This window comes from Macrotis lagotis, chromosome 5 (assembly GCF_037893015.1).
Source record: "Macrotis lagotis isolate mMagLag1 chromosome 5, bilby.v1.9.chrom.fasta, whole genome shotgun sequence".
Lineage (NCBI taxonomy): Eukaryota > Metazoa > Chordata > Mammalia > Peramelemorphia > Peramelidae > Macrotis > Macrotis lagotis.
This window is the reverse complement of record NC_133662.1, coordinates 200,094,441-200,598,822: the sequence shown is the minus strand read 5'-3', so window position 1 is coordinate 200,598,822 and position 504,382 is coordinate 200,094,441. Positions and strand designations below refer to the sequence as shown.

Genomic DNA, 504,382 nt, shown 5'->3' with positions numbered 1-504,382 from the left:
AAGGCGGGCCGGACCATCTAGACGGGAGGGGGGGGGGAGAGGACAAAAGCCACGGGCTTCTGCTTTCGGAAAAAACAAGTCCGACTTTTCTCCCTCTCGTGACCTCTTCCCCTTGCTTTGGCAATTTACCCTCTTGAGGTGGTGGGCTTACGAAGCCCCGCGGTACACTCTTAGACCCTCCGCCTCCTCCTTCCCACCCTTCACTTTGAGGCTTCCGCCCCTCCCCAAGGGGCCGAGGCTGTGGATAAAGCATGCTTGCAGAGAGCTACCTGCCCGAGGCTGCTCCTGACCCGCCTCCCTCTTTTTTTAAGTTTTTTTTTTTGCAAAGCAATGCATAATTTGATTTTTGTTTTTTTTTTTTAATTTTTGCAAGGCAATGGGGTTAAGTGGCTTACCCAAGGCCACACAGCTAGGTAATTATTAAGTGTTTGAGGTCACATTTGAACCCAGGGACTCCTAACTCCACATCTGGTGCTCTATCCCCACCACCACCTTTTTTTTTTTTAATAATTTTTGATTTTGTTTGTTTTTGACCAAGGCTAATTAAATGAGAACCTAAAATGATACCAAAACCTGATTGGTTTTAGGGAGAGAGAGACCAGGCATGGTTTTAGGGAGACAGGCTCAAACCCTTCTTTGACCCCTGATGTCACCAGCTTGGGGCAGCTGGGTGGTGTAGTGGTGACAGTGCAGGATCTGGGGACAAGATATGAGTTCAGATCTCTTCATACTTACCAAAGTCATTTAACTTCTTTGCCGCACTTTAAAACCGGATTATTGTGAGGATCAAATTATATATTTGTTAAAGTATTAGTATTATCTGACACATGTGGATATAAATGTTACCAATGATGATGATATGATCTATCCGATGGCAAAGATTTTTCATATTTGTTTCCATCCCAGGATACAGTATGCATTTTTTTTGTTGTTTTTGAAAGGCAATGGTGTTAAGTGACTTGCCCAAATTCAGACAGCTAGGTAATTATTAAGTGTCTGAAGTCAAATTTGAACTCAGGTCCTTCCTGTCAGGACCAGCTACCCCCTGCTTGAACAGCTTTTAGTGTTCATAAGCCTGTTTTGGGTTTGGTGGGCAAAATACCGGAATATGTTATTTTCTTCTCCAGTTTATTTCACAGATGAGGAAACTGAGACAAATAGAGTTAATTAACTTGTCCAGGGCCACACAACCAGTAAATGTCTGAATTGGATTCACTGTGGTTCTGCCTCAGAAACTGGACAAGTATTAGCTGTGTGACCCTGGGCAAGTCACTTAATCCTGTTTGCTTTGCATCCAGGGCCACCTCTAGTTGTCCTAATCAATTTCTGGACTCAGATGACTCTGGAGGTGAAAGTAGGGCTGGTGACTTAGCACAGCACTCCCTTTATCAAATATAAAATGCTCTTCAAATCTTTAAGCACTATTTATGTCATATATAATTCTTATTCTTCCTATCGCAATTTCCCCCCCTAGTATCAGAGAGTCTTAAACTTTTTTATGTCTAGGACTTCTTTGGCAGTTAGTTATATCTATGAACCCTTTCTCACAAAAATATTTTCAAGTGCATATAATAAAATACATAGAATTACAAAGTTAATTATGTATTATATATAATTAAATTATATTCAAATATATTTATCAAAATATACTTTTAATTTTCTGAAAGCTATCCACTAACCTCAGTTAAAATTCCTTGCCATAGTAAACTGTCCATAATAAAAAGTCTCTGTTTACTGAAACTAATACCAGTTTTTTAATCTATTGGCAAATTGAAATTGGACACAGGGATGCAATTCACCTAATGTTGGGGAAAGGGAGACTTATCCTTCAGTATATTTATGTCAACATGAGAAAACCAGTAACAATTTATGCCAGCTGATAGAGAAGATCCTAAATTTATTGTTTCATCTGTGTGTTTCCAAGGGGAGGAATAGTTTAATTTGAAAAACAACAACAGAATGCATGCAAAGTTTTTCTTAGAAGTTTGCAAATCTTTTCTGATGTAAATAGACTTGAACAATATGGAAGGAAACACTTTAATTCTAATACTTATAAATTATCACACAATTATACTGTACAAATTGGTGTATGAATATTTTATTCCAATTATTCCTAGATAATGCAAGGAAGTCTATTTTACAGGAAGCCTTTCAAGATTCCCCTTAATGTTAATCCCTTCCCTCTATGGATTATTTCCAATTTATTCTATATATAACTTGTTTGTACATAGTTTGAATGATACCTTTCCCATTAGACCAAAATCTCTTTGTTTCTATCCTCAGGGCTTAACAAAGCACAAAGTGTGGTCCACACCCACTTGGAATTCTCAAAGTGCCTGACACAATAGGTAATTAATAAATGGTTATTGACTGATAAAGAAAGGTAAGTGATTTGCTAGGCTATACAGTTAAGGAAAGAGTAGATTTAGAACTCCAGTGTTCTGATTCCTAATCCAGTCTTTCCCTTTTACCTTGCATCTGGCAGATAGAATCACAGAAATATCAGGTTGGAAGGGATCTCAGAAGTCATTAAAATCAATCCCTGTACCAATGGTTATCAAACTTTTTATTTTATTTTTTTAGGTTTTTGCAAGGCAAACGGGGTTAAGTGACTTGCCCAAGGCCACACAGCTAGGTAATTATTAAGTGTCTGAGAATGGATTTGAACCCAGGTACTCCTGACTCCAAGGCCAGTGCTTTATCCACTACGCCACCTAGCCGCCCTGGTTATCAGACTTTTAAAACTTTTCTTTTTTTTTTTTTATCAAACTCAAGATTCTTTTACATTCTTAATAATTACTGAAAACCCCAAGCAGTTTATGTTAACATATCTATTGATATTTACTGTATTAAAAGTTTTGATGATAAAATTAAAAATATTTGGTGATTAATTCATTTAAATTACAATATAGTCTATGTTAATATGAATACCATATTTTTATGAAAAATAACTTTCCAGAAAAATTAGTGAGAACATGGGCATTGTTTTATCTATTTTTGCAAATCTCTACTATCTGGTTGAATTCTCATAGCTGCTTCTACATTCAATCTATTGAGATATGTTGGTTCAATTGAAGTATATGAAGAAAATCCAGCCTCACAGATATGTAGTTGGAAAAGGAAATTAAGTTTTAATAGGCAAATATCTTAATATGATCACGAAAATAGTTTTGATCACCTGGGTCCCATGAAAGGATCTTGGGTATTCCAAGAGGTGCATGGATCATACTTTGTGGACTCTTACTCTGTCTACACAAAATATGAATCTTGTTTACAATCTCTTCAAGTATGGTCATACAACTTGGTTTAAAGATCTTAAGGAATCTGAGTATCACTTTGCTCCAAAACAGTATATCCCATTTTTTACAGGTTGTTATATTTTTATACACTTGTTAATTTTTTCTTATGTTGCCATGACATTTTTCTCCCTCACATTTATGTAGTGTTTAAAGGTTTATAGAGCACTTTTCTATCAACTCTGAGAAGCAGGTACAATTTTTACAAGTACAATTTTCCCATTTCAGTTCAATATCCCTTCCCCATGTTGGCTCTCAACCTAGGAAGTGTATAAACCCTAATTTCTCTGGGATATACTCAATGTAGATTGTGGCTATGGAAGAGGACCCAGAATCATCCAGGTCACTCCTTTTCATTTTGCTCATGAGGAAACTTTGAGACTTAGGGAGGGAAAGTATTTTGGCCAAGATTTGGTAGAGTAGTAAGCATCAAAGATATAATATGAAACACAAATCCTCTGAGTCCAGGGCCATGGCTTTTTCCTTTAAACCAGCTGATTCTGGGTAGCATTTTCAAGGAGGGTACAGCTTAATTGATGTTTAGTATACTTTTGCTTTCCTTACTGTGTAGCCTGTAACTTCCTTATACCGATATAATTTCCTATCCCTACAAAGTTGACTTTTAAAAACTCACATTTATTGCATATAATATAAAAAAGTGGTGTTTAGTTTGTTTTTCACTGTGCCTATGATTTCTTTGGTGTAGGAAACTCTCAGTGAGGAAATCCTTTGGTTTCCCAAAGCATGCCACTTACTTTCTTCCTCCTGAAGTATTTCTTTCATTGTTCCACACTCCAAAAATCACCTTCCTCTTGATTCATAAAAGCTGTAATTCTCTTAGTATCTCAATGTTAATGATCTCCGCTAGAATATTAGGAGGAAAATACATGGTATTGGAGTGAAAAGTACATTCAATCTGCGGTCTGAGGAGGAGGATCGCTGCTCAAGTAATTCTGCCTGATTGTGTGACTTTTGTAAGAACTGAGTGACAAAAGTAGGTGAAAAGGCTTTGTCAATAGTAGAGAGTTCAGATCTAAGACTATTCAGCCAATTCATAGGAAATACTGATTAGCCTAGTTTCCCAAGATCAGAGGTCCATTTTCATTATTAAAAAATTATTAAATTATTTCATTATTAAAAAAGTTATCCTTAATACACAGTAGTCCCTTAATTTGGGGTACTTGAGGCAGCAAGAAAAATAGAGTAAAGTGGGAATTTCAAGGGCAGGTGATTTTTCTAAAAGAAAGGAAGGTATTAAGAAAAATGTTTTACAGATTTGTTAAATCTCACCACCCTGGTGACTACCAATTTTCTTTTGTAGTAAAACACAAAACAAAAAAAAACCCAGCCCTGATCAGATCAGGTGTTTCCATATAATGTACTAGTACTGCCTCCACAAGCCGTGCACAAAACTTGTAATCACAGTAACAAATATGAACCTCTTATAAGTAAGGTGAAGCCTTAGAACATAAGCTACGATTATATGAGATTGCAGTGGTGATATGTGCACCTGTTAGAGGAACAGACTGTGGCATGATACCAATGACAGACTAAACAGCTGGGGGTGGGGGTGGGGTGGAACAATGGATTTCATGCCACCCTTCTGGAGATAGTTAATGATGGGGCTTGTCTCTCACACAACTATTTCCCCCATTAATTTTATCAATTATCACTTTCACTCTGCTCCCTCTGGTCTGCTATTAATTCCTCTAGTCAATTATAATCAAATGACCCAGGAATGCTGTTATTATGAAGGAACCCTGCCCCCCTTCTCATTATCTTACAGTTTCTACTAAAACTGGTTCTAGGATCCTGAATGTGCAATAGTGATTAAGAGCTTTCTCCAACACTTCATTTTTTTTTTTTCTGGGACAGAATGAATAGCACAGCATGATGAGTAAGATTTCTATTGATTTCAATATGTAGTTAATGAATGTGTGAATAGGGAGGAGATAGATATGAGGTGTTCTGGAGATAGAAAAGATAATATTTGATATTTGATTAGAGAAGTGGAATAAGGGAAAGTAAAGAATCTTGAATGATAACAAAGTATTGAACCTGAATTGTCTGGAAGGATGATGGAAGGAAATTTAGAAGTGTGGATTTGGGGGGAAAGAAAATATGAGAGCTGCAAAACAAATTGAAACCATGATCTCATGATTCCTTTGTAACTAACTCCTTCCTCTATGTGTTGAAACCTTAAGTCTAAGTCCTGTTCTTTGCATCTGGATACCTCTTATCAGACATTCTGACTCCAGACATTGGATAGACCTTCAGTACTTCACTTCCAAAAAGATATCTCTTTCATTTGATCTGCCAAATACCTACAAGTTATTTCCACTGGTTATCAGCAGTTCTCTGATGCTTAGCTTTTCTTTTATTCAGTTTTTTTTTCTGTGATCATGCATGTCTTAAGATCATGCCTACAATCTTTTGCAGATGAACTGAAAAATAATTGTAAATTATTAAATTTTTTTTTCAGGAAACTGGCTATCAGGTGGAATTATTCTGTTTTAGATGACTGTCTATATTTAATCCTTAGTATCCAGCATCTCTGTGGAACTATTCCCTTCCCCCCAATGACTCATGGAAGAAGGAAAGAGGATGATATGACTTAGACCTTGAATTAAACTGTACAATTAGTGACCAAGGATTACCTAGACCTCTTAACTGAGTAGGGTTTTGATTTTTCTTTGAAACTCTCACAGTTAAATCTGTGTTCTGAGTCAGGCTTAACTTGGATCAGGCTAGTGCTTTAGGTTCAAGATAAGAATGCAATGAGATACTTATGGGCTTTAAAATTTCAACAAAAGTTAAGTATTAAAGCTACTCAATAATAAAAAGAATTGATAAAGATGCAACATTGATTCTGGGAAATGAGATTCCCTTCTACCTCTACCTCTGTCTGGGTGACAGTACCCAGTCAGAAAGGTATGTTGATTAGCAGTAGTAATTTGGATAAGTCTAGAGGAGCACTGAATCAACATGCACAAAGGCTTGGCTAGGAACCCAGCTTGCACACAGAGTGTATGAATGGAATTATCTTCCAAATATATAATCACAGTTCTAAACCATGCCTCCTGAATTCCCACGATTATCCTCACAACTGCTCCTCTAGAACTTTGAACTTTGGCTTAGAAATCATCTTGGGTTCCACTTGGCGACATTTTCTTTTATCTTCTTGGAATTTCATTTCACTTTCAGGTGATCAGTTCCAAAACTTGCCTACTCACACAACCTGTTTCCTAATTACCAGCTCCCAATTATATGTTATCTTTTCCAATTAGAAGGTAAGATGCTGAAAGGCAGACTGTTTTGTTTTATTATATTCATATTACCAGCACTTTGTTTATTACCTGATATGTAGTAAATATTTAATATATGCTGTCTCCTCTTTTAGAGGAGAGCCCCTTTCCTGACATGTACAATAGAATCATGCTCACATAAAAATAAACATACCTTAAACATATATAATATTATGTGGTTATCATAATATATCAGTAGATTTCAACTAATTTAGTTGAACCAGTATGATCTAATTCTAGAGTTGGAATCAGAAAAAGCTAAACTCTAATTCTGGTTTGGTTATTAACAGCATTATAGAAACAGCAGAGATCCATGATGCTTGTCCAGATCTATAGGATTGTAGAGCTGGATGAGAGCATAGAAATCATCTAATTCAATCCCTTTATTTTCAGATTTAGAAACTAAGTCTCCATTGAGGAACAGTGACAGGTTTTCCTTAAAGGAGCTTCTGAATGTAGTAGGGGAGATAAGACATGTACCAAAATAGAATTGTGCCAACTGCTCTGGGGGCACATTTAAGATGAACATTGAATGGTAAGTAGGAGTTTTTAGAAATAAATTTTTATTAGCATGTTTTGCTTAAATAAACCAATATATTAAAAATATCTGATATAATCTATCATGTTACAATTGCATAGTCCTCCCTTTCTGTAAGGATTCAAAGGGAATATTTTTCATATTTCTTCTTTGGTGCTATGTTACATAATTTTGCAGTATTTATTTTCAGTTTTTTTGACTGTTCTTTCTATTTACATTATGGTCATTGTGTATATTGTTTTCCCAGTTCTGTTTAACTTTGCATCAATTCACATGAGTCCTTTCATGCTTCTCTCTATTCATCATATTCATTATTTCTAACAACTAAGTAATATGCTAAAATTTGTTTAGCTATTCCCCAAATAATTTGCCATCTACATTGCTTCAAATTTTTTTGCTATTACAAAAAATGCTGCTATGAATATTTTGATATATAGGGGATGCTTTTTAAAAAATTAACTTTGGAATATTATGCAGTAAGTTCAAACTTACTAGAGAGTAAATTGACAAATTTGTGAGCATTTATATCTTAGAAAGCAAATGTAATAAAGGGTTATCATTTTGTTTATTGTTTAGATTTAAGAAAAAAAGTTAGTAATATAGATGAACATAAAATATGTGGGGCATATATTGTTTTTCGAGAGTATCTTGCCCAACATAATTCTAATCAAGATAATTTCTGGGTCAGAGTAAGTAGACATTTTAGTAATTTTTTTCAAATAATTACAAATTGTTTTCCAGAATTGTTATGTCGATTAGAAGCTACATCAATAATGCATTATTAGGTGTGACTTTCCTTAGCACATTCAACATTCAATAATTTAATTTTTTAGTCATCCTTGCCAATTAAGTGGGTATAAAAATATTTTATATTTTATAAATATAAAATATTTAATATTACTTTATGTTTTTATTTCTTTTATTCTTAATGATTTGGACTATTTTTTATATGGTCATTAATAGTTTGCAATTTTTCTTTTGAGGACTATTCAGATTCTTTGACCATGTGTCTACTGGGGAATGACTTTTGATCTTAAATACTTTATTTGTTGTCAGTGTCTTGGAAATCAGACCCATATAAAATGTTAGATACAGATATTTTGGAGGGATGAGTAGGACTTTGATATAAATTAGTGGGGGAGGAAGAATGGAGGATATTTCAGATTGCCAAAAGGGATTTAATGCAAATAAATTAAACAGTTATTTAGTTGCAACTATGTAATAGGCATTATGATGATCTTGGAAAACAAAGATTTTTTAAAAATTACTCTGTGTCCTCTAGGAGTTTTTGTTTCTAGACATGAACACATAGGTGGAAAAAAGCAAGATTCATTTAGGGAATACTGAATCCTTCAGTTTAGTTAGAGTTTAGAATTCAGGGAGGAAATAATAAGAATTAAAAGACTGCTTAAGTAAGAATTGGGTTTTATCCTCTAGGCCATGGGTAATTAACTGAAAGTCAGATCTTTTGATGACTTATTTGTTTTTCTTCTCTCTCTTTATACTGCATATCTTTGAAGCTGACTCCAAACCTATCCCCGTAAATTCTAATCTAAACCTTTCTAAGTTTTAATTGGGAAGCTAAGGATGTAAGCTTTTGTCATTGTATATATGCAAAGAATATTTGATTTCCAATTGTATTTTGTATTTACACAAGAAGGAGAAAATTCTATGACAGTGAATTGATTTTTATTCATCTAATGGAATTAATGTGATCTAATTCTGACCTGGGAATCAGAAAATTTGAGTTCTAATTGCGATATTCTACTAGACTACTGTGAACTTTGGCAAAACTAGTTAAGGTGGAAAGAGTTTTGAATTTAGAGTCAGGAGAGATATGGGTTCAAATACTAATTCTTACACAACAGGAAAGTGACCATAGGCAAATCATAAGATTATATATTTAGAACTCAAAGTTACTATACATATCATCTTGCCCAATTCCCTTGTTTTACAGTTTGGAAAGTGAGATAAATAATTTGCCCAAGGTCATGAGTAATAGAATTAACTTGCCCTGCTCCCAAATCTTGTTTTCTTTCCATTACATCACACTGCCTCTCATTTTTAGAACTTCTGAAACTTAGTTTCATCATTTTCAAAATGGAGAAAATATAGTACCCATCTCAAAGGGGTGGTCTGAGGCTTAAATAAGATTACATATGTAAAACACTATAAAAACATCAATTATAGTTTACCTGTTCTATACCTCTGTTTTTTCATTTTAACTTAGTGTTAATATAATGTTTAATTAAGGATGAAATGATTCGATATATATATGAAAGTGCTTTGCAAGTTCAAATGTGCACTATTTTTTGAATAACTCTCTTAGAAACATGGAGTTCTAGAACTGAAGGGAACAGCTGTCTGACTGTGACATATAACTTAAGTGCTGCTGAGAAAATTATTTCAGTTATGTGGTTGGTAGCTCTTCCAGGCAAGCTCTAAGAGACACTCTTTTTTCAGATATCGCTGACATGATTTAACACAGGGCTGTGAACAGCAAAACTGAATTGTCAGATTTGAAGGGTTAGAAGGCCTCAGATGTCAAGTCCAACCCAAACCCAAAGCAAGAACCCCGTCTGGGACATCTCCTACAAAAGGTCAACCAGTCTTTGCTTATTTTGGTTTTATACAATTTAAAGAGTTAGAATTTTTTTCCTATGTTGAGCTGGCTGCCAGTAATTTCAACCCATTACTTCTTATTCTGCTGTCAGTATCAGAGCAGAATAAATCAGATCCCTTTTCTCCATGATAGTCATTCATATTCTTAAAGCTATCTTTTTTTAAATTTATTTAATTTATTTAATTTTTTTAGGTTTTTGCAAGGCAAATGGGGTTAAGTGGCTTGCCCAAGGCCACACAGCTAGGCAATTATTAAGTGTCTGAGACCGGATTTGAACCCAGGTACTCCTGACTCCAAGGCTGGTACTTTATCCACTATGCCACCTAACTGCCCCTTAAAGATATCTTTCATGCCCCTCCTTTGACCCATATTTATTTAACCTAGACTTTAATAACTTAAAAAGACACTAAGACTTTGTATTTAGATCTGATTTCCAAGTTTCAGTTTCTTTTAACCATCCTGATTCCCCTCTTCTAAAGATGAGCCCCCTTATCTCTCATAATGAACTTCATAGAACTGAATATTATATTCCAGATGTGTTCTCACAAGGACAACTGTCATATTCTTCATTCTGGATACTAAACTTCTGTGAGTGCAGCCAGAGATTTCACTGGTATTTCTGGTTGTCAGAATATCATATTTCTGATTCACTAAACTTGTAGTACTTTACAAACCCCAGGTCTTTTTTTTTTTATTTTCACCTAAGCTTGTCTTTTTTGCCATTCTTCCCCCATCCTATATTATACAGAAGATTTTTTTAACTCCAATGAAGAATATATCCTTTTACCTTTAACCCTTAATTCTAAGTTACCAAAATACTTTTTTTTCTGATCATGATTCTTCCATTTAATATAAAGCATTGAATCTGTGTCTTCCTTCAAGGAATTTATAAGCACAATGACTAGAACTGGATTGAGAACAGTCCTAAGGCACCTCACTAGAGATAACAACTTGAGGTTAGGTCTTTCTGATAATCTTCACTCTTTGGGTCTTGTTAGTAAACTACTTCTAAACCTACCTTGTTCTAGTGTATAAAATTAGCATCTTGATCACGAGATCAAGTGGCCACAAGGTTTAAAAATACCTTGTTTAAATCTGTAATAGCATGTATATCATATTTCTTTGATCTACCTTTATCTAAGCCCTGTTCTCTTCCCACCCGAGAGAGAGAGAGAGAGAAGGTTAGTTTGACATGACATCATGACATTCTTAATTTGGCAGTCATATATTAGCAGTGGTGATCTTTATGCTCATATTTAGAGAAGTGGTGACACAGAGGTGGAGGATTTAAAAACAGAGCATTCTGATATTGGTAGAAAAGTAAGGGGAGGGAATAATGAGAGTGGGGAATGGGAATGGTGATCAAGTGAGAGCCACTCTGCTCTTCCTGTTCATTCTGTTTGTATTTGGAGGGACTCAGATAGCCAAGAGATTTCCCCATTTAAAAAAAAAATCTAACCAACTCTGTTCCAATACTGAAAGGTCAGAATTATAGAGAAGTACCTGTATCTAATCTCAGGTGAGGGGAAAAAAAAAGAAAATTGAATAAGAGTCAAAGGAAGCAAATCCAAGTCTCAGTGGTTCCTTGTTTGTAGCAAATGTTTAAGTCTATCAAGCAAAAACATTTATTAAGTCCTTACTGTAGGCCAGGCACTGCATTAATTGATGGTAATATAAAGAAAAAGCAAAAATATACCTCTGAGAGTTTATATTCTAATAGAGGAGACAAAGAAACCTTAAGCATTCAATAGGTTCTTGCATTCATTAGAACAAGCTGAAAAATTTTCTAGTTCATGAATGGAAAATTTATTTTTCTGCTCCCAGTGTTGTTGTTTTGTGAGATTTTTCAGCTTTTTTGTCCTTGTGCTTGGACTGGTTGAAGTAGGACTAAGTGGGGATTACATTCTGGGTTGTGTTTTGGATTAGGATTTTATCTGAACATGTTTTGTGTTTTATTTTGCCACTGATTAAATTCTTTTCTAAAATTGGCCATTAGTAGAGATAGAGTAATAGAGGAGAGTAAAATAGTGTGAAGGGATTAAATAGGAGTTGCTTATGATTGGGACAAACAATTGAGTGATTTGACTGGAGAAGATGCAAGTTCTTAAACTCTTGTAAGAACTCATTACTCTTCAGTTAAGAGAGTCATTTAAAGGTACATAGTCATTCTGCTGTGTGGTCTTGACAGAGGGAAAAGTCTGGTTGTTCAATATCACATCACGTACTCATCTTTTCCCTTTCAAATTTCTTTCAAACCTTCCTTTAATTTTTAACTTCTAATATTATACCAGGAATCAATACCAAGTTCAATGATTTATAGTTAAAATATGCACCTTTTAAAACTGCAATATATACCTGCCTAGGTTCTATGAAATCTCTCTCTTTCTAATGATTCTTCAAACACCACAGACATCAACAGTTGATCAATCACATTTGCTTAAGAGTAAGTTGGTTTGGGCCAGATGACTTGAACTTACTGAACCTGTTATCTTTTCCCCTTAAACCAACTCCCCCACCCCATAATTTTCCCAATTCAGTCAACAATCACCATTTAGTTTTAAAAATTGTTTTAGTTGTCAAGGTTTTATTTATTTTTTCTCCTTCCCTTATCCCCACCCACCAAAAAGAAAAAAAAAAACAAAACTCTTATAAAAATAAGTGTAATTAAACAAAATAAATCACCACATTGGCCATATTTAAAAAATATCCCTTTCATTCTGTATTTTATCACTTTTTTATCAGGAGGTAGGTAGCATTCTTTATCAACAGTCTTCTGGAATCATTATTGATCAATTCATTGATTAGAGTTCTGGTCCTTCAAAACTGTTTATTCTTAGAGTGTTACTATAAAAGTATTAATTATTCTCCTGATTGTGCTCACTTCATTCTGAATCAGCTCATACAAATCTTCTCAGGGTACTGTGAAATCATTTCTTCCTTTTTTATAGTACTATAGTATTTCATTTACTCATATACTTTGATTTGTGCAAGCATTTCCCAATTGGTGAAATCCCTTTAGGTACCAGTATTTTCCTACTACAAAAAGAACTATTACAAAAATTTTGGTCATATATGACCTTTTCCTCTTTCTTTGCTCTCCTTGGCATTCCTCAGGTTTTAAACTTAGAAGTCATCTTTGACTTTTACTCTCTTTCTCCCTCTATATCCAATCCATTGTCAAATTTTCTTGAGTACAACTCCTCAACATCTTTTCTATCTGTCCTTTTCTCTTTTTTAATACTCCAACTACCTAGTTAAATCCCACATTACCATTTGCCTGGGCTTTGATAGTAGTTTTTTGATAGGTTTCCCAGCAGTTTCACTGCTATCTCTAATTTATCCTTTGCAAAGCTGACATTAATATTACCAAAGAGTAAGTCTAATCATACCTTTCCCTTTTCGAGAAGCTTCATGACTTCTCATCACTTCTAGGACAAAATAGAAACTCTTCTATTTGGTATATTCTCCCCTTATGCATTCTATGCTATTGACATACTTTCTGTTCCTTATATATGACATTCCATCTCTTGCTTCTACATTTTTGTAAGTCATGCCCCGTGACTGGAATAAATCAACTAAAAAGTATCTATCAGGTGAATACTATGTACTTGGACTATGTGGCCCTGAAGATTACAAGGCAGTCCTTTTCCTTAAAGAGTATACATTCTAATAGAGAAGATAACATGGGCATGGATACACACAAACACACACATATACATATAAATATGTGGATATATATATTCATATAAATTTATGTGTGAATACACACACACACACACACATATTTACATATAGATGTAAACCACATTCACGGTAACCTGAGAAGAAGAGGGGCAGGCATTATCAGCTTGAGAGGACCAGGAAAGACTTCATATGGAAAGTGACTCAGCTGAGTGCTGAAGGATTACACTTAGTTTTGCTATTATCTGACCCACAGATTCCTGAAAATCACCATGCAATGCAAAATCACACAATAAAAACCATTACAGTTTATGGACAAAACGGGGGGGGGGGGGACATATTTGCAGACATAAAGTTATTTTATTTTCATGGCACCATTTTTTTTCTAGGTTTTTGCAGGGCAAATGGGGTTAAGTGGCTTGCCCAAGGCCACACAGCTAGGTAATTATTAAGTGTCTGAGACTGGATTTGAACCCAGGTACTCCTGACTCCACAGCCGGTGCTTTATCCACTATGCCACCTAGCCACCCCCATGGCACCATTTCTAACAGTCTGTGTGGATTACTTTATTCCTTGGGAAATATGACATGTTCTCTCTTTCCAAAATGCTTTGTAGTCACTTGTCCCCATTGCCTTGCAAAACCCCCCCTGAAAGAAACAAACCAATAAAATGCTTTGTTAATTCAAACTTCTCCTCAGTACTTAAAGCTTTCTTTTTTTATGTAATACTCAGGTATTTTTGATGTTGGGATACTGGATGAATGTGCTCTCTTCTCTCTTTCCATATATTATATTTAGATATCTATCTATGTATCTATCTCCAAAAATTCAAAAGAATAGCAAAAAAACCCTTTCAGGATAACATATGTAGTAAACTGAGGTAACTGATAGATATTTGAGGAGTGTGAATTTGTGTATTTTGTGAAATGGCTTGGTTTGGCTAGGTGCAGTTTTCTGTATTCATCTAATGTATTTCATGGATGTATTTCATGGATGAAATTCTACATGTTTCTTAATCATGTTGGAACAAATTAATTTTCAAAACAAGCATTATAGCAGAGCTGTTTTTGTTCATGAAGAGGAAGCAAGGAGGGAGAACATTCCCTACATTGTAAGCAATCAGTTAAAAGACTTGAAGATGGGACATAGAGTATCACAGGTAAGAAATGACAACTCCACCAGTGTAGCTGGATCTTAAAGAGCATAGACTGGTGTAATGTATGAGAAGTCTGGAAAAACAGGAGAATGCCAGGTTATGAGAAGCTTTAAATGTCCAAAAGAGAGTAGAGGTAATAGGGAGCCACTGGAAAAGGAGAAGGGAAGGGAAAGGAGGAAGGAAAATCCATTTTATATTGCTATTGTTCAGTCTTTTTTTAGTCATGTTCAACACTATAATCCTATTTGGGATTTTTTTTGCAAAGGTACTGGATTGATTTGTCATTTTCTTCTCCAGATCATTTTAAAAATGAAGAATTTAGGGCAAACAAGGTTAAATGACTTGCCCAGGGTCACTCAGCTAGTAAATGTTCGAGGTTATACTTGAACTCAGAGCTTCACAAATTGAGGTCCAGAGTTCCATCCACTGAGCCACATTTGGCAATTAATAAGCATAATGCTCAGGTCTGCACTTTAGGAAAATCAATTCTAGCTGAGTAGAGTTTGGATTGGAGAGAAGAGAGACTCAATGCAGAGAAATCTATTAGAAAGCTATGTAATGGCCCAGATGAGAGGTGATATGTTTCTGAATCAGTGGTGGGAGTGGGTATGTAGTGGTAGAGAAATGGAGGTATATGCAAGACATATTGCGGAGACAGAAATGTCTGTATTTAGCAACTGATTAGATTTCAACTGTGGAATGTGATCCTTCATCTCAAACTCTTGGCATGTCCAGCTCCCTTCAAGGTTCAGCTTGAGCTTTCTCCTTTAGAAGGATGTCCTAATTCCTTCAGTTGTTAATGACTCCTCCCTTTATTTTTTATTATATTTAGTATTTATTTATCTATGAGCTTGTTTTTACATAGCCCTGGTAAAAAGTAAGTTCTGTGAAGGCCTGAACCATTTCACTTTTTTTATATGTATCCCTGGTTATGTGCAAAATAAATATAATATATAAAATTATGTAATAATGTTATATATCATAAACATAATTTCATAATATAGTTTATGATACAATAAAACATTGTCTAATATTACATTATACTATATAATAAATAAACTATAACAAAATATGATATGATATATGATATGATACAATATAACAATATAAAATATAATATAATATAACATGATATAATAAATATAACATGATATGGTATAATATGACATGATATGATATGGTATAAGATATGATATGATATATGATATATAATATATATAATAAATATAATATAAATTATTGTTTATTGAGAGCAATAGCTGTCTTAATATTTTCTCACTTTTCTTGAGTTTTAGTTACCTGTTAACCCTTTTTTTGTCTGGAGTCTTCTCATTCTGAAGATTATTTCCCTGGTTAGAGAAACCAGCAGTTAAACAAGATAAATAGTTGTAACTTCTTTCATTTTTCTATTATTGTCTTCACATCTACCCCAAATATGAATCCAATCCTTTCTTGGTTTGTTGTAATGATAAGAATACTGGATTTGAAATTAGAGATCCTATGTTTTTAAATGTTGGTTTAGCTATTGTCACTTTTGGGACCTTGGGTCATTTGTTAAGTGAAGACTTCAGCTTATGTGATACAATGGGAAGTATGCTAATTTTGCAGCCAGGGAACCATGGTTCAAATCTACCTTTGTGCTAAGGTCAAGTCACTTAACTTTTCTGGGTCTCAATTTCTTCATCTGTTAAAAGGAGGGAGCTGACTTAGATAGCCTTCAAAGTCCTTTCTGGATCTAAATTCTCCTCTTTTGACTACATGATTTCTCTGATCACTTAAAGTTTCAAGGTTCCAAAACTCTTTTCATTTTCTTTAGTTCATGCTAGGCTTTGATTTTCCTGATACTATTTTGAAATAATTTTGTCACTTTCTTGTATTCCTCAATTACTTGCTCTTGTGTCTTTTTCTGACACCTACTCTTGCTTCATTTTCTATACACAACCTTTTAAAAATATGAGTTTGCCACTGAGTTTCTTCTGTAGTTACATTGTTTTCATTAGACATATCCCTTGCCTTCATCATTGGATTCATTTGTAATTTTCATCAATTAATCAATCCATAGATATTTATTAAGCTCTTAATATGTTCAGGAATTCTAGTTATACAAAGATAAGCTGAAACAGTACCTTCTTTCTGAGAGCTTATATTCTAATGTGGGTGCCTTTAGCCAGAGTATATTAGTATATCAGCTGGCTCAGGAAAGTGATTGTAGAAGACACACAATCTCAATTCTTGGAAGCTTCTCGTTTGTTAATCAACTTTTAATTGAGAATCTGAGGTTATGAGATCCTAACTATTTCTGAACTCTTTGAAATTAGCTTTCCTGAAGTCTATGGTATATACCAGGCCATATCTAATGTGCTACTTCTTAATTATTATGAACTGCTGGGTAGACTATGAACCTGTCTTTCATAGATTATGAATCTATATATGTGTAATGTATCTATGTATCTGTTTATATGTATATATATATATATACATATATATGAAATCCATAAAGTCTGAAAGTATTTATTATAATTTGGGCATGTTCATACTTAGGTTTTAGGCATGGAATAAAATTTACTTAGAGAGACCTCATTATTGTTTGCTTAAAAGCAATACTAGACTTCTCACTAATTTTGGGGAAGTGTTTTGTTTTGCCTTCAGTAAGAAGTTGTTGCATAAGCAACTGGTTCTACAAAGGTAAGTTGCACAAACCTACAATTCTGATATTTTTTCTTACATCATCCACTCTCCCTTCTCCCCAGTTCCAAAGGGACTAAACAAGATCAATAGTTTTACTTCAGTTCATTTATTATAAAATATCAGTAAGTAAAAAAAGTGTATTTTGTAAATATTTCAAAAGTACTTTTTGGTGATGACATTTTGATGGTATAGTAAATAATCATTTGTGCTGAGGTAAAGGATTTAGGATCTGACAACAAGAAAGGATTGAACAGTCTGGTTTTATTTATTGCATTCTATTTTCAGAGCACTTTGAATTCATCAATTATTTAATCCTTATGATATCCAGATGAATAAAGTCAGTTATTTTCATGTGCTGAAAAAATTTAGTGGAAGGTCACATGACCAGTCTAACATAAAACCAGGATTAGAAGGCAAAAATGCTTAGTCAGATCTTTTTAAAGATATTTTAAAATATCAAGTTTTATCTATAATTCACATATAATGTATTATATAAAATATTCATAATGGAAAACTATTATTATTTTGGATTCAGCTGCAGAGACTCAACCGTTGTTTTTTCTAAAAAAAATGACCAGACCAGTTGCTACATATCACAGAATCATAGACTCTTCTATCAACTGAACCCTCTCAGGAAAGGTCAATGGTGTTGCTACAAAGGTCAAATCTATTTTCATTGCCCAAGGCTTAAAAAAGCTCCTGTCTCAATTTACAGTGATTGTGCCAAGCCTTTTCCCTGCTTACATAGTAGGAAAGAGTTTGGATATCATGTATATCATGTATTATGGCAGGAAATAAACAGAACTAGGAAGAATTTGATTTTAAATTAAGCAGCATTAATTAACATTTTATTTTATGACGATAGGCATTTTAGTTTGATGGTCAAGTCAATAAGTGCTTGGGTTTAAACCATGAAAAGTTAATTCTTGAAAGAGATTCATAACCTTTGTGAAGTGAATCAAAGTTTACTGCCACAGATGTGAAGGAACAGGTGTCAAACTGGAGCCAAATCAGCAGGTTCTACAATTCTCTGCTTACCCAGTGATTCTTAACTTTTTTAGTTATTATGGACCTCTTTGGTCAACTGGCAAAGCCTATGATCACTTCTCAGAATAATGTTTATAAATGTATAAAATAAATGCCTAGGATTATAAAGGATGTCAGTTGTATTGAAGTCAAGATGAAAAAAATTTTTCCTATTCAAATTCCTGGGGTCCTGCTACCTTTGGGGCCCATGTACCAGAGGTTAAGAATGCCAACAGGCACTAGACTAGTAGTAGACTTAATGGTCATATGTCACCTCGGGCCCCAGATCCTGGTTACTGGGGATATAGATAATCTGGTCAATATACAACAAGGAATAAGTAGCAGTGGTAGAGACTATCCCCAAGCACTGAGTGACTCAAAGGCCCCCCCCACCCTTTTTTTAGTTTTTTTTTTTTGCAAGGCAATGGGATTATGTTGTTTGCCTAAGGTTACACAGATAGGAAATTAAGTATCTGAGGTCAGATTTGAACATAGGTACTCTTGACCTCAGGGCCAGTGCTTTATCCATTGTGCCACCTAGCCACACCTTAAAAGCCCCTTTTAGGGAAGAGATTTTATACCCTTTGGAATCGATAGCAAAGTACTGACTTATATAGGTTGGTCTTTTCACTGAGATTCATTTTCATGGTACAGAGGAATATAATCATACCTGTGACCTTGGTCTTGGAACTTTATAATGATTTCAAGATGAAATCTTCCTTTACAACTCAGCAAAAACAAACAAACAAACAAACAAAAGAAAGTAGGAACTAGAGGGAAGTAGCATATACTTGATTTATCTCAGATAAATGGTGACATAAATGTCAAAGCCAGGAACAAAGAGCAACTGTTGTTACCCATGAGGAATAGGGTGTGTGCCTTCCAAAAAGGTGGCTTCTTTCTCTTGGGGAAATTTGGACCCAAAGAGGAGTTGCTCTCTAGAATTCAGTATGTCTCTATCCCAGAGTGTTAGGGGAAAACTTTTTAACAAATATTTGGCATGGTTCTTGTCTTTCCTAAAAGTGATTAATAGGGTTTGTTCTAGAAAAAGTTATGTACAAAATGACCAAATACAGGGCAACTATTTATTTCTAACAGCAAAAAATAATGCTTGAAATATAAACCTCTCAAAGATGTACATTAGCACATTCTTTTTTTTAAAACTTGGAAAGCTTGCACTGTTTTTTTTTATTTATTTAATATTTATTCTCATTTTGTACAAATAATGTTTTTTATACATTAATAAAATATTCTTGTTTAAGAGTAATCAAAATACCCCCTCCCCCCAAAAATATAGACTCGCTTGAGTGATAAAGTAAAAGGGAGAGGAAAAAATAAAAATTGAAATAAAAAATAATAGTAATAATTGTAGGTATGGCCAGGTGGCACAGTGAACAGGGCACCAGCCCTGGAGCCAGGAGCACCCTAGCCCATATCTGGCCCCATACACCCAACAATAACCCAGCTGTGTGACATGCAAGCCACCCCAACACCACTGCCCTGCAAAAACCAAAAAAAGAAAAAAAAGACATAAAATAAAATAAAATAAAATAGTAATAATAGTATGGGCGGCTGGGTGGCAGACAGAGCACTGGCCCTTGAGGCAGGAGCACCCGGCTCCCTCAGACACCCAACAATCACCCTGCTATGCAGCCCCAGGCAGGCTACCCAGCCCCATTTGCCCTGCACCCCCCCAAATAATAATAATAATAATAATAATAATAATAATAATAATAATAATAATAATAATTATGTGCTTCAGTCTGTGTTCCAACACCACCAACTCTGTCGTGGGTGGATCACGTTCTTTATGATAAGTCCATCCCAAAAGTTACTTCCATATTTTTCCACTGTTGCCATTGCTGATTGCAACTCCTTCGTTTCATATTTCTCCACTTCCATGTACTATATTTTCTCTCTCCTTTCACTCTGACTCTGCTATAGGGTAGCTGAGTGGTGCAGCAGACAGATTCCTGGCCCTGGGGCAAGAGGACCCGAGCCCCCATACCACCCCTTAGGCCCAGCCTCCACCTGGCCCTATGGTCCTGGACAGGCCATCCAATCCCAGCCCTTTGCAAGAAGTAAAAAAAGAAAATGTCTTATATCTGACCACTCTCCCCCCATGGTCCATCCTTTCCTCCTTTATTCACATCTCCACCCCTTCCCCCTGTCCCCCACTTCTTACTCCAGATGTCTATACCACATTGAGTATATATGCTGTTTCCTCTCCTAGTCACCTCTGATGAGAGCAAAGATTCCCTCATTCCCCCTTGCCTTCCCCCCCCTTCCATATCATTGCAATAGCTCATTGTAATAAGGAAAAATCTTATTATATGAAATATCTTGGTCTATTCCCCCTCTCCTTTGTCTTTCTCCCATTACATTTCCCTTTTTTCTATTGACTCCATTTTTACACCATATTTTATCTTCAAATTCAGCTTTCTCCTGTGCTTCATCTATAAAAGCTCCTTCTACCTGCTCTATTAACTGAGAACGTTCATATGAGCATTATCAGTGTCATTTTTCTATGCAGGAATACATGCAGTTCATCATCATTAAGTCCCTCATATTTTCCCCTTCTCCTCCACTCTCTATGCTTCACCTGAGTCCTATATTTAAAGATCAAACCTTCTGTTCAGCTCTGGCCATTCCAACAGGATCATTTGAAATTCTCCTGGTTCATTGGAAGTCCATCTTTTTCCCTGGAAGAGGACATTCAGCTTTGCTGGGTAGTTGATTCTCGGTTGCATTCTAAGCTCTTTTGCCTTCCGGTATATTATATTCCAAGCCCTATGAGCTTTTAATGTAGTTGCTGCTAAGTCCTGGGAGATCCTGATTGCAGCTCCATGATATTTGAATTGTGACCTTCTGGCTGCTTGTAATATTTGTTCTTTGACTTGGGAGTTCTGGAACTTGGCTATAATATTCCTGGGGGTTGGTTTTTTGGGATCTCTTTCTGGGGGGGGTCTGTGGATTCTCTCCATTTCTAGTTTGCCCTCTGCTTCCAGGATATCAGGGCAATTTTCCTGTAGTAATTCTTTGAAAATGATGTCAAGGCTCTTTTCCTGATCATGACTTTCAGGTATTCCAATAATTTTTAAATTATCTTTCCTAAATCTGTTTTCCATATCAGTTGTTTTTTCAATGAGATGTTTCACATTTTTTTCTAACTTTTCATTCTTTTGGTTTTGAAGTATTGAGTCCTGATTTCTCGTAAATTCAGCAATCTCCTTGAGTTCTATTCTTTGTCTGAAGGATTTGTTTTCCTCAGAGAGCTATCTTATCTCTTTTTCCATCTGGCCAATTTTGCTTTTTAAAGCATTCTTCTCCTCAATAACTTTTTGAACTGTTTTATCCATTTGCTCTAAGCTGGTTTTTAGCATGCTATTTTTTTTTTTTTTAGGTTTTTGCAAGGCAGTGGAGTTAAGTGGCTTGCTCAAGGCCACACAGCTAGGTAATTATTAAGTGTCTGATACCAGATTTGAACCCAGGTACTCCTGACTCCAGGGCTGGTGGTTTATCCACTGTGCCACCTAGCTGCCCCAGCATGCTATTTTCTTCAGTATTTTTTTGGATTTCCTTGACTAAGCTGCTGACTTCATTTTCATGTTTTTCCTGCATCTCTCATTTCTTTTCCCAGTTTTTCTTCTAACTCCCTCATTTGATTTTCAAAGTCTTTTTTGAGCTCTATCATAGCCTGAGCCCAATTTCTGTTTTTCTTGGAGTCTTTAGATGCAGGAGCTTGTGCTTCCTCATCTTCAGACTGAGTATTTTGATCCTTCTTGGCATCATAGATAATGTATTTCTCAATGGTGTTCCTCGTTTTTCTCTGCTTGCTCATTTTCCCAGCCTAAGCCTGTTTTTGGGGTGCTTCCTGAGCTTTTGGGACACTCCCATAAGGGTTTCAGTGTGTGAGGCTCTGTCCTCCCTCCTGGTCTGTGAATGACCATATGCGTCCCCCTCTGCCATGGGGCTGAGGTGTGGGGGGCCCTGCTGTTCTATGGGGGGGCCCTAGACTGTGATCAGGTTCTGAATGTGGTCAGAGCCCCAGAGTCCTGTTCCAGGGACAGAGCTCAGCAGTCTCTCTTCATTCCCCTCCCTAGGTTCAATGGGCTCATTTCTTGGGGGCTCCTGCTTACTGGCTCTGCCTGCTTCTGTTTCCTGGATCTGGGCTATGGTGGCCATGCTGCTAGTTGTGTGCCCTGAGGGCTGGTCTTCATGTGGTCACTCTGGCAGAGGTCTACCCCCCCCAGCTGTTCCCCCAATTTTTGCCGGGTGCTCCCTGGGGCATGCGTCAGGAAACTCCCCGGCTGCGGCTCCCAGCGCCCTGGGACTGCCTCCAGGAGGCTGAAGTTTTTTTGTTCTGGTGGGCCACCCCTCTGGCGGGCTGCTCCTCTGACCCCGGGGAGCAGAGCCTTTCTGCTCTTTTCCAGGTTACCTTGAGTAGGAGAACTGCCTCACTGGGTCCCTCTGTCGGTTCTGTCTCTTGAAAATTTAGTTAGAGTCCTTAGTTTAGAAGTTTTATGAAAGAGTGCCTAAGAGATGATCCTCTCTTGTTGCCATTTTGGCTCTGCCCCCCCAATTTTTTTTTGTAAGATTTTATTTATTTTGAGTTTTACAGTCCCCCCCCCCCCATCTTGCTTCCCTCCTCCCACCCCCCACAGAAGGCATTCTGTTAGTCTTTACATTGTTTCCCTGGTATATATTGATCTCAGTTGAATGTGATGAGAAAGAAATCATATCCTTAAGGAAGAAAAATAAGTGTAGGAGACAGCAAAATTACATAAGATAATGTTCCCCCCACCCTGAATTCAAGTCTTTAGTCTTTGTTCAAAGTCCACAATTCTTTCTCTGGATACAGATGGCATTCTCCATTGTAGACAGCCCCAAATTGTCCCTGGTTGTTGCACTGATGGAATGAGCCAGTCCATCAAGGTTGATCATCACCCCCAGGTTGCTGTTAGGGTGTACAATGTTTTTCAGTTTCTTCTCATCTCACTCAGCATCAGTTCATGCAAATCCTTCCAGGCTTCCTTGAATTCCCATCCCTCCTGGTTTCTAATAGAACAGTAGTGTTCCATGACATACATATTCCCCTGTTTGTTAAGCTATTCCCCAATTGAAGGACATTCACTTAATTTCCAATTCTTTGCCACCACATACAGGACTGCTATGAATATTTTTGTACAAGTGATGTTTTTACTCTTTTTCATCATCTCTTCAGGGTATAGAGCCAGTAGTGGTATTACTGGATCAAAGGGTATGCACATTTTTGTTGCCCTTTGGGCATAGTTCCAAATTTCTCTCCAGAAAGGTTGGATGAGTTCACAGCTCCACCAACAATGTATTAGTGTCATATTTCCTGCATCCCTTCCAACATTGATCATTGTCTTTTCTGGTCATACCTCAGAGATGCTTTAATTTGCATTTCTCTAATTAGTAATGATTTAGAGCAAATTTTCATATGACTATGGATTACTTTGATTTCTTCAGCTGTAAATTGCCTTTGCATATCATTTGACAATTTGTCAATTGGGGAATGGCTTGTTCTTTTGAAAATTTGACTCAGTTCTCTGTATATTTTAGAAATGAGTCCTTTGTCAGAAATACTAGTTGCAAAAATTGTTTCCCAATTTACTACATTTCTTCTGATCTTGGTTACAGTGGTTTTGTCTGTGGAAAAGCTTTTTAATTTAATGTAATCAAAATTATCTATTTGTTTTTAATGATGTTCTCCATCTCTTCCTTGGTCATAAATTGCTTCCCTTTCCATAGATCTGTCCTAGTCCTTGATCTTCTAGTTTGCTTATAATATTGTTTTTCATGTCTAAATCCTGTATCCACTTTGATCTTATCTTGGTATAGGGTGTGAGGTGTTGGTCTAATCTAAATTTCTTACATACTAACTTCCAATTTTTCCAACAGTTTTTATCAAAGAGAGAGTTTTTATCTCAATGCTGGAATCTTTGGGTTTATCAAACAGCAGATTACTGTAATCATTTCCTGCTATTGCACCTAGTCTATTCCACTAATCCATCACTCTATTTCTTAGCCAATAGCAGTTTTGATGTTTGGTGCTTTATAATATAATTTTAGATCTGGTAAGGCTAAGCCACCTTCTTTTGCACTTTTTTCATTGAATCCCTGGAAATTCTTGACTTTTTATTTCTCCATATAAATTTACTTACAACTCTTTCATTAAAGTAATTTTTTTTGAAATTTTGATTGGTAGGGCACTAGATAAATAGTTTAGTTTTGGTAGAATTGTCATTTTTATTATATTAGCTGGACCTATCCACGAGCAGTTGATGTTTGCCCAGTTATTTAAATCTGATTTTATTTATGTGAGAGTTGTTTTGTAATTGTTTTCAAAAAGTTTTTAAGTCTGCCTTGTAGGTAGACTCCCAGGTATTCTATATTGTCTGAGATTACTTTGAATGGGATTTCTCTTTCAAGCTCTTTCTGCTGTATCTTGCTAGTCATATATATAGAGATGTTGAGGATTTATGAGGATTTATTTTATATCCTGCTACTTTGCTAAAGTTGCTAATTATTTCTAGTAGTTTTTTAGATGATTTTTTGGGATTCTCTAGGTATACCACCACATGTCATCTGCAAAGAGTGAGAGGTGTTTCTCTTCCTTCCCAATTCTAATTCCTTCAATTTCTTTCTCTTCTCTTATCAACATTTTTAATACAATATTGAATAGTAGTGGTGATAATGGGCACCCTTGTTTCACTCCTGATCTTACTGGGAATGCCTCTATCCTATCCCCATTGCATATAATGCTTGTTGATGGTTTCAGATAGATACTGCTTATTATTCTGAGGAACAATCCATTTATTCCTACACCCTCTAGTGTTTTTAGTAGGAATGGGTCCTGTATTTTGTCAAAAGCTCTTTCAGCATCTACTGATATGATCATATGATTTCTAATAGATTTATTATTGATATAATTAATTATGCTAACAGTTTTCCTGAAATTGAACAAACCCTGCATTCCTGGAATAAATCCTACTTGATCATAATGTATTATCCTAGTGATAACTTGTAATCATTTTGCTAAGATTTTATTTAGGATTTTTGCATCTATATTCATCAGGGAGATAGCTCTATAATTTTCTTTCTCTGTTTTAACTCTTCCTGGTTTAGGAATCAGCACCATATTAGTGTCCTAGAAAGAGTTAGCATTAACACATTCTTTGTTTTTTTGTTTTTGTTTTTAGGTTTTTGCAGGGCAAATGGGGTTAAGTGGCTTGCCCAAGGCCACACAGCTAGGTAATTATTAAGTGCCTGAGGTTGGATTTGAACTCAGGTACTCCTGACTCCAGAGTGCTCTCTCTCTGTCTCTCTGTCTCTCTGTCTCTGTCTCTGTCTCTGTCTCTCTCTCTCTCCATCCCCACCCTCCATTCTCAAAGTATTCAGTTTTAATACTTGGTTTTAAAGGACATTATGACTGAAAAAAGAAACTCAAAAAGCTATTTGGATCCAAATGAAGGAAGCACATCCTTGGTTGCACCAACTAAATCATGGTACTCATTTTTCAATCCCATCCAACAGTTATGCAAGTTTTTCAATGAAATCCAACCATCCTCTCTGATATTAATCAATTAACCAGTTCTTTTAATAAACTAATCAGATGATGTTGCATATTTTGTACTTTCAATGCATAGGCTCAAAATCTACTCAAATTTTAATTTAGAAGATATTTAGGGGTTAGAAAAGTCAGTTTCCAAGTTATTGAAGCATGTAGATAGGAGAATTTGTTTAGGCAACCCATTTATATCATTTTAGGCAAAAAACCTCTTACTTTTAAAATAACCTTGCTAATTACAGTGGCTTATTATATATTTCAAAGTATAACATAAACTTAGGTCAAGGTTCATCATTAAGGATGGTGGATATTGATAAATATTCTAAATAATCTTCCTGATAATATTTGTTTTGGGCCATTTCTTGTCTTACATGATTGAATTGTTAATGGTTTAACTTTGTACTGTGGTTAAGTAGAACCTAAAACCAGAAGGAACAATGTTAGCTCTTCCACTTTCTTTTTGTTCATTTGTACTTAATTATTAGTATTTAATCTGTAGTCTTAGGATGGGAATCTCGAAGCCAGTGTTCCATTTTGTTAAAAGTTCATTGAATTAAGAGAGGTAGTCTGGAATAATTTGTATCTGTGTTTGTATGCATATGGATTTGAGCCAACACAGACATGTGCATATCTGTCCAATGGCCCAGATTTTGGACCATGTATAAGTTCAAGTTTAGAAAGACAGAATTTGTCTATTGTCAAACCAAGTGGAAATTTGATGACCTTCCTTATGATAAAATGGCCCTCTCTCTTTCCGATTCAGAATATGTTCAAATATTCTCTTAATGTTTATTTTTGCCTTATTTCATGGTGATAAAAATCTTTTTAATTGACAGTCGAACCAGAAATGACTGTGTATAATAAGGTTCTAACTGATAAACTCTCTTTCTCTAGTGGCTTTTTGATGAGTATGATGAAATACTATGGGCCTCTAGATTGAGGCATGATATGAGCTGGGGTCTTTTCTTCTCACATGGGGCCTCTGTGTGGTCCTGTTGTTTCTTATGTTCTTGTTGTGTTTATTGTTTTCCGATTTTAGGTGATTGAGTAGCAGAAACAAAACACATCCAATTATAACCTTGTAACCTTCGAAAAGTTAGAACCATCAGCAGTTTCCTCACTTAGTAAGTGCAGCTAGTTATAGCAATTGATGAGTCCCCATGGGGGACTGGCTGGTTTTGAGGTGCAACTTGTTTGATCTGGTGAATTCACTTGGCGACTAACACCTTGTGTTCTACAAGCAAAGGAGCAATTTGTCTGTTGACTTTGCCCCATTCAGAAAAGAATGGGTAGGAAGAATATTTTTGTAACAACCACATTATGTTTGAGTCTGTTCTTCCCAATGGGGGGAAGAAAGAAGGAAGATTTGGTGGGGGGGGAATGATGGTGTACTTTGGCCCCTGCTATATTTTCTCTAGAAATATCTCTTTATAAAATCCAGTGGATGTTAATTCTTGATGTTATTTTTGATGCTGGGGAACATCCTAGATAGGAGTTTGTGAATGTTCATATTGGAAAAACCCTGGAGTTAATTAGAACCCTGAGGGGGGCAGTAGCTAGTCATAGGACTCCCCCTCATTCATACCATAGTACAGCTAAATAACCCTACTTGCTTTTTCTCCATGCAGCCCATTTTTTTGCCTCCAAACTTGCATAAATTATCTTTCACAACTGAAACGTTTCCCCTCCTTACCTCAGTATGCCCCTTACTTAAGTTCTTCAGGACCACATCCAGTCTTTTCTAGTCCTACTAGTATATAGTACTCACCAAATTACATTTACTTTGCATATAGATGTTAAGAATTAATAGAGTTCCTTGATGGCAGGAACTTTCCTTGATGGCAGGAACTCTTGAGTTTTATCTTCTTATGTCATGTGTCTAGGACATAGAAAGAGTTAATAAATATTTGTTGATTTGAATTCAATAGAAGCTTTGTGGTTTTCCTGTTTCATGGGTTGCTGTAATGGTGAGGGTTTGTTTTTTTTTTCCGGCTAGTCGGGACCTCTGATATCCAGCACATGATTTGTCTAGGATACTGCACTCAACTCTTTAACTGGGTTGAAGCTGCCAGAACCTGAATTGTGATGGCATAGCTTTGTTTGTTTGCTTGTTTTTTTCAAGGCAGTAGGGTTACTTGCTCAAGGTCACACAGCTAAGTATTAAGTATCTGAAGTTGAATTTGAATTTATGTCCTCTTGATTCCAGGGCTGGTGCTCTATCCACTGCCACCTAACTTCCCCTGTGATAGCATAGCTTTATAGAACTCAGAGTTATTTTATTTTCATGCTGTAGTGATAAGATATTCTGAGGAGATTTCAACTATATTTTACATTTTTATTTATAAAAACAATAACAGCAAAACTTTATTATCATTACATTTGTTACCATCATCCACTCATTTTAAAAAATTACATCTTTCAGCCACTTTTAGGTAAAATGTTGAATGTTCTATTTAGTATCTCCTCACTAAATTAATATTTTCCTTTATCCTTTTCTCTATATTCTTTGGTTGGTATTAAAAGTCCTTCTAGGAAAAGCAGTGCAGGACTGGCTCTCTACCAAAACCAACCAGACTACTTGCTTTTTCAGCTTTGGCTCTCTTGTCTGTATCTCAATTGCAGGTAGTATATTCATATATTCAGCTTTGTAAGGTTGTTTAATTCAATTAAAAGAAAAACCTTCCCCTGCCTTTTTCAGCCTCCTTGTTTTCTACTCTCCTGGTTCTTTTTATTTTCTCTTTTGTATTTAAAGAAGAGAAAGCAAGAGAGTAAAGGCTACAAAGACTGTGTTGTCAAGAAATTAGAATGTTTCACTGGATTTTTAAAACATTTTACACATAAGGATCACTTATAAAATATTATCTAAGGTACAGTACACTTGAATCTTTTCAACAGATCAATCACTTTTTACTATTATGCAAAAATTAACCATTCTTACTTTGAAATCACATCCTGTTTCTTCTTTTTTTCTTGAAGAGCCACAAAGAACACAAAAGGATGAAGAAACAGGTAAGGGTGCTGTAAACTTCTGATAATGAAGAAAGTGCACTCAGTGAATTTTTAGCTGAAATGTTACATTTCATATATATATATATGTATATATATATATATATGTATATATATATATATATATATATACATATATATATATATATATATATATACACACAGGGCACTATACTGGTTGCCGAGCTGTTAACTAACTGTATGACAGTGTGTTTAGTCATTTAACCCTCTCTATAAAAAGAGAAGACTAGACTAGACTAGAAGCCTTCTAAGGTTTCTTCCTGCTCTTCAAGTCAACAAATCTTATTACTTTTATAGCATAATAAATTTTATTAAAAATAACTAACACAAATAGCATTTACTATGTACTAAACACTGATCCTTTACAAATATCTCACTTCATCTTTACAACAATCCTGGGAGATAAGTGATAATATGATTTCTATTTTGTAAATAAGGAAACTGAAGTGAACAGAGAAAGTTTAAATGACTAGTCCAGAGTCATACAGGTAGTCAGTATCTGAGGTTAAACCTCCCTCATTCCAGGGCCCCACTCTACTGCACCATTCAACTGCCTAATATGACTATATAAGGCATTAATCCTGATTTCAAGAATAACCTAAATGAATAATGAATGAATAACCACTCTTTTTGCAGGTAGCTGGAAACAGAATTTCAGAGTAGGAAGGAACTTTTGTGGTTATTTAACTCTACTGGTACCTCAAAAAGAAACCTACAATGCATCTGAAAAATGGACAATCTTTGTGTGAAGACATCAAAATATAGGGAAGTCCTTACTTCCTCTTTTGAACATTTTGAAATGTTTAGAATTTTTATTACCTGAATTCAAGCCTAAATTTTACCCTTTGCAACTTTTACATTGCTCCTAGCTTTGACTTCTGGGTTGAAGTAGAAAAAGGTCTCTTTCTTTCACACAACAGTCTTTCAAATACTCAAAGATGTTCTATCTAGATGTGTATTTTTACCAATTTGGAAAATCTCATCTTCTTATCCCCTAAAATCAAATGCCCTAGGAATTGGGTGAAGTAAGTCATAAACCAGGTGGGATTAACACCCTGTCATACCAGTAGTAGCTCTTGGGTTGATTTAATGTTCTTTAACCTTTCTCTGCCAGAAAGCAAAACAAGAATTTGATTGCCATACATTTGTAGATATTTCTTTTCTTTCTCATTTGTATTGTGCAAGTACAACAGTTCTTAACTATGAGTTAATGAGAATAATTAGCTATTAGAATTCCCCATCATATACTGCCATCATGTGGCCATTTAATTTTGTTGACTGAAAAAAATATTTAGGTCTTCAAAGTCTCTTACCTTTCTTTTGTGTTTCTAGTGCAAACTTGACTAGGTAAAATCCTTAGTCTATCCTCAGAGTAATTTTAAGCTTGAGGTATCTTGTTTGTTTATGACTTTTGACTTTGCAGTAATATTTTTTTCCATGATTAATTTCAAATCCTTTTCTCTCCAAACTTTAGTGGCAGAAGTGATCAGAAGAAACCCATTCTTTCCTGGATTTGAAAACTTTCTGGAGGTGCTTATGTGTTTTGTTGGAACACATACTCTGTTTTCTTGCTAAAGTATGTATTTGGACAGTAGGAGTTCCTGGTTGACTCCTTGTTCTATGTAATTTTGGATTGATGATTGTCATCCAAGCCAAAAAGGACTGCCAACTCAGTAGGCTACAAGAGCTATAGAACACTTGTTAAGTGTGTAACTTTAGCTCTTCCTTCGATGGATAGGGGAATTAGTTCCTCTTCATACCCTTTTATCAACAACGGCCATAAGCACATGACAGGTAGAACATTCTCTTTCCTAGGTAAACCTGAGTTAATCCCTCAATTAACTTGACTGATACTTTTGTTTTAAGTTTCTTTTTTTCTGAATACAAGTCACCCCTTAATGATTCTAAGTAAAATATATTTCCAGCCAGGACAGTAACAAAATGATCAAGAAGTCAGGAGTTCAAAGTTATTGTTAGTTGTCTTTTGGAGATGATTCCCTTAACCATACTGTTTCTCAAAGGAGAAGAAACATCATCAGGAGTATGTAACTGAAAGGACCATGAAGTCTTGGTTGGTTAGTTAGTTGCTGTTCTTCATTCTCAAAGAGGACTAAAATGACATCACTATGTTACAACTAAGTTACACTGTGCACAACTGTGGTTGATCAGACCAATGTGAGTTCTCCCACTAGTTGGACACCGATAGAGCATTTGGGTGAATATTTGAGGTGGATTCTCTAAATTTGCACAGCTTGAGTTTCTTTTGAGCTCCTTCAATTCTGCTTTGCTCATAGACTATAACACTTTCTTTGATGAAGGCACGCTGTGCTGGATGGTTCTGTCATGTGTCCTGTCCATATCTTCCAATCAGTTTCAAAGTTCTTTAGTGAGATAACACTTCTTCAGAGAGTTCTTATATCACTTCTTCTGACCACCATGTCAGTACTTGTCTTGTGCAAGTTCTCCATAAAATAGTCTTTTAAGTAACCATACATTTGGCATTCGAACCGTGTAACCAGCCCATCAGAGTTGTGCTCTCTGCAGTTTGAATGTTTGTCATTCAGTTCAAGAAAGGACCTTAGAAAGATATCTCCAGTATCATACCCTTCCAAGTGATCTTCAGAACCTTCCTAAGAAAATCCAAATGAATTCAGTTTCCTGGAATGGCACTAATATACTGTCCAGGTTTCAGAAGTATACAACAACAAAATCCTAACACAATAACTCTGTAGACCTTCAATGTGGTAGTCAGTCTAATACCTTTTCTCATCCATAGTTTCCTTCAGAGCCCCCTAAACTGATCTAGCTCTGGTAATGCACAAGTCCACTTCATTATCAATTTGTACATCCCTGGAGTGTATACTACCAAGGTAAGGGAACTTGTCCACAGTATTCAAAATTTCTTCATTTTAACTGGTGGCTCCACATATGGAGTGTGTGATGCTGACTGATAGAGGATCTGTGTTTTTTTAGTATTAATTGTTAGGGCCCACATTAGCACAATCAGCAAAGAATAGATTTATACTTTGTTCCATCTCAGCTTCAGAGGTTGCACTGAGTGTACAATCATCTGCAAACAAAAAACCATGCACCAGCTTCCCTCCACTTTAGTCTTGACTTGTAGCCTGTTCATGTTAAATAATTTACCATCAGTGTGATAGTTGATCTTGACACCATTTGAAGGCATTTGACGACATGACTGAAAACATGATAAAAAGCATAGGAGTAGGACACAACCTTGCTTCACTCATTGATGACTGGGAAGGCATGAGAGCATGGCCATCATTGAGAACCCAACATCATGAAATTGATGTACAATATTGTCTCATCTAGGTTGTCAGTGATCATTTTCCAGTTTATTACCAAGCAGTATTTTTTCGTTTCCTTGTTTTTATTCTTTCTCTATATGTTCCTAAGACTACAAACCATTGAAAAATTAACTTTAGCTTTTCTAATCAGCCTTAGCTTATTGTAACTTTAACATTTCTGGCATGCTTTTTCAGGTCCATGCCACTCTTGAATTCAACCTCCCATCTGTCTTTGCTCCACCTTTTGTAATATTGTTAAAAATCTAAATTGATTAACTATGCATCTATTCTGGTCTCTTTAAATAGCTCCATTTTAATTAGAATTGTTACCTTTGTGTTTAAAGAACTTTATTTTTGGAAGTTTCCCATTTCCTCCTGCAATAATTTTCCTTGTGAATTTTTTTTTTAGTTTTTGCAAGGCAATGGGGTTAAGTGACTTGCCCAAGGTCACACAACTAGGTAATTATTAAATGTCTGAGTTCACATTTGAACTCAGAATCTCCTGTTCCCAGGGTCGGTGTTCTATTCACTGTGCCACTTAGCTGCCCCTCCCCTGTAAATTTTAATGTAATGTTATCTATCCATCCTTGCCCTAAACACTTTGAAATCTGCTTTCTCTAGGGTGCATCTCAGCATATGTTCAGTTTTTTCTCATTTATTCTGATCTTTAAGAGAAAATGGTCATTTTCCCCAAGGTTCTCATCATTTCCATCCAGTCAGTCATTTTCTCTTTGTTAATAGCTAACATTTAGCTATTAATAACATTTGGCATGTTAGTGAAGATAAACTTCAGTATAGAACTTTCCCTTGTTACTTACTGAACTCTTTAACATTTTTATAGTCCCAATTTTACAAATATACCAAATATGAGGAATTCTGCATGCAATAAAGAATAGAAAAGAGAAATGTACATGACAACATGAATCTTCATGATCTATCTTGATCCTCTTTTTTTCCTCAAAAGAGTGTAAGAATTTCATCATGTTAATTCCAAACCTCTCCTGAATGTTTCCTTCTGACACTCTTGTTTCCTTCTGTGTATTTCAAATTCTTCATTTATATGCTTATCCTGTAATTAAGAAATGAGATATGTTTTTATTAATTGGTCCTTTGGAGTTCTGGTTGGTCATTGCACTGATAAGAGTTTAGATGATTCTCCTGGTTCTACTCACTTCATGTGATAGTTTCAATGTCTTTACTATTATAATTTCTTGAAAGAAAAATAGTTACTTCTCAGAGTATTTTGCTACATATTCACTAGGAACAATTTCAAATGTATTTTTAAATTTATTTTTAATTTTAAGTGTATAGCTATTTTTAACTTTTTTCTTATATGATTCTCTTTTGCTAAGTCAAGTTTACCTACCTTAAATCTCATTCTTCTCTCTCTCCACTATCACAGGATCCCTATATTCTGACTTAAACCTGTTTCACTTATTTCCATAGTCATTAATCCACTCTTTCAATTTGTTTCCTGTTAGCTTTTCTTACTTACCTTGTCTTGCCAGCTATTTTGTCCTTTTTCTTTAGTCCTCCTTAAATCATTTTTTTTCAGATTCCTTCATAATCCATTGCAATCCTACTCCTCATTCAATTTTCTCCCCCCATTAGATAATAGAATCTGGTCATATATATTGTTTTCCTTCATATTCCCCTTAATTTCTTCAAATTTCTTCTCCACAAATTCAATCTCTCAATTTGTTCATGAAAACAAATTTCTCCTAATCACCTACAAGATTCCTTCTCCTTCATCAGTTCCCATTTCTCCCTTCCCCAAGTCTCTCATAGAACCCAGAATTAGAATCATGTGGGTTGTCGATCAGTCATCTCTAACTCTTATAATATGAACAATCTGTCAAGTTTATATAGCTTCTCCTGTATAATTCCACAAAAGTAATGTATTGCAGGCTGCTTTTGCCCACCATAGGCATCTTTTTTGTTCTTTGAGTGATCCTCAGTTTCAATTCCTTTGAGTCTGTATTCTATCTATCCCAGCCCTACAATATCATCAGAAAAAATGGCATTAAATTGGCATGAGTTTTTCCTGCAATTTCTTAAAGGCAATCTAATCTATGTCTTCTTGTTTAATTTAGGCTCCAGATTGTTGTCCATTATCTATGTCCATCTAACAAATAAACACTAATTCATGAACTCTTATGAGTTGCCCATCTAATTGAATACATTCTTCATCCACTTGGTTTTTTCTGTTGTTATGTTAAGTCCAAACTTTTTTGAATGATTATGTATCTTATATACAAAGCTCTATTATTTTAAGGGGATTGGTGCAATTATACAATGTTATCTGCAAATAGAATTATGAGGAGGACATCATCATGTAATGGGAATTTCTCTTTGACTTTGATTCCACATTAGCTCTACATTAGCCTGGTGAATATCTTTTTGAGCATATGTTCTCTATCCTCCACTTATGCCTTGCTTGATATTAAGAATCAGGATTATCAAGAAGTTATCTCTATTATGATATCTTTAAAGGTATTTTGTGTGTTTTAATATTTGTATTATAAATATATAGATGATGGCATTTGTTTTTTAATAGTGAAGACATATTAAGCCCAGTATTCTCTCTCTCAATTGTGCCCATTATAAAAATGTAGTTTACTTTAGAATATTATTTTTAAAGTCTGCTTGTTTCCTTCTCATATTTTCATCGAGGATGCCATTGATGTGTGTATACATTGCTTTCATTAAATTTTTATAAAGATGAGAAAGAAGGATTATAGGTGGTAATTATTCAAGCAATCACACTAGGTGCTACTGATGCAAAAACCCCACTATTATTTTCTCAGTTGTTTTTTTTTTAAAGAATTATTTCTGAGCTTTTCCCCTTTGACTTTTGTACCATCTACTCTTTTAGATACACTTTAAGAACTGATCCCCCATTCTTTCCAAATTATATTGCCACCACCAAAGAATTTTTCCATGTATATTTGATTGCTTTTTCTTATCTTTGTTTTTATTCACAGGCATCTGCTTCCTCAAATGAAACATCTGGAGCTATATTATTGCACTATTATAGCAGATATGTGAGGGCTCCACTATTCTTAATGGTTAAAAAAGTTTGGTTCTTTCAAAATATTTACAAATCTTTTCCAATTTTTTGGCTACTTATTCTATATTTTAATGTTATCTTTAAATTATTATGGGGAGATTTTGCTTGTTTGAGTCTTTTATCAAGTTTTCATTACATTTGCTTTTCTCTTCATTGGTTTTGGCTGATTTATAAAGAATATTATTCATAATCTTACACTGTACCTTTTCACTGAGAATGTAAGAATAAGTTAGATAATGTTGCAAGAATGTTGCATTTGGAGAGAGGAAGAACTGAGTTTCAAATCCTGACTCAGACATTTTCTAGTTGTCTTCCTTTGGGCAAGTCACTTAATTTCTATCTGCCTCATTTTCCTCATCTGTAAAATGAAGACAGTCATAATACCTGTCTCACAGAGTTAGTCATTTTTGCTAGTAATAATAATCATAAACTTGCTGACTAGTGTTGAATTCTCTTCACTTGGCCATATTGTGTTGCTATTTGAGATGGTGTAGGGAAATATTTTATCATATTTTTCACAAAAGCTTCCATGATAGTTTTTTTTTAGTTTTTGAAAGGCTATAGGGTTGAGTGACTTGCCTAAGGCCACACAGCTAGGTAATTATTAAATGTCTGAGGTAATTGTTAAATATTTGAACTCAGGTCTTCCTGACAGGGCCAGTATTCCATTCACTGTGCCACCTAGCTCCTCCTAGTATTTTTTGACCCTAGTTTGATGTGAATAAGTTACAATTTGAGAGTTAGAAAGGAGAGAGATGGTAAAGAAAATTTTAGGGAATATACAGATCATTTGATGGACTTCCCAACTAATTCTGACCTGCAGTTACTTTATATGTTCCAGTAAGGCAACTGGAGTCTGATCCACTCACATAATACAAGTCTTACAGTCCTTTCCTCTACTACTGGGAATCAGCCCTCATATGGAAGCAATGAAGGTAACAAGAGCTGTCTTACTATGGAGAATTTAGAGGAGGCTATTTAGAGAAAGCTTTTTGGCCAAAAAGCAGTTGGCAATAAATGCACTTTACATGTCAGAACAATGAAGGAAATAAACTATACCAATTCTTCATTGAACTCATAATCCCGCTGTTTATCTCAATCTTTTCTGCCTTCAACTAAAGGCCAGTTGGACTAAGCCTCTGACTTTGGTGGACTCAGGATTCCACCTCAACCAAATGATTGGACCTAAGTGGTTGGACTGGCACAATTTGAATGTTTCAGGGAATGAGGTAATCCCGTTCCTTTCCACATAAGATCAGTGGAACCACAGGCCAGTTTTGGGTTTTCATTTTCAGTACTGTTGCATCCCAATTCACCTGGCACTGTCTAACTCATTTGATTCTTGGAGTCCCCCTCCATTCAATTGCATTTATTTTCTAGTCAGACTTGAAAGGCAAATAAATATTATAGGAATTCCTAGAGGAAAATATGTATTAGGGACTTATCTGTCCTACTTTTTTTTGGAGTCTTTGAATTGTTTGTGAAAGAAAAAAGCTAAAGCTCAATGATGATGATGATTAGCAAGTTCTTGTGGCAACATGGATAGCAAGCTGACCTTTGAAGCCTTTGAGTTCCAAGGCTGTTTGTGAGTATACTAGATGTTTCACAGTTAATTTCTCAGTATCACAAACAACTCCCAAAGACTGTATAGAAGATGCCGGATGGTATGGGTAGAACAACCTATTGTTCCCTAAGTGGATAAAATCATTCCTATCCCCAAATCCTCACTGTGAAGAAATGTTTGCCTTATTCTCTTGTGTCCAATAGTTAACTCCACCAAATTAGACTTGTGGAAGTAGGATTGGGTGGGGATTTATAACCATCTTTAGATAGGAGTGGTGAATAAAGGGAAAGTTAGATTTCACACAAATTGAACACTGTTTGAATATAAAATCATGCCCTTTGTACTGTATGATACCACTGGGGCTTTCCAGCAAATCATGAAATTATTCTTCCAGGTCCTTTAAGATTTACGGGGAGAGGGGCAGCTAGGTGGCGCAGTGGATAGAGCACTGGGCCTGGAGTCAGGAGTACCTGAGTTCAAATCCGTTCTTAGACACTTAGTAATTACCTAGCCTTGTGGCCTTGGGCAAGCCACTTAACCCCATTGCCTTGCAAAAACTAAAAAAAAAAAAAGATTTATGGGGAGAACAATTTATACTCCTCTTCCTACTAATGATATTGATAATGATGATGATGATGATGATGATAATAATAATAGTTAACTTTTATATAGTGTTTACTAAGTGCTTTACAAATAGGATTTCATTTGATCCTCACAACAACCCTGGGAAGTAGGTGCTATTAATACCACCATTTTACAGAAGAGGAAACTGAGGCAGACAGAGGTTAAGTGACTTGCTCAGCTAACAAGTTATCTGTGACCAGATTTAAATTGACTCTAGCCTAGTGCTGTCTCCTTGTGCCTCTTCACTGACTAATGATGGTATTTTGATTTACTAACAGGATCTTAGTCATGACTTGGAAAAAAGAAAATCAAAACAAACCCAGTTCTCTAAAACTTTTATCATAACTAGAACAATAATGTCATAATTGACATACAGTGCTTTAATTTATAACCATTTAATAGACAGCACTTTAACAAATTATCTCATTTGAATCTCACAACAGCCCTGGGAGGGTATTGTATTGTTATTAGCTCCATTTTACAGATGAGAAAACTGAGGTTCAAAACATTAAGGAACTTGACCATAGTCACACCACTAATAAATGTCAGAAATAGAATTTGAATCTCTGTTTTCTGATTCCAAGTTTAACCCCTCAGTTGGAAAGATGTGAATTCAAGTTCTGCCTTTGTTGTATTGTCTTTATCCAAATCATCTGTTTGGAAACAACTGGAATTCATGGAATATGGATTAGGTTGCTGAAGAAGGCAAATGGAGTCGGGGAAGAGAGATGTGGTCATTCAAAAAGAAGCCTCTGCATTCACTTAGAACCTGTAGACTTTGTGGGCTGCCACTGATCTCTTGTTTTTCAGGCTTGACTGGACCTCTCACACAACCATTCAGACACACTTTTTTTTTTTTTTTTTTAGTTTTTGCAAGGCAATGGGGTTAAGTGGCTTGCCCAAGGCCACACGGCTAGGTAATTATTAAGTGTCTGAGGCCGGATTTGAACTCAGGTACTCCTGACTCCAAGGCCAGGGTTCAATCCACTGTGCCACCTAGCCACCCCTTTAAGAAAGCTACTTTTTTTCCCCTGTTTTTTTCAAGGCAATGGGGTTAAGTGGCTTGCCCAAGGCCACACAGCTAGGTAATTATTAAGTGTCTGAGATAGGATTTGAACTCAGGTCATCCCGACTCCAGGGCCGGTGCTCTATCCACTGTGCCACCTAGCCGCCAGACACACATTTTTGAGATGATTCCAGAAATTAAAAATTACCTTTTGAATGCTGAAACACTGTTTTTCTATTTCCCTATGCTAATATATTTGGACTTTTGGGAGTCGGGATGGCATAGTGGATGGTAGATTTAGTAAGACTTGGTCAAATCCTATTGCATACATAAGTATTTGGAGATAGAATCACTTATTCTTCCAATAATTATATTATGTTGGGTGTACACTACCTTATGAAGACAGTAATAAGCAGCATTTAAATAACTTTAGAAAATACTTTATGTACAGTACTCATCTTCGAAAACGAAATCATGCCCCTTTGATGAAGGCATTATTAACTCTCTTTTATAGATGGGGAATCTGAAGCTGAATGAGCTTAAGGCTGCATGTCACTTTTCTATACAATTGACTCCCTAATATGTCCAGGATCAAATGCATAATCCTATTTGGCCTTTAAAAACCCTTTGTAATCTGGGTGTTTCCTATTTTTCCAGACTTTTTATACTTTATACCACTCCATAAACTCTATGATCCAGGAACACCGGCCTTCTTGATTTTCTTTACAAAAGATGTTAAATCTCCTAACAGCATTTTCAATAACTGTCTCCCATGATTAAAATAATTTCCCTATTTGGCTCTGTTTCTTAGCCTCTTTGACTTCCTTCCAGACTCAGCTAAAATCCTACCTTCTGTAAGAAGTCTTTGTCAGTGTTCCCTAATTCTAGTATCTTCCTTTTGGGATTACTTCAATTTATCTTGTATAGATCTTGGATGCATATTGTTGCTTGCATGTCTCCCCCATGACTTCATTGAGAACAAGGGCTGTTTTTTGCCCTATTTTCCCTTAGCACAGTGCTTGATATACATTAATCTCTTAGTGAATGATTACTTGCTTGGTTTCATTTGACTTATGTAAGGTCACATCACTAGTAGTATCTGGGGCAGAATTTGAATCCATGCCTTTTTGACTCCATACAGCTAAGTATATGGTCTCTCTCATATTTGTAGTTTGTTTTTTGAAAAGCTTCTATATTAAAAGTCACCTATTGGGGGCGGCTAGGTGTCACAGTGGATAGAGCACTGGCCCTGGAGTCAGGAGTACTTGAATTCAAATCTGGCCTCAGACACTTAATAATTACCTAGCCGTGTGGCCTTGGGCAAGCCACTTAACCCCACTGCCTTACAAAAAATTAAAAAAAAAGTAACCTATATCCTAGAATTGAAGTTTAGGGCTAACCAGATGGAACTAGAGTTTCCTTTCTCTCCTTGGGCTTTTCACTCTTCTTTTTGTGTATACTAATTGGTTTAATGACAGCTTCACTGCAGGGACTTGGATGTGGTATAAACTTAATTGCTAGTGAAGAGCCGTCACAGCTGACTGCAATTATCCAACCACGGACTTTGCTTTGAAGCATAAGGTGCCAGATTATATTAATAGATGGATGACAGAGTGCCAGTTGTTCTTTAAGTTTCCTTGGCTGATAGTGGATAGAGAGCTGGGCCTGGAGTCAGAAAGAACTAAGTTCAAATGTGGCCTCAGACGTTTAAAATTGTTTGATCCTGGGCTAGTCACTTAACTTGTTTGCCTCAATTTTCTCAGCTGTGAAATGGAAATAATAATATTGCCACCCACAGAGGCTGAAGATTAAATGAGCTAATATTTATAAAAAAAAACACTTGGCACCATGTCTGTCTCATTTGTAAATACTTATTCCTTTCTCTTCTTTCTATCTCTGGCAAATTTGTGGTAAGACATAAAATATTCTAATATGAAATAAAATTATACTGTCTAGGTCACACTATACATAATTTCATCTCCAGAGGAAGGAGAATAAAGGAGCATGGTTTAGTAGTTTTAGTTTGAATCTGATGACCTGGATTTGAATTCCAGTTCTTACTCTCCCTGTGGTCTTAAGCTAGACAACTGTCTGATCCTCATTTTCTTGTCTCTAATACAAGCAGGTTGTACTCTTTGACACTTAAGTTCTCATCTAGCTCCAAATCTATGATACTAAAGAGAAGAAATAAAAAACAACTTTATGGGTCTTGTATCTGATCTTTCTTTTCTTTGGGATAATTTATCCATATGAGCCATTGACAATTGTTCCCAGGATTTTAAAGAAGATGCATCTATATGTGTTGTGTCTTACTGCTAGTGTTTACAATAAATTGACTTCAATGGCATTTTAGTTCAGGTACTAGAACAGTGATTCAAATCTAAGCCCAAGGCACTTGGTGAGAACATGCCTTTGATCACTAACTGTGTAAAGAGAGAATAATTATACTCCCATAGACATGACAAACTTGAAGGCTGATTTCTACATTGTCCTCTCCTATGATGTCCTATTGTTTGTGTAACATGGTGGAACTTTTACACGGAAACATTTACTTCAAGAGCTATAATCACAAATATACAAACTATTCCTTCCAATTCATGGGAGGTATAATCTTCCCTCTCCCTCCCACTTCCCCTTGGCACCACCTCAGTTTGGGGAGGGGAAGACAGCTAGATTCACAGCTTAGTTTGCTTCTTATAGAGTAACAGGATTACTCCCAAGTCCAAAAATCCCTTGGGCTCCTATGGTTCCCATGCCAGGCTGGTTGTCTGTGGCATACTGCCCACAGTCTTGGCTCCAAGATCACCATGAGTTGAACTCTAATCTGTGAATATCACCTCAGGCACCTGAAATTGAGGACAAACCTACAGAACCAAAACAAACACTTCTAGAACTATTTCCAAGGAGCTAGAGTAGGAAAACAGGAACATCCTTACCCTCTCAATGGTTTGCTTCATGGTGTCCACCCAGAAAAGAGTTGGTGGAAAAAGTACAGCCAAGAAGATGATGGAAAGCAGAGTGTTCAGTTTTGTCAATTTTTAAGATTCAGGAAGTCATTCAAATGAGGCTATCCCCATCCACATGGAAGGGAATGCAGTGGACTCCATGAAGTCTTAAAAAGACTTTTCAATGGCATCTCCATGTTAGAATTAAGCATTCCAGAGAAATCTGGTCTACAATTACTTAGAATCCTAGACATTAGTCAAGGTCTTAGAGGTTATTTATTCTACCCTCATCATGTAATACAAAACCTTTTTCTTTTCTCTATTGTTCAACTGGAAGGTGTAGAGTCATTCACAGTATGGGGAAAAACCCAATAGAGAGCATATTGTCCAACCATCTGAATGAGGAATCTCCTTTACCACACCCCAAACAAATAGCATTCTAGATTTTTCTCAAAACTCCAGTGACAGGGAACTCACTACCTAGGGTAAACTCATTTTATATTTAGAGTGTCCTCAACATTAGAAAGTTTTTCCTTATTATTAATTAAAAAACTACTTTCCTTAAGTTATTATTTATAGTCATAGTTTCCTATAATTGGGTAAAGTAGCTTACAACATGCTCAGATGTCACCCCCTAGTTTCTATTAGCACACTGCTAGCTGTTAGTTAGCTCTTCATCTTGAAGTTACCTTGGATTACTTTGTGTTTATCTGTGCACATTTTGTATCTCTCCGTCTGCCTCTCTCTCCTCCTCCCTTCTCCATGTCAACTTCTTGAAGGCAAGGACTACATAGTTTTTAGGTTTTGACTTCTTATCCTCAGTAATTCATACATAATGGTACAAATATCAAATATGTTAATAAATGTTTACTGAATTGCTAAAAGTAGAAAAAATCATTTGATATGGTAGATAGAATCCTTAACTTGGAGTCTCACTGACACTAGCTATGTGATCATGGGCAAGCCATTTGCCCTCTCTTTCTCTCATGACTTGCAAGTGAATTGAATCTAAGTGTGGTAAGACTGCAAAGTCACCAGCTTCACTTCTCTTCAGGAGCCCTCTGGGTCCGGTGGCCAGATAGATATAGAGCAAGATGACAGGAGATTGCCACCCCCATCCCCCAATTAAGAGTAATGGTCCAGGAAGAAATGGAGTGGTTTTGGGATGTCAACTCAAAACTGTAGTTTAACATATTATAAACTTTTCCTTTCAAAATTCCTAAAAATATTATTTCAGATTTTGGGGGATACAAAGTCATGTGGAAGTCATTGAAGACTATATCATCTCACAAGCTAGAAATGATTTGGATATAGATTAATGTTAAATTCAATAAAATTGTTTCCACTCTAATTGATTATAAAACACAGAGAACATATTTAGCATTAAATTTTTCTTAGACAACTAGGGAGAAGTTGGGTTCTCTGTCTAATCATACATTTATGTGTATCTTTTTTTTAATATATTTTTTTAGGTTTTTGTAAGGCAAACGGGGTTAAGTGGCTTGCCCAAGGCCACACAGCTAGGTAATTATTAAGTGTCTGAGACCAGATTTGAACCCAGGTACTCCTGACTCCAAGGCCGGTGCTTTATTCACTACGCCACCTAGCCGCCCCTTATTTATGTGTATCTTGATTTAACTCCTGGTCTCTTTGTGTTTGAGGATAAATTCAGTTTACTGGAAATGTTGAGTAATGAAAAGGTAGATTATATATATGTTTCTGAATAAAGAGTCATTCTTGGGACTTCCCTCTGTCTCATTTCTGTAGTGTCTGAAGGTCAGTGACTCTCCTGGATGTCTCTCTGTTTTACAGTCTTCCCTTTGCTTCATTTTTGTTTCAGTCTTTTGTTAATAGTACCTGTTAGTGCAAGGAATAGAGGTTGTGCATATATGATAGATAGCCCTGGAAAATAAGAGGAGCCAAATTCCTTAATGAATATCCAGTGCTGGTCCAAGCAATACATGCAAAGGCTTAATGTTATGCCAAACTCAGGGAAGCCTGTTTGCTAGGCTGTAGCTTTGGAAAACGGGGTATCTCCAAAATATTTTTACACTTTCAAATTCAGATGCTCAAAATCGCTTCTCATTTTAAAAGGCACCTACCATACAACAAGCACAAAAGACAATAAAATATCTCAAACCTGAAAGAACTTAAACTCTATTAGGATATTGTTAAACCACTAAACTAGGATTTTGAATGTTTTTTCCCTTTTACTGTTGATCTACACTTTTGATGCTGTGGGAGTGGGGAACTCTTCTCTACTAATATAAACCAGCAGATTTCTCTATTTATTTTCTATTTACCATATTAGGCTGTATCCTTACCAACTGACATGTTTTCATGGGAACTTTTAAGTGTATGTCACATGCTCATAAATAATTTTCCTGATGCTAGATGAGTCAATGATTGCTAAAAGCCTTTTCCAGTACATTACAGCTAGGGCCCCTATATACCCTGAGGTGGACATGTTATTAAAATCCACATTGCATATTTCCTTTGAGTTGGAACCAGTGTTCATATTTTACATAATTATAACTTCAAATGGTGCAAATTAAAATACATGTGACCACTTGCAGAGGATTCATTATCTATACTAATCAGGACCTCTATTATATAGTAAATAAAGGCTGTTAAAGCAGGAAGAGTCTTATAGGTCATCTAGTCATAGAATCATAGATCTAGAGTTGGAAGACACCATAGATGAAATCTTGTTTAATTTTATTTTACAAAAAAAGGGGAAATAGATTCAAAGAGAAAGGGATTTTTTTTTTCCAGGAGAGCATGAGCAGCTCCCTGCTAGAAGTAGCGATTCAATTCTAAATCCTCTGATTCAAAGTCCAGTGTTCTTTCCATACTAGTTTACTTCCTTATATTACAGATGAGAAAACTGAGGGTCACAGAGTCTAAATGACAATCCCAAGTTCACACAATTAGTTAGTGGCAGAGCTGGGGCTAAATCAAGATTCCTGCTTCCCTGATGAAAGTTTTGTAAAAAAAAAAAATAGATAAATTTTTCAGTGACTCCTATTGCAGAGGCCATTTGATTTAGAGGGTAGGTCCTGAATCAGACAATCACTAACTATAGTCACAAACCTCTCTCAGTCTCAGTTTCCTCATCAATAAAATAGGAATAATAATAACATTAACTTACGGAGTTGTGATGAAAAACAAATGAGATATGTAAAATGTTTGACAGACATTAAAGTGCTATAAAAATTAGTTACAACTACTAGTATTACAAAAATAAATATTTATATTACTACTATTTTTTATTATTATCAAAACCATTGTTATTATTATTAATATAGCACCAACAGGTCACTCAATTTTTCTCCTCAATTTTAATATACAGAGTGCTATAGAATTTTAATGGGAAAAAAAAACTTAAGCAAAGGGCCTAGTTATAAAGAGAAACAGCTGAAATATCTTGCCCTCTGAAAATTCAGTTTGAGAGAGAGAAAGATAGCTGACTTTGTTTAAAAGAAGCCATCATAAAGTAGCCCTTAGGTATGGGGAAATTAAAAGAGGTTGTGTCCAGACTAAAATCTCTCTATAATACGTCATAGAAAGAAAATTTTCTTTTTTTAGAAATAACCCTTGAAGTGAAGGAGTTAAAGGGTTAAAGGTTAAAAGGTAGCAACAGAATTGTGTTTCTCCCTCCACCTCATTTTTACAGATCTCTTTCCCACTAATTAAAACGTGGTCTGGGTACTAGGTGGCAAAGTGGATTGTGTATCAGACCTGGAGAAAGAATAGACCTAAGTTCAAATCTGATCTTTGACACTTATTATAACTGTATGATGCTGGCAAATCATTTAAATCAACCTCAATTTCCTTATCTGTAAAATGATGGAGAAGGAAATGGAGAACTACTCCAGTATCTTTACCAAGAAAATCTCAGGTGATGTCGCAAAGATTCAGATGTGAATTAAACGAGTGAACAACAACAAAACAATATTTACTTTTAAATCAGGCTGTGGAAAATATTTCTTTGGGAATCATTATTCTTTTCCTAGATTTTGTTAAATTTGCAAAATGATCTCATCCACAAATACAGAGCTACAAATAAAATAAATTTAGGATCTTTTTTTGAGCTGAAATGGTACTTGTAATATCTAGTTTCTTTTTTCGTGTTTCACTTTTCCCCTTACTGATCAATTCCCTTGGCCGTCTGCTATATTTTATCTATCATCTATCTATCTATCTATCTATCTATCTATCTATCTATCTATCATCTATCTATCTATCTATCTATCTATCTATCTATGTCTCTGTCTGTCATCTATCTATCTATCTATCTATCTATCATCTATTATCCATCCATCCATCATCATCATCATCATCATCATTATCTATCACCTATCTACCCATCCTTATTTTTAAGCAGCTGAAATATGACTGTTTTATCATTCCTGTACATATATAATGACTATTGTCTAGATAGGGTCACAGTTTTATAAACTGTGGTTTTTACCTTGATCCTTAAGTAGTTTTCTATTGTCTAGGTAGAAAAACAGCCTGTGCAATTGTCAAAATGTTTGTTTTAGAGTCAGGAAAACTTGATTCACTTAACATCTTTGCCATTTACTAGTTGCATAATCTTAGAAGTCCCTCTTTCCTCATCTGTAAAATGGGGGTTATAATATCAGTATTACCCTCCTCACAAGATCATTGTAAACCTCAAATGAAATGTTATGCAAAACATCTAACGGTGATAAGCATATACATTAGCAATTATGATGACTATATATTAGTAAATTGCTTTCCAGATGAAAACTTCTTGGTATTAATAGATGTACTAATTTTTTTAAAAGCAGACTTTTTTTTTACAAAAGTGTTTTTTGTTTAAAATTCCCTATTTCTAGCAATGTGATTTTTAGACTAGAATAGACTAGAACTTGCCTTGCTAGTTGCTGCTATACCTTGGGAATGTTCCCTCTAGATTATTTGAGTAAGTTAGCTCCACCCAACAGCTGCAATGTGATACAAGTTGTAAGGAAACCAGGAAGCTGGGTATCGTGCATTGTCATTCTTCTCAAGGTAAGTGTGTCTTTGGTTAGTCTCTCTCTCTGTCAAGAATCCTGCCAGACAAAGCATTTATAATCTTATACAGAAGTCTAATTAGTATGAAGTCCATGAAGAAGAATTAAGAAAGTGAATGTTTAACTGAAAAATAGAAGATTGATAAAAGATAGGGAGTAAAAATGCCTTTTTTGGGGGGAATGATTTCATTACGTTTGTATTGTGGTAATGCATGCTCTAGAGGGCAGGGAATTAATGATCTGTCCTATGATATTGAGTCATGTGCATTAATGAGAAAAGTGTGGCAATGAGGAGAAGAGTGTTTTCTCAGCCTAATTTTATTTGTGCAAAAATTTCTGGGTTTAATTATTATAATTTTGAAACTACTGGGAAACAGCTTTAATTACAAAATTAGATGGCACTATGGGAATTGATTCAAGCTTTTTAAATACTAAGAGATTTTTAGCCAGAAGTTTAAGTCCCAAACCTTGTAATCTGTCTTTTTCTTTTTTTTAAACAAAAAATTCAGGCATTTGTGCTTGGTCCTGTGCAGTTTAATATTTTATCAATGACTTGAATAAAGGCTTAAAAGTCATGCTCATCAAATTTATTTGCTTCTGAAATTGCAGAAAAGTTGTAGTATCTCAAAAATTCTTCTCTACTGCCTTATTCTTGTTCTATAATCTATTATCTTACCTTTCCCATATGATGAAAGAGTGAATTTTCAGTTTGCAGTTCTGTAGCTTGCCTTTGAAGAACTCATCTTCATTACTGGAACATCTTTCTCCAACTTGGTTTTGTTCTTGGATTGTGCAAGAGATGTGTGACTTAAAGTGGATTGATTTCAGATTTGGAGTTCATTTTTAAAATCAGTTTTGCATGAAGCAAGGGAAAAACACACACCAATTTGACTAGTGGAGGAAAACTGAGATGATGTGGTTTATGCCCCTTTAATGGGATGCACCTTTTCTGACACTTATTGTCAGTTCAATTAAAAAACAAACAACCAAAAGCTCTATTATGTACCAACTGTGAGACAATGGGGCTATAAAGACAAAAACCAATCTTTGCCCCTTAGGTTTATATGGTATTACAAAGAATTTTTCTCATAACAGTGCTGTCAGGTGATATGTTTTATGTCTTTTTATTAGTAACATATTAACTGACATTTATATAATGCTTTAAGATTTCAAAGTAGTTTGCTACATATCTGATTCATCCATATCACAATAACTTTCTCATTTAATCTGTAAGTTTCATTATCCATTTTTTTAGACAAGGAAACTCAGACTCAGAGTTTGAGTAAATTGCTCAGGATCACACAGCTATTATGAATCAGAGCTGGTATATGACCTCAAGGTTTTTAGAGTACTTGGTAAAGTGTTGTATGAATATGCATTTTCCTTAATGCTTTTTTGTGTTCAGTGCTTTTTTCACTGTATCAAGCAGTTGTTACTTCTGGTTATTAGTAAGTAGCTTAAGATTCTTTTCATCACAAAGTTATTAAGTTGCCTATACCCTTTGACCTAGTAATACCACTCCTAGTTCTATTTCCCAAGATGGTTAGGAAAAAAGAAAAAGAACCTATATGTTCTAAAATGTTTATAGAAATTCTCTTTGTGGTGGCAAAGAACTGCAAAATGTGGGGATGCATGACAGATGGAGAATGACTGAATAAGTTAAGGTATATGATTATAATAGAATACTGTGCTATAAGAAATGATTAGCTCATTGATTTTAGAAAAATATGGATAGATTTGCATGATATAATGAAGAGTGGAATGAGTAGAACCAAGATAACGGTGAATACTGTAATGGCAATATTGTTTTAAGAACATCATTGAGTGACTAAGTCACTTTGACTATTATAAACATCTAGATTAACTACAAAGGACAAATGAATGAAGATGCTATCTATATTCAGAGAAAGAATTGATACATTGAATTATGTATAGTATGATTATATATATATATATATATGTATTATGTCTAATGATAGCCATTTCTAGGGTGGGGAGGAAGGGAGGGAAGAAAAAAAGAAATTGATAACTTTATTTTATATTTAAAGGAAATAGAATCATCACTTTGGGGCACTAGGATTCAAGAAAAGAGGGTAATCATCTAGAGTCCAAAGCATATGAGAACTAGTGGAGGAACTAGATCTATTTAGCCTGGAGAAGACTTGGGGGTGACATGATAGTTTCTTTCAAATATTTGAAAGTCTGTTATAGGAAAATATTTTATCTTATTGTTCAGAAAATCTTACTTATTAATATCATTTGAATCTCATTTGATGTGGCTAGAAATTGGCGCAATTTAGAGATGCTCCCAGGGAAACAGCAGGAAATACTTGGATCTCATTCAGGTCTTGGATCCATCCAATGCTTATGTTTTGGGTCCTCCAGATTTGAATGTTTCTGTTTACTGCTATACATATTAATGTATTTTGTCTGGGAACAGCTCTTTCTTCAAAATAGCTTATCTGCTCATGCTCATATCTGAAACCCTATATAATATAAATCTTACAGAGACTGAGAAGGGGAGTTTTCTTCTGGATTTCCTCTTCTACCAAATGGTCAAATAAATTTCTTTATAAAACTGTTTCAGTGTTCGGTGTTCATTCTCATGACCAATACTGGTCTGTGAAAAATTGATTAGACTTGCCCTGTTTAAGCTCTAGAAAGTAGAACCAAGAGTGGAATATAAGGTGAAAAAAAAAAAAGGAAAATTTAGACTTAGTCAGGAAAAACTTAATAATTAGACACTATGCAAAATTAGAATGGGTTGGCTAGAGAGGTGGTGAATTTCTCTGTTCTGGGAGCTCTTCAAGTAGACTGGATGATGGCTTGTTGTATTTGTAATAGTGGGGATTCCATTTGTGCATAGATTAGACTAGAATGATCACTAAAGTCCCTTTTAAACCTCAAATTCTATTATTCTGTGATTTTCATCTTTATCATTTCAGGTAAAAATGTCATAATTTTATTACTTAACATAATAATAAAAATAAGAGAAAAAACCCCTTTCTCCAGTTGTTCCTACTATCAAAATGGAGTTTAAAATATTGACATATATTTGTTCATTAATATAAAATTAGCCTTTTTCTTTTTTTAGGGTTTTTTTGCAAGGCAATGGAATTAAGTGGCTTGCCCAAGGCCACACAGCTAGGTAATTATTAAGTGTCTGAGCTGGATTTGAACTCAGGTACTCCTGACTCCAGGGCCGGTGCTCTATCCACTGCGCCACCTAGCCACCCCTCTCTTCCTTTTCAAATCAGTCTACTGACCCTCCCAATCCCTTTGTAGAAAACCAATTTGAATTAAACATTTCCATTTTTTCAGAATATTGAGAATCTAGTTTTAAAGGGACACTGGAAATATTTGATCTGCTTTTCATTTGTTGATGACTGATTTTTTTTTCTTTAGATCAATTTAAAAAAAAAATCTTTTCTTTAGAACAGAGGTATTAAAACCATTGCTTCCATATATTACAGTTCTAATTAGAACTATTTGGGGACTTTATTGAATAAAGTGAGAGATTTTCTTGAAGTAACTGGGCTAGAATTTGAATAAAGGAGAAAAAGAAATAAAGAGGATTTGTAATATAAGAAAAATTTCCTGAGGCAGAATTCACCGAGTTCTGATTTGTGAAAGAAAAAGAAAAGGGTAGAAGCATGAAATGTGTGAATCCCCAAAAGAGAAAGAAAGGAGGTATTAGGGAATAGATATTGTGTTAGTCAACTCCTGATGTCAGTCACCATTGCCTTGCTCAGGACATTCTACATCTTCTTGAATTGTGGTGCCCCAAAAGTGATACAGTATTCTGGAAGAAATTTGATGAGAGGCAGAATATAGTGGGACTATCACTTCCCTATATAACCCTAAATATCTATCTATCCATCTATCTATTTATCATCTATCTATCTATCTATCTATCTATCTATCTATCTATCTATCTATCTACATTAGGTATTATTATTGAAATCTTTGGTAAAAAATACATAAAATAGATGTTTAAAAATATACAAATTGCATTCTTAAACTTCAAGAACAGCATCTTACTATATTTGGATACATTTTGAAATACTGGTCATTACATTCACATGACAGAAAGTGAATGGACAGAGAATTGACTTCCAAGTTAAGAATATTAGCTCTGGGATCTTGGGCAAGTCATTTAGTCTCTCTGTGTTCTAGAAAAATTATCTAAGACTAAGTTACAGATCATGTACTGACCTATATTGATAGAGGGAATTTCCTCATCTAGTTCACCATTCCAAAGCCTCACAGGTTTATTCCCTATCTCTAAGAACCCAAAATATTGCTTCCTCGATTCATGCACACTTCCATCTAATGTTGATTCTTTTTTTTTTTAAATAAGCAGTAAACTTTTTTGAATTTTTTACTTTTCAATGATTAAATTACCTTTATGTTGTCAAAAGATAAAATAAACAAAAATATGAATAGAGGATATAGCATTTAAAAAATTAACTGCATTGCTTAGGTAATTCACTATCAAATTCCACTGATGGAAACTCACTATGGTTATAAACAAGTGAGTCTGATTTGTTTTCTTTTAATGACTTAGAGATTTTATTTTACCTTGATCCATGCATTATGTAGAATCCTCATTTATGAGATTCAAAGCAATAGGATTTTGAATGAATAGAAATCTTGCCATTTGACCAAAATAAGTAACAATCATTTATTAAAAGGTAATAGATATTAGTTTGAGGAAAAAAAAATAGAACTTCTGCCTTATCATTCTCTTTTTATAAGGTGTGGAATTTTAAAAAAACCCTAGATTTTTTTGCATGTAAGTTATTTTAATTCAGATGATTTCCTTGAAAAGGTATCAGAAACCAATTAGGCAGCTAGATTGTAGAGTACATAGAATGCAATGCTTGAAGTCAGGAAGAGCCAAGTTTAAATACAGAATCAAAAGCATCACAAAAGTGACCCTGAATAAGTCACTTACTCTGCCTCCATTTCTTCAGCTATAAGGTGGGAATGACAATAGCCTCCCAGAGTTGTTATGAGGACCCAATGAAATACTATTTGCAAAATACTTATGTTGGAACATTGTAGATGCATAATAAATACTTCTTCCCTTCCCTTTCCTTTTCTTCTCAAACACTGTTTGTTGCTATAATAATAATAAAAGTAATGATGATAGTACACATTTGTATAGTACAAAGCACTTTCTGATAATCTTTTGAAGAGGTAGACTGAACAATAACTTGAGAAAATTTTTTAAGGTTTTTTTGCAAGGCACTGGGTTTAAGTGACTTGCCCAAGGTCACACAGCTAAGTAAATGAGTAAATGTCTGAGGTAGAATTTGAATTCAGGACCTCCAGGGCCAGTGCTGTATTCACTGAGCCACCCAGCTGTCCTGAAAGTAATTTTTTTTTAATGTGAGTATATTCTGCATCACTCTGAAAACCCACTAATCAATCAACAAGCAAATATTAAGCACCAGTTGCTTGCCAGACCCTATGCTGATACAGAGACAAAAAAGAAAGTCCTGGTTCTAAAGAATCAAACTAAATAAATACAGGATAGTAGAACCTAGCAAATGGTGGGATCAGAATGACGTTTTGTGGAAGGTGGTGACTGAAGCTACATTATGAAAAGAGAGAGGATTCTGTGAGGGAGAAGTGAGAAAGGAGACCCTTCCCTGCAAGGGTAATGTGACATGGATTGCCCTGTGTAAGGAATAACAGCAACAACAACAAGCAGAAGACCAGATTATGTTTTACCTGACTGCTCACATGTAACCTATATCAGATTGCTTAACATCTCAGGGAGGAGAGAGCAGAGGGAGGAAGGGACAGAATTTGAAAATTAAAACTTAAAAAAAATAAACTTTAAAAATCTGTGTTATCATGTAATTGGGGAAAATAAAATTATTAAAAATAAATAAGACCAATTTGGTTGTATTATAGAGTATGAAACAAGGTATAATAAACAATGAGTCTGGAAAGAAAACTGGGCCAAGATTGTGAAGGGCTTTAAAAGATATTTATATTTGATCCTAGAAGTAACAAGGTGTTTCAGGAATTTATTGAGTAAGGGAGTGACAAAGTCAGATTTGAACTTAAGCAAAATCAACTTGTCAGCTATATAGGGGACAGATTAAAATGGGGAGAGACATGATACAGGGAAATGCATTAGAAGACAATTTGAATATTCTTGGTAGGAAGTAAGACAGACAGATTAATAGAGCAGATTGTGTGAGTAGGAAGATTTTGGATGCCAGAAATGTTGTGGAGGTAGAAATGGCAAAATGGGACAATTGATTGGATACATGGAGTGAATGAGAATGAGGAGTTGAGATGAACACTGGTTTTACAACTGGAAATACTAGAAAAATGGTGATAACTTGGATAGGAATTGTGAAGTTTGGGGAAAACTAATGGATCTTATTTTGGACATTTCAATTTTGAAATGTCTGGGATATCCATCATGAAGTTTCTAATAATCAATTCCCAGGAGGGAATCTAGGACTAGATATGTATGTAGATTATCTGCATAGGGATGATAATGACTGTTCTGTAGAATGACTTTTTGCTTTACTTTGCTTCTGGGTTACCTATTGCTTTTCAGATCTTTTTCACTGAGGTCTTGAAATGACAATAATTGAACACTGATATATTGCTGAATCCCAGTCTCTTATTATTACTATAACCTTAATCCTAAGGCTTAAAAAAGAACTAAAAATAGTTTAGAGTACATACTGAAAAAAATTCATATTTATAGCAGTGATTGCTATACAATTAAAAATTTGGTAGCATACTCCATAGATGACACTTACCATATCTACTGTGTTTATTCCCTACCTTGTGGTTTTGAACTCCCTGAGGTCCAATCAGGAAGTGAAGTTGGTCTAGTATCAATGGCAGTTGCTTCTCCCATTTAAAACTTTTGAGCTATCTTTTAAATATTTTTATCTTTTATTTTTGCATATTCTACATTGCCTGATATCTCTCCTTGTGACCCTCCTAGCCATCCATCTGTTAGAATGAAAAATAAAAAGAAGAAAATAAAACAGTTCAGCAAAATTGGTCAGTATATCAGCCAAGCTGACATTAGATCAGGGTCAAGTAATATCTGGCCCATGGGCCTTATAGGGCCTTATAGCTTAGCCCAGGCAACCACAGGCAGGACTCAAAACTCAATAAATCTAGGAACTTTTTAGGGGTGAATTAATTAAATATTTGTACAAATACAGTAAGTTAATTTTTAAATTGATAATTTTCTATGGCCCATGAATGGTATTATAAAGATCCAAATGGCCTGGGGCAGGAAAAAAGGTTCCCTCATCCCTTTATTAGATTCAGTATTCCTTGACTCTGCAAAAAAGGGAGGAAAAGTGCATTATCTTTTCTCTTTTTTTGTGGGGACAAATTTGGTTATTATGATTCATTTTTTTCCTTTTGATTCCTTTTTATTGTTTTGTTATTGTTTTTTCCATTATTATTATTGTGAATAATTTTCCTATTTATTCTTCTTTGTATTCATCATATTTATATTTTCTTCTAGGAAGTAATATTTCATTTTATTAATGTGCTTCAATTTGTTTAACCATTCCTCAATTAAGGAACATTTACTTTGTTTTCAGTTCTTTAGTGTAATTGCTTCTGTCCTTTGATCACTTACCTCCTTGGGGAAAAAGACTAGGTCAAAAAGTTATTCATTCATTCAATAAATGTTTATTAAGCACCTACTATATGCCAGGAACTTTTGGGAGAGACAACATGCCAACAAATATATAAGAAAAAATATAAATACAGGATAAATAGGAAATAATTCAAAGAGGGAAAGCACTGAAATTAAGAGGAATTAGGGAAACTTTCTTGTGAAAGGTGGACATTTTAGTTGGGACTTAAAAGGAAACCAGGGGAGTTAGTTGTCTGTTTAAGGGAGAGAAAGCATTCCAGACAAGAGACCAGCTAGAGAAAATGCCAAGAGATGGAGTTGGGAGTATCTTGTTCGAACAGCAGGAGACCAGAATCTCTGGATCATAGGGTATTTATTGGAGCATATGAAGTATATAGAAATATATTATATAAGAAGTATAAGAAGACTAGAAAGAAGACTGTTGGTGGAGGCTAGATTATAAAGGGGTTTAAATGCCAAATAGAGCATTTTGTATTTACCCCAGAGGCAATAGGAAAATTAAAATTAGAGTTTATTGGGGGAAGGGATGACCATAATCACATCTGCATTTTAGGAAAATAGCTTCAATGGCTGAAAGGAAGATGAATTGGAGATTTGAATTAGGCAGACCTATCAGCAGCCTATTGCAGTAAGATATAAGATCTTATATTAATCAAGATAAAGGACTGTACTAGAATGGTGGCAGTGTCAGAGTTGAGAAGGGAGAGTATTTAAGAAATGTTGCAAAGAGATTTATAAGCCTTGACAACCGATTGAATGTAATTGGCAACCAAGGGATCATTAGAAACTTAGAAGAGACCAGTTTTTTTCCCCCAAGTATATATAAAGATAGTTTTCAACATTTATTTTTGTAAAATTGAGTTCCAATTTTTTTTCCTTCCTCTATTTCCTCACTCCTTTCTACAATAGCAAACAATCTGATATAGGTTATACATATACAATTCCCAATAAAACCATTTCAGGTCTAATATTCCCAGTGAAGTTCTCTCAGGGTTAAGAAATATTAAAGAAAGAACAAACTATTATTCTTAAACTATTTCTAGAAGAAAGGCCCTTATATTCCAAACAGGTGACTCACACTCCTAAATTTTGATAAGACTACTTTTACTGTACTGGAAGGATAGTAGACTTTTCCCATGAAAAAGCCTTACATTCCAAAGAAGCTCATAAACCTCTTGTTTGATGATAAGAATATATTTTACTGACTAGGAGGATAGTAGAAAACCTTGCATACTCAGACATCATTTCATTTAGATAGACATAGAAGGTTATTAAAAATCTTTTTGATGTTCTCACCATCTGGATGGTGAAGTAATATTTTATGAAAACCTTTCATTCTTTTCTTTGTTGCTGGGGTAGATTTGCATGAGTAGAATGTAGCTCTGAAGACTAATCAATAAGTCCACAGAGAGAGAGAGAGAGAGAGGATAGGGCTCAAGTTAGGCCATATAATCTTGTTTGACTGTCAATTCAAGGCAGCTCCTTGATCTTCACTACCTTTGTGAGACTTGGAGTGTGGCCTTCTCTCCAGAAAAATCAGTTAACTTCTGCAGTTAATTTCTTTTTGCTCAGAGGAGTCTCTCAATATTTTTAAGTGGATTTTTGTCCCATACACAATCATGCTAAACATATTGAGAAACAAGTGGGATAAGAAGAGAGTAAGAGGAGAACTGAGGCATTTATTGTAGATGGCCTTGCTAAGGAGTTATTTAGAAAGAGCATGAAAAATAGGATAATAGGTAGCATAAATAGAAAGATCAAGTGAGGGATTTTTTCAGGATAGGAAATACATGAATGTATGTGTAGGCATACACATACAGGAGATGAGAGAGAGAGAGAGAGAGAGAGAGAGAGAGAGAGAGAGAGAGAGAGAGAGAGAGAGAGAGAGAGAGAGAGAGAAGACTGGATAGCATGGAGTCTCTTAGCCAGGTAATTAGCCTTGATAAAACAACTAAGGCTACTTCATCATGTGAAACAGGGACGAAGGAGGAAAGAGTGGTAGAAGGTACCTGAGTGATATGAAATGGACTAAAAGGGAAGTTCATGGCAAATTACTTCATTTTTTTTCCTGTAAAATATGAAGCAAAGATATGAAATTTTTTTGTTTAGGTTTTTTTTTTTGCAAGGCAAATGGGGTTAAGTGGCTTGCCCAAGGTCACAGAGCTAGGTAATTAATTAAGTGTCTGAGACTGGATTTGAACCCAGGTACTCCTGACTCCAGGGCTGGTGCTTTATCCACTGCACCACCTAGCTGCCCCCTAAGATATGAAATTTTAAGCCATTTTCTTAGCATAATTCAAATTTCTTCCAACAGGAAACAATTCAAAGCTCTTTATGAGTGTCCCCTTCAGAATGATTTTTTGAAGGAAAGGGAGCTATCACTGACACCCCTGAAGCTATGGACTGGGGAAATGAGGTGTACTTCTGAAACTGATTAGTCTTCTATCAAAAGTTTGGGGAATATACTTTTTTCCTCACTATGGATCAATTAGGACCTTTGTGATCTTATTTTGATTTAAGATTTCAGGGTGGTTGTCAGTAGCCTATGCTCCACATAACAATAAAAATTTCCCTTGACCGTCTTATTATGTAAGTGTGCAGTTAACTTCTTTAAGCATGTTTACCTGCACGTATGCTCTTCCTACATAGTTTAAAAAGACTTAATTAATACATAACAAAGATACAAACTTTTTGATACAGTACTAAGATGAAAGATATTCAGGAACTTGGCTTAGCATCCACAAAATTTTATGCATATTAGATTTTGAACTCCTTTGATATAATGCTATTACACACAGTATATTGTTTCAGGCATGTTAGTGCTTGCTCAATCAAGCTGACTCATGCAAAATAAGTCAAAATCCTAAGACTAACAAATTTAAGCTCACAGAGAATGTTATTGGAATCTGGGGGTATTCTTAGATCTAAATTCCTATTCAAATTAAATAAGTGTCTTTTAGAATACCTCTTGCTTTGGGCAAGGATGCAGAGATTGGTAGCTTGAATTTTTCTATTGTTAAGCAAAACAACTAAATTCTTTTTACAAGCTAAGAATTTAAAAAATGACCACAAATTAGAATGAATTTGGGGAGTTTTGTTTTTTGATTACACTGTTCATTCACCAGGATTGTTTCCTATTTGACTACTTTTTCTTTTCCTAGTCATACCACTTGTAAAGTTCCTTGAGTGCCAGTGGCACAATGTATATAGAGCAGTGGACTTGGAGTTAAAAAAGAACTGAGTTCATATCCAGCTTCAGACACTAACACTGGCTTTGCCAAGTCACCTAACTGCTATTTACCTCAGTTTCTTCATCTATAAAATGGGAATAATAATAGCATCTCCTTCTTAGGGCTGTTAGGATTGTACAGTGCTTGGCAGAGTGTCTATCTCATCATAAGCAATTACTATTATTATAATAATAGAGTGGCCTTTTTAGTCCATTAACCTAGAAATTATATCAGAGATATGGTAGGACTTTACTTATGGCAGTAGATTTGAGAAAAATAAACAAGTCTTGTCCTCTGATGCTAACTGTTTAAAGGTACATAAAAGTGCATAACTAACACTGACTTGTTTGATAGAATTAGTGCTGTCTTATTGATAATTATGGACAACTCATCACCACATTAAAAAATGGTTTTGAGTACCTGGGTTCAAATCCGGTCTCCGACACTTAATAATTACCTAGCTGTGTGGCCTTGGGCAAGCCACTTAACTCCATTTGCCTTGCAAAAAACTAAAAAAAAAATGGTTTTACTCACCTGTTCATCAGAGAGAGTAAAAGAAAAATGTTCTTAATTGTCTATAAACTTGTTACTGCACACAGTTGAGTAATTTATCTGCAAAGTTCTTAGTCATGCCAAATGGAAAAGCTAGGTAATTTCTAGAATTATAGTGAGAGAACTGTCTTTTTCTTGGACTGCCTCTGACAACCTTTTGAACCAAAGGAACATAACTTACTATATTGTAGTATATTTTTAATATGAGCAATTATTGTTGATTTAGCTTTTGTTTCTCCTCAAAATCAAGTTTTATTTACTCATAGTGTCATTAACATTCTTTTGGTTAGTAAATCTTTGTGGAACCTCAGAATTGTAAGCAACATCAGAGACCATTTAGTCTATTTCAGCCTTGACTTAAAAACTCCAAAGAAAGGGGAACCTGCCACTACATATGCTTCTCTTATCTTGAACTCATGAAGTGATTTTAAGAACCCAAGCATAAGTCTTTACACTTGCATTGATTCTTCTTACTTGAGTCTTGCACAATAAAATACCTTAAATTTAAAATTTATGCGTTTATCTTTACCAGGAGTTGCACATCATCATCAAAGCACAGTGGACTCTGTGACTAATATCACTTTCTTCCTACTGTCTGTAGTGTCAATAGAATATCTAAAACTAACCTGCCACCATGGTGATAGTTCTAGTATTGGGAATATTTTGAGCACAAAGAAAACATTTGTTGTTTTTGACTTTGTGTCAGGTAGAAAATGTCTTCACATAAAGAATTTAAACATCTAATTTTGTGGTAGGGAAGACAATCCTATTCAAACATCTCATCCTAATAGCTGACATTATCCATCAGAGAGGATATATGAAACTCTATATTCTGGGAGATATACTAAATGCTGGAGATAACAAGAATGAATGAAATCATGAAGAAAATGAAATGATGAAAATGAAAAACAGGGAAGTGAAAACAGTACCTCATTTGATATTTTCCCTTTTTTAGTTCCAATCCTCTCTTTAAAAAAATGAATGTGGAATTTCTTCCTTTCCTTGCTCAGGCTCTGAATATTGTGTCAGTAGTAGACTTTGCTGCAGGGTCCTAAGGGCTTTGTTGTCCAACTTCTGCTCTGGTTCTCTTTTCCTGCAGTGACTTAAGCATGGGTGGTTTTGCCTTGTCTCTTACCTGTACCTCCATAGTAGGCTATATTTTTTACAATTTTACTAGTGTGTTTATAGGGTGACTAATCCCCTTTATGTCTTAACGTACTGCCATCCTAGCCAGAAATCCAACTCATTTGATCCTCACAAAAACTGTGAGGTAGGAGTTATTAGTATCCCATTTTAATACAAGAAGTAAATAGGCTGAGAGGTTAAACAACTTGCTTTTATGTCCCCTTATCTCTGTCACTTTTTGTTCTTTGTCTCTTTTTCTCTCACTTACACAGAGCAAGTGAGGCAGAAGTAAACTCAGTCTTTTTGACTCTATCAGGAAATTATTCAATTTACTATTAGGGCAGCTAGATGGTACAGTGACTAGAGTATTGATCCTGGAGTTGGGAAGATGAGTTCAGATCTGGTCTCAGACACTAGTGTGACCCTGGGCAAGTCACTTAATCTTGTTTGCCTCAGTTTCCTCACTGTAAAATGAGCAGAAAAAGGAGAGACAAACATGACTGAAAGGAGGGTAGAAAGAAAACATGCTAGACTTTTGTATCAGGGAATGATTTACTTCTTGTCAATCTTATGGGAATTCTTATGATTATTTAGAATAGAGAGCTTCAAGTCACTTTAGTTGTGTTTTTGTCATATCTCTTTGTATTGTTTATATATAAAGTTGTGCTGACATTGGGTAGGGATCTTAAGGTCATAGATTTGTTTTTCAGGATCAACCTTATCCACTTTCTCCCTTTTCCTTGGAGAAGGATATTGATTATTTCTGGGTTATGTCCTGTCAGCCTAGGTTACATTATAGATTCTGTCATTTAACTAAGGGCATTACTATTTTGAATTCAATGAAATGTCTGGGACATAATAAGTACTTTGCAAATGCTTGTTGATTGCCTTGAAATGTGCATGCTCTGTATTATATCCTCTAGGGGTAAAGGGGTCTTCTACAGGGTCTTAGTTGTTCCAGGAGGGATGATGACAGTAGATAATTCAGTTTCCAAAGGACCCATAGCTTATTTAGTCTGGGACATTAGTTTGGGAGATGACCAATTAAATTTGAAATTAATTCCTTTGCCCTTGTGTGCATTTTTTCTTCAGTTTTTCCAGGTTCATTGTTTCCAAGATCTTTGTGTTTTCCTAGTGAATGACAGGCTATTGGTATCTTAGTCACTTCCCTCTTTAGACTTATCATAATTTCTATCATTACCATTGTGCTTTTCCTTCTTTCCTGGCCCTCCTTTCAATCATAGCTGGAAGTGACTTCAAAAATCATCTAGTTTAATTCCCTCATTTTAAAGATGCTGGAATGAGGAAAATGATGCCAACCAGGTTAAATGATATGCCAAAGTCACAGAGTCTCCAAGTGGTATTCATATATTTAACAATGGTAGGTATTATTAAATACCTACCATACCAACAACCACACCATACCACATTATTTAAAGATAACAATCATGCCTCTTTTAAGTCTTCTCTTTTCTAGGCTAAACATCTCTAGATTCTTCAATTGAAATGACATGGTTTTGAATTCTCTTACCATTTGGGTCAACTTGCTCTGAATACATGCAAATTTGTCAAAATTTCTCTGAAAATGTATGATTGAGAATTGAGACAATGGAACCCATTGTTCCAGATTCAAGCTGCATTACTGGAATTATAAAGATAGAATTAACCTTTTTTGTTTTTGGCAGCCATATCACAGTATTGATTTGTCTTCATTTTAAGTCACTGGTCACAGAAATAGGAGAGGCTTGTTTTTATTTCTCAATTGCTGGATAATAAAATCTCTCTCTCTTTGATCTCCTATAAATCTGGCCTTTGTATGGGACACTTGTCAAGGACTTCTTATACTCTCAAAGGGAATTTAGTGGTTTCCATCTTTGGATCTTCTTCTTGCCTTTGACCCATTTTTTTTCTGTCCTGGTTAGTATCCCTGAGCCCAATTACAATGTTTAGACTTGTTTTTATTAGCAAACTTGGTTTCTGTATTCCTTTCCCCTTAATTACTATCTAGATTCCTTCTTCTCTAGAGATCATGGCCTCTTGCTTTAGGACACCATGATACCCTATGGATAAAGTGCTGAACCAGAAACCAGAAAGTCTTGGATTCAATCCCATCTCTTACTTATTCTGTAGCAATGAGCAAGTCACTTGAACTCAAATTATTTGGTGTCTTTGAGTCAATGTTCTTATTTGCAAAATAAAGGTGTTTGACTAAATGGTCTCCTAAATTATCTTCCAGTTCTAAATCTATAACCTCCTCTAAGACTCAACTGAACAAAATGCCATCTTCTGAGGAGGAGACCATTTCTGGTATCCCTTCTCTCCTTCATACCTCCTTTCTCAGAAACTAAAGTACTTAATTCATTTTGTCTTTACCTGCATAGATATGTGTCTCCCTTTCTAAATACTAAATATGTTTTGTGTACACCAGTATTGGTATTGTCTCCTTTATGAGAACGTGAGTTTCTTGAAAGCAGAGGATGTTTTTCTCTTTCTGTGTATCCTCAGATCTTAGAACAGTGCAGACAGGACAATATAGTAGATGCTTGTTGATTGATCCATAGATTTACAAGTCATGTCTCATGTTCCCCTCTTACCTTAAAAAAGTACTCTATAGGATATTGATGACAATCATGTCAATAATGACAAATTTCTCTGTTAATAAGGGGAGGGTATTATGGTGCCACATATATTGAGAAATGGCATCTTCCTTTTGTCAACTTATCTTTTGCTTTAGCTGTAAATATCTGAGTGCCTACACCATACCTACAACTTTGCTTGGGTGATACCAATTAGGTATCTGTTGGACATGATTGGTATGTTATCATCAAACTTGTTGCTTCTTATTGATGTACTGTTTTGGTTATTTGTTTTCTTATATTTCTTTTAAATTTTGATACAAGAAAATCTAGATACAAAAGATAAGAGTCATAATTCCTACCCACAAAAAGTTGCAGTTTAGGTAGGGAGATGACATCTCATCTTGTCTCATTATGTCCCGGTGACAGCCATATAGGATGTAAAAGAAATTAATGCTTGTACTTGAGGGTTGGATTCATTTAGGTAGAAAAAATGATAAATGTGGGTCAAATCACAGAGGTGGGAATGAATATTGTGTTTATCTGTACTGAGATGAGACTTAAAGATGTTGATTAGTTGATGAGAGAAGGTCTTTGTTAATAATAACTAACATTTATGTAGCACTTTAAGACTAACAAAATACTTTCCTCAGAACAATCTTATGTAGTAGGTAGAGCAGAGAATCATTTCCCCCATTTAATAGATAAAGAAGTTAAGGTTCAGTTAAATTATGCATGATTATACTTTTAGGAAATGTAAAAGTTGAGACATTTAATCTAATATGATTCCATGTTCTGTGCTCTTGCTACTAAACCAGGTTACAACTGTTGGGTTATTGTTAGAGATTATTTGGATAGCTCAAATGAGATTAGATTATAGAGGTATTTGAATGCTATATTGAAGAATGTGAACTTGTTCTGTTAACCATATGGGAAGACCCTGATGATTCTGGGATTGGTGGGAATGTGTTGTAATGAAAGTGTATATTTTAGGAAGATTAAATTAGTGGTAGGCTTTTGTGAACTGGTGCAGAGAGGAAGAGACTAGAATCAGGCAGGTAAATTAGGAAGCTGGTAGAGTTGTAAACTAAAAAGGAACCAGATTGGGGTGACTGGGGAGAGAGAGAGTCAAGAAATGACATTTCAGATACTGTGGGTTTGTACACTAAATTGAATAAAAGACTTATCTATTAGCTTATTGATGATTTGTTATGGAAGAATCATAGCTTTTTGACTATTGACCTAAGAACAAAGTACAAATAGTTGAAGAATTGCTAATTATTAAGTATTCATACTTGGGAACTTTAGTTGGCCTATTAATGTCCCCTTATATACCCTTATCTGCTTCTGAAATGTATTGTCATCTTTTTGCTTCTAGGTTAAGGACTAGGGATAGGGTTATGGTCTTTGGACAACAGTAGGAAGAAATCAGTATTCTTTTAGATGTAAACACCTAAGGCAAAAACCTTGGTTGCCTTGGCCTACTTTCTATTCTGGTTTATTTGCATGCTTTTTTTTTAATTTTAGTTTGGTTCGCTATGTATCCTGAAACTTTAGTACATCAGGCAACACCCTTTACTTTGACTATAAGTTATAGATTGGTTGTGATCTGTATCAGCAGAGGAAGTTCCCACACAGCTATTTGTATGATAATAAATTTATTATGATTTATATGATAACAATAATAGCTACAATTTATAAAGAACGGTCCAAGCTGTTAATCATTTCTTTTGATCCTCACTCAGCTCTCTGAGGTAGGTGCTCATCCTTATTTTAAAGGGAAGGAAAGAGAAGCTGGGAGGTTGTGACTTGTGGGGATGGAGTGTGTGTGTGTTTGGGGATACACAGCCAGTTAAGTATCAAAAAATAGGACTTGAATCTAAGTCTGACATCTTGAAACTGTCTGGTGCTTTTTTGGGTAAACCCTAAGTAGACCATTTCTTTTTTGATTGTAGATGGGAATATATCTTTTCTTTTTTATACTATAGTTGAGATAGATTTTGCTTCTATATCTGAGGAATTCATAAGTAATTGAATTTTAGAAGTAACTTCTGATACTGAAACAAGGACGTTTTCAATTAAGAGGATGTGAGATAACATGTTCTTTCAGTGTGAATGTTACATTTTTTTTTCAGTTTTGTGGGTTAGATTTTTACTTTGTCTTATCTTTTCTACTTTCCTTATAGGAAACTCTCTAAGAACTGCAAGTTTCCAGTTCAATTTTCTGTCATCCAACTGAATTACTCTGCAGAGTGAGGCCCATTTTCCCCTTAATTGATGCTAGTATAGGCAGGAATGTTCAGGCTGATTTATTGCCCCATCCCAGATAAAGCAACTTATTGACTTTGGTAAAGAATGCAAAGTGATAAACAGGATATTGAACTCAGCATGTTTAAAATTCTTGTTATGTCCCCTCATCCATTTCCCCTTTCTTAGTTCCCCATACCTCTCTTCATTTCTATGTTATTGCTTGGTGGTATAGGGTTATCAGTTCACTCTTTATAGTTTCCTATTATTTTCTCAGGTACCTAGTTTTCAAATATTTACACTCTCTTCCTCACCTTCGTAGTCCAAAAACAGAACTTACAATTTGTTTGCAAAATTTGCAAACCTATTTCTCTCTTCTGAGTCATAACCCACACATGGGTTAACTTAGTAGTTAAGTTGTGAGTTGAACCCACCTATATTCCCTTACTCTTTACCTTTTCATTTATTTTCTTTTATCCTTTCCTTCTCTTCTAATTTTTTCCCAATGAGAAGGGGTGGGAGAGTTTTGATAGGTGAGGTCACTACTTTCTTCATCTCCCTAATTTCTGAGAAAGATGCTTTGCTTTACTTGACACAATAAATTCTAAAGATTTCCTATTGCTTCTAATATCAGATATAAATTCTTCTTTTTGTCACTTAAAATCTTTCAAAATCTAACTTCATCCTACCTTCTTAACTTTATTAAACATACTTTTTTCCTATTAAACACTAACCCATCATGCAATCAAACTGGCTCTCCTGCAGTCCATTTCCTAATTCTGTTGGTCAGTCAGCTATTAAACATTTAAGTATTTCCTATTTGTCAAACACTATGCCAAATGCTAGAGATACAAATAAAAAAAGAAAGACAGCTATTGCCCTCAAAAAGCTCACAATCTAATGGAGAAAAAAAACTATACCCAAAAAGAAACTAAAAAGGGAAGGAGGAAGAAAGTGTGGGTATGGCATGATGGAAAGCTCCTAAGATATCCAAGCAGAAGGTGTTGATTAGATATAAGTACCTGGTAGATTCAATCTTACAGAATATGGAGATTTTTTTCTATGAGTTTTCTGTGGAAGGAAGGAGGACATGATGGAAAGTTAAGTCTAGAAGGTTAGATTTTGATAGGGATAACATAGTTTCATGTTTTAGAATAGTTTTTAAGACATTTGTGTCTCATGTCTCATATAAAACACATTCCTTCTTCTCTACCTCTTATATCTGGTTTCCTTCAAGTCTTAGCTCAAGTGTAAGCTTTTCTTTTCTATATGAAGTGTTTTCTAATTCCTCCAACTGCTAGTGCTGTCCTCTAAAAATTATCTTTATGCACACAGAGACATATATTTAGTATATAACTATGTAGATACTTGTTACCTTTCTCATGGAATGCAACTTCTTCTTAGTAATTACTTGTAAATTGATTTGCTGATTGCTTGTAAATTCAGCTGTAGTTTCAGGCTTTCATTTCTTTTGGGGAACTGCTGAGAAGAGTGATCCTTCTGCCTCTCCTATATAGAGAACAGCTGTTAATGTTTTGATCCTTTTAAAGGTGATTAAGGTTTCTTTGGATATATTTAATGATATCTTAAATCCAAGTATCCTCAAGACTGCATTTTAAAAGTTAAGAATTTTATTTTATTGGAATATATAATTCTGTAATATAGTTGGAACTATTGCTTAATGGAAAGAATAAGTCCATTAAGTACCTACTATGTTCAAGATGTGGTGCTAGGGATACAAAGAGCTTACATTCTACAAGGGCAGGGTAGGTGTATAGGTACATACAACATTTAAACAGATAAATGTGATTCCATTTGAGTAGGGAGAGAATGACTAATAACTATCGGACTAGGAGGAGATACCTCCACTGAGCCTCTAATGAAGCACAAGATGTTAGTTTATCAAAGATGATTGAAATTAGCTTGCCTAATGTGTTTTTGGTGATTAAACAAGTGGTCAGAATGCAACATCAAGATGTATTAATTCAGGGTTTTAGAAAGTTTGACAGTTTGAACAAGGGGTCACCTCTTAAGGAGATGCACTAAAGTTTACTTTATTTCTTGTTTTAAGTTTCTCAAATTCACTGGTGAAGGGGTAAGGGAAAAAGATGGAACTATACTTGATTATAGCAAATTCAGTTCACTTTTCTAATTAGATGGAAGAGGATGAGAACATGTATATTGGGAGTAAAAATAAGTAGATATCTTCTAAAATTGCTTTGTGATATTGAGCTATGTTATTTCTATCAAAATCTAACCTACTAGATTAAAAAAAATTCCATTTCTTCCTCTATTTTCTATTTAAGATGGTGGTTCCTGAGTTTACTCTTGGTATTTGGGTGCTTCTACAGCTGATTAGTCCTGTAGCAAATTATGCAAATGGAAAAGTAATGGAGGCCTGTCACACGATGGTACCTGGACATGGAGCTACTCCACAGTCTGATCCAATTCATAAAGTCAAAGTGAATCAGACCTCATTTCTTCCAGGAGATACTATCACAGGTATTTGTGTTGCTATACCCTGTTTATGCTTTGATTTGCTACATCTTGTTCTTTTATTAATCCTTTATTTTTCAATGAAGGATGTACATTTCCATATAAAAATTAATATTCTCAAATCTTATAACCACTTTAGACATTTACATTATTTTCAATAATTTGACCCCAATATCAGATGCTATATATGCTTGTGCCTATTTATATGTTTATCTCTCTTAACTCTCTTTCCTCCTCTATCTATCTCTCTATCCATCTTATCCTATTATCATGACCTTGATAACTAAACCAAGGATAGTAAAAATAGAGAAAGAAAACTATATTCCAATATATTTAGTGAATATTAATGTAAAACTTTAAAATAAAATAGCAGAACAAGACTATAGAAACATACTACAAAGACTACATATTACAGCCAGATTGGACTTATGTTTAGAGTTAGTTCAGTATTGGATGATATTGAAATATTGACTGAAGGTTGGAATTTAGGGTAGGTTCAATATTAGGAAAACTGTAAGCTTGATTGACTATCAATATAAAAAAAACAAAAATAAATACAGTTATTTTACTAGAACAGAAAAAAATTACATTGTCTCTTCCTGTTAAAAAACCTATTAGAGGGGTGGCTAGGTGGATAGACCACTGGCCCTGGAGTCAAGAGTACCTGAGTTTAAATCCGGCCTCAGACACTTAATAATTACCTAGCTGTGTGGCCTTTGGCAAACCACTTAACCCTATTTGCCTTGCAAAAACCATAAAAAACCCTATTAGAAAGCATAGAAATAAATGGAACTTTCCTTAATATGATAAGTAGTATCTACTTAAAACTAAAAACTAGCATTATCTGTAATAAGAGTAAATAAGACCTTTTCAAATAAGATCAAAGTCAAGGCAATATGTCCATTGTTATTATTTCATGTAGTGCTAAAAATGTTAACTATAATGATAAGAAATAAGAAGAAATTGAGGGAATAAACATGGACAAAGAGGAAATAAAATTATCATTCTGTAGATATTATGGTTTAAAGAACCAACTAAAAATTAGCAACTCTAATTGAAACAATAACTTTGGCAAGATTGAAGATATAAAATGAACTAACATCAATCTGACATTTCTGTATGTTAGTTAAAAAATCCATCAGGAACAGATAGAAAGAAAGATTGTCTTAAAAACTATGGAATATATAAAATACTGAGACACACAGAGAAACTTAATGAATACAACCTCAAAACACTCTACATAAAAAAGTTGGAGCTAAATAATTGTTTATGGGAAGACAAACCCAATATGTAAAAGTAACAATACTATCTAAATTAATTTAATCAGTGTCATTCCATTCAAACTACCAAAGGGTTACTTTATAGAGGTAGAAAAATTAATTACAAAATTCATCTGGAGAAACAAAAGGGGAAAAATCTCAAGGGAAATCATGGGAAAAAATAGGAAGGAAAGGTATCTAGCAGTACTCAATCTCAAAGTATACTACAAAACAGTATTCATCAAAACAGTTTGGTACTGGTTAATAAATGGAGAAGTTGATCAGTAAAAGAACTTAGGTATTTAATATACAGAAGCAAATGATGACAGTGGCCTAGTATTTGATAAACCTCCAAATTCCAACTATTGGATTAAGAACTCACTAATCAGGGAAGGATGTAAAGAAGATTTAAAAGTAGCCTAATAGAAACTAGATCTCACACTACATTCCAAGATAAACTTCAAATGAATATATAACTTTGGCATAAAGGGTAACAACCTAGAAGGGTGACAAGGAAGAAATTATGGATAAGGAAGAGTTCAAAATTAAATGAGATATAGAGGGTTGCAGAAAGTAAAATGCACAATTTTGATTACATAAAGTTAGAAAGATTTGGCATATACAAGACCAGGTTAGTTAAAATGAGAATAAGTGAATGGGGGAAAATAATTATACCAAATTTCTCTGATAAAGGTCTCATTTCTAAGATATACAGTAAATGGAATCATATTTATAAGAATAAAAGTCACTTTCCAATTGATAAATGATCATAGGATATGAACAGGTAATTTTCTGAGTAAGAAATTCAAGTTAATAGTTATATGAAAAATGCTTTAAATCACTAATAATTAGAAAAATGAAAATTAAAAAGAATTCTGAGATTCTAATCTCACACATACTAGATGGATAAAGTTCACACAAAAAAGAAAATAGATGCGAGAGGGACTATGGAAAAACAGGCATTTTTTTATTATTTTTTTTCATTTTTATTAAAGATATTATTTGAGTTTTACAATTTCCCCCCAATCTTGCTTCCCTCCCCCCCACCCCCACCCCACAGATAACACTCCGTCAGTCTTTACTTTGTTTCCATGTTGTACCTTGATCCAAATTGGGTGTGATGAGAGAGAAATCATATCCTTAAAGAGAACAGAATTCTCAAGAGGTAACCAGATCAAACAATAAGACATCTGGGTTTTTTTTTTTCCTGAATTAAAGGGAATAGTCCTTGTACTTTGTTCAAACTCCACAGCTCCTTATCTGGATACAGATGGTACTCTCCTTTTGTAGACAGCCTAAAATTTTTCCCAATTGTTGCACTGATGGAATGAGCAAGTCCTTCAAGGTTGAACATCACTCCCATGTTGCTATTAGGGTGTACAGTGTTTTTCTGGTTCTGCTCATCTCACTCAGCATCAGTTCATGCAAATCCCTCCAGGTTTCCCTGAAATCCCATCCCTCCTGGTTTCTAATAGAACAATAGTGTTCCATGACATACATATACCACAATTTGCTAAACCATTCCCCAATTGAAGGGCATTTACTGGATTTCCAATTCTTTGCCACCACAAACAGGGCTGCTATAAATATTTTTGTACAAGTAATGTTTTTACCCTTTTTCCTCATCTCTTCAGGGTATAGACCCAGTAGTGGTATTGCTGGGTCAAAGGGTATGCACATTTTTGTTGCCCTTTGGGCATAGTTCCAAATAGCTCTCCAGAAGGGTTGGATGAGTTCACAGCTCCACCAACAGTGTAATAGTGTCCCAGATTTCCCACATCCCTTCCAACAATGATCATTATCCTTCCTGGTCATACTGGCCAATCTGAGAGGTGTGAGGTGGTACCTTAGAGAAGCTTTAATTTGCATTTCTCTAATAATTAATGATTTAGAGCATTTTTTCATATGGCTATGGATTGCTTTGATCTCCTCATCTGTAAATTGCCTTTGCATATCCTTTGACCATTTGTCAATTGGGAAATTGCTTTTTGTTTTAAAAATATGACTCAGTTCTCTGTATATTTTAGAAATCAGTCCTTTGTCAGAATCATTAGTTGTAAAGATTATTTCCCAATTTACTACTTTTCCTTTGATCTTGATTACATTGGTTTTATCTGTGCAAAAGCTTTTTAATTTAATGTAATCGAAATCATCTAATTGGTTTTTAGTGATGTTCTCCAACTCTTCCTTAGTCATAAACTGCTCCCCTTTCCATAGATCTGACAGGTAGACTAGTCCTTGATCTTCTAATTTGCTTATAGTATTGTTTTTTATGTCTATGTCCTGTAACCATTTGGATCTTATCTTGGTAAAGGGTGTGAGGTGTTGGTCTAATCTAAGGTTCTTCCATACTAACTTCCAATTATCCCAGCAGTTTTTATCAAAGAGGGAGGAAAAGAGGCATTTTTGACAGAGTTGTGAATTGCTTTAGCTAATTAAGGAAAGCAATGTGGAATGATATATGCCTCCATAGTTTGTTCTCTTTGACTCAATGGTAGTATTACCAGTTATGCTCTCCAAAGAGTAACCTAGAAGTGTTCAGGCAAAGGGTTCTTGAACATTTTTGAGTTTGTTATAGGGGCAGGAGGGATTCTTTTTTTCAGGTATGAATTGGACTGGATAACTACTGAGGTCCTTTCCAGTTTGGAGATTTTGTGAAAATTTTGAAATTGACCATTGTTGGGACTAGATAAAAAAATGATTCTTCTAAAACACTGTCTTTTCAAAGTTTATGGGATCATAGATTAGAGGCAGAAGAGACCACAGAGGTCGGGTAGTTCACTCCTTTCATTTTATAGATGAGGAAACAGAGACCCAGAAAGGTTCACTCAACATCAGTTACATAGATCACAATATGCCAGCAATACCTTTGACTCAAATCTAACATTCTTTCACTATTTTGTGGTCTTTTGATTGTCTTCATTTTCTTGTCTGTTCATCACTTAGTTACTCTGTCTGGACCACAGTTTAAAGGATTTCTCATAGAAGCTCGAAAAGCTAAGAATTCCAAAAGTGATGTCATTGGCTCCTTCACTCTGATTGACAAGGAGGTGTCCCAGCTACTGACTTGTGCCGGCAAAGAGGTATGAGGGAGTGTCAGAAATAGTCTTTCATTGGCTGCCTCTGTCCTCCCTATTTATGTTTCTTGGTAGTGGTTGCTGCAAGAAAATATATGTCCTGAAGTCAGTATATGTTTGTGTCATGTTATTGGATGATTATTAGCCTTTTGTGATTTGTAATATCTTGCCAGCCCTCTAGGAATCAGACCATTTTCACTGTTTTATCTGTTCTCCAAATGTACACATACACATCCAAAGTCTGAGTGATTCAGTGGTAACTTGGAAGAATATGGTATTAATATTAATTCCATTGAAATTTAATTTCATATTTATTGAAGCATCATGGCCCTAGTGAGTACAATACTAGACTTGGAGTTAGGAAGACCTGGGTTGAAATCCTACCTTTACATTATTTTTTAACTGTGTGATCTTGGGCAAATCACTTAAATTCTCTGACCCGTAGATTCTTTTTCTGTAAATTGAGGGTTTGGACTAAAGTCCAAATCCATTCCAGCCCTGAGACCATGATTCTCTTTTTCTATAAAAGTTGGTCTGCTTTCAGAATGTGAGGCAAGAAAAATTAGTTTTTTCTTCAGTCTTCTAGAAGGGCATGTGCCATACTAATGTATCTATTGAGGGTAGGATGCACTTATTTTTTAGGAGAATGGGAAGATTTCTCTGTAAAAATATTCTTTCATTCAACTAGCATTTATTAAACACCTAAGTGCCAAACATTGTGGTATACACATGAAAAAAATGAAATAGTCTTTGCCCTCAATATACTTATCTTTTACTGGTGGAAAGCAACTTGTATGTAGTTAAATTAAATATATATATTTATATACATATATATGTAAATGTATACACACACACACACACACACACACACACACATATTCCTCTGCCTAATGCCTCTTCCCCCATATACACAAATGAAATAAATGCAATATATTTTTTGGTGAAAGGGAAGAGAACATGAATGATGAAGAAATCAGGAAAAAAATTTAGGATCATAGATTCAGAGCTAGAAGGAACCTTGGAAGTCCACCCCAATAATGTTACAAATGAGAAAACTTTTCCCCAAGGTCACAAAAGAAATAAATATCAGAGATGGTATTTGAATCAGGTCCTCAGACTCTAGAGACAGTGTGTTTTCCACAAAACATGCTGCCCTCCCAAAGAGGTATTATTTTATTTTTAAAGGGTACCATTGTATTTTTCAACAATTCTTAAACATTTGAATATTGAAAGTCACAAGATAAAGCAAAAATAAAGTTAAGGTATTTGTTTGCAGTCACACTAATGACTGAAGCTCAGACATATAGTTCTGACCAGATCTTAAGGTTTTTTCCCTCCTTGAGCCCTTCCTCCTCATTTTTTACTTATCATTAGAACTTTGGGGAATATTTTTCTTTTTCATCTTTTTTACTTTTTGTTGAGACATTTCCCCATCCTTTATTCTTGCTAACATTTGCTCTTAATAGTTTTTAAAAGGTGAAAATTATTTTATTTTATTCAAATTATTTTGTTTTATTATATTATATAAAAACTATTTTATTTAAAAAACATTCATTTTCAGAAAATATTCTTGAATCATGATAAAAAGAGGATTTATGTAGTCTTACATTTTGTGTATATTCCCTAATTCTTACATTTCTGGAGATGATAGTAAGTTCTCAAAGTGTGGTTATGAATCTGCTTTCAATCAATCAACAACTATCTTCTAAGTACTGGGCCTCTTGTTCTATATTTGGACTTATGAGAATGTTTGTGTTGTACTTTAATACAATATGTTATGTAATAACTTTTTCAGTCTTCTCAGGGCATTGGATCACTGTCTCATTTTTCAGGATTCAGCTGTCAGTCATACGAGTCCATCCAAAAAATCCCAAGTTCAGGTCTATTGGAATGCACCTAGCAATATTGATTATGCTGTACAATTTCTGTGAGTAAAAAAATTTATGACTTTGATGAGGTTCTTCATGTGTACTCAGGACATTGGCACTAATAGCAGAATTCTAGTGTATTAGCAACTTTCCTGACCTAGAAAGCCTATTATTGAACTATGGTTAGGTACCAATTAGTACAAATAATTAATTATCAAATATATTCTAATTTTCACTATTAGAAGTTGTAATTATGTAAAATATGGTAACCCACTCTAGTCTAATGGAAATATGCAGTGCAGATTTGAACAATGTGATCACTCCATGGAATTCATTATTTTTACTAAATAGCTGAATTTTTGCACCTAAGAAATTTATCACTTGAGGACCCAATCCACATAGTTTAGGGACTAAAAAAACAACAAAACTCAAATTTATTATTATTATTCTATATATTTAAATGACCACAAATTAGCCATTAATTTGTTATAGAAATGACATCAGAGACCTTCTAGTAGAGAATATCCCATATAGATGGTTATCCAACTTTTGCTTAAAGAACTAAAGTGAGAGGAAGCTTCTAGCTCCTAAGGCAACCCTTTCCCTTTTTGGACAGCTTTAATTATTAGGACATTTTTGCTTATATAACACTAAAATCTACTTTTTCATAATTTCCACCTTGAGCTCAGTTCATCTTACAGGGATGAAGCAGAATAAATTTAGTTCCCAATCTATATGACAACTCTCCACATGAAGATTGCTATTATTCTCCAACCTTCCCTACCACCATGAAACATAACAATTACTTCCAGTATTTTTCATGTGACTTGATCTTGAGACATTTTTATCATCCTGCTTATCCTTCTCTGGATGCTTTCTAAGTTGTCAGATAATTTCCTAAAATATGATATTTGGAGCAGATTATTTTGCAGTTATCTTATAACTTATTTTTAAAAATATTATTCTTAAATTAAGAAACACTAAATCTTACATATATAGTAGAATGGAATAAGAGGCTTATACAAAAAATGAAGCTCTTTAGTATATACAGCTTGCTTTTCTTTTAAAGTATATAATACTTTTACCTGCTTATCTGTTACTTTCTGTCTTCTTCCCTCCTTCCTTCCCCTCCCTTCTCCTTCTTCCCCTTCCTCCTTCCTTCCTTCCTTCCTTCCTTCCTTCCTTCCTTCCTTCCTTCCTTCCTTCCTTCCTTCCTTCCTTCCTTCCTTCCTTCCTGTCTTTTTGTTTCCTTCCTTCCATCTTCACTTTCTTTTTTTCCCCTTCTCTTCCATTCTCTAATTTCTTTCCCCTACCATTGGAAAATGGAAAAAAAAGACTTTTAGAAATAGACATAGTCAAGCAAAACCAAACCTCACTTTGTGTCCAAAAATATGCCTTATTCTGCATCTTGAGTCCATTAACTCTCTGTCAAGAAGTGGCAGACTTCATCAAAAGGCCTCAAGAATCATAATGGGTTACTGAATTGATTGATCAAATTTTTCAAATTTTTTTCATGTGATTAAATAAATTATTCTTATTCTGCTCATTTCATTGAATTAGTTCACACAAGTCATCCCAGATTTCTGTTTAAACATTAATTTAGTTATTTTTTATGATATATTAATATTCCATTACACAGGATCATAAAATTTGTATAAAATTAACTACCTGTGCCCTCCTTTCTCCTTATCCTTTTTTAAAGAGGCAATACATAGCCAAAAAGCTATGAACTGAATATCCTACAACTCAAATCTATAATAAAATTCCCCTTCATGTTGTGGAAATGGGTGAAAGGACATGTGACCCAAGGCAAGACTGGTAGTGGCTTTCAGGTAGCTAATTTCCTACTTGAATGTATTTGTGTGTATATTCAATGGAAACATGATATATGTTTTATGACTCAAATCTCAAGCTCCCAGAGTTGGTACAATAGATTATTTTGACCCTAAATGGCAAGAATTTAAGCAATGCTCTGGGCTACTACTAGTGTTTGTAGAAGGAAAAGAGGGATAGGAAAAAGAAAAAACAGCAAGGAAAAAGATATTAAAAAAGAGAGAAGAAAATGTCCTTCACCTCTAAGATTTGTCTTCCACTGCTCCTAGTGCTTTTAGCAATAACTTGCTCTGTGTGCCTGCCTATGCCTGGACTGTTTTGCTATGAGCTTCTTAAAATTGTTATTTGATCACTAAGGCATAACCAGTCTTGAATATCTTCTGACTATGAGTATGATATTTCAGAGCCACTGTTGTTGAGAAGGACAAAGTCTACTGGGTAAGGATTCCCAGCCCTTTACTTTTCCCATCAAATGTACATCCTTTTACAATGTTGCAAACTACCACAGTATCTTCACTAACATCAAATCCCATCATTAATCTAAAAAAATTGGTAAGTAATATTTTAAAAGTTTTTAAATTTTTTTTGCTTATAATTACTGTCATTTCAAATAATACTCCTTCATCGCTTTTTTGCTTCCTTTCCCCATTCCCTCTCCCCAGAATTTATTCCTTCTTTATAACAAAGAGAAAAAGTAAAATAAAAGTGAACTCAGCTGAGAACTTGTGATCAGTTCCCATAGAATCCCACCATACTGTAGAGAAAAGGGAGATATGTTTTAATCCTGTGTTCTCTGGGACCATTATTGCTTTTTAATTTAGCCAGAGTTAGACTTCCTTAGAGTATTTTTTTCTTTTACATCTTATAGTCACTGTTCTGGTCTTGCCTATTCATTCTGCAGTAATGTGTAAGAGTAGTGCGTATCCCTACTTCAGAAATTATAGAGATCCCAGACTTCTTTATTGAATCAATCAGAGGAATGAACTAATAAGGACAAAGCTAGGAACCTCTATTGAATCAATCGATCAATCAGAAGCATTTTGATTAGATGTTAAAAAAAAAACCCTTTCAATGATTTGGAAGGAGTGAAGGCTTCTGTATGAAGTGAGGTGATGCCACGTAGGAAGATCATCATATTGGGAAGACAGAGGATATTCACACTCTGTGGGGCTTGTATAAAGTAGCAAAGCAGTTCAGATTCTAGGATTCAAGGGGTGAGCCAGGAGAGAGCAGGTCTAGTTAAACCACTGAGAGGAATATCAAGAGAGTTGAAGACCAGTAAAGTTGGAGACCTAGAGACAAGAGGAGCTTTTCAAGAATGAAGACAGAAAGGGTCAGTGACACAGGATAGTCAGGGAACGGAAAAAAAGAATGAATCATTGACCCTATAGGTATATTAGAGTAGGCCACTCAGACTGAAGCAAATTACTGTGTGGTTTCAAGGACTGAATATTGAAAAAGAGGTGAGCTTTTTCTTTTACTTCCTCTCCCCAAGTTTGTCTATTAAAAGACAATGTAATATAATATCAGAGGTGTGCTGGTAAATACAAAAAAATGTACATGACACACTTTTAAATTTACTCTGCATTATCAATCTTTTCTCCATCACTTTCTTAAGTCTAGAGATAATCAACCAAACAATTGATCCATGCAAATCCATGCACTGATTTGTAGCATTTGCTATTTCTCAGATGTCAGTGCTTACACTTTGATTTTCAGGAATGGTTTAGAGCTGATTCCAGCACATCTCTGTTGATTACCTGTGTTTTTTACCCAAATGTTTTTGGTAACTTGAATTTTTGTCTCAAATATAAAAAGGCCAAGGGTTAGTTAGGTTGTTTTATGAAAGAAAATGAACTTAAATCAAAGAGCCAAAACATTTCCTAAAACGTTAAGATTTTCCTAATTAGCATTTCTGAGTAATTGTGATTGTACTCCTAACTTTTTATTTAATATATATTTCATAAAGCAGTAGAAGACATGTTTCTGAAAGGACATTATATTTCCTCTAGTCTAAAAAGATTCTAATTATTATAACAGGGTCTGACAACTTAAATCTCCTGAGACAAAGGGGAAATGGAGAAAAGGCTGGTGATCACTGTCATTAACCTGGTTTGCAAATGCACAAAATCTTCCTAGGTTTCTCAGAATTCTTCATAGTTGTCATGTCATATGGCAATCAACCACAGCAAAAACCCAGAATTGGGACTTATGATTTCCCCATTTCCAGGGGATTCTAGCCTGAGACTGGGGCTGTCACTGATATACTGCTGCAGAAAGTGGTCAGTCAAATTTTCTGACAGTCTCCATGCTTGTAACTACTAAGTGAACCAAACTGCTAGGTGCTAAGGTGCTTCACTCCTGTTCTTGCTCTAACTCTTGTTCTGTACCCTACTGAGTGAGAATAAGGCTCAATGACTCTTATGACTTAGGACAATCACAAGATTCAATGATTCTAATAACTTGGGGACTTTTCTCACAGTACCCAAGAATACTTGCATCAAGCCCCAAATACCTGTAAGTGTGGACTTACTGTGGATCTTGTTTACTCAGGACCTAAGATTGACTGTGTTAGGTCTTGCCTTTTCTGTGGTTTTCAGGCTTAAAAACCTTACCCCTGCCACAAGCCCTCATTCTCAGAAGGACTTTAGTTTACAAACCTGTTTTCCTCCTCTGAAGTAAAACTGCTATTTTATTTTTGACTTAGCTGCCTCTGGCCTGCTCTATTTGACTCAGTGCACCCACAGGTTAGAGGTCAGTTTGGGCTAGTTTATATACCCCATTCATCATTCAAAAATAGGTGTCCAAATAACTGAATGTTTTTCTTTATAGTTATTTCAGATAGTAGCATTTTTTGTATTGCATTTAAATTCTATGATTGTGGGCCCTTATAAGTTATATCTATAACTTGTTCTCAGGGGTTTTTTCTTAGTTCATTCTTGCAAAACAATGAAACTTATTAAGGCAAAGAAGAAAAAAAAATAGGTCTTAACTATGCCTTCAGAATTGCACAAAGCAAGTATCAGAGTTTGCAGAGTTTATTAGAGACTTTGCTCCTGAGTAGCATTAAAAGGCATTTTGTAGACTGAAGAGGACTTTGTAACATTGACATAATTGCAGACCAATTTCAGTTGTAATTTCAAAGGATTTCATTAAAATTAATTATGGGTTAAAAGTTCACAATCTAACTATCATGTTGATTACCCTTCATTTAGGTTAGTCAATTTGGATGCATCTTTGTTCTCTTATCTAATGGTTTTGTTGGGAAGATTCATTCTTCTGAAAACCATCATTTCAATGGAGGGTCTGTTATGCCATTCATTGTCAATGACCTGCTTTTATTTTTTCTGCTGATCTAGTTCAGTGCAGTGGATTGTGGGAAAAAAAAGTTCTGCATCAGGAATCCTGTGAACTGTGATCCAGAGAATGAGCGTCACTGCTTTTTTCTCTCTTTTGAGAGAGAGAATCATTCTGTGCTGATTGAAATGAGTGGTCCTAATGATGGCTACTTATCTTTTGCATTGTCTCATGATCAGTGGATGGTAAGTATAACTCTCCATGAAGTTATGAAATGGAATGTGAGGAATGGTTTCTAATCAGAAGTTGAGTAGATTGTGTTATAATCTTAGCTCTAAAACTGAGAAGGGCAGATTTTAATTGAACTATTTTTTATGGATATGAAAAAGAGCAGGATGGTGAAGGGTTCATGATATTGCCATATGAAGATGGTTGAAGCGAAAGAGGCATGTGAAACCTAGTCAAGAGAAAACTCAGTAGGGAACATGATAATTGTTTTCAGATTTTAAAAAAGGCTATTTTATGAAATAAAATAAATAGTCTTGTTCTGCTTGACCCCAGAAGACAGAAGGAAAAGTAACGAGTAGAAAGGATAAGAGGTAAATATAATACTTATGGAAGAAAAGACTAACATTTGGAACCATCCCATAGTGAAATGGGCTACTTTGTGAGGCAGTGGGTTTCCCCTTTCACTGGAGATTTTCAAGGAAAGGACTAATGAACTTTCTCAGACAGGAACAAGTTGGGCTTAGATAGTTGCTAATGTTCTTTCCAACTCAGATTCTGTATTTCATTTCTCTATTGGTGCTTGTACAAATATGGAATTTGTGGGCTGCCCTTGAAGCAAACATGTAGGAAACCCATGGATATTTTTTATGTATTATAAAGTTGGAAAGAACCTTTGAGTTTGTCTATACCTTTTACCCTCCCTTCAAAATTATCTAGGGTTAATTAATAGGTAATAATAATTAATAGGGAATAATAATTAATAGGGAATCAGTCAGTCATCTTCTGCTTGAACACTTCTAGTGAAGGGAAGGTCACCTTCTTATAAATATTGCCTGTTTTAAAAAAGTTCTTTATGTGCTGAAATCTACCTTTATCTTCTAATCTTTTAACTCCTTTATAGTCACATAGAATTAATTTCATCATTAATCTAATTAATCTATTTTACTAAGTCAGAAGTCATAGATTATAGTACCAATTCCTACTTTTTTGCTGTGTGATATTGGGCATTTCATTTTTCTTTTTTTTTAATTTTTGCAAGGCAATGGGGTTAAGTGACTTGTGCAAGGTTTCACAGGCAAAAGTAAGTATTAAGTATCTGAGGATGGATTTGAACTCAGGTCCCCCCCCCCCCCCCCCCCCCCCGACTCCAGGGTCAGTGTTCTATCCACTGAGTCACCTAACTACCCCCAGGGCAATTCACTTTTATTTCATTGGGATTCAGTTGTCATTTATGAATTTAGGGGTTTCAAGAGGGGGCCATAAGTCCTCCTTCAGTTCTAGAATTAAATGAGCACAGTTTTCCAAATGTCATCTATTTTGGATACTTTTCTTGCATTAATGTATCTAAGTTGCATTAATTTTCCTATAACATATTTTTTTTTATCATATCCTGCACTTGCACCAGAGAGATTCAGTGACTTTCCCTAGGTTTCAGAACTGGTAGTTGATAGCTATACAAGGACTAGAATATAAATCTCATTATTCCTACTCTAGAACAGTTCTTTTCTTTCTTTTCAAATAATTTAAACAAATTCTAAACTTAAAAACCAAATATGATATTTCTATATACAAAACAAGCCAGAAATTAGAAATGTACCTGAACTATAAATGTCTTCCAGTTCTTTTTCTAATATATTTGTCTGCTAGCATTATGATTAAGTCCTTAACAATAATTTTATTTCTTTTTTAAAAAATTTTATTTATTGAAGTCAATGGGGTTAAGTGACTTGACCAAGATCACACAGCTAGGCAATTATTAAGTATCTGAGGTTGGATTTGAACTCAGGTCCTCCTGACTCCAGGTCCGGTGCTCTAGCCACTGTGCCACCTAGATGCCCCAAATAATTTTTTTTTCTTAAGGAGATTAAAGAAGGCACCATGGTCCAGCTTTTCCCCTTTATTTTCTTTTACTCTAGAAAACTGAAAGTCTCAATTAGTTAAGTCTGAATTGATATTTGAAGGATCCTTTGCTGAAAGGGGTTTAGGCTATTTCCGTGAAGGCAAACAAATAGACATGTAGACCATTAAACCATACCTGCATATCCCTGCAGGCTGCCTATTGACTTAGAAAACTACATGCTTATGTGTTTCTTTTTTAATTATTTATGTTAAATATTTTCCAGGTACATTTTAATCTTGTTATACCACATTAAACAGTGTTGTGGGTCTTATGTAATTATGTGTTTGATACTTCTGATTTAATATATGTTGCTCCAGGAACCAATAGGATGAAAGTGATATTGTTTCTCCTCAGTAGAATGGAAGCTCCTTGAAGGGGTGATGGTTTTATTTTTGCCTTTGTATTCCCAGTGCCCTCTATAGTGCATAGTACATATTATTTACTTGTTAAATAAGATTGAACTGAACTAGAAATAAACAATATATTCAATAAATGCATAATATATTTGGAGTAGATGAGAGTATTGACAAATGTAGAGGACCATGAAAGGAAGTATAGGAAGTAGCATTTGATCTGATCCTTCCTAAATTTGTGTTTTCCTCAGATTTGAAAAACATTCCATTTCTATCTCCATCTAAATCATTGATGAATCTATTAAACAGTAACAGCCAAAGAAGACTTCTTGCACACTGCTAGAAACTTCCTATGTCTTTAAAATCAACAAGTCTTAGAGAATAACCATTAAACCAGTTCCTGAGTCACTCTATCTATATTGTCTCCCAATATACATTTCTCCAACTTGTCCAATTTATCACTAGAGCCCTTGGAAAATTCTTTGTTGAAATTTGGAACACTGTTGTGTCCTTTAATTTGAATAATCTTGGATTATCAAAAGAAGGAATTAGATAAATTAGGCATGATTTTTCTAAGAATGCATTCTGGTATGGTCCTTTCTAAGTATAGAGCAGCATTTGCTTTCTTGGTTTCCTCTTTTTTATTTTTTCAAAGTATTTGTATTTTTAATAATCTTGACATGGAAAAAGAATTTTACCTTGTGATTCTGGAAGTCAGAGGTAGGAGAAGGATGGGGGCAATTGGGATATGAATATGAGAACAATCAATAAGCAAAAACGCAAGCAATTTTAGGAAACACATAATAGCTAGGGAGAAGGTAAATTGGAGAAGGCATATGCAGAAGCACTCAATTAAAACACAGTTGTTTTGTAGAATATTACCCATGGTAAAAGAATAAATGTCCTATCTCCTTTATAATAACGTAATGAGACAGATAGTGAAGCATCTTAAGTGGAACCCAGCAGGAAACTGGGGTGAGAAAAAAAAACAGAATTAAGAATAAAACGGGGGCGGCTAGGTGGCACAGTGGATAAAGCACCGGCCCTGGAGTCAGGAGTACCTGGGTTCAAATACAGTCTCAGACACTTAATAATGACCTAGCTGTGTGGCCTTGGGCAAGCCACTTAACCCCATTTGCCTTGCAACCCCCCCCAAAAAAGAATAAAATGGCAACATGGAAAGAATCACACATAGGGGAGGGATCAATTGGCTGAAAAAAGCAGACTCATTCTGAGGACTAACAGAGCTTGGGGGTGGGGTATGTTGAGGACCCTGTAATAATGAATTTTATATATTAAGAGAATGAACATCAGATCTCAAGAGAACAATGTTTCTGCCCAGTTTTCAAGATCTTCACCCACATACCCTTAACACACTTTGGGGAAAAAAGTATAAAGTAGAAAAAAATATAGAGAAGAAATCCAAAAGTAGCATTTAGACTAAGCTTCAAAAAAAGACCACCTTTTCATTTTTAAGAAGAGTCAAATATTTGGGGCAATAATCTTTGTAACAATTTCCAAAAAACTCTTGAGTCATAGGATGGTGCATACCACTATTGTGACTAGGGTGGTCATGATAAGGTGGGAGGTGGAGGAACAAATCTCTTTGTTCAAGTGGAATAGACTGTGCCTCTCAGCCAGGTAATCTGGACTCCTGACTCCTGAAGGGCATGGGAACTTAGATAACAATGTCAGGAATAGGTGTGGAAAGTTTTTGAGAATTAAAATTATTAGCATTTAAAATCAACAATTTTTTCAGAAGCTCTGCTTTTGATAGATTTTGAATACATATCTAGGTCACTGATATCCCTCAGTATAACGTTCTTCATTTTATGATCTTTATTTTGAAATCATGAGTCATATTTGTTCACTTGTCAAAATATTAGAACCATTCTACTTCTGTTTATCTCTCCTTTTATTTCTCTTTAAATGCTCTCCATTATCCTTCTTACTTCTGGGCTGTTTTTCTATATTATTTTCTGCATTATTATATTCATTTTCTCCCTTGATTTGTCATGTTCTTCTCACTTGGTCTTATATTGGGAGTATAGGATTTGATAGCCTGGATCCCTACCATTCATGACCAAAACTGATGAAATGAATGGAAAGTCTTCTTTTCTCTAAAGTTGGTTTTTGTTCATTTTGATATCTATAGCAATCAACCTGTTGCATTGGATAGAGTAAGGAAGGGAAGCCACTTGCATATATTTTCTTGGATTGAATTCTAATCTTCATGTATTTGTGAATGTGATATGCACATTCTTTTGGATAAACACAGAATCTAAATTTTGGATTTGCTATTGAATATCATTCCAAAGTAGTGAATATATACAGTTATTATTATTATTTGATTTGATTTTTGCAAGGCAATAGGGTTAAGTGACTTGCCCAAGGTCACACAATTAGGCAATTATTAAGTGTCTGAGGCTGCATTTGTATTCAGGTCCTCCTGACTCCAGCCAGTGCTCTATCCATTGCACCACCTAGTTGCCTGTATATATACCATTATATGAGAAATGGGAAAAAATCGATTAAAAAAAGCAAACAATCAGAATGCATATATCTAAATTTATGTTTTCTCTTTCAAACAATAATCTTACAAATTTCTCTATTTATTCTAATGATATTGCTCTTGATCAAAGTCTTTTTTGGAATTTTAGAACCTTTTTTTTTAGTTTTTTTTTTTAATTTTTGCAAGGCAATGGGGTTAAGTGACTTGCCCGAGGTCACATAAGTAGGTAATTATTAAGTGTCTGAGGCCAAGTTTGTACTCAGGTCCTCCTGACTCCAGGGCCAGTGCTCTATTCACTGTACCACCTAGCTGCCCCTGGAACCTTTCTTTTGATAAGATTACTTTCCTTTGAATATCAGTGCTTATGGAAAAGTTGCTTTTCCTTTGATCAAAATTCTGGAAATAGTAGAGAGTAGTTGAGAACTAGTTTAGATAAGTAAGATGGGTGGTCAAGCTGCATGATATAATATTAGCTTTGCCTGTTTTTGGTGACAAAGAGCTCACTTAAAGGTAATTCTTTCCTTCTTTACATTGTAGGACTAAAATGACACAAAACTATGTATTTATTCCTTCTAGTTCAAATTATGTATTTTACTGGTGACTGCTCTCAACCCTCTTGTTCTGTGCACTTTCTTGGTGATCACATCAGTGCTCTTGGATTCAACACTTCTCTCTACACAGATTATTCTCTATCTGTACATCCAAGCTCTTGGTTTTCTTCTGGCTCTAGTCTGTTTGCTAGTGGACATCTCCTCTAGGCTTTCCTATGGATAGCTCAAACTCAACATGCTCAAAGCTGAAGTTAATATCTTTCCCCCAAATCCTTTTCCTTCTTCCTAATGTTTATATTATTGCTGATATTTTATTATTTTATAATACAAATTATAATTATAATATTTTATATTATTCTTCTAGTTACTCACTCACTTTGTACATCATTCAATCAACTGGTGTAGAGGTCTTGTTGGTTCTGCCTCTGCAACATCTTTGACATGTATCCTTCTGTACTCTATGATGTTAATTGCCTTGTTAGTCTTCTTGCCTCTAACCCCTTTCATTTCCTGTCCAATATCCCTACAGTTGTCAAATTGATAATCATAAAAGCACAATTTGATCATGGCTCTTTCCTTCTCAAGAAGTTTCAGTAGCTTCCTATTGCCACTCTATCATAGGATCATGTATTTAAAAGTGGAAGGAATCTTTGAGGTCTCCATATTTTGCTCAAGAATTACAAGAGACACTTTATTATATATTTTGCTAAAACCCAAGTTAACTATGCCTTTCCCATGACCTATTAGTTTAGTATTGCTGTTCAGAAAAAGGGATTAAGATTAGTTTATTTAGGCACATTTAAAAACTATTTTTAAAAAATTGCTGTATCCTATCTGTATCATGTCTGGGAGAAAGCCCCATGTAGTGCCTTCTCTAGATTGAGTCATTGCTTGAAACAAACAAAAAAATTAATTAAAAAAATCCAGTAAAATAACTACAGACATAGTCTGTCCTAGTAGTCCCCAACTTTTTGCTTGAATGAAAAAGTTATATTAATTATCTATTTGGATCTTAATTGTTTTCAGACAGAGTTTAGCTTCCTTCTACTGAATTCGCATTGTGCTAATTATAGTGTTTGCTATTATTTTTCATTTTCTTATTTTACTGTGCTTCATTTCATACAGATTTTCATTTTTCCTTTAAATTACTCAGATTAATAACTTTTTGCTTCATAAGCACATTCAATTATATTTTTATACCCCATTTTTTCACTTATTTCTTATTTGATTAGGTATATATTTGGTTTCCTGTTCTTTGCTACAACAAAAAGAGTTTTGAAAGGTCAACAAAAATCTCTCTCTTGTTGGTAACTTTTCTTCAAGTCTTTCAGTCATTACTCCAAGTGGCTCAGAATTAAATTTTCTAATTCTTTAGGTATCCTAGGATGAAGTTGATTTAAACCTTTTTTAAATTCATAAGTTGCTAGATGTTACCATTAAGGAGGTTCTGTTAACCTTCTTTCTTTTCTTGGACAGTGACTTTTTGAACATTTTTATTTTTCCTTTCTAGTCTAAAGATCTTTGTTCTTGGCTGAGAAAACAGAAGGATCAAACCATTGTCAGATATTATTCCCATCTTTTCTGAGTAGTGATCCTATCCCTTCTCTGAGCTATCTCCTTTCTCAAATGTAACTTCACTTCACATTCTTAGCTCATTCTCAGTTTAGCACCCAGTATTTAATTAGTTGACACTTAGGTAGTGCAGTGGATATAGTATGAGATCTCAAATTAGTCAAATTCAACTGCCCAAGTTCAAATCTGGCCTCAGACACTATTAGCTGTATGATCATGGTCAAGTCATTTAACCCTGTTTGTCTCAGTTTCCTCATTGGTAAAAATGAGTTGGAGAAAGAATGGGAAACCACTTCAGTACCTTGTTAAGAAAAACCCCATGAGGTCACAGAGAATTGGACACAACTGAACAACAACAAAATTTAGTGTCATCCTGTTTTTTTTCTCTCTTTATCCTGTTATACCTCTTCTTGTTTCTATCTTCTTTTCAGATACATGTCTTTTAAAAATGTATTCTCTGGTGAGTTGTGTGTGTATATGTATGTGTATGTATGTATTATTAAATTGTTTATATAACTCCCACTTTCCCTTCTCAGTTTAATTGTTTTTTCTTTGAGTATTTGGAATTTCATTCCTGAGAGTTTCCCTTTCCTCATGGGTTGATGTCTATTGTGGAATTTTAGGCCATGGGATTCTATCTACTCTTTGAAATCTGCTGATCTGAGATCTATGGTGCATGTCAGACTATTTCCATCTTTCTTCTTTTCATCAAATTTCTATGAAGGTGTACCTTTTTTACAATGTTCCCTTTATTTCTACCCTGACTTATGAAACTGTTCCAATATATTTAGATAATGTAAGAAGCAAATTAATTTAAAGCTGTCTATCAAGGGAACTTTAGAGTAAATAAAAGTCTAAAACCTATAGACTTTATCTAAAAAGTAGACATCACCAGTAAGGAATCTGAAGGCTATGGTTTGTGCTCTCAGGGTCACTTTTAATAAGATTCATTTATTAGAAAAGGGGATGTTGAGGGAGAAAAAGACAGATTACAGTTAATTATGACCCTACTGACTCATCAACAGGTCTGATACAAAAATACCCTATTGTTCATGCACCAGAGAATCTTCACTTGATAGCTAATGCTTTCTCTGTAAGTTGCACGTACTCCATATTGTAAAAGAAAAAGTGCCTCACAAATATCCCTGTATCTGATACTTTTGATTCTTTAGATCATAAATGGGAAAATGGGAGAGTTCTCAAAATCTTTTAATTCAAACAGTTTACTCCTTTATTTCTCCACCAAATATCAAAATGTATTCTAAAATTTGTCAATTCTCTTTTAGGAAAATATAATTTCTTACAACCTTTAAACTTTTTTGCATTTTAAAATGTCTTGTAGGGTGATGATGATGGATACATATGTATTCATGAAGATGAGACTGTGCATATACATCCTTCTTATGTGATTGGACGAAGTCACCCTGTGTTAGATTCTTCGGTATGATCTAAAATTTTTGGGAAATTCTTCTTCATCTTTTCAACCTTGTTGGCCATTTGGCTATAATTGTGTTATTGGACATCAGTCTCAAATCAGAATAGTTGGGAAGCAAAATCCCTTTTAGAATATAGCTCTGGTCCTCACTCTCCCATCACATTGATCCAAAAACTCCTTTTAGAGTTATAGTTTTCACTACCATGCAGTAGGTTTTGCTTTTTTAGGGGAAAAGGTCCCTCACTTGATCCTTTGATTTATCTTTGGGAGTCAGTAACAATATTGATCTTCCAATTACATTATTTATTTATTTAAAAAGTTCCAACTCAGTTGCCTCCAGTGGAACTGACCCTGGATTATCCGAAACTGTGAAACTGGAATATAAGCTCTGGCAGATCCTACTGAACTTTGAAAAATTTTGAATTTTGTATCCTTGATAGGCTCTGCCTTTTCTTAAGTTACAGGCTATATGACTTATGAGACCCCTTCCACCTGTGATTCTGTGATATATTAGAGAGTGGGAAAAAGCTCCAAAGAGATGCCCCCATTGTCTCCCAGGACCATTAGATGTACCATAGATTGCCAGTCAATTGCTTAAAAAGCATTTATTGAGTACTAATTATGTGCCAGACCAAATGTGGATGCAAAATCAAAAATGAAACAGTTCCTGACATTAAAGAACTTTTGTTCCTTTGGGGGGAATTGATCTTTTGGTTCATTGGTTGGTTGCTGTCCTTCATTCTTGGAGAGGACCTGACATCACTATATTAGAGTCAGATTACAGTGTGTCTGACTGTGGCTGATCAGACCAATTTGAGCTCAGAACTCTCTACCACAAGTTGGGCACAAATAGGTCATGTGAACATTTGGAGTGGATTCTTTAAATTTACTCATCTTGCATTCCTTTTGAGTTTGGGGGAAATTTAAAATCAATCACTTTATATGTGTGTATATATATATATATACACACACATATACACATACATGTATACACATACAACACACCTAATGTGAAAGATATTTTTCATAGTTATTTGACAATCTGATATTCTTGGTTGGAGAAGTAGTTATTCCTAATCAACTGGAACCAGTTATTGTTAGGTTTTGCCCACCAGGGAACTTATTTAGCAAGAAATGGATTGGACACTGATGGCCTGAAGGAATTAATGAAACTTTCAGTTAAGTAGGATGTTCATTAGGTCCTGGGAGAATCTGGTGCAAGGTAAAATCATAACGTTTGCCAAATGGGAGATTCATCACAGGGAAAAAATACCTTTTACAATCTTCTGTGAGAAAATGGAAACATAATAACTGAGTACAAACCAAACACACACACAGACACACACACACACAGACACACAGACACACAGACACACACACACACACACACACACACACACAAACACACACACACATACTTACAGAAAGGAAATTCAACAAGCTCTGCCATTTGGACTAGATGACCTTTAAAGCACCATCCCATTCTGGAATTCTATGCTAATTATGAATTATTATTACCAACTTCTTTTTGGCAGTCATTTGAAAATGCTGAGAAAACCATTGTTTGTACTATATATGTGTTTTCTTGTAGGCTACCCTTGAAGCTATGGCATGGAGGCTGGCTGATGGAGTTATTCAGTGTTCTTTTAGAAGAAATATTAGTCTTCCTGGTTCGAAAAGATTTGATCTGGACCAGAAATATTACATATTTCTGGCAAATGGAGTCACCAGTGAGGGTAGACATTTTCATATAACGTATCTTTACTTAATCTTTGGAGGACTTTTAGATATAAGTATGCCTACACATGATGTGTTAGAATGAATAATTGAGTTTTGTATCCATTTGAACAGGTTATGTTGAATAGAATGGGTGTTCTTAAGCTGGGCACTGTGAATGTGTATATTTGATATCTTGGTAACTCTAATTTGATATAATTTTCCTTCATAATCTCTCTATTTTATTTATTTTAAAAGAGAAGGGTTGGGGGCGGCTAGGTGGTGCAGTGGATAGAGCACTGGCCCTGGAGTCAGGAGTACCTGAGTTCAAATCTTGCCTCAGACACTTAATAATTACCTAGCTGTGTGGCCTTGGGTAAGCTACTTAACCTCATTTGCCTTGCAAAAACCTAAAAAAAAAAGAGAAGGGTTGAAATGAGTAGCTTTAAGCTTTGGTCATGAGAGTGAGGGACAGGGAAGGGTTAGAGAGTACAACAAGTTTATGAGAATGAGTAGACTGGTTGAATGGTGATACCACAAATCAACAGTAAAGTGAGAAGGAGGAGTAGATTTAGGGGAAAAGCTATGTATTTCTTGATGAAGTGGAAGTGGAGATATCCTGAAAGCATCTACAGACTTGGCTTTGGAAATCCATATTTGAGAGTGCTATTAACTGAGGAGACAATTTAAATTGTGGGCATCAGATCAATAAGACTACTAGGGGAAATTAAATGGAATTAAAGAGAATCAGAAAGCAAGAAGTCAAGAATTTAGTTGTAGGATAAATGTAAAATCTTATTTTGGGATTAAAAAAATAAGTTTTACAAATACAAGCTAGTACAAATACAAAAAAAAATGTGACTAGACAGTAGTTCCTCTGAAAAAACTTTGCAGGATTAGTGGAAGCTCTATATGAGTCTATGGTAGGGTAGTCAAAAAAGCTAATGTAATTTTATGTTATATTCGGAGATGCCTAGTGTTCAGGACTAGGGAGCTGATAGTCCATTTGTACTCTGCTCTGGTTGGACAATATCAAGAGTTTTTTGTAATGTTCTGGGGACGTCATTTTAGGAAAGACATTGATAAGCTAGAGGGCATCCAGGTGACGGAGGGCCTAAAATATGTTTCTTATATGTTCAACTAAGCAAAAACTTGTTGAAAAATCTCCTATGATCTATCCTGTCCTGTCCTACTTTGCAGATTAAGAAACAGGGTCTGAGAAATTAATTTGCTTATAGTCATATAACTAGTAAATATCAGAGGTCAGATTCAAAGTCATATCTCTTGTTATTCCAAGATCAGTATTCTACTTCTAGCTCTAGAATCTTTCCTTCCCTTTCCTTTAACTCTGATTCCTCTTTGGTTCAGGTCTTTTATTATCTTACTCCTAGAAAGCTATCATAGATGCTATATAGAGTTTTAGTTTTCAGATTTCAGTTTCTTCAAATTTAAATCTATTTTTTCATGCTGCTATCAGATAAATCTCAAAACCTGCTTTCACCATACATTTGCTCTAATTAAAAATATCTAATGCCTCTCCATGCCCACTGCAAGTCTAAACTCTTTTTCTTGAAACTCAGAGAGTCCTCTATAACCTGGCCTCCAAACCCATATTCTTCACTGGAACCTTCTATTCTGGCTACTCTGTCTTTTCAGGGAGACCTAAATATTCTATGATTACTCCTATACATTTTTTTTGTATTGGATCCTCATATTTTAAAGTTCTATGTTTTTGTTACTGTGAATGCTCCCATCACTGACCCAGGTTAAACCCATTTATATGCCTCAGGTTTGGAGAATTTCTGTGACCAGCCTAATTGAATATGCCTCCCTGATTTGGCAAGGTTGGCCCTCCCTAATTGTGTCCCTGAAGACATGTACACACAATTTTGCTCAGTGGTTTTGTTGTTTCTTTGTTGTGGGTTTTACCTTCAGTGGTAGTCTCAATCCATCAATGTCTTCTTATCCTATTTGACCTATATCAACTTCTTTTCATAAATGTTCTGTAAGATATTCACCTAATGTGTTGGGACCAACTTCTAGGTCTCTTGTTGATGATGGTCCTTTGTTCTCAAAGAGGACCATGATATCTAGAAGTTGATGCCTTGACATAAACATGAATTGGATTTGATTGAGGGGGTGAAAGTCTCATTTTCTCCCCCCCCACCCCAAAGCCAACTGAGTCCAGTGGCCAGATAGGAAACAGAACAATTAGAGATGGTCCTGGATAGGAGGTAATCAAGATTAAGTGACTTGCCCAAGGTCACACAGCTAGTAAGTGTCAAATGACCTGGATTTGAACTGACTCCAGAACCAATGCTCTGTCCACCAGTCCATCCAATGTCAATGTTAAAGAGTGCAGGTAGGTGATATAGGGAATAGAGCATTGAGCTTAGAATCAAGAAAACACATCTTTATGAGTTCAAATCTGGTTTCACTAGCTTTGTGATCCTGTTCAAGTCACTTAACCCTGTTGGCCTCAGTTATCATCTGTAAAATAAGCTAGAGAAGGAAATGGCAAAACCACTTCAGTCTTTGTCACAAAAAGTTCCAAATGGAGTCGTGAAGAGTTGGATATGACTGAAATTTCTGAAAAAGAAGTGGTGTACAGACAGTCTATCTGTTATCCCTGGCTCATAATAGGTGATTGTCCCATCACTTTTTACTGTCATACATCTCTTTGAGATATTCTGTGCCACATTTTTGTACTAATTTATCACCAGTTGTATGATTAGTTTCTTCATTGCCCTTTGTATGACACTTAATTATTAATAATTTCTTTTATTTAGAAGTAAGTAATTATTCCACTTCCTTCTCCTATCTCCTGATCTGGAATGGTCTTTTCCATGCCTTCCATCTATCTGAGTCTTATTCATCTTTCAAGGCTTGATTCTTGGCTTATCTTATCCAAGAGGTCTTCTCTGATGAATAGTCCAAAATGATTTCCTCCTTTTTAGGACTTATATGCAACATTTATTCTTCAATACCACCTCTTTTAGTACTTGTTCATTTTCATTGTTTCCTATTTTTTTAATTTGTATTTCTTGTCTCCTCAACATGATTGAAAGAACAATGTAAAACATGATGAAAACAATGTTTTTTACTCAAACAGAATTATTGTGAATATCAAATGAGAAAATATTTATATGAGCTCTTAAGATGTGACTGGCACATAGTAGGCACTATAAAAATGCTTATTCATCTCACATTCCCTTCACTGCCTAGCCCAGCATGATCCATAGAATTAGGTGATAAATAAATACTAGTTGGATGAATGAATAGAAATTTAAGAAAATTAAGAAGACCTCTGTCAGACCTCTGTCCATTTGAGAAACTTCACACACTATTTGTTTCCAATATATTATTTAATTTTCCTTTTATTGGAAGTAACTGTGTTCCTTAGATTTCCTTCTCTTTTTTAGGGCAGATTTATAAGCATTCACAGCAACCTCTGGTTACTAGTGAAAAACATGATGTGACAGAACATCCGAAGAATATAGGAGGCTCCCGATCTTCACTGCTTCTGAAGCTTCATGGCAAGTCTTGTTTCATGATTTGTTTTCAGGATGGTTACTTGATGAGGATTCAATATTGATTGTCTCAGAGAGTGGACAACTTTATAGCTGTCAATAAGTTATGTTTCTGTGCATTGAAATATGATAGATGATATAAGCCATCTTAGTGTCTTTTAATATTTGTTAGAATCTGGAGGAATGTTTGATTCAATATCACAATTTTCCATGAGAAAAAAAGTAGTAACTTTATTTTAATATTTTCTACAGTGATGATCAATTAATTGCTAATGGGAAAAATTATCTCTTGTTTCTTATAGCCAAGTTGACGATGCTATCCTGCTCTAGGACAAAATAAAATGCCCATTAACCAGCTTATATCATCAGCCCCATGATAGTTGTTGCTCTTAAAAAGTGAGAGGGGATTAGATTCTGAAAAGAAAGGCTATCATTTGTTCCCTCAATACAGCTAGACACTTTTACCAGTTTTTTTAAAAGAGTGTATAAACTATTTCCATGGAATGGGGTCTTTAATAGTTGTGTGAAAGATTTAAAGCATATCTGGGGCCCTAATATATTATAGCCCCACAGTGCTTAATGTTGGTATTTTGGGAGAAAGAGGAGAAAGGCAGAAAATAAATCGTCTCAGAGTATTACATGAAGCATTATATCATAGTGAGTAGAGAGCTGGCCTCAAAGCCAGAAAGATTTGCTCTAAGTCTGTGTTGGGGGTCATGTCACTTAAACTCACAGGCTTGAGTCAACTCTCTTAAGATTATAAATTACAGAGAAAAGCCATCCTGAATTGGTAGAAGTTAACGCAAATGTAAGTCCCCATGTCAATGAAATCATAAATTTAGTAGCTGGCCCATATTTTAAAAGACAGAACTTCTTATTTCCTGACTCTGCTTTCTTACTTGTCTACTCTATTTCTTCCCAAAATGACTGTTAATGCCTTTTACTGTTCACTGTTTCCCTGACTTCCATGCTGCCCTTTTGCTAGCAAATGATTTAATTTTCAAGTTCACTGAGAAGATTGAAGACATACATCTCCCATTCTTCCAATTTTTTTCTTCTCAAAATTTTTTGTCTTTCTCAGCCATTCTCTGAGAATGGCTCCATGAATGAGATTCATGCTTTGCTGAGGTTAATTCTACCTATAATTTTGGTTCCATTACTTCCAATCCTACCTGCCTGCAAATCTGCTCAGATATCCCCCATGTCTTTAAACAAATAGACATATGAAGACCTTTTTCTTTCTTGAAAACCCTCTTTCTTCCCTTCTAGTGACCCTCCCAACTCTTTCTTTAGTGATAAACTTCTTATAATAGGATTTTTTTTTGCATTAACTTTACTTTTTTACTCCCTACTCTGTCTTCACTTTAATACTTGCAATCTGATAGCTGTCCCTGCCATTCTATTGAAACTACTTTTCTAGTGGTCACCAATCATTTCTTAATTACCAGATTTAATGATCATTTTTTCCTTTTCTGTTTTCATGGTTGTTAATCTTTCTGTGTCATTTAACATTGTCTTTTCCCTTTTTTTTTTGTTGCTCCTTCTATATTTGTCTACCAATAAACGCCAAACTCTCTTGGTTTTCATTTGACCTTGCCTACTATACTTTTTTTGACTCCTTGAGAATGTGAATTTATTTTTGGAGGCTTTATCACTGTTCCCCCCCAATATTTAGCCTCTCTTCCTTGATGATTTCATTTGCTTTCATGGCTTCAGTTAGCTATTCCTGAGTTGAGCTTTTTTGACGTGGCTATTTCTAGCAGTGACACTGTTTAATCTTAAAAATTATGATATCTTTTATTCTTTCCTTTTTTTAATCACCCTTCATATTTAATCAGGTACCAAGTTCTTTGATCTTATCTTTCCAACTTTTCTACTATCTGTCCCCTCTTCAGCACTTAACATAATGCCTTATGCATGATAATTGATTGATGCTCTCTCATTCCACTGCTATCATTTGAGTGTCATCCTTTATAGCCCTCATTACTATTTAAAGTCCTGCATTTGTTCCCTAATCACTCTCTGTTCTTTCCTTTCTTCCAACTGATGCTATTGAATGCTTTTAGTTTTATTTCATATTATTCTTCTCCATGTCATCTGCCTATCAGTCAAATTGGACTATTCACTCACTGTCTTTCTTGCATGCCCTGAACTTTCTAATTTCATTGCCTTTGCTTATGCTGTTCCCTTCACCTGGAAGTCTACCCTGATCCATTCTTTGCCTGTGAATTTTGCTTATCTTATAAAACTCATTTGAATACCATTTCCTCTAGGAAGCATTTTCTATTTTATTTCACCAAAGTGGTGGTCCTTTTCTTATCCTTAGAACATGAATAACACTTTTTACACTTCTCTTGTGCACTTACCATGCATTATTCTTCATTGAAATTATTTGCACATATGTCACATATCCCTATTAGACTATAAACTCTGTGAGGGCAGCTGTGTTGATATCAAAATTCAATATTAAGTTATCTAAACTTCTTATTTTTTCCCCTTACCAACCACAGAGTTATATATTGTAGACAATAGATGTTTGTCAATTTTTTAAAAAAATATTTTAATTGATATGTTTTGCTTTTACATTACCTAGATTTTCTCTGTTTCTCTCCTTTCCTTCTCTTAGAATCCTTTATAACAAAATTTTTTAAAAGAAAAATGTCAAGAGAAAAAATTAAGTAAAATTTGAACAATATGAACAACAAAATATGAACAATATACTGAAAAAATCTAATGTAATATATACAATATTATACACCCGAATACTCCAGTTTTTTGAAAGTAGATTTGACATTTATAATTTCACAACATTATTTGCTAAATTTAGTTGTAGTAGTTCTTTTTTTCAAAGTTTACATATAAAATTACCAATAAAAACATAAAAATAGCTTCTATTGTCTCTTGACTTGCTTTTACTTTGATCAAGACTTTAATGCAAAAAGTATTTAGATTCAGAAATAGTATGTTCTTTCCATGTTATCCTTTTAAACTATGGACCAACTCCAAAATAATCATTGGGAAAGGTTGTTTGGCTAAGAGAGTTTGTGATTTCTTTTCATTTCATTTTTTAATAAAAAATATTAGAACTGATGCTAGTTGAGAGTTTTTTCCTATTCTTTTGTAGGCTCTGGGTCTATGGTTTAGAAATTAAAAGCCAGTTTAGTGAAAGAATCATTTTGGCATATATTGACACTGTGTCTTTTTTGTTGCAGGTGCTTTCATGTTTGTGGCCTGGATGACAACTGGGAGCATCGGTGTGCTGGTTGCCCGATTTTTCAAACCTGTGTGGCCCAAGGCCTTCCTCTTTGGAGAGGCAGCCTGGTTTCAGGTAGGCAGGAAAAAATATCCCAGGAATATCTGGGAAATTATTTTAGTGTTAAGGAAAAAAATTTTTCTAGGAGCTCCCTCTTTGATCTCATACTAAGGGAAGGTTAGTTGAGAGAATAAGGAATATTTAGAATGAAGAAAAAGATTTGAGGGAATAAGGGATGTTTAGACTAGAGAAAAGGAGACTTAAGCAGGGACACAATAGTTGACTTTCAAGTATTTGAAACTTTGTCACCTGGAAGGAGGGTCACACTTATTCTTCTTGGGTTCAGAGACCAGAACTAACAGCTTGGAGGAGGCAGAGTTATGGTGACAAAGAGGAAGATTTAGATTTGATATAAGGAACAGCTTCCTAACAACTAACTTGAAGTTGTATGAGCGGTCTTCAATGGCCTCCCTTCTCTGGAGGTCCTCAAGCAATCTTGTTTAGTTGAGGACTTCATGGGGTTCCCGACCATCTCTGAAATTCCTGATTTAGACTATTATCCTTGTCTTTAATATCATTCATTGTTTCCAGTATTATCTATGACCTGAAGTTTAACATTTTGCTGATATGGGAATGAAATTTGATTGGAAAAATGCTAATCACTAAAACCAGTGGTCTTGTTTTTCCATCCTCTGTGACCTATCTGCAATGTTTGAGTTTGGTAAACATTTATTAAAAATTTGCTGTGTACAAAGGATTCTGCTCAGTATGGAGACTATAAACATAGAGTTGAAGTAATCCTTTATGGATTCTATATTTTTTTTTCTTAAAGCAACGGGGTTAAGTGACTTGCTCAAGATCATACAGATAAGTAAGGATTAAGTGTCTGAGGTCAAATTTGAACTCAAGTCCCCCCATGCTCCATAATTAAGGAGTCACCAAGTCCTTCCTATTTTATTTCTGAAATATTTGTCAAATGAAAAAATATTTTCAAAGTACTTAGCACAGTACTGTCAGTGTTTAATAAATTCTTGTTCCCCTGTCTCCTATTTAACATAACATCCATTGAACTCTCTCTCCTCCCAATGTATTAAATACTTCTTTCCACACTCTTGAAATACTACTTGTTGTTTTGTAGTTTTTCAGTCATGTTCAACTCTTTGTGACCCCATTTGAAGTTTTCTTGGTGAAAATCATGGTGTGGTTTATCATTTCTCTCTCCATAATTTGAGGAAACAGGGAAACAGTTAAATGACTTGCTCAGGGTCACATAGTATGTGTGAAGGTAGATTTGAATTCAGAAAGAGGAATGTCCAGACTCAGTACTCTCTTCCCTGAGCCACCTATCTGCCCTGAAGTACCATAAAAGCCTCCCAATGGGTCTTTCTGCTTCTACTCTCTTTTCTATCTCTGCACGAGCAATCTTCCTTATTATAGAATTGGTAGTCTATATCTTTGATTAGAAATTTTCAATGGCTCCCTGTTGACCACTGGGGAAAGTTAAATGCCTTTACTATGGATTTGAGATATATGTAATTGGACACCAATGATGCCTTTCTACTCTTCTTATAGTTCTAGCCAAAGTGGACCACATTTGGACTCCTGAAATATGCTGGGCACCTTATCACATACATCATTACACAATGCTCCTTATGACTATAATGACCTCTCTCTTCAAAGTTTGAATCTTTGCCCAACCTTTGAAAGGTTTATTAAAATACCAACTTTTACATATGAAATCATCATAGGATCTTCTTTGGATCTCACATAGCCATTTTTTTCACTTTCCTAATGAACTCAGCATATTTTATTGCATATTGTATTATTTGGTATCAAGTCTTTCCATGAATAGATACTAGGTGATCAACCCAGGCAATTCTTTTAATAGCTTGTACCTCTAGACAACTCTCTAAGATGATAAGTTGTGGAGAAAGTGTCTGTCTGAAATGGTAGAGGGAATTTCCTTACTGGGCGTTCTTTATCCCAAAGGAATTACAGGTCAGATTCATATCTATATCCATATTTTGTTGTCTATGTTTGTACTAGTTAACATTTTATGAAACATTTACTATGTGCAAGACACTCAGCTTTTATCACTATATCACATGAAGAGAATGATTAACTTATCTGAACTTTGTATGTCCCACAGTGCCTTACACAGTAGGTGTTTAATAAACTTCTTAAAATTTATAGAATCCCAGAATGTCAGAATTGGATGGGACTTTAAGCAACCATCTGGTTCAATCCATAATTGAAAAAAAAGATTCTTCATTATTATATGAAGGCTAAGTGGTCATTCTGCTTTGGCTTGAGGACCTCCAAGTGAGGGTGAGGAAGAATATGGCTTCTGAGACAGCCCATTGCTGGGCTTTAACTTAGCTTTAACTTCTGGGAGCAAATAGTCCAAGTCTAATCCCTCTTACATGTGTGACCATCCTTAAGGTATTTGGAGATAGCTCTCTTTCCTTCCCTTCTTCATGCTAAATAAACATTTCCGGTTCAATCCACTGATCCTCATATTTCATGAACTCAAGATCCTTCATTAAGCTAGTTGCCATCTTCTGGATAATCCCCAGGTTATTAGTGTCCTTCCTAAAATGTGATTCTCAGAATAGAGCACAATACCGTCAAAGTGCTTTACCAGGGTGGAAGGTATGTCTCTCCTAAGGCAACCCAAGGTCACATTAGCTAATATCAGATTTCTTTCTACAAATTTTGTTCTTTTGAGATTATTTTTGCCCATTAGTCAGTTTTTTGGGAATCTTTTTTATAGCCCTTTAATCCTACCCTATCTATCTAACCTATATTCTCTCTCTGCACTAACAAAGCTTTCCCTTCCCAGCCAGATCATTCTTCTTATTGTACAGACTTTGTTCCTTCCTCATTTATGTTATTTCCTCTTGCCTAGAATGTCTTTAATCTTCCTCTCTGCTTCTTCCAATCTTAAACTTCCTTTAGAGACCCACTCAAAGCTTACTTTTTATTTTTCATTAAATGCCCTCATCACTGTCTTTATATTCTTTTCATCAGGGACATTTTTCATTTTTGCCCACATGCATATCCCAACTGAGAATCTTTTTCATGGAACAATATTGTCCGTTTTCTGGGAATCTCTTTTCTTACTTCATCATTTTCATCTTCACAGATACATCGATTTCTCATGCTCTGCACTTCCGGCTTCACCACTCTTGGTTTTGTACTTCCTTTCATATATAGAAAAGGCTGGAGTCAGGTAAGTCAGGACAGGTATTTTTATGTGTAAGGCACTGTATTTTGTGTTAGAAATACAAATACTAATAGAAAAACATTTTCTGTCCACATTCTGATAGTGAAGAAAATATATAAAAGAAAGTTGAAAAGGTTGGGGGGGGGGAGAAGGTATCCATACAACAGAAATAAATCTCTCTATAATGTAGGATTCAAGTTCTGATATTTGCTATCTGGGTAACTTATGACAAATCACTTAACTTTTCTGACTCAGCTTCTCTTTCTATAAAATGGGGATATTAGTAATTTCATTATCTAATACTTTCTAGGTCTGTGTAAGAAAAATAATCTTAAAACATTAAAGTAATATATCAATGTAAAAATTGCTATTATGATGAGTATGAACTTTTTACATTGATAATTTAAGAATCTATACTTTTATTAATGAGGATGGTGGACAGAGTGTAGACAACATGATGAAGAGATGGCCCAGACCAATGTTCACATCACCAAGATCACTGTTTCGTCACAGTATCAACAAGATTTATATAGGGGAAGTCACGTTTGAAAAGGTTTTATGTACAAAGACCAGGCAACAAACCTCTCAGTGTGATTTAGAGTGTAGATGAAACAAGTTGAAAGATGTCATCTAGGGTAATGGAATTCTGAGAAATGATACTCCCAATTCCTTGGTCTTCAAAGAGGCTTGTGTATTAGAAAGATAAACTGTTTCCTACCTAGCCAGTATTACAACTTAACTAAAAGGATGTCCTATGTAACATCTTACTTAAGGCAATGAGTCTTCCCATTATATATATACCTGTTCTAAATAATAAAAGTCAAGGGTTGGGTTGCTTTACTTGACTGTTACCTCTTCTCCCAGCATTTGCTGTTTTTGGTGTGGTGGTGCATTATATAGAAGAATCTTGTGATTATCTTGACTTTAAGGACAAAGACAATGAGTATTTTATAAGTCTGCTGCTAAGTAAGATGTAAATTCAACCATGGTGTGCAGTTATAAATTCATGTGAAATGTGGCATGAAAGTCTTATTGAACAAAAATGTTTTTCTGCAAAAACCTCCTTTTAGCTTATTTCAGAAAAACATACAATCAGAAATTTGTCTAGGAAAGGGTGATTTGTATATTGAATTTAGAGGACATTGAAATTATTCATAGTAATTCAGTAGTGTAGCATATATGGCTACAACAGACATCAGTTTAGGTAGAATAATTTGTGTTTTACTTTGCTCCTGCCTGAACTATTAGAAGCTGGTCAGAGCTGGCTTCAACATTCTCTTCTCCAGCCTTTCACCTAATACAGAAGGATGGAAGCCAGAAAGAAGAAGGCTCTTGAAGCCACCATATGGATGAACTTACTCTCTTCTCTCATGCCATAGCCTCCTCAGCTGTTTACACTGCTGTGCTAGGGACACTGTCTCCCCTCTCCTGCTCCCTCTGAGGTGGTATCTCTCAATTAATTGTCTTTATTCAACTTACCTCAAAGGTTGTTTGTAACCAGCGCAAAAATTCCTAGTTAAATTTCTGCATATTATAGTCTGGTCGATTAATGGTAGAGTCAAAAGAAAGCTAATTATGGAGTCAGAGAATCTCAAAAAGTCCGAGGTCATCCAACCACTTATTGGGGAAACTGAAACTTGAACTCAGATTTTCTAATTCTTTTCATTATGACCTTCTTTCTCTCACTTCAACAAATTGACTTCAGAGGAGTAAGTGGGAACAAACTACTTAATGTAAGAAAACCTTAAGTGTTATTTCTCCATCTCAATACTATTCATTCATTAAATATTAGGTCAGAGATGTTCTGTTTAAGCCTTAGTTTAAGGTTTCAAGTGAAGTTATGTGGCAACCTGTTATGATCTATCTATCTGGGGTTTTGAGCAGGCAGACCCCAAATCAATCAAGCATAGATGTAACTATATAGCATTGCAGCTGCTGGAACAAGCTTACTTGTCTTCGAAAAGTGAGCTCAGACTCTCAGTCAGAGCCTAATTCTAAGAAGAGGGTTGTAGAGGCGAATATCAGCACATAGACAAGTGAGCAAATTGGAACCTTAAGGGAGGGTCATTTTATTCTAAAATGCATGCAGATATCTCAGAGTAACCCATGAATTTTTTTCCTATTGGATTTTAACTGCAGTTGGACATAGTGGCACCATACTCATGATGTCTCTTTATTCAGGAAGCAGGTTATCATCCATACATTGGTTGTATAGTGATGACATTAGCAGTTCTTCAGCCTCTTCTAGCAGTTTTCAGACCCCCATCACATGATCCAAGGTATGATGTTTCCATTTACTCTTTTCTGAATGAATTATTCACTAATTAGTACAGTACTTTTAAAAATAATTCTTAAAAAACAACATTAAACATTACTACAACCAAGGAAACTTTCATTTTAACTACATAAAACTTAGTTAATTTCAATACATTAAATATTATTACAAGTATTCATTTATTCTTCAGACTTTTATTTTGCCTCTTATATGGCATCTTTTAATGGATATTCCACTTCTGCTTTTCATTTTTTCTTACTTTGTATTCTTTCACAAAAATATTTACAGACTTCTTTGTATTTGAAGCAGCTGGGTACCAGTGGATGAGTGAGAAGATCAGGGTTCAGATCTTGCCTCAATCAACCAATAAACATTTTTTTTAAAGTACTTATTATATGATACTAGGTACTAGGCCAAGAGTTGGAGAATGCAAAAAAGAGGCAAAGATTATCTTTCCCTCAAAAGCTTACAGTTGAATGGGGTAGACTATCAACCTTAGACACTTAGTGACTGTATCATGTAAAATGATTAGTTTGGACTTGACAGCCTCTAAGGTCCTTTTACTTCTAAATCTGTGATCCTATAATACATGATGATATTCCATTATATTAAGTAGCATGACTTATTTAATGGTTCCCTTAACATTGGACATTGAGGTTGCTTCCATTTTCAAAATAAGTACATATTAATAGTACAAAAAACTTCAATACCTTTTGCAATCATTTTAGTGGATTTAGGGAACTTTATCTTCCCAGCAATGGATTTATTGGGTAAAGAGCAACTTCATTTTTTAATAAGGGTAGTTTGTAAAATTGAGCAGCAAATTTTATCTATCTCATAACATTTTTAAGCTAGAGCTTTTAGATATTGAATAAGTTTAAATATTGGAAAAATTTAGATATTTTAGACATTAAATTCCTAGATCCGTGGAAAGCTTTTGCTTTTTTTCTTGAATTTTTTAATGAATTTAATTGTAGTTACATAATTTTTAAGATCATAGACTATTTCTTTCTTTTGTTAGACGACAGATATTTAACTGGAGTCACTGGGGGACTGGTACTGCTGCTAGGATACTAGCAGGTAAATAATTATGATGCCTTTTGTCATTGTTCATTGCAGCTTGTTTCTGTACCAAATTACAAGTTGGCTTAAATGATTTGTGCATAAATCAGTAATTGAAATAACTGACTATTAAGGAGAAAGTAACACTTAAATCCAGAAAAAAACTTAATGAAGATGGCTACTAGGTTCTTTCCACCCCATATCCACAGATTTGCCTTTGTGAACTCTTTATTCATTTAATTCCTCAAATTTTATATACTAATTTATATTAATTTATGAACAAATCAACTTCCCCTCTGCTCAGTCATAAACTCCTTAGGGGTAGGAGTTTACTCATGTTTTACTCATTTTTGAATCTCCCACGGTGTCATTTGCTCATTTATTATGCCCCTATTGCATGTGGAGTCATATGTTGCCAATTGTTGGAGTAGAAATTTGTCTAAGACATGGTTCTTGTGAAATAAGTCTGTTGAAGTCTATGGACTTCTCAAAAAATGTTTAAATGCATCAAACAAACATTTAGGATTATAAAGGAAGCTAGTTCTAATAGTTATCAAAATATTTAAAGAAATTATAGACATCTCCCAAGATTCATTTGTGAACCTCTTAGATCCAACTCTAATCTTTCCCCACTTTCCCCAGTTAGACTAGGGCTTTTCTCAGGGTAACTGTATTTGAAATACTCCATTTTGAAGTTTTGTGTTGTGAACTTTCAATAGAATAACTGCCACTATACAGTAGTTATAGTTATCAGGTTCTCAGTGGATAGAGAAATTTGGCCAATAGTGCTTGTTCCCTTATAGTTGAAAGATGAGGAGATTGGGGGAAGGGGGAAAGGAGTTATGATAGCTTTTTTTTTTTTTTTTTTTTTTTTAGTTTTTGCAAGGCAATGGAGTTAAGTGGCTTGCCCAAGGCCACACAGATAATTTTTAAGTGTCTGAGGCCAGATTTGAATTCAGGTATTCCGGACTCCAGGGCCAGTACTCTATCCACTGCGCCACCTAACTGCCTGATAGCTGTCTTTAAGTATGTGCAGAAATTGTCACATGAAAGAGGGATTATGTTTCTATTTTTTGAATCTAGAAGGTAGAACTAGGATATGGAAGTTTCAAAGAGGCAAATTTTGTCTAAACATGATAAAAAACTTCCTAACAAATAGAACTATCTGAAAGTCCAATATGCTGCCTGGGGATATAACAGATTCCTCTTGGCAAGAAGTCATTAAGCAGAGGAGTGCTAACCTCTTGGATTAGGCATATTGTAGTGAGGATTCTTTTTCTTTTTCTTTTTTGAGTGTATGGGTTAGACCAGTTCTTTCTAATTCAATGATTTCATGCCCTAAGTTCAGTTAGTCCTACACCAAAATCTGAAGATTTTGAGGAAATGGATAACTCCTCATGAAAAAGTGGGGAACCTGCAATTCAGGAGAAATTATTTCTATTTATTTATTTATTTATTCATCCATTTATCTATCTATCTATTCATTCATTCATTCACTTATCTATTTTTTAGGTTTTTGTTAGGCAATGGGGTTAAGTGGCTTGCCCAAGGCCACACAGCTAGGTAATGTGTCTGAGGCTGAATTTGAACTCAGGTACTCCTGACTCCTGGGCTGGTGCTCTATCCACTGCGCCACCTAGCTGCCCCATTTCAGGAGAAATTATAACAACCCCTCACAATTGTGTACAGTTTGTACATGTCACAGGCATGTGAGCTTGAATACTGATCTCATTTTCTGTTTAATATATTCTTCACTGTGTTTTAGTTCTGTCTGTGCACATATTGGCTGTGTGATCTTAGTAGGACATTTAATTTTCCAGTGTTTGAGACAGTTCTCTAAGTCCATAAGTTACAGAAAAAGTATCAACTTGTATTGGTAAAGGCAGTTTCCTATACTTCTGAGATCCTAAGGACTAGTCCTCTTCTCTATTTACTTCAATAGTATTTTTAATTTGTGAAAACTTTGATTCATTAAATATTGAACAAAGAATCATGTACTTAAAAAACATCTTTTACTAACAATGTTTTAATATTGTCAAATTATTTTTGTTTTCAACTTAGTGGTAGCAATATTCCTGGGAATGGATTTACCAGGACTCAATCTTCCCTCTCCAGCAAAAACTTATGCAATGATTGGATTTGTAGCTTGGCATGTTGGTGCTGAGATTCTTTTTGAGATACATGCTTACCGGCTCACTCGCAAAGGTAAAACAATAATTAAGCCACTTGAAAATATGTAGGTTCTTCCTAGTTTGTGTAGACTTTTTTTTTTGTTGAGATAGAAATCCTTTGACATCCTTCTAGCTGAGATAGAAATCCTTTGACATCCTTCTAGTATTGTTGAGTGGTTTTCATTTTCTCAACCCTTTAAGGAAAGCCAATCTTTTTAACTTGTGATAGAATTTAAGTTAGAATTTTTGCTAACTAGATTTGAGAATATGATTAATTAAATTGTTTAAATTAGAGTTAGTGAATAAAAATATAATAAAAGGCAACACTGTAGGAACAGAGTGTTAAACTTATGGTTAGGAAGACCTATATTAAAATCTTGCCTTGGTCTTTTTGAGCCTTAGATTACTCTAAAAGTATATGTTATAGATGGATTATTGTCTCCTTTATTGGAAGAAGCCTTCACACTGGTGAAAACACAGGTCAGCCCTTAGGAAATGGAAACAGAGTACACTTCTGAGGGCTTCTTACTATGACTGAGTGAAAATAAAAGGGAGAAATGTCAGGACTTTTTGAAATTGGAATGGAGAATTAATACAATCCATTTGATAGAGAAAGAATTTGGATGAACTTGGTGGAGTGGTTTTTAATCATCTGGCATGAACTGTTGTGATCCCTTCCAAACCCTAAGATTCAATTTTTTTATAAAGACCTTTTTCTCTTTGAGGTTCTATGTCATATTGAATACAATACAGAAAGATTAGAAAAGAGCGATAGGTGAGGAAATGGAGGAATGTGTGTGTGTAGATGTGTTCCTCTAGGAGTTTAATCAAGAAAAGGAAGAGGGATATGTCATCTTGTCTAACCTTTCAGTACCAAGTGGGAATGGTAGGATCAAGTTATGGTTTTGAAGGATGTGGGAGACCTGAGTAATTTTTTGTAGGGAGCAGCCAATATGCTTTCATGGCAGATAAGAGTAGGAGAAGCTATGGTTTGGGGAGTCAGAGCTGATTAGGAGGCAGGAAGTGGCAATGTCAGTAGTGCCTCATGCTAAAGAAGGCCCTGTGGTGGTATCTTGCCCTTAATTCAAGAACGAAATACTTAAGAAGATCTGGGGTGGTGGTAAAGGGAGTGAGAAAAGCCAGGAGGTACTTTGTCCAGAGAAGTCTTGTAATAAGACAGTCAGCCTGGGAAGTTACTGGAGAAGAATGGATCAGCAGAGTAACAGAAGTCAAGATGAGGGACAAGAAGAAAGCTCACCAATCAGAAACACAAGGCCATAGAGGTGGAAGGGTGAGGAAAACTTGAAGAGGCATTGTTGTTAAATCTCTTGATGAAATCTTATTGTTTTTGACAGTTGAAATATTGGAAGATGATAGAATTCAGATTCTTCAGTCATTTACAACAGCTGAGGCAGAGGTGAGTCTCTTTTGTAATCTTTAAATAGGATCATTTCAGGAGGTGGTATCTGCTTTGCTGAAATATCTCCATTTCTCTTTCAGGGTCATGCTTTTAAAAAGGTGATATTAGTCATCTATAGTTGTGGAAATATAGCTTTTCTCTTCACATTCTTATCTGCAATTGCCCAACAGTAGTCTAACTTCCAACAGCAAATGAACAAAGGCAAATAGAATCTTGGACTTGAATGATGAGATAATGAAACTGGAAACTTCTGTTAACTGCATCCAATTGTTTCCTGAAATTTTAGTTTGGAAGGTGAGCAGCATGTTATGAAGCAATTCTGAGCTGGAATCACTGAAAAGAAACTTTTAGAAAGGATTATTAGATAATAAACTCATGTTTGCAGTTCTTCATCTTCAAGGAAAGTTATACCTCAAGCAACTGGTCCTCAAATTTTCTCCTATGTGCCAAGTATGGTAAAAACAAAACAAAACAAACTGGCAAAGAACCTTTAAGGCCCACTCTATCCTAAACAAAAACCAACATCCAACTCAATTTTACTTTTTCAGGGAAAAGATCCCTACTGAAGATGAGTTCCTTATGGAAAATATGTTACAATTTTTTTTTAAATCTATGATTTTTCATTAATTCAAGCTTATCTTAAAATGGGAAGTTATATAGTTGTTAGAAGAACAACACAGAAAGGAGGAGCAATGAAATAGATTGAGTAGGTCTTTACTAATTATCAGTCCTTGGTTATTAATTGGTCTTTTAAATGATGTTTCTCTAAGTGTTTTGATAATGTTAAATTTTTTCCTTGGGGCATAGACAATCTCTAATTGAGCTAAAGAACAGCAAAAATCAAATCTACTATTCTTTTTTTTTGAATATAGTTCATATTCTTGTTTTCCTAACTTAACTTCTTTGGTAAAATGAAGTCAAGATAAAGAAAACCTCATGGATTACATTTAAAGTCCAATCTGTCAAGTATTCTCTGCTCTTGTACAGAACTCTATGGCCTATCAAGGCTTCTCATCTGCTAGTCAAACAGAATCATTTAAAGAACCTCAGGACTAGAACAGAAAACCTGAATCGTCACTTTTCCTTGCTCCGTGACTGTTGTGGAAATTGAAGATAAAACTCACTTGGGCAAAAATTGAAACAAAATAAAATGTTTTTTCTAGCACCTCTGTTTCCATCCTGAAATTAAAAAAAAAAAGGTCAAATAGATGACAAAGAGAACCCATGAACTGAAGCAGAAAATGCCATTCTTCACAGTTGCCATTGTGACCTCTTGCCATTGGGTGGTGCTCTAAAACCACAGACCCAGCTCTTTCTTGTAGTGCTCAGTAATTCAGACTCGTGCTTCCAAAATGATATATATGAAAGAATTCAGTTTGGCAGCTGTCTCTCCCTAAATTTACTTAAGATTTATTTCTCTGTTGGGGTGGTGGTGATACATAGAAAGTTAATGAGAAACAATAGCATTTACATTACATTGTATTTGTGGGGGTGAAGAGAAAGAGACAAAGGGAGGTAGTCTCCATTTTTCCTTTTATAGATCTTTATTTACAGATCCCAATACAAGCAAGTGAAACCTACCTCAGAAGGAGCAACAACAAAATAGATTGAGGAAGTCCTTATTGGTTATTAGTCCTTGGTTAGTTGGTATTTTAAATGGTGTTTCTCAAAGCATTTTGCTAATGTTAAATTTTTTTGCTTGAACCATGGACAATCTCTAATGGAACTAAGATAAACCAAACCAGTGTAAACCAAATCTACTATTCTTCCTTTAGAATTCTTTAATTTTTTCATTGTTGTATTATTAGTTTTATTATTTTTAAAAAGGGGAGTATTATAATATAAATCTATTGCTTGCTGGTGGTAAGGCTTTATAGATGAATAAATTTCCTGTTACATATTTTGTTATTCTAAATCAAAGGGGGGAAAGTCATTCAAGGGGGAAGATGAACTTGGATAGTATGAGTGATGAACTTCAGGATCTTTGAGCTCTCTAGTCAATTTTCCTCTGACTAAGGAAAATCACTTTAACTCTCTGGTTATTTATCTGTGGAAATGCTTTTATGTAACAGCTGTAGCTATGGTAGTGTTATACCAAAAATTGTTCTGAAATGCAAAGTTACATCACAAATTATTTCTAATTTCATGTTAATAGAAAAAAAATTACCCCTTACTTTTTTTAATCAAAGGTGACCTCCTTGAACATCAGACACTTGCTCTTTTGTCCATCTTTGTTTTCATTGCTATAAAGTTGTATATAAATATAAATTGTCTAAAAATAAATTTGTAAATCTTGTTTTTTCCCCCCCACTTCTGTCAGATGTGGTTTTGAAACTTTAGAAATGCTTTGAAAGATGGGGTGGATTTCTTGTCTTCTTTTTCCTCTCTAAATAGAGTGCAAGAGAAATTAAAGTGTGTTTTTCATGAATACTAATAACTCACATTGTTAAATTGCTTTGCTTTACAATTTACAAAGAATTTTCCTCACAACATGATAGCTAAATAATAGCTAGCATTATATAGGGATTGCAGGTTTGTAAAATGCTTTACATATGGTATCTCATATGTAAACCCAATGAGGCACATGCTATTATTTCTTTCCATTTAAAGATGAGGAAACTGAGAATGTCAAAGGTAAAGTGATTGGTATAAGATTACAACTATTAGGACTTGAATTCAGGCCTCCCTGACTCCAAGTCCACTTTGCCTCCCAGGTGCCTAAATAATATCTGTATTACAGGAGACTGAAGTGGACATAGTACTTATATTTGAAGGAAGGGACTCAGCTATGGGCTCAACATGATTTGAATCCCAGAATAGGGGAGATCTATTTATAGTCTAATGGATGGGGATGTGAAAAGAATCCCCCCCACCAATCTAAAATCACAAAGATTCACAGAGGGTAGCTAATTGATAAAAAGACCCATAATTTATTTTGTAATGTTTCAGAAATGCTATGTGAAAAAGCAAAAGGGGGTGAAGAATATATTAAGGGGGAAATGGGGAATTTACTAATGTACATAATTAGTTTGTGTAAGTAGAACTGTATAATGACATGGAAACTATGGGGGATGAATTTTTCATTTAAACTGGTCAAAGGAAGGCAATAAACAAGCACACTCACAGATAAGATCTTAGTTCATAAATCTGCAAGAGTCAAAACAGAACATATTTCAATATCCCTAATGACCATGGGTGTAAAAATTTTCAATAAAGTATTAGCCAAAGAGGCTAAAACAACATATGAGAAAGACTGTGTGTTATAACTTAAATAAACAGTTGGAATTATGTCAGGAATGCAGGGTTAGGTTAATAAAAGAACTATAAACTTTATTAACAATATTAATAACAAAGTGAGCAAAAATCATATGCTTTTATCAACATATGAACTTCACTGAATAAAATATTCATTTCTGTTAAAACAGAGGAAAAATACAAATAAATACTTTTCTTTAAATAGGATAAATTTTATCTAAATCTAAGAGAATTCATTATAATCAAGATAAAATAGAAATCTTTCCAGTAAAATCAAATAAATATGTCCAATACCAATAATTCAAGAAAAATTAATTTAGGACATTACCATAGGTAAAGAAGAAACAAAATTATCACTCCACAGATGATATGATTGTGAACTTAAAGAAATCTAAAGCATTAGTTAAAATTAAATTGAAATAACTAGTAACTATAGCAAACTTGCAAGATATCAAATATATTGATACAAATTATCAACATTTCTATGTCATATCAATAAAAGCCAGTAGAAAGAACTAGAAAGAGATTCCACTTAAAATTATTACAGAATGTATAAAATATATGGAAGACTCTTTTCCAGATTATACCCGAGGACTATAAACTATAGCAACTACAAACCACTGTTTACATAAAGTCAGACCTAAATAATTGACAGTATTACCTAAATTAATATACTTAATTCAATGCCTTACCAGTCAAATTATCAAATGATTACCTTGTAGACTAAGAAAAAATTGGAATTCTTATGAAAGCAAAAAAAGATCAAGAATCTCAAGAGAATTAATAAAAAGAAGTAGAAATAAAAGGAGTCAATCAGTGCCAAATCTTAGGCTATAATAAAAAATAGTAATTCCGAAAACAATTTGATACTGGTTAAAAAAATAGAAATCAATCAGTGGAACAGATTAGCCACACAATATACCAAAGCAAATATATCTATTACCTAAAGCAAACAAATCCTAGATTTTGAGAAAAAGACTCACTTTTTGACCAAAAAAGTACTGAGAAAATTGGATAACATTATGGAAGTAATTATTTTTAGAAGGACACCTCATACCTTATTGCAAGGTAAGCTCCAAATGGGTATGTGACCTAAATATAAAAGGCTGCATCATAAGTAAATTAGAGAAACATTAAAAAAAATCTATTTAATCAATGGATAAGAGAAAAGTTAATGACCTCACTAGGGATAGAGGATCACAGAAGATTAAAATCAATAATTTTTATCACATAATATTAAAAAAGTTTTATACAAACAAATCCAATAAAACTAAGTTTAAAAGACTTTTAAAAAAGAGTGTAAGGAACTTAAAAGAGTTAAAAAGAGTTTAAAAGTTTCTCTGATAAAGGTCTTATTTCCAATATCTAAAAGGAACTGATTCCAATTTATAAGAAGAGCTATTTTCCAAATGACAACTGGTATCAAGGTTTTAAAAGGCAGTTCTTAAGGAACAAATTTCAGGATATCAATGGCTATATGAAAAAAATGCTCCAAATTGATACTAATTTGGGAAGAATGGAAAGTAAAAGAATTCTGAGATTTCATTTTTACTGCTCAGATCTTGGTAATCTGGGTTCCATTTTCACCACACTACTGAAACTTCTTTGAAGGATAAAATTGATTTTATGGCTAAGTCTAATGACCATTTTTTAGTCCTCATTCTCTGCAGAATTTGACTTTTGGCTTTCATCCCTTTGCTTCTATGAATCTATGACATTTCGCTCTTTATTTCCAATATTTTTATTTTACCCTCTCAGTCTCTTTGGATGCCTCCTTTCTCCATTTCCTTAAAAATAAATGTGTCCTAAGGACCTATCCTTGATTTCCTTTTCTTCTATCTTTGCAACCTCTCTCCTAGGAAGCTTTTTTGCTCCCTTGCCTTTAAAGATTGTTTAAAGTTTCCAAATCTGAATTTCCACTTTCCAACATCTCCCAGAGTTTCAGACCCACATTTTGATTTGCTTGCTTAATATTTCCAATTGGATGATACATCAGCACCTTAAAATCTACATCTCCCAAACAGGATTCATCTTGCCCCAATTTCCTACACCTGCCCCCATTTCTTAACTTTTATTGACAGTAGCACCATCTTTTTGGTCAAACATGGCTGAAAACTCAGTCATCTTTGAATTTTACTACGTTTTGACTTCTTATATCCAATATAATGCTAAGTCCGATCAATTCTTCCTCTGCAACATTTTAGATGGTTTTTCCCCCTTTCTTTCCACTCCTCATTTAATCTCTTCTGTAAAAGAAGAGGTTTGGATTCAGTGGTGTCTAAAATTCTCTCCCAGACCTAAATCTATTATCCTATGAAATCTAATGAATACTATATGCTGAGCGGTGGTATTGTTTGAGATACAAAGAAAAAATGAAAGAGTTCCTATAGAGAGTTTAAGACAGTGATTTTGACTCCTAGTTTAGATTTGTCTCTGTGCGTTCCCAACTTACAACTCATTTGCACTGGAGAATAAAAGAAAACCTGGAGTTTGGGGGACCTCAAACTCTAAACTCCAGTAAACTCTTAAAAAAAAACTCTTCTTCTGGAAGAGTAAAATGCAAAAGCTCAAGCTAAAAGATGTATTTAGTCATCAGAAATGAAACTGGCTGACATTACATAAACTTTTAGACTCTAAATCAGAGACATTTGAGACAGAATCTGTTCTTCATGATCAGGAAGCATTAGAAAAAAAATATTTAAGCCTGAAGGCACCTATAGATTTGATCATATCATTCTTCTAGTAAAAATCTCTTCATTACCTCTCCATTGCTTATCAGATTAAACTGCAACTCCTACTATTCAAGGTCCTTCATAATCTGGAGCCAATTTTCCTTTTTATTTTAATCTTACAGTATTCAAATAGTCCCATATTCCAGCTAAAATGAATTAGTTACTGTTTTATTCTTATCCTGTCTTATTATGTCTTTGCCTCATGTCTTCAGGCCTGAAAAGACTCATACTATTCCCTATGCTTGGAGTATCTTCCTCACCTTTCTTCCTTCATTTAAACCTCCTTTAAGATACTACCTCTCCATCATTCTTTCCTTGATTACCCAAACTTTTTACAATGCCAAGTGCAAATAGACATTTGATAAATATTGAATTAAATTCTCCCAGATGGAAATGATTTTTTCTTCTTCATATTTACCATTGTGACCTTGAGTCATTTCAGTTCTTTGGGTGTTGCTTTCTTCATCTAAAATGTGAAAAGACTGGATTATAAATAAATGAAAAATAATTTATTAAATGTTTGCTGTGAGAATTAGTGAGATCATGAAAGAAGTGTGTAGATAAGAGGAGAGGGTCCAGGAAAGACTCTTAGGGAATCTTGGTCAGACAGATAGAAAGAAAACCAATATAGTATCATGAAAACCAAGAAAGGCAAATAATATACAGGAGAATTCAAAGGCATTAATGGAAGAAGGATGGAGGCTGAGAAAATATCAGGTTTGGGAATTAAGACATCACAGCTGGGTCAGCTAGATAGTGCCTTGAACAGAGCACTGGCCCTGTAGTCAGGAGGACCTGAGTTCAAATCTGATATCAAACACTTAATAATTACTTAGCTGTGTGATCTTGGGCAAGTCATTTAACCCCACTGCCTTGCAAAAACAAAAAACAAAAATAAAAAAGAGATCTCAGCTAGCTTTGGATTGAGTCCTATTACAAAGGAGTTCTGAAGGGAGTGATGAAAGAGGAAGTTGAGGTAATGAGTGAACACTTAATGTTCACTTAAAAGAATATGACTGATAAAGGAGTAGAGATACCAGATGATAATTTGAGGAGATAATAAGTTTTAATTGTTTTTTTCCAATAAATTTTTATTTCTATCATTCATTTTTTACATAAATAGAATGTCTTCTAGCATTCTTCCTCTTCCTCTTTCAGACAACAATCCATATAACAAATAACATTTTAAAAAGAAAGAAAAAGGAAGAGACAAAAATAAGAAAAGCTGATTGATAATTTTTTAAAATCTGAAAATATATGCAAAAAATAGAGTGAGAGTTGTGAAAAATATTTTTTAAGAAGAGGGAAATGATATATTTGGAGGAAGTAGAGAACGAATCAATAAAGAGGAGCAGACTGAAGATTAAGGAGACAAGGAATGATGTGATGGGGAAATCTGTCAGAGAAGTTGGAATGGATGGAATCAAGGGTATATAGAGAGAAGATATCCTTGGCAGGGTCACATCATTTTTAGACATTGTGAGAGAAGAACAGAGCAGGAGAATAGAGGTTTTTGAGATGAAGAGAAGGGGAGAAGAGAGTTCAGTAGGAATTATATTGTTTTTCAGCAAAACTAAGGTTTGTCACTGAGACTGAGAGGAAGGGGAGGTGTATGGAGAATAGAAAAGGACTGAGATAGTTTTTTTAATAGAATGATATTGGGAATCAATTAAGGAGGAATCAAAGGACTGTCTTACAATAGTGAGAACAGAGGTAGGATAACATGAATTTGTGGTATTCTCAGCATGACTATGATTTCCTCTAGCTCACTTTAGCATCTAGGAGGAATATGATGGAAGCAATCAAGAGCTGAATTATGCCAAGGATGTGTTTTGATAGAATAAAGTAGTAAGTGATTCAAAAGTTGATGATGTTATCTAGTTGAATTAGTTAACCATACAGTTAAGATTGGGAAGGGAGGAAAATGAAGTCAAAATAATGGTAATAGACTGGGAAAGTATGACTGGTGGTGGTATTGAAAATGAAGGTGGAGAATAGATCTAGGAGGGTAAGGCATAGGGAGAAATAGAATGATGAGTTTTTCATCAGATGGGGAGTTCTCATTTTTTTTTTAAGGAAGTAGAACATTTGAGGATCATCTGGGTTGTGTGGAGTTGAGTTCGTGAGGAGGTTGAGGAATTCAATAGTTAGAAAATTGGAGGGAGAATCCATATGCATATTGAAATCCCCTATTATAAATCTTTGCAATTGAAATAAAGTTAGTGACTTCATACTACACTTCTAGGGAAATGAAGGAGAATAACTTAAGAGTAGTTGAGGACAGTCAACATGATTTGAATAGAATGGGGAAATTAGACACTGTGAACTTTAAAGAAGATAAAGATGTTTCCGAGCAAGGCAAACAAAAAGAGAATCTACAAGTGACATTAGGAAGCAAGGAATATTTAAACTTTTTCCTAGGACCAATATGTTGGGAAATGGAAGATCAGTAAAGTATAGTCAGTGTTGGAGAGGATGACTAGGGATATAGTGTCATATAGGAGAAGCTAAATCTCAGGGAGGGCAAATAGTTGGAAGCAATTCAAGGGAAAAAGATTCAGGATGAAAAAAAACTTGTTCACTATGAAATGGCAATTCAAGTGGGCACAGAGGAAGGCATGGGAATAATTAGAGTAGGTCATGGGGGAGACAGAGTTGAAAAGAATTGGACTAAGTGACTGGAGAGTAGAGATTGGGTATAGTTCTTAGATGATCATTGATTGAGTAATACAAGAATAGAGGAAAAAAAAACAGATAATGATGGCTTATTAACCACAGAGATAGTAGTGGATGACAGATGAATGCTCATAGTCTCCAAGGGATTATTTTGCTATCAAAGGGCAAGGAGGTATTAGGGCTTTGTTTACTCTGCTTGCTTCTCCTAGTAACAGAGTGAGGTGGGTAGGTTATAGGCAGTGATGAAACCTGGTTCCACCGTTCATCTGTTACTCCTAGCTGACAGGTATATTACATCTGGGTAGATATATTTTATTCAAGAGTAACAGGATAGATAAAAAAGGATAGTCAGATAGTATTATATGTTAAGAAGGTATAACCATATAACGAAATCCATGAAACAAAGGCAGGTAAATATGGAACAGAGCATTTGGATGAAGGTATAAAAGTACAAAGAGATTATTTTGTTAGAGTATACAATGGACCTCCTGTATGGAAAGAGGAAATAGATGAAGAGTTTAAGGAGCAGGTCACTTGTAAAAATTGTGATCAGGGTTCCCAGCCAAGTCTGGGGGTTTTGCATAAAACTCCTAATTGTTGTTTAAAATGCTGATACATGGCCATGTGCCTATAGGAAGAGTAGGCAAGAGAGATTTTGGAGAGGAGAGAAAGTTCTTTTTCAAGAGAGTACAATTGGTAACAGAATCTTTTTAGGAGCTTGGCTTCCCCTGTATATCTTCAGCTTCCATGGTTTGTCTCCAGATATCTGGTGTTGGTCTCCAATAGAGTCTGGCACCAAGTGTGTCCTCTAGAAGAAATGTCTTTCTTCTCCAGAGTTCTCTCACCAAATTTGTCCCTCACAAGGGCATGCAACCTTATACCAACATTTTCTCTACCTGGATTATAGTCATAATGGCAGATTTCAATTTTTTCCAGTATTTGACTGCTCAAATCAGAATAGCTAATAACTTTTTTAACTTACTTATGATAATTTCTGTCTTCCAAGTAGGAGAATCAATAAATGGAAATTCTATTTTAGTTCTTTTTTCACCAAGTAGGAATTGGTTGCTAGTGAGGAAATATGTACTCCTCTTTGTGACAGATGAAAGAAGAAAGCTGGGTCTTATGTATCCCTAGATTTGGGAAGAATAAATTTCAAAGGATTCAAAGGCAGGGGAAATAGTCTTCTGTGGACTAAATTCTATGAGGGAAGTACACCCAGGAGGGATGGAATGAAATTCTGAAGATTCTTCTGCTCTCCATATTGATTCTGAATCTAATGTGGGTTAACTGATCAGTTTTAGTAGCTTAGGATTCCAGTAACTTCAGCTCCAGTATCATTGGTTAGAGGCCAAGTCACCATGTCTGGAAGTATTTCTTTGTTTTTAAAAACCTATTAGATGAAAGAGTTTAATAAAAGAAGGGGTGGGACTACTTGTTAATTTGATAGGGACAGTGATTACTGATTACAGAAAAAGTCAGGGATGCATAAATATTTTGCTTCTGTTTTCTCTGCCAAGGACAATGCGTTATGGACTAGAAAGAGTAGACCAAAAATAGTGAGTTGATACTCAAACTAAGAAAGAGAATAGTTAGCTGCACTTGTAGAATTAGGAGAACAGGAGATGTGACTTGGGAGGCTTGGAAAATGGCAAATTTATAGTGGAGGGGGGAAGAAAATGGAATCTCATTCTATGGACTAGGGAATTTGACTTTTATTTCTGGAAAAATACTAGACTTTATCATTAAGATGATAATTAAACATCTAGAAAAGGAATCAATGTTCGCAAAGAGTTGGCAAGACTTCATCAAGAACAAATCAGCCAAAGGGCAAAAAAACTGTTCATTCTCTTTAACTCAGCATTTTCAATTTTAGGCCTGTATAGAGAAGAAATCATAAAAAATGGGAAAAGTCCCACATGTTTCAAAATATTCATAGCAGTTCTTTTTTTGTAGTGGCAAAGAAATAGAAATTGAGGGGATGCCCATCAATTGGGGAACAGCTAAACAAGCTATGGTACATGAATACTATGGAATAGTATTGTGCTATAAGAAACCATAAATGTGGTCGGACTCTAGAGATGCATGGAATGAGTTACAAGATCTCTTGCTGAGCAAAGGGAGCAGAACCAAGAGATAATATACATGTTAACAACAACATTGTGAGATGATCAATTGTGATGGAAGCAGCTACTCTCAGCTGTCCAAGGAGCTAGGACGACTGTATTAGACCGGCTATGGACAATGTTATCCTCATCCAGAGGAAGAAAAACAAAACAAAACAAAAACAAAGCCTTCAGAATATGATGAACACTTTATAAAAATTATCTCTTTTGTATCTCTTTCCATTAATCTTAATTCCTTACACTGAAAATGACTAATCTGTAAACATGCTTATCCAAAATATGTCTGTACAATGCTAACTTGACTTTGCCACTGAGGGGGAGGATGGAAGGAAGTTTTGTGACTTAAAAATATACATGTGCATATGGATGAATTTTGAACAAACTTTCATAACCTGTATTTGGAAAAATAAAATATCAAGTAAAAAAAAGAAAAAATCATGTCAGTTGAGTCTTATTTCTCTTTGACATTGTTGGTAAACTGAAAAGATAACTTGGTGAATAGTGGGTAGTGGATAGAGAGGGTAGTCTTGGAATTAGAAAGACCTGGATTCAAATTTTGCCTTTAATACATATTGACCTATGATTTTTATCAAGAAACAGCTTCTCAGTACTTTAGGCAATTTTCTAAGACAATAAACTGCAAAGAATGTGCAAACTAATCTGCCATAGCAGTAAAAATCACAGGTTCATTTGATAGCCTGAATAGTAAGTAAGCAAATTGGCAGATCAGGAGAATGATCTAGGAAACTTAGCTAGATTTGGTTCTATCATAGTATTCTTGCAAAAAAGAAGGAAGAAGATGTGGTTGGAGACTAATAGTTAAATATTTAGATTTGGAATTTGTTGGACTCAAACAGTAGTCACTAATGGTTTGATTTCATTTTGATTGGAGGTCTCCAGTGGAGTATCCCATGGATGTATGACAGACCCTGTGATGTATAAGCAATGACTTAGAAGGCAAGTGATCAGATTTGCAGTTGACACAAAACTAGGAGGTTCAACTATTTGGATGAAAGAATCAGGGTTAAAAAAGATCATAAATCACAAGATCAATGCAACAAATCTAGCTAAATGTTAATAGGAGTGAAAATTCAAGTGTTACTTGAGTTTTAAAATTTACTTTTTTGGGTAGAAAAGGCATAGCTTAGTAGCAGTTCATCTGAAAAAGGTCTTGAGGTTTTATTGTCTTAGAAGCCCAATCAGTCCATAGTATGTTATGGTGGTTCAAAAAGGCTAGTTCAAATCTGAAGCCTCGTTCAAGTCTAGGAGTCACATTTTAGAAAAGAAGTTTATATATTGGAGACAATTCAGAAGAGAATAGATAGAACAAAGAGTCAGCTTAAGACCATTTGAGTAAAAGGTAAAGAATCACACATTTAGTTTAGCAGAATGACTGGCACATATATATGCTTAATAAGTCCCAACTAACTGAAGAGAATTCCAGGGGGACATGATCAATAATTAACTGTTTATTAAATACCTACTGTTTTCCAGGCACTATGCTAGGAACTGAGGAGAGATACAGATATAAGACATGAGAGAATGAATCCCTGCTAACAAGGAGCCTACATTCTAATGTGAACTGTCTTCAAGTACTTCAGGGGCTGGATAAAAGATTGAATGTTTGGCCCAAGACAGCCTAACTAGGAGTTCTGGGTAGAGATATAGAAGACAGATGTCAATTTAATATCAGGAAAAACTTCATAACTACTGGAGCCAGTCAAAGCAGATGGTTGCTTCCAACGCTGCAAATCTGTAATACTGTGATTCCATACTGTCCCACCTACCATGGATCTGGTTAGAAATGTGGCTTCTTATATTGTTCTCTCTGTTCCATGAGTTACTGAGCTATTATTCCATTACCTTAGTTATCCTGTCTGACCTTGCCCATGAGCCCTAGTGATTAGCCATTGCTTTCATAGCCTAAAGTGGTTCAACAAGAGTCAGCCTGTCTGGTCTGCTAATGCTTGACTCATGATCTGCCCTGTTGATTCCAGTCTAATTAAAACTACATTCTAATTTCTTCTGTGACTTGGTATTTTAGCTTTACCTAATCCTTGTAATCCTGCTGCTCCTAGATGCAAATGTCAATAGTCAGGTGAACCTGACTGTTTTTGCTGCTTCATGGTGACAGTGTCTTCTTTCATTCTTTGATAGTTTTTACTGATGCTGTTTCTTTCTCAAAAAACAATTTCTATCTTTTCACAATGATTACTCCAACTCTCTCTTATAATAAGTAAACATAGCCAATCAAAGCCTATTACCATTTGTCAGGCCAGAAAATGCTCCCTTCATTCTGCACCTGTGAAGATTCCTCTGAAGCCATGATTGATCACTCTATTGATCAGTTTCAAATTCTTTCAATGCTTCTTTTCTTTATATTATTATGGTCATCTCATAAATTGTTTTCTTGCATCTGTGTTTTTTGCTCTGCAACAGTTCATATAAAACTTTTCATGTTTTTTTTAAACTTTTGCTTATTCCTCATTTCTTAGTGGTATGATAATATTCTATTACATTCATTTACTACAATTTGTTCAGTCTCCTTATTGATTTCCATCCTTTTTCCTTCCCGAGCTTTGTTATTACAAAAAGTGCTGTTATCAATTTTTTAATATATAGTAATTTTTCATCTGTTTTTGGCCTCCTTATACTCACTGTTTGAATGGCATTCATTTTTGAAGTTTCATTGTCCTCTTCAGACATTGTTAGAGATTCATTGTTCAGAAATTGTTAGAGATGGTTATGTATGTTTACATCTATGACTGCAACTGTCTGATCTTCAGAATTCAGGGGACATGAAGATAGCTCAGATTCATCTTGTCTGATCATTGTTGGTTCCTTGAAAATATCTTGGGGCTGATGGTTCCAGGTTCTGACTTCATAGTTTTAATATAGATAGGATCTCCTGTAAATCAAAGTGATAGATTTTGGTATTGTGTCATAGAAATATAAAAACAGCTCAGTTTTTTGAATGACAAATGTACCAAGAATTAGACCATATATTTCTGATAACATATCTATTCTTAAAGGAAAAGGGAATGAATGGATGAAAAAAATCATTTGTTATTATATTCTAGGAACTGTGATGGGAGATGTGGACATAACTGCATAAAGTAAGATAGTTCCTGCTCTCTTAAGAGCTAACATCTGAATATAGGAAGACAATATGTATAGGGAATTGGCAGGCAAGGAGGGGTGTTTTGGTTAAAGAAATAACAGGAGGGTGAGAGGAGTCATAGAATGACTGGTTGATATATGCTATCTAGGAAAGCTAGTATTGATTTTACTGCTGCCCCAGAGCAAAAAATGGTTAATGATGTTGAAATATGAATATGGGTGAAGAATAGAGTGGTGATTTTGGATTGAACTCTACATGGTGAACTCTCATCATCCAGAACCAGGAGCTCTAGGGTGGGAGTTGGAGTACCTTGTTGGAGATTGAGTCTATTTGCATATTGTATGATTGACTTATTTAAATTCAAGTAACTGAAGTTAATACCTTTTTTAGAATTTTAAGAGATGAAAGGTACCTTAGTTACTTAATTTATCTTCTTAAGTTATTAACAAGATTACTTACTTTCTTTTGGAGGCCCCTCAAACAAATCATTTGGCTCTTGGAGTTTACTTTCCTGAGGTCTATTGCTCTGGCTATAGTAAAGTTGGGGAGAGAGAAGTTATTATGACCTTTCTTATTCTAAATATCTAGAAAATAATTTGGCATTGGATCTGAGTAACATTCTTGCCAAGTTTACCTATATATATATATATATATATATATATATATATATATATATATATTTATATTAGATATAGCTCAATTCCTAACAAAACCTTTTATATAATACACCCCCCATCTCTTACTTGTACACTTCCAGTGATGAGATGCCCATTATCTGAGAGGAAGCTAGGTGAATTAGTGGATAGAGTACTTGGCTTGGATTCAGGGAGATGAGTTCAAATCCTACCTCAATCACTTCCTATGTGATCCTGGGCAAGTCACTTAACATATCTCAAATTCCTTATCAGTAAAATGGGAATAATACTAAAAATCCATCATTATTATTTTTATGTTGAAATAGCTCTATTCAATTGCTGAACAGCTCTACTCATTAGAATTCTCTTCCTTATATTGGGTCAAAATCTGTTTCCCCTTAATTCTTACCCCCTAGTTTTGCCTCTGGAATAACTTAAAATAAATTAATACTCCAGACTAAAGATGTTTAGTTTTCTTCAAATGATCCCTATGTAGTATCATTTTCAAAGCCTTCACTGTCTTTGCTGCCGCTTGAATTCATAAATTCATTCCAATGTCTCTCTTGAAATGTATTGCCCAGGAATGAGCATATTAGTATATAATAGGACTCCCCCCCACCCTTGTTCTGAAGACTTTGATTCTACTAATAGCTTTTTTTTTTTTTATAAAAAAGCAGTGATGCCATACTTTTGGCTTATGCTGAGCTTATAGTTAACCAAAATCTTTAAGTATTTTTTCATTTAAATTAAAATCACTCCATCCCTTGCTTAAAACCCAAGTTAAAAACTTCACATTTATGAGTGTCAAATTCTAATTTCATCAATTTGATTTTGTTTGATGAAAATATTAGTCATGCTAATGGAGAATGTCCTGAAAAATTCAAATTGAAGAGTTTTGCAGATTTGCAGATGAGATCTTCCACATATAATTGTTTGTAGACCATATTGAACTTATTGTATGAAGCACTGGAACACTAAAGAGCCTCCTAAATGAGGCCTATGATTATTAAAAAAAAGTTTACTTAAATATTTATATGCAGAAAATCAAGTGGATGAAGAACATCTATAAGATGGACAAATTACAAAACTGGTTCATTAGTAGTACGTAGACCATGGACAGATACCAGTACAAATCATGATTTAGTCCCAGACTCAAATGCAGAAGACTGGTGCTTTTGATGACCTCAAGTTTCTACTAGAAACAAAGACTCAAATTTTCAACAGATATTCTTCTGGTGGTGCTATATGATGATTCAAGTAATATCCCAGTCTCTGAGGAATTAAAATGATGAGTCATTCAAGGGGCATTGGGGAGGTACAAAATGAAGTGTTGAGGTGCAATGACACTACTGAGGATTTTCAGAGATATGGCACAAAGAATGTTATTAGAAAGATATGGGAGGGCGGCTAGGTGGCGCAGTGTATAAAGCACCAGCCCTGGAGCCAGGAGTACCTGGGTTCAAATCCCATCTCAAACACTTAATAATTACCTAGCTGTGTGGCCTTGGGCAAGCCACTTAACCCCATTTGCCTTGCAAAAAACTAAAAAAAAAAGATATGGGAAAAGGCTGGCTAAGTGGCAAAAATGAGAAATAAGCAATTGTTTACCCTTATGCCTCTCTGATATCCTTTTTAAGCAATGTCAATAAGTCTACAGTAGTGTTTTCCAAACTTTTAATTCCATGTTCCTATGTATTAAAATAAAGAGCAAAGGGGGAAAAGATCCTATTCTCATTAGGAAACCGCTTAAGTTTGGTGTGTGTGTGTGTGTTTGTGTGTGTGTGTGTGTGTGTGTGTGTGTGTGTGTGTGTGATATAATAAGATTTGCCTATGCTTTAGGAAAATTATTTTGTCAACAATTTGGGGAATAGATTGAGAATGAGAAGAGACTTCAGTCAGGGAGACCCATCAGGAGGTTAATACAATAGTACAGAAAAGAGGTGATGAGGATCAGACTTGAAGAGAGATAAGAGATGGTTGAAAGCGCTATTGTAAATATAGAACTGACAAAATTTGGTGACAGATTAGTTATATGATATGATGAGAGTGAAGAGTTGAGGATGACACAAAGGCTGAGAACTTTAGTGTCTAAGAAAATGGTGGTGCTCTAGATAATAAAAAGTAATTTTGGAAGAGTGATGTGTTTCTGAAAAAGGTCCATTGCACAGGCTGCAACCCTTTCATTCCTGTTTATTCTGTGTGACTTACTCTGTCCCACTGAAAATGAATGGAATAACCTAAAAAAACAAAACAAAACAAAAAAAAGGGGGGCGGCTAGGTGGCACAGCGGATAAAGCACCGACCTTGGAGTCAGGAGTACCTGGGTTCAAATCCGGTCTCAGACACTTAATAATCACCTAGCTGTGTGGCCTTGGGCAAGCCACTTAATCCCATTTGCTTTGCAAAAAAAGAAAATGAATGGAATGTGTATATGTGGGTTTGGAGACATATGATCTGAGGGGGGTAAAGATGGGCAACCACCTATTGCCTCAGAGTTCAAAACCCTAATTCTGAATGCAGAGCCATACAATTAACCAGTTAGTTAAGAGACATTTATTAAGTGCCTACTGTGGGCCAGATACTGTTCAAAGTGCTAGGGGTTCAAAAAGAGGCAAAAGACAGTCTTTACCCTAAGTGAGCTTATGTTTGAATGGGGAAGATAATAAGCAGATCACTAAGAACAAACAAGCTAAATATAAGATAAATAGATTGGGAAAGATTTCCTGTAGAAATAGGTAAGTCTGTAGGTGGTGATGAGAAAGATGAGCATTCCAGGCATGGAGGACAGTCAGAGGAAAGGTCTACATGAGAGATGGAGTTTCTTATTCACAGAACAACAAGGAGGTCACTGGATCAAAGAGAAGTGAAGGGAAGTAAGGTATAAGAAAACTAGAGACATAGGAGGGAGTTTGCTTATAAAGGCTTTGAATGCCCAAGAGAAGATTTTGTGTTGGATTCTATGGTGGTAGGGAACCTCTGGAATTTATGTGTGTATTAGTGTATCATTTTAGAGACTGAGTAGCTGCTGGATTGAATTGTAGAGAGATGAGACTAGAAGACTCACCAGCAGGCAAAAGTCCTTGTGTGAGGTCATGAAGGATTGCACCATGGTGGTAGCATTGTACTACTACTAGTTCTTCAGAGGAGAGAAAGGGGATTGATTCTTCAGAGATTTTACAAAGGTGAAATTGAAAGGCCTTGGTGATGTTGAGGATGACACCTAGGTTGTGAGCCTGAAGGACTGGACGATGGTGCTGACCTCCTCAGTAATAGGAAAGACTGGCAGTGGAGAGAATTTAGAGAAAAAGATAATGAGTTCAGTTTTGGACATGCTGAGTTAAAGATGACTTTAATATCAGAAAGATGTCAGAAAGGCAGTTGGAATAATGGATCCAAGGCAAGGTATGTGGGGATAGAGATTGAAGGTCAGCAGAAAGGTTAGGGAAGGTTGCTTTGAGAATAATCACTTAAGAGATGGTAATTAAATCAATGGAGGCTAATGAGATTGCCAAATGAAGTAGTATAGAGGGAGAAGAGAAGAGATTCTAGGACAGAACCCTGAGTTTTGCAGAGAATAAGCTGAGGAATATGTGCTTCAGAAAGAGATAATTTGGAGGGTGTGGTGGGAGTTTACTGAAAGAGTGGACTTTCCCAACAGTATCTACATAGTCTTTCCTGTGAATGCTTGATTTGACATTAAATTATAAAGGCTCTGAGGGTTTTATCCTGGAATAGAAGGTAAGAGATTGGCAGATTGCACTGCAGGAGTTGAGGGGAAAGCAAAGTAGGGAATTGTTAGGATGATGGTGGGTAGAAAGGGTAATGTCCTTGTGTTAAGGACAAGTTTTGTGATCCTCCATCATGAGGAGAGAGAGAGGGATGTGACTCATATTCTCACTTTCTGACTGATAGATTAGTAACTCACTGAGGTCATATCACAGTCTTGCAGTAAACCTGGATACCTCCCTCCTCCTCCCCTCCACCACCCCATTTTGGAGACAACTAATCTAGAAGAAAGTCCCTCAAGTACACTGGGAATAATTCTGTAGAGGAAGTAATTAGGACATACAGTGGATAGAAAACTTAGATCTTGGATCTGGAATCAGGAAAAATTTGAGTTTGAAACCTACATTAAACTTGCAGTTTGATTGGGCAAGTCACTTAAAATCTGCCTGCCTTTCAATCAGTTTCTTCATCACTAAGATGAGGTTGTTGAAAGGACAAAATGAGATAAAATGTGTACTTTATGAACTTTGCTTTATAAATATAGGTACAATTATGATAATTTATTGGACAACAAGAGGTGCACAGGATGAGAATGTATGAATGGAGTCTTGTCCTGTACCAGTCAAAGGAAATATCTACATCAATGAATTCAAAGATTTATTGAAGTAATTTAGTAAATTCTTATTTCTGTTCCATTATGAGAGCTTTTAAAATCTTAATTTTGTAAAAGAAGATAGAATATCTAAACTTTTTGTTATTTGCAATTTAAATTTGCAGATGATACTGAATTGGATAGGCTAGAAATTGTAACGGATTATTGTCCTTTAGCTACTCATCTTCAGTCACAAGTATGGTCCATCATCTATTGACTGAATTATTGAAATAGTCTCAATCTCCATTTCAAGTCTGTCTCCACTCTAGTCTGTGGCCAGAGAAATTTTCCTGAAGTACAAATCTGAGCCTATACAACCAACAGTTTCTCTTATTGTTTCTAGATTACAGGGATTCTTAAACTGTGCTCTGTGAATTTGGTTTAAAAAATTCTATAAACACATTTCAATATGATTGATTTCCTTTGTGACCCTATGTATTTTATATATTTTAACCATTATTCTGTGCTTCCATAGGCTTTACCAGACTACCAAATGAATCAATGACATAAAAGGGTCAGAAACCCATGCTGTAGAATAAAACAAACTTCTCTGCTAGTTTTAACAGCCCTGCATAATCTGTTCCCAATCTACCTTTTCAGCCTCATTGGCTGAGTTTTACTACTCTTCCTCCTACATTCTGGACCCTCATCAAACTGGTTCTCTCTCAGCTCCTCTCAACTTCGCAGTTTCTCTCCTTTTAGGATGACTTAACATACCACCTTCTACATGAAGGCTTTCTAGATTCACCCCCAACTGCTAATCACTCCCTCCTAGGCATGTATACTTATATATGTATTTATGACCTTGATATTTATGTTATCTAGATGTTTTTATGCTGGTCTCCCCCATTAGAATATAAGCTCATTGCTAGGTAGGGATTGTTTCCGTCTTTGTACTTGTTTTCTCATCAGTCCCTAGAACAGTGCCCGGCAGAGGAATTCAACAGTCTAATAAAGTTTACTAAGTTTAAGGTGAGAGACCTAGAATAAGGTGTAAAAGCAGCCCCAGGAAGATTTAGGTTCAAGTTCTGCCTGTGACATGAAAACGTCACTTAACTACTTGATACTCCAGACATCTCTGAAACTCTAAGCTGCAGAGTTCGTGGCTGACACATAATAAGTTATTAATAAATATTTATTGAATTAAATTGCTGTACACTGTTAGAGGGAATTTCTTCAGGAGGAGTTCCCTACAATGAAATTACTGATTCAGGACCTATTTATTCCACTTACCCAAGAAGAAGAAAAAGGGGGCAGCTAGGTGGTGCTGTGAATAGAGCACTGGCCCTGGAGTCAGGAGTACTTGGGTTCAAATCCGACCTCAGACACTTAATAATTACCTATCCGTGTGGCCTTGGGCAAGCCACTTAACCCCATTGCCTTGAAAAATCTTTAAAAAAAAGAAGAAAAAGGAAGAGAAGGAGGAAGGAGGAAGAGATGAAGAAGACAAAGAAGAAGGGGGAAAATGGGTAAGAAGGAGAAAAAGAGGTTAAAAAGAAGGAGGAGGAAAAGGGGGAGGAGATGTAGAAGAAGAAAATGAGGAAGAATGGGGATGAGTAAGTTTCAAGGCACTGCAGATACAAAGATGACATATAACAATACCTGTTTTTAAGGAGCTTATATTCCAATATTGGGGATAGGATGTGATGAGGCAAAGGAGTGAATGTACCTAGAAATTTTATGAGGGAGTTTTGGGAACCATGGGAATCATGGATCTAACTGGAAGGGACCATAGGGATCATCTAGTCTAACCCTCTCATTTTCTATATGAGGAAAAGAGTTCCATGAAAGTTAGATGATTTGCCAAGATCACACAGCCAGTAAGCCATGCTTCAAACTCAGATCTTCTGATACTCAATTTAGCACTCTTTCCATGTGCTTCACAGACAGCTGGCACCTTAACTGAGACTTGAAGAAAGAGAAAGATTCCTCATAGTCAGAAAGGAGTGTATTTTAGGCATGATGAAGGGAGTGAGGGGCCAGCATGAATGCAAAAAGTTTTAAGTTCAGATAACTTCACGTCTCATCCTTTCTTCAAATTCTCCACATAGTCACGACCCTATTTGTAAAATGATTGTCCCTTTAAGACAAACCTTGGTAAAGACCAAAACGTTAGGAATCCTCCGTGCCTTGGATGTGAATTTTAATTTTAATCAGGAGAAAACACTTGGGCCCCAGGGAATAGGCTAGGGGAGACCTCTTGGCTATATCACAGAAACAGCTGCTGTCCACCATCAGCTAGGATTTTCCTTAAAGGGGTGGGCCCCTGGCAGCTGGTACCATGACATTTCAGAATAACTGGTTTCCCCAAGGAGGAGTATTAGTCTTCCTGAATAATTAGCACATTTTATTTGTCTTGTTTAGGTTCTAACAGGATGCTTTAGATGAAGGGAAGGGAAGGACTGAGACCTGAGGAGTGTGGGATGGGAAGGAGGACAAATCTGTTGTTAAACAGCCTAAGACAGGATGAATGCAAAAATCTCAAATTCACTGCATAAATTCAAACCCAGAATCTTGAACTTGTGCCAGTTCTATTTATATTACCCTTGACTTACACAACCTTACACACAGCTTAGAAGAGATGCCTTCTATGTTTCACCCAGTTTTCATTTTTTTGGTTTGTTTTGGAATAGCCTTTCTCTTTCATGGCAAAGAGAATTCCATTGCTTTCTGCCATTAGAGCCTGACACTTGAAATTCATAGTCTTAGAGAATATGGCACTAATGACAGGATCAGAGCTATACAGGACCTCAGAGTCTAATTCATTTTATAGAAAGGGAAGATAAGAGAGAAATAAAAATGACTTGCCCAAGGTCACATAGCTAGTAACTGTCTTCAATCTCATGACTCCAAATCTAAAGCCCTCTCTATCACACACTTTCTCTGAGTAAAATAGGCAGTATGGGTCACAGATGGGACTTGAATCCAGGTGTTCCTGACTGAATCCTACTCTGTATTCTCTATGGCATTCTGCCTCTTACCTAATGACAGAGGGGAAAAATAAAAATATAGTTATACATACATATATACATATTCTATACTTATATTTATATCTATCAATAATCAGGCCTGACTCTATCTAGCCTATCTAGTATCAAGCCTGGTCACTGATGCATATATACCCATGTATATATTTTATACATAGATATATACATACATGAATACATATATGTGTGTAATATGTATTTATATACATATATAAATATATGATATGCTTATATTAATATATACATATATTATATGCTTATATTAATCAAAAGCATTCAAATACTTGCCAATGAAGTCTTGGTGAATGGACTGCTGTTCCAATTATCAGACTTGACTTAGCAACCTCCAGCTGACTCAGGAACTCTTTTGCATGAAAATCTTGAAGAAATTTGTAAGACTATACTATACCGTGAAGCTGTCCCAGGTAAAAGTCTGTTTTATTTGTACAATTCTGTTATAATGAACCTGATGCTCTTGCCCTTGGCATAGTATGCTGTCCCCATGTGTGTTCTGGTTTTTCATAACTTTGGCTCTGAGGATTGTTCATTTGAATTGGGTAGACAATAATGAGAACAACAATTAGCTTTTTGTTGGGTCCTTCATTGTTTGGGGATCTGGACATTTAAGACCTGTCCTTTAGGATAGAAACAAACATTCCATCTTTGCTTGGACATTTTCTTGAGAGTGTGAGTGAAAGAGTAATGACTCAAGTTAGAAGGAGATGTCAAATTATGGTTGATAAAGACTTATACTTAAACTCCGCCTGGACCTAAACCCCATCTCTGGGTTAAGGTCTTATATGTCCCTTTAGAGCAGAGATAGCTAACAATTGGGCCAGTTAGTCTTCTGGAAGTAGATCTAATTTCAATCATTTTACTAATTCAACTTGTTTCAAAAGACTAAGCATGTACATTTTTTGTATGAAGAATAGGAGGTTCCAGTTTTCACATTAATAAAAGAGTTCTCTATTGGAGAAGTCTGATTGGACAGTTAGGGAGAACAGAGGTCCAACTCCTGTTTCTGATATCTACTAGATGAGTGACCCTGAATAAGTCACTTAAACTTTCAATGTCTCTAGGCAAGCTTCTAAAATTATTAAATTGTAGATGAGTGGCTGAGTTGTGTAAGGGAAAGGAATTTACATATGAGATCTTGATGTTGAAACCACAAAGGGATAATATTTCCCCAACCATAAAACAAAAAACAAACAACAGTACCAATTAGTAACATATAGCTACTCGATTGAATTTCTATTTTAAATAACTTTATTTTTAACTTTAACAACTTCTTATTAGAAATGCTTTGGTATCAATTTGATAAAAACATGCTGGAATTTTCTCACTTAAAGCATGTCTTTTAACCTCAACAGTAATCATTTCTTTTTCCAGGTATCTCCAGATTTTTCACAAATAATGGTTACCATGAGTGCATGGCATCATATACAAGTATTATAGCTAGTTATGTACATAACATGTATATATATTTTTATACACACGTTATGCCACTTTGGGGATGGAATTCAGGAGAGGAATAAAAGCAAATCCATCCATAAGAGAATGTGAGGATTTTCTTCAATTTCTTCTTTCAAAGGTGTTTAGTTACACACGTGAACATGTCAGATTACTTTTTTCCCCAGTTTTGCCATTCTTATCCTTAGTGCTGTGAATTAAAAAGAGAGAGAAAAAAAATGTTAACTCATGACAAACTTCCTGATTCTAACTCCAAATATCTTTTGGATAGGAAAAAAATGGAAAATAATCAACATACCTCCAATAGTTTGGTCCAATATTGTAAGCATTGATTTATGCACGAAAAGATAGTAGAAATAAGTGGTGGTTAACTTAGAATAGAAGTATGTTCAGGAAAAAGAAGGAGCCTATTATAATGATCAGAAAAATAAGTGCTGGATTTGTACAGAAAATATCCAATTCGTGCAGTAAAGACAATATTAAATGTAGTTAGGTACATGCAGGTTAGTAGATTTGCATATTTTTCAGTTTTATCCGTCCTACAGAAGATATCTAAGCAGCTTCTGAATGAGAACTTGTTTTGAAAGTTGTTTTTTTCTCACTTGAATCTTTCTGTGTGATTCTGATACTGATAGATCAAAATTTATTTCAAAGAATTCTAGAAACTCACAATTAAAAAGGGATTCCTAAAGAGCTCATTGGCAATAATTTCTTCTGGTGATGATTGTTTGTCCTATTTTTAGGGAAAGAGGACCATGACATCAGGAAAATGATGCAATGAACTTGCAAATAAATTGGATTTAAGTGAGGGAGGGCTAGGCAAAATCATCCACTACCCTCTCTCCTCTGGATTTTTCTGGGTTCATTAATTGTCTACTGTATACAAAGTACTACATTAGGAACTGGATTCATGCCCTCCATGAATCTTCAGGCTATAGGGAAGATGAGAATTTGTCATTTACTAGCCATAGATACCTTGGGCAAATCAGTCAACCTCTCTGGGTCTCAGTTTCCTTAACTATAAAATGAAGTGTTTGGACTAGATGACTCCCAAGTTCCATATCTATCTATCAACATTCATATTTTCATATTTAGCTCAACCCCTTTCTGAAGTATGTAGCAGATATCTCTGATAAGGGGTCACCTATCTTCTGCTTATGATAGAGAATTTTCAACCTCTTGAAAAAATCCCTTCTACCCAGGCTTAGTTACTTAACCTTCCAGTAGCAATTTTCAACACTCTTTCCATATTGAAATTCTTAGATTTTTTTTTGAATAGAGCTTAAACAGTGCTATTTTTCAATAAGAATTTATTTAGAACTCAGGTGTCTTTAGCTACATGTCATAATTACTTTCTAAAAATTTGATTGGTGTGTTTGATGCTATTTCACAGATCTGTGAAGTTGACATTATTTTGGCTTTGGTGTATCCAATTTCCCTTTGCTAAATAAGCCCTCTTCTAAACCCATCCCTCTCCCCAATTTCATCTAAGATTCTCATGCTCTCTTAGCCTTCCCTCCTCTAAAATTCAGATATTAGGAAATAATCTGTTATATTCATTCACTGTAATGTGCAAATTACTGATAAGGTTTTAAATATTACCTCTCACAAGATAATTTCCATTTTAACTGGACTCTTATGGAATCCAATCAAAGGCATGCAGCTGAATGCAATGATTGAAATCACTAAAGAGATTGGAGTAGCAATTTTTTTTAAGCTGGGGGAAGGGAAGGGATGAGGGAGCTACCCCAAACCTGTGAAATCAACTCACACAAGTAACCACTTGCTCCATTTGTCTCTAAGTCTGAACCTGCAGACTCAGATATGTAGGTTAGACTATTTTCTTTACTAAGGTTTTATCTTAGATCTTTAATTCATGATCTAAATAAGAAAACAGAGATCTGAAATAATTTAATGGGAGAGGTAGTGAAATCAGAGTATTTTATCTTATAAGTAACTTTCAATGATGATACAGCCCTTAGAATTGTTTCTTTGTCTGGAATAGGTTTTCCTGTTTTGATTATTTTAGCTCAGTGGCATGATTAGTGTTTTCTGAAAAAGTTAGTCACTTCCTGTCTTTTTCCACATTGCAAATATGTTGACACTGTTAGAGCAGAAGAAATGAGGGTGTTGAAAGAAGTTAGTTTATTTTCAAGTTCAAGAAGAGGAAGGTTTTAAGTTAGGTATTGTAGTAATTGCTGATCATAAACATCCATTATTCTTTTTCAAAAGCCTCCCAAATTGTTTTTAAGCTGAAATAAGACTGAAAGCTCATGGTTGGAACAAAAAATAAAGCTGGTAATGGTTCTGGCTTGCTTTAGTGCCATCCCAACTTCTGATATGAGAAGGGAATTTACGGGACTTCTCCAAGGAAGCCACAAATTTCTACAAATAACTAAACTAGGTTTGGAAATGGCACATTTAATTTAATTAGCTAAATGAATGGAATGAAGCTCAGCTCCATTTGTCATCTTGAATAAAGCCTTATGGACATTAAATAGCCTATGAAGACACATTTTGGAGAATGAAAGAAATATTTGGGATTGATTGGAAGTTGAAAATCATTGCTTTGCAATAAAATTCTCTTTGATTTAAGCTGTCTTTTTAATTCTTATCTTTCAATAGTCAAGTCAAAGTTGAGGAAGTATATGGGAGACTCCTAGTATGGAAATTCCTTCTACCAACATGGATTACAAATTGTTTACAATTCAGTACATAGTTTGCCTAGGGCTGCCTGTGGCAAAGTTAGATCAAGTGACTTCTCTAGGGTCACCCACCTAATGAGTGACATAAGAGGTATTTGGACCCAGGTTTTCTTCACTCCAAGTCCAGCATTCAATATTCAAGCCCAGCATTCAATACCATGGCTTTCTCTATAGTTAATATAGACATTCTTACTTATGCCTTTTTTTTGTTCTTTACAAAGTGGAAATCAATACTCTGCCTGTGTCCTGGTGACTGAAAAGCAATAAATCTAAGAAAAAGGTGAGTTATCATTTTTATAGAAAAAATGTCAAAGGTATTTTTCCCATTCATGTTCTGTTATAAAAATTGATAATATGAGAAACAGATGTTTTTGTATAACAAATCTATTGAAAAATAAATTTGCTAGACTGGAAAAGGGAATGCAGAATTAAAAGATATATACAAGCATTTGTTTCTGGTGTTTCTTCTATTTAAAAAAATAGAAAAAATAAGGAAATAGTTAATAAAATCTTTAAAATACAAAAAACACCAAGTGAAGGCAAAGTAGGAAAAATATCAGGAAAATAAAAGCTGTAGCTTGTTTTTTCTTGAAAGGTTAAGGCATTTGTTAAATGATGCACAAATAATCTTGAAGTGTTTGATATGTACAGAAAAAATAACGCTGTCAGTTACCCAATAAAAATGGGTCTACCTCTATTCACATAAACTTTAAATAGCTAAGATAAAATAATGCAATATACCACAATCTTTGTATTGACTACAATCTTTGTCCATCTTCTTTTCCTGACCATCAAAGTCATTTTTTAGGACTGTCCTTGCAAGATTACCCACTTTAAGTTCAGTATGCTAAATTTGACCTCATGTATAAGAAGAAATATGAGTTAATAATAACCTGGATTCATAGTGACAACAATTCATTTGAGTAATCATGAAAAAAGTCATTTGATGTTAGTTTATCCAATGATCCAAGAGGTTCTAAGTTAGAAGGCTTATTAATCAGAAAGAGCAGTTTAAGGAAGCTGTTTGTCACATGACTGAACAGCAGTGGCATGCCTTCTCTTTTTTATTACCTGTGAGAGAGGGATCCTCTGTTCCATCTCCAGCTCTCTGACCATCAAGGGTAGGATGGTGGATGGGGTGGTTTTCCTTTTGTTCATTCAGGGCTATAGACTTTTTGTGAGGTGATTGATGGCTTGAATTTTCAATTGGATTGACTTCTGATCTCTTCCTGGGGAGTGGTGTTGGTTTAGCAGGTTGGTAAACCTTACTCGAGGGGCCTACAGGATGATAGGATGGTTTCTCAGCTTCTCCTTCTTCCTCTTCATCATCATCGATCACCACCAGTTCTGCATGGATGATTCCATCATACCCTGTTAATAGTTTTTTTTCTTCATCATCTTCCTCTGCTTGCTGATACCCCATGAAAATCATGGTAACAGGTTTTGAATCATCTATGTTACAAGGCATGGACTGAACAACATTGTACTTGATGTCTTCTTCATCTTCCGGGACAGTTGGTGAAGAACATTGATATACTGACTTTCTAATGGATGACTCGTGGGGACTCTCTCTTGCCTTGGATAAAGGCACACATTCCTCCTGCATCAAATGTATTTCTTCCCTAGATGACATCATCTTTGGATGGGTACGAAGGCTATCCTCTGTTTGCTGCACTACTGATCTGGGACGAGGTATTGGTCGCATGGTGCTGAGATCATTGTCTTTCTGTAAGCCATTTCCCAAGTTGTATGAAGAACCATTTACACTACTGCCTAGTCCATTAGTTTGAATATGCATCCTTTCTTGAAGATTTGGTTTAGGTGTTGCACCTTCTCTCTGTGGGGTTAAAGGTCTGCAAAACTGGTTGGCATACACAGGCTCGTGATATTCAGTTGGAGATTTAGAGTTTCTCTCTGATGCTTGTCTTAAAAGTTCCTCCACCTCAACGGGTGCTAGATCATCAGTGCCATTATGTGCAACATGGTGATTGGAGCTGACTGCATAGATTGATTTTCGGCCGTCATCATAAACTTTCACCCCTGCACCTTTAAAGTTATCAGATGGGAGAGGTATTGAAGATAGGACTGTGCTCTCTCCAGTCTTCATGTCCTTTTCAACTTTAATTTCCATGGTGTACAAAGCTATTGAGAGAGAGTAAAATTTTAATTTAATGTTCAGCCAACATTTATTGAATCTCTGTTGTATGTAAAATCATATTCAAGGTCACAGGAACACAAGAAGTATAAAATCCAGGATAGAGGATAAGAAAAATAAACCATAATAAAAAACAGAATATGAAGAGTATTGTAACATCATGATCTCATAGCTTCATAAGTTACTCCCTTTTTCCTCTTTGGGTTGCTCTAGCTTTAGTACATATTTTTAATTATCATCTTTCCATTCTAGATTGTTTCCCACTAGGCAAGATTAGCCTATAGGAATGAATACAAACTCTTACCTTTTTCCCCTGGCTGTGTATATATCTTGTTACATACCTGTTTTAGGTTGTCCACCTCAACAGATGGACAGATGGTGGGTTATGTGAGATCAGGGATTGTCTTTTACATTTCTTTGTACCCTTCATTCTTAGAATAGTATGTATAACACATAATACATGCTGAATAAAAGTTATTTGAATGATTGACTCTGCTCTGTAAATAGTGCATTGCTCTTTTTTTTAGTTTTTTTTTTTATTAGTTTATAACTGTACACTATTTAGAAATATACAAAAAGAGAATTCTGGTAGAATGAAAGCTTTTTGAGGGCAGGAACAATTCATTTTTTTTCAATGAATTCCTAATGCTCACTATACTTTATGACACATGGTAAATGCTTAAAAAATAATTGTTAATTGACTGACAAGGGGGGAATAGTGTTTTTATTTTCTGGGTTGAAATTCTTTTCTTTTGACCTCCCAAGTTGACCTCCCTGGGCTTCAGAATATCTGCCCCGACTTTATAGTTTTCCTACCTATAGAGATTTTGATGCTCTGGGTCTTTGTATGATTGAGACAACTAGCTGAAATTGCCTGTTCTACCCATTTCTCTATATTAGAATCTAGACTTCACTGAGATGATAAGACTATATTTACATTACTGTCTAGACCATTAGTTGGAATATGTATCCTTTCCTTTTTTTATTTATTTTTTTAGGCTTTTGCAAGGCAAATGGGGTTAAAGTGGCTTGCCCAAGGCCACACAGATAGGTAATTATTAAGTGTTTGAGACCAGATTTGAACCCAGGTACTCCTGACTCCAGGGTCGGTGCTTTATCCACTGTGTCACCTAGCTGCCCCTATATGCATCCTTTCTTGAAGATTCTCTCTGTGGGGTTAAAGGTCTGCAAAACTGGTTGGCATACACAGGTGCATGCTATTCAGTTGGAGATTTAGAGTTTCTCTCTGATGCTTGTGTTAAAAGTTCCTCCACCTCAATGGGTGCTAGATCATCAGTGCCATTATGTGCAACATGGTGATTGGAGCTGACTGCATAGACTGATTTTGGTGCCCCTGGTCTCCCTACATTTAGGTAGATGTAATTTTAATTCAGCCTACACTAAATCAATGATTTATGTTGGATCCTTCATTGTTGTGAGAGCTGCTATATCAGATAATCCTTAAGGTCAAAAGACACTCGATACTTGTCCCTGTCTAGCTGAAAACTCTAATCCATTTCATGCAATAGGAGTTCACTTCCCTCAGAGGAATAGTATATTAAGCTGTAGATGGACCATAAGAAAAAAATGATTATACAAATTCATAGAACATACCTCCCTCACCCCTATTAACATTTATATGGGTTGGTGTTAACCAAAAACAATATCTCAAGTCCTTGAGATATGCAAAAAGACAAGTTCAGGGAACCTCTTAACATTAGAAATTCTGATTGTAACCAGTATACAGATTAGTACAGCAAATTTTGAAAATTTCTTTTTTTGTTTTTGTTTTTGCAAGGCAATAGCATTAAGTGACTCGCCCAAGGTCACTCAAATAAGTAATTATTAAGTGTCCTGATATTGGATTTGAACTCAGGTCTTCCTGACCCCTGGATTGGTGCTATCCACTGTATCACCCAGCTGCTCCAAATTTTGAAAATTTCAAAGCCTAAATTCTAAATTTGCAAATATGGAATACCTTTTCTATTTTGCTCATCCTCTTCAATTCCTTCATCTCTTTCCCTTCTTAATCTAGATGGTATATAGGACTTTGGAAGATCAGGGATATTGGCATAGATGTCTTCGATGGTCTCTGTGAAATTGCGAGAGTCAATGCAAGTTTTGAATAGTTTAAATCAATGATAAAATGGTGAGCTTTAATAAGACAATACATTCATTTGTTAAGAATCATGCTGCCTCAAAGTTACATACCTTCTGGTTTTTCTGTCTTTTCCACCTTCACAGACTATAAAGAAAAATATTTTTGTCATTATTACAATTTTTGAAAATTAATTCAAAATATACACTAGATTTTTAGGAGCATTGAAGATTATTTGGAAAACTAGGTGTGTGAAGGAATAATTTTTAAAATTCTCACTGCTTACTTACCTTTATAATGTCTTCTGCTGTTCTTTCAACTGATTTTAGTTTCTTTAAAATTGCTTCTTCATGAGCTGAGATCTTCAGTTCTGCTTTTTCAAGCTCTTCAATTTCTTTCTCAAGTCTGAGAATAAAAATTTACAAAGTTGGTAAGGACTGATACTAAAGAATATTGGATGCCAAATATCCACTAAGAATATTTTCATGTAAAGTAAATTACTAAGCAATTTCCTTGGAATAGGGAACCATTCATTCACTAAATACTTCCTTTTGTGGATGTCTCTGTGGTTGGAAGATGGTCTGTAGTTCCCAAGGACTCTCCCAAGACAGGACAAGTTTTAATAACTCCTATTTTGTTAGAAGATTTTGGAGATGATTATATGATCGGTCTGGCTTTTTAACATTTTCAAGTATTGTCCTAAAGTAGTAAGTTGATATAGATAACTAATACACCAGATAATACAATCAGAATGCAAGATAATCTTCCAACGTGGGACTGAAGCTAATATGAAATCTATACTTGAAAGTGTTTAAGCAGACAGCAGATTATTACTTTTGATAATAATTAGCTAGAAAAGGGATTTTAGTGGGGTAAGAATGGGGGAATCATAATATCTTCTAATAGATAACTGAACCCCAGAGTTTTGGAAATTTAATAACCACTTACATTTATACAGTACTTTAAGTTTTTCAAAGAATTTTCAAAACATTATTTCATTTGATTCTTGTAACAACTTTATTATTATTATTAATCCCATTTTAAAAATGAGGAGGATGAGGTTTAGGAAGATTAAGTGATTTGTACTTCTAGTAAGTGTCTGAGGCAGGATACAAATCCAAGTCTTCCTGATTTCAAGTCTTGGACTCTCTTTATGACCATAATGCAATGAATATTGCTAGATGCTAGTGCTGAATATTGAATAAATGTTCAAGTTACAGAGAAAATGATTCAACTTTATAAAAAGCCTGTTGGCCCTTTTTAAAAAGAATTTCATTTAAAAGAGGAGTGGAAAATCCTGACCTTTGGGATGATCAGGCTCTGGATTTAATTTCATTTAGCCTGTAGGACAAATGCAGGTAGCTAATATCTCAATTTATCTCCATAGTGACAAAAAGGCAACATAATTTTAAAACACAAGATGGGGGTATTGCTTCAAGAAAGTCATGCTGCTTCTGTGTTTGTGCTTGCTTTGTTCTCTCTCAGACAGTATTCCTTTCACTATATGTGGGTCTCTTGCAGCTCTATCTTCCTCAATATGTCCATCTTGGCATCAGAATATTTTGGATTCTTTTTCTGAGTCTTCCACTTTATTTTCTTTATCTTTTTTCCGATCCATCACTTTTTTCCTAATTGGTCATAATTTAGAACTATAAACAGACACAGGTATAACTGATTGTAATTAATGAATACACGTTTTGTTCCTTGATCTTAATTTCAAGACATGTTCCAAATTAAGCTACTTTTCATTTATTTGATCTTATATGTACATCCTTCCCTCATCCATTTGGCTCTCAGTATGTAAAAATGATTTACAATCCTTGATTTAGAGCTATGTAGATCTAAGGCTTAAACTGGTACTTCCTTGATACCTTTTGTTAGGAAAGGGCTTTAAGCTGAGGTGGGAGGAAAAGATGCTTTCTCTCCCCCCCCTCCCCCAAGCTGAAAACTGTTTGGAGATTCTTTTGAACATCCCTCTCACCTTCATGCTGTATCTCTTTTACCCTGATGCTTCAGCATTTCCATAAGTACTGCCATTTCCTTCTCTGGTAGGTATTGCTTTTCAGAAAAGGCAATGGACTCTTGGAAATGCTGATTAAGTATGAAAGAAACAGGCTTTGCAGTAAGACAAATACCCTTTTTTGGAGCCTCCCTGGCTGTGACAGAGAATCTGATGGATGTTAATGCCTCTTAGAGTTACTGGTAGTTGGTAGGCAGGTACCTGAGTGCCAATTTAGATAAGCAGAGTACACTAAAGGGGAGTTGTAAATGCTCTCCATTATCAGAATCATTCTTCTGCCTACTCATTTCCCTGGGGAAGTGGTGGTGGGGGGCTATTTTCTGGAGCTTGCTAGGTAAAAGCAGGTATCTTTCTGTTCTTCCAAAGTTCTGGTAATAACCCCCTTCATCACCAAGGGAAAATGCCCTGAATTCAATCCCAATAGCAATTTACTCTCTTACAAAACGGACTGAACATAAACTTCAGGTGTCTTAAGTACTGACTCTTTTGGGAAAGCAATTTTTTGGCTGCTGAGAATCTATTTGTCTCTTTCAGATTTTGCTAGTATTAAGAAGAAATCATGGCCAGGTAGAGTTTATTATTCTCAGACAAACAGATTAGAACCAAGGATGGGATATTAATAACCCCCACCCCCACTCAATGATTCTACATGCTAGCTCCTATCTGGACTGTTACCTAATTGTTAAGAAAAAGTTACATCTGCTTTTGAAAGCTGCAGTTGTCAAGTATTTTGCTAGGGATGGATTTTATTTTCTACGGGGACAATTATGTTATTTTACATGAGGAAACATTTCCTAATAATTAGAACCATTAGAAAATAGAATGGACTATTTCAATAATGGGTTACTTTACACGGGAGATCTTCAAGCAGAGAATGGATAAAGCACTTGTTAGAGATGTTGCAGAAGGATTGTGCAGAGATTATATAGTCGCTGAAGTCCTTCTGTGAGGAAGTGCTGCATAGTGGGGAGGGCAGTGGATTTGGAATTAGAAATCAGATTTGAGTCCTTAGTTTCCTATTTACTCCTTGTGTGAACCTGGATGAGTTGTTTAAACTTTTTCGGCCTAAGGATCCTCATCTCATCTTTAAAACGAAGATGTTGGATTTGGTGACCTCTAAGATCATGTCTAGCTCTAAACTTTATAATCTGATCCTTTATAAACTCATCAGTTCTGGGATTCTGTGATCTCTTTTGCTAAGTAAGCACTATGGGGAAATTAAATAAGGATAAATCAATATGGTGTCCTTTATTATTTTCTTCTTCTTCTTTTTGTGGGGGAACCAATTGGGGTTAAAGTGACTTGCCCAGGGTCACACAGCTAGTAAGTGTCTGAGGTCTGATTTGAACTAAAATTTTCCTGATTTCCTATTTTACAACTCTATTCACTGTGCTCCTAGTTGTTCCAGTATGGCTGTCTTTAAAACATAGCATTCACTTTGCTCATCAAAATAACTATGGAATCTTTTCCTTCCTCTTAAATAAGATTTTAGAATGGCAGAAGCAGGTAGTCAATTTGTATGCTAGTCTTTCTGTGTAAAGATGACGCTCTTGAAACACATTTGGGGGCAAATACCATGAATTCTCACTCATCATAGTGGTGCCAACTAAGTAAATGTAGTGGAGCTAACAATTTACTTAGCCTATATAGAGATCCTCATATGAATTATGATCCTTAACTTCGCTGGTGATTTTTGGATTATTGTAGGAATTTCGCCCTGAGAAATCCATACTTATTTTTGAGTTCTTGAATATTGAGACAAGATCTCAGAAGTCAATACTAACATTGCATTATCATTAGAGTGGCCATAAGTTAAATGTGTATATACATATACAATCCCACACATACTTTGTTATATATGTTTAGTATGAGAGTATAATACTCAATATATGTTTGCTGAATGCATTAGCATGACAAGTTTATTCTCTACCTATTTGTCCATCTATCCATCTATTAATCATCAATCTATATTAATATCAATCTCTCTCTCTATGTATATATACATATATATGTATGTATATATACATATATGTGTGTATATATATGTATATATATATATATATATATATATATATATATATGTACCTACATGTGAAACCAGTTTTCAGGTTGAATATAACACATCACTGTAAAAGTTTAGCACCTCTTAGCAAGGCATTACCTAGTAGCTATAATTACAATCCAGAATGTTACTATCTTCATGAACTGATAACACATTCTTATATTATGAATATAGATCTAAAAATATCCTGGAAAACTCAATCAATAAACTATACTTGAACTGGGCCATTAGATTAGAAGTTTCTTGAGGGCAAGGGCTGTATTTTGCCTCTTTTTGAACACCCTTCATTTATCACAATGTTGGCACATAGTAGGTGCTTATTGTTGCTATTGTTCAATCACGTTTTTAGTCATGTCTGACTATTTGTCACCTTATTTGAGTTTTCTTGAAAAAAAATACTGGAGTGGCTTACTATTTCCTTCACCTTATTTTGAAGATAAGGAAACTGAGGCAAATATGATTAAGAGACTGCCGAGGGTCATACAACTATTAGTGTCAGAGGTCAGACTTGAACTCAGGAAGTTGAATCTTCTTGACTCCAGGTCCAGAATTCTATACACTGTGCCACCTAGTAAGTGCTTAACAAATATTTATTGATTGGTTGACCCAATAGCACAAATTGAACTATTGCCCACAGTTACCTGAATACAACAATGATTCATTAAAACTAAAAAACAGTGTTTTTCCATTAATGCAACTATCCCAAATACTCAATCTTCAAGATATGTGGCACAAAAACATTTAAAAGTATAGAAACTTGTACAAGGAAAAAATTTCATGAGAACAAGAAGAGATAAATAGCATCTCTACCATGCTTTCTGTTACTGGCATTATACCAAAGATGCTTTCAGTAAGCCTAGAGAAGATGAGCTTATATTCGAATACTTTTGTCCAACTATAAAAAGCAATTTTTTAACTTGCCTATAAAAGAACTGGTAGAATACTAAATATAAAGGCATGTTATCCCAGTAATGTTTCCTTTTCAGTCCTAGTGAATAAGATAAAACCAATAACAATAGCAACAGCAATAACAAAAGGGAACCTTGTTTTTGTCACTATGAGTAAGTCCTTCACTGATGCAGATCAGAACTCTTCAATGACTTAGTAAACGATGGCATGAGTTGCTGTGACCAAAAAATATTTATTAGCTGCGCTCAACCTTAGTTATACCCTACAACATTAATTTAGTTAGACCCCTCCTTAGGGGACAGATGTACAAATAAGTCATTAGACTTGTCCTCATGGTCTTACCAGCTTGGTGGGACCTGTCAGGACTTGTGTACTGATGGTTTAGCCTTGAGAACCTGTGTATAACTCCATGTCATAATTAGGCAGTAGAATGTTAATTTAGTGGAGGATCCATATTATACTAATTGCCTGCCATATATGATCGTATTGTACAGGAAAGTTTTATAGTTAGACTTCCCTGTGAGTTTTAGCTAGAAATGGTTTAGGGTTGTCCAAGGATAATGAGTGAATTTGTTCTATAATGTATAAGCCATATGGTTGGTGGTGATAGTGGTAGGGAGCAATGTTATATATATTGTCTTTAAAAACATCTAGCATTTTGATTAATTTAATAAAAATTTTACTTCAGTACTTAAAGGATGTATAAATTCTTCAATGTGGCTATTTGCTTGACTGATGCTGACAGCAACCTCTCCTCTCCTTGACTTCAAGGAGTGTTTTCAAGGGTTGTTATGCCCCAAATTATTCTTTAGGAGATAATCGGTCCTCTGGTAATGAATGCCTGACAATGATAATATATATCATTGATCTGGAATGGTCAGGTTTGCAAGATGCTTCACATACATTATCTTGTATCCTCACCACAATCTTCTGAGATAAATAGGGCAGGGGTTTTAATTTCTACCATTTTGATGCCTCTACAAATTCTTCTTTGATTTCTCATTTGATGTCGAGGTGATCCTTGGTTATCTCAAATTTAATAATATTCATATGTAAAATGCTTAAAGTGCTAAATGCTAGCTATAATTATTAATACCATTATTATTGTCAAAGGTCATGTTAATTGCGTTTAAGCTCTAAGATTTCCAACTAGGCTAGAAAGCCTTCAATAAGTCCGAGCAACAGACATGGAGCTCATCATTAGCAAATTGGTCTTGACAAGGAATTCTTTGATCAAACCCAAGAAAATGTAAAAATAGGTCCTGTAAGCCCACTTCTGTTTCTTCATTGATGGTAGTAGAAAGATAGAGAATTAACAAGTCTATATTTGAATCACACCATTTCTAGACTGTCCAGAAATTAGCCCTAGACAGTAGGTGACAATCAAGCACAAAGTCAGAAGACAACAGAGACATCAGAAGATGGGATCAGCTTGCTTTGCAAATTGGGAAAATTGATTAGGTGAATCAATATATATGTATATCTATTTGTAGTGTGAAAAAAACCCCTTGTTTTGTATGAGTTTATCTCCTAATGCATGGTGCCCAAGGAGGTAATAATCTCCATCTTAAATGTAAAGCACTACAATATCAGCATGTTAGGTTGAAAATAATACTCAAAGAATTACTTAAAGAGATTAAAATCTCTTAATTCTTTTGACATTGAGAACAGTTTGGCTAAAAAAAAAACAAAGCTCTTCATTTTGAATTAAATATTTGAAACCAAATTGATCTATATGGAACCAATTTCTGTCATTTATATATTTCAGATTTAATTTTGAAATAAATTTCTGGGAGGTTAACTATAGAAGCTGGTAGAAGGCATAGCAAATTGATTAGTTATGGATATCTTTTTATTCTCTACATTCTGAGCACTTAAATGTTAAATAATTGTAATAATAATTTGATTTTACCTCCACCCAGGTGGAGTATAATTCTCAAGTGACCTTCAAATATTATAGATAAAAGAATATGGGAAATTAATATGATTACTAGGGGTTAGTGAAATATTTTGCTTATTTTAAATAAGTTTTAGAGTAAAGAATTCTATAGAGAACAAATTATATATAATTATGTAGTAAAATGGAAAAAACATAGTAAATAGTAAAGGAAGCAAAAGCCCTGACTCTTGCTTGAGAAAAGACTGGCTTGATGCCTTGTAGTTCCCAACATTTACCATTAACTTTTAAAATGGTCAGTGTCAAAGAATAGTGACTCTGACCTGTCTTCCATGTTCAACTTTGTTAATTGTTCAGTTCTATTACCAATACCGGAGCTTAATTATTTAATGACAAAAAAAAAATACAAGTCTATCTCTAGTTTAGAATAGGACTATCAGCCAGTTGGTCAAGACCAGGGGTCCAGATGGAAACACATATGATGTAACCAACTACTCACATTACAATAGGAGCTACTATCGGGTGGGAGAAGAAAATAGCCAAGAAAACAATTTATTTTGGGAAAATGGTAAAGTTAACTCCTGGGGGATCCCCTGGGGAACCATATGCATGACCACAGCACAGAGACACAAGGCCAAAACATAACTAATATGAATAACTTTTGCAATGACAACTCTTGGGAAGCTTAGTCCTTTTCTTGACTGTTTTGCTATCTACTAGAATACAAAGGAGCTGGTTACCTATCTTTTGATTCAGTATCAACAGTTATGCATACCTGGGTCTTTGCTTTTCCTCAAGATTTGAATTTCAAAAGGCTTTATATAGGCAAAGGTAATTATGGTGAAAAAAAGAACTAAGAATATTTTACAAACATTAATGAGATAAAAATATATTTATTTCAAAGTATTACTGATTCTAGAATTTCCTTTCTCTTTCTATGGACCAGAGGTGAGTAATACATTTTTTCATGTAAGATAAGATTGCCTTGTATTGGATTATAAGCCTGAAGTATCACTGACAGGTATGGGCAAGGAAAAAAAGAAAAAAAAGGAATGGAAAAAGCAGGGGAAGAAGACAGAAGAAGATGAGAGGGAGAAGAAGGAGGAGGAGGAGAAGGAAAAGGAGAAGAAAGAAGAAGGAGGAAGAAAGAAAGAAATTAAGAAGAAGAAGGAGAAGGAGGAGGAGAGGAAGGAGAGGAAGGGGAAGAAGGGGAAGAAGAAGAGAAGAAGGGAGAAGAAGAAAGAAGAGGAAGAAGGGAGAAGGAAGAAGAAAGGAAAAAGAAGAAAGGAAGAATGAGGAAGAAGGAAGAAGAAAGAAGGGAGGAGAAGAAGAAGAAAGAAAGAAGAAGAAGAAAAAGAAAAAGAAAGAAGGAAGGAGGAGTAGAATTAGGAGGATTAGAAGATTAGGAGAAAAACAGACACTTGAATCCTACTAATGCTGTGACCTTGGGCAAGTCACTTAAGCCCATTGCCTCCATAAAATCTTAAAAGAAAAAGTAAGGTATTTATTGATTGTTTTTGTTATCATTGTCTGTGCTTTTCATACTATAATGTGAGCCAGAAATTTTATGTATTGGGTTCATTGTGTTAAATAATAAAAATAATTCCAGATTTTGAAAAAAAGCAACAATAAAATAAATAGGATTTTTTAAAGTAAGGAAGGAACCCTTGAGGAGTAGTGTTTTCATAGACACTTCTAGGATTGGAAAACTTCTCAGTGGCTTTGGAAGACAGATCAGTCACCATTCTTTGACACTGATCATTTTATAAGTTAGTGGTAAATTTTGGGAATTACAGCAAACTCCTAAAAATGTTAACCAAGGAGGAATTGATGAAAATTTGATAAATCAATGAGTAAAATATGGATGATTGAACAATGCATATGACCTACAAAGAATCATATATAGAGAGAGAGCTAGAAGGAAACTCAGAAGCCATCTAGTATGATTTCTTCATTTTATAGACTAAGGGGGATTAAGTTAATTTTCCACTTTCATGAGAATATAAATTGTGTAGCTTCATGTCCCCCAAATATATTTTCTATACCCAAATACTAGCAAAGCTTTTTCAGAAGAAAAAAATATTATTTATGCCTTTAAAAAACTTACCAAAGGCCCAACAATCTTTCTACATAACTGCCTGTCTATCTTGTCTTTGAGGGATATTTGCTAGGGGCAAGGAAGAATAGGATGCCTGTAGTTGGGACCTGACATTTTTCATAGAACATGTTTTGCATGAGTTTATTGTAACAAGTTTCATTTCAGGCATAATTTTTTGACCTGTAATAGTGGCTACTATTATGATGGAGGGACAATAATTTGATCGAAAATTGTAATTGACTCAAGGTTTAAAAACATCAACAAACATTACTTAACCTCCTTAGATTTTCATCTTGCTGCTCTTGGACACTTTTTTTTTTTTTAGGTTTTTGCAAGGCAAATGGAGTTAAGTGGCTTGCCCAAGGCCACACAGCTAGGTGATTATTAAGTGTCTGAGATGGAATTTGAACCCAGGTACTCCTGACTCCAGGGCCGGTGCTTTATTCACTGTGCCACCTAGCTGCCCCTTGGACACTTTTTGAAACTAAAACTCTCCAAGCCATCTTTGTAGTTTTAGGAGAAGAAATGTTTCCCCACACTCTTTGTGCTGAATTCCTCTTCCAAACTACTACATTTTCTCACCTCATTTTGAAGGAAGGCTATTCCTTGAATTCTGTGATATGACTGGTTCACCATCACTCACTACCACAGTTTACTCTGAGCCTTACATTCCTTTGTAGTATCAATTCCACATTTAAATCTAGATTTCTAAATGAATCTTTGTTTCATATAGGTTTCTGTGGAAAGCCCTTTTCAATTTGGAGCAAATGGAAACTTGCTGAAAGGGAGACAAAGTAGCTGAAAGGGGTACCTTGGCATAGTTAAAAAAATTCTTACTTGAGAACACTTAATCATAAGTAGATTATCATTCTAAAACGGAATACAGTGTATTTACATCATTCTCCTTGGCAGCTAACCTTTTTTCATTTTATGGCCGTGACATTTTTGTCAGGAACTGTCTGAGCTCCAATTAGAGCCAGAGGTCTTTGGAGAGATTTCAAGAAGAGAAGTAACTGGGGGGGATGGGGGGTGGTGGGGGGAGACAGTTTATTTCAAGGCAGCTTGTTAGGGGAAGGTCATGATGAAAAAAAATACAGCTGGGTCACTCATAGAAACCATAGGCAGAAGCAGCAAACAGCTGTAATCATGAAATTTTGGAGTTTTCCATGTCGTTGGTTGAAGCAATTCAGATGCTTGTCTGTTATTTGACTGGTGAATGAGTGCAGGAATCACTTTAAGACTAATTTCAAAGCAAACCTTTAGAACTGAATTGAATGGGCAATGGGATCATGAGGCAGGTTTGTATTTATGTTCACAGGAAATGAATGAGTGCATGTGACTGGTCATTTCAGTTGTGTATGCTTCTTTGTGATCCTATTTGGGGTTTTCTTGGCAAAGATACTGGAGTTGTTTGCCGTTTCCTTCTCTAGTTCATTTTACAGATGAGGAAATAGACTTGCCTAAGGTCATACAGCTAGTATGAGGCTGGATTTGAGTTCAGGAAGATGAGTCTTTCAGACTTCAGTCCCGTACTTAATCCACCATATCTCCTAGCTGCCAAATGATAACATTTTTTTTTTGTTTTGTTTTTTGCAAGGCAATGGGTTAAGTGACTTGCCCAAAGTTACACAGCTAGGCAATTATTAAGTGTCTGTTTCAAATTTGAACTCAGGTCCTCCTATCCTCTGAACCACCAAGCTACCCCACAAGTGAGAAGTTTTGCTCTCCATGAATTACCTTATACTTATACTTTGTACATATTTTATGGTTTTTTAAAAAATCATTGAACATGTTTTTTTCCCTTACTGGAATGTAAATTCCTTTAAGTCAGGGAATATTTTATTTTTGCATATGGGTACATAGCCCAGAGCCTGGCACAATATATACATTCACTTGCTGATTGGCTTATTTACTTAATCTGTTAATTTAATTGGAATTTGTGAAAATATACAAAACATTGCATTAGTTGATTGTCTTTGTAAGACTAGTATAGTGGTTATTTAATAAATGCTTATTGAAAGAATTACCAATGCTTGCTGAATCTCCAGGTTTCATTTGGGAGGTCAACAACACTGTTAAAAACATGTTGATACAGAGGGTGTTTTAAGTAAAATTTTCCATGCAGGAATTTTTATATTTAATATGTTAATCAAGGGCACCTAACAAGATACTTAATAATATCCAAGCAACAAGAATTCCAGGAACCATGAAAACTTACTCTCTGAAATAGCACCTGTCCTTGAAAGAGAGGAGAGGATGAGTAAACAGAATGGCTTTTTAGAAAAAAGGTTATGTATGAGTCAGAAGTCTCTGCTAATACATTTACCAAGCTGAAATTTCATGTGGATACATGCAAGAAGTGACGCAAATAAAAATGGAACTGTGTCATGGTTTGGAATGGATACCCCAATAAAGGGCAGTGCTTAAGGCAGCTACTACCATAAAAGTTCTCTTTATGAGTTGTAGCACAGACATATTCTTAGACCTTTTATGTGTCATAGATAAGTGATAGTTCTATTATTTAATTCACATAAGCTATTAAGCTCTGAGATTCTTTCATTAAAAAAAATTTGAATTACCTTGCAGGGTTAAACTCATTAGTCTTCACATTCCTATGTCCTATAATCATGGGCCTATAGGGTTGGAAGTGTCTTCTTTCTTATATGCTCCCTAATGTCTAACAGCTTACATAGTACCAACATTTGAAACATTCTATACCAGTGGGTTTCCAGCTTTTTAGTAGGAGAACCATGCTTAATTTCAGAATATTTCACAGTCCCCTCCCTCATTTCAATAATGTAATAGTTGTCTTGCTATAATCCATTGATTGGAAAAAATACATAATTGACCAAAGACTATTCTGAATTCAGTGGCATTTTAAAATGAATTTGTATTTATTAATCACAAGAGCACCTACATTCATTTGAAAAATAGCAACATATGTATGAGAGATTAATTTAGTCTACAAGACCTCTGATGGCATATTTATTATGCTGAATCATTTAATGAGATTCCTGATGTGGCTTTGTAGCTTTCAGAGATGGAAAATCTGATTGCAGGTTAAAAACAAATTTCAACTTGAAATCTCTTTCCACATCCTAGCTTATTTGTTTCATTGCAACAAGTGTATATAATTTTGTAGATACCTTGAAATAATTTGCCACTTTCTGCTCTAAGGAGTCTAGGCTCCTTAGGTTGGTAACTACTGCCTTAAACAAATTCATTTATTTTTTCATTAAATAAAAATATCCTTTATTCCTCACCTTGGAGCTACCCTACTGGAAACCTTACTCTCTCAAATCCCTCTTACTTAATCAGTTGCCAAGTCCTGTGAATTCTATCTTTGTAACATTTATATATGCCATCTTCTCTCCTCTGACACTGCCTCTACCCTAGTGTAGGCCCTCATCACTTGACATCTTGACTGCTATAATGTCTGGAAATTGGTCTCTCTGTTTCAAGTCTCTCCCCATTCTAGATCATTCTTCAGTCAGCTTTCAAATTGAACGTCCCAAAGTTCAAGACTGACCATGTCATGCAGTAGTCTATTAACTGCAATAACTCTATTATCTTCAGAAACAAATATAAAATCCTTTCTTGTTTGGAGTCCTTCATAACCTGACACTTACCTACCTTCTGAGTCTTACACCTTACTCTCTTCTACAACCTCTATAATCCAGTAATGCTGACATTCTTCCTGTTCTTCCAATAGGACACTGTGTCTTTTAACCCTGTATATTTTTATTGGCCTATACCCCATCCCTAGAATGCTCTTCTTCCTCATTTCTACCTCTTGATAGTCAAACTGTACTTTCTGCAAGAAGCCTTTCCTTTCTTACTTAATATCAATGGTTTCCCACTAAATTTAAAATTATTACAACCCTCCCAATTTTTCTATATTTACGCATACATATACAATTGATTGATTTGCTCACGATCAAGCTTCTATGTCAGATATGGAGTCTGAACTTAGGTCTGCCTGATTCTAGGCTCATATTTTACTTATTAAGATAAATGAGTTCAAGTATTGAAAAAGTCAGGTGGGTAGAATTTTGACAATGCTACAGACTCTGAGGTAATATCAAAGGTACTATTTTGAGGCTTATCTCTTAGTTGAGAGACCTGGCAGAGTGCAAATGTCACACTCAAGTAGGTACCTAAGTTAGGAGACAAGTTGAGGTTAGGGTTTTCTGTTTAAGATGGGGAGGGATCTCTCTCTCTCTTTACTTCAATCAGCCTATTGCCATTCAAAGTCCAAAAGAAATTATACTTCATTAAAGTTGTAATAAAATCCTTTTAAGTAGGGAGAGTTGAAGCCTTCAAGAAAGATTAAATTCCCCAAATAACATTCTTTAGTAGTTTTTTGAAATATTATCTGAGAAAAATAAGTTCAATTATCAGGAAAAGCTGCTTTGGCAATGTGACTCCTACCCTACTGAGTAACACAAGAGCTGCTTAGAGGTCTCACGCAAAGTTGGGTTTTTTTTTTTTTTTTTACTCCTTTATGATGCATGTTCTGTTCCTGGTAAAGTAGTTCTTAACTGGAAAAATCTGCTTAGAAGACCTTTGATGACTAGTCATTTTACCAATTCAAATCCCCTTCAGTATTGCAATAGGCTCCTAATTGCCCTACCTGACTCAAGTCTCTTCACTCTGCAATCCATCTTCTCTACACAGCTGCCAAAAGGATTCTTCTAAACAGTGTGTCTGACCATATGGCTCTGCTACTCAATAAACTCCAGGGGTTGACTATTTTTCCTACCGTGGATACAAACTCCTCCATTTGGCTTCTAAAGCTCTTTACTACCTAACAGCAACTGACCTTTCCAGTCACATTATAAATTACCTTCTTTAATGCACATTTTAGGCCAGCTGTCTTGCTCCACATTTATGACACTCATTCTCTCTCTCCTCCCTTTGACATCGTACAGGTTGTCCCTCGTGTCAGAATATAGTTTCCCATCTTTAGTTCTTAGGCTCTCTAGCTTCCTGAAAATTTCAACTAGTGTTATCTTTAATATGGATCTTTCCTCCCTACAGAATCTTCTTCCCTTCAAGTCATTATGTATGCATGTATACATGTATATATGCCTGTATACACATATGCATGCATGTGTGTATGTATATTCAGTATAGACACATACATACACATACATACATGCTGTCTCTTTGGATATAATTTGCAATTTATCTATTTATTCATTTGTTTATTTATTTATCTATCTATCTATGTATCTATCTATTTATTTATTTATTTTTTGCAAGGGAAATGGGCTCAAGGCCACACAGCTAGGTAATTATCAAGTGTCTGAGACCAGATTTGAATCCAGGTACTCTTGATTCCAAGGCCGGCGTTTTATCCACTATGCCACCTAGTGGCCCTCTTTGGATATAATTTAAACTCCTTCAGAAGAGGATATTGTTTTCTTGTTTGTTTTTAGTCCAAGCATCTAACATAATATCTGGCAAATAGTGTTTGGGGGCAGTTGGATGGTATAGTAGATAGAGCACCGGCCCTGGAGTCAGGAAGACCTGAGTTCAAATCTGACCTCAGACACTTAATAATTTCCTAGTTGTGTGACTTTGGGCAGGTCTCTTAATTCTATTGCAAAAACAAAAAACAAAAAAATGCCCAAACAAAAGCCTGTGGTCTAATCTCTTTGGGCAGTTAGGTGATGCAGTGGATAGAGCACTGCCTTGGAGTCAGGAGGACCTAAGTTCAAATCTGATCTCAGATACTTAAGCTGTGTAACCTTGGGCAAGTCACTTAACCCCATTGCCTTAATAAAAAAAATTTAAAAAATAGTAAATGCTTAATAAATCCTTGACTCAACAAGCAATTCACTGCCTACTATAAGAAAGGTATGGTAATGATACCAAGACAGAACAAAACAAGAAAAACTAGTCCTCCCAGGGACAACAATATAACTGGCCAGGGCATATTTTAGGCAGATGGTTATTCTAGGGATGGATTTTAATTATTCGGTCCTTGTTAAAGGTGGGGAGATGGACAATTTTAGTTTTCAGTAATAGGACATTAAACCTTCTAAAATGAACAGAAAGAGAGAAGCAATGAGCAAAATAACTGCTGAAAACTTAGCAATATGGATGGGAAGATTAGATTAACCCTCTAGTAATGGCAGTGACTTGGTCTCTCTAAGGGGTAGGGAAGCAAACAGTACATCAAAGGTCTCCTCTACAGGAAAACCTTGTTTGGCTCCAGAGAAGCTGTTTACTCTGATGTGAACCCCACCCTTGGGTAAATAGGTGCCTTGAGCCATTAGCTATGAAATTTGAAACATACAAGTGCTGGAGCATTTAAGCAGATGCTAAAAGCAATCTTGAGTTTGAATAAAAAGCACTGGGTTTATTCCCAGCCTTGTCCAAACCTGTTAATGCGGTTTAATGAATTGTAGCAGCTTTGAAAAAAAAAATTAGCTGTATCCAAAGAAAGACAGCATGAGAAGACAAAGGAAGATTCCAAGAGGAAAGCAGAGACTGCCTTAGCTTCTGGGAGTGGGTTGAAGAATTCAATTTAGGCTCAACTCAATGACTGGGCTCTGAGCTAGAGCATGATAGAAAAGAATCCCTAGGACAGAATGACTGTGTTATTGCATAGCTAGGAAGGCAGGTAGCCCAATGGCTAGAACACTGGATGTGGAATCAGGAGACCTGAAGCTGAATCCTGCCAGGCAAGCTTTTAGCTTCTTTTAGTCACAGCTTCCTCATCTGTAAAATCGGATTACTAACACCTACTTCACAGGGTCATTGTCAGAATCAAATGGGGGTAATTGTAAAATGCTTTACCGACCTTATTGCACTTTATTAATGTTAGTTATGATCACTTATTTTTATTAATGAGTAATTCAGCAGACATTGCAGTTATTTCTAAGTGCTCAATATTTTTTCAAAAACAAAAATTGGTAGACATTGCTTATTTTTCTTTGTACAGTATAGGAATAGTTGAACTGGAAACATAAAATAGTATGTTTTCTAGAAATCACATTTAAAAATGCATTTTTAAAAGTTTGTAGAACTGAACCTAATTAGTTTTAGAGCGTGTGCTCAATCCAGGCCTTGGCACATAGTAGGTACTTAACGTGTTTATTGATTAATTGAACCTGGCTGGAGTACTTAAAGACTATGGGGAGTGGATCAAAGATTTACTGGGTTCTGCTTACCAGGAAGAAACTTTGACTCTTGGCCAAGTGATTGTCTCTGCTTGCTGTCTGAGTACCAGCCAGCTAGCAGAGATTAGAGAGGCCTCTCACCAGAAGGTTGGCTACCAGATGGTGATTTTTTGGGGGGATTATAGTTCATAAATACATGCATCCCAAGGCATGGAACATTCATGATCTGTCTCAGTAGAACACTGCTGTCATCATGGATGTTTAAAAGTATGTGAGGAAAAGCATATATATTGTAGAAGTGTGTAAATAATAATAATAATAATAATAGTAACTAATTTTCATAGAGCCTAAAGATTTTCAGAATGCTTTATATATATGTATATATATATATCATTATCTCACTTGATATTAAGCAATAACTTTGGAAGAGAGTGCATTATCTCCATTTTACAGATGTAGAAAGATTGAATGAATTACTTAGGATCACACAGCTCATATATATATCTGGGACAGGACTTGAACTCAGCTCTTTCTGACTCTATCTACTATATACTGCCCAGCTACTTAGGTAACTTAGTGCTTGTATGTCTTATAATCATGACATTTTAATATTGAAAGGGACTTCACTAAATATCTAGCCCTGCCAAAAGAATATCACTTCCACCTCCCAGTCAAGTGATCATTTAGCATTCCTCAAAGACTCAATAAAAGAGAATCTGCTACCTCCAAAGGCAGATTGTTTTGGACATCTCTTATCCTTTCTCTCACTGTTTCTTGTTCTGTCTTCTGCACCCAAATCAAATGAAGCTAATCTTTCTTCTAAATACCAACTCTTCATATAGCTGAAGACTGCTATCATATCTCCTTTGAAGCTTGTATTTTCAAGGTTAATTATTTCTAGTTTCTTCAACTCACCTTCATATAAGACACTTCAAGACCTGGTTGCCTCTGAGGAAAATTTAAAAACCTCTGAAGATGTCAAGAAATGATATTTGTCTTGTTTAAAATCCTTTTCAGACATTTCCCTAAGGTTCTAGGTGACAATTAAACTTAGGGCAAAAGGTACCTCTGATCTAGTTGAGATCATTGCCTTCTCCATGAATTACTCTATGAGATAACTTAAAGACTGTTACTTCTGCTTCTTTCAGAAAGGTTTAGGGTATTGATAAGGGAGATGAAGTCCCTTTGTTAAATTCAGATCACCTGTGACTAGTTTGAGGGTGGAGAAAGTCCTTGAGGGGAGTGGTCAAAGAGAAATGGTAATTTTAAAAGGATTGTCCTTCAGGACTTTTCAGAAAGATTAAATGATTATTACTCTATTAGTTGAAATTGAGTTTTATTATTTTATGACATTTTCCTTGTTCAAGATTCCTAAAAATGTTAAATTGTCTTGTGTGTGAGAGAGTTTGGACATTTATCTTTTTAAGCTAGAAATATTTGATTTTAGAATAATGCTAAATTCATAAAAAATTGCTTCTGCCAGATATGCTTAAATGCAGATGATAATTTAATTTTTTCTTTGACGTCTTCCTTTGTACATCCTTTTTTAAATATCTTTTCTATAGTCCTTACCATACATGCTATTGGGGAGGTGCAGTATTGCAATCTCCCTCTTTGTTTCCAGATTATAAAGTTATAAGAAGTGGGATCACACAATAAGAAGTGGACTGGCAATGATACAGAGATAAAGTGTGATCTTAGGTTTGGGAGGAAGATCCATGAGTTGATCCAACCTCTCTGTTGGCTGCTTTGCAACAAAAGGATGGAGTACTTCACTCTGTTATTTCTTTTCCTTGACTGTTTGTGAGAATGTATATCCTTCCTTTCCCTCATCCTTTGGTTTTTTGGACATGGCAACTATCAGACACTGTCCACTGAGATTTCATAGCGAGATTTCAAATTGCATCAGTAAAAGGAGAACTTATACTAATGAAATTCATGATTTTTGAACTATTTAAATGGGGACAATCTGATAAGAAAAACTAAGGAATCATGGTTCTTACCATCCATTTTAATTTTAATTAAAAGAGTCTGTGAGAATGGCTCTTTTAGACAATAATATTAAAAACCCTACCTTCCATTTTAGCTTTTCAAAATACTTTTATCTTCCCTGCCTCATTTAAGTTCAAGCATGCAGGGATGGCTAGGTGGCACAGCCGATAGAGCACCGGCCCTGGAGTCAGGAGCACCTGAATTCAAATCTGGCCTCAGACACTTAATAATTACCTAGCTGTGTGGCCTTGGGCAAGCCACTTCACCCCATTGCCTTGCAAAAAAAATACCCTAAAAAAAAGAGAAGTTCAAGCATGCAACAGTTTTATCCCATCTCTTTTCTCTTCTCTTTTCCCTTTCCCTCTCTCTCCTCCCCTCAGGTTCCTTTCTTCTCTCTCTCTCTCTCTCTCTCTCTTTTCTTCCCCATCCTCTTTATATCACCTAGTTTGGAAGTATATGGTCACCTAGTCCCACTATGGACAGTCATGGAAGCTTTTACTTTTTCTGTTTACAATCTAGGGTTTTCTTATTTCCCTCCTTCAGCAGCCTGGTGGCCCCCAGTTACCAAAGGCTTAAAGTCAAATTAAGTTAACAAACACTAGATTATTCAGTTTTAGCTCATTGGAACTCAGAATTCTCAAGGGAGCCATCAACTTCAGTCTCCTCAGCAGTGGGAATTATAGGCATGTGCCTCCAAACTCAACCTGCAAACAGGTTTTTATTGACCTGCCCGTCATACCTAAGGGTGACTGGTAGGTTGTAGTGCTAACAAAGGGATAGACTATCCAGAAGGGGATAAATATTGGTGACTAAGTGATCTAGAAAATCATGGGAAATAAGAGGATGTAGCCTGTGGAGGTATTCTAGTCACTAATGTGTTGATTGAGAAAGGTTATGGAAGAATTGTCTGGGCAAAAAACCCCTTTTCAGATAGATTCTTGTCTTGACAATGACATTTTTCATTTCACATGTGAGGCTCAGCTAAAGTTTGGGTTCATATTTTCCATGGCTGTGGTCTTGCTTGTGCCTCCCTTGTCTTCTTTAGAAACCAAAATGAAAGTTTTGATTGTGCCTCATGACTGGTTATTACACTTAGAATCATAGGAATGAATAGACCTTAAAAAGAATAGACAGATATGATAACAAGGCTGATGCAGTAAAACAAATCAGAATCTAGTTAGCTTAAGAGCATTTGGAAACTGGGAATTTTCACTGAACCTCAGTCTATTTTTTCATATCGCTCAACTGAGGTCAAGATGACTGAGTGGTACAAGGAAAAGATTAGGAGTCCAAGAATTGAGTTTGAGTCCCATCTACGCTTCTTTGTGTGTGTGACTTTGAGAAAGGTATTTAGGTATCTAAAGTCTTGTAAAATGATAGACTAAGGAAACCAAATTTCCTTCTATCTCTAAATCTTATGGTTATAGAAGTAGCTAAGTGATGCAATGGATAGAGCCCTGGCCCTGGAGCAAGGAAGACCTGAATTCAGCTCCAATCTCAGGCATTAGTTGTATGACTCTGGATAAATCACTTAATATATTTTAGTTTCTTTTTCCTCAACTGTAAAATGAAGAAAAGAGTAACACTTACCTTCCAGGGTTATTGTGAGTTTCGAATAAAGTAACATTTCAAATTCAATTCAATAAACATTTATTGGGCACCTACTATGTGCCAGACAATGCCCTAAGTAAGTGCTAGGGATGCAAAAGAGGTAAAAGACAGTCCTGTCCTCAAGGAACTACCAAACTACCAAACTTATTTTAAAGTGCTTACTACAGGTCCCCACACATGTTAAGCATTTAAAGAACTTGGTTCTTTTCCTCCTAAAAGGAGGGAATCTACTGAAAAAGAAACTGTACCTTAAGATGCTCTGCTCTAGAACTTTGGTTTGATGTTGGTCTCGTTGATTTTGCTTCTGCATTTCTTCCTGTTCTTTTCCATTGTTTATTCCATCCAGGAGCCATTTCTCCCTCAAGGCTTTTTTCTGACACCAGAGAAGAAAGACAAGATGAGCTTTCAGCCTAGTTAGATGCTTCATGTATCATATTAAAATTTCATAAGAGGATAAAATGGGTGGAGTATGTTAGAAAATTTTAAGCTCTTCAAATTTCCTCCATAGAAAAAGACAGAACATTCCCTCAGAGAGAATGTAGCAGTAGAAATAAACAAAATAGCAGTTGTTCTCCTAAGACAACCCGAGAAGACCCCAGGAAAGACCTGACCTCCAGGGACAGAACCTCAGCTAGAGAGACCTGCAAATGCCTCCAGGCCAACTCTGGGGATTCAACAAATAACAAGCCTGAAGGGCAGCTGGGATAGGGAGGAGCTCCAGTCTTTGAAGTTTTCTTGTCACAGACAAATATGGGGGGGGGGGTCTGAAGGATGAGGAGGAGAAGATTGAAGGACCTTTGACTGTCAAGGAAAGACAAGCTCAGCTATATTGACCATTGTCATGCTGGATTGGACAGTCACTGTAAGGGAGAAGGAGCTAACACACACCTGGTGAAGGCAATAGCAGAGGGGCAAGGACCCTGCTGGCTGTGGGCACTTGCAGGAGAGCAGAATCCCTTGTTTCAGTTCCAGGGCAGAGAGGACAGCTATAGTTTGCAACAACCAGAGGGACCTCAGAGAACAAGACCATTTGCAGGATAGTATGACAGTGATAAGGATTCTAGTGGTACCTTAGTAATAGAGCGAATTCAAGGTTGAGCCCCAGAATGGAACTCAGAAAATAACAGTAAAAAAGAACCTGGTCTCTGGGGCATCATTCCCTATCCCTCAGGACTAGAATTTGATTACATGAATAGCTCCTAAAAACAAAATAAAGCCACAAAATGATAAAAATGAGTAAGCAAAAGAGAAAGACTCTAAACACAGATAGCTACTATGGGAATTAAGAAGATCTGGATTATTATTGAGTGGAAAATAAAGGAGATAAAAAAAGATACTGCTTTTTCCAAGATTTCCTCTCATTTATAGTGGAAACTGCAAAGTCTTGCGTGATCCTGACTGTCACTCCTTGATATTTGAACTGCTTGCTTTTGGATTCTTGTAATATTTTCTCTTTGACAAGGGGATCCATAAGTTTTGCTATGACATTCCTAGGTGTCTTTATATGGGGATTTATTAGAGGAGGTGACCTATGAATTCTTTCTATATCTATTCTACCTTCTGAAAAATATGGAACACTTCACGAATTTGCCTGTAATCCTTGCGCAGGGGCCATGCTAATCTTCTCTGTATCGTTCCAATTTTAGTATATGTGCTGCTGAAGCGAGCACGATACTGCTTTTTCAATGAGAAATGTCAAATGGATCCAAACTCAAAAAAAGTTCTTGGAATAACTTTAAAAAAAGACTTTAAAAATTAAATAAGAGAGATCAAGGACAAAACAGAAAAAAAAGAGTAACCCAAGAAAATCAAGAAAATTATGAATGGACAGTCAATTAACTTGAAATAGAGAATCACAAACTTAAGGAAGAAAATAATTCCTTGAAAACTAGAATTGGGCAAAGAGAAGCTAATGATTCTCTAAGACATCAAGAAAGAATAAAACAAAATCAAAAGAATATAAAAATAAAAGAAAATGTGAAGCATCTCATCAGAAAAACAACTGATCTGGAGACCCAATTGAGGAGAAATAATAAGAATAATCAAATTACCTAAAAATTACAATTAAAAAAAGATTTTAATACAATATTACAAGAAATTATCAAGGAAAGTTTCCCTAAAGAAAAAAAAAAGATTCACCAATCATCACCTGAAAGAGATTCCAGGAGGAAAACTTACAGGAATATCATAGCCAAGTTTCAAAGCTCTCAGGTTAAGGAGAAAATATTGGAAGTAACAAGAAAAAACGCTCAATTTAAATATCATGGAGCTACAATAAGAATTACACAAAATCTAGCAACTTCTGTACCAACAAAGTTAAGTGTAATCCTGAATGAAAAAAAAGGACATTTAGCAAATTGAAAGACTTTCAGGCTTTATGACAAAAACAACAGAACTTAAAGGAAAATTTGACATAATATCTAGGAGAAATATAAGGCAAATATTAAGGACCTTTTATAAGGGACTCAATAAGGTCAAATTGTTTACTTCTTACACATGAAAAAAATGGTCAGTTTTCTTATGACTCTCATTTTTATTGGGGTAGTTTGAAAGAAAGACTTGGGCTGGGCTGAGCTGAGCATGATGGGGTGTTACTAAAAAAAATAAAACTGTCTAGGGAGATATAAAAAGGAACAATTATCTTATACAAATGAATTTTAAAGGAAAAATTGATAGAGAAGTTAGTAGGCTAGAGGGTAGGTAATGCAGAACTAATCAGGAATGGGTTAAAGAGAGGATCAATATTATATATATATATGTAAAGGTATAAAAAACTTGTAATTCACAAAGAAATAAGAGGACAAGAGGATAGGATCTGGGGTGGTGGTAGAGAGGATAAGAAAAGGACTCCTGGAGGGTGAATGGGTTAAGGTAGCTGACTGAAGTAAAGCTGAGGAGAGATAAGAATAGGGTGAGAATTGTGAGGAAAAATAGAAAGGAAGAAAATAGGCTGCAAGTAATTATAGCTTAGAAGATAAATGGGATAGCTTTATCCATAAAGTTGAAACTGATATCAAATTATAAACTTTAATTCAACAATATGTTACTTTCAGGAAATGATATAAAAATGAGAGATACATACAAACAATATGAAGGTCAGGAGTAGAATTTATTATATTAAAAAATAGAAATAGTAATTATGACTTTGGACAAAGTTAAAACTAGATTTAATCAAAAAAGAAAACTAAGAAAACTACACTATGAGTAAGTCATATTATTCAATATTTAGATCATTTAGTATAAAATATCTGAGAGAACACCTGCCAAACAGACACAGGAACTATATGAACATAAACATAAAAACATTTTTATACAAATAAAGTCAGTTCTAAATAAGTGAAATAATATTTATTGTACAAGGGTAGGTAAGGTCAATTTAATAAAAAAGACAATTTTACCTAACTAATCTATTTATGTAAAACCATCCCAATTAGATTAGTAAAAAAAATTCATACTGAGGTACAAGAAATAATAACAAAATTCATTTGCACAAAAGGTCAGAAACTTCAAAGAAAATGGGAAAAATAGAAAGGTAGGAGATTCAGAAGTATTAGACTTTACCCTATAGTATAAGGTTGAAATGTAAAATGAATAATTTTGATTATTTTAAATTAAAATTTTCATGTATAAATAAAATCTATGTAGCCAAGAATGGAAGGAATGCAGAAAATTGGGGGAAAACTTTGATAGGTAATTTCTCAGATGGGATATCATTGGGTTGAAATGTTGCTGTGGTGTAGGAAATGATGAACTGGTTGAATTAGAAAAACATGGAAAGATTTGGACAATGAAAATACTATCCACTTTCAGAGAAACATAACAAATGTACATAAGCATAGTATCATCTTACATATATGAGTGTATATCCATGTATATGCATCTATATCTCTATCTCTACCCCTGTAGAGGGCCAGCTCCAGAGAGTGATATTCACATATACTTGGTGACTTTTTCCATCAAAGATTTGTATGGATTATTGCTCATTGTATGGATCTGTTGGCTCACCAGTGAACCTTGACCTAGGATAATCTGTGGCTCTGGAGGTGGTTGTAAAAGGTTTCTTTGATAGAGAAGTAGGCAGATTTTTAAGAATAAATATTGTAAATTTACCCAGGAAATTGTAAAACTGGGTCTCCTTTAACTGCTCATTCCTGAGTTAAGTTTTTGCTATAAAAAGTCTGAGTTTCCAAAAATAAAGTTGGTAGATTTTCACTTCCCAACCTTTCGTGTTTGGGTATGTTTGTCTACCTGACCTGACTCTCAGAAATTCATGTCCAGACCCACACCAGAGCTATTGCAGGTGATTATACCCCTATATTTGTCCACGATTAATTGTAGTCTTCTTTGGGTGGGGGCTAGGAGGGGAAAAATAAAGTAAAAAGTACACCACAGAGAACAAAAGAAAACCTACCAAGGATGCAAAGTAAAGTTGGACAGCTTTGAAAAACTAAGTGTAGTATTTATTATATTGGTTTTCTTGAAATGGGATTTTATTGTTTTATATTGAATCTTCTTTTCTTTTGCTGTGTATATGGCAATTTTTTTCCCTTATTTTGTATTTAAGTTTAAAATAAATTTAAAAACTTCTAAAAAAATAAAAGATGATGACACAGTGGAAAGAGTCCTGTTTTTCTACTAAAAGCACCTGAATTCAAATGTCAGCTGGCTTTACTGTATATCAACAGCACCAAATGTTCAGGATCTACAGCCAGGGTGGACTGAGTGAAGTCAGATTTAAGCTGAGATGGCTCAATGATAGAACATTGGGTCTGAAGTTCAAATTTGACCTCAGATACTTACTAGCTGTGTGACCCTGAGTAAGTCAATTAACCTTTGTCTTAAACCACTGAAGGAGGAAATGGCAATTTTTTTTTTGGTCAAGAAAACCCCATGGACAGTACAATGCATAAGGTCAAAAAGGGTAGGACACAAGTGAATGCCTGAACAACTTTCTGACTCCTGGTCCAGTAAGACCCACACATATTTGTCTCCCCTGGTTAGACTGAAAATTCTTTGAAAGCACTCTGAATCCCCAGTGACCAGCACAATGCCAAGAATATAGAAAGACATTTGATAATTACTAGTTTGATTGATTAGCTAGTCTGGGCTTCTGACAACTGACGTGGAATTTGTCACCATGCTCCATTAGAACATTTTCTGGCTTATATTTCATTGCCAAAGCCTTTAAGAACCCTTGATCACTTCCATACAGGGGTGAGGCTTTGGAATAGTAGTTTAAAGGAGAGCAGCATCATTGGTAGTGTTATAGCATTGAGAGTTGGAAGCAACCTTTGCTATCATTCATATCAGCACTTAATCATATCTTTGTCGCTATATCTTTGTTTCTATACATCTTGACTCCCAGAAAGACTGCAAGTTCTTGAGGGGAAGGAACCTTAGCTTATACTCTTTTTGTATATACCAAAATTCCTACCATATCATGGAGCTCTGTTAGATTAAGTAGAATAGAATGACAGATGAAACCTAGTGTGAAAGCTGACCGAAGGGTCTTATGCTATTACATTTCTTGTCTTTTGTCCAAACAAATACAATGCAACTGGAAGTTTATCAAGCAGCTATTTTTCATAAGACATTACAATGGGTACTGGATTATTAAGCCAAAAGGCTTTATGACAACTGATAGAACAATTTCTGTCCTTTCATTGTCTACGGCAGGTGGGGGAGGGAAACACAACATACTGATAGTTTAGAGTGTATACACACAAATGTATTATAATGACTGGGGTTATTTGTAAATGAAAGAAATAGATAAATTCTTCTGTAAAGATAAAGTATAGATTGAAGAGCTAGGACAACATTGGACATATTTTAGTAGAACATGGAGGTTAGCTTAGAAGAGTTTTTTTTTTTTTTTAAAGCCATTCCCCAATTGGGGAAATTGGTCAAATGGTCAAAGGATATGCAAAGGCAATTTACAGATGAGGAGATCAAAGAAATCCATAGTCATATGAAAAATTGCTCTAAATCATTACTTATTAGAGAAATGCAAATTAAAGCTTCTCTGAGGTACCACCTCACACATCTCAGACTGGCCAATTTGACCAGAAAGGATAATGATCATTGTTGGAAGGGTTGTGGGAAATCTGGGACACTATTACATTGTTGGTGGAGCTGTGAACTCATCCAACCTTTCTGGAGAGCAATGTGGAACTAGGCCCAAAGGGCAACAAAAATGTGCATACCCTTTGACCCAGCAATACCACACTACTGGGTCTATACCCTGAAGAGATGATGAAAAAGGGTGAAAACATCATTTGTACAAAAATATTCATAGCAGCCCTGTTTGTGGTGGCAAAAAATTGGAAATCAAGTAAATGTCCTTCAATTGGGGAATGGTTTAGCAAACTGTGGGATATGTATGTCATGGAACATTATTGTTCTATTAAAAACTAGGAGTGACAGGAATTCAGGGAAGCTGGGAGGGATTTGCATGAACTGATGCTGAGTGAGATGAGCAGAACCAGAAAAACATCCTAACAGCAACATAGTGGTGATGATCAACCTTGATGGGCTCGCTCATTCCATCAGTGCAACAATGAGGGACAGTTTGGGGGTCTCTGCAATGGAGAATACCATCTGTATCCAGAGAAACAACTATGGAGTTTGAACAAAGACCAAGGACCACTACCTTAAATTCAGGAAAAAAAAACTGATATCTTCTTGTCTGATCTTGCTATCTCTTATACTTTATGTTTCTTCCTTAAGGATATGATTTCTCTCTCATCACACTCAATTTGGATCAGTGTATACCATGGAAACAATGTGAAGACTGACAAATTGCCTTCTGTGGGGGGTGGGGGGAGGGAAGTAGGGAAGTAACATTAGGGGGAAAATTGCAAAACTCAAAATAAATAAAATCTTTAGGTGAAAAAATGAAGAGTTTTTTTTTACTTTTACTTACTACTTTACAGTAGTAAGAATTTTTTCCCAAAGAGTCAAAAGGACCTAGTTTCAAAGTTCACTTTTTGTATTGGCTGTACCAAAGCAAGTCATTTAAATTTCCTGTATAAAAGGTAGGGGGAGGAGATACATATCTATGAATGAATCAGATCTATGATTCCATGAAAATAATAATCATCCTGATGCTAGTATTTAGTTCCATTTCAATTCAATAATATCTAACCCACTATGTGCTGAGAATATAGAAATGGAAAAAAATACAATATAGTCTTTGACCTTAAGGAAATTATTATTGACTAAAAGAGGATATATATGTACTTGGAATAGTGAAATAAAAGGTAGAGGATGATGAGGCAAAGGAGAGATCTAAGACAGTGCTCTGGGAATATTTGAGGATAAAGATTATACTTTTTGGGGGGAAGATAGGTTGATCAGGAAATGCTTTTTGAGAATATGACATTTAAATTGAACTTGAATAAAAAGAAAGCATTTGAAAGGCAGAGCTGAGAAATCTATATATTTATGGATATATTTTTTTCTCTTCCTATTAGAATGTTTCCTGAGAGTAGGGATTTTTACATCCATTGTTTTGCATCCTTTCTGCCTACTACAGGTTGTGACACATAGTAGGCACTTAATACATGTTCACTGATTTTGTGATTGATGAGGAAGGTGAACATTTCAGCATACAAATGATCAGAGATGGGAGATGTTGTGTTTGGAAAATCCAACCAAAACATAATTCCTGATGCATGAAATAAATCTAGAAAGGGAGGTCAGAACCAAATTATGAAAAGCATCAAATGTCAAGGAGAGCAATTTGTATTTTTGGCAGAAATTTATTTATGGCTATTTTAAAAGAAATTTTGTTTGGCAATTCTACCTATCTAGTTAATTAATGACTAAAACTATGATCACATGAAACAGGAAGTTTTTTCTTCTCCCCTCCATAACTTCCCAAGGCATAGAGACTAGGTATGAGGTAGAGAGGAAGCTCTCTCTACCATTATAATTTGGCCATAAAGGTTTGTCTAGAGAACCAATAGATGAAATGACCTGAGAAAGGTCACAGAACCAGCATGGTTCAGAAATGGAATTTGAATCCATGTTTTCCTGGTCTCAAAGTCAGCTCACAATGCCTCTTGTTTGCTAAGATTAGGAATAGAAGCAAGTAGTAATAGTTTCATACCAATTTTTTTAAATGAAAAAGATGTCAGGAATAACATTAATGAAAACTTGCATTTAGGTGCATCAAAACAAATTATAATTGCTAGTGTTTCATGGCAAACAAAGAAATAGCCATGGGCCAGATGGTAATCATGAAAAAAATATCCTTTGAAGTTTTGTAAAGCACTCTATACATAATATCTCATTTTTATTTTTGAAAACAACCATATGAAATAGGATGTAAGAATATTATTGTTTCTTATTTAGATCAAGAAGCTAAGGTTCACAGTTTAGTGTTTTGCCTGTTGCAACTAAGTGATAGAGTTAGATAAATTATTCCTTCCTGGACACAACATTCTGGACCTTACCTAAAACTCTGTTTGTTTTTCCTTTTGGTCTAGACCTGTGACTTTTGTGTGCAGAATTCCCTCCACTGAGGTAGATCAACAATCCTTAGTAACATGAAGTCTGAAAGTTACTTGGGGACTGAGAGTTTTAGTACCCATACTAAACTACAGTTAATCCTTTCTACATCATGGGGTTAGGAATAATGTACCCCTACAATCTAGAAAATCCATGAAAAGTTTTTTGGCCATCCGTTTGTAGAAGAGGAAAAAAAATTGAATTTTTCCTTTTCTTTTATGGGGTGTTTACATTACCTTATTGTAAAATTTGGGGTTAAGTATTTGGTCACAGACTTTGTGTTATCTGTAAGCCTTTGAGTATCATCTTAGGCTTCCAAAAGTCCCCCCAAAATTTCTATTTAATTTATTATGCCAATCCATGATATATTGAATGATGGGGAAAGCTGCAATATGGAAAGACCTTTCTTACTCTGGGATCTGTCCTATATCCATGCTTAACCCATTTGGAAATGGTACCTTGCTTGTGTCAGTACGGGAAATGAATGTAGAGCCCCACATATCAGTGTTCTAACACTCTACAGTTGACTTGTGGATAAATAGAAGATCATTGTTCCCCAGGGTTATCTCAGTCCTTAACTGCCATTGCTTTGCTATTTTCAAGAATGGTTTTCCACAGGCTTGGTTAAAGTGTATTCATAAAGGCTAACATTGAGCTCTCAGGGTCTAAGAGAGATTCAGTGAATAAATATTCTGATAATTGTATGACTCTTGTTGACCTATTCATTTTCACTTGATGGGACTTGTAGGTATATAATACAGTGAAATGATGCTGTCAAAGATGATGCTGTCAAAATAAATTATAGATCTCCTAAACAACTTATAGGGATAATTTGAGTCAATAACAGTTATATAACTATCACTAAGATTCAGGTGGTGAGTTGGCTCTGCTCAGGGATGTTGACTCATAAGATAGAAGTGAGCAAACTTTTTTTTTTTTGTGTGGAATAACCAGTTTAGTTTTGGAGTCACATTCATATTGCCTTAATCTGGTAAAGGCCAAGGGTAATTGTGATTTTTAGATTGAAATGAATTATAGTTGGTTTAACTTTAGGATCATATTTCACAAAATAATATTTACTTAAGAAGGATCAATATCATAAGCTTTATAAATGTAAAATAAATCTACTTGTATGGTACAATCAAAATAATATTTCACCATCCTGTCTGAAGACAGAGCTGCTATTGAAACCCAGCTCTCTCCACTCAGAAATTCAATATTCTTTACTACATGATGGCAACATCTGAAGATTCCTTTCTTTCCTCAGTTGTTAGTGTCTCCCCAAGAATGAACTTGTATTTACTTTATATATATTTTATAAATGTGTGTGTGTGTGTGTGTGTGTGTGTGTGTGTGTGTGTATGTAGACTGTAAATTGTGGGTGGGGACTACTTTACTATTGTTCTTGTGTCTTCTACATCTAAAACAGTACCTAGTGTATAAGATGTATTTAATTGAAGCTTATTGATTGATGTAGATTTGAACTGAACTCTGCCATTTATTATCTGTGTGACCTTGAGCAAATTAGATAACCTCTGTGGGACTCAGTTTTCTCATCTGTAAGATAATGAGGTTGGATTAGATGGCCTCTAAATCTATGAGCTTTTTGAACCTACAATCTGGGGACCTGATTCAAATACCATAAGAGCTGTCCTTGCATTATGCTTGTCATTTTAGATAACAATGATACTTTTCATAGGGCATTTAAAATTTGCAATATGATTTACAGACATTTTCTCCTTTGATTCTGAAGATGACTGGGATAGGTAGAAAGAAGTAACAATAACTTATGTTTATAGAGTGTTTGACAGTTTGAAAATATTTGTATATATTTTTTCATGGAATCAAAACAATGTCATTTTACTTTCATATTCTTATAGTTCAGCATATAAAATGGATTAATTAGGAATAACAGAGAATGACAAAATATTATTTCAAGATTTTCACAGTTTGTGTCATTGGTAAGTCTGAAATATTGTACAAAATTAAAATATTTTATTAGATAAAAGACTTTTTCTTATCTCCCTTACATTTATTTTAATTTTGTACATTTTTCATATTTATTATTTCATATTTCATAATTAATGTTCTTTCATTCATTCAAACCTAGATCCTCTGTTGCAAATTGAGTGCTCTATCTATTGTCCCATACTGTTTCTCTCTAACATCAACATCTTATACTGGGGAGATAATACCTAAGCAAAGAGACTTTAAGAAATGTAACTAAAACACTTAAGTGATTCATTTAAGGCTGTAGTAACAGATTTCAGGGATTAAATATTCTTTAGTGTCATTAATTAAGTCGATTGTTGGGTGTGGCAATGGATAGAGTGCCAATCAGAGTCAGGAAAGACTCATCCCCCCCCCCCCCCCAGTACAAACCTCTCCTCAGACACTTACTAGTTGTAAGTCTTTGGGCAAATCACTTAAACCTATGTGCTTTAGTTTTCTCATCTAGAAAACGATTGGAGAAAGGAATGGAAAACTTTTTCTCAGCCAAGAAAACCCAAAGTGGAGTTTTCTGAATCAGAAAGATTCAGACACAACAACAAATGACTGAAAAGCATCTGAAAGGACTTTAAGAATGTACTAATAGATTTCATTTAGTACATATGTTTGAATGTCTGTGATCATGTTGCCAAATCAATTCCTATTTGGAGTCAATACGATGCAGGTTGGGTGTTAAGTCTCTTATCATGGCTCAAGGCTGCTAACCTGTCTGGAGGATTCTTTTCCATTATCATATGCTTGAATTATCTTGTGTCTGGGGGGTGTCCAAAAATATCAATCAATAAATCTATGGACAATTTCATAGGCTCAACTTCCCTGTTTCAAAATTCTTCTTAGAAGTGATTTTTGTTTTGATTTTAGATGGGACTGATAATTTCAACCTACTGAAATGTGTAGCAATCCGGGGAGATAATGAAGGCAAGAGTTGGTGGCCTAGGAAAAAGGAGGAGGGAGTAGAAGGCCAATGACAATAAGATTGAGAAATGTGAATAGGCCAGTATAGACTTGTGAGGCAAATGTTTTTGTTGAACTGAAGATTCTTGGATTGACTCTATACCTGATTAAGGTGTCAGGCCAAAGAAAAGAGTTCTGGATAATTAATAGTGCTCTATATTGACTAGAAGGAGGTGATGTATTAAATTAGTAAGAAGAGGTGTAAGTAATAACTCTGAGGGTTCTTCTGTCCTCTTTCATAGTGGTAATTATACAGAACATAGAATCTTGGAAGGAGAACTAAGAGATAAAGCAGTCCACCTGGCACCCTATTATACCCCACCACATCCCATTTATGCCAATTTACAGATAAAAAAAATTTGAGGTCCAGGCAGGTGAGGGGATTTACCTGAAGTCATATCAATAGAAGTAGATCAGAGACTGGAATCAAGATGCTTGATGCCCTGTCAGACACTTTTTCCATTAGTTCCCAGAGACATGTCTTTCCCTTCCCTCCCACATGAAAAACTTCCACTGATGTCATTGTGCTACAGATGTTCTCTGTATATTAGGAAATTCATTAATCCAGGAGAATTGGGCTAGGGCAGCAAAAAATGCCAAGTATTAGACTCACCAGTCACTAGGAAAGGGGAGAGGTCAGTTTAATATGGTTTAATGGGTTTCAAATATGCATTATCATTGATTATTTGTGGAAGGAATATCCATTCTAGCTCAGGTAGGACTAGATGACTTCTTAGCTTCATAGGATTGTAAATTTAAGGATAAGGACTTAGAAATCTTCAGATCCAATCTCCTGTTTTTACAGATGAGGAAAATGAAACCCAGAGAGGTACACAAGATAGTAGTAAATGATTCACAGATCAGTGAAGTAATAGTACAGTACTTTGCTTGTTTAATTAATGTTCATTCATTCATTCATTTGAACCTAGATCCTCTGCTCCAAATTGAGTGCTCTATGTACTTTCCCATACTGTTTCTCTCTAACATCAACAGATTATACTGGGGAGATAATACCTAAGCAAATAGAAGTAAACATGAAACATATAGAGCAATTTCAAGAGAAGGAATACACTGACACCTGGGGAATCAGCAAAGGTCTTGTGTGTAGGCATCTGAGCTATTTTTAAAGGAAGCTCAGGATTTTATCTCCAACTCATAGTGCCTGATTAGGCACCATAAACATGCGCTGGCTAAAGAATCTTTAGGGACAAAAGATAAAAATATGCTAAGATACCTCCTAAAGTTTGCGAAAGCATCTATATATTCCATCTTAAGGATTATTGATTTGATTCAAATTGATTCAGTTCCATTCAAGAAACAAAATGCTCCTAACTTTGAATTTTATTTGGTAGGCAATATGGAACCATTGAAGATTTTGGGGCAGTGGCATGATAGGATTAGATCTGGGCACAAGGAAAATGAGCACTGAAGGATGAATTGGAAGAGGGAGAGAGTAGAGGAAGAAAGACTATTTCAGTGGCAACTATAACTGTGATAATGAGCAATATTAGAGTGGTGATACTGGAAGCAGCAGAGGTTTAGTTAACATATCCATGCATATCAGTTTATTCAGCCTGAATCTTTCATTTGAGCTCCAGACCTACATCACCAATTATCTTTAGGATCAGATGTAACATCTATGATTTGACATTTAAAATTCTCCAAAACATGAATCCTTACTTCCTATTTATTCTTAAACTCCCCACTTCTCAACATATTCTACAGTGGTTACTTGCAGGTCCTGGAATGGGCCATTCCATTTCTTTTCCCTCTGACTTTGCTGGCCCCATACTTGGGATGCTCTGACCCCTTAAAATCTAGCTCAAATCCCATCTTTTGCAGATGGTCTTTCCCAGTCTTACAAACTACTAATGCGTTTTTTTACTCTTTACATTTTGTACATAGTTATTTACCTGTAACTCCTTGAAAGCATGAGAACAGTATCCAGGATGTGGTAAATGCTTAATAAATTTGAGCTGAAAGACTGATAGATGTGAGAGATAGTAAAGAGATATTCATGAGAACCTATCATTTTTTTTCTACCCACATCCTTGCACCCCTGTGCTTCTCCTGTGACAGAATGGCCAGGATAGTTCAAATGTTACTTTCTTTTAAAAATTAAGATGAATCTTTATGGGTTTTTTTTTTTTTTTTTTGCAGATTCAAGACCCATAAGTCAGTACATACAAGACTTTCGCCATTTATTCAACTGGACTATAACAACATTATCTACATTTTAAGAAAAGAACGTGTACTCTTAATTAGACTTTGAAAAAGAAATATCCTTTTTTAGATTATGTCGCTTTGAAAAATATAATGTATACTCTCTTTTGTTGGAAAGGATTGCAAATGAATGAGGAAGAGGGAAGGGAAAAGAGAGAGAAGTAGGAAGAGATGGCATGTTTGTGTTTGGGGGAAGGGGGAAATGGGGGCTGAAAAGGAGAGGATTAGGACATCTTGCTTTTATTCCTTGGGGATTTCTCCTTTGCTTCCTAGCAGCAAAAATTCCTTTAGAAAACCTTTAAAGGACCTTGTAGGAGGGAGAGAAACCTTGGTCAGAATTGGTAAGAGAGAAAAAAGAAACAAGCAGGCTAAGGAAGAAAAAAGTACTGGTAAATGTTAAGTGTTAAGAGTTTCTTCTGCGGGGTGGGGGTGGGGGCTTTCTATTAGCAGCAACAGTACATGATGGACTGACCAACCCTGTACCTCACCCCTGCCTTGCTGGAGTGATGGCAAAGTCAGTGATGGCATGTGGATATGTGTTCTGGAGTGGGTGTGGGAGGGTCCTTGCTCATACTTCTTGACAGATAGGATAAAAATGAACTTCCTTTTACTTTAGAGAGGGACAGTACCCATTTCTGGAATCCCAGGTTGAAACTTAAGATATTTTTCCATAGAAATTTCATTACATTTAAGTTCTACTATTGGTGGTTAGTATTAATGCAGAATTCTTTTTCAGGTATAAAATTAAGCAAACTTTTATAGGCTAGGAATAGAAATACCATGAAGGACAGTGCTTTTATGAGAAAATTCTGAATGTTAAATAACTTTTGGGACACAGATACTTTTGGGATACAGATCCCGAGTAATTTGTTTGCTGCCTATGTAGTTACCTATTTAATTAGGATACACAATTACTTAATGATCATGCCTGAGTACATTGTAAGCATTCCAAAGTACCAAATTTTTCCTAGAGAGAGATCTAATCCTTAGGAGAATGCAAGAGTGTTATTGAAATGTGATTTTTGAAACAGGAAGGGTTGAATGGATCTGGCTAGTTCAAAGTTTCAACTTTAAATTCTATTCATGTCATAGAAGTACAGACTTTCAGTTGGGAAAGATCTTAGTATCCATCTAGTCTAACACAGGTCTGAATAAAGAGTTTCCTTCATTTCATCACCAGTAAGTGGTTTTCCAGCCTCAGGCTGAAGACCTCCATTAATGGGGAAGCCACTTCCTATTGAGGTCACTTAGCCCTTTTGTGAGAATTCTAGTTGTTCGGTATCTTTACAAATCTTTACTCATTACTCCTAGTTTTTTTTCTTTTGGGGACAGGTAGGGCAAATTTAATCCCTCTTCTATATAATAACAGCCTATATAATTATTTCATGACCTATTGATATTTCATCTTTTTTTGTTTCTTTTTCTGGATGTGTCCTGTTCATATAAGTTTAATTTGACAACTGTGAGCAAGACAGATAGGTCTTGCCAGATACAGTCTCCTGCTTGAGGCGGTTCACAAGGATCTATTGTTTGTCATTTGGTTGCATCCTGTTACCAAGCTACATAATGAAATGTTGAAACCTAGTGTGCTCCAATTATTAAGGGAACACACCCAGTGGAAGATGTAAAGTCTGATTTTTTTGAACTGGAGTTTATTTCTGTCTATGATCTCATGTTTGATTAACACAGAGCAACCCTTAAATAACCCAAACCATGCTCAGACAAAAGCACATTAAGTTTTGAAATACACCCATCTTTGAATGGGATAAATGCTTGTCTGTTCCATACCTCTGGGCTCTTATTGATTTCAAAAGGGAATTTCTTGCCAGGATTAGATCCCTATGGGATTTAGCCAAGAGTGTGAATAGTGAAATCCTTGAGGCCAGATTCTCAAGGTTACCCCATAAATATTGGGAAATTCAGAAATAATCAAGAACTTATTTTCTAACTTATCTCCTAGTAGCTAGAAGGCATTAACTTCACATATAAATATTATTAGTAGATGGATATTTCTTATGTTTATGGGAGAGTTAATTAAGCAACATTTTTTTTTCTTCCCCCAATGGAGATTTTGTGTTGAATTGTTAGTACCATTAGAAAAGACAAATACAGGTTCGGCTAGGTGATGCAGTGGATAGAGCACCAGCCCTGGAATCAGGAGTACCTGAGTTCAAATCTGACCTCAGACATTTAATAATTACCTAGCTGTGTGGCCTTGGACCAGCCACTTAACCCCATTGCCTTGCAAAAAAAAGTGAAAGAAAAAAAGACAAGACAAATACAATCTCATTAAAACGAGAGTCCAAAGTTACCTTCAAATGCTGGTGTTTTAGCTTTTCTTCTTCTACTTTCAGGCGCTTTTGTGAGATTTCTTCTTGTAATTTCCTTTTGTCCTACAATGGAAAAATATCCATAATTCATTTTTACAATTAACTTAAATATCTCATCCTGCAGTTGATGTCAATTTAAGAAGAGCTAGACAATTGCATGTTTTTGGTTTAAGCCAAAGCCCCACATGGTGCCCTGGGGAATGCATATTTTAAGACAAAAGAAGGTTAAATGAGATTGAGAAAAACTCTTGAGAGAAGCACAAGATCACACTTTAAAAATTAATTTAAATAAGCCTGCTATTTATCTCTAGTCATTCTTCCCTTCCTCTTTTGTTCTCTTTTAGTCCAATATGGAGAATCTTTAGAATGAATATATGGAACTGAATGACTTATTGGACAAATGCATTTTAAGGAGAGAATTTTGAAACAGTGCTGGTACATCAAATGAAAAAAGCCCTTTTTAGCATGAGAAGTCACCTGCAACAATGAATAGATGGAGAACAAGGAAATTTTTAGGGGAAAGGCCTCTTGGAGCATAGGGAAAAGGAAGGAGAGTCTGTTGAGGTTTAGATAGGGAAGAAGCTTAGAAATTTGTTAAATTTCCTTCTTGGCAGGATTGCAATGCTAACAGAACAAAAGAGTAGAGATGAGGTATAGTAATGCTAAAATTCGTTTCTATGCAGCAGACTTAATAGATCCAAGTAATGGTCCTTTAGAGTTTGACATCACTTTGCTATCAAAGTATCAATGACTATGAGATGTGACTGGAAAGTAGGGAGTCAAAATTTCAACAAAAATATCAGCGCTTTTTCAAAGTATTAAGATAGAATCTATAATTATTCCAAAAGTGCTACAATTGTTCCAACTATTCACAGCACCATTTTGGCAACTGCCTTCAGAGCCTATTCAGTTAGACAAAATCCAATTTTTATTTGTCCTACATGCAAGGGATATTGGTAGACCCTAGGGATATAAAAAGAGATTGAAAGTGGCACTTGCCTGGAAAGTGGTGGGTGGGAATTGTTATTTATGTAGAAAGCTCTTTAAAGTTTGCAAAACACTTTATAGAAATTACTTCAATTGTTCCCCATAACAACACTTTGATTGTTTGATACTATGATTGGAACTACTATTAGCCTTATTTTTCATATCAGAGTCTGAGGGAACCAAGGCTTAGATGGACTGAATGACTTACTTAAACTTAAGATACAGTTAATAAGTATCTGAGGTGGGGTGTGATTCAATTCAGATATTCCTGATTCTGTTCTCTATACTCCTCTGCCTTCCTGACACATTTTCAGTTTTTTTGACGGAATTTGATTTTTGCAGTCAGAAGTAAGTTTGATTCAAGGGTTACAAAAAAGTAGAACACCAAGTTGGGGGGGAACAGTCTTATTTTTACCAATGATATAACTCTGCTATAACAGCAATGAAATGTTTGTGACTTCTACTGAAGACCATTCTAAAAATCTTGAAAAAGGGACAGCATTTTGACAGAATTATACAACCTTCTGGGGTGACTGTGAACAGGAACACCGTGCTTCAGTTTTAAGCACTGCCCTCACTGTGTGGAAGAAGACAATGTGATTTTAAAGCACAAGTATTAAGAGTCTCTTCCTTACAACTGTGCTTTCCAGACCAGGCCAAAGAGAATCTAGGCTATTCTGAAAACCATGATAAGTCAGTTCCTTCCTTGATCTTTGAGACATCATTCAAACAATACAGAATCTCTCCTTACCCTTAAATTATATATTTAAACAAGACAAAGAAGATGATCATTGTGAAGGTGGGGTGGCAGCTTGAAATATTATAAAGAATATTGGCTCTGGACTTGGTGAGCTTGGGTTCAAATCCTGCTTCTGATACTATCTATGAAATCTTGGAAGAAACATTTCACTTTTTTGGATCTTTAGGGTGAGGGGGTTGGACTGACTTCTTGAGTACTTTCCAGTTCCAGATTTAGGATTCTATGATATTTTCTTCATAACTTCCTTTTATATCACTAGGACCATGAATGCTACCACTATAGATGTCCACATGTGAAAAACAGATGAAGTGGTCCATAGAATTGAGTGTTTGTGACATGCAAAGCACCTTCATCATAAGCAATGATCTTGCCCTTTGCAAAAAATGGGATTGTTTGGAGAGTGGCAGCTTGAGGTCAGCAAACTCTTTTGAAAGGTAATGGATGTGAATAGAGGTGCAAGGAGGGATGAGAGACATTTTGGGACCAATGGATTCATCCTGAAATTGTTAATGCAACTAGAAATTAAAGACTAAAGTGGTAAACAATGTGCATCATTCAGAATGGGCAAGGTTCTTCACTTTAGCCTCCCAAAGAATAAGTAAATGTCTGGGAAAGGTGACATTTTGTTTTAAGATATATTTCCACTATAAGCTATTTCTTCCTGTAATCTCTACCAAGTGATCAAATTGCACTGAAGTCAGAAAGTATACCTCCTCTTATTTACAAAGGTAGGTGACTATGGGTGTAGAATGTTTCATATGTGTTGGTTAGTTTTATTGTGTGACTGCATAGGAATTAAGGGTGGGGGAAGGGGCATTCAGAAATGAAGGGATATTTGGGGGGGCTAGGTGGTCTAGTGGATGGAGCACCCTGGAGTCAGGAGTACCTGAGTTCAAATCTGGCCTCAGACAATAATTACCTAGCTGTGTGGCCTTGGGCAAGCCACTTAACCCCATTGCCTGGCAAAAAAATCTAAAAAAAAAAAATGAAGGGATATAAAAAAACCGTTAGTAAAATTATAATAAAAAGTCATTGAAGCCTATTAAAATTATAGATGTGCTTATTTAAAAAATATTAGTCTCATTTTTCCCAAATGGTAACATCAGCACCAAGAATACATAAAATATGTGTTAATTCTCATCAGTAATCTACCAAATTTCATAAAATTCCTTCAACTCTTGCAGAATACTCAATCAGATATAAAATAACAGGGGTTAATTTGAAACCAGGCTTCACTGCATTCAATTATTTCTATCCCCAAGATGTCTTCAGAAGTTATAGTACTTCTATTGAATCCATTGAGTCACTAACCTAATCATCTTTTTGGTATTACAAATAACAGTTAAGATGATTTGGGGCATTTATTGAAGAGCCTTAAGGTTTATAAAGTATTTAACATATAATATTTAATTTACTTTTTACAGTAGCTCTTTGAGTTAGTATTAATATTATTGTTCCCATTTTGCAGATGAGGAAATGGAGACTTAAAGAGGTTAAATGATTTACCCAAGGTCACAAGTGGTAAAGTCAGTTCATAAGTCCAAGGCTCTTTCCATTACACCATACTGTCACTTCTATATATGTCTAATGCTTCATGTTTATCAACATTATACACTATGAACAAGTTAAATCATCATCTTGAAAAAAAGTTTTGAACAATTTCATAGTTTTCTGATTTTCTTGGCTCTGTTCAGCCCAGTTGTCAGTTCCCCAAAGTCCACTATCTAAAAGGATACTTCCTTTATCTTTGAAAATTAAGTGCAGCTACTATCAAGGTGATTCTAATCACATAAGGGCCATCATATTATGTCAAGTAATAATCTGTATCACATATACAAACACTCCATCCTATGGACCACCTCATCTGTTTATTATGTGTAAGTATTTATAGTGATGGCACTTATGGTCCTTTTTTTTAAAATGCTGAATATAATTTTAAGTCAGTTTTGTAGCATACACAGCTCTGCTGTCTGTTGTACATGGGATGACAAGATGAAATGATGAGCCAATGTAATATGCCTTTCTGGTTTGACCAGTCATTTTTATGATAGATATGATTGGAAGTGACTCATGACTGTAAGATGGCAATGGGACAAAAATGCCTTTTTCAAAAAAAAACATCTAATGGAAAAGGCAGGGAAATAGAGAACTGATGTTGAAAAAGACCACAGAAGTAATTTCTAACACTTGGATCATACTTGCATAGACTTCTGCAACATCCCAATTTTCTGTTGTCCATGGAGTAGGAAATAGGGATAAAGTAAATAATTAATTTGCACTTATTCAAACCATATTTCAGAAGATAATTTCATTCTCCTTTCCTCTCAAACTAGCACTAGACTCTAACACTAGGAAAACCAGACTATTTTGAATTTTAGTTCTTTTAATTTCCAGTCTTATTCTTCAGGCCCAGAAAATAGGTAACTGATCAAAATATCATGAAATGACAGAGAAAAGGTTGGAAAATTTGTTCCTTAGTTCATGGAAAAATCTAGAAACAATTGTAATATCATGTACTTTTGTGTACTCAGCAATTAGCACAATGTCTAGTATATATTAGGTGCTTAATAAATGAGTGTAAACTGATTGAGTGAAGGGACAAGGGAGGGTAAAGAAAAAAAAAAGATTTATATAGCCCCTGACTGATAGGCAAAGGCTGACATTGACTCAAACTTGAAGTCGATGGGGTTGGAGTGGGGGTGAAACCCTTCATCTGAAAAATGCTGACTGATTTTTCCCTTGACATCCATCCATCCATCCATCCATCCATCCATCCACCCATCCATCCAATATTTATGGAGCACCTTGCTAATATTGTAGGAGATTAAAAGATATAATCACTGCCTTGCAGAGTGCACAGCGATCAATGTGAATAAAAGGCAGGGAACTGGTATTGAATGGATGGAAAAAAACGAATTTATTAAACTGATACTATGTGCCAGACCCTGCTTAATCATCTTACAAATATCTCATTTGATTGTCACATAACATAGGTGCCATTATTATCCATATTTGACAGTTGAGGAAACTGAGGCAGACAGAGGAAAAAGTGGCCTGCCCTGGATCACACAACTAATAAATATCTAAGACTGGTTTTGAACTTGTCTTCCTGACCCCAGACCCAACATTCTACCCATTTGTACCATCCAGTGATATTCTGTTTTTCTATCTGACTACTTTAATTCTGTTCCTTTGATTCAGGGAAGGAACAAATTATAGTGAACACTGCTACAGTAGTCTTAGTCTTTCAACTTTTTTTCTTTTCCTACCCCTCCCTACAGTTTCAGCCTGGGGGGTTCTGGCTAGAGAGTAAAAGAGGGATATTGTTAAAGGAATTTTGGTTTTGAATGGGAAATTGCTTGAGACAACCTCTGAGGTTCCTTTCAAATCTAAGTTTTTTTTAACTCTGTGGTTAGGTCTGGGCAAAATGTGGTGAGACCTGGCCAGAGAGCCCTTTTTGGTTTTTTCTTTTTCTTTTCAAGTCATGAGTAACAGAAACTGAAGGAAGTTCAATACTTGTGTTGTGGATTGTGGTTTTGGTGTTTATTAAAAAATAACCCAAAACAAAGTCGAAATAAAAAACTGGAAGCTACTTAAGCATCCAATAATGGGGGAAAGGTTACATAAATTATAACAATTGTTATCTAATGTAATGGATGTAATTAAACTGGATAAGCAAGAGGAATACAGAGGCATCTGGATAGTTCTTTGTGAAATGATACAAGCTGAAAAAAGAACCAGAAGAATGGAGCACACAGTATCTGTGATCATGAACAAAGGTGAACGGTGACCTATGATCATGAACAAAGGTGAATGGATAAAGAATCTTTCCTGGACTACTGCAACAGCCTCCTAATAGGTCTTCTCATCTCAGGACTGTCCCCATTCCAACTCATCCTCCACAAAGCTGACAATATAATTTTTCTTAAGTAGGACTGATTAATATTGGGTGGGGTTGTAGGAAAATAGGTATACTAGTATATAACTATGAATTGATCTTGCCATTCTTGAAAATATTTTGGAGCTGTGTCCAAAAAGTGAGCAAGCTGCCATAACTTTTGGATCCAGCTATACCATTGATAGTTTGTATCCTTATAGAAATCAAAGTAAGAAGAAAAGGATCTACATGTATAACACTATTTGTAGCAGCTCGTTAACTGTTAACCCCAAAAAGAGGAAAGGTAGGTGGAACCCAGAAAAGAACCAGGAGTCAGGAATATCTGAGCTCAAATTCAGCTTCAGAAATTTACTAGTTGTGTGAGCCTGGGTAAGTCATTTAACCCTTACTCATGTGTAAAATGATCTAGAGGAGGAAATGGCAAACCACTTTAGTGTCTTTGCCAAGAAAACCTCAAATGGGGTCTTGAAAAGTTAGATACAACTGAAATGATAGAATAGCACTAAGAAGAGATATCCTCTTTTTGGGTTAACAGTTAAAGAAACTGGGGTATATGAATATAACATAATATTATTGTATCATGAAAATTATGACTAGAGAATTTCAGGGGAAACTGGGGAGACCTTTATGAACTGATACAAAGTGAGTAAGCAGAACCAGAAAAACAATCTATACAATGATAACAACAACAGAGAAAAAATAACTAGCTGGTTGGCACAGAAGATAGAGTCCAGAGAGAGACTTGGGGTCCAAGGCAGCTTTAGTCGCTTACCAGCTGTGTGACCTTGAGCAAATCATTCAACTTCCCTTTGGCTCAGTTTCCTTACTGTAAAAGGGCATAACATTAGCACCTATATGCCTGTGAAACCTGGACAGTCTACCAGTGCCAAGTAGGTGCTTCCATTTAAATTGCCTTAGGAAGATTCTGAAAATCATCTGGCAGGAGAAGATACCAGACACTAATGTCCTTTCTTGAATTAAACTAGCTAGCATTCCAACATCACCACAGAGAGTGCAACTATGAAGGGCTGGACATGTTATTAGAATGACAGATGTTTGCTTGCCAAAAAGACTATTTTATGGAGAACTCACAAAGAGCAGACACTCACAAGGGGGTCAGAAGAAGTGATACTGAGAAACTGAAGGTCTCGTTGAAGAATTTTGGATTTGATTGTATAACTTGGGAGACACTGGCACAGGACTGCCCAGTGTGGCATGACATCATCAGTGAGAGTGTCAGGAAGCCAGAATTGAAGCAATTCAAAGGAAATGTGACATACCTAAGTTCAGAGTGTATATCTTAGGTGTTCACATGGACTATTTGAGCCCAACCTGTGGTAGAGCATTCCAAGCTGATCTGATCAGTCACAGCTGGACATACTGTAATTTGTCTCAACCATAGTGATTCTGTTCTTCTTCCATTAATAAAGGATAAGAATGAATCAATTAACCAACATTAGCACCAACTTTCCAAGGTTGTTGTTAGGATAAAATGAGGTAATTTTAAAGTAACTTGCAAGTCTTTTAAAGTGCTATATAAATGAAGTTATTATATTACTAAGTCACATCTTCTGTATTAAGGCTTTTATGATCTTCCAGGATATTAGTGTCTCCCCCCTCCCATTATCTTGTATCTCTCTCTCTCTCTCTTTTTTTTTTTTTTAAAGATTTTTGCAAGGCAAACAAGGTTAAGTGGCTTGCCCAGGGCCACACAGCTAGGTAATTATTAAGCGTCTGAGACCTGATTTGAACCCAGGTACTCCTGACTCCAGGGCTGGCACTTTATCCACTACACCACCTAGCTGCTCCATCTTGTATCTCTTTTAAAAAAATAAATTTTTGTTGATTTCTTTCATTTGGATGTTAGCTAAATTTTACAATATCTTTTTCCCTTGTCCAGAGAGTCATATAACAAAGAATAAAAAAATTAAAAAGAAATTTATGCAGGAAAGCTAACCAATACATTGAAAAAGTCTGACTATTTGTGATATTACATAGTTAAAGACCTTTGGCATATAGTACAAGTTTCATAAATATGTAGGATGTAGGAGGAAAGGAATGGAAAAGTGCTACATTAAATTTTGTGTTGAAATTAGCTTAGATGCAAATAGTTAAAAAGCAAAGTGAAATTGCTTAGATTAATATTTAGTGTTTTTTAAGAACATGTTTAATTTTCTGAAAAGCTCAATTTTCTTTTATCTTAGAAAAAAATTATTTCAAAATTTGAGTTTTATTGAGAATCAAAGTATATTCTAGTTTTCTCATGACCATTTGCTTAACATTCAAACAAGTTGACAAGATTTGTCCACAATTTCGTCTAGTTTTCCTCTTAAGTCCATGCTTCTTATCTGGCATGTGTCCTTTTTCTGTCTAGATTTTATCCTTTTAGTATATGGTCGGGAGCTTTCCTTTGATTGCATCATACCTTTGAGGAATATGAGGGTATTGGGGTTCCACAAGAATGTGAAGGGAAAATCGTTAGTTTACATTACAAAAACTGGGATCTGCCTGTAATGTTGCCTATGGGCAGGTGTGTGAGTTAAAACAAAAAAACTTAGCCTCACCTGATCAAAAAAAATCTGAGATTAGGCAGGTCTACCCCACCTAGTTCTAAGTAAACCTAGGGTCTGTATCCTTCATGCTCAAGGAGGTAGCTGTTTTTGCTCATTAGTATAATGAGCAGGGTGGGGAAAACTTATGGGGATGAATTATATCAATTAGATTGTGACCCCAGCTAATGACTGGCATGAAGGGCAAGAGCAAAGCTTTTCAAAGTTCATAAAAGACCTAACATTTCCTGGATTCCTTGCCCCTCCCCCCTTAAGAGAGAAGTGTGCCATTTATTAAAATGTATTAATTAAAAAAAATTTTAATCACTCTGGACCAAGTATTCATGAGCCATTTATAACAATACCCTCCCTCCTTTGTAGTATACTTATCTTTGTGTTATAAAGCACACCCCTCCTCCTCCAGTAGAATGTAAGCCCTTTTAGGGCAAGGGCTGTATGATTTTTTTATTTTTGTCTTTGTATCTCTGGGAACTTATATAGTGTTTAAAGTAGATGCTTATTAATTCTTATTGAATTTAACTGAATCGTAAAATGACAGAAGAAACTTTATAGGTCATCTAATTTTATGAGCAACTCAAGTTTCAGAGAAATGAAGTGAAGTATCCAAGGTCACATAGTTACTAGGCAATAGAGCCAAGAATTGCTTGTAGGCTAATTTTGTATGGCTATAATAACTCATTTTAATGTGCTTTATGAAGCTATGCTAAGCCTCTGTAGAATAATGATCACTGTTACAGCTGCCTTTTGAAATCTGGGAGCTCAGGACAGAAGACAGTCTTGAATTACATCCATTGTTGAAAAGGACAACTTACTTTTATTCCCTGAGTGACCAACTTAGTCCCATTAACACTAGGCCCTTTTCCTGGCAAGCATAGGTGTATCAACAACCTAAACAGTTCCATCTGGTGCTAGAGTTCAGGAGAAGCAGATGCTCTCATAGACTACATCCTAACTCCATCATGATATTTCTGGGAAAAGTCAACCTGAGGGATTGGAAAGGATTTAATGAAATTATTTCAAGAATTTAAACTTAGACCACTGTCTGCTAAAATGTCAAGGAGACAAAAATGGTTTTAAGGTGGAATGTTGAAGTAAATAATGATATATTGTATATGTTTTCTATATATATTTAAAAATTTTACAGTTATTTTAATGTTCTGAAAGTGCTCATTACCATAAAAGTCTCTTGCCAATGTCCTCTCAGTGTAGCTATATGGTTGTGAATCTTGGAACAAAATGGCCTTATATGGATTAAAATCATAAGGAAGTCAAAGATTAGGAAAAGTCACATGATGGATATAAGTATAAAGCTTTATCTATGATAACATGAGCGTGAGAAGTGCCATCCAAAAACTGATCAAGGACAGGCCTGTCCAGAAATGGAGGCAACTGGTCTAGAAGATGGAGAGTCAATAGATGAAAACCTTTACAATTTTATTGGCTCTGTTTAAAGAACCAAAGGAAGACCTCTAGCATTTTGGTTCAGTCTCCATGGAGGTCTTACAGAATGACATTTTTTGGAATCAAATAGGAAGAGAAAGAAGGAGAATTGTGATTTAATGCAATCACAGATCTATTAGAGTATCAAGAGATGAATTATAAGGAAATATATGTACTGCTCCACAGTCCAGCAGTGAATTCCATTATTTATCAGTATTTTCAGGCTATATCACAGTTCCTAATGCAGACCTTTATTGCTTTGACTAGTTTTTTTTTTTTAGGTTTTTTTGTAAGACAAATGGGGTTAAGTGGCTTGCCCAAGGCCACACAGCTAGGTAATTATTAAGTGTCTGAGACCAGATTTGAACCCAGGTACTCCTGACTCCAGGGCCGGTGCTTTATCCACTATGCCACCTAGCCGCCCTGACTTAGTTTTGAATCTGTGTTTTGTTATATATAATCTATGTTAAGCTATCTCTCTGGGGCTCCATTTCCTCATCTGTAAATGCAGATGTTACACTAGATAACTCTTGATCCTATGAATTAAGAAAGTACACAGTCATCCTTGCCTGTTGTTGGTTTGAATAAAACAACTTTTTATCATTGTGTATCATGCTGGGAAAACTTCCTTTATTATCCAAAAATCCATTTCCTTAATGATCCATCTAAAATTAGTAACAGTAATTCAGTAACAATCCCATTTCTGGGTGGGCTATTGTGCTTGGCAAAGAAATATAGCAGAGTGTGCTTGTCTGAAGAAGCCATTCTCTTTCCAAAGGAAAAGCTTAATCTTAGTATGGCATGATGGAAAATTTGGCAGAGGATGATGACTTGATTTTAGAAAATGCTTTCCTTGTTTAGATGACTCATATCTCAATGTGCCATCTTTATGCGACTATCCCTGTGGGCTCATGATCCTATAACTGAACTCAGTGCCCATCCATGCTCACATGCCCATGCAATACAATGTTATTCATACAGTATTTTAAAAAAGCAAAAACTCTAGTATATTGAGTAGATTGCCTATGGAGCAGACTAAAATTGGGGATATTTAGCCTAGAGACGAGAAGACTCAAGAAGAACATGAAAATTATTTTGAAGTATTTGAAGGGCTGTCACATGGAAGAGAATTTCAACTGCTTGGCTCCAGAAGTAACAACAAGGGAAACTGTATTTGCATGCCTGTAAAGAAACCATTTTAGCTTGGTGCTCTGCTTTTGGAGTTTCTGGGTCCCCCCCCCCCTTTTCTCTAAGGGTCTATTTGTTGGGTGTCTTGTAGAACATATTCATTTTTCTGAAATAGATTGGGATTAGATGGCCACTGATATCCCTCTGAAATTCTGTGAATCTGGAATCCAGGAATTTCAAAGGATGAGAAAGCATAAAGGAATTAAAAGTTACACTGGATGGAGAAAGTATATATATATATATATATATATATATATATATATATATATAATCTGTATACACACACACACACACACACACACACACATATATATATATATATATATATGAAGATGGGTAAGATCAAGGATCCACTAAGTAGGAAAAAGAAGGAAGAATGCATGAATGAAAAAGTATTTTTATTAAGCAATTTCTATGTGCAAGCATTATACTAAGTACTGGGGATTCAGGGAAATATATACTTAAAGTATGATGGAGGGATTCTGTACTTTTTGGAAGGAAGGGGGTAATCATTTTTATTTTACCATGAAGTCTTACAATCTTTCCCAAAGATTCCAAGTGAAATGCATTGACTGAAAGAAGAATGGTATGGGAAGGTGGGTGAAAGGATAAATTTTCATTGCCAGTTGCCAATCTGGCATATCCAGCTCTAATTGGCAAAACCTTTACTGGAAGTAATCAGAGGTTGAATGACTCTGTCAGAGTTACTGTAGAAGGAATTCTTGCTTTGGAAGGGCAATTGGATGAGTTTATTTCTAAAGTTCTTTCCAAATTTAAAATCCTTTATCTGAATCCATTTGAACAAAGTGTTGCTAATTGCTTAGGATGCTGAAAACACTGTGTTAGGCAACAGGAATACAAAGACAAAATTGGAGGGATGTGCCTAGAGAAATAATCTCAAAGGTATTTTGAAGGCAGAGAAATCACCATTTAGGAGGATCAGGAAAAAACCTTAAAAGAGGAGCTGGTACCTATCTTGAACCTTGAAGGAAGTATAGAAGTAGAAGTGATATCTTAGGGGTGGGAGACAGATCATGCAAAGGCAGGAAGACAAGAGATGAATGTCAAGTTTAGGAGAAGGTAAGCAGAGAGGAGAACTCATGAAAAGGAATAATAAAATGATTGGAAAGCAGAAATAGATTGCACTGGATTTTAAGTCTAGGCTATAGTGTTTGTATTTTATCCTCAAGGTAATAGGGAGCCAGTATAGAATTTTGAACAGAAGAGTGATATGAACCATGTTATATATGAGATGGTTTTGAGTGGAGAGAGATTAGAAGCAGGGAGACCAATTAGGAGGCCATTATGTCTCTTTTCTCTTTATAATTTCTTCTCATCATACTTTTATTTTCAACTTTCAGTTTTATGTTGATTTCCAATCTAAATTTCCACTCCTTCCACTTTTTAATTTGCATTCAAACTCATTATATTTCAAAGAAGGCACATCATATCCTCCTCCTTTTTCTCCTCCCTCCCCACCTTTGTCACCCCATCCCTTTCCTCATTTTCTTGTTGCCTGTGCCACAACTCATTTTTTCATAATTTTCTTTATTTTTTCCAATTACAAGCAAGTGTAGTTTTTTATATTCACCCTTTTGCAGTTTTCTGTTCCACATTTTTTCTACCAATCTTCCTACCCTTTCCTCTTCCCATGGCAGCGAACAATCATACCGGTTGTATATTGTACCCACTATTTTTGCTGTAGTCCCTAGATAGGAATCATTTTCATGGAATCAGACTTAGACTTGGAAGGGACTTCAAAGACCATCTAGTCAAACTTGAATCTGACAACAAACCACCTCCTCAACAAAGACAATACAAAGTTACTGACCATGCAGTAAGACCTGCAGGAACAGGGAGCCTTTCCCTTTACTGCAAGTTAAATTCATTTCTTTAAATCTTCTGCCTCTTGGTCTTCTGGGGCTAAGCCAGAGTATGACTTATTCTTTTCACTATATAAGATCCCTTCAAATAGATAAAGGTAGCTGTCATGTCCCCCTTGTCTATTCTCTCTTTAGGTTATTAAAATCTTAAGTTTCATCAACCTTTTGTTATGTGAGAAAGTGAAGATTTTCACTGTCCTTCACCTTTTTTTCCTTAAACCCAGTTGCCAAGGAAGAAACTAAACATTTTGGACTCAAACTTCTCCTTTATCTGCTTCCTTCATCCACATGCTATATCCTGTTGATTTTTTTCTTTGAAATGTCTCTCATGGCTATCCTTTCCATTTCCATTGCCCTTCATTAATTCCTGCCTGGATCACTATAAAAGCTTTCTTTCTGCCTGGTCTCAGTGCTCCATATTCTGTTCTCAGTGTATCCTACATACTTCCATGAGACTAGTCTTTCTCAAAGAAGGCTTTAATTGTTTGACACACCCAATTAAATCTAATTCTCTCAGCCTTGCTTTCTGATCAGTTTGACCATTTGCTTCATTGGCATAGCCAAATCAATCAAGCAAGCAATCAGCAAGTATTTATTAAATGTTTAAAGTGTCCTAGGAACCATGCTGGAAATATAAAAAAAAAAAAAGTGAAACCAGTACCTTCCCTCAAAGAACTTACATTTTAATGGTGGAGACAACATGACTGAATCTATATATATGTATATATATATATATATATATATATATATATATATATATATGTATATATATATATATATATATGCAATGTAAAATGAATGTAAGATAACCTTAGAGGGCAACCTCCAGACCCTCAGGCATTGCCCTCTAGTCTGCTGATATATCTAAAGAACTTCTATGTCTGACCACTTCCCTGGTATTGAATTGGATCAATGGACCTTTTCATCTGCCCTGGCATTGAATCCTCCTGTATGTGTTTTCTCACCTAATTAGAATGTGACTTTGAGAGCAGGGATTAAATGACTTTTCTGTTTTTCTCCCCACTGCTTAGTACAGTGGTTGGCATAAAAGTAAATATTTAATAAGTATATATTCCTTCCTTCCAATTTCCTTCCTTCCTTCCTTCCTTCCTTCCTTCCTTCCTTCCTTCCTTCCTTCCTTCCTTCCTTCCTTCCTTCCTTCCTTCCTTCTTCCAAGATCCTTCAAAGTCTGTCCTAATCTTATTGTTCAATATATTCTCTTACTATCCATCATCCAGCATCTGTTATCCAATGTATACTCTTAGTATCAATCAGGCACATTCTTCAAACACATGTTTTCACTTCTGCCTAAAACACATCTTTCTCTACATTTTCCTTCCTCTGGCACTCCTGTCTATGGTCTATCCAGATTCTAATCATCTTTAATAGACTAACTCCTTCCTTCTCCATGAGACTTTTTCTTATCAATCCAGTACTTACTGACATTTCTTTCCTTTCACTTTCTAGAGTTGTTAGAGTTCCTAATATTATACTTTGCTCTGAAATAAGATGTAGTATAAGACTCACTGGGATTATCATCAGAAGACCCTGGTTCAAGACCCATTAATTACATAATCATGGGCAAGTCACTTTATCTTTCTGGGTCTCAGTTTGCTTTACATAAATTGGGAACATTGGATTGAGTGATTTTAGGTTCTCTTTTTGTGATGTTTTGTGATTCTTTGAGTGTCAATTTAGTTTCCCAATTAGAATATAAGTTTTTGGGAGCAAAGATTGTTCAAAAAATGATTTAAATCAACAAGAATTTATTCAGCGATACTCTAGGACATACTATGGTTTCAAAAACAAAAATAGAATAGTTGCAATTCTCAAGAGTAAATATGACAAGGTAGACAGAGAACCAATCTCAAAGGCAGGAAAACCAAAGTTTAAGTCCTGCCTAGGACACATATTGACTGTGTATACCTACATATAATCATTTAAAACCTTGATGTTTAGGCAAACCTTTAAGACTTTAAGTTGCATCTGAGATATTATCTCATACCTTATAAATTAGCAAAGATGGCAAATTAATGTTGGAGGAATTATAGAATAATTTGCACACTAATACATTGTTGGTGGAACAGTGAACTAGTATAACCATTTGGAATAATATAGCAATTTGCAAAATAAAATGACTAAAATGACTATAGCCTTTGGACCAGAGACTCCATAACTGGGTCATATACATGAAAATAGTTATAGCAATGATAATTATAGGATATCACTTTTTGTAATAGCAAAGAATTGGAAAAAAAGAACATTCTCATCAATTGGAGGAAGGTTAAACAAATTATGCTGGACAAATATAATTGAGTATTACAGTGCTATAATAAAGGATGCTGTTGAATAAATAGTGTGATAAACAAAACCATTTTTTCATTTACAGTGATGGATCTCTGCCAGATTTTCCATCACTGTAAATGAAAAAAATAACCACATACACCAAAATCAAAGTGAATGGAATGAAATTATAAAGTGTAACTTAAAGGAAGAGATGCAAAGACTCTCCTAGCTCAGCCCTTTGTGAGGGTGTAAGTGCCACGGGTATTGCATATTATACATGTTTTTGGACTTCTATCAATTCATTGATTGGTTGTGCTGATTTTTTTCCTTTTCTTTTCTTCCCTCCTCCTTTTTTCATACTATTTGTCATATGGAATGAGTTTCTGGAAGATAGAGGGGTAGGGATCCTTGGAAAAACTATGATGATGCAAATACAAAAGACATCAATAAAAATTTATTTGAAGACTACAAGTTACAGGGAAAATGTTGACTTTTATTGGTAAAGGGAGTTTCCTGTTCTGGGAGTACTTTATATTAATAAAATTAATAGTTCCTGTTCTCTAGTCCCTCATGAAGGTTAGACTCTAGTAGGGAGTTGAGGGAGAACAATATGTACAAAAATAAGAAACATAGACTATATACAAAGTAATATGCAGGAAACCCTAGCAATTGGAACTGTCCAAAAAACTCTTTGGAGGCGATAGAGCTGTGAGAAAAGCTAGGGATTAGAAGGGTGGAGGGATGGGAGAGAATATTCCCATTTTGGGAGCAGTTCCGGGAAGAGCAAGGAGACCAGTTTGGTTGAATACTTTTAAAGCAAGGAATTCTAACTTCTCTATGTCATCCACCTTTTTGGAAATCTAGTGAAGCTTATGGATCCCTTTGTAGAATGTCAAATGCATTAAATAAAATGATTTAGATTAGAAAGGATTAGAAAGGAAATCAATTATACTGAAGTATAGTTGTCAAAATATTTAAAAAAATTATGGACCTCAGTAAGAAATTCTGCTTGCAGCATCAAAATGTTAAGTTCACACTAGACATCTACTAAAATATTTGTTGAATTAGAAAAAGTTAAAATATGAAAATATATTCAAAGGAAGAAGTATGAGAATACATTTTAAGTATATTGTTTCCCTTTTTTATTTTAATATATTAGAGTCACCAATATAATCTATTTAAGAATTCTTTTAATTTTGAACTTGAGAAATACAACTCAAAAGATGATGGGAAAGCGTAGACCTGATATCCTCCTTTCCCGTCCCTCCTTCTATTTCAACACTTCTGTTATTTTCAGCTTTGACATATATCCCTGGGATTCAAAGATAATGTGGAAAAAGAACAGAAGCATCAGTTGTCTATTTTCCTTGTTTAAGCCATCTAGGTCTGCTTGTCTCCCCAGATTGACTCCAACCTCCTGAATCTTTTCTGAGTATACTCCAAAAAGGTGTTGTGTCTGTGATCTCTAGCCAGGTTTAAAGCCTGGGCGTCTCCAGGCTTTGAACTTTCCCGTTTGTGTTAATAACTGTATTTCCTAATGTCACCATGGTGACTGTCATAAAACAATGTGCTTGCTGCGGAGAGGTTTGTCCAGAGTTGGAGCTTTTGAATTATCACTCATCCTAAGGGAAGATTAGAGAGGAATCCAACTGGTTCTCTTAACTGTTCGTCATCTTGAACTACACTGACTTTTAAAGCATGACTCTATTGGCAAAAGTGTCATTGATAGACACGCCCCTTCAGCTTTACTCTTTGTAGGATAACTAAGAGAAGCCATGGCCCATGAAACCTAGTAATAATAATAATAATAATAATAATAACAACAATTATAATAATAATACAGCCACAAACCACTTTGATGTTTGCAAAGCATTTCACATACACTATCTCATGTAAGTACAATAAGAATTATTATTAGGCAGCTAGGTGATAAAGTAGAGTTGGGACTTCAGACTAGGAAGACTTGAGATTAATGTTGTCACAGTTGCTTATTAACTGTGTGATCTTCAGTGGGTCACTTATCCTCTGCTACCTCAGTTTTCTAATCTGTACAAAAATAATAATGACTACCTCCTAGTGTTGTAAGAATGAATTAATATTTGCAAAATGCCTTGTAAACTTTAAACCACTATAATAAAAACTAACTCATTATTATTAACTATTATCCACATTTTGCTGATAAGGAAATCAAATCTCAGAGATCAAATGTCTTTCCCAGGATCATATAGCTAAGATGGTTATATTTAAATATAGCAGGATTTAAATCCAGGTCTTTCTGACTCCAACTTGAATATGCTCTATTCAGTGGCCTTTATTCCTCTCAGAAAAAAGAAAAACCCAATGAAATTCAAATGACATATTCTACCTCTGTTTGTAAAATAGTACACAATCTTTTGCTTATAAATATATGTATTAACATGAAGCATACTTGTGAGCTTTGCTTCATGTTGATTGTTTCAAATGATGGTTTTAAAGATGATCACTGCAATAGGACATTGTATTCTAGTTAATTCAGAAAGGACTTTGAACTGATTGATGATTTGGAGAGCTGAAGCAAGGACATATAAATTAGTGATACTGTGAAATTCCTTCTTTTAAAATATTGTTAGCTTTATGTAAAATTCATCAAAATAGATTTCTCCCACCTCGTGCCCTGGAAATTTCCCTTTTTAAAGCAACTTTTCCAAGAGTTTGCTTAATTAGAAAATGAATTATTAGGCATTTATAGAATTTTGAGTTGGCAGGGACTTAGAGGTTTATTTTAACCTTCATATTGTGATGGGTGAAAATGGGAACAGATGGTCATAGATGTGGAAGACGAAGCTCTAAAGAATCAAGTAACTTGTTCAAGGTCCACCAGAAGTAAGTGATAAAGCTGGAATTGGAATACGGGTTTTGAATTCAAATCTATTGTTCTTAAGCTGTATTACATTACTTAAAGCTAGATTTGGTCTTAAAAAAGCTAAGTATTGCCTTAAAGTATGTGTGCTTTGGCTTCAGAACCAACATTCTGTCCATTGCTCTTTGTTCTCATTGATTCCTTGAGTAACTTTGGTTTACTCTTAATTTCAACCTCATCCTCTACAAAGAGAAACCTATATCAATGTAATTTAGTGACATAAGGATAGCTTCATTTGGGAAGCCAAGTGATTAGAACTGGAGTTGTTTATAGGTGAATGTCCTTCCAAAATTTTTTTTTTTGCGTTGAAAATCGTGCTATTTTAGATTTTTCTTCATTAATTAGAACAATAACTAAGTTCATTTCTTTCCAACAGAACAGATTTTAATATAATGACCTGATATGTGTGTGTGTATATACACATATACTGCATTGTATGCTATGACAGAGATTGTGTGTATGTGTGCCAAGTTAAAATGTTTAAGTCATTTAATATTTATATTCCATATGGCCTAATTGTCCTGTAACTCAGTAAGTTTTATTGAGGATAGGAAGAAGAATTCTAGGGAAGGAAATGGAAAGATAGACTCTTCAAAGCCTATATTTTTCTATTGAGTTACAGTTAGGATTGGAGTTTCAAATGATACTTGTAGTTTATGGCACTGGACCCCTTCAAAGAAAAGTGTTATGAAATTTAGAACATTAGACATCCTCTAATTCCTGATAAGAAAATGGAGGTCCATTTGTCAAATGGGGATAACTATGTCCTATTTGTTCTCTGAAAGAGGTATATGGTATAGTGGACTTAACACTGAACTTGAATTCTAGAAGATTCAGATCAAACCCTATGTCACATACTTTTGCTATTTGATCCTAGATCAGTCATTTAATTTTATCTGGAAAATGAGGGGAATTTTACTCAGTGAGCTCAAAGGTCTCCTCCAGTTCTAAAGTCATAATTTTATTTTCCCCATGGGGAAAGGGAATAACAGGGGTGGGTACTTAAGAGAGTAAAAAGTGTATATAGTGTGGTGGTGGTGAAGAGGAATAAGATGAATGGGATACCTTCTGGAGACATCACTGCTGCCACCTTCCTTAGGGGGTGGGGAGGGAATTGAAGGAGGTTCATTGGAAGGTTGACAGTGACCAAATGACTGGACCCTATCCTAAATGGGAGGTTGGGAGAGCACCATGCTTGTCTTATTGTTAAGATCAATACAATCATTCCAAGACATGGAGTAGTACTTCATCTTACTTCAGGCAGGAGTTAAGTTCTTTCTGATGAAATAATATCTTAAAAAATATATTTAGTACCTTTCCCCCATACCAGTTGCTAATGTGCTCTCTGTATATTCAGCTACCTGCTTAACTTTCTTTGTCATTAAGGAAGGATTTTTTCCCCCCCAGTTTCATATTTATATTTCATGACAAATCCCTAATCCCTTTTCCCCTTTTTTTTGAATTACTGTGTTCTAAGCTATAGTTTTAAAACCAGCAGTATACCACGTGAAAGGAGAGTGGGAACCAATGGAGCAAATCCAGATTTGAGAAAGTGAATACTTCAGTTAAAAAAAAAGTTCAATAAAAGAGATACCTGTCTATTTCAGTGGATGAACTATTTCACTTAAAAATAAGAGAGAATCATTGGGAAAAGAGGAGGTTCACTTCTACCTCCCCCCCTGAAACAAGGTTGAATAAAATAACCTTTAGCTAGCAGCTGAAATCCATGAGACTTGAGCCAAAAACAACAGGAGCAAAGCTGAGTCCCTTAAAGTGGGACAGCTGAAATTGCCACTGCTTTTGAACAAGACAAAACAATAACAAAACTCCACCAAAGCAAAACAAAACAACCCGAATTCCAAAGAGCATTTCTGAAGAAAAGCAAATGACCAATAGATTTCAACAATAGCCATTACTCACATAAAGAATATATAGTCTAATTAGTATATATTAGTTTGGTCTGGGAACTCCTGTTGCTATACCATAGTTTAGACAATTGATTTCACTTCATGGAAAACTTTCATGTGTAGTTTGGGTTATTATAGCTACTTAATGAAAATCCAAATCTAGTTTAAGAATCTGAAAAATCTATATAGAAATTCAGAGAGAAGAGAAATTATTTTTCACCTCAGGAAGGCTCTAACATTAATATTTTAAAAAACTCATTTTTGACAGCTAAATTCAGTGTACTAAAATGCTTAAAGCACTTAGGATGTTCATTCTCACCCCCCCAACACCTTATTAAATAGTAGACTATAGCTAATGATAAATAATTCCCCCACATTTTCCCAAGGTGAGTGCCAAATGTAAGGTTTAATAAAACTAAGTTGGCTTCACATAAGGTTCATACTTCTTATGAAGACCTTTCCTTTAAGAACAAACTTTAAAATGCAAACTAATTTCTTTCTTGATAATAATGAAAACATTTCCCAAAATTCAATTGCCTGTATTGCATTCCTTTATTAAAATTCTTGTTCAGCCTGCAGCCAGTATTGGAAACCGATAGCTCTGAATTCACTTGCTCCATTAAAAAAAAAAACAACTTTCTTTTTACTTGTTTAATTCTAGGCATAAGAGCGATAAAATTAGGGTGAAATCCATGAGGTTTTCCTCCAAAGTCTATTTTATCACGGAAGAAAAAGTTACTGGTCTCCTATGGGACCTTCATTTAAAATTTAAAAATTTTTTATAAACTCCCTTCCCCATACTCTCCCCCTCCCCACTCATCTTCAGTCCCCTATAGCTGTCTAAAGAAGTTTTCTAACTGAAGGACCAGTTTTTTATTTATTATTTTGATCTAACGTCCTTCAAATATACTTTAGAAAGGGAGAATGTGTGGGTTTTTTTTTTTTAACCCTGGCAGGAGAAAAAAGGCAGCTAAGCAACCTGCCTCAAAAATATTTACTTAAAGATACAAGGTTAGGATGAGGAAAAAGCCTTTGCCCTGTGCCTGTGGGTCCTGGAGCCCTAAGAGAGCAGGAGTTCACAAAGTCCGCCAGAGCCCCAACTGTCAGTTCCATCTGACAGTTCTGATCGCTGACTCCCCCCCAGCCCGGCACTTAGGGCAAGCCATGACTGTTCTCTTTTTCTCCAAGCAACCGCCCCGTAATGAGTTCTAACTGTAAGCACTTACTGTGATGGCCTGGAGCCTCTCCTTCACCAGTTCGGTCTCTTCCATTTTAGAAACTGAGGTTGGGGAAACTGGAAAGGGAATAAATGTGAAGCGACCATAAAGTAAGAAGCCCCCCTCCTCTTCTTCTTCCTCCTCCTCCTCCTCCTCCTCCTCCTCCTCCTCCTCCTTTGGTAGGGTGTGGTGGTGGTGGCAGTAGGGGGGTGGTAAGTGACAGGAGAGGCTGCAATGGATCTCTCAGTGCCACAGAAAGAGGAAAAAAGGGGAAAACCCCCGAGTTGTCAGAAGCGGCTCTGAGCAGATGAAGAGAGCAGGTCAGACAGACACATGGAATGAGGGTGTGCTGTTGGGGAGGCAGACTCACGCTCGGGGAGCTGGCACAAGCTGACTGACAAGTTTGAACGGCAGAACACAAGCCCTTTTCCTTCAGGGAGCTGCCAGCCCTTTGTTGTAATGTGCACAGCCAGAGAGGCACATTTCTTATTAACTATTCCTTACCCAACTGCTGCTTTTCCCCCACTCTGGGAAGACCTACGCAAGCTGGTTTCAATTTGTTTCTCTTCCAAGGTCCCTAGTAGGTCCCCAGTAGGTGGTTTCCCTGTGTTTATGCCCTTTCTCCCTAGGTTTGTCATTGAATGGATAGAGTCCTGGTCCTAGAAGCAAGATCTGAGTTCTAATCACCACTCAGATCACCTTAGCTGGGTGACCTTGGCACCTTGGCAAGGTGCCTAACTTCTCTCAGACTCGGTTTCCTTATCTATACAATGCTGATGCTTAGACTAGCTCGTGAAGTGCTCAGGGTCACACAAGGCAGCAAGCTGGTCTGAGGAGGGATTTGAACCCAATCCCTGCTCCGTACTGAATGAGGAAGCAGAGATTTAGAGCTGGAAGGGATCTCAGAACGTCCTAGAGTCCAGTCTCCCTTAATTTACAGAGGAGGACCCTGGGGATCCAGGAAGTTTAACTGACTTGGGCGTTTAGCATCAGAGATAGGATTTGAATGGCTGGTCCAGAGCTTCTTTTGCTGTTGAAGTTGATATGATAATAGCTCAGAAAATTCGATTAGTACAGTCACTTTGGCTATTTTGTTTGATATCTGCTTTTATTTTATGTTTAGATGCTTGGTATAAATGTTGGTTTTCTTGTTTTTGATTTGATGTTTATTTTTATTTTTCGATACCTGGTATAAATGTTGGTTCTGTTTACTTTTATTTTATTTTTAGCTGCTTGTAATAAATGTTAGTTTTGCTGTTGTTTTATTGCTTTTATTTTATTTTTAGACGCTTTATATAAATGCTGGTTTTGTTGTAGTTTTGTCGTTTTTGATTTGTTATTGTTTACTTTTATTTTTAGATGTTTGTATGCGAATGTTGGCTTTGTTGTTGTTTAGTTGTTTATCTTTTATTTTTAAATGCTTAGTATAAATATTGGTTTTGTTGTTTTGTGGTTGCTTACTTTTTATTTTTAGATGATTAGCAAAAATGTTGGTTTTGTTGCTCCTCTTTATTTATTTATTTTTGATTTGATATTGGTTTACTTTTATTTTTATTTTATTTTTTTATTTTAGGTGCTTGGTATAAATGTTGGTTTTGTTGTTTTCTTTCAGTTTACTTTTAGGTGCTTGCTAGAAATATTGGCTTTGTTTATTTTACTTTAGATGCTTGGTATAAATGTTAGTTTTGCTGTTTTTGATTTGTTGTTTACTTTTATTTTTAGATACTTGATATAAATGTTGATTTTGTTGTTTCAGTTTATTTTTAGATGCTTGGATAAATTTGTTGCTTTGTTTAGTTATTTACTTTTATTTTTAGATGCTTGGTATAGACCTTGGTCTAAGTCACAGAATATTCAGAGGTGTTAATGGGACATTATTCTGAAGCTAGTTTTTCCTCAATGATCAGTGTGGATTGAACCTCCAAGACCAATACTTTCTATTTCTTGGATTTTACAGAGTGTAGGTCTATTCTGAATCTACCTTAAAAAAGAGTGCTTTCTGCTTTAGGGTTGGTTTCCATTTTGACCTCTCCAGTCATGTATGATGAAAGAATGTGCCTCCTGAAGAGGAATGAGAAAGTTTGCAACTCCTTCCCTCAGAAATTTTATATTGATGCTCAACCATTCTCTCTAAGGTTAAAAAAAAATAAAAGTAGATGTGCTGAAGCTCTCTTGGGTTAAAGCAGATCCTGAGAACTTTCAAGTAGGCTTACATATGTTTTCATTTTCCTACCACCTCCTTAATTATTTTGGGGTGAAGTAAACTCTAATTATCTACCTCATCATTATATGTTTCATTCAATGATACCTTGGTTCAGTTTACAGGGTGAAAAGGACAATATGTGTCATTCAAACCAGATCAGAAAGTGTTTATTAAGGGCTTCCTATGTGTCAGTTACTTTGCTAAGATCATTTGTTTCATTTATATTATTTGCTTCCCTTTTGCATTGGATGGAGGTGAAATGACAAATAGGAATTAAGTTATTTCTGTTCAGAGATCACAAAGGAGAGAATTCTGGGGTAAGCCAATCATGAGTGTTAGGTTTGGTTTGATTACTATGGAGATGCACCTTTATTTTTTTTAATTCCCTGAAAAAATGTCGAACTTCCTCATTTCCAAATCTTGGCTCAAATAAAATATTAGAGGCTTGCTACCAACAATGCCTGACTCAGGTTTAAATAATTACTGCCAGGAAGAGATGGGCTGATACCCATGACTGGGCTGGACTTCTTCCTAGGAAAAAAAAGTTCCCTTTTAAAATCTGATCTCTTCTCTTAGAAGCTACCTAGACTCCTTGAGGCCTGTAACTAGGCAGAGGAAAGAGTTGATATAAGGGTGGAGAATAGATGGGAGAATTGGAGCTGATGTAGAGCCATGTGTAAGGGAAATGATCATGGAAGAAAAGAGCTATCATGAATAGGGGGAAATAATAATAGTGAGGAAGGAAGAAAGGTATTGTGACAAATATTTTATAAATATTCTCATTTGACCCTCACAACAACCACAAGATGTAGGTATTATGATGGTGATGAGTATGAAAATAATTTTTAAAGATCTTTACAAACATTATTTCATTTGATTCTCATAACTACGGGAGGTAGAAAGGATGAGCATCAATTAAAAATTTCTGAGGGAAGCAGTTGCAAACCCTGTCATCCCTCTTTAGGAGGCATATTCTTTTTCTCATATATGACTGGAGGGATCAAAATGGAAACCAACCCTAAAGCAGAAAGTGTCCTTTCTGAAGTAGTGTCAGGATAGACCCATTCTCTGTAAAAACCCCAAAATGTAAGTGTTGGTCAAAGAGGTTCAATTCACCCTGATCATTGATAAGAAGCCAGCTCTGCCGATCAATTGGGGAATGGCTAAACAAGTTATGGTACATGAATACTATAGAATATTATTGTTCTATAAGAAACAACAGAAGCATGGAATGAGTTATAGGATCTGATGCTGAGCAAAGGGAGTAAAACTAAGAGAACAACGTACATATTAGCAACAACATTGTGAGATGATCATCCTTGATGGTAGCAGAAACTCTGAGGGAGGCAGATCGGCTATTGACAATTTTATCTCCATTCAGAGGAAGAAAAACAAAACAAAAAAACCTTCAGAATTTGATGAACCCTTTATAAAAATCATCTCTTATGTATCTCTTCCCCTTAATCCTAATTTCTCATACCAAAAATGACTAATATGTAAACATGTTTATCAAAAATATGTTTATACAATATTAACCTGTTTGCCGCTGAACGGGGGTGGGGTGGGAAGGGAGGGTGGAAGGAAATTTTGTAACTTAAATAAATACATGTGCATATGGTTAAAAAAATAAAAATAAATAAAAAAAGATAAGAAACCAGCTTCAGAATAAAATCCCATTAATACCCCTGACTATTCTGTGATTTAGACCAAGGTCTATACCAAGCATCTAAAAAATAAAATAAAAGTAAACAATAACAAAACAAAAGCAACAAAGCAACTACAAAATCAGCATTCATTCTAAGCATCTAAAAATAAAAGTATATAACAACAAATACAGCATTATCACAATGACTTGCCCAGGGTCACACAAAGTTTTAAGTGTCAGAGGTTGTTTTTGAACTCAGGTCTTCCTGATTATTTATCAAGAACTAGCTACCAAGTTTCCCCTTCCCTCTAGGTTTTCATATCCGGACTGGATGATCATTTGTGGTAGAGGGGATTCTTGTTTAGATATGAACTGGATTACATTGCTGTCGATGTCATATGATCCAGAGATGTAAGGTCAGTTCAACTCTGAGATTTTGTGGTTTTATGGATTTGGGGGAACCACTTTATTCCTAGTCCATTAATTTGTATAATCTCTCAGATTTGGAAGGGACGTTAGCAGTCATCTAATGTAACCCTGAAAAAGATTCATATCTACAACACGTTTGACAGGAGATTATACAACTTTCACTTGATGCTGACCTCCAGTGAAGGGCAATATGGCAGCTCATTTCACATCTTGGGACCTCTTCTCTCTATTCTGTTTACTAGGTCCCAGGGGCTCATTTATTATCTTTAGGCAAATGATTCCCCAAATCTATATATCCAGTCCCCTCCTCTTTCCTAAAGTCTAGTTTTGAATTACCAACCATGTGCTAGACCACTCTCTTTGTATGGTCCTATTGAGATTTCCAACTTAAGATGTCCATGAAGTAACTCATGAAAATAATTTGTAAAGATCTTTCCAAATATTACTTCATTTGATTCTCATAACAACTATGAGAGGTAGAAAGGATGAACATCAATTAAAAATTTCTGAGGGAGGCAAAGCCCCTCAAACCCAGACTTCCTCTGTTGAGGGGACCTTTTCCTTTCCATTTACCCAGTTAAAACTCTCATTCATTCTTAACTATTTCTCTCCTTCAACCTACATATTTAGTTAACTTGTTCTTTTTGTTTTAGCTCTATAGAACCCATTCTATGTCTCTTCCCCCCTAACAGAAACAAAAATTATCTTGGATTCCTTGTTTAGAGGTTGTGCCCTTCACCAGGAGAATGTAAGCTCCTTCAGGGCAAGATACATTTTCCCTTTTTGTCTTTGTATTAGTAAGCACTTAATAAATGCTTATGGTTTGATTGCGCTGTTCAAACCACATGTATTATTAATTCATTCAACAAGTATTTATTAAGTTCTTACTATTAGCTCTGCATTAAACCCAGACTATTCAAGGCTGTCCTGATCCTGGATAATATGATTGAATAAGTTTTTAGTTTTTAAAAACTGAACTTGCAACCATGGGTGGCTTGGAACCAGAACTGACTAGTGAGAATTGATTGTTAAATTTTCAATGTGAGAGCCTCAGATCAGAACCCCCCTCCCCCCCCTACAAATTAGGGCTTGGTTTATTGCTTAGTTAATTATCTAGACTTTAAAAAGTGATGGGGAAAAGATCTTAATTGTGCAAATTAAATTTAAAAGTGTCTCATGTATATATTCTATCTCCCTTCCCACCCCCAAGCTGTTTGTTACTTACAACACATTAAACTCTTAGGTTGTTTTCATACAAACTACTTTCTAGATATGCCTCCTTAATTTGGTACTTAGGAAAATTGGTTTCTTTTAAAATTGAAGGTAAGATTTTTCATTTTTCCTCACTAAATTCTTTTTTAATCTATTTAGCCCAAAATACAAATCTATTGAGAACTTTTGGAATCACACCTTTGTTATCAAACGAGATAATATATTTAAAACTCTTTGAAAGCTTAAAGTACTATATAAATGGTAGATACTACTATATTATTTTTTAACCAGACAGGATTTGGCCTAGATCCCTTCAGTGTTTCATTAAAGATCTCCTTCCAAATTGGCATTAAACCATTAATGACTACTTTTTTGAGTCCAATCACTTGACAAGTTTCACCTAATTAAGCAATTATTTAGACTTTACCTCTGCATCCTTTCCATAAGAACAACACAAAACGTATTGAATTATTTCTTTGGCTTTTTTGCTGGGTCTATAATATTAGCTTACTTAAACTTTATAGGTAGCATATCAAATAGAACATATCAATATTGGATTCTAATTACTACAAAAGAGTTTCATAGCATTATAGAGCTGGAAGTCATGTTGGGAATAATTTATTCTAACCTTATGATGAGTGAGGTGAGGAAACTAAAACTCATAGATAATGATTTCCTCAAATTAAAGAGCTACTTATTAGTGAATAATGGAGTAGAATCCAGTTCTTTAATTTCCATTCCAATGATTTCTACAATACACTTCCTGCCCCCCCCCATTACTTTATTGCTATCTTTTTTTTTTTTTTTTGGTTTCGCAAGGCAAACAGGGTTAAGTGGCTTGCCCAAGGCCACACAGCTAGGTAATTATTAAGTGTCTGAGATGGGATTTGAACCCAGGTACTCCTTACTCCAGGGCTGGTGCTTTATCCATTATGTCACCTAGCTGCCCCTTATAATAAAGGTTTGAAAGAAAGGCATTTCCACACACCAACAAATCAGTGTATAATCTATGCCTTTGGTGGGTATATTTTCTCAATTCTTTTCTAGGACCAAGTTTGGTCACCACTTCACAGTGTTCCATTTTATGTAATTATTTTTGTTTGGATTCTACATTTACATCATTATAGTCATCACATCTCATGAATTTTCATGATACAAATGGTGGTTTGATAAAATAGAGTATATTTTTCTTTCTTTTTTTTCTTCTATTAACTAGAATCCAATAACATCTAATCTAGAACTCAGTGGGGTTTATCCTTGAATTAATATTAACATTCCATAGATTAGAAATTTGTCAGGACTGGTAAATCTTCTGAGGTACTCTGTTGATGTTTCCCTTCAAATACTTCAAGTATATGTACTCTTGGTATGGATGTATCTTTCATTAAGGCACAAAGAAAAACCTATGGATTTAGTAGACACACTGAGTGTTTCTGTGGTCAAAGAATTCATTATTTTTTGTTTCTAATGCTGAGAAACTATTCTGACTTTAGCTAAGACTTGCATTATCTACTTTACATTTTGTTGTGTAGAGATTACTTTGTATATCATCTTAATTGAGGGTTGTAAATCATGATTTTGAATCTTTTGTGTACAACATGCTTTAAGATATATGTAGTGCTCTCTTCACAACAAAATGCAATGTGGATGATGCAAGTCATTACAGATTTTTGATCTCAAAAAGCAAACAGGTCCAGGGAAAATAAGTTACTTGTCCAAGACCACAAAGTGTTGGTAAATGGTAATTCTAGAAAATAGAGGTGGAGGGAAAAAACAAAGACACAAATTCATGAATTATGGAGGAAAGAGATAGAGAGAAAAACCAGATTCAGAGCTTGTGCCATTTTCTGTATTTGATGGAAGCATCTAATTGCAGTGAAATTTAATATGCTGTATTATTAATAAAGTTTCTCACCCCACTAAAGTCTGCTCCAATAAATAAATAAAAAAATCACTGTGCTCTAAATAAAACTCGACTGAGGTCTTACTCTGATGTGTCTTTATAAGTTAGAAGTAACTGGATTCTTGAAGGCCATACTAATTAAGTACAAGCTCTGGCAGGTCCAACCAAACTGAGAAGGCTATGAGTCTAGGCCTCTTGTAAACTGTAGATTTGTCATATGAGGACCAACCTATCTGAAGTTTAGACTCCTCATAACCAGGTTGGGCCAAAGTAGAATAAGTCGTTGAGGGAATCACAATCTATGTTGGTGGACAAATCTGTCACACTGACCAAATTGCGGTCAGTGATGTGTTGAATACTAATCTGTATTGATCAGAATGTAGCCTGCAATGCAGCACTGGTTCTGGGTCAGAGGATGTGAATTCCACCTCTGACACTCATTAATTCACTTAGTTTCCCTGGACCTCCCTAATATTAAAATGAAGGTGGATTCCAAATGAATTCCAGGATCCCTACCAGTTCTACATCTATGATTTTATATTCTAATAATCCATTTGTATAAATGTACGTAGTTAAATAATTGTCCATGATTAGAAAGTAAAATTTTATGATTAGGTTAGTTTTAGAGCAGTAGCAGGTGTGATATGTTATAGAGGGCTGACCTCAGAGTAAGAACAGCCTGAGGTTAAGACCTATTTGACACCTACTGGGTCTGATTCTGGACTAGATAATTCTCAGTGTTGGTTGAAGGAGTTTTCTTTTTTTTTCCTTCCTTTTTTTCTGGGGAGGGGGCATGGGATTAAGTGACTTGCCCAAAGCCACATAGTTAGTAAGTATCAAGTGTCTGAAGTCACATTTGACTCAGATCCTCCTGAATCCATGGTCAGTGCTCTATCCTCTGGGCCACTTGCTGCCTCGAAGGGTTTTTCTTTTTAGTTTTTTTTGTAAGGCAAACGGGGTTAAGTGGCTTGCCCAAGGCCACACAGCTAGGTAATTATTAAGTGTCTGAGACTGGATTTGAACCCAGGTACTCCTGACTCCAGGGCCGGTGCTTTATCCACTATGCCACCTAGCCGCCCCGAAGGGGTTTTCTTAATGGGAAGTCTGGCACAGATGAAATTACTGATTTGAATCAAAAGAAACACAAGATGTACACAAGTTTAGAGAATCCACACTAAATGTTCTCATGGCCTCTTTGTGGCTGACCTGTGGTAGAGCATTCTGAGCTTACGTTGGTCTGATCAGCCACAGGTGGACGTGCCTAATTTGATTCTAACATAGTGATGTCATTTTGGTCCTTTGTGAGAATGAAGGACAGCAGTCATAATTCTCAGTGCTGTTGTAAGAGTATTCTTTAATCTTATTTTAAGGCAAGGGTTAAGTGACTTGCCCAAGGTCACGCAGCTAGGCAATCATTAAGTTTCTGTGGTCGAATTTGAACTCAGGTCCTCTTGACTCCAGAGCCAGTGCTCTATCCACTGAACCACCTAGCTGCCTCTGTAAGAGTTTTCTTAATGGAAAGTCTAGGGAAGATGAAATCAAAGATTTGAACAAAAAACAAAAATAAAAAACCCCAAAATCACCAAACCTAAAACAAACAAAAAATAGTTTGAATATAAAGTTGGAAGCAGTCTATAATCACTTTTTTAGGAATCTTTTTTCAAAGTTGTATTCCTTTTTAGAATGTTTTATGATCTTGGAGCAAAAATGAAAAGGCCATTGGTCTACCAATACCAAGAAGTGTTTGGTATTGGTATAATGGTATATTATATATAATATAGAATAGTAATGGTATAATATGAGCACTGAACTTGGAGTCAGACATGTCTTGAATTCCAGTTCCATCTCTGATATTTATTATCTGTGTGAACCCGGGCAAGTCCCTCACTTCTCTTGAATTTCATTTTCCTCATGTATAAGATAAGGACAATAATACCCATGTTTGAAATCCCAAGACTCCTGTGAGGATCAAATGAGATAATGTAGGTAAAATATAATTTTTAAATTTTTTTCTATCTTTTTCCAGTATATGTCGACAACCTCATGGAGTTGTGTGTGTGTGTGTGTGTGTGTGTGTGTGTGTTTAGGTTTTTGCAAGGCAAATGGGGTTAAGTGGCTTGCCCAAGGCCACACGGCTAGGTAATTATTAAGTGTCTGAGGTCCGATTTGAACCCAGGTACTCTTGACTCCAGGGCCGGTGCTTCATCCACTATGCCACCTAGCTGCCCCCGTGTTTTTTTTTTTAAGATCTAAACATTCTCAGGTTGGGTTTGCAGGATGCCTAAGCAACTGATCATTTCAAATAACTTGCTAATTTAGTAGGGAAAAATACCAAATCAATCACAAAACTCCACCTACTGACTTTCCTGTCTTTTCCCGTAAATTTCAGCTAAAATCTCATCTTTTACAGGAAGCCTTTCCCAACTCCTTTTAATTCTAGTGCCTCCTTTCTTCTGATTAGTTTCTATTTATTTTTCACATAATGGTTTGTACATGTTTGCATGTTTTCTCACCTGCACTTAGCACTTACTAGGTGCTTAATAAATGTTTATTGGTGGATTCATTGATTTTTCATTGCATATGCAAAGTCACAATTATATAAATTTCTCATTTTTTTTCAACTTGTACTATAGTACAAAGTGACCTCAATAATCCTAGGCTAATTTTTTGGCATGAGGAATAACTGGTGTGGAAATTCTTCTTACTAATGCAGATTGTCAGTTGGTTTGTATACTTGATTTTAAGAGTGCTGAGGGGTTAAAGCACTTGTCCAGGGCCACATAGCTAATCAGTGACAGACATAGCCTCATCTAGACAACCACCTTATCAACAACATAAAAGGCACTAGAACTGGAATCAGAAAGAGCTGGGTTTAAGTCTCTGACCCATCTACTGGCTCTATGACTCTGGGCAAATCACTTAACTTCTCAATGTCTCAGTCAACTTTCTAAGACCCTCTTATAGAACAGGTGCTCATCTGCATCTGTTGGGGGACTTTTGTCATTGACAGTTCCTTAAACAATGACATCACAGGTCTAAATTAAAAATAAAAAACCCAAACTCCAAGCAGGTGGAATGCTTACTGAGTGTGGACCCCTTTCATCCATTTCCTTCTCAGAGCCACATAGTTAATTTAGGAAATGAATGAACATTTTTATGCCCACCATTAGTAAAGGATTACTCTTGTGCTAAAACCAGGGCAGAGAATGGTGTTAAATAGTGTGAGGTCAAACTTTCTTCACATTTTTGAGCCTTCCAGGAGACTTATTCAGCACAGTAGATTTCTTAACTCAATTAACTTCTCACATTTTCCAAACCTGTCATTTGGATAACTTCTCTCTAGTCAGGTCTAAGGTAATCAGAAGAGGATGGGCTGGGCTGGTCTGGCTTGGGAAGGTGCTTGTTTTGAAACATACCAGCTTTGTCCTTCTTACTTCCCCCTCATTGTTAGCAGTAGAATGAATCCACCCTTCCTTCAGTATTGTTCTGGGACTGGTACAATTTTCAAAAATCCTTCCCCACTGAAATATAATCACTTTATACTTTCACTTTTGCCCAAGCATTTTGATGGGGAATTTTCCCTGGAATCAAAGGAATTTCTAAAGGTATCCACTTTATTTTGTGTAGCAAATACTGTGACTGTTCTGGCTGTTTAAGTTATCAAAATAGTGTACTTTGTGTACTCAGCTGCTTTTTGAATTTGAAAAACTTGGACCATATCTTCAAATGATTTTTTTTCCTTTTTTTCCAAATACTGGTTATTCTTAAGACCAACTGACTTCCACATACGGTTTGAGCATTTGGCAGTTTCCTCCCTCCCTTCTCCACCCCCCTTTCCCACTTCACTGAGACTTACACAAAGAAATATTGGGTGGAACCCAATCTGCTTAGAGGAACAGTCTGGAAATTTTTTCCATTTCCTTTCATTCTTCTTCCTCTGAAGCCTTCAAACCTAGTTTCTGTCTGTATATGTGAAGAAGGCTATATTGTGATTTTGAATGCTATTGGAGTAGTTATAATTCACTAAGAGGCCATTCTTCTTACTCACTAGTTTTGCTGGATAATGAGAGGTATGCTTAGGGTTTCCATCACCTATAGTAGACAGTAGGACTTAGGGATCCTGCAAGACCTCTGAACTGTTAAGAAAAGGGGACAGAAATAGTTTGGTTAGCACAAATGGACAGTTTAGAATGGAAAATATTAACTGTAAGGTGATGTCAGAAAGTGACAAGCATTGCCAATGAAAGTTCAGGGTTTCTGAATTCTAACCTAAATATCTTCTCTGATTGCTGCCTCAATTTATGAAAACCATATGACCTTCTTCCTGACTATGGGGGGATGGCACTTCTTAGTCGGTGTATATAGGTATTATGTTAGAGCTCTCAAAACTGCCAAATAACTGGATCTGATAAACCTTTAAAACTACCTTGGGGAGGGCAGCTAGGTGGTACAGTGGATAGAGCATTGACTCTGGAGTCAGGAGGACCTGGGTTTAAATGTGACCTCAGACACTTAATAATTGCCTAGCTGTGTGGCCTTGGGCAAGTCACTCTTAACTCCATTACCTTAAATTAAAAAAAATACTATTTTGGGGATATTGAGTTAATTTCTATTGACACTATTATATAGTATGCTATTCCTAATTTTCTGGGATGATTTCTAGCTGGTATATTTGGCATTTAAGCAGCACATTAAAATTTCAACTACCTTGATTTCAGTAAGATAGATAGTTAATGTTATGATACAGATTGTAACTTTACATGGCTGAGTAGATGGTCTTTATGAAATTTTGCAGCCAAAAAGTTTAACACTTGATGAATGTCTTGATGAGCCTTCCCTTTCTCCATCTCACCTATGCTTATTTTCAGATTTGGCTATCTATATCTTTTTATATGTATACAGGGTGGCTCTCCTGGATGTTTTCTGCTTCTTCAATAATAAGGACTAGGCATAATCAGTCTCATGCTAACTTCAATTATCTTACCCACAAGGGAACCACCAAGTTCTCTGGCTCTTCTTCTGTCTTCTAGTTCTATCCCTTTTGTGGATAACAGTGCAAGAAAAAACAGGTGGAGGAAAGCTACTTTTGCATATGTACTTGGATAGACATCCATTCAACTGGTTCACCAATACCCATGTCTTGGTCAGAAACATGGTTAAAGGTCTCATCTACCTTTAAATCTCACTCAGGAAGAGCAAACCTTTCTTGTTAAAACTATCTGACTCTTCCTCAAATTTCCTTATCTAAGATAGAGATGAATAAGAGTTACTTGTGAACAAAATATTAACATCTCAGTCATAGGTTGGGTGGCCTGGGGTGGCCACTGGGGTGGCCACTGGGGTGCAAAGGCTAAAAGATAGAAGATCTTCAGTGTGACCAAGTCCCAAAACCTGCAAACAAAAAAGTCCCCTCCAAAGCAGAAAGTTTACAGTAAGTACAGCAGGAGAACTCTCTACTTATCAAAGCTTAAAAGAGCTTTCAATTAAATGAATTTTTGCCATCGACAAATAACTTTGTCCTCTTTCTCCTCCTCCTCCTTTCTCTTTCTACAAAAGTGAGTAAATCATTCTTGCCTACATACGAACCAAAAGTCATAGGACATAGGAATTCAACACAGACACACACAGACACACAGACACACACACACACAGACACAGACACACACACACAGACACAGACACACACAGACACACACACACACAGACACACAGACACAGACACACACACACACACACACACACACACACACAGGTTTTGGATTAGGAAAATCTGAGAAAAAGCACCAAGATTGAGTAGTTTGAGTACTGATTTCAAATTAGGAAGAGCTGGGTTTGAATCTCTTCTGAAACAAGGCAAACCACTTAACTTTTCTAAAGTCTCAGTTTTCTCAAGTGTCAAATAGAGAGAACAACTAAAGTACCTATCTGCCAAGGCAGTGGTGAGGCTCTAAAATGCTTTGAATATTTGCACTATGGAAATATCACCTGTTATTTAGATCAAAGATTCTTAACCTGAAGTCCATGAACTTTTTAAAAAAAATTTTGTAGCTGTATCTCAATATGATTGGTTTCCTTTGTAATCTTATGTATTCTATTTTATTCTTTGAAAAGCATTGTTTTGTCCATGGGCTTCACCAAACTGACTCATTGGTTCAAGACTCAAAAAAGTTAACTTCTGCCATAGTTTCTTTGTTTCTTCTCCTGTGTGTGTGTGTGTGTGTGTGTGTGTGTGTGTGTGAGAGAGAGAGAGAGAGAGAGAGAGAGAGAGAGAGAGAGAGAGAGAAGAGGGGATAGAAGTAGAGGAATTCTAATTTATATAAGAGTGTAGAGAATTGTAATTATCATCAGACTGCTCATGTCATTTTAAATTAAGTCATTTCCTCCTGTGGTTTTCAGTTTCCTCATCTATAAAATTAAAGGTCTGAACAATATGATCACTAAACTGTCTTAGTGAGCCCAGTTTCAGTTGGTCTTCAGAGAGGGCAGGTTCTGCAGGTTACCTATGATAACAGCTGAGTAGCCCCTTTCCCTTATCCGTATGCTAATATGCTTGAGGTCATAAAGATCATTCAGCAGTTGAGGTTTAAGGACATCCTCATTATGGCCAAGGCTAAGATCTCACAGATATTCGTATCCTGAAGACCAAAGAAAACTTATAGGAAAAAATGGACATACCAAAGTAAATGTCTGCATTTCTATAAGTGACTATATATATATATATATGAATATACTATACTTATACATACTATATATTATATATATTATATACTATGCTATACTATATACATATACTCATATGTCACCCTCAGTAACCTGGGAAGGATTGTCAGAACCTCCCTTAACCCCTGAAATATTCCCACTTAGGACAAGGGCATCTCTTTTCCTTCTGTTATCTTAAAGTTTCACGACAAACAGGGTCATATAACCTTTATACAGTTAAAAAGTGTCCAAGGTCAGATTTGAATTAAATTCTTTCTGACGCCAGGTCAGGAGTCAGGCTTTGTCTATCCACTGAACTACCTAACTGCTCCCAAGAATAGATTTTGTCTCTAATCTAAAAACCTCATTCTTCCTTTTTTAAATATTTGTTGATTCCCAGGAGCAAAGAATACTGCATTGAAATGAATGGCTAGGTCACAATTATAGACATTGTGACTTCTGGACAGAGAAGGAAATTTGAGACTGCCAGCAATCTTTTGTGGGTTCATAACCTAGAGTTCCTACCTCAAAGGAACCATTGAACTCTTTGAGTCCATTTAACAGATGAGGTAGCTAAGGCTCCAAAACAATCAATCTATTTAGCCCAGAGTCACACAACAAGTAAGTCTCTTAGGCAGGATTCAAACTCTGGTTTTTCCTGACTCAATCAGGTGCCCTATCCATTTTGCCTTAGTAATTTGTCAAGAGTCCAATATGACAGGGATGTGTTAGAGGTAGGACCTGAATATAGATGCCTCTTCTCTAATCCATATTCCACTCTATCTCATGAGTTTCTCCGTTGTGGTACAATTATGAAATCTATCTGAGAAATACCAATCAATACAATCAATAAATCAATAAACTAGCTTTTTTTTAAGCTGCAAGGCACTGCACAGTTCTCTAGGGATATAAAGAACAAAGTGGGACATCCCTTGCCTTCAAGGAGCTGACATTCTATGGGACAGAAAACTTATAAATCTAAAGATGAATAAAATAAATAAATAAATAAAAATATTTGCAAAATACATTAGGTAATTTATAGAAAGGAGAGAAAAGCAGGAGCCCAGCAGACTGGGAAAGTTCTTGTATAGGAGGGGATGTTTGAGCTGAATCTAGAAGCACAGATGTATTTACTTCTCACAGAGGCCGCCCTTGTGTTCTCATCCTCTTGGAGTTGGTTGGATTGGTAACTCTTAGATTTCTGATACACAGTTGGGCCTGACTGACTTCCCTACCCCCTCAGTCTAGGACTTTTGCTCTAGGAGATAAGAATAGAAGGGATATCTTGAAGAAGATGACATATCCAACAAAGCTAAGACTCTGTTCTTTGTTTTCTGAAAACTTTTGGAAAGGGGCAGTACCTGTGAGGCTGGAGTAGTAGTCCAGATCTGAGGCAAAGACTTGGACATTTGTTTACGCTCTCTTAAGAACTGACACATTAACATATTTCTACATAGACCCTTGAGACCTTTAATCCTGAATCTTGAGTTTATTTAAGATAAAGGGGTTCAGGATCCAGGCTAAAGGAAAGAGGAGGGAGGGAAGATAGAAATGGAGGACAATGAACTAGACCAAGAAGAAAAAATGACTTCAGCCTAGATGGAAATGGTGGATTTATTCTTGGGTACCCTACTGAGCAGTGATCCAATCAATCAATCAATCCAATTAACAAGATTGATTAAACTCCTACTAGTGAAAATATTGTTAGGCTAGAAAAGTCAAAAATGAATCAATCTTAGCTCTATAGGAGCTTACAGACTAGGGCTGCAATGGGAATATGGAGTGGGTATGGGAGATCAAAATAGATACAAAATGATTTTGGGTAGAGGAAAGTACAAGCAGGTGAGATGACAATAGAGTCATAGATTTGGATGGATGGGGTATGTAGGGAGGACTAGTACCTCTGCTGTGAGCAGAACCCTTTTCAGGGCTGCTTATTCCCCTTTGGTGTCCACCTTCATTCAACTCTTACTTGTGGCTCCAAAAAGTTGTAGCATCAACAGTGGCCAAAGCCTAGTAAACGATCTTGGCAGATGGGCTAAACAAGGTTGAGGGGAACTGACAGGTTTCAAACCCATGTCTACTGCAAGCACGAGAAGAATTCCTCCAGCAGAATGGACAGATGAACAACTTGTTGCACTGAGTCATGAAGTTGACTGAAGCAGGTGCTGTGGCATGAAATACTTAGAGCTTGGTCAGACATTGAAGACATCAAAGTCATCTATTGTATCTTGGGCCATCTCTAGCCATCTTGATTTTCATCTTGCCCATGGTCTTCAATGATGTCATGAAAAGAGAGTCAGACTGATGACTGTGAAACTACCTCAATTTAAATCCTTTTCACACAAACGCAAAAGATTATCCAAGATGTCACTAAGGATGAACAATAACCAATGATAGTCCCATAGACTTGGGACTTTCACTGCTGCCATTTTCATCTGTACTGGGTTGGGGAAGGGGAATGTCTACTCTAGGTTATGTTTGGAAGGAGACTGGCTCTAGAATGTTTCTAGGAGTTTTTGCAAACTGTGGAAGCTGTCCCAAAACATTTAAAGGGTTATTTAGAGTATTTAGACTTGTTCTGATGGAGTTTAGAAATCCAAACTAGAATCAAAGGATAAAAGGCCATAAAGGCAGATTTGGGCTTGAGGGAAGGGAAAACATCTAACAATAAGAGCACCCTCTAAATGGTTGTGGTTTTGGGCTGCCTTCAGTAGAAACTTCAGGTGGAAACTTGGTGACCAATTGTTGGACCTGGTGTAGAGGGAATTCTTTTGAGGGTATAAATTGGACTAAATGATGCCTGAATCCGTTCAGGGAGGTAACAACTCCCTTCCACTCAAAAATTACTTGTCTTTGAAAACTGCCTAGATTTGTGTTTTCTGAAAGGCCAAAGCTGGTTTTCTAGGGCGGGAAAGTAGGGGTCTCAAAGGCTAGGGCATTCTTCAAAAGTATAGAGGAAGGGACTTTAGATCACCCTGGGGTTTTGACTGGGACTGTTCTTGGAGACATCAGCCTTTTCCCTCCTTGAAACCTCTTCCATTCTTGTTACCATTCCTAGGGTTTCTAGTTCACTGCCATGCCAGTCTCTCCTACCTTCTCCCTATTTTGACTGTATCCTTCAGGCATGGCTCTTGATATCAGTTACTAAACATTTACTGTTTACTTTTTAAGGTTTTGTCCCTGGGTCTACTAAGACAAAATTGAAACAGTTCCTGCCCTTTAGGAGCTTATATTCCAATGGATGCAACAATGTCTGTATAGATATAAGATACATATAGAGCAGACATTATTTGTTAGTCGTGTCAGACTCTTTACAATCACCTTCGGGGTTTTCTTGGCAGAGATACTGGAGTGTTTTACCATTTCCTTCTCCAGTTCATTTTATAGATGAGGAAACTGAGGCAAACAGGGTTAAGTGTCTTTCCTAGAGTCACATAGCTAGTAAGTATTTGAGGCTGGATTTGAATTCAGATAGTCTTGACCCCAGTCTCAATGTTCTAATCCACTATGCCACCTAGATACCATACAGAGTAATTTTAGAGCATAAGGCATTAGCAGACTGGAGGTGAGGATAGTGAAGATAGGAAAATGATAGCTTATGTTAATTCTGAAAGGAAGCTAGGAATTTCAAGAGATTGAAGTGATAAAGGAGAGTATTCCAGTCCTGAGGGATAGCTAGAGCAAAAGTATGGAGATGGGGCATCATATATCATGTGTGGAGGAGAGCAAATAGGACTGGACTTGAACAATATGTAAGAAAACTAAAATGATAAGAAAGAGACATGTGAAGAATTTTATATGCCAAACAGCTAACTTAACTAACCTAGAATATTATTAGAATATCTAGGACAGAGTAATAGGGAGTCATGGAGGCTGCAGATAGTGCTCTTTTTTACATATTATATTTACCTGACTTATGTGACAGTAAACTTTGAGGAAGGCCCTGAGACCTTTTCTTCTACATCTTCGATGACTTCAATATTTATCAACATCTATTTAATTGAATAAAATAGATTAATTATTCTCTACTTCTGGCTTATCTGCCTGTTTCTATAGCTCAGCCTCTCTCCCCTTAGCCATCTGTAGCCCCTGAAACTTAAAAAAAATCAAAGAATAAGAGATCAAAATTGTGTAATATTTAAAATAGCTTTCATAACAGAACTTTATTCAAAAGAGTACTAATTTTAGAAGCAGAAGCCCTGGGTTCAAATTCTGACTTTGACAATTTCTAACTGTGGGACTTTGGATAAATCACTTCTCTCTGGGTCTCTTTTCTCATCAAAAAATTAAGTGGAGTGGATGAGATGCCCTTAAAGTCCTTTGTGCCTTTGATCCTTATACAGAACTAGTATTTCCTCTTTTTGCCTAACAACTGGTAGACATAGCCTGCTAAGACTGGTAAGTGGGACATAGTATTATTCTTTTTTTGTTCCATTTATCCTTTGGATCCTACATTAGATTTTCTTTTTTTAAAAATTTATGGATAGCTTATGTTACTATATCATCAAAATTTTCTTTTATATTTTTCTTTCCCAGAAGCCATCCTGTAAAAAAAGAATTCTTAAAATAAAATGAGAAAAAAAGAGGAAAAATTAAGCAAATCTGATCATCCAAAAAGATCTGAATATACATACAATGTTCCATACTCTTCTATCTGCCTCTTTTGCAAAGGAAGTAGGAAGCGGTGAGGGTATTTTCAACCAAGTCCTTAAGAAGGAATCTGGGGTGGGGGAAGAGAGTAGAAGCATCACAGTCTTCTCACCTACCCCCTTGAAGTTCCAAGAGACAGAGATATCATGGGAATCCTAACAGGATTCTTGGAGCAAGAGTGACTGGTGGTGATGCCTGTCTACATTAGGAATCAATATGAAGCATATCCCATATCCAGAAAGGTACAGGAGCACAATTTAGGTTCTTAGACTCAGATCTGGTCACGCATGCTTTGAATCAGCAAGAATCTCTAATACTTTTCTATTTAGGGACTCCCAAATGGTCAGTGTCAAATCAGTTGAGAAGACTTAGAACCTGATTCATGGATTCTTCTCTGGCTTCTTTTCCTCACTCATTGCTCCATTATTGGGTAATATCTCTGATCTTGTTCTCTTTCTGTTTTCTAGATTGACTCATCACCTGTACTGCACAGGATCTGATCATTCCTTGCAATTTGTTTATCACTTCTTGAGTTGGTGGAACAGACTGAAGGATAATCAACAGTCTTGTATCTTCCAATCCATTCTTGTTTTTGAGCTGCTCAAGTGTATCTGCTGGCTACACCTTCCATCACTCAGCTATGGACCAATGCCCTCCTGTACCCTTTGTTTTCTTCCTAAATTTTGTGAGTACTACAACCTTAGAAAATTTTATAAGCATGATTTCCCAAATATGGGACTCCTGGCTTGTTCTTTCACTAGTCTTTTTGACTTGTTGAGACTTGTTGTAAGAGTTTTTGTTTCAGTGACGTAACTTTAGTGAACCAGGGTCAGTTCTATATCAGATATTAGAGTAGGCTTAAGGGAAGCATAATAAATCTTTCAGGTACATTATTCATTTTTTTTAGGTTTTTTGCAAGGCAATGGGGGTTAAGTGGCTTGCCCAAGGCCACACAGCTAGGTAATTATTAAGTATCTGAGGCTGGATTTGAACTCAGGTACTCCTGACTCCAGGGCTGACACTCTATCAACTGTGCCACCTAGCCTCCTGGTACATTATTTTTATTAGAATATTTTCATAGTATGAAAAATTCACCATAATGCATACTTTACTTATTTATATTTAGGGGAGACTTACCTGTGAAACAAAAAAGCCTAGGAGTGGGGTAGACGGGCAGACATAATTTTCCAGATGGGGAAACACAGGACAAAAGAGTTTGAATAGCTTACCCAGAGTCTCCAACACATAAAATAATGGAGCTGGAAAAATAATCAAATTTGTCTTATTCCCTTTCCTGTACTCTTTCTACCATAATACTTCTGGAAATCTTCTATTGGTATAAGACAATGCTATTATGGAAATATTCTATATGTTTATCCAATTAGGCCCACTCCTAGGTAGAACCACCACTCTGAAAGCCAGAGCCAATGTCAGTTTATGCTAATATTATTTTAAACTGGATATTCATAGGGAAGTATGAAATGAGCCAGCTGTCATTCTGTCTGCCCCTAACTCCATTTCCCTAATAAGACTGAAGTAACCAAGGTTTCACGTACTGACAGATTGAGCTCCAGACAATTGTACAGTTTTCTGGAAATAGTTTCTTCTTCCTTTTTTTTTCTTTTTTTGAAAAATAGTAACCAAAATAGTTGCCCTTTGAAATATTTAATGGCTCTGTAAATTTAAAACCAAATACTTTTGGAGTCTCTATAAGAGTCTGTTTCAATGGGCAAAGCACAGATGGTCAATTATACCCCTCAAAAAATGAACATTTTTCAATTAGGAGAATTTGCTGTATGTTAATGTCTAGTAAAAAATGTCTCTGCTGTGTTGTCATTTGGCCGATGACACAAGTGACATTCTTGGGGGTTCACCTCTTTTATTCTATTCCTCTTTTTTTTGGCCACAGCTTTTTCCCTGGCTGTAGGAGTTTGATTGCCTAATGCATGCCCAAGGCAAAGACTGAAAGAATTGTTTTATGCAGTCTAATAGAGATGTGGGTGGGGTGAGAATTTAGAAGAACATGGTGTTCCAAGAAATACAGTAGTCACAAACAGGTCTCAAAAAGCACATTTAGATCTAGTGTTTAGTAGAGCCCCCATTTCCTGTGAGATCCGAGAGCTGGGAGAGTACACTCCACATAGCAACAAAGAAAGATACCTGCCACATCACACCATTACCAGCTGTCCTTCCACCCACTCTTCCCCCACCCCCCTCAGCTCCAAAAATACTCCTCTCCATAGATATTAATTATACTCTTGAAGCAGAAAGGTATATTCACCAGGGAAATTTGTTAGCATATCAAATGTAAATTGCCCCTAAGAAAAAACTGTCAAAATCTTGCTTCTTTTACTCACATAGATGAGGAGAGGTGTTATTTCTAACTGTTTTGAGTTTGAGGGCTAAGAAGCCCTTTTCTGAGAGTCATTGAATCCACTAACCCTTCATTCAGTTGTTGGGAAATAGAAGATCAGTTAAATTAAAATCAACTGCTAATTTTTTTCTGGTCTCTATTAGTTTACTAATCTTTTGTCCATCAGACATTTGGTTTTTATCAAGTTGCATTCTTATTTCTTTCCCTTAATGGCATTTCTTTTAGAAACAGCTTAATGGATAGGACTAGAATAAAAGTGGGTCCCTTTGGGGGTTAAGGAGGGCCAGATGCTGCCTCTCTTCTCTGAATTTCTTGTTTGTGTAGGAATTGTGTCTTGGTATGATACTAAGCTACTATGGAAATATTCTATATGTTTATCCAATTAGACCCACTGCTAGGCTAGAACTGTTACTCTGAAAGCCAAGGTCAATACTAGTTATGTTAATACTATTTTAAACAAATTAAGCATGATGTTCTGTGATGTCATTTAAGGTAGCCAACTGAATTTTCACCAATCAGTGTGAATATATTTTGGGGGGTAGGGTGGGGATATTGAACTGTTTGTAGTTGGCAGGTTCTCTTTTGTTGAACTTAGTTTCCAAATTAGTAAAAGCAGTTTCCTCAGTAGAAATGCCCAATATTGGGTCAGCTAGGTGGCACAGTAAGTAGAGCACTGGACCTGGAGGCAGAAGGATCTGAGTTCAAATTCAGACTTAGGCTCTTGATACTTACTAGCTCTGTGACCTTGGGCAAATAATAACCCCATTGCCCTACAAAAACAAAAAGACAACAAAAAAGAAATGCCTTATATCAAGGGATAACTAGATGGCATGGTGGATAGAGCACTGACTTTGGAGGCAGAAGGTCCTAAGTTCAAATCCATTCTCAGATACTTGAAACTTACCGTGTGACCTTAACCCTATTGTCTCACAAAAGCAAAAAAGAAATGCCCTATACCAATGAAATCATCATGTTACCTCCTCTGTTAGACTGTAAGCTCCATGAGAGCGGGAACTGTCTTTTTTCCCTTTATTTATATCCATAGTGATTAGCACAGTGGTTGGTACATAGTAGTTACTTAATGAATGCTTATTGACTATTGTTAAGATATCTTCCGTGAGATTGACAAATGTTTCAGTTCGGCTTCCTATTCATAGAAGATGAACAAATAAAGCTATCTGCCTTCTTTCAAGATTTGTATGATCTTAGATGAAATGTGCATAGGAAATATTTTGTTAGAATCAGCTTTAAAGAAGGAAAGACCCTTAAGGTATTATTTTGCTCTACCAAATTAAATACTTTTTATAATCAAAGTATAAACCCAGTGGCATCTTGAAGCGTCTGAAGCTCTCAAGTCAACTGAGTAACTGTAAAAATGTGGGGTGATGTAGAATATATTTGAAAAAAGTTCACTTGTTCTATTCTCAGTCCTTCCACAAGAATTCCATTGATGAATGTATAGATTATAACCATAATGCTTTTGTAGAGCCAGTTCAGTGAACTTATGAGAATCATAGACTTTCTTCATCTTTCTCTTTTTCTTTGAGAATGAGAGATGACTCTCTTGGAGAAGAGAAGGGATGGAATAGAGGGGGAAATCATGGATGATATAGAGACAACTAGGCAGCATAGAGATAGGGACTTGCACTAGATGAGGAATTCAAATCTAGTCTTAGGCACTATCTGTATGACCTTGGGTGAATCATTTAATCTCACTTGGCTTCAGTTTGCTTATCTGTAAAATGAAAATAAAAATGACAACTATCTTTGAGGATCAAATGAGATAATTGTAAAACATAAAGCACAATGCCTCAAACATATATGAATGCTATATAAATGCCAGCTACAGTTTTTATTATTAGTATTATTATTTAAAAACAAAATATTACAATCATTATAGAATGTTGAAGTTGGAAGATGTCTGATGGACTATTATTTTATCTGAGTTCTTCAACTTGTATATGAAGCAAGTTAGACCTCCAGAGGTTAAGAGATTTGCCTGAGGCAAGTGGAGGATCCAGAATTCCCAGCCAGATCTGCTGTCTCTCAAGCTGGTATTCTTTTTAGCACACTATATAGATTGGCTCCTTTATGTCACATTACATTTAACAGAACAAAGTATTCCAGTTTTTGAATAGACATGGTCACTGGAAAGACAACTGACTTTTCTATCAGGGTGAATATTTTACTCCTGCAGAGAGATCATAAATGTTAGCAGATTCAAGTCTCTTCTCTGTAATTTCTGAACTCCAGCAGGATTACTTCACTTTGTTTCTTCAACTGGTCATCCCCTCCTATCTCCTGGGAAATAGAGAAAGGCTTCTTGTTGCTAACTAACCCTAAATTTTCTGCCCATTCATCCACCTCTATTGCCCAAAGAGAACAAAATAACTTCTATTTATTTCCAAATTTTAGTATTTTTAGGAGAAGATTTCAACATGCAAAGTCCATTCTAATGCTGAATTAGAAACACTGACCAGATGAGAGATCTAGGATTTAATGATATACTAACTAGCTTATCCTTTGCTCCAGGTTTCCCTTTGTGCCTCCACCCCCATTATCAACCCTGACAGAGAACTAGAGCAGTAAAGTAGGGGGGGGGGGAAGGCTGTTGATCCTCATAGCAAGATCTTCACAGCTCCCAAGTTTTTCCTATCTCTGATGTTTTCTTTTGGAACTCTCTTCTAATCTAGATAGCGCCAAATTATCGAAACTTGCCATTCAGAAATTTGATTGAAAAGCTGCATGCCTAATCTTATATCACATCATCCATTCAGTTCCATTTCCTAAATGCTCTCCTCCACTGAGCACCTGAAAGCTTCTTGTTCTTGAGGTCAGTGAAGCTTATCCAAATACACTTTTGACTCATATAGTAATAATTGACATTGATTGTCAGAGGTGGAGAGAACTGAAGTTTTTTTTTTTTGCCTCCAGGTAATGTATTTATGAAACCCTACTGCTTACAGTCATTCCTGCCCTTGATAATTACTTTTAGGTGAAATATAAGCAAATATTTCTGGGTTCTGTTCTATTTGGCAGCTAGATAGTACAGTGGATAGCATGCTGAGCTTAATCTCTGATAATTACTAGCTGTCTGACCCTGGGCAACTCACTTAACCCTATTTGTCTCAGTTTCCTCATCCATAAAATGAACTGAAGAAAGAAATGGTATCTTTGCCACGAAAACCCTGAATGGGGTCAAAAAGAATCTGACTAGTAACATTTACAAGATTCCTACCATTCAGTATATTGCTTGTTGTTTGTCCTTTGTTCTCCAAGAAGACCATGACATCAGAAAGATGATGCTATGACATGCCTGTGAATGGCTTTGCAAAGTCATTGGCTTAATTTTCTCCTCCAGAGCTCAGATGGGGCTTGGCCCACATAGGTACCAATAGATAAGAGCCAGGGCAATCTGGGGACTATACATCCCAAGATATGTTGCTGAATTTCAGTGATTAAAACTGACATTCCTTTAGGCAGAGCACCCAAGGAGAAGGACAGAGGGAATGAAGAAGGAAGGAAGGAATCAAGGAAGGAAGGAAGGAAAGAAAGAAGGAAGAGAGGGAGGAAGGAAAGTCTTACTACTCACAAAATTTCTTGTTTGTTCTCAAAGATGTAATATCAGGAAGTTGATATGTGACATGAAAGTGAATTGGATTTAAGTGAAGGGGGTCTGTGCAAAGTCCAGAATATTAATATCATCTAGGATAGGGTTTTGGTCAAGGTATCTCTATTATTTTAAAAGTAATACAAATATAACCAAAGAAACATCAGATAGCCACAAGAAGGCTTCATTATTTTGAGAAGACAAATTATTTCCTTTGTGATAAAGATGGAATTTCTTGTTAATTAGTGAGTTCCTGGAGGACTCATCTAGAACAGGGCTATTGTTCTTGTCTCTGTGTGTGTGTGTGTGTGTGTGTGTGTGTGTGTGTGTGTACATGATGAACTTATTTGACTGGTGAAATCTGTGAAACTTTTTTAATGGCATTAAAGAAAAAAACATGATTACAAAATAAATCAATTATAGTAAAAAAAAGTTGTATTTTTTCAATCCACGTTTATAAACTCCTTGGAAATCTAGTTACTTCAGAGTTCATGGATTCCAGATTAAGAACACCTATTCTTAAGAAAGAAGATACTGTCTCTTGGTGGTAAAGTCTTGGAGAGAAAAGTAAAATTAAAGTTCCTGGCAGTCTCAACATCTTGAGGAAGATGATGATAATAATTTCACTTTCTAAAAGTGGAAGAGTACTAAGGGACTTGGTCAAAATACAGTGTCAAAAGGTGTAGACCTTACCCTTTTTTCTATTGTAATCCTTTTAGATAGTATAGATTTAATGGAAAGGGGATCGTCTTTCTAGCAACCTTGTTTGCTTTCCTTCAATATGTAATTTAAGCATTCAATAAATACTGCGAGGTGGAGATTTATATACATCTCTGGGGTGAAAGTGGGTCTCAACAGAACATTGGGAGATTGCATATTTAGCAACTATAAGACAATTTCCCTTGTGAAGGAAAGAAATGCTTAGATGGCATTGTGAGTCTAGGATCCTGGAGAGAATGTGAGACTCATTGGAGAACAAAGAGAATCATATTGACTATTTATGGGCTATGTTTCTGACATTTTCTACTGGGATAAAATAAAGGTGATCCTATGCTTGAAATATCTTGTTACATTGAGTGCTTGTATGGGAACTCTTTTAGCTGTATCTTTGAAGACATAAATATCAAGCACTAGATTTAAGCTATATTTCCTAGAAAAAAATCTGGTTGGGGGCAAGATGAATCAAAAAGATAATGATTTTAGGAGCATTGCCCACCACAAGTTAGCGATGTAAAACCAAACCCTGGTGTTCTAGGCTAGGGGTTATACTTATATTCATCATTGCTAATTTGTATTAGAGGGGAGCTGTCCCAGAAGCAAGATATAGTTATAGGAAAATGCAACCATTTGGGTATCTTTTGGAAATCTCATGTGGATCAAAGCATCCTTGACTTGTAACAACAAATTTCTGTAACACTGGAAAAACCCTGAAGAACATTGCTATTTTGGATTTATTTCGGGCTGTCAAGGATGAATTGCTTGATAATATGGAAGTTAGAGAAACCTTGGGAAAAAAGGATCATGTTATCTTGGGTTCATGGTAGGAAAGAAAGGCAAGGATAGTCAGAGTAAAACCTAAACCTTGACACTAGAAAAGTACTTTAGGAAAGCAGATTTCAATAAGGGCAGAGGAAAAAAAAATGAATGACCTTGAAAAGGGACTAAAGAGGGACAGGAAATTCTTAATAAAGGATGTTCTGAATATATAATTATATCCCCAGTGAGCAAGAAATTGGGGTGATATCTAAAGATTCAATGTGTTCACACAAAGAGCCCTTTGATGAATTTGGATTTTGTTAAGACATACACAAAAGATGGAAGGAGGAGTGTGTAACTAAGAATAAACTGAAAATGGTGGTAAGAGCTTATAAAAATGGTGTCTGCAAGGCTGAAGGCCAGAATGAAGTTAGGCAAAAAAAGAGAAAGGGAGCTTTTAAAGCTGTTTTTGGAACAGGAATATCAGCAAGGGAGGAATAGAGCTAGTCTGTAGCAGATAGGGTAATAATACTGCTTTACTTCATATTTTTAAAGCACTTTTTTTTTTTACTTTGGGGACATTTTATTTTTTAAATTAATTTTTATTAAAGATATTATTTGAGTTTTACAATTGCCCCCCCATCTTACTTCCCTCCCCCAGCCCCCACAGAAAGCAATCTGTCAGTCTTTACTTTGTTTCCATGTTGTACCTTGATCCAAATAGGGTGTGAGGAGAGAGAAATCATATCCTTAGAGAAGAGACAAGAATTCTAAGAGGTAACAAGATCAGACAATAAGATATCTATTTTTTTCTAAATTAAAGGGAATAGTCCTTGAACTTTATTCAAACTCCACAACTCCTTAACTGGATACAGATGGCACTCTCCTTTGCAGACAGTCCAAAACTGCTCCCGATTGTTGCACTGATAGAATGAGCAAGTCCTTAAAGGTTGATCATCACTCCCATGTTGCTGTTAGGATATACAGTGTTTTTCTGGTTTGAAGGACACTTACTTGATTTCCAGTTCTTTGCCACCACAAACAGAGCTGCTATAAATATTTTTGTACAAGTAATATTTTTACCCTTTTTCTTCATCTCTTCAGGATATAGACCCAGTAGTGGTATTGCTGGGTCAAAGGGCATGCACGTTTTTGTTGCCCTTTGGGCCTAGTTCCAAATAGCTCTCTAGAAAGGTTACATGAGTTCACAGCTCCACCAACAGTGTAATAGTGTCCCAGATTTCCCACATCCCTTCCAACAATGATCATTATCCTTTCTGGTCATATTGGCCAATCTGAGAGGTGTGAGGTGGTACCTCGGTGAAGCTTTAATTTGCATTTCTCTAATAATTAATGATTTAGAGCATTTTTTCATATGGCTATGGATTGCTTCGATCTCCTCATCTATAAATTGCCTTTGCATATCCTTTGACCATTTGTCAATTGGGGAATGGCTTTTTGTTTTAAAAATATGACTCAGTTCTCTGTATATTTTAGAAATGAGTTCTTTGTCAGAATCATTAGTTGTAAAGATTGTTTCCCAATTTACTACATTTCTTTTGATCTTGGTTACAGTGGTTTTATCTGAGCAAAAGCTTTTTAATTTAATGTAATCCAAAACATCTAATTGGTTTTTGGTGATGTTCTCCAACTCTTCCTTAGTCATAAACTGCGCCCCTTTCCATAGATCTGACAGGTAAACTAGTCCTTTATCTTCTAATTTGCTTATAGTATTGTTTTTTATGTCTAAGTCCTGTAACCATTTGGTTCTTATCTTGGCAAAGGGTGTTAGGTGCTGGTCTAATCTAAGTTTCTTCCATACTAATTTCCAATTATCCCAGCAGTTTTTTATCAAAGAGGGAGTTTTTATCCCAATGGCTGGACTCTTTGGGTTTATCGAACAGCAGATTACTATAATCATCTCATGTAAAGCACTTCTTAGCTTTCACAATACTCTTCTAAGTTAATTTTTTTCAATGAACACAAATTGGTTTTCTCTCTTTTTTAGCCCTGCTTCCCTCAAAAACAGAAAAACATAATCTTGGTAATAAATATGCAATCAAAACAAATTCTTGCTTGGGCCATATGTATGAATATATATTTTAATATATGTATGTATATGCATACTTGTATATATTTGCATACAATGCTTTATTTAGATTTTTCTTAAGACCTTAGCACAGGAAACTGTTCAATGAAACAAATAAATACAAGCTTTTCCCTCTTTCAGTTCTCCCACTTTACCCTTATAAATGGTTATAATGAGTAAAATTCTTTCAATATTGTCAAATAAAAATTGATTTTCTGATACTTATTTTAGGGAAAAATACTATAATTGAAGTATAATATTGAATGAACTACGTAGCAGAATGAACCAAAAAAGATTAGAATGTCAGAGCTTGAAGGGACTAGGATCAAGTCTGACTCCCTTATTTCATTCATTCATTCAAATATATAAATATATATGAAGATTCATATGTGTATATGTAATATATACCCACATTTATGTGCATATACATAACAAAGAAACGTACAAATATACATATACCACTCACAAAAGTCTCTGTCCGTCTGTCTATCTGTATCTATCTATCTATGAAATTCATCATTTCTCTGCTCTTTGTTAGGACTTGGGTTGCATGTTTCATTATTGCTCCTCTGAAATCATGCTTGTTATTGTATTGATCAGAATTCTCATATTAATAGTTGTTTTGTCTTTACAATGTTGTTATTGGATAAATTGATTTCCAGTCTCTTCTCATTTCATTCTTTATCAGTTCATACAATTCCTCCCAGTTTTCTCTGAAATAGTCCCATTTATTATTTTTAATAGTATAATACCTTCACACTATATAATTTGTCTAGTCAATACCCAGTTGATGGGTATTATCTTAGTTTTTCATTCTTTGCCGTTTTAAAAAGAACATCCAAAAATATGTTTGTACCAATTTTTGCATTTTGGTCTTTTCCTCTTTCTTTAATCCCCTAGTACATAAAACTAATAGTACTAGAAATGACAAAAAGTCATTTGACAAAAATCAAAAAGTAAAAACAATTTAGTGACTTTTTACTTTCTAGAATAATAATAAACAGAATTTTTAAACACTTTGAGATTTGCATGGTGCTTTAGAAATGTTTTCTTATTTTATCTTCACAGCAACCCTAGGGGCTAAGCATTATTTGCCCTTTTTATAGATGTCTGAGACTTACAGAGGTTTAAGTGACTTACCTGGGCTCACACAGGTAGTAAATGAGGGAATAGGCACTATCAATTGTAACTTCTAAAGTCTATCTCTATGATTCTTTATGGTTTACCAACTACTTTTCTCAAAACCACTCTCTTTAGTAGGAGCTACAGTTATTGCTATTTCTATTCTGGAAGTTATGAAAATGAATTTCAGAGAGGTTAGGAGACTTGCTCCTGGTCACACGGTTTTAGTAATTATAATATTTGGACTTTCAATTTGATGCCCAGTCTAATATTCTACTACCAAAGTATACTACTAAAGAGAAGAGAAAGTTCTGTTCTTAACATAGAATTGAGGCTTCCATATTTATCTTCTCATAGAGTCACTAGGGTGATCTTGGATAAGCATTTGTACAAATTTTTCTTGCCTTAATTTGCAAAATAAGAGGGTTGAAGCAGATGATGTCTAAGGTCTTTTCAACATTTCATTCACATTGATCCACTTTTGAGAGGACAAAAAAACCCAGTAAAACTTTTTTTTAACCCCTTAAGATTAGTGAGTTAATCAGGTTAACCTTTCAATCTCCCCTTCATTCCTTGGAGATACTCTGTCCTTAATTCTGCCTCTTAGAATACCTCATTTCCTCCAAAACTAATTGTATTTTATTTTTTTCTAGTACATATAAATATACTTTTCAATATTCATTATTTTAAAAATGTCCCCTTTCCTTTCTTCCCTCCCCTCTCTCTAAGACAGCAAGCAATCTGATATAGGTTATACATGAACAATCACACAAAACATATTCATGTATTAGTCATGTTTTGAAAAAAAAGAAAGGAAAAATAAAAAAAATAAAGTGAAAATGATATGCTTTGTTCTGCATTCATATGCCATAGTTCTTTTTTTCTCTGATGTGGATGGCATTTTTCATAATAAGTCTTTTAGAATTGTCTCCCATTACTGAATTTCTGAGAACTAAGTCTATCATAACTGATCATCACACAATGTTGCTGTTACTATATACAGTGTTCTCCTGGTTCTGCTCCCTTTGCTGAGCACCAGTTCATGTAAGTCTCCACAGTTTTTTCTGAAATCTGCCCGTTTATCATTTCTTATAGATCAAAAGTTTATTTATTTATTTGTTTATTTTTATTGTTTTACTTTTCCAAATACATGCTATGAAAGTTTTTTTTAACGTTCATCCATATGCCTACGCATATTTCTAAGTTACAAGATTTCCTTCCACCCTTCCTTCCCACTTCCATCCCCTTAGTGGCAAACAGTCAGGTCAATATTATACTTACACATTTATATTAAGCATGTTTACAGATTAGCCATTTTCCGTATGAGGAATTAGGATTAAAGGAAAGAAATATATACAAAAGATATTTTTTAAAAAAAGTGACTGTAGTGTTCCTCAGATTCTGAAGGATTTTTTTTAGTTAATGTTACAGATTTTGTCAAGTAGTGAGTTCTCATCCTAGAAGCTGTAGTCTTCGGGTTTATCAAGCAATAGAATATTATAAATATTTACTACTGTGTCTTGGATATCTAACCTATTCCACTGGTCTGCTATTCTATTTTTAGCCACTATCAAATAGTTTTGTTTATTGCCATGTTATTATATTACATATTAGGTATATAGGCCACCTAAGGATGAAGCTTCCAAGTTGAACACTGAGGGAGGACAAGGATTGTTCAAGGCAGAGATGAACATATTAACCCTTATCATGCAAATATAGGACCCAGTTTTGGTGAATGGCATGAAGCTAGCTGGAGCTAGTTCAAGCAAGTTTGCAGGACTAATTGTGAAATTTTCAGTGTATTTGTGCCTGAGAAATCAACAAACCCTATAAATTAGGGCTTGATTTATTGTTGTGTTGATTGTCTAATACTTAGGAAAATGATGGAGAAAATGTTAACGACACAGATTAACTTAAAAATATGAGTTGAATACATTTTTGCTCTTGGAGAGCTGGTTGTTAAACATTCATCAGCACATAACTGCATTCATAGCATAAGATACATTAATAATAACAAGTTGCACTTGGCCGCCTTTACCCTTACTGGTCCATGGGACAAAATCCTGTTGGTGAATAGTGGGGCTGTGGTTTTTGATTGAAGGCACAGAGCAGGTGGGAATTTGGCTTTTCATAGATTTTTAGTCAAATGATCTGCCGTGGCGGCTGTCATGTCATTATTGGCTCTATGGGGTCAGGGAGCAAAGACTGGTATCAAAAGGTGTAATTTCTAAAAATTATAGAAGCAGACCAACTCTGAACAAGCAAGGTGGAATTATAACTTTGCCACATCAATTTACAGGAGAGTTTCAGTAGACATTTCTAATTACAACAGGGTATAGTTAAAAACCTGAAGCATATCAGAATCATGTCAATAAAAGTCAGCCCTAGAAGAGTAGGACCATAATCTTCTTAGGTGGTGTACCCTGAAATGTGAGATCCAGACTTTGCCATTTACTGCCAGTGTTCATAGAAATCAATTTACCTTTATGTTCTTGTGGTCTTCCATTCTATGAGCTCATCTACTAAATGGTGTTGGTAAATATTTCCTAACTACATTTTTACACTGCTAAGAAACTTTTGACATTCAGTTTATACTCAAATATTTTTTAGATATCCAAGGTCCATTCTGATCCTAAATCTTGATACCATGCTCTTGTTCCTTTCAATTAAGTATTGCTTAGTCCAAATCAATTGATATGACATATGTCTAAGTCCTCTATTGTTCCTTAATTTAAAAAATAGATAATCTTAATTTGGTTAATTCAAAACTCAATCCCCCCCCCACATTGACTCTTGAATTAGCTAATTTTATTGTATTGTACACATGGTGAAGAATGTAATATGGTTGGTTTTACTTCTGTATACAGTTTGAAGTACATTGGTACATGGTGGGAGGTTGGTATAATTTGATGATTCTCATTTTCATTTTATTCAATTATTAAATTTAATTATTGCTAAATTAATTATTACTGAAAATCACTTGTACTCTTCTGACTTGTTTGGGGACCCACTGTTCTCCCCAATTATCTTTTTTTGTCTATTGTTTTCCTACCCCTCTTTTAAAAACCCAATTCAAAGATTACCTTCAAACTCTTCCCCACTTCACCTTGTAAATAACAATGTCTCATTCTTAGGCAGTAAGAGCAAATCTCATGGTCTCAAACAGCTCTAAAGTACTTGTCATATGCCACTACATATTACTTTTATTTGTATATGGATTGTATCTCTGACTAGATGACAAAGGCCTTGAGGGCAGGAACCGTATGCTAATTAAAATTTGTATTGTCAATAAGTGAACAAACATTTATTAAATTCCTGCTATGTCTCAAAGACAAAGAATACAGACACAAAAAATGATGAAACAAGTCAGATGAATTTTGTTTTTGGGTTTCTTTTGATGCTCTTTCTGCCTCCCACTTCAGGAATTCTGCCTTAAACTTCTAATTTAGACAATCCATGGAAATTGGTACTACCACCAAAGGACCCCCAGTCTTCCAGACTTTTTGCATCTCACTCTCTATCCCATTTAACTCTATCAAAAGTTCAAGTCCTGGAATTCCTGGTCTCCGGTGTTAGGGTAAAAGTAACCTGACAAAAATGATTTTCATAAATCAATTTTAAAAAGACCTTGTGAATTCAAATGAATGACTAATTGGTCCAACTTGTAAGGGGAATAATGAATTTGGAATTACAGGATTGAACTTCAAATCTTAACTCATCCTATTTTCATAGGATTCTCAACCATAAGGGACATTTCATAATAGTGATAGTAATAACAAAATTATCATAACAGCAATTTCTATATGACTTCAGATTTTGCATTGAAGTCATCATGTCCAAACCTTCTCATGGTTGATGATGAAACTCAGCCCCAGAGAAGTTAAGTGACTTCCTAGGGTCACCCAGTTGGTCTTATGAAGAATACATATCCCAGTTTTCCTGATTCTCAAGTTCTGCTATACAAAATTTATCTTTTCAAACCTATCATTTTACAGATGAAGAAACTGAGGCCAAGGGAGATTAAATGAATTACTCATTTAATCTAATTCTAGAAAGTGATTGACTCATATTTAATATGACCTTTTGGTCCCCAAATGGGCACACATTTTACTATATCATGTTTCCAATCATTCTATATTTCCCATGATCTCTTACTATCTATTCTTCACTCCCTGGATATCAGGATGATGGGTTGTTGCTTGTTGTGTTGGAGCCATTTTATAACATTCTTGAAATTTCTCTCTCATTAGTACTTTTTTCCTCTCTTCCCTTTTAGTTTTTCCTAGTCAGACATAAAGAGCAGCTCTCTAAAATTGTGTGGAACTTAACAAACAAACAAGTTCATTAGAATTATTGATCCAATGACTTCAGCATTTGGGAAGTCAATTTTCTCTTAGAGCTTGGTTCTGGAATTTTTTTTTTGTTTCTCCTAGTATTTATCTACAAAAAAGTTTCATTGGCAAAGATGACGATTTAAAAACTTACTTAAGAAAGATTATAATTTAGATAAGGCACAGTTTTCTTTTGGAATGTTAACACTTCCCATTTATGTATTTATCCAGAAAAGAAGAAAATCAGGATGATTGACATAGTTGCTCTGGTTCAATGCTTTGGCTGGTAGGGATAAAGATTAGGAGGGATTCTCTAACCCTACAATAGACCTCCTCTGGAGCTCATGTTCTAATTAAAGGAGAGGTTAAACCATGGATGCAATAAGTATATGGATAATATAAGCTAAATTGAAGAATTTAACAATTGGGATTGGGAATCAAGGAAGAATTCATAGAAGAATTGGGTCAAATTGAACCAAGAATTCTGAGAGGCAAAAATGGGAGGGAGGTATCTTTCAGAGAGAAGGGAGGGGGGCAAGCTCAAGTTATGTGAGAGTGGTACACAGAGACAAGAGCTATAGGATCATGTTTGGGAAAAATCTAGAAGGCAGGTTGGCTGGAATAGGGTCCAGGGTACAATATGAAACAAGGTTTTTAGAAAGGGTGATCTGAGTCACCATGTTAATAGTCCAGTATTCATATTTTATCCTGAAGGGAATGGGGAGATATTGAATATTTCTGAGCAAGTGAATGACTTGATCTAATTTAGATGAAGATTTTTATTTGTTTTCCTTGGTGAAAGGATCACTCACTATAAATGTTGTTCTATGTCCAGAATAAGGTGATCAGAATAGGGTAAGGGTCTTGGAGGCTTTGTAGTACAGAGACCTATTTGAAGGAACTTCTTTAACTTTGAGATGAGCCTAGGGTAAAAATGGTAGTTATATTCAAGTATTTAAATAGCAATAATGACTTATGTTTATTTAGCATTTCTATCAGTGTAAAACATTTTAAAGAAATTATCTAAAATGTTTCTCACAACGATCTTATGAAGTAGACACTATTTTTAATCTCATTTTACAGAAGAGGAAACTGAAACTAAGAGGTTAAGTGATTTGTTCAGCTTCATATAACTAGCATGTAACTGAAACAGGACTTGATCTAAAGTCTTCCTGATTTGAAGTCCAGAGACCTAATCACTTCCCTGTCTGGCTGTCTTAAGGCTATGTCATGTCACTTTAATTAGATAAACATTTATTTATTTGGAAGAAGTATTAGAAGGGGGTGAAGTCCAGTAAGTAACTTTTAGCTCAAGATAAAGAAAAACTTTCTTGGAGGTGTATTGTGTTACCTCTGACTGGAGTTTTTTAAAAAGAAGATGGGTGATTACTTCCGGGATGGCATGGAGAGAGAATGTTGGGCCAGGAATGGTTCCTGAGTCCAACTGTTGGATCCCATCTAGAAAGTCCTCAGGCATTTTTGTCTCTATGCCAACCTGGGTTAGAAAATGACTTTTTCTACTTTTTCTTTGGATTTCCCAATCAGAATTTGTTCAGATGTGTTATCTAGAGCTTGTTGGAAGAATTTTGGGGGGGGGGGGAGGAGAACTTGTGGTACTTCTTCCAGCTACTTTGTCATCTTAGCTCTGCCTCTGTGTTTAATTCTCTTCACCCAAAAGAAGCTCTTAACAAGGAGTCTCTTAAAAAACTACATTGACAGAAAAAACTTAAAAAGCTTAAAACTTAAATAGAGCTACCTCCTAAGTATGATATTCTCCTGGAAGCTGGAATTTCATTATGAAAACATTAAAAAAATTTGAAAGGAGGATGAATAAATACTTAACATTTCATCACACTCTGCTGTACCTCTCAAAATATGGAAAGGCAGGCTAGGGTGATCTTATTGTTGGCAGTCCTCTTTTCTGATGAATTATTGCCATTCAGCTATGAATGATGGACCACAGACCTCCAACTTCTCAAATTCATGTGGTTGTCTTTCAGACTGGACACATCCACTTCAGGATCACTATTTGGTTACCTATGATCAGAAGCATATACCAAATACCAATGCAGAGGAGTAGCCAGAGACTCAGGCTCAAAGTCTCTTATTTAAATCCTCCAATCTAGTTAGCACTTGGGATCAGTTGCCAAGTGACCAGCTCTGAGGAAGGGTGACTCCTCCCCTGACCTTTCACAAGAGAAACTTGAATAGTTCTGACACAATTCAAGTCAGGGCAATTCACTCCCTTTACAAGCTCACAGATTCAAGGACTCTTCCTGTTTAGTGTCAATAATAGGATTACTTTATTCATATTGAACATGTTTACCATCTTCAGCAGTGAATCACATAAGGTCACTTATAACGGACCAGGGACTTGTTTTTTAATCCCTAACGTACCCATGTGCTGAGCTAGCATTCAATTGACCAGCTCTGAAATGTCCATTTACAACCAACTTTCATAGTTCCTCACAATCTGGCTTCAACCTGCACAGAGTCCAAGACTATGAGGGTGAGAGTTCAATTATATTCTGTCCTGATTAACCCACATCTAGAATATGAGATCCAATTCATTGACTCATTAGATCACAAATTCAGAACTCGAAGGAAACTTAAAGATCATGTAGTTCAACCCTTCCTTATAGATAATGAAACTTAAGGTCAGAAAATAATTGATTTTGTCAAGGTCAAGTAGTGAAAGAGGCAGGGAAACAGATCTAGAGGTAGAAGAGACCTCAGATATCATTTATTCTAATTTCTCATTTTTACAGATCTGGAAACAGGCCCCAAAAGGGTCATATGACTTAAGTAACAGATCTCCTGGCTCTGAATAATTTTTCCATAATACTGTGCTATTTCTTGGATCTGGGCACCACATTTTTTTTTTTGCAAGGCAGTGGGGTTAAGTAACTTGCCCAAGGTCACACAGCTAGGTAATTATCAAGTGTCTGAGGTGGGATTTGAACTTAGGTCCTTCTGACTCAAGGGCTGGTGCTCTATCCACTGCGCCACCTAGCTGCCCCTGGGTAGCACATTTTAGGAAGGCCCTTGTTAAGCTGGTGGATGTCCAGGAGGATCAACGAGGTTAAGAAATGGTCTTGAGTTTGTTCTAGGTTGGAGAAACTTGACAATATTAACTTGGAGATGAGAAGGAAATACTATTTAACAATTAAAACTATCTAAAAGAGGTATGGGGTTAACAAAGGGAGGTTCCTCTCATTGAAGAAATGTGAACAAAGACAAGCTGACCATAAGGTAGAATTTTAGCAAAGCCTTAAGGGATAAAGCTTAGAATCTCAAGAGTTTTAATATCTAATACTATAACCATTTCCTCAATTGAATCTGGAAGCAGATGAGCTGACTTTGAGTTTCAATTGTATTTACTAGCTATATGTCATTGGGCGAGTTCTGCTGTCTTTCCTTATCAGTATATTGAATTTGTTGTCTTAATGCATAAGTTTCAATATGAAGGAAGTCATGTACTCTGGCAAGCTGCATTAACTGTACCAGGGGTCACTAAATGCATAATACCCAAAGAAGATTTCACAAATTCCTTAATATTATTATTATGAATTTATTTCTAAGTTTTGAAAGGCTTAAGAATAGTTAAAATGTTCAACAGGACTATGTTGCAGAGATACATATCTATCCCTCCTTTATTATTGCTTGAGACCCAAACTCAACATTTTCTTTTCTAATTGTTTCTTCTACAATTTGCTTCTACAATTTTACCTGCTCCACAAAGCTTTCTATAACCCATCTGCCTTCTTTTTCTCTTATCCCCACTTCTAGAAGTGATCATTTCCTTCTCAAATATCTTGGCATTATTTTTTTTTGATTCATGTACATTTAAGGAAAATAAAGTTCCCTCACTTTTGGTTTCTGTTTTTCTAATTTAAAATACTTGTTAATTGATTACATGCACTCACTGAATCATTGTACAAACACAACGATCTGATCCATTGTGGAAAAAGCTATAAACTAGTTGGTGAAAGGGCAGCTGGGGCTGCAGTGGAAAGAGTATTGGGCATAGAATCAGGAAGACTCCTCTTCCTGAGTTCAAATCTGTCCAGTCACTTACTAGTTGTGTAACCCTGGGCAAATCAATTAACCTGTTTGCCCTCATTCCTCATATATAAAATGAGCTGGAGGAGGAAATTATAAACCATTTCTGTATTTTTGCCAAGAAAACCCCAAAATGGGGTCATTAAGAGTTGGACATTGCTGAAATGACTGAAAAAAAGAATTAGTGAATAACTACTTGAATGGCTTGGAAGAATAAAGGTTGCTTCCATTTATTAGCGTGTATTAAAGTAGAATATAGGTCACTCTTGTTAAACCATGAGGGAAATATTTGCCAAATACTATGAAGGAAAATTGTCAAAGTGCTAACATTTACTCTTCAAAAGTGTTCCAGGACACACTTTACTTGAATGACAAAATTTTCAAAATTGTTTTTCTTTATTTAGTTTATGTCAAAAAGTCAACATAAATTTATTAGCACTGACTAATAAGCCAGGCACTGTGTTAAGTGCTAGGAATACAAAGAAAGGCAAAATAGTTCCCCCTACCCCCAAGGAGTTTACAGTTTAATGGAGGAGATAGCATGCTAGCAGTTATGCATAACCAGAATATGTATGTGTCTATATATATATATATATATATATATATATATATATACATATATATATATATATATATGTATACATAAAATCACTGCCTAGACTATAAAAGCAGCTCATGATTTCTCTGGAATGGTGTTAATAATCATAAAACACTGGGTTTGAAGTATTTCTATAGTGAGGTATTAAATTTCTATAACTTTAAATATGATTTTCTTAATTATTAATTTTGCAATAGTTGAAATGCCAGAAAATATGTAATATCTATTAATTTTTTTAGTATTTTTATAAACAAAATCCTTCATCACATAGGAGCACAAAATAATAGATCTGACTTGCTCACAAAATTATAATGTTTTCTATATTTTGAAAGTCTGAAAATATCATAAAAAGCCAGTTTTTGGAAATTTAGACAATTTGATTTGTTTCTTTTTTTTGAATCAAGTTGAATTTATTGGTTTTATGAGGCAATTAAAAGGACACAGATTTTTGTTTTTAATATCAATATATTTTCCCTTGATTTATCTAAATCTCCCATGATATTCCAAATTTCTTTTTTTTGAGGTGGCTAATTGTTTTTCTAAGTGTATGCTCAGTTTATTAATTTTTTAAATATATTTTAAAAGCTATATATTTTCTCTTCAGTTCTGCCTTAAGAGCCTCTCATAACCTTTGAAAAATTCTCTCATCATCATAAATTTATTTAAAGAAATTAATTACTATAGCTTTTAGTTATACTTATTATTTCAGGATCAATCTCTTAATCTCAATATAGATTCATATATTTTACTAATGTTTCTCTAATTATCATTTATAAATGTACATATTATTTCTTTTTTAAAGCATTTCTTAATTCTTTAAGTTCTAGAACATGTTAAATTATTGTAAAGGCATTGATGATATTGAGAAATAGGTAATTCTTTAATATTCCAATTTAATAATTATCAAAGACATTTCAAACCTAATTCTCCTACAATCTAATTGGCTCCATATTTTCCTTCTTGATTACTTTGTAAGATTTTTCTAGTTCTGGAAGATAAATATTAAAATCTCCTATAACAATTGTCTTACTTTTCTATCGCTATTTTCATTTCTATTTGCAATTTGTCATACAGTTTTTGTGTTTATCTCCATTAACATTAATTTTAACTTGATCTCATGCTTAAAAAATCTGATTCATTTTGTGCTGCACCTCATTTGCAAACTGTGTTTCTTTGTGTTTCATATATATATATCTCAAATTATTGAGTTTTCTTTTCTTTCCCATTTTTGCTATTTTCTTTCATTCACTTGGAGTTTAAATACTTTCAGATAGTTATAATTTTAAAGTTTATTTTCCTTCATTGACTTCTAATTTTTTTTGCTTCTTTTAGAAATCAGAATTTATTCTCATAAATTTGGTTTGCTGGTTTCCTCTCATAGATACAGACCCTATTCCTCTAATTCCTCCAGCTTTTTCAATCCCCAATTCTTCAATATTATCTTCATTGTTATTTTCTTCCTCTCCAACTTTTACTGCCCTTTTTCAGCCTACAAAATCACCTATTAGGAAAGCAAAATCTCAATGTAGGTTTGAAAGCTATTTTCTTGTTTGTCTATTTATTTTTTCTTAAGAGAACCATAATTACCATGTCAATTTTTGGTTTTATTTTTTTCCTTATCTGAAACATTCTATATATCTTTGTTGTTCAGTAATTATTTTGAATGATTTCATAGTAACTGATGTAATACTTTCCCCTTTATCATGTATTTTGGGGTTTATTTCTTTTACTTCAGATAGTATTCATTATATTTACTCTTTCTGATTTTTTCACTCATTTCATTATCAGGTCTCTGCTAGTTTTTCTTACAATGAACTCTTCCTATATTCTTGTGTGTTATTTGTATTTATTTCTATTTTTAGATGATAGAAAGGGTCTGATCTCAGCTACCTTGTTTTTCTCAATTATTTTGTAAGAAGGCTCTATTTTTAGTCATTGTATTTTTTTTCTTTTAACTTTTTGGGATATGGAAGCAGGACTGGACTTAAATTCAATCCATCATTTGGCCTTTCTGCCGGAATCCTTTCCCTTTTGGTATTAAATGATAAGCAGCAAAATATAGTGAAAAAACCTCGTATCTGAGTTTGAATCCTGACTCTATTTCTTATTATTTTTGTCAATTTAGGGCTAGACACTAAACTCTGCTAAGTCATAGTTTCCTCAGATGAGGAGGTTAGACTCATTGACCTTTAAAGTCCCTTCTAGGTTTGCAGCTAAGATACCTTGAAGCTTGAGATCAATGATATTGACTTAGCATTTTGGGGTCTCTGCCTTATCAAAATATACCTATAATCATATCTGGATTGTTAATATTGTTCAAATTCCAGACCCTCTCTTTGATGAAGAGTGGGAAGATCTAGAAGAATGTGTGCTTCTGTTAGGAGTGAGTTAGTAATATGGTCTTATGCATGTGCACACCTGTGTGTGTGCGTGCATGTGTGCATGTGTGTGTGTGTGTGTGTGTGTAGGTACTACTCTAAGAGTTTTAAGAAATGATTTCCTTTTTTCTTGTCTTTTGCTTCTATAAACTGTATTTTACATAATCTTTGCTGTTTGAGGGGATGAGGCTAGAAATTGTGTTTTGGTGCTGACTCTTGCTATCTTTTACTGGTTTCTCAATAGAAAAAAAACCCTTAACATTCTTTAATTCAACTTATATTTTTTAGGGGTATCAATGGAGAGAACACTTGGAGTCAGGAGGATAGGAGTTTGAATCCAGTCTCAGACACTCAACACTGTGTGACTTTGGGCAAGTCACTTAACTCTGATTAACTCGCATCCAGGACCATCTCCAGTTGCCCTGATTCATATGTGACTTTTGGCTCTGGAGAGAAAGTGAGGTTGGTCCCCTCACTCAAATCTAATTCATATGCCTGTTATGACATCACCTCCCTAATGTCATTATTCTTTGAGAATGAAGGACAAACATCATCATCATATATTTATTAAGCACCTACTGTGCTCTGAGCAGTGTAACAGGTCCTGAGGGGAGTCATAAAAGCATATGCAAGATATAGAACCTGCTTTCTTGGAGTTTACTCTAAGTAAGAGAACAAGACATTAACTGGGATAACACTAATATAAAATATTATACGACTGGGGCATCACATAGGTACAGAACACAGTTTCCTAAAAATAAAGATTCTTTCCTCTACAAATTTTTAGATTTAAAGTCAGAGGACCTGGGTTCAAATTTCGCTTCTATCACTTGCTGCCTCTATGACCTTAGGGCAGCTAGGTGTCTTCCTGGAGAATGAAGGACAAATATCATCATCATCATTGTCTATGACCTTTAGCAAGATACTTAATCTCTTTGGGGCTCAGTTTCCTCATCCACAAAATGAGAGGTTTAGAGTAGATGGCCTCTGTGGTCCTTTCCAGCTCTTTTTGACCCTATAATCACTGTTCCTCCTTTGACAAAGTGACAAATTTCTTTTACAAAAATACCTGAGAATAAAGTGAAATTATTTATTGTTCTTATTTTATAGCTCCTTTTCTGCCAAATTCTTAGCTGATTCTAGAACTAAATTTCTCTCTTTTGTATAGCAAATTCGATGTAAGATGGCCATATCTTGGACCCCAGGAAAGGGCATTTGTTTACTGATGTTCCATGTCCTGTAACACGCAGCTTAGGGGTACCCAAGTTTTCTCTGTATCATCAGCATTTAGAATTAGCATTATTGGACTGTTCTTTACTTTGGCATCCTACAGAGGTCATAGCCTCTCAGTGTTTTTATCTTTACAATGCATATAATAATATTTGGGCAAACTATATAAAACAATGTGTTGAAGGGTAGTTTGATACTTTGAGAATGCGAGATTTCTTTGATGAAAGCATTATCTCTTTCATTGGTAATTTATTCCTTTGCCTTAACAGATAGATTTGATGAAGTGCCACTGTCTTGGTATGTAACCTTCTAATGGTTAACCTCTTGAATTTTAGTGCAGCCAGACCTTAGCCAGACAGTTAGTCATCTCAACTATACTCATAGCCTTTCAAGCTGAGGAGAACCTGCTAGAACTTGTATTCTATTGACACAGCCTCCAGGGTCACCCTCACACCATGATAAGCAATTATAGGATGACTTCAGTAAAGGATGTTGTATGGTACACCCAGGAATAAATTTGAAAACGTGGGATAATAAAAATGTAATAAAAGTTGGGGACCTCCTTTAAACCTTGGTTCATGGATTTTAATTTAGAGTTGGAAATACTCTTAATAGAACATCAAGCCCTTTTTACAGAAGGAGAAATTGAATCTAAAAGAAGTAAAAATGACTTGCCTTAGGGTCACACAACTAGTAAGTGTTTGAATCTGAATTCAAACTCAAGCCTTCCTGACTTTAAGCCCCAAGGTCTTTCCACTGTACCATTCAGCTGTTTCTATATGTGATCTAACAACTTCAACCTGGCTTATTCCTATCCTGGCATCTTTCTCCCAAAATCTCTGTGAAATAATTCTAGAAATCCCAGATCCACAAAGTTGGTGCTGGTGGATTTTGGGGAAGATGTTTTTTTTCCTCTCAGAGATGTCTGACAAAATATTTTTATAACACCTTAAAATTTCCCATGCATGATCTCTTTGGAGACTTACAAACAACTCAGTAAAGTTAGAATTTTATTTCTATGGAATCATTATCACCATGCTACAGATGAAGAAACTGATCCTCAGAGAAGTTAATGTCTTGCCTATAGTCACACAGTTAGTGGCAGAGAAGAGATTTGAATTCTCCTCTTCCCGATTCATAGGCTGCCTCATTCATGCTATGGATTGGGATGATGATGTGACTCTGAGATCTATATATAGGTTAGCTATTGCCAGCATACATTATTAGAAATGTCTAATTTCAGAGGCCTGCTATGAGATTCATGGCTCTCAAGACACAAGATCTTTGAATATAAAGATCTATAGGGATTTCAGAAGATTAGGCTGATGAAAAGCTGCACACTCATTTTTCTTGGTCCTGACCCTCTGGTTCCAGGGAGTCTAACTATTTCAGTACTGTTCCTTAGATGACACATCACAATGACACTCTTGAAAGACTGGTCAACTGCATATCAGGTGTTTGGCCACCCCGTATTTCCTTAACAGCTTGCAGTTATTTCTCTGAAATTTAAAACGGCTTTGGAAACTTGGGGACTTGATTTCTCTGTCAATCATCTCTGGCCTTGGGGTGATGGGGCTGCCTGCCTTAGCCCGAGTGTGGGAGGGCAGATGACTTCAAACACATGGATCATTCCACTGAGTCTCTGCTTCCTTCAGAGTGAACCACAGGGTGACAGGTGCTCCAGCCCCAGGCGACAGTGTAAGACCAGAGGGGCGCACAGGAAGGAACTTGCTAAATGGTGGCCAGCTATGCACTGAGAGACTCATTAGATTTTATGAGGATCTCCAGACCTGCTTTCATTTTTCCCATGTGACCTATAGAAACCCATCATCAGACAATCCTGCATTGTTTGTCCAGTTGCTAAGGTGACTTTTCTATGAAATGGGATTAAAAAAATAGAAAAGCATTACTATGCATCAGCTCAGGAATCCACCATGAGCAGGAGTTAATTCCAGGATAAAAATAGAAGTTGGTTAGATCATATTTTCTTAAAAATCAGTTTTGGATTTGAAGCTTATTTGGAAATCAAAGAAAAATTTCCCCAGTTAGACTGTAGTTCCATTCCTGCTGGGATGTATGTGTTGGGAAATGTTTTAAAAAATGACTCTCTCCATCAAAAAGAAATGATTGAGGTAAGTTGTTAATTTAGTTTAAATTTAATCTGCATTATTAATATTTTACTATAATATTCTATATTCTTTGGTTATGATGTATCCTCTTTAGAAGATTATTAAAATATAGAACTTAAGATTTGGGAGGGGTGGAAAGAGAAAACTTTTTATGATAAAATTGTCAACCATCAACATACAGAAAAATTTGAACTCAAGTCTCTGGATTTCAGTCTGGGAACAATATATCAAGCCCTGATATTAGTGTTTACCAGTTGTTGAGTTGTGAATGCTCACATTGAAAACCGAACAGTCTTTGGGCTTTCTGGACCTTATATAATTTAGTTTCAGTATATCTGTGTGTATGAATTAAAAATGGGGTATTGACATTAATCCCAAATAAAGTTAATATGGCGCAGTATTTTCTATGGGTGAGTATGTGTTTTAAAGTAGGGGTTCTTCACTATTTTTCTATTAGAAAACAGGAGGGATTGGGAATTCAGAGAAGCCTGGAAGGATTTGCATGAATTGATGCAGAATGAGATAAGCAGAACCAGCATATTGTACACCATAACAGCACCATGGGGGTGATGATCAATCTTAATGGATTTGCTCATTCCATCAGTGCAACAATTTGGGGGTATCTGCAATGAAGAATACCATCTGTATCCAGAGAATTGTGGAGTTTGAACAAAGACCAAAGACCATTACCCTTAATTTAAAATATTTGTTATTTTATTATGTAATTTTGCTATCTCTCATGTTTTATTTTATTCCTCAAGGATATGATTTCTCTCTCAGCACATTCAATTTAGATCAGTGTATAGCATGGAAACAATATAAAGATTGACAGAATGCCTTCAGTGGGGGTTGGGGGAAGGGAAGTGAGATTGGGAGAAAAATTGTAAAATTAAAAAATAAATAAATTAAAAAAATAAAAATAGCCACTGCTGAAAATGAAAACTTGGGGGAAAAAGGAGGGGTTCTTAATCTGGTAGTCTTAGGTGAAAATTAAAAAAAAATTCATAACTATTTTGAAATAATTGATTTTATTTATAATTCTCTGTATTTTATTTTGTGCATTTAAAAATATTATTCTGAGAAACTATATGCTCATCAGACTACCAAAGAGTTCATGACACAAAACCTGATGGCCCAGGCAACCCACCCGCAGTAGGCATTAATCCTCACAACTGTCCTGTATTGAGGCTGTGATTGCAACTGTGAGCTATGCACTTAAAAAAAATAGGCTTTATAGAAAATGTGATGATTTGAATTGAACTATGTTGTATAAAGAATTACTCTTAGATAGAGAACAGGTCCTGGCTAACCATCATTTAGATTATTAAAAGCTCTTCTTCCAGTATTCCTCTGGTTCCTGTTTCTTATTGGGAAATTCTTGGTTTATAATGTATCCTCTTTGGAAGTTTTATTAAAATGCAGGACTTCAGTTTGGGGAGAAGTGAAGAGAGAATACTTTTAAATTGTCAACCAACTTAACATACAGAATAATTTTGGTTTTTTTCCTGTTTAATTTTTATCTGTTAACTACAGAAATTTCCACAGTGCTTTGCACCTAGTAAATGCTTAATAAAAGTTTGTTGAATTGAATTAACTAGTTTAGCAATGATTTATCATCTAGCCAGACTGCCTAATGTCATCATTTATTTTACATTAGTTGTACTTTCTCTTATTTTCACCCCCCTCTCCCTCCCTCTCCTCCCCTCCCCTCCTCTCCCCTCCCCCCTCCCCTCCTCTCCCCTCTCCCCCCCTTCTCTCCTCTCCCCCCCCCCCCCCCTCTCCCCCCCCCCCCCCATGGTTGTCTGGTTCTCATTTGTTCATTCTATTGTTATTGATCTATTTATGACATACATGTCTCTGTGGAGAATGGAAATTCTGATTTACTCCATTCTCTCTCTTTTATGAATTACCCAGAATGTCTCTGCCTCCAAGTGTATGTTTAGGAGTCTGTTTCATACAATAGGGACTGAGGAGAAATTTAATTTATGAAGCATAAAGAAAATATACAAGTGCTTTAAAAATGGTATTGTCCTATTGTATGTATTCAGTATCTTCCTTTGAGAGACAGAATGGTGAAGAGATAGGCCAAGGGTCACATACCTAGTAAGTCAAAGACAGGATTTGAATCCAATTCTTCCTAACTTCATCTTGAACAACTTATCCATTATATCATGCTGCATTTATAAGAATAAGGTTTTGCTGCTTCCATATTGAAGAGATTGGTTGCTGAAAGGGGCACAAAAAGAAGTCTGAGTAACTAGGAAGATGGCTGAATCCTTGAGAGTAATACAGAATATAAGTACATCCTACCAAAGTTAAATCAACCTCTATTAAGATGAATCTAAACATGGGTTACACTCCTGAAAGTTTGTAGTTTAGGACTCTTTACCATGAGTACCATTGCAGGATCACAAATACTTGGTAGTCTCCTATTCCTGAAATGTATTCACCCATCTCTACCTCTGAGAATCCTCCATATCCTTCAATAACCAATTTGGTCACCACTTTCTAGCTCAAAACTCTCCTGAAGCATAGAATTTATTGGGAAAAACTAATGAGTCTAATTTTGGAAATAAGCTGAAAATATCTACAGGACATCCAGTTTGATATTTCTAATGGGAAGTTGGAAATGAGACTGGAGGTTAGCATAGATAGTGGCACTGATTAATTTGAGAATCATCTGTATAGAAGTAGTAACTGAATTTATGGAAAGTGATGGAACTCATAAAGTGAAGTAGCATAAAGGGAAAAGAGAATCCAGGATTTAGCTAAGAAGGACGTATAAAGATCAGATGAAAGATCCCTCAAGGAAGGCTAAAAAGAAATAGATATGTAGAAGCAGGAGAGAACAGCGGATAGGATAGGATAGGATTTTATGAAATCCTATAAAGAAGAGAGAAGATCAAGGGGAAGGGGATATTTGAAGCCTCAAAGACTGTAGAGAGGTCAAAAGGATTGATTAAATGTGATTAGATTTTTTTAAATTGAGATCCTTTGTCTTTTTGGAAATAGTTTTGATTGAACAATGAGGTCAGAAGTCAGATCAAAAGTATGTGTTATAAGTTGAGGAACTGGGAGGTTAAGGTGTTTTAGGGAGTATAGGTAAGTATATAATTCTCTAATATGACTGCAAAAGATAGGGAAGAAGGAAGATCTAGTCATCAAATTATTGAGAAAAGAAGTAAGTGTACTGGTGGCTTATAGGCAATAGCTATTAGAATTTAGATTAAGTAATATGGTTTGTAGGAACTTAAGAAAAGAAAAGGCTATGGTGATATAGAGTAAGTTTGGAAATGAAAATGGGAACCAAAGAATATTCCAGTTTTCCTGCTTCAATGAATTAGGAGTAATGAATGAAAGTACACCCATTATTGAAAAGGATGGCCAGGGCGGTTTTATCAGCAGATCAAAGTCAAGTCTCAGTGAAACCAGAAGAGAAAAAAGAGTAAGAAAGGAAAGCAGAATTTGATCATTCCTTATTTTGTTTTATATTGAGTAATTATGCTATTATTCTTGTTTTTGTCTTATTGGTAGGTAAACTTTTGTATTTGAATTAATTGTATCAGTAAATTAGCAAAGATGACAAAAAGGGGCAGCTAGGTGGTAGAGTGGATAGAGCACTAGCCCTGGAGTCAGGAGTACCTGAGTTCAAATCAGACCTCAGACACTTAATAATTACCTAGCTGTGTGGCCTTGGGCAAGCCACTTAACACCATTGCCTTACAAAAAAAATTGGAAATATTCAATATTGGAAAGGTTATTGAAAGAGAGGCATAATAATATTTTATTAGTGGAACTATGGAATAGTACAAACATTCCACAAAGCAATTTGGAATTATGCAAATAAGTGACTAAAATTTTCAAATCCTTCCACACTGAATCTACTGATAGGTATATATCCTAAGGAAGACACAGACAAAAAAAAGTCTTTGTATACCTAAAAATATAGCAGTACTTTTTATAATTAAAAAGAACTGGAAGGAAAGTAAATAGTCATCAGATGGAAAGTGGCTAAAAATCATGGTAGATAAATATAAAGGAATAATACTTTAATGTAATGAGCATAATGAATGAAGAGAAGCTTGCAAGGATATACAAGCAAAGTAAGGCAAGCCAGAGAAACAATATAAACAATGTAATTACAATGCTACAGCAGGTGAATGAAAAGAACTGCAAGACAATTTAAAATTATTATTACAAAATTATGAAGAACAATACTGGTCCCCAAAACATCTCTCCCTAATTCTTTGTAAGGATGTGAGTTCCCCAGATGGGAAACATTACAAATAAAATCAGATTTTCCTCCAATATATTGTTTTGATGAATTTTTTCTTTTTCTTCCTCTTTTTTCCTTCTTTAGTAATTATTATAAGGAATGACTCCCTGGGAAAAAGGATGGAATACATGAAGAAATCTAGGCAAAGTAAAAATAAAAAAAAATTATAAAAATCTTATTTTTTAAAAAGAGTCAATGGTATCATTGTAACTGATTTTGTACGAATGGGAAGTATACTGGTAGGGGCTCAGAAGCTATCATAGAAAATTCTTTATAATCTCCCTTTAATATGTCATTGTCACTCCTAGGAACCTGAGAGAGTTTTTAGTCATAGTAGTATGGTATTGGTCTCTTTTTTGGGAACCTTATGCCTGGAAGAATGAAGGTAAATTGGACTGAATAAACAGGCAGAGAGTGAATATAGGGAATTAGGCCACATGTGCGCCACGTAAGAATAGGGATAGGAGATGAGTGTCTCAAGATAAGGGAACTTCTCAATGCAAGTTGGTACCTTCTCTGCATCTTACAGTCTTAAAATTGCTTAGAGCACAAAGAAGTGAACTGATTTGCCCCGGCTTACCCAAGGAGTATGTCAAAAGGAAGACTTGCATATGTTTGTCTTCCTGACTTTTGAGGTCAGCTCTCTACTCATTATATAATGCTTCTTCCCCCCCCCCCCCTTCATCTTCCTTTCCCAATTCCCCTCTTCCTATTTCTCCCTCTTTTTCTCCTAAAGAGAACTGATATTATTATCTTAATAATTCAGATCCCAAGCTACCTTTCACTGAAGACCTGAGAAATTGCATTACCAATTAGGTTTTACTGTGGAGACTTGGGTTAAATTTATGCCTAATGACCCATATAACAGGAACTTGGGCTTCGATTTTTGTTTTCTATCCAAACCAAAACAAAGTACATTTAATCTCATTTTCCACTTGATATATTTGGATGGCTTATAATATGGTAGGGAATATAGCATCAGAATTATAGTTGATAAACTAGTTTCTACTTTTCTTTTTTAGAAATCCATTGTAAAAGGACAATCAAAAAACTTGATATTGCAAATTAGCAGTACTATAGGGGAAGCTAGTTGGCACAGTGGATAGAGCATTGGCTTTTGGAACTGAGACACGAGTTCAAATGTGATCTCAACACTTGATACTTACTAGCTGTGTGCCCTTGAGCAAGTCACTTAGCCCTGATAACCTTGCATCCAAGGCAATCTCCAGTTGTCCTGATTCATATCTGACTAGTGGACCTAGTGGACCCAGATGGCTCTAGATAAGAAAGTGAGGTTGGTGACTTTGCACAGCACCCCCCCCCCCAGCAATCAAATCCAAATTACACGCCTGTCATGGCATCACCTCCTTGATATCATTGTCTTTGAGAATGGAGGACAAACAACAACAATAACAGCTATAGAATTTACACAATGCTCCTGTTTAGCTTTAAGAGACTTTGTGAAAGACCGAGAAACTTTTGGAGTTATAACTAAAGATTCTAGAAACTTCTTAGCAGATGAACAAGTTACAATGTTTTAGACAACTAGATAGCACAGTGGTATTGGACTTAAAGTTAGGGAACTTAAACTGAAATCTGCTCTCAGACAATTAGCTTTGTGACCCTGGACAAGTCATTTAGTCTGCTTCGGGTTTCTTATCTGTAAAATGGAGATAATAACACCTATTTCCCAGGTTTGTTAAATGATTAGTGAAAATAAATTTGTCATGTAATTTGCAAACCTTAAACACTATTATTTTTATTGTTCTGATACAAGGGCATGGCTCCTGTTACAAAGAAACATTACCTAGCAACAATAGTCATTCAATTCAATATGCATTTATTAAGTTCCTTTTATGTACCAGGCAGCATGAAACTTCAGTTTATCAGATTCAGCCCAAAATGCTAGCTGCTTAAGAGCTTTCTGAAAATTATTCTATCATCCATCATGGGCACTTTTCCCTCTTAACTTTGTGTCTTCTTATCAATTTGACAAACATTTCATTTATATTTTATCTGCTATTGAGAAAAATGCCCAATATCCTAGGACCAAACCCAATTGAATCCCCGGGGAATGCTACTAAAGATCTCTTTCCAAATTGACATTTTGTCATTAAGGACTACTTTAATATTGGGCCAGTCAGTTCAAAATGCATCTAACTTTACCTATTATCAAGTCCATATCTCTTTTTGACCAAAGAAGGTCTTTTGTTAAATGCTTTTCTAAAATCTGCTTTGTCCTTATCACATACTCCCTTATATAATATTTGTGTGTGTGTTTGTATTGCACCTCTATTTCTAGTAGATGGTAGACTTTTTGAAAAGAGTCTTTTTTAAAAAGCATTAATGCACTCAGAAAAGTATCTATTCAATTGAATGAATTGAATCTAGCTTGCTTTGAAATTCTCCTTCTCTATCAAATTGAATAGAAATTTGCCCAAGAAATGATTAGAAAGGTAATATGTTGTAGAGCCAGAAACCCATATAACTATACTGGTATTAGCAAGTCACCATTCCAGGTCCAACTTTCATTAGCTAGCTGCATCAACATGGCCAAGACACCTAACCTTTCTGTGACTGAAAAATGATTAGGTTAGATTGGCTGAAATTTTATCTCATGACCAGTCATTATTTTTTCTTTCTCAAATACTTTTATATATCTATATGCATATAGATATATATAGAAACATATATATATACAAACATATATGTTTATACATCATATAGCATAAAATTCATGCAGATAAATATATGTAAAATAAATGTATTTATAAATATATACAGCATAAATATAAAGTTAATAAATATAAATATAGGGGGTGGCTGGGTGGTGCAGTGGATAGAGCACTGGCCCTGGAGTTAGGAGTACCTGAGTTCAAATCTGACCTCAGACAATAATTACCTAGCTGTGTGGCCTTGGGCAAGCCACTTAACCCCATTGCCTTGCAAACCCCCCCCTAAAAATAAATATAAATATGTCCAAAGTTGTTAAATGCAAGGTAGTTATGTAAAGAGATGCCTGTGGATGGGGAGATCAAAAAGGTTTCATGCAGAAAATGGTACTAAAGGGGCATCTTCAAAGAAGAGAAAGCCTCTATGAGGAAAAAGTATAATCTAGGCTTGGACCAGTGAAAAGGCATGGAAATGAGAAAGGGTATGTTGTATGTGTGAAGAACAGAAAGAAAGCCAATTTGGCTGCCATTCAGGGCAAGGAGTGAGGCTGGAAAGATAGGTTGGAGAAAGACTGTTAAGGACTATAAAAGCTGGAGAGAAGAGATTGCATTTTAATCTAGATATATATTACCATATACTTTAAAAATCATGTATATGTATAAATATATATATATATAAATGTATAGGCATATATTTACCATATATATTAACAAATAAATAGTCACTAGAATTGATTGAGCAGAGGAGTCAACACTGTCAGGTCTGTGTTAAAGGAAAATTCTTTTGGCAATAATGTGGAGGATAGACTTGCTAGGTGAGAACTGAAGCAAGAAGACTGATGTTAAAATAACCTGTAACAGCAGAATTACATAGTGGACAGTGTGCTGAACCAGAATTCAGGAAGACTCTTCTTTGTGAGTTCAAATCTGGGTTTAGATGCTTATTAGCTATGTGACCTTGGACAAGTCACTTAGCCTCATTTCCCTCAGTTTCCTCATCTGTAAAATGAGCTGGAGAAGGAAATGATAAATCATTATCTTTGCTGGGAAAACCCCCAAATAGGGTCACAAAGAATTAGACATTATTGAAAAAATTAACAAACAACAAATGATGCAATAATTTAAGTAAGATATGACCAAATTTTGAAGCTAGTGTGAGAGATGTGGAGAAAGAAATCTGGCAATTAACTGGATATGTGGTTGAGAGTGGGTTGTAAAGAATAACTCTGAGGTAACTAACATGAGAGACTAGAAGCTTCTGATGCCTTTGAGAGAAATAGGAAAAAGAGAAAATCTGGGAAGGGGAAAGGAGGGGAAGATAACAAGAACATATATAAGTAAATATAAAATATATACAAAATCACACTCTAACTCAATATTTCGTGTGTGTGTGTGTGTGTGTGTGTGTGTGTGTGTGTGTGTGTGTTGGTTCTGAGGGGTCAGCATTTTTTAATAAAAGGAATGGGTTTTCAAAACCAAAAATAGTACTGGTGTGTCACATCTGGGGTTATTTCAGAACTTAGTTCAAAGGTCTGGGATAACAGAGTAACGTCACCAGGGGTTTGAGTAAAATGAATTCTTTCCAGAAGGTATGCAACTTGGCTCAAGATTGTTCACCTTAGGACACACAGACTCTTGTTGAATGTAATTTCCTCTCAAGAGATTATGTCAACATTTGGGCCAACACAAAGAGGACATTGAAGTCAGTGTTTAAATACAGCAGCAGTAATAGTGACAGGGCCAGTTTTGATGGTGAAATCTGATTATGTAGTTAGGTTATTTACTCTTTACCTTCATCAACTGAAACTGAATTATAAATAGCTCCAAACAAATTTGACATTTAATGTCCTTGATGAAAACATCGCTTTGGAATTTAGCTGTATCATTTGGTGACCATGATAGCACAGGGAAATTTACAATCTCTTTTCTCCTGTCCAAAGGCATTGAAAAGGCTGACTGTTTCTTGAGTAAAACTTTTTTTTTTAATGGAAGCATCTGCTAAACCTTGGCTTCTGAAATCCTTTTGTTTCATACAATAGGAAGAATAAGTAAAGCTTCATGAGAAAATATTGAGACCATCAATATTTTCCTTTGAAAATATTAAAAATGAAAAAGGTTGACACAGCATGGTATGGTAGAAAGGGTATTGATCTTAGTGACAGAGAAGCTTGGGAAGGTCACTTACTAAGTACAAGACTTTGGGCATGTCACTTCCTCTTTCTGAGCCTATTATTTCACATGCAAAATCAGAATAATCTTTACAATATTACAATCATACAGCTGGCAGGGAGTTCAAAATCATTAAGAACCAAGAAATTCTTAATATTTTCAATGTATTTGACCCCTTTGGCCATTTGGCAAAGCCTACAAATTACTTTGTAGAATTTCTTTTGAGTCATTTTTCAGTAATGTCTCCTTATGACCACATTTAGAGTTTTCTTGACAAAGTTACTGAAGTAGTTTGCTGTTTCCTTCTCCAGTTCATTTTGCAGATAAGGAAACCGAGACAGAGTTAAGTGACTTGCTCAAATGACACAGCTAGTATCTGAAACTAGATATAAACTCAGGAAGACACATTTTTTTCTGACTCTAATCCCACACTCTATCCACTATGTCCTCCTTTTCAGCATAAAGTTTTTATATGCATAAAACAAAAGACATTGGATTACAAAAGGAAACCAATTATTTATAGTCTTATAGAGCTTCCTAGAGCAATGATTGCTTAAGCGAATTGTTCAGGGTCACATAGCTCACAAATATTAGATTTGAGACCTGTGCTCAGATCTTCTTGGTAATGAAGACTGATCTCCATCTGCTATGTCATAATGTTCCTCCATTGAATACACCCATATAAAGTACAACCATGATAAAAGTGGAATTTGAACTCATATCCTTTCTCTAGGGCAAGTGTTCTTTCCACTCTGCCACACTACATCCTTCATAAGAGTGGTATGAGGAAAAGCCCATACATGTATTATGAGGCAACATTACAGTGGATAGAAGGATGATCTTGATACCATGAAAACCTAGGTTCAAATCTAGCCTTGGAGATATATATATATATATATATATTATATGGAAAACTGGACTAGTATCCTAACTTCTCAGTGATAGACAATTTTTCAGAATCTTAAGTTGTCAAAGAGTTGTTTACTTGCATTGGTATATGGTCTATCTTCATTCATGTCTTCTCTATATCAGCAAAATCAATTCATAACTCTATTCTTATTTGGCTAAGTCATAAATAATAGAACCTCCCAAATATAGCAGATCTAGAGTCCTCAAATGTGACAATATCATGAGAAGTATTCCTTTCTATGTAAAACATTGGGATGAAGTTTTTGTTATACTGATCTTACGTTTGCCTCAATGGTTTTTAAGAGTAGTTTAAGGAATAATTACTTATATCCTGTTCATCTAGTATGGGGATTTGTGGTCCCTACTCTCAACTTTCTCTGAAAAAGAAACCGTCTTCCATCTTTTTAAAGGCAGATGTTCCTTTTATCAAACTCGCAAACTGCCATCATTTTTCACTAAGGTCAATAGGATGGTAGCCACCAACTTGTGTGTATGTATGTATGTATGTATATGCATGTCTTCAATTTGTATATCTATGTGTTATATATGTGTGTATGCATGTAAATACTTATATAGATACATCTGTTATTTTTGTCTCTAGACACACAGTCATATAAAAATACACAATGTATATAAATACACATAAGTGTGTATCAAACACATATTTGTTTGGGAAAAAATAGTTATAGTATCCAAACTGAAAAAGATTACAATCAGGATAACCAAAATATCAGCAGCCACTCTTGTGAGTGATATGGAAGAAACCAAGAAGATATCTCTCACCAAGAAGAAAGGGACCAAGAAGATATCTCTCAACAGTTCATCAAGGATGTTTTCAGCAAAACCCTCCTTTGCCCGATAAAAGGGGAGGAGAAAGGCAATGAAAGCTTGGATCCACAGAAGATGCATCCAACATACTCCATGAGTTCTTAGAGGGTGAGAAGGACAGTTTCCTGTCCTTGTCATCTGCAACTACAAGTTAGCAGAGAGTACAGGTGTTAAGGAATAGGCTCAGGCACACCATTCTGATTCAGATGACTGCCCTTCCTCTGCCTCAAGATTAGTGTACTTTCTTTTTCTCCTTCCCTGAAGTCTCTCCCACAATGATTTCCACATCATCTAAAATGGTGACTGAGAGTCTATTCTGCTTATTACAGCCATTTCTAGAGTCTTTTGTCTCTATGGCAACATTCACAACACAGGTCGTATGAGCAAAAATACTTATTATGTACAGCAATTTTCTTTGGTACTGAAAATATGTTGAACATAATTTTTGCTTTAAAGTATCTCCTTTTAGGGGGTGGCTAGGTGGTGTAGTGGATAAAGCACCGGCCCTGGAGTCAGGAGTACTGGTCTCAGACACTTAATAATTACCTAGCTGTATGGCCTTGGGCAAGCCATTTAACGCAGTTTGCCTTGCAAAAACCTAAAAAACCCCCAAAAAACCTTAGCTGATGGCTTCTTACAACATTATCTGTCCTATAAGTGCTGGTATTTGAATATTGGAGAAAGCCTAAGTTTTCTTATCTTTAAAATATTTGGAGAGGGTCAGACTAGAGGGCCTCTCCCAGCCTCTAACATTCTGTATTAATGTATACTTCATTTGGGTGTAAATTTCATTTGTCTGGGCTTCAACTTTCTTATATGTAAAATGAGACAATTGTACTAAATCATAGTGTCATAGAATTTAAGAGTTGGAAGAAACTTCAGTGTTGTCTGTATACAAAAGGAATTCCCTTTATCACATATCTCACAAAAGATTGTTTAACCTCTGCTTTAAAACCTTCAGGAAGGGGGAGAGTGAACATCTCTCTAGGCAATATTTTCTTTTGGACAGATCTAATTTTTTGAAATTATTTCTGACTTAAATTGTTCTACATTGCTTCAGTTTTTGTTCTCTGGGGACAAATGGGACAAATCTAATCCCTTTTCACATGTCTCACAAATGGAATGAATCTAATCCCTCTTCATATATTGGGTGACATCCAGTTTTAATTCCTTTAACTGCTCCTCCTATGTCATGGTTTTGAAGCCTTTTACCCTCCTGACTACCCTTCTTTGAACTGTCTCCAGCTTATCAGTGTCCTTTTAAAATTGTGCCCAGAACTGAACATAATACTCCAGATGAGGTTTGATGAGGACAGAATGTAGTGGGACTATCAACTTCTAGTTCCCAGAAGTTATGCCTCTCTGAATGCAGCCCAAGATTGCATTAGCTTTCTTTATTTTTTTGGCTACTATATCACACTGCTGATTCATATTGATCCCTTAAGTTTTTCTAGACTTCAACCAGAGGCAACATGGCATAATGAAAAGAACTTTGAACTCACTTTTGGGAGAGTGAGTCTTGAGCCCAGCTTCTACAATTATTAATAATATATTATACAGCACAAGTCACTCCATTTAGTCTTAATTTTCTCATCTCCATTTAGTCTTAAACTTCTCATCTGTGAAATAGAGATATTTAATTTTAGTACTCCAAGTGATCTGTGATCATTGACCTGAGAATGTCTTCTAGAGATACAGATCACCCTCTATTCATTTTTTTCATCCTGTGTAATGTTTCTTTCAGAGTTTTCCATAGATCCTCCAAAGAGATCTGCCCAATATGAGAGTAGGCTTATTTTTTATCTTTACATATTGTGGATGCCAGTGTAGCATTTAGGTTATCAATAGATAATAATCTTGATTCTTGCCCACAATTGGCCAACCATCTTTTCTAATCCTACAATTCCTGACTGACATCACTTATGTCACTTCTTGACTAAAGATTGATTATGGAGATATGCTTCCACCTACTTGTGTCCTCCATGTATCTCTGTTTTGGTCACTAACACTCTTGATTCTTTGGAGACTGTAATTTTTCAGGATTCATACCAAGACAGCATTATGGTTAGAACCGTTGTTTTAAAAATGGGAAGAAAAATACTTAAGCTTTCAATGCCATAGTGTTGTTTATATAGTAATTTAATTAACTAATGTGTAATAAGTAGTTATGGGATATACAAAGATAGTATTTGCTCTCATGGCATTTATGTTCTATGGGAGGATAAATATAGGATTTTGTCAGTATCAACAGGGCAACTCCTTGTGTGAGAACTTCCACTTTCCTCCACATTCACCACAAATTATGGTCACCTATGACTAAATAGAGCTTATAGAGTTTTCTGAGACTCAAAAGTTGCTTTTCTGGGGTCAGAGGGATTATAAGTACCTGAGACAGATTTTAGTCCCTAGTCTTCCTTATTTTAAACCCCATCCTTTTTATTCTGCTCATGCTATCTCTACATGTACACAGATAAGTAAACACAAGATATTTTATAGAGAGGCAAAAGAGGTTAAGGAAAGCTTTACTGTAGAGATGTTTCCCAAGTTGAGTCTTATTTTTTTTGCAAGGCAAGGGGTTGAGTACCATGCCCAAGGTCACACAGCTAGGTCAATTATTAGGTGTCTGAGGTCACATTTGAACTCAGGTCATCCTGACTTCAGGGCCAGTGCTCTATCTACTGCACCACCTAGCTGCCCCCAAGTTGAGTCTTGAAGAGAATTAAGGATCCAAAGAGGCAGAGTAGAAGAGATAGGGAATTATAGCCGTTATGGGGGGAAGTTGAAGTTGAGAAAGGGTCCTAGTTTGGACACTTGAGGACATACTTAGGGGAATGGGAGGTAGATGATGAGCCAGCAAAGGAGACTAAGAATATACTATGAGACAGGGAGGATGAAAAGAACAGAAGGCAGTGTCATAAAGGTTAAGCAAGAAGAGAATAAGGTGACTGACATTGTCAAAAGCATCAGAGGTGAAGTAAGATGAGAACTGAGAAAATACCTTTGAATCCAAGATCCATGATAACTTTGGAGAGACTATTTTTAGTAGAGTGGCAGAACTGAAAGGAAAGAATATAGAGAATTTTTTCTTCTAGGAATTTGCCTCTGTACAAGAGGAAACATACATGATGATAGGTTGGGGGGCTGGCCAAATCAAGTTTTTTTTAAAAGGATGGAAGGGACCTTGGCATGCTTGTAGATATTAGGGAAGGAATCAGTAGCTAAACAGAGACTGAGGAAAAAATATTTCTAGCCATAGATTGGAAAACATTTCAATAGACTGGGATTCCTAACTTCTCTGCTACCAAAGGAACCTGTGATAAGGTGGTGGTGTCAGGGAGTTTTCTTTCAAGGATTTGAAGAGGAGGAGCTTGACAAACCAGGAAAATTAGGTTGAGCATTTGAGTTAATAAATTTTTGTTGACCAAGATGTCACAGACCTGCCTGAAGTTGTCATTCAGTGTCAATTTGATTTCCTCATTCCAAGATGGGAAGAGAAAATAATCTCAACATAGAGCATGCATTTGACTGATGTTTGGACCTGGCATTTCAGCCTAGGGATCTTGTGGCAAGAGGTTTGTTATTTAATCTGGTAGTGGGTATTTGATGACTTTGCAAAGTTAAGGCAATGTCAATGTTGCTTGTCTCTAATGGATTGGTGAAACATAGTAGATGGAGTTTGTGGTGCCCCCCCCCACAATTTGACATTATCTGCAGGGAAAGATCTTTGAACTTAGTTTCTGAGAGTTCAGGATTGGCACTGGCACACATATCTTCATTACCTTCAAGCGATGGCAGCTTAGCAAGTCAAAAAAACCTACTTATCCAGTAAAATACTTTGTCAGTCTTAGGGTTCCATATAAGTGTTATTATTCTCATTTTTAGAGAAGAAATTTAAAAACCACCAAAAAAAGATTCATAAGAGCCTAGATTTTGGGCCAGATGGAACATTTGAGGCCATTTAGTCCAACCTTCTCTTTTTACTGATGAGCAAATAGGCTCACAGATATTAAGTGACTTGCCCAAAGTCATACAGGTAGCAAATGGAAGAGGGAAGATTTCAAGACAGGTCTTCTGATTGCCAAAGTTAATACAGTAATACTAAAGTTCTGTTTCCTGAAGTCCTTCAATCACTACCCATAGGTAGATTCATGCTCTGCCTTCTTACCAATTTATAGTTTATTCAAGAAGGAATGTAATTTAGAGATCATATAATCTTATCTCCTCAGATAGAGAAGTTGAGGCCCAAAAAAAGGGATAGTAATTTCCTAAAAGTCACACAGCAAAGTAGTGAGAGAGCTGGAACTCAAACCCAAGTCTCCTGATGCCTAATTCAATACTCCTTTCACTCTGCCATTCATCAATTTAGCTTAATTGTTGAGTTCCTCCTAAATAATAAAGTCATAAAAGAAGCTCATGTAAAATAAAACCAAACACAAAATGAAGAGAAGAATGTAAAGATTTCTAGTCTTTGCAACAAAGTTAGCTAATTGAAGAAATCATGCTAGGGGCAACTAGATGGCAATGTATAGAACGCCAACCCTGGCGTCAGGAGGACCTGAGTTCAAATCCGACCGCAGACACTTAATAATTACCTAACTGTGAGATCTTGGGCAAGTCACTTAACTCCATTGCCTTGCCAAAAAAAATGCTACTGAAAATAGAGGTTATCAGAAGCAAAGAATGTAGAAAATGCCAGTTCCTTTGAGTCTTCCTGATAGATTGAACCAAAGTTGTTCCCAGATTATTCTTCATGAACTATAAGCTCCAGTAAACTTATTTTTAGTATGTTTCTCTTTTCCTCTAACAAAAATTGAAGAGTGAATGGGCTCATATTAGACCTTTTGGAGATGTGATCTGTGCAGTAAAAGAATTAGCAACACGAGCTGTTAAAATAAAAACAGTTCCAAGCCTGCATACCCAACTCATGGAAGTCTCTTACTTAAAAAAGGACCTGTGGGATGAATCCTTGAAAATTCTTTTTTTCTGAGACTTCCTCAGTAGGTCATCTAATCCTTTGCCTCCACTTTTTAAATTGGCCAGATAGTGGTCTGAGGTGGGAAGAGTGGGGGGGTGACCTTAATAGGGGTCACTAGTGGAAGAGAACAGAAGGCAAACTTTGGAATTTTTTCCTTTCACATCTTCCAAACTGACACTGGCATTCAGCTTCTGCTATTCTCATAAGTAGTACATTGCCATTCTTTCTACTTTCTGAGCAGCTACTGACACAGAATAAACAGGAGAAACTGAGTCTTATTCCCTTCTGAATTGTGGATGGAAATTACTTCAAATCCAATCACAGGAACTAACTTCATTACTCTGGGCAAGTTAGATAACTTCTGGTTATCTCAGTTTCCTCAACTGCAAAATGAATATAATAGCACCTACCTTTTAGGGTTTTTATGAGGCTTGAATGTGATAATATTTGCAATTTTCTGGCACATGGTAGGCAAAATAAATGTTTGTCTCCTTCCCTCCTTCCCTCCCTCCCTCTCTTTCTTTTCCTTCCTTCCTTCCTTCCTTCCTTCCTTCCTTCCTTCCTTCCTTCCTTCCTTCTTCCTGTATCCGTTGTTCAAAAATTCATGTGTGATTTGTTCTTTCCTTATAGGGTCTTAATGAATATAGAGAATGTGCAAATGGAGGGGTTGGTGTGGGCAGTGGGTCTCCTTTTATTAGTTTAAAAACTAATTTACTTTTATTTGTTTATTAGTTGAAAAACCTTTAGAAAACCATAGACTATACTGACCATGAAAGACTTCATTCTGTAACTCTTCAGTGAGTCAATTGAGAAGAGAAACCCTAGTTTATAAACATCTAGTGGTTAAAATAGAAGGGTAGTAAACCTACCTACTTCTCTGAAAGACAAGGTAGAAAAAGAAGGAAGTTTGCTAGAGAGTTAGTTGGTTTCTTGGGTTCAGTCCTCTAGGCTATTTTCATTGGAGTCTGAAGGGAAGTGACAGCAGTGTAACTTGCCTGGCAAATACTAATTGCCTGCCTCGCCTTCAGGTTGCCTTGCTACTTCCGGGAGGGTAGAAGATTCTGTGGATTTCAGGAACAATTTCGGGGAGAGCTTGTTATAAGTAGGTTCTATGGACTTCAAAAAGGAACGATTATTGAAGAATACTGATAGGAAGAAGAACTATGTCTGTAGCAGAAAGAGAAGATCAATTTGGTCTGGTCACATTGGTAGTAATGTGCACACGTTGTGTATAAAGTGGTAAGCCTGGATATTAGAGATTAAAGAATCAGAATGATAGTAGGTAGATTTGGAGTGGCAGTGGGATAGGAGTGGGGGAATTATTTAGCCAGCAGAATTTAGATAATAAAAGAATTTCTAGAATTCACTGGTGCCAAAGTTCAGAATGTAATGCGGAATGCTGTTATTTCAGAGATTGTCAGTCCAGGATGTGACCTCTAGTTATTCTGTGGCTTAAGTTGATAATGGCTGATGAGAAATTTGCAAAAAATTTCATCTTACCCCTGGTAATTAGGGTCTATTATTAATCTAATACTCTACTTCATGTCTGTAAGTCAAACTGGCACTTTGGGGGGCAGTCTAAGAACTCACCTATTATGTAGAATGTTGTTTCAAGAAGAAAACACTTTCCAAGTTCTAGATACCTATTTAAAAATCAGCTTTTGGATTATTACCTGCTTTTTGGGGCACTGCCTAGGGTACATTTTATCTTTTCTCATGTCCAAAATATAAGAGCATCCAGTAAATAATCTATTGTGTCCTTTGCCCAAGAGAGGTGATTTTAGAACCTACAAGGTTCAGTTCTACTGAAGCAAATTGTAAAAGGAATATCTGAAATATGATCATTTAATTATGTTGGAAACAATTCAAGTTTTTAAAAGGTTCTTCCACATCCTCCTCCAATGCCCTGGAATGGAGAAATGGTCAATGAAGCCAGCCCTTATGAGCATGTGGAGAGTGCTTGGCTGATGCAATCCCCATATGGACTGAGCAGTAGGTACAGACGTTCAGTAACAGATTCTGGTCTGTTAACCACATGATGAGGAGTCAAAGTTGATTGGCTGCATAGCCAGAGATGGAATACATTCAAAAAGACAGTAGTCGACCAGACCCAATTTTCCAAACAGGCCAGCATTGGAGAAGATTTGGCAGAGCTGACATGAAGTTAAGAGCATACAGCCTGCTGTTGCTCCTGTCTTTTGTCAGTTCCTCTTGGTTCTTGTTCTTGTCCTCCTCCTCCTCTTCCTCTTCCTCCTCCTCTTCTTTCTTCTTCCTCCTTCTTCCTTGTAAAGGGAATTGGAGTCTGATATGCCCTTGTGAGCTGCAAAAGGGAAGAAAAATGATCCATTTGAAGATCCAGGACTGAAGCTTATGCTGAAGCTTGCTTCCCATCACTCTAGCATCAAGGAATGACCTTTAGGACCCAGTCCAGTGTTAACTGAGATCCTCACTCATCCATTGGTTATACTGCTTTTGGAAATGAGCTTGATTGTGCTACTGCTATGTAGAAAATACATTGTCAGAAACTTGTCTCCTCAGGAAATGAAGATGTAAGAGAAAGTGTGTCCCATATACTGTGGGGGAAATGTTTGTAATTTCTTTTCCTGATATCTCTTTGTAAAAAAATATTTCGTTACAAAAGCTTATTGAGATTAATAGTTAACTGGAACTAGATCTCTAATAATTGGTGGATTACTGTGGGAGAACACAACAGAATGGGGGCTTGAAGGAAAAGCATTAGAAAAGGATACTCTCAATCCTTCAGGGGTAATTATTTTTCTTCTGGATAATTCTTCAATGTGACTTGCCCAAAGTCATACAGCTAGGTAATTATTTAATGTCTGAGGATGGATTTGAACTCAGGTCCTCCTGACTCCAGGGCCAGTTCTCTATCCACTACACTACCTAACTACCCCCTGGGTACCTTTAGAACCCTAAGAGACAGAGATATATAGCTGGCCTTGCCCATGGAGAATATATTCTGAGTATTGGCATACCTCATTCTGGAGTGGAATTGAATCTGTTCAATTCAAGTTCAGTTCTCAAAGTCCATTCAATCAATCAGTCAACCAACCAATAAACATTTATTAAACACCTGTTATCTACCTGGCACTGTGCTAAGCTCTGGGGATAACAAAAAATGGCAAAGGACAGTCCCAGTCATCAAAGAGCTCAAAATCTATTAGGGGAGACATGTATGTAAATAACTACAGAAAAAGAGCAAATAATTTAAAAAGGTAAAGTATTAGAATGGGACTAGCAGAGGCATCCTGTAGAAGGTGGGATTTTAGCTGATATTTAAAGGAAGCTAAGAAGCACAGTAGTCAGAGCAAAAGCATGGGAGATACAAAGAAAGGAAAAAGGAACAACCTTCTTCCTACCCCCAAACCAAAAGTCAGAATCAAGGAGCTCACAGTCTAATGAAGGAACCAGTATACAAAAAACTATATGTTCAAATAAAATAAAAATGATAAATCAAGATAGCCTCAGAGGAAAGACACTAAGTTAAAAGAGGAATGAGAAATGCTTCTTGCAGAAACTGAGACTTAAAAAAACTAGGGAATCCAGGAGAGAGAGAGAGAGAGAGAGAGAGAGAGAGAGAGAGAGAGTTCTAGCCATGGGGGTCAGACAATGGAAATGCTTTGATTTGGGAAATGAAATGTTGTCTGTGAGAAACTGCATGGAGGCCAATGTCTCTGGATCATAAAATACATGAAGATAAGTAAAGTATAAAGAAGACTGGAAAGATAGGAAGGTAGTAGGTTATTAAGGGCTTTAAAAATCAAGTAAGATTTTATATTTGATCTAATAAATATGACTACTGGGCATTTCAAAGACTTGCATATTAATTTGATTTGATTCAGTTCAATAAAATATATTAAAACTTCATATAGACAAGGATATAATAATAAAACTATGCAGAATATTTATTGAATCTGCTATCAAAAGGCCATTTACTCAAATTTTTGTTAAAGAACAATGTATGGAAAACATTATTCAACTTAAGGGCTACTAGGAAAGTTACTGGAGTTTCTTGAAAGAGGGGGATGACAAGATTAGAATATTACTTAAGATCAATTTGACAGCTTAGTGTGTAGGACAGACTGGAATGAAGGGAATCTTGAGTAAGGGAGTAAGGGAGATAAGTCATAAAGCTATTGTAATAGTTTAAGCAGGAGGTGAGAAAAGCCAGCATCCAGGCAGTGGCAGTATCAGGGAAAGGAAGGGGGCATATTATGGGAGAAATGTGATAAAGATACAATGAGGTTTGACCATTAATTGGATATGGGAGTGTGGGTGAAAGAAAGAGTGTAGAATGACACCAGGATTGCAAGGATGATAGTAACCTTGATGGAAAAAGGCAAGTTAGGAAGAAGGGAAGGTTTGGAGGAAAGATGAGTTCAATTTTGGGCTTGATTAATTTATTATGTTTATATCCAGTTTTATATGTCAAATAAGCAGTTGGAAATTTGAGACTGGAGGTCAGAAGAGATGTTAGGGCTAGACAAATAGATCTGAAGACCATCTGCTTAAAGATAATGAATCCATAAGGATTAATATGATCACCAAGAGAAATAGTATAAAGCAGGATAACACTCATCATATTGCATCTGGACTATTGCAATAGTTTCCTAATTGGACTTCCTGCTCCCCGACTGGTCTCTTTCATCTCAAATTCATTCTCCACATAGTTGTCAAAATAATCTTCCCAAGGCACAGGTCTAATCATGTCCCTTATCTACCAATTCAAGGATATTTAGGAGTTTATTGCTTTGCAGCTAAAATATATACTGAGCTTGGACATTTAAATTTCTTCAGTTTTTTTCCAGGCTTCTTATTCTTATATTTACTTTGTAGCCACTCTCATATTTGTTTCTTCAAGTACTACCTTGGTATTATATGCATTTTATAGCTTTCTAAAATATGGTTTTAAAAGTTAAAGCAATAGTTCCCTTGTCTTGGGTGGCAGAAGCAAAATATGGGTATTGTTTGAGAGATTCCATGATGACTAAAAGAATTCCATTTTCTAATAGACCCAATTGTCCTAATTCTGTGATGTCATTGTTATTTGACCTCGTTGCCACTGGTGAATTCAAACTTGGAAAATAGTCTATAAAAGCATTTTCTAGCTATACATAGTCAGAGTCTTGTTTTGGGTGGACCACCCTTGGTTTCAGCAACTCTGGACTTTACTTATATTGACTTTATAACTAGAAAGGATCCATGCTGCCTATTACACACCCTAATCAACCCCCCCTTTATTGAAATTCTGCACACCCTGATCAACTTCATCTCTTGAAATTCTTTTCTTCCTTCAAATCTAGCTCAGGTCCCATCCAAGAGCCTTTTTCTAATCCTTTGTTTTTGTGGTTAGAACTGAAAGCTCTCTTTTCAAATCTTTCTCTACTTTGGACTTCTTTATACTCATTTGTATTATATTTTACCTCTTCTGGATTATCAACTCTGCATTATTTTGTTTCTCTACCATTTTCCCTGCCTTGCCTCTTCTTCTATCCTGGGAGTAGCAAAGTGTCTCTTGTATAGGGAATTTCCAGGTGAAGAAACTACCTTAATAAATTCAGGTTAGAATGTTCTCTGCAAAACATAATCGTGTGTTTTTCCCAGGGTCACATGGTTAATAGGTATCAAAGTTAGGACTTGAATCTGAGCCCTCTTGACTCAAAAGTCAGCTCCCAATCCACTTTTAAAATTGAATTGGATTTCTATTGAATAAATTAAAATCACAAAATCTAAGGCTTTCAGAAGAAAGAAATCAGGATACTGATGTTTTTAATTGTGTGTGTGTGTGCTTGTCAATGTCTATTATTGATCTCAGATAAGGACAAGAAAATGCCTTATCCCTGCTAAATTCTCAGAGGATTCTATCTCAAAAGAACATGATTTTCTTTAATTGTAGAGGTGATGCTTGGGTTTTTGAAAGCACAGCCAAAGACTATGGGCTCTGGCAGGTCCCATAGTTCTGGAAATACTGTAAGTACACACCTGGCATCAGAGTTTGTCTAGTGTCCAAGAACCAACTTAGCTAAATTTGAAAAGGATCATTGCCAAAAAAGCTGGTTTCAAGGTAATGACAGATTTTTTTCCAACCTTGGAAACTCACCAACAGTATCCACCAAGGTATAGATAATCTGTCCTTGTAAAGAGAGCACCTACACTAAAGAAATCACATAGCCATGAAATATTGAAGAGAGTGGATGCAGCTAATAGAGTCCTTAAATGAAAAAAATGACTTCCTTACATTATTCTCTAATAATAATCTGAGTAAATAGTCTTTGGAGATCAGACAATACTAGATTCAATAAATACTCTGAATAATTTTATTATTATTATTAGCATTGCTTTATGAAGTATTTAGTAAATATAATTGATTGAATTGAATCAAATTAATATAAAATTCTGTTCTTTTAAATGCCCAGTATCCACATTTACTAATATTCAGTAGAGTTTGCTATTTTGGTAATTTGCTCTCAGTGCATAGATTTGACAACAGATTTTTTTCTTCTTAATATTACACTACAGATTTTGAATTATTCTTAAATTAGTCCAGATTGTTGAAGTAAGCTGAGGGAGTTGGGACTTTGCAAAATAAGAAATTTTCACAGTAAGAAGCCACTACAAAAAAATGCCCAAAATGAATAGTGTTGACTGGAGGTTTCAAATACCAATCACAGCTAGATAGCACCATCTGTGACAACATTTTGTGATCAGAAAAAAATTATTTATTTAAAACATTTAAAATTTTAAAGCTAATAACCATCTATATGTGGGTAATTCATTTTTCTTTAAAAGAGTTCATTGATGCATTTTAAAAGATCAATCTTGAATATACACATTCAACTCTTTGATACCTTCCTTTGTATCAAAGAAGAAAGACCAAAACAAGGACCAGAATTCTAGATTTGAAGTCTATGGTCTTGAGTTTGAATTCTAGCTCTGCCACATATTACCTGTGTTACCCTGGGCTAGTCTCTTAATTTCCCTGGGTCTCATTTTTCTTATTTGCAAGAAGAGGGTGGAAGTTCCACCTTAAAATTCTATGATCCTATGAACTGAAATATTAATCACATTTAACAGTATATGCAGTGTTCCATGTCCATACTCACCACTGCTTTAAAGAAAGGAGAGAAATAAATTTTCTTTTCTCTTCTGGAGAGACAGCCTTATTCACTGTAATTATACTTTACAGGCATATCTTGGAGATATTGAAGATTTGGTTCCATGCCACCTCAATAAAGCAAATATCACAATAAAATGAGTCATACAGTATATTTTGTTTCCCAGTTCATATAGAAGTAATGTTTATACTCTGCTGTTATTTATTAAGTGCAATAGCATTATGTCTAAAAATGTACATATCTTAATTAAAAATACTTTATTGCTAACAAAAGTGTTAACCATCATTTGAGTCTTCAGCAAGTTGAAATCATTTTGCAAGTGAAGGATCCTACCTCCATGCTGATGGGGGTTGACTGCTCAGGAAGGTCATTGCTGAAGGATGGAATGGTTGTGATAATTTCTTAAAATAAGATAACAAAGTTTGTCTATATAGATCAACTCTTTCTTTCATTTGCTTAGAGGACTTTGTAGTGTTATTAACTGACCTAATTTGAGTATTATTGTATTTCAAGGAATTGAGAGGCCTTAAAAGAGGAACAGTCCTTTAATTAAATTTTTTAATTTAATTTTCCATCTTATATGGGAGCCTTTCATGGTGCCCCCAAATAATTACAATGGTAACATCAAAGATCCTTGATCATAGATCATCACAACAGATCTAATAATGATAAAAGTGTTTGAAATATTGTGAGAATTACCAAAATGTGACACAGAGACATGATGTGAGCACACACTGTTGGAAAAATTATGCAATAAACTTTCTTGATGCAGAAATACCACAAACCTCCAATTTGTAAAAAAAAAATGTACTTTCTGCAAAGCTCAGTAAAGGAAAGCCTACTTGTCTGTACAGTTTTCATTGCTATCTTTCATTTCCAATGTTGTAGTCATTGTATGTAATTTTTTCCTAGTTTCTCTTATTGCATTCTGTATCATTTCAAATAAACCATCTCATGTTTCTCTAAATTCCTTATATTAATCATGTCTGTGGCATCCATTGCATTTATATTCTACAATATATTTAGCCATTCCACAATTGATGGACTGTATTTCCAGTTTGTTGCCACTATAAATAGTACTACCAGGAAGATTCTTGTTTCTATAGAACTTCTCTTTTTCTGCCCTTGACTTCCTTGGGATAGATACTTAGAAGTCAATATTCTGAGTCAAAGGCATTATAGTTGCTTTCTTATCATAATCCAATTTTATTTCCAATTGGTTTGACCAATTCATAGCTTCACGGAGAGCAAATTCACTTCCTGGTTTGTCACATCCCCAGCATAATTGACTATTTATGTATCCTTTAACATCTTTTCATTTACATTTCAATTCAGAATTGAGTTTAGATTTATTTTATTATTCTTATTATTAACTTGGATTATTTTCTCCCATGCTTTTTAATGGTTCACCATTATTCTTTGGAGAACTATTTGTTCCTAACCTTAGACTACTTAATCCTCTATAGAAGAATAACTTTAAGTTCTAGATTTTTGCTAATTCCCTATTAGACCTTTATTAGATAATTTTGATGCAAAGATTTTCTTCCCAACTGAAAATGTATTTTCTTATTTTAGCACACTGAAGTTGATAATGCAAAATATTTTCAATTTCAGATGATCAAAATTGTCTATTTTTCCTATATTTCTTTTTTTTTGGATTACAAAATTTCTTCCAAGGAGAGAAATGAGTACGTGCCTGCTGAAAGCCAGGAACAAGGGGTAGTTGAGATTTTCCAACAAAATTCAGTGATTCCTTCTTTTTTTCCACTGGTGTCAGTGGTGACCATTCTCCTTCTTGCAGAATCTAGTCAAAAAAATTTGTTCCCAGCAGATGGTGGAGCTACAGAATAGAAAATGGTCTCCTAAACATCACTGGAAAGAAGAGAGGAGGAGGAGGAGGAGGAGGAGGAGGGGGAGGAGGACAAGAACAAGAAGGTGATAAAGAGAAAGAAGAACAAGAACAACAAAAACGAGAAAGTAGTACAAGAAAAGAAGATGAAGAAATATGAAGAAAGAGCAAGAAAAGGAAGAACGTGATCGATGAGATGAAGAAAACAGGAATAATAACAAGAACAACAGGAATAAGAGAACAAGATGATGAAAGAGAAAGAACAAGAATAAGAACAATAAGAAGAAGAATACGAAGAAAAAGAACCAAAACAAGAAGATGATGAAGAAAGAAAGAAAAAGATGAACAAGAACAAGAACAAGAAGAACAAAGAGGAAGAACAAGGAGGAAGAACTCAAAATGCTGTTCATGTGTAGAAAAGAAATCTCAGAAACAGAATGAAAAGGCCAGTGGGGTTCAGAATAAGCAAACTCCTAGTGTCAAGAAACCAGGAAAGATATGTTCCAGTTCCATTGGATGCTCCACAGTTCTTCCTGTCAGAAAGTCAGGTTCTTTCTAACTGTGGATATTCTTCACCAGTGGCTGCATGAGAAAATACAGGAGGCCAATGATCGGGACAGCACCCAAGAGCTGTCTCCTGTCACCCTGGAGAAGAGGTAGTCAAAGACACAGGAATGGAAGAGGAAGAAATGTAAGCGTAAGGAGGGCAGGGTTAAGAAGAAGGCAAACAATGCTGAAGTCAATGTTGAAGCTAAGGAGGCTAGCCCAGAGCCCCTGAAGGGAATCCACTGGGCCTGTCTGAACTAATATTCAACAAATTGGAGGTAAAAGAAGGTCTGGTCAACAAGGCCCAGAAGAAGAAAGGAAAGAGGCAGCAAATATAGGGATACCTGAGTCCCTTGACCGGAAAGAACTCCAAACAGTGTTGGAGCATGTGGAGGTCCACAAGAACAAGCTCTAAGAGTTAAAGAAACAGAATGAGAAGAAGACTAGGGAGATGGAGACGAAAATGAAGTGTACAAACCTCCTATAGAAGGTCAAAGGCATGAAAGTCCATGACTATGAAGAGTTTTTGAAGGCAACCAAGGAAATTTTTTTGACATTTTTTTCCATGTGCACATATATATTTTTAAGTTACAAAATTTCCTTCTACCCTCCCCACACATACACATTTGTGTTAAACATGTTTACAGATTAGTCATTTTCCATATGAGGAATTAGGATTAATGGAAAGAAATACCTTAGAGATATTTTTAAAAAGTGAATGTAGTGTTCATTAGATTCTGAAAGGTTTTTTTTTTCTTTATTTTGCTTAGTTTTATTTTTCTTCTTCTGGATGGGGATAGCATTATCCATAGCCAGTCTAATAGGGTTGTCCTAACTCTCAGACCTACTGAGAAGAGCTGCATCTATCAAGGTTGATCAACTCACAATGTTGTTAATGTATAGAATTTTCTCTTGGTTTTGCTCCCTTTGATCAGCATCAGATCCTGTAATTCATTCCATGCTTCTTTAGAGTCTGATCATTTATGGTTTCTTATAGAACAATAGTATTCTATAATATTCATTTGCTATAATTTGTTCACCTATTCTCCAATTGATGGGCATACCCTCAATTTTCAATTCCTTACAATACAAAAAGGTTCTATGAATATTTTGGAACACACTACAATATTAGGCATGTTTCAAAAACAAGAGTTCATCAGATCTCTCTGGGGGTGGATAGCATTTTTCTTCCTCGGGCCTTTGGAATTATCTTGGATCCTTGTATTGATCTGAGTGGCGAAGTCTTTCATAGTAGATAATCACTATAATATTATGGTTACTGTGTACAATATTCTCCTAATTCCATTCACTTCATTTTATATCAATTTATAAAATCTTCATAGGTTGATCTGGAAACAAAATTCTTCACTCTTTCCCACCCCCCATCTTCTTCTTGAGAAATAGTTTATGCACAAATGAGTAAATAAAAAATATATAAGTTTTTGTATTGTTAATCAGTTCCCAAAATTATATTGCCTTACTGAACTTCATTTTCCCACATACAAAACAAGGGGGTTGATCTCAAAGGCCTGAAGTTCATTCTAGATTAAGATCTATGATCTCATCATCATTCACTTTTGTGCCTCTTCTCAGCCGAGGAATAATACTGGTATCCTGTGACCTCATGTTGTTCTCTGTCCAAATCCCCAGTTAGACCTGTTCTTACTCTTCCCCATCCTTCCTGTCACCACCTATGCAACTGCATCATCAAAAAAAAAAAAAATAAAGTTACCATTCTCTCCCTTACAGTAAGGGGGGAAAGCCTATCATAAAAAAAAATGACTCAAGAAAAAATGACAACTTCCAAGTCCTCTAAACCTTTATAGGGTTATTTGCTAAGCAATCTCAAATGAATTCCATTGGTGGAACTTTAGACAGTATGTGGGATACATTTTGAGTTAAGAACTTCCCTCAAATTGCTCTATTTGTCTTATTTTCTATATAGCAATGCTAGAAGAAGAAAATGGGAGGAGAAATGAAAATTTATAGTTCCTATTCTAACAGAACGGTTTTTCTGAGGCTCTTTGAAAAATGATTTGATCTGTAATCAGGGAACACTCATTATAGCACACCTTTTCGATTCCCTTTCAGGGACTTCCCTGGTCTTAGAGGTCCCTTGGATAATGAATGATTATTACAGACATACTTTGGTGTTAGGAATGTGACTTGCAAATTATTTTTACCATCTTTGGAGGGACAATTCAGGTTCTAAACAAGAAGCTAGTTTGGAAGTGGGTGGTGGTGCAGAGTTTACATGAGATCATCTTGATCTTGTTCAGGGATTCATGAAGGATTTCTCCCAGGAATTAATAATAAATGCAGGGGATTGGAGGGGAGAAAAGTGGTAAGAGGCTTGGGTTGGTAAATATGTTTGTGAGATCTGAGATTTCTAATATCTCATAAACCTCGGAGACAGAAGCAGATCCAATCTCTTCTTTCCCTTTGAAAGACAAATTCAAGAATCTGCAAAGGAACCTAAGAACAGTTCTCTGTCTTTCACAAATTCCCACTTTCCTTACCCACAGAATTACTTATTTGGTTGTATAAAAATAACAATTATTGTGTCATGACCCTAGAATGGTTGAAGTGGTGAGGATATGTCAGGTATTAGTGGATAATTAACTAGAGAGAGTCATCAAACCTCTTAGAAATTTGGGAAATTATTATCTTAGAGCTTAGTTTTGAGGAGCAACTGTCTGAACCAGGTCCAAAACCAAGATACCATGTAAGAAAACGTGGTCCAAGTATAGGAACAAAGTGTCTAAAGTCAAGGGGATAAGTGAAGAACAGAAAGAACAACATGGTTGGAAGATTACAGGACTTTGAGTACTGTTTGGCATTATAAAAGCATGAACTGGCAACAGCAGCATTTTTTGGCAGTATCATATTGGTCAGTTTTTCCTCCCAATCTCCAACCTGAAGATAGAGCTAGAATATATGACTAGTAATTATAGTAATTCATATAAAATACTTATATTTATGTCTCATACTATGCAACATGATATTGATTAGACATATCATTAATTGACACATTAATTCTGTTTTAAGTTATATTTTTATAACAATTGTGTTCACAGTTTTCATAGTTTACTATTCACATATTATGATCACCTATTCACAATATAAAAATAAATGACACTGTATCACAATTTCTCACTTTGTGAGAAACAAAGAATTCTTAGATGAATGAACACTGTATGGAAACAAATATGGCAAGGTTTATGTTCTTATCTATTATGATGGTTAAATGAGAACTATCGACTATTTTGCAAACTTGTTTGTTGTACTGGCCTAACTGGTTTGGCTGATAAGGACTGTAGCTGGGTAGGGTTCATGGTGCTATTTGATCTTTATGGATACATCTAAGTGCTATAGAGTGCCAGTGGGTCCTGCTTTCTAGATTCCAAATCCTGTTAGAGAACTCCCTGTGCCTGCCACCTTTCTTAAACTTCTCTCATGGTGGTTCCTCCTGGCACTTCCATTTTGTGGAGGGGCTTAAGTTGCTCTTTATTCCACTTCTGGTTCTGTTCTTGGTTTCTAGATTTCAAACCCATGCTCCTGATACCACTGTCTCATCACTGAATTTCCCTCAGGGACAGTATCTGGAAAATTGAACATCCACTGTGACCCTTCTTAGATATCCTTCTGTTGGCTTAGATATCCTTCTGTGGATATCTTTCTGGAGTTTCCACTTTTTTATTTTTTATTTTTTTTTAGGTTTTTGTAAGGCAAACGGGGTTAAGTGGCTTGCCCAAGGCCGCACAGCTAGGTAATTATTAAGTGTCTGAGACTGGATTTGAACCCAGGTACTCTTGACTCCAGAGCCTGTGCCACCTAGCCCCAATTTTGTTTTTATTTATTTATTTATTTATTTTTGAATTTTACAATTTTTTCCCCTAATCTTGCTTCCCTCCTCCCACTCTCCACAGAAGGCAATTTGCCAGTTTTCACATTGTTTCCATGCTATACATTGATCTAAATTGAATATGTTGAGAGAGAAATCATATCCCTAAAGAAAAAAAATAAAATATATGAGATAGGAAAATTGCATAAGAAGATAACTTTTTTAAAAATTAAAAGGTAATAGTCTTTGGTCTTTGTTCAAATTCCACAATTCTTTCTCTGGATAAAGATGGTATTCTCTACCACAGATATCCCAAAATTGTCCTTGATTGTTGCAGTGATGAAATGAGCAAGTTCATTAAGATTGATCATCAACCCCATGTTGCTATTTTGATGTACAATGTTCTTCTGGTTCTGCTCATCTCACTGAGCATCAGTTCATGCAGATCCTTCCAGGCTTCTCTGAAATCCCATCCCTCCTGGTTTCTAATAGAACAATAGTGTTCCATGACATACATATACCACAGTTTGTTCAGTCACTTGGGTTTCCATTTTGTGGAGCAGCTCAAGTTAATTTCCATTCCTCTCCAAATATTTTTCTGGCTTCCTGACTTCAACAACATGACTTCCACTGGGTACTTTTATTCCCCTATCCCTATTCAATTGTGTTGTCTTCTCCCATTTTAATGTAAGCTCCTTGAGAGCAAAGATCATCTCTCTCTTTTTTTGCTTCTATTTATATCTCCAGCACTTAGTTTAAAATGTTCAGTACATACTAAGTTCTTAATAAATACTTTTTTCTTCCCTTCCTTCCTCCCTTTCTCCTTCCCTCCCTCCTTCCTTCCTTTCTTCCACTTCTAAGGAGGTAGAGAAACAACCTTCTAGGGTAGACAGGGCACTGGATTTGGAATTAGGAAGATTTGGTTTCAAAATCCATCTCACACAGTGTATGACCACTGACAACTTGTGTAAATCTTCTTGTGTCTCAATTTCCTTATCTATAAATTGAGGATGTTGAACTTGGATGGTCTTTAAGATCTTTTCGACTTCTAAATCTATGAACTCCAGAAATGTTGACTAGGATAATCTTTCCTCACATTCATGTCTTGGATATTTGAGCTCCTTTCAAGTTCAGATAAGGTGAAGTCTTTCTTGATTTCTCAGTTGTTAATGATTTTTATCCTCATGTATTAAAATGTATTTGCTTTGTTTAATATTTAAGTATATATTATACACCCCACCTTACCAGTAGAATGGAAGCCTCTTGAGGGCAGGAGTTGTTTCATTTTTCTCTTTGTATTCTCCATGGATAGCAAGTGATTGGCATATAGTAGACAATGAACTATAGAGACAGACAGAGGAGGGAGAGTGTTTGTCTGTTTGTGTTTTGTGTGTGTGTGTGTGTGTGTTTGCTCTGTGTTTGTGTGTTTGTGTTTTGTGTGTATTTGTGTATTGTGTGTGTGTTTGTGTTTTGTGTGTGTGCTTGTGTTTGTGTATTTGTGCTTTGTGTGTGTGTTTGTGTATTGTGTGTTTGTTTGTGTAGTGTGTGTGTGAGAGGGAGAGGGAGAGGAAGAAGGAGGAGGGGGAGGGGGAAGGGGAGAAGGAGAAGGAGAAACAGAAGAAGAAGAAGCAGAAGAAGCAGAAGCAGAAGCAGAAGCAGAAGAAGCAGAAGCAGAAGAAGCAGAACCAGAAGCAGAAGCAGAAGCAGAAGAAGAAGCAGAAGCAGAAGAAGAAGAAGAAGAAGAAGAAGAAGAAGAAGAAGAAGAAGAAGAAGAAGAACAAGAAGAAGAAGAACAAGAAGAAGAACAAAAAGAAGAAGAAGGAGAGGAGAAAAAAAAAGAAGAGAATTTGTTCCTGCTAATATTATTTTAAACCAGGGGGTTAGGTAAACAATCTTCTGGAGTTTAGCCCCATAGTCATTGAAAGTTTGCAGAGTAAATCTCCCAAAGCATCTGCTTCCAGGCTGGTTAATTACAAAACAATTAGCTTCTAATGAGGCATTTACTTCCTCATTCTGTTTACCAGCACCAATTCAGCATCCGTCCATTGATGGCTGACTTGTGGAAACACCTTTAGAGCAGAAGAGAAATCTTATTTCTTGAAACACCAACAAAATAATTAAACAGATTCTTTAACTGAACCGGAAGCTTTTTTTCTCTCTCTCTCTTTCAGTTTTTGCTGGTACATAGATTAACAGGCTTCCTCTCCTGAGCCAGGAATTCCCCCAAAAGGAACCTGTTAGAAGTGGGAACATTCCTGGTCTTCCTGATTCTCAAGCTCCATTTGATAACTTGTCTTTTCATGAGGAGAAATTTATTAGGTGAAGAGTCAGAATAATGTTTTTACCAAGAGGAGGGAGTTTCATAAGAGAAGACCATTGGGTCTTTAACTGAGGCATCAGATGCAGTTAAATGATGAAGGGAGCTGCATTTCCTTTGGAGAGCATTTCTATGAAGAAATGAGAAATGTTGTCATTCTAAGATAGGGTTTTATGAACAAGTTCTGACTCATGGGAATCCAAGTTTCCTGGTCTGTGAAATAGGCTAATAATCTTGATCTGTTTTCCAAGAATTCAACTAACTCCTAACTCTATGGCTGGTGCTCTAACCTCTGCACCACCTAGCTTCCCCATAGCAACTTTTATTTTTATAAATATTTTATTTGCTTTCCAATTATATACAGCAGTAATTTCTAACTATCATTTTTTGCAAGGTTTTGAATTACAATTTTCCCCCTCCCTCTCTTCCCTCCCCCAACCTCCTCACAGAAGGCAGTCTGATAAGCTTTACATTATTTCCATGCTATGCATTGATTAGATTTGAATGTGTTGAGAAAAATCATATCCTTGAGGAAAAAATAAATTATTAGAGATAGCAAAATTATTTGAGTACATAAGATAACTTTTAAAAAAATAATTGAAGTTAATAGACTTTGGTCTTGTTTAAACTCCACAGTTCTTTCTCTGGTTACAGATGGTATTCTCTGGCACAGATACCCTAAAACTGTCCTGGGCTGGCTAGATGGCTCAGTGGACAGAGCACCAGCCCTGGAGTCAGGAGTACCTGAGTTCAAATCCAGCCTCAGACAATAATTACCTAGCTGTGTGGCCTTGGGCAAGTCACTTAACCCCATTTGCCTTGCAAAAAAGCTTAACCCCACCCCCCAAAATCTGTCCCTTATTATTGCATGGATAGAATGAGCAAGTCCATCAAGAACAGCCCCATGTTGCTGTTAGGGTGTACAATGTTCTTCTGTTTTTGCTCATCTTGCTCAATATCAGTTAATGCAAATCCTTCCAGGCTTCTCTGAATTCCCATACCTCTTAGTTTCTAATGGAACAATAGTGTTCCATAACTTACATATTCCACAGTTTGTTCAGCCATTCCCCAGTTGATGGACATTCACTCAATTTCCAATTCTTTGCTACCACAAACAGGGGTGCTGTGAATATTTTTGTACAAATGGCTTTTTACACTTTTTCATGGTTTCTCCAGGGTATAGACCCAGCAGTGGTATTGCTGGATCAAAGGCTATTTTTGTTGCCCTTGGTCATAATTTCAAATTGTTCTCCAGAAAGGTTGGATGAGTTCACAGCTCCACCAACAATCTATTAGTGTCCCAGATTTCCCACATCCTATCATTGTCCTTTCTGGTCATATTGGTCAATCTGAGAGGTGTGAGGTGGTACCTCAGAGATGCTTTAATTTTTACTTCTCTAAACAGTAATGATTGGGAGCAATTTTTCATATGACTATGGATAGCTTTGATTGACTCATCTGTAAATTGCCTTTACATATTCTTTGACTATTTGTCCATTGGGGAATGGCTTGCAAAACAACTTTTAAAACAACCTCTATGATAACAAAAATGTCTTCTGTTTTCCACCTCTCCTCTGAACAATCCTCCCCACCTCATCCCACTGAATTCATCAACTCAGATTTAGAACAGGAATTGACCTTAGAGATCATCTGTTCTAAAAACTAATTTTCTAAGTGAGGTAACTGAGTTTCATAAAGACAAAGATCCTATTTTATTTATTAGTTTATCAATCAACCAAGCCATAAACATTTATGAACCATTGACTAGGTTCCAGGCTCTATCAGAGGCATTGAGAATGCAAATAAAAATGTATCTTGCACACAGTAGGCCCTTCAATAAATATGTATTTCATTGAATATAATTCTTTATTAGGAACATTATAGAATCATAGAGTTTGAACATGATGAGACCATAGATGTTATTTAAACTGATCCTTTTCATTTTACAAATTGGAAAATTTGTCATTTGTAAGTGGGTGGAAAAGTGGATAGAGTGTTGGATTTGGAATCAGGAAGACCTGAGTTTGAATCTATCCTCAGACAGTATTTGCATGACTTCAGTATTTTACTTAACCCTTTTCAGTTTCCTCCATATAGAAAATAGGGATTTTAATAATGCTTACCTCACACAGTTATTCTGTGAACCAAATAAAATGTATAAAATGTTTTATAAAGCACAAGGTCCTACATAAATGTTAGGTATTATCACCATTATTAATTTTACTATTTACCCAAGTTATATAGGCAGTGAGTAGCAAAGTTGGCATTTGTTCCCAAGACTTTTGGTTCATAGAGTGCTCTGTTTTAGCTTCAGGAATTTTCCTTATCATACAAATTCTGCAAAATATGCCCAGCTGAATTACCCTTTTCTTCACAAATAAGCCTGCATTGCAGATAATAGCCAGTTATAACTTAGTGGATAAGTAGTTGTGACTTGCTCAGGCTTACTTGTGATTAATTTCAGAAGCTATATTTGAACCCCAAAATTTCTGCCACCAAAGCCCAGTCCCTCTAAAGTTATTTTAAGAGAAATTTATTGAAAGCAAATAGCCCTTATAAGTAGCTATTAGCATGGTCATTTCAAACCTCCCAGATACTAAACATCTGAGATGTAAGGGTCAGTTGGTCATTACTTCTGTTTTAGGAAATGCAAGACACAAATGGATTCAAAATGGAAATATTCTGCAAGGTTCTATTTAGGAATGCATAGCCCTACCTTAGAAGAATTTTCCTGAAGGCAGCTTTGGGGATGGGTGAGGCACAGAACTGCTATCCAATGGAAAAAAAAGCTTATGTTTTTAAAAGAATTCAGTTTAAGATGAAAGGGAGGTGTTTTTCCCTCACTGTCCATGGCAACCAGAATTAAAAATGCTTGGTCCAGGAATGGCATAAAAGTCCTGCTAAAGGAACCCAGTGTGTAACTGGAGGTTGTACTTGGGCCCACTTCTCTCCATTCCCCAGCACAGAAGACTGCTTTGTGTTTTTTCAAGCTGACTCCATCGCCCTCCCGCCAGGCTGCTATGAAAAGAAAAATTAAACAATATAATAACCTTTTCCTCTGGAGACTTTAAGCCTCTCTAAGCTTCTGTTTTGCCTTTGGTCAAAGAACTTAACCTCTTGTTTGTATTATTTTACCTTTCTCTAGATGGTCCAATTTAGGAGATTTTAGAGATTTCAAAGATCTTAAATTCAATAAGGCTATCAATCTATCAATCCTCTGCATCTCAGTTTGTCTATCTTTGAAGTCCCAGTCCTTAGCTCTTTGTTGGTTTGTTTGTTTTTTTTTTTTTAACCAGATTTTGGAATTTGATGCTATTTTCTTCCTTTCTGCTCTCTCTCTCTCTCTCTCTCTCTCTCTCTCTCTCTCTCTCTCTCTCTCTCTCTCTCTTTCTCTCATTTTCTTGAACTCTGCCTCCCCATCTTTCTCATATTTCTCTTGCTTTCTCCTCTGGATTCTTCTTATCTGTCTTTCAACATATCCAGGTCTTCTCTATCCTAAAAAATGAACTTCCTTTTGTCTTTCCCTTTTCCTATTTAGGTCTTCCAAAACATATTTACAGAACTCTCTGACCCCCTGATTTGTAGAGGCAGGTTCAGTGAGTCCTAGAAAGGTTGAGTCCAAGGTCTTGTCCAGACTTACCCAAGGTCACACAGACACTAAATGGCAGAACCAGATTTTGAATTCAGATGATCTGATTCCAAATTCTGTCTTTCCTCCTTGATCACATTGCTTGCCCTTCCTAAAATTTTAAAGAAAGGAACCTTTGACATCCTCTAACCCAACACTTTTATTTTACACTTGAAGAAGATGAGTCTTACAGAATTTAAATGATCCATCTGGGGTTACACAGTTAGTAAGTAGTAAGTGATGGGATTCCAACCCAGCCAATCTTTGATTATTGTCCAGTATTTTTTCAGCATACCATGATTTCTTATCTGCCTTGACTTCTCTGCAGTATTGACATTATTAACTTCTCTTCATCCCTTCTCCCAATCTCCAGACCTTCACTGTACATTCTCCGCTTCTTTGTCTTCAGAGAAACCACACTCTGCTGGTTCTTTTTCATCTTCAGTTTCTTCTTCTCCTTCTCCATTAGCAGCCAGTTTCTCTTCCTCCACCTCTTCTTTTTGCCCTCCTCCTTCTTCTCCACCTCCTCCTCTCTCTCCTTTTTCCCTCCTCTCTCTCCAACCCCCTTCTCTTTCATAGTACAAACTATTATCTCTGTCTATACAACTCTAGAACTTTAGACTTGACTTCAGACTGAGGACTTCAAGAGCTTGTGGGATATCTAATCCTGCCTCCAGAGTCCCATTGTCCCATCATTATGCCCAAAGCTAAGATTATATTCTTTAGTACTAAGTCTGCTTATTCTTCACATCATTCATCATTCTTAGTCTTCCATGTTTGAGAACCTGTGTTGCCTCTGACTTTTTCATCTCACTCACATGTCACATCCTTTTATTTATCAAGAAATTTTTGATTATTTCCAGTAGTTTCCAAGATCCCCCAAATCAAGAACAACTCATCAAGGCTGGATGTCTCTGGTTTAATTGCCATCCGGTTTAGGCCCCTAAACTTAATCCTGTTAGATTGTTCTTTGGAGATGGAGTCACTTGAAATGTTCAACAAATGGAGTTCTGGTCTCTGTTGATCAATGAGCAATGGGTGGAAATGAAATCATTATGAGTGATTTGAAATGAATGGTCAGAATCAAAGGTAATCACACTTAACTTGAAGGCTTGGTGATAGAGTTATCTTTGAGATTTCTTTCTCAACTTTTATGTAGAAACCTATCCCTCTCCTTGTTTCCTGATGCCTGAGTTCTGACTTTCATGCTAGATTTGTGTTTGCTATTTTCATTCTGTTTTTTTTTTACTTTTTCGATGTGCAAAAAAATGTACCCAACTTTTAGATTGACAGGATGCTGCCACAATTCTGAAAGCCTATCTCCAAAACATCAAAAAAGGGCACATTTCATTAGCAGAAAACTTGCCAGTGTACTTAGCTTAATGAGTCAGTGTGACATTTAAAAAGAATCCACAAAGCTTATTTATTTTCAGCAGCCCCTCTAGTGACATTCTCCAGAGGAAGTGTGGCAATTCTGTTTGTTAAATTTCCAGTTTTGAATGTCATTTTATTTGAATGTTTAAGACAGCGTAATAGAGACTTTATTTCTTTAACCAAATCTCTTTCTGTTCATGGTAACTGAACTTAAACAAAATTATAAAATTTCTTCTCTTTAGGGCACACATACACACACAATATTGACTTCATATGTTAATCCTGTAGTTACCTTATGGCTTCTTCAACAAGTCATTGCTTTTTAACTTAGGATTTCTAGATTCCATAAACTCTAGATGTGTGGTCTTGTATTATAGGGAAGATTTTTTGGTACCACACCCTTAGGAGTGATCTGAGATTGTTGTTGTTGCCCATTCCTTTCAGTTTTGTCTGACTCTTCATAACACCATTTGAGGTTTTCTTAGTAAAAATTTCCTTCTCCAGCTCATTTTACAGATTAGGAAACCGAGGCAAATGAGGTTGTAATTTGCCTAGGGTTACAAAGCTAGTAAGCATCTGGGACCAGATTAGAACTCAGGTTTTCTTGACTCCAGGCCTGGTGTTCTAATTACTTTATCATTTCTAATATTACTGGAAATCACAAGAAAGAAACAGTAAAATTCTGCAAAAATCAAAAGAAATAACTGATAAAGCCCTGTTATAATACTTTCCAGAACTGTAATTGTAGTGTTCAAGGTTTTCTTTTGACACAGAGTCTCAGGGATTGAAATTACCCTGACTCATCATCTCTTTCTCAAATAATTTGAAATTTGACTATCTTCTCTGATACCTAGGATATAGTTATTAACTTCCCTTGCAAGCACATATTTATACAAGTATAATGGATATATAGATTTATTTTATAGATTATTTTAAAAATTGAACTTATAAAAATTCCCTAAAAATAATTCTAATTGGTGAGCAGATTTCTTCCCAGAAGCCTGAATAACATCAATTTCTTATAGTTACAACCTGAATGGTAGATTTTGTTTTTATGTCTCTAAGTTGGTTGCTCTGTATTTGTGTCTTACCATATGTGTCTTGACTGTGTCCTTTCCCATGAGGAACACATCGACAATGAAGTTGACACTTGCATTGCCAGAGCTAGTTCAGAAATTGGAAGGCTTCTTAAGAAAGTATAGGAGAGAAGAGGTATTAGACTGATGAACAATTTAAAGGTCTATAGAGCCATTGTGCTGATTTCATTGCTAAATGCATATGAAACCTGTATGCAGAGAGTGGAGGTTTGAGGCCTATGTGATTATAAATTTCATATACTATCAGATAAGAGCTGATATGTGGGTTGGTTTTACTAAACTATCTTTTTCTCTTTCTCTTTTATTCTTTCTTACCAGAAATGACTTGCTAGGTAGGGGAGGGATGCAATTATAAATGAAGGTATAAAATAAAAATATGAAAATAACCATTTTAAAAATGAATTAACAAGCAATAAAGAAAAAATAGATACACAGACATAACCCCTCTTAAACTGTCAATAGTTGCTGTTCCTTAAATCTTGACAGAGGAAGGTGTCACATATTTATAACACATATCTATTTCCTAACTGAATACTATTTTTGACCAAAGATGAACCTTGACTGAAGTCTGTCTCATCTTAAATTCTCCTACAGGTCATCCATGAAAGTGACCCTGGATCTTCAGAGGTCATGCCAATGAAGCATCTGTTGGCAGAATGATCACCCACATAAATGAAAACAATGGGCCCTTGAAGTATTATTATCATCCAAGTATATTATGTTGAGGATCATGTGTTCAAGTATTTAAACTTAATTATATGTCATTGTATTGAATATAAAGTTTGACTTTTAAAAAACATTTTAAAAAGCTTTAATAACATATTATATTTACAATCTTTTAATCTTGGAATGTTTCAGATCTTAATCACATTTTGTGAATGATGACTCTTTTCCTATCCTGCCCCAAAAAGGGTAGCACATGACCTCCCATTCAAGGGTATTTTTATTCACTGCTCTTATTTGTCATGTTCATAGAAACTTGAAACAAGAAATATTGTGTGAAACTTCAAATAGAAACTTTTCCTCATTAAATCCAACAACTCATTAAGAAATTCTAAAATTAGACTCTCCCTTAGGTTTCTAGAATGTTCATTGGTTGAAATCAGAAACCCAAGTGACTGGTAGAATGGTTGTTTTCTCAACAGAAACAGAGAAGTTTGGAGAAAGAGTAAGTTTAGTCAGTAATGCAACATTTACTAAGTTATTACCATGTTCTAGGCCCTGTGCTAGTGCAAGGGGCCCAAATAAAGGCAAAAACCTGATCCCTTTCCTTAAGAAGTACACATGCTAATGGAGGTGAAAATGTGCAAAATATTGCACATGCAAGATAGATTCAGGGAAAGTGGAAAAAATCTCAAATAATAAACAGGTTTAAATGACTTGTCTGGGATTTCACAATTAGCATTATGGGAGTTGGGAGTATGGTGAGGTACAAGGAAAGGTCTCCTGAAGAATGTGGATTTTAATCAGAATCTTAAAGGTAGCCAGGGAATTCTCAATGTAGGCATTAGATTGGAGAGTTAAGAGACCACCAGTGAAATGGCAAACTTTACAAGTTGATTGAGAGGTTGATGGGAGGTTGTGAAGGCAACCTGCTGTAAATGCCCTTTAATCCTGAAGCTAAAAGGGAGCTACTGGATTTTACTGAGCAGAGGAATAGCCAGTGATACCTATACCTTAGAAAAATCACTTTGACCGTCATGTGGAAAATTATTTTGAGAGGGGAGAAACTTGAGGAGAGAGGCAATTGCAACAGGGCATGTGATGAAACCCTTACCCTGGTGGTGTCTGGTGAAGAGAGAGAATGTGACACATTGGAGAGGTGTGACGGAAGTAGAATTGACAGGATGCTCAGGAGATAGTTGGTGAGTGGTAGAGATAATGAAGTCAGACAAAGAGAACAGGAAATAATATAGAGAGAGGTGATACCTGAATCTGTGGGAATTGATGAGATTACTAAGAAATGATATTGAAAGACAATACTTGGGGGCTCAGGGCAGTCTTTGGAGGACATGGATGATGATCCAGAAAAAAAGGAGTATTTGCTTTAGAAGGAGGGTGCTGATAGGTGTGGAGAGAACCAGGAGAATTGTATGTCACAAAAGTCAAGAAAGGAGACGGTGTCTAGGATGAGGAGCTGAGTTGCAGACAACTGCATCAAAAGCTAAAGATATCAATAATAGTAGCTAACTATAAAACACCTTCTAGGTGCTTAGAATTTTACAATTTTTATCTCATTTGAACCTCACAACCACCTTGGGAGGTAGTCACTATTTATTATTCCCATTTTACAATTGAGGAAAATGAGACAAATGGAGATTAAATGACTTGCCCAGGGTTACATGACATCAGGGAGGTGATGCCTTGACATGCACATGATTTGAATTTGAGTGAGGGGGTGCTTGTGCTGAGTCACCAGCCCCACTTTCTCCTGCAGAGTCATCTTGGTTCAGAGATCAGAAATGAATCAAGATGACTGGAGATAGCCCTGATGTGAGAAATTCAGGGTTAAGTGACTTGCCTAAGGTCACCTACCTAGTAAGTGTCTGAGGTGGAATTTAAACTCAGGTCTTCCTGACAGTGCTCTGTACACTATGGTATCACCTAGTTATCACTTGTATCATGCCCTCTCCAGCCCCCTCCACTCCAAGCATGGATGACTTAGAGGATGATGATTTTATTAATAATAATGGGGAAATTAGGAAGAGTGGAGGATTTGGAGGGGAAAGATAATGAGTTAGTTAGACCTCAATAGCCAACTTGGGCACAGTCCTTCAGGAACTAAAGCCTGCTTGGGGTTGCAACCAGCTCTGCAAAGTGCTAGGTCAGAGATTTGAAGAATAGAGGGAATGAGTGGGGGTTCTGGCAAAACACACTGTGGAGAACTTCATCAAGGGAAAGGGCATAGTATTCAGCTGAGACCAAATCTGACCATTCAAAAGACATTTTGGACAGAGACCTTGGCTGGTGAACCAGGAATTGATCAATGTGAGAGGAAGTTTAGATGCCTGGAGATTCAGACTCCAAGAAAAACACAGTCAGAGGGGAGGGAGTCAGGAAGACAGTGATAAAGAAAAGAAGGGCAAAAAGAAGGTTATTAAAGTGAATTATTTCCTTAAAGAAGCCAATTCTGTTCAAAAGAGCTATTGTGGTACTATTTCCTTTTCAGGGCACCTGTGGTGAGGAGCTGGTACCCATAATGTTCCTTTATGTTATTTTTTGCCTAAGGGGGTGTGTGAATTGAGAGACTCTCCCACCATCCATCCCGGGGTCATAAACAATAGTGGGCTTGAAGTTCTGTACTTGTCCTTGACCTTCCAGCTCTAATCCTCAAACAGAGAGTTGCTTTTAAGATGCAATGATATATATTTTATGAATGGTTTCCCTTACCGAATGTTACTTTACTTGTATTGATGCCAATGGGAAGTGTCAGTCACACAAATCCTTTAGCTCTACTGGATGTCCAAGCACAGATAGCTCCTTGTGAGTGTGACTTCCCCATCTTTGTTATCTGCTTAAGAATAATGGACTGATTGTAGCTCATGGCTACAGTCCCAGATACACCTGGACACCCAACTAAAGTCAGGCAGGAAACACATGACCAGGGCTTTGACTCCAGATTGTCTTATGTTTACATAATACTTTAAGTTGTCCAAAACAATCCACATTGTGATAGAAGTAGTAGAATAATGACCCTCCACATTTCTTGCTCATAATTATTTGCTTGAAACACTTACTGTTGTTCAGTTTGGGGTTTTCTTGCTAAAGATCTTGGAGTAGTTTGCCATTTCCTTCTCCAACTTATTTTAGAGATCAGGAAACTGAGGTAAACAGGTTTAAATGACTTGTCTGGGATTTCACAGCTAGTAAGTGTCATATTTGAGGTCATATTTGAATTCAGGTCTGAGTTGAAGAAGAAAATGGCAAACCACCTGAGGAAAACTTCAAATAGAGTCATGAAGAGTCCGATGTAACTGAAGCAACTGAATATCTACATGTATATCATCATTTGACTTTGACAATAATCCTGTGAGTTTATCACCCCCCCCCATTTTATAGATGAAGAAACTGAGAGAGAATAAGTGAATAGTCCAGGGTTACAAATTAGTGAGGGAGGGTCTGAAACAGGATATTCAGGTCTTCCTGATTCCCAAGTCCATTTACTGTGACATCTGCCTGTTTAATGGACATTCTCAACTCTGTACCAGTTTACTGATTATCTAAGATAGTTTCATCTACATTTTTGGGTTCCTAGGCTTACTCTGAGAGTGATAGATTAGGCTCAAATCAAATGCAGCAAATCCACATGGTAGATTTTGAAGGTGCAAGACAGGGACCAAACCACACATAATGGTGACCAGATTGTGCCTGTCCCCACAGGAGTTTAGCTTCTGGAAACATTTGGTCTAGTGCTGAAAACGTAGAGACAAACAGAGAGTCATCAGATCCAGTCAGGAAATCTATCCGGAAGCCTTTATTAAATACTTTCTATGAGTTAGGAGTGGTGCTGGTGGTACAAAATCAAAGATGAATCATTTAAGGAGCTTTTGGATTATCTAGGAGAGAACATTCACAGATACATACATACATATATATATATATGTATAAAATCATTTGGAAGATCAGTTTTTGGTAGGGTGAAGTTACTGGTAGTTGAGAGGAAGATAAGAAAATACTATATATAGAGAAGAGAGCATTTGAATACTTTTTTTTTGCAAGGCAATGGGGTTAAGTGACTTGCCCAAGGCCATACAGCTAGGTAATTATTAGTTGTCTGAGGCCTCATTTGAACCCAGGTCCTCCTGACTTCAGGGCTGGTGCTCTATCCACTGCAGCTGTCCTCATTTGAATACTTTTAAAAGAAATAGGAGTTCCTAAGAGGCTGGAGATGAGGTGCGAATGCATTCCAAGCATGGGAAAGGGCGATGGAGTGATGTGTGAAAGAAAAAATTCAGACTGAAAAGTTCCTCATGTGTGCCGAGCCACTGTGATTCAGTGACAGTAAGAGGAAGGTAAGGAGGGCTCAGGTAAAATCTGCCTAGCAGCAGTTCCAGTCAGTATCTCCTGGGAGGGGTTAAAAGAAGTTATCTTGATGAAATAGGATTGGATTATAAAAGCAGGAAAATGATAGTAATCACCCCTCCTACAAGGAATATATCAGTATGGAACACTGCTCCTTTTACTGACACCTTATAGAAAAATAATTTTCTAACTAACAGGCACCCACAGTTCATGCGTCAAAGATATATGGATAGGGGCGGCTAGGTGGCACAGTGGATAGAGCACCGGCCCTGGAGTCAGGAGGACCTGGGTTCAAATCTGATCTCAGACACTTAATAATTACCTAGCTGTGTGGCCTTGAGCAAGCCACTTAACCCCATTTGCCTTACAAAAACCCAAAGATATATGGATTTCCTCTCAATTTGAGAGTGTGTGGTGCAACCTGGATATCAGAGGAAATGAATTTATAATGTACCTAGACAAGGGTTTGGCTTTGTTTACATTTCTTAAAACCTGCTTACAGATTAGCCATGTTATCACCAGCCCAAGTTATCCTGCTAGGGATTACTCTCTCCCCTCTGGTTTATTATCCACCCTTGAATAGTCTTCAGTCCCAGTCAGCTGCTATAGGACTAGATAGAGCTACTGATTTCTATTGATCTCATTTGGTCAGTGTTTTTCATAAGTAGTAATAGGGCTGAATATGTATGTGTGTGAATTTTAACCTTTCTGTGGACTCATATCCTTAGTGAAATTTGAAGAGATCATTAATATGAGGTTAGATGCAATCCCTTAATACTCTATAAACACAAGTATGATACCTGTTTGGATAGAGATAGCCATATGATATTGCTATGACACATACTCTACATGATTAATAATTTTTCATTCCAGGGTTTATCTTCAAATTAAACCAAAAGGTAAAAGCAGAAATAACAAATAGGGCCATATTATATTTGATCAGATCCTATTGATTTCACAGTTTGGCATGGGGTAGCAGAAGGAATATTGAAGCTGTAGTCAGAGAACTGGGGTCTGATAATACCTGTTTTACCTTGGTTCTCAGTTTTTCTCATCTGCAAAATGAAGAAGTTAGACTGATGATCTTTGAGATCCTTTCTAGCTCTAAGTTTAGGATCCTTTGAGTTTTCGCTATTTGATATAATTACTGATATAAAAATCCCAAAACCATATGGTATGTGATTAGGTATGAATGAGAGGTTGACACATTCACTGGATCAGTCTGAGGGAGCTGTTCATCTCTGTAGTCGAGAATTTTAATTCTTTATTCAGGAAAAAAAAATGTTGGACTAGATAGTCTACCAAGTTCCTTCTATTTGTAAACTTCTATTATCCTATAATACTTGAAGGTGTTTGCATGGATCTATATTAGAACCCCTTGTTTTAAGTGATTTGTCCAGAAAGTATTTTTAGACCTACGCACCCTGAATTTTCCCTATGATCCCTGGGCTACTAGGAAGGTATTTCAGTCACGGACTTAGCAAAAATGTTGCAGTGTGAAATGGAATGCCACCATCATAGCTAGATAGTAGACTGTGTGAAGGGAAGTATTTAAAAAGAACTTAGAAATATAGTTGGAATTAGATGGTAAAGGACTTTAAATTCCAAAGAAAACAATGAGTACTTTTGCCCTATTGGAGAAACAATTAGCAGCCACTGAAGCATTTTTGAGTAAGGAAATGACATGTTCAGCCCTGCTCCTTAGGAATATCAATTTGGCATCAGTATAGAGTATGAACTGGAGAGAATAAACACTTGAGGTAGGGGCAACTCTGTGCTGGATCAGGAAATTCAAAGTAGAAGAGAATAATAAATTGCATAGTTGTTGGAACATAGCAAATCTGCTATTAAGGAGGTATGGATGGAAGACTTGACCTCTTCCTGATTGTATCAGTTCTAAATAAAGAACCAGGATGATGGAGTAGCCAGGAGAATGAACTAGTGTAGTAGCCATGTGAATGAAGAAACGTTGGAGGAGGATGATGCTATGGAGGTAGAATCAATAGGAAATGGCACCTGGTTGGATTCCGTGAGTGAGGGTTAGTCCAAAATTGTGAATCTGGGTGAATGGAAAAATGGTGATACTCTCTAGAGAGACAGGAAATTAGGAAGAGGGTGTTTCAAAGTTTGTTTACAGATAAATATACAACTAAAAGGAAGAATTTCAAACAAAAAATGAATGGTGATGCCTTAAAATGACTTAACATAGGGAAATTACACTCTTTTATGTGAACTTATTCCTTTGCTTTTACTCCATTCATTTGCAGGGGAAACTAAAAAAATAAATCTTTGGGTTGAGAAAAATGTGAAGCTTCAGATCCAGAAATCTGTGGGCAGCTTGTTGAGAGGGAAATTCTGATATTCCTGAAGGAATGAATTCTGATAGTTGAATATAATGTAGTTTGGAAGACTTTCCCAAATAGAATTTTTGATGGAAATTTTAAGGATCTGGCTTATAACTGCCAATGAGAAAACTCAGACCTTTGGTTCAAAATTCACCATATATGGAGGAGCACAAACAAATGTATGTAGCATCTGGTACACTTCCTTCTTGCATATAGAGCATCCAGAAGAGTAATTCCAAATTCAAAATTGGGTGCAGGTCTTCATTCACTCAAAATGGATGTGGGATTGGCACAGAGACTGCTTTTGGTTAGGAAGTTTAGATTAAATATAAACAACACCTGCAGGCACTACTTAGCTAATTAGTTGCTTTGTATTCAAAAGGTTGGACTACTGGATATAAAGCACTCTTTTCATAGAAGAAAAGCCTATCATACACAAAGCTCTGAGAACAGAAAGATTCTCCTCTGAGGAAGAAAAGATCCAAAGGTTTTTATACTGAACATATGAGAGAGATCTGTCTTTTTTAAGAGCCAAAGTTAATAACCTATGAACTCGTAAGCTAAAAGAATGATGGCAGAGGATTCACTACTTCCTCTGATGGAAAAGATGGAACACCTCAGTTAAAAATGCTAGTTGAAGCCAGAGAGTGGAAGCAGAAAGACCTTTCATAACCTTGTGATATCTAGCTGCAGCAGATTGAGTTTGGTTTGTCCTTCCTTCTCACAGAGGACCAATGACATCATGAGGGTAATGTCTTGTCTTGTGAGTGAATCGGATTTAAGTGAGGTAGAGCTGTGAAAAGCCAACAGCACTTTCTCCTTCAGAGTTATCAGAGCTGGGGGCAGCTAGGTGGTGCAGTGGATAAAGCACCGGCCCTGGAGTCAGGAGTACCTGGGTTCAAATCCGGTCTCAGACACTTAATAACGACCTAGCTGTGTGGCCTTGGGCAAGCCACTGAACCACATTTGCCTCGCAAAAACCTAAAGAAAAAAAAAGACAAATATACAGAGTTATCAGAGTCCAAAGACAAGACATAAGTCTAGAGGACTGGTGATGGTACCTGGCTGCTCGAAGAACCAATAACAAGACCAAGAAAACCTTGACTAGCAACATCCATGGGGGACCACTGGAAAGCAGTGATTAGTAGAGACTACATCTAGCAGAGACTGATGACCATATCCAGAGTGGGAAGCAGGACCAGTCAGAGTCCTGAAGTCACATCAATCACAAATGACTCTATACCATTGGAGGTATGATTTGTCCCTCTATGTTTCTACCCTGGCCACATATGGACTCTTCCATGTGTGTTCCCTAGCCACATATGTTCCATGTGTGTGACTCTCTCTGACTGTTCCTTAGACATATATATTTTCTCTATGTCTTCACCCTTTCACCCCACTATTCCCTAGATATGTCTACTCTTTCCACTGATGTTTGGATACAGGGAGACTCTGTACTCCAGATTTTCTTTGAGGGGAAATATTCTATAGCTAATTTATGCCCTATGCTGCTTCATCAAATGATTTTGTTTTGAATTATGTCTATTTTTTTGACTAGTAGAAGTAAATATATGGATAAAGACTTGTGAGTTGTGGTTCTGAATGAATGAGAAAACCTGCATCAAATTTTGAAACAATTGTATCTATTCTGGGGACCCGAAATGCAAAAGGGAAATGCTTGATGCACATATTATCCATCTCCCTCCCTATCTATCCCTATTCATATATCTATCTACTTACCTATCTATCCATCCTTCTATCTATCCATCTATCTAATCTGTCTATCTGGGGCACTAGGTGGCATGGTAGAAGGGGCAGTGGCTTTGGAGTGAGAAGGACAGAAGTTTGAATTCGGTCTCAGATATTTGCTGTATGACCTTGGACAAGTCACTTAATCCAGATTGCCTCCCATTCAGGGCCATCTCCAGCTGTGCTGATTCATATTTGGCCACTGGACCCAGATGGCTCTAGAGGAGGAAGTGAGGCTAGACTAGTGATTTAGTTCAGCATCTCCTCACTCAAATCCATTTCATGTGTTTGTTATGGCTTCACCTCCCTGATGTCATGGTCTTCTTTGAGAATGAAGGATAAACATCATCTATCTATCTATCTATCTATCTATCTATCTATCTATAATTATCTGTGCTTTCCCATACCCAATTTAAATTTAGATGAGAATTTCCTCAAAGAAGTAGAGAATTTTTCAAATAATTTTCAGCTACTGGGTTTATTTACTAGTTAGCCAAGGTAAGGACAGAGGACATGGAATCATATTTAGAAGGCAATCTAGCCCTATTACCCTATTTTGCAGATGAAGAAACTGAGACTAGGAGAAGGACATAGAATTAACTAGTGATCAAGTTGAGATTGGCATCCATATAACCATCCTTCAAAACCAGTGATCTATTACAAGGTGTGATCATTACACACAGCTAATAATTTGAATTTTGTCTTTGTAATTCATACACAGGAATGTATATATATATATATATATATGTATGAGTGATTTGTATATTCATCTCTACTGAACTACAGAGAGAACCAATTAAAGGGAAATTAATTAATTGAATTAATATTTTTATATATTGAGGTTTAAGCTCTTCCCTCTTACATCAAAGAGTACTAAGCATCTACTTCTGAATGTCCTTAAACTCAATCTTGATAGAAGATATTTAGTTTTTTTATTTATAACTGTTATAATCAGGAGGAGATCAAGATTTCCATTCATACCTAAGTGACAGTTCTTCTGTGCCCCAAGAACTATACAATTTACTAATCTCTCCTAATTTGGATTTCCTGACCCAATGTAAGGTAGAGAGAAGTTGGAACAATAGCAACTGTTAGTGAAGTTGATATATTTAAAAAAAATAATTATTCAATGTATTATTTTATATATTGAGTATTTTGTTTTTAAATTTAAATTTTATTTTTAATTTATAGAATAAAATAAACAAGAAGTTGATATCTTGCTCTGAAATGTATGTATCTGAAGAGGGGGCTTCTGAGAAATCTGGAGAACTGAATTATTGATCCAACTACTCCATACATATGATGTTGCACAAAAGAAGAAGCTTTATTTTTTTTTTAGGTTTTTGCAAGGTAATGGGCTTAAAATGGCTTGCCCAAGGCCACACAGCTAGGTAATTATTAAGTGTCTGAGGTCACATTTGAACTCAGGTACTCCTGGTTCCAAAGGTGGTGCTCTATCCACTGCGCTACCTAGCCACCCCTAAGAAACTTTTTTAATTTTTGGGTTTTTTGCAAGGCAAATGGGGTTAAGTGGCTTGCCCAAGGCCACACAGCTAGGTAATTACTAAGTGTCTGAGACCAGATTTGAACCCAGGTACTCCTGACTCCAAGGCTGGTGCTTTATCCACTATGCCACCTAGCCGCCCCTAGAAGCTTTTCTTTAGGTGCATTTCTAGGTTCTACAGAAGGATGAATTCTGTTCAGTATATGTTTTAGTTATTGTAGATAGTAATTATTTTAATTTTAGCAAGTTATATATATATATATAATGAATGTATATCCTTTTCCCTCTGATAATGCCAACACTTTTTTTTTTTGCAAGGCAATGGGGTTAAGTGACTTGCCCAAGGTCACACAGCTAGGTAACTATTAAGTGTCTGAGCTCAAATTTGAACTCAGGCCCTCCTGACTCCACAGCGGGTCCTCTATCCACTGTGCCACCTAGATGCCCCCTGTCCATTCTTTAAAAACCAATCTAAATTATCCATCATGACTTCTTTGATTCTTCTCCTTTCCCTTAGTTCTTACAGCCCTTAGAATCTGTATAGTGCACAATATAATACTTGACTATTTTCTCTTGAATAGCTCTGCAATGTTTTCCTATGTAGATGCTTATGCCCACAGTGAGATGGCAGACTTCTTGAGAAAGATGATGTTTGGATGTGTTCTCTCTCACACTTTGGCAATGCTGAGTGAATACTAGCTGCTCAGTAAATACTTTGTATTAGAACTTAGAATTACTTGGAATCCGAGCCATACCTAGGGCAGAGTGACTGGGGCTTTGCTAACAGCACTCAACAACTTTGTCAGATAAAAAACAGCTAAGCTTAGCACCTAATTTATTAAAATAGTAAGTTATCAGATAGCATGTTTCCTCCTCCTAGTATGGAATCTGAGATGAGCTCCTCCCTGACCCAGTCCCTCGCCTGCTCTCTTTGTTGGCAGTGGATTTTCTAACAAATGGTCTCAGTTTCTGCCCTTTGGGCTTATTTGCTGGGGTCCTTGTGATCTTAGATCTGATCCAATATACCTCCCCACATCTCCCACTACTCAACTCAACTCAACATTTTTTTAAAAATTGATTTGAGTTGGCTGCTGGTTGCTACCTCATTGCCATGCTCATACTAGCTATAGCTGTGTTTTGGAGTGGATTCCCCATTCCCCTGTCTCATCAAATTGATTTTTTTTAACAAAAGGAGCTTATAGAATGGTCCTGGAATCTTAGGTATGATTTTTGTATTGCAAAGGACAGAAAAACTATTCCTTTTATTTATCGCATTTTCATAATACCTTGGGAACCCCTGCCCCAGAATGAAGAAAATCTGGTTTTAGCAAATCACTCCTTGGACCTCTGTACTTGGACCAAACCTGTTTTTGAATAAAATAGTGGGGTAGCATCAGCAATGGTGGTGGTGTCTCAGGGGACTACCTGGTCCCCATCCTCAGCTTCTGTGGATTGGAACTTTTGCTCCTTTGCTTTCTTCTTTCCCTACAGCCCTCACACTTCTCAGTAGGCCACAAGCACAGAGACTTCTGTGGCATTGGGTGAGCTAGGAATAGAAGGCTGACAGATGATGGGCACTGTGCTAGAGCAGCAGAACTGAGAGAATGGAAAAACTGATCCCACAGGAGGTTGGTCCACCCTGCCAATTCAGCTGGAGTTGGAGGAAGCGCTTTCAAAACAAAATGTGTGGAGGCTGGCAGAACAGAGCAGGGAGGCTTGCCAAGGCTTGCAAACTCACTATCTGAGACTGGGTGAATTCCACATGGCTAAATCACAGCTTTTCAAACCTGTGAGCACCTCTCATCTACCTTCTGTATCCTTGGCAACCCTTCAGTACGATCTGGACTAAGTCTGTTAAGGCAAAGGTCAGTGAGAACAGTCCTATGACTCAGTCATGGCAGGTTCTTTTACTATACAATATATTCTTAAAGTGAATCATCTTTAATTTTGGTAGGGGGCTTTATAGTACAGTAGTGTTTGGGGAAACTTTTACTTTAAATGAGTCTAGTGATTTCATCAGGGGGTAGCTGGGTAGTATAGAGAATTGAACCTGGAGTCAGAATGATCTAAGTCCAATATGGCCTCAGAATGGATTGACTGTGACTCTGCGTAAGTCACTTAACCCCTATTTATTTTAGTTCCTCATCTGTAAAATGGGTAGTCACTTTGGAGAAGGAAATGGCAAATCGTTCTAGTATTTTCACTATGAAAGTCTCATATGTTCATAGAGTCACAAAGAGTCAACTACAACTGAATGACTGAATAAATGATATCATTGGTGTATGGAACTCCTTCTTGTCAATAAACTCCCTCTACCAGTGCAATGCAGTACCTGGTCTGCAACTTAAAGCCTCAGAGTTGACTGGAAACAATGGAGAGTTTAAGTGACTTGCTTAGGGTCACATAGCCTATGATTGCCTGTCAATCAAGGCACATTTATTAACATCTACTAGGTACTAGACATTGTGCCAATTCCTTGGAATACAAATAGAAAGAAAAGAAAGAAAGAAAAAACAACAGTGCTTCCCTAGAGTTTATAATCTAATGAGAGAAGATAGTACACAAAATAGGGAGGGAGGAAAGGGGCAGAAAGTACCTACCCATGGAGCCAGGATGAAGGAGCCCAGAGAAATACAGCAGGTAGGAAATGAAGTTGGCTGCCCTGGGTATCCTTCTTAAGTGGAGATTCTGGGAGAAGTTCTCTACCCTCCAGTCAAAGGGAGAAACCCCAGGGATCGAGAATACCTTTGAGATGAGATTCAGGTGGTAGTGACCTTCTAGGATGAATAGGTTTCTGGCTTATGATGGAGAAATCCAGAGGAATGCAGCCAGGTGGGAAATGAACATAGTGCTTTTGAACCAGCTACCTGTCTCTGAGGTCACGTTTCTGTCTTCTACACCATTGTTGCCTTCAGGAAATTAAGGATTTTTAATTTTATGGGTCAGGAGTATTCTGAGGAGAGAAACAGCTGTAAATGAGTTAGCTTCCTCTCTTCAGTACGATGTCCCCTTTATGTGTCAATGAATCGATCCACAAGCATTTATTGTGTCAGACTCAGTGGTTTCTAGAGATACAAATACAAAAACAAGGTAATCACTCCCCTCAAGCAACTTGCATTCTAACTGGGCAATTGCAGAAAAGGAGCAAGATTCAATTTTCTCATCTTTAAAATGGACAGACTGATATGATTCCTAATGGCTTTTTTTTAGGTTTTTTTTTTTTTTTGTAAGGCAATGGGGTTAAGTGGCTTGCCCAAGGCCACACAGCTAGGTAATTATGTGTCTGAGACCGAATTTGAACCCAGGTACTCTTGGCTCCAAGGCCGGTGCTTTATCCACTAGACCACCTAGCCGGCCCTTCTAATGGCTTTTTAAGCAAACAGTTTATGAGTTAGCATGGAGAAATGGGCAAGGGGAGGAGGGGCTGAATATTCATTTGAAAGCATATATTTGTGGCCGCTAGGTGGCGCAGTGGATAAAGCACCGGCCGTGGAGCCAGGAGTACCTGGGTTCAAATCCGGTCTCAGACACTTTATAATTATCTAGCTGTGTGGCCTTGGGCAAGCCACTTAACCCCATCTGCCTTGCAAAAATCCTAAACAAAAAAAAGAAAGCATATATTTAAATCTGTGATCTGGAAGAATTAAACTTGTTCTATTCATCTTCAGGGATACAACTGAGAAAATGGGTGGAAATTGCAGCAAGATGATCTCCCAGGGAAAACAAACAAACAAAAAGCTTCCTAGCAATTAGAGCTAACCCAAAGTGGAATGGGTAGCCCGTGGGTAGGTAATGGGTTCCTCCTTATTTAAGGTCTTCAAGTAAAAGCTGAATGTCTACTGCTTATCTGGGATCTATCCTGTTCAAGTACACATAAGATTAGATGCCTTCTGATCTCCTTTCTAACTCCAAGATTTTGTGCTTCTCTTGTGATTCTAAGAACCCTATTGAGTTGACTTTCTTCAGTTTTTCAACAGGTGACTCATCCATACTCAAAAGGACTACTCATAATCATTATGGCCCAACACAAGTTATCTCAGTTGGGAAGAAGTAAACCTGTTTCACCAGTTGACATCACTTTTTCCTACAGCCTGGAAACATAAACAAACCAGTGGTAAGGTAAGGCCTATTCCCCTGGAGGTATTGGTAGGGTGGAGTGAGAAGAGTGGTATTGTTGGAGGAATCAGTTGTGACCTGCTTGGCGGAGATGAAATAAATTGAGGCTTAAACTTCACAGAGGGATCCTTGAAACAGTAGGTTCAAAAGAAAAGGGATTCATTGGTATAGATGAGAGCTGATTAGAGTTCCATTTTCGGGAGGAAAAAGGTCTAGACAGCTGCAAGCATAGATCCGATGCTGCTGAATTAGGTAAATTTTGGTTAGATCTCATTCTGCTTTTCATCCTAGGAAAACTAAAAAAAAAGATGGGAAGAAGTTAGGGAGCACTAAGGAAATTTAAATTGTATTCAGGAAAGATATAAAAGGAATACATAATAAAAAATGAATTAATTTAAAACTTTAAAAAAAGATAAGAAAAATAGATGATTTTTAAGTGTCAATAGGAAGGTTATTTAGAAGGTTCACTTCCTCCTTCTCTTCTTTACTCTCTTCTTTTTTCCTACTTCTCTCCTTCCTTTCTTCCTTCCTTCTTTTATTCCTTTTTTCCTTCCTTCCTTCCAAAAAAACCCAAAAACATCAATTTAAGGAAGCTTGTTCTCTAAATTTTAAGAGCTCTTTGTCATTTGGCTGGTAAGGAAAATTAGCATAAAATCATAGATCTACAACTGGAAGGAAACTTAGAAGTCATTGTTTGACTTCAATCCCTTCATTTAACAGATAAGGAAACTGAGGCACAAAGCTGCAGTTACTTTCCCAGACAATTTCTGAGTCAGGGTCTTAACCCAATTTGCCCCACCCTAAGTTCAGGAATCTGTTTATTATTCATCACTGCCTTTCCAATCTTAGGGAAATAAGGGTTTTATATATTTTAAAATAGTTTCTTGAATTTCAAGAACTGTTTATATGTTTTGTAAAAGTTTCAGAAAAGGGGCAATTAAATGCACAGGACTTCTTTTTTCAAATGGATATATTGCTCTTTGATTTAGATGTTAAAATAATAGCAATTTAGAACTGATAGAGCTGTTAGAGATTATCTGGAATAGCATCCTCATTTTATGGATGAAGGAAATGAGACTTTCAAAGAGGTTACCAGCCTTGCCCTGGTTTCCTGACTTTCATTCTTTTGTAATTTTTCCATTATACTTTCCTAGACTCAGTAAAATGAAAGTTGTGTCAGAGTATTTACAATGGGAAAGTGTGAGTGACAAATCCTTTTGGGGGAAAGTCCAAGAAACATGGAAGACATGATTTATTTAATCAGAAGTCCCTTAATATTTCCCTTTTCTAACTTATCACCCCTCTTCTCCTCCATTAATTTCATAATGGGAAAGGACAATAGAGGTCAACTATTGATTCTCCCCTGCCCCTGGCAATTTCTGAACAGCAAGAATCTTCTCTACAAAATCCATCACAAGAAATCAGGAGTGTTGCATTTAAATATCTTAAAGATTATATCTGCTAGAGAAGTCTAATTGCTTATTTTTATGTGGTTTCATGATAACATTTTATTCACTTTTTTTGTTTTTGTAAGGCAATGGAGTTAAGTGACTTGCCCAAGGTCACATAGCTAAGTAAGTATTAAGTGTCTGAGAGTGGATTTGAAATCAGGTCCTCCTGACTCAAGGGTTGGTACTCTATCCTCTGTGCCACCCAGCTACTCCTCATGATTACATTTTAAAGTAATAGAACTTGTTTATTTTTGTATTTTCAGTTTTTTTCCTCCTCCATCAATATGCTTGGTTCTCTGGAATAAATATATGTTCAGCTTTTGTTCCTATTGGAGATATACATCTGTATATTATGTGTATATATATATATATATATATATATATATATACACACACACACACACATGCATTATATATCTGTATATTATTTAATGCTACACCTAACAAAACAAAAGCAATGGAAAACATAAGAGGGACCCTTGATCTGGATGACGATCATTGTCTGGCAGGGGAAATTTTGTGAATATTGAAATACTATCTAAATGTCTTAATTAGAATCAAATACTTTGTGAGTAGACACCATGTGAGTAGAAAACTCACTTATCCTTTCTGAACCTTATTTTAATTATTTGTAAGATGAGGATAGGACATATAGAGTGTTCAGGGAGAAATTGAACCTCTAAGTATGAAGTCCTGTTGAGCCCTTTTTAGGGCTACTCATTCACCTTTGTTGTCTATCTGTTTTACCACTTCTTATCTGGGTTCCAAGAAACAAAAGCATGCTCAGGGCTACACTGATAAAACCATCTTGGCAGTTGGGCTAAACCATGTTTCAGGTGTAAACAGGTTTTAAACCCAGCCTTGAGTTAGGCATCTGCTTATCCCAAATATGTGAAGACTTCCCCCCAGCTGAATGATCAGATAAGAAAAATTTGTTTTAATGGCCAGAAAGGGGACTGAGGAAGATGAGGTGCAGTACTTAGAAGTTGATCAGACATGAAAGATACCAAGATCATCCACTGCATTGCCAGTTGTCTTGACTTTTGACTTACCACTGGACTTCAGTGAGTCTGGAAAAGAGAGTGAGGCTGATGACTTTGTGCAACTCTGCCTCACTTAAATCCAGTTTATAAACAAGGCAAGGTATCACCCTATGGTGTGATTGGTCCTCTTTGAAAATAAAGATCAAACAGCAATAATAGCAACACCTGCAGCATCTAGCTAACAAAAAGTTGTTAGCTTTGAGGCTAGAATGATATGGAGGGTTAAGACTTTCCATACTACAGTGTCTAGGACTGTGTATAAACAACTTATAAATTCTTTATATTTTTATACGAGTCCCTTACAAAACTTTACTTTTTCTCAGTGGGGGAACCATTTCCCCAGGTTCTTGAAACCATTTCTGACTCTCTCTTCACATTATTTAGGCATTCTTATGAAATCAACTAGCAAGATCTGTTAATGCTACTTTCACAAGATAACTCATTTGTACTCCCTCATTTCCATTCCTATTAGAAATCCTCTAGCTCAAGCTGTTTTCCTGTCTGGCCTAGATTATTTTGTTAATCTAATTGTTCTTCTTTTGTCCATTGCCTCTCATCTATTCTTCATAGAGCTACTAAAATAATCCTCCTAAGTTACAGGTTTTGTTATGATGCTTCCCTGCTCAAAAGCCTTCTATAGCTTTCTATTGACTATAAGGATAAAATAAAAACTCCTTAGTCTGTCATTTAGAGCCCTACCAAACTCTATTCTACACTACTGTTTTTCATATACTTTCCACCAAATTGTATGATTTGCTATTGTTGAAACTTGCCCTCCCTCTGTGCATTTGCATATCCAGCCCACTATCCTTATAAGACCCTTGAAAATCTTTTGGTGGGGCAGGGTCTCAAAATTCAATAAATTTAGGAACTTTTAAGGGATGAATTAATTAAATGTTTGATCAAATATAGGTATTATATGTTCTGCAAATGTTATAAATAATCAAATAGTCCTTGGCAGCAACAAGTACTCCCCCCCCCCACACACACATTTAGACTATTTTTCATGGCTGGAATGCATTCCCTCCTTATCTTTCTATGGCTTCAGAATACTTTTTCTTAAAGTCGTGCTCCAAATGGACATCGTAGATTTTACAATCTAGAACACTCTTCTTAAAATTTACTTTGAACATTGACTTTTTTATTTTACACCATCACATTCTAACTTGCATTATATTTTTCCAACTTATTTCTTTCTATCTCAGTTTCCTCATTTGTAAAATGAAAAATTATTTAATTTCTTCACAAAGCTGTGAAGATCAAATGATATATATGTAAAACACTTTGCCAACCTTAAAGAGCTGTAAAATTATTATCTATTATTCAGCAGACCTTCTTCACTTTTACCTTCTCTCTATGTGAACATCAGCTCCTTTCTCATTAGCTTGTATTTCTATCTCCAGCTCTTAATCACTCAATCAACAAATTTTTATTACATTTACTCTCGAGGAGGTCACAATCAAATGGGGAGAAGTTAGGAAAACTGCTATTTACAATCAAGCTACAAACAGAAAAAAATGGACAATAATTGATGGGGAGAAGACTCTAGAATTAAGAAAGATCAGAAAAGGCTTCTTATAGTAGGTGGGACTTGAAGAAAGCTAGGAAAGCCAGGTGATGGAGATGAAGAGGGAGAGCATTCCATGCAGGTGAATTGACAGTAAAAATGTCCTTAATCAGGAGATTAAATATCACTGGATACTTGGGAGTGGGGGAAGGGGAATAAATGTAAGGTGTAAGAAAACTGGAAAGGTATGTGTTTATGAGGCAGGTTATGAAAGACTTTGATGGTCAAATGGAAAGCTTTATAGTTGATCGGGAGGTGAGAGTCACTAGTTTGTTGAACAGTGGTGTAAATTTTATCTCTGTCCCTCTCTTTCTTTGTTTCTTTTTCTCATCTACCTTTCTGTCTTGTTAATTTTTTGCTTCGTTACTACTACTAATATGATGATGATGATAATAATAATAATATCAAGATCAGGAATGATGCCATTTTCTATCTTTGTATCACCAGAATGTTGAGTAGTGTTGCTGTTTTGCACATAATAGGAGCTTAATAAATACTTGCTGGATTGAATCAAGCCTGCTAATAAGTATTTAATAGTAATTGCTTTGGTTAGCATACTGATAAGGTAATAGAGATAGCTTGGTTAACTGGAAAACTGGTAATTAGTTCTATAAGCAGATTAGGAATATAGATAGTGATGTGTCACCAAAAGATTTAGAAATCTTTATCAAGTGTGGTTTTGAGTTTCAGGTTAATACATGATGTTGGATAAAATGAAATATTAGCATAAGTAGTTTTAGCCAGAGGTCACAGAGAATCATAGAAGGTTGGAATAAAAAGCCTTCATAAAATTCCTAACAAGGGATTTTTAAACTTCATTCTTAAACAGCAGCATTTATGGGAAATCCATCATATTTTGAGTTTGCTAATTCCATTTTTGGATCACACAAATTATTTTTAATTTGGAATTAAAGATCCATTTTACTATAGCTTCTAGCTATTGGTATTGGTTCTCTCAAGTGCCATTTATTCTTCACCCTTGAGAAATAAGAAAATATACTCAATTCTTTCATGTAATAGCTCTACAAATATTTTAAGATACTTGTCATCTGTCTCCTAAATTTTCTTTTATCTAGGTTAAACATTTCTAGGTCCTATGATGGATTGATAATAGCAATAACAACAATAATATATGATTTCAAATCCACTCACAAGCCTGCCTACTTTTTGTGTGCTTCAGGGTTTTTATTGCTCTTTCTACAGTGTACCATTGAGCACTGAACACACCTCCAGGTGTATTGTGGACACTATTAGAGGCAGCCAACTAGTGGTACAGAGGTTAGAGTTTTGGACCTAGAGTCAGAGAAACTGAATTTAAATCCTGCTGCAGACACTTGTTCTACTCTTTCAGTCCAGCAAAGTCATTTAATCTCTGTTTGCCTCAGTTTCCTGAACTCTAAATGTGAATAACAATAGCACCTACTTCAAAGTGTTGTTTTTAGTATCAGATAGGATAATATTTGTAAAAAGTGCTTAGCACAGTGCTTGATGCCTTTACCTTAGAGGTAGCAATGAATATCCTGGAATACTAAGAATAAAATCACTGTATACAATTTACTTCTCTTGTTGGAAAGTTGATTACATTAAACCAAGGTCAGGTGACTAGGACTCAGGAAAAATCACAAGTTCCTTGAGAATACAGGGTTTGCCAAAGGTAGAGGACAGAGAATCCGTTTTTGAGTAAATCCACACTATTCCAAAATTGGCATTGAACCTTAGGGAGAGCCAGAATCAGAGTGTAGAGTACAAGGTTGTCTTCTCCCTGAGAACTATATAGAGCTTGGAACTTTCTTAGTGTATCTGCCTTTCAGAGATAGATGAGCAAAATTGTTTTGGTTATAATAGCAACACCCAGGTTAGATTAAGATTTGTTAAATAGGATCAGGATGCTGGCTAGCATTGCCACCTAGTGGTTCAACTTGCAATGTAGAAAAAATTTAAGTTTGGCATTTTTATTGTAGTTTTGTAGTATTTAAAAGGGGAAATAAGGTTGACTTTAAATTACATTAACAAAAAATAAACTAAATTTTAAATAAAATTTATTTCATTCCTATATTTCCCTAATTGAAAAAAACAAAAAAATTGTAAAAAATAATGCATAACCAAACAACAAATTCTCTAAATGTCCATATACAAAAAAGTATGTGTAATTCTGCATATTGATTCCATTATATCTCTGCCAGGAGATTCATGATCAAGATCATTTCTCTATTATTGGCCATTGTATTGATCAGAGTTAAGTCTTTCAAAGTTGTTTGTGAATGTTTCATCAGTGAAACCATGCAATTTTGTAGTGATTCAAAGTTTTAAGTCTTCATATAATGTCTGCTTAATAATCTGGTCTAAAACTTTTCCAAGGAGATAGACAGCTGTTTTTTGTAAAACTTAAATTCTTTTCCCTTTTGAAAACTGTGATGTATAATGCAAACTCTATGATCTTTTTATGTTCTATTTGCCTTAAAAAAACTCCCAAAAGTAAACAAAAACAATAATTTCCCACTTCTTTTCTGCATCTATTTAATTCTTGTGTTTCCCTTTCTATTAGTCTTTATTGTAAAGTTATCAGCTTAGCCCCCTATTAGTAGGAAAATAAATCACTATTGGTGCCTTAATGCTTAAGGAATCCCTTGGCTGAGATCAGAGGGTCATGTGACTATTGCCATACTCTGGCCTTTATTATCCATTTTACTTTACTCTGGGATGGCTTATCTCTTCTATGGGGGGGACAAGATCCCTCCCTTGCTCTAATTCTACTTTTAACTTGGATTTCTGAGGTATAATTTTGTTTTTGGTTCTAAATTAAGGGGTCCTACCCAGTTAGGGTAGGGATAGAGTGGGAAGTAAAAATGTACCCAGAATAAAAATATGAGTCAGATATGAAATAAGTAGTTTTATTTCCACACAGAAATGAAACAATAAGCGACAAAGAATCATTGAATGATTAAAATTGATTAAATAAAAATAGATAACATTTGTATATAATTTATCATGTGCCAGGTTCTTTTCAATTATTATCACATTTGGTCCTCACAACAACCCTGGAAAATGGATGCTACTGTTATCTTCATTTAACTGATGGAGAAACTGAGTCAAACTGATTAAGTGACTTGCCCGATTTACACAACTAACCAGTGTCTGTGGTAGATTTGGATTTGACTTCCTGATTCAAAGCTAGCCACTCTATCATTGGAGTCACCTAACTCATATTTGAGTCTTGTTGGGAAATTTCCAGTAAGGTTTTTAATGAACTGTTTTACATTTCACTTTTACTGGGGACAGCCAGATCAAGACCATGTGGGCTTTTTCTTTGAGTAATTTTTCTCTCTGCAGGTGGTTCTTTATTTCCAGTCAAGTCTATCATGTGAACTATTCATTACAAAATTGTTTGGTAACTGTTTACAAAAGGATTGAGAATAAGGGATTTATAAGGGTTAAGGACTGAACTTGTGATTTCATTTGTCAAGGAAGTTTCCTCATCTGGAATTATTGTTTCCTTCAGTACAGTTTCTTTCTTTTTTTTATTTAAGTTTTTTTTTTTTTTGCAAGGCAATGGGATTAAATGGCTTGCCCAAGGCCACACAGTTAGGTATTAATTAAGTGTCTAAGACCGGATTTGAACTCAGGTACTCCTGACTCCAGGACCGGTGCTCTATACACTGTGCCACCTAGCTTCCCCTGTACAGTTTCTTTCTGTAACTCTTTGGTAGCTGATACCTCAGTACTTGCCCTCCCTAAGAAGGGAAGACACCAACTCCCTATATCAAAGGAAGGAAGTCAAAAGCAGGAGGTAGCCCCATCCAAAATACAGACTTACCTAAGACAGAATGAGTTCATGGTTTGTGGCCAGTAAGGGAAGAGTATTTCCCCAGTAATTATTTTTTTTAGGTTTTTGCAAGGAAAATAGGGTTAATTGGCTTGCCCAAGGCCACACAGCTAGGTAATTATTAAATGTCTGAGGTCAGATTTGAACTCAGGTACTGCTGGCTCCAGGGCTGGTGCTCTATCCACTGAACCACCTAGCCACCCCTCCCCAGTCATTTTCAAGAGTTCAGAGCATTATCTTCAGCTGACAGGATGGGGAGAAACCAACAATTTTCTCTTCTTTAGATCCACAAGTTACAGTTCATCAACCAAATTAAAGCCATTATACTTCTGTATTCTCTGAGATTGGAGGGAGGCATGAGGGTTTCCTCTATCATATATATATCCAATGGGTACTATAGATAGAGGCTGGATAACTTGTTTATTCCTTGTCCCTTGTCCATAACTTCAGGTTTGGTTCTTTACCCCTCTCATGAAATCCCAAAGAACAGAAACTAGAGTCAAAACTATGGACCAGGAGGCTGGAATAGTTTTCTATGTACCATCTCTCTGACTTACTCTCTAAGGGTACTTGTAGAGCATTTATTTCTGGGCCCCATATTTCTTAATTCCTTTTTTAGGGTTAATATTCAGGGTCAAGGTTAATTGAAATAATGATTATTGGTTGTCTTTTTCCTTCCTAGTTTGCCAAGTGAAGTTTGAGTCTTAGGATTAGGTTATGAGCTGATATAAGGGTTCAAGTTCCATCGAGCTAATTCTGGGATTACAACTGGACAATTTGAGAAGATTTACTGGTTTTGTGCAAAGTTCATAATTTTTAGCTGGGTTTGATTGACAGAACTAATAGAATAATGTGCTCAGCAAAGCAGTTGGAATTTTTCTTTTTTTCTTTTTTTGTACTTTTAGAAGATTAAGTGGAACTAAAACTCCCTTCTATGCTCCATAGAAGGTTAAAATTCCTCATTTGAGCTAAAGATACATTTCATTTCTATCAAATTGTGAAATTTATATAAGATTAGAACTTGGCATTCACACCACTTATGCTAGACTTTATTTGAGCTCCTATATCAAAATAAGAAATGTAAGATACATTAGTGTTTTTGAAAGCCATCATCCATGATCTTAAAAACAAGGTTACTGACTTTTTTTTTTTAATTTTTGCAAGGCAATGGGGTTAAGCAAATTGCCCAAGGTCGCATAGCTAAATAAGGATTAAGAGTCTGAGGTTGAATTTGAACTCGGATCCTTCTGACTCCAGGGCCCATCCTCCATCCACTGCACCACCTAGTTGCCCATTGATTAGTTTTACAAATAGAGGATAGCTATTTAATTCCCAAATAGCAGAAGGCAAAGACATCCTATGGCAGACTTCATGTGAAGTAATCATTACAAAATTGTCTGGTAACTATTTACTAAAGGATTTCGAATAAGACATTTATAAGGATTAGGGACTAAACTTGTGATTTCATTTATAAAGGGAGTTTCCTCATCTGGAATTGCTGACATAGATGAGCATCTTCTCCATAACTTAAGAGTCTTAAGAGAGACCCTAGAGCATTGAGAGGTAAAATGCTTTGCCCAGGGTTAAGCAGTTAGTTTATAGTCAGAGGCACGATTTAAACTCGTATATTAAGGCCAGTTTTCTATCCTCTTTTCCATGCTGCCACCTCTTTAGAATAAGTGTCATAGATTTCATTTTGCTTTTTGAGGATTTATCTCTGTTTTCTACTTTTATATTTCCCATTAAGTCTTCCCAACCACAGTTTAACTCTTCTTTTTAGAAAAAAACAAAAGAAAATATTTAAACAAAACCTATAAATACAATGGCTATGTCTGACAGCTGGTTTTGAACCAGGATACTAATGTAACTGGGGCTGCTTGAGTTAACCCTCACTCTTCCACAAACTCAATGGGGGGGTTGGGGTTGTTGTGAGTCAACATTGTGGGTAGTTTGAATTAAATTTGTCCCCAGGTGACTTAACTTGGGACTCATCAATGAACCTGTAGGGACAAAGAGTTTATAAAGACAACTCTAAGACTTTTGAGAAGAATTCCAGAGATTAAAGGGAACTTCTTGGTCAATTATTTTTATCTCTTTAGGGGTTTGTTTATCTCTATCATCTATCTTTCTTTCTATCTATCCATATACATCCATCTGTCTACCTATTTATTTTTGTGGGCTACCTATACTACCTTGTGGACTTATTTTCCTTGGGAGGTAAAGAATATATTTTTATTTTAAAAATTGAATATCTTAAACCTCAGACTCTGAGTGATCTATCTCACTGGATGTATAACTCCAAATTCAAAATTCTTAGAGATTTATACTTGTAAATCCCTTTCAGAATTCAGAAGGAAGAGTCATTCATCCTTTACTTAGAGGAGAGATGTGTTTCCTTACTACTTCTCTTTCTGTTAGGTTATCAATAAGTGAAATGTTGTCACTGACTTGGTAAAACCTTTGCAAGTTGTATATCTTCTCTGCACCTTAGCTTTCTCATTTTTTTTTTAGGTTTTTGCAAGGCAAATGGGGTTAAGTAGCTTGTCCACGGCCACATAGCTAGGTAATTATTAAGTGTCTGAGACTGGATTTGAACCCAAGGTACTCCTGACTCCAGGGCTGGTGCTTTATCCACTGTGCCACCTAGCCGCCCCAGCTTTCTCATTCTTAACAAAGATGGTAGACTTTTATTGAGAATCTTACAGATTTAAAGTAGAATCTTATTACCTTATGGAATGCAAAGTGCTATTTATCTATTCTCATCTGATCCTTGCAATAGTCCTACAAGACTGGTATTACAGAAATTATTATCCCACATTTTCCAGAAATGGAAACAGAGGCTCAGCAAGATTAAGTGACTTGCCCCTAGGCACACAAATAATAATTTCTAGAGTTGTGATTTGAATATAGAACTTTCCTGATTCCAAGTTCTTTTCATTATAATACTTTGCTTCCTTTGAAGGATTCTCAGAATTATAACTAGAAACTTTGATATTTGAGCCAAATGTGGGAGAGAAGGAAAACATAGCCTCAGAAACTACTGTGAAAAAATAAAAAATGCAAGACTGGATTAGTAAGAAACTCATTTGGAGTGTAGCAAGGCCTTGGGATTCCATCTTTGGGTTTGTATTTGCCTTCATCTGGTGTTATGGGTAGATTTCATGGGGGCCTTTCTTGTAGTCATCATAGGGGAAGCCTGGTCTGCTTCTCCTCAGTGAAGTCAACAATGCAGGAAGCAAGAGGAGTTGGGGGTTTAGAGAAAGGGAAGCAGTTTGAATGAAATGGTGTCCATTGTCTCTCTTCACCTTAGGAAGTTCTGAAAACATGTGGCAATCCACTGGAACCATAATGGTGGAGTACCTGGAATGGCATTTGGGGCATGCTAAGAAGTGGTATTGGTTGTGTTGTAGGAGTTCTCATGTGGGTCTGATGGACACTTGAGAAGATAAATCTGTTCCCCAAATACTTTGGAGAACCCCAGGAAAATCTCACTTATAGTGGGTCTAAAAGACTGGAGTTCAAACAACCTGAGAGTGTGATTGAAAAACAAAAGTAAATTTATTCCAAACTAGTTTAGGGAAAGTGATTCCCAAACAAAGGATTAATCTTGCTTTAAGTAGATCTTATGCCCTAATATCTAGACCCCTCTTTAAAACTTACCACAGTCAATCAGCAACATTCTGTACCAATTTAGGACAGATAAGTAGTACTTTTCACGGGGGAGGAAGTGATTGAGGAAGGGGAGTCAACAGAAAAAAATGGGAAGTTTCTGGGGAATATTTGGAATGTAACTGGTAGGATTTGTTATCAAGATGAGAAAATATTTGGTGTTCAAGAGCAGGAAAACAGGCAGGGAACCAAATATTTTACAATTGTTAAAGAAATTTATTTGATCTAAGAAGCAAAATAGAGGGAATTGGGAAGAAAAAACAGGCATCTCCTATCTAAGGATAAGAAATAGTTTTTACAACAGGGCATCAGATCATCTGCTTAACTGTTTTCTGGAATAATTTATTATATTTTATTTCTCCTTCAACTTCTCAACTCCTATCATAACATGGAAGTCCATTTTTCTTCCCTAGAGATCAGGCCTATTTGACACCCATTCCTCATTTTTTGATTTAAGTAACCCCTCTCTTATGAAAATTAAGGTTGAGGAATGCAACTTTCTTGTGCTACCAGCTAGGAAGGACACTCCCAAAACTACAAGGAGAAGCTAGAAAAAGAAGCAAAGTCTGTTAATTTAAATCCCTTTGAAGCTATTCTGTAAATCTTCCCCCTTGGCTTCCCTATGATCCAAAGAAGAGGTCCTACCTGTTGAGAGTTGGGTGGTTGGAGGGAATTAATTTTTTTTACCAGCAGGACAGAACAAAATCAAAGCAAAGAAAACCCATGTCTTGCCTCAGGCATACTAGCTACTGAAGCAAAACTACATTTTATTGACTGAGGCTTTCTCACTTTAGGTGGCTCCCTTCAGTTCCCTTGTATAGCCTTTCATTAAAGGGTGGCTAAGGCTATGACCTTTGGGGAACTATCTGCAGTTCTACCTACAATGTCAATCAGAATAGGTTCATTGAAATGTTGCCTTGAAAAAGCTGTTGTACTTTGCTGTGAGATTTGTGTGTAAATAGGGAACATTTGGAAGAGAGAAAGAAAGAGAGAAGATCATCTTAAGTGCATTAAAAACAAAAGAGGGAGCCAAATTTGGTCAGAAGTTAGATGAGCAGTTTAGGAGATAAAAGGAAACTATTCTTGCTGTTCTGTTTGGATTTATATCTGATGGCAATAGCTAAGATGTCTGAGAAATGTGGGTAAGATGTTCTATATGCCTTGAATAAATGTTGTTTCATTTTCAGATATTATCATTATTGTGATAAGGGGTGGTGGTGGTGGGGGAGTGAAAGGAGAGGCAGTTACTCTCTCTAAATTTCCAGTGGTCCCCTGGAAAAACTCCACTTTTTCCAGTCTAGGTTTAGCTCCGATGATTGCTAAGTGATCTAACTCTAATGAACCAAGGAGATGAAATAAAATTTTCTAGTCTTTTTCTTAAAAGACAAAACAAAATTCACATCATTTAAAACCAGTAAATCTTCATTGATTTGAAGGCACTGTATTAGACAATTGTAAAGCAGACAGTTACCATAGGACTATAAAGAGTCTCATCTGTCCTTAGCTGCCATATTTTCTCTATTCTGTTTGAGTCCCTGGAGAGTGAATGATTTATGTTCTGATCTACCTGCTTCAATTTTTCTCAGTTACATGATCAAACTGACCGAACCGGTTGAGCATATCCTTGTAAAATATTTCATGGAAACTATCTGCCCAAAGCTCAGTTCAGGAGGGGTAACAGTGGCTGGTTAAATACCTGGCATTCTACCCAAGGAGTCTACAAATATTTGACTCCAGATACATACCTTGCTACTATGCAACCCTTTTCCCTGTGTCTAATTGGTGTGTAAACTCTCCTGTTACAAACGTACAGTAACTTATTAGTTTTTCCATTTCACCACACCTTAAAGTAACTGTTGTAACTTTTCTCGACTTACTGTTTCCCAATACATAGTATGACTCTTATCTATTCTGACTTCACAGAGTTTTTCTGACCATCCAGAGAAACTAATATTTAATCTGAATGCCAGGGAAAGAGAGAACAATCACACTTCAGAATTTTGGCTTTATCTAAACCCCTCAACTCATTGAAATTAGCTGAAATTTGGTATGTGTTCCTCCAATGTCTTATTAATGATTACAGTTAATAATTATGGTTCTGCAAAATAAATAGTTTTACTCAGGAAGTACCAGTTAAAAGATACCATTTAATAGAGACTTCTTATCTCTACTCCCCCTAGCCCAGAGGTTTTGACCTTTTTTCTTTTTGTCGTGGATCTATCATAGCTATCTGGTGAAGCCTATGGATACTTTCTTAAGATAATATTTTTGAAATGCATAAAATAAATTATAGAGAGTTACAAAGGAAAGCATTTATTAAAATATAGTTATCTAAATATATGAAAAAAGTCCAAGTTCATGGTCCTCAGGTTAAAGACTCCCTGACTTAGGCTCTCTATGTATCTTCAGAGTGCTTTAACCCTTCTGTCTTCAAGTTGAGGTTTTGTCCTGGGCCATAAGAGAGAGACAACAGTCTATTCATATGTGCTAATAGGGTGACTCTCATCCTTGCATGGTTCTGGCTAGTGTCTTTCCTTTTTTTCTGGCAATAGGGTTAGATGTCATGTCACAAAGGATCTATTTCCTTCTTTTTTCAAGGATTACCAAGGTGGAATCATAGTATCTCAGAATAGGAAAGGACCTCAGAAGCAATTTAATTCATCCCTTACCAAGAATCCCCTTCATAACTTCTCCAACAAACATATCTGCAAACTGCCTTAAGAATTATCATAAGGCCTTAATGGATAGTGATGCTAAATCTTAAATAAAATTTTAGCAATGAGATTATAGTAAGTTATTAATTACTAGGCTAATACACCATGATCAGGTAGGATTTATACCAGGGAGGCAGGGATGGTTCAATATTAGAAAAGCTCTCAACATAATTGACCATATCAGTAGCAAAACCAATGGAAATCATATGATTATCTCAATAGATGCTGAAAAAGCCTCTGATAAAATACAACATCCATTCCTATTAAAAACAGTAGAAAGTTTAGGAATAAATGGAGTTTTCCTTAAAATAACAAATACTATCCCTCTAAAACCCTCAACAAATATGATATATAATGGTAATAAACAAGCATTTCCAATAAAATCAGGGATGAAACATGAATTCCCATTATCACCATTATTATTCAATATAGGATTAGAAATGCTAGCTGAAGCAGTAAGAGAAGAAAAAGAAATTGAAGGAATCAGAATTGGCAACGAGGAAGCAAAGCTTTCATCCTTTGCAGATATATGATTGTACACTTAGAAAACTCAAGAAAATCATCTAAAAACTCCTTGGAACAATTAACAAACACACCAAAGGAGCAGGATATAAAAGAAGCCCTCACAAATCATCAGCATTTCTATATATGAACAACATAGCCCAAAAGCAAGAGATAGAGAAATTCCATTTAAAGCAACTATAGATAACAATAAATACTTGGATATTCTACCTCCCAAGACAAACCCAGGAACTGTATAAATGCAATCATAAAGTACTTCTCAACCAAATAAAGTCAAATCTTAAATAATTGGAAAAATATCAGTTGTTCATGGTTAGATCCAACTAATATAATAAAAATGACAATTCTATCCAAATTAAATTACTTATTCAGTGCCATACCAATCAAACTATCAAATAACTATTTTACTAAGCTGGAAAAAATAGTAACAAAATTAATCTGGAGAAACAAAAGGGAAAGAATAGCAAGGAAACTGATGGGAAAAAATGTAAAGGAAGGTGGCTTAGTTCCACCAGATCTAAAATTATATTATAAAGCAACAGCTATCAAAACTGCCTGTGCAGTGGCTAGGTGGCGCAGTGGATGGAGCACCAGCCCTGGAGTCAGGAGTACCTGAGTTCAAATCTGGCCTCAGACACTTAATAATTACTTAGCTATGTGACCTTGGGCAAGCTACTTAACCCCATTGCCTTGCAAAATCTTAAGAAACAAAGAAACAAACAAATTAACTGCCTGTACTGGTTAAGAAATAGAGAAATGGATTGTGCATTAGGATAGGTTCAAAAGAAATCACAATAGATGATTTCAGCAATCTACTGTTTGACAAACCAAAAGATATCAGCCTCTGGGATAAGAACTCAGTTTGACAAAAATTGTTGGGAAAATTGGAAAATAATATGGCACAAACTAGGCATAGATACACATCTCACACCCAATATCAAAATAAAGTCAAAATGGGTACAGGATTTAGACATAAAGGGCGACACCAGAGATAAATTGATAAACCAAGAAATACTCTATCAGATCTATGGAAAGGGTATAAATTTATGACCAAACAAAGATTAGAGTATATTATAAACTGTAAAATGAATGATTTTGACTATATTAAATTAAATTTTTTTGTACTAATAAAATCAATTCTGCCAAAATTAGAAGGAAAGCAGAAAGCTGGGAAACAATCTTCACAACTAGCAGTTCTGATAACAGTCTCATTTTTAAAGTATATAGAGAATTGTAGCAAATTTATAAGATCACAAGTCATTCCCCAATTGATAAATGGTCAATGCAGTTGAATAGACAATTTTCAAATGAAGAAATTAAAGCTATATATAATCATATGAAAAAAATGCTCCAAATCATTATTGATTAGAGAAATGCAAAACAATTATGAGGTATCACCTCACATCTATCAGATTGGCCAAGATGAGAAAAAAGGGAAAATGATCAATGTGGGAGAGGTTGTGGGAGGATTGGGACATTGATACATTGCTGGTGGAGTTGTGAAGGGATCCAACCATTCTGGAGAGCAGAATGGAACTATGCCCAAAGAGCAACAAAACTCTTCATTCCCTTTGATCCAGCAATTCCAATTCTAGGACTATATCCAGAAGAAATCATAAAAAAATGGGAAAGGTCCCACATGTTCCAAAATATTCATAGTAGCTCTTTTTATGGTGGCAAAGAATTTGAAATTGAGGGGATGCCCATCAATTGGGGAATGGTTAAACAAGTTATGGTGAATACTATGGAATATTATTGTTCTATAAGAAACCATAAATGGTCAGACTCTAGAGAAGCCTAGATGACTTGTGAGATCTGATGCTGAGTGAAGGGAACAGAACCAAGAGAACAATGTATGCATTAACAGCATCATGAAATGATCAACCTTGATGAAAGCAGCTCATCTCAGAAGTTCAGAGAGCTAGGACAACCATATTAGACCAGCTATGGATAATGTTATCCTCATCCAGAGGAAGAAAAACCAAACCAAACTTAAAACAAACCCAAACAAACAAAAAACAACCCTTCAGAATCTGATGAACATTTTATAAAAATTATGTCATGTATCTCTTGCCCTTAATCCTAATTTTTCATACCTAAAATGACTAATTTGTAATCATGTTTATCAAAAATATGAATGTACAATGAAAACCTGGCTGTTCACTGATGAGGGGAGTGAGAAGGGAGGGTGGAAGAAAATTTTGTAATTTAAAAATATACATGTGCATGTGGATATAAAAATACATAAAAAAAGAACTCTCATAATGGGTAAATCACTACTCTCTAGATATCCCATATTCCCCTTGTGGATAGTTCTCCTTTTTAGGAATTCTTACTTTTTTTCTTAATCTTGAATTAGAAAAGGATCTATTTGTATCAAAATATTTAGAGTAGTTCTTTTTGTGGTGGCAAAGAGTTGGAAATTGAGGGTTGACCATCATTTGGGAAATGCTTGAACAAGTTGTGGCATATGATAGTAAGGGAGTTTTTTTGTTCTATAAGAAATGACAGACAGACTGATTTCAGAAAAACCTGACATAAACTGATACAAAGTGAATTGAGCAGAACCTGAAGAAAATAGTATGCACTAATAATAATAATATTGATTGATGATCAACTGTACATGACAATTATTCTCAGTAAGATTATGAATGATACAAAATGTTTCAGGATGAAAAATGCTATCCACAGTCAGAAAAAGAATTGGGAGAATTTGAATGCAAGTAAAAGCACACTGTCACTGTCTTCATTTTTCATTTTTAGGAGATGCCTGTTTCTTTCACATGACTAATGTAGAAATGATTACACATAGATAATTTATATCAATTCACTTACCATTATAGGAGTGGGTGGGGTTAAGGTGGGAGGAAAATTTGGAACTCAAAATGTAAAAAATGAATATTAAAATTGTTTTTACATGTATTTGGGGAAAATAAAATATTATGAAAAAAGGAATTTTAAAAAATCTTGAGTATTCCTCTTCAAAACTTCTACCTATTGCTTCTAGTTTTATTCTCTAGGAACAAGCAGGAAAAAAAGTGCAATTCTTACTCTACATGATGGTCCAATTCTTGGAGGTTTTCATGTTCCTCCCCTCTCCTCTACTGAAGTCTTCCCTTTTCTAAACTAAATTTCCCCAATTCCTTCAACTGATCCTCTCTTTAGCATGATCTTCAGCCCATATATTGCTCTGGTTGCCTTCTTAACACCATATTCTAGTGTATTAATATCTTTTTTAAAATGTTCTCTGCTGAATTAGATGTAATGATCCAGGAGTGCTCTTGCCAGGGTGGTCGCATTTTGGACACTATTTCTCTTTTAATGAAATCTAAGATCACATTGACTTCCCTTTCAAATTATTGATCATATTAAGGTAGATAGTATAGCTTAAAAAAACCCCATTAAGGTAGGTAGTATAGCTTAAAAAAAAACCCTAGACCTAGAGTCAGAGAATATAAACTCAAAAACCATCTCTAATACACACTCTCTCTCTCTCTCTCTCTCTCTCTCTCTCTCTCTCTATATATATATATATATGTATGTATATATATGTATACATACATATCCACACAAACATAACACTATTTAGGGCAAGGATATTTTTATTAGCTATCTGACCTTGGCCAAGTCTTTTAACCTTTAATTGTCTCAATTTCTTTATATGTAAAATGAGGATAATAGCACCTATCTCCCTGAGAAGTTGAATGATTTAACTAAGGTCATACAGTCAATATATATCTGATGGAGAACTTGAACCCATATCTATCTGACTCTGAGGCCAACCTGTCTATTCACTATAAAAAACTGCCTTTAATAATACATTCTAAAGTTAGTGATATTTTAGGGTTAATTTAGTTGCTAGGCAAATGCAATTTTAGTTTCAGGGGTTGGAATTGACAGAGTGAATATTTAGTCATACTTTCAGTTAATGATCATAGGAAAATTTTGGGACCTTGGGGTCTTTGACCTCCTGGGAATTTCCAGGGCAAGTCACCTAAACTTCATGATGTTTAGTTTCTTCATTTGTTAAATGAGATTATTGAATAAGATGACCAATGAGGTCTCTTCCAGTAATAGATAAATGATCCTAAAATTCTCAATTATCTTTCATATGAATTGACTAGCATGCTTCCTATTCCTATTCATGAGTAGTTTATTTTCGAATCCAAAGGCAGGACATTTATCCCTATTTAATTTAATTTTATTTGTTTTGGATTATAGTATCACGGAGCTTGACTGTCATCAAATGGGTTAAATTTTTAGCTTATGGGAGACTATTTTACACTGAACTCTAAAATCTGGTTCCCCCAAAATCTATAGTGTAGAATAAACTGCCTGATTTTCCCATTTATGTTAGTTGGGAATTCAACAATCCACTCAAGGTTTCCTTAATTTCTTTTTGTTAAAAAAATACTTTTAAAAATTCTGAACTTAGAAAACAGTGAATAAAATGAGTATTTCCATATATAGTGGTTCAAGAGGGGATTGTACATGAAACTGTGGATTTCTATTATGATGTAACCCTTGCTTGATCTTTTGTCTATTTAAGCAAACATTGATCAGAATAACAATTTTTCTTTGTTATTGTTATTCTACATTTTTAATGGTTAAAAATGATTATTAAATCAGTTCACACATTTATCTAATTTTCTGTTTTTAGCCAAATGGAATTCTATCAGGAAATTGTGAAAGCAAATGAATCAGGTTTTAGTAACATCTAAAATCCATGGACTAATACTGAAAATTCATCCTTATCAGGGTCAACTTTCTGTTGGGGTCCTTTGACAAATGTGAGCAAAATAACCTACTGACCCACATTGTCCTTAACTTGGGTTATTGGCTGACTCTCCTGAAAGAAAGATCATAGTGTCCAAAGACCGTATTTATTTTAACATCAACCTAAATGTGCAGTAAAAGGACTCTGGTCTATACTGATAACATTTCTTGTATTGAACTTTGTTAGGTATTTTGAACTCAGTTTGGGTTTCTAATTCCAGTGTGGTTAATCTGTTGGTCACTGCTCCCAAATTTGACTGAGCCCTGAGATTGTACTGAATTCTTATTTGCCTTTGAGTGGTCTATGATGATTCTAGCAACTGATTTTGACTCTTTTTTTGTACCCCAATAGCTTGTGTCTCCTGCCTTGGTGGTCTCTGATGAAGATCCTGTTTTCTGTTCTTAGTGAGCAACTCTGATAATAGTAAACAAAAATAATGGCCTTCTTTGTGATTCAATTTCTCTTGATCCTTCACTTGAAGTCACCTCTATAAAAGTATTAGTGTTAAGGCTTTCATTTGCTGGTCAATATTAGTGTTAGCAGTTAATAGAAAAAGATCCGTTGTAATTGCAGTTGAGGCAACATTGTTGTGTTTAGGGATTTTTGACCTTTACCCACAAGTTGGAATTGCCACAAAATTCTTTGTTTCTGTTTTATTTTGTTAAACACAATTAGTGGGGCCTGGAATGGAAAAGCAGAAGTAACTTAATCCATTTTCTTTAGTTGTTTGTTATCCCTTGAAAGTAATATTTTTTTAGGGTTTTTTTTTTTTTGCAAGGAAATGGGGTTAAGTGGCTTTCCCAAGGCCACACAGCTAGGTAATTATTAAGTGTCTGAGGCTGGATTTTAACTCAGGTACTCCTGACTTCAAGGCTGGTGCTCTATCCACTATGCCACCTAGCTGCTCCTCTTGAAAGTAATATTAAAAAGATTTGCCACTTATTAGATTCATCTTTTTGGTGGGTGGATAGTCAATGATGTCCTTTGGAAATCAACTTCTCTTTTAGGTCATCTTTTGGGTTTCATTTAGTGGTCTGAATTAGTTTGTCCCTTCATGCTAAGGAACTAATTATAGATCTTATTGGAAACTCCATTACTTCGATTAATTACCTTAAGAGATCTAAGGACAAAATGTCCATTTTGGCTTTGAGAGAGATTGTTGTAAGATTTGAATTGATTTCAGTCTTAGACTCAAGCTTTGGTACCTGAAAATTTTGGGGGTGGAAGTTGATTTTACTCCTACTCAATTGCTCAATGTCCTGGAAATTCCCAGGAGGTCAAAGACCCCAAGGTTCCAAAATTTTCCTATGATCATTAACTGAAAGTATGACTAAATATTCACTCTATCAATTCCAATCCCCGAAACTAAAATTGCATTTGCCTGGCAACTAAATTAACCCTAAAATATCACTAACTTTAGAATGCATTATTAAAGGCAGTTTTTTTTTATAGTGAATAGACAGGTTGGCCTCAGAGTCAGATAGATATGGGTTCAAGTTCTCCATCAGATACATATTGACTGTGTGACCTTAGTTAATGTCATTCAACTTCTCAGGGAGATAGGTGCTATTATCCTCATTTTACATATAAAGAAATTGAGAAATTAAATGTTAAATGACTTGCCCAGGGTCAGATAGCTAATAAATATCCACAACTAGATTTGAACTTAGATCTTTCTGAATTTAGGTATTCTCCTGTGCCAAGTAAGCTGAACATATACATAAAACAGCCACATATATTTGTGTATATTAGACATATATAATTATACCTATGTGTATAATGAGAGTATATAGTATGTATAAATACATACATATCCACACATTATAAATGTATGCATGCACACCCCCCCACTAAATGGTTAGTGAACATCTAGAAAGTGCTACTCACCAAGAGTTAGGATTTCATAAAGTAGTAGCTATGATAGAATTACCTTAATTTCTTTTTATATAGGGACTTGGTAAGGTTGGTGTCTGGCTCTATTCTGCTTAACAGTTTTGAAAGGAAGTGTGGCATAGTGTGGAAAGAGAGCTGACTTGAGAAATATAGAAAGTCTTGACTTCAAATATTACCTTTCACTCATATTGATGGTGTGACCCTATGCAAATCACCTTACCTCCTAGACACATCTTCTCCTGTCCCCCCACTCTTTGAATTCATTAATTGTAGAATACCCTCTTGATAGAGGGTAGGTACTCACTAGGAGTTCCACACACTAATAAAAAGTTTGATCCTCTATAAAATAAACCCAACTAAATCTTCAGCATTTCTATAGATGGACAACTAAGCCCAAGGGCAAGTGATAGGGAAATCTCAATTAAAGGAAATGTAGATAAAATAAAATATTCAGGAATCTACCTCCCAATACAAACCCAGAAACTGTATTAACACAACTGCAAAATACTTTGCACACAAAGTTAGAGCTAAACTTTTGGAAAACATCAATTTATCTTGATTAGGCTTAAATTACTTAATTGGTGCCATAGCAATCAAACTACCAAAAACCTATTTTATATAGAGCCAGGAAAAATATTGACACAATTGATCTGGAGCACCAAAAGGTCAAGAATATAAAAGGAATTGATGGAAAAAAATTCAAAAGAAGATTGTCTTGTTGTTCCAGATCTAAAACCATAATATAAAGGGGCAGTCATCAAAACTGCCTGGTACTGATTAAGAAATAGAGTAATAGACCAATGGATTAAAACAAATACAAAAGATATGATGGAAAATAGAGGAATCTATTTTTTTGACAAACCCATAGACATTAAGTTTTAGGATAAGAATTCACTATTAGACAAAAACTGCTGAAAACTAGAAAATAGTTTGACAAAAACTTGGCATAGACTCACATTTCACAGCCTATACCAAAATAAGGTCAAAATCGGTATAGGATTTGGACATAAAGGATGATGCCACAGACCAATAGCATGTTGTTCCCTTAGGAAGATCTGGATTCAAGTATCCATTTGACACTAGGTGTTTGACTCTGGCTAAGTCACTTAAGCTTTGTCTGTCCCAGTTTCCTCAACCCCCCAAACAGAAAATAATTACACCTACCTTCCAGGGTAATATTTACGTATTTTTTTTCCCCTAAGACCCTCCAAATGTCTGTTTACTTTAGAATTCTTTGTAGCATTAGACACACAGGCTTATTATTTTTAGTTATCTTTAAGTTGTATCTCATTCTTCATGACCCCTTTTGGGGATTTTCTTGGCAAAGATACTGAAGTAGTTTTCCATTTCCTTCTCCAGCTCATTTGACAGATAATAAAACTGAGGCAAACAGGGTTTAAATGAATTTGAACTCAGTTATTCCTGACTCCAGATCTGGAACTTAATCTAGAAGATTCTTAATGAATGTGTTTCTTACTTCCTTGAGTGTTTTGTATCTGAAATTTCCTGTAATTTATCTCAATACTGTGCCATTAACAATTTTCCTTCCTTTTTGGTGTTCCGACATGTGATTTATTTTTTATGGAAAACCCAGTGCGGAAACTTCCTCCCCTTACGTGTTTTGGTAACTTGTCTCCAATTTCTAATCTTTGCCTGGGAAATTGAGAAATTAAGATACTGTCCCATGATCACATGGATAGTTTGTAAGAGACAAGATTTGAATTCAGATTTTACAGTTCTAGGATTGAGTCTTTATCTTTATTCTACAAAGATCATCTGTTAACCATTATGAGTTTTTAAAATTTTTTTTTCATTATGAGTTTTAAGACAATACTTTTCCCTCTTTTTTGGAAGGAATCTTAGAAATTATTTAGTCCAACCTCCCCATCTTATATAATCCAGAGTTATAAGTGGCTTACACCAGATCACAGAGGTAATAAGAAAAAAGCAAGATATTCATCAAGGTCCTCTGAATCCAAACCTGGAATTCTTTCCAATATATACCCTCTAACTCCCAAGATAAATTATAATAAATTATTTCTGTATTTACAACTTCTTATCCTTTCTCCTCTTTTAAACTTTATTACTTCCTATCAAATTTTTTTTAGAATAAAAAAAATTGTTTAACTCACTAACTCCTCAGACCTAACATTTTCATCATGGTACTTTACCTTGAGAAGAGGACTTGTATATGCATGTGAAAGTAAAAACTAGTTCATAGGTAGAGAATAATAATGATAATACATTAAAGATAAGAAAGTGCTTCAACTTCAGTTTTCCATTGTTTTGTCTCCAAATTATTGACTGACATTTGACTATCTTTTAGATATTTAAAAGGGGGTGAGGTAATATAATAATAATAATGATACAGTCTCTTTCTGAAACTCCAGACAGAATAATAGCTCTCAGAAAAGAAAGAACAGTGGACCATTGACTGATTTGAAGTAATGATTTTTGAATGCTAATAAGACACTATTGCCTGGGTTTCAAAACAAACATTCCTTTTAAAAAAGTGAGGTAACACCTTCAATGACTTCAGAATTGGCACTTAGTTTAGAATCTAGAATGTATTGACTTCCCTTCTTCCTTTAGAGGACCTGAAGAGTAAGTTCTGGAGTTGCCAGCAAGAAGGAAGCAAATTTTTGTTTGACTGCACTAATCTAATTAGAAGAGAAGGTAGGAAGGTTATAGGTAACATATATGCACAGAATATTTTTCTCTTTCTTACTTTTTCTGGTAGGCAAAATGGTAACCTGATCATAGCTCTCGCTCTCTCTCTCTCCTTCCTCAATTCTTTCTTTCTCCCCTCATCTCTCTCTGTCCCTATCTCTCTATCTCTCACACAAACACAAGTCACACTTTGCCTCTTTATCTCCTCCTTATTGTACTCTTTACCTTTTCCCCCTTTCTTTCTTTTTCTGTTTCTGTCTCTCCCTTCTTCCCTTCCCCTTTTTCCCTCTCCACTCCTCATATCTCTTTCCCCATCTCTCTCTGTCTCTGGCTATAGTTCTTTCTTTGTCTCTGTTTCTATCTTTGTCCTCGCAAGGTCAGGTTGCATCTTGCTATCACTGCTGTCCATGGAACCTCATGACAAGTAAGTAAAATGAGGGCTTGGAGAGGTACTCTTTGGCATGAATATTTGTTTGTTGAATCTTCAGGGTTATTTAAATTAATTAGGCTCTTAATTTCTAGCTTTGATACAGGCTTGATATTGAGCTAGATATTTCCTTGTAATTGCTAGTCCTCATTATATGCATAAAATATAACCATCCTTCATTAACAAAAAAATAATCTGATCCATGAAAACTTTGAAGCAAAATTTCAGGTATAAAAAACTTGATAATCATTCATTTTAGTGTTGGAAAAACAATGAATATTCTAGAATTTCCCCAAAGTCATTATTTTTTACCAAAATATTATGAAATAACAAACAAATAATGTCTTAGTTAATACATTAACTGAAAGAAGAAATGAGATGGTGGGGCGGCTAGGTGGCATAGTGGATAAAGCACTGGTCTTGGAGTCAGGAGTACCTGGGTTCAAATCCGGTCTCAGACATTTAATAATTACCTAGCCGTGTGGCCTTGGGCAAGCCACTTAACCCCATTTGCCTTGTAAAAAAAAAAAAAAGAAATGAGATGATGTGTGGCAAGAGGCAAGGGCTGAGCAATTCAATCTCCTGCCAGAAAGAGAAGAGACATAGAGGTGAGGGTAACATGGAAATAATAGAGAAAAAACTCCATTTAACAGATGATTTCATAAGATGGTTAATACTTTTTGAATTTATGGCAGTTTAGAGAGTTTAACTTCTATTTCCTGAGGTGGCAGATGAAGCCTCAGTAAAACTTGAAACTGCTTCTCCTATGATCTTCAGGCTTCTGAAACTTTTAAACCAGTATTTCCTGGCCCAGGCTTCTGACTCCCTTACATTGTTGTCTCTTTCCTTTTTGACTTTCTGTATTTTTACTGGGTATACTCTGCCTGCTCTGGGGAAGCATTTGTCCATAATGGCAAAAGTAGACTGCAGAGTAAAAGTTATATAAAAATTACTATTGCCTGCTATGATGACAGTCTCTCAAGTGAGTATTCATATAGTGAAGAGATGTATTATAGTATTATAAGTACATAGAAATAAATGAAAGACGAGATGGCACCAGGGAAGGAGCACAGAACTCAAAATCAGAATTCAGTTCTAATCAATTTAACAAATATTTATAAAATTTCTACTGTGAGCAGGTTGTGCAAGTTTAACTAGGGATGCAATGATACAAACCCTCAGGCATCTTACATTCTACAGTGAACATTCTGTGTTCACAGATAAACCCAATACAAGGTAACTTAAGGTGGTTGTTCAGTTGTTTCAGTTGTGTCTGACCCTTCTTGACCTCTTGGGGGGTTTTCTTGGTAAAGATATGGAGTGGCTTGCCCTTTCCTTCTTCAACTCATTTGACAGGTGAGGAAACTGAGGAAAGTAGGATTAAGTGACTTACCTAGAGTCACACTGCTTATTAGTGTCTTAGTCAAATTTGAACTCAGGTAGAAGACCTGAGAATTGACTCCAAAACCAGTACTCTCTCCACTGCATCATCTAACATTAACAACTGGAGGATTTAGGAAAAGTTTGTTGAAGAGGTCATACTTGTATTGAGGTTTGAAGGAAAATTGAAACGGGAGATGAGAGTAAGCAAATGTATCCTAGGTATGGATGAGTCAGTATTATTGGAGGAACATCCACATTGATAAGATCACAGATCCATTGTGGCATTTGACATTTGCCTAAGTTTGATCATCAGATAATCTTCTGAATCATGGAAATGAAGTTAGATGGAATCCATTACTTTGTTCTGCTTAGACCATCATCAACTAGCAGAAAGGGAGAGTCTAGATACAAATCTGGGCAATTTGGTTTCACCTTAGCCTCTCTATCTTGGGTCATTTAGTGAATAGATAAAGAAACAAAGGCTTAGAAACATGGAGGTAATTTGTCTAAGATCATTACCAGAAATAAACAGAAGTGGGATTGGTTAGAGATGGAATGCCAAGACAGAGTGTCTGAATTTGAACAAGAAATCTGGTCTCCTGATTCCTAGTTTTCTATTCATTATATGATGGTTGGAGCAGCTAAGTGGAATGGTGGATAGCGTTCTGGTTCTGGAATCAGGAAGATCTGAGTTCAGATTTGATTTTAGATACTTAACTGTGTGACAGTTACTTAGCTCTTATGTGCTTCAGTTTCTCATCTGTAAAATGGGAACACTCTGAAGAAGAAAATGGCAGATCACTCCAGTATCTTTGCCCAGAAAACATCAGAGACTTTTACTTTGGGTCACAAAGAGTCAAACATGACTGAACAACAATTCATCTTAGTTATTGTTTCAAAGGACATATTCCTCTCAAGAGTATTCTGAGGATGTATGGCTCTGTTCTTTTTGTGCTGATTAAAAAAACTTGATTAAAGGTAAAAACTGGCATTTGTCTTGAAGTCCATTTTATATTTTGAAAGCATGTCAGTGACCTCAGTAAATGCAATGGTATTTGTTTTATCCATCATTAATATCATTTTCTCCCCAGAGAAAGGCAATATTCTTGAAAGCTATCTATAAAAATTTGCTAAATTCCATACCTGAGTCAGTTTTTGACTATCTGATAGGATGACTAGATATTTGTGTTCTTTAATGGAAGAAAACAGAACCCACTATTCTTTACAAAAGATCATTCTCAGTTTTGATTGTCTTCCCTTCCATTACTTCCCTTAGCCACCTGGGTATCTGGATTGGCTTCAGGGGTTCAGAAGAGTACCTGGGGATGAAACTTAGTCAAATATCACATACCCCGGTGGATCTGAGATCTCATCAAGGTGGGTCTTCCTCCACATCAAGCCTATTCTGGGTGATTCTTGTCCAAATAAAAGGTGTCCAAAAATCTTAGTTTAGTTTTAAGCTTTAATGATTTCAGAAGTATAATAGATGCTACCAACTTACAAGAACATTTCCTTCTCCAGGCCATTTTACATATAAGGAACTGAGACAAAAGGGGGTTAAGTGATTTACCCAGGGTCACTCAGCTAGAAAGTATTTGAAGCTGAATTTGAATTCAAGAAGATGAATTCCTCACTTCAGGCCTGGAACTTTATACACTGCACTGCCTATTGCTTTGCTATATACCAAGGATCCCAAGATCTATAGCAAAGTCACACAATGAGAGATGTTAATAAAAGCAGCACATTAGAAAGCAATATAAAGGGGTGGCTAGGTGGTGCAGTGGATAGAGCACCAGTCCTGGAGTCAGGAGTACCTGACTTCAAATCCAGCCTCAGACACTTAATAATTACCTAGCTGTGTGGCCTTGGGCAAACCACTTAACCCCACTGCCTTGCAAAAAAAACTAAAAAAAAAAAAGCAATATAAAGGGAGGCAATATGATGCAGAGGAAAGAACACTGGTTCTGGAGTAGAAGGATTTGAGTTCAAATCCCACCTTAATATTTACTAGTTGTGTAATCTTAGGAAAATTATATAACCTCCATGGACTCAATTTCCTTCTCTGCAAAATGAGGTGACTGTTGCTAGATCATAGACTTAGAACTATTACCCCAGAAGTTGTCAGGGCACAAGTTTAGCACTCCATTGGCAATATTTCACTTAATATCCTGGATCCATCAAGTCTCTGACATCTTTTACTCCTGGGTGAAATGCTCTTAGCCATTCACCTGTTCAGTGTTTTAGTGTAATTGGTTCTTCTATAGTATGACAAGATTTCATATTTTAAAAAATGAAAAAAAGGGGGGGAAGAGAGAGAGAGAGAGAGAGAGAGAGAGAGAGAGGGGGAAGAGAGAGAGAGAGAGAGAGAGAGAGAGAGAGAGAGAGAGAGAGAAAGAGAACAGAAATTTGTATGTTTTTGGCTTTTGCAAGGCAATGGGGTTAAATGACTTGCCCAAGATCACATATCTAGGTTAATTATTAAGTGTCTGAGGTCGGATTTGAACTCAGGTCCTTCTGCTAGTAATTTCTTTTTAATAGTGTCAAAGGAACAGTTCAACCATGAGGAGGACTGAGTATGATTGGGAAGTTACTCTTAATGGGATCTGAGAGTGGAGTGTACTTTTCTATATAGGGTGACTCTATGGGAAGAAAATTCTTCAAACTTTGGCTGTTTGCTGGATTGTTTTCTGAAATTCTCTGAGTTTCCTAATATGACTCAATTATGATTTCAGGGAAGTGCTAGTCATGGTTCCATAAAGTAAGGGAATAAATGAGGATGATGAAATAAAGAAGGAATTGGGGTAAGAAGGAACAAATGACACCAAGACTAACCTAAGTAGCCATAACATTTCTGAAAGATGAAGTGCTAATCACACAGACATGAAGTACCAGAGGCAGTATTTGAACCTACATTTTACCGACTTCCAGGCTGTCTCTCTATGTATTTTGCCACATCTAATTCTAGATCAGCATTTAAAACTGAATGTTCCCTAAGTCCCCCAGATGTTTCCTGCCTGTGTGACCCTGGGCAAGTCATTTAACCCTGCTTGCTTCAGTTTCCTCATCTATAAAATGAGTTGGAGAAGGAATTGCCAAACCATTCCAGTATCTTTGCCACCCAAATGGGGTTACAAAGAATGGTACAGGACTGAACAATAAGGAGGAGGTCTTAATGAGTGGCAGATCGGGTGTTGCACCTCAGGGACTCCAAGTGAAGGTGAAGCATTAGGTAACATGGAGTTGGTAGTTTGTTGAAATTTGAAGCAGGAAAAAGCAGGATTTTATGACCTTTGGCATTAAGGGTAATTGGGATGTAACAACACCACCACACCTAATATTTATATAAAACTTTAAAGTTTAAAAGTGTTTTTTTCCATACATTTTTCTCGCTGTAGAATTCTCTGAATGTCAGTGAAGCCAAAGGTAATAAATCTCTTCTATTCTTGGAGTGCCCATTTAAGAAATACATCATTTGGTGAGAGTTGTTAATGAATATAGTACTTCATGACCCATTATTGAGAGAGGCAATATGGTACAGTGGAAAAAGCAAATGACTCTGGAGTCAGAGAAGCCAGGTTCAATTCCTATCTCTGACACTTTCTACTTGTGTGTGACTGTGGGTAAGTCACTTCCAATCCCTTCCCCTCAGTTTTCTCCCCTGTAAAATGAGGGAGATGGGCTAGATCATAGATGTAGAGCTGGAAGGGACCTTAGAGCTTATCTAGTCCAACCCCTTCATTTTACAGATAAGGAAGTTGAGAACCTGGAAAGTTAAGTGACTAAGGTCACACCAGAAAGGTCAGAGTTGGGATTTAAAACCAGGTTCTCTGCTCCCAGAACCTTGCCCTTTTTATTGTACCACATGACTAAACATTACTATGTGTTGTGTCTCATGCCTGGGTCTTATGAATGGGAAAACAGAATAAAGATTATAGTCAATAGAAAGCAATGAGAACTAGAAGAGACCTAACCTTTTCATTTTCTAGATGATGAAAATGAGGACCAGTGGTCAATTGACTTACCCAAAGTCTCACAGGTAGGTAGCACATCCTCTCACTTCAAATGCTCTTTCCAGCACACCACTTGGAATTGTGGAGCAGGATTAGCCAGGATTTTCTTTTAACTGATAACTCATGCATGGTATGAGACCCTTTTTAAAAGCAAAATTCATTCTGATACTCAATCTTTGCCCTCTTCCCACATTGTTGGAAAGAAACTATGCAAGATGTGACTGTAGTATTTGTAAAACCAGACACCTTTGTGATATGCATTCTTTAGGACTGTTCCTACATTAGCATTATACCTTTGAAAAATGTGCCAATTATAGGGGCTGGGAGAAGGCAATATACTCCTTTATAGCTGTCTCAAGAAAAGGGAGTTGTTCACTGACATTAATGATACAGATTCTCCTCTCCATAGCAGACAGAAGGCTGGACTCTGGTGACCTCAGCATATCTAGGCGCCAATTAATTTGTCTGGAAGCACCTTGGTCATTACTTTTAAAACCACTGTGGGAAAGGAAAAGACCAGTGTTGGCCCCACATCTATCATGGTTTCTTGTAAAGAGGATCTTTGTTATTTATAGCCTAATGGTGATTTAGTTTCTGTGGAACAGCCCTGGTCTGTTTCCTCTCTGGGAAAAAAGTGACAAAAATCTTTAGAAGTTCAATTTATATAATGTGGAATTTTGGACCAGCCTCTAGTTTTGACCTCTCAAAGATTGTGAAGGAGTTTAAGGAAGGAAAATATTTTTGAGGAAATCTTAACCATTCACAATTTATTTGTAGGGAGTCCTTACAAGGTGGGTAAGTCCTTACAATCTGGATCCTAGTCTGTCCCCTGAAATGTCCTTCGTAGTTTGGATAAAATTGTTCAAGATCTTTGCCAATTTTTTTCATAAGCATCTATTTATGAGAAATCATTCAAACCATCAACTAAGAAACATTTATTAAAACCTACCATGTGCTAGGGACTTCACTAAGTGCTGAAATTATGAAGACACAATGAAATAATCTTTAGCTAGAAGGATGAGAGAACAACTCTCTCTCTCTCTCCCACCCACACCCACACCCCCACAGAATAAGACACAAATACAAATAGAATAAAGTGCAAATCAGAAAAATACAACCTAGTTAGTGAAGGAAGGCATTGGCAGTTGAACATTCAAGGGGAAGGTTGAGCTTGGGCAACATCTTGAAGGGAGAGGATTCCATGGAATAAGGAGCCTTCTCAGAGGGAGAGCTTTCTAGAAATGGGGAATGGCCAGTACAAAATGGGAATGACAAGTGTGAAGAACATCAAGAAGGTCAATTTGACTGACTCTTTTGAACTTCACATCAACCCTCTGAGAAAGGTACAAAACTTGTGGATCCCCATTTTTTAAATGAGATATTGGAGATTCTGGAAGGTTATAGATTGCTCAGGGTCACACAAATTTTAAATATCTGATGCAGGTTTCAAACCTAGATCATCATGACCAGTGCTTTATGTGGCATACCACACTATCTAATCTAAAACTTTTGTTTATTATTAGTTAGCTAATAGAGTGGTTGGGCAGTTGACCTCGTCAGGAAGTCCTGAGTTCAAATTCAGTCTCACATACTTAACTAAGTGATTGGGCAACTCACTTAACCTTAGTCTGCCTCAATTTCCTCTTCTGTAGTAAGGGGATAATAATAGTGCTTATCTCCTAGGGTTTGTGAGGATAAAATTAGATATTTATAAAGGACTTCCTAAACTTCTAAGGGTGATACAAATGGTTATTATTGGTATATTCCTCAGATCATATTAATTATGTGACCCTATGCAATTTATTTATCCTCTTTTAGATTCAGTTTCCTCATCTGCAAAATGAACATAATAACAGCAACTACTTCATAAGGTTTTTGTGAAGACCAAATGGGATAAAACCTTAAGGTGTTATGTAAATGATAGCTATTACTTTTATAGATCTTGTGTAGCATTAGTATGTGCCAAAATACAAAACTTAAAATAAAGAATCCTTGTCTTCAAATGAGCTTTTGGGGAAAAATAAAAACTTACACTATGAGTTTCACTGTATTGACTGATTAGCAAATAAATGACTCTAGCCCAACCTGGAGGTAATTTAGGGAGGGAGAAAGGAAGGAAGCATTTATTAAGCACCGATTGTATAACAGATACTATGCTAAATACTTTCTAAATATTATCTCATTGTTGGAGCAACAGAAAATACCCACATTAGCAGATTAGCTCAACTTTCATAGTGATTTAGTTCAACTTAACCACCATTTATCAAGCATCTTCTTTGGATAGATGAACCTCCTCTTCCTCTCTCTTTTTTTTTTAGGTTTTCCACTGACATGATGCCCATGAACTTCACAATAGATGTGTCCATGAAAAGGCATGATATTTGTAAATTAAATCATGCTTTAGCTGCAATATAGGAATTCAATGCAAGGAATCCAAGGATAATTCTTATTTAAACTGAAGAATCCTTTTGTATAAATCATCACTTTCTACTTTTTTCTGTTTTTCAAGTTTGGATTTTTTACTTATTGAACTCATTCCTTATCCTAAATGTAGGATAATGACTGGGGGAAAAAAAAACAAGAGGGTAACCTACATCAGACTGCTCTCTGTCAGGGGGAGGAGAGAGGGAAAGGAAGGAAGGAGGGGAAAATGTGAAAATTAAAACCTTACCAAAAATGATTATTGAAAACTAACTACATTGGAAAGTTGGAAAAATAAATAAATTTATTAATTAAAAAAAGAACAAGAGGGAAAGGCATTGTTTTGAGAGCAAGGTAGCAAAGTAGATAGAACACTGGATTTTGTTTCTGAATTCCTGGGTTGAATCCTGCTTCATCCTTGTGATCATGGGCAAATCATTATCACAGTCTGAGTTTTCTGACTGGTAAAAAGGGGATGAGACAAGGGGCAGCTAGTGATGCAATGGATAGAGCATTGGTCCTGGAGTCAGAAGGACCTGAGTTCAAATCCAGTGTAAGACACTTTAATAATTACCTAGCTGTGTGACCTTGGGCACGTCACTTAACCCCATTACCTTGCAAAAACAAAAAAAAGGGGATGATGATAATAATGTTTTCAATTTTATAGCACTGTTATGAGGAAAAGTGCTTAATATGTCATAGAAATGTGACTTGTTTTTATTTGGAGACATTGCTTTACAGTAGGAGACAGAGAAGAACACAGTAGCTCAGGCACAGAGGATAAGAGATTGAGAAGGGATTAAGGATAAAGAATGCATAAAATGCTATAGTCATAATAGAAAAAAATCTTACTTTAGTGATATGTCAATCATCTGATTTTTTTTAACCCCATGGACTGGTGAAAGTGAGATCACCAGCATTGTAGCCAATGAAGTATTGTTTGCAAGAATATAATTCTTGTGGTTTAGATAAATATGCTTAGGCTTACCTACCATACACAGGCATTTTCCTTTTCTGTTCAATAAACAGTAACTGATGACATTATCTCATGTGTGCAGTATTTATCTTGGAAAAGCTCAAAGCCAATTATGTACTTGCTTTCTGAGTCTCTTCTCTTCTCGCCTAGATCTGCCCAGCCCCTGTGATGGAGCTCAAAACACAAAGGAAGCCCAACAGATATTGTTGACTTATTGAATGTGGGAAATTTCATATTATGTTAGGATAATAGTCAACCATGGACATCTTTAGTTGTCTGTCGGGGTCTTAAGTAATTACTATAATGGAAAGAGCATTATTTCTGGAGGCAGAGAACTCTGTCCAAATTCAACCTCTGAAATTTATGCATGATCTTGGGAAAGGCACTGAATCTACTTGATGCTCAGTTTTCTCATCTGAAAAATAATGAAGGGACCTCTGCGGTCCCTTTTGGCTCCAAATCTACCATCTTATGATCTAGAAGGCTATGTGATCTACCCACCTGCTCATTTTACAGTGGAAGAGGTCCAGGAAAAGACTTGGAAAAGATCATACAATTGGTAGGAATCAGAGGTAGAATATAAACCTACCTTCTCTGACTTCAGAAGTGAGCTCTTTTCATTCTACCATCCCATATCCAAATTCTTCTGACTAGCTCCTCTCTAGTTCTGGATTGTTCTATCTCTCCCATAAGATTATAGATACGTGCTAGAATTGTCAGTTAAATGTTAGAAAAAACAGACTATTCTACTTATTTTATAAGAGTATGGAGGTGAGAAAAGAACATGTCTTGTTATGGTTCCCCTGATCACTCACCCCCCCCTTCCAGTCAGTATAGTATATTTATAAGTAGTCAGTATAATAAGATTAATAAGATATGATTGCAAAGTAGAACCTGGAGGTTACAGAAAACTGTCTCAAAGATCAAAGGACCATAATTTACCAATTATATCATATTTTAACCAAAATCCACATCCTGTAATATATGCCAAATTAGTGGAAGCCGTCTAGGTGCTGCCTTTTGGTTCTATGAAATATCAATATCAAGTTTTAGATATCTGACATAAAACCAATAGAAAATCAAAAGGAACTGATATTTTAGATGATGTGGACATGTTATTTTTTAATTTCAATTTTTAAAAAACATTTTTGTTTTTTCCAACAATATGCAACAATAGTTTACACTATTCATTTTTTGAAGGTTCTCTCTCCCTCTCTTCTTTCCCCCTCCCCCTGACAGAACTCAATCTAATATAGACTCTACATATATAATTATGCTAGACATAAATTCATATTAATCCTTTTGAGAAAGAAGAATCAAATCCAAATGGAAGAAAAAACATTAGGAAGACAAAAACGACATATGAGATAACTTTTAAAAACTGAAGATAGTAAGTTTTGGTTTGCATTTAAACTCTACAGTTCGCTCTCTGGGTATGGATGGCATTTTCTATCATAAGTCTTTTAGCTTGTCTTTGATTATTGAACTGCTGAAATGAGCAAGTCCACCTAGTTGATCATTATCCAATGTTGTTGTTAGTGTGTATAATTTTTTTGTTCTTTTCATTTCACTCAGCATTGGTTCATGTAAAATCCTTCCAGATTTTTCTGAAATTCCATCCCTCACAATTTATTATATAACAATAGTGTTTCATCACATTCATATACCACAATTCAACTATTCCCCAATTGATGAGCATCCCCTCAGTTTCTAATTCCAAGCCACCACAAAAAGAACTGCTATGAATATTGTTGTGTTTTTTATCCTTTTTAGTGATCTCTTTGGGATACAGACCTAGTAGTGGTACTACTGGATCAAAGAGTAGATAGTGTTAATTTTGAAGTTTTACTACAACTTTGAGATGATTTAGATGTGTTAATAAACTAACCCTAAGCATTAGTTCCTTGTCCCTCACCAGAAACAATAAAAATGAGACCTCAGATTTGTGCCATCTCTAAGATACTTCCATCTCCATCAACTGCCTAGGGATCCCAACTCTAATTCATGGTTTCATGAATGATGCTCTCTACTTTTTTTTCCCTTCCCTTCCACCATCCCCATGCCACCTGCCTCCAAACCCTCTTTGTGATTTTTTTGCACCCATATCCTCTGTGGTTATTAAAGTGAGATTTATTCTGTATTCTGATACTAGTGTTAGTTTTTGTCAGTGAGTACCCAAAGAACTGGACATGCCTGCCCCCATTTCCTAATTGCATGAATTGATGATCAATTTGCCTGGGAACAGGAGAGAACCCAGGAGTATGTCATCTAATTCACAGGAAGAAAGATTGTGGACACAACAATGTACATAAAAATTACAAGTCCCTCTCCTTCCTTTCTTCTTCCTTTCAAGGAAAAAGCCCCAACTTGTTCTTTTTTCCCCACTTTTGTTATTGTTGTTCAGTTGTTTCCAACATTTCATGACTCTACTGTAGGTTTTGTTGGCCGAGATATTTCTCCAGCTCATTTTACATGAGAAAACTGAGGCAAATTGGGTTAAGTGACTTGCCTAGTGTCACAGAGCTATTAAGTGATTGAGGCCAGATTTAAACTCAGGAGAGTCTTCCTGACTACAGGTCCAGTGCACCTAGCTCTCTTCCACTAGAGAAAGACAAAAGAAAAAACTCTCCCGTCTTTCTCTCCAGTCAAAAGAAACCAGTTTCCATTAAAGCAGATCAAAGGAGAAGAAAAAGTTGTTGACTTAGGTGAAAGAAAAACTATGAGTCAAGACCTTAACTCAGTCTGATCTTTGAGAAAAGGGAAAATCTAAGCTATAGAAAAGCTCCCGGAACAACGGAGAAATCTTCAACTTGATCTGAGTCCCAGACTAGAACTCAATACTTTAGCCTTCAAGAACAACAGCAAAGTACTTTTATAATGACCAAGGCAACTTAGAAAAGAAAAATAACTCAAAATATCTACAATGAAAAACAGCAAGGGAAAAAAGTACAGAACTTGGACCACAAGAATTATTTCTTGAAGAATTTATGCAAAAATTAAAAGAAAGATATGAGAACTAAATGAGTTATAGATAATATTTTGTGGAAAAAAATGGACAGTTTTACAGAAGATTTACAGAAGATTACAGAAGACAGTTTTACAGAAGATTTAGGGAGGTTAAAAACCTCCCTAAAAGTCAGAACAAACTAATAGAAATTAATGATTCTAGGAACCAACAAGAATTATTAAAACAATGATTGAAAAATGACAATCACAGAACCAAAATTTTTGTTAAATCAGAATCTCATGTTTCTATCAAATAGATGTATATATCATATAAGAAATCTCTTTCTTTTTGTTTCAATGGGGAGAAAAATTAATTTCTGTTAGCCAAAAGTATTTTAAAATAGAGAAACTGGAGGGAACAAATATGGAATGTTGCATGCAGCTTCAGATGAGGTCACTGTTATTAGTTTTTCTGAATTCCTTTACTTTTTTTTAAACAAGAAAAATATCCAGGAGTGGAGATAATCTGGAAATTATAAAATAATAAAGGTCAATAAAACTTTTAAAAAGAGAAAAAAAGTCATTTATCTTCCTCCTTTATAAAAAGACTTGGTTGAGCAAGATGATTTCCAGTCACTTCAAATATATGGTTTCTTTCTAAGAATCAGAAGTAATTACATTCATTACATTACAAACCCCAAAGTGTTAAATAGTTACAAAGCTTTGTACCACACAATGGATATCCTTTGAGGAGACATACCATCCCAGGAGTTCCTCAGAATGTCATTCTTTCAACTGTGAAATTCTTCAAGCCTCAGCAAAGACAAAAATGTCATTTTGATGACTAGCTATATTTAGAAGTGATATTTAATTCTGTGAAATTTCTTTTCTAAAAAAACACCTAAATAAAAACTTTCTAAGGAGACATCTGTGTCCATGAACTCTCCGTTCTTTCTTTCTGACCCTACTTGATATAATGAATAATAGGAATAAAATTTTATAGCATTAGTTTCCTTATCTATAAAATGGGAATGATAATGGCACCAAACTCAGTGTTATGAGATTGCAAAGGGCTTTGCAAACCTTCCTATAAAATTTAGCTACTATAAAATAAAAAAAAGCCATTTGCTTTATTTTGCTTATAATTTCCATATAATTACAATGGTCCTGCCTAAGAGGCTTGAGTATGCATTGAATATGAAATGTTTGTCAAAAGGAATAGAAATAAATTGAACCTAGAGCATTTATCAGTATATACCCAGACAATATCCATATAAATAGTATCTCAATTTGACCTTGCTGCATTTGATCCTTATGAAGATAAAAGAGGAAGTTAGAAATTATTATAAGATTAAAGGTCAAATGAATTATTACTAAAGTGAGACCAGGAAAAAAGGCCTTTAAGAAAGGCATACTTTTCCAGAGGTATATTATAGATCTTTCTGGTAAGACTCGGGCTAATTATGCTGTGCAGAATTTTGTAAATATTTAATTTACTTTGGGGTTTGTAAGTTGTGTATGATTTAATCTTTCTGAATCCTGGAAAAAAGCTGTGTATCTACAAGGATGAAATATTGAATATTGAATGTAAGATTGTAAGTACCTGTAATCTGGGTCAGTTGCTTTGGATGGACTAGACTGTTAAGTGTTGTTGTTTATCTATTATTCTTGAGGAGGACATTAGGATATGATGCCATGACATGCAAATGAATTGGATTTAAGTGAGCGAGGGAAATCTCTATCCTCACTTCCTTCTCCAAGGTCATCTGAGTCCAGTGACCAGATATGGATCAGGACTATTGGAGCTGGCCCTGGATGTAGTGAGAAATTTTTACCTTTTTGAGCTAAGGTCTTTAACATGTCTCTTTGATTGAGGCAACATCCAGTTCACTTTGATCTAGGCTAGGAAAGAAAGAGATGAAGCAAATAAAAATGACTTCCTTTACCTAGTGTCATCAAGGCTGTGATGCCTCAGTGTCCAAGTGATTTGGTTTTAAGTAAGGAAGGACTGCGCACTTTCTTCCTCCAGAGTACAGTTCTCTTCAGGGTTCTTCATTTGCTCTCATGCAATTCTCACCTGTAGCTTCAAGAAGCTATAGCATACATAGTGGTCACAGTTCAGTAAATTGTCTTCACAGATGGATTAAACCAGGTTGAGGGCAACCCAAGTATGTGGAGACTTCTCCTGTGGAATAAATGATTGAGAACGTGGCCATGAAGGTGACTGAAGCAGTTGCTGTGGTGAGCTTAGAGCTTGGTCAGACACAGAAGACACCAAGGTCATACAGGTTTTTTGTCAGTCATCCTGACCTTTTTATTGCCACTAGACTTTGATGACTTCAGAAGTCTAAGGACTTTGTGCAACTCTGCCTCACTTACATTCAAATCACCCTATGATATCATTGGTCCTCTTTAAAAATGAAAGATGAATAACAGCAGCAATATTCCCAGGACTTGGTAAGGTGTCTGATAGTGCTTAATAAATGGCAGCTGTCTGACTGAATAAATGTTAAGGAGGACTGTTCAATGAACAGTTCTTTATGATCAGACATCAGAGGCTGAGATGATGCAGATCCTCCTCGTGAAAGAGAATGGATGCCTACTTCTGGTAGATTTGTGATTATATGCAAGAGAAGTAATTTGGAGAGTTGAGGAATAAAGACATTTAAAAAATTGACTCCAGTGTGCTAATCATTGGGAGGAAGAGCTTCTTTGACTGTAGCCAGAAGTAGGAGGGAATTTTTAAGGCACTACCAGACCAAACTAGAACCCTGGCCTTCTTTTTGGCTGACTTCTCTTACTTTTAGGGATCTAGTGAGAGAAGAGAGAGACAGTTCATAAAGGGAGAAACCTTGGACCTTCCTCTGGTGGTTGACAAGTCTCAGGTAGGAAATATTGGAGTTTAGCCTGAAAATTAGTGCCTCAGAGCAATAAACAAACTGAGCTGTGCATTTTTTAAGTATAAAGGAATCACGCTTGACAGTTCTCTTGACTGGGCTAAGTCTGCTTCTAAGAAAACCTGTTGCTGAGTTAACCTGTCTTGTGATTTCATTTGTCTGGAATTAAATGTTTGCTCAGAGTTTTAAAAGAAGTAGTTAAAAAATTAAGTCTTACTAAGAGTTCCAAGATAGCAGTTATTCATTTGAATTTGACAAGCTGTAGAATACTGGAGCAAATAGAGAACGCATAAGCTAAAGTGATTTGCATCTAAAGAATTGGAGAACTTTTAGGTGAATAATAGGGGAAATATGAATAGTAGGCTTTCTGTGACTAGGGGAAAATTGTAATTTACCTGATCATAAAAGTTTAGCATCTCATAACTGATTATAAACCAAGGTAGGATAGTTCAAAGAGAAGAACTAGAATCTCAACCAAGAAAGAGGAAAAAAAATCAGAATTATGTTAGAGACCATAACTCTCAATACATGCTGTCATTTGTTGCTGGGCAGGTGGTTGGCTAGTGAGAATATGGAATTTCTATCACTTTCTGAGGAAAACAAAGGAATAGAGAGACCATACTATAGTCTCTATTATGATTTTTTGCTGACATGAGAAGACAGATGCTACTTCTTATCATATCTTGTTACTGAGACATGGAGAGGGAAAAGAATTCTGCAAAGAGTTGGGCTTTGCCAACTTTAGTTATACAAACTAAACTTTTTCTAAAAGAGCATTAAAACTACTTCAGCAGAAGGTATCAGCTATATACAAAGTTTAAGGTGATGAATCTGCATTTAATGTTGAAGAGTAAATGCAGATGATCAGAGGACCATATTTGAAACCATTAGCCAGAGGAATAACTACTCTGCCAGAGACATTATGCCCAATGAAGTAATAGTCAAGTACAGTGTAGATCAAACTACGCTTAGCAGAAGCATCTGTTCAACTTAGAGACTATATTTATCAAGGAAAATTTATAGGGCGTTTTTTAGAGACAAAAAGAAAACATCAATGTTTTATAGTTCCATAATGTGTTATACTGTTCACATGGATTTTTCTTGTGTTACTCTGCTAGCTTTTTGTATGTATATTTCTACTCATTTTTACCTCTACTGTGTAGGAGAACGTGATCCAAGTTTTTTTGTTGTTTCTTTCTTATAAAAAGAAAGATTTTATTTATTTTGAATTTTACAATTTTTTCCCTAATCTCGTTTCTCTCCCCCCCCATTCCCCACAGAAGGCAATGTTAGTTTTTACATTGTTTCCATGATATACATTGATCTAAGTTGAATTTGATGAGGGAGAAATCATATCCTTAAGGAGAAAAAAGTGTAAGAGATAGCATAATTACATAATAAGATAATGATTTGTTTTGGTTTATTTTTGCAAGGCAATGGGGTTAAGTGAGTTGCCCAAGGTCACCAGCAAGGCAATTATTAAGTGTCTGAAACCAAATTTGAACTTAGGTACTCTTGAGTCCATGGCCGATGCTCTATCCACTGCGCTACCTAGCTGCCCAGATAATGGTTTTTTTTTTTTTTTAATTAAAGGTAATAGTGTTTGGTCTTTGTTCAAACTTCACAATTCTTTCTCTGGATATAGATGGTATTCTCCATTGCAGATGCCCCAAAATTGTGCCTGATTGTTGCACTGATGGAATGAGCTTGTCCATTAAGGTTGATCATCACCCCCATGTTGCTGTTGGGGTGTGCAATGTTCTTCTGGTTCTGCTCGTGATACAAGTTTATATATGGACTGTGATGCATTTCTTATTCCAGAATAAACCTTATATGAGTTTTTGTGATGTTATCATCATTATTATTTCATTTATCATTCAGTAAGTGGTTATGTTTAAGATCAAATATGTCAGACCTTTTAAAGATCTGAGTTTGTTTAAATGGTCATCACTCAAGATGTATAATAGTGAATAGTGAATAGTGAGTATAGTGATAATATTCAGTTACCTGTAGGACCCTGAAAGCATTTGAGTATAGTCTTTGTTGGTCCTACTTCTCTGGGAGTCTAAGACCTATATTAATGTGAGTGCAGACTGAAGTGAGTGGGTCAATCCAGAGAGTATTAGGGTTGACAACATGCAGATGTTATACCAGAACTATTAGATTTAGCAAAGATGATGGGAATTGCCTGGTTCGTGGAAAAGCTATTGTAAGCATAATTATGCTATAATTGTTTTTGTTTTATATTGATCATTGTTTGTAAAAAAAATCTCCATTTTGAGTCAGAGAATAATTGGTCTGTTTCTGTGAAGCTCAACTTTATTATGTTGAGCTCACCTGAATGGGAATCAGTGAGATCAAGGAAGAAGTAGGGTTTGCCAGAAATGGAATCTGAAGAGCTGATCCTAATTGTGTGAGTGCTCTCTGTTCCACAGGTACTAGAATACTGTTTATCTTAATTACCCATAAAGAGGAAGAGCTTGGGGATAGAAAATTGTCCACTCTCAGAGAACCACAGGGTGCTTGGAATTTCTTCTGCACATGCTCAGTGGAAATATTTGTCCTACATGAATATGTTCTTGTTAAATACAACCAGGATAATAGCTAACAATGCCATCTAGTGTTTAAATGAGGTTTTTTTGAAGACAAAGGTAAACTATTTTGACTTCAATTTTTTTTTTTTTTGACTTCAAAAGAGACTGGTTTGGTCCTTCCTGTTCAGGGTATAGTAATTATACTTACTGTCTATCTCAGGGCCAGGTCAAGGTAGAATGAGTAAAGAGGAAGGTAACTCCTTGTCATGCCACTCCTTTTGAATAATTCACTATTTCTCTTTGCTGATGAATCTATGCATATCTGTTAGTTACTCTATTTCCCTGTCCCTTCCCTTTCTCCCAGATACTATCTAACAAAGCATAGGAGTATAGGATTTAGAGGTGGAAATAACTTGAGGGTATTAAATCCAACCTTTCATTTTACAGAGTTTCTTAGAAAGGTTTATTAATTTGCCCAGGGGCACCAAGTTAGTCAATTTACAAGGTGGCATTAGAACCTACAATCACGCAGAAGAGGATTCCAAACTGAGTTCTTAGTAGAATTGTGTTCTGAATCACTATTCATAAAGCATATTTATTGAGTGCTGCTACCCAACTGTCTTTAAGGCATGTTTTCTTTAAAGATTTCCAAAAAAGGATTGAGGACCATCTCCAGTCATCTAGTGGAGCCAGATGACTCTGGAGGAAAAAAGTGAGACTGCTGATTTGCATGGCATGGCATCACCTCTCTTATGTTATCTTCTAGAATGAAGGACAAACAACAACAAACATCAGATCTAATCTTAGCCTAATTACCAGGCTAAACCTGCTAATTTCCTCTATCAGATAATTTGCATATTCTTTTCCTTGGTCCTGGGTCTATGGTTTTTTTCACATGTATAACAAAACTATAGTGCTGTATTTATTTAGACTCTTTTTAGATTCATTCCTTTTCCTCATTGTCATGGTGTGCTCTTTGTAGTCATTCAATAAGTTTTCATTTTATCTAACCGATGCCAGGTTCTGTACTAGGCTCTGAGGATTAAAAATATAATGAATCAAACAATCACTGTTCACAAGGAGCTTGCTTTCTAATCCATCATAAAGTACATTTAAGGATGCACAGAATAAACATGAAGAGAATAAATGCAAGTAAATATAAACATGGATTCATAATAAGGTAGTTTTGGAATGAGAGCCCTTGGAGTTTGGGAATCAGGAAAAGGTTCCTGTAGAAGGTGGTGACTATAGGACTCAGTCTTGAAGGAAAAGAGGAAATTTATGAGGGGTAGGTGAGGAGGAAATGCTTTCCAGTGATGGGAGACAATCCAAAGGACCCTTGAAAGAAGATGGGGTCTTGTGCGTGAGGATGATGATGTTGATGACTACGCTGATGATGATGATGCTTGTCATGTTATCACCTCCCTGAAAGCATTTCCTCTCCACCTCACTTTCTCCTCTGGAGCCATCTAAGTCTAGTGGCCAGATATGGATCATATTGACTGGAGATGGCCCTGATGCAGTGGGAGACCTTGGTCTTTTAAAAGCTAGGTCTTTCCCAGGTCACAGTTTTGACTGAGGCAATGCTCATTTAGTTATTAAGGTTAGATAAGAGAGAGATGAGAAGAGACCAAGAATGATCACTTCCAAAAAAAAAAAGCATTAATCTTTGGGGATGAGACCCTAAAGATTTCTGATCAAACCAGAAATGATGGCTATTTACATTCACTCTGAACCAATCAGGGTCCAAACAATGACTAAGTGGGCTTATTTAAGACCCATTGTTGGTCAATCAATATGAGTTAGAATAATTTGGAGCCTGTAAAGCCCAAGAATAATCTTGCCAGATCTTTAGGCAGAGCACCCACAGGTAAAAATAAAGAAAGGAAGGAAAGAAGGAAGAAAGACAAAATGGATTAAGAAAGAGAAAAAAAAAACAGAGAAAAAGGCAATTTACCATAGAAATTCTGTTATCATAGGAAGTTAGACCAGAAGTAAGATCATAAGATCCTGAGATCCTGATAATATTAAGGTCAGATTTGAGTGCATTTTAAGTTAAAATCATTTGGTCATAATACTCATGCATAACAACCAATGGAGGGGACAAGGGCTATGGACTTGCTTCTCTGTAAGAAACTCTTTATTTTTGATTTTATGGTGAAATGAGCTTTCTGGACTGTTTGTAATTGAGATAGAAGTGAAAATCAGCAACTGTACACATCACAGTAAAAGATAAGGAAAAATAAACCTGTCACTGAAGTCAAGTGAATATAATTTATCTCCCTACTCCAAATTGGATTACCATAACCTCATCTAGTTTCAAGTTAAGTAAATTTGCTAACTTCTTCTCTTAAATAATCAGGATCTTCATTCTCTCTTGCTTGCCTTCAAAACCTATTCACAAGAATAGAACTAACAAATTCACTCTGATCCACAAGTGATTGAAAGGTTTTGAAAAGCACCTTGGTCAGGTGTTTACTAAAAATCCTTCAGTGACTTTTTATTTAATATAATTAAAATTCTCAACTCTAGTATTTAAAACTCTCCAAATTTTATTCCAAGTCACATTTCTTTTTCATTTATTCTAATCAAACTGGACCAGTATCTGTTGTCTACTCATGCATTGCCTTTTTCCATTTCTGTGCTATTGCTGATGCATTCCCTTATAACTACGTTGTCTTTTTAAGTTCTGAGAATCTTTAACCTGTCTCCAACTGGCACCAAGCAGGGGACTCCTTGAATCCCTTCTCTTTTTTTTATGACCCAATTTAGATTTACCTCTTCCATTAAACTTTCACTGAGTTCTCCTCTTCCAGGTAGAACTGATCTTTCACTTTAAATTTCTCAGTACTTGATCTGACATTCCTTTGTCCCGTCACTTTTTACTGCTTATTATATTTATTTATTATATGCCATGCTACAATATAAACTTCTTTCTGATCAGGGATTAGAAACTTTTATGATTATATTTCCAGCATTTTATAAAGTACCTTGCATATAGTAGGTGCTTAGTAATTATCTGATGTAATGGAATGAAAGAAATTTTAACCAGAAACCTGACCCCATGATGAGCTTAATGAGTAAAATGTTGTGAAGGCATTCCTGAGGCTGGGATTAAGAGGGGGAGAGATAGGAAGTTAGTGCTAGGTTTTGATGATGGTCAAACCTCTGTAGACAAGAATAAACTTTGCTCTTTTTCTTTACTGTAATAGGAACAGCTTCCAAGTGCACATTACTTCCATACTAATTAATGGATGGAGAACACATTTATAGGAATTTAGCTGCAATGGTGGAATTGATGATTACCCAATCCAAATTCTGCTATCTCATGACACATTTTTGCAAAGAAAGAACAATATAATTTTCTCTGCTGGAATTCCTATTAGCCCTGAGGGAGGACTAGAAATTCTGCTCTTGGCTGGTAGCCTGTTGTTTTTCACCTGTGGTAGGATTACAACAATCCATGGGAAAGGACTAATGAATTGTTTTTATTATGAAAGGTAGAGAATGAGAAGAGGAGAAAATGTGGGCTGTGAGGAAGCCAAGAGATTTGTCATAGGGCTGCTCTCTCTAGAACTTTTATTAAATACTTTTTGCCAGATCTTCAAGTCAGTACTGTAGGAAGGTGCTCTAATGTTATGAAGTCATGAAAAGAACTGAGATTTTTAGACTTCAAAGGATTTGGAAATAGACATCTCTTTCTGAGGCACAATTTATTAGTTATCTATTTCTGTTTATGGACCAAGAGCACATGGTTTGGGCAATGTTTGTGTGTGTGTGTGTGTGTCTGAATTGCTTCACATAACAAAGGATTTTGATTAATGGACTGGCTATTATCTAGACTTGACTTTGTGATACCTTTATCTGAGAAAATGCAGCTTCTTTGTGAGTGAACCTTGGTAACTTTTTATTAGATTTTGTTATTATCTTAGTTCTAGATAACAAATTTATAACCTTAGTACTAGATAATGTTTTTAATACTGGATAATAAATGAAGCAAAGTACAGTGGAACTATTACCTCCTTATTCTTGGATATGATGTCTCTCTATAATACAGATTAAGATCATGTGAATGTTCCTGGCTGTCATCTCAAACTCCTTATACATATTAGATTTTCAGTAAAATTTCTAGGTTTTTATCATATGAATTGTTATCTATTCATTTCTTTACCTGCATTTTCTACTTCTATCCCTAGTTCTGCCTGGAAAACAGAAGGCCATCATAAATACCTTTTGACTGACTGTCACTGATTTTTAGAACTCAAGGTTAAGACAATATATGTACTCTTTTTTTTTTAATATTTTTGCAAGGCAAATGGGGTTAAGTGGCTTGCCCAAGGCCACACAGCTAGGTAATTATTAAGTGTCTGAGACCGGATTTGAACCCAGGTACTCCTGACTCCAGGGCCGGTGCTTTATCCACTATGCCACCTAGCTGCCCCAATATATGCACTCTTATTCAACTTTATCTTATTAGTTTAAGTCCAAAGTTCTATCCTTTGAAACCTCTTTGGATTCCCCACTCTTATCATTTAGTCTATTAGCTATTTTTCTCAGCTTTGTATCATCAGCAGATTTATGGGTGTGTCATTTATGCTTTTATCTAAATGATATATGATAATATAAAATAGCACAGGGTCAAATTGAGATTGCTGGAATTCCCCACTGGAGATTTCCTTTCCAAGATGACATTGTATCACTGATTGGAACTCTTGGTTTCCAACCATTTAACCTGCTCCAAGACTACCAGACTGTGCTTCCATATTCTCAACATTTCTCTGTCTTGTTTGCAAGCATACATGAATGAGTCTGAAATGCCAAGGAATTGGCCATAAGTGCTCTCTTTCAATTTTGTGGTACTCCAGTAGTTCTCCAGGATTTTTCAAGCTCTCCCCAGAGTATTGGAAGCTAGAGATGTGTACATTTCCCATAGATGACTGCATTTGAATGCTTTCCCAGGAATAATAAGGAATAATAGTAATAATTAGCATTTACATAGCACACTATGATTTGCAAAGCACTTTGATACTCATAGAAAGGTTAAATGACTTACAGAGGATCACATAATTATTAAGTGGCTCTGGTAAGATTTAAAATCAGGTCTTCCTAACTGCAAGTCTAGTACACTCTCCACTGAGATATCTAGCTGTGTCATGAAAAAATAAAATGTAGACATCAATGAATAAAAGATAAGGTTAAACCCTAGCATGATGGTGAAGAAAGACTATTAACAAGAGGCAAGGAGAAAAATCTGAGAAATCCAAAAATCCTAGCAAGAATGGTAAAGACATGGGGAACTAGAAAGGTTAGGATCAAGAAGAGTATAGTGGCAGCATCTGCTGCAGTGGAAACTGAGTCCAAAAGTTTAGACACTCAAAAGAATCATGGAATAAGGATAAGACAGAATGCTTTTTCAGTCAACAGTCTAAGAGAATTGATTTGAAGGAAGAGAGTCTGGGGATTTGGGTTAAAGTAAGAAGATAGACTTCTTAGAAAGGTAGGCAGCAAAAGACAGAGGACTAGTTAGAGGGATCCAGCATGGAGGAATCTCTAAGCCTTATTCTTTCAACTAGATTCCAAAGCAGCACTTGGTGCCTCTGGTACCAGATACCTTGACCATTTTTTTTTATATCCTGTGGCTAAAAACCTCAAGCTAAAATGAATAACTGAATCCCAGAACTGTAGTGGAACTTGGTAGTCCAACAATCTAATTTCTAACTGAACTAGATGACTAGTCTGAATATGCTAGTGTTACAGATTCATCACTGAGGAAGGCTATTGAGTAAATAAGAGAAAGAGTGGAAGTCTGGGGGCCACCCAAGTCCTGGGGGAGTAGTAGCAATGTTGACAGTTAAGGATTCAGTGGTCTGAATCTGACCTTTAGCTATCATTCTTTGGGAACCCTATTAATGAGCCACGAGCTCTTTGAGATTCAATTAATTCAATTAATGAGTTTCAAGTAATCATTGGTACCAGAGTAAGAAAAGAAAGAAAGAATTCCCTGCTTCCTTATTTTTTAAATTCCTTCTAATTAAAGTTTTGCAGGGTTGTTGGTTAGAAGAATAGAGGAGTTCTCACCACCTCATTCACTATCTAGCTTTGGAATAAAGAGCATTTTTGATTTTGTCTTCCTTTCATGCAAAGGGCTAGTTCCCAGTTGTGGAGATGATGACTCACAGACCACCTGCCAAAATGCCTGCACTACAATAAGAGGTTGACCTAACTGGCTTCTTGTTTCTGCTCCACCTCTCTAAAAAAACTGACCACTCAGTGTCAGCTTCCACTAAGCCCTAGATTTTAATTATAAATGTGGCAGCTGTTCTTTGTCAGATTTAATAAGATAAACCTGATTCAATTTAAAAGCTACAAACAGGATGTAGGGGAGGCAAACACATTAGAGCAAGAAGGCTTGCCCTAGGCCAAATTATGATCAAGTTCACATTTTTCTTTAGACCCTTCTTTCTTTGTCTCTCCAATCTCATTTGGGTGCCTTGGTTGCTTTCTTTCCCCTCTCTCTCAATTTAAACAATAGGGACCTCATACAATCAACAAAACAATTTACCCAATGATTACAACAAAATAAGACAGAAAGACCAAAAAACCCCAAGTTGATCACCAGATAGTTAAGATGATCTAGCTGGGTCCTGAAAAAGAGAGTAGAAAAATGATCCCTCCCTCCAACTCTCTTTTTTGCAGTGGTAGGGAACTATGGATTTGGAATATTGCATCTACAGAGAGACTCAAATGATGTATTGGCTAGTTTTAGTGAACTACTCACCTAATTCTTTCTTATTAGGGAAAGCTATTAGGGGAGGAGATTGAGTAGAAACACATTGAAAATGAAGGTGTCTTAGGCACAAAAAATAACAGGAAATATTTTTTTTAAAAAAAGATACCTATATTATTTATAGCTTAGTGGAAATTTTCCAAATAATTTAAGTCAATGAGTTACTTTTTCAATGAAGTATTTTATTTCAAGGTATTCAATCCTCCACTCTCACCTCTAACTGTAGAATTAAAGGCTATTTTCCTAAAGGAATTTTAGTCTTTGGACTAAATTTAGTCTAAATGTCCATTTGATTCTGTATCCCCACCTTCCCTAGAACTTTTGTAGCTGAAAAGGGTCAAGAATATAGGACAAATTTTTGAACTGGGAATTAACCCTGAAAGAAGCAAAAAAGGGGTAACAAAACTGAGGATTCCTCCAGGCAGTGACTTCATATAATGCTGCTTATGCTGTCTTGTAGTTTTATTTGCCAAGGAAGAGCTGGAGACATTTGGCATTGTGTTTACAGGGATACAAACCCAAGAGGTTGTGAAATTACATTTTACAGTCTTTCAGGGTTGTTGGGCAGGGAGAGGATTATGAAGCAGCTGGTGAGGTTATGTGATCAGTTCAATATGAGGTAATCTTTAGATTTGAAGATTATTTTCTGTCTGGGTAGCTGAAGCACTACCCATGAGACATAGTAATTGTCCAGGCTAGTTTCAACATGCATCCCCGAGATGACTTTCAGCTAGACTAGTTGTTTTTAAACATTTCTTCAAATATGGCCAAACCACTCATTAGGATTGAGGTCCCCATCATAGAATCATAAATTCAGAGATTTAAAGGAGCTTAGAGGTCAATTAATCCAACACTCTCATTTTAAAAGATGAAATGGAGGCATAAGATTAAATGACTTACCTAGGATGCTCGTCCTTCATTCTTGAAGAAAACCATGACATCAGGGAGGAGATATCATGATAAGCACATATATTGGATTGGGGGGGCGCTATGCTGAGTCACTAGCCTCACTGTCTCCTTCAGAGTCATCTGAGTTCAGTGGTCAGATATGAATCAGGGCAACTGGAGATGGATCTGGATACGAGACAATCAGGGTTAGATGACTTGCCCAAGGTCACACAGCTAATAAGTGTCTCGTCTCTGAGTATGAATTCGAATTCCTGTGCTCCTGACTCCAAAGCTAGTGCTCTATCCATTGCCCCTAGCTGCCCCTTGCCTAGGTCCACACATCTAGGAAGTATCTCAGGCAGGCTTTAAACTCAGGTCTTCTTGATTTCAAGTCCAGGACTCTATTTACTGCTTCATAGACTTCCCACAGCAAATCTAATTTTAAGAATATAAGTAAGTTACACAAAGGTAAAAATCTAATATCTCAAATCAGAAGTCAGTTAAGGAAAACATGATGACAGCTCATTAAATACTATACTTATAGTTTCCATTGGCTTCCTTTACTCCAATCACATAAGCGTAAAGAACCAGCATTTGCCAGGTTTAGACACCTGGATATAAAGTGTTTTTCACTTACATCTGACCGTTGCTAGCAGCTGAGACAAATGCTGTGATATGGAGAATTGAAGAGTTCATTTGTTGGAAAGAAATACTGTGCTCCCTCCTTCTCTTTTTTCCTGATACTTAAGACTGCCTTGGTTACTTACTGAAGCTAGAAGCCAGAAGCAATCACCTTTGAGGGGACTTTGGTTTATTAGAGACAGACATTTCTTTAGGATATCAAGCTCCAAGGATGGATCAGCTTTCCATTTCCTACCATATAGAGTTCCTTCTTACAGACTGTCATAGACACAGTTCTATTGGCTTGATGCCATCTGATTTTTCTAATAACATTTTTCTTGCTTTCTCACCATTACTGGTGTCATCAGCCCCTGCTAATTTCCATAAACAGATTACCAGAACCACCCCCCCCCCAACAATAACATAATACCAATCTTCCCAGAAATATCTGTGACTTCCGGTTATCTGTCAAGAAACAAGCTATACTGTGAAATGAAAAATCTTTTCTGGGTACATCTGGACCATCCATCTTATCAGAATAGTAGTAGAGGCCTACTAAAATTTGACATTTCTACTTTCTGTGGAAATTGGAAGTTGTCACCTCTATTTATACTAAATGAAATTCAGTTTTGGGAACAGCCTTGTGTAATGGGGGATAAATAGCAGCCACCTCCAATCTGATGGTCTGCTGAAGTCAGACCTGAAGGGGAGAGGGACTGCTACTCCCTTTTACCTTCCACAATATTTTTCTTTTTAAAAATTGTAATGAAAAGTTGATAATCCTTATGACAGTACTTTTCTCTTTCAATAGAAAAAGTGTTAGATTGTTGTCGCTGTAACATATTCTTTGTTCTGCTAGTTTCCAGGGACAAAACACTATATCTATTAGCAAAATAAATGAATTGTGCAAATCACATTAATAGTTTAAGTTCCATGTACATATGCTGATGCACAAATGGACATAAATGACATATTGAGAAATTTCTCAGCAGTGGCCTGAATGCAATAATCATATTTAGTTACCTGATATTTAAAATGACAAGGTTAGACTAGATTATCCTAGAGGTCCCTTACAGTTCTAAATTTTGATGTACTGAGCCAAAATTTGTTAAGTCAAGTAGTTACTTAGCAACATTAGAACCAGCACAGATAATTTTCTGGTGACTTTTAGCAACTCAACAGTCATTTAAAGAGAACTCAGGAGCTTAAAAGAAACACTCTGCTAAAAAAATTAATTTATGTTCTATAGAATGAATCCCTGAATGATCACTAGGTCACTAGAATTTTGAGTGACAAAATTTTTTCATATTACAATGTAAAAAGTTAACCAGTTATTAGGGTTCATTTGAGTTGAAAAGTTTTGTTAGAATTGAAGTTGGCAAATATTTCTAAAATAAAAATATCCATTTAATTATTCTTGCAAAACTATTCAGAGGATATACTATGTTCAGGAACAAGTGCTATGAAAACAATGTTGAGTTAATTTTTCCCCTCTTAGCTCGTTTTTCCCTGTTCCCTCCCATCCCTTTCCATTTTCTTTCTCCCCCTCCTCTTGACTTGATGGTACTGTGTGAAATATTGATGCTATCCATAACAAAATATACACTAATCAACTTAATTTGCTCATAATATTTTTGCTCTTTAGAGATGAGTGATCTCTGAATTCATTGAATTCATTTCTTTTTTTTTTTTTTTTTTGCAAGGCAAACAGGGTTAAGTGGCTTGCCCAAGGCCACACAGCTAGGTAATTATTAAGTGTCTGAGACCTGATTTGAACCCAGGTACTCCTGACTCCAGGGCCGGTGCTTTATCCACTACGCCACCTAGCCGCCCCTATAATATATTTTCTTGACCCTGGGACATGGTTTATTTTTTTTAAAAACAAATATATTATCCCTCCCCACAATTTCATGTAAAACAATTTTTTAACATTCATTTAAAATCTTTTTGAGTTCTAAATTTTTTCCACCCTCCCCACTACCCATTGAGAAGGCAAATAATTTGATACATATTATATATGGGCAGTCATGCAAAACATTTCCATGCTAGTCATATTCATTGAAAATCTTGTTGGTCCCATATCCATATTATCTCTCTTTAAGTAATACTACTTCTCCCATTCATTCTGACTCATGGGATCAAGGGTAACAAATAGAGACAGGTATAATTCTAGTTCCTTATTGCAGATTTCTTTCACTAGTCTTCAGTGAGTTTCCATTTCTGAGATCCATGGAATCCACATATCCACCTTCCTTTAATCTATTGTTATCTGCCATTCTTTTGTTTATTCTCCTGATCTCCTGGACTTTAGTAGGTGGTTCATAGTCTTATGCTCTGCTTGATTCCTTGCTATCTTCTTCAAGGAATTCAATTTGAAAACCCCTCTAACAATATAACTTCAAACCTTCTTAACTTTAGTGCCCTATAGTGAAGAGTGGGAAAAAAGAGCTGAACTTGGAACTGGAGCATCTGGGCTGCTCTTCCAGCTCTCTTATTCACTGGGTGAACTTGGGTAGCTCACTTAATCTTTCTGGACCTCAGAGACCTTTCACAAATTCATAGCTTTAGAAGGGACCTCAGAGACTCCCCAGTCCTGAACTGGAATCCCTCTACAACATACAGCACACGTGATTATCCAACTTTTTTGTTTGAAAAGTGTACTGAGGAAGTGTTTACTAGCTCTTCAGATATTCTATTCCAATTTTGAATAGTTGGAAATTTTCCTTTTTATTGAGACCAAATCATTTTCTTTGTACCTTCTATTTTCTCCCAATTCTAACTTATGGTGACAAACAATTAATATATGTGCAGGTCTCCCCAGTACAATGTAAGCTTCTTGAGAGCAAGTCATAATTTTTTGTCTTTGTATCCTTAGTACCTAATATAGTACCAAGCATACAGGTAGCATTTAATAAAAGTTTGTGGACTAATTAAATGAATTCCTCTATAAAGAAGCATATTTAGGTTCAAGTTAGTGGAAATTTTCTTAATGATTTAAATGGTTCTCATGGATTTCCTCAAAATATACTCAATTGTCTTTCACTGGGGGTCTCCAAGCAAAGACTGGATGTCTACTCAGGTGTCTTGTTAAGTTTTGTTGATTTTTTTCAGATAAACATCAAACTAGTTCATTTCTCAGGATCTGTTTAATTGAAATTTATGATTCTGAAATGATAAAGTTTTATGTGAGCATTAGAATAGGTATATTATGAATCCATCTATCAACTATCTGAAAACAAATGTGGTGTGATCATTTGATTGAGAGGGAGAAGAGTCCAGTCTTAACTAAAATGGTTCTTTAAAAGTTTATCAATATTTTCTTAACTTAATAAATGCTGTGACTCTTTGTCCTCATGGTTTTTTTTTGAATTTTCTGCAGATTTTGACATTGATGGCCACTTCCTTCTTCTTGATACTCTTTCCCACTAGAGCTACCATGACATTATTATTTCATGGGTCTCCTATCAGACTGCTTCTTAGTGTCCTTTGTTAAGTAATCATCCATCTTCCACCTTAAGTGTGTATCCCTCAAAGATTTGTCTTGAAATCTCTTCTCTTTCCTTTAGCAAGTTTTTTTTCCAGGTGATACGATTTGTTTCATAGGTTAAATGATCAATGTCTACAGAGATGATTACTAAATCTGTTACATCAAGTCCAACCTCTCCCTCCCCTACCTCTCTTTCTGCCTTGAATTCTAGGGTTTAATCCCCACATATCCACCTGCTCTCAGAAGAAATTCAATATATACACAATGTAACTCATCACTTTCCCCTCCCTAAAATCATGCTTCCTCCAAACTTCACTGTTTCTGTTGAAAGAACAATCATTCTCCTAATCACCTAGCTATATATAATCTTGGACTCTTCTCTCTTTCCTCAGCTTCCTCAACACATATAATCAATTACCAAGTCTCATCAATTGTATATCTACAGATTTTATTGCAATAATTATCTTCCATAACTCATATGACCACATCTTAGTTTAGGCCCCTTTTTCTTACCTGTATTATCATAATAACTTCCAGATTGAATACTTTGATTCCTATCTTTCCCAGTACAATAGGCTAAATAATCTTAAAGCAGAATTTCACTATGTAACTTATGGCTCAAAAATATTCAGTAGCTCACAATTTCCTCCAAGATAGAAGATAAGCTTCTTAGCATGGCATTTGAGACTTTCCACAATCTGGATCTGACATACATTTACAACTTTTACAATAGATAATATAGTGGATGGAGTCATAGGCTTGGAATTAAAAGAATCTGGGTTTTTTGGTTTTTGTTTTTTTAGTTTTTGCAAGGCAATGGGGTTAAGTGGCTTGCCCAAGGTCACACAGCTAGGTAATTATTAAGTGTCTGAGGCCACATTTGAACTCAAGTACTCCTGATTCCAGGGCCAGTGCTCTCTATCTACTGTGCCACCTAGCTGCCCCAAGAATCTGAGTTTAAATCTTGTCTCCAATACTAACTATATGACCTGGGCAAGTCACTCAAGCTTTGCCTTGGTTTGAAATGTTAGCTATTATTATGTACTTATATGCTGTAGTTTATTCAAAGTAGATTTTCAGCCTAAATTTGATATTTCATTTTACATCCTTGTAGATTCACAAGAGTTGTTGCTGATTCCTGGAATACATTCCTTCTTCATCTTTGACTTTTGTCTCTCTCTCTCTCTCTTTGTATCAGTTTCAGAACCTTCTCTATGAGAACCTAGCTTATCTTCCCAAAGTATTAAGGGATGAACATATCAAATATACTTCATTCCTTTATAATCAGCTCAGTTCCAGAACTCCACTGACTCCTGCCTTGACCATGAGGTAGGACTGTGAACTTGTCATTTGCTTTAATGCCATACAGATGACTCCTTTATTTTCTTCTTCTCATCTATACATACTCCCCTTTTCCCCTCTTTCAAATGGGAGACACTGACACTGGGATTCTCAGCATGGTGTGCCCTCATCAGAGATGGTGCTGTGTTCTATGAGCAATGCAGAATTATAGTAATTCAAAAGAAACATGAGATAAGTAAATTTAGAGAATCCACGTGAAATGTTCACATGGCCTATCTGTGCCTGACCTTTGGTAGAACATTCCAAGCTTGTGTTGGTCTGATCAGTCACAAACACACATAGTGATGTCATTTTGATCTTCAAGAATGAAGAACAGCTACCAAGAAACTCAACTCGGCAGTATCAGCAGTTACTATGCAGAGCACTATAGTCTAGGTTGCCTTGTCTTAAACTTCCTCCCCTGGCCACCATTTTCAACTCCTTCATATCTATCCATATCAGTCCCCAAACCTCCTATAACATCATATTTTTATATTTCCATTGTACTCTTTGAAACTCCTGTCCCATTGTTAACTATTTTTATATTATTAAATATTTACTAAAATTACTTGAACATATCCCAAATTTGATTTTGTCTATGACATTTCTTCCTAGCATAATTTAGGATCTTGAGGGAAAATATACTGTTTTTGTATTCTTGGGACTCAATAGTCCCTGTAACAAAAAAGGTCCTTTAAAATAATAACTAATATTTATTCCACTTTAAACTGTTCAAATCATTTCCATGTACCATCCCATTTGACTTTCTCAACAACTCTGTGAAGCAGACATTATTATAATTTCTATTTATGGATGGGGACACTGAGGTTGAGAGAAGTTAAGTGACTTGTCAAGGGCCTTGTAGTTAGGTGATAGAGTAGATAGAGCACTGACCTTGGAATCAGGAGGACAGAAGTTCAAATCTAACGTCAAACACTTGACACTGTGTGATCCCAGGTTAGCCACTTAACCCTGATTGCCTCCCATCCAGGGCCATTTCCTGTCATCCTGATTTACATCTGGCCACTGGACCCAGATGGCTCTGGAGGAGAAATTGAGGCTGGTGAGTTAGCACAGCAACACCTCACTCAAATTCAATTCATATGTTTGTAGGGATATCAACCTCCTTGATGTTTTGGTCTTCTTTGAGAATGAAGGAATAACATCTGGTAGGATTTGAACTAAGGAGATTATGAGTCCAAACTCAGCTCTTTCTCCACTCCACCATCCTGCTTCCTCAAATTGCTTTACAAAGTACTTGTTGAATTGAAATGAGTTTTTCTCTAATTCTCTTACTTTTTAGTTTTCTTTTTCTCATTACATTTTTTTGGCTCAATTTGTTCTATTCCCTCTCTCACCTCTTTAATTTTCTGCTTTCTATTTCTGCATTCAATGATCTGTTAAACTTGAGTTTGGTAGCTATCTGCTAGCAACCTGAAACACTATTGCATTATTATAAAAAATAAAAACTCATCATAGCAATAAACTTTGAATTTCTTAGAGTAGAAATTTTTAATATTATCTTACATGCTGTAGGTTCTGTAATTGAAATTAATTAGTGATTGAGGCTTTTTTTTTTATGGGACATGAACTATGTTCTGCCTATATACCCTTCCCAATGTTATCGGCTTCCTTCCATTATAGATTTACTATATATAAAATATTGATGAAAATTTCCCTATAGGTATGAAATCATATATCAGAAATGTTAGTGTTTCAGATCAAATTTGTTTCCTATTTTCTCATATAACTTCTTTTTTAGGTTTTTGCAAGGCAAATGGGGTTAAGTGGTTTGCCCAAGGCCACATAGCTAGGTAATTATTAAGTGTCTGAGATGGATTTGAACCCAGGTACTCCTGACTCCAGGGCCGGTGCTTTATCCACTATGCCACCTAGCTGCCCCTATAACTTTTAAAAATATAAAAAATATAATAAAAATATACAAAAAAATACAAAAATTTGATTGTAGAGATTTGGTGCAAGTATGATTACTTGACCTGTGATTTCCTTTTTTTTTAATGGTTCATGGTTGTTAATTAAAAATGACTATTTTTGTTTTTCAAGGAACAAATATTTTATTAATATGTCCCTCCCACTACTCCCCAATGAACAATTTAAAAAACTCAACAAATCCCTCAAAACATAGCTACATGATCCAGCAAAACAAATTCTTATGTTAGTCAAGTTAAAATGTATATCTCTTTTTGCATTTTAAGTTCATCCTACCTAATAGGAGATGAGTGCTGTGTTTCATTTTCATTATTTTTGACTAATGACATCATTTTATCAGCAAGAGTTCTAAAGTCTTTTAAAGCTATTTTTCCTCTAGAATGTTATTGTATACATCTCTTCCCTGCTCTACATCTCTTCATAGAGATCTTCTCAGTTTCCTTTTCATTATCCTTGTCATCTTCTCTTATGACAAAATAATGTTCCATTACATTTATAAACCAAAATTTGCTGAACTATTCCTTGATAGGGGGCTGGCCCTTGAATTTTATTTTTTTGGGGGACAACATGAGAAGAGTAGCTAAAAATATTTTTGCACATTTGGATCCTTTCCCTATGTCTTGATATTGTTGAGCTTTTAGGCCTCTTAGTGATATATCTTGGTGAAAGGGCATGTAGAATTTACTAACTTTGTCTGAAAAACTGTGCTTTTTAGAAAGGCAAGATGCATCCATAACTCCACCAACAATACACTGGAGTAGAAAAACAACTATTTTCCTATATTCTCTCCACCTGTGTCATTTTCCCTTTACTAATCAGCTATGTGGGGGCCAGAACCTCAGAGTTCCTTCAATTTGCATTTCTCTAATGATTGGTGATTTGGAGGATTTTAAAGATGATCCTTGATAGCCTGGATTTCTTTTGAAATGTGCTTGTTTATATCCTTTGACCATTTATCTGTTGTTCTTCCTCATATTTTTTTTTCTAGAATGTGTTATTTAGATATCTTCTTTGCTCTTTGCTCTCATTTCACCCTACCTAACATTATACTTGCATGTGTACAGGTATTTTGCTGCCTTCCCCTTAATAGAATGTAAACTTCTTAGGGCAGGGCTTGGCTATTTAATATTTGCATTTTATATCCTGAGAATCCATCACATATTTGGTACTTAAGTCAAAATTTGCTGAATTCTGATTCTCCCTTCCTTTTCATCCTTTCTTTGTTGATTTTTTTCCCCTGTTGCTTGAAGCTAAGAAATGTTGCCATATTGATTTCCCTTTTGCTCAGAAGGGTTGTGGCAATTTAAAGATCAGGGTTTGGTCTTATGAGAGAACATTCTTTGCTCTGTGTGGCAGAAAGTCATTAATTTTGATACCCATCAGCAGAGCGACAGAGTTGGAATGGAGGTCTCCTTCCTGGCAGTATGTTGCGTTGCTTCTGCACCACCGAACTCATTATTCTTTTATTGTTAAAGCAGAATGAAATCCAGAGAAGTCAGTGGGGCATGAATTCAGTTGATTGAGCGTTGAAGACCTGAAAGAATGTCAGAACATTGGCAGATTTCTGAAATATCCTAAGCACTAGGGAAAGGAAAACAGATTTCTTGGGTTTTGTTTTCCTCAGGAAGGTGGCATCCTTGCTACATCCTGATAACACTGTCAGTTTTCTATAAGTCCTTCATGGGTGAAAAGGATGGAACAAAATATGTCAAACATATGACATAAAAATGACATAAAATAGATCCTATATCCTATGGCAGATTAGAGATGGGGCATTAGATATAGACCTTTAAATCTCACCTCAGTTATTTCCTAGATTTTTACACATATTTACTCGGCTGTGAGTCACATAATTTTGCAAGGACTCAACTTCATCTGCTGTCAAATGAGAGAACTGAATTTGATGACTTCTTAAAGACTTCCAGCTTAAAGTCTATGTTCCTTTGTGACTTGCTTTTTGTTTCATAAACTTTTTGCTGAGGTTTTGAACCAAGACATTTTGTTAGGAAGATCACAGTTGGAATATAGAATTGGAAGAAGCCTTAGAAATCACCTCTTTATTTCACAGTAGATGAATCTGAAATTCTGAGAGGTTCTTGAAGACAACAGTGGTACTAAGCTGGGAACTGAATCCAAGGTTTTGGGGCTACAGATATTTAGTTATATTACAGAGAACTCCCTTTCCTTTTGTCAAGTCTAAATGGATTGTTTTTGAAAAAAAGGGATTTATATTTATTCTTGTCATAGTATTTTATATATATATATATATATATATATATATATATATATTTAAATAAAAGATACTCAAATGCTTCAGATTTATTACATCATCAGGGTAGTGCTTTCATTACTTATGGAGATCACAATCCTTTTTCACCTTAGCAGTCAACCTTTTGAATTTGCTTCAGTTGAAAAAAAATGTATCATCTAGTACTGGTGATAAGTTATTCTAAAACAGGCTGGCCTGGTATTTGGATGAGAGATGTCCATCCATCCCTGAATAGGTTTCCACTCAAAGCCTTTCTAGCAGACGAAATCTTCCAGAACTATGATCTATGATAATAGCTTTTATGAGCTTAGGGTAACTATAAAACCAGAATTTTATAAACTGATTTATTATAACTATATTTTAGTGGAGATGAGGCACCATGACCTAGTGGAAAGAAATCTGAATCCCAATGAAAAGATTCCAAATCTTGGCTCTGCCTCTTACTAATGGTATTGATCTAGGGAATTATGGACATAGAGGGATATTGTAATTGGAAACACATTTTGTAATCATTTTCTGTACTTGACCTTTACTTTGACCCTGACCATGTGCTCACCAGTGGGTCAAGTTGGATGCTAAATTATACATATACTATAGGGGCTAGCCATACCTCCTCCAGCAGTTTCTCCAATAGAAGATGTCAGACCACTCCCAAAAGGCAAAACTCTCCAATACAAGAACTAGATCATTCCCAAAATGCCCCCTCTCCCATGGATCCTTAGGGGGATATTTAAAGAAAAACTGAACTGTTTCTTGCTCTTTTACCACCCTTGCCTCTTGACTTAAAATGTACAAGTTAAACAGCCATTGACCTGCCTGGTTAAACTGATGTGCAATTCATGTAACCTTTAAAGAACTCTTAACTAACTCTCACTTTTTCTTTTGTGTGGTAATCTTTATAATAAGTCTGTGTTTTCTTTTTATCCCTTCTCTCTGGGGCCAGAGTTGTGAGTTCTTCACAGGAAACTAATGAATCCTCCTACAACAGTATGACTGTGAACAAACCCTCTTTGGGGATTGGTTTCCTCAACTATGAAATGAAGAGGTTGGATTAGATGAACCATAAGATCCCTTTCATTTCTCAGTCTGTGCCCCTATGGATCTCTCAAGATTTAGGGATTTGATATATGTTGGATCTCTAGATGTGGGTCTCCTCTTTATACAACTTATCTATGAAATGAAATCTCACTTCTGATGGCAAAGAATTGAAAATTGAGGGGATGCCCATCAATTGGGGAATGATTGAACAAATTATGGTATGTGATTATGACTGAATACTGTTTTGCTGTAAAAATGATGAGTAGGATGCTCTTAGAAATACCCGGAAAGATTTACATTAACTGATGAAAAGTTACATGTACACAAAATAACAGTAATATAGTAAGATGATTAGCTGTGATGACCTAGGTATTCTTAACAATACAATGATCCAAGACAACTCTGAAGGATTTATGATAAAAAATGCTATCCAACCCCGAGAAAGAATTTAATGTGTCTGAATATAGATTGAGGCATGCTTTTTTTAACTTCATTTTTTTAATAGGGCTTTTTTTGTGGTCTATATATTCTTTAATAACATGACTATTATGGACATGTATAACCTATTTTGATACTTGCCTTCTCAATGGGGGCTTGAGTAAGAGAGAAAGGGAGAGAATTTGGAATGATTAAATCTATATTGTATCCCTAGTATTTAGTACAATCTTGGCCCATAGTAAATAAATATTTATTATTTAACTGAGGAGTTTCAGTCAGCTCTCAAAAATGTATGTCATTTTCTTTTTATTATTTAGTATTTTATTCTTCTTTGGCTACATGTAAAAACCTGTTTTAACATTCATTTTTAAAACATTGAATGCTAATTGCTGGAGATACAAAGAAAAAGCAAAAACATGGTCTCTGCTCTCAAGGGACTCACATTCTAAGGACACAACTTGAAAATATTTATGTATATACAAGATAAGTACAGGGTAAAAAGGAAGGTAATCTCCATGGGAAAGGACTAGGAGTAAGTTGGGGCAGGGTTAAAACAGACTGAAAAGAGCCCCCTGGATAAGGTATGATAAGGTTATGAGCCTAGATACAGGATTTCTTAATCTGGGATCTGTGAATTTGATTCAAAAAATATGTGCAAAAAGGCTATATAGAGGTTATAGAAATTAAATAATTATTTTATAATTTAAAATTATTAATTAAAATAATTAACAGCAAACAAATATGTAGAAATAAGCTACACGATAGTTATAGAAATTAAATAATTATTTAATTAATAATAATTTGATAATTATTAATTAAATAAAATAATTAACAGATTAAGAAGGATTGGGAAAGTTCCTGATAGGAAGTTTAGCTGGAACTCAAAGGAAGCCAAGATGGTGAAGATGAGGGAAGTGTATTTCAGGTGTGGGGTACAGTCAATATAAAAGACCAGAGCTGATAGATGGGGTATCTTTCTCATGAAAGAGCAAGAAGTCCAGTGTCACTGGATCAAAGAGTACCTGGTGGGGGTAGAAGTATAAGGGGTAAGGATTTTGATCATGGAGTAAATCTGTGGCTGTGTGAGTGAAGAATTGGATATAACACCAAGATCTAAGAGTATGGGTAATTTAGAGGATAGGAAAATTCAGAAGAGGAGATGTTGGAGAGGAGAGAGGAGAAGAGGAGAAAGATATGCTGAATTCCTTTTTAGGCATGTTGAGTTTGAGATATTGAAGAGACAGTAATGTTTTATTAAAGGTCAAGAAAGAAATCAGGGGCTCACTCTATAGATTTGGGAATCATAGAACTGATAGTTGAACACCATGAAACTGACATGATAGCAAAACAAGACAGTATAGAGGGAAAAGAGAAAAGGGCAAGACCTTGGCAGTCAAAGGACCTACATAAAAATCTGGCAAAGGAGACTAGTGGTTGGACTGTGAGGAAGGAGAAATAGAAGTGATTAATTAAATTACTTATCCAGTGCCATACCAATCAAACTACCAAATAACTACTTTACCAAGCTAGAAAAAAATAATAACAAAATTCATTTGGAGCAACAAAAGGGCAAGAATAGCAAGGGAACTGTGAAAAAAAATGTAAAGGAAGGTGGCCTAGCTCTACCAGATCTAAAACTATACTAAAAAAATGGCAATCATCAAAACTGCTTGGTACTGGATAAGAAATGGAGTAATGGATCATTTGATTAAGATAGGTTCCAAAGGAGTTGCCATAAATGATTACAGAAATCTACTATTTGACAAACCCCAAGACATCAACTTTTGGGACTAGAGCTCATTATTTGACAAAAATTGTCGGGAAAATTGGAAGTTAGTATGGCAAAAACTTGGCATAGATCCACATCTCACATCCTACACCAAAATAATGTCAAAATGGGTACAGAATTTAGACATGAAGAGTGATACCATGGACCAAGAAATACTCTATCTACCAGATCTATGGAAAGGGGGGAAAATTATGACCAAACAAGAATTAGAACACACTATAAACGTCAAAATGAGTAATTTTGACTATAGTAAATTAAAAAAAATTTTTTGCAATAATAAAATCAATACTGCCAAAATTGGAAGGAAAGCAGACAGCAGGGAAACAATCTTCACAACTAGGAGTTCTGATAAAGGTCTCATTTCCAAACTATATAGAGAATTGCAGGAAATTGTAAGTTCACATGTCATTCCCCAATCGATGAATGGTCAAAGGATATTAACATGTTTTCAAATGAAGAAATTAAAACTATCTATAATCATATGAAAAAACTGCTCCAAATCATTATTGATTAGAGAAATGCAAATTAAGACAACAATGAAGTATCATTTCATACTTATCAGATGAGCCAAGATGAGGAAAAAAAGAGAAAATAATCAATGTTGGAGAGGTTGTGGGAGGATTGGGACAGATCCAAACATCTTGGAGAGCAATATGGAACTATGTCCAAAGAGCAATAAAACTGTTCTTACCCTTTGACTGAACAATTCCAATTCTAGATCTATATCCAGAAGAAATTATAAAAAAAGGAAAAGTCCTACATGTTCCAAAATATTCATATCAGCTCTTTTTGTAGTGGCAAAGAATTGGAAATTGAGGGGATGTCTATCAATTGGGGAATGGCTAAACAAGTTTTGGTACACGAATACTGTGGAATATTATTGTGCTATAAGAAACCCATAAATGGTCAGACTCTAGAGAGGCATGGAATGACTTATGAGATCTGCTGCTTAGTGAAAGGAATAGAACCAAATGATCAATGTACACATCAACAACAACATTATGGGATGAATAATCCCGGTGGAAGCAGCTCCTCTCTGCATCCTAGAGAGCTTGGACAACTGTATTTGACTGGTTATCGACTATTTGATTCCCATCCAAAGGAAGAAAAACAAAACAAAACAAAATACACTCACACAAAAGCAACAACCCTTCAGAGTTTGATGAACACTTTATCACTTATGTATCTCTTTCCTTTAATCCCAATTCCTCATAATGAAACTGACTAATCTGCAAACATGTTTATCAGAATATGTATGTACAATGCTAACCTGACTGTTTGCAACTGAAGGGAGGGGGCTGGGAAGGGAGGGTGGAAGGAAATTTTGTAACTTAAAAAGTATACATATACATATAGATGAAAATAAATACATTTAAAAAAAACAGGAGTGATTAACATCATAAAGGTGTAGAGAGGAAAATTAAGAAGAATGTATTCTAGGGTCAGTGACTGCATTAAGGAAGGGTGAAAAGATTGATAAAGACCATTGGAATGTGTCAGTTAAGAGATATTTTGGTAACTTTGGCAGAGAATTTAAAATTGAGTGATGAAATTGGAAGCCAGTGTATAGCAGGTTTAGAACTGATTGAGAGTAATGGGAGTGGAAACATCAAATATGGTTTGCTTTCTCAAAGAGTTGAATTGAGAAGGTAAAGAAAGCTCTAGTATAATGGCTAATAAAGCTGGATCAAGTGGGTTATTTTAAATGATGGGGAAATAGAAGTTTTACAAGAGCAGGGGAGAAGTGAGTATATAAGGAGAATTTGAAGATTAGAAAGAGTGGGAATTTTAGTGGGAGTTATATGCTGGAGAAAGTAGCATACTGTCCTTTTGAGAAAGGACTGATTCTCTGAGAATTTAAGTAATGACCATAGTCACACATAGTTCCAGTCAGAAGAAAATGTAAATTCTGGTCTCTCTCTGATTCTAAGTCAAATCCTTTATTAATGATGTCACTCTCAATAATTGAGAAAAATCACAAAAACAACTCAATTTTCATTGTTGTTCAGTTGTTTCTGACTCTTTGTGATATTATTTGCGGTTTTCTTGGCGAAGATACTGGAGTGGTTTGCCATTTCTTTCTCCAGCTCATTTTATAATTGAAGAAACTGGAACAAACAGGGTTAATTAACTTGCTTAAGTAACAGCTAGTAAGTGTCTAAGGTTAGTGTCAGTTCCTCCTGGTCCAGTCCTTGCATTTCATCATCTAACCTAGCTGCCCTCACATCTGGTAGGTAGGCATTTTTCCAGATGCTGGTGCTTTGTCCTTTTCATTTTAATACTTTGTGTTCCCTTTGTATAAGTAAAGTATATTAGGGTATATATGAATAAAAAGTGTTGTTGGGATGGTAAGGAATCAATGGGTTTGTTGCAGATATTTCAGGAAATTTTCCTAAATATAGAAAACATCTTTTCAAGCCCTCAAGATATGGACCTATGTTCTTGCTTCAACTTAGATGCAAAACCATCCACATAAACTATTTCACAAGAAAATCCATCACAAATTATTTCATTATCTCCTCTCTCCCCAATGCTAGGAAAACCTTCAGATACAGTTAATGCCATATTTCCCATTCTATTTCATTTTCTTCTTTGCATGACCTCAAAAGGACCTTTGTATAACCTCATATACATTTTAGTTGAGAACAGCCTGACTGCCAAGAATCAGAATTGGGAACATTGCAGTATTAAGATTCACAGCCCACTAGGGTAAAGAATCAACTATTTCCACTCACAAGAGCAGCAGCTGAGTTTACCTTACCCATGGTTATTGCCATATTTGGAGGGGTCTAAATTCCTTCTTTCCTATTTTCTTCTCTTCAACTCTAGTAGAGGGAGGAGGCAGGGAAGATAGAGGATTCTTCTGATTTTAGGGTTACCATATTGAATTGTATTATAGACTCCCCACTGGGGTACTTCATATTAATAGTAAGCTTCTGGCAAAAGCATTTGCTAAGGTGCTATAGTCCAATGGGATACAATAGGTGGCATAAAATATTTTTCCCCTCAATCATGGTTTATGCTCTCCCATGGGAAAAGTAACTGCAAACTTTTGAGTATAATGACAGATATACATGTAGGATAAATAGTGTCAAAGGTTACTTATGACTTCATCCCACTGGATTTGAAAGTCTTTTATCTCTTTATAAAACATTCCCTCAGATTTTCTTGGGTATGGCATCTATTTTAGATGGGTTGTTCAGCTAGACTCTGAGGGTATGATCTTGTCTTGAGTCTATAGCCAGCTCTCTTCTCTGAAGTCAAGACTCATGTTCCTTGAGACTCCTTTCTCTCCTAGTATATCTTTGAATATTTGTCCTTGGGTATGTCAGGCCTTGATAGCCACAGCCTTGGGTTATTGCCTGTGTATATAGGATCCCTATGATATGGTTGATGGAGATGGAAAAAATTATTTATTTTTTGGCACAAGCTTGGAATTCTCTTTTTACAATTGCTAACAAATCAAATTCAAACTCTATAAATACTGGATGCATTGCTTCTTTTATATATCAATCCAAGTGGCATGACTGATCCACCCAATCATAAGATATTTCCTTTGTGATATCAGTTGCCTTCATCCTAGGCTATGATTCTATGATTAAAAAATGATTGAAGAACTTATTCTTACATTGTTATATGGTTATAAGAAATCTTTGAATAGAGTGTAAGATACTTGAGGGCTAAGATTATTTAGTTTTTTCTCTATCTCTTCAATTAGGAGAGAGTCTGCAACAAAGTAGGTGCTAAATGAAAGCTTGATCAATGATGAATGCACAATTAAGGTCTATGTGTAATTTGAATTTTGAAGTACATTTGTACTGAATGTGTCAACTGAAAATTATCTGCTGAGATATAAAAAATGTAAGAGATTTTTGTCCTCTCAATAATTGTGGTTTTTAAAAAATTTATTTGGAAGAACAGTGATTTGTTCCAAACATGTAAATCTGTTGAAAAACAGACTTTGTCACATGGCTTCTAGGCTGTTCTAGACATAATAATACTGTAACCTGCCAGAAAGATCTTGCTTTCTAGAAGATTTAGAAAAATAAATCCAATGCAAGTTTTCAAAGAAAAGTTTTTATATTTACATATTCATATATATATATATATGTATATATATATATATATATATATATATATATATATATATATATATGTTGTATGTGTGTGTTTGGGTATATTTGTTAGTCTCCCACTGACAAATAGGTCAAATGTGAGTAAGGGGTTTGAACATTTCTATGGGAAGCTATAACCTCAAACTTTTTTTTTTTTACGATGAAAACTTATTGAAACATTTCTACTGGGAATAGCTGTGGTTGTTTTTTATGAAAGGTAACTGAAGTGAAAGGAGGTAATTTCACAAAGCTAATAGCTAAGACTTGGTGTTTTGTCCTGGAACATATATACATGAAATCTCTGAGCTGCTACAAAAGGATGGGGTGTTTCACTTAAAAAACCCATTAATATCAATCCTAAACTCTTCTCAATGGCATCACCAAAATCCAAACTTCCACTTCTGAAAATAGTTCTTAGCTTCCTTCAAAACTCAGCACTAGGAATTACTCCCAAAGGGCAATAAAAATGTGTATACCCTTAGATCCAACAATACCACTACTGGGTCTATACCCTGAAGAGATTGTGAAAAAAGGGTAAAAACATCACTTGTACAAAAATATTCCTAGCAGCCTTGTTTGTGGTGTAAAGAATTGGAAATTGAGTGAATGTCCATCAATTGAGGAATGATTTAATAAATTGTCGTTTATGTATGTGATGGAACACTATTGTTCTATTAGAAACCAGGAGGGATGGGAATTCAGGGAAGCCTGGAAGGATTTGCATGAACTGATGCTGAGCAAGATGAGCAGAACCAGAAGAACATTGTACACCCCAACAGCAACATGGGGGTGATGATTGTCCTTAATGGACTTGCTCATTCCATCAGTGCAATAATCAGGCACAATTTTGTGGTATCTGTGATGGAGAATACCATCTGTATCCAGAGAATGAATTGTGGAGTTTGAACAAAGACTAAAGACTATTACCTTTAATTAAAAAAAACAGCTTGTTAAGTAAATTTTCTATCTCTTATATTTTATTTTTCTTAAGGATATGAATTCTCTCTCATCACATTCAACTTAGATCAATGTATACCATGGAAACAATGTAAAGACTAACATACTGCCTTCTGTGGGGGGTTGGGGGGAGGGAAGCAAGATTGGGGGAAAATCGTTACATTCAAAATAAATAAATAAATAAATAAATGAACAAAACAAAACATTTGTTTTCCCTGACCCACTGCAAAGTAGAGCATAGTTGGAATGACCTAATTGATGGTGAGATTGCCAGCTTGCCTAGAGATCCAGAAGCATATTTGGAAAGAGAGTTCCTAAGACATTCTGAACATTGAGGCTAGGACATCCATTTCTTCCTATAGGATATGTACCAGGCAGAATTGACACAGGGAATGTTGGAAGGTAAAGATAGGAAGTACCTTTGTAATGGAGATGATAAGACAAAAATGACTGATTGTAAATTATACCTAAGATAATAAGTAAGTAGACAATGAGTGAGCACTTCTTTACCCTTGATAGCAGACCCAGATGAAAGATATTCTCATATGCTAAAAGAAATGGTAAATGTGATTGCTGAACCACTGTCATTAACAAATGAAATATCTTGGAAATCAGGAGAGGTAGTAAGAGATTGAAAAGGAACAATTATCTTGATTTTCAAAGAAGGGGAAGAGAGTTAGAATTTGCAAATTATAGTCAACTTTGATTCTTAGAAAAATTCTAGACTGGATTATGAAAGAGAGAGTTGGCAAACAGCTAGAAAGGAGATGTGGGAATTTTAAACAGACAGAATGACTTCATTAATAATAGGTTATGCCAGACTAAACCAATTTCTTTTCTTGATAGAATTCTAAATTAATTATATAGGAAACACTATAGATATAGTTTGCCTAGATTTTTTATAAAACTTTATGCAGTTTGGACTCTAGGTTCACTTACCCAACTTCCACTTGTAACAGGCATGTTGGATATCTGGAAGATAGCTAACTATTTCTCTATTCAGAGACCTAAAGGGATGGGATCTGCTAATACTGTTTCTCACTAGTCCTTATCAAGTGTGTTTCCTCAGTCTTCCACCAATAATTTAAGGACCAGATGAAGGTGAGCCAGAATTTTTTAGAAGGTCTTCATAACTAATGGTTAATATAATTTTTAAACATACTCTATATTATAAATTAGCTGAATTCTTTGGTTTAGGTGATAAAAGTAAGAGAATGGGAGAAAACTGATATAAGAGCATGTTATCAATTAGCTTTTACAAATGAAGATTTACTGACAGGGTATAGGAAGGACTAAATTACAATATTCCCTCAAAGTCTGGAATATACTTTCCCTTTAGTATATATTAAGTCCAGGAGAAAGTGGATTTAAGTTACTAAACAGATGTGGCAATGGGATGAACCAGAATTCTGGGTTAGATGGAAATTTCTCTTTGTGAAGTTTACAGTGCTCATAAGGTTGTTTGATGAACTTCTTGTAGTATCTAAAAGCTAGTTTCAAACAATATAATAATTAATAATATTTACCAAACAATAATGATATATTTTTCCATAATTCCTGAAACATTTATCTTAGGCATAGTTTCTAGGAACAGATGGATAAACATCCCAATGTATTTTGCTCTCATCAGACTTCATGTCTAGAGTTGTGTACCGTTCTGTGTGCCAAAGCTTAACAAGGAGATATAATAATAAGCTGGAGAATGTCAAAGGAGAGTAACCAGGATGACTAACTCCTTAAGTCTATGCCATATAAGGATTAATTGAAAGAATCAGGCATATTTTGTTGAAGAAAAGAAGACTCAAGAGGGATTGGATAGTTGTTTTCAAGGGTTGCCCTATGGAGATGGGTTAGATTTGTTCTTCTTTTTTCTTTCTTTGCTCTAGAGAGGAGAATCATAAGCAATGATGCAACAAAATCAATTTTGGCTTGATGTTGGTAAAATTTTCCGAAGAATTAGTGCTGTCCAAAGTGGAATGGACTACATAGAAATTTGGTGGTCTCCTTCCTTGTAGTAGCAGATGACCATTTGTTGGGTATGATATAAGAAGGTTTCCTTTTGTGTATGAGTTGGACCAATGTGATACCTCTAAATTTTCAAATTTTGAGAAGTCTTTCCTACTAGCTACATCTCTTTGTACTACTATTGCCCCTCAGATGGCTAAACAAGGATCAAGCTAAGTTCTACTTTCACTTAAAAGTTTTGGAAAGAGCCTAGACTGGGAATGAGAAGACCTCTGGCAGTATCTTGCCTCTGACATTTACTTTGGGATTTTGGCAATTCACTTAACCACTCTGGTTTTCAGTTTTCTTTCTGGTGAGATGGAAGGTGGAGGGTGGACTCAATGGTCTCTAAGAACCCTCCTAGTTTTAGATTTATGATCCTTTCCCAAATATTCCCTTCTTTGTCAATCTTCTTTTCTGAATTCCTCTCTCATTGATACTAGATTATAAGGTACTTTATTTACTGTTTCTTTAGCCTTACCTTTTTTTTTTTGATATATGGGCTGTGATCAAAGTGAGTGGGAAAATGTTTTGAGATTTCTTCAGTAAAATATTATAGATTGAATTTGGTTAACTATGTGCTCCTCCTTCCTTGACAAAGCAAACTTCTGGGATATTGTTGAAGAGTCAACTGACTTCGTCTTATCTGTTGATGTCTGGATAATCATTCAATTCCTAGGGCTGAAGAGATAATCTGGTTTCGGTTTGAATTTTATGTTCTTTCCACTAGATTAGTTTGCTTTGTTCGAATTCTATGCTCCTTTCCCTAGGGTAGTTTTCATGTTTAGATTGTAAGACCACATTCCTCATTAATGAGGGTGGGTCAGTTGGGTGGGGAGAATTGGGTTAGGATAAATGTGATTCTTGGGCCCTTTTGCTTTTGCCTCAATCTCTCTAATTGATGTGGCCCAGAAATGAATAATGCTTTCTCTTCATACCTTGAGAGATGCCCGAAATTTAGTGGCATTTGTCCCACAAACAATATTTTTTAGAGTCACATGCAAATCCAAATATGAAAGATGACAGTCACATTATGAGAGTGAAGGATTAATGGACAGTTCTTATGCTACATTTGTATTGGAGGACAAGTTCAAGAATCCTCTTAGATTCAGTTTCCTCCTTTTCAATGATTATAGTACCTACTTCATAGAGTTGTGAGAACTTGTACAGAAATGTATGTTTTCTATGTATAGAAAACACTCTATACATATTTGATTCAATCCCTTAATTTTTCACATGAGAAAAAATGAGACCCAGGAAAGTCATTTAAATTGTCTATCCTCACAGGTTTATACAATTATATAGTTTTTAGTTGGAGTGGATCTCAGCAGCTGATCTGATCTTCTTCCTTCCCACTTTATGATAGAGGCCCAAAGAAGTTAAGGGGTTTGCCCATGATCATACAGGCAGTTAGGACTGGAGATAGAATTTAAGCCCCAAATCTTTGAATACAAAGCCAGCTACACCTTGCTGAGTTGGAATTCAAATGTAGATCTTCAGATTCCAAATCGGATAGTCTCTAGTATGCCATCACTCTGCCCTCTCTCTGGTATTGCCCAGTCTCATTATTAACTCTGACTTCAGTTCAGCTTGAAACTTGGACAAATCAAAAATCACTTGATTGTAGAATCATAGAATTATTTGAGCAGGAAGGACCTTTAGATTAGATTTAGATTAATTAAATGAAGGGTAAAAAATATTGCATAGGAATATGGTTTGGAACTGATTTCACTGTTAAAGGGAACTCCACGTTGTGTAAACTCTTATCAATGCAAAAAATTGAAATCATATGTGATTTTGGAAGACCATATTGGGAATGACATTTTTTCCTTTTCTCCATTTACAGCCTCACTGGAGCTAATGGAGAAATACATTTTGGAATAAAGTCTTTGGTGGCATATGCCATGAGAAATCAGGAACTTTCCTTTCCTACTGTGCCTTCCAACCTGAATACTCCATTCATCTAAAGAACCATTCTTTTCTTGAAGAGCTGCCAGCCTCTGATGAGGGAGTTGAAGTGAGTTTGTGGGAGGCAAGAGGGTTTCACCCCCTCATCTTCCTATTCAAAGAAAGTGTGCATCTCCCTGGGGTCTCTGACTCACAGATTATGTGATGACACTTGTGTGGGTAATTTCCTGTTCGTGACAAGAAGAGGCACTAGCTACCACCATTCCACAATCTTAGAATGGGTTTGTGTGAGAGAGAGACAGAGGAGATCTGCCAACTTTGCAGCACACTGGAACCAGAACTTTGGATTCTGCGATCCTCTGAATCTTGGAAATGTTAAGAATCAGTATTAGAACTTGAGGCAGCCAACTCTGACTTTAGAGTGTCATCTATGGATGTCCTCAAGGGCATTAGGAATCCAAATGGCTAGAAGTGGACAGGCAAAGTGTGTGATACACTTCCTTGCAAATTAGGGTTGAGTTTATGAGAACTACAACATAGAAAATATTGAGGAATAGATTTAGAGAAAGGCAAGAGAGTTATTTCTTTGAGTCATTTGGTCAGTCAACAAGCAAAGAAAGGTAAAAGTATGATCCCTTCCCTCAAGGAATGCAGTCTACTAGGGAAGACAACATACAAGTAAGTATATGTAGTGTACATGGGAGATAAAACTCAGCAGAAATTGGAAGCCTAGGAACCCTCCTTCCCTTTCCTCTACCACCAACTTCTTAATCAACTTCAGTGGCTTCCTATCACTTCTCAAATCAAATATAAAATCTGCTGTTGGTGTTCAAAGTCCTTTATAATATGACTTAAATCTTACATTCTCTCTCTATATATATGTGCTATATTTCAGAGGCACTGACTTTCTGAATGCAAAGCCAGTTACACCCTGCTGAGTTGGAATTCAAATGTAGATCTTCAGATTTCAAAGCAGATAATCTCTAGATGCCAGGCACTGACTTTCTTACTGTTTCTCAAATAAGAAATTCCATCTATTGATTTCAAGCATTTTCATTGACTGTCCTTTATGCTTGGAATGTTCTCTCTTCTCATCTTTGTTTCCTGCCTTCCTTGTTTTTCTTCAAATGTCAGCTAAAATTCCATTTTTTTTGGTTTTGTTTTGTTTTTTTTTGGTTTATGTAAGGCAATGGGGTTTGGTGACTTGCCCAAGGTCCCACATCTAGGTACAAGATATCAAATTTGAGGAAGAGATATTAGGGAAAACTTGAGAAGAAGGGTTAGAGATGAAGGGAAAAGGTGTTAGAATAAAAAAAATTGAGGAAGAGAAGAAGGGCAGGAGTAGAAAGACTAGAGGAAGAGGAAAAAGAGCAGAAGTAAAAATAACTTGTGAAGGATTAGATGCAATATCAGAAAGATTCAAGCTGATGGAAGAGGACTCAAGAAGGAAACGGTAGTGGGATGACAGCAGATATAGTAACTAAGGTAAATTATAAGACAAAGTTATATAGTTAATGAAGAAGTTAGGGACAAAGTGGTGAGTCAACCAGAATTTATTAAGTGCTTACTGTAAGTCAGGCACTATGCTAAGCTATGAGCATAAAAATATAAGCAAAAAGCAAGATAGTCCCTGAATTCAAGGGACTTATATTTTATTGAGAGAAAAGCATCTGTGTGAGGGTGCTGAAGTCTAGAATATCAAAGCATAGTAGGAAAAGGAGTAAAATTCAGTCATCTAGGATCCTTCCCCAAATGGCTAACCCAGGAGAAAGTAGGCATAATGTAGGATGTTCTATGTTAGAAGACTTTAGGGTGAGAATGAGGTCACCCCTCACCAGGGTGAGACTAGTTGATACATGAGTGGTGGGGTTCAGGAATTCAAAAAGCAATTGGGCAAAGGGGGTAACAAAATGTTGAGGATCAAGAATACCAATACTGGAAGTGAAGATACTCTGTCATTCCAGTTTGCAAAAGTAGTTCTCCCATATCTATTTAGTTGTCAAGGCTTATTATTCTTTTTCCACATGGCTCACTCCTGTCCACTTATCTCTATGCATGACCATCATCCTATAATTATTAGGCCCTCCACTCACATCACTTCCCTTTCCCTTTCTTATTCATTCTCCTCATAGCTACCACAGTGTGGCAGAAGTCTAAAGCACAGGTCTGGTTACATAGTTTCCATGTTCAATAATTCCTATTGTCTCTAAATTAGATATAAAGACTTCTGTTTGGCACTTTTATAGCCTAGGTCCAACACACCTCCCCAGCTTCATTTTACATTATAAATAGTCATACTCTAGACAAATTGATCTTTTTGATATATCTTATTTCTCCCTAGCATTCTTCTTTAATTGGGGAACCTTCTGCCCTGAGACCTGCAAATTTATTGAATCACTAATATTTCAGGAAAGGTCTAATTTATCCTTCACTTCACTCCTAGCTCTCTAGTCTTCTTGCTAATTTCTTTGTCTTATTTTATGAGTAACCTTTTCTCCTCTTTATCCCTCCATTGCCTATCTGCCCACCACATACATTTACTCCAAAGTTTCTATTCTGAATGTCTGAACCATGATCAAATCAATTCTGTCATTATTCCTGGGTGGGATGTGTCAATCTATTGCCTCATAACCCCAATATCCATCTCAGTAATATTCTGTACCAATTGATTTTGCGTAGCTACTGTTTCCCCATTGTAAGCTTGAGGAGAGACCATCTTTGAATTTTATATTTGTTCTCCATTACATGGTACATAGTAAAAACTTAATGATTTTTAAAAATAAATAAATATATAAATTCACCATACTCTATCTCTCATATCTGTGCCTTTAAACCATTCCTAGAATGCCTCCCCTCTTTACCTCTACCTCATAAGAGGTCCTATTGCCATTCAAAACTCACTTTGAATATTACCTCCTATATGAAAACTTTTTGGAACTGCCCACCTAAAATTACCTTATATTTACTTTAAATATATTTTGAATATATTTGTATATGTACATGTCACCTCCACCCAAGGCAAAAATACTTAACATAGTAGAATGCACAGAGTAAGTGCATAATATATATTTATTGATTGATTCTCCATGGAAGATAAAATCAAGAAATACAAGGACCAAAGATATAATTTCTTTTAAGCATAGAAGATAGGGGAAATTTACAGTCACTTACTGAGTATGTGACATTTATGTTACTGTCACATCTGTGACTCTGTTCTATGCTTAAAATATAAATTGCCCTCATTCTTGAAGAGAAGGGCCCCAAAGAATGTCTTTCTACTTTTCAAGTTATCAAGGAGGGGGGCAGCTAGGTGGCGCAGTGGCTAGAGTACCACGCTGGAGTCAGGGGGACCTAAGTTCAAATTTGACCTTGGACACTTAATAATCACCTAGCTGGGTGACCTTGGGCAAGTCACCTAACCCCCATTGCCTTGCAAAAACCAAAAAAAAAGTTATCATGGAGGATGAAAGGTTCTTAAAACAGTCTGCAAAATATTTTAATATGAGAATAGAAGAGAAAGGATAGGGAGAACAGATCAGAGAAGGATAAAAAGAGGACATAAAGAGGCTGGGGAAATGTGTCAGGTGATTGGAGTATAGAAGAATGTTCTACAGAGGAAGAAAAGGAGAAGAGGGATCACTGAGTACTTGGAGCTCGAAAAATATATGCAATCGTATCTCGATGATATTGCAAGTCTGGTTCCAAACCACCTCAATAAAGTAAATATCATGATAGCATTATTCACATGAATCTTTTAGTTTTCCAGTGTATATAAGTTATGTTTACACAATATTGTAGCCCATTTAGTGTATATTTATGTCTAAAAAGATAATATATATATATACATATATGTGTGTATATGTATATATGTATATACCTTAATTAAAATACTTTATTGCTTAAAAATACTAACCAGCATTTCAGTCTTCAGCAATTTCTTTTGCTGGTATAGGGTCTTGCCTTGATATTTATGACAGCTTGTTGAGGCTGAAGGTTAGGCGGATGTTGTAATTTCTTAAAATGAGATGAATTTTTCCTTTCATTTGAACACAGAGGCCATTGTAGGGTTGTTAATTGTGTAATTTCAATATTTTGTTTCAGGGAATAGGGAGGCATGAGGAGAGGGAGAAAGAAAGGGCTGATTAGTGGAGCAGTCAGAACATTTATCCATTTAATTTGCTATCATTGGATGTAGTTAGTGGTACCCCTGAACAATTATAATAGTAACATCAAAGATCATTAATCACAAATCACCATAATATCTATTATACATCTATAGTAATAATGATATTAACATTATCCACTGTAAACTTACTCATGGGGTTGCTATGAAGATAAAATGAATAACACATGTAAATATATGAAATAATAACAATAATAATAATAATCCAATATTGCAAGAATGGCAAAATTAATACCAAAAGACATGTTATATGCAGGGTTGCTACAATCTTCAATTTGTAAAAAAACAAGCAAAACAGTTATCTCCTAAGCTATAAAAAAAAGCAAAAGAACAATAAAACAATGTATAGGGTACTTTCTGAAGAGGGAGATACTGATGAGTAAACTGCTTGGAATTCATTGAGAACGGACAGAGGTTTTTTAGGGGAAGTCATCTGATGAGGGTTAGAGAAAAAACTGATACATGATTCCATGGTGAAAATTAGTAGGGAAATTATTTGTCATTCATTTATGTCAAGAAGTCTATGTGTATGTTTTTAGTACTTGACAGAGAATTTGTCACACACAGTGATAACTATCTACTTCCGGTGAATTTGATAATTCATCTGGACGAAAATACTTCTATGAACCTAATCTGTTGTTTTTATGGCCTAACTCAAGTGACACACTAAAATCAATGTGCCCTAGAGAAACTACAGATAGGATGCCATGGAATAAAAATTCTATGGGGCAGTGAGGTATCATTTCCAGAAGGACAGAAAAATCTCAAATGTTAAAATCTGAAGACACAGAGATAAACAATTCTGAGGAGGGAAAAATAGGAGTTATCTAAAGAAATGATTATGGAATCCATTCATCAACCAATGTAGATTTTTAAGAGACCTATGAAACAGAGAAGCAAGTTCAGGTAAGAGAAGATATAATACAACACCATTTTATGTTTCCAAATGATTATTATCAGGTATGGTAGAGCTCAGAATGAGCTGGGGTCATTAAGGAAAGCTATGAACAAAACCCAGAGATTGTTATTTTTAGCTAAATTAGTGGAAAGAGAAGAATCAAGAAAGGGTAGGACTGCTACTGCCATTTAGGATTGATGGGATGATAAGAGATGACACAGAGAAATTTAAATTTTCTAATTGTTATTTTTATCTTGTCTTCTCTTCCATGGATAATTGCCTTTGGAATAGAAAGGACTGAACAAAAATGAGCAGGAGGTTGATACCCAAAAGAAATTTGGAGGGAGGAAAAAAACACTTATCTTTGCTGAGTTCAGTTAACTGGTTCATGAGAATTAAATACATTTAGAGTAGGAAGAGATCTTAGGGGTCATTGAATCCAAAACTGTCATTTTATAGATGAGGAGACAGAGACCTAGAAGGTCTTGCCATGATCATACAACTAGATGGTACAGTAGATAGAGTATAGATAGAGAATCTATACTCAGAAAAAGTGACTCAGAGATTTCTACCACTCTAAACCTACCTTATTCATAGGGTTCCTATGAAGATACAATGAATAACACATATAAAGGTTTTTGTAGACCTTAAAGTGCAATTTGTCTTTCTAACTCCAAATTCAGTACTCTGTCTTCTATACCATGCTGAATCTAAGAGTACTTAAAGATCTGGCTCAACTTATTCCCCAGTTCCATTTATTTCAAACATTTCAAAATGTTTGAGAGAAAATTAATGAGTAATTTACTCATTTTATAAATAATGTCAGAATTGTAATAAAAGAATGTTCATTCGACCACTTCTCTCTTAGACCCACACAATCATGATAGACTCAGCTCAAGTCTCTTCTGTCCTTTTGGAAGAGGCATGTTCTCCAGAATAGTGATCAACTCTGATTGGCTAAAAATTAATGAGAACATGAATATGACAGTGAGGGGTTGGACCTGAACATTAATTATATTGTTTACTTCCAAGTTACTCCTGCTCTTGGACAATCTATTTAAAGGATTTCTCTCCTATTCATAGCTGAGTAGAATACAATGACTTTCTCACTTGAGCAGAGTCTTAACAAGAAAATTTGGCCAACTAATATGGAAATATGTTAAACATGATTATTCTTGTACAACTTTTACCAGATGGGCATGAAGAGGGGAGGGAAGGGAGGGTGGTAGAAAAATGTGGAACTCATAAACTTGCAAATGGATGAATGTTGAAAACTACCTGTGCATGTAATTGGGATAAAAAATAAATTTTCAATTATATATATATATATATATATATATATATGTATATTAATCTTTGAAAAATTATGGAAACTAGGAGGGTTTTCAGAGAATTACAAATATCAAAAAGTGAGGAGGAAAATATGAAAGTTCTAATTCATTGAGGTTGATTTTAATTCCTGGCAAAATTTGAGAATGTATTCTAAAAGGGATTTTTAAGTGAATATTTAGAAAAGTAAGTTGTATTCATAAAGTCAGCATGGCTTCATCAAGAAGAGGCTATGGTTGACTAATCTCATTTCCTTTGTTGATGGTGTTTCAAATGTCAGAGGATTGCTGTAGATGAAGCTGACCTAGATTTTAGCAAAACATTTGATAAGACTTTCCCAGTTAGTCAGATGGAAACAATCTTGGAGAGATGTCGGCCAGATAATAGAATCACTAGGTGGATTCTGATGATGGTGTTTGGCCCCATTCCAAGAGCAGACGTTAATGGTTTCATGTCAACTTGGAAATGAGTTTCTAGTCTACTGCCCCTGGGTTCACAGCCTGTCCTCAAATTTTTAATCATTTTTATCAAGGACATGTATAAAAGCATAGATTGTGTGCTCATCATATTTGTAGATGACACAAAACTGGGATGTATAGATAACATGTTGGATGGCAAAATCCAAATCCAAAAGATTCTGATGAGGTTGACCATTGTGTTAATTCTAAGAAGATGAAATTCAATAGGTATAAAATATTTACACTTGGGTTAAAAAAATCAGTTTCACAAATACAAAGTGAGTGAGGTATAGCTAAATAGAAGTTTATATCACAGAGATTTAGGATTTTTAGTGTTTTGAGGGGTCCCTCTGTATGTACATTGAAAAATGCTGTGAAGAAATTAAATGCAATAATGGACTACCTTAAAAAAGCAAGAATGTTCTGGGCTAGTGAGGTGCTAGTCTTCCTCTCTTCTGACTCTTCTGTTCTGGTAAGGCACATTTTCAGAAGGACATGAATAAGTTGGAGATTGCCTATCCATAGGAAGGTAACCAGGCTGGTTATGAAGCTTGTATCCTAAAAGTAACAGTTTGAAAAAAAAATCATACACTGGGTTTTGTGAGATCTGGACTGACTCTTACTAGCTAGGTGATTCATGGAAAATCTAATAAACTTTATTTCTTAGTTTATTCACTTATAAAACACTAATGATAGTAGTGTTTCACACTTATTTACCTGCTGTTTAGGTACTGTTCCTATTAAGTCTTATGAGTACTCCTACACTTTGCTATGTAATATTGCTACAGCTATGGAAGTAGGTCCTATTACACTGACTTCCTTATCAGGAAGATATCGCAGTGTCTTACACTGAAAGTTTGGATCAAGTATACTTTTCTTAGGTAATGATTCAGAGAATTATGGGCATAGGGAATATTCAAATTAATTGGAAACAAATTTTGTAAATCTTTGGTTTTCTCTGTTAAAATCTTGTATCCTCTATCACTCTGTTAAAACACTGCACTTTGACCTCCAGTCTGACCTTGGCCATGTTCTCAATCTTAAGACAATAGATTTTGGTTTGCTTTTTTGTTTTTTAGGGTTTTTTTTGCAAGGCAAATGGGGTTAAGTGGCTTGCCAAAGGCCACACAGCTAGGTAATTATTAAATGTTTGAGACCGGATTTGAACCCAGGTACTCCTGACTTCAAGGCTGGTGCTTTATCCACTAAGCCACCTAGAGGCCCCAAGACAATAGAGTTTGAAGGCACAAAAACATCTTTTTGAGACCACCAGGTAGGAATCTAAGACCCTCTACCCCTCCCTAAAAGAGAAACACTCCAATATGTGACTTGGACAGCAACCAAAACACCAACTCTTCCCATGGACATTGGGGGAGCATTTTAGGAGATTCTGGTGTGGGTGCCGAGCTCTTTTTCCTTTTTTTTTTAAGGTTTTTTTTTTTTTTTTTTTTGCAAGGCAATGGGGTTAAGTGGCTTGCCCAAGGCCACACAGCTAGGTCATTATTAAGTGTCTGAGGTTGGATTTGAACTCAGGTACTCCTGACTCCAAGGCCAGTGCTCTATCCACTGTGCCACCTAACCGCCCTCTTTTTCCTTTTAATCTAGGAAATTAATTGCCAATCCATGTTGTTCTTTAATCCCTCTTTTTAACTTCTCTGTCACATTTTTTGGGTTGTAACAACTTTTTAATAAATATCTATTTTCTTTTTTACACCTGCATTCCTGGGGCGAATAGTGATTCTTCACAGGAAACACCCAACCCATGCTCTGAGTAATTCTGTGTCTAAATTGTGACTTACTAAACCTCATCTCATTAATAACTTAAGGGAGACTTCAATTATCTATTAGTTTACAAGTCAAATTTATTGACTCATTTTGAGTCTTTCATTTTTAATAAGAAGAAAACATTTTCTTTTATTTTACAAGCATTTATTGAGGTCCTAAGCTGTACCAGGCATCTTGCTACATTTTTTAAATTGATATTTGATTTTTCCAAATATATGTTATGAAAGTTTTTTTCAACATTCAACCATATGTATATTTTTAAGTTACAAAATTTTCTTCTACCCTCCCTTCCCACCTCCCTCTCCTCAGTGGTGAACAGTCAGGTTAGCGTTGTACATACATATTTTGATAAACTTGCTTACATATTAGTCAGTAGGAGGAATTAGGATTAAGGGCAAGAGATATATAAAAGATAATTTTTATAAAGTGTTCATCAGATTCTGAAGGATTGGTTTTTTTTTTTTTTTTTTTTTTTTTTTAGTATTTTGTTTTGTTTTTCTTCCTCTGGATGGGGATAACATTGTCCAGAGCTAGTCTAATACGATTGTCCTAACTCTGAACCACTGAGAGGAGCTGCTTCCATCAAGGTTGATCATCTCACAATGTTGTTGATGTGTATACATTGTTCCCTTGGTTCTGTTCCTCTCACTAAGCATCAGATCCTCTAAGTCATTCCATGCTTCAAAAAACTTTTTTTTTTAACTTCTTTAGGGAAATAAAAAATATGAATATTTCCCATCTTGCTGTGTCATTGTATGCCCTTTTTCTGCAGGTGCATCACTCAGACTTGATTTTAATTTATTTTTCTGGATGAATCAATCAAAAAAGATAAATTGTAAACAGTTTTTGTTCTCAAGGAGTTTACATTCTCACTAGAGAGACAACACAGGCATATACATAATATAAGCAAAACAAATACAAGTTGGTTCAGTGCCAGAGCCACTTAGGGTGTCTTAAATAAAATGGAATGGTTACACTTTCTGATAGCAGAAGAGCAAGAGTAAAATTGACTCCTATCAGCATTGATTATCCTGACACACATTCCCCAGTCCCAGTGGCAGCTTGGAGGATAATATATGAATTTAATTACATTGAATAAGCATTTTCAAAGCATCTAGTAAATGGCAAGAACTAATTTAAATGATGAAGATACAAATACAAAATAAAATCCGTATCCAAACAGATAGGAATATGAGTATTTTCTTTATTTATAAATAAATTTATTAAAAAAAAACTCCCAAAGGAGACTTTTCTCATCTGCTGTTTTCTTTCAGGGAAAAAATAACCCAAAAATCTACTGAAGAAAAATTTGATAACATACTGTACCCACAGGAAGAAGAAATTGGAAGTATACACATTCTATTCTCTGGAAGTACCTGTCTTAGCTGAGTGCTATTATTTGACTGCAGTATATTAAGTGTACAAGAGGTGTCTCAGAGTGGGAGGAAGGGTTAGGAACATGCAGTCTAAAACAGTGACCTTGCTTTTATTTTAGTATTTTATTCAAAAAACCCAACAACCCTACCCTCAGAACTTATCAGCAGATTATAAAATACTCACCTCATAATTCAAAGTCAATAGATTTCACTCCATTTATTTTTAATAAAGGATTTAAAGTCAACATTATTTTTTCTTTATTTCAGATGGTATTAAATAAGCATGTGTATAGGAACAGAGACAATGAGACTAAGATAAGTGAAGGAAGTAAAGATAGTGAGACTGAGTCAGAAAAATAGAGACAAGGACAGTGAGGGAGATGGAGAGACTCAGAGAGATAGATGGAAGAGATAGAACCAGACAGAGATGGAGGAGAAGAAGGGAGAGAGAGAGAGAGAGAGAGAGAGAGAGAGAGAGAGAGAGAGAGAGAGAGAGAGAGAGAGAGATGATAGAGGTGGAGATGGAAGAGACACAGTCATAATCAGAGATGGATGAGAGGGGAGAGATTTAGAGTGTTGTGTGTGTGTGTATGTGTATGAGAGAGAGACAGAGACAGATAGATGGAAGAGACAGAATCAGAGATGGAGGAGGGGTAGGGAAGGAGGGAGAGAGACAGACAGACAGACAAGAGATGAGAGAGACAAGAGATGAGAGAGAGACAGAGACAGACAGACAGAGATAGATGGAAGAGACAGTAAGAATCAGAGATGGAGAAGGGAGAGTGTGAGAGAGAGAGAGACAGACAGAGATAGATGGAAGAGAAAGAATCAGAGATGGAGGAGAAGGGAGAGATAGAGTGTGTGAGAGAGAGACAGATACAGAGACAGACAAGATTATATATATATATATATATATATGAGAGAGAGAGAGAGAGAGAGAGAGAGAGAGAGAGAGAGAGAGAGAGAGGAGATAGAAGATAGAGAACAGATACAGATTGAGAGACACCTGCAGAGACAGAGAGACAGATACAGAGTGTTTAAGTTGATAAAGAGTGTTCTTGCTATTTAAATAAGAGACTTAAAATTTAGGCATGTGGAGGGCTGGTACCTTTTCTCCCAACTATTTCACCCCCACTCCCAAACTCAGTCATATGAAACCTGCACATTATATGTTTTTGTTAGTCCTCATTTTTGGTTATCAAAGCTACAAATGGGCATGTTAGAGAGAGCACCTGCCTGGAAAAAAGGCCCCTGTGATTGCAGAGGCCTATTTGGCAAAAGAAAGCACAACTCTCTCTCAGCATATTAATTCAGCTTCTGAGGCACAAGCCAGGTAGAAACTGAGGAGGTTCAGCCAGTTGATTTGCTATTTCCTTTATTCCCCAGAAATATGAATTTCTATTCAAATCATCTTTGTTTCTCTTCTACTCTATAATTTGGGGAGAAGGAAAGTACCCAATGTGTAGGTTTAACAATCCCCATTGACATTTTGGGGAACAGAGCTTCAAGATTAGACTGAGTTTCCTCTGCAATTATTTTGAAGTATCTGAACCTTCTGCACAGCTGTGAAACAATATTTATTCTTAATCAGCATCTGATTTCATGTGACTGAGGCCATGCGGTGTAAGTGACTGTGTATTTAAAAATGTCAGAGCTGTCTTATTCAGCCAGCTCTTCCTGGAGAAGCAGAGAAGGAAGCCTCTGAATAGAAGGGAGACCTTGGGGTTCCTGTAGTGTGTCTAATCTGTTCTAAGCATTAAATGAAATGACTGGGAGGAGCACCTGGGAGAAGGCCCAGGAGGGGGGAGGGTCTTCACCCAGACATAAATGAATTGCTTCTCTACCCATGGGAAATGACCGAACCTGCAATTTCCTTGTTCAAAGACTGACCCTTTAACTACTACTCTAGTCTGTCTCACTTTCTAGTATTATTATATTATTATTGTTATTATTAATAGTCACTGCTTTAGGATAGGAAACTATTTGTAAAGGAAGACCACAGAAACTAGTACCTGTTTTTTCCCCATTTTCTTTTTTCCTCCCCTCCCCCCTGCTCTCCTCTCTTCATTTTATTTCCTTTTGTCTTTTCTCCTGTCCTCTCTTCTCTTTTCCTTTCTCCCCCTCTCTTCTCTTTTCCTTTCCTCTCTTCTGCTATGGGGGTCATGTGTAACAGTTCTATCATCCCTTTTTATTGACTTTTGAGGTGACTAATTTTAGTTCAAAAATTCACACAAATGCTGGTATTTCTTCAGAATGAAAACAGAGGGCTTTCTTAGGGGAACCTCTAAATTTAGCACCCCTCTTTTAGTTTCCTATAACCTGTCAGGGTTCAGCTTTCTCATCTAGATTTTAACATGATGCCTGGAAATATAATAGGTACTTTTCAATTGCTGGTTGACTTGACTGCAGCTTGGTGGATTGAATTGGATGATTTAACTATTATTAACTATTAGATTCTTATCTTAGTATGATCTTCTCAGATCAGACGACAAAGTGTATTCTGAAGTTGGGCCACCAGATGGCAGGCAGAGAAACAACATATGACCAAGATATTTTAAAAAAGGAACACATATTGTTTCCTTCAGAAAAGGGATTTTGAAGCTTGGCAACAGGAGACTATTGTGTTGCTGTCAATTCAGGATATATGCTTTTATTATAATTCTTGCAAAAAAAAGAAGAGAAAAAAAAGTCAAACATAGTGAAATAGCTCTTTCCATGACTGAATTTGGAATATGCAAATGCTGTCTTTGTGGAAGTGACATGAGAAATATGAATGAGCTAGGTCCTATATTAATACAAAATGTGTGGGAGGCAAAGCTCACCCTGGGAAATGGTGAAAAAACTTGCTTAAAGACTCTAGTCCACAAGATCACATAAGAGAAAATTTCAGAATTATTTATTATTTTTGAGGTAGGGGAAGCAGTAGAAGGATACAAAATTAAGCATTTCCAAAAGAAACAAAAACAATCTTCTAGCATAAATTATGTCTTAAATTAATACATTATCTTTTAGTCCTGGAAACATCCATAATTTTGGCTGTTTTTTAAAAAAATTACCACAAATTTTTTAACATATCTATTCACAGGTCCACCGACAGTGCATCGATGTGCCTATTTCCTCACATCCCTTTCCTGGATGTGTCATTTTCTGTTTTTTTATTATCCTTCCCACTCTGTCAGGTAGGGCGAACAGAATCTTTAATTTGCATTTTTTTTTTATCATATGCCTTTATGTAGCCTGGGCTTCTTCCCTTTGGGACTATCTGTTCACTGCCTAACACCATTTTCTTTTCAGTCGAGGAATAGTTCTTTTTTCTTTTAAATTTGAAACATTTCTTGTATATTTCAGAAATGAGACATTTATCAGGGAAATTTGTTGCAAAGATTTTCCCCACCTCCTGTTGTTTTCTTTCTAATGTTAGCACTATTGAATTTAATTGTACAAAAATCTTTTAATTTTATGTAATGAAAACTGTATATTTCATCATCTCTGATCCTTGTTACTCTTTTTTTTTTGGTCACGAACTCTTCCCCTCATAGATCTGAAAAGTACTTTCTTTTGCTCATCTAATTTTTTTATGATATGATTTTTTTATACATAGGTTTCATACTCATTTAGAATTTGTTTTGATGTATTTATAGAGTACTGTAAACTTAATTTCTGCTATACTATTCAGTTATCTTGATTGCCTATGATACCTTCCAGCAAGGAATAGCTTCCTTTTTAACCAATTCACTTTCTCTTTTTATTGTGTGTGTATATATATATATATATATATATATATATATATATATATATATATATATATATATATATATATATATATATATATATATATATTTCTGGCTGTTGCCTTATCTGAGATTATAATCAGTACTACTTCTTTTTAAAATTTAGTTGAAGTATGGAAAGACTTTGCTCCCAGCCTTTATTTTAACTTTATGAATTTATATTTCAAGTGAATTTCATGAAAACAGTATGGTTTTAGATTTTGCTTTCTAATTAATTTTTCTATCCTCTTCTGCTTTATGGGTGAGTTTACCTCATTCATAGTCACATTTATAATCATTGAGTATATCTATCCTATTCTCTTATATTATCCTTCACTTTGATTTCCATTTCATTTTTATAAAAATTAAGAGGTTGATGGGACTTGAATGGGATTTCCATTTCTTTATGCTGGACATAAAGCTTCTCCTCTGTTTTTCTTCTCTTTCCCTTATCTATACCTCTTTGAGCTTAGGATTTGTTTTGCTTATGACTAATTGCCCCCCTTTCCCCTATCTATCCTCATTATTTTGCTTTTCCTCTTCCTGTTCCTCATTATTTCCCTGTTAAGGAGAATATATTTCTGCATCAAACTCTTTTATGAGTGTGTTTATGAATATTGTTTATATGAGGTAAATTCCTCCATTATTCTTCTTCTACTTTTCCTCTCTAATATATTTTCTCTTGTGTTTACTGTTTTCTTTTAAGAACATGGAAACATAAGAAAACCATTCCAGGTATTTGGCGAATATGTGTCATATTTATATTTTTATTTATGGTTTTTATTATCTACATCTTTATTTTCATTGTTTATATTTTTAATCAAGGTGATCATGGGTGGTGCAGTGGATAGAATACCTGCCTTGGAGACAGGAGAATCCGAGTTTAAATATGACCTCAGACACTTGATTCTTGGACAAATTACTTAACCCTGATTACCTTGTATCCAGAACCATCTCTAGTCATCCTGATCCATTTATTGCCATGGGACCCAGATGACTCCAGAGGAAAAAGTGATGGTAGTTACTTTGCACAACACCCCCTCCCTAAAATCCAATTCACTTTTTTGCTTGTAATGCCATCATCATCTCCCTGACATTATGGTCTTCATGTAGAATGAAGGATAAATATCAATCAATACTTTTATCATAAAGCAATTTATCTTTTATTTATATTTATATTACAAATATTGTTTTGGCTCTATCAACTCCTGTTTTTGGAATTTTGCTCTAGTTCCTCATTTTTAGTCTTTGCTTTTAAGGTGTGTTTCCTGTAAGCAGCAAACTGTGGGTTTTCCTTTTTTATCCAGTCCATTACTCTTTATTTAAATGGATTATTTATATATTCACATTTAAGTTATGAGAATTAGACCTAATTTTCTTCTAATTAGAGACAAAAGTCTCTAATATTGTGTTTTATGAATTAGTATTTTTCTTTTCTTTAAAGGCAGCTCTTTATTCCTAAAGTTATTTTTGCTTAATTTACTTTAGGTAAGTCTATTTCCACTAAATCTTTTCCCCTTACCTTCAAGTTCACTTCTCTCCTTATCCCTTTAGTTTTGGGGTGTTATTTAACTCATTATGTTTCATTTCTGCCTTTTATGTAATTATCTAGTTCTCTTTTTCCTTTTTTCCTTTTTTTAGACTCCATCTTTTTTTCTAAAAGTTAGAAACTTATTTAAAATCCTGCTCCTTTCCTTCATCTTCTTGCATTTGTTAGTTTGTAAGCTATTTCTTTTTAGAAGATATAGAAATAAAATATATCAATGCAAATTTATTTAAGAGTACTGTCTTATTTGAATCTTTATATGAGCTTTAATGAAATAAGGACTTATATCATCTCCTTGAATTGTATCATCTCCTCAATCCTTTCTAATTATTCAAATGTAATTATATGTATCACTTTACTTTCATATTTGTACCCTGGTATTTTTATTGGGAATGCTTGGGAAGGTGATTTTTTCCCTTTGTAGGATTACATTGTTTTCCTGAATAAGTTTTTTTTAACTATAACTTAATTTAGATTTCATTTTTCTTTCTGGAATATTTTATTTCAAGCTTTCTGCTTCTTCAGAGTAGTAAACTGCAAAATTATATGTGATCCTGACTGTGGCTCCTCAGCACTTGCATTCTTTCTTTTTTGACTTCTTGCAGTGTTCCCCCCCCCCCCACCTTTACCCAGAAGCTCGGTATATTGGTTTAATAATCTTGGGAATTTTCATTTTGGAGTTTCTTTAGAATGTGATGGTAAATTCAATTTTCACTTTGTCTTCTTGTTCAAATACATCTTGCCAGTTTTCTTTCTTGTTTTTTTGAAATATAATAGCCATACTGATATTTTTTTAGTCACTGCTTTCAGATAATCCCATGATTCTATAGTGTAGGACAGATCCAATGAAAAGCAGCAGGGCCACATTGAGGTTTCATTTAACCAACCTTTAATAATACTGACAAGAGGAAGAGAAGAACAGAAGCTAAAAAGGAACAGCTTCAATGTTCTTTCCTCATTGTCCTCAGATGGAAGCATATAGCAGAATGGCTTCTAGCCATGAAACCACGTGATGAATTTTGCACTCTGATTAAAAATTCAGAGTCTTTCAGGGATCAAACATATAGAATTTTAGTCAAAGAGTTAACTGCACTAATAGGAGATGTTTTGTCGAAAGAGGATAATATAGTTGAGAATATTTTCTATATTGCCTAATAGACAGTAAAGAATGAGTGGGGTAGAGATAGGGTGGGGGGGACGGGATGCTTATGCTCCATGAAAATCTAGCAAGAGGCTCAGGGAGGAGCTATTTAATGTTGGGTTTTATAAGCCTTGACTGATCTCTCCTTAAATCTCAGCTCCATGTATTTTGAAGTGTAATCCATATATGCATCTTGCCTCTCTTTTCTTTCTTGACCTAGATAGGTTTTTGATCCTGGATAAACAAATTGATTTTTCAGTGATCCAATAAACTCTTCATGATAATAAATTGCAAAGAAGATGACAGCTGTTTTGGTAGAGGGAGTTTACTCACTAGAGAATTTCCTAAATCAATGAAATCACAGGACTGGTCTAAAAATAAAATAAATGTGAACCTGTACTAAATACTCAAACCATAAAGTATTCAAAATACTCTGCATCTCTGGGGCAGCATGTATGGAAAAGTACAGGACAGTCAAAACTCAACATAAGATTTCTGAAAGATAATTGCATAAGAGCAGTATGGGGGGAGATTTAGGTAGGTAATATCTTGTATGAAAATCACCTCTATGTTTAATGCATTGTAAGTTTAATGTGAGTCAATAATATGACAAGGTAATGCTCAAACTCAATTCTATCTTAGGTTATGTTAATATAAAGATGATAGTACCCAAAATGAAGAAGTGAGAATGTCTTTTGACCTAGTCAGATTTTGTTTAGTTTGGCATGTTTTAGAAAAGGTGTTGGCAATTTAGAGTGTGTCCAGGGAGGGGTTATAACCCTGAGGAACCTAGATGCCATACCAAATAAAAAGCCATTGCAGGACCATTCAGAGATGATTATCCTGGAGAAAAGAAGATTTAAAGAGGATATTTTAGCTGTCTGAGTATTTGAACAACTATCATGTAGAATAGATATTTAATGTACCCTGTGTGGCCCCAGAGGAAGAACCAAAAAAAAAATGAGGGTATATTGCAAGGAGACAAGTTTAAACTTAATATTAAGGGGAAAAATCCTATCTTCAAATTAAAAGGTTTGTCTCAAGATGTAGTAGTTTTCCCCATTGTATATCTTCAGGAAGAGAATAGATGATTTCTTATATCTCAGAAGAATTAAAATGTGGCCAATGGAGAGACATGTAGTGAGCATAAGTAAACTATAGCATATGGCTACATTGTAGAAGGCATTTTTTAGGCATGAGTTCAAGGAGATAGTGATTAGTTCCCTTTTTTGGTTGAAAAATTTTAAAATTCTGCAGTTCTGTGATTTGTCTGTAAGTGCAAGAGTCAGTATTTTTAAGTGAGAAAAAAACCTTCCACAGAATATAAGATGCTATATGGATCAAAGGATATTGCAGTTTTGTGCCTACAAAAAAGTGACTTTCTATAACCAGATGCATCCTTTGGCTACTGAAACTAAGAATGACTCATACCATTACTCATAGGAGCCATACACATCAAGTTCTAATTTTGTTTCATATTCTGAAATTTGGGGGTGACAGAAAAGATGATTTCTGCTAGGCAGAATGAAAATCACAGGATGACTTATTTTCTTGATGATGGTTCAATTTACATTGTAAAGAGATCAGAGTGTTTTGCTGCATACAAAGTAAGTTGTCTCCCCCCCTTTCTCATTGCACATAATGCAATTAAAGGTGGTCCTGTTGTTGCATCTTTCCCTTATTTATAGAACATATATTTATGTACTGATTCCATGGAAGTACAGTAGTAATAGGATAAAGGAATGGGGAGTGTTTATGGCACAGAGAACCCTTGAATAAGAAAATTTCTTTTACCAGTGTAGCTCAGAATCTTTTCCTGAACTTTCAACCTTTAAGAATTGCCTTGAGGGGCGGCTAGGTAGCATAGTGGATAAAGCATAGGTCTTGGAGTCAGGAGTACCTGGGTTCAAATCCAGTCTCAGACACTTAATAATTACCTAGCTGTGCAGCCTTGGGCAAGCTACTTAACCCCGTTTGCCTTGCAAAAATCTAAAACAAAAAACTAAAAAAAAAAAAAAGAATTGCCTTGAGCATGAAAGATTAAGTAACTTTTTCATGGTTATATAATCAGGAAACTCAAATCTAGGATTTGAACCAACAGTCTTTCTGTTCAATGGCCACCTACATACCTTGGCAGACACTTAGTTTAAAATAGGGAAGGAAACAAGTATTTATTAAGCATCAATTATGTGCCAGACAGGATGATAAATACTTTAGAGATATTATTCATAATAGATTCATAAGGGGGTGGTAATTATTTCCCATTTTAGAGTTGAGTACTTTAGGGCTGAGAAAACTGAAGCAGACAGAAGTTACATGACTTGGCCAAGCTCACATGGATAGTAAATTTCTGAACCTGAATTTGAACTTAGTTCTTTGTGACTTTAGTCCAGAGTGCTATTCAACGTGCCATCTAGCTGCCTGTCATAGCTAATAATTACATAGTAATTTTAATTTTATGAAACACTTCTTATAAGATTTTGATCCTCACAACAATCCTGAAATAGTCATAATAGAACACTTTTACTTCCTTTTTCTACCTGGATTGCATTCCATTGTAGTATACATATTCAGATTGATTGGCAAATAAGTGTGGTAAATTTGAGAGATATTTTTGTTAACATTGAAATCATAGTTTGGGTATAAAATCTAATCTAGCCTTCAATGACTATCTGAGACCTCATCTCTTTCATGAAGTCTCTCTCCTTCCTTCTACTTGTAAATACCTTGTCAACCTTGAAGCACTAAATAAATGTGGGTTGTATTATTTTATTAATATTGTTACTACAATTCCTCCTGGTTTGGAAAATCTCAAATCATTTGCAACTTATACAACAGACTTTAATGTTAATTTAATACTGTTGGATAGCAGAAAGCACCCTAAGCTAGTAATTAGAGTTCATGAATTCAAGTCCTAGATTCATTACTGACTTGCTGTAATTCTTGAGCCAAATTTCATTATTTATTTGTTTCTGTATCCAAAGATGCAGATAATATTTTTTTGCAGGATGATGTAAATCAATAAAAAATTAACCTTGAAGTCAAGAGAATTATCTCTTTCAAGTACTGACTTGTGTCACTAGGACAAGTCACTTAATTTTCAGTGCCTCAGTCAAGTTTCTGAGGCTTTCAGAATTGGAATAGACTGCATTAGAATTGGAAGAATCCTTACCAGAAGTTCCTTATACCAATGAAATCAAAAGCCTAGACTAAAAATCACATTTACTTCCTAAAGTTAATAGGAAGAGGAAATGAGTTAGAGTGTTTTGAAAAATGTAAAGACATTATTTTTACCCATTTGTTTCAAGGTAATAGAGATTTTTTTTTGTGGTAATAGAGGTTTTGACTCACCAAGATTCTTTTACTTCTCTTGAGTCTCCCACTGCTTCTAGCATAGTGAGCAACTCCTGGTAAACACCTAATAGATAGTTATTAATTCACTGAATATTAGGCTTCATTTTATTAACCATAAATACAGCTTGGGAAAGCTCAGTTGAGGTTAAGTATAAGATCTGGGCATCAGACTCCATTAAATGTATTTTTTTTCATTCTTAAAGCCAGCTTTTTCAATGTTGTTCTATCTTTGACACATTGGCTCAAGTTTGGGAGAAGGAAGGAAAGGAAGAAGGAAGCAAAGAAAAAAAGAAGGAAGGAAAAACTTTATTAAGCATTTACTCTGCACTGTGTTTAGTGCTATGTTTAGTATAAGAATGAGATAGTCCATCCCTGTTTTCAAGGAGCTTACATTATAATAGTGAAGACAACACAGGGGAAAGGAGTCAAAATGGTGGAGTAGAAGGAAGAAATACAGCAAACTGTTCACCAATATTCCTCCAAACAGATCTAGAAAATACACTACATAATATCCTGATTAGTAAATCCAAGAATTTTTCACCATGGGCCTTTTTTAAGACCAGATTTATATAGGGAGACAAAGACTCTGTGACCACAAGGAAGGCATCTGACCAGGAGTACAGCATTCAAAGCATTCTAGCATATGGGAGAGGCTGTACGAGGAGGCAAGAGGAGGTCCTAAACCCATAATAGACACTATGACCTCTTGTGTGTGGCCTGTGGGAACAGGTATCAATGATATCTCTATGGCTCATTATTCAATTCTGGTAACAGATCTGGGAAGGATTGCTGGAGGGATCTGTACTCACATGTGACATTCCAGGGTGAAAAGTAGAAATTCTGGCCTGTGTACCTAACAAAGAAGCAGTAGCGGTATGGTTTAGACCCCAGAAACCATGCTAAGTCTCAGTTCAATTCAACTAAATAAATATTTTTTAAAGTATCTATGGTGTGCCATGTACTTTGCTAGATGCTGGGGATAAAAATAAGAAAAAGAAAGATAAATTTTGCCTTAAAGGAGCTTACAATTCAACAGGGGAAGTCAATACACAAAAGGAACCTAAAAGGTGAGAAGAGACCAGGGGGTTTCCAATGTTGGGCATGATGATCCATGGAGTCAAAACCAGGTAAATTCATAGATGAAAATTGGAGAATTCTCAGTTCTAATTTTTATCCCAATTTGAAGCCTGCTCCAGATTTAGGATTCAATTAGTATAAGAAACTTATTTTTTGGGGGCAGGGCAAGGCAATGGGGTTAGGAGATTTACCCAAGGTCACACAGATAGGTAATTATTAAATGTCTGAGGATGGATTTGAACTCATGTCCTTCTGAGTCCAGGGCCACTGTTCTATCCATTGCACCACCTAACTGCCCAATCCAATGAGGATTTTTACATCTCCTATGCAGCTATACTTGCCCTGAAAGACTTAGAAAGTTGACTAGGGCTCAAAGAAATTAAATGACTTATCCAACATCATATAATCACTGATGTCAGAGATGAGACTTTACCCTAGTTTTTCTGCAGAAGACTAATCAGGACAGGAATCTTAGTCCAAAGGAAAACCGACAGTTTTGGCATTGGGAACTAACAGAGCTCTCTAGATGCCTGAGAATGCCTCAGATCTGCAACAGTTTTCCTAGGTCAGACCTAAAAATAACTTGCAGAGTTCTGACCAGGGCACAGCAATCAGACTTTCTCTAGATCATTTCATTTTGGGAGTAAAAAAATCTTGTAGTTCTTAGTCTGAGTTGTCCCTGAGAATTACACAATTGGACAGCTAGGTGGTACATAGAGCACAGACTTTGGAGACAGGAGGACAGGAGTTCAAATCCAGTCTCAGGTATTTGGCACTAGCTGTGTGACCTTCGGTGAGTCATTTATCCCTGATTGCCTCAAATCCAGGGCCGTTTCCAGTCATCCTGATTCATAATCTGGCTACTGGACCCAGATGTTTCTAGAGGAGAAAGTCAATTCACGCGCTTGTCATGGCATCACTTCCCTGATGTCATGGTCTTCTTTGAAAATGAAGGACAGACATTATTATTATTATTAGAATTACACAACACTCAATACCCTGCCAACATAGTAGCAGGAGCCCAGACCTTTTCTCCTAAAGTATGCAAAGTCTGACACTAACATAAAATCCCTAATTAGAAATTAAGCTTAAAAAATTGCTATCAATATAAAACAATTTCCACCATAAAGTTATTATGGTGTCAGGGACCCTCAAGACAACAACCCAGAAGATAATGACATTTAACTTTTTTTTCCAAGTCCATGGGGTTAAGTGACTTGCCCAAGGTCATAAAACTAGATAATTACTTGAGTTTGAAGTCACATTTGAACTCCTGACTCCAGGGCTGACTCTCTATCCACTGTGCCACCTAACTGCACCATCAATTAAACTTTTATAAGCAAAGTCTGTGAGAAAAATACAATTTGGGTATGAATTGAATAGAATTCCTAGGAAAAAAGAAACAAGAGTTAAAAATATTTTTCTAAAATAAATGAAAGTGCAAGAGGAAAAACTTGGAAAAGAAATTAAAGCTATGGAAAAAAGAATTGGAAAGTGAACTGGCATAAGAAATGCAAAACTTTACCCAATCAATAAACTTCTTGAAGATTGTAATGGACTAAATAGAAACTAATGATTTCCTGAGACAACAAAAATATTGAAGTCAAATGACTGAGAAAAGAAAAAAGTAAGGCATTTAATGATAAAAATAACTGATCTAGAAAACTCCTAGAGGAGAATCAATGAAAGCCATGACCACAAAAAGAGCTTAGACATTCCCATTTCAGTAATTTTAAGAGAACACTCCACTTCCTCTTTGCATTTTCCACAAAAATGCCTCCTCCATGCTCAGAATTTCATTTTTCTTAATTTCTGCCTCCTGATTTCCATGGCTTTCTTTAAGTCTCAATTAAAATTCCACCATCTGCAAGAAACCTTTGCTTTATTTTGCTTATTGCTAGTGTCTTCCTTCTGAAACTATCTCCAATTTTGTCTATATACCTATATCTAAATGTTTATATATGTCTATATCTATTTCTGGTTTGTGTACATATTGTCTCTCCCTTTAAATTGTGAGCTCCTTGAGCGAGAAAGCTGTTTTTGCCTTACTTTGCCTTTCCAACTCTTAGCAAAAAGTCTGAAATGCATTAGACACTTAATAAAAACTTATTGACTTTCCTTGACTCAACTTGATTTTCCCTTGCCTTAGAATAAAGGCATAATTAGCTATAGAACCTTTAATGTTTCTCTTTGTAAACAAGAATGCTTTCCAGAAGCAATTTAAGCCAAAAGAGATATGATTCCCTAAATACTATAAAGGAGTTGTTTGTCTCCTTGGCATATAGAGCTGAGTCTTAAAGTCTAAAGGGGAGCCATGACCCATAAAGAGACAACCGTAATATAGTAGGAGAATGAGAGTGATTAAATACCTTCTTTGAAGAATCCAAGGCATGAATAACCATTACAAGCTAGGAAGATCAAGGAAGACTATACAAAGGAAATGGCATTTGACCCCTTCCCTATGGGAAAACATAGTAGTTATATATGATGCGTAGACATGAGTGAGTTATGAGGACCCTACTCCACTCATTTGGGGTCACCCACCTCAATAAATCCCTTAATTACATTTTACTAGACCAGTATAGAAGAATGTGAGGAAAAGTAGATAGAGAGCATGTAGCAGGGACAGTGAGTTGTTTAATTTATCTGGAGATAAGAGTAGATTAGGGTGGGGAGGTGATATCTGAGATGACTAGGAGCAAAATCGTGAAGTACTGAATTTTACTGAATTTTGAATAGAGGAATGTTTATGGCAACAATAATATGGCAGTTATGTGAAGTATGGATTGGAAGGGAGAGGTCATAGAAAGAAGACTTATTAGGAGATTGGTGCAATATTTGAAATGGAGTGTAATAGTGGTTCTTGGTAGTGATGATGATGAAAGAAATTGTAGAAATGGAACTGACAGGATTGAATAACTCATTGGACATGAGTATTGAAAATGAGGGAAGAGCTGAAGATAATCTCAAAATTTTAAATGTGAATGATGATGTCACTGACAGAGAGTGTGAAGTCAGAAGGAGGAACTGACTCAGTATCAATCTTGTCTTAATCCATATGCTCCTCTAATGGGGCCAGGATCCCAATTTCAAGCATGAATGAACTAAACTGAATTATTAAAGATCCTTGATTCCGACAGAAGCTGAAGTGGCATGGTGATGAAAAAGCTGCTCACTCTAAAGACTAGGTTTAGCATGTTAAATTCTTTTGATTCATTGAAATCTAGATTCCAAGTCCATTTGTCATTTAAAAATCTCTCTAATAATTAAATTTAGCAAAGGGGAAATTCTTGGTGAAGATACAATCTTGTCCCTGATGAGTTACACTAAATGAAGGTAGGATTGTCACATCAGTATAGTCAGTACTAATGAGACTATTCATTTTGTAGCTACAGATTCTACGATGGGATCATTTCCCTTTGATCTCATAACTGTGAAATAGTCTTAATAAGTTTTAGAATATAGAATAAATAGTAGAAATAAGGAAATTTGAGAACAGCTTTTGGAAAAGGAGTTCAAGGGTACCAAGTGAGTCATTTCAGAGTCTTTTTGTGAGTTCTCAAGGGGCACCATTTCTGGTTCCATTGCTTGAGGCATCTCCATTGGAGTCTGTAAAGGAGAAAAGAGTGACTTCACTATTGCAACCCCCTTTCACTTTAGTTTTGCATTACAATGACTCACACAAAATACTCCATTACTTTCAATCAGATCTTAGTTTCAACTGTGAATATGAGTTTACAGAAACTCCTAAGAGACCCTGCAGAATACTGCATGGGGGTCGGGGAGGGGGAGAGGTGGGGGCAGAAAATTTCTAATAGAAAAAAAGAAATGAAGACCATCTGTCATGGCTTAGGCAGTGTAGTTAATCATCTATTTCTGACCATTAAATTTAAAACAAATTATACTCTATGTGCCTTTATTGTCCCCCCCCTTAACTAAATAGCACTGTCTTTAATTATACAGCAAATGCTTCTCCCAGTGGAAATAGTAGCCAAAGAAAGAATGAACAGTTTTGTAATATGTTACCCTGACTCATTGCTGTGTATTTTTTTCAGAAAACCTGGTGTTTATGTAATGAACTTAATATTTTTCTTATTCAACCTTAATGACATCCCTAACAATAAGAATTACTAGTACTAATAATACTCATAGCTAGAATTTACATAGCATTTTATGGTTTACAAAGCTCTTTATATATATATATATATATATATATATGTATATATAAAATCTCATTTGATAGGTGTGCAAATCTTTTGATATCTATTATCTCATTTAATATCTGTGCAAAACATTTTATATTTATTATCTCATTTGATGCCTGTGCAAAACTTTTTACATCTATTATCTCATTTAATACCTGTACAAAGATATATATATATATATATGTATATATATATATATATATATATATATTAGTTCATTTGATACCTGTGCAAAGTTTTTACATGTATTAACTCATTTGATACCTGTGTAGATTTTTAATATATATTATCTCGCTTGATACCTGTGAGATTATTATCATCATTTTATAAATGAAGAAACTAAGGCAGACAGAGTCCAGGGTCACATAGTTTCTGTCTGAGGTGGGATTTATATTCAGATCTTTTTGACTTCAAATCCCATACTTCACTTCTGGGTATTATTATTTTTGTTGTACATATGAAGAAATTTAGGCAAAGAGGAATTAAAAACAGCTTCTCCTTTGGCTACTTTACTTATTTGCTCATACTTTAGCTATTACCTCTATGTAGATTGTTCTCGGATCTTACCTGTATAATTAGAATAGCTCCCTCCAACACTGGTCACATATTTTCAACTACTTGTTGGATATTTCTAATTGGATATCTTACTGTCACCTCAAACTCAGTATCTCTAAAACTGAATTTGTCATTTCCCCCCATCAAACTTGCTTTCCTTGACTTTCCTATCACTGTTAGTGGCACATCATTATCCTATCTGCCCAGATTCAACATGAACCTTAGCTCTCCCTCTTTCCTCTCCATATCTAATCATTCACCAGGTCATTCACTTTTGACCTTTTTCTTTCCCTCTTTTTTTTTTAAATCCTGGTTTTCTTTTCACCAGTGCCTAAATTAGGCCCAATCAACTTATGTTTGCATCACTTTCTGTTCTCCCTGTTTCCAGGATCTCTTTTTTCCATTCAACCTGGATGTCACCATTAAATTAATTTTCCTAAAATGCAACTTTTGTCCTGTTATTTTCCTATTCAAAAACTTCCATTGGTTCCTCAGTTCCTTCCCCCCCCCCCAGAATAAAATACAAATTGTTTAGTTTGGCAGTCAAGGCCTTCTACACTCCAGGTTCAAACTGTTTCTCCCACAACTTTCTCCCATAACATTTCTACTCTAGCCAAGCAATCCACGTAAAATGCGTTTTTGACTCTGAGATTATTCACATCCGTCCTTTCATCATAATGACTCAACTGTTAATGTCTTCCCTTCAAAATTACTAAATGTGTATTTGCTATTATTTGCTTTATATTTATATATATGTGTGTGTGTGTGTGTGTGTGTGTGTGTGTGTGTGTGTGTGTGTGTGTATGTACCTGCTATTTCCCCAATTAGAATGTAAGCCCTTTGCAAGTTAGAATTGTTTCATTCTTTGCACTTGTACCCCTTCCCCCTTCCCTTGTCCCTCCCGCCATCTCAATGTCTAGCATACAGTAAAGACTTGTTTTTAGATTAAATTTCTTTCATTGTCCTTTTCTACCTATTCAAATATTAATCATCTAAAACCTATGTCTATCTTCCTACGTCCAATTCGATTTCGACTTCCTCCATGAAGCCTTCTGTGATTGAACCAAAAGTGATTTTTCTTACATCTGGATTTCTATAACACTTATTTCCTAATACTACAGTTTATCACAGAGGTGAATGAAATAACTGCCTTTTGTAAATACTGTTGGGATGTATGTTAACCTTTAGTAGACTCTCTGAAAGTATCCTCAGCACAAATACTGTAGCAGATATGGGAACAGAGTTGATGTACATCCTGCCCTATTCTCGTGGGATTTTGATTTTCTTTGTCAGTGGTTTATATTTTGGAATGCTCTTTGTTCCATATAACCGGGGATTCTGATTTAGTTGGCATGAAAAAGTTTATTTGAAATATTTTACTTACCCTTTTATGGATCAATATTATATCTAGAGAATTACCAGGATAATAAATAAATAAATTGCAATAATGGTCCAACTCTAGTATAGAGGGCAACTGGGGTGCTCAATGGATACAGATGCTAGATCTAGAGTCAGGAAGACTCAGCTTTTTGAGTTCAGATCTGACCTCAGATTTGAGTTGTGTGATCCTAGGCTAGTCATTTAACCCTATTTACCTCAGTTTCCTCATCTGTAAAATAAGCTGGAGAATGAAAAAGTTACCAGTCAAAAGAAGGTGTGAAGTGTAGAACATGACTAAAAATAACTGAACAACAACAAATCTACACTAGTTAATTAATTGAATTCTCAAAAATATTTTGAGGTAGGTATTTGTAGAATGTTGATTTCATGGGCCTATGAAAAATAGTAATTCTGGTGTACAGTTCTAATCACCAGGTCACATCTTACAAGTTTAAATAGGTGCTAAATTTTTAAAATTCAATTTTATTTCATTTTCATGTCTTCTTTTGCTGATTCCCCCCTCCTACCTTTGAAAAAGCAAGAAAAACAAAATCTACTAAAATATGTAAAATTAAATAAAACAGATTCTCACATTTACAGTGTCCAAAAAATTTCCTCAGTCTGAATGCTTGATGCATTGCCTATTTGTCTGGAGGAGGTTAACATGTTTCATCATGAGCCCCCTTGGAATTGTGGTTGGTCATTTTGTTGCTCAAAGTTTCCAAGTTTTTCAAAATTGTTTATTTTCATATGTTACTAAATTGTTCTTTTGGCTCTGTTCAGCTTACTTTGTATCAGTTCATACATGTCCTTCCAAGTTTCTCTGAAATCATCCTCTTTATCACTTCTTATACTACAAAAGAATTCCATTGAATTAATATTCAATAACTTTTTCAGTCATTTGCCAATTGAGGAGGAACCCCTTTAGTTTCTAATTTGTTGGTACTCCAAAGACAATAAATATAAATATATTTCTGTACATATTGGTCCTCTTATTCATTGATCTCATTGGGGTATATACCTAATAATAATATTTTATATATATATGCAGTTTAAGTAGTTTTTGGGCATAACATCAAATTCCTTTCTAAAATTACTGAACTAGTTCATAGTTCCAGGACAGTACATTAATGTAGTTGGTGCTAAACTTCAATAACAGTACTATGCATTATGCCAATCTGTACTCAGTAGGCACTTTGGCACCTAGATCATAATCCACTCCTTGGAAAAATTACCCATCACCTGTAGAAAGTCTTAGCCTAAGACCATCCTGTCCATGACTTAATTGCTCACTTTGAGTAGGCCCAATTCTAATCATGCTTCACTTCCTGATCATCTTCCTGCATTTTGCTACTTGTTCCTCATTTACTATCCTTGTAACTTTTCAAAATCATATATCCCTTCCTAGTCACCCCTAATTTATTTATGGGACCTACCTCTTTTAGAATAGAAGCCTTGTGAAAAAGGGACTTGCTCAGCTTTTGAATTTGTATCTTTGTCTCCCAAGAGTTTAGCATGTAATGGATGCTTGCTAATTTTTTTCTCTTTATACATTCATTTATTCATCTGTATATTTTGTAGTTTTTGCCATTTTCTAAAATAATATACATTGGTTATTAAATCCTAGATCCTGATAACCTTTTTGTAATTTCTGGAGGTAATATCTTGATTCATAATTGTTGAATAAATCCCTTTATTTCCAAGAACAAAACTTTATGATAGCCATTGAGTTGAAGCTTCTTTGTTAAATTGTTATTGACTGAGCTCGTGTGAATCTTCTGCAAGGAAAGCCCTTTTGGTCCATTTTTGGATCTTACCTGCCTCCAAAGACTCTCTCTGGAGACAAACTTCTTTGAGTTATATTTAACATATTCATCAATATATATCTATTAGTACCTTTTACCATTACCCAGTGAAATGCTGATAATTTGTTCCAAAAGTATTTACCTTATTTGTCAGATGTTCTAAGAATATCTATAATTCCCTCTCATCTTTTTTGGTGAGGAAATGTTAATCTTTCTATAACTGCCTTAGAATGAAGGTCCCTATATTTTGCTAATATTGTATGTAGTTTTGTTAAAAGACTTTCCCAAATAGATTTTGGTACAGTTTATAGTTTCAAAAGTGTGTATTATTTATTCCTGTTCATGGATTTAATTACTTTAAGATATCCATCTCAGAAAGGTTTGATTTTCAGATGTCAGTAAGTTTCTTAATATAATCAATCTCATATGTTTTGCTTGGAGGTTTCTAAGACATTTATACAAATCATTTTCATTTATAGAGTCAATGTGAATTCTAGATTTAAGTTAGAAGCATTCAGTCTGTCTTTTATTGGGGTTTCATTGAGAATTTTATACCTGTCAAATCTGAATGCCATTTTGATGTCATCAGAGAAAGAGATCACAAGACAAAGGATCTGTTTTATTCATGTTTTGGTGGAACCATATAGTTTGCTATCATTTATGTAAATTGTGATTTTTAAATTATCTGATTTGATTCCTTCTTTAAATTGGAAGCTATAAGGGTAGCAAGGTGGTGCAGTGGATAGAACACTGGTCCTGGAGTCAGGAAGAGCTGAATTCAAATACAATCTCAGTCATTTAATAATTACCTAGCTGTGTGACCTTGGGCAAGTCATTTAACCCCATTGCCTTGCAAAAAATAAAAAAAATTGGAGTTATATTTATCTCTGTTTAGAAGAGAGGATAATAGTTTGAAAACTAGGAAGAATCATAATGTCTGAATCATAATCCCCTGAAAAATGACAGATATTATATCAATTGTTCTTTATATTATGTGTTTGGTGGCATACTTTAAATAGAGAACAGTTTCCATGGAAATGTGAACTATTCTAACTAGTTCACCATTCTTGGTTCTATTTTATGTATTTGTAATAGACAAGTAAGCGAGCCATGAGTATGGAATTGAGTCAAAGGCAATGTGATGATCAACAAAAGTTATTATTGTTATTTTCATAGTATTTTTTCATTCATCTTATCTTTTTATCTCATTCAGAAAGAGCACGGAGAAAATTGATCTTCTATTTATTAATGTTCTTTGATTATTGTGCAGGTGGATAGAAATCACTGTTTTCTTTATATTTAAATATGAGAATTAGTATATAAATTCATTTTCTGTGAACTCATTAAAAAAACTTATATAATATTGATGAATAACAAATCCCAACACTCTAAGGCAGCTGTTGAAAGATGAAGAGCTCAAGATTTTTTGAGATGACTGAAGGAACAAATGTTACATACCTTTCTTTTCCCCACATGATTTTAAATTATTCTGCTAGGTTTTGATATTGTGAAAACTTTCATTTTACATAGTTTGGAGGATATGGTGATTTTGAATGGTGATATCTATTAAAACATTCTTCATTTTTTTGTGGATGAATTTTATTATAGAATTGAAAGTTAGGAGAAACCTCTGTCTCTAATTTCAGTAAGAAAAATTTCCATGATAACATCTCTAATAAAAGATTGTAGAATTTCTACTGGAGAACTGCTAAGGAAGAACATTTCACTCATAATTAAGGTAAGTCAATCAATAGTATTTTTGGACAGCTCTAAATTTTAAGAAGTTTTTCTTGTCATTAAATTCAAATTTCCATCTTTTTTTTTTCCAGTTTTGCTCCTTAGGTATAGGTGACTTTGGCTAACAGTTCTGTCTAAAAGTATCATAAACTACCCTTATTCCAGTTTAGTTTATTTGATGAATTTTAAAGTATAGCTTATATAACTATAATATAGGAGTTTAACATGTTTGTTTACAAAGAAAAGTAAGCTTCTGAAGCACAAGTTTAATCACCTAATTGTATCATTCTATTATTATTATTATCATTATTAAAAAAATGATAATGACTATTTGACTGCTATTATTTAAGATTAACAAGGGACTTTATATATAGAGTGTAAAGTCTTATGAGAACAATTAGATAGCACAGTGGATAAAAGCATTGCCCTTAGATTTAGGAGGATGGGAGTTCAAATCCAAGTCAGAAACTTGCTACTTCCTAACTTTATGACCTCTGGTAGGTCACTTAACCTGGTTGTCTTGCATCCAGGACCATCTCCAGTCATTCTGACTCATATCTGGCCACTGGGCTCAGATGACTGGAGGAGAAAATGAGGCTTATGACTTAGCGCAGCACCCATTCACTCATATCCAATTCACATGCTTGTCATGGAATCACCTCCCTGATGTTGTGGTCTCCCTCAAAAAAAAATATTGTCTTATAATAGGTATTAGGGGTATTATTGAGCAGTTAGATGACAGTGGATATAATGGTGGGACTGCAGTCAGGAAGACATCTTCCTGAGTTCAAATTTGACCTTTGACACTTACTAACTGTGTGGTTTGGCCTTTTGCCTCAGTTTCCTCATCTGTAAAATTAACTGGAAAAGGAAATAGCAAATCACTCTGGTATCCATGCCAATCCCAAATAGGGTCATGAACAGTAAATGCTATTGTCCTCATTTTACAGATGAATAGACCAAAGCATAGGGGATCAGATGATTTGTCCATAGTCATGCAGCTAAGTAAGTGTGAGAGGCAGGATTTGAATCTTGCTATTTCTGAATACAAGTCTATGTCACTCTGTCAATTATACTACATTGCAGTTCAAATGCCACCTCTGACTTTTCTAGCCTTTTTTTTTTTTTTTTTGCTTTAGGGTTTATCTATCAAGTTATAACTTTGGATTGGTAAAGTAACATCCCATGTTGGGAAATTCTTACACTGATGAAATATGAGACCCTTTCTATATTTATGTTTGTATAGGTGTATATTAGCACACAGATACATATCTTGTTGTTGTATATCCTTATGTTTTCTTTCTGTACTAATGGGAATTACAATGGATATTTGTGATTCATCTCATGTATGGTTTATTCAATGTGAAGGGAGCCTTCTTCACATGAGTTTGACACTGAATGAATACTAGTTGGGTACACGAACTCTTCATCTATTAGTCTTTGTTCTTGCCATCTGACTGACCCACTGTTGTTCCTGGTCATATATTTCTTTTCTTTTCTTTTTTATTATTTAATTTTACTGTTTATTTATTCATTACTAAAATAGTCCTCTTGTAAGATTAAACATAATCCCCCACAAATAAAAAAATCTCATGAGAAATAAAGTGAAGCAAAGAGAAAAAAATGAGTTTCAGTCTGTGTTCAGATACCATCAGCTCTGTCTTGTGGTGGATCTCATTCTTTATCATATGTCCATCAAAGAAGTTATTTTCACAATTGATGTTGCTGATTGTAATTCCCTACATCCATTTCTTCCCACTACCAATTATTATATTTTCTCTCTCTTTTCACTCTGTCCCTCATCAAAAGTGTGCTGTGGGGCAGCTGAGTGGCTCAGCAGACAAAACACCAGCCTCGAAGCCAAGAGGTCCCAAGCCAATATCCTACCCCAGAGACCCAGCACTCACCCCATCCCCTTGGTCCCAGACAGGCCATCCAATCCCACCACCTTGCAAAAAAGTAAAAAAGAAAATGTATTATATCTGACTATCCTCTCCCATGATCTACCTTCTTCTCTATCCTCTACCTCCTCCCTCCTTTCTCCCCCTTCCCCTTTCTCCCATCCCCTTTCTTTTTTCTTCTAGATTTCTATGCCCTATTAAGTATATATGTTGTTTCCTTTCTGAGCCATTTCTGATGAGAATGAGGCTACCTCATTCCCCTCTCACTTTCCCCCCTTTCCATACCATTGCAAAAGCTATTTCTTGACTCTTTTTAAATGAATTATCTTAGTCTATTCTACCTCTCCTTTCCTTTTTCCTAGTACATTTCCTTTTCACCCATTGACTCCGTTTAAAAAATATATCATACCTTCAAATTCAGCTCTCTCCTATGTCTGTACTATAAAAGCTCCTTCTAACTGCTCTAATAAATGAGAAGATTCATATGAGCATTATCAGTATCATTTCCCATGCAGGAATACACACAGTTTATCATCAATAAATCCTCACAATTTACCCTTCTCATTCACCCTCTCTGTGTTTAACCTGAATGATATACTTGAAGATCAAACTTTCTGTTCAGCCCTGGTTGTTGAACAGGAACACTTGAAATTTCACAGTTTCACTGAAAGTTCATCTTTTCCCCTGGAAGAGGATGTTCAGTTTTGCTGGGTAGTTGATTCTTGCGTGCATTCCAAGCTCTTTTGCCTTCCAGAATATTATATTTCAAGCCCTATGAACCCTTAATGTGGATGCTGCTAAGTCCTGGGTAATCCTGACTGCAGCATCATAGTATTTGAATTGTACTATTACCCTCTTTCACCCTGCTTGTAATGTTTTCTCTTTGACTTGGGAGTTCTGGAACTTGGCTATAATATTCCTGGGAATTATTCTTTCTGAATCTCTTTCAGTGGGAGATGGGTGCATTCTCTCAATTTCTATTTTACCCTCTGTTTTTAGGATATCAGGACAATTTTCCTGTGGAAATTCTTTAAAAATGAAGTCAAAGCTCTTTTCCTGTTTATGACTTTCAGATTGCTCAATAATTTTTAAATTGTCTCTTCTGGATCCATTGTCAAGATCCGTTGTCCAGATCTGTTGTTTTTTCAATGAGATATTTCACATTTTCTTCTAGTTTTTCATTCTTTTGATATTGTTTTATAGTGTCTCGATTCCTTGCAAAGATATCAGCTTCCTTTAGCTCCATTCTACATTTGAAGGATTTGTTTTCTTCAGAGAGCTTTCTTATCTTCTTTTCCATCTGGCTAATTTCCATCTGGCCTTTTAAGGTATTTTTCTCCTCATTAACTTTTTGAACTGTTTTTTTCCATTTGACCTAGACTAGTTTTTCGAATGTTATTTTCTTCAGCATTTTTTTGGATCTCCTTGACTATATTTCTGATTTCTTTTCCATGTTTTTCCTGTATCTCCCTCATTTCTCTTCCCAATTTTTCCTCTACCTCCCTTACTTGATTTTCAAAATCTTTTTTTTATCTCTGAAATAGCCTGAGACAAACTTCTATATTTCTTGGAGGATTTAGATGCTGAAGCTTGAACTTTCTGATTGTGTGTTTTAGTCTTCCATGGGACCAAAGTAATTGTTGATGGTCAGGCTCCTTTGTTTTCTGTTTATTCATTTCCCCAGCCTGTGCCTGGTTTGGGGTGCTTCCTGAACTTCTGAGTATTATTGGGCCACCCCCAAAAGGACCTCAACATTCCTTAAAGGTCTTATGTGAGGCTCTGACTGTTCTTCTGCCTGTGCTGTGGTCTGTGGATGGCAATAAGGGATCCCAGGTTGCGACCAGGGTCTGAACATAGACAAAGCACAAGACTTCTGTCCCAGGGCCAGAGGGGAGACTTTGATAGTCTTCCCCTACCACTTTGCTTTCTGTGGCCTGAGTACTCTGGTTGCAGTTGTGTTCCCTCTTCCATTTCGCTTCTGTTTCCTGGAATCTGGGCTGTGCTGAGGACCTCAGCTATGCTAGTGGCTCCCACATACTCTGGAAGAGGTTTCCCTACTGATCTTCCAAGTTGTATTTGGTGTTCCCTGGGTTGCCAGGTCAGGAAACTGCTTTTGCTGCCAGGCTCCCTGGACCCAGGTGCCTAGACATCCAGTGGGAATACTGGAGCTCCTTTGCTCCAGTGTGATAATCCTGGTTGCACTGTATTCTTCATGCAGTACATAAAGGGGAGGACTGCCACCCCTTCCACCCCCATGGAACAGAGTTTTCCCACGATTTTCCAGGTTATCTTGGGCTGGAGAATTGTCTCACTGGATCTTTCTGTGGGATTTGTCTCTCAAAAATTTCATTAGAGTCATAATTTTAAGATTTTTGGAATATTTTTGAGAGAGCCTAGAAAAGGCTGTTCCCATGCTGCCATCTTGGCTCTGCCTCTCCCATATATTTCTATTAACAAATAAATTCACCTCTTTGTGCCTCATGCCCTCATTTTAAAAATAAGGAAGTTGAACCTTTAATGTTCCCTCCAACCATGGATTCTATATACATTGACTGCTTTTCATTTTAAAAACTCATTTGTTTCTAAATTTCTCAGTTCCAGTTGCTTTTCCCAATTCATACATAAAATGCTCGGATCACCACAAGGGGGCAGAGACACATAAAAATTCAGGATCTGATTAGGTATTGAGTTTAGAAAATTCTAGGGCAGCCTCATTACAAGCATTTTAGTGTGTGGGTTTTCACAGTTCTCATCTTCTGTTCAGTTTCAAATTCATAAGTACTGTTACCCTCTTTCACATGGTTCATGTCCTTTAAAAGATGAACAAACATCCAGTCATCTAAATTATAGAAATGGAGTACTCACTACCATCTTTGCTCTCGATAAATTAAGTAATTTTATAAAGTTTTAGGAATGACACCCCCAAGCTGAGTATCATGGGAAACTGCTCTTTAGCAGTTCTGTGTTTTCCTTTTGTTCTTTTCCCTCAGATTCTGTTCCATCTGAGGGGTTGGGAAAGGGAATTTTCATATTATATTCAAACAATTATTTGGGATTATTTTGGCACTTCTGCTACAGTGATGGATAAACCTTAAACTTTTACTTAAATCTTCATCTCTAAAGCTGTCAGAATATTATCTTTACATTTTAGTTAAAGTTGCAAGAGAAATGTCAGAAAGATGTTTAATGATACAGGCATTTTATTTTGTAATTTTTTTTCTTTCTTATGATATAATATAAGTAACCACAAATACCCCATGTAGGGGACTGGTAGCAAATCTTACAAACATTTTGTGCTATACTTAAATCTTTAAGTAAATTAGTATATAGATAACCTTTTTTAAGCATAGTAATTTCTCAATATTATTTTTATTAACCTATTGAGTTCTCATTTATATAGCTATCTTATAAGCACTGGGTCTCCTTATCCAAACTCCCACTTCTACATATCTGTGGACTCCCTGAGAAAGACTATAACTCCCTCACTGCTTTAAGGGTACCCTATGGGTTGATCATATCTTTATTATGCCATCAGCTCCAGGCCTTATTCCTGCATACTTCCTATCTATTATCAATTATTAGTGCTGCAGTGTTTTTTAAAACCCATTAATGTAACTTTTACAAAGGGACATGTAAGATATAGAAAGAAGTGAGAAGACATAGCAAAAAGGAGAATTATAAATATTTTTCTTCACCAACTCTACGTAGGCTTTCCCCCCATATTTCCTTGGACCCTGGGAAGAGTGGGTTCAAACAATGCAGCATCTGTAAAATAACTTTTCCCATCAAGATAGCAGTTGAATGTTGAAGTGGAGGAGCAAGTCTCTCTTGGGACCTGGATTCTTGACAATGGGATCCATTAACCATTGGAGTGGTTTCCAGTCACTCTCCTGGACTATGTTGGTATGTTGTGAACAGGAGTCCACAAATATGGAAATTTGCTCTTCCAAAGTTTCAAAGCCCACAAGGTTCAACTTGTATCTGATACTTCTTCACCCAGGAGCAGGAAAGCACAAACATAAAAGGCAAAAGCAACATCAGGACTTACAGTCCACATTGTTGATGGCATGGGTGGGGAAATGAAATCCCTAGACCTCTATCATCCTTACTTCCCACTAGGAGGCTTAAGACAGTCTTTTCCTCATCATTTGATCACAGGAAAGAAGATGCACAGTAGCCATTAGTGCCTTTCAATTTTATTCCTAGTTCCTGTTTAGCAATAAATCAAAGGATTCTCTTCTTTATCTAGTAAGGTTTATGGAAACAAAATCAGTGAATATTCAAAATATATGGGGATTATGACAGGTACAGTTCATAAGGAGTGGGCATCCATTGAACAATCTAAGTCACTCCCTTTATGGTAGTAAAGAAAAAGAAAGTTTCTTTTTGGCAATATATGCAAATTCTGCTCTCAAAGTTGATCAATCAATGAACATTTAGTTTTTTAATCAAAGAAAGGGGAGTAATCCAGCTCTAGTCCTATCCCTCTGTTTGAAGGGTGGGGATATATGTTTGCTATCATTCTTATCTATATGATGAAATTTATATCTTTTGTTTTTACCTTATCTACATTTTTCATCATATTCCTTTCTTTCCTCCATATCTCCTTCATGGAATAGAACTTCTCTGGCCAGAGAGATCTGGGTTCAAGTCCTGACTCTGACTTATACTCATTGTGTGACTCTGGGTAAATCATTTCATCTCCCATTGTTCTAGACAGCTAAGACTAAAAGTTCTGGAGAATGTACCAATTTCATGTCAATCTCTTATTCACTAAACTCTAGTATCTCCTCTTTTCCTCCAAGAGGAAATACTAAGTACTCTATTTGACATTTAACGTTCTTCCTTTCCAGTCTTCTTATACCTTATTCCCCACCATGTGCTCTTTAATTTAGTGACATTGACCTCTTGGCAGTTTGAAGAACAAAATACTCCAATTTTGAGCTCTGACCCTTCCCCTATGCCTGTAATGGTCTTCCTTCTTCATGCTGACTAATGACATGTCTGAAATCCTTTCAGTTCTAAATAAAAATCCACTCCTTCAGGAAGCCTTTCTCAGCCTCTCTTAATTCCAGTGCTGTCCATTTGTTGATTATTTTGTTTATCTTCTACATAAGCTTGCTTGATATATTTTTGTTTGCATGTTGTCTTCCTCATTTGATTATGAAGTGTTTGAAGGAAGGAACTTTCTTTTGCCTCTTTTTTGTATCCTTAGCCACATAGCTGATGCTTAACAAATGTTTATTGAATTGATTTGAATTCATATTTGGTAGAGGAAGTTTTCTTTCATGGAACTTCCTTATGCCACTGAAATCTAATCCCCATTCAGGTCTCCCCTAAGAGTATTCTATAAAGAAAGAATAAAAAAGAGAAAAAAGAAAAATAAGAGATCAGCAAAACTGACCAACATATCACAAGTGTCTGACTGTGTGCTGGCTAAGTGAGTGTTAGAGTTCAAACTGGCTTTGAATTCAGATGTCTTGGGTGTCAATACTGACAATGTTCCTCAATATCTGTATCACTCAGTCAAAGTACTTGGCCTCTCTGGGCTTCATTTTCCTTCTGTATAAAATGAGAGATTTCGTATAGAACCCATAACTAAGTTGCCATCCAATTTCCCTGAAAGGAACAAATTTTCAGTTTAACATGATGGTAATGTCTATGAGTCTGGCAAGATACTTTACCTCTGTTGCCAAGGGAGCAGTGAGGTAGTTTAGTGGATTGAACCTGGAGTCAGGAAGACCCAAGTTCAAATTTGACCTCAGACTATGCAACCCTCAGCAAATCACCTAACCTTTTTTGCCTTAATTGAACAGAAAACGAAATGGTATACCACTCCTGTATACTTGCCAAGAAAACCCCATGGACAGTATTGGTTTGCTATAGTCCTTGGGATCACAAAAAAGTAGAAATATCTGAGCAACATAACTATGTCTAATTCTATATCTTACCATTAGTAGTATTATTCTTCCTCTCATATCTGACTTTTCATGACCCCATTTGGAGTTTTCTTGGCAAAGTTACTATAGTGGTTTGCCATTTCCTTCTCTAGTTTATTTTACAGTTGAGGAAGTTTAGTCAAATAGAATTTAGTGACTTACCCTGACTCACACATCTAATAAGTGTTCTTGGTCAGATTTGAATTTAGGAAGATAATTCTTTCTGATTTCAGGCCCAGTACTCTTTCCATTGAACCACCTAGCTACCCTATCAATAGTAGTTTGACTACACATATGACATTGTAAGAAGAAATGTCCTTCTAAGTCATATTCATATTAGTATCTGATAACTCCTGTTTCATTGTAATGAAATGATTAATCAAAAGTTGAGGTGGGTTTTTAAGATCTCAGTCTCATTATATATGACTTGTATGTGAGGATCAGTACTAGAGAACATAGTATAGTGACTAGAAGAAAACTTTGATTCAAATTCCACTTTACTTGCTCCCCTTCCCTTAATTGCTGTGGGAACCTAGGCAAGTTTTACTTATTTAATGTCTCTAGGCCTCAGTTTCCTCAGATATAAAATAAGGGGGATAGACTCAATGCCTTCTAAGGTTTCTCCCAGCCTTAAATCTATGTAACAATGATATGTTTGGGTTCAGATTGAGAGAATTGCACTTGTTATGGCTACCTTTTAGAATCCTTTGATGATGGAAGGCAGCATCGGTTCAGAAGTCCTCCTTCAATCTTCAAGAATCTAAGAATGGTATTGGCAGAACAGTTTGGATATCAGAACCTAGAAGAATTGGAATGTACTTTTACATGTCACTGAATTATCAATTCTATTCCTAAATGTAATTACTGAAGAGATAAGGGCAATTTGGAAGAGACACCATATGTAGTGCTTAGTTCTCTATTTGGCTTATTGTTTGAAGTCCATATCTCTTCTCTATCACCTTTAGGACGTGAGGTTTTATGTAGGTTTTTAAGTATTTAAAAGATAATTTAAAAGCAGTTGTTCCATTCTTTCTGGTACCAGAATGAAACTCCCTTCTAGGGAAACACCAGTCCTTTCCTTTAAGTCCTAACCTCTGGAGTGTCCAGAATTCATGCCTGGTACCCTAGCAGGGCAACTTCGACCTAGCATGTAGATTCATATTCCTTTTGTTGTTGTTGGGTAGGAAAAGAATCAATATAATGTTGGACTTTTCCTTTCTCTCACAGATTACTATCTTGCCATACTTTAGAAATTATGTAAGGGTTCTAATAGACTGCAAATGTCTTAATGTTAAACAATTTTTTATAATAACCAAAAATCCTCCTTTGATCTCACACTTTATTCCTAGAGTTAAGGATTGTTTTCTGCCCTGCTCAGGATTCAGTTGCAGTGGTATACTATTATGAATCTTTTTGGGATAGGTAAAATAGCAGACTGGTTTGAGTGTCAGCCTTAGACAAGACCTGGGTTCATGAATATCTGATTATTCAACTTTGAACAAGTCACTAAGTCTAATCTTCTAAGCAACTCTCTAAGTCTATAAGTTGCAGAGAAGTTGCTAACCCAGGACTGAACAAGTAGAGAAACATTTTTTGGTAGTTATTTAGCAAAAAATTCCACTTATCCCAATAGCTAGCAAAATAAATATCAGAGAATATGAACCAGGTGTTACAAAGTAAGTCATTCTCCCATTAGGAATGAGATAACTTAATTCAATCTTGGTAGTTATTTATATCACTAAAACCACCAATCCAGTTTCTATTTATCTGGATGCAACACTTTAGATCTGTAGTCTAGAGATATAACCTATCCAGGTGAAAAGAAAGGTGAAGTGATTATAAACTATGCCATATGAGGATCTTTAGTAGGAATTAAGGATTTTACTGAAGAAGAGAACATTTGTGGGAGTGGCAGGTTGTTAGCTCTTTTTTTTTTAACATATTCCTCCTCAAAAATTGTCTTTCATCTATTTTTAATCTGTTTTGTATATATTTGTAAGAAGATTATGGAGCAAGAAGACAAATGTTCAGGAATCATGTTGGGTAGTTTATTTCTCTTAGACATGGAAGCATATAGGTCTCCAGCCCTTAATCCCATAGGCAAGCATGGGTGGTGGCCCAGGTATATGGTAGGATTCATGCCTGGGTTGAAGGACAGGAAAGATTTTATGGAGCAGGCAACATTTGAGTTGTGCTTTAAAGGATGAGTAATGAAGCACTCCATAGAAAATTGGGAGATGATAGATAGTAAGTCACTTCTGTCAAGGAAACAAAATTTAAAAAAGGCAGGGGAATGGAAGAGCAAGAAGTTATCAATCATCATTAGCACAAGGAGGAAAGTAGCAACATTAGAAAATCACAGTCTCAGGTTGGAAAGGACCTCAATGGCCTAGAGGTCAGTAATACCTAGACTTGAGCTTGACCTCAGTTTTACTCATAGCTAAAAACACAACTGCCAATTACTTATCCAGCCTTTGACTGCAGTTCCCTATTGAGGGAGATGTCAATGACTTCCAAGAAATCCATTTCACTTTTTGATAGATCTAATTATTAAAAAGTTTTCCCTTACATCCAATCTAAATTTGCTTCTTTGCAATTTCCTTTCATTTCTTCTACTTCTGTCCTCACTCTATATAAGGCAGGAAAGATAGAATGGTTGCTAGCTTATGAAAGTAAGGAAGGAGGCAAACATTTATTAAGTGCTTGTTACATTTCTGACATTATTATTTAAGGCTTTACAAATATTATCTTGCTTGATACTCACAACATTTCTGAGAGATAGATGCTGTCTCTGTTTGTCAGTTGAGGAAATTGAGACTTAACTTTCCCAGAATCCCACAAGTAGCAAATATCTGAGGTCACATTTGAACTTGGGTCTTCCTGACTCTAAGAACAGAATTCTTTGCAATGAAAGGGTTTTAACTTTATTCTTTAGATAATTTTAAGCATTAGATCCAAATAGGTTTATATTTTCCAAGAATTAAACTTAAAAAAACCTATAAATTGGATACTTGCTATTTATATAATCACAATGCATAAGAAAGATTTTGTATGGGAGTCTAGCTGTGAAAGTAGACTCAGAAACTCTATGATAATGACTATAAAACACTTTTCACACAAATAAATCAGATTTAAATAACTGAGAAAATATCAACTGCTCATGGATTGACTGAACTAATATAATAAAAATGACAATTCTCCCTAAATCAAACCACTTATTTAGTACCATACTAATCAAATTTCCCCCCAAAAATGACTTTAATGAGCTCGAAAAAATTGTAACTAAATTCAAATGGAGAAACAAAAAGTCAAGAATATCAAGGGAGCCTTACCAGATCTAAAATTATATTCTAAGACATCAGTCATCAGAATGGTCTGGTACTGGCAAAGAAATAGAATGGGTGAATCGGTGGAACAGACTAGGTGCAAAAGAGATAGCAGGAAATGATTATAGCAATCTGCTGTTTGATAAATCCAAGGAGTCCAACTTCTAGGATAAGAACTCATTCTTTGATAAAACTGTTGGGAAAATTGGAAGATAGTATGGTAGAAACTTGGATTAGACCAATATCTCATACCCTATAGATATAAAAGACAATATTATAAGCAAACTAGGAGAAAAAATAAGATTTTACTTGTCAGATCTATGGAAAGGGGAAAGGAAGAGATGGAGAGCATCATTAAAAACAAACTGGATAATTTTGATTACATTAAATTAAAAAGTTTTTACACAAACAAAACCACTGTAACCAAGATCAAAAGAAATATAGTAAATTGGGAAACAATTTTTATAACTGGCGTTTCTGACAAAGGACTCATTTCTAAAATACATAGAGAATTGAGTTAAATTTATAAAAAAAAAAACCTCACCAAAACATTCCCCAATTGACAAATGGTCAAAGGATATGCAAAAGCAATTTTCAGATGAGGAAATCAAAACTATCCATAGGCATATGAAAAATTGTTCCAAATCATTTCTGATTAGAGAAATTAAAGCATCTCTGAGTTACCACCTTACACCTCTCAGATTGTCTAATATGACCAGAAAGGATAATGATCAATGTTGGAAGGGATGTGGGAAATCTGGGACCCTAATGCATTGTTGGTGGATCTGTGAACTCATCCAACCTTTCTGGAGAGCAATTTGGAATTATGCCCAAGGGTCAATAAAATGTGCATTCCCTTTGATCTAGCAATACCACTACTGGGTCTATATCCTGAGGAGATCATGAAAAAGGGTAAAAACATCACTTGTACAAAAATATTCATAGCAGCTCTGTTTGTGGTGGCAAATAATTGGAAATTGATGGGATTTCCATTTATTGGGGTATGACTGAACAAATTGTGGTATATGAATGTTATGGAATATTGTTGTTCTATTAGAAACCAGGAGGGATGGAATTTCAGAGAAACCTGGAAAGATGTGCATGAACTGATGCTGAGCAAGATGAGCAGAACCAGAAGAATATTGTACACCCTAATAGCAATATAGGGTGGGTGGTTAACTTTAATGGACCTTCTCATTTCATCAGTGCAATAATCAGGGACAATTTTAGGGTGTCTGTGATGGTGAATATCATCTGTATCCAAAGAAAGAATTGTGGAATTTAAACAAAGACCAAAGATTATTAACTTTGATTTTTTAAAAAAAAGTTGTTTTATGTACTACATAATTTTGCTGTCTCTAATATTTTATTTCTTCCTCAAGGTTATGTTTTTTCTCTCAACACTTTCAATTTTTTTAGGTTTTTGCAAGGCAAATGGGGTTAAGTGGCTTGCCCAAGGCCATACAGCTAGGTAATTATTAAGTGTCTGAGGCCGGATTTGAACCCAGGTACTCCTGACTCCAAGGCCGGTGCTTTATCCACTATGCCACCTAGCCACCCCTCAACACATTCAATTTTGGTCAATGAATAGCATAGAAACAATGTAAAGATGTCAGATTGTCTTCAGTGCAGATAGGGGAGAGGGAAGGGAGGGTGGGGTAAAAATTGTAAAATTCAAAATCTTACAAAAATTATAGGTAGAAACTACTACTGTATATACTTGGAAAACAAATAAAATATTTAGATAAACATTAAAAAAGACACCCAAAAAGGAAAGCTTTTGTAACAATTTTGGTGATGGGACACAAAACTGCAGGCACGAATCTTTTGTATGAAGCAAATGACTATTTGATGATATATGAAAAAAATGATTTTCAGGCTATGCTATGGGTTTGTCTATGTGTTATGTGTTGTGTTGAAGGAATAACTTCTTGCTTATTGAGATGAAATATTTAAGAGGTAGTGTTAATGAAGATAATGATCAGACATGAAAGAAATAAGGTGGCTTAATGGAAGACTATAGGGAAGATCTAAAAGATATAATGTAAAAATTTTAAAGTACCAAAAAAAAAAGATGTATATGTGAGACAGAGAGGTTTATGTGAGACATATATACCTATTATTTCACTGAAATGGGGAAATCCCAGAGAGAAAACTCCCTTTATCAATACAGGTCATTCTGTCTTTTCAGTTCAATGTCTTGAAGAGTTACATAAGACACAAAAAGATGATGTAATTTTCCTAGGATCATATAGTATGAATCAGAGATAACACTTGAACTCAGAATTTTCTGACCTTGAGACTGACTATTAATTAAATACTGAGTTTGTGCATATATGATACAAGTCAAGCTCAGATCTAAAGGATAAAGGGAAAAAAATTCCAATCCAATTTATAAAAATGAATATATAGAACAGGTAGTGTGATACAGAAAGAAATGGTGAATAGGATATGATCTAGAATAATGATGTATCAATGTATGTGAGCTTGAAATTTTTACACACAGTAGCTTGTGTTTATATACAGCACTTTGGGATTTAAAAACTTTTTTCATCATCAGTTAGTGGCATGAACTAGGAAATGTACTATTATCTCAGTGGTAACTGGGAATAAAGTGGATAGACTATTGCACTTGGAGTCAGCAAGATCTGGGTTTGAGTTTGACCTCAACAATTACTAGCTTTGTGACTCTGGATGAGTCACTTAACTGTTCAGCTTTAGTCCTTATCTATAAACCAACCTCACAGGGCTGTGAAGATCAAAAGAAGTAACATGCAATGAATTTTATAAACCTTAATGTTTATAATTTATAAACATTTATAAATGTTACTACTTTATAAAAAGTGGTTTATAAATGTTAGTTACTATTATTATCTGAATATTATAGAAAAGAAAATGAAAGTAATGAGTAACAAAGTCAGTAGGCTTTGGAGTTGAAATTCAAACCTGGACTTTCTGATTCTGAATCTGATCCTCTTTTCTCTGTGTCATACTGCTAACAGGTAGAGGAAACTTTATGGGCCTGCTGAGACTTCGAATCATAGCATCTTTGAGTTGGGAGAATAGCAGGATGCATTCTTGAAAGACGGGGTGAGGCCCACAGACTTTTTTGCTTGTTTGTTTTGATTTTTGCAAGGCAATGAGGTCAAGTGACTTGTCCAAGGTCACATAGCTAAGTGTCTGAGGCTGAATTTGAAGTTAGATCCTCTTGACTCCAGGACCTGTGTTCTATCCATTGTGCCACATATTGCTTACCTATTGACTTCTTTTTTTTAATTTAAGACAATGGGGTTAAGTGACTTGCCCAATGTCACACAGCCAGGCAATTATTAAATGTCAGAGGCTGGATTTGAACTCAGGTTCTCCTGATTCCATGGCAGTGCTATCCATGGTACCACCTAGCTGCCCCACCCTGCCATTGACTGTTAAAGGTGAAACCAATGCTATATATATGTAATAAGAGTAGATTTTTTTCTAGGAATTTGTGAAAGAAATGAAAACTATAGAATAATAGCTTGAGAGATGGAAGGGTCCAATCAGAAGGTTTTTTTTTTAATTTTCCCTAAGAATAGTGGAGATTTGGATGTGTTTGTAAGTAGAAGGGAAGGAACCAGAAAGTAGGGGTGAGAGAATGAAGCTTAGTGAGTAGAGATTATAGAGGGAGCATTGTATAGAGAAAATAAGAGGGGATGAACAAAGGTTGTTGTAGAGAGTTTGTCCTTATTGAGGAGAAAAGATCCTTGATTAACAGAAACTGGAGGAATGAATTTGGGAATGATCTCAGTGTTTCTATGGGAAGAGGAAGTAGTTCACTGCATATTGTTTCTATTTTCTCAGTAAAGTATGAGATGAAGTCCTCAGTTAAGTTGCTTGGGGAGAAGGAAAGTGTAAGGAATTTAAGATAATAGGAAAGACTTAGAATAGGTTCTTTGGGGAAATGGGATAGAGAGTATTGAAAATGGAGAAAAAAAAGATACATCAATCAATCAATCAATCAATCAATTAACAAGCATTTATCTGTCCTCCAGTCTAACATTATACACTCCAGGATGCAAATTAGCCAATTGAAACCATGTCAAAATGTCAGTGTTCTGTCAAAGGGGTTAAGATTTCCCCACCTTTTAACATTTGAAAAGTGCTTAGTGAATCAGAATTGGGAGGAAAGAAATCCCCCCATGGGCTGGGGAGTCACATTATAAGGCTGTACATTTTGCACAATCATCCTGTGTCTTTTAGAATGAGAAGTGAAGAGTTACCTGTGTAGTTCTGGCCACAGTTGAAACTCTGAAACTGAAAATCTCAATGTTTGGCCTTAACTTTGCCAGATTCCCTTTATCTTCTGATCCAAACTATCCTAGACAGCTATTCACAGTATTAAATGAATATTTTACTGAGTTTTGTCTTTTAAGTAGAAATCAGAAATCCCACAAAACTTACTATAGATCTGAAATAAGGAAGAGAAATCAAGGAGGAAAAAAAGATAGAGATTGGGAAAAGGTTTCTCTGAGATTTTAATGAAGGTTGATTTACATGCTGACCTAGCACATAGCGGGGGTGATGGTGTGCCTTGATGGAAGGTTTCTCATTAAATTTATTTTGACATTTCACCATCTTCTCAGATTTTGTTGAGCTACATATTTCAACTTAACATAAGGAAAAGAGATCCTAAAATTAGACCTATCCAAAAATAGAATAGGATGTAAGTTATACAGTGAATCCAGGGGACTTTGGGACTACATTGCTTTCTGAAGCTATTTTATAAAGGAAACATTAAAAGGTCAAACTATAAGGGAGAAGTTTCAGAAGACAGAATTATTTTCCTCTCCTGACGGTTGTGTACATACTATAAGACTGCATATATTATTGTCGTTCAAGAACATCAAAGAAATTGCATTGTCTTCTGTGAAATGAGGATCAATGAATTTAATACATGTAAGGTGCTTTGTAAACTTTGAAGTACCACCTAAGTGTCATTCTCATCCTTTTTTCCCCTCCTCCTTCTCATCACCTAAGCTTTACTAGGAGGCAAGATAGTGGTCAGGAATGTATTTCACACTGTTCATAACTTGGTTGATAACAATAACCTACATAGTGCTTGTGATGTAGAAGGCATTGCATTTTTGATAGTAGGTGCTATAGTGTTGCTATCTCATATATGAAGAAATAGAGGCAAACAGAATCTTGCTTAGGGTAATTCAACCATTAAGTGCCTGAAGATTTGAATTCAGGTCTTTCTAATTCTAGGCACAACACTGTGATCGACTTCTCCAACAACTGTCCATCTAGATGATTATAGTTTGTTTAGATAATTTTTTAGTTTCCTTCTCTCTGTAAGTTTATGTTTTGTCTGGTTTAAGTGACAGGTAAACAGGAAGATAGCTTCTGACTCCCACTACTACACATAATTATTTCATTTTGATGGCTTAGACAGTACTTCAAGAAGGCTGTGATGTGTTTTCCAGCTTGCTGAATAATATCCAGTATACTTGCTGAAAGACTGTATTTGGGGAAGGCATTTTCTCTTTCAGATTGCCAAGTTTGGAGAACATATGACATAAACCACCAGAACATAAATTTGGATTTGGAAGACATGGGTTAAAATATTAGTTCTACTATATATATTGTCAATAAAACCTGAGGCAAAACCTTGGATCACTTTGTCCCACCATCTCTTCATTTATAAAATGAGGTCGAAAAAGATGACTTCTAAGATTTTTTCCAGTTTCACTACATAGCAGATTTTTATAAGAACACCCTGTATGGCTCCCAAATATTCTAGTATCAAATATGAAATCCTCTGATTGGCTTTTCAGACCCTTAAATAGCTTAGCCTCCTTTGATCTTTCTAGGTTTCTTATGTAAGACTTCCCTCCACTTACTCTGTCACCTGATGACACTGACCTCCTATGGTTTCTTGAATAGGACACTCCATCTCCTGACTCAGAGCATTTCATTGACTATCCTCCAAGTCTACTGACTTCTGCCTCCTAACTTTCTCTCAAGTTTCAGCTAAAGTCCTATCTTCCAAAGTCTTTCCCTGTCATTCTTAATCTTGATGCTTTTCCCCTGAAAAAATGCTGGTTAATTTTATTTGTGCATAATTGTTGATTGTTATATCCTTTATTTGATTGTGAGCTCTTTGAGGGCAAAGATTGTTTTTGATTATTTTGCTTTTCTTTCTTTATCTACCACATGGCAAGTTCTTAATGCTAGTTGATCAATTGATTCTAGCTCTAAAAGGAAAATGCTTTGTTCTACTGGCAAGTAACTAAAGCCATTTCCAGAGGGACTAAAATACTTAATGTGAATGCAGAAAGCCATTTCAATAAGAACAAACCAGGCTGATAGCATCATGACCAATTAACCAGCACAACAATTAGAAGCCCTCACCATTTCCATCAGAGGTTTTATGTGCCTTTAGCCCCCTCAACTATAATTCTATGCTTGGCTTCATTCCCATTATTTCTCTCTTCTAATGCTTTCTGACCTGTTTTTTTTCTTTGTTGTCATCTGGCTTACATGATGAGGCATTCAAATCAGAGTGCCAGTCAGAAGGCATTTCCTTGTCACTGTCACATTGAGAACAATTTGGCAGGGTCAGAATGCATGTTTTCTCTTTATGTTTTGGATGGGCATGGGTCTAGACATCCTATCAATACAGATGAGTTCAGTATCTTTGGGCATTTCATTACTTTTGGGTGCTAATCTCTCTCTCTTTAGAAAAGCATTCTTTGCCTCATTGGAAAGGAAAATGACAGCATCTGTCCAAACAATCTTTACAGTGAGGCATACAGAAAAATTTTTCTGCATTGTATAAGAGTATGCCTAGGGCATGCTGGAGGCACATATATATATATATATAATATATACACACATACATACAAGTTTGTTTTCTTATATAAAATTAAGAGAGATGAATAATTGCTAAGGTATTTATGTCAAATTGCCCTTCCACCTTGCTATTTTGGACTTCTTTTCAGTTAATTAGTGAGTGGTTTCTAGTATCTCACACAATAATTCTAGGATCATTAGTTGACTAGAAATAAAAATGTTCAAGTACTTTAATAAACACTCTAATTCTCTAATTGTTGATTGGCATGTTTTTACTAATGTCCAGAAAGGTGGTAAGATCCATTTTATTTTATAATTTATTCATTAGTAATGTGTAGCCAGCTACTTACTTACATGATGTACCTTTCTATTGTCTTTTGGGTGATCCTTAATTTTTATTCAGGAATTGTGGTGTTCTATGAATCACTGTGATTCACCAACAATACTGGTTAGAAAAGTGGTATTAAAAAAAAGATGGGTTTGTGTTTCAGGGAGGAGCTTGGGAGTCATTTAAAAAGCCCAATTTCCCAAAGGCAATCCAAACTAATCTCCACATTTTTTTCAACCATGGGCTATATCAGTAAAGAAATGGAAAAGTACATAGCTGATTGATATGGTATAGGACCAAAAAATTCCCCCAAAATGAGTTTATCATGTAGCAAGAACAAGGAGATGAATTACCATTATGCCCTAAAGGAAGGCAACTGCAGGAAGCATGGTATAGTTGATAGGCCATTGAATTTGGAGTTGGGAAGATATGAGTTCAAATTGTACCTTAGACATTTATTAGTAATGTAACTCTTGAGAAATCATGTAATCTTTTAGCTGCTTCAGTTTTCTAATCTGTGAGATTAGGAGACTAGACTTGATATCCCTAAAGTCCCTTCCAATTGTAAATCTATTATACCCAATCTTATAAATTCTGGTTAAGGAACTGATTCACCTTTATATTTGTGTATATAAATCTTTTGAAGAGGTATAGTCCAAGGACTTATGGTTCTATTTTTTCATTTTCTATTAGGAATTTCTATATATGTCTTTATAGTTTTCATATTTAGTGTTCTAAATTGCATAATTTATTCAGTTTGTAGTTATGAATAAGATACAATTCTTTCCATTCATTCTCAAATTGTTGGGAAATTAAGATTAGGCCTAGATTAAAAAAATTCTAAAGCATATTGCTATGAATAACTTTGAACAAATAGTACTTTTTCTTCACTTTTATAAGTCTTAAACCAATTTTGTTTATACTCTGAGGAAAGTTCAATTCACAGCAAACTTTTATTTTGTGATGGCTTGAAAATTAGCAGTTAATTACAGCCTTACAAAGTTTTATACAACTTGGTAGGGAGGGAGCACAGTGTATAGCCTAGAGTCAGGAAGCCCTGAGTTCAAGTCCAGACTCAAGACACTTGCCACCTATGTGATCCTGAACAAGGCACTTAATTTTTATTTGCCTCAGCTTTTTCAACTGTTAAATGGGGGATATTAGGACCTGTGAGGATCAAATGAGATAAAATTTGTAATGCATGAGTGCTATATAAATGGATATTTGCTTCCCTTTTCTTTGTAAAAGGCAAAAGAATCATTCTGGAAATATAAAGGTAGTTTGGGTTAAAGGAATGAATGACTTTCCAAAATGTTTGAACCTTTCTGTGATTTTAAAAAATAGTGAATAATCAATCGATCAATATGTAGTTATTAAGTGCTTCTATAGAGCAGGTACTATATTAAACACGGGGCATAGAAAAAAAAACAGTTCTTGCCCTCAATGAGTATAGATTCTAATTTGGGACATCATATCTAGTAAATAAATAAGTAGCTAAAAGATACAACCAGAAGAGATGAAAAGTAATTTCTTTGTAACTTAGGTCAACTTGAGTCAGGAAGAGAAAAAATATGAGCCTATAAGAAACAATATTAGTTCACATCTATGGTGTTTTAAGATATCCAATACACTTTCACTGAAACAATAATGGGATATAGGTTTAGTCAAGGGGTTGGAGAGTTTAAGTAATTTATCCACTTGGTTGTATTGTGCAATGGAAATATAAAATATTAATTAAAACATGACCCCCTCTCTCAGAGAGGTTACAGTCTATCAGGGAGTTACTGTATATATATATATATATATGTATATATATATATATATATACATATATATATACACACACACACACACACACACACACACACACACACACAAACACAAATATGCAGCACTGTATAGTATTTATTGAGTAGAATAGTCATAATGTTGCATATTGCCTCCCCTTCATAGGAAGTGAGTCAATTGAGGGTAGGAATTATTTTACTCTATATTCTAACATAGCATATAACATACATTAATAAGCTTAATAAATTGTCATTGATTGATCCAGGAGACTTCATAGAGCACGTAACATTTAAGGGATGAGTAATGATAGCTTACATTTAGAGTTGATGTCATGCAAAAAAATTTCTTCATAACACCTTTGTGTTTGCATAAGTTTTTATTATTATTGTATTGTATATTTTATATAAGCATTATCATTTCCATTTTATGGATGAATGAGGGAACTGAGTAGAGAAGAAGTTGCAATTTGTCCAGAATCTCACAGTCAATCCATATTGGAGCTCAGCTTCAAATTTAGTTAGGTCTTATGACCAAAAGGAAAGATTGCATACCATTATATCATGTGAAGAATGAGAGCAAGTGTATAGGGGAAGGGCATTTTTAGAGAAGAATGAAAGTCAAAGAACATGTTTATGATTTAAGGCATATCCCAGTTCATTTAGAATGAAATGGACAGAGATAAATATTGGGAAATGAAAATTAAAAAAATTGTGAAATGGTAGGATGGGGAAAGGTCCTGAATGTAAAACTAAAGTTTTGAGTGTTTGTTTCATATTCAATAGAAAGCAACTGAAGGATTTTTATTGGAGGAGAGACACAAGAAGAATCAGACAGTAGTGTGAAAAATGGACTGAAAAAATACAGATAAAAGACAGATAAAGCAAAGATTCTCAACTGGAAGATAGATTTCAATGAGTCTTGAATTTGGATGGTAAAATAATGATGCCTTTATTTTCACTAGCTACTAACTGAAAATTAGCATTACCTTCAATCATTTAAAAACATTATCCTGAGGAGTCCATTGACTTCACCAGACTTCCAAATTAGTCCATAAGAACAAAAACAGTTAAGAATCTCTGAGGCAAAGAGAGACCAATGTGGATGGATGAGGATTTCCCCAAGCAGCTTAATTAAAAAAAGACATTTACAAGAGATAGAAGTAAAATGGTAATGAAATAGAAATATAAAACACGACATAGTTTTTTATTTTAATATACTGATTAGAACCCAGAATGAAACAAGGTAGGTGAGAAAAACTAAGCATGATAGGAAATGTTTTTTTCATCTAAATTGGGGAAAAGAAGATTAAAGAAGGAACAGGAATGCTATTTAGCATAGATGAGATAGAAATTACAGCGAGAAGGCAAAACTGATAAATTAATTTTCTCTGCTTGAAGAATGATCTTTGAACTGGGAAGTATCAAGCAACAACAACAATAGCAGCCACCAGTGACTACCAGGGGGCTGATATCCCAGATCAGTAAGGAGCTAGTTTGAGATCACTTGTCTGCTCTTGCTGACTTTGTCACCAGCTCAGATGAGCTATATACCAGGTTCCCAAAGGGATGGTATCATTGTTCTACTACTGTCAGTAATCTTCAGAAGATCCTGGAAATGAGAAGGATGCTGCTTGGGGTAGCAAAGAACAAATCTATCCCTGGTCACTATTCCTCCATGTGTGTAAACTTCTCTCATTAGAATGTAAGCTCCTTAAGAACAAGCATTTTCTTGCTTTTTGTGTTTTTGACCCTAACATTTAGCATAATGCCAGAAGCTTAAAAAATTGTCTTACATTGGTTTTGTTCTATTTGAGCCCAGAGTCCATTGGGTCATGGAGTGACATAAGAAAAAATAGTAAAAGAAGTCTTTCCTTCCTTCTTTTCCTCCCTCCCTCCCTCCCTCCCTCCCTCCCTTCCTTCCTTCCTTCCTTCCTTCCTTCCTTCCTTCCTTCCTTCCATGGCAATTAAGAAGTTTGAGAGACACAGTTTCTGGATAATTTAATCATTTTATCAATAATGTGTATTAATAAAAAAATAGTCATTTGACTCTCTCCCTTCGACCAAAGACCCTTTAGGATGGTGGGCTTGCAGTTTATATGCCCTTGAAAGAGTAAATGTTCCTGAGGGTGATAATCAACTCTACTGGTTATCAGTTAAAGAAAGACAGATTATTACAGTAAGTAGATGGACTATATTACAATGAAAGTCTTGGGATATGCGATTTGGATAACCCAAATCTTGGTATCAAAAAGAGATAATCAGCACTTTCCTAGATATAAGGAAACACAATGAGAAGGAATGCATCCTTTAGCCTAAATGTAGTATTTCTCTTTTTGCTTATAAAAGAAAGATTTTATTTATTTTGAATTGTACAATTTTCTCCTAATCTTGCTTCCCTCCCCCACCCCCACAGAAGGCAGTCTGTTAGTCTTCTTAGTCTTTCCATGGTATACATTGATCTATAAACTTAGTATTTCTTTAATAAAAGATGGTAGTCTTTGATTAGATCTCAGCCATCTCAGCTAGTAAGTTTTTTAGTAAGATTTTCTAAACTGGTTGATTTCTGAATACAGAAATAGAAAAGGGAAAGACCTTGATTTTGAATAATTAGTTATTAATGCAAGAGAAAAATAATAATTTCTCAACCAACCTCCCTTCCTTCCTTCCTTCCTTCCTTCCTTCCTTCCTTCCTTCCTTCCTTCCTTCCTTCCTTCCTTCCACTTTCCAACTTTTTTCCCTTATCAGGTTTATTATTCAAAGCTGTATCTATGAAGGCAAAGCATCTAGAAAAAAGTGAGATGCTTGTTTTACTTTATGTGAAATGATACACTTAGGGGCAGCTAGATGGCGCAGTGGATAGAGCACTGGCCCTGCAGTCAGGAGTACTTGAGTTCAAATCCGATCTCAAACACTTAATAATTACCTAGCTGTGTGGCCCTGGGCAAGCCACTTAACCCCATTTGCCTTGCAAAAAACTAAAAAAAAAAAAAAAAAAAAAAAGAAATGATACACTTAACACTAGCTGTGTGACCTTGGGCAAATCACTTAACCCTAATTGCCGTACATCCTGAACCATCTTCAATTATCTCGATTCATGTCTGGCAACTGGACTCAGATCCCTCTAGAGGAGAAAGTGAGTCTGGTGACTTAGCGCAGAATCCCCTCACTCAAATCCAATTCATGTGCTTATCATGGAACCACCTCCCTGATGTCATAGTCTTCTTTGAGAACGACAAACATCATCACCGTCATGTGAAATGATAGTGTTTGGGAACATCTGGATTTTTAACTTTTCTGCCATAGAAACACAATATAGATGCAAATGTGACAAATTATTTCTTGGAAATACAACAAAATCATAAGATTAGTTTTGTATATCTTCCTTGACAGTGGACAAGACCTCCAATTTTCTTTTGGAGTGACATAAGAAAAAATATTAAAAGAATTCCTTCCTTCCTTCCTTCCTTCCTTCCTTCCTTCCTTCCTTCCTTCCTTCCTTCCTTCCTTCCTTCCTTCCTTCCTTCCTTTTGTGGCAATTAAGAAGTTTGAGAGACATAGTTTCTGGATAATTTAATCATTTTATTAATAATGTTTATTAATAAAAATAGTCATTTTTTTTAGGTTTTTGGAAGGCAATGGGGTTAAGTGGCTTGCCCAAGACCACACAGCTAGGTAATTATTAAGTGTCTGGGGCTGGATTTGAACTCAGGTACTCCTGATTCCAGGGCCAGTGCTCTATATCCACTGTGCCACCTAGCCACCCCCCAAAATAGTCATTTGACTCTCTCCCTTAGACCAAAGACCCTTTAGGGTGGTGGGCTTGCAGTTTATATGCTAATTTAAAATTGTTTAGCTGAGGGAATGATATTTAAAACAAAAAAAAAGAAAAAGAAATGCTTCTTTACCTTGAATGTAATTAAAGGCAATCCAAAAAAATTCATTTAAAAGTACCTACTTTGTGCAAAATTTGATGGGAAATGATGCAAAATGCACCTAAATATAGAAAGATTTTGGAGATTGTTTATTTGTTTATTTTTTACTTACAGGATTACTACAATAGTGCTATAGTAGAAATAGCACTAGATCAGCTTTCCCAGAGCAGGGATTCAAATCCTGACTGTGCTACTCACTGTTGGTTGAACCTTGAAAAAACTCAGCTTTACTTAATGGGTATCAATTTCCTCACCTGTAAAATGAGGGAACTTGAGTTCAGTGGGCTAGGGAATTCTTTCTAGCTCACAGTCCTTTGATTTTAAAACTCACTGCTTAGAAAAAGAAAGGAAGAATAGAAAGGACAAAGGTCAATTCATTCCAGATTTGACAGTTGTTGTGAATCTCCTATTCTGGACAAAAGGTTCAAGATTCCAAGATCTTGAGATCAGCTCTGAGTCTAACTTAAAAATCGAAGTTACTTAGCAAGAAGGATCAAATCTGCTTAAATCACTGTCATTTGTAGGTTCTGATATGGCACTGAGGAAAAACAAAAGTAGTCAAGGCTGGGGAAAAGCCAGAAGAGAGAAATTCTAACGTGACCTGGAACAGGCTTGCTTTCTGAAGTGCTGATGCCTCACTATTTTGGCTGCTTGTGGAATCCTACCTGTTTCATTTGGCTTCAAAAGTACCTCTTTTGAAACCTTGACTTTCCAATAAATCATAATATCTAATGGTAAGATACCCTAGTACCAGACAAGATGATACTTTTCAGAAAACCACTAATTACTTAATTAAGACCTATAAACACTGGCAACTGCCAGTTTATCTAAAGAAGAGGGAGAAATAAGGGAGATATTTCCACAGAAATCTGAGCTGTTCTCTGTGGTACTGTTTCTATGGAGATTATTTGTAATGCTTATAGCAAGCTCTGTTTGCAGAGAGACACAAAGACTGATCATACCTTCAGAGAACCTGAGTAGAAACCGCAGATGTGCAAGATTTACAGTTGGAAGTAGTTGTAAAGTTCCTCTAGTCTAAGTTTCTCATTTTTCAAAGGAGGAAACTAAGGCACAAATTGGGCAAAAAGTAATTTGACTATGGTGAAACAAGTAGTAACTTGCAGTACTGATATTTGAACCTGGATATGAGATTCAATCCCAAGCTCTAAGAATCTAAATACAAAGTTATTTTTACAACAATGCCATTTAAATATTTTGTTTGATTGCTTTTCCAGCATGGTGCAGTAAGAGGAATGTTGAACTTGGATTCATGAGATCTGAATTAAAGGGTTGGTTCTGTCATTTACTACCAGTGTGATCTTAGCAGGTAATATAACATCTCTTGAACTTGATTTTCTCATGTATAAAATGAGAGTTTTAGTCTAGATAACCTTATAAAGTCCAGTCTAGATTTTAATCTTTGATACTGTGATCCAGTTGTATAATGGAGAAGCCCCTTCTGTCAGCCATGAGGACTCACTGAAAAGGCTGCTGAATTCTGTGTATATAATAAAGACTCAATACTACACCCTTTGATCTCTTCTTTTTGTTGGCCATAAAGTTATAAAGATAATTATATGAAGTCTGAAAAGTTAGTGGTAAGGGGATCCTTTACCCTCATCATGAGGGCCTATGAGCATATGGCCTCCTGGGCAAGTCTCTGCTTGGGATTTGACCATCTCCTATTTGCATCTTTTTTCCTCCCTTCAGATTAGTGACAGAGCGATAGATGAGCTGAGAGACAAAATGTTGCCTATAGATGAAGAAAACACAGAGAAGAAAAGAGTCTACTTGTCGTTGGCAAGGCTGTGTTCAGTGGAGGCAATGTAAACTAGATAAATATAAAACTAAACACACTCATGTGTTTATGCACATGCATAAGCACACATGTGCATGTGTATGCACACATGTGTACATGTGGGTAACATTGCTGACATTTATGTAGCTTTAAGATTTGTAAAGCACTTATAGACTTAATCTTCACAATAACCTTCTGATATAGGTAACATTATTTCTCCCATTTTCTAAATAAAGGAAATGGCACTTGGAGAAGTTGACTGACCCAGGGTCTTACACAGTAAGTGTCTGAATCAGGATCTGACCTCAAATATTCCTGACTCAAGTTCTAGTTCTCTATCAACTGTGTTGCCCAATTTCTTATACCTCAATGGCACTTCTTAACAAATCATTTCAACTGATTGTACTGTGATTCCTCTTCATACCTGGTTCATATTTCATATTTATACTCCTGGAATTTTTTGGGGGGAAGGGGAGGATACTCTATCCCTTTAACCTAAAATAAAAATTATTCCTCTGAAGCCCAAGGTGGGAGTAGAAATGATTGGGGAGTCTACTTGCCCTTTTGAGATAACAGGCAGTGGATTTTGAGAAGAACTTTGAAGGTGGGTAAGAGGTAGGGGTTTGGCAAAGTCAATCAACTTTTGTGGCCTCATTCTAATTAACTAAAATGCTATGTGGCACATTACTATCTTTTGTGGCACATTACTATCTTCTGTGCCTTTGACACAGAAAGTAAGGAAGCAGTTACAGAAAAGCCATCTTTTAAATACTATAAACAAATTCTTTTCATAAGGGATTGAATAATACCATTGGAGGAAGAAGGCAAAGCTTTGAATGATTATTCTTGAACAAAGAAACTGTCTGATTCTTTTATACATTGAAGCAGATAGCTCTAACAATGACCTGAGCAAAGGAATTCACTTTTGGTGGAAAAAATATTTCTACTAAAGCAAAAATACATGGTAGAGCAATAAATTAAAAATGAAAATGACATTCCTTTACATTCATATAATTTCTCTTTTCCAAAACTGAATTTATCCACTAATATATAGAAGGCAAATATTTTTACAAACTTTAAAGAGTTATGTAATTCTAAACTGTCATTATTATAATGACATTGTATAAAATATTTTACCTTTATAAATATATTCTAAAAACACAAATATATGATATATATATAAATATGTAGTTCAGGGAATTATCCTGGAAGAACATGATGCTGCTGTTATATCCATACCATCTCTTACATTTATTCTCTTTTCTTTCATCACACCATAATTACCCTAAAAATCGGACCTTATAATTTCTCACTTGGATAATTTATTATTATTATTATTATTATTATCATTTAGCACTTATATAGTACTTTAATGTTTCTCAAAGCATTTTATAAATATTTTCTTATGTTATCCTAACAACAACCGTGGTAGGTGCTATAACCATTTATATGTGAGGAAACTAAAGCAAACTGAGATTAAGTGACTCATCCGGGGGCACCCAGAAAGTAAGCATCTTAAATAGGTTTTGAACACATGACTTCTGGTCCAATAATCTATCCATCACAAAGCATGGGCTAGTGCTTGCTTGGTGTTGATGATGTGCCCTGGTGCCTAACTGAAACCATTTAAGGCCAAGAGACTCCCACAGCAGCCAGATTATCTTCCACAGTCCTATTTCCTATAAATCAGACCCTGGGATGGAATGATTCTGGTAAAGTTAAGTGAAAAGGATGTCTTGCATATCATACCCCTGACTATAATAAAATAATTGTCTTATGAAGGACTTGTAGTAGTAATCTGTCCATTGCACCCCCAAGCTTGCCTCAACGGGAATAGTCTTCTAATTGTCTCGCAGAGTGAAGTCCTTCCACTCTCCAAGGTATTCTAGTCCTTCAACATATTTCTCTTCATGTTGCTCGTCAACACATTAAACTTCAGGAGTTTTCCTTTGCCTCTAGAACAAGATAGATTTTAAAGGGCAATTGTCCTCTTGTCCTCCATTTCTGGTATCTACTGTCCTGAATAATGCTATTTAATTATGCTGGAGAAATAATAAAGCTTGTATTGTGGATATTCCTTTTCCCTCACACTCACTTTCATCATATAAATTGCTTCACTGTACTTAGAAACACAAAATCATAGAATCTTATAGCTATAAGAGACCTAAAAGATAATTCTAATTATCATATCAGAAGAGGTAAGTTTGAAGGAATTGGATCTGTTTAATCAGGAAGAGAAAACAAGGCAGGTATAATGGTTGTTTTCAAGGATTTGAGTTACTTTTATGTGGAAAGGATTATGCTTGGTACCCAAGAGAAGGACTAAGATCAATGAGAAGTCTTGATTTGAGGAGGAAAAAGAAATGATTTTAGCTAGCTACAAATGGAATGGACTGTTTTCAGGATATGGTAGCCCCCTTTACTAGATAGCTTCAAACAAAGGCCGTAAAATCACATGATTGGTTTGTAGTAGAATTTTTTTTTAGATATGGGTTGAGTCAGGTAGTCTCTGGGATTGTTATTTGTACTGAGATTGTATGAAGGGATGTGATAAGAAAAGTCTAAAAGCTGCAATGTGGGGAACATTATCTAGGCATTCCTTGGCTGACCACATTAATTTCTTCTACTGATCTGGCATCTTACTTGCCATGGGTTTATTTCTCTGGAGTTCTCTGACCTCTACTCCAAATGGTGATTTCCTTGCCTAAATCATTTCTTGAGAGATTTTACCTCTTTCTTGCTTCAACCCCCCCTTTAAGATTTCTCCATTTCCTCCTGGCTGTTTTTCCTACAATGTAGGTATACTACTTCTTCTCTTCTCACATCTCCTTCATGTGTTGTCTTCTCCATATGTAAGCACTTACTGTTACCTATTCTTATATTTGGCTGTCCAGTACAGGGTCTTGGATATAAGTTCAGAACCCTTTTGTAACTGTGACAATATCCTATGAAATTGATGGAAATATGAGTTTCTTAAAGATTCCTAAAGTTCCCAGTGACTTATCAAGTGTCTGGTATATTATACAGATAGATTTGAAACAGAGAAACCATTTATTGAATTCTTACTGGGCAAGTCACTATGCTAAATGCTAGAATTCCAAAAACAAGTAAATAATAGAGTCCCTACTCTTAAGGTGGAGGAGGAAGAAAATGAAGGTACTTGTTTGGGACCAGGATCTAGTTGAATATGAGAAATAGAGAATAAACAGTATGGTTGAGCCTTCTTATGATTCGGTAGTTCCAGAGTTAAAGTATATCCTTGATTTTTCATTTAAACTATAGATTATTTCCATTTCATATTTTTAAGAACTTGGTTGCAATGTTTGCTCTCTTAATTTTATGTAAAGAGAAGCATAGAAGTTAAATGATCAGGCTAAATGATTAATCTTTCATTTGATTAAGTTATTAACATTAAGTTATTAAGTTATTAGCATTCTTATACACAGATTAATATCATTGGAATTTTCTTTAGCTCCAGTGCCTTTGGAGAAATTGTACTAACTATTAAGTATATGGGCTATATAATGAGCTCCACATAAAAATTTAGTAATCAACACTGACTTCATGCAATTAATTTGAATATAAGTTATGACTCTAGAGACTCAGAGTTTCTGAGAACTTCAGCTGAATGTTCCTTACCTTGAGGATGATTTGATATATAAATATATATTTGATATATAAATATATATTATCATCTATCTTAAAGACTCTCTAATGCGTTCAAACATATATCCCTATGGTGATTTCAACAGTCTAGGGAATTCCTGATGGAGAAATTCAGTAGAAGCTGGCAATTTCTGTAGCTTAAAGTTTTAGAGTTGTCTGAGACTTGATGAGATTAAATGATTTTCCTGACCTTGCACTAATATGTCAAAGACAGAACCAGAATTTAACAGCTCTAAATTTTCAATATTAGAAGAGAAGTAAAGAGATTCAGATTTTTGTCCCTTATTAAATTAGCTGGGTGACTTTGGGCAAGTCACTGAACCTCTCAAAGTTTGAGTTTGCTCTTCTGGGAAAAAATTGAACTATCACAATAACCCAGATTCGAAGATTTCTAAGGGATCTCAGTTGTCATTGTTATCACCATTATGAATAATAATGAGACTGGTTGTTGTCTTAGTGCAGTCTAGGATAATATTGGCATTTTTGATGGCTTATGTTGCATCATTGACTCATATTTACTTGTAATTTACTAAACCCCACAGAATTTTTTTTTTGCATAAACCTTTCACTGATCATGCCTCTTCCATCTTGTGCTTGTGAAGGTGATTGTTTTTAACTCAAGCATAGAACTTTTCAATTATCCTTGTTAAATTTTATCTTACTCAGTTCAGCTCTTCGTTCCAGTCTGTCAAGATCATTTGAGATTAGTCTTCAGCTGTATTAGCTATCTCTCCAAGTTTAATGGCATCTACAAATTTGACAAGCATACCAGTATTCCCTCATCCAAATCATTGATTAAATGTTTTTGTCCAAGTGCACTAGGTCAATGACAATTTCCTTATCTTCACTGTCAAAAACAAATAGGAAATTATTTTAAATCTGGCATGACTTATTTTGATGAATCCATGTTGCCTTTAGTGATTATCACTTCCATTTTTAAATGCTCATAAATCCTTCCATTAATAAGATGCTATGTTTTTTTCCAGAAATGGAAGATTATAGCTCAAAGGATGCATCCTCCTTCCTCTTTTGGAAATTTGGGATGTTTTCCCTTCTCCAGGGAAAATGTTTCTCCAGTTCTGAAACACCTTGCCCATTTTCTAAGAATTTTAACAACAACCATGGTTTAGGAATCACATATCCTATTGTCTTTTTTTTTGTTTGTTTGTTTTAAAGGCAGTGGGGTTAAGTGATAGAGCTAGGTATTTGTTAAGTGTCTGAGGTCGAATTTGAACTCAGGTCCTCCTGACTCCAGGGCCAATGCTCTATCCACTGCACCATCTAGCTGCACCACACATATCCTATTCTTTCAGCACCCAAGGATGCTGACCTGATGAATTGAAGTATTTGAGGACAACTTTTATCACATGGCTAACTAACCATGCTTCCAGATAGTTAATAAATTTTTCTCTATCATATTTATAACACAAATCATTTTCCTTTTAAGAGAATTTAAGAGAATTAAAATAAGAGCTAATTCTGCCTTATCATCTTTCATCTTCATTAACTAAAGTTTTACTCTATGGCATCACATCTATATATCACAATTGTAGAAATGACAACAAAATACGGGAAATCCTCAAAGAGATGGGAGTACTAGATCATCTTACTTGTCTCCTGAGGAATCTATATGTAGGTCAGGAAGCAACAGTTGGAACCAAACATGGAACAACTGATTGATTTAATATTGGAGGATGTATTGTCATCTTATTTTTTTAATTCATAAGTAGAGTGCATCAGGCAAAATGCCAGGATGAACAAATCAAAAGCTGAAATTGAGATTGTTGGGAGAAATATCAAAATGTTAGATGTGCAGATGATATCATTTTGATGGCAGAAAGTGAAGAAAAATAAGGTAGTATCTTGATAAGGGTGAAAGAAGAGAGGGCATTAAAGATGGCCTGAAGCTTAATATGAAAAAAAAACCCTAAGATCATGACAGCTGGTCCATCACTTCCTGGCAAATAGAGGGAGAATAAATGGAAGCAGTGTCAAGCTTTATATTCTTGGGTTCAAAGATCACTGCAGATGGTGACTGAAGTCAAGAAATAAAAGACACTTGCTCCTTGGAAAGAAAACTATGGCAAATGTGGACAGAATACTAAAAAAGCATAGACATCACCTTGCCATTGAAGGTCTATGTAGTCAAAGGCAAAGAGCTATATGATTTTTTCAGTATTAGTATATGACTGAGAGAGTTGGACTATAAGGAAAACTCAGGATCATGGAATTGACACTTTCAAATTGTGATGATTAGAGACTTTTGAGAGTCCCTTGGATAGCAAAGAAAATAAATTAGTATTTACCTCAATAAATTAATTCAGGCCACTCAGTGGAAGGCAAATATTAAAGATGCAGCTTAAATGCTTTGGCAATATAATAAGAAGACAGGATTCCCTGGAAAAGACCCTGATGTTGAAAAGATTGAAAAGAAAAGAAGAAGGGGATGGCAGAGAATGAGTTGGAGAGAGAATGCTATGGAAGCAATACATATGAACTTGGACAGACTTCATGAGATAGTGGAAGGTAGAACTATGTGTATATGGCCTAAGGGGATCATGGGGAATTGGAGAATATTGAATGAATGAACAACAATAAGAAACTTAGATACGTGAAAAATAAAATGGTATGGGCAATTAGTTGGCTTGTTCTCTCATTATCCCATCATCTCAATGAAATATTATAATATAAATTACTTCATTTTTTAAACCATAGATGGTACACAGACCCCTGTGATAGGTCAAAGAGGAGGTGCAAAACTTAGATACAGTATGCTCCTTGTCCTCATGAAGCTTATAGTTTAAAATCTTTTCCTTACTCCTGTATCATCAGACCATTCAATCCACTCTCTCTAGGGCAGACTGGCATGCCCCAGTAACCTGCAACAGTCTTTATTTTCATGGTGTAAGTCTACTTGGTACTTTCTTTGCTTTTTTGACTTGTAAGATTTATGCAAAATGGCAGTGGAAAAGAAAAAAGATTAATCTATTTATATGGAAAAAAGAAAGAAAATACATTTATGCTTAAATGGAAGGTATTAGACTAGAGAAATGTAAAAAAGAATGTAGGTGAATATAATTAATTTTTATATGTGCTCAGCCATTGCAAAAGAGAATGAACTTTTGAAATACCCTTGTGTTCAACTTATGCAATGTGGACCTTTTATAGAACTGCTAGTCATCTCTTGTGCAACTATTTCTCACTAGGCCATTGTCCTTCCCATAATCATCCAACAAACTAACTTTCTTTTTTTTTGTAGAACATATTTTTTAACCAGAAGGATAAACATGAACTCCCCAATGAGTACCAGAGTAGACCATCCACACACACACACACACACACACACACACACACACACACACACACACACACAAACACACCCACAAACGCAAAACAAAAAACAAAAAAACAAAAGCACCTGTCATCTATTTTAAGACTCTGGTTCTTAGCCTGGATCCTTGAGCCTAAAACATTTTATTTATATATTCTAATATCTTTGGTCTTTTTTGTAATTATAAGTATTTTATTTTATGAAAAAATATTCAGAGAAAAGGGCTAAAGGCTTTACCATACTGATTAGATGGTTCATATCACCAAAAGGGGAAGTAACTCATCTTAGATGAGCTTACAGGTAAGCCCTGAAAAGATTAAATTGTGCTGACAGCTTTTGTGTCCATTGTTCCATTCTTAGCTAAAGGTTTATGAAAATAGAGTTTGTTGCTGTAGAAATTTTATATTGTTTACATTCACAATTCTAGAGAACTAAAGTACAGCTATTCCCTCTATTTGACACCTTAACTTCTGTTTTTGAATCCATGAGAACAAAAAAAAACCAAGAACTGAGTAAGAATCATTGTTCACTTTCCAGACTGACAATATACCTCAGTTTTCTGGGGAGAAGACAAAGTCTCTTGACATTTTCTCTGTACAGAAATTAAGCTGCAACAACAATCACATAAGACATTATACAAAAAAAAAATAAAAGAAAGCAAATAGGTTTTCTTTTAAACAAAGCAAAAACAATCTTTACCTACAGAATGATAGAATAGGCAAGATGTTTGTTAAAGCCCCTTCCAGTGTTAACACTGGAGTCTTTGAGATATTTAAAGATGCAGTTAGTATCTAATTTGCTAATTGCTTGGGACACACATATGTAAGTTATGAGGCAGTGAAAGGAGAGATAAAATTTTATTACTAAGAGCAGTTTAGAACGACTTCATTACTCATAGCCGAGTCACTGGAGATTTATATAGGTCTGACTAAACCAAACAGAAAAATATTATACACTTTTACAGTGATTGTACTGTCTTATTTCCAACCCACACTGATAATCTGACATCTACTCTAGGGACAGCCTTGGGGTGCGTTAAAGGTCATCTCACAAGTGGGAGTGGGGGGAGAAAAGAGTGTTAAGTTAGGGAGAAGCTACATGCAGGCACAGATGTGACAGTGCTTTACCTTTCTACTGCTCCTTCTCTTCCCCTCCCATTTTAATCTCTTCCACTCCATTGACTCCTTATCTATTAACAAAATGCTCATTCATTTCCAGTTCTAAAGATACATTGGCTTGTTAAGTGCTTACTCTATTCAGGTCCTGTGCTAAGAGCTGGGGGATACAAAGAAAGGCAAAAACATTGTCCCTTTTCTTAAGGCATATTCTAATGAGAGATGATGTTTTGTACCTCAGTCTCGAAGAAGACCATGACACCAGTGAGGTGATGTCATGACAGGCAAGTGAATTAAATTTGAGTGAGGGGATGCTGTGTTAAGTCATAGCTTTATTTTCTCATCCAGAACCATCTATGGCCAGATATGGATCTGGTTGACTGAAGATGGTCCAGGATGTGAGGCAATCAGGGTTAGATGACTTACCCAAGGTCACACACAGCAAGTATCAAAAAGGTCAAATTTGAACTCAGGTCCTCCTGTCTCCCAGGTTGTGATTCTATCCACTGTGCCATTTAGCTGATAGGGATAACATATAAACCATATAAACATATGTATATATAAAATATGTATATATTTTATTATTATTTATTATTATATTAATTTATTAATAATTACCTAGCTGTGTGACCTTGGGCCAGTCACTTAACTCCATTGCCTTGTATGTATATATTTTATTAATTATTATTATATTAATTATTTTACTAATAATAGCTGTGTGACCTTGGGTCAGTCTGTAAATATGTGTAAAGGGGAGGTATGTTAAAAGGGAAGGAACTGACAGTGGGGGCAGAGATTAGGAAAGGCCTCTTGTAGAACAGAGAATTTAAATGGAGTCTTAAAAAGAAACAAGGGGAGATAAGAGAACATTTTAGACATGAGGAATACGCACTATAGTTTGGAGTTGAAATAGTGTGTGCGTGGAATATTGAAAAGACAGGTGTTGCCAGGCTACAGGAGAATAAAGAGTTAAGAAGATGAAAAAGACAGGAAGAGTCAAAATTTTGAAGCATTTTAAAGTCCAAACAAGATGATTTTATATTTGATCCTGGAGGTAATAGGGAGTCATTGGAGCTCATGAAACTGATGTGTAACATGGTCAATGTTATTGCTTTAGGAAAATCACTTTGGCAGCTGAGTGAAGGATGAACTGGAGAGGGAGAGACTTGAGGTAGTAGGAAGATCAAACAACAGGCTTTTTTTTTCCTTAGGTTTTTGCAAGCCAAATGGGGTTAAGTGGCTTGCCCAAGGCCACACAGCTAGGTAATTATTAAGTGTCTGAGACCAGATTTGAACCTAGGTACTCCTGACTCCAGGGCCAGTGCTCTATCCACTGTGCCACCTAGCTGCCCCTAAACAACAGGCTTTTTTAAAAGACTAGGCAGGAGATGATGAGAGTCTACAAATAGCCAGTATGTCTTTAGAAAAATGTCAAGGAACAGTTGATATGGTGGTCACTGCCCAACAACTCCAAGAAAAATGCCAGGAGTAGAATAGAAGTCTATATACAATATTTGTTGATCTGACCAAGGCCTTTGATACTGTCGGGTGTGAGGGTTTATGGAAAATTATGTGAAAATTTAGTTGTCTGGAGAAGTTTGAGACTGTGGACAATGCTCTTGAGATTTCCCAGTTTCCAATGGAGTGAAACAAGGCTCTGTCCTTTCTTCCATGCCCTTCACTCAGGATGAACATCAAGGCCTCAAGGTCAGCTACCACGCTGATCACAAATTTTTCAACTCGAGAAGGCTACAAGCCAAGGTCAAAGTGGAGGAAGCGTTGGTGCAGGATCTTCTATTTGTAGATAACTGTGTACTCAGTGCAGCCTCTGAACCTGAGATGAACAAAATATGTATCTATTCTCTGCTGCTTGTGCTAATTTTGGTCTAACAATTAACACCATCAGCCAGCACCACACCATCCATATGTGGAACCATTAGTTACAGTAAATGGAGAAGTTTTAAGTACTGTGGACAAGTTCACTTATCTTGGTGGTGTCCTTTCCAGGGAGCTAACTCAGTATTTAGGAGACTCTAAAAGAAAGTGGGAGAGACTAACCACCAGACTGAGCTAGTCTACACAACCATTGTATTGACTGTATTGCTATATAACCTGGGAAACCTGGACAGTCAACTAGTGCCATATCAGGAAACAGAATCGCTTCCATTTAAATTGTCTTAGGAAGATTCTGAAGATCACCTGGCAGGAGAAGATCCCAGATAGTGAGGTCCTTTCTGGAGCTAAACTGCCAAGCATTCCAACATAACTACACAGAGCGCAACTATGATAGGGCAAGCACTCACAAGGGGGTCAGAAGAAGTGATACTGGGAGACCCAGAAGGTCTTTTTTAAGAACTTTGGAATTGATTGTACAGTATGAGAGATACTGGTACAGGACTGTCCAGCATGGTGTGCCCTCATCATTGATGGTGCTGTACTCTATGAGGAAGACAGAATTGAAGCAGCTTAAGGGAAATATGAAATATAAGATACATAGGCACTGAATGTGGAATCAGGAGGATAGGAGTTCAAATCCAGTCTCTGACACGTACTAGTTGTGTGAGACCTTGGACAAGTCACTTCACCCTGATTGCCTTGTATCTAGGGCATATCCAGGCTCTATTCATATCTGGCCACTGCACCTAGATAATTCTAGAGGAGAAAGTGAGACTAGTAACTTCTCACAGCATCTCCTCACTCAAGTCCAGTTCATGTGCTTATCATGGCATCACCTCCCTGATGTCATGGTCTTCTTCGGAAATGAAGGACAGGTGGCAGCTAGGTGGTACAGTGGATAGAGCACCAGCCCTGTAGTCAGGGTGACCTGAGTTCAAATCTGGCCTTAGACACTTAATAATGACCTAGCTGTGTGACCTTGGGCAAGTCACTTAACCCCATTGCCTTGCAAAACCCCACAAAACCCACAATAACAACAACAAAAAGGAAAATGAAGGACAAACATTAAACGCCTCAGGTGTTCACATGGGACTATTTGTGCCCAACTTGTGGTGGAGCATTCTCAGCTCATATTGGTCTGATCAGCCACAATGAGACCGACTATTTGTCTCAAACATAGTGATGTCATTTTGATCCTCTTTGATAACAACCAACCAATGTCTATGAGTAAGAGGAGTTTTTACAAAAGATATTGTGAAGGTGTAAACAAATTTGACAATGGATTGAATGTAAAAGAAGATTGAAAGTGAAGTATTATTACTATCCTCATTTTACAGATGAGAAAACTGAGGTAAAGGTGAAATGACTTGCCTGGGTCACATAGTAAGTTTCTGAGTTAGCATTTGGATTCAGATATTCTGGATTCCAGGTCCAGTAATCTTATCTACTGGGTCACCTAGCCTCTGCCACTAAGGATAACATTGAAGGCAGTGCATTTGAGTGCCTGTAGTATGATTAGCAGCCATAAGGAAGTTTCTTTCTTTTTCTCTTTCTTTCTTTCTTTCTTTCTTTCTTTCTTTCTTTCTTTCTTTCTTTCTTTCTTTCTTTCTTTCTTTCTTTCTTTCTGTTTTTTGCAAGGCAATGGGGTTAAGTGACTGGCCCAAGGTCACACAGCTAGGTAATTATTAAGTGTCTGAGGCTGAATTTGAACTCAGGTCCTCCTGATTCTAGGGCAGATACTGTATCTACTGTGCCACCTAGCTGCCCCGGGGCGGGGGAGATTCTTCTTTTTATGACCAGATTTTTTGAAAAGAGAGGTTGGAAGGTAGAAGAGAGAGAATTAAGACAAAATGAAGAGTTATTGTCCAATGGATAAGTTACAAAAGAAAGGGAACAAATAGTTTTCAAAAGAAAACTTGCAAAATTTTCGCAACCAGGTAAAAGATAAGAGAGAAACCAAAAGAGAAATTAAAAAGAGAAATCAAAGAAACCTTGAGGATTTTACTCACACTTAATAACAGCTGAATATATGATAAAAGAAGGGAATAAATATTGGAAGAATTAAAAAAAGTCCGAATATGCTCTACTTTAAGCTATGCAAAAGTTTAACCATTTTGGAAAGCTATTTTTAATTATGCTAAGAAAGTGACTAATATGTCAGTCTGAAACACACTGAATTTTTAGTCATAGAACTAGAGTTCGAATTTTATCCTTACCACTTAGAAGCTATATGGTCTTGGACAAGTCACTTTACCTCTTTGGGCCTCAGTTTCCTCATTTGAAAAATGAGGAATTGGACTAGATAATATCTAATATCATTTCCATCTGAATATTGTGTCAGTATAATGACCAAAATATTTGCCAAAGATAATGAGCCCTTTTCAGAAGAGGAAAGCAATGGGTAAGAAACATTGCATATACTATACAACTAGCTAATTTTGCTGAATTGTTTCTCTATTTCTCTGTCTCTTCTTTGTTAAAAGAGATAGTTCTCTTGGTAGGAGAGATAGAAAGGATATATTTGGAAATGAAGATAACATAGCACTTAAAATATTAATAATTTAAAAATAAAAAATTGTCAAATCTAATGCTCATATTTGTCAATAACCACTTTGTTGTCAACCATTTGCATTAGAAATCCTTCTCCTGACCAAAGGTTGACAGCCATTTCAAGTGAGACTGTCTTTGATCTTGTAAATTTTCGAGGACAACAGAGAAAGAAATTTAACTCAGTTGAGGTTGTGGTTCTTTGATCAATCTAATTACCTTTGATTGACTGGGGACCTCTGCCCTAAAAATCCCTTTCATATCATCAGAGAAAGAATTCTCATCTTCAGTTCTGAATCTATTTTTGTAACTATATTAGGCAATAGAAAACATTTTTTTCCTCCAAAAAAAAATCTTTGAAAATCCATTTTCCTTCCTCAGAAATCTAAAGTAAGATTCTGAGAAAAATGGATATGTGTGCCTTGTAAAAAGCAATCCAAAATTGGAACTTTTATTTAAATTAGTTCAGATACTTCCAACTGATACAGAGAATCCAACCAGCACACAGCTGGTGGAATCCTTCCTCTTTGATGATTAGGCCAATTACTTTTTTGATGACTTTCAGATGTTTGATAAATACTCAGGCTTTGTTGCTCAGAAGTAATGAAAGATCCTCCACTCCTCCCACTAAAAAAAAAGTGATGAATTTGTTGTTCGATCATGTCTGAATCTTTGTGACCCCAGTGGGAACTTTCTTGGCAAAGATACTGGGATAATTTGTCATTTTCTTTTCCAGTTCATTTTATAGAGAAGGAAACTGAGGCAAACAGGGTAAAATTACATGCTCAGGGTAACATAGCTAGTAAGTGCTTGAAACCAGATTTGAATTCATAACTTCCCAATTTCAAGCCTGGAACTCTATCCACTTTGCCACTTAACTGGCCCAATGAATATTTACATCTCTAAAAAAAAGTCTCAGTAAGAAATAATAGATATTTTTTTTAAGAATCTAAAGCCTTTGATCTTTAATTTTGGATTTTTTAAATAAGGAAACAACTTTCTAACAATTATTGCTTGTGGACAGCAATAATACATTCTTTTGAATCATAATGGATTTTCCTTCTCTGTGTGTCTTTGACCAAAGGCTGGATGCCTGTTTGTTGGGTGTGTGGAATGAAGATTCTTTTGTTAGGTGATGGTTAAGATTAGAGGTCTTTTTGGTTCTTTTCCAACTCTGAAAAATCTGAGATTCTTTTTCTCCTATAGATTTCAAGTAACAACTTAATTCACATTTTGAAGTTAGCACTTACTTTACTCTAAATAGTAATTTATTAAATAGTTTATATATTCCAAGAACTTATTATACTTGTATGGTGAAATTGAAAGTGTACTGAGTTTGAATTCAGCAGATTTTTTTGAGTGGAGGCTCTTTGATGCTTATAAACTGTGACCTGGGCCCTCTTTACGTAGCAGAATCTCATAAAATTATACCCATGTAAAACAGGTATAAATACTCCTTTCAATATTGACTTCAGAGAATCAATGTGAGGAAAGTTTTTTGTTAATCTTAAATGACTATATACATAATTGTTATAATTTATATTATCCTCATTGTTATCACTATTGTTACAATTATTACTTGTGACTTATAGATGACATTAACTAGTTATAGGTGGGTGATCCATTCTTATCTTCACTCTATAGATAAGGAAACTGAAGCTAATATTCATAAACCTCTCATTTTTGACTTTATTTATTTAATTAAAAAAATTTTTTTTGCAAGACAATGGGTTTAAGTGGCTTGCCCAAGGCCACATAGCTACGTAATTATTAAGTGTCTGAGGTTGCATTTGAACTCAGGTCCTCCTGACTCCAGGGCCAGTGCTCTATCCACTGTGCCACCTAGCTGCCCCGGCCCAAGTTTTTAATTCCTTTGATTAAATTTTTCATTGAATTTTTGAGGTTCTATAATTAAAACATTTTATATGAAAAAAAAAAGATAGCTATGTCTTCATTCTTCTCCAGGATCCATTCTTCATATTTTAGACTTTCTCTACCATGCCACTGATTCCTTGCCCTGAAAGTTTATTACAATTTTGGACTTTTCATAGTGGAAATACCCTTGCCTAGTTGTGCCTTTCTCTGATTGATTCAAGGAAAGGGCCTAGGTCATTTATTTTGTCATCCTTCTCTAGTCTTCATTTTTCTCTACTTGTGATTCTCCAGTGTTTCTCTATTATGTTCCATATGGTTACGTTACTCTCCCTTCCTTTTCATCTTCCAGTCATGTGTTATCTCCTTCCATTGGAATGAATTCTCTTTGAATTATGAATTGAATTATGAATTATGAATTTGAATTATGAATACTCAATTTTATTTGTGCTTGCATTTCTTGAATTTTACACAGTGCTTTCTGTATAGCAAATGCTTGCTGACTGGTGCTTCCCTTCTTAATATGAAAATTTAGTAAACTAGTAACAGTCCAATGATCATAGAGAAACAGTGAGGAGTAGTGGGAAAAGAACCCATTTATATTGAGTTAAAGGAACTGTGTCTAAAATACAATCTTGTTAATTCTAACCAATGGGACTCTAACCAACTAATTTCACTTCTCTGATCTCAATGAGGGGACCAGACTAGATGGATTTGAAAGTCCTTTCCAATTCTTCATTTAAGCTTATTTTTGTCTTCATATCCTCACCATCTAATAGAAGGGACCTATGGGATTCCTATTGGAGAAAACCATAATAATGGGGACCCCTAAAGCAGTGAAAGCCATGATGTGAGTTTTCTAGCAGTAAAGGTCATGAATATTGTGGGTTTCCTAGCAAAATTTTCTATCAGTGAAAATCATAATAATTCTACTGTGTAGTCCCTACAGTGAAAGCTATGAATAATGCAAACCCAGATTAATGTAACCAAGACAACTGAGTGGGGCAGCTAGGTGGTACAGTGAATAGAGAACTGATCCTGGAGTCAGGAGGACCTGAGTTCAAATCTGACCTCAGACACTTTATAATTGCCTAGCTATGTGACCTTGGGCAAGTCACTCTTAACCCTATTGCCTTAAATAAATAAAACTAAAACAAAACAAAAACAGGATACCTGGGTATGACAACAGTAACCAGTTGTCTTGCCTTGCCTAGAACTCTAGGCAAAATCAATACTGTTATGTTACCCAGGTGTGTGGGACCCAAGATCAGTGATGAACACAGTAAACCCCAAAATATCAGTCAATCTGCACTAATGCACTCTATAACTTCTCCCTTTGTCTATTTCTATAATTACTACAGTGGATTTAGGGGATTTTTGAGGAAAATCAAATATGTTGTCTAGCTGCTGCCCTAGTCTGCCCTAATGTGAATATCCCACTTTAATTATTAAACTACTTATATATTCAATCTGGAGCTCCCTGGTCTCTTCTGAATCAGACTGGATTCCCTATTTGGGGGAGACTTGAATCTCTCATTGAAGGGGATTTTTGAGCAAGACACTGGTACATTGAAGGAATTTAACAAATATGTGTTGAATTGAGTCTGCACTGGACCTAACAGAACAAAAATGACCAACAAAGAACAGATACCTAAGATAAGTAAGATGATAGTAAGAAAGCCCCTGGTTACCTTTGATTAATTCAAGTCACTTGGCTCAGATGTTTTATAGCCATGAATACTGAAAGAAATAGAAGATGTGATGACCAAAACCCTATCAATAATACAATTGTAATAATGTGTCATTTATATGGTGTTTTTAGTGTTTGCCAAAGTTTTATAAATATTATCTTATTTGATTCTCCCCAAATCCTATGAGGTAGGTGCTAATATTATACTCCTTTCTACAGTGGAAGAAATTGAGGCTGAGAGAGGTTATGTGACTTGTCTATAGTCATAAGCTGGTATTGGTGTCAGTTTGAATTCAGGTCTTTCACTCAGTGCATTACTAATGGATAAAGCCCTGGACTTAGAGGAGTGGTGGTCACTTTAAAACTTCTCAGGAACCTAAAGGAGAAATCTTTTACTTAAAGGAGCAGAGTAGACTGGAACTCTAATTACATGTTTAACAGAGAATATTTTTGGCAAATAACAAAGTGAGAATAGAATATCACCAGGAAAGGTCAGATGATCTGAGTTCTATCTTAATCTTAAGTCACAGCACCTAGAAATAACCCTAATCTTTCCATGTAAATGGATAGGGAAGCAACAGAGCTGTATCTGTTCCTTTTGTAATTCCTCTTGCCATCCAGGTCTTAGTCTTGTTGTAGGAGGTAGATGACATTTGTGAGAGAGAATCAGGTATTGACCAAACTGGGAAAAACTACTTAATAGGGCTTTGTGAAGATTTGTCCTTTGAGTTCATGTGTCAGTGTTGATGTTTTCAGAGTGAGAGAAGTGCTCAATTTCTGAAATCATTGGTTTTGATGCAGTAAAACTCATTTTCTTTCCCCTTTCCTTTTGCAGATGATGGACAGATTGTGATTTTTTCCCCTACAGAGCAAACTAAAAAAGTTTATATTTTCTGTCTTTGAGTATAGCCACATTAGGGTAGTTTTCTCCATGAAGCATTCATATGAATGCTTTTTTTGAACAAAATGTGTTTGAGTACACTGGTGCCATCCAACAACTGGTGGTTTCCGTGATGTTAGCATCACCTGCTTATCTATATCTATTCTTCCTTTTCCTTTTCTTGATTTCTTTCTTCCTTTGCCTCTCCCTTCTATCTTCATTTCTTTCTCGTCCTTTCTTTCCACTATCCTATATTCACATCAATATACAGATATGAAATATATCTGTATAGATATACAAATGTGTTTCAATGCTAAAACTGAAAGCACTGCTGAGAACCTCTGTGTTTTTAATCACACTGTCTTGATTATGTACCTGAATGAGTGGGTTGAGGTATAATTCACATCTTCCCATAAGTCCTGTGCATATTCATAAGAGAGTGTGACCCACAAAGAAAATTCATCATCAGACTGGAGACAAGGTTTTAAACTTTGAAGAGTATCCTGAACAACCATAAAGACTCAGAGGTAGGAGGGAATGAATGAATGAGAATGAATGACAGCTTACAATGTGTAAAGTTCTGGGATTACAAATAGATAATAGGAGTCAGACCCTATTCTCGGGGTGTATTCATCCTACTCAGGGAAACAGGACTCATAAGAATTGTAAAGCAAATAGAAGGTTCCTTATTCTTTATGGTGCAGGGGTAAAGTAGGAAGAGGTTCACTTTATCTAATTTCATTCTCCTGATAAAATCAAATATGTTTGACCATGTCAAACACTTTGGTGGGGAGAATTTTTTTCCTAGGTGTTCATTGACTATAGTTGCTGAGGATGTGGAATCTGCAATAACCAATGAGCAAATTTTCAGATCACATCTCCACAGGATCTGGAAACATTGGGTAGATACCTCATCCTTGTGCAAGGACATGAATGAGACTCGATAGTATGGACAGATATGGCTTGAACATACTCTAGAAGATTAGAGGGAGAACCCATAAGGATGACATTATAGATCCATTGGAGTTTTGAAATATATAATCCAAGTCATTGAATCTGAGTTTGTGATACTCATGGTCATAGGAACTTAGGGGCAGCCAGTGGTTGTTTTTAATTTAAAATAATTTGATAATTCTTGAACCAATATTGTAACAAATAGTTTTGGAATGTGCAGGATGGGGCAGTAAGTGATTTTTTTCTTATGAAAATAAAATGTAGCAAGGGTAGTCCAATTGCTCCTGGAGAGAATAAACAGGAGAAGTTTTGAGAAGGACCACAAAAAATATTTCATGCTTCTGAAATTATAAGTTAAGCTTCTTTTCATCTTCTCTCATATCTATTTTATGCTGTTTTAAAAATAGTGATTAAATGTTAAAAAAATAGAGACAGCTGGAATCTATTAAAATTTCTTCCATATTTAATTTAAAAATAAGGTTACTTTTATCTTGTGGGTTTTTAATTATTTAAATGGAAGACTAAGTTGAATAAAGTAAAGAGAACAAAAGACTCATTTCAAATGTTCCAATACACACACACACACACACACACACACACACACACTGATAGGAATGCTATGTTCTTCCAGCACTGGTAGATATTGAAAATTGATTAAATAATAAACAGCCAAATGATAGCATTGAACCAGGGCTGCAATATGAGCTTTGATTTACCAGAATTCATTGTGTAGGCCAGTGATTCATTTAGATCTCTGCTCTGTTATTTTAAAATATGGCTATTGCAGACTCCTTTGTCTAGTTCACAACTTTATAAAACTCATTGTTTTAAAAATTCAGACAAATTGTTCTATACTGCCAGAGCTATTTCAAGCAAATATGGAGAATTAACCCTTCTTAATTTGAATTTCTTTAGATATAAAACATGTCACATAGCTGGTGGGCCTGGAGAATGTATCTGATATTTTGGAGAGTGATGTGCAAACATGAAATAAGGATCAGGAAAATTTTGATGGAATAATACCACTATAGAACTTTAATCTAAGATTAGAATAAAAAGGGAAAAATGATCTACTTTTACAAATATTTTTCATGGTTGTTTAATTTGTTATATCATAACAATAATAAAGAACAACCTCTCTGACAAACCATTGGTGAATGGATATAAATTGTAGTATATGGTAATAAAATATTATGATGCCATAAAAATTAAATATAAAGTTCTCAAGGAAATATTGAAAGATCTCTATGAAGTGATGCAAAAAGTGACAAGTAGAAACAGAACTCGATACTATTTATTGTAACTATAGATATGTATATATAATACAACTCATAAACATGTATTATGTAATATATAGATTTAATATATAATACATAGGTAGATAGACAGAAAGATGATAGATAGATAGATAGATGGATAGATGAATATAAGAAAAGAAAGAAAGGAAGAAAACACAACCTCAGATAGTGAGGAGTTTAGTGAGATCAGGAAAGGGGAAGAGTGAAAACAGTTTTTTGGTTGCTAATTAATTTGGTTTGACTTCTACTTTCTTAAATAGTTTATGCTAGCCTTTATACCTTATGTTGCATGTTGATTTGATCATTTTCTTTTGTTGATGGGTATTATATTTATAATAAAAACATTGAATAACAGAACCTTTTTGGTCTAATATTTGAATTCCATGTCAACTTTCATGCAATACCCTTTTATGAGACAGCAAACTAGAAATTAGCAACCAAGAACCTGCATTATTAATTTGTACTTTTGTACTATTAGAATGTGTTTCCTTTTTTAAAAACTTAGAATATTAGCATCTTTTGGACTTAAGGGGAGTGCTTTGGAAATACCCTCTATTTGCTTAAACCTAAATGATTAAAGCCAAATTGAAGTCATGTGGCTTTACCATTGCCAAATGAGAAGAAAAAGGCCTGGAAGAGAGTAAACAGTTGGCATTGAAGTCCTCTGAATTTGAGGTCAGAGGACCTAAATTAGATTCCTATCTCTGCTGTTTACTGGGTGATTTTGAGCAGGCCATTCAATGACTCTGGGTCTCAGGTTCATCATCCATAAAATGAGAATGCCTGGCTAGATAATCTTTAAAGGTTCTTTACACTTCTAAATCAAGTGATAATGGCCAGTCTGGCTCCATTTGAACAAAAATAATTTTGCCATATTGAAGTTGGGGACAAGAATGGGGGAGTGTAGATAGGTCTAGGGCAAATTTATATTATGCATTTTCCCCCTCCTCCCTACATTTTTCTATGAATGAAAAAAAAATCTTTAAAATGAACATAAAGAATAATCTTAAAAGGAGAAAAGATAAAATGGGAATGTATTAAAAAGGCAATGTATTTTATTGAGGAACCACCCAATGAAGGCCATATATGTATAGGTTTTATCATTCCTGATGGATTATATTGATCATTTGCATTTTTCTTTGCCTGCTGCTACTTTAACTTGTGAAAGTCTGGGGAACATTCTGGTTGTCAGAGAATTGAGAAGTACTTCAGAAATGAGTGTGCATATACTGTCCCTGGAGAAAATGAGCTCAAACCCAACGTACAAAGGTATTAAAATGATTCAACTTTTGGCTCCCTTACAAATTAGGGTAGCTCCTTTTAGAGCATGGTGTCTCAGTTGAAGGGCCAATCTACTCCTGGTTTGCTTTAAACAGGTTTTTGGGTTTTTTTTGGTATGGGCTCCTCAGCTAGTTTAGCTGTTATACTACAAAACGTTATTTTGCTGCCAATTTTTAATTACTAGATCTATGAGAGCTCATCTGATTTTTTTAGAGGTCACAAGATTTTAGCCTGGTCAATTCAGTCACCTACAATAAGGAAAGGATAAACACAAGAGGTTAAAAAAGAGAAAGAATTGCAAACATGGACAGATGGTATCTGTGAGAATGTTTCTCTGCTGACAGCTCATAGGACATAGTTCTTCTTCAAAATCTGCCAGGGAAAGGATCAAGAGAGACTGTCATTTTGAAATTTTTATATGCACTTAGTCCTGGATCAGTCACTGCTGAGTCATTAGTCCCTTTGACCTCTCAGTCAGCAAGGAGACTTTTTATCATCATTCTTACCTAAAACTGACTCTTCAAAGTTCCACACTGGAACCCACTAGGTTCTAATTAGGATGGACATATCTGTCTTTGCCTTAAGGATTAGCCAGTCCTTCATTACAGTAGCATTAGGGTAAGTGCAGAAGGAATTGGAAGAATACTAACAGCCACACTCCAGAAATGATTATAAATATCATTGGTCTTTTAATAACCTGCCCCCCCCATTGGAAGAAATCAGATTTTTCTGTTTCTTTTTCTCTCTTTCTTAGTTATCTTGATATCTGCAAAACTCTTGTACTATTGAATTGCTAATATGAAGTTGCTGTATTGGATATCAGAAGGAAGGAAGGAAGGAAGGAAGGAAGGAAGGAAGGAAGGAAGGAAGGAAGGAAGGAAGGAAGATAGGAGGAGACAACCAATAGTACTAAAAATATTATTCTAAGGGGAAGCTAGGTGGCACAGTGGATAGAGCACAGGCCCTGGAGTCAGGAGTACCTGAGTTCAAATCCCGTCTCAGACACTTAATAATTACCTAGCTGTGTGGTCTTGGGCAAGCCACTTAACTCCGTTTGCCTTGCCAAAACCTAAGAAAAAAATATTATTCTAGAATAGGTGAGCAGCAAACTACACAGAATGTCTGGCTAGATGGTCAAATCTGACCTAATGTTCATTTTGTACAAACCACAAGCTAAAAATAGTTTTTACATTTTATAATAAAGTTTTATGATTAATTGCTTTTGTAGCAGTCAAAGAAACATTCTCAATTGATAAAGCTATTAGCGAAGTAGAAAATCTAATTAATTGAGTTTGGAGAGAGGAACTCTACTCCTTACACAAGGATCAAAATAGACATAACTAAATTTAAAAGTCAGCAGTGACTTGGGAATCTCCAAAGTCTGTTAATTTCAGAATAATTTGATGCTGATGTAAAATGGAGATAGAAAAAAATCCTTTTGTACATAGAAGACTGACTTGATAATTTGGTGTCTGTGTTTATTTTAATTCATCTCTATAAAGATGTTTGTAGTGGATCTGATGATATATTCTTTTAAAATTAAATGCAAGAGATAAAAAACAGTCCACATTTCCTTGCTTTTGATGCAGCTATAAGAACTTTTTAGGGATGTGGACACACAAAGGAAATACATCAAAGTTAACAATTAATATTTTTATCAGAACATTATACCATGTTAATTTTTTCAATTGTATACTGGATGTTTTGGCATTTTAGAAGGACATGCTTTTGAATTAAAAACTAAATTTCCTTTTCTTTGCAATAACCTCCTTACAGACACAGTGAGGCATCTTGCTGTTAATGAAAATATTTGTTTTATCTTCTTCCTTCTTCCCTCACTCAACTGAAAAAGAAAGTAACAAAGCACAGACAAGTAAAACCAATTTCAGTATTATCCAGGTCCAAAAAAAGTCTTAATTTGTACCTTGAGTCTAACATCATTCTTCCAGAAAGCAAGTAGCATGATTCAATATGAATTCTGCAAATTTTTGGTTAGTCATTGCATTGATCAGAATTTGTAGTTTTGCAAACTTGTTTTTCTTTAGAATATTGTTGTTAGATAAATTGCTCTATGTCACTGTCAATTTGTACAATTATTTCCAGGTTTCTTTGAAACTGTTCCCTTCACTATTTTTATAGCACAATGGAATTACATAATTTTACAATATTATATTTTCAATCATCCCCTATTTATGAATACTCATTCTATTTCTAGTTCTGTGTCACCACAAAGCTTGCTGCTATAGATAGTTGTATCTATATAGGTCTTGTTACTCTTTCTTGACCATTTTGGGTCATAGATTTACAGTTGGGACAAATGTTATGAATAGTTTAGTACCTTTTTGGGCATGGTTTCAAATTATTTTCCAGAATATATAGACTGATACATAGTTCCATTACATATATCAATGTATTAGTTTTTTCATAAAAACTCCATGTTTTGTCACTCTCCTTTTATAACATCAACTTTGCCAATCTAATGGATATAAAACAATATTCCAGATGTGATTTAATTTATATTTCTTTAATTATTAGTGATTTAAAGTTTTTTAAAAATATGGCTATTGATAGCTTGCATTTCTTCCTTCCATATGTACCTGTTAGTATCATTTAACCACTTATCATGTAGAAAGTAGATCTTATTCTAAATATTTTGAATCTGAACCCTATATATCTTGGAAAATGAGCCTATATATCTTGGAAATGATGCTTTTATTATAGAAACTTCTTGCAAAGATTTTTTTCCCTTATTTGTTTGCTTCACTTTTAATTATAGCTGCATTTGTTGTTTATGCAAGAACCATTACATGTTTTACGATTGAAATTGTTCATTTTATTTTGTGATATTCTTTATCTTTTTTTCTGCTCATGAATTTTCCCTTCTCCACAGATATGAAGGTTCATTTCTTCTTTGCTAATTTAAATTGCTTAGGATGTCACCTCTTAGATTTGTCATGTGACTGTCTGAAGATTATCTTGGTGTTCAGTTTGAAATGATGATCTGTGTCTAATTTTTGTCAGATGGCTTTCTAATATGCCCAAAAGATTTTGTAGAATGGTGACATCTCATCCCCAATATTGAGGACCTTTAGGTTTGTCAAAAAACAGGCTATTTTGTTTGTTTGATTCTCCATATTGTGTGTCACTATTGTGTATTTTACTTTTTAATCAGTACCAAATAATTTGAATCACTACTATTTTGCAGTATATTTTGATATCTGGTACTGCTGAACCTTTTTTCCTGTGATTTTAAAATTTTTTTCACTTGAGTTTTTTTTACTTTTCTTCTTTAAAATTATTATTATTATTTTTCATCCTTAAAAAAGTAATCCTTTATTCATTTGATTTGTATCTCACTGAATAAACAAGTTAATTTTCATAGTATTGTCAGTTTTAATATATTGGCTGGACCTACTCATGAACATTTAATATCTTTCCAATCATTTAGGTATGGCTTTATTTCTATAATGAGTATTTTGTAGTTTTATTAATATAGTTCTTATGAATGTCTTCACAGGAAGACCCTGAAGTATTTTATATGATCTGTAATTATCTTAAATGGAATTTATCAACATACATAAATGCTGATGTTTTATATGAGTTTATTTTATGTTTTACACTTTTGCTGAGTATAAAATATAGGTGAAATCTCTGCAAATGGTCTCAATTCTTTTTTGGCAAAGATGAGGCAATATTGTTGAGAGGATGGGGTAGGGGGCAATGAAATGGTATGAGTAGGAATGAAAAACTTTGGAAGAGCTGGATAACTCTAATTATTCTACACGACAGCTCTTTAGATATTTGAAGACCATTTGCATGTCTACTTTCTGCTCCCAAATATTTTGTTCTTCCAGCTAAATGACTATAGTTATCATCATCTAGATCATCAATCTAGAATTGCAAGGGACTTATGAAATCATTTTGTCCAAACCTATTCATTTTACAGATGAGGAACCTGAGGCCTCAAGGAGTTTATTGATTTCTGCAAGGACACAAAGATAGTAAATGGTAACCATAATTTGAATTTAAGACCTATGATTTTTTGAGTTCAGTGATCTTGCTTTTTTAGGTGACATAGAATCCAACTTTCTTTGAAGAATTCTATTTCTCATTCTTTTCTCTCCATGTAGGAACTAGGGAGAATCAGCACTGTTAATGAATATCCTATAATGGAAAGTGTCAAGTCCCAAGAAGTGGTAGGAACTTTAGTAATTGTGGATTGTGTTTGGGGGGCAGGGGACCTCTCTGTGATAGAATCTAATCTGCAATTTCACTTCTGGTTCTGAATGAGTATCTGACTTATTGTTTCTTAAATAAGTTGTGTCTTCAGTTTGGTTTCCTTTCAGGCTTATGTTGTTCTGTAAATACAGTACATCCCTATCATCTTGTCATTCTAATTTGTGCCTGTTCCTACTTTTTTGCATATGCTAAATATAAATCCAGATACAAAGAAAAAACACCTGCTAAGGGGAAAAAAAAATCAGTATTCAAAAGCTTCCAGAGCTTCCACATACAGTAGGATTTCCACTTGACAGTGTGCCACCTCCACATTTTGTCAAGGGTGCACAGTACAGAGAAATCTCTCATACTGCAAATTATCCAAGATAATCTTTTGAAATAAACTTAGCCCATGTGGTTGAATATGTTAGGGATCCTGGGTAAAATTCTCTAATTAAATTTTTTGTTGAAAATATCACCATTTGAAGGGAAGAATATATGATCAAAGAAGAGATAGAGAGCATTATCCATGCAAAACAAATAATTTTGATTATGTAAATTAAAATGTTTTTGCACAAATAAAACTAATGCAACCAAGAATAAGAAAGAAAGAAAGCAGAAAGCTGGGAAACAATTTTTATGACCTGTATTTCTGATAAAGACCTCATTTCTAAAACATGTAGAGAACTGAGTTAAATTTATCACAACTCAAATGATTCCCCAATTGATAAATGCTCAAAAGATATGAATAGGCAGTTTTCATATGAAAAATGCTCTGAATCTCTATTGATTAGAGAAATGTAAATTAAAACAACTCTATCATACCTCCATATTGACTTATATGACGGCAAAGGAAAATGACAACTGTTGGAGAGGATGTGGTTAAATTGGGACACTGATGCACTGTTGGTGAATTGTCAAGTGAGCCAACCATCCTAGAGAGCAATTTGGAACTATGTCCAAAAGAACTAAGTCTATTAACACTGTGCATACCATTTGATCCAGCAAATCCACTACTAGGTCTGAATCTCAAAGGGATCATCAAAAGGGGAAAAGTGCCCACATGTAACAAAAATATTTATAGCAACTCTTTTTTGTGTTGGCAAAGAATTGGACAATGAGCAGATGCCTATCAATTGGGAAATGATTGAATATGTGGTATATGACTATAATGACATTATTGTGCTCCAAGAAATGATGAGCAATCAGATTTCAGAAAAATCTGGAAAGATTTACATGAACTGGTGCTTAATGAAATGAGCAGTACCAAGAAATCATTGTACACAGTAAAAGTAAAATCTGGTAATGATTACATATGGTAAACTTATCTCTCCTCAGTGATTCAAGAAAATTCCAAAAGACTCATGATGGAAAATACTATCCAAATCCAGAGAAAAAATAGGAAGAGAAGAAGGAGAATAGTTTAGAACTTGAAACTTTAAAAAATGATTGTTGAAAACTATCTTTACATGTAATTAGAAAAATAAAATACTATTAAGTGGAAAAAAAGAAAAAATCTTGATTTTGGGTTCAAGCTTATGAATAGTAAAAGTGTAAATTCTTTAATTTTTCTCAAATCTAGGTTCAACTGATATCAGCAGCTACTCCACAGCATATATTGTAGATCATCTTCACTTTTGTCACTATCATGAACCTGACTGCCCAAGATCATCTCTAATGAAATTAAAATCATATTTCTAAGATGTATGAGTGGTAAAGTTAGTCCTACATCTCCTTTGACCCCCTAAATTTTTCCTTTGGGTTTGTCTCCACCCAAAATTATCGATGACATTACTGAGTCGGTTGATGACTCAGATGCAAAAGGATGTCAGAGAAATTTGCTATCAGAAGAGCGAGGCTCATAAGGATCTTGTGTTTTTAGCCCTCCAATCTGATCATCAAAACACCCAAAGACTCTCTCTGGGACAGAAATAGTAAGAAAAATCTTAAATATAGTAAAAATATCAGTCTCAATGGACTTATGAATATTCCTTGGCAGAGCAGGCACTTATTCCCACCAAGACATCTTTCTGGAACCATTAAAGAGATATTTGGGCCAGAATAGTCTGAGTGTTGTTGAGATCCTGATGGTGTCACTGATGCCATCAATAGAAGTGCTGCAGAATGCCTAGTTAGTTAAAAGCCCCAGAGGAGACAATTTTAATTAATTAATATTTGACAACATTCAGAAGTCCTTCATTTTTCAGATTGAAATATTTTTGTATTAGAGTACACTAGGAATTCCGGCAAATGATGTCTAAATTAATATCTTTATTTCATTCTTCAAAATCTTCAGTTATTTTGAGATTTGTTTAGGGAGTGAACTGGCAGATCAGGGAAGTTAAGGCAAATTTGTGGTGAGTCTATACATTTTTAGTTAAACCCTCTCAGATAAACCAGACTGGATCATCCTTGGATGATGAAAGTCCCACTCTAAGGCAAAGTTCATCATCTTGGCAAACAGAGAAGAACCTATGCATTTGCCTTCAAAATTTAGAATGTGAGGTTTTTTAAAAATACAAATTCAGAAAAATTCAGAGACCTAGCAACTGGGATCCAGGGATCAAGAAATTGAGAAGAGAGGTTCTAAAGGAATAGTTTTTGGTTTGAAATTTTGTGAACTTAGTCACGGGTTTATGCTTGAATGAGTGGACTGTGTACACATACACATGACCAACGTAGCATGAGCTTTTCATTTTGTTTTCCCTTTTTTTTTGCCAGGCAATGGGATTAAGTGGCTTGCCCAAGGTCACACAGCTAGGTAATTAAGTGTCTGAGTCTGGATTTGAACTCAGGTACTCCTGACTCCAGGGCCTGTGCTCTATCCACTGTGCCACCTAGCCTCCCCATTTGTTTTCCTTTTTTAAAAAAGAAAATATTGATTAGAGTAGAGTAGGTACAAAAGAAACAGTAGTAAATTACTACAGTGAACTATTTTTTTGATAAAGTCAAAGACACTAACTTCTGGGATAACAAACACTGCTAGGAAAACTGGAAAGTAATATGGCAAAAACTAAGTATACACCAACATCTGTAATCTTATCCCAAAATAAGGTCAAAATGGGTACAGGATTTAAAAGGGTGATAGCATGGACCAATTAAGAGAACAAGAAATAACCTATTATTGGATCTATGGTGAGAGGATAAATTTATGATCAAACAAGAAATGTAAAATATTATTAATTGCAAAATGAATGATTTTGATTACATTAAATTAAAATAAAATAAACTAATAAATAAAACTAATTCAGCCAAGATTAGAAGAAATGCAGAAATCTGGGGAAAAATCTTTCATAGCTACTGCTTTTGATAAAGAATTCATTTCTAAAACATATGGAGAGCTTAATTAAAATTACAAGACTACAAATAATTCCCTATTTGATAAATGGTCAAAGGATACAAAACAGGTACTTTTCAAATGAATAAATTAAAGTTATTTATAGTCATATGAAAAATTGTTCCAAATCATTGTTGATTAGAAAAATGCAAATGAAAACAACCATGAGGGACCATTTCACACCTATCAAATTGGCCAAGATGACAAAAAAGGGAAATGATCAGTCTTGGATAGAATGTGGTAAAACTGGTACATTAGTGCATTTTTGATAGAGTTGTGAACAAATCCACCCCTTCTGGAGAGCAATCTGGAAATGTACCCCCAAAACAATAAAACTGTTTATACCCTTTGATCCAGCAATACCAATAATTGGTCTATTTCTCAAAGAAATCATAAAAATGGGAAAAGTCTCTTATGTTCAAAAATATTTATAGCAGCTCTTTTTGTAGTGACAATGATTTGGCAATTGAGAGGATGCCCATCAGTTGGGATATGATTGAACAAGTTATAATATATGAATGTTATAGAGTACTATTGTTCTGTAAGACATCTGGAATGGTTGCAGTTTAAAGAAGCATAGCAAGACTTGTATGAACTTATGTTGAGTGAAGTGAGTAGAGCCAAGAGAACATTGTACACATTAACAATAACATTATGAGTTGATCAACTGTGATGGATATAGCTCTTCTCAGCAGTTCAGAGATCGGGGACAATCCTGAGACTTGCTTTGGACAATGTCATCCACATCCAGAGAAAAGAAAAAAACAATTGTGGAATCTGGCTGCAGAGCAAAGTATACTGTGTTAACTTTTTTAAAACTTCTTTTGTGTTTTTCCTTTCTTTCTCCTGAATTTTTCATTTCCCCTTAGTTCTAATTCCTTTATACAATATGACTAATATGGAAATATGTTTAAACACAATTGTACATGCATAACTTTTACCAGATTGTTCACCACCATGGGGAAGGGGTAAGGAGGGGAGAGTGGTAGAAAAATGTGAAACTCATAAATTTGCAAATACTTAAATCATGAAAAACTTATTTAGCATGTAATTGGAAAAATAAAATAAAATTCTACTTAAAAATAAACCACTATGCATAAAAAAAGAAAATATCACACTTGGCTAGTTGTAATCTAAAAAATATTCAAACACTAAAAAATAGACTACATAAGCTACAAAGTTAATGTTATTCCTTGACTTTTCCTATCTTTTGAAACAATTGTGTATCCATACTTAGATAGGGTAGGCTATGAGATGATCATAAGATATATTTTATAATAAGTAACTATGCTTTCCATTATTTAGAGTCCTGGTGTTTCAAAAACAAAACAAAACAAAAACAAATCAAGGTGATGCTTTCATCAACATCCTTTTTTGTGGTTGTTAAGGAGAAATAAAATGAGAGCACTTTGGAATTAGGTTGTGACTAAATAATGCAGCATACTCATTAATTAGCACATTAGATTAGTAAAATATTCAAAGGGCTCAATGCTGGTGGAAATTTTTTGTGTAGGACCTACAAAGACCATTTGAGATAAGGAACTCAGAATTTGGTAAACATACTGATTTTTAACCTCAACACTCTTAATTCAAGTTTTTAAAGAAGCTTTGAGACATTACAATTATTTGTTTTTATTTTTATTTTTGTCTCCACCTCCACACCTCCAGGATCTTATATAACTGTAATAATCTGTTGCTATATTCTCCAAAATACCTCAGCTGACAAGTTAGTTTTTGATGTTCTTAGTCTATGCTTCTTGGAACTGGGAGTGAGAAGAAAAAAATTTTCTATATTATTAGAATATGACTTTTTTTGGTAGCCTACCTCTCTGGAGCTCATCAAAAAGTTGACCTCAGATACTTACTGGCTATGTGGTCCTGGGCAAGTCATTTCATCCTGATTTCCAAAGAAAAGAAAAGAAAAGAAAAGAAAAGAAAAGAAAAGGCTAGTTCTAAGTCAAAGTATCTAATGAAAAGACATAGTAATAAAAGTAGTAAAAAAAATTTACCCTATAAACTTTAGGCATACTCTCCAACAAAAATAGATTGTACAATGGAAAGAGTGAACATTTGTAGAGAACACAAATAGAAAATCACACAAGTTGGGCATACATGTGTGCCAAGGCACAGGTATGGAGGAACAACTTATTTTTCAAAGTTATAGGGCTACAGATATATTTTAGTGACATAAATACACCATTGAAACCATGGTTATTTTATATATTTGAAGTCCTCACTTGGCTTCTAGTAGACATGTAGCATTTGTAGATGTTCTTTGGCTTTGATTCCTATCTCTTCTGGTTTCTGCATCAGCTATCTCTTCCTTAAGGAAGGGAGAAATCTGTCTTGTATTCTGTCAGTTTAAACACTAGTTATAGATGTTTTTCCTTGTTATTTTAGTAAAAGTGGAAAACGTTGAACCCTAGGACCAGTAGAAAGGTCTCTTTTTTTCCTGCAATGCCTTAGCTATAACAGCTTTACATTCCAAGACAGAAAATTCTCAGGCTCAGATGCCAAACTCTTTAGAATAAAGAATAACATAATCTAAGTTATCTAGTGTCCTTAATCTATATATTTTTCTTTTTCGTACTGGGTTTGGGACCCTCAGTCATAGACCTCGTATTAATGGATCCTTCCATCTACTTCACTTTTTTAAACCAGCCAATGGCTATTTGTGTAATTGCCAAAAGTTATGGGAGTGGTAAATTGAACTTGATGTTTCCCCAGTTTTTAAACATTAAATGTATTCTGAGGGACCATGCAGATGAATCAGTGGAGAAAACAGAGAGGGAAACCACACCAAAGTTAGGGTGCCTTTTCTACCTGCTCAGTCATCATTGATGTACTTGTTCATAAGCATATGCAACCAACATCTAAAAGGGAGCTGCCCCATACTCTAATATTTCTGAAAATACAAAAGAAAATAGTGAAGTATAATTTCTACTCCAATTTGACAACATTAAAACAAATGATGACTAAAATTTTCATATGAATGTTTTATGACATCATCATAAATGAAATTCATATAACTTCAGATTTGTAAAGTTTGGCATATAAGAATTCATTTGTGTCATAACAACCCTCAAAGTTAAGTCCTATTATCATTATTTTACAAATGAGGAAAATGAGGTTTAAGGAGGTTAGGTGTGACCCCTCTAGTTACATAGCTAATAAGTGACTTGCTGACACCAAATCTTTTTAATTTGTGATTATAGATTTTGGTGAAATAGAAGATTTTGGTGGCTAGAGGAGGATATAGAGAAAGGTTTTATGTGTGATCAAAACAGCTGGTTGCCAAGAAGACTTGGTTTGGGAATAAATAGTTTTCCACTTGGCAGATAGAAAGTTTCATCACAGAATCACAGAATTTTCTAGTTAGGAGACACCTTAGAGGTTATACAGGGCAATCAAACTATCCCAAGAAAAGGAATTCCTTCTATAACATTCTATTTAAGAAGCAATCCAGTCATTGAATTCCAGTGTTGGATAGTTCATTATATGTCAAAGCAGTTCATTCTGTTTTTAGACAGCTCATGTTGTTTGAAAGTTCTTCCTGGTACTGACACAAAAATCTATACCTTTGTAAGTAAACACAAAACAGTCATTTTTTTAAGGAGGGAAGTAGGACTTACACAGCCACCACAGGACTGTAGCTGGCATAGCTCTGCATACTGAAAATTTGTAACTCTCACTGTTCAGTTCCCTTGTTAAATGTGCTTGTGTGCATTGGTGACCAAATAGTCCTAAGGGGGATACCTAACAGAAGGCTACCTTTCCATAGCCATTTTACCAATGTAATTCAATTCAATTCAGCAAACAGTTATGAACAACATATCATGTGAAAAATTATTCTAAGCACTGAATTCAAAGACAAAAGTGAAATGATCCATACCCTCAAGGAGCTTACAGGGAGGTTGGTGATGTCATTACAGGAATGTATGCAATTATATTTAATGTATTGGCTTGTTAATCCAAAATAATTTCATGAAAAGGTGAAAAACATCTAGAAGAATTAGGAATATCTCTTTTCAGAGCTAAAGGCAGTGTCTTCCTATGGTTCATTGAGCAAAGTTTTTAATTATCTGGTTACCTTCTGCTTTGTAATAAACTGACAGAATTACATGTTTTAATGCTTTACTTTTAGATATTTTTAAGGATATGGAGTAACATGTATTTAAAATATTTTGTTTGCTGTTTACATAAAGAGTAGAGTGGCTATTCCAAAACCAGGAAGGAATTCAAACTTCTTTATAGCTTAAATGAAGGAAGATGAACAAAAAGGATTTTAAGACAGCTCTCTCAGTGCATGGCTAATAGAAATGGGACTATTTTCAAGGTGGTTAATCCCTCTTTCTCAGTTTCTGAATCTGTAAAATAGAGATGTTTGCCCTACCTTCCTGTTGTGAGACAAGTGCTTTGTAGTTAGTATTGGACTTGTAGTTTGAAGAGACCTGGTCTTCAAATTTCACCTCTGGTACTTACTAGCTGTGTGACCACAGACAATAGTCACTTTATCTTTCTGAGCTTCAATTTTATTATGTGAAAAATGGGGATAATAACTGAAGTGCATACTTCACAGGATTGATGCCTGCATTGATAGCAATCATTAGCAAAATTGTAAAGTGCATCATGGGAGAATGAAAGCATTTAAGGATAGAATTGACATATTTTTCTGATATTTTCCTAGGGATAATTTTTGGTGCCATTGCCATTGCCATTTAATTTGAGTTTCCTTTTACTTATATTTTGTGCACAGGGGATGTTTTGTTTTTTTATTAAATTAATTAATTTATTAAGAATTTTACAATTTCCCCCCTAATCTCACTTCCCTCCCCCCCCCCCCACAGAAGGCAGTCTGTTAGTCTTAACATTGTTTCCATGGTATAAATTTATTTAAGTTGAATTTTATGATGAGGGAGAAATCATATCCTTAAGGAAAAGAAAGTTTGAGAGATAGCAAAATTATATAAGATAACTTTTTTTTTTAAAAAATTAAAGGTAATAGTCTTTAGTTTTTGTTCAAACTCCACAATTCTTTCTCTGGATACAGAAAGTATTCTCCAACACAGATACTCCAAAATAGTGCCTGATTGTTGCACTGATTTAATGAGCAAGTCCATTAAGATTGATCATCAACCCCATGTTGCTGTTATGGTGTACATGGTTCTTCTGGTTTGGCTCATCTTGCTCAGCATTAGTTCATGCAAATCCTTCCAGGTTTCTCTGACCTCCCATCCCTCCTGATTTCTAATGGAACAATAATGTTCAATAAGGTACATATACAATTTGTTCAGTCATTCCCCATCGATGGACATTCACTCAATTTCCAATTTTTTGCCACCACAAACAGGGCTGCTATGAATATTTTTGTAGAAGTTATGTTTTTTATCCTTTTCCATGATCACCCAGTAGTGATATTGCTGGATCAAAGTGTATGAACATTTTGATCGCCCCTTGGGCATAATTCCAAATTGCTCTCCAGAAAGGTTGAATGAGTTCACAGCTCCACCAACAATGTATCCCAGATTTCCCACATCCCTTCTAGCATTGATCATTGTTCTTTCTGGTCATATTTACCAGTCTCAGAGGTGTGTATTGGTACCTCAGAGATGCTTTAATTTGCACCTCTCTCTAATAAGTAGTGATTTAGAACATTTTTTTCACATGACTATGGATTGCTTTGATTTCCTCATCTATAAATTGCCTTTGCATTTCCCTTGACCATTTGTCATCTGAGAAATGGCTTTTTTTTAAATTGACTCAGTTCTCTGTATATTTTAGAAATGAGTCCTTTGTCAGAAATACTAGTTAATACTAGTTGTCAAAAATGTTTCCCAATTTACTGCATTTCTTTTTATCTTGGTTTAGTGGTTTTGTCTGTACAAAAGCCTTTTAATTTAATGTAATCAAAATTATCTAGTTTGTTTTTAATGATATTCTCTATCTCTTCCTTGGTCATAAACTGCTTCCCTTTCCATAGATCTAACAGGTAAACTATTCTTTGATCTCCTAGTTTGCTATAATATTGTTTTTTATGTCTAAATCCTGTATCCATTTTGATCTTATCTTGGTATAGGGTGTGAGTTATTGGTGTAATCCAAGTTTCTGCCATAATTAACTGTCAATTTCCCCAACAGTTTTTATCGAAGAGAGAGTTTTTATCCCCAAAGCTGGACTCTTTAGGTTTATCAAGCAGCAGATTACTATAATCATTTCCTGCTATTGCGCCTAGTCTGTTCCACTGATCCACCACTCTGTTTCTTAGCCAATTCCAGACAGTTGTGATGACTGATACTTTATAATATAATATAATTTTTTGATCTGGTAGGGTATTTTTTTCATTAAATCCCTGGAAATTCTTCACTTTTTATTTCTCCATATGAATTTACTTACAAATTTTTTCTAACCCATTAAAGCAATTTTTTTGGAATTTTGATTAGTAGGGCACTAAATAAGTGGTTTGATTTAGGTAGAATTGTCATTTTTTGTTTTTTTTTTGTATTAGCTTGGCCTATCCATGATCAGTTGATATTTACTCAGGTATTAAATCTGATTTTATTTGTGTTAGAATGTAGTTGTTTTCATAGAGTTTCTGAGTCTCCCTTCGCAGGTAGACTCCCAAGTATTTTATATTGTCTGAGTTACTTTGAATGGGATTTCTCTTTCTAGCTCTTTCTGCTGTATCTTGCTAGTCATATATAGAAATTTTGAAGATTTATGAGGGTTTATTTTATATCCCTCAACTTTGCTAAAGTTTCTAATTATTTCTAGTAGTTTTTTAGATAATTTTTTTGGGATTCTCTAGGTATGCCATCATGTCATCTGCAAAGAGAGTTTTGTCTCTTCCTTCCCAATTCAAATTCCTTCAATTTCTTTGTCTTCTCTTATTGTTGAAGCTAACATTTCTAATATAATATTGAAACGGGATGTTTCTTAAGGAAAATTACTCTCAATGGCATTCAGGTTAATTTGGGAAAAGCTTGATTTAAATAAGATTACCACAGAGGCTTGAGGCTTTTTGAAAAATCTATAAAACTTTCTTAATCAAGAAATTTTTTTCCACACTCTTAAGACTGCCTCTACTTTCCAGTTTTAGCTTTCTGAGTATTTTGCTCAGGCCAAAATTGTTTGGAATCTACCCTTTGCACTGGGGTGAGCAATAGTAATAGTTCATCTCTGTGTTCTAAGTCAAGAATTGAATGTAATTTTTAGATTGCAGCCCATGAACCTTAAGATAAAGAGTGATAACTTCTCAGTGGTGTTCCTAAATGCAGATCCGACCATGTAACCACTTTCTCATTAAATTTCACTATTGCTTCTCTTAAACTTTTTTGAACTGTATTTTATTATATAAAAAAATTTACGTTATAAAACAAGCACTTCCATAAAACAGTACAATCAAAAGATGATTGTACATGAAGCTGCAAATCTCCTATGAAAAACCTGATTTTTTAAAAATGCATTTTCAAAAATTTCCTTTTCAAATTCTTTTACTTCCCTTTCCCTCTACTCCTCTCCCATCAGAAATGGCTACCATTCTAAATAAGTATACACACATAATTATTCTATTCATCTTTTAAAGCCCTTCAAAAGCTGCCCCCAAGAAACTTTTTGAGCTTTATTATAGTTTAGCCCCCTTCCCCAGAGTTACAGTCTAGATAAACTGGTCTTGCTATTCTTTACCCATCTAGCTCCATCTGTGATCTCTTAGACAATGACTTACATCCATTGGGATGACTTCTACCTTTGTCTATCAACCCTGACTTTAAAAGGAAATTAAATTCATCTGGTATGACATTTTTTTTAGGTTTTTACAAGGCAATGGAATTAAGAGGCTTGTTGAAGACCACACAGCTATGTAATTATTAAGTGTCTGAGGTCAGATTCGAATTCAGGTACTCCTGACTCCAGGGCCGGTGCTCTATCCACTGAGCCACCTAGCCACCCTGCATGACTTATTCTTGATGAATCCATGCTGACTCTTAATGATCATCTATTTCTTTTCTAAGTGCTCATGAACCAAGCTTTAAAAATATCTTCTGGTAGTTTGGAAATAATTGAAATTGTTTTTGAAAGTCTGTACTCATTGATGCATGCATCAATTTTTGTTATTCTCAGGAAATGTAAAGCTTAGATTAAATAGTTTCTGTAATTGAGTTACAGTATGATAGAGGGATAAAAGGTACGTGAAAATAACTATGATATGCAGTAAAACAGGAGAATTGTGAAACAAAGTGCTGTGTGAGTTTCAGGGAGGAAGGGTATTACTGACAGAAATCAAAGAAAGCTTCCTGAACAAGTTACATTTGAGTTGAAATTTAAAGGATAGACTAAAATTCTCCAGGCAAAAGATAATAAGTAAATTTCAGAAAAAAGGAACAATAAAAGAAAAGTCAAGGAAAAGAAGGGTACAGTATATTTTTATTATTGTTGTTTTGAGAGAAGATAGAAAATAGTTTAGTTTTGTGAGTGTGTATTGTGTGGATATGATATAAAATTAAAAGGTTAGATGGTTTGAGGTAATGAATGGATGTGAATAACTGACAAAGGAGTTTGAATTTTGCTTAATAGAAAATTGGTAGTTATTAAAGTCTTTTTAACAGAGTAGAGAATACAAATTTTATGACCTCCAAAGTCAACCACAAATCTGACCACATCTAATTATACTTGTTTGTATGTTGACTGATGGACAGAAAGAACAAATGAATTAGATGAACTGGATGAAACATGAATCTGTCTTCCTAATGTATCATGAGTTCCTTGTGAGGAGGCACTTTACCTGTTTTTAATTTTTCCTGGGTGCTTTTGCTCATTATATATCATTAAATGTTTGTTGAATGAATGAACAAAAAGAATCAGAAGACCACATACTGGAATTTTACAAATGTTCTGTTTCCAATTTTGCTTGAAGTAATTGGGTAGACTAATATGCTGCTGAAAAGTAATAAAGGTAATTTAGAGGCAGACAGCACCTTCTTAGAAAATATTGTTACAGAATTCAGGTGGCTTGCTATTATATTAGCCATGGATGAATAAACCTAGAAGTTTATTTCCTTCTCATCAAAGAGAATACATAGTGAAAATAGGAAAAGGAATTTAGTTATAATTCTGTAAAATAAGACTCCTTTTGCACGGTGTTCAATTTATGTTAAAAACTCAAAGATTTGCTTAGAGTTTAAAATCATGGAATAGATCCAAGGACTGAAGATTTGAGAGATATCTTCTGGAACAGAAGTGCCCTTCTTGGACACAAATGGAAGAAAATGCTAACACAAAGACTTGGAATATGAAAATATGGATTCAAGTCTTGTCTCTACTAGCAGCTTCCTGAGTGACCTGAGACTGAGATATCAGGCCTCTGGAAGATGTAATTCTCTCATCTGTACAATGGTAAATATAGTTATACTACTGTCTTCTTAAACATATTGTGAGAAGCAAGATTAATAACACGATTAGAGCTGGGCAGTTGGATTCTAAGACATTAGTTCTAGAGTTTTTTTCTTGACTTTTGCTTCTCAGTTTGACTGATTTCACACACATGCTCTTCTCTGCAGTAGGTCAAGACCTTCTCTTTGTCTTACCTCTTTTTTTTTCCTCTGGAGGATAGATTAATGTAAATTCTTTTTAAAAAGATTTTATTTATTTTGAGTTTACAATTTTCCCCTAATCTTACTTCCTTCCCCCCACCCCCCCACCCCAGAAGGCAATTTGTCAGTCTTTACATTGTTTCCATGGTATACATTGATCCAAATTGAATGTAATGAGAGAGAAATCATATCCTTAAGGAAACATAAAGTATAAGAGATAGCAAGATCAGACAATAAGATATCAGGTGTTTTCTAAATTAAAGTTAGTTCCTTGGTCTTTGTTCAAACTCCACAGCTCTTTCTCTGGATACAGATGGTATTCTCCATTGCAGACAGCCCCAAATTGTCCTTGATTGAATGAGTCCATCAAGGGTGATCATCACCCCCATGTTGCTGTTAGGGTATAAAAGTGTGTTTCTGGTTCTGCTCATCTCACTCAGCATCAGTTCATGCAAATCCCTCCCAGCTTCCCTGAATTCCCTTCCCTCCTGGTTTCTAATAGACCAATAGTGTTTCATGACATACATATACCACAGTTTGCTAAGTCATTCCCCAATTGAAGGACATTAACTTGATTTCCAATTCTTTGCCACCACAAACAGGGCTGCTATGAATATTTTGGTACAAGTGATGTTACCCTTTTTCATCATCTCTTCAGGGTATAGACCCAGTAGTGGCATTGCTGGATCAAAGGGAATGAACATTTTTGTTGCCCTTTGGATGTAGTTCCAAATTGCTCTCCAGAAATGCTGGATGAGTTCATAGCTCCATCAACAAGATTCATGTAAATTCTTAACATTATCAGTAGGCAGAGGAATAGTTTAGTCTTCACATTTTTTTCTTATTTCTCTCTAACTTTAGGTTCAGATAGCCTTTTAATCTCTTCCTCGTTGATCTTTTGTTATATTTGTCTAAGTCTGAAAGAATTATATTGAGGTTGACAACTAATATAGTTTGTTGTTTTTCTCTGCTTGTTAATCAACTTGTAAATTAGTAAACATTTATTAAGTGCTATGGGCTAAAGCTGTGGCTAAAAGGAAGTTAAAAAAACAGTTCCTGTTTTCAAGTAATTCATAGTCTAATGAGGAAGAGAGCATGTAAACACTTATGTGTAAATGAAATAACTTGGTAATAAAAAAACAGAGGGAAGATATTTGAAATAATGAGGAATGGGGGAAAATTTCTGGTGAACCTACATATTCTTCTGGTAGTTAAAAAATTCCAGGGAAGCCAAGAAGCAGAGATGAGGAGGGGAAATTTTCAGGTGTGGGGGGTAGCCAGTAAAAAAATGCCTGAAGTTAGAAGGTAGGGTGTATTTTCAAGGAATAACAAGAAGTCTAATGTCAGTCTATCCCAGAATATGTTGGAAGGAAGAAGATATAAGAAGACTGAAAAAGTAAGAGAAACAGGATTATGAAGGCTTGTGAATGCCAAAAAGAATATTTCTATTTGAACCTGGAAATGATGACAGCTACTGGAATTTGTTGAGTAGGGAGTAACATGGTCAGACATGTGCTTTAGGAAGGTCAAGTAGAGAGCTGAATAGGGGATGAACTAGAGTTGGAACAGACTTGTGGCAGAGACATGAACTAGGAAATGGAAATTGATAATTGATATCAATTGTCATGAAGCAATGAGGGTGGAGGCAAAATCAAAGAAAATAAGGGTGCAAATTTGAGAGATATCATGAAAGTAAAATTAACATGATTTCACTATGGATTGAATATGGACCAGTGACAGGTTGTAAGGAACTGAACATTACAAATGGTCTGTGAGTTTGGTGACTGACAATAATAGGAAAATTAGGAAGAGAGGAGACTTTCTGGGGAAAGAGAAATTCAATTTTAGGCACAATGAGGGTCAGATATCTATGGGACATCCATTTCACTGTGCCTTAATAGATAATTGGAAATCTGAGACTAGAAGTTAGCAGATAGGTTGGAGTTGAATGATTAGATTTATGAATAATTCTCATAGAATTGATTATAAAGGCTTTTAATTAAGTACATGGCACCTGCTGAGATCACTTTAAAAAACAGTAAGAGATATAAAAAGAAAAGTGCTTAGGACAAAGCCTTGGAGGATATTTACAGTTAGTGGGAATGACCTAGATGAAGATCCAACAAAGGAGACTTAGAGGGAGTGAACTATTGCTCACTTCCTATTGGTAGGAGGAAAGACAGGAATAATGTCTCAAAAATCTAGAGAGAAGAGAAGTTCAAGTATAATATATTTGACAGTCTGGGAGGCTACAGAGAAGTCAAGAAAAAAGGAGCATTGAGTAAAGGTCTTTTGGCAATTAAATGATTAGTAACTTTGGACAGAATAATTTTGATTGAATGATGAAGTTGGAAGTTAGATTATATAGTAAGAAGAAAGTGAGAAGAATAAAAAAGGAGGCATATTATTGAAGACTTTCTCAAGGAATTTAGCCACAAAAAGGATAAAAGATATGAACCAATTACTAGCAGGGATGGATGGACCAACTGAGGATTTTTAAGGAGGATGGAGGCATGAACATATTTGTAGACCAAAAGAAAGCAGTCAGTTGACACAGAGAATTATAATATAATTGAGTGAGTAGAGATAAATAGAGGAATTAATCTGATGGAGAAGGCAGGATAGAATAGCATCATTTTTGCATCTGGAGGAGTTTTACCTAAGCAGGAAAAAGGACCTGATTCCCATCTGAGTTAGGAGTAAAGGTAGAAAGACTGGCAGAAGAAATTTGGATGATGTGAGATGAGGAAAGAAAAGAGAGTTACTGAAGGGCCTCAAATTGAGAGGCTGAGAGTAAAGGTGAACTATAGTATGTCTGAGGAGGGATGAAAGTTTTAAATGGTTAAATGATATAGGATTTGGTGCATACATACTAAGTATTGCTATTAATTCAGTGTGTAGAGTTCTTTTAAATATAATGTAGTTTATTTCTTTTTAGTCATATTTAGTTCTCTCTGTCTTATCTGAGAGTATGATTGCCATCCTTGCAGAAAAAATTCACATAAAACATAATAAATTCTTCTCCAGTCAAAAATCTTAACTCAATATAAATCTTGATGTTGGAAATATATATATTTTTATAACTAGCATATTATTAGATTGTGCTTTCTAAAGTATCTTGCTTTCTTCTTCCCTTTTATAGGTTAGTTCATTCCACTCACATTCATACTTACTATGAGTAATTTTCCTCTATGATATTATCTTATCATTTTTTTTCCTTTTCCTTCTGCTTTATGCAGAAGAGAAGAAAGACTACTCAATTTTAGTAGTCTGCTTCTGTTTTACTGCTTCCTTTCTTTTTTCCCCCTTGGCCCTGATCCTCTTAGCAAGTCTTTTTTCCCCCCTTTCACTCTTTCCTTTCAATTTCCCTTTCACAATTCACCCTTAAGAGTTGAAATACATTTGCTTATGTCTAATCCTTCTCTTATTCTATACTCCATCTTAACTTCTATCCTTGCACGTTTCCATTACTATCGGGCTTTATTTTATTTTAGACCTTTTATGAGCCTTGTAGACATTATGATTCTGAGAGTTTACTTCTTTCTTTGAACTTATTAGTAAATATTTCCTTATCAAATAATCCCTTCTATTTGCTCCGATATTTGTACTTTTCTAGGTTTTCCTTGACTACCAAATTTTCATTTAAAAAGTTCTTTTTCATTTTCAGTCTTTTCATTAGGAATGTTTGGAAGTCCTTTATTTCATTAAAGAAACATTCCATCTCAGACCCTTAGAATTATGCTCAATTTTTATAAATAGGATATTTCTTATTTTAAGAGTTTATCTTTTATCTCTTGTAATGCCTTGTTTCAAGGTTGCTCTCCTAACCTTTGTATTGGTAACTTGCAAATTTTGTCTTGTATCAGTCTGGATTATTGATACTTGACCTTGTTCTTCCTGGCTGAATGTATTTTATTCTTTTCATAACCTAAAAGTTGTGGATTTTGTCAACAGCATTCTGAGATTTTTCATTTTAGGGTTTCAAGTGATGACTACTAGATTTTTGTAGTTTCATCTTACTCTCATTCATAAGAAAGCTTTTGAAAATTTTTCATTTATAATTTCTTGAAATGTTATACAAGCTTTAAAATTTTTTTAGATAATGACGGTGGCTAGGTGGCGTAGTGGATAAAGCATGGGCCCTGGAGTCAGGAGTACCTGAGTTCAAATCTGTGCTCAGACACTTAATAATTACCTAGCTGTGTGGCCTTGGGCAAGCCACTTAACCCCATTTGCCTTGCAAAAACCTAAAAAAAATGATAATGACCCTTAAATTGTCTCCCCTTGGAAATTTTCTTCATTATTTTTATCAAAATGTAATTATATATATATATATATATATGTTTTTGTAAGGCAATGAGGTTAAATGACTTGCTCAAGGTCACACAACTAGATAATTATTAATTATGAGACTGTATTTGAACTCAGATTCTCCTCACTCCAAGGTTGGTACTAACCACTGAACCACCTAGTTTCCCCAATATAAATATTTTTAACCAATATAATCTTAGGTTTTATTTAAATAGATAGGTAGATACACACATAGTTACATAGATATATACATAAAACATAAAGCATTAATTAAGTATTCACTATGTTTTGGGCTCTATACTGAATGCAGACTGTTCACAACTAGGAAGTTGATAGGCCCTCTATATTATGCCCTGGTCATATCATATTTGGAGTATCATGTCCCATTCTTTTTTCATATAAATATTTTAATTGTTTTCTTATTATATAAAATAATAGTTTCTACCAATTTTTTGGTAAGGTTTTGAATTTTACAATTTTTCCCCTCCCTCCCTTCCCTCACCCTCCCCACAAACAGAAGGCAATATGATATAGTCTTTACATTTGTTTCCAATGTGTTGAGAGAAAAAAAAAAAACACATATCCTTGAGGATGAAAGAAAATATTAGATATAGCAAAATAACATGATACCTAAGATGACTTTTTTTAATTGAAGGCAATAATCTTTGATCTTTCTTTAAACTCCACAGTTCTTTCTCTGGATATAGATGGTATTCTTTATCATAGATCCCCTAAAATTGTCCCTGGTTATTGCACTGATGGAATGAGCAAGTCCATTAAGGTTGATCATCACCCCCATGTTGCTTTTAGGATGAACAATGTTTTGGTCTTGCTAATCTTTCTCATCATCAGTTCATGCAAGTCTTTCCAGGTTTCTCTGAAATCCCATCCCTCCTGATTTCCAATAGAACAGTAGTGTTCCATAAGGTACATATACCACAATTTGTTCAGCCATTCCCCAATTGATGGACATTCACACGATTTCCAATTCTTTGCCACCACAAACAGGGCTGCTATGAATATTTTTGTACAAGTGATGTTTTTACCTTTTTTCATGATCTCTTCAGGGTATAGACCCAGTATTGATATTGCTGGATCAAAGGGCATGCACATTTTTATTGCCCTTTGAGCATAATTCCAAATTTCTCTCCAGAAAGGTTGGATGAGTTCACAGCTCCACCAACAATGTATTAGTGTCCCAGATTTCCCACATCCCTTTCAAAATTACTCATTGTCCTTTCTGGTTATATTGGCCAATCTGAGAGTTGTGAGGGGTACCTCAGAGATGCTTTAATTTGCATTTCTCCAATCAGAAATGATTTGGAGCAATTTTTTCATATGACTATTGATAGCTTTGATTTCCTCATTTGAAAATTGCCTTTGCATATCCTTTGACTATTTGTCAATTGGGGAATGGCTTGGTATTTTTTTTTAATTCAATTCAGTTCTCTATATATTTTAGAAATGAGCTCTTTGTCAGAAACACTAATTGTAAAAATTGTTGCCCAATTTACATTTCTTTTGATCTTGGTTAGAATGGTTTTATTTGTACCAGATCTTTTAATTTTATATATTCAGATTTATGCAATTTGTCTTTTATAATGTTCTTTTAATTTTTTTAAATTTTTTTTTTAGATTTTTTCAAGGCAATTGGGTTAAGTGGCTTGCCCAAGGCCACACAGCTAGGTAATTATCAAGTGTCTGAGGTCGTATAATGCTCTTTATCTCTTTCTTGGTCATAAACTACTCCCCTTTCATAAATATTACAGGTAATATAAATATTTTTTTAAAATATTTTAGGTAAAGAGCCTTAAATTATCTCCTCTTGGAAATTTTCTACTTTGTTTTATTTTTATCAAAAGTTTAATCAAACTATAAATATTTTTAAAAATACTTTTAACTAAAACAATGATCCTTAAATTATCTCCCTTGAAAATTTTCTTCATTTTTTTTATCAAAAATTTGTTCAAACTATAAGGAGGACCCTTGTATTTTTGTTTCTATTTTTCAATTTTTTGTATTTCCTTTTCTTTCATAGAGTTATTGCTTTCTTTTTGGTCCATTCTAATTTTAGGGAATATGTTAATTGGATAAGATTGTGTACCTCCTATAAGAAATTTTTATCTTTTTCTAATTATTCCTTCTAGAGACATAATTTCATTCTTATCATTCTCAATCCTTTGTTTTATCTCTTCCAGGAATTATAATATAGCATGTGGACAATCCGTACCTTTCCCTAAGGCTCTGACTGTGACAGCTTTGGAATTACTATTTTTCTTTAGTATTATTGTGTTTTATTAATTTTTAGACGTTATTTTCCAATCTGTGACTTTTATTAGGATCAAACGTTGACTACTGCTACACACTTGTATGGTATAGTGGACCCCTGTTTGGTCCCATTATATATTGTCTGGCATCCTAATACTGATTTTTCTTTCTCTTGGAGTCTGCTGTGTATAAAGCACTGGCAGATTCCAGATTAGTCTATGTCCTTCATTAAAGGAGGGTAGCTGATAGCATGCTGCACCTTGTGTAAGGAAGACCTGAATTCAAATCCAACCTCAGACACTTCCTAGATGTGTGACCCTAGGCATGTCACTCAAACTCTGAGCCTTAGTTTCATCTGTAAAATGGAGACAATAATAGCACCTATCTCATAAGGTTTTGTGAGAATCAATTGATTTAACATATATAAAGTGTTTTACAAACTTTAAAGTTATTTTTTTTAGATTTAAAAGTACTAGCTATTATAATTATTATTAGATCAACTAGGTGATACAATGGATAGAGTCCTGGGTTTGATGTCAGGAAAACTCATCTTGGTGAGTTAATATCTGATCTCAGATACTTAATAATTGTGTGACCCTGGGCAAGTCACTCAACCCATTTGCTTCAATTCTTTAGTGATAAAATAAGCTTGAATAGGAAACAGCAACCTATTGAAGCATCTTTGCCAAGAAAACCCCATATGTAGGTTTCTGGATGTCCCCTTTTACTGACCTTGGCTGGATGAAGGTTGCTTACTCTCTCTAATTTTTAAACCTTATTTGGTCTGCTGCTCTTCTCTTTTAGCATTTCTGGAGAACCTATATGAACTCTTTTGTTCCTATTTATTCAGTTATCTTGACTAAATTTCTCTTCTAAGTTATTTGGATTTATTTTCTTATTAATAGTGATTTGGAGCCATTTTTTCATATAATTTTAATAGTTTGTAGAAAACAATTTGAGAACCATTTCTTCATATGCTTTGATTCTCAGTGATTGGGGTGGCTAGGTTGTGCAATGGATAGAGCACTGGCCCTGGAGTCAGGAGTACCTGAGTTCAAATCTGGCATCAGACACTTAATAATTCCTTAGCTGTGTGGCTTTGGGCAAGCCACTTAACCCCATTTGCCTTGGAAAAAAAAACTATAAAAAAATTAAAAAAGAGGGATGATTCTCAGTGATTACCTTTTGCTACTACATATTTGTTTTAGTTCCCTATATATTTTTGTTAATATCATGCTTTGGAGAGAAAAATTTGAAAATGAATGTTTGGAAATTTCACCATTGTTATGTGATTTTATTGCCTAAAGTGAAGTTTGTTATGTATAAAAATTCTCATATATGTTTAAGTCTTCCAAATGAGGAATTTCAACAGATTTTTGAACCATTTAAATAAAAATGAATTAATTAATAAAATACTTTTTCCTTAGTTTACAAGGACAAGAGAATGATATCAGAGAAGGTAGAAATTTACTAGCCAAGTTTCAACAAAAATAATTAGTGAATGAAACTGAAAAAAATGAGCATAATTAATTAATCAACACAACCAGTGATGCATGTCTTTCATTTAGAGCAATACATCTTATAAGGTATATTTACAACTGTGACAGGAAGGATTTTTAATGTGCTGAACTTAGAACCATGTTTATAATAATTTAGATATCCATATATATATATATATATACATATATATATTATTGAGGTCAAGTCATTAAATTTATTTTTACTGTATGATCCAAAAGTTTGCAAGTAGCTGCTCGAATGATTAGAGATAAAATATTCTCAAGAATATTTTAGGACATATTAGGAATATTTTTAGGACAAATTTAGGACACTCTAATTTTGATACTAGCATTTAAAAGGTATTTGTGACAGGGGTCTGGATTTGATTTAGTCAGTATTAGATACTGAGACTATCCACTGATGTAAATTGAAAATCTATCTCGCATTTATAGCCTTAGAAAATTTCCTTGGGAAATGAGAACTTGTGTCAATACCTGAACTCAGGTTTTCCTGACTCCAAAGCTCATCTATCCATCTACCACATCTATGCACATCATCCAAAATTTGCTTTATAAATTTGTTCTTTCCTTTCAACACACTTTATTTACTAAAATATCTTATGGATTTCCTATAGAATAGCTACTAAATCATAAAGTATTTTAAAAGACTTTAATTATTATCTTACTAGCTATTGTTAAACGAGTATTAAAATGTAGAGGAATAAAAACAGTGGCAGTTCTCAGAAGTCAGAACCTATCCACTTCTCTTTGATTTTTGATTTTTGAATTTCTCATACATTCTAATGACCTGGGAATTCTGTTTCAGTGGCTTGGAGGTCTAAAAATTCATTTTGTTTCTTGATATTTCTAAAAGCTTTTTGGTCCCCTTCAAGAATGTCACTGTACAGATGGATAGACTCCTAGCTGACTGTCACATTGAATCTGACAGCCTCCTACTCAGAGAACAGTGTTAGACTGGAACTGTGGGTATTATTGTATCCCACAACGAATCTTCTTCACAAAAATTTTTCCAATTGCAAAAATTGAAAGAAAATCAACAATACCCAAAAGTTTCAGGAAACATTGAGTTTCAAGTGATATCTTTTCAAAAAATGAATTTTCCAAGTATTCACCAAACAAGTAGCCTTTTCTTCCATTAGAAAAGATTGAAGGCTAATTTTCTTCTCACCTCCTCCCCTTCCAATATGTGTAGATATGAGTCACGTTACAGTAATCATGCTGGAGAAATAACAAAGTTCATATTTTTACTACTAACCCCCGCCCACTCCTCTTCATAAAGACATCATGTGAATTGCTCTATTGTATGCCAAAGCATAAAATTACAGATTCTGAGAGCTACAAGGGACTTCAGAGACCATCTAATCCAACCCATCCTTGGACATTTTGCATTCTAAAATAGTCCAAAGTGTAGTATGACTGATACTGATTCTCTTATTAGTGATGGAACTAATGGCAGAGTCATAGCTCTATTTTTCTGCCTTGAAAGGATTAGGGATCTCTGGTCCCAGACATTATATTTAACCCATATTTCAAAGCAGCAAGGCCCAAGATAGGTAGATGCATTGGATTGGACTTGACTCAAGTTACAATCTGATAGTTTAGGTTTATCAATGGAACAAAATGAGACACCTGTAGACCATACAACAGCTAACAAAAAAAGAGATTTATTTAGTCATAGCAGGAGAAAGATATTCAAGAAGGATAGGCATTGTGAATATCTTGATTTGATTTAGTTGAGTGAAGTTCTTCATCTGAGTAGCTCATAGTAATCCAATAGCCAGAGATCAGTCCCTCTGATTGCTGTTTTATACTCAGGTGAGTAATCTGAACTTTTAGTTCCCTAAGCAAATCAAGATTCAAGGATGTTCTCATCACTTTTAAAGGCAAAATCATTTTCTATAAATTCATCAGAGATGATGAATAGGGGTCCATGAACTCATTCACTTTATATTGTGTGTTAGAATTAAGAGACATCCCTGAAAAATGGAAATAGACAAATTGGGGATAAATGCAAGAAAATAATTTCTGGAATAAATAATTTATTATATAGCACAGGTTCAAAAGTGATTTATTAGAAAGGTTTAAATACTTCAAAACTGCCTTTTATAATCAATAGAAAATTCTGTGGTTAGGAAGATTCAGGTTCAAAGTTTGCCTCAGACTGAGTGAATAAATTATAAGATCTTGGGATTATAGTTCTATACCTAAGAGGAACCTTAGAGATCATCGTTTCTAATAAGGGACTTTACTTTTCTTAGATTCAGTTGTCTTCTATAGAAAATGAGGATGGTAATAACATCTGGGGTATTTGTTTCACAGGAATATTATGAGGTTCAAATGAAGCAATATATATTTTAAAGTATTTTTCATATTTTAGCATGTGTTTTATATACTAAGAAATATAAATACCAAATAGATAGTAAAGTGGAGTAGGTATTGTATCTATCATCAGGATTTCAAAGCCAGTTTCAGGTATCAATTAGATATGTGACCCTAGAGAAGTCATTCAAATTTTGTCTCAGTTTTTCTCACTATAAAATGGGATTAATAAACACCTTCCAGGAATGTTGTAAGGATCAAATGAGATACCATTTGTAAAACTCTTAGCATAGTGCATGATCATACTACATGCTTAATAGATTAATTTTCTTCCTAATGATAATATAATAAATACTTACATGATATATAAAAATGATTTAAAAAACAGAAATTCATCATTTCCAGGTTATATATAGCATGTCACCAGAAAGATAAATCATAGCATTCTCTATGATGTTTTTTGGCATTAGATAACTGTTGTGATGTTATATATATATAGAATGTTGGACTTGGAATCAGATCTTTCTTCTGATATTTACTCTGTGAAACTAAACCAATCTCAATTTGTTTGAGCCCTAGTTTCCTCCACTATAAAATGGAAGTGCAAACACCAATAGTACCTGCCTAATATGGGTATTGTGAAGGTCAAATAAGATAATGAGCATGAAATGCCCTCCAGATGTTAAAGCATAAAGTAACTAACTGTTGTCATTGTTGTTGATGGAGACAGAGCATAGAGATGGGTTATGGACATAAACCACCACCATGATATCTTTTCTTATTTCATGTGCTTTGTCAATAACTCAGTGTTAGAATTATATGCGCAGAAGTCACATCTATCCCAGACTGACCCCAGCCCACACAGTCTGGATTCCTTTTTTTGCTACTTATTACTTTAACCCAGAGCAAGTCATTCAAAATGTCATGATCAATAATGATTAAATGTCTAGGTCCTATGGATAGAATAAGGAGTGTTGTATAAACCATTCTGTGCTGCCAGTTGTGACTCATTTTATTAATAATTAATAATATATATATATATATATATATTTCAGAGGGACAGATTTTGATTTGATGGAACATAAAACTTCCCAATAAGCAAAACTGTTCTGGATCAGCTTGGGTAGACCTGTCTTGGGAGGTTTTTCCCTTAACTAGAAATCTTTGAGTAAAGACTGGATGACCACTTCTTGTCCATTGATGAATTGGCCTGGGTGGTCTCTTCTATATTTCCAGTGTTGATGTTTTGTGATTCTGCTGAATTTGAACCACAACTGACTGTATGCTCCCTACTCAGATCTAATCCTCTTTTTTTTTTTTTTTTTTTTTAGGTTGTTGCAAGGCAAATGGGGTTAAGTGGCTTGCCCAAGGCCACACAGCTAGGTAATTATTAAGTGTCTGAGACCGGATTTGAACCCAGGTACTCCTGACTCCAAGGCCGGTGCTTTATCTACTACGCCACCTAGCCACCCCCTAATCCTCTTTTCACAAGTGATAAAAAAAAACATCTTGGGTAATGCCTTGTACAGGGACAGGGGCCCTGTAGTGGGTGTTTCATAAATACATGCTGTTGATGCTGATGTTGTCAAGTATACCCAAAATAGATTCTACCACATCCTTGCCAGTGCATGTAACATTTAAATGTGGGGATGTAGCATTTATATACCATTTATATAATCATATTTTTTCCCATTGTCAGGAGTGACTGTTGATGAAACTGTATAGCCAGCTGGCAGAGCTACCATCATTTCATAAATGAGTAAGGGGTTTTTCATCTTTGACCAATTACAAGAGAAACAACCTAGATGAAGTTCTTTTTTATTCATGTATGCCTATGAGGCATTTTAAAATGGATCACTTTTTATTTATAGCTACATGAAAAGTGCCTTTTAGTGGATGTACTTCAAAGGATTTTTACATAAATGAAATCTGTGAAGTGTATATGGCTAAAAATGCATTTTAAAATAAATTGGAATGGAAAGAGAATGCTGCAGGGGAAGAATGGCTCAATCACATTTTAAATTTGGCCCCTCAGACTATGGCAGTGGCTCAGTGATAATTTAAACTCAGCTATAGAATCAGACATCTCCTCTCTTTCTTTTCCTCCTCTTCCTCCTCCTCAATACCATCATCACTTTTCTATAGCTTTCTAAGGTTTGCAAAGTGTTTTTCTCACCACAACCCAATTAGGTAGAATCTAGATGGCACTCCCAGAAATCATCCAGAACTATCCTCTGCTGCCCCAATTGTGACTCATCTTGATAATAAAATATTCTTGCAATTGAATTTTTTTTTTAAATTGTTACTCTTGGGCGGCTAGGTGGCGTAGTGGATAAAGCACCGGCCTTGGAATCAGGAGCACTTGGGTTCAAATCCGGTCTCAGACACTTAATAATTACCTAGCTGTGTGGCCTTGGGCAAGCCACTTAACCCCATTTGCCTTGCAAAAAAACCCCCTAAAAAAATCGTTACTCTTAAACATTCTTTTCTTTATACATCTGCCTTACAGTCTAGAGTGACCTAACCCTACTTTTGATACTTGATATGTGACCTATAGGAATATCACATCCTATCTGATCTGGCTTTTTCATCTATATATAACAGACTGCTCAACTATGAGACTTATGGTTACTATCAGTTAAATGTGAGATTTTTTTCTAATAGTAATTATGAAAATATGTTTTGAGCTATCAACAGATCAGATGATAAGTAGCAAAACACTTAATTAGGATATTATAGCAAAGTAAATATCACAAATAAAGAGAACTGAGAATCAATCTTCTTTAAATCATCTTTATATATGAAAAATACAATATCTGACTGAATGAAGGCCTGCAGAGTCATTGTGCTGATTTCATTGCTACATTTTTATAATCCCTAGATAGTCTACTAGTTCTAAGACAGAAAATTGAACCACTTCCATTTGAATTGTTTTTAAAAGATTCTGAAGATCACCTGGCATGAAAATATGCTAGATACTTGAGGTCCTCTCTTCAACTGAATTGTTAAGCATTCAAACTCTAGTTTGAATAGGCTTGTAACTTGAATGCCAAATGTACATTTTTCCTAAAAAAAAGAAACATTTTACAGAGAACTTACACTAGCAAACACTCACATGGAGTCAGAGGAAGCGATACAAGGACACTCTCAAGATCTCGCTGAAGAACTTTAGTATCAATTGTGAGACATGGGAAGGTTGACACAAGACTTTCCAGCCTGGCATGCCCACATCAAAGAAGTGACTGTACTCTCTGAGCAAAGCAGAATCACAGTAGCACAAAGGAAATGTGAGATCCACAAATCTAGAGATATCTCTATCCCAAATGCTCAGACTATTTATATCCACAGTATCTACTGTGGCTTGATCCAAACCTCATGATGTCATAGCTCTACTTAGAATAGAAAAGACAGTAAAAACATCTGACTGAATCCTTTGCTGAGTTTGACCTATTCAGAGATATGGAACCAATAGATATTTCATAAATGCAGACCACTGATGTTGATGCTGATGCTGTTGAGTATACACAAAATAGATTCTATCACATTTCTGTCAGTGTGTAACATTGAAATGTGACCATGAAACAATTATATGATCATATTTATGGAAGGGAAAATAATAAAAATAATTAGCATTTATATTTCCTGTTATGGGTTGCAAAACTCTTTACAGATATTTTCTCATTTGGTTCACACAACAATGCTTAAAGGTAGATAGTATTATTATCCTTATCTTTATAAATGAGGAAATTGAGCCAGAAGTCAAGTGGCTTTCCCAGAGTCATCCAGCTAGTAAGTGTCTGAGATAGGATTTGAATCAGGTCTTCTCAATTCCATGTTATATTATGACCAAAAATATCCACAAAAACTCTACTTGTAAAGAAAGGATGAATTCTATAGTATCTATGTTAAAGTCTTAAAGAACTGCCTAGGACACTTCAAGGTCAATCAACTTGTCCAGAGTCAAATGACTATTATAAATCAGAAGCCAGCCTTGGCAGCAAGACCTTCCAGGATAGTTCAAACTGTTCTTCCATATCGTCTCTCATTTTCATTATTGTTGCTCCTTTCTTGGAATAGAGAGAATTTACATTAGCTTTCCACATATCTTACTTCCATTATTCAGTCTCCATTTTCCCCCTCTCTCCCCCATTTTTCCTCTGCATTTTTCTACTCTCTTCTTCCCCCACCCCTATAGAAGACATGGCAAGACATTGTTGTCTTTCAGGGTTAGCCTTAACAGATGCCTAAGCAGTAGGCTGAGAATTCTTTCACAATATTGGCCAAATGAAAAACATGAAAGCCAAATGTAGAAGAAAGGGAAAAAATGGTATTTATAATGTTTTTCACAGTCTGAATTTTCATTAACCCCTCTGTTTGCTTTCCCTTTATGTCAAAATTTGTTTTCCAACTTGGATCATAACTGTTTTTTTATTGTTGGTTTTTGGTAGCAACCTACTTATCCCTTTATATTTAGTGTCTAGATTGATGAATATTACTTGACGTGTTCCTGACAAGTGATTCTGGAAGTAGGTGACTTTTTTCCCCTTCTTAGAATTATATGAGACTCAGAGATCTTTTGATCAGCTAGATAGAGAAGTCTCACATTTTTTGACCCAGCATGAACTGTCTATGAACCTCTATCCAAAGCCCAAACCAAAGTAATTTATTTTTCATCAGACTGCCTACTGGACCTTCTCATTAGTAATATTTTCCTTCCAGACAATTTAGAAGGATTCTTCTTTTGACATCAGTCTGACATTTCCAACTCATGGATATGCTCATGTGGATAGAGGCAAGAGATTATATGACTTCTAGGTAAGATAGGCTTAGTATCTCCCTGTATGCTATAACCATGTGAGCTGTGAGATCTTCCCAAGGAATCATGATTTTGTGAATCAAATTTTGGAAAATCTGGCTGAACCCAAAATACTGAATCAGTCCATGTGCCAGTAGTCATCAGTCTCTATGTCAATATGTCCATACTCAGTTGTAATCTTCAGCTTGATGAAAGTTGTAGTGATTACCAAATTATTTTCTCAGTATACCTGTTGGACATATTCAAAGTGCAATTGTAAGGAAGCCTAATTGAGTGGGTCAAGGACAGGAAAGGGTTCAATGACTAAATTATCCCTGCCTTTGGACCCTGAGTATCACCTCAGAATTTAGCCATAGGTAAGCTTAAGTGGCATCATGGCACAGTAGATAGATTCCTGTGTCCAAGTTCTGTTTTTTATATAATAGTTTTATGACCCTAAACAAGTCACCAGACAACTCTGTCTCCATAAATTGAAAAAAAAAAGATTGCCGATCTGCACTTGAAGAGGGAGTTTCTTTACTGGGAGTTCAATACATCATTTTTTTTTTGTTTTTTGTTTTTGCAGGGTGATGGGGTTAAATGACTTGCCCAAGGTCACACAGCTAAGTAATTATTAAGTGTCCCAGACTGGATTTGAAGTCAGGTCCTCCTGACTCCAGGACCGGTGCTCTATCTACTGTGCCACCTAACTGTCCCAGCCATATGTCAATTAAATGCTGGTCCATATTGGTGCAGTGAACAGGCTTGTCTTCTCACTAGTAGAAGCACCAGATTGCAACCGTTGTACCCCGCAGGAACCAATCCCTATAGTTTACACCAGGACACACTGATTTTTGTGCCTCAGAATCAAACTTCCAAATATCTAGAAGCTGTAGGAATCATTCAAGGGAGATATAGAGATCCTATGAACTCGGTGGATGTTCTTGCTCAGAAAGATGAAGTTTTCTCTTAGCTTTATATCTCTTTATATCTAAACCTGATATAGGTGCTAATTTGAATTTTGACTTGTGATTCAAAAACTCATGTCCTTAAAGACTAGAAGCAGTGACAACCACTCTTCTTAAGTGTAACCCCTTCTTCAGTATAACCTCTTCCTACCTTTTCCTGTGTTTCTGAGAACCTTACCTGGGACTGCTTAGTTCAGTCATTAGGTGGTCCTTAGGCGAGATAATACTCTGCTAGAAGCTAGACACATAACTATGAGAAACATTATTAGAGTAGGAAGATAACATGTTTAGCTATGTCCCTCTTCCCTTCGAGACCTCCAGTCACAGATCTCTCTCCAGCATCATAGTTTTCTACATGTTAAAAGTGTTGTCTGGACATAAAAAGTACCATGGACAGGACATATGGTTGTATGCTCCAGAGGCAACATTTTGGTCTGGCTATAAGTTACTCATCCACTAGATTGGAGAACAAAGATGTGCACAGGTCCGTGAATAAAACCATCCCAAATTGCAGAAGGGGTTCTGTATTTCTGCTATGGTTCTAGGATGAAAGTATATAATAAGAAAAAGTGGTAAGTCCTGACTCTATGATAATTGTAGAGTTCTGAATGTCATCATAGCTTAGGAAAGCCAGTATCCTCTGATACTGATTGCTGACTTGCTAGACTATCTTTCAATATGTTCATCAAATAGTACCTCTGAGGAACATATAGCAAATTGGAATACAGGAAGCTGGTGATCCAGTATGAATCTTGAACTTTACTCCTATGATGATTATATGAACCAGTTATTCATTTAATCAGCCTGAAACATCTAAGTATTAGAGTTGGGAGAAATTGTTAATCAATGTTATATCAAGAAATTATGACTTCATGTTCTATGAAGTTTTTCCAGAGGGTAGCTAGTTTGTGGGACGTTAGAAATATTAACATGGTAGAATAAAACAGTGATAATGATATTAATTAATATGCTGCCACCATGAAAGAATAGTGTCCAGGATAGATAGATTCTGAAAGAAAAGTACCAATCTACAAAGACCTTGTACAGTGTGACTCTCCTAAGATCTGAGGTGACCTCAACTCAAGACTGCTACTGTTAACTTGTTTGGTTACCTCCTACCTACCTTGCAGACTATAAACGAAGGAAGCCTGACTTCCTTCTTATTCTCTCAGACCATGATTTAAAACACATTTCCTTTCCCTAAGGAGTTTTTTTCCTTGATAATTAGCCCCTTATAATCACTGTGCATTAGTTCTATTCTATATGTAGGTGGCAATGACTAACAACCTCACCCCATCTTTTGGCAGAAATAAAAGAAATGTAAAGGGTCATTAGGTACCTAGTAGAATTTAGATTACTAATTTGGCTAAATTTGTTGAAGTTCAGTCATTTCTATTTGGTCTAACTCTTTTTGAAATGCCTATTTGGGATTTTCTTGGTAAAAATCTGGAGTGGTTTGCCATTTCTTTTTCCATCTCATTTTATAGATGAGGAAACTCAGGCAAATTGGTCTAAGCTATTTGCTCAGGGTCACATAGTTAGTGATGTGACTTCAGACATAGTATTTGATTTCAGTGCTGGTATTCTATCCACTGTTCTTCTTGGCTAAAAAGTGGCTAAATACAAGCCACTTATAAGTAATTAATCAATCAACAAAAATTCATTAAGTACCTATTATATACTAGGCACTGTGCAAGGACACAGATGTAAAACTAAGACTGTATCTGTCCTCAAGGAACAAATATTCTAATTGGAAAACATATATATATATGTATATATATACATATATATATATATACATACACATACATATATGTAATATATATTCCTATGCATATGTATAGTGACTCAAAAGTCTCAGTTCAGTCTTTTGAAGTTTATAAAAAATATACTCATGATAACATTCAAGACAGTTTTGAGATGAAAAACATTAGCAGTTAAAAGGTTGGAAAAAATTATCAGGTAGATGTGACTTGGGCTGAATACTGAAGGAAACTATGAATCCCAAGAGACAGAAGCAAGGAAAGAACACACAGTCAATGCAAATACATTTAAGAGAATGGGGAACACTTTTTAATTCTTCCTTTTTCCTTTCATTGAGAAATCATGGATATTTTGGAAAATTTGGAAAAAAATTTAGGGACACAAAGCAAAAGGTTTTTTGATATTCTTAATTGACATAAAGTTGGTCATATTCTTTGAAGATTTCAGAGAGAAATTTGGATCCAAAATGCTAAGTGAAAGAGTTATTTTGGTCTAGGAGTAAATGCAGAAAAAATTAAAAATAAAAAATAAAAATTCAATTTTAAATAATTCTAATTGGGGCACTATCTCACCCAGTATTTGTCATTCCTGTCTAGAAAGGTTTTTATTTGAATTTGAATTGGCCAATGAGACAAGGATGATTTCATTAGACTTCCAATGACCCAATTTGAAAGAAGGTTCAAAATGTTCAACCAAGCAGTCCTAGGGCATGTTAATTTTAGGTAAAAATCTACATAGACTTCTGTTTAGGCTTTTATTTGTATTAATCATATTTGACTAATTAATCTGCAATATAATAGATGAATGTAGCTCACCCACAATGTGTCATAGAGTATAGAACTTTGAATAATGTCTGTAAATTGGAAAGAGGCAAATTTATACTTGATATAAAGGAACACTTGCTATCAGAGTTACAAAAGAGAAATGAGTTACCTTGGGAGCTAGTGGTTTAACATTCATTGTAGCTTTTATAAATGAAGGCTGAATGATCACTTGTATATGTAATAGGTTATCAGAGTTCATCAAATTATTTGTATGTCACCCCTCAGTCTTGACTCATTTCAGTATTCAATCTTAGCCCTAATTCAAGGGAAGTCCAGAGATATTTTTCTACATTTTCATATTAATTTGTAACATTTCAGCATCTCTGGAGAAATTTCTTTTTCCAATAGTAGCTACTCATCACTCTATCTCTGTCTCTCTCCACATACATAAATATCTTTATTTTTTTATTTAATCCTAATTGTATATATTCCTTTAGTCACTGGATAAAATAATAAAACACAAAGCTATTTATAATATTTTAGTTGTGAGAAAGATCATAGTCATCCAAAATTCTCACTGAAGTGGCAAATGATCCTTGATAAGCACCATCACACACCATTAACTTAATTCAGGATGAAGTTGCTCCTCTAGAATCTTATTAATCCTATTATTTTATCAAAAAAGAAAATGCTTCCATATTTACTCTCTTTCTATAGTAGCATCTCCAACTTCCATAATTTCTCACATTAATAGAATCTCAAGATTATAAAATAATTTTTATAATATTTCCTCATTACCTTCTTTGGTCCAGTCTTTTCCACAATTTTTTTCATAGATCCTCATAAGTCAAATTAAACTGATACTCTCCTTTATTCAATGGGATATATATGTCATAGTATGTTATTTATAATTATAATTCTCTTATCTTCTCTCCCTCTTGAAAAAAGACAGTGATAATTTCTAGAGGACTGTTGAAGATGGTGCAGAAACAAAAAATATATATAGAAAGAGATAGATAGATGATAGATAGATAGATAGATATAGATAGATAGACTGATAGACAGTTTGAGATTTATTTTCGCATATGGATTAGTCAAGATAGACACTGAGGTCTCTTCCAACTTTGATTCTATTGGTTGTCTTAAAGGACAGGATTTCTTTTCCCTCTAAAAATTTTTTATTCTTAAATTAATACCAAATAAATAGGTATTTCTATTTACTTAATAGAATAATAAAACAAGATTACACATGGAACTGAAGATCTCTATTACTTTTGTTTTCAGATATATAATCAATTCATTTTGATATTTTAAAAGCTATTCTCATCATTCTTCGTTCTGATCTTCTGTTTTCTTCTTTGCATTAAAAAAAGATACTTCAAGGATATCTATTTTTCATTCTTTTATTTTCTTTTTTTACTGTCCTATCCCTAATTTCCCCTTGCCTTCCTATTCACTTATGAGAAAAGTTGCCTTTGTAGCAAATATGCAAAATATACCTGGTTAAGCAAAGCAAAATTTTGAAAATATATGTTTTATTCTGCATCAGGAGTCCATCACTTCCCTGTTAGGGATGGGCAGCATGCTTGATCATCACTTCTCTGGTAATGTAGTTGGTCATTACATTAATTAGATTTTCCAAGGCTTTCCAAGTTTTTTTTTTATTAAAACAATATTATTGTATTATTTCCTGGTTCTGCCCATTTCACTCTTCATCAGTTCATATGGGTTTTCCTGAATTTCATGAAACGTGTCTGTTTCATTATTCCTTACATAAAAACTATTAAATTACATTTATATACCACAATTTGCAATAGCCATTGCCCAATAGGTGGGCATTGTATAAATTTCCAATTATTTGCTACCAGGAAAATGATGCTATAAATATTTTTTTTTACAGACAGATAATTGTCCTTTTTCTTTCATCTGTTTTTTGTTGGGTAAAGGCTAAATAGTGTTATTGGATCAGAGGATACACATAGCACATTGAGTTTAGGAATATATTGACAAATTACTTTTCAAGATGACCTGGATCACAATTCTACCAAATTCAACTACAATTCACATTTCTACACATAGAACTTTTATGGTTTGTTTTCCTGAAGTCCTTTAAACAATTGTCATTATATTTTTTCTCTCATCTTTTGCAATCTTAGGGCTGTGAGGTGAAACCTCAAGAGCCGCTTTAATTTACATACCCTAAATATCAATTTTGAAAATTTTTTCAGGTATTTGTCGTAACTTGTATTTCTTCTTTTGAAAATTACTTGCTCATATGCTTGACAGTTTATTGGAGAATGACTTCTAATAATTTCAAATTTTATAGTTTGAAAATGAAACCTGTTCATCAAAGAAACTTGTTGCAAATATTTTTATCAGTTAACTATCCCATTTAAATTTCAATTATATGTATTTTTATGCAAAATTTCAAATTTTCATAATGAAATCATTCACTTTATAGTCTCTTTATCCCTTGTTTGGTTATAAACTCTTTTTCTTTGATATATGTAAAAGTTGATCTTTCACCTCTACGAGGGCTAAGATGTTGACCTTTATATCTTGGTCATCTTTATATCTTGGTCAAGTCATCATTTAGAGCCTATCCTGGTATCTAATGAGATGCTAGTCTATACCTAGTTTCAAAGGGAAGAATGGCACTGTAATGGCTTCTGCTTATTATGATCAGTCAATAAATCAATCAGCAGGCATATATCAAACTCCTATTATTTTCCAGGAACTATGCTAAATACAGGGGATATAGATAGTAAGAAATCCTATAATACTATTCTCAAGGAGCTATCAGAGGAGACCACATGTAAATCTATCAGGGGAGACTCCTATATGTGATTATTCAGGGTATGTAAATTAAAGCAACTCTTGAAAAGATGAGAGAAAAATATAATGACAATTGTTAAGGGCACTAGCAGTTGGGAAGTCAGGAAAATCTTCACTTAGAAAGTAAAGGAGAACAGGGACTCAATGAAGACGGGCAAATCTTTACTTGAAAAGTTATGAAGGAAAGGGATTTTATGAAGAAGAGATAATCAGGGAATTCTTTCTAAGAATGAGAGAGAATGTATGGACAGACATGAGAAACCATCCTGACTGTAAGGAATAGAGAAAAGATAAGTTTGATTGACCCATAGTGTGCTGCAAGGGAAGTAATATAAAATGAATCTGGGAAGTGGTTGGCCATTTTTGACATATCTTATACTAAATATTCATTTCCTGCATAAGTTGGACTAAATGGTTACTGAGGTTCTTTCCAAAACTTTAATTCCATGAAATTCAGGTTGGGGGCAGGTTGTTAATGATTTTAAAAGCCAAACAAAGGAATTTATATTTTATCCCTGGGGAAACAGGTATCCATGGAAATTTATGGAGTAAGAAGATATTGTAAGACCTGCATTTAAGGAAAATTCCTATAGCAGCTGTGTTGAAGATGGAGTAGAGCAGCGAAAGATGAGCTAGGGAGACTGAGTGTAAAGTAGTCAATGTATATATGTCACACCAGGGTAACTTCTTTAGTGACTGTGTCCAGCTCCACTGCCAGAGTGATAAACTGATTTGTTTGATGCTAATTGGAAGAGACAAAAATCCCAAAGTCACTAATACTCTTCATTCAAATTATGGTAGGAGGCATTAAGTAATGGGGAAGGAAAGTATTTCTCTGCTGTCATATCAGATTTATAGAAAGTCTGTTTCAAAGAGTGAAATTAAGTCCCTTGTGCTGTGCAAGTTTGTTAAGCTTCTAATTGAAGTGAATCTAAAAAGTCAATACCTTGAAGGCATAAGTATTCTAGACTGGAATATTTGCTCACATCTTGAAAGTATTCCAATATTTTCCATCATATATATATATATATATATATATATATATATATGAAAGTATTCCAATATTTTCCATCATATATATTCCATGTAGATATATATCATATATATTACATATATGTCATATGTATTCTATATATATATATATATAAGTATTCCAATATTTTCCTCACACACATATGTGATGAAAATATTGGGAAAGATGTTTCCTCTACCAAAAGAAGCTCAGAAACCAATGAACCCCTTTGGCATTGCCTTGTTCATTTCTTCCCTTCTATCCTAGACTGGCAACTTATGTGATTTCTATTCTTAGAGTGTTATCTGTGGTTAAATGATTTTTTTCATGACATAGTCAGTAAATGTTAAAAGACAGAATTTAAACTCACACTTTCCTGTCTTTGAGGCTAGAATTCTACTCTCTATGCCATTCTGCCTCTTAGTGACCTGAAAGGTCAAATTTGCTTCCATAATCATAGTAGGCATACTTTGTTCATTTTTGAACAGATATCAGAGGCCACAACTTTCATCTAACCCCCTCATTTTTCAGGTGAGAAAATTTAGTCCTAGAGAGAGACTATATAATTCAACAAATGCCATACATTTTGTGAGAACAGAGCCTCAATTTGAATCTGAGAATTCTGGTTCCAGCATCCTTGCCACTACAAATCTTCTGTTTGTTCTTTCCTTATTTGCTTTCAGAGAATCACAGGGTTAAATAAGAACTCAGAGGCCATCAATACCCTTTATAATATCCTTGACACATTTCTGTCAAGTCTTTGCTTAATGATGTCTAGCGATGGAGGCTTAATTGCAAATAAACTCATTTTAGTTTTGAGTTTTCAACTGTTAGGAAAATTTTCTTTAAAGGAACTCAGAATCTTCCTCTCTGTAACTTCTACTAGCTACTTCTAGTTCTACCCTGTGCAACCAAAAATTTACAGTAGCATTCTAGATAAAACACTGAACCTGGAATCAGGAAGGCAAGGATTCTACTTGGGGTTGTCTGAGTGTGTATGTGTGTGCACACACACACACACACACACACATATAATTGTCACAAATATTTTATAGTGATGAGAAAGACATTTTTAACATTAGGCATTACCTTTTTTTTTTATCAGTAACATAATCTGCCGCTGTTTTTTCCCTCCAAGCAGCCTGAGAAGTAGTTATCCAAATCTTTAGTGTCATGTTTAACAGCCCTAGGGTATGAATCTTGTCATCTGATTGGGAAATCAAGAAACCAACAATAACTCCTTGGATGCCTACTCTGTGACCAGAAATAAGTACATTAGATGCCTATCGGTAGTTTTCAATCTACAGGAATTGAAAACTTATTTGAAATTCTAAATTCTGTTAAACTCTAAACCAAAGGTCAAATTTCTCTTAGGCCATACTTCTCTTACTTATAATTGTAATTTAAACTTTAATGAACTTGATTATCTAGTTTTACAATAGATTAAAAGCAGAAGATTGGGAAAAGAATGAGGTTAAGGGTAATTTCTTGAAATTTAAACACTACAATGTGAAAAATGACAGGCTTTATGGTCTATTTAGTACAGGAGCAAATCACCCTCAGATTAAGATAGGAATAACATCTTGGAATATAAAGATGGCATTTTTGCTATATTTTACCCTCATTAAACCATAGCTTCAGATTTTTGACAGACTAGAATATTAGGAGAAATCTAAAATAATAAAATTTAATAAAGATAAATGTAACTTCTTAGGTGTGAGGTCCCAAATCACTTTCACATGTACAAAATAGTGGAATGATTGATAGGAAATAGTTCTTCTGAAAAAGATTGAAGGGTGTTATTCAACTCAAGTTCATTGTGAATAAATAGTGTTATGGCATCCAAGATAGCCAAAAAAATATTAGATTGTATTAGAATATTATTTAGGAATGTTAGGAATTTTACCTCATTCAGATTACATCTGAAGTGTTTTATTAATTTCTGACTTCTAGATTTTAGGAAGGTCATTCATAAGCCAGATGATATTGAGAGGAGAACAACTTGGATCACGAACTGAGAAGGAAATAACCTTTTCTTTAATGCCTACTTTGTGGCAGGCATTGGGTTAAGTGCATTACAAATGTTTCTAATCATTGGATAGTGAGGGCTATAAATTTTAGTAAAAATTTAAGAATTGGCTAAAAGAACTTTAAGAATATAAGAATTGATTAAAGGAACTTGGAGTGATTGACTTAGAAAAAAGAGATTTGGGGTAGGCAAAAATAGATATATTTAAATATTAGGAGTTACCTGGAAGAAGGAATCAAATTGTTCTGTATAACCCTAGAGAGAAGAAGCAGTATTTATGGTTGGTACTAGCAAAGAGGTAATTTTATACTTTGTGTAAAGACAACTTAGACTTAACCAGAAATAGAAGGGATTGACTTAGAAAGTAATATCTCTCCCTTCATTGAAGTCTCCAACCAAAGGTGACAATACTTATTGGGTATTTCATAGAGGGAATTCTTTTGTAGGTATGCCTCTGAGGTTTGTTTCAATTTCTTACATTCTATGACTCTTTTGGAATGTGATTAAATAATACTAAATTAAATTAAAAATATTTCTCTGGTATTTATATAAGATATGATCTTATTGAATTTTAATAGATATGAACACAGACAAAAGATTATACTTCAATACTTCTTGGAATGCCAAATGCATACTTCCTTCATATTCTACCAAAGTCTGAAGTTTTGAATGGATTGTAGAGGTAGTGTGGATATATTTATAAGGACCCATTTTGAGATATCCCTTAATTCACCTTATTTATTTATTTGTTTGTTTATTTGTTTATTTATTTATTTTAATTTTTTTTTTTAGGTTTTTGCAAGGCAAACAGGGTTAAGTGGCTTGCCCAAGGCCACACAGCTAGGTAATTATTAAGTGTCTGAGACCATCTTATTTATTTTAAGAAAAACCAAAACCCTCCCATCATGTATACACTGGAAACCCAACTCCAATTATGTTTAGCTGAATTAAAGAATGTCTAATTTGGAGTCAGAGGACCCAGTTTCAAAATTTGGCTTACTGCTTACTACTTGTGTGATCTAGAGACGTCATTTAACCTTTCTGGGTCTCAGTTGTATGTATTTCATGGATGTATTTCACATTTACTTGAAATCAAATTCTTTGAAATTGTGTAAATACAATTCAGTTTAGTATGAGTGGAAAATATTGAAATGGTTTAACATTTGACCAGAGTAGAATGTAGCAAACGATTAACCAATTATCATCATAATTGTAAAAAATTAACAATGATATGGGATCATATATATTATAATATATATAATGGTTTTGCAAAATATTTATATGTTTATGATTTTCCATCTTTGAAAATCAATTCAGTACTCATTTTTTCATTGCATTGTTTTCTTTGGGCTATATTTTATTTCAATTATATAATTTATATTATATTCATCTCTATCTATCTATCTATCTATCTATCTATCTATCTATCTATCTATGCACCTAAAAGTTCTGCAGGTTTAAAGAATAGAATTAGAAATGCAAGGTCATCATGCACATGTATGTTTGAATCTGAGTATTCATTTTTGGAGAAGAGGCATTTTTTTTCCTCTGAGGATCTAAATATAGTAGGACCTGCAAGAAGGCTAGATAAAAATTCAATAAGATGAAATTTAATAGAGATGAATGTAAAGTTTTATACAAGTCTTGCAAAAATCAATTTCAAAAGTAGAAAATAGAATAATTTAGAAACAAAAATATAGTGAGGAATTTTGTAGATGGAAAGTTCATTTTAAGTCAATACTCTAAATTGGTAGCCAGTTTATAGAATCACAGGTTTTAGAAGTAATTTAGTTTAACCATCTCATTCTATGAAGGAGGATACTGAGACCCAGAAAGCTTAAATGACTTCTCTAGATCACACAAGTAGTAAGCAGTAAGCTAAATTCTGAAACTGGGTCCTCTGAGTCCATATTAGATATCCTTTAATTCAGTTAAACATGCATTAATTTTAGTTGAGTATGAATAAACCATTGTAATGAGGTGATGGGAGAGAAGATAAAAAATCAGTCCCTACTCTCAGGGATCTTACATTTGATTAAGAATATATATAACATATAGACACAAATACATAAAAATCAAGTATACATAACGTAACAAATAATTTCTTTTGTTTTTCCAATTGATATTTTATTTTATTTTTCAATTACATGTTATTAAAGTTTTTCAATATTCATACAAAGAATTTCAAGAAAGGAGTACTAGTAACCAGAGATACTGGAAAAGCTATCCTGTAGGAAATGACACTTGAGTCATTCACTGAAGGAAGTTTAGAATTACAGAAGGTAAAAGGTAAGGATGCAATGCATTGAGAATCTAATAAATTCAAATGTGATCCGGGAACTGGAACCTTTGCATAAATTACCAATTAAATAAATGTAATCTAGGCTTAGATATTGTAAGTCATACAGCAAAAGTCTGAAAAAGTTGTAGAATTCTTAGTGAAATGTATGGAATATTCACCATAACAGCTTAAGAACAAATTTAATATGAAGACATTTAGAAGAGAGAAATGTCAAGAACCCAATGGTGGGTTCAAAAAATCAACTACAGGTACAAGATAGTAGAGGGATTTTTAGGAAGTCATTTTTTTCTGGGCAAAAATACAACCTAAGGATTTTGTTGAATCGATGCTCAATATGAGTAAATGGCTTAATAGCATATTAAGAAACTCTGTAAGCTCCTGAAGACAATAATATCTTACTTAGAAAACTGGATTGGGGTTAGGTTAGGAGTGGTGGCCCAGTCTGAACTACCTGCTGCTAAAGAGGCTGAGGCTGGTGGATCTCTTGAGTTTAGAAGTATCTAAGTTAACACTAAGAATGATTGGGTATCCCCACAGAATCTAGTACCAATGTGGCAAGCCCTTAGGAACAGAGGATCGTGGGGTTGGGATTCTCGGGCTAGTCACAACTAGCACAATTGGACACCAAAGCTTCCAATCTGAAGAGCAATGGAATTAGGCTTGTGAGTGACTTGTATTTCTAAACTGGGCATGATGAGGACTTATTCTCAAAAAAAAAAATGTTTGGAGTTGGGAATACTCTACTACTTTCTTTAAATGTTTATGTGAGAGAGAACCCACTACTTCCCATTCCTTTTTTGAGATAGTTTTGATTTGTAGATTTTTATCAAGTCTAAATGTGCCTTTTTTGCACCTTCTCATAGTTCTTAGATCTGAACTCTTTGGACAAAATGGACAAATCAAATTCCTCTTTCACAGAATAGTCTTTCAAAATGGTTGACTCCAGCTATCATATGCTTCCTTAATCTTACCAAATAAGCTTATTTATTCAGTCTCTTTACTTCTACAGTTTCATTGTTCTCAGTTCCTTGAAATGATAGATATTATGGCCTAGAAGTCCTTCATCTTCTTTCTTCTCTTTTGGCCGCTTGTTAATTTTTCAGTCTTTTCTAAAATTTGATCCTCAGAGCTGAATACAATAATTTAGGATAGAATACTTTCATAGTATTGGAAACTTTACTTCTCTTAATGAGATCTAAGAATATAATTTCTTTTGAGGTGCCATTCATCTTGTTGAATAACAATGTTTGAATTGTAATAAGTTTGAAGTATACTTCAACAACCAAATCTTGTCCAGTAAATTGCTTCCTAGATTTCCCATCTTATGCTTATAGAGCTGACCTTTTCGAACCTTTGAGTAAGACAACATCTATCCACATTAATTTTGTAATATTCCTTCTTTGATCTAGACTTTTGTAGTCTTTTGGAAGCTGCCTTTATTTTAGTTATTTCACCTAATTTTGTGTCATTTGCAAATTTGAATAATATGCCAAATGTCTTTTTATCTAAATCACTAATGAAAATGTGAAATAATACAGGACCAAATTACAGATTCCTGGATTACTCTATAAGAGATCTTCCAAGATGATATTCAAGCCAATAATTTCTCCTCTTTCTATTCACTCAAACTTCAGAACTTTATTTTACCATTGTCTAATTCAGTGGTGTCAAAATAAAATAGAAATGAAAGTCATTAAGCCATACATAAGGACTGTTATGACTCCTTATTTATTTATAAAGACATATATTAACATTATTTATGTTCTCTTATATTTTTATTTTATTTTGTTAAATATTTCCCAATTATATCTAAATTTGGTTCATGAACATTAGATAGTGTGTTTGACTCCTGTAGTTTTTACCATATGTTTGGGAAACTATCTATAGCATTACCTTGATAAACGCATTGTTATAGCCTATTCAAAAAAGGAAATGAGCTTCATTTAGCATTATATATGCTTTCCTTTTTTTTTAGCAATAGCTAAATTTCACCATTACATGTAAAAATCATTAAAAAAAATTTAAAATAGCTTGACTTTCAAATTCTATCTTTCCTATTCTCCCTTTTCCCTACCCTGAGATGATAAGTATTCTGATATAGGTTAGACATGTGTAATCATATAAAACATGTTACTTTCCATAATTAACATTAACATAATTTCCATAATTAACATTAAATTCCATGATTAACATAATTAATTTCCATATTAATAATTTTGTGAGGAAAAATTCAAATTACAAAAGAAAGAAAGAAAAATGCTTTGGCCTTTATTTAGATACCATCAGTTCTTTCACTGGAGGTGGATATTATTGTCCATCATGAGTCTTTTGGGATTATCTTGGATCATTGTGTTGCAGAGAATAGCTAAATCATTCACAAGTCTTCATCATACTATATTGGTGTTACTGTGCATAATGTTCTCCTAAATTTCCTCACTTTGATCCATATTAGTTCATTTAAGTATTTCCAGTTATTTCCAAAATCATCCTGCCCATCATTTCTTATAGCACGATATTGTTTCATTCCAATTATATACCACAATTTGTTTAACTTTTCCCTAATTGATGAGCATCTTCACAATTTCCAATCCTCAAACATTACAAAAGAACTAAATATATATAAATATATACACAATGTATATATCTATCATCTATCTATCTGTCTGTCTCTCTATCATCTATCCATCTAGCTATCTACTATCCATCTACTATCTATCTATCTATCTATCTATCTATCTATCATCTATCTATCATTTATTTAGCTATCTACTTATAAATAGATGCTTTTCCCTTTTGCATGATTTATTCTTGATGAAGATATTATTTTTTTTGTGAATGTCACTTCCTTTTCTAATGTACTAAGCATTTGTTTAATAATATCTTTTTTTATTTGACCAGGAATTGAATCCGAAGCTACTTGCCAATAACCTTTATGTGTTATTTTGATAATAAAATGAAATAATTATAATGAGAGCTTTGTAAACTGTAAACACCATAGAAATGTGATAAATGATTGTTTTTTATTTTAATTTGCCCTATTTATTATATCCTCCTAATTGAACAATAACAAAGAAAAAGAAAACTCACCTAGAAAATATGAATTATACAATAAATTGATTCCCACATTGGTCAGATCTAAACTTTTATGTCTCATTCTGTATCTGGAAAAAGGTACCTTTGGTAGTCTACTTTATTTGTTTGTCCTCTTAAATTGTAGCTTATAATTATGTAGATCAGAATTATAGTCTTTCAAGGGTTTTTTTAAAATAAAGTTGTTATATAATATTATTCTCTTTATTTGACTCATTTCTCTCTGCATCAGTTCATAGAGGTCATTCTGTTTTCTCTAAAATGGTTCAATTTATCATGTACTATGGAACAATAATAACTAATTATAGTTATTGCAATATTTTGTTTCGTTGTTCCTCAATAGGTAGATATTCAACTTTTTGATTTTCTTATTTCTATGAAAAGAGTTGCTATACATATTTTCATTATTACTTTTAAAAGGTCATGTGATATAGTGGAAAGACACATTTCAATCAACTTGAAGTCAGAAGACTTGTCTGTTTTCTGGTCCTGGCTCTCCATTTTGCTACCTTCATCCTAGGTTTGTAATCCAACTTATGTCTTGTCTAATTCTCAATCTTCTTAATATGAAGTGGGAATAGTTATACTTTAATGTAATAAGGATTATTTAACAGAGTTTTTTTAAAATATGAGTTTGAGTAAAAGGCCATTTAGGTACCTTTGAAATTTAAAATTTTATGATTGCATGAAATGAAATAATATAGATTTGTAATTATACTCATTATGTAATTTTAAGCTGTTATTGTATCATATAGAAGCATAATGTCTAATATGACCATATTAAATAGGGTTATATTTGTCCATTTAAGTTCTATTTATCCCTAAAATATGGTTTAAAGGTTAAGGAGAATTTAGATGATAGAAAAGTACATTGTCAAAAAGGTAATAAATAGTACCTCACACTCACAGAACAACTTAACATTTTCTCATAACAACTATAATGGAGTTAGTTTTAATATTTTATCTCCATTTTATAGGTGAGAAAACTAAGGTTCTGAGAAGGTAACTAACTCATCAAATTAAAATTGACTTAATAAGTTCATAAATTACAGATAGAATTTGAAGACTGTGATGTTAGGTCTAAAAGTTTGAAGCCGGAAAAAAAGGGGAAACATATTATGGTACCTATGATACTTCACTGTCATTCCCAATCTTCTCACAACTTCTTTTTAATTACCGGCTTTTTTCAAGTCTCAGATCAAATACCACATTCTTCAGAAGGCTGTTAATGCCTTTCTATGGAAAGACGTATCTTGAATGTATCTAATTAGGGGAACTAGATAGCACAATGGATAGAGCCAAATCTGGAATGAGGAAGATGTAGCTTGGCTTTCAATTTGACCTCAGACAATTACTAGTTGTGCCAGTCCCTTCACCCTGTTTGCCTCAGTTTCCTCATCTGTAAAATAAGCTGGAGAAGGAAATCACAAACCACTTTAGTATCTTTGCCAAGAAAACCAAGAAAGAGTTGGACATGACTGAAATGATGAAACTAGAGTCATACCTAACCCAGAAGTCCAAGACTGATTCTGAGACTGAACTGAACTTGATGGAGAGGAGAAAAGGATAATGGAAAGGATTGGCTGGAGAGGGAGCCCTGATGGTGGCAAACAACAAACACTATAATTGTCATTATCATTTTCAAGGTTCTTCATCTTTAAAATGATGATAAAACACATTTACCATACACACCTGCTTCAAGGATCAAAAGAGATAAGAAATTTAAAGCACTTTGCAAACCCTCAAACACTGTGTTAATTTTGTTATTATTCATTATTATATCACATTCCTTTTAGTGGTCTAAGGATTTGAAAAGCTCAAAGAAGAAATTCCTAAGTTTCAAATGAAGTATTTTTCCATTCTGAAAACACTGGCTGCTTGATTCAAATCTTCATTTTAACCCTGTAAAACCATTCCAAGCTCAGCACATCATAACATCCAGTTCACTTGGGGATAAAATTGATTATTATGCCAATGTTTTGAACATGCACTATTCCTATTGGAGCTCACAGCTATCAGGACACGGTTACCTTCCCTGGACAGCAGGAAGCTGATAATTTTGTGAGTTTTATGTGATGAAGGGAAAATAATTTTTGCCCAAATGGCCTTTTTCTGGATAGGAAATTGCTTTGGAAGTTGTTTTGATTCTTCTCAGGCATCTTCCAAAATTTGTTTTTATCAGAGATGGAAATGATTTTCTTGATATGTCCCCAGTGGGTGGGAGATTGCCAGGTGGAGTAAGCCTCATCTATCCACAAGTTCACAATGAAGTTTCCAAGATTATAAATATTTGTTTCTTGGGATTGTCTATCCTCTCTTCCTCCCATCTTCCTGTTAGCAGTCCCCAGAAATGTGTTGACTGTAGAAGGAGAGGAGCTAGCATCTGCTAGAATAATTAGCATACAGATAATTGCTGGTTTGGCTTGAATGAATTAACATATTTAACTGCTGGGAGGAAGATGCCTTTGTGGGAAATACACAGTGTGGTTTGTATTGGCTGAAACTTGTACTTCCTTTCTTATTTGCCAAAGTTTTGGAAGAACCATCAAGTCATAGAATCAGACTTAGAGCTGGAATAAACTTCAGAGGACATCAAGTTCAATTTATTTATTTAATAAATGAAGAACCTGAGGCCAAAAGATTCATACTGGTAGTAATTGGTAAGATGTGGGATTTGACCCCAGGTCTTCTGACTCCAGAAATTAATTCCTTTAGAGTCTATCATGATTAGAATCTACTCCTGATCATTTCTTCATGTCAGTAGACTGAATGAGAAAGAGAGGGTTGTGAATGAAAAGTCAAATTTCCCCTTCCACCACCATAATCTGAAAAATTTATTAATGAAACTTTTAATATGTGCAAGGCACTTTGCTTGGCACCAGATAAAGAAAGACAAAAGTGAAATAGCTCCTGCCATCTGGTGGCTTACATTCTACTGGATGTTCTGTATTACATGTTCACATGTCTAAAAAGGTATAAGGACAATGACCTCAGGAGCAGCCTAGTCTCCTTGCTAACGGTTCTTTTTCTATTCTGTTTGCCATCCTGAGTTCTGAAATATCAAGAAGTTTTTTTCTGAGACATCTAATCAACATCTTTCTCATTAATTAGCAACAAGAATTTATTAGACACTTTTAATGTAGCAGATACTATGCTAAATGATGGGGATACAAATAACAGCAAAAAAGAATGACAGTTAATGTTCTCAAGAAACACATTTTAATGGAAGAAGAAAGGATGTAAGAGGAAGCTGAAGGGGGGGGCATGTTCAGAAGAAGATATCAGGACAGGGCAATAGTAAAGAAGTCTAAAGAGTCAGAAGAAGAGATGGGACTTTTCCTCAAAAAATGGCATTTCTGGGAGGAACTCAGCATTGGGGGAAGGAAACCTAGCAGTGGTGGAATCTTTCGGAAGAAGAAGGTGACAGGAGCTGACAAAACTTCCAGTGGGAAGACAATTGAGGCATGGTGATAAAGTCTTAGAATCACAAGCAGAATTAGGAGAGGAAGAAATTAATTTAGTAGTCGGTTAACATTAGTTCTATCACTCAAGGATGGTAAATATTATTTATTAAAGAAACAGGAGGAACTGATTTGTTCATAAATTTCATATCTTTCCACATATGTATATATATATATATATATATATATATATATATATATATATGTCTATGTGTGTGTATGTAGGTAAAATTCTCTAATTTCATGGGATTAAATAGATATCTAGGTCTGAGGTTTATAATTTATTAGTATTACCAGCAATAAAACAGAGATGAGTAATTATTCAAATAATGTAAGTTGTAAGAAATATTTTGACCAGATCACTTTTAAGCATCACTACTGTTTGCTGAATTCTGGAAATACAGTCCCACCATTCAACTCTGTAAGGATATCAAAATATTTTACCAAGAATTATTTTTATTATGTTGCTTTAATTATGAGTTAAAATAGTTCTCTTTGAAAAGATATTCCCTTAGTCCTTTCTTCTCAGTTAATACTGTCCATAGTCTCTCCAGAACGAGAAATAAACTGTCAATCCCTCACGATCCTGTTATGGTATAGGATCTCTGTCAGTGTTTCTATATTCAATGGGACTCTAGAACTAAGGTTCAAATAAGAAATATAAAGTCCTTATCTCCCTTTCTGCCTTGACATCTTCCTCAATGCTAAGCAAAGTGACTAAGTGATTTTTTTTTTTACAAAATCTGCTTGAAGCTCTTGCTACATTAATAGAATACAAGAAAAATTGAAGTGGGAAATTGTGCTAATATCTTGGGGGAATTACAGAAGACTTGTCAGAGGAATTAACACCTAAGTTGAATCTTGGCAGAAGAAAAGTTTCCTGAGAAGTAAAGAATGCTATCTAGTCAAATGAGGCTAGGTTGTGTAAATGTACGTAACTAGGAGATGAAGTGTGGCAGTGTGGGAATAGATAGTTATCCCTGCAATTTAGAAATTGTTAAGGAAAATATTATAGATTTGGACTGGAATGGTGGGTAAGAACCTGACTAAAACATGGGGAATGTCAAATGAGTTTGAACAGGAAAATATCAACAGGGCCATATCAGAGGAAATTTGAAAACTATTGGTCAGAGAGACTGGCATCAATTTCTTACATGTTCTCTCATTTAGCTTTTCCAAATAAATTAATACTTAAAAATAAAATAAGTATAAGTGAAAGTAAATATTTAAAATGAACACAATGATTTACTGGACTTACTGGATGATGGCAAAATATATGTTGTAAACATTCTTCAGGGGTACCATAGGATAGAATTCAAATACTTGTAGTTTACAGATCTATACATCATGAATACTTCCATCAATAGCAAGGATAATAATAATGATAATAACAGAAAACATTTTTATAGTATTTAGGGTTTTAAAACCATTTTATATAATTCTATTTGATCTTAACAACAGAGCTGAGATAGATTGCCTTTATTTTATAGATGATTAAACTAAGTCCAAGAAAGGCTAAGTCAGAGACCTCAATCACATAATAGTGTTTAAGGAAGGGTTTGAACTCAAATCTTTCTAATTATAAACTTGGTTATTTTATTCACTTGGCCACTTTTGTTGTTATTCAGTCACTTTCAGTCATGTCCAACTCTTCATGACCCCATTTTGGTGTTTTCTTGGAAAAGACACTGGAGTGGTCTTCTCCAGTTCATTTTGCATCTGAGGAACTGAGGCAAACAGGATTAAATGATTTGCCTAGCATCCCACAGCTAGTAAGTGTCTGAGGTTAGGTTTGAACTCAGAAAAATGACTCTTATTTACCACAGGTGTATCCACCCTACTATGATACAACTCAACTGCCTTTTCTATATCATCTAGCTGATTCTTAAAAGGAGGGCTAAAAGTCAGAAAAGATTAGGTTTGACTCCAAGTTCTGACTCTTAATAGGGATGTGACCTTGGGTAAATATTACTTAACTTCACTGAGACTGAGTTTCAATAGTGAAGCAGGATGGATGAAGTTTGTACTACCTTATTTATGAATTGATGGTTAATGTCACATGCTTTGTCACCATTTATTCCACATAAATTTCAGTTAGTCCCTATAGACATAATAAATATCTCATAATATCACAAAAACAGCAAAATATTGCATCTGAGCTGACAAAATGTGGAAATCATTTAACAACTAGCTGTCTATGTAAAGTCAGAACAATGTCTTATTAGAAAAAAGATCATTCATTAGCAGTACGAAATTAGATATAGTAACCAGACTGAAAGAGATTGGACAGAAGGAAGACTCAGTGGATAGACTATCCTTGGAGTCAGGAAGGTTGATCTTTTTGACTTCAAATCTGACTTTAGACACTTATAAGACCCTGGGCAATTCACTGAACTTTTCTTGCCTCAGTTTCCTCATCTACATAATGAACTGGAGAAGTACATAACAAGCTACTCCAGGACATTTGCCAAGACAACCTCAAATGGGGTCAAGAAAAGTCAGACTTGGGGGCAGCCAGGTGGCGCAGTGGATAGAGCACTGGCCTTGGAGTCAGGAGTACCTGGGTTCAAATCTGATCTCAGACATTTAATAATTACCTAGCCGTGTGGCCTTGGGCAAGCCACTTAACCCCATTGCCTTGCAAAAGATAAAAAAAGAAAAGTCAGACTTGATTGCAAAATTATTTTAAAAAAACAAGATTGATATGATATTTTGGCACTTTTGTCCAAAATATTTGACCTCTAAACACAAAATCTTTCTCTTGCTTCCTCATACTCTTTTGATGAGTTCTGAAAATTTGTTAAGCAATCTATTTGTACTTCTCTGTAATTTTAAGTCCATCTCAATTTCTTCTCCCATATTTTCCAAATTTGTCCTTGTATAATTTAATTTCTAGGCTTTTTCTTATTTCCAACATCTTTGAAGTCATCTTCAAAATCCCTTTCCCTAATTCTTCAGTTAGAAATTACTGTTGATGAGCCTGTATATATCCATTCTCTGTCAACAGAACTGGAGGAAGAAATATGGTGGTATAGATTGGATATAATCATCTCCTTCCTATAGAGGATTTATGGAAGGACATGGACCAGAATTCTGTAGATGGGTAGAAGGTTTGGATCAGTTGATGGTTATGGTTCCTCCCCCTGCTTGGCAGTGTTCAACCTTCAGGAAGTGGTAAAACTCTTTGTTGTCCCCCCAAAACTCATGAAAATAAAGACCCATTTTCAAAATGCCCACATACTACTAGTATAATAGTATGACAGCAAAAACATTGGCTCCAATAACCTCTACAGAATTATGAGAGGTAACATGACTGAGGAGGATAGTTTTGGAGATAGAAAACCTTGGATTTAAAACTTTTCTGGGATACAATTAGCTAGACAAAACTCCTAACTTCCCATGCTTTAGACAAATCTGTAAAACTAATTGTCAGGAAAAAATGCTGACACAATGGTATAGGAAAGCCCTTTATCTAGGACATCTTCAAATCAATAAAACCACAAGTGTGGACCATAAAGACAGCAATGGGGAGGCACATGGAGGATCTAAATAGGTTGCAAGAGATAACCAAGGAGGAGTTTTGAAAAATAGTAGTAAAAGATGTCAACAAGGATGATCTGATATTAGGAAAATATGAACTAGCCATGTGGCACAGTCACAAGATGACAGGTGGATCCCCAGAATGCTCTATTGAGATCTTAATGAAGTCAGGAGATGTTGAGGATGACCACTAAGTGCCAAGAACCAGGCTAATCACTCCTCAAAGACTATCTCATTTGGTTCTTAAAACAACCCTAGGATAAAGGTGCTATTATTACCCCCCTTTTTATAGTTGAGGAAACTGAGTCAGATAGAGGATAAATGACTTGGTTAGGGTCAATATTTGGAAAGTATCTGAGGCTAGATTTGAACTCAGGTCTTCCTGACTTCAGGCCCAGTGCTCTATCTGTGCATTATCTATCTGTCCTCCTAATTGGCACAGTGGATAGAGTACCAGTCCTTGAGTTAGGAGGACCTGAGTTTGAATCCAATACTCAGTTTCTTTGCGATCTTGGGCAAGTTACTTAACTCTGACTGCCTCATATTCAGGGTCATCTTCAGGTGTCCTGATTCATATATGGACACTGGATCCAGATAGTTCTGGAGGAGAAAGTTACTTAGCAAAGCAGCTCCCCCAGTTCAAATCCAATCACATGTATAGTATGCCATCACCTTCCTGTTGTCATAGTCGTCTTTGAAAATGAAGGATAAATATCATCATCATCTTCATCATTGTCATCATCATCATCTTCCTGCCCCTACTTATATATAGCAGGAATTCTTTTCATGAACAGCTTGAATTTCATGGCCACTAAGGACCATACCAACTATTAAATTATAAGACACCATTGTTGGATTTTATGCCACCGGAAGGAGCTCACAGATTCACTGAAGCTTTCCAATCTTCCACAATTCAGAGAAACAGCTTTGGGTATCTCCTAGCTCCTCAAAGAAAGTATGCAAATGAATTCTACTACTTTGGATTTACTATGCAAATGAAGGAGACTGGAATCATAGATGATGGAAAGGTAAGGAGAGGGAGATCGGAAATCTATCTTGGTGTTATCCTAAGGCATTGATTTATTCAAATGTGCAAATCATGTTAATTATGCTGGAGTGAAAGCTGACCTTCACCAAGTTAGGATATTTTTGGTCTATTGTTATTTTGTTGTCATAGATTTGCCCTAGCAACTAACTCTCACTGGCTTTTAATCTACTTTATTTCATAGTGAAGCAGTAACTTATCTAACCCAGATATAAATAATCATAATAACCAAGCACATCTTTTGTTATTTAGGAATAACATTAGAAAATCACTTTCTGAGAGACCTCAGAAACTTATTAGCTTTGTCATCCTCTTAGCCTCAGTTTCCTCATTTTTAATATGGGAATATCAGTATCATCTACTTCATAGGGTAGTTATGAGGATCAAGGGAAATAATGTATACAAAGTATTTTGTAAACATTAAATTGTCATTTCAACATATTTTTATCATCATTAATATTTTTCCAGTTATGTATATCCTTTGAAACCAAAGCAACATCAGACTCATCACCATCATTTTTACCTAAAACTTAGGTTTCAAAGCATTAAATGTGTCTATCTATATGGCAAGAGTGATGATTAGCTTTACCTAACCCTAGCAGTAGATATAGGGCTGCTTCACTAATGGTCATCCTCTTCACTAAGGATAGAAAGAAATTAAATCCAGGATCCATTTATCAATCCCTGGGACAATAATTTTATGGTGACATCAACTTACAAAGTCCCATGACCATATGCCTCCCTGACCTTATGTTTCTGTGGCTCTAATTAGTCCACCTTGAAAAGATCTTATCTTTTCTTGACTGACTTCTAAACCAGGCCATAAATTTTTCCAGGAAAGAGATAATATCTTAAATAACTATATTAACAAAATACATTAGAAACCAGTGTGGTTACCTGAAAATATCTTTTCTCTAGAGCATACTCTGCTCCCTGAAAAAGAATAAAATATAAATTATGGAAATTCTCATCTGAGATCCCTTTACTTTTTGGCACCTGGAGTTCTTTCTTTTGGAATGATGCCATAGAAATGATATTCTTAGACTCTTCTCCCCAAGTTTTTGCTCTTTGTAGATTGGGGCAGTGTGACAGAGATGGGTTCATGGAGAGTAGGGAAATCTCTGCTATATAGGAAATTATTTTCTAAAGAAGTATAATGTAATATAGAGCTTCTAATTCAGGGTTCTTGCTTGCAAGTTCATTTATGCCAATGTCATCTAAAACCTGTTATGTTCAATCAGTGTGAAAAAAAAATCACACTGATGTAGTTCAATGAACAAGAAGGAAACTGCATAAAACATGCTCAGAAGGTACCAGACAAAATAGAGCTCATACAATGTGTTGATTTGCTTGTACAGAAACCTAACTATTTTTAGGCCTATGTGAACATCTGGGAAACAGCAACAAAATTAGAGTTTAGTATATGTATAAAGTGATAACTTTATAATCCAAAGCCAAGCACAGCCAAAATCTGTGATACTTTAAATGATGATGTCACATACATAGATTTCAAAGTTTCCTTTAATAATAATTTAACCAAATATTTTACAATTTAAAATAGATTATTTCACTGCCCAGTAATGTCCCATCCCTCTGTTAGTCTGTCTTAAAGATTAAAGAATGGTGAACTCTTCTCAGTCAAAGGAAACATTAGAGAATGAGTGACAACTATGCCCTTTCAAGAATGAGGCAGAAAAAATCAACCAAATATTTATTAAACACTTAGTATGTACCAGGAAAAGCATTGAAGAGGCAAGGAAAGATGGGGTAAAATGTTCCTGCCTTCAAAGAACAGAAGACAATATATAAATAAATAGATGTAAATAAAGGACACACACACACACATACATACAAATATACAGATATATGTATATATAGTAGAAGGAAGATAAGAAGGAGGAGGTAGAAGACTAAATGGAAGAAAGATGAAGAGCAGGGCTTTAATTAGATGGAATTCAAAAGGAACATGGATGAGTGTGTGTAAATGTACTAGAAGATTGTGCGCACGTCGCTTTTATCAATAGCCTTTACAAGTTGGATTCTACTTCTCTAAAGGCATAGTTCAGAATCCTTTTTCATCTTCTGAACTCTTTTCACAAGAACTCAACAGCTGTTTGGGTCCTTGGGGAAAAACTGCTTTGGAACTTTCCTTGAATGTGAAAAGTAGTTCTGATTGTCACCACATACACATACACATAAATATATTTTACTTTTTGTTATTGTTGTTGTATGTGAGAGTGGGAATCAATCATGTCACATATGGTAACTAACAAATGTGTTCTAGCCTTGATACCTTTGCCAGATGAAAAGTTCTTCAATGAATCAAATTAGTCATCCCAACTAAGTTACCTAATCCAATGGAAAGTGGGCTCAAGCTTGGAGGGCATTTGTGGTAAAAGCATGACTTACAATGATTGGTTCCTGAAAATCCTTTTCGTGTGTGTGTGTGTGTGTGTGTGTGTGTGTGTGTGTGAGAGAGAGAGAGAGAGAGAGAGAGAGAGAGAGAGAGAGAGAGTGAGTGCAGGGGAAGTCATAAAGTTCCAAATAGGCACTGCATAACTCTCTTCAGGGCCTACTGTAGAAGCTGCCTAGTTCAATACATCAAGGTAACCCTTTGGCTTCTGATACACAAATTACTACTATTGGATATGAGTGTGCTGCACTTTAAAATTCCAATGAAAAGGGAAGCATGACAAATAATTTATTTAACTTTATTATGACCATAAGTATTAGTAATTGTATATTAATATTTGCAGAATAAAAGCTTTGGAGATTTCTTGGTTGCTAGTTGACTTTCGTGTCCAAGGAAAAGCTATTTTCCTTGGAACATCTTATAGTACAATAATTTCTGTCTTTAATGTATAATGATGATGATAAAGATGAAGAATCCAACAATTAAAAAATTCAGATATAATTATTTATGAACTGTGTAATGAAGGAGAATAGAAGTAATATTGAGAATTAAATTGTTTTATTATAGAACAAAGTTATTTGATCACAGCCATCCAGAAAGGAAAGAATGCATCTAATGAGATGTAAATATAGAAATTATGGAAGGAACAACCTGAATCTAAGTATTTCTAATAGCAATGTATATAGAAGCAGTAAGAAACATCTTGGTTTTCAGGTAAATCAAATTAATCCTTTTTCATCAACATGCCAGGGGAAAAAAGTTCCAAAAATCTAGAGCTGTCCAATAGTGGAATAGTCTGCCTAAATAAGTATTCTGATTGGTTGCCCATCATTTGAGGTATTTAAGTGAAATTTATATGACAACTGTTTGCATATATTGTGGTAAACTTTTATGGACAGATATTGATCTTTGCATATATTATAAAGGAAATTCTTGTTCAGTTATGTATAGGCTTATAGGATCTCAGAGTCCTTGCTAATCCTGGGTTTTTGTGATTTGTTTAAATTCCATTTTAATCTCTGCTGGAAAAAAATCACTTCCACAACATAATTCTCAAATATAGTCTCATTTTAATTTATCATCTGAAACTAGTAAAATTTTGACTTATGGTCAGTCACTTAAACTCTGGTGAATGGATCTAGTATAAACTTCTTTAATTGATACAAGATACATCAGGTCTTCCAGAGACTAAGATAAGAGTCATTCATATTGTAATTTATTTATTTATTTATGTATTTGTTTGGTCTCAGATAGATGGAGTGGGATGTCTTCTGGTTTTACCTGTCACTTTAAGGGAAGAAGAGCTGGGGACAGTAGCAACTGATCATCTACTTCAAGACGAGGTTAAGGCTAAATCAATTTTCTCCCATAGATAGGTGAGCCTGAAGCTAATGATCTGTGGTCCTCAATTCTCCAATATAACTTGGGTGCTGTAATCTATTTGCAGTGCACCTCTGTGGAAAGCCAATACATTAGTATTCAACATTAACCTTTGCTTTAACAGAAATGTCCATGGACTCATTACATTATAATTTCAGCAAGCTCCATAGTGACTGTGGGAAGAATAAAAGAGTAGGTTCCCCCCCGCCCCCGTTAAACTGAGGTAGAAGGAAATTTCTTCAGAGTACTTTAAAACCATTTGGAAAATCTAACTGCATAGAAGACACAATTTCTTCAGTAGTCTTTGATAATTTTAATCAAAATGAAGGTAAATAATTAGGGATAGAAGGAACTCTCGGTCTCCCTGACTGACCCCTTTTAATTGATTAATTGGCTAGCTGATATTAAAGAGACTTTCCTGAGGTATTTGGTACATCTTTCTATGTATTTATAGGACTGAGCAGCATCATGTAAATTTTAAGATTTCATATTCAAGGCCAAAGGTGATGATAATATTTTATTAAAACTAGTACACACAAAATTACATTGGGCATAATGACATGAGAGAAGAAAAGAAGATGATTTTGAATCATTGAGGTATAAGTAGCAAAAGTCTATAAACAGGATTGTAGGCAAGGGTGGCTGTCAATCAACCCAAAACCCTGTCCCACACTGCTATATTCACTCTGGGTCTCTTTTAAAAGGAGTATGACTCATTCAATTAATAACTTATGCCTCTATCCTACCATTATTCTCAGAATGCTAAATCAATCAAAACCTTTCACAAAGGCCATAACCTTACTAAGCAGTTTAATTGAATTTGATAAAAGTATATTAAAATGTCATCGAACACAGTTATAAAATCTATAAACATCTTAATGCCCACCCCCCACCCCCAAAGTCAGGATGGATTCTCACTCTGCCTGGCTCCTTATTAAAATATGTAAAACAGAAAGCATTTATATTTAATGCAATCCTCCAGCCTTCAGCCAGAAATAGAGAGGGTTGTGTCATTCATTTAGATTAAGATTGCTTAACCCCCAACATGGGTTGACTATTAAACTCATTGGCTCTCCTTGATGAGACTTCATGGGAACACTAGTCACAGTATAGCTGATTCTGCTCATGTTTGGGTCTGGTCAGAGCTCAGCATAGTCTCTGGAATATAGTAGATGCTTAATAAAAGTGCATTCATTGGTTCACATCTGCCACATTTCTTGACCCTGGTTCCATGGATAACAAGACAAACCAAAACAAAATGTGCCCAAAGAAGGTGGATGTTTCATATCAGCCTTCCCCTTTCTATCACTCATTCTCTTTGATCTTTAATTGAAAAGTTGGATGCCTTGTGATATCAATGTATCCTCTATCATGGACCACATGGAAGAAGGCACATATTCTTTGCTTTAGGATATCCTTTTTTGGACAAGTATATCAAGAGGGGTATTATAGAAAAAAGAAAGACTCTAAGAAATCACAATTTAGATATACTAATTGTTATAATTATAGTTGGTGATAATTATAGAAATAGATACTAGATTTCAAAGGAGATAAAGTGAATCACTGAGACAGATTAATTCCACATTAGAACCATGGGCATATTGTAGACTGCATGCCCTTCTAATATCCATTTCAGATTTAAATTAGAAAATATATTATTCTATTAGATTTTTTTCAATTAAAAGCATTTATTTTCTTCCCCTCTCATCTCTTTCCCCATTTCTGGGGGAAAAATAAAACAAAACAAAACACTTGTGATCAATATATATGGTCAAGCAAAACAAATTTCTATATTGTCCATGTATAATAATGTGCATTCTTCTGCAAACTAATGCTAAAGTTCATTGCTACTCTGGCAGGAGATTGGTAGCACTCTTCAATTATTAGTTCTCTTGGGCAGCTAGGTGGCACAGTGGATAGAGCACCGGCCCTGGAGTCAGGAGTACCTGAGTTCAAATGTGACCTCAGACACTTAGTAATTACCTAGCTGTGTGGCTTTGGGCAAGCCACTTAACCCCATTTGCCTTGCAAAAACCTAAAAAAAAATTATTAGTTCTCTGAAATAATAGTTGATCATTGCATTGATAAGAGAGTTTTCAAGTCTTTCAAAACTGTTTGTACAATGTTGATGTTACAGCATGCATTATCTTTTTTTTCCTGTTTATTCTACTCTGCATTAGTTCATGGAAGTGTTTCCAGTTTTCTCAGAAAATGATCCCTTCATTATGTTCTACAGCACAATGATAATCCTACATCTATACATCATAATTTGTTTGACTGTTACCCAGTTGATAGATGCTTTTCTTTTGTTTCTTTCTATTTTTCTATCACAAAAGAGCTGATATATGTATTTTTGTACATGTAGGATCTTTTTCTCTTTCTAGGTTATAGACCTGGTAATGATATTGCTGGATAAAACATTATGCAGAGGATAATGAACAGAAATTCTGAGAGAATTTCTGAGTAATTCAATAATCAATTTATTAATTAGACTAGCTAATAATCAATAGATTGAGACTGATTTTGCTTGATAACTAAAAATAAACTAATAAAGACACTGAATTTCTTAAATATATATATATAATATATATATATTATATATATATATATATTTTAAAGGAAATGCCCCTCACAAGAGAACTCTACACAAATAAATGAGGATATGGACTAAAAATCAGCAGCTCCTCCTGCTGAGAAGATAACTTAATCATGAGATTCACTTGCCTCCAGCAATCTGGACAAAGGAATTGTATCTGGACCATTTTGTCTGGTTTACTCCTTCATGATCTGGGTCGCCCTAAACTCTAATGGAGGTGGACAAGGGCATTAGGCTCACTGTGGATCTGGAATTCACCTAGATTAAATTCTGTTTACATTCCAATGAGAAATAAGGTCTCCTAGGTGGGTGGGGTGGGGTCCCACCCAAAATTGAGAAGCATTTTCCTGAAGGATTCAGGTAATCTCATCAATTAGCCTTGTTTTAGAGACTGGTTGATTTACCTGCAGGGGCTGGTCCTTGAATGAAGAAATAAAGAGGAAAAGCCCTAATCCTAATTTTATAATTAGCTATTGATTTAATAGAAAAATAATGTTTCTCAAGAATTAGATGACTTTGGAGGTCTATTTGCAAATTTCCATCCAGAATGATACCCATTCCCAACTCCAAAAGTAGTTTATCAATGTACTTGTTTACTGTTTTATAAAAACTCCTTTGATATATAATCTGGGAATGTTGTAGAAGGATGGAGACAGGAATTAGATTTTGTTGTTTCTTACCCTTGGAGTGAGAAAACTCCCTTGGCTTGTGCAGGTTGGTACCTCCTCTGCAATTCATAGTCTTAGAGATTTGCTCAGAGAACTGAAAAAGTAAGTGATTTCTTTAATCACACAGCTAATTTGTGTCACAGCAGGGACTTGAACCCATTTCTTCTTGATTCTGAGACCAGCCCTTGATCCATTATGTCAGGCTGATTCATGACATGGTGTATAGTGAACAAAGCCTCTACTTTAACTTTTAAGCTTCATAATGGTATAAACATGACCTTGGTCATATTTCATGGAGCCTAACCACCAACCTGAAAAGACTGAGTAAAATCTGAAAGTCTGAATCTGAAATGACATACTGTCATTTGAGGACTAGCATCGCTGTATTCAGAAAGACTTGTCAAAAAAGGGTTGGACATGAAGAAATCCTTTATTTTTATCATAGCAACTCATGAAACTGGTTGATAGGCTTGGAGGAGTTGGAGTCTGCAGCAGAGGAGGAGGGAATTTGGGGGTTATATCTTTCAATTATTGGATTCACAAAATGAAAGTACACTCCATCCCATGAATCCCTTCCTCTGATTGACTGATTCTTTACAGAACCTCAAATTTTAAAAGTAAAACACTCAGGTCAGTCATGTCTTCCTTGATCTTTATGGTGCTTTCCTATCTCTCCAAACTTTTTTATTTTTTTTTAACACCATGTCCCTTTGGGTTTCTCGTTTATGTTGTCTTTCTCCATTAGAATGCAAGCTTCTTGAGGGCAGGGATTATTTATCTTTTTTTTTATATTTGTATTCCAGAGTTCAACATAGTGCCTTGTATATTGTGAACATTTAATAAATTCTTATTGACTTGACATAGTGGCTTAAAGTATTCTATTTCAGAGTGAACAACCTGAAGACATCTCATTATCTCCTACATTAAGTCTCCTTTTCCGAATTTTCTTATTTTTTGTTAAGGCCACTACCATTTATCCAGTTCTCAGGTTCACATTTAGGACTCTTCACAATATAACTTCAAATTTCTATACTACTTCATTTCTTGTTATCTGTTGTTTAGTCAAACTGTTCTTGCTGTTTCTCATTTCATTTGATACTCCATGGCCAATTTTCATGCCTTGGCACTTGCTTTTTTCCTCTTGCTTGAAATCTCATTCCTATCTTTATTTCTATCTCTTAGAATCCATTGTTACCTTCAAAACTCTGCTCTAGAAACCTTGCATGATCACCTCAACTTCTTGTGTTCTCTTCAAAAAGTGCCTTGTATGTATTTACCTATAGCATAAGCTCCATAAGAGTAGAGGAAATTTCATTTTTCTCTTTGCATCCTTAGCACATATAGGGCCTAGAAAAGAGTAAGTACTGAATAAATGATTGTTGATTTGTAATTAAACAATGTTTGTCCTTCATTTTTGAAGATCACCACATCAGGGAGGTGATGCCAAAACAAGCACGTGGATTGAATTTGAATGAGGGGAGGCTGTGCTAAAGTTTTACATCAATCTTACTTTCTGCTCCAGAGTCATTTGGGTCTAGTGATGGATATGAATCAGGATAACTGGAGATGGCCCTGGATGTGAGGCCTTTAAATGAGAGCTTTAAATGATTTTCCCAGAGTCACATAGTAAGGGTCAAGTGTCTGAGGCCAGATTCAAGCTCCTGTTCTCCTGACTCAAGGTCAGTGCTCTTTCCCCTGTACCATCTAGTTGCCTTAATTAATTAGTTAATTAATTAATTTGTTAACCAACTAATTATTTAATAATAAGCATTTATTAAATATTAACCAGTTCCAGGCACAGCAGATAGACAGAAAAACCTCAAAGGACTCATATTTTAATGGGAGAGAGACAATAACTAAATAACTATGTGCATGATATATACAGAACAGAGATAAGTTAATCTCAAGGGGAGGGCAAGAGCTAAGAGGAGATGAGAAAGAAGGTAGAATTGAACTGAGACTTCTAGGAAGAAACAAAGTTCACATGAGGATGAATGATTAAAGTGGTCACATATTCAAATTGCATTATTCAAAGTCAAAATTATGTAAAATATGATAATTACTTCCACCCCAATGGAAATATCCAGTGTGAATTAGAATAAGCCCACTCGATGGAATTATTTATCTTACTAATCAGGACATAGCTATATTTCAGGCATGGTGGGGGAAGGTAGATCATAAGCTTAGAGAGGAGAGTTGTATCTTGTGGGAAGAGGAGCAAATAGGTCAGTATAACTGGATCATAGTTTGTTGTTGTCATTCAGTCATTTTGTGTCAAACTCTTCATGGAGATCCCTTTTGGTGTTTACTAGAGTGCTTTGCTGTTTCATTCTCCTGCTCATTTTACAGATGGGGAAACTGAGGCAAATGGGGGTAAGTGACTTGCTTGGGGTCATACAGCTAGTAAGACTGTCTGAACCTCAATTTGAATTTAGGTCTTTTGGATTCCATTAAATCTGTGAAGGAGGTTAAAAATAGAAAAAGACTAGATGCAGAGGAAAAGACTAGGCTAGGTTTTGAAGATCCTTAAGTTCTAAAAAGTGAAGTTGATACTCTTGGAGACAATAGGGAGGCATTGGAATTTTCTGAATAGAGGAATTACATGGTCAGATATGAGTTTTAGGAAAATTCCTTTGGCGGATGAAAGAATATATTGGAGTGGGGAAGAGACTTGAAGCATTGACCAACTATAGCCTAGCTAATTAAGGTAATGAGGGTTTGACTGTGTGTGTGGAGAGAAGGGGTCTGATTGATAATGCTGTCCTCTTCCAAGAATTCTGCATGCCCATCATTAATTAAATCCAACCCTGAATTCAGAAACGCTATGGTCAAAGAACTCTACCAACAGACAGCGAATCTCCATTGTAGTCCCTTGATCTTCAGACCTCAGTCCCAGATGTAGTTAGCTAGTCCTTCCCTCAGTTCTACTGGGTTTAACTCAGGTTTCTAGCTTCTGAGATGGCAACTAGTTTTTATTTTTGTTAAGCAGCTGAGACAAACACATAAACTCCCCTTCCCATCCCACATCTCCCAAATCCACACATATACACATCCTCCCACAGACAGACACTGCAGGCTGCGAAACATTTTGAGGAACAGTTCACACTTCTGAGGGCATTATCCTTATCAGTAGCAGCACCACTCCCAAAAGAAAGTCATCAAGCTAATGCTATACCTCTAGCTGTTCTGGAATATAATGGATACAATAAGTTTATTTGAAGTTATAAATTTTTAGCATCAAGATCTCTGGGATTTGCTTAATCTTATCTGATTTTAAATTATAAAGCAGCCTGGCATGGTGGAAAGACAATTTGATTTGGCACTAGAGGTTTTTCAATTGTGTCATCTTCATAACCACATTGGTGATTTTCTTGGCAGAGATATTGGAGAGGTTTGCCATTTCCTTCTTCAGTTTATTTTACATATAAGATAAGCAGGGTTGAGTGACTTGCCCAGCTTGTCTGAGGATATATTTTTATGGAGGAAGATGAGACTTCCTGGCTTTAGGTCCAACAGTCTATTCACTCTGTCACCTAACTGCCTTGGGTAGCAGAGGATATGACTTAAATCTCGACTGCCATTCATTACCTATAGGATTTAGAATAAAGTACTTAATATCTCTGAGTCTCATTTTCTTTATTTGTAAAAAGAGGGAGTTAGACTACATTATCTGAAGGTCTTTTCCAGGTCTAAATCTATGCTTCCATTGTACTGATATATTAGTTATCCCACTCCTCTAGTTTCTAGAAAGAAGAGTAGTTAGGTTTTGGAGAAGAGATTTGCATCTTGAGGCCCTGGGCTCCAGTTCTAATTTTGTTCAACCATTATTTGCCATGTCCTGAGAGAAGCACTCAAGATATAAAAGAAGTACTCCATCTCCACCTCAATATTCCTTGAGTTTAAGGAACTTGCTTTCTCTTGGTGGTGTTCAATACATAATCTTGATATGTAAATATTGTATAAGGAATAGGCAAAGAAAAATTGCAGAAGGCCAAGTATACCAACTACTAGGGGAAATCAATAATAATTACCTGGGAGAGGGTAGACTGAGTCTAAAACTAGGGAATTCTAAAAATTAGAGGTGAAGGAGGAGAGTGTCTCAGAAATGGGGAACAGCCTGTACAGAAGAGGGAGATACAATACTGAATTTGAGGAGCAGGAAGTAGAACATATGGTTATGGTTCAAACATAGGGACACATGTGTAAGAAGAACAAAATCAGCTTAGAAAGATCACATGGGAAAAGATCGAGTCTTTATCTACTAAGATAAGGGTTTGTATTTAGTTCCTGAAACAAAAGGGGAACCCTTGAATGTCCTGAAGCAAGCAAACATACTTCTTAAGAGCAATATTTTGGTGGCTGTGTCTTTGATAGATTGAAGGGGACTGGAAGCTGGTATGTGTGGACAAGTTTTTTGGCAATAGTTCAGGCTAAAGGGGATGAGAGATTGCAGTAGGTGACTTAGGAGTATAGAGAAGATGGTATATACATAGAATAAACATGGTTTGGAAACCTCAGTCCTACTTAGGCTGTGTAGGTGGATGGTGAGGGACAACTCAAAGATATTTCCAAGGTTTGTTTGAGGACCTAGGTGTATGCTCAATGACCCCACACAAATATAAATGAGTTCTCCCTCTGCAATATTTTTTAGTTTTTTTTTTTCTTTGACCTCCTCTTTTGTCCCTTTAAACTATTTTTGTAACCTAGAATTCTGGTCAAGTTTGTGGCATTTTTATGAAACTCTGTTTCTAAATGTTGGAACCAACTTCCCTCATCATCTAATACAATTTGTAGTTCATGGCCTCTACACTTTTATGTAGTAAATGCCTTGTGAACAGGGACCATGCTGTTTTTCATCATTTTTAAGCCCTAGGAACTATCATCCAGTAAGAACTGCAAGTTTTTCCACAAATTGAATTGAAGGCTATTCTAGTGCTAGTGACTTAAGCATTTCAATTCTGGTTTCTGGTGACATCTGATTTTTTTTAACCCAAAGGACTGATTCTTTTTTTGTTTTGGTCTTATTTATTTATTTGTTGTTTGTTTGTTTATTTATTCTTATTTTGTACAAATGATATTTTTTATACATTACTAAAATATTCTTATTTAAGAGTAAACATGTTACCCCCTCCCCCCAAAAAATATAGACCGGCATGAGCAATAAAGGAGAGAGAAAAATTAAAATTACAATTAAAAAATAATAATAATGGTAGTAGGTGTGGCCAGGTAGCACAGTGGATGGAGCACTGGCCCTGGAGCAGGAGCACCCGAGCCCAAATCCAGCCCCAGAAACCCAACAATCACCCAGCTGTGTGACCCTGGGCAAGCCACCTCAACC

The 504,382-nt window shown here is 35.4% G+C and overlaps 2 protein-coding genes, 1 long non-coding RNA gene, 1 other non-coding gene and 1 pseudogene across 14 annotated transcripts; 3 read left to right on the top strand and 2 right to left on the bottom strand.

The window, feature by feature from the left end:
* Window positions 1-66,184: 66,184 nt before the first annotated feature.
* Window positions 66,185-116,119, top strand: LOC141488283 (ferric-chelate reductase 1-like). 2 transcript variants are annotated; one of them, XM_074188241.1, is made up of 15 exons: window positions 66,185-66,385; window positions 70,585-70,721; window positions 72,548-72,642; window positions 74,821-74,968; window positions 77,776-77,958; window positions 86,172-86,270; window positions 87,856-88,000; window positions 91,403-91,516; window positions 94,723-94,838; window positions 97,909-97,995; window positions 100,171-100,268; window positions 101,286-101,344; window positions 103,388-103,531; window positions 104,853-104,914; window positions 104,998-116,119. In XM_074188241.1, the coding sequence occupies exons 1-15, from the start codon at window positions 66,190-66,192 to the stop codon at window positions 105,088-105,090; spliced, it is 1,776 nt and encodes a 591-aa protein (XP_074044342.1). In that variant the 5' UTR covers window positions 66,185-66,189; the 3' UTR covers window positions 105,091-116,119. The 2 variants fall into 2 exon arrangements, with proteins under 2 accessions (XP_074044342.1, XP_074044343.1); XM_074188242.1 differs by lacking the exon at window positions 91,403-91,516.
* Window positions 108,546-192,512, bottom strand: PALMD (palmdelphin). Of its 2 annotated transcripts, none has more exons than XM_074188243.1 (8): window positions 192,047-192,512; window positions 170,985-171,065; window positions 155,223-155,347; window positions 135,546-135,660; window positions 135,369-135,402; window positions 135,136-135,249; window positions 132,074-133,144; window positions 108,546-118,614 (listed from the first exon to the last, which is right to left on the bottom strand). In XM_074188243.1, exons 1-8 carry the CDS (start codon window positions 192,089-192,091, stop codon window positions 118,535-118,537), a joined length of 1,665 nt encoding a protein of 554 aa, XP_074044344.1. In that variant the 5' UTR covers window positions 192,092-192,512; the 3' UTR covers window positions 108,546-118,534. The 2 variants fall into 2 exon arrangements, with proteins under 2 accessions (XP_074044344.1, XP_074044345.1); XM_074188244.1 differs by lacking the exon at window positions 108,546-118,614 and adding an exon at window positions 127,064-128,487 and having other exon boundaries at window positions 192,047-192,505.
* On the bottom strand, window positions 156,538-156,644 carry LOC141490367 (U6 spliceosomal RNA). The gene has a single exon (XR_012469194.1). It is a non-coding gene; the product is annotated as a U6 spliceosomal RNA (small nuclear RNA).
* Window positions 191,854-326,987, top strand: LOC141488285 (uncharacterized). 9 transcript variants are annotated; one of them, XR_012468635.1, is made up of 7 exons: window positions 191,865-192,147; window positions 211,249-211,466; window positions 281,550-282,418; window positions 288,387-288,539; window positions 315,752-315,852; window positions 318,462-318,511; window positions 320,804-326,987. It is a non-coding gene; the product is annotated as an uncharacterized LOC141488285 (long non-coding RNA). The 9 variants fall into 9 exon arrangements; XR_012468634.1 differs by having other exon boundaries at window positions 318,462-326,987; XR_012468633.1 differs by lacking the exon at window positions 318,462-318,511 and having other exon boundaries at window positions 191,866-192,147.
* LOC141487920 (surfeit locus protein 6-like) lies at window positions 253,929-263,770 on the top strand (annotated as a pseudogene).
* Window positions 326,988-504,382: the final 177,395 nt, after the last annotated feature.

Coding starts and splice junctions, on each gene's coding strand:
- LOC141488283 (XM_074188241.1), top strand. CDS start 66,190: ATGGTGGTTCCTGAGTTTACTCTTGGTATTTGGGTGCTTCTACAGCTG. Junction 97,996..100,170: donor ATAGAAAAGGCTGGAGTCAG/GTAAGTCAGGAC, acceptor CTCTTTATTCAG/GAAGCAGGTTATCATCCATA. Junction 101,345..103,387: donor TGCTGCTAGGATACTAGCAG/GTAAATAATTAT, acceptor TTTTCAACTTAG/TGGTAGCAATATTCCTGGGA.
- PALMD (XM_074188243.1), bottom strand. CDS start 192,091: ATGGAAGAGACCGAACTGGTGAAGGAGAGGCTCCAGGCCATCACA. Junction 135,661..155,222: donor CTAGAGCAGAGCATCTTAAG/GTACAGTTTCTT, acceptor TTTTATTCTCAG/ACTTGAGAAAGAAATTGAAG. Junction 135,250..135,368: donor AAAGACAGAAAAACCAGAAG/GTATGTAACTTT, acceptor GCAATTTCACAG/AGACCATCGAAGACATCTAT.